The following is a 576,716-nucleotide window of genomic DNA, read 5'->3' on the forward strand; positions in this document are numbered from 1 at the left end:
TCATTATTGGCCTCTTCCCCTTACATGCAAATCTGATACATTTTCTAATTTAGTCTTCTTTCAGTAAAATCCTTTTAGTCTATTCTTTCCCAGTACAATATGTGTGTGTGTGTATACACACACAGACAGAAAGCAAAAGAGAGTGGAATCATTACTATAAAATATAACATGACCCTCTGGAATTCCTGGCTTCACTCTCGGTAGAATATGAACCCTGAACTGATTTTTGTGCAGGGCTGAGGCACTTATAGTCTTTGCCTGGTCTCCCTTGTGATAATAAGCAAGGCTTCAGGGTGAGTTTGGGGATTCTGTTGATGACCTTGAAAGAAGAGGATTTTTCTTTACCTGAAAAATACCAGCATTATGATGATCATTCTGTGAAAGAATATGGAATATTAAATATAAAAAGAGCAAAGTATATATATGTATATATTTGTATATACTGCATATTAAATATAGATTATATATACATATATGTGTATATATATGTGTGTGTGTGTATATATATATATATATAGAGAGAGAGAGAGAGAGAGGGAGAAGGAGAGGGAGAAGGAGAGAGAGATCATATATTATAGCTATGCTAGGCACAAAGAAAATATAAGCTCAACAAATCCTTTCTGAATGATTTAACGTGGGCTTATTGCCATAAACTGGACTATTTACAAAATTACAAATGCTGTTACTTCTTCTAGAGTCACTGGTATGAATTTATTTATACATGAGTTTTAAGACTTCATTTTTTTCTTCATGCATGATGGAGTAAGTTGAGGCTTATAATATGCTAATGGCCAATGTAATGATTTGTAAACTAGATTTCTACAACTCATTGAAAGAAATAATAAATGAAATATTAGAACATTCTGGGCACACTGTCAGAAAACAATTTTATATATTGAATTTATTTGTTGGTTTCCACTGAGTGTAAATCTATATGGTACATTAGATTCTTTTAACACAAGGAAGTTTATTTATTGGGATTGTGAAGCAATAGCTTTGACTGAATTGACCAGTCTCTAGAATGAGACTTAAAATATCAATACATGAGGGCTAAGTATTTTGATTCTCAGGGTGGTTAAAATAGTAAAAAAGTTTATGCATAGAACTTGATTAGAATTCAATGAGAATATTAACATCATTTATTGTAGAACTTTACTACATCACCCTTCTAACCCGAACTGATGCTAATGTAGGGTAAACTTTAATTCAACAAATATTTATTATACATGTCTAATTAGTGGACTAGATGCTGGAACTTGAAATTAGCATTTCAGAAAAACAGTGTCCATAATGTAAACATAAAAGGAAATCTGAGTATATTTTTTATTTATTAATTTAAGGGCAAAAGTATACTACAAAATTTCCAAATCACTGGCTTTATTTCTGTTACAGAACTTAAGAATTTTGAGGAAAGCACCAGTTTCACTAGTATGCTACAAGTTTTTTTTTTGTTTTTTTTTTTTTTTACTTTTTATGACCCATTTGTTCATGCTTATGAAAATTTATTATTAAATTTGAAAATAAAATTCCAAGTGAAATTCAGAAAAGAAGACTGACTTTATCAGTCACTTATTTCTTGTCAAAATGATTCCCTTGCATATTATAATTGATACTTCTTCCCCCTCAAAGTGGTGGGGGTACAATAGCAGTTGAATAAATGATTTTATTTTAAAGAGAATTCCATCCAATAAAGGATGGAATAATGTTTACATTCAATAACTATTATCTCAATAACTAAGTATTGGATTACTTAATATTATTTCTAAATCAGAGTATTTCCCTATGAGAAAATTGGTTTAAAGCTCAATTTTAACCAGTATTTTATGCAGACATTTAGTAAATATTTATTCAGTGACTTTTATGGGCTAGGCACTCTAGGGTGCAAAAACTGGCAGGAACTTGAATAAGAAATCCTTTCTCATGCAGAGTTAAACATCTAATAAACATGATTCTCTAATTTTTTTCAATAGATTAAAATCATCTTGGATTGATCAACTGCATCAAAAGTCAATTCTTCAAATATAATATAAAATCAGTACCATTTTATTTACAGATTTTAGCAAAGTATTTATTTCTGAATAATAGGGAAAAAATCTTTTAACACTGGAGATATTTAGGTCAATAACTATTTTTCTTTTAACCTACTGTAACATTTCCCAAATAACAAAAGTTGTTCCTAGAAAATCCATTATATTTTTCTGTTCACTGAATTTGTTGAATAATGATAAAGAATTAAATCCACTTTGATTTTTAACTCTCCCTCCCTTTCTTTTTGCCAGAGACAAGAAATCATGAATAAATATTTAAGTACCAGAAATAATTCTCTTCTGTTCCAGTATTCCTAACTCTTCTAAATTTACCATTTACTCAATCTTTTTTTAAATATATTCTCATTTACTTTGGTTAAAATATACAGGAAAACAAGTTTTGTGTTTATTAGGTCAATAAGGAATTATTAATTCCACATCACAACAGAACAAAACAAACTTCCATGAACCTTAAAACAATTTCAAATGATAGAAGGATCACATACTATTTAGAGAAACAAATTCTTAGCATGAAGACCTAGATGAAATTAGACCTAGTCCTTCTGTATTTATTTTCTATTTGAGAAATAATTCAAATGCTATCCACATAAGGAGTGATAGGACTTATTTCATAAATCCATATTCATTCACTCAACAATTATTGAACAACTACAAATTGGCCAAAAGACTGCAAATTACTTCTAAAAATATTAATATGAATCAACTATATTAGTTGCTTGCAGCCTCATAAAGATGTACATTTATCCAAATGTACTGAAACCATAAATTATGACAGGATTTGGGATATACAAGCCAGAATTCCAGCACTTAAGGAGTTTATTAACTAGTGAAGAGAGAGATTTAAATGTGTACAATTACAATATAGTGGCACAGTATTGCAAAGAGAAGAATGGCACCTAACTTCCATATATTATTGGGGTTTCTAGGGAAGGCTTCCACAAAATTAGAAATTAATTTCTAAATATAATAAGCTGATAGTTATATATACAAAGTAATATGATGAAAGAGAAAGAACTAAATGTCATTAAAAAAAAGTATAGTAAATAACCAGCATTTTTGGATTAGAATGACATCAGACAAGTCAGACTGCATGGGTGTGAATACCTATCACATAATTTATTATTCTGTGTGAGCTTGAGCAATCTTGGATACAGTAGGAAAAGCAATAGTACTAATATCAAAGGATTATTTTAGAGACTGAGGCAATATAGATAAAGTAATCAAAAGATTGTCCAGAACTCAGCAACTACTCAATAAATACTATCCAGCATTATTGCAAGAATTTACATGGGATATCACTTTTAAGTGGGGAAAGAGTAGTTGTTTCAAATAATGTACAAATACATAGCATTCCGATCTTAGTTTCCAATACCATTCATCAATAAAATGAATCAGGACTCCTTGGAGAAATGGCAGATTCTAAGACTGGGCAGAGAATGCACAAGATGATCCTAGAGTATCTTGTATTGATGAAAAATAAGAGTTGTGCAAAAAAACCAAAAACAACAACAATGAAAAAACCCACAATTATGGGGGTATATTAAGGAGACAGAGGAGCCAACTGAGAGAGTTCCCAATGGTTAAAACTGGGACAATTTGAGCAACAAAATAAATCAAATGTTATTGGAGTATAACCCAAAGAATAAAATAAATATCTATGAGTCAATACTGACATAAATAAATGAATAAGTGGTGAAAAAGAGATGCTTTTCCCTTGCAGAACAATTTTATATAATTTATTTAGATGCCTCGCCCTCAAGAGGTGGATCATGAATCTCACTCCTTTAAGCATGGGCTGTAAATAGTAATTTCTTTCCAAAGAATATAGTATAGAAAAGTAAGGGGGAAAAAACCCTAACTTTGAAGTGATTAAACCTGACAAACACTCTCTCAGGTCAATAGGAACCATAATAAGTCATCTCGACAATATGTACTTTGACTAGATGAGAATGGCACTCTACCTCAGTGACTTTCTTCCCAAAACACAAAACTTGAGTCTAATCATGAGAAAAATATCAGACAAATCCCAATAGAGGGACTTTATTAACATCAAACAAATCTGCTAAAATGAGATGTGAAACTAACACCAAACCACTTTCCAAAAAATACTTACTACCTGACTCTAATCACATCTCTATTAATCTTCCTATAAAACGTGAAACGAGCCCAGATACAGAGTATTCAGTGTTTGACTTAAAAAAAACCAAAAATAAAAACCTCTGAACTTCAGAAATATTCTTTTAAAGATATTTCTGTGCTCTGGGATCATTTGTGAGTCAATTAGAATGAGCTCTATTTATGGGTAATAGAGTGAAAAAAGTAATTCACATTTACAAAAAAAAGAGAAATGGGAAATTAAGAGCATTGGAAAAGAGGACCCAATTAAAAAAAAAAAACCACTAAATCAGAAAAACTAGATAAAAATGTGTACAAATGGAAAAAGGGATAACCTGCTATGAATTGTCTTTGTAATTCCAATCACCTCCTCAATTGTGTGTGTGTGTGGCTTGTCTTGTTTGTTTGTTTGTCATTGACTAAAGAGGGAAGATGTGCCTCTAGTGTTTTCAGTCACCTAATGACAAATCTTAAAGACCTAAAGTGGGCAGCTTTCACAAGTGATTCATGCTATGTATTCTTTAGCACATATTATGCACCAAATGCTGTTCAAAAACTTAAAGGTGAGTGTCCTGAATTACTATACTTTTTACTGAAGTACAAAGATTCCATAAGAATAAAAAAGTAAACAGTGATTTGTACTCTTTGAACCCTAAACTCGTATCCATGGATTTTCAGTTAATAGTTTGTCAGTGTGCTGCATATTATGCATAAGGTGTATGGCATAGCTTAAGGCTTTTGTGAATTTGAAATGTATTAATACAATAGGACTTTTGAAATTCTGTTGACTGCTTGATAAAACCATTTCCAAGAGAGAAACATTTCTCAAAAAGTGTTCTCAGAAAGTAAACATAAAGTGATGTTTCAAAACCAGGGACCTATGTGAAATGCTCTGTCTTCTATCCCTCTCATGACTCACAAAGCATTTTAGTTTAGGAAAGACTGGGTAAAACCCTACAAGCTAGCTCCATTCTTTAATTGTTACTATGGCTTTTCATGAACTTATTTGACATGGTCTCCAATTTATTTGTAAAAAACAATATTCAGTGGAACCGTGTTCTACTTTCTGTACTTTGAGCAATACTGCTTTAACAGAAACATTACTTTTATTACAAAATAAGAAAAAAAAATGAAGGGCTTCCCTGGTGGCACAGTGGTTAAGAATCCGCCTGCCAATGCAGGGGACACGTGTTCGAGCCCTGGTCTGGGAAGATCCTACATGTTGCGGAGCAACTAAGCCTGTGCACCACAACTACTGAGCCTGCGCTCTACAGCCCGCAAGCCACAACTACTGAGCCTGTGTGCCACAACTACTGAAGCCCGCGTGCCACAACTACTGAAGCCCGCGTGCCTAGAGCTCGTGCTCCACAAGAGAAGCCACCGCAATGAGAAGCCCACGCACCACAACGAAGAGTAGCCCCCCCTCACCGCAACTAGAGAAAGCCCGTGTGCAGCAACAAAGACCCAGTGCAGCCAAAACTAAATAAATAAAAATAAATAAATTTTTAAAAAAAGAAAAATAAAAGAAAAAAAAATGAGCTGGTAACTACTGTTCTAGGGCCAGAAATGCCTTTATTAAATTGGACAAACTTACACAAATTCTTTAAGGCTTCTGTGTTGTTTCTTGATCTAGATGATTCTTAAATTATCTTAATACTCTAAAGATATGATTTTATCTTGGAATTTTTTTTCAGAGTTGCATTGTGCAATGTAAACACATTAGAGAGAAAAATTCCATTTACTCCTCATATTATTGGTCACAATGTTTTTGGCTCCTATGTACCTTTAATCCTTACTTGTTTATTTATTTTTTAAACAGAGCACCACTATGGATTACCAACTTATACTTTAGAAATATGGAATTAACAATAATAAGCAAAACCTATCATATCATTGTAATTTTATAAATAAAAATATATTTTAATACCAAATTCTTGAAAGAGTATAAATATAAAAATAAGGAAAAAAAGGATATTGAATAAATACATTGGTTGTAATATTTTTCTATTTGCTAGCAACCAACTTTGTAAGAGAACAAGGATAACAATTAACTACCATGTTTTACATATTAAATCCTTTATGTATTTTGGACCCTGTTAGAACTATGTGCTAGCAACAATAAACACTTCGACACTTCAGATACTGTAGCACTAATTATAACCCTCATATGGTTTCTCCTCTCCTCTTTCTCCTCTCCTCCTTCCTCCTCTTCCTGTTTCTCTTCTAAGGGAAGTCACTTTTAGTTGGCACGTGAACCATAGCTGCTAATCCCCTCATAGTTAGTTACAGCCTCATGACTAAGTGGGAAAACAATACCTTAGGAAAAAGGCACACATGCACTTGCAGGTTCCCTCTTCAAAAATGAAGCCTTTCGTCTTTGACAAATCTTTTTCTAACCTATGGACAGGAACGTGTGCACGGCAGTATGCCAGCCTCAACCACTGGGTCAAGGACAACTCCTTACAAAAATGGCACAGCGACAAAGTAAAAGAAATACAGAACCTTGAATGTGTGTATAGAGCAGAGCTGGGGATTTACTTCTAAAAACATGATTATGCAAGTTTGAGACTATAGGAAGGTATTCATGGACAGACATTTGATGATCTGCTTGAACAAACTGCTTAACTTGAGATTTCTGGGTAAACTATTCCTGGCGGTGGTGAGGCAGGGGGGACACTAGTCTTTTTCAACTGAGTAATGGAGCAATTGGGAAATACACATGGAGACAACATAGAAATCAAAGTGATCTTTATTTCTGGTTGAACTTGATAAAATGTTACCTGCAAAGCCCATTAACAATCCCCAGGGAATAAAAACAGAATCTGGGTAATGAAGTCTAACCTTTTTTTTCTTTTCCTTTGTGTTCAGTCTAGTCTCTCTTGCTCATAGGGTGCCGCATGCAGAGGCCTTGCACCCAGCACAGTACTTCAGACCGGTTTCTAGTGGGAAATGGCCAGCCCGGCCAGGTGCAGAGATGCTGTGCCCAGCACTGCAATCTGAAGGGCTGTGATCAATACCCCTGCACCTGGCTGGCAAGAACTTGGACCCCCTCTGCACTAATAAGAACCCTATAAAGCAGCTCCACCTATAGAGCAGCTTTCAGGGAGAGCGTGTACTCTACAGCACGAGGAGCTCTTTGATCAAAAAGAAAACTTTCCTTTGCTTCTGAACTGAACTAGGTCTCCTTCTATTGGCTCAATAGTCAGGAGGACCCTTGTGGGGGCCTGACTCAAAAGGGTCAGTAACAAATTTTGGCACCCCAGATGGTACAAACCGTGACCTTTTCCTTTTTGCCTGCACCTACCCACTAGGCTCTGGGCTCACCCGGGCTCCAGCAGGAGGATGGCAGAAGCTTTGGGAGGTTTGCATGTGGATGACTGGCTCTGGTCTTAGAGTACACTCTGATGGGGTAGAGTGGCAGCAGCTTTCGGACAAATTCAGAGCAGCTCTGCCCAGCAACCACTCAGGTGTGGCACACACACAGTGTAGCCCCCAGAGTCATTTAGACTGTACCCCCATGAGGGGATCAAACTGTGGCATCACTGGGGATCAGAGACTAAAACTCACTTGCATCTGCCCCCTTCCTCTGGCTGTCCTTCCCGCAGTACCAGATGCTCAAGAGACAGTGGGGACCTGTGGACAAGAGGGAGCCACAGCAGTCCTGCCCACTGTCTTGCCAGTAGTGCTGTCTGCTTGACCCCTGTACAAGTCAGTAGCGGCCACGCCAGGGCCTTTCTTCCCTCCTTGCCAATCTCCAGGGGTCAACAGCAGCACTCTCCATAGTCACTTTCGGTTTGGTAAAGGAAAATGCCCAGCCCTTTGAGCCAAGAGGCAAGACCGGGAAAGGCTCAGATAACAAGGACCACCTGACAAAAGAGGACAGGATGCTCAATCCAGTTCAGGAAAAGGCACTGTGGATGCCCAAGTGTGAAAGGGTTCCAAGGTAGGTACATGACTGCTGACTTGACCTCTTCCAATCAGAGCTAGTTTATGTGAAGTGGGCTGGGGAGCCCTGTGAGCTGCTGGAAAGACCAGGAGCCCCATTATCGGGAAGCCCTGTGAGCTGCTGGAAAGAACAGGAAACATTCATTGCCTGACCCCCGCCCCCCTCCCCACCACTCTGCTTGTGAGGTGAACCTTGGGTGATTCTTTATTGACCGAGATTCCATGGGCTCTCCTCCCAGTATCAGCACAGAATACCAGTTGCCCAGCGACCTGGTGAGTACCCATTGGGAATCCCTTGTGCTTTTAGGTCTCACCCAGCGGGAAGTCTGAAAACTCCTCCTTTTCAAGCAAAAGGAGGAAAAAGACATCCCCCCCCACCCCCCACCTCAGACAGCTGTGCCACTGCCTAACGGACCAAGTTGGTCAGGAACTAATATGGCTAAGCTGCACTGGCCTGGAGGCAGTCTCATCTCACCGCCTGTGGGATGTTCTGACTGAGGAGGGGCTGTCTCAAGAACGGGCTGTTACGAATTCAAGGGGGACCCCCAGTTATACCAGAGTCCATGCCATTTGAACACCTCCTATTTTGATCTTTTGAGGAATCCATTATGAGTTTGGCGCTGGTTCCAAACTTCCTGAACTGGAAATCTTACTTGGGTTAAATCTTGTGACATTTGCAAGCCAACAAATTATTCCAGCCACCCCCTCGGTAGATGGAAACAAATCCAAAACAACATCTAAGGTATGGGGAACCAAATATCTACCATATGGAAAGATAGCCCATTAGGGTATATCCTCCAGAACTGGAAGTTTTTCGGGTATCACTCCTTGATCCCCAAACATTGAATCTTCCTATGGAATACAGCCTAGCCTCAATACCATCTGGGAAATGGGGAAAGTTGGCCTGCTAATGGGTCTTTAAATTACACCACCATTTTACAATTGGGTCTGCTATGCCAGAGACAAAAGAAATGGGGTGAAATTCAGAAAAAGAACTCCCTTTGAGGCAGGTGCCCAATGGAGAAGGAGGGCTCGTCCAGGTATACATCCCCTTTACCACTTCTGATCTGTATAACTGGAAAAGTCATGGTAAAGGGTTGAGGAAAGATCCAGATTAGGAGAATCTTTGAGACCCATGACCCCACCTGGGCTGACATCCAGAGCCTCCTCAATGTACCCCTACCAGAGAAAGAAAAGGCCATGGTCTTTTCAAAAGCCGGAGAGGAAGCAAACAAAGAGAACAGAAACGATTCAGGTCATGCTATTTTCAGATTGGGGAATCAAGAGGTCTCAGATAACAAACTTAACTGGGACCACTGAGACAATGGAGAATGGAGTGCAAGACAGAGGCTGACCCACTATAAAAATATGCTCCTAAAGAGAATCCAGGCAGCAGGAAAGAAACCTGTCAACTGGGATAAAATAAGGAAAATCAATCAGGAGCCAAAAGAAAATCCTTCACAGTCCTAGAGAGCCTTAGGGACTGCCTCTGAATTTATACTACCATTGCCCCTGAGTCCTTGGAAGGGAATGCAACCCTGAGGTTGTATTTCATTTCCCAAAGTGCTCCTGACATTAGGCACAGACTTCAGACACTGGAAGTAGAACCAGATACCTCCGACCTCTTAGCTGGTCGAGGTTGCCTACCAGGTGTTTAATAACTGAGATATAGAGGAGGAAAAGTTACAGGATGAAAAGGCCCAGAGGCAAGCCCACCCACTGGCTGTTGCCCTCAAATGTCAACTGGTTAGCATAGGAATCTGGACTAACTGCCTATGGAGATTCTCAACTCTGGAGAGTGACCCCTAGCCCCCATCAAGGGATAGCAAGCCAAGGAAATTAGGACCCAGTCAGTGTGCCATATGTAAACAAGAGGGACACTGTAAGGGAGAATTCCCTACTGCTCCCAAAGGGAGATGGAAATGGCAGTTCCTGGCCACTCCCCTGGAAGGTGGATGGCCCAAATAGATTAAAATTATGGGGTCAGGGGGCTCCTAAGCTGGCACTCCAATGGACCCCAGAGGATTCCAGCTGACATTGGACATAGGGGCACAGCCTATCAAATTCTTACTCAACACTTAGTGGCACTTACTTAGTTCTAAACACCAGATCAGGCGAACTTGGTCGCAAGAGCTGTAAAAGTATGGGAGTAACAGGGAAGGCCCAAGAGCAGGCATTCATAGAGCCAACAGAATGTAAATTGGGTGAACACAAGCTCACCCATTCCTTCCTGTATGTCCCTGAATGCCCTATGCCTCTGCTAGGAAGAGATATCTTATATATATTGGGGGCTACTATCCACCTAATGGGAGACAAACTGGAGATTGGCATCCCCTGGACAAAGGCACAAGATGACAATGTTAATGACTGAGGACAAACCTCCTCAGACAGAACAAGTCGACCTCCCTGGAGTAAATCCCAAGGTCTGGGCCTGGCGACGGGTGGAGTAAGTGAGAGTCCATCTAAATCCCGGACACACATGGCCCAATAGAAAACAGTACTCTCTCTGTTGGGAGGCCTTGTTGGGCACTGCCCCTGCCATACAGAGCCTTAATGACCAGGGTCCTATTAGACCATGCCAGTCAGCTTGCAATACTCCCATTCTCCCCATAAAGAAACCTAATGGGGAATACCATATGGTACAGGACCTCAGAGCAGTCAATGAAGCCACAGAGGATATATATCCACTAGTCCCTAATCCCTACACCTTGCTGGCCATTCTACCATCCATTAGAACCTGGTATTCTGTATTAGATTTAAAATATGCCTTCTTCTGTATTCCATTAGCCCCAGAGTCAGAATAAGTTTTTGCTTTTCAGTGGCAGGACCCAAACACAACAAAAACAATTCTGCTGGATAGTCCTGCCCCACAAGTTCAAAAATTCCCCCACCATCTTTGGGAAAACTTTAGCTAAAGACCTAAAAGATCTACATCTGGAGAAGGGAATCCTCCTCCAGTATGCAGGTGACATTCTGATTGCCAGCCCTACTAAGGAGACCTCTGACTTAAAATACTGTAACTACCCTGAATCACCCAGCCAATAAAGGATATAAGGTGTCCAAGATAAAGGCTCAAATATCACAAACTAGGGTGATCTACCTAGGTTTCATTCTCAGAGAAGGTCAGAGAAGCCTACCCCAGGGAAGAAAAGAAGCCATTTGTAGCCTTGCCCCTCCTAAAAATAGAAGACAGCTTAGGGGTTTCCAGGTTTTGCCACATCTGGATCCCTAACTAGGGATAGCTAGGCCTCTATATGAAAACTTGAAAGGAAAGGATGATGATCCATTTGAATGGAATCCAGAATGTGAAGGGGCCTTTCAAGAATTAAAAAAGCAATTACTTCAGCCCCCTGCCCTGGCCCTCCCAGATTTGGCTAAACCCTTTGACTTTTACATTCATGAGAGAAGGGGAATTGCCCTTGGAGTATTAGCTTACTTGGGTGGTAGCTTATTTCTCTAAACAATTTGATCAAACTGCTAAGGGATGGCCTCCTTGCCTACGGGCATTGCAGCTGCTGCAACTCTGCTAAAGGAGGCTGAGAGGTTAACATTTGGTCAGCCAATCCCTTATGGACTCCATGCTAGGTTCAGGCTTTAGCAAGTTCTAAGGAAACAGAAAGGCTATCCCCCAGAAGGTTGATTCAAGTTCAGGCTATGCTTTTAGACAACCCAGTGGCTACCATAAAAACCTGTCACATGCTAAATCCTGCCACCCTGCTACCCACAGAAACGGGTCCCTGAAGCATGATCGTATAGAAACCATAAACATGATCTATTCCATTCGCCCCAACCTAGGAAGTGAGCCTCTCCCAAACATCAAAGAGGAGTGGTTCACAGATGGGAGCAGTTTCATTAGAGAGGGAAACGCCTGGTGGGATATGCAGGAACCTCCCAGATCCAAGTCATAGAAGCAAGAAGCCTACCCCCAGGAACTTCTGCCCAAAAGATGGAGCTGATAGCGCTCACCTGAGCCTTAGAGCTTGCGCCAGGGAAGATCTTAAATGCTATGCTTCCTGTGGAGAATAAACTGGTGAAACATGGCTTAAGCATATTGAAGCTCTTAGAAGCAGCACACAGCTTCTAAAAAAGGTGGCAGTGATTCATTGTAGGGGGTCACCAAAAGGGGGATGCAGAGATAATAAAGAGAAACAACAAAGTGGACGCAGCTGCCAAAAGGGTGGCCCTAGAACCAGTAATTTGGCAACTACTCCTCATGCCTTGCAGACCAGTCCCATCCAATTATTCCCCAATCTACACCAAGGAAGAATTAGACAAATCCCCAAAATGTGGCTTCAAGAGAGAGCTAGGAGGCCATGGGTGGCTAGTTAATGAACATGGGCAATACTTCTTTCCCCCAACTGCAGCTTGTCAAGCCATCGGGGAGGCTCATCAAGGAACTCACTACAGGAGGGAAGCCCTATATTACTGGTGAGTTGAGGTCATGTTAGCTCCTGGCATGAGAAGTAACAACCCCAACATGAGAGGCCCCCCGATAAGGCCTATTCAGACCACAGGGACATATCTTGAGAGGACTGGCAGATTGATTTCACTGTCACACCGAGAGCATCGGGCAATTTCAGGTATTTTTGGTGCTAGCAGCCACATTTTGTGGGTGGATAGAAGCATTCCCCACTAGAACTGAAACAGCAGCTGAAGTGGCTAAAGCATTACTAAAAGAAATAATCCCCAGGTTTGGGCTCCGAGGATCCCTAGAAAGAGATAATGGTCCATCATTTGTGTCTCAAGTGACTAAGTGGCTAACGAGTGCCCTGGGCATAAAACGGACTTTGCACTCAGCCTGGAGACCCCAATCATCAGGGAAAGTAGAGAGATCCAGTCAGACCTTGAAATAGGCCTTACCCAAGCTATGTCAGGAAACTCAAGAAAATTGGATTCAGTTACTTCTGATTGTCCTGCTGCACATGCAGTTAGCCCCAAGGGGTTAAAGCTAAGTGCTTTTCAACTCGTGTATGGTAGATCCATTCCCCAAGCCTGAGAGAAGGGACACCTTAACCCCCCTTGAAATGGAACAACTCAGTATGCCCTTCAGGTAGGAGAAACCATGAAAGCTCTCATGGAATATGGTAACAGGGTGCTGGCCTGCACTAACTTGGTCTTACATCCCCTCCAGCAAGGAGACTGGGTGAACCTAAAAACCTGGAAAACCAGTGGCCTGCAAGACCAGCTCTCTCCTAAGTGGAGCGGACTTCACTTGGTGATCCTAACCACCCACTCTGCCCCGAAGCTGCAGGGAGTCATTCTGTGGGTGCTTCACGCTTGAGTGAAGAGCATCCCAGCCTCCGGAAGACAACCTGGGGCAACAAACCCCCTTGACTACTCTCCCTGCCCTGAAGCTTCTCTTCTGAAAAACAACAAAAGTGTGACCAGGGAGATTCAGGCCAGGGCAGCGAGCCTCCACATCAGGGCACACTTTCGCCTACAGACAAAAGACCCAGAAACCTGCATTTTTAGTAAAAATTTGACATGTGACCACTATTCTCCTGCTCATATTTGGTCCATGAATCTTAAATTATCTGGTGTCCTTTGTCTCCAGAAGGTTAGAGAAATGGTGGTCGCTCAGCAATAGTCAGGGCTGAGACCCGATGATCATCAAACATGTACAAAGGCAGCCGGGAGAAGTTCCGCTCTACCCACGGCTATGACAACACCACAAATCAGCAGAAAGCAGTTTCAGAAGACGGACCAGTGCCCCTCAGCTCCTCTCAAGGATGACGAGTAGGACCAAAGACCAAGGAGGTAAAGCCCATTAATAATTCCTGGGGAATAAAAATAGAATCTGGGTAATAAAATAAAGTCTAACCTTTTTTTTTTCCTCTTCCTTTGTGCTTCATCTAGATTCACTTGCTCCTAGGGTGCCACACAGGCCTTGTCTCGGCGCTTCAGACCAGAGTTCTTAGTGTAAAATGGCTGCACCGACACCTTAGCTCCGTGGGTGCGTGGAGACGTGCTGCGTTTCACACTGGGAGCTGGCGGATCCGGAGCCTTGAGCAGCCCAGGTGCGCCCAGCGCAAGAAGAACTCGGCCCTGCGGGCACTCCGCCCCTCCCCGCGGGCAAGAACCCTATTAAAGCAGCCCTGCCCACAGCCTTTCAGGGACAGTCTGGCCTCAAGAGGTCAAACTCAAACCTCTCTCTATTTTTTTTTTTTAATAATTTTTATTGGAGTAGCTTTACAACGTTGTGTTAGTTTCACGTGTACAGCAAAGTGAATCGGTTATACACGTACATATATCCACTCTTTTTTAGATTCTTTTCCCCATATAGGTCATTACACAGTACTGAGCAGAGTTCCCTGTGTTACACAGTAGGTCCTTATTAGTTATCTATTTTATGTATAGTAGTGTGTATATCTCAATTCCAATCTCCCAATTTATCCCTCCCCCGACATTCCTAACCCTAAGGCTCTCTCCGTTCTTTAATCAAAGAATAAAACTTTCGTTTGCTTCTGAACTGAACTCGATCTCATTCTATTGGCTCAAATGACACCGAGCAGGAGGACCCTTGTTGGGGAAGAGTTGGTAACAAAAAGAGTATGACTTCTAATACCTCTCTTCAGGATAGCTACATGATTCATGGGACTCTATGCAACATGAAAATGCAGCATCGTTTGTTTTTAAAGAAATTTAGAAATGCAAAATAATAGTAGAACATTAAACACTGGGCCCTTCTAATCATGGGATCCTCTGCAATTGCATAGGTCACTCATCCATGAAATGGCCCTGTCTTCCCATCCTTTACATGTAAATTGTGGAATTCATTAATCAGGAGATGGGGTTCTTTTTTTTTTTTAACTTTTTATTTTATATGGGAGTATAGCTGATTAACAATGTTGTGATAGTTTCAGGTATACAGCAAAGGGACTCAGCCATACATATACATGTATCCATTCTCCCCCAGACTCCAGGAGATGGGGTTTCTAATGCAGCCACAAAAAGAATCTTGACCTTCTCACTTGTCAATCAAGTGTGCTCTTGAGCCCAAGAGAGTCTGAAGAGACCTAGGCCTTGTCTGGGTCTTGATCCAGGTTTGTATAATTCAAGGAAGTGAGAGTAAGAGGAGAACCTCTTCTATGTTCAGAAAAACAAATCATAGAGAACCAAGAAGGGCTTACTCCACAGGCTCATAAGACCTCTTTTCTCTTTCTGACCAAGCAAAATAGTCCCTTGGGCAGATCTGAGTGATGGAACAGCAGCAGCTATCTTCTCAATGCTTCAAAAAAAAGTTCCTGCTTTGGGGGCTGCACAGTGTGTGATGTCGGAAGAGAAATATCTCTTTTGTGTATTTACAGATTTTTGTCCACTTACCACATTGGTTTTACCAAACATTGGGCATTTGGTAGTACAATTCTTCCTTGCCAGGTGTGGGACACAGGAGAGACTCCTGGTCAGCTCCAGGAGTGCTGGGCTTCAAGTGCTGGTGTAGAAGTTAGAGAATGATATTTATTCACTCCTCTCTTCTCTCCAAATTTTCAGTCAACTGAGTAATTTGAGTAAGAATCAATAGGAATCAAAACATCAGTGATTTTGAACATTTCTAGAAATGCTGAATTGAAGGACTTGGTTTGGACTGGAGGCTAAAATCAAGTTTAATATTATTTTCCTCAAAAATTAACCTTTGTGCTTGCATGTGGCAAGATTTGGTTTTTCATAGCAGACATTTATCAAATGAGCCATATGGAAGATACTATCGTCTCAGACTCTGTGTCCCCAAAAGGGTCAAAGAAACCAAGAGATGAGTGATTTTAACAAAGAGAAATATGAACAGAGGTGTGGCTGACAAACTATGTCCCTATTACTGACACATCCAATGAATAATGAATGGAAGAGGTAAAGCTTGTTCCCATTAAAAAGGATGAAGTTCCAATTTTATGGGATGGTAGGAATCTGGAGAGAAAGAAAAAATGTCTGCTGAGTACAGAATGGCTCTATAATTTAGCTTGAGCCACTTAGCCAAACATCTGTGTCCTACAGAAAAAGGAGACTTGCCTTGCATTGCCTTGCCTTTCTTTTCCTGCCCTTCCCTTCCCTTTCCTTCCCTCCCCTCCCCTCTTTTCCCTTTCCTTCCCTTCCAATTCCCTTCCCCTCCCCTGCCCTCCCTTCCCTTCCCCTCCCCTCCTTCCCCTTCCCTTCCCCTCCCCTGCCCTCCCTTCCCTTCCCCTCCCCTCCTCTCCCTTCCCTTCCCTCCTTTACCTTCCCTTCCTTCCCCTCCCTTCTCCTCCCTTCCATTCTCTCCCTTCCCCTCTCCTCCCTTCCCTTCCCCTTCCCTCCCCTCCCTTCCCCTCCCTTCCTTTCCCTCCCCTCCCTTCCCTTCCCTTCCCCTCCTTTCCCTTCCTTTCTTTCCTTTCCCTTCCCTTCCCTTTCTTTATTTCAGCTTTGCCATTGTAGCATGAAAGTAGAGCCTATAGATAATATGTAAACAAATGACACATTACTTAAATAACAGACTGCAGGCCAGGGTTTGCTGATCCCTGTTCTAGAGCTATCACAATGACTCAATTTAATCAAAATTTTCTTAGAATTTACAACACAATTGTGAATTTTCTTCACATTCTGTCAGTTTATTTTTTATCATGGAAAACATTATTGAATAATAAAACTGTCATAAATTTTAAAGACTTCTTTTGGAAAAATACTTGATGCAGGGTATTTTTTAAAGAATTACCAAAAAATGGGGGTAAAGAAAACAACCAAAATCTAGATTTTCATCATGCCAGGCATTTTGGCTGAGAAACCATTTAGAAAATGACTGTAGCAGAGAAGTTGGTATAATGAATTAATACATTTACACTAAGAGCAGTAGTTTCATGACTAAACTGTTATTTCTCTTGCCATTTGCAAAACTTGCTTAGGGCTTCATTTTTGAGGCAAATGGAAAAAGGATTTAACTCCATGGCTCCCACTGACATTAATGGAACACTTTCATCTATTTTGCCATACTCTGCTTAGAAATTTACACTTTAAGGCTTATATTTACAACTCTAAGTATGTGCTGCGAGCTTGCCTTAGGGGGAATAAAAAATCAGACATAAACTGAATTTGCTAACTCTCTGATTATAATTAAAATAATTTCTGTGAAAATTTGATGTATTAGTTTCTTCTTCAGAGCCTACATTTCCAGGACATAGTTTCTCTTATTTAGACTTTCTTCTTCAAAGTCAAATGAAAGAAAGTTGAGTCAAATTCTCTTTTGGTGATAATCCCTCAAGAAGAAATACTACTTCTTCCATTTAAAGAATAAGAAGGGTACAAAATTTAAGATGCCCTCAGGTTTTAGATAAATTAATTTCTTTAATATGTCAATTATAACAAATGTGTGTCAGGAATATCTTGAAATATAAATATTTTAAATCCAAAACTGCACTTTTAAATTAAATTTCTGAATCCATATCAAATCAGCAACATTAGCACAAATTCAAATTAAGTAGGTATTATAAGTTGAGACCTTATAAGTGAATAAACAAAAATCTATACCTCTGAAGTAATACATAAGATACCATTGAAATTGTGCCTACTTAAGAATATTGATTAAGTTGGGGAAAAGTAGCCATGGTAGATTGTTATTATTGGTCAAATATTAATCCCCCTTCATTTGAAAGCATCATACCTACCCATTGACATGTCTTTTGTAGTGCCTCTTTAGGAAGTGATATACCTCTTTATCCAACTGATATTGGCCTTAGTCACATGATTTATGTTGGCCAATAGTCATGAACACATGTGACATACACAACATTTAAGTAGAAGCATTAAAAGCTACTATGTTTCTATCATCTGCCTTGCACTTTTCCTATGCTACAAAATCAGCATGTACAGTATCAAGGGTGCTGGATTTGCAAATCATATCTACAACCAATCCATAAAATATGACATATTATATGGGTGAGAAATAAACTGTCTTACTAGACACTGAAAATATGAGGTTATTTGTTGCTGAGGCATTACACAAAAAAGACTTATCATATTATCATTTTAATAGGTAAGATATTTCAGTGGCATAAGTCACTGAAATCATATAAACTAAAGAAGGGAAATTATTAATAGTATTAATAATAACTGCCACTTACTGTCTATTCATACTTGTTTATTCTAGGATTTTCCTAGGATCAGATAGAGGACATCCATATTGCTAAACACTCAGTATTCCCTGTAATAAGTGAAAAATCACAATTTTTTTCCTACCAGAATTGTACAGGATTTTTATCTTTGAAAATGTGTCTCACTTGGTTTTAAAATAGTGCCTTAGATTGGTAGCTATCCTGATCTACAAGTGTCCTTCCAGAAAGGAAAAGTATTTTATAACAGTATTAAAAATGTCAACATTTATCATAAAAGAAACATATTCCCTATGTGGATTGTTCTTATTCTTATTTTGTACTTATAAAATGATAGTTATAAACTCTCAATTTGATAACATAGGCCTTAGATAATCCACTTTTTCTATCCTATTTAAAGATGAAGATATGGGAGTTAGGCAGTTAAATGACTTGCCTAAGATTAAGAGTGCCGTGCCTAGACTTACATCTTCAAATCACTTTTCAGTCATGTTCATGTGTAATTCTTTATTGCCATTAGTAATTTTGTTTCCAATTATTTTTTTTTTCCCCACACACACTGTATTTTATTTTTACAAGAGATAAATAGACTGACACCAAGCATTGTACATGGATGACCACAACAAAAGCAACAATGATTGCAATTACCAAACATGAAACACACTCATACTATGTCATAATATTGACATTCAGTCCAGTAATCCTCCACTGCAACAGCTCCTTTACTTTGCAGTGAAAATTGATTTGTATATTCTTTGCCTCTGAGTTCTTGTGGGATTTTTTCTTTTTTTAAATTCAACCAGAAAGTCACAAAAATTATACTCATCCTCATCAGTTCACTCAGTCCCATGTAATTAATTTTTTTTTTTTCATCTTGATCTTTTGTTAGCACTTTTATGAGCTCATCAGTTTTTCATTAGAGTTCTGAAAATGCTTATTCATTCAGTTCAGCAGTACAGTCAGGTACCAGAAACCTGTACTTGTCAGAGTCTTTTCCATGAATTTCCTGAAGATGAAACCCTTTTATAGGAACATATTTACAAAAGCATCAGAGTACACCCAGAACTGTCTGTAAATGACAAAAGACTTAAAAATGACCACAGTTAAAGATTTGATGAAAGTTCATAATAATGCAGTTGACAAGAAAATTAGTTATTTCTGAGATATACATTTTAAAGTAATAACTAGGATTATGACTTATAACATTATACCAGAACATATAAGATTTTTAGAAATTTCATGTAATGTCTGAAACATTTATATTAACATATTTCCATACAAATAACCCAATGAAAGTTTAGTATTCATTGTTTTGTTTGTTTGTTTATACTGCAGGTTCTTATTAGTCATCAATTTTATACACATCAGTGTATACATGTCAATCCCAATCGCCCAATTCAGCACACCACTATCCCCACCCCACCGCAGTTTTCCCCCCTTGGTGTCCATATGTCTGTTCTCTACATCTGTGTCTCAACTTCTGCCCTGCAAACCGGCTCATCTGTACCATTTTTCTAGGTTCCACATACATGCGTTAATATACAATATTTGTTTTTCTCTTTCTGACTTATTTCACTCTGTATGACAGTCTCTAGATTCATCCACGTCTCAACAAATGACTCAATTTCGTTCCTTTTTATGGCTGAGTAATATTCCATTGTATATATGTACCACAACTTCTTTATCCATTTGTCTGTTGATGGGCATTTAGGTTGCTTCCATGACCTGGCTATTGTAAATAGTGCTGCAATGAACATTCGGATGCATGTGTCTTTTTCAATTACGGTTTTCTCTGGGTATATGCCCAGTAGTGGGATTGCTGGGTCATATGGTAATTCTATTTTTAGTTTTTTAAGGAACCTCCATATTGTTCTCCATAGTGGCTGTATCAATTTACATTCCCACCAACAGTGCAAGAGGGTTCCCTTTTCTCCACACCCTCTCCAGCATTTGTTGTTTGTAGATTTTCTGATGATGCCCATTCTAACTGGTGTGAGGTGATACCTCATTGTAGTTTTGATTTGCATTTCTCTAATAATTAGTGATGTTGAGCATCTTTTCATGTGCTTCTTGGCCGTCTGTATGTCTTCTTTGGAGAAATGTCTATTTAGGTCTTCTGCCCATTTTTGGATTGGGGTGTTTGTTTCTTTAATATTGAGCTGAATGAGCTGTTTATATATTTTGGAGATTAATCCTTTGTCCGTTGATTCGTTTGCAAATATTTTCTCCCATTCTGAGGGTTGTCTTTTCGTCTTGTTTATGGTTTCCTTTGCTGTGCAAAAGCTTTGAATTTTCATTAGGTCCCATTTGTTTATTTTTGTTTTTATTTCCATTACTCTAGGAGGTGGATCAAAAAAGATCTTGCTGTGATTTATGTCAAAGAGTGTTCTTCCTATGTTTTCCTCTAAGAGTTTTATAGTGTCCAGTCTTACATTTAGGTCTGTAATCCATTTTGAGTTTATTTTTGTGTATGGTGTTAGGGAGTATTCTAATTTCATTCTTTTACATGTAGCTGTCCAGTTTTCCCAGCACCACTTATTGAAGAGACTGTCTTTTCTCCATCGTATATCTTTGCCTCCTTTGTCATAGATTAGTTGACCATAGGTGCGTGGGTTTATCTCTGGGCTTTCTATCTTGTTCCATTGATCTATGTTTCTGTTTTTGTGCCAGTACCATATTGTCTTGATTACTGTAGCTTTGTAGTATAGTCTGAAGTCAGGGAGTCTGATTCCTCCAGCTCCGTTTTTTTCCCTCAAGACTGCTTTGGCTATTCGGGGTCTTTTGTGTCTCCATACAAATTTTAAGATGATTTGTTCTAGCTCCGTAAAAAATGCCATTGGTAATTTGATAGGGATTGCATTGAATCTGTAGATTGCTTTGGGTAGTAGAGTCATTTTCACAATGTTGATTCTTCCAATCCAAGAACATGGTATATCTCTCCATCTGTTGGTATCATCTTTAATTTCTTTCATCAGTGTCTTATAGTTTTCTGCATACAGGTCTTTTGTCTCCCTAGGTAGGTTTATTCCTAGGTATTTTATTCTTTTTGTTGCAATGGTAAATGGGAGTGTTTCCATAATTTCTCTTTCAGATTTTTCATCATTAGTGTATAGGAATGCAAGAGATTTCTGTGCATTAATTTTGTATCCTGCAACTTTACCATATTCATTAATTAGCTCTAGCAGTTTTCTGGTGGCAGTTTTAGGATTCTCTATGTATAGTATCATGTCATCTGCAAACAGTGACAGTTTTACTTCTTCTTTTCCAATTTGTATTCCTTTTATTTCTTTTTCTTCTCTGATTGCCGTGGCTAGGACTTCCAGAACTATGTTGAATAATAGTGGTGAGAGTGGACATCCTTGTCTCGTTCCTGATCTTAGAGGAAATGCTTTCAGTTTTTCACCGTTGAGAATGATGTTTGCTGTGGGTTTGTCATATATGGCCTTTGTTATGTTGAGGTAGGTTCCCTCTATGCCTACTTTCTGGAGAGTTTTTATCATAAATGGGTGTTGAATTTTGTCAAAAGCTTTTTCTGCATCTATTGAGATGATCATATGGTTTTTATTCTTCAGTTTGTTAATATGGTGTATCACATTGATTGATTTGCGTATATTGAAGAATCCTTGCATCCCTGGGATAAATCCCACTTGATCGTGGTGTATGATCCTTTTAATGTGTTGTTGGATTCTGTTTGCTAGTATTTTGTTGAGGATTTTTGCATCTATATTCATCAGTGATATTGGTCTGTAATTTTCTTTTTTTGTAGTGTCTTTGTCTGGTTTTGGTATCAGGGTGATGGTGGCTTCATAGAATGAGTTTGGGAGTGTTCCTTCCTCTGCAATTTTTTGGAAGAGTTTGAGAAGGATAGGTGTTAGCTCTTCTCTAAATGTTTGATAGAATTCACCTGTGAAGCCATCTGGTCCTGGACTTTTGTTTGTTGGAAGATTTTTAATCACAGTTTCAATTTCATTACTTGTGATTGGTCTGTTCATATTTTCTGCTTCTTCCTGGTTCAGTCTTGGAAGGTTATACCTTTCTAAGAATTTGTCCATTTCTTCCAGGTTGTCCATTTTATTGGCATAAAGTTGCTTGTAGTAGTCTCTTAGGATGCTTTGTATTTCTGCGGTGTCTGTTGTAACTTCTCCTTTTTCATTTCTGATTTTATTGATTTGAGTCCTCTCCCTCTTTTTCTTGATGAGTCTGGCTAATGGCTTATCAATTTTGTTTATCTTCTCAAAGAACCAGCTTTTAGTTTTATTGATCTTTGCTATTGTTTTCTTTGTTTCTATTTCATTTATTTCTGCTCTGATCTTTATGATTTCTTTCCTTCTGCTAACTTTGGGTTTTGTTTGTTCTTCTTTCTCTAGTTTCTTTAGGTGTAAGGTTAGATTGTTTACTTGAGATTTTTCTTGTTTCTTTAGGTAGGCTTGTATAGCTATAAACTTCCCTCTTAGAACTGCTTTTGCAGCATCCCATAGGTTTTGGGTTGTCGTGTTTTCATTGTCATTTGTCTCTAGGTATTTTTTGATTTCCTCTTTGATTTCTTCAGTAATCTCTTGGTTATTTAGTAACGTATTGTTTAGCCTCCATGTGTTTGTGTTTTTTATGCTTTTTCCCCTGTAATTCATTTCTAATCTCATAGCGTTGTGGTCAGAAAAGATGCTTGATATGATTTCAATTTTCTTAAATTTACTGAGGCTTGATTTGTGACCCAAGATGTGATCTATCCTGGAGAATGTTCCGTGCACACTCGAGAAGAACGTGTAATCTGCTGTTTTTGGATGGAATGTCCTATAAATATCAATTAAATCTATCTGGTCTATTGTGTCATTTAAAGCTTCTGTTTCCTTATTTATTTTCATTTTGGATGATCTGTCCATTGGTGTAAGTGAGGTGTTAAAGTCCCCCACTATTATTGTGTTACTATCAATTTCCTCTTTTATAGCTGTTAGCAATTGCCTTATGTAATGAGGTGCTCCTATGTTGGGTGCATATATATTTATAATTGTTATATCTTCTTCTTGGATTGATCCCTTGATCATTATGTAGTGTCCTACCTTGTCTCTTGTAACATTCTTTATTTTAAAGTCTATTTTATCTGATATGAGTATAGCTACTCCAGCTTTCTTTTGATTTCCATTTGCATGGAATATCTTTTTCCATCCCCTCACTTTCAGTCTGTATGTGTCCCTAGGTCTAAAGTGGGTCTCTTGTAGACAGCATATATATGGGTCTTGTTTTTGTATCCATTCAGCAAGCCTGTGTCTTTTGGCTGGAGCATTTAATCCATTCACGTTTAAGGTAATTATCGATATGTATGTTCCTATGACCATTTTCTTAATTGTTTTGGGTTTGTTTTTGTAGGTCCTTTTCTTCTCTTGTGTTTCCCACTTAGAGAAGTTCCTTTAACATTTGTTGTAGAGCTGGTTTGGTGGTGCTGAATTCTCTTAGCTTTTGCTTGTCTGTAAAGCTTTTGATTTCTCCATCAAATCTAAATGAGATCCTTGCCGGGTAGAGTAATCTTGGTTGTAGGTTCTTCCCTTTCATCACTTGAAGTATATCATGCCACTCCCTTCTGGCCTGTAGAGTTTCTGCTGAGAAATCAGCTGTTAACCTTATGGGAGTTCTCTTGTATGTTATTTGTCGTTTTTCCCTTGCTGCTTTCAATAATTTTTCTTTGTCTTTAATTTTTGCCACTTTGATTACTATGTGTCTCGGCGTGCTTCTCCTTGGGTTTATCCTGTATGGGACTCTCTGCGCTTCCTGGACTTGGGTGGCTATTTCCTTTCCCATGTTAGGGAAGTTTTCGACTATAATCTCTTCAAATATTTTCTCTGGTCCTTTCTCTCTCTCTTCTCCTTCTGGGACCCCTATAATGTGAATGTTGTTGCGTTTAATGTTGTCCCAGAGGTCTCTTAGGCTGTCTTCATTTCTTTTCATTCTTTTTTCTTTAGTCTGTTCTGCAGCAGTGAATTCCACCATTCTGTCTTCCAGGTCACTTATCCGTTCTTCTGCCTCAGTTATTCTACTATTGATTCCTTCTAGTGTAGTTTTCATTTCAGTTATTGTATTGGTCATCTCTGTTTGTTTGTTCTTTAATTCTTCTAGGTCTTTGTTAATCATTTCTTGCATCTTCTCAATCTTTGCCTCCATTCTTATTCCAAGGTCCTGGATCATCTTCACTATCATTATTCTGAATTCTTTTTCTGGAAGGTTGCCTATCTCCACTTCATTTAGTTGTTTTTCTGGGGTTTTTTCTTGTTCCTTCATCTGGTATATAGCCCTCTGCCTTTTCATCTTGTCTATCTTTCTGTAAATGTGGTTTCTGTTCCACAGGCTGCAGGACTGTAGTTTTTCTTGCTTCTGCTGTCTGCCCTCTGGTGGTTGAGGCTATCTAAGAGGCTTGATGGGAGGCTCTGGAGGTGGGTAGAGCTGACTGTTGCTGTGGCGGTCAGAGCTCTGTAAAACGTTAATCCACTTGACTGTTGCTGGGTGGGGCTGGGTTCCCTCCCTGTTGGTTGTTTTGCCTGAGGCAACCCAACACTGGAGCCTACCCGGGCTCTTTGGTGGGGCTAATGGCAGACTCTGGGAGGGCTCACGCCAAGGAGTACTTCCCAGAACCTCCGCTGCCAGTGTCCTTGTCCCCATGGTGAAACAGAGCCAGCCCCCGCCTCTGCAGGAGACCCCCCAACACCAGCAGTTATGTCTGGTTCAGTCTCCCCCAGGGTCACTGCTCCTTCCCCTGGGTCCCGATGCACACACTATTTTGTGTACGCCCTCCAAGAGTGGGTTCTCTGTTTCCCCCAGTCCTGTCGAAGTCCTGCAATCAATTCCCACTAGGCTTCAAAGTCTGATTCTCTATGAATTCCTCCTCCCGTTGCCGGACCCCCAGGTTGGGAAGCCTGACGTGGGGCTCAGAACTTTCACTCCAGTGGGTGGACTTCTGTGGTATAAGTGCTCGCCAGTCTGTGAGTCACCCACCCAGCAGTTATGGGATTTGATTTTACTCTGATTGCGCCCCTCCTACCGTCTCACTGTGGCTTCTCCTCTGTCCTTGGACGTGGGGTATCCTCCTTGGTGAAGTCCAGTGTCTTCCTGTCGATGATTGTCCAGCAGCCAGTTGTGATTCTGGTGCTCTCGCAAGAGGGAGTGAGAGCACGTCCTTCTACTCCTCCATCTTGGTTAATCTCCCTCCAATTATTTTTTAAAGTTTTTAAAGTATTTATTTATTTGAGAACACTTAAGAGTAGATTTACCCTCTTAGATTTTTAAGTGTATAATATAGTATTGTTATCTATAGGCACAGTGTTATACAACAGATCTCACATGTTCAACTGAAATTTTATTCACATTGATTAACAACTCCCATTTCTCCTTATCCTCAGTCTCTACCAACCAGCATTCTATTATTTGCTTCAATGGGCTTGACTACTTTAGATGCCACATAAGTGGAATCTGCAGTATTTGTCCTTCTGTGACTCCCTATTTTACTTAGAATAATACCCTTAAGTTTCATCCATGTTGTTTTATAGCTGACTGAGGTCAAGGAGTTTTTTCCCCATTTTATTCTGGGAATTTTATGGTTTCAAGTCTTAAGTTTGCCTTTTATTCATTTTGAGTTGATGTTTGTGTATGATATAAGGTATGGGTCTAATTTTATTCTTTGGCACCTGGGTATACAGTTTTCCCAATATCATTTATTGAAAAGACTATCCATTCCCCATTTTGTATTTCTGACATGCTCATCAAAAATTAGTTGACTGTATACTTATGGGTTTATTTCTGAGCTGTTTAGTGTGTTCCTTTGGCCTATATGTCTATAATATTATCATACTGTTTGGATTACTATAGCTTTGTGATATAATTTGAAATTAGGAAGTGTGATGTTTCCAGCTTTGTTTTTGTTTCTCAGGATTGCTTTGGATATTTGAGGTCTTTTGTGGTTCCATATGAATTTTAGGATTTTTCTATTTCTGTGAAAAATGCCATTAGAATTTTGATAGGAATTGTTTTGAATCTGTAAATCACTTCAGGTATTAGAAATATTTTAACAATATTAATTCTTCGAATCCATGAACAAGGAGATATCTTTTCATTTATTTGTGTCTTCTTCAATTTCCTTCATTAAAGTTTTATAGTTTTCAGTGTATGGATCTTTTACCTTCTTGGGTAAATTCATTCCTAAATAATTTATTCTTTTTTATGCTGTTGTAAATGGAATTGTTTTCTTAATTTTTGTTTTTGGATAAAGGAAATAACTTTATTGGTTACCAGGGAGATCAATATCCTTGAAATAAATACAAAGTAATCAAGAGAAGAGTATTGAGGGACAGGAAATAGAAAGGAAAAGACTGATAAAAAGGAAGATGAGAGAGCACTAAGGCAAACCTCACTTATTTTAACACCTCACTTAGGGGTGAACTACCTTAATAATAATAATCATACCAACAATTTATGCGTCAGGTATTGTTACAATGACTTTACACCTCTATTAACCCACCTAACTGTGCACCATTATTAACACAATATTATTCATGGTAAAAATGAGAATGAAAAATTTAAATACATTTAATAAATATTAAATTTTTATACACTTAATAAGCTTTAGAAAGAAGTATCAAAATTGAATTTGTCTAAGACTCCATAGGTCTTAACGATGAAGTTACTGAACTAAATTCCATCCTTATAAATGCCAGGGAGAAGAGTCCTTCAAATAATACATTTTTGGAAGCATATCCAAGCCATAAAGCTACTAGCCTGTTTTCTCTGTCTCTTTGTCCCTCTCTTATTTTCTATTTTACTTAATTTAAGGTAAATTATCAACACATTTCCACTCAAATAAACATATTCTTTTTTAATGTCAAGAGGGCAAGTGAGAAGTTTAATAAGTGAATTACAGCTATGTACTTACTTTCAATCCATGGCTAATTTAAAACTATCTACACTTTTTTCTTACAAACTTTAGTTGAACAACTACATAAAGATTCTTTAGATTAAGGATACTTCTAAGCCAGTTGGTGCGTGAAAGCTGTATGAGCAACACAAGTTCATATGTATTAAGTCACCTAACTTCATATGTCAGGAGACAATCATACATGTAAACAAGCAGTTTGACAAAGAGACCGCAGGAATTGCAGAAAGAAAGCTATGAATTACTCTATTGTTCATAAGCACTGTCAGAGACATACATCTCCATGACATTTTCTTGAGCAAAGAAAAGTCTCTTAGAGACATGAGCTTTTATAAATCCATTAAAATATCTTGCAAGCCGCTGCCTCCATTTTCCAAACACTTTCTCAGTATTCCTGGGGGCTTGCGGTATATTTGTTACCTGACTTCCAGGTGCCTTAAATAATTTCTGACATTTTCAAATGCAAAGATCAAGCTTTAACTTTCATTTCATAATTCAGATGTAACTTTACAGCTTTATTTTCTTTAAAAAAAAAACTTATTTCTTTGTTCAAATGGACCGTGAAGGATAACTATGTATTATCTTGCACATTATCTGGATTTGCATGGTTATACCTCTGCAGCTTGGCATATATGTTTACATTTCACCATCACTGCCTTTTGAACAAATGTCTCTGATTAGTATAGCTAGGTACACAGATGACGGACTACATGGCGGAGGTGAAAAGGAGAACATGATTTTTTCACAATGTACTTAGAACATGTTACATTATCTCTTATTGTTCTACTCTTAAATTTTGCTAACTCATCGAACGGCATTTTTACCGGAGGAACATATCAGTCCCCAAACTTTCAGTCTGGTTATCCTGCTGAGACACAATTTTACGCACACTATTTACAGTGTGGTACATTTTAAGATTGATATGTTCTTTAGAAAAAAAAAATCCACCTTCCACCGTGGTTTAAAATGCAAAACTGGATCGAAACTGTGTGTTACTTTTACATACTCATGTACGAAAACAATTGTCTACCAAAAGTATAAAATGGATGGCTAGTCTATGTGTTAAATAAAGCACAGAAATGCATATTCAGTGTTTAAGGGGTCTAATTTACTCTTTTTTTAGAAAATCACTAAAATCACTAAGCAAAAAGTGTCAATTGAAATGCTCACCTAAATGGTAGCAGACGAAAGGTTGGTATACATTCGTTTTATGGCTTTGTAATGTTTAAAACATAAACCTTTGCAAATCCCTATGTTCTTTTTGACACGGGCTATTGAAAATTATATATAATTCATTATCCTCAGTTTAGGTACAGTTGTAATTCTATGCAATGATGGTAGTGTAAAGTAAGCCTAATTTCAACATCTAAATGTATATGTTATATTATTAATAGTTTTATTGAGGTATAATTTATATACCATAAAATTTTTCCATTTTAAAAATAAAGCTCACATACTTCTAGATTAGGGACGTTTTCTGTTGGCTATTTTTTTTTTTTTTTCTTGCTGTGTATGTAGCATACTTTCCTGTTTCTTTAGATATCATGTAATTTTTTTTTGAAAACTGGACATTTTTGTAATATATTTTAACAATTCTAGTGTTAGATCCCTTCCTCCAAGGTTTGTTCTTAGATAAATCTTCCCTCAATATTTATCTTTGTTGTTGTTATTTTTCTTGTTACTTCTGTTTGTTTAGCCACCCTTCTGTATGAATTCTGTAGATTCTGCATTATCTGTGGTGCACAGCATGGAGTTCTCCTTTTTTTTTTTTTTAATATTTGCGTTTTTAAAATTTTTAAGCCTGGCTTCCTAGGGTTCATTGGGTCACTATAATTTAGTGGTCATTCATTAATTGGCCAGGAAATTTCCTTAAAAGCCTTGATTCCCATCCTTTGCCAAAGAGATCTCTGTGTGAAGGCACACCTTTGAACTTCAGGCAGTTTATAAGCCCGCTTTAGCTTTCACTTCTTGCTTGGGTATGGACTCAAGGTCAGCCAGCAGTAAATGACAGTGGTCTTTTCCTATCCCAGTTCTATCCTGGAAATGTATACAACCTTTTGCATATGTGTAGCCTTCTAGATCTTCAGGAATACGTTGAAGCTTTTTAAAGTCTCCTGTGATTATCTAATTCATTACTACCTTCTTTTAATGTTTTGGGGGGAATGCTGGATTTTTGTTTACCACAACGGAAATCACAGCCTTAAACAACCGTGATGTTGCAGGGTGATTGCTATACTTTTTAGTAATGCCCAGGGGATAGGGCTTTTTTTCCCTTCCTACTGAAATGAGCTGTGAGTCATGTCAAACAGCCACGTATCTTGGAAATGGAGTTCAATGGAAAAATTCACTGCTAATGGGGGGTGGGTCCTATAACTGAAATCCAAAAGAGGTTAGCACTCCCCATTGGCTGTGAGACTACCAGTTTTCCAGAGCTACTGCGCCTCAGAGATGGGGTAGGAGGGAAACTGAAAGGACATGGGAATAGACCCAAGTTGAAACACCACAAGCAATGCTCTCTTACAGAGGTTCAGTAGTTTTTCTTGAATAAAGGATTTTTCAGTTTATTCTGTTTCGTTTGTTAATTTCCTGAATGCTGAAATAGTTAATTTTACTGTTTCGACAGTAATTTCATTATTTTTCTGGGAGGACAACTTACTCAGGTCCTCATGTTGCCATTCTGGAAGTCCGTCTCCTCTGCTGTATTTAATGTCTCTGCTGACTATTGCGAGGAAATTAGTGATTAACCATGGTTTGGAGGGAAGGATACATACTTCTAGGCTTTGGTTTTTGCTTCACTCTCAGCTTGTGTAACTTTTTGCTTGTGTTAGAAAGAGAAAGAAACAGAATGAAAAATACCCTTTAAACCTGCAAGGGAAAGACGGCAAATTTCATCGTGGGACCAGCAATTGTTTATGAAACTAAACTTCCAGGCTATAAACGCTAAATTATGAGAGGTTAGAAATATTTTAGTTTTAAAAGTCTCCCTCGGGGCTTCCCTGGTGGGGCAGTGGTTAAGAATCTGCCTGCCAATGCAAGGGACACGGGTTCGAGCCCTGGTCCAGGAAGATCCCACATGCCACGGAGCAGCATGCGCAACATGTCAACATAAGCCCGTGTGCCACAACTACTGAGCCTGTGTGCCACAACTACTGAGCCCGTGTGCCACAACTACTGAAGCCCGCGAGCCAGAACTACTGAAGCCCACGTGCCTAGACCCTGTGCTCCTCAACAAGAGAAGCTGCTGCAATAAGAAGCCTGCGCACCTCAACAAAGAGTAGCCCCTGCCTGCAGGAACTAGAGAAAGCCCGCGCGCAGCAACCAAGACCCGACACAGCCGAAAATAAATAAATAAATTAATTAATTAATTAAAAAAAAAGTTTCCCTTTGTTCTCTTTCCTCTGCATATATATGGAATTTTTTTTGCATTCTTTCCTGATCTCCTCTGGTTAATTTGCTTGCTTTACAATAAGGTTAAACTCGCTTGCAAATGCAGACCTTGATAGCAGAAGTGCTCATTCTGATACCAAACAATATGAGACAAGAAAAAAGAGATGGGTCAACAAGAAGGGATCATTTGAACTTGGAAAATGTGAGAAAATAAATCGGCCTAGAAATGCAATTGAACCTACTCTTTCCCATACTTAAGTTTGGTGTAGGAAGTTCTCTGGAATTATAATAGAAAATTAATATCATCTTGATGTTATATACATGTTAATATATCATTATGCTTGTGTAGACAAGTATACTTAAGCCTAATAGTAACAAATTATATATAGCTCTCATCCCATATTGTGTTCTCAATCATTATCTTTTTCTCTATTTATAATGTACTGAGGTAAAGAACATTTCTGTATGTTTATAGAAATAACCGTTTTTGACACATTTTATTTTCTCAATCAGTGGCAGATAAATAAATTAGGTGGACACCTTCATACTACTCAATCATGATTCTGATAGAGCATAAACCTTTATTCATTTTGGTCAACATATTTTTAAGGGCACTCAGCAAAATTCCATAATTACGTTACCAAATGGCCAATTTAAACACTATATGGTCACAAATATACACCTGATGTAGTGTCACATTTCCTCACAGCTTATTTGATTCTCTCTTCCTACAAAGTCATCTAACACTTCACCTCTATTGTGCACATACATGTCCAAAATAATTACATCCACATACTAATTGTAAAGACCATGTGTGTCTTATTTCTCAATGAACTCTAGCACGTATGACTCAATGCACACTGAATAATGATTTTCAATTATTGCAATGGATATAATTATCGTATACTTATTTAGATACTTTTAGATACTTCCTCCAATATAATGTAATTTACAGTTGTCTCTGGTATCCTCTGGGAGTGGTCCTAGGACCCCACCCCCTACCCCACCACAGATACCAAAATCTGAGGATGCCATTATATAAAATTATGCATAGTATTTGCATATAACTTATTCACATTCTCCCCTATACTTTAAATAATCTCTAGGTTACTTACAATACTTAATACAATGTAAATGTTTCATAAATAGTAGTAAATACAATATAAATCTTATGTAGATAGTTACCAGTGCATGGTATATTGAAGTTTTGCTTTTTGAAATTTTCTGGAATTTTTAAAAAATATTTTTGATCCAAGGATGGTTGAATCCATGGATGCAGAAGTTGTAGATACAGGGGACTGATTGTATTTGTAATCAGAAACTTACAGAGTTGTTTTAACTTTTTCCCAAGCCTTATTGAGGTATAATTGACATAGAATACTGTATATGTTTAAGGTGTACAAGGTGTTGATTTGATTCATTTATACATTGCAAAATGATTACAACCACAGCATTATTTAACACCTCCATCCAGGCACACAATTACCATTTCTTTTTTGTGGTGAGAACATTATAAAGATTTACTCTCAGCAACATTCAAGTATGTAATACCTTATTATTAGTTATAATCACCAGGCTGTACAATAGATCTCCAGAACTTGTTAATCTTATAAATGAAACTTTGTACCCTTTGACTGATATCTTCCCATTTCACCCAACCCCTAGCCCCTGGTAACCACCACACTACTGTCAGTTTCTCTGAGTTTGGTTGTATTAGATCCTACATATAAGTGATATACAGTATTTGTCTTTCTCTGACATATTTCACTTCGCATAATACCCTCAAATTTTATTCAAGTTGTTACAAACGGCAGGATTTCCTTCTTTCCCATGGCTGAGTAGTATTCCATTGTACATATATCCTGCTGCTTTTTTATCTATTCATCTGTTGACAGATACTTACATCGTTTCCAATTGGCTTTTGCAGATGATTCTGCAAGGTACACTGGGTTGTAGATATCTCTATGAGATATTGATTTCAATTACTTTGGATATATACCCAGAAGTGGGATTGCTGGATCATACAGTAGTTCTATTTTTAAAAAATTTTTTTAGGAATATTCATACTGTTTTTCCATAAATGTCTGTACCAATGTACATTCCCACAAACAGTGCACAAGAGCTCCCTTTTCTCCATATTCTCCACAACACTTTTGTCTTTTTAATGCTGGCTATTCGAACAGGTGTGAGGGGATATCCCACTGTGATTTCGATTTGCATTTCCCTGATGATTAGTGATGTTAAGCACCTTTTTTTTGTACCTGATGGCCATTTGAATGTCTTCTTTGGAAAACTGTCTATTCAGGTCCTTTACCCAGGTTTTAATCGAGGTTATGTTCTTGTTTCTGCAATTGACATTTTTTTCTTTTTTTAACATCTTTATTGGAGTATAATTGCTCTACAATGGTGTGTTAGTTTCAGGTTCTGCTTTATAACAAAGTGAATCAGCCATATACATACATATATCCCCATACCTCCTCCCTCTTGCGTCTCCCTCCCACCACCCCTATCCCATCCCTCTAGGTGGTCACAAAGCACCGAGTTGATCTCCCTGTGCTATGTGGCTGCTTCCCACTAGCTACCGATTTTACATTTGGTAGTGTATATATGTCCATGCCACTCTCTCACTTCGTCCCAGCTTACCTTTCCCCCACCCCATGTCCTCAAGTCCATTCTCATGTCTGCATCTTTTTTCCTGTGCTGCCCCTAGGTTCTTCAGAACCTTTTTTTTTTTTAGATTTCATATATATGTGTTAGCATACAGTATTTGTTTTTCTCTTTCTGACTTACTTCACTCTGTATGACAGACTCTAGGTCCATCCACCTCACTACAAATAACTCAATTTCGTTTCTTTTTATGGCTGAGTAATATTCCATTGTATATATGTGCCACATCTTCTTTATCCATTGATCTGTCGATGGACACTTAGGTTGCTTCCATGTCCCGGCTATTGTAAACAGAGCTGCAATGAACATTGGGGTACATGACTCTTTTTGAATTATGGTTTTCTCAGGGTATATGCCCAGTAGTGGGATTGCTGGATCATATGGTAGTTCTATTTTTAGGTTTTTAAGGACCCTCCATACTGTTCTCCATAGTGGCTGTATCAACTTACATTCCCACCAACAGAGCAAGATGGTTCCCTTTTCTCCACACACTCTTCAGCATTTATTGTTTGTAGATTTTTTGATGAAGGCCATTCTGACTGATGTGAGGTGATACCTCATTGTAGTTTTGATTTGCAATTCTCAAATGATTAGTGATGTTGAGCATCCTTTCATGTGTTTGTTGGCAATCTGTATATCTTCTTTGGAGAAATGTCTATTTAGGTCTTCTGTCCATTTTTTGATTGGGTTGTTTGTTTTTTTGATATTGAGCTGCATGAGCTGCTTGTAAATTTTGGAGATTAATCCTTTGTCAGTTGCTTCATTTGCAAATACTTTCTCCCGTTCTGAGGGTTGTCTTTTCATCTTGCTTTTGGTTTCCTTCGTTGTGCAAAAGCTTTTAAATTTCATTAGGTCTCATTTGTTTATTTTTCTTTCATTTCTCTGCGAGGTGGGTCAAAAGGATCTTGCTGTGATTTATGTCATAGAGCATTCTGTCTATGTTTTCCTCTAAGAGTTTTATAGTGTCTGGCCTTACATTTAGGTCTTTAATATATTTTGAGTTTATTTTTGTATATGGTGTTAGGGAGTGTTCTAATTTCATTCTTTTAAATGTACCTGTCCAGTATTCCCAGCATCACTTATTGAAGAGGCTGTCTTTTCTTCATTGTATATTCTTGCCTCCTTTATCAAAAATAAGGTGACCATATGTGCGTGGGTTTATCTCTGGGCTTTCTATCCTGTTCCATTGATCTATATATCTGTTTTTGTGCCAGTACCATACTGTCTTGATTACTGTAGCTTTGTAGTATAATCTGAAGTCTGGGAGCCTGATCCCTCCAGCTCTGTATTTCTTTCTCAAGATTGCTTTGGCTATTCGGGGTCTTTTGTGTTTCCATACAAATTGTGAAATTTTTTGTTCTAGTTCTGTGAAAAATGCCAGTGGTAGTTTGATAGGGATTGCATTGAATATGTAGATTGCTTTGGGTAGTATAATCATTTTCACAATGTTGATTCTTCCAATCCAAGAAGATGGTATATCTCTCCATCTGTTTCTATCATCTTTAATTTCTTTCATCAGTGTCTTATAGTTTTCTGCATACAGGCCTTTTGTCTCCTTAGGTAGGTTTATTCCTTGGTATTTTATTCTTTTTGCTGCAGTGGTAAATGGGAGTGTTTCCTTAATTTTTCTTTCAGCTTTTCATCATTAGTGTATAGGAATGCAAGAGATTTCTGTGCATTAATTTTGTATGTGCTACTTTACCAGATTCATTGATTAGCTCTAGCAGTTTTCTGGTAGCATCTTTAGGATTCTCTATGTACAGTATCATATCATCTGCAAACAGTGACAGCTTTACTTCTTCTTTTCTGATTTTTATTCCTTTTATTTCTTTCTCTTCTCTGATTGCTGTGGCTAAAACTTCCAAAACTATGTTGAATAATAGTGGTGAGAGTGGACAACCTTGTCTTGTTCCTGATCTTAGAGGAAATGGTTTCAGTTTTTCACCATTGAGAATGATGTTGGCTGTGGGTTTGTCATATACGGCCTTTATTATATTAAGGTAAGTTCCCTCTGTGCCTACTTTCTGGAGGGTTTTTATCATAAATGGGTGTTCAATTTTGTCAAAAGCTTTTTCTGCATCTATTGAGATGATCATATGGTTTTCATCCTTCAATTTGTTAATATGGTGTATCACATTGACTGATTTGCGTATAGTGAAGAATCCTTGCATTCCTGGGATAAACCCCACTTGATGGTGTATGATCCTTTTAATGTGCTGTTGGATTCTGTTTCCTAGTATTTTGTTGAGGATTTTTACATTTGTGTTCATCAGTGATATTGGCCTGTAGTTTTCTTTTTTTGTGACATCTTTGTCTGGTTTTGGTATCAGGGTGATTGGGGCCTCGTAGACTGAATTTGGGAGTGTTCCTCCCTCTGTATATTTTGGAAGAGTTTGAGAAGGATAGGTGTTAGCTCTTCTCTAAATGTTTGATAGAATTCGCCTGTGAAGCCATCTGGTCCTGGGCTTTTGTTTGTTGGAAGAATTTTTATCACAGTTTCAATTTCAGTGCTTGTGATTGGTCTGTTTATATTTTCTGTTTCTTCCTGGTTCAGTCTTGGAAGGTTGTGCTTTTCTAAGAATTTGTCCATTTCTTCCAGGTTGTCCATTTTATTGGCATATAGTTGCTTGTAGTAATCTCTCGTGATCCTTTGTATTTCTGCAGTGTCAGCTGTTATTTCTCCTTTTTCATTTCTATTTCTATTGATTTGAGTATTCTCCCTTTTTTTCTTGATTAGTCTGGCTAATGGTTTATCAATTTTGTTTATCTTCTCAAAGAACCAGCTTTTAGTTTTATTGATCTTTGCTATTGTTTCATTTCTTTTTCATTTATTTCTGCTCTGATCTTTATGATTTCTTTCCTTCTGCTAACTTTGACGTTTTTTTGTTCTTCTTTCCCTAATTGCTTTCAGTGTAAGGTTAGGTTGTTTATTTGAGACGTTTCTTGTTTTTTGAGGTAGGATTGTATTGCTATAAACTTCCCTCTTAGAACTGCTTTTGCTGCATCCCATAGGTTTTGGGTCATTGTGTTTTCATTGTCATTTGTTTCTAGATATTTTTTAATTTCCTCTTTGATTTCTTCAGTGATCTCTTGGTTATTAAGTAGTGTATTGTTTAGCCTCCATGTGTTTGTATTTTTTACAGATATTTTCCTGTAATTGATATATAGTCTCATAGCACTGTGGTTAGAAAAGATACTTGATGTGATTTCAATTTTCTTAAATTTACCAAGGCTTGATTTGTGACCCAAGATATGATCTATCCTGGAGAATGTTCCAGGAGCACTTGAGAAGAAAGTGTATTCTGTTGTTTTTGGATGGAATGTCCTATAAATACCAATTAAGTCCATCTTGTTTAATGTATCATTTAAAGTTTGTGTTTCCTTATTTATTTTCATTTTGGATGATCTGTCCATTGGTGAAAGTGAGGTGTTAAAGTCCCCTACTATGATTGTGTTACTGTCAATTTCCCCTTTTATGGCAGTTAGCATTTGCCTTAGGTACTGAGGTGCTCCTATGTTGGGTGCATAAATATTTACAGTTGTTATATCTTCATCTTGGATTTATCCCTTGATCATAATGTAGTGTCCTTCTTTGTCTCTTGTCATAGTCTTTATTTCAAAGTCTATTTTGTCTGATATGAGAATTGCTACTCCATCTTTCTTTTGATTTCCATTTGCATGTAATATCTTTTTCCATTCCATAACTTTCAGTCTGTATGTGTCACTAAGTCTGAAGTGGGTCTCTTGTAGACAGCATATATATGGGTCTCGTTTTTGTTTCCATTCAGCCAGTCTATGTCTTTTGCTTGGAGCATTTAATCCTTTTACATTTAAGGTAGTTATTGATATGTATGTTCTTATTACCATTTTCTTAATTGTTTTGGGTTTGGAATCATAGGTCTTTTTCTTCTCTTGTGTTTCCTGCCTACAGAAGTTCCTTTAGCATTTGTTTTAAAGCTGGTTTGGTGGTGCTGAATTCTCTTAGCTTTTGCTTGTCTGTAAAGGTTTTAATTTCTCCATCAAATCTGAATGAGATCCTTGCTGGGTAGAGTAATCTTCGTTGTAGGTTTTCCCTTTCATCACTTTACATATGTCCTGCCACTCCCTTCTGGCTTGCAGAGTTTCTGCTGAGAGATCAGCGGTTAACCTTATGGGGATTCCCTTGTATGTTATTTGTTGCTTTTCCCTTGTTGCTTTTAATATTTTTTCTTTGTATTTAATTTTTGATAGTTTGACTAATATGTGTCTTGGCATGTTTCTCCTTGGATTTATCCTGTATGGGACTCTCTGCACTTCCCGGACTTGATTGACCATTTCCTTTCTCATATTAGGGAAGTTTTCAACTATAATCTCTTCAAATATTTTCTCAGCCCCTTTGTTTTTCTCTTCTTCTTCTGGGACCCCTATAATTCGAATGTTGGTATGTTTAATGTTGTTCCACAGGTCTCTGAGACTGTCCTCAGTTTTTTCTTTATTCTGCTCTGTGGTAGTTATTAGCACTATTTTATCTTCCAGGTCACTTATCCATTCTTCTGCCTCAGTTATTCTGCTATTGATTCCTTCTAGAGAAGTTTAAATTTCATTTATTTTGTTGTTTATCATTGTTTGTTTGCTCTTTAGTTCTTCTATGTCCTTGTTAAATGTTTCTTGTATTTTCTCCATTCTATTTCCAAGATTTTGTATCAACTTTACTGTCATTATTCTGAATTCTTTTTCATGTAGACTGCCTATTTCCTCTTCATTTGTTTGGTCTGGTGTGTTTTTGCCTTGTTCCTTCATATGCTGTGTTTCTCTGTCTTCTCATTTTGCTTAACTTACTGTGTTTGGCGTTTCCTTTTCACAGGCTGCAGGTTCATAGTTCCCATTGTTTTTGGTGTCCGCCCCCAGTGGCTATGGTTGGTTCAGTGGGTTGTGTAGGCTTCCTGGTGGAGGGGACTGATGCCTGTGTTCTGGTGGATGAGGCTGGATCTTGTCTTTCTGGTGGGCAGGACCGCATCCAGTGGTGCGTTTTGGGGTGTTTGTGACCTCATTATGATTTTAGGCAGCCTCTCTGGTAATGGGTGGGGTTGTGTTCCTGTCTTGGTAGTTCTTTGGCATAGGGTGTCCAGCACTGTAGCTTTCTGGTCGTTGAGTGGAGCTGGGTCTTAGCACTGAGATGGAGATCTCTGGGAGAGCTTCCGCCATTTGATATTACGTGGAGCCGGGAGGCCTCTGGTGGACCAATGTCCTGAACTTGGCTCTCCCACCTCAGAGGCACAGGCCTGACATCCGGCCAGGGCACCAAGACCCTGTCAGCCACATGGTTCAGAAGAAAAGGGAGAAAAAAAGAAAGGAAGAAAGAAAAATTGAAGTAAAATAAAATAAAATAAAAAGTTATTAAAATAAAAAATAAAAAATATTAAACATAAAAAATAATTTAAAAGTGAAAAAAAAAAAAGAAAGAAAGCAGAGAGCAACCAAACCAAAAAACAAATCCACCAATGATAAGAAGTGCTAAAAACTATACTTAAAAAAAAAGAAAAACATGGACAGACAGAACCCTAGGACAAATGCTAAAAGCAAAGCTATACAGACAAACTCACAGAGAGAAGCATACACATACACAGTCAGAAAAAGAGAAAAAGGAAAATATATATATATATATATCTATACCTTAAAAAAAAAAAAGGAAGAGAGCAACCAAATCAATAAACAAATTTACCAATGATAATAAACTCTAAATACTAAACTAAGATAAAGTTAGAAGCAGACACAAATTATTTGCAGAATGCAAACCCCAATTCTACAGTTGCTCCCAAAGTCCACCACGTCAATTTTGGGATGATTCGTTGTCTATTCAGGTATTCCAGAGATACAGGGTACATCAAGTTGATTGTGGAGATTTAAGCCACTGCTCCTGAGGCTGCTGGGAGAGATTTCCCTTTCTCTTCTTTGTTCGCACAGCTCCTGGTGTTCAGCTTTGGATTTGGCCCCTTTTCTGCGTGTAGGTCACCTGAGGGCGTCTATTCCCTGCTCAGACAGGACAGGGTTAAAGGAGCGGCTGATTCGGGGGCTCTGGCTCACTCAGGCCCATGGGGAGGGAGCAGTACGGAATGCAGGGCGAGCCTGCAGCGTCAGAGGCTGGAGGGACGTTGCAACAGCCTGAGGCACACCGTGTGTTCTCCCGGGGAAGTTGTCCCTGGATCACAGGACGCTGGCAGTGGCGGGCTGCACAGGCTCCCTGGAGGGGAGGTGTGGATAGTGACCTGTGCTTGCACACAGGCTTCTTGGTGGCGGCAGCAGCAGCCTTAGCGTTTCATGCCCGTCTCTGGGGTCCGCGCTGATAGCCGCGGCTCGCGCCCGTCTCTGGAGCTCCTTTAGGTGGCACTCTTAATCCCCTCTCCTTGCACACCAGGAAGCAAAGAGGCAAGAAAAAGTCTCTTGCCTCTTCGGCAGTTCCAGACCTTTTCCCGGACTTCCTCCCGGCTAGCTGTGGTGCACTATTCCCTTCAGGCTGTGTTCACACGGCCAACCCCAGTCCTCTCCCTGAGATCCGACCGAAGCCCGAGCCTCAGCTCCCAGCCCCCGCCTGTCCCGGCGGGTGAGCAGACAAGCCTCTCGGGCTGGTGAGTGCTGCTCGGCACCGATCCTCCGTGCGGGAACCTCTCTGCTTTGCGCTCTGCACCCTGTTGCTGTGGCTCCCAAGCTTCCCTTCCACCACCCACAGTCTCCGCCCGTGAAGGGGCTTCTAGTGTGTGGAAACCTTTCCTCCTTCACAGCTCCCTCCCACTGGTGCAGGTCCCATCTCTATTCTTTTGTCTTTGTTTTTTCTTTTTTCTTTTGCCCTACCCAGGTACGTGGGGGAGTTTCTAGCCTTTTGCGAAGTCTGAGGTCCTCTGCCAGCATTCAGTAGGTGTTCTGTAGAAGTTGTTCCACATGTAGATGTATTTCTGATATATTTGTGGGGAGGAAGATGATATGCACGTCTTACTCCTCTGCCATCCTGAAGGTTTCCTCTGGTATTGACTTTTTTGTGTTCTTTATATATTTGGAGATTAACTGTTATCAGATACAAGATTTGCAAATATGTTCTCCTATTCTGTAAGTTACCTTTTAATTTTGTTGATTGTTTCTTTCACTGCAGAGATTTTTTTGTTTGATGTGATCCCACTTATTTATTTTTGCTTTTGTTGCTTGTGCTTTTTGTGTCAAATCCAGGAAATTACTGCTAAGACCAATGTCAAAGAGATTTTCCTTATGTTCCCTTCTAGGAGTTGTACAGTTTCACGTCTTGCATTTAAGGTCTTATGATTTATGGTTTCAGGTCTTATGATTAAGTCTTTAATCCATTTTGAGTTAATTTTTGTGAGTGGTGTAAGATAAAGGATCAGTTTCATTTTCCTGCATGTGATTATCCAATTTCCCCAACTCCAATTATTGACGAGATGATCTTCTCTCCATTGTGTGTTTTTGGCCCCCTTATCAAATATTAGTTGACATATACAGGAGGGTTTATTTCTGGGTTCCATTGGTCTAGTGTCTATTTTTATGCCAGCATAATATTATTTTGATTACTATAGTTTTGCAGTATAGTTTGGAATTAGGAATTGTGATGCCTCTGGCTTTATTCCTTTTTCTCAGGATTGCTTTGGCTGTTGGGATCTTTTGTGGCTCCATACAGATTTTAGGAATGTTTTTTCTATTTCTGTGAAAAATGTCATTGGAGTTTTGATAGGGATTTCATTGAATCTACAGATGGCTTTGTGTAATATGGACATTTTAACAATATTATTTCTTCTGACTCATGAATAGGAGATAGCTTTCCATTTGTTTGTGTCTTCTTCTATTTTTTTCATCAAATCTTGTACTTTTCAGTTTACAGATTTTTTACTTCCTTGATTAAATTTATTTCTAAGCACTTTCTTATTTTTGATGCTATTGTGAATGGGATTATTTCCTTTATTTCTTTTTCTGATGTTTGTTGTTGATGTATAAGCAACTGCTTTCTGTACATTGATTTTGTATCCTGCAACTTTACTGAATATATTGACTATTTCTAGCAATTTTGTGCTTTAGGATTTTAGGATTTTCTATGCATAAGATCATAGCATCTGCAAACAAAGACAATTATACATTTTTCCTTCCTATTTGGTTGCCTTTTTTTTTTTCTTTCCTGATTGCTCTAACTAGAACTCCCAGTCCTATGTTGAATAGGAATAGTGAGAGTGAGCACGCTTGTCTTCTTCCTTACCGAAGGTCAGAGAGTGCTCTATAGAGCAACAAAATAGGAGGGGATTGATGTCGAAAAACAAATCTCTAGAACCCTAAGAAACTATTTTTAATCAAATAGTTAATCCAGACAAGAAGTTTTACCATCATATTAGTTAATGACTCATCTCGATTAATGTTAACAAAAATTCATAAACTACAGATAAAGTGAAAAGCTGATGATCTGCCTGAAGAAGAAAAATATTCACAAGAACATTATGTAACATTTTATTCATTCCTGTGGAAACTGATATATTATTGTGCAAACTAGGATATATGGCCAATTTAATTACAGGTAACAATTCTTTTCCCCCTCCCAGGTTCCTGCTAATAGATAAAATATTAACTGAGTCTTCTTGAGAATACTTGCCCTTACTCCTTACTCAGTAACTTCATAAGGAAGGAAGAATGACTCATCTGATCAGTAAGATCTGGAAAACAAATGACCCTGTTGAGTTAGTCCTTTCTGATCTCTATTTTTCTAGATACTTTGTTGGGACACAGAAATATTCTCCTCTGTTACAGGCACAGAGATTAGGTCCAGTTTCTGACTTCTAGCACCAGGAAAGAGAGCAGGGCAAAGTCAGCCCCTCATGTTCTATGCAAATATTTAGTAGAGTTTTAGCTTCGCAGAGGGGCTCTAATGAAGGCCCTGAATTCTAGAAATCTTTAAAGTGATGACAGACCCAGGCAGCATTTTCTCACTTGGTTTACCAGCAATAGTGGTAATATTTTGATCCTTCTTTGAATCCTGGGGCACTTTTTCAAGTGAGTCAGAATGTGAATATCAATTCAGAGACATCTTCATAATTGCATCAAGGAATTTTGTTCGCAAAACTAAGATTTATCTGTGTCCAGTGCAAAAGTCAATGATATTTACATCAGTTAAAACATGACAGGGTGAAAAAAAATTCCACCTCTTTCTCTCCTTCATTTTACTCGTGTGTGTGTGTGTGTGTGTGTGTGTGTATGTGTGTATATACATATATTCTCCCCAATAGCCTTGATACTTGAAGGACAGTTTGGTTATATATAAAATACTTTATAAATAAGGTTATAAATTTATAAAGCACTAAGTTTATAAATAAGGTTCAGACCTTATTTGAGTTAAAAAATACTGCCCAATTGCTGCTTTCTTGTCCATGTTGTTTTTCATTAATCTTTTGCCAATTTAAGTCATTTTTTGCTTTTTCTTTTTTCTTTGTTTTTTGCCTGAAGATATTATAGGTTGCATATTTTTAATCTAATAATTTTACTAGGATATGTGTCTGAGTTTGTTTTGGTTTTAGTTTTCCAAGTACCTGATGGACCTTTCAAATATGCATATTTAAATATTTCATTAATTCTGGAAGTTTTTATTGAATTAAAGTTTTAAGTATGCATTTTTGTACTATTTTCTTTTTTTCAGGGTCTCCAATAAAACAAATGTTATCTTTTCTTTGCCTGTCTTCCATTTTCATTATTTTCTTTCAGACCCTTTTTTACTTCTTTATCTTATTTTTATTGTCTTGGTTATTTTGTGCCTTTCTTCAATTTTTTAAATTAAATTTTCACTTAAGTCTATTCTATTTTAGGTAACACATTCTGTATCTGTAAGATGATTCGTTATTTATTTTGCAATTTATCCTTTATTTCTAACATAATTGTGTCATTTTCACCCCTTTCTTTCCTGTATTTAATCAATATTATTTTCATTTTTTCCTATATTTTGTCCATTTTTTCCTTAGTGTACTAACTTCTAATTTCAAGTAGGTTTTCATATAGTTTATTTATTTATTTTAGTATATTTATTTTTCTTTGGCGTGTTTCTTACAGTTTTTTTCTGCTTTATGGTTAAGGAGGAATTTTCCTTAATTGATGTATGTTGAGTTTTGTTTTCTGATCAATCTATTAGTAATTTCCTGATTTTTGTTCTTATGAGGAGGGTTCAGAATTCTTGACTCTCCTCTAAATACAGCAAGATCAAGGTACTTTAATGAATTTTGTTTCTTTGTTTGTTCTTCTGGTGGATGGAGAAATTTTATCTCTTGAATTTTTAGTTCTCTTTTGCTTTTCAAGACCATATATTTTCTCACATTGTTTCTCTTTTCCCTTAACCACTCAGTTACCAAAAGGTGCTTCTAATCCCCCCTTTTCCACTTTTTTCCTCCTCCAGAAGCTACAAAGTTTTATTAAGATTGCATATACTTTTAATTATCTTACCTATTTTCTGTCACATCTTTCCTGATATTTTTTACTATTTTTATACTTAGGGTGAATTTGTCTTCCTGACAGTGGTTTTAGATCAAACATAGGTCCTATTGCTTACTTCCTTCTCCATTCCCTGCATTTTTCTCAATCTGCTTTTGCTTGCCTCAAAGATTGGCATTGGGTGGGAGCATTAGAGATAACATGCCAGAACTTGGCATTTTCTTATTTTTACTTTTAGGTAATTTGGTGTTTGAGCATCTTTTGTCTTGAAGTTATACTGAGCTTTTTTGGTAGTGTTACATTTTCCCTCCTTGTTCCCTATTTCTGGAGAAAATAGTTAGATGGAGGGACCTAGGCAGTCATCATTGTCTTCAGCTATTTGGAAGATCTTATATGATAACAGTTCATATTTGAATGCTTAAAAATTCAAAATTTATTAAGGGAAAGGACTTAAGAAACTTAAGATTATTTGAAAGGGGGACAAAATCATACCTCTTGAAAAAGACAAGGCAGTATTGTTCTTAGAATTGTTATATAGCTTCAATTTTTCATTACTGTTAGAATGTCGCAAACATTTTCCAAACACAAGAAAAATACAAAAGCTTTAAAATACTGATGAAGTGTCTTTCTGTTTGAAGATACTTAATAGAGATAGCTGGAGGAAACTCTATCAAGTCTAATATCTTTATTAAGAAGCAACCACAATAGGCCAAGTCTATTAGATTGCCCCCAAACTGAACATTCAACATTTAATTTCCTTATAACCAAATCCCTCACTAATGAATTAGCTACAAATTGCAGATTGTATGAGCTAAAACTGAGTGAGACAGCTATCTCGATTCTGGAAAAGAAAAAGGCCGCAAAATAGCAATGGTCATTTAAAAATGCCATTACCCATTTACCTACTCAAAAGATCTCAATTCCAAGGGGAGAAATGGTACTCTACTCTTTAAGGTGTCCATTACATTATTCAAATAGAGAACATTTAACCCCATCCCAAGACTGTGGCATTTTATATGGTTTGAAAAACACCAGGGAAAGAGAAAAAGGAAAAATGGAAATGAGACGCTCAATAGAAACAGATTGATGGATAATTTGCTCTGAAAAGATTCAGCCACTTGGTGATCATTTGTAACTTATGGCTAGGAATTTCTTTCAAAACTCCAGACTTGAATCATTTAATTCAGTTAATATTTACTTAGGTCCTTCATTATGCTAGACATATAGAAGTGAGATACAAAGATGACTAACAATTACTTATTATCCCTCTTTTTTCAGAAACAATTTTAAGTGATATGACCATGTTCTTCAAGAGTCCATCTGATATGGGCACAGACTTGTAAACAAAGCAGAATGAGAAAAGTACAGTGATGGAGATAAATATGTTATGGAAACACAAAGGAGAGATAGAGTAATATTAGATAGTAAGATGGCCTTAACACAAGAAGTGTACTTGAAACAGACACTTAAGAACGGGTAAGTTTTTAAAGAGTAGAAACCAGTGTGAAGTAATACTAGAGAGAAGGGGTAGCATCAGCAAATTCTCAGAAGCAGGAAATTCTTAAGTGATAATAATTAGTTTGAAATGGCTAAAGTATAGAAGGCCTTCAGTTGATTGAAAAAAACATTTTGATGTGTTCTTGTAGGGGCTTAGTTGTCAGGTTAAGGTACTTGGATTATGATTTAGGCAATATGATTAGTGTTAAGTTTTGTCAGAATTTTGCCTGGAGATTTTTTACTCCATTTTTTCCTTTATAGATGTTCATTCATTCATTGTTTCAGCTAGTGCATATTGAGTATCTCTTATGTGTTAAACATTGTTCTACATGATTGGGCATAGAGTGATCAGTAAGATAGATGATGCTCTGGTTTTCACCAAGTTTGCCTTTGAGTTGGAGAAGTTGATTGTTAATCGAAAATAAACAATTTAAGAAAGTGGTTAGGGCAGTAAAGAAAATAAAACATGATAATTAAAAAACAGTTGACTGATTGGATGGTTTGACTCTATTCATATAGCAGTTGCTCTTCGTGGCCTGCCCCAGTCCCCTCTACTGCTGCTCTGGTGGATAGGGCCTTTGCATGCTGTTAGCATTCAATCTAATCCACCTGCCTATCTCTCTATTTGCTCTCCTGAGAGCATCTTCAGAAGCTATCAAACTCCATTGAACCTATGTGCAGGAAAGCCAGAAATGCAAGAAAAAGAGAAAAGTTAACATCCCTAAGACACGTGACAGGATTAATGGCTCAGTGCCACAGCCTCCTCCCTTTTCTTTGATGAAACAATTCTCAGGCACAGTCTAGATGTTTCCTTGGAGCAGGAGGGTCAGAGCAGGTTTAAATATGTTTCCAACAGTGATCATCAACCTACTTTCAATTGGCTTCTCTTCTTTCCGTTTCTCACTCTCCCTGCTCCATCACTCTTGCTCCTTGAGATCACGTGACCTGCACCAAAGATATTTAGATAGAATTATTGTAGAGGGAGGCCTCTCTGAGAAGATTATTTAACCATGCAAAATCCAGTGAGAAGCAATTGAGACAGAGAAAATAGAAATGCAAAAGCCCTGAGGCAGGGATGGAGGAGAAAAGAAAGGTAAAAATGATGGAAGTAGAGTTAATAATTGTGAATAAATAAGTAATTAATTACCATAAAAGTAGATGACATAAGATTATATTGTATAAATTGTTATAATTAATGATTTCTGTGAATAATCAAGTTTAATGTTAGGAATTCTAAAGCTCTCTAAACCACAAATTTTTCAGAATTATTTTCTCTTGTCAGAGGCCTAATTGTGCCTTTAAGACATCCCAGAGCAAAAGTCACTGTGGATGTTAGAAATTTAAAAAATTGAATTAGGTGCCTATGATAGCACCTATGACCATGAACCCCATATTTTACTGCATATTTTTAGTTATGGTTTCCTAATCTCTCTGGAAAGAAGCTCCTCATTGTTTCTCAGTGAATACGCATCACCAATATTTTTACCTTTCTTGTTCCCAATGCACATTTTTTTTTCGAACTGACATACCCCAAATTCCAGCCTCAAATCCCATGATCTCGGGGAAAGGCCCTTTGTAGTATTTGTAACTTAAAAGTATTTATAAAAATGGAAATGTAATTGGTGGTTATGGAAACAATAAACCAATGTTAATTAACATCTTTCTAAAAATTACTTTTATTCCAGAACAAGATCTAGGGAAATGGGAAATAGAATGGACATACTTGACGGAACTTGTAGGAGTACAGAAGAAAGGCCTTGGGGTGGGGTGGGTGTGGGGAAGCAGACCAAGAAGGCAGGGGGAGTAGGCATAAATAGCAAAGTGCCCACGGAGGAGTAAGGCATTGGACTTAAGTGGAAATTATGGCTCTGAATGGGAGGACAGGAAAACTGGATGAGGGGCAAGTCACTGATTCAAAAAAGTAACCCCTAGGTCATTTTCCCTGGAGTGATTACAGAGTTTGATCAAATCACAGAATGCATTTATGGATCAGACTATGACCTCCAATGTCTCCTCTAGCTCTAAGATTTTGCAATTCTAATTCCTTTCTTGTTGGGTTCATTGCATTCATGAAAATCCTTCAACAGAAATATTTAGGGTTGAAGACTAACACTATGGACAAAGAGGGAATTAGGTTAGCAGTCACTTTAAGAGAGCTATTTTAATTTTATTTTACACAAAAATAAAAGAATAAGAATATCACACTATGAGAATTTCCAATGAAGTTTTATTTTAGCAATAGTACACCCAATATAATACTTTTATTTATTCCTAACATAAGGGTTTCAGAATCTCTCATAATTTCAATGAAATACTTGTAAATTCATTTTTGTTGAACATAATATATACACTAAGAGAAAATATTTTTCAGATTTTTCTGTTAGTGAACATATTCAAAGCCCAACCTGCTTTACGATCATAAAATGCTTACTTCTGCCACCCAAATTCAGACAAGCATCATCAAAAGAGGTCTATGCTCTGTCTCACAGAACAGATTTAGGAAGAAAGTCCAATTATCTAGGTTTGTCTTTTCTTTGTTTTCTTTCTTTAATTCTCATTTTCATGGAAAAGATCTTATCATCCTTCATTATTTTCCCATATTGAAACATCAGTTCTCCATCTCTCTCTCTCCTTTCCTTAATAGGAGGGGCTCACTATTCAGTAATGGCAATTCCCTTAGATATAAGAAGATGTATACTAATAAAAACGGCACAGTGACAAAGAGACAGTAGAGCACAGTGGCCATGAATATGGATTTTGGATTTATAAAGACTTGGCTTTGCATTAGACATTTGTCATTTACTAAATGATCTTGTATTAATATCTATGATCCTGTTTTTCAATCAAAAAAACAGGGACAATTACACCTACCTTATGAAATCATTATGAAGATAAAATAAATAATTCTTATAAATAAATTCTTATAAATAAATATGTATAGCAACATATTAAAAATGGGTTATAAAATGAAAAATATAGCTTAAGTAGGATGCAAACTTAAGATAAAATCTCTATATATATCCGTGATTCTCCCAAAGGCTGAAAAGTGCACCTAAATTCGATCAAATAATTTTGATGTTAGTGCAAGATAGTTAAGATCCTCTAAGACTAAAAATTATTGCCCAGCACGATGCCTCATGTTTGCTTATTTACTGCCTAAAAAAATGTAAGTCTCACAGTCTTCCTGAGAAAGGCTAGCACTTTATTAATGTTTGGAACTGTTGTGCAGCTATTTATGTGCTCATTATTTCCACCTCTAATACAATCAAAATGGAGGAGAAATATTTACACTGAATTGTCTATATGCATTGGCATTTGCTTCTTATTAACACTAATTTAAACCACTGCCTCCAGGCAAGTTATAGCCGAACATGATGAATGCCAAGAAAATGTAAATTAGGACAATTCTAATACATATGGTATGGTTGCTTCTATACTGCCTAGAAAAGATCAGCCAACCAGAGTTCACATTCATTTACTAGCCTTTCATACTGACTGGCTAACTGTATTTGTATAGACAATTTATGGATAGTACAGCTGAAGTACAGATTTATATTTTTTCAGATTTAAATTATATACTATAACTAACAGAAAGACTATCTCATCATAATCCAAGAAGCAGGGAGGTCCATAACTGTTTGGCAAGTGTTATTAATGATCATCATATTCTGTTAAATCCAAATTAGGTATGACAAATCCCTAGCTGAAACAGAGGTGACATATATTTATTCCTCAGTACAGTGTACTAACAAGGCTTTCCAAGAAGATGTTTTTCTCTATTCCATGTGTTTTAAAAAGAATAAAGAAATTATTATATGTTTCCTCTGGAATTTGTAAAATGCAGCCATGCATTTTACAGTATTCAACCTTGGCTGTTGATTGGTTCCTGTGAACTGAGATATACTGCACAAACAGGAAAATTTATGACTATCAGTATGAAAAGTTTTCTTCTTACTATTTTTTCTAAGAGAGGTCACTCATTACATTATAATGCTATAAAGCATGTGCGTTCAAGTAATATTTCTTAAATTTAAATATGAATTCACAAACTTGGAATAGTTGTGTAGGAAATTAAAAATGTCTGCCAGTTCTATTCTTATACAGGTAAATATTTTAAACATGACTTCCCAAGACTTTGCTTTCCAATAATGAAAGATTTGATACACATTAAAAATAAAAATAAATATTCCTTATTTGTTAAGTAAAAAATATTGATAATTTATATGCATATATGTATTTTTAAACAAAGTTATTTGACATCCTCCTAAAATATCTGTATACTGAGATTGCCACACTAGTAAATATCCAGGAACCTTAAAGAAAGTGCGGCTGACCCAGATTTTTTATTACAGGAAAATCTGGCATCCTATCAGTTACAAGAACATCCATCCCCAAAGTAGACTTCTTTCGTTCGTTTAAAGTGTTTAGTATACATAGTACTATCAGCATATTTCTTAAGTAGATGACAAGATCATCCTGCCTGAAACTTTCTTTACTGTCATTCCCCAGTTTCTCAATAATATTTTTGTTTTTTTCCAGAAATGTATCGAGGGAACCTAACACTGCCTCATTAGTGCTATAGTGGCCCCTTTTGATTTCCACTGAGATTTTTACTTTATTTCAGCATGTTTTGTTTTCTCTATATTTGATTTAGTCTCTTAGATTTTGAGTCAGCACTTCTGTGCACATACTGCACGAAGGTCTCAGTGTCTGAGTCGGGAACCAGAGGATCAAATACTTAGTAAATTACTAACAATTCATACTTCCATAAAAAAATCATTAAAATAACATACAGTGTCAGCAGCAATGAATTTATATGCCAGAAGTTCTCAATCCATCCTTTAATCATTCATTCAATTGTTCATTTACAAATAAATATATACTGAGTCTAAACTTCATTTAGATCAGTGAAACTGCAAGTATTTTTCAATCCTCACAGGCTTTAAAAATGCTTTTCTGGCTTCCTGGCATTTTAGAAAAAACTTTTTCATCTGTCTCTCAATCTCTCTTTCCTTCTGTCTCTTTCTGACTCACACACACACAAATATACACACATATGTATATGTGCATATTTTGTATGCACATATGCATATGTATGAAGCACACTTTGAGAAATAGTAAAATTTTTGTCAAATAGAATAAGTATCTAGGGTAGAATTTTATTGAAACTGTAAATAAATAAGATTTCAACATCATTAATATTTTTCAAAAATGCAAAAATAAAGCACATGCAGTTATTTTGTACTGGGGGAATGATACTTAGTGACATTTCAGGATTCTATTGGCCCCAAAGATTCCAAAATGGCTTTATCATAACTTCAAAACTCCAGCTTTGAGGTTCACTGAGCATTTCCTTATAATAATATGTGTCAACAATGGTCATAGTCACAAGTGACTTCATTTAAAAGTGATTTTCTATAGAGATACACATTTTAAATATGTTAACACTGTTAGTTTAAGCCTCATAAAATTCAGATGGGATGTTCAGTGAAGACAAAAATGACCAACATGGTTATACCAAAGATGATTAAACTGGAAAGCAATTCAATGCAAAACTGATATGTAGACTTTCCATTATCTATCTATCTATCTATCTATCTATCTATCTATCTATCTATCTATCTATCTATCTATCTAAAACATACCCACACACCCACACACACCCATAAAACAAAAATCCAGAGGATGAAAAGTTAACCATGTGCAAAGTCAAGTAGAGAGATGTCTACTTATCTTAGATATTATTCCTTGCATAGATGTTCAAGCCATCTATATGCTGAAATTAATATAATGTGCTTGTCATATGAGTGATCTTGACTAGGAAAGGTTAATAGGCTTCATGAGACTCAGTAACTAAAATATTTCAACAGTGTCTGGTTAGTGTGCTGTCTTGAGAAGGATTCTAAGGCCATCTTCAGTGTCCAGATACATATGACTGCAATTGATTAGCAAGGTATGCTATGGTTGCTGAATAGAGGAGTGATAGCAACTATACTAGGGTTTTGACACCCCTCGTCAAACAGGATTATAAGACCTGAAATTCTGTCTGCTGACCTGATATCTTCGAGTCTCACAGCCTCCCAAAGACCTAGATGTGAGCTCTCTTGCTCTTTCCAGATACGCTCCCCACTCAGTGGGAAAGGCTCCCTGTCCAGCTAGTACTCTTAGCAGCCAGACCAGCTATACTCTACATAATCCTCAACATAGGGGATTTCAGTTCCTTGCCAGTCCACTGAATTATCCCATTCTCTTGTCACTGCAAACCCTGCAACCCAGAGCTTCTGCTATTTCACTCTGCTCTTGAGTATAACATCCATGTGGTCCTGTGTGGTGTGTGGTATCCTCTTCTCTTGGGCTGAGTATATGTGAATAATAAACTACCTTCAATCTCATCTGTCCAATATCAGGTGTCATGAGTTTGGCTATCTACTACTATTTAGGGTAGGGGAATCCCTCCTTAACCAATGGAGTGATAAGAGATAATCAGAATATAAACATAACTAGTTTGTCAAACAATAGACTATTTCCTTAATTCACCCATCGTATAACCATATAGATAAACTGTTTCTAAAAGATTTTTTCAAATTAGTCCTCTTACATATTAGGCTAATTAAATGAGGAATTATAAATTATTTATTCATACTGATTGCATAATTATTTTATTTATAACTTCTCTATTTCTAAAGAGCATTTGTGGTTGTTTGTCCAGTGCTGTACAATGATATGTAAATAAAGAAATTTTAAAAAATCATCTCTCAAAACTAAAGGAAGAAATCAAATCATTAAAGGGGTATAATCTTTCCATCAATATGGTAAACAAACTATCAAAAAAAAAAAAAATCCTAGAAGAGAACGCCTGCAATGTTGCAGATAAAGAAGAAAAAGAGACTATAATATTAGGTTGAGCTGAGGGGAAAGTAAGAAAAATGCTTACAGAAAGAAAATAACAAGAAAGCACAAATCTAGAGAGGCAAGCAAGCACTGAAGCTGGCATCTACCTATGTCTAGTGGCCCTGAACTTGGTTTTTAATGGGTACATCTGGGGCATGGTACAAAGATTGACGCAAGCACAGTGAAAGATTGGACCAGAGATTCTGGCACCTACGGTCTTAAAATATAACACTTAATATGTACAGTAGGGAAAATCCTATTTGTTTAGGGGAAAAATGGGGATGATTTTTTTACTCAGCCTTGACTCTGGGTAGGAAATCAAAACACAGACACTCACACAGACACACACACACATACAAACATTAATTAAAATAAAGATTCTAGGAAGACTTAAGAAGTACAACCTTGCCCTTACATGGATTTGAAGCTAGAATTTACACTAATTCTTGATATTAAAACACAAAATAGATAATAGAGTTGATGTTAGTCCCAGGTAGGTGGTGCCCCCAGACACTTGGGGGAAGCAAAGGCAAATCTTCTCTGGATAAAGGCAATATAACATAAACCTCAACCTGTTCCCTTAGAGACATGAGCTCAAAAACACCACAAAACACAATGTATCCTGAGCAAAACCAAAAAGAAACAACAAGCTACAAAAGAAGATCCTTAAAAACAAATAATAAAACTGTTAGATGTAATATACAAGTGTGTTTTAATAAATAAAAAGGAAAAATCTACATTATTACATTGCGAGGGGCTACAAAAAATAGCCAGAACATTTGAGAAAGGAATATGTAAAACTTTTAGAAACTAGGAATGCAAGAATTGGCATTAAAAATGGACTGAAATTGACCTAGATGCCTCAAGTTTATGACAAGTAGTCTGAGGGCTGTGCCATAGTACCCAGAGTTACCCATATCTGCAACATTGCTATGCCAGAGGGAAAGAAGCGTAACAAAAAGGAATAATTCTGATAACTTTGCACTTCCATTCATTTCAGTTTTTTGAAAATATGCTTTTTACTATGGTAAAATACAGATATAAACTTTACCATTTTAGTCATTTTAAGTATAAATTTCAGTAGCATTAGGTAGATTCACATTGTTGTGCAACTATCACCACCATCATCTCCAGAACACCTCCAGTTTCTCAAACCAAAACTCGATTACCTATTAAACAATAACTCCCCATTCCCTCCTCCTCTTAGCTCCAGACAACCACTACTGTACTTTCTGTGCCTACCAATTTAACTACTCTAGGTACCTCTGGCTTATTCTACTTAGTGTAATGTCTTTAAGTTCCATCCATGTTGCAGCATGTGTCAGAATTTCATTACTTTTTAAGGTTAACTAATATTCAATTTATGTATATACCACATTTGATGTATATTTGAATAGTTCTCACATATGGCTATTGTGAATAATGCTGCTATGAATAGTGGTTTACAAATATCTGTTTGAGTCCCTGCTTTTAATTCTTTTGGTTACATACCTAAAAGTGGAATTGCTGTATATTATCATATTGTAATTCTGTGTTTAATTTTTTGCATAACCACCATATAGAAAAAAAGTAATTTTAAAAAAGAAACACTTTCAATAGCAATGGCACTATAATTCAAACAAATAATGTACAATAATTTATATGAAACAGTCACACCTTTTATTGAAAGACCTTAGAGATTGTGTAGATAAATAAACAGACATACCGTGTTTATATATAGGAGGGCTCAAAATTAAAAATATATTAATTTTTGCCAAAATAAACTGGTTAATACAATCTCAGTCAAAATGATCATATAATTGATTTTTAGAAACTTGACAAGTTAGTTTGAAAAAATATATTCAAATATGAAAGGCAAAGTATAAATAAGGTACTCCTAAAGAAGATTAACATTTGGGTGAGATTGCCTCACCCAATATCATATAGTTTTTATAATGCTATACAAATTTTGCATTGTAAATTTTGAAACTTCATTTTTTTCCTGCTGTCTCAGCATCCTCACAAACATGCTGTGAGCATCCTGCTAGCGACCAGATGCCCCAAATGCAATAAGGCTGGTCCCTGCCACAAGTTCTCCTTCCTTCCCTCCCCTGACTGTCCCAATGACATGCAAACACATCAGTGAAACTCCCTCATGTCTTTTCCTGTTACTGCACCCTGATCTCCGGTAAAGGAATTTACCCATGGGCGCTTGCTCTCTTTGCTTCCTATCTGCTTGGTTGAGCCTGCTTCTTGGTGCTCCCTCCTATATGAGACCCACTCTTGGACTGCAGTGACTCTATCTGTCTAGGACCTCTGAGTATAATAAGCTTTTTTTTTTTCCTGTGCCTCTTCTGTGTTCCCCTTGTAACTGCACCTGACTGACCATCACCTAAAAGAACAGAGAACAAATTAACATGTGTTAGTGAAATAGGAATATAACAATTGACCAATGAAACTAAATAAAAAGCTAAGAAATGAACCTATGCCTACATGGAGATTTTATATATTGTCAGGCAGCATTGCCAACCAGTAGTAAAAGACTGACTACCAAATATACAGCGCTGAGAGATTTTATTATGCATATAATAACAATAAAAATTATTCCTACCTCACATCATAAACAGCATTGATTCAAGGTAGATCAAAGAAATGTGCGTGGAAAGCAAAAAAGAAGCTAACACTGAAAAACACAAAGATTTTTTTTGAAGAGGAGTGTAATTCTGAAAAATGACAAAAAATACAAACCAGAGAGGAAGAAACTTAAAATTAACAATTTTATGGAAGGAAAAAAAAAAGCTACAGCTAGTTGCATCTACATGAATACCTTGAAAGCACAGCATTAAACAAAAAAAGCAAAATAATGCCATTCATATAAATTTTAACAGGGGAAAATCTAAACTATATGTTTTATAGATAACACACTATAAATCATAAAGAGAATGGAGTAGAGGAAAGCTAGTGGAGAAGAGCACTCAGGAGATTTCAAAGTTACTAGTCATTTTTTCCATGTTGTATTAGGCACTGGGTACACAGATGTTACTATTATTCTTATTTTTTAAACTCTACCCATACATTGTACATACTTTTTTTAAAAAGGCACTATATTTTAAGAACAGTTTTTTTTTAAATAAATTTATTTATTTATATATATATATTTTTTATTTTTGGCTGCTTTGGGTCTTCGTTGCTGCGCACAGGCTTTCTCTAGTTGCAGTGAGCGGGGTTTTCTCTTGTTGCGGAGCACGGGCTCTAGGCGCGCAGGCTTCAGTAGTTGTGGCACGCGGGCTCAGTAGTTGTGGCTCGTGGGCTCTGGAGTGCAGGCTCAGTAGTTGTGGCACGCAGGCTTAGTTGCCCTGCGGCATGTGGGATCTTCCCGGACCAGGGCTCGAACCCGTATCCCCTGCATCGGCAGGCGGATTCTTAACCACTGCGCCACCAGGGAAGTCCAAGAACAGTTTTAAGTTTATAAAAAATTGAGAAGATTGTGAGAGAGAATCCATGTGCCCTGCATCTACTTTCTTCTATTATTAACATTTTTCACTTGTATGGTATATTTGTTGCAGTGAATGAACCAATATTGATATATTAGCAGGAACTAGAGGATTGCATCCAGGGTAAGACATTGCATTTAGTAATCATTCTCATTAGGCTACATCTAGCAGTGACAATTTCACAGGCTGTCCTTGTTTTCGATGACTGTGGTATTTCTGAGAAATATTGGTCAGATATTTGGCAGAATGTCCCTCAGTTGGGATTTGTTTGGTATATTTATTATGATTAAATTGGGGTTATGTGTTTTTGGGAGAAAGACCACAGAGGTGCATGCCATTTTCATTATATCATATTAAGAGTACCTACTAATAACATGGTTATTAATGTTAATTTTGATCACTCTACATTTCTTATAACTACTTGCTCAGTGTCACCTTCCTAGTAGACTCTTCTATCCCCCTTTGAAGCACTAGAAAAATAAGTTAAAGAATTTAAAACTACCCACTTTTTCTCCCTATAAACCACCTTTAACTTAGAAGAATAACAAACATTCATGTGTGGGGTTTTCTGACATCATTGATTTTGGCTTTATAGAATGATTTCAGGTTTGTAAATTCAGTTTTAGTTCTCCAGTATTAGGTTTAATTTTCCCTGTTATGCCCTACACATTCGGGCAGAAGTACCCGAATGTGGGTTTCATTCTCCTCTTTCAGATTACATTGTGAGAAAATCTGCTTAATCCTTTAACAGCTGCATTTCATTTTTTTTTTTTTTCCAGAAAAGTTCTCTTGGATAGCCTAAGAGGGTGGTAAATTCAACAGACATGGGGGTTAGCTTTCTCCTCCTCATTCCAGGCATGCATCTTCTCCTATGTGGTGCTCTTAGCTATGTCTCCATGTGTAGACAAATGCTTCCATGGGAGGAAAGTTAAATTCTTTTTTTCCTTACCAGACTTATAGATCATGGCACTTATGTTACTTAAGCCCATGTTTGATTGATAAGATGTTCTACTTTTCAAAATAAATATTTCAGTATATGTTAAATTCTCTTTTGATATTGGAACTTTGGGTCAAGAAATTCAATAAGAAATTTAAGTTGCAATATTGCTAGGTAACAATCAGTAAAGTGATGTTTTTTCAAAAGAAGAAACCAAGGAAAAGAGGTCAACCCATCTTCCCAAAGATAATGCTGTATAATATTTTAAATAAGACTAACAGTAGTTTTTTTTTTTCCTGTTTTCCTTCTCGCCACAGTAATTTAGATTCTAAAGTGTGCAAAACTAAAGCAGACAAATGTAGCTGTCTTAACAGTACAAACTGTACTTGGTGTTCATACACTGCTTCAAAGTTCCAAATTTAATTTAGCAAAACTGAAAAATCAGAAAAGAACTCCAGAGGTCTAAGCATATTTCTATAGCTGACCACCTCACCTCTTAATGACTTCATTTCTGTTGCCCACATTCCAACCTTGTTATCTGCTATATATGATTTGTACCTTTGCTGTGAATTTCAATCAATAGTATGTCAGACTGCCTTGGACAGGGTGACAGAAGGGACTGACACAGGGAGAAAGGAAGAGTATGGGTAAGGTCATAGCAAGGTAGCATGGTGTCATTTGTACAAATCACATATTACGTTTTGTATTATCATCCCCATCCAATTCAGCCTGAAGTTTGACAACTTTCACCATGCTGTTTGAAAGTTCTTTACAAACCCATCATTCCAGGATATTTGATATAAACACAAACACTCTTTACATCTTTTCACATGTATCAAAACCTGCAATATCCTGATAACATTGTTTATCCTTGGAGCCAACTCTGAAAGAGTTTACTTTTTCTCTTAGTTTTTCTGGTCACAGGACTGAGAAAGAGGACCAGCATACTCTGATCTTCACTACAGCTTCTAGTCTAGGCCTTTATTCTGAAAACATATACTAACATTTGAAAAAAATCCATGGTCATTCCTCATCTTCTTTATCATTGCCTTTTGAACTCCAGTTCATTCTTTTACCTTCTTAATTGTTTTGCCACTTGGTACACAGCTTTCCAAACAAGTATATTTCCTTTTATTAATTTTAGTTAATTTTTTAAAGATTTTTTTTTGATGTGGACCATTTTTAAAGTGTTTATTGAATTTGTTACAATACTGCTTCTGTTTCATGTTTTGGTTTTTTGGTGCGAGGTATGTGGGATCTTAGCTCCCCAACCAGGGATCGAACCTGTACCCCCTGCACTGGAAGGCAAAGTCTTAACCACTGGACCACCAGGGAAGCTCAATTTTAGTTATTTTAATGTGCTCATCAAAGAGCCATGAAACACCTAGCTTTATGGTACATTTGCCTCAATTATAAAGTCTACTATGTTACATCCAAGTTTCTCCATGCTGCTGCCATTCCTTTTGATTTTCCCTGCTCCACACCAAGATTCCAAATTATCTCTCTTCTTTCTTTTAAAACCAGATTTTAAAAATAATATTTTTGACTCTAATCATCTCTATTTCCTTAATTCACTTTCATAAAACACATACCATTCAGTCCTTTGCAATCTGAACTCTGCTACCTTAATGGAACCTGTTCTCTCAATGGTTTCCGATCTCATACTTTCCAGATCCAATGACCTTTTCTCAATATTAAAATCTATCTAAGCTATACAATACTATGCTACAGTCACAAATGATTTCCTGAATCTCAGGGATGTAGCAAAAATTTTTTATCACATATTGAAAAACAAGTAGAAATCAATATTCCTGGTACCTCTGCTCTCTTGAATAGTTCTCCTTCAAGCACTGATTCAAGGGTTCAGGCTTATTCTATGCAGTGATTTCTCCATCTTCTCCAGAAGAAGAAAAGCCAGTCTCTGTCACAGTGCTTCTTCCAAAGCACTTCCAAAGCACTTTCTACTGTGGCTCTTATCAAACTGTATTGCAGTTATGGTGCATTATTGGGTCTTTCCATAATTTTTAAATTCATGAAGGTAAGAGACAAAAAATTAAGCATGTTCATATTCCCAGAGCCTAGAACAGTATATATGTCATGCTAGTCACACAAAAATTGTTAGCCAAAGGAATGGATTAATACCCAATGTTTTCTTGTACTGTATTAGTATTTAAAGCTGAGGGCTACTCCATATTTCTTATTTCTCCCTTACTCTGCCTTAACTTCTTAGTTCCTTTTCAATATCTTGAATTCTTCCTTACTATTTACTTCTCTAGATGTCCATATACTTTCCTCTCTATAAAAATGAAAGTATTCAATATATTCTCAATGGCTAACTTTTTCTCAGTAACCCTATTCCAGCTGCTACATACATCTTTTTAACTTACTCATGTATATCAAAAGCCTTCAAATACTTCCATATTTCCAGTCCTATATCTCTAATCACCAACCGGAATATCCACAATATATTCCTTTCTCTTTAATCTTTAGCATATCCAAAGCATAATTAATCTCCGTCTCACAACTATTCTCTTTTTCATTTCTTATTTTTGTTAAGAGAAGCAGAGCTTTAAAACTATTGAAACTAGATATACGAGAAGTATGTACTTAGATGGAAACAAATTTTATTCTTCACATTTTCTTAGGGAAAGCACTAATTTATTTGAAAAAGAATAGGATGGAAATTTAAAATCTTGGGATATTTTTAAATTCAAAAAAAGTAATCACTGAACAATATGTATGAAATTAGGCAAGATATTTATTTTATTTCTGAGTTGGGGAGGAGAAAGAAAATGAGAGTGCTTGATACAAAGTAAAAAGTAGACTGCTGGGATATGACAACTAATATTCAGTTCAATATTAAAAAATAAAACACACCATTGGGGGGTGTGTGTGTGTGTTTAAAATTGTCAAGGATTCAGTTTAGTATTAAGTTATCATTCTGGGTCATATGCAGTAATCTGGGGAGTCAGGGTGCAAGAGATAGAAAAGCTAAAGTAATGTTAAGCTCTTCTGTCTAAATATGTAATGTAGTTTCTTGACACTAGGGGGGCATGCATAGGCTTAGGTTGTATCCTTGACTCCAAAATGAGCAGAGCAGTTGAATTTCTCAGAGTTATTTTATACAAATATTGGCCACATTTCCCAATACATAAACAATTTCAAAAGGAAAATATATGCCCATGATGGACTGTGGAGACAAGTATCTCTTTTACTTTCTTGCCTCTCTGAATAATGATTCTAATTATTCAGTATGGTGTATGGGTCATTAGGGTGATGGGAGGGAATTACATTTGTAAGAGTTTAGAGAACATATTATAACATGGAAAGAGAGTATAATTTAATTTTGGACATAGTTTATTCTTTTGTCTGGGTTTGTGATATCCTACCATTAACTGCTAACATCTACTCTCTCTATGGTCGTATGATTCTAAACAAGTCCACAGCTTCTAGGGAGTATCCTGGAGGTAGTGACACCAAAAACTTTATTTTTCACAGCTTTACTTTTGGATTTAATTTTTTTCCATAAACTCTGATGAAGCTGAACTGTACTATGAAACATCCCAATACGTTGCTGACATGCTCACTGAAGCGCCCTATCTTTTCTCTCCATTTTCTTCTTGGATTCTTAAAGAACCAGCTCACAAGTACCTACTCTCTGGGGCATTTCCTCCAGCGTATTTTTCCACACAATTATTTTTATTAAGTATTAATTATTAAAGTAATTATTTAATAGAAATGCTATTGATAAAAGTTTAATACAATGATCGCAAAGAATTTTGAACAAAATTTGATGGTTATCTCTAGAGTGCCAACAAGCCTTTTGTGGAAATTTTGAAAACATTTTCTGCATATGTTTTTCCTTATCTCAGTTTACAAAGATTGTGGGGCTTTTTTTCCTTTAAAGTTAAAAAGGTAAAGCTGTGTCTTGCATGCGTGTCTTATTTAACAATAGTTTCAATTTAATTTATTTTTATATTGTCAAAATATTTATTTTTAAATTTAGTTATCAAAGAAATAGAATTTTCATGAGTTGGTGTCTTTGTTTGCTACTATTGAGATAGTTATGGTGCAATGGAAAAAAAAACCTTCAAGTTAGGGAATCCGAGCTTAAATTCTGCTTCTGCAACCTACTACCCACATGGCAGTGAGCCTCTAACCTTCTGTTTTTCATTCTTTATACACAATGGGAATATGAACATTTAACTCATAGCAATATATTAACACATTAAATGATTATACATATGAAAGATCTAACCTTAGTAGCTGACACACATTAGTTACTCAAAATTTATTCATTTATCCATTCCTTCATTCATTTATTCATTCACCTATTCTTTTCTACAATGACAAGGCAGAGTGCCCTCCTGAGCAAATTACTTTCTGACAGTAAGTTAAGACTAATACAGGTGCATTCAAATTTTACCTTATCACCGAAAATCCAACTTTCGTAAAGCCCACAATAAAGTAGTGAAAAGATACAGAGATTGGGTGTGGGAAAAGGCGCAGAACTTGAAGCGGGTGAGTGATGTACTGCTTTTGGAACTGTTACCTTGATTCTACATCACTTACCTGGGAACAAAACTAGAAAACTACTCTCCAAAGAAATGATGGATTTGCATAGGAATAACCAGGGCTCTAAATATGAGTGTTGTTGCCATTCCCTCAACAGCAAATGACATTCTTGATCCCCTTTCTTCTCCTGAAACACCCTCCTCTTTGTGATACTTCATTCTCTTGATTTTTGCCTTTTCAGTGTTCCCTCTAACTAGCCCTAAGTCCTCTCCTAAACTACTCCAGGCCCTTTACTGCTACAGCTTCCTTTTCTTCTTTACATAAATGCCCATAGAATCACCTAAAACTTAACACACTTAAAGTAAAACTATAATTTTCTTTTTCCATCTTTTCCTTCTCTCCTGACCTAATTGATTACTTCCTTTGTGTTCCTCATCTCAGTAATTAGTATATCATACCCACAATTGCTTAAACAAATACTAAGAGCCAGCCTTGATTTATCTCTTTTTCTAACTCTTACTACAATAAATCATCAAATCCCTTCAATTTTACATCAAAATATATAACACATCGGTCTCCTGTCTCCATTATTGCTATCTTTATTCAAGCTGTCATCCTCTCTTCCCTGATATATGGGATAGCCTCTAATTGCTTTTCCTGGTTCCATACTAATTCTCCAAATTACGGCAACAAGAATGATCATTATAAAATAAAATTCAAACCGCTTTTCTATTGTCAGAATATAATCCATGTAAAGCACTTAGCATAGTGTCTCATACATCATAGGCATTAAAAAAATGTTAGTTCTCTTTTCTCTCTCTGTTTTCTATGCACTTTAATCTTTGTACATGCTGTTCTCCAAGCATGCTGTTAAGCATCTTCTTGGTGCAGCTTTACCTGAACAACTTGCGATTTTGCTCAAAGTGAAGTTTATTCCTCCTTTTTGGTGCCACCATAATTGGATGCATGAGGTTGTGTTATAGACCTCGTGACAATGATTTGCAATTTAAAACAGAAATGTTAGATATATATGATAACATGTATGTGACTACCTTAAGGGAAACTAAATGTTTGACGTATTTTTGCACCCTCACTATATCTGATATACAGTAAAATTTCAAGAACAGTTTCATTCAAGGAATAAAACTGTTTATAAGCTTAGTAGTACAATGGAAAAGTTTATTTTCTTAACTAGATCACAGTAGACAGCATATGAGAAAAAAGTTTAAAACCATAGGGAAAATGCTGGGGAAAGCTAAAACACAAGGTCATTATTTTATCAGTGTATGACATGTATTTAACTTTGAAATATGGTGAATGAATTATCAGAATGTTGGGAGTATGCTTAACATTCTTTGTTTAACTCAAAGCAAAAAATTGCAAGATTTAAAAAAAAAGATAACCTAGAATATACTCCATAAATAGTCAAAGATATTTATTAATATAGAAACTTCTCTATTTGGATAATCACATTCATGCATAGTACAATATATGAAATGCATATTTCAAGGACTCTATAATATTTAATTGATATTCAAGTGTTAAAATTACTAAGCTAGTTTCATTCAATTTCAGCATCTGATTGAGAACTGAAAGTTCTAGAGAAGTGATGAAGGAAATAGAACCAACATAAGATCTAACATTTAAGGAAATGCTTTAAAAAACCTGTTTCAGCTGTTGTGTTCTACACATATTTTGATTTAAATTACATTAACTTTGAGATGACCATAGGAAGAATATTTAATTATATGTAATTGAGTTATTATGCAAAGGTAATTAAATATATTTTTCTCTAAGAACAGTGGGAAGTTAAAAGCCCCTGGTGGCAGTTAAAATAATCACTTAAGTTTATTATTTTTTAAATCATTATACTTGATATAAAATATAGTATTAGTTTCAAGTGTATAACAGTGATTTGACATTTTTATACATTATGAAATAATCACCACAATAAGTACAGTTACCATCCATCACCATACAAAGTTGTACAATATCATTGACTACACTCCCTATGTGTACATTACATTCTAGTGATTTATGTATTTTATGTGTTAAGAGGACGTTTGTACCTCTTAATCCTCTTCACCTATTTCCTCCATCCACCCACCCTCCCCTCTGGCAACCACCAGTTTGTTCTCTCCATCTATAACTCTTTTCTGTTTTGTTTTGTTTGTTCATTTGTTTTGTTTTTTAGCTTCCACATTGGAGTAAAACCATACAGTATTTGTCTTTCTCTGTCTGACTTATTCTATTTAGCATAGTACCCTCAAAGTCCATCCACATTGTCTCAAATGGCAAGATTGTATTCCTTTTTCTGACTGGGTAGTATCCCACTGTGTGTGTGTGTGTGTGTGTGTGTGTGTGTGTGTGTGTGTGTGTGTGTGTGTGCTTATATAACACCTCTTCTTTATCCATTCATTTATCAATGGACACACAGGATGCTTTCATATCTTGGAAGTATAAATAGTGCTGCAATGAATACATAAGTACATATACCTTTTCAAATTAGAGTTTTTGTTTTCTTTGAATAAATTTCTGGAAGTGGAATTGCTGGATCTTATGGTAGTTCTATTTTTAGTTTTATGAGGAAACTCCCAAAAAACAAAAGCCCAGGTCCAGAAGGCTTCACAGATGAATTCTACCAAACATTTAAAGAAGAGTTAATAGCTATCATTCTTAAACTGTTTCAAAAAATTGAAGAGGAAAAAAACTTCCAAACTCATTTTATGAGCCCAGCATTACCCTGATACCAGAATCAGACAGACCACAAAAAGAGAAAATTACCATCCAAGAATCCTGATGAAAAAAGATGAAAATATCTCCTAACAAAATATAGCAAACCAAATTAACAATGCATTAAAAGGATTATATAGCATAATCAGTGCGATCCATACCAGGGATGCAAGGATTGTTTAACATTTGTTAATCAATCAAAATAACACATCACATTAACAAAACAGAGGATAATAATCATATGATGCAGAAAAATCATTTGGTAAAATTCAACATCTATTTATGATAAAAACTCTGAACAAAATGGGTATAGAGGGAACATATCTCAACATAATAAAGGCCATATATGATAAACCCACAGCTAACATCATACTCAATGGTGAAAAGCTGATAAATTTTCCTCTAAGATCAGGAACAAGATAAGGATGCTCACTTTTGCCACTTTTACTCAACATAGTATTGGAAGTTCTAGCCACAGTCATTAGGCAAGAAAAAGTAATAAAAGACATCCAAATCAGAAAGAACGAAGTAAAATTGTCACGATTTGCACATGACATGATCTTATATATGGATAACCACAAAGACTCCACCAAAAACTATTAAAACTAATAAATTGATTCAGTAAAGTTGCAGGGTACAAAATTAATGTACAGAAATCTGTTTCATTTCTATACACTTACAATGAACTATCAGAAAGAGAAATTAAGAAAAAAATCCTACTTACAATTGTGTCAAAAAGAATAAAATATCTACAAATAAATTTAACCAAGAAGGTAAAAGACATGCACTCTGAAAACTATAAGACACGAAAAAATGGAAGGTGATACAAAAAACATGGAAAGATACACTGTGCTTACTTATTGGAATAATTAATATTGTTAAAATGTTTATTCTACTCAAAGCAATCTACAGATTCATTGCAATCCCTATTAAAATACCAATGGCATTTTTCCACAGAACTAGAACAAATAATCTGAAAATTTGTCTGAGGGACTTCCCTGGTGGCGCAGTAGATGAGACTCTGCACTCCCAATGCAGGGGGCCCAGGTTTGATCCCTGGTCAGGGAACTAGATCCCACATGCATGCCACAACTAAGAGTTCGCATACCACAACTAAGGAGCCCACCTGCTGCAATTAAGACCTAATGCAACCAAATAAATAAATGAATATTTTAAAAGAAAAAAAAATTTGTATGAAACCACAAAAGATTTTAAATAGCTAAAGCAATCTTGAGAAAGAAGAATAAAACTGGAGGTATCATGCTCCCTGATTTCAAGCTTTACTACAAAGCTATAGTAATAAAACAGTATAGTACTGACACAAAAAGACACACAGCTCAACGGAACAGAATAGAGAGCCCCAAAATAAACCCACACTTATATGATCAATTAAGCTATGACAAAGGAAACAAAAATATAAAATAGTGAAAAGACAGCCTCTTCAATAAGTAGTTTTGGAAAAACTGGACAGCTACATGCACAAGAATGAAACCGGACCACTTGCTTACACCATAAACAAAAACAAACTCAAGATGGATTAAAGACATATGGAGATCTGAAACCATAAAACTCCTAGAAGAAAACATAAGTAGTATGCTGTTTGACATCGTTCTTAATATTTTTTTAGATCTTTCTCCTTTGACAAGGACAACAAAAGCAAAAATAAACAAATGGGACTACATCAAACTAAAAGCTTTTGCACAGTGAAGGAAGTCATAAACAACAAAAAAATTCAACGTACTGAATGGGGCAATATGTTTCCAATAAGAGGTTAATATCCAAAATATATAAAGAACTCACCCAACTCAGAAAAAAACTATCCAATTAAAAAATGGAGAGAACCTGAATAGACATTTTTCTAAAGAACACATACAAATAGCCAACAGACATCTGAAAAAATGCTCAATATCATTAATTATCAGGGAAATGTAAATCAAAACCACTATGAGATATCACCTCCCACCTGTCAAACGGCTATTATCAATAAGCCAACAAATTACAGGTAGTGGTGGGGATGTGGAAAAAAGAATCATTGTGCACTCTTAGTAAGATTGTAAATTGGGGCAGCCACTATGAAAACAAGTACTTAGGTTCCTCCAAAATTTCCAAATATAAGTACCATATGATTCAGAAATTTCACTTCTGTGTATTTTTCCAAGGACAATAACAATAATAATTTGAAAATGTACATGCACCTCAGTGTTCAGCATTATTTAAAATAACCAAAATATAGAATCAACTTAAGTGTCCACTGATAGATGAATGAATAAAGTAGATGTTGTATACACAGGATAGAATATTACTCAGCCATAAAATGAATGAAATCTTGCCATTTGAGACAACATGGATAGCCCAAAATTGTATTATACTAAGTGAAATGAGTTAGTGAGAAGTTCATTTTTAATTCCTTGTCATATCACAATTTCAAAAATATTCCTTTTTGCCTGTTGACTTATATATTTTTCTTTGTGCTGCGACATGTTTTCATAAGTCTTATAAAGAGTTTTGCTCTATTTGCTCATGTAACCTTGTATAATTGTCTACTATTTTATTTTATTTAGGTTTACTATTTTCCTAAGAAAGTAGATAAATTCTTAATGAATCTGCTCAAATGATTTTTTATATACTGTTTAGCAAACTGTTTATTGATGCAGTAATATGTAACCCATTGACAGAGAAGTGGTAGCTAAGCTAAAATGAAAACTTTACATGTTCATAGTTAATCACTGTGCTTAGCAGAGCCCTTTACCAGAAATCAGATATCACATGGCTGGGATCCATTCTTGATGCAGAAACAACTGTTTTTGGTAAATTACTCACTATCATTACTATCCTCTAATGTGTTTCCATTTTCTGATACAATCTTTTTCTAAGGCTACAACAGCTATTTGGTATAGCCCTCCTACTGTCAAGGACTCTCACAAATTCAGTCCAGGATTGTGTTGGTTGTTATTGCTTTTTTGCTAGTAGCAAAAAAACTATATTACTTAACTATACATTTTTTCTTCTCTAAGTCACAGTATATCTAGTATTAATACAAGGAGTCCATCATTTTAGACTACTGTCTAAATCATTATTAACTATGTTATAGATTTTGTATTAAGGCACTGTTAAAACCTGACCCCAACATTACTATGTCTGAATGGCCTGAGCATGAAGAAGCAGCTCTTCCAAAACTATCACAAACTTCTTCCTGGGATTCTTAGAGATTAAATCAGAGTAAGTTAGTTTCAGATCAAGATCCTTTACATTCTGAAAGTTTTCATTTTCTTAGGCCTAATAAACTAAATCCTAAATTTCATTGCTCATACTTAGGTTAGTAGCACTAGTGAATCAAAATACTTGAATGATAAAAGTAATGATATTTGATTGGCAAATTAGTAAATTCAAATTTTGAAGGCCTTAGAGACTACAAAATAACTTAATTTTAAATTAATGACAGGAAAACTATTTAGACTCAATAATATTGAGTGATAAAGTAATAGTTTTAAAATGTTTTTTTACCTTTGTATAAAATATTCAGAATATTTGTAGTTTTAAGGTATTGACAAAATTCTAACAAGCTGCTAAAACATAATAAGATTATACAATCTTAATGTGGACTATCCTGTTTCTCACCTGTGCCTTTTAGGAGCTAAACTATTTATTTGCAAAAAAACAAACAAACAAACAAAAAATCCTTAAACTGGAAGTGATCTAACTCAAGGAAAGAGCACAATAGATCATTAAGATAGAAATAGTTGGGTCACAAATCAAGCCTAGGAAAATTTAAGAAAATTAAAATCATACCAAGCTTCTTTTCTGGCCACAACGCTATGAGATTGGAAATCAATTACAGGAAAAAAACTGTAAAAAACACAAATACATGGAGGCTAAACAGTACGCTACTAAATAACCAAGAAATCACTGAAGAAATCAAAGAGGAAATCAAAAAATACATAGAAACAAATGACAATGAAAACACGATGACCCAAAATCTACAGGATGCAGCAAAAGCAGTTCTATGGAATTTTATAGTAATTCAATCTCACCTCAAGAAACAAGAAAAATCTCAAATAAACAATCTAACCCTACACTTAAAACAACTAGAGAAAGAAGAACAAAGAAAGCCCAAAGTCATTAGAAGGAAAGAAATCATAAAGAGCAGAGCAGAAATAAATGAAATAGAAATGAAGAAAAATGGCAAAGATCAATAAAACTAAAAGCTGGTTCTTTGAGAAGATAAACAAAATTGATAAATCCTTAGCCAGACTCATCAAGAAAAAAAGGGAGAGGATGTAAATCAATAAAATTAGAAATGAAAAAGGAGAAATCACAACTAACACTGCAGAAATACAAAGGATTATAAGAGAATACTACAAACAACTATATGCCAATAAAATGGACAACCACGGAGATATGGACAAATTCTTAAAATGTACAATTTTCCAAGACTGAACGAGGAAGATTTAGAAAATATAAACAGACCTATCACAAGTAATGAAATTGAAACCGTAATTTAAAATCTTCCAACAAACAAAAGTCCAGGACCACATGGCTTCACAGGTGAATTCTATCAAACATTTAGAGAAGAGCTAACACCTATCCTTCTCAAACTGTTCCAAAAAATTTCAGAGGAAGAAACACTCCCAAACTCATTCTACGAAGCCACCATCACCCTGATACCAAAACCAGACAAAGATATCACAAAAATAAAATTGTAGACCAATATCACTGATGAACATAGATGCAAAAATCCTCAACAAAATACTAGCAAACAGAATCTAACAGCACATTAAAAGGATCATACACCATGATCAAGTGGGGTTTACCCCAGGGATGCAAGGATTCTTCAATATATGCAAATCAATCAATGTAATACACTATATTAACCAATTGTAGAATAAAAACCATATGATCATCTCAATAGATGCAGAAAAAGATTTTGACAAAATTCAACACCCACTTATGATAAAAACTCTCCAGAAAAGGGGCATAGAGGGAACCTACCTCAACATAATACAGGCCATATATGACAAACCCACAGCAAGCATCATACTCAATGGTGAAAACCTGAAAGCATTTCCACTAAGATCAGGAACAAGACAAGGATGTCCACTCTCACCACACTTATTCAACATAGTTTTGGAAGTCCTAGCCACAGCAATCAGAGAAGAAAAACAAATAAAAGGAATACAAATTGGAAAAGAAGAAGTAAAACTGTCACTGTTTGCCAATGACATGATACTACACATAGAAAATCTTAAAGATGACACTAGAAAACTACTAGAACTAATCAATGAATTTGGTAAGATTGCAGGATACAAAATTAATGCACAGAAATCTCGGGCATTCCTATACACCACCAACAAAAAATCAGAAAGGGAAATAAAGGAAATACTCCCATTTACCATTGTAACAAAAAGAATAAAATACCTAGGAATAAACCTGCCTAAGGAGGTGAAAGACTTGTACTCAGAAAACTATAAAACACTGATGAAAGAAATCATAGATGACATAAACAGATGGAGAAATATACCATGTTCTTGGATTGAAAGAATCAATATTGTGCAAATGACTATACTACCCAAAGCAATCTACAGATTCAATGCAATCCCTATCAAAATACCAATGGCATTCTTCACAGAATTAGAACAAGAAATCTTACAATTCATATGGAAACACAAAAGACCCTGAATAGCCAAAGCAATCTTGAGAAAGAAAAACGGAGTTGGAGGAATCAGGCTCCTCGACGTCACACTATACCACAAAGCTACAGTAATCAAGACAGCATGGTACTGGCACAAAAACAGAAATATAGATCAATGGTACAGGGTAGAATGCCCAGAAATAAACCCACGCACGTATGGGCACCTAATTTATGACAAGGAGGCAAGAACATAAAATGGAGAAAAGACAGCCTCTTCAATATGCAGTGCTGGGAAAACTGGACAGTTACATGTAAAAGAATGAAATTAGAACACTACCTAACACCATACACAAAAATAAACTCCAAATTGATTAAGACTTAAATGTAAGACCAGACACTATAAAACTTTTAGAGGAAAACATAGGAAAAACACTTTTTGACATAAACCACATAAACCAGCAAGATCTTTTTTGACCCACCTCCTAGAGTGACAGAAATAAAAACAAAAATAAACAAGTGGGACTTAATTAAACTTAAAAGCTTTTGCACAGCAAAGGAAACCATAAACAAGACAAAAAGACAACCCTCAGATGAAGTGAGAGTGGCAGTGACATATATACACTACCAAATGTAAAATAGATAGCTAGTGGGAAGCAGCCGCATAGCACAGGGAGATCAGCTCGGTGCTTTGTGACCATTTAGAGGGGTAGGATCGGGAGGGTGGGAGGAAGATGCAAGAGGGAGGAGATATGGGGATATATGTACACGTATAGACGTATCGGTGATTCACTTTGTTATACAGCAGAAACTAACACAACACTGTAAAGCAACTATACTCCAATAAAGATGTTAAAAAAAAAAAAAAAGGCAAAGAGAACTTTGCAGATGTGAGTAAATTGAGGATCTTGAAAAAAAAAAAAAAAAAGACAACCCTCAGAATGGGAGAAGATATTCGCAAATGAAACAACAGACAAAGGATTAATCTCCAAAATATACAAACAGCTCATGGAGTTCAATATCAAAAAAACAAACAATCCAGTTAAAAAATGGGCAGAAGGCCTAAATAGACATTTCACCAAGGAAGACATACAGATGGCCAAGAGGCACATGAAAAGATGCTCAACATCACTAATTATTAGAGAAATGCAAATCAAAACTACAATGAGGGATCACCTCACGCCAGTCAAAATGGCCATTATCAAAAAGCTAGAAACAATAAAGGCTGGAAAGGGTGTGGAGAAAAGGGAACCCTCTTGCACTGTTGGGGGGAATGTAAATTGATACAGCCACTATGGAGAACAGTATGGAGGTTCCTTAAAAAACTAAAAATAGAACTACCATACGACCCAGCAATCCCACTACTGGGCATATACCCTGAGAATACCATAATTCAAAAAGAGACATGCACCACAATGTTCATTGCAGCACTATTTACAATAGCCAGGACATGGAACCAACCTAAATGTCCATCGACAGATGAATGGATAAAGAAGATGTGGTACATATATACAATGGAATATTACTCAACCATAAAAAGAAACGAAATTGAGTTATTTGTAGTGAGATGGATGGACCTAGAGTCTGTCATACAGAGTGAAGTCAGAAAGAGAAAAACAAATACCATATGGTAATGCATATATATGGAATCTAAAAGAAAAAAATGTACTGATGAACCTAGTTGCAGGGCAGGAATAAAGAGGTAGACATACAGAATGGACTTGATGACATGGGGTGGGAGGATGAAGCTGGGGCGAAGTGAGAGTAGCATCGACATATATACACTACCGAATGTAAAACAGTTGGCTGTTGGGAAGCAGCAGCATAGCACAGGGAGATCGGCTCCGTGCTTTGCGTTGACCTAGAGGGGTGGGATAGGGAGGATTGGGAAGGAGGCTCAAGAGGGAGGGGATATGGGGACATGTGTATGCATATGGCTTTTTCACTTTGTTGTGCAACAGAAACTAACACGGTATTTTGAAGCAATTATACTCCAATAAAGATCTATTAAAAAAAGATAGAAATAGTTGAATATTTAAGATAGCTTCTAAAATAGTAAAGAAAAAAAGAAATTCTACAAAATGCAGAACTCTTTTTATGACACAACAGCGTTTTGATTTAATGCAGTTATTTTACCAATATGAGTGAGAAAAACACATTTTCTGTTTAGTATAACATGATTGCTATTGGTACATATTCCACTATTTGCAAATGTGATTCAGAAATACCATCTTAATAGTGAAAATGTGCTGTTTACTAAAACAATGAAAACTTTCCAAATCATAGATAGCAATCTAATTATAGTTCCCTTCTCTTTTCCATCTCTTAAGTTACACGTATTATTACGCAAATATCCTAACACAATGGAAATGTTCTTTAAAGCAACTGAGAAAGATTTATTTAAGGGAAAGAAGAGGAATTCATTAGAATCTAACGTTAAACTATTAATAAATTATGAAAAGCTTGGCTTAGGGCAGGATGAACAATGATTAATCTAGGTCTTCAGAGATGCAGCTCTCAAATCACACACTAATGTGGAGATGTCTCCTGCTGATATAAACACTGAGGCACAGAGAGGCTATGCAAATATGCTCAAATATACAGAATAGTGGATGAATAAGATAGTGAAGATTCAAATTCAAGCAACCTGGTTGGCTCCACTCTACTGTGCTCTGTCTAAATCTGTAAGGGAATTTATCAGTAGAAATTATGATAAAAATAGATGTGTGATAATTTAGTGTTCAACCATCTACTCATTAATTCAAGCTGGGTGTGTGTATTTTAAATGAGTAGCTAAGATCTGATTTAATATCAGATATGAGATTTCAAGAAATTGAAAAATTTAAAGGTAGGAAAAATGTAGACATATATTATGATTCCAAACTGTAGTACTATATAAAGGATATTTAATTATAGTAGAATACTATTATAAGTCTCGGAAAAAACTCATTTCAGAATGAGTATAGGAACATTTCAGAATCATTGGTAGATCTCAGAATAGATTGGTTGAAAATAGTTTCCCTTAAGTATTACGTCTTTATATGGATCACTCTGGCCAACAAGAACAAGAACAATAAAACACATAAATTCTGTGTAGCTCTTTATCTAGACATAACCAGTCTTGAGTACTAACTTGTAAATTGGTTGATAAGACTGTCAGTAAATCATATTTCTGCAAAGTGATATGTGACTTTGAAACACTGTGGCCCGCAAAAGCAAAAAAAAAAAAAAAAAAAATCAACTAGAAATCATTAAATCTATAATTTATATGTGACACAATTAAGTAAAAAAAAAAATTAAAAAAAAACACTTGTCTCCCCTTAAATTTGTGACTGTAGATTGAGCCCTGTCACCAAGAAGTCACCAACCATTATGCTTGTGAGATTCCATCTGACCTTATTTGTACTCCAAACAAGTTGAATTGAAAATAAAAATCACTCCATATACTCACCTAACATAACAACTTAAAAATTGGTATCTAATCAAAATGTATAAATGGATGAACAGGTGAATGAATATCAGTGGGGGATAATGCTGCAAGCCGAGGAGCCACTGGGACCATCATTTTCTGTATTGATCTGCGGTGGTGATGGCATGTTTTAGAGTCAAAGTGCTTTCTGCCTGAGGATGGAGGGGAGGTCAATTCCCTGCTTGTAGTACATTCCTACACCATTCATCAGGGAGAATTTGAGATGAAAAAGACTATGTTCATATCACACACACTCAGTAGCTGTGTGACTTTGGCAAATTACTCTAACTCTGGGTCTCAATTTTCTAATATTTGTATTAGATTAATAAGTTACTTTTCAGGCTTGACATGAGAAATCAATGAAACAGTGTCAATAAAGTGAAAAGCATAGTTCCCAACTCATAGTAAGCACTGCCTAAATATTTGCTTTTTGGGGTACTATTAATATTGTGTTCATGACAGTCTCTGACATGTAATTGATGCTAAATAATCAGTATCTATTATTACTATAATAATTATTAAACTATATAATAAGTGAGGAAAAAACTATGTTATTGAGTAGAAGTTTGTACCTGAAATGGACTTTTGGAACATTCTAGCCCAATTTCCTCATTTTATAGAAGGGACTATTAAAACTTGGAGACAAAGTAATTTGCCCAATCTCACTCAAACAGTTACGACCTAGAATCTAGTTGGTCTAATTTTGGGCAAGCATCCTTTTATTACGTCTTGTTCCTTCCTTAACGTATGATGCTATCTTTTTAACTTGGAGACTATAAGGCATTGTTCATATCATCTATAACAATGACTGGCTCCTAAATGACATGCAATCCATGTTTGTTCAGTTGAACTCACCCTAGTTAAACTGATGTGTCTCAGAATGTATAAATGTATTAATCCAGATTTATTTATCAAATAACTAACTCACTCTTGAAGGTTGTAGTTTTATTTACCTGATACGAGGCAAATACATTTTAATAATAAGAGGCAGGTAGGAAAAACTTAATCTTTGGAAACTTGGGAAGTGACAATGCATGAAGTGGATTCTCAATGGCACAGTGTAAGGTGTCAGGGAACCTGAGATGAGCAGGGAAGTGTCAGAAAGACTCACTTGAGATTAACGTTACCAAAAGCATAGGTTGATGATGGTTTGATTATGCTTGTGGTTCCTGAATTAGAGGTTAGAGGAGTGGAAGTTGGTAGGAGCTGCGCTTATCTTCTTCATGCCACAGTGATATGGTGCAAAGGCGTGCCAGGAGGGGCATGAGTACCATGATTCTTAAGAAAATTTAGCTCCAGGTTTTTGGGACATAATTCTCCATGGGTTTCTTATGTTTCTCTATTTCTTGTTGTGTTGGGAATCACTAAGACCCTCCCATAATCAGTGATTCACTAGGAGGACTCACAGGACTCAGGAAATAGTTGTATTCACAGCTATAATTTATAATAGTGAAAAGATTTAAAGCAAAATCAACAAAGGGAAAAGGCACAAAGGGCAAAGTCCAGAGGAAATCAGGCACACATACTTCCAAGAATCCTCTCTCAGTGGAATCACACAGGACTCAATTACCCCAGAAACTAGCTATTGACAAAATGTGTCTAGTGTGACTGTCTAGAAGGGAAGCTCATTAGAGACTCATTGCCTAGGGTTTTTATTGAGAGCTAGTCAGGAGGTAACTTCTGCCACACATATATCAAGATTCCAGATTCTCAGAAGGAAGGTAAGCATTCAGTTTGTACAAACTGTCTAGTCCCAGTGAGTTACTCTTATAATTCAGGGAAAAATTTATGTCAGTGTATAGAACTGTTTACCATTCATGTGTTCAGATGCCAGCCAAGGGTCAATCTTGCAAGCAGACCTTCTAAGGACAGCAGTCCCAGATCTGCAATGTTGTCCCCTTATCACAGTCATGAACAGACCCAGCTTTTGTTTTGGAACATCTTTTCAAACATAGTTGTACTGTCAACAGCCTTGGAAGATGAAGATAAAGTCTCCCTCCAGGGCAAACGTTGAGCAGGTTTGCTTGCAGGCCATTATAAAATCTGAGCTCATGCCCTCTTTGCATTTGAAGATCTTCAGAATTAATTTGGGATCTACTTGAAGAATTCATCTTTCTGGTTAAGGCCTTGTTCAATATGAAAGTACTCCTTTGGCACTTTAGTCTGATCTTGAGGTCAGACAGTTTCAACCAAAGCTGCTTTAAATGAAACTGTGCCCATCTGGCCTTCAGCCTATTCCTTTGGAAAGGTTGTCTTCAGCCAGGCTCCTCTGGGACCAAACTGTCTCCTTAGGACTGGTTGGAATTGGCTTGCAAGCTATTTGAGTTGAGTCGTTTGTGCCATGAGCTGTTTGAAAATTGTTCTTTCCTATAGAGGAAAACCTCTACAAATGGGATCCAAGTTATCTAAGTGTTTTGAGGGTGTCCCTTCCCCTCATACAGGGACTCTGGCTTATGTTTAAAAACCTTGGTCCCTCTTCATGTGAATTTCTAACTAAATGAACCAACCTGATCAAAGGCAGTTCAAAATATCAATGGCCATTATGGTGAACTTCGAACTCTCCAAACTTATTTCCTTAAAAATAGCCCAAAAAATTTCAAAACCCAGTGGAATGCTTAGTTTGATTGGTATTTTGAGGCTTCCAAGCATTATCAGGAGTCTAAAATTGCCTCTCTGCAAAATAAGATTTTAAAATTAACTGAGGCAAACAAAAAATTAAAGAAAGCAAAATGCTTCCCAAAGCCTCAGTTTCTTCTTCCTTGGCTTCATTGTCTCAGGCTCCACCTCTGGCACCACCTTATCTTTCTCCCTCAGCTCCTCATGGCCAGACCCTGCCTCAAGTGGAATCATTCTTTTCCCTTCTACACCAGCCACGCCTCTACTATACCCTCAGTTCCCCCATATTAATTCTTTTGCCAAACTTTCCCTTTTCCATAAAACTCTCCCCACTTCCTTTTCCTCTGAACTTGTCAAAACCAGTCCCTTTAAAATTAAGTTTTCTGAGTTTCCTAAAGCTAAACCCTTAATTTCTTATACTCTCTGGACTAAAGCTGAACCGTGAGCCATAGTCAAAGATTTCCCCAAAGTAACCTTAGATCCTCACAGAATTGCTGAGGGATTTAATACAGTTGACCCTTGAACAACATGGGCTTGAACTGCATGGGTCCACTTATAAGCAGATTTTTTTCAATAGTAAATAGTACAGTATTGCAGGATCCACAGTTGAGTCTGCAGATGTGGAACTGTGGATATGGAGGAACTGTGTATACAAAAGGGCTGACTATAAATTATACACGGATGTTCGACTGTGTAGAGGGTTGGTGCTCCTAACTCCTATGTTGTTCAAGGGTCAACTGTATAGTCATTCACATTTATCACCCTGGCTTCTCTGACTTATGTAAGCTAGTTCATATGCTTGTCAGTGAAGGCCAGGCCCAGAATTGGATGGAAACCATGAAAATTGGGAAAATCCTGAAAGGTCTCTACAATTACAACTGGGAGACCAACTCTGCTAATTTATTATATGATAAGCCTTAGGCAATTGCTAGGCAACTCATGGAGCAATTCCTAGTGTTTTTCCAAAGACTGTTGACTGGAACAAATTTAGCTTGTACACAAAATCTAATGGACCTGTTTATGATTTTTACAATCAACTTCAGATGGTTTTTAAACAAAATTCTTCAGATGTTGATTTCACTTAAGCAGCTTTTAACTCCATGTTTATTAATGTGCTGAACTAAGGCCTTTCCCTTCTAGTAAAAAGGACTGGTATGGAATGGGAAACTACGTCCACTCCAGATTGAGTCCATCTGGTAAACCAGCTCTTGAGAGTACTCTGGATGAATCACCTCACAGGAAGACTGCCAAAATCCTTAATCTTCAACTCCATCAAATGAAGTCTCTTAAATGAAACCAAAACCCTCCTAGTTTCTGCTATTATGGCAAAGAGCCAGGACATTGGAAAAAAGATTTTACAAATCTAAGTGCTTTATGTACCTTCATCCCTCAAACCAGCCCTTTAATGTCTCCCCAATTCTCCATGATGGGACTCCAAGGAACTACAAGGGCTCATCCCAATCCTCCCTGTTAATTGGGTTGGAAAAACATTTCTTTTCCAGATTAGGGATGGATCTCTTCTAGTCCTAATTGGTATGAGTCAATCTCTTGGTGCTCAACCCTACTATTATAAAACAGCTCTTGCCTCAAAGTACTAAAACAATTCAAATAGTGGGGATGTCTAATGAACCTCAAGAGGTTCCTGTCTCTAAACCTATCCTCTTTTATTTAGGCACTTTGAGAGATACCCACCCTTTTCTCCTTAGTTCTACTGCTTCTATCCATTTATTAGGCCAAGACTTCTTAGAGAAGTATCACACTAGAATTTCCTTCTCTCAGAAGAGAAAAATATAATTCTACAATTTGATAATAGTCATCAAAGTAACCAACCAGGTGAATTAAATAACCTCTTCACCTCTTTTATTCCATCTCTTACGGTACTAGAGCAGATTCTGGAAACACTGATCATTTGTCATTGAATCAGCTGCCACTTTTCTTATGGGCAAAATCTCTAACTGATGTTGGCAAAATGTACAGCACACCTCTCATCAAAATTCAAATAGATCCCTCAAAGCTCTTCCCAGAATTAATCAATACTCTGTAAGTAAAGAAGACCTTCAAGGCATAAAGCCCATAATAGAAGATTACGGGCTCAAGACCTCATTATCCTTTGTACCAGGCCCTGTAACACACTTTTCCAGTGACAATACCTAAGGGCCAAGGATGGAGGTTTGTCCAGGACCTCCAAGCAATAAACAAACATTGTTATCCCTTGAAACCCTGTTGTTCCTAACTCTCCTACATTACTAAGATCCATTCCCAGCAGAAGTAAATTCTTTACTGTAATTGATTTATACAGTGCATTCTTTAGTACTCCAGGTGATGAAGCTAGCCAATACTTTTTTTGCCTTCACTTGGGAAGAAAAAAAATTCATATCGACAGTAATGACTCAGAGTTATACTGAGAGTCCTTCTTATTTCTCACAAATCCTGAGGGCTGATCTGGATGACATAAAGTTCCTTAGGGTTCTACTTTGTAGCAATATGTAGATGATTTGCTTCTTTTCTCTCCTTCTCAAGCCTTCTCACAGGAAGACAGCATCCACTTGCTAAAGCTTTTAGCCTTAAAGGGACAGAAGATCACCAAAGAAAAACTGCAGTTTGCCCAAACCCAGGTTTTATTTTTAGGGCGTCTGATATCCGAATAAGGGTTGCACTTAGGTCCAGATAGATTTTATCATGTCCTAACTTTCTCAAAACCCAAAAGTCAGGGCCAACTGTGAGCTTTTCTCATATTAGTTAGTTATTGCTGAAAGTGGATTCAAATTTTTCTCTACTGGGCAAATCTCTATAGTAAAACTCAACAAAAGCAACCCCAACCCAGTTTTATGAAAAGAATGGACCACATAGCCTTCAAGGCCTTAAAGAAGAGTTTGATAAACCTATCTGTCTTTGGGCATTCCAATTATCAGATTCTCTTTTTTTATGGAAAGGAAGGAAATATCTTGGGGTACTCACCCAAAAATATGGAGACCACCATCAATACATAGGATATTTTAGCCAGCAATTGGCCCTTAAGGCATGGAGATAGCCCCCTTGCCTTAAAGCCATTAAAAAAATATATATTTATTTATTTTATTTATTTTTTTCTTTGGCTGCGTCAGACCTTAGTTGAGGCATGCAGGATCTTTCGTTGTGGCATGTGGTGTGCAGGTTTCTCTCTAGTTGTGGCATGTGGGTTCTCTCTCTCTAGTTGTGGTGCACAGGCTTCAGGGCGCCTGAGCTCTGTAGTTTGCGGCACATGGGCTCTCTTGTTGAGGCGCGTGAGCTCAGTAGTTGTGGCACGCGAGCTTAGTTGCCCAGCGGCATGTGGAATCTTAGTTCCCCGACCCGGGATCAAACCCATATCTGCTGCATTGAAAGGCGGATTCTTTACCACTGGACCACCAGGGAAGTCTCGCCTTAAAGCTATGATAGCCACTGCCCTTTTGGGTAAGGCCACCAAGAAAATCGTTGTGGGATCCCCTTTAACCATTTTTTTGTACCTCATGCAGTAAAAGCTCTCCTGAATTCTCATCTCCCTCAACATTTCTCAGCTAGCCACCTCACCTCCCATAATGTCTTTTTGTTAACTGCCCCTCACATGACTCTTTTATGTTGTAATAACGTTAACCCAAATACTGTTTTCTCCTTCATCGCAGAGAAAGTCCGTCACGACCACTGCTTAATGCTATTGGATCACCTCCTGACTCCTCATAACAGGAAAATCCATTGGGTAAGGTTGACTTCTCATGGTTCACTGACGGTTCTTACTTAAAAGGTGACAATGGCAAATAATGTGCTGGGTGTACTATTACAATTCCTATTGATGTTCTTGAGGCAGCATCTTTGCCTATGGCTACTTTAGCTCAACATGCTGAATTATACACTCTTACAAGGGCTTGTACTTTAGCCAAGGACAAAACTGTCAATATTTATACTGATAGTAGATATGCTTTTGGAATAGCTCATGATTTTGGGATGTTGTGGAAGCAATATGGTTTCCTTACTTCCATTTGGAAATAAGATTAAAAATGTCCTTATGTTCAGGAATTACTGAATGTGATACTTTTATCTGTTGTTTTAGTTATCATTAAATTTCCCGCATATTCTAAACTTGAGTGTCTGGAAGCTAAAGGAAATCACCTTACTGATATTTCTGCAAGGAATGCTGCCCTTAAAGGGGCCAACAGCAGACAAAACTCTGTCATGGTCCAAAGAGATATTTCCCCAAATTACAATTTAGAAAAACTGGATGGAGAGGGCCAACAATTGGATTCAGGAAAAAAAAAAAAAAAAAAAGAACAAGATTGGAAATTCAACAATTGTTGGTTTGATAAAAAGAGAAAGTTCTGATTTGGACCTAATAACAAACCAGTACTGCTGTAGAATCTAAAATTCTCCCTGCTTACCACTGTACATGCATTAAACCATTGGTTTACCAACAAAATGATAGTCTTTATAAATCAATATTGGTGGGAAACATTAACAAAGCTGAAAAAAGTGCCTATCTCCCTTGTCCCCCTTGTCCTAAGTACAACCGAGGAAGCCTGTTTCTACTGCTCCTGGACATTTTAAACTGCCTAATGGACAATTTGAGGTCTGACAATTGGAATTTGGACAATTTCCTCCATCCAATGGATATAAATATGTTTTAGTCACATTCGGTATGTTTTCACACTGGACTGAAGCCTTTCCTTGCAGATAAGCTTATTGCCTCTTGTGGCTAAAGTCCTTTTGGAATAGATTATCTCTACCTGGGAAACTTCACTCAAATTGCATAATGATCAAGAAATCCATTTTACTGCCCAGGCACTTTGACAGGTCTGTGCTGTTGGCTGGTCTTACAACACTGTCACTGTGCTTACCACCCTCAATCCTCTGGTTCAGTTGAACACACTAACAGCATTAAGACTCAATTGGCAAATTTGTAGGAGCCCTCCAATACTCTGGCCAAAAGCATTGGTCTTTCTAAATCTCAGACCAACCCCTTTTGGAACTTATAAACTCTCAGTCTTTGAGATAGTCACAAGGTGCCCAATGCACTTGACTCCTGTTTCTTTTGACTCACAACTGATGAAAGGAGAGATACTGCAAAGGCTTAATTGCAATGTTGCTTCTCCTAAAAGTAACCATATTTTAGTAGAACAATCTTTTCACAGTGAGCCTTTGGGAGATGAAGACCTTAAGTGTCATACTTTGCAATCTGAAGATTTTAGTTATTTGAAAAGAAACCTCTAGAAGGACTCCCTTCAATGTGGCTGGAAGGGTCCCTATCAGGTACTGCTAACCAAACATTGTGCCAACAAACTCCAAGGAATAGACACTTGGATTCACATGATGCACCTAAAGGTGCAGAACACTGACTGTAACTGCACATTATCTGGTGACCTGAAAGTAAAGATGTCTCAGAACTGAAGCAGATAACATCTGATGAGACAGCTTTCCCAAGATATCCAGAACAGGTCTGTTGGAAGTTTGTTGTCAAAGTTTTGATGATGGCGTAACACTTCAGGTGATCTCCAATGTCTCGCATCTTGATAACATATGGACTTTAGATTAAAAGTGCCTGAGACTTCTCCTTCCACCCCCTCTTTGTTACTCAGATGTGAATTTAATAGGTGCCCAATCCTTGCACTTGCCCTGCAACATGAGACACTGCACTCAGGAAGAATTCTGAGGACAAAAAGACAAAAAGGACAAAGGACAAAAAGACTCTGAAACCAGAAAACCTGACTCTTGATCAGTGATAATTTAGAGAAAGATCTTGATCAAAAGGAGGAAATATAAAACATAAACAGAAACCACAATTAAATAGAGATGGGAGTCCAAAACGGGGAGCTCTCATGCCCTTCAGTGATAGCAGAGCCCAACAGAAAGAAGACATACTCTTCTTCTTTCCTGGCAAGGAGTCAGCCAATGAAAAGCCACAGACTCTTTGTTTAATATAGCCTCCCAACTTCTTTTTCCTCTCTATAAAAGAGTTCTCCTTCCCTTCCCTTGTGGGGACTTGCATGTTTCTTGCCATGGCTGCAGACACATAATTGCAATTCTCTGCTGATCCCAAATAAACCAATCTTTTCTGGGGAAATATCTAGCAGTCTACTTGTTTCAGGTCAACAATGAAGTTCATGTTTCTTGCTTTGCTACAAGTAATAAAGTCCTTTGTCTCTGACCCATGAGCTTCATGTCTTCTGCCAGCACCCAGGAAACTGTGACAGACTAAATTGTTAGTTTGCAAGTAAGGCAAACTCACAAATCCTTTAACCTCTTGACACTAGTCATATTAGGATTCTCTTAGGAGGCTGTGGAAAGAGTGGAGTTAATTGCAATAAGAGAATTGTAGTTCATAGAACTAATCTGATTGGAGGTTGTGGGTGATCAACCCAAGCTATCTGCTGTTTAATTAAATCCATGCAATTAATCACACATGTAACTCATTGGAAGAAATAGATGGCATACTGTGGGTTCAGCTCATAAATTTAAAAATTTTTAAGAAAGGCTAGGACAGACAGAGACTGACTTGGGCCTGAAGGCTCTCCTTCAGTATTTTAATTTGTTGGGGATTATTTGAATTTTTAAGATAGATGAAGTTTTATTCCTCTTGCCTTCTTAAGTATCCTCTGAAAAATGTGTCATTATGTGTTTTAAATTTTAGTTTTTGTTGGTTGTTTAAATAGAAATGTTCACAAACTTTGCCATGTCTGCATTTTTGTGAGATATAATGTAAATTTAATAAACTATTAGGATTTAATATTGATTAGTTTTGATAATTGTACACACCCATTTAAGAACCACCTAAAATAAAAAATAGAATTGTGTTGTGCAACGTAGTAACCAATCACATGTAAGTAGCTACATGTGGCTACTTAGTCTTCAATTTTAATTAATTAAAGTTAATTAAAATCTAAAATTCATTTTCTTAATCACACTAACCTAACCACATTTCAAATTCTTAACAGCTGCATGTCAGTGGTAGTGGCCACTGACATGCAGCTATTGGACATATTGTACAGAAGATATTTAGAACACTGCAAGAAACAACAGAAATGTCCTCTTTAAATTAACAGCCTGCAACATTAGAAATGTTGGCTTCTTTTACTCATAATAATTTTGAGATTCATCCACATTACTGTGTGCATTTGTAGTTTTGTTTCCCATTTTACTGCTGTGTAGTATTCCACTTAACAGTTGTAGTACAATTTGTTTAATGATTCTGCTATTCATTAATGTTTATATTGCTTCCACTTTCAGTTATTACGAATAAGGCTGTCATGACATTTTGTACAGTTCTTTTTGTGGACATATGTTTGTTTCATTCTCTTGAAAAAATACTCAGGGGTAGAATTGCTTAATCATGGGACAGGTATAAGTTTATCTTCATAAGAAACTGCCACATGCAAAAAAAAAAAAATGTATAATAATATTATTTAGCAATGACATACTAATCCAGACAATTAGAATTGGGGGAAAGAACGACAATACAAAATATTGGCAAGGATGTATAATAGGTGGAAATCTCATATATTGCTGGTTGGAGGGTGAAATAGTACAGCTTCTTTGAACAACGATATATTATTGTGGTTTTAATATGCGTTTCCTTCTTGACTGAAGATGTTAAGCAGCTTTACATGTATTTATTGGGCACTCTAACATCTTCTTTTGTGAAGTGTCTGTTGAATTCTTTTGCACACTTAGGACAATTAGTTATTTGCCTTTTAATTATTAATTTGTATGAGTACTTTATATATTCTAAATATGGTTTCTTCAGATATATTATTTCAGATAATTATATTTTTAAGATTAAAATCCAAATCTTATATTTTTAAGATTTGGATTTTAATTAATATAAATGATTGTGGCTAAGTTTCAAGTTAACTATAGGAAAATGTGGAGCACAAGCTTAGAAAGTCATTTTTTGTTTTTTGCTTTTTTAAAAAATAAAAGTCAAAATGTATTAGAGAGTATGCTATAAGCACAGTGGATCAAGAGATATCAGAGCCGAGAAAAGCCAGTTGAGGCTCCTTTGTACCAGAAACTTAAAAACCTTAGAAGATAACATGAAGAAAAAAGTCACTTCAGAGCCTCTATGTATTTAAAGATTTGATTTTTTAAATGTCTCTTTAATATTTTTAAAATTGTCTTGCAAACAAAAGCATACTAAGCATACTTCATATTACAGAAAACGTAAAACTTAAAAATCACTATTTTTTTGTGTTAGAAAATTAATTTTTCATGTAATGAACACTATATTCAAGATGCCTGGTAATTTTAGCACATAAAATAGAGCCAAATAGACAATTGAATATGTACTCCTATAACAATAAGGTTTTATAAAAGCTCCATGTCTTTGGTACCACTGATTTACGTATAGAACATTTAATTAGTAAAGTTACCAGTGTATTTTTAAATGAGTCCTTTGGCTTTATTTTCTGGGTAGCAAGGAAAGATAGAATTCCAAATTTATAAATGGTATTCTTTATTTTTAAAAATACCCCAAATATGGTGTGTAGAAGGTAACAGTATGTGCTCGCAAAATCTAATAATTTTCTCTTCACATTTTGAAAATTAAATCTTTCACTTCTCATATACAAAAATCAGAATCTTTAATTCAGTCCAGGAGTACTACATATGGCCAAGTTACATAACTGCTCAAACAAATGATTATTTCTCTTCCTCCAAAACAAACAAACAAATACCATGCTTATCCCAACAAAGACACACATACTTGAAATCAGAAAATCTCTACAAAGTTGATCTAATATACAAATTCAACATTATGCACAATTCACCTAAAGCTATTTATGAATTTCTACTTTTCCTATGCCTTATATATTCAAGTGAAAACACAAGATGATTCAAAGATGCAGGTGCAACAGTTAAAAGTCTTCCTCTATTGCTAAAAGTTACTGGGGGTTAAGTTTAAATGACGCTCAAAGAAGTCAGAACCAATAATAAATCTCTGTTTTGTACTCCTTCCTTACTCATATACACAGCCACTTCTACAGACACACAATAAACATAGACACAACCACACAGATACATTTATACAAACACACACACACACAAATAATAGCCACACATTCCTCAACTAATATGACTTTTCTTAACTTCCTACAATGTCCCTTAGTTATCTTAACCAAGGAGGCAATTTCAGCGTAAGAAACACTTGGAATATCTGAACATAGACATTGTCAGGCCCTAGCTCCGTGTATTGCTTGCTTAAAAAAAAAAAAAAAAGAAGAAGAAGAAGAAGAAAACAAGTCAGTCTCACTAAAGCAGAAATGTCAAATACCATCTACCTTTGGGACTGAATATTATTCCCTTGCAGTGAGGACCTCTGGTACACATTTTGATTTCAATTTTAAAACTATGAAGAGGAAAGTTACATTTATAAAAAATACAGGACTTCTGGTTTTGGGTTACAAAATAGATCTGAAGAATATAAAGAGCTTTATAACTATTCTCTCCAGAAATTGAAAAAGCCTAATTGCATTAGGAATGAGTTTCCTTTCTCTAGAGGGATTCAAACAGAAACTACACAGCCACAACTCCTGAGCCTTTCAGAAGACATCAATCCACAAGGCAGCCAGTTAAATTAGATGCCCTCTGAGGTCACTTCCAAATTGCAGTCTATATAATTCTAACAATTTCTCCTTATTTTAACACCTCAACTACATTTTATCAGAGTTAAGGGTCTTCTAACATCATTGCTTTGCCTCTGTTATTTTTGGAACAAGATGGGGATATACATACATCCACATTAAAATGAAGAGGAGACATGAGTAATTAATTAGTCCCTCTAATTATTTACTATGAATTATCTAACTGTCTGAGGCTAAAAAAGTGACCACTTATGTTTTTCAAGAATACAGTTTTCAAGTTAAAGTAAATAACTAACTGAATTATTTGAGAGCAATTAAATATTTAAAGAATACATTTAGATCTTTACACCTTTTTATAGATACAGGAAATATATTAACACGACCATTATGTTCCCAGTAAGCAAAAGCACATATACCTCCAGTGTGCTCAGTTAATTATGAAAACCTTTTAGTTTTTGAAATTTCCAAAGATTTATAAGGGTCAGGTAAAGAAAAGTTTTTTGAGAAAGGTAAATGGAGAGGAGATCTGACTGCCTGAGTTGAAGCTCAGGATAAAAACATCCAAAAGAAACAGAAAAGGAGAAACAAGTATAATTGGATTTTTAATAGAATTGCTGAGGTAGATTCAAGTACAAAATCTTATGAGGTCTCCTGTTTTCCCAGTTACCAGTTAGTATGAGATATTTTATAGGTAGGTAACTCATCCGCAACCATGCATACCTTTTTAGTTAATAAAGTACTTTCATTTTTTAGAATATCAAAGTAAGGGAAATTGCAAAGACAAACCATTAGTTTCTACGTAAATTTTTTTTTTTAAAAACTGCTTTTGTGCATTAATTCAAGAACATTATTTGAGAATATGCTGTTCACATCTGCATAACATATCACTGAGCTAGACACTGTTTTTATTCTCGTTTCATTGTTATTTAGAAAAAAAATGCCATCCTGATTTTCTTACCACAAAACTCAAAGGACAATCTTGCCCAACCTGTTTTAATGACTACACAAAATGCTTGCATGCTCTTTGTGTTCTTGAGGTATGTTATTTTTCATTGTGTTCATGACACTTCCTATACATATTTTCTCTCTTCAAGAAGATGGTAAACAGCAGAGAGTCATGAACTATGCCTTCCAGTTCCTATTTATTCCTCCCTAATTCCCACAATATTGTTTTTATGTCAATTCCAAATATCTACTTTACTAATTCAACAATTCCATTTTGTTCTTCTAAGAATTATCTTCAGTTAACCACACAAAGTATACTTCTATACATGCATATAAATATTTTGTATATGTATTTGATTTATCAATGGTAGGTAATAGTATGATTTTCCTTTTATAGCCAAAGAAAAATACAGGAAAATTAATCCCTCGTTACAGTGAAAACCTCTCAGAAGCAAGAGCCATTTGCATTCACCTCTTCACAGAGTGAAGAGTATGCTCAACTATTATTTGCTGAATTTAATTAGACACCCTGCGTAACTCTACACTAATTATGTGGCTTTGAGAAACATGCAATAGCCTCTAATATTTTTAATGACAAAAATTCATGGTTTACATACCTTTCATATCATTTCATTAATTCTATTTCCTTGATTCTTTTTTTCTCTGTAAGTATCAGACATAGGCTTTCAATAACCACCTAGTTAACAATGGGGGACACGGGTGAGTTATGAAATGGGACATTCTCCAGCATCTGGTTTTGAAGGTACACATGAATTTAACAGTCCTTCTTGATTTTTCATGTCTTCTCATCAGAAGCTATCATGGTTAGATGTTATTTAGTAAGTTCTATAGTTTTTAACTATTTACTTCTGGAATCCAAGGATTTTGAAACTTCTCTTGATTTTGTGGCTTTTACTAAACTAGGTACTATAACGTATATGCTAATTTAAAAATTAATTTGTACATTCTATTTCATTCAGTAAATTGGTTATAAAACTAAGATATGATGTATCTCTAATTCTGCAATAGAAGAGTGTCACTATTAACTTTTTAATGTACAATTTTTCCTTCTACCATTTGAGTACATGTGTTTTAAGACAAAATCATGATCGTACTCTGTATAAAGTTTGTGCTTTGTTTTACCCCACATAATATTACAAGGACAGTTTCTCACATCATAATTAATTTTCTTCCAAAACATATTTTTATTCATTCATAATATCTCATCAAATTACATATACCCTTTTATTAGGATCTTGGTTTGTTTTCTATCACTCCAACAAATAATACAACAGTGGATTTCTCAGCAGATACATCTTTTTGAGTATCTCTGCTTATTTCCCTTGGATAATTCCTAGAAGTGGAATTATCGGACTAAAATTGTGAGTAATTTTAAGGCACATTATTGACATTATCAAATTCTCTCCAGAAATATCTTAGCAGTTTAAACTTCAAGAATCTGCATGTCAAAGTTTTAGTTCTTTGTTGTTGCTTGACATTGAAACACACCAAAACTATACATTTGCCTTCATGTAAAAATTTGGTCATATCAATGAAGTTGTAGTAATTCCGTATGTTAGTACTAACACTGAGTGTGCACTGTATTCCAGATCTCCCTGACTCATTTAATACAGCACACATACAAACATGGACTTGTGAATGTGTACATACACACATATGTTCACAGGAGTCTGAAAAAGGAGGTTTTCCACATATAAACAAAAGATGCTAAGAATTCTTATTGTGTGAGGTGTTTCATTTATACATTAATTTAAAGGTGATATTATTAATAGAAAATTCTCTGAATAGAATATTATTTTGCACTTTCCTTGTACCTACAAATAGACTGCCGATATTCTTACATATTCATGATTGAATTCATGAAAAAAGAAAAAATAATAAAAGGGAGACAATAAAATCTAGTAATTTCCCGAAATTGAAAAAATCTACATCTCTTTGCACAGCAAGTTCCTTCAACAGCAGATATCTGTAAAAACACACTGTTCGCTCTGTTGATCAGATATTAAGCAGTGGAAATGCCAGAATTACTCTAAGAATTTGAAATACAGATTTTATCCTTCTGAATTTAATGTTAACATAAAATGTAAATTCAAAATTTAAGATAAGTATTGGTAAATATTTCTGAGTGTTTTCATATACTTATTTGCAAAGATTTTACTTTTATGTTGTGATAACATTTCATTATTTACTTAATTGGGTCTTTAGAGGACATATATATGGTTAACAGCATATCTGTTGACTGAATCTCAGGGCTGACACTACTTTGTTTATTCATGTATGCTAGATGTGCAGAATGAAATAACATTGGTGAGCTTAACCACAATTTAGATTTCTGGCCTCTGGAGAACAGCCACAATGCAATGCTGCCTTTTGGAGTATTCCACCATAACCAAGTCATGAAGAGAGGGAATAGCCCAATTAATTAAAAGAGCTTTGGTTGTATGCTTCCTTACCTCCAAAATAGGAAAACAAATTCCATAATTTGGACTGCTTCATGGGTATGGTAAGAGAGCAATTCTAGGTTAGTAAAAAAAATAGTGGAAATTTGGAAATTTCCAAGTCCCTAATGCCATATGAAGTTGAGCATCTTTTCCTATGGTTATTTACGTCTGCATATTTTCTTTGGTGCAGGGCCTGTTTAGATCTTCCCATTTTAAAAATTGGGTTGTCTGCTTTGTTATTGTTGAGTTTTAAGTGTTCTTTGCATATTTTAGATACAAATCCTTTATCAGATATGCATTTTGCAAATATTTTCTTCCTGCCCATGGCTGTCTTTTCATTCTCTTAACAGTGCCTTTTGTGCAGCAGGAGTTTTTAATTTTAACGGAGTTCACTTTACCGGTATTCTATTTCATAGTGCTTTTGGTGTTGTATCAAACTCTTCACCAAACTCAAGATTTTCTCCTATGTCATATTCTAGCTGTTTTATAGTTTTGCATTTTACATTTAGGTCTATGATCCATTATGAGTTAATTTTTGTGCAAAGTATCTAGATTCATTTTTTAATTGAATATTCAGTTGTTCCTGTACCATTTCTTGAAAAGATGATCCTTACTCTATTGAATGGCCTTTGCTCTGATAACCTCAAGTCAATTAGAATCTGGCAAAAGAGGTTCCTTTGAAAGCAGCCTCTAGTAAGAACAGAATGCTCCGAGTACATTTTAAAATGGCTATTTTTTTCCCTCCTTGTGCTGGAAACATGAGGGGATTTTTCTCCAATCTTCACCCTGAGAGAATCTTCACATGCTTGGGTTCCTGGAGGTAAAACTCATGAAACTGTAAGGGTCCTCCTAAGACTGGGCCCCCGGAATACCTAACTCAAGCTTGTCCATACTGAGCCTCCAGCAATTCATCAATCACAGCGTGTTTCTGCTAGTACTGTCCTCAGAGGTGAGCTTCTGCTCCTAGTCGGCTCTGATTCTCAGTATCCATCTTCCTCTGCATTTTTTAGGGTGACAGCTTACTCTGTGACCTCAATTCTCTGATGGATCTAAGAAGAGTTGTTATTTTACAAATTGTTCAGCATTTTTTCCTTTTGTAAAAATGGGAGAGATGACTTCCAAGTTCTTTACATGTCAGAAAGGAAACTAGAAGTCTATCTTATTTTTTTTACCATAGATTTGACAATCATTTCCAGGTAACCTTATATAAATCAGTATACTGGCTTCCATGTATGCAATAAAGAATATTGGACAAAATCAATACTTTCAAAATAGTGTTCTATGATATGTTAATAGATAATCAAATAGAACACTATTTGCTGGTAAAACAAAACTGGCACACATTCATTGAGGTCTCTCAAAAGGCAGCTGATTAGTAACATCTCTCTTCCCCATATGACTTCATCTGAGAAACAAAATGAAGGAGTAGCATATGGAAGTAAAAATATAACCTGAAGGACGTTCAGATTATGGAACGTTATTCTATACTGGACAAGTAGACTTGCTCAAACAGGATCCCCAAATTGGTCAAGCTATTCAACCCCTTGGGCTAAACCATGCAGGTCTGTGTGCTGCAATTTTCCCAGTGATGGAGAAGTACCTAGAGTAACAATGGCAACTAACTTTGCCCCATGAGCAGTTTATCCTCAGGAGGAAGAAAGGAAGAGAAGAGTCATGCATATCAAATTCTTGCTCTCATACTCACTAATCAAGTCTCACTTCACAACTGTTTGGGGCAAAGTGAGTAGTAGTACAGATAGAGGCCAGGCGTGCATTTAAGAAAACTTTATCCATATAGGAACTACTGGAGTGGGGGAAAGTCATTCTACTCTGACAACAGAGTTTAATAACTTTCAACATTATGGAGCCTTCATTAAGCCAGTGTCCACAGAGATTGTCCAAAATGGTCAGGATCAAACTGATTTGCTAACTGAGCATTTCTTACTATCTAAATAGATCTCTCAAACTGGTAGCCTGCAACCAAGTGCAGACTTTGTTTTGCTGCTATACATAGAGTACTGTTTCTCCTTTCTTAATTTCTGCCAACATTTTTAACAGGAGATTTCACCTAAATTTTAGATACACAGCTCCTCATAAATCTATAGATGGCAACATTGGACCTTATTTCCAAATGGCAATAATTGCCTGCACCTGAGTAACAGTTCTTCTTACTAGATAATGTGAGTACTCTTCATTCTGCCAGATTTCACCATTCCCTCAATGTGATCACGATGCTCTTACACAGGATTTGCCTCACTCATTCATGTATCTCTCTTCTGCAGACATTTGGGTTTGTGATCACTGCTCTAAAGAAAGCCAAGCTTAGTCATATTTTTGCACTCCTATCTCATCTACAGGTAACATAGGGAACTGGTTTGGGATTACAAAGCCAGTAAAACCTGAGCTGCCTCTGCTCCTGTCCACAAACCTTCTTTCTCCACATTCCATATGCTTAGTTCATTTCTTTTACAACTTATCTCTTTTTCTGATTTTTATTCTGAGGTTGACTTTGAAAAATCAGCTACTACCCATGTTCCATATCCCCAGGCACCTGGATCTTGTGTGTATAACTTGTGTTTAAATCTCTAGGTCAGCCTAGTTGGAACCCTTAGAATCAGGATATCCACAGATGAAGGCTGCTAGAAAGGCCTATGGATGTCTCCCCCTTTCCCTGCCTAGACTTCATAGGAGATCAGGCTACACTTACTTATGCTGTAATGTATACTGCTGATCCTAAGGCAGAGGCAGAACAGCAGGGTTGTGAGTCAAAAAAAGCTGATCATACTGCCAAACTGGAGGAACCAGAGCAGATGGGAAGTCAAAGAAATAAGGCATAAAGGAGAATAAGAAAATTCTGGCACTTACTTGTAATCAAAAAGTTTTAATAAGCATAAAATTATTCTGACAGAGGGGAAGTTATGTGTTTTAATCAGGGCGTTTACTTTTCATTATAGTTGATACCCAGAAAAAGAGACAAGAGCAGACTTATCCATGAACAATATAAATTATCTTAAAATGAAAATTTTAACCTTTTTTATATTGGAACAACTTCCATATTTTTTTTCTTTTTACAAAGATAGTGATCACTTAATTTGAACAGTTCCAATAATGCTTACTTTTACATTAACACTTAAATGAAACTTGCCTTTGGTTACTGAACTTCCTTTTAAACATCTATCAGGAGACATTTGTGTGAGTTTTCTCCAAAGTCCTTTTTTATAAAGCAGGTGTGAGTCACAAGCAGCCAGTGCTGGAAGTGTACACTCAGTAATTCTTTTTTTTTTTTTTTTTTTAATAGTATGATAGGAGGGACCTTCTCTGAGAAGTCACTTTTATTTTATTTTATTTTTTAAATTTTTTATTCTTTTTAAATTTATTTATTTTATTTTATTTTTGTCTGTGTTGGGTCTTTGTTGCTGCATGCGGGCTTTCTTTAGTTGCCGCGAGCGGGGGCTGCTCTTCGTTGCGGTGCGTGGGCTTCTCATTGTGGTGGCTTAGGCACGTGGACTCAGTAGTTGTGGCTCACGGACTCTAGAGCGCAGGCTCAGTAGTTGTGGTGCACGGGCTTAGTTGCTCCGCGGCATGTGGGATCTTCCCGGACCAGGGCTCGAACCTGTGTCCCCTGTATTGGCAGGTGGATTCTTAACCACTGTGCCACCAGGGAAGCTCCACTCAGTAATTCTTAAACTTTCTTTAGGTTCTGCCTCTTCTTAAACATAACATTTCTCAACACATAGAAGAGAATTCCTCTTAATAATGCTGTAATATAAAATTGCTTTCTTACCATGGAAAGAAAGACAAGGGTAGAGTGGAGTTTAAAAGGGCATTTGCTAGTCCTATATGACAGAGGAATCCCTACAATAGCATTTTTCTCAAAGGCACGGCCCTGGGTGAGGCCAGAGGTTAGAGGTGACCATGTAAACTGAGGCAAGGGCAGGGGTGGGGCAGAGCACAGCAGGATCATCTCACTGCTGGGGAGACACTAAGTCCCAAAGGAAAGGCTCCTAACATTTTAAGGATCCCCGGGGCTGGACGAGGTTGAGGGAGAAGGGCTAGGAGTGGATGAATACTGAGAACTGAATCAAAGTTAAGTGTTTTCAAGCTCCCCTCGTTCCTCTTATAAGGAGGTCCTGGCAGAGATGTCTCAACAGGGTCTTAGTCAAGACCTACCATAAGGAGGCCTCACATAAATGGCCTCCAAATGGAGCACTAGGCTGGGGATGTAGATATGCATGAGGGCCTGAATCCTTGACTGCGATTCTCGACAGCGTCTGCAGTGCGCTTGCTGTGGACCAAGTCTGCTGTGGAGTGGGCAGCTTTCCACTGTGAGCTTTGCCAGGTTAACTCCTTTCACACAAACCATTTTCTTTTTCATCTCTGTGCATTTGCTCATACTGTTCCATCTTCTCAGAAAAACCCTTATCTTCTCCTTCAGATGAACTCTTGTCTGTTCTTCTGGCCCACATTTATCTCATCGATATTCAAGTTTTCCATAGAACATTTGCTTAAAATGAACTGAAACCCAAGAGAGAGGGTCCCCTGCTCTAAGCCCCATGTTTTAAAGAGTCATGGATGTGGTCATCCTGTAACCAGAACCCATTTCTTCCATGCTTAGAGACTGTCCAGGGTATGCAGAAATCCAGAATTCCCTGTCCAAATGTCTTAACCCAATAGTACGTACAAGCCAAGGCATGGGGAGTGGCCAAGGGGTGGCTTTTGGGGATGGTGATGGATAGAGGTTGAACAGTACATGCCAAGATGTCCACAGGCCCTTGCTATGCTAGATGGAGAGTGGGAAAGTAAAAGAAAAGGGGTTTCTGGAATTGAGCTTGTAGCCTTTTAATCCAGTACCACCAAGTTCCCATAGGAAACTCACCAGAGCTAAAAGAATTTCAGTTAGTACTGGGCTTTCCAAACAGTTATGAAAGTCCATGTTTTTAGTAGCTAGAATTTAAAACATATTTAGCATAAAATTTTGTTAGTTTGATTTTTAACTTTTAAATATTTAGGCAAACAGTGTGCAGGTCTCTGTTTGTGTTCTTGCCTGAGCCTTGCAAATATTGGGAGTGGGCTTGTGTTTGTTATACCAGGTATTTTATCTGCAGTCTCTAAATTTACCTGTTTTCTTCCTCTCTGTGATTTCATAATACTTTGTATGTTCTTCTATAGTTACATTTTCATGTGCTGTCTTAGTTACTCATCTTCATGGATTTTTCCCTCACAGAGCTATGAGTTACATCAAAAAAAGTGTTCTTTTCATTGTTACTTTCCTCTCTGCCTACACTGATGGCACCACATAAAAATTATGACCAATTCTGAAATTTAGATTCAGAATTTCTTCAGTCTTTACTTCTTTGAATCTCTTCATCCAAAAAGTCCCTCATTTTCCAGTGCTCTTGTCTTTATATATGACTTTGCCCTTGTTATTTTACTCTATTTAGAGTCCATAAACTTGTGCCTAAATGTCCACTTTGTTACTGATGTAAAAATATAATTGTGAAGTTACTTCTTGAAGTTACTCCCAAGCTCTATACTTTACAACTGGAACAAATCCCTGTCAGACCAAAGCCTATAAGACATGTCAGGGTTAAATCCTCACCCACAGTATAATTCCATAGAGGTTAATTACACAAGGTGTACAGGAATAATAATTTAAATGATTATACAATAACACAAGAAGATTATACAATAATACAAGAAGATTTAGTATTATATACTACACATTGCACTGCATAGTTTATATTAGCTATATGATTTACTGTTCACAGTTACCCTGAAAAGTAGAAATCATTATTTCCCTACTGACATTGAGGATATAAACGTAAAGAGATAAATTAACTTGACTAAACTCACGTAGTTTATGAATAACATATGTAGGATTCATACCCAGGTATATATTTCTTAAACCCTGATCCTTTCTTCTATATCTTTTGGTAGTCAACATCTCCCAAATGCTTAATATATAATTTTGGTCAATAAATGCCTGTTAAATTAATGAATGAACAAATTAATAAGAGAGATGGATGGATGGATGGATGGATGGATGGGTGGATAGGATGGATGAATAGATAGTAGATTTATAATTAGGAATAATTAGAAAATAAAGGTCATGTGTAGGGGATTAAAGTGTGACCAGTTAATAAAGGTCCTTTATGCAAATGTAGGTCAAAATCTACCAAACCACAAACAGAAACATTTGAATTTCTGCATTAATTCATATAAGTAATACTCTCCCTCCTGGAAATCATTCAAAATAGAGATAATCATAGAAGAGGCTTTAAAACTTTAGTGTGCATCACACCAACCTAGGGCAGTTCTTTAATGGGCAGAACCCTTGGCTCCACCTCCAGAGATTGTGCTGCAGTGGGGCTGAGCGGCATATGTTATAACAGTCCCACCAAATAATTCTGATGTACAAATCCATTAACTACACTTTGGGAATCTGTTACTGGAAGAAAGTAGCCAAGATTTTTTTTCCCCTTTATCCTCAGAAAGAAGGAGAAAAGAATAATTTGATTCTTAATAGAGTGTTTACTAGAATGATCCATTTACAGTGCTTTGGTCCATGTCCCAATCTCAGTTTCAGGCATCTCATGAGTGTCCTAAGCCACTCAAGTGGGGCTTCATGCCCCACAGATCCATGTCACTGCAGGTCGGTGCTCGCTGGCTGCGCTCCATGGCAGTTCTCACCAGGAAGCAGCGAATAGGACTCCAAGGAGGCTCTCTGCTTGCTGGCCTCAAGCTTTTCTCTCTAACTCAATCTTTGCTCTTTGTTTCTCTCCCTTCCACCTTTTCCTTCAACTTTAGGACCTTTCCTCTAGTCTGGGGGTAGGAAAATCCTCTCTACAAGTTTTTATTTGAACCTATATGTTGGATTCACCAGTGGCCTTTTAAATTAGTAGATCAATATTCAGAGTCTTTATTTTCTGGTTCAGTAGATTACTAGTTTTATAGCCTAGGAAAGGGGAAAACATTCAAAGCACAAGTGAGAGTTTATGAGAAGCAATGGAAATCCCTTAAATAAAACTACAAAGTAGTCAAACAAAAGACACTCAGAGTCCACAGAAAATAACTTGATAATCAATATCATGCTTTGGATTGTATAGAACAATCTGGTGATGTGAATAGAAAGGGCGGAATACTTTTTAAGTGACAACAGTAAGAAGTAATGACTCACTGCCTATCGATGATATGGCTAAAGTTTTCTCCAAAACATTAAGACTTGGTGACCAAATTAAGATAGATTGAATAGTGATTTGATGCTTTAAATAAGAAAAAACTATCAAAAGTTCTGCCATGTAACTTGTAAATTTTTTGAAATTTTCTTTCTTCCATAATACTCCTCAAGGATCATGCTTAGACCCCATGAAAGAAGGACATTGTGAACTTTTGTTTAAACATGACATATTAAACACTTGTTTACTTGTGTTGCTTCCTAAACTCCCTTAAATTGATGATGAAAATGTTTTCAAAGGGAATACACTCCAAGTAAAAGTAAAAGGAGAACAACAAAACAGCATTACTGAAGCTGAGAGGCAAATGGAAAGGAGTTAGTTAGCTGACTTAGAAAAATTAATCTGAAGCCAGAGCTGAGAGTGGAGAAAACCTCCGACACAAGATGTCTTACCTGCACAACCATAGAAGGGTTCAAGAACAGTGCACCCTAAATAGCTCTGAAAGTGCCAATGGAATTGAAAGCAATTAGCCTAACAGATCCCTTCCCATCAATCCACACAGCAAAGAAATAACCTATCCTCATTCCAGCAGAAGATTGGCAGCTTACTTTCTCGAGATACTGAGCCCAAGAAACTGAATCCAGGGATGACAGGTACTACTAGCGACTGGAAGCAATACTGAAACAAGGGGATTAACTGAAGGACTATATTCCAATCCATGACACTAAAGGCCCTTTCTTGCTATTGCTCTCAGGATGTTGGCAAGATTCTCCCCCTTAAGCAAGAGACTGGAGAATTCTCTCAGAGGAATTTACCATCCCAAATGCAAAAAAATCTGTAGATTTTGAAAATCAGACATCGTCCAAAAATTTCATGAGAGATTTTTCAAATTGTAGTGCCACTTGCTACTGAGAAATGCTTTCCATATACTAAGAGGTTCCAATCAGCTTTTCAGTGCTTCATTCTTAATATATTAGATAATCAAGGATTGCCAGATAACTTGAGAAAAGCTGTGGCATGAAATACAGAGACCCAAACAGACAAAAAAAGGGGAATTAGAAATAATCAGAGCCAATTCAGAACAAGAAAAGGAAAACCATCAATAATAAAAAATAATTGTAAGAAATATCCAGGGATATATGTTATATCCTTAAAAGAAAATTTAGGTACCTTAAAAATGAAAGTCTAAATAACAGAAAATAGTTATTATATCTAAAACATAAAATGTGAAGTTAAGAGATGACGTTGATATACGAGTACAATGTAAGGTTAGTAGAAAGTAACTACATTTGAATAAAAATCTGCTAAATAGTACAAGTGTATTACATAAGAATATGGACAAATAGAAGAACTAAATGAGCACTAAAATGGAGCTAAATTAGCGGTGGGTGGTTACTTCCGTGGAGTAGGAATCAAGGACTGGAAGGGGGGTGATGGGGAGAAGGAAACTGTTTTTCTTTTTTTTAATAAACTATATAAAACCATTTAATTTTTAAAACTACTTCTACGTATTATTTGATAAAAGATAATGTTACATTATAAAAATATTTAATTGCTATCCAGCAAATTTAAAATCTTCATAATATGTATTAATTTTCTAATAACTGGAAAAAAAAGTGCATAGCATCTGTTTATGTTATTGTAGCTCCTAATCTTACTGCAGTACTTGGATATATAGATTCCTATCAGGATACTGCAGATGGCAAAATTGTATATGGGAAGCATGTAGTCCTGAGCATCACGGAGCTTTAAAACCACTGAGCTATGTATTTCAAATGCCACATAATAATGATGTGTGTGCCATCTTAAGATACAAAGTCTTAAGAGTCTGCTGTCTGTAATAGAAACATGACTGTGCTGTACACAATGAATATATGTTATTCTTTATTTTATGTTAAAGACTTGTAGATTCAGCATAAAAGAAAATCTGTTCTTCAATAAAACTAGGATTCCAAATAAATCACACATCAAAAGAGAAACAAGCAAACTTTGTTTACCTGCATTGCTATTGTATGAGGCTCTTGGAGTCTTTGGTACACTATTAAAACATTTATTATATGTAGATTTCCAGGAAAGTACAAACAAATCAGAACAAATCTGTTTTCCCCCTTAGGACAGAGCAAACTCTGAAGAACATATTTTGCCTGTTTGTATTTCTGTGTGCTCTAGATTTAGGACTGAGGATGAAAAAACTGATTTAAAGGTGGTTTTCTGTGCTTCATGAAGTTTGCTATTAAATTCCTACAATAAATTTCTTTCTTTGGTGAATAAAATGTTTTCATAGCCTTTAAGAATAAGGGTCTTTCTCTTTCAAAGTTCTATTGCCCACTCTCATCAGAAGCAAATAGCCAAGATTAACAATTTGGAATTATGGTGAAGAAGAAAAAAACCATAAAAGTAACTCTCAATGTTTAACAGAGTAAGAACTTTATGAATAATTTTTAAATGAATATTGGCAATCCTTATAGGACTTCATAGTTTAAAGTATATAATCATATATTATCTCACTTGACTGTATGGCAGGCAAGGCCATCATTTTACTGAGAAATAAACTTAGTTTCAGGAAAGTTCCAGAAATTGCTCAATGAACAGGATGCAGGATCAGTCTCAGATTTATAACTTCTCATTCTGAGTCCAGTATTATTGCCCTGAATTCTCTATCACTTCACGAGGACACATATTAAAAGACTATCGATATTTTACCTGAATAGCAGTGAGGGGGTCTGATGTTTAAATTGACAGTTCTGAGCAAATGTCTACCTGTCTTCAAAACTTAGTTCAATTATTTGGGTCACATGAAGTAATTGCACTGACCTACTCATACATGACCTCTCTGTACGCATAGATAATCGAACTAGGAAAATCCTCCTGAGTCCTTTATCCTTCAACTGATAGCTGAGGCATAATAATAAAGATTAAAAACAATGACAGTGACAAAGACAATGATTTTGGTAGCTAACAATGATCACTTATGATATGACAGGCACTAAGTGCTATATGTATCATTTTTTTTCATTTTTTTAATTGAAGTATTGTTGACATACAATATTATATAAGTTCTAGTACAACATAGTGATTTGACATTTATATACATTATGAATTGATCACCATAACACAAGTTTAGTAACTGTCACCATACAAAATCACTGCAATATTATTGGCTATATTTACTATCCTGTACGTTACATCCCTGTGAAGTGTGTACCTCTTAATCTCCTTCACCTATTTCACCCACCCTCCTACCTTCCTCCTCTCTGGTGATCACCACTTCTCTGAATCTATGAGTCTGTTTCTGTTTTGTTATGTTTGTTCACTTGTTTTGTTTTTCAGATTTCACATACAGATTTCACCACTTCTCTGAATCTATGAGTCTGTTTCTGTTTTGTTATGTTTGTTCACTTGTTTTGTTTTTCAGATTTCACATTTCACATTCAGATTTCACATACAAGTGAAATCATCTGATATTCATCTTTCTCTGTCTGGCTTATTTCATTTAGCATTATACACTCTAGGTTCATCCCTGTCATTGCAAATGGAAAGATTTCATTCTTTCTTATGGCTGAATAATATTCCATTGTGTGTGTGTGTGTATCACATCTTCTTTATCCACTCATCTATTGATGAACACTTACGTTGCTTCCATATCTTAGCTGTTGTAAATAATGCTACAATAAACACAGGGGTGCATCTGTCTTTTCAAATTAGTGTTCTTGTATTCTTTTGATGCATACAGAAATTGCTGGATCATATGGTAGTTCTATTTTTTTTTTTTTTTTGAGGAACTTCCATACTGTTTTTCATAGTGGCTATACCAATTTATATTCCCACCAAGAGTAGTGCTGTACATATCTTAATCCTCATTACAATTTTATGAAATTGGCACTAGAATTATACTCATCCTATAGTTAAGAAAAATAAAGACTAGAGGTTAATTCACCTACCTAAAGACAGGCAGCTAAAAAATGGAGGATCTATGCAGTCTGGCTACAAAAAAATATCTATGCCTAAATTCTCTAGTTATGGCTTTGTAACACTTTCTCTTTTGCAACCTCAGGTGCACATGTAAATCGAATTAGTTTCCAGACTTAGAAACAACTATTCCTTCTGAAGTTTATATTACACCTCTAGAAACACTTTTTCATTAATCTCACAGTTCCTGTGGTACCCAGTAAAGTCCTGAACAAAGAACACCAAATTAGGCAATTTTTTTTACACCCATTTGGATGCCTCATTACGTGATACCATGTATCCAAATGAAAACTGTGAATTCTTCAGTGAGCAAGACCAGAGGTGGGCACTAGTTAGTCAGGAAGCAATTCTGAGCTCTGAGCTCCACAAAAGGCTCCAGATGAGTTATAAAGCCACATGTCTCAACCGCAAAATGCTATCAGGCAAGCGACAACGGGGTGGGCAAGGATCTTCACCTCAGGGTAGCTTTGGAAAGCAGCTTTGCCAACCACAAACACTCAGAATATTAGCATCCACTTTAAATGTAAAAGCACTCTTCTCATCCTCCACGTACCCAGATGCCATCCTGGAGAGAAGCCAGGAAGGCATTAGGAAATTGAATCTCTGCAAGACTAGTAAGTTTTCCTATTTGTGACTGAGTATTGCATAAAATAAACTATTTAAGTTACCAGTTTTGAACATGATAGTACTGAAAATCAAATCTCCAATCCCTCTAGTCATCTTGTGAAAACTTGAGACAAAGACTTGATTAGTCCAAAATTAAACAAAGGCCTTACGTTTTCACTGAACACAGAAGATGTAGTTTCAATAAATGCGTTTAAATACTTATAAACATCATGGGGCCAGTTGATGATGGCTGGCATTGAACTATGCCTCTGACATCTTCTGGAACAAGCGATGTCTTGTCTATGCCTTGTCTATGCCTCTCTGTCTATGCCTTTGTCCTTGCTCACCTGCATTAGTCTGTGTGTACGTCCCTTCCCTACTTACCTTACCCCCTTCTGTTATAATCTGAAGCTTTGGTCAATTTACAACTTTAGCCTCACACCTACTCTTCCTCTTCTTCTTTTCTCTCCTGTCTCTCTTCTCTCCTTGATTCTTTCTAAGTTAGTTAATTCTATGGTTGTCATAGAAATTACAGTTACAAAAAAAAAAAATCCTGAAGAGACTGTTTTTATTGGAAAAAAGAAATAAGTGAAGACTGAGAAGTGAGTGGGTTTGTGAGGTGAGTGACAGAAGAAGAAAAATAAAGTTTCTGCCACAGAGCATCAGGAGAACACGAGACAAACTACCAGGGCCTGAGGTATCAGAGAGGACAAGACAGGAGGGTAAGACGGTCCGTCTAGACTTCGCTGTGCTCCAACAAGAAAGTTTAATAAATAGAGTGAAAGGTGGAGATTTCCTCTTTGCTTAAGGAGCCAAAGGTGTGACTAACAGGCTGTTCAATATATTTGTCCATAAGGAGCTCCAGATTATTCTGCAGTCCGGGGCACTCAGAGTCAGGGGGAGAGTCTCTTCTAAGTAGCAGCTTCAGTTACAATTACCTCACGCTTTCCTAAACATATGTGCATGTGCACTGTCAGGGGGCTGCTTCTCTTTATCCCACACATATTTTTACTAAGTCTTATTTACCTGGATGTCTTTTTCTTCCAGTTGTAGTAATGTCCGGGTAACTCTCTGCTCTATGGTTCCCATGTCTGAAGCTGCTTCAGATGCTTTGCTGGCCTGCTTTTGTTCCTTGAAGATAAATCTTCAAGTGACCAGTAGTACATGTTGCACTCTTCTGGTTGGGTCTGTTAAGGAAAAATTGTACCAGACATGATGAGAAGACAGAAGCTAATTTTATGATACCATTGCCACTGATAGAGGAGAGAGCATAGAGCAACTATGAATACCCAATTCCCCAGAGACAAAAAGCTGGAGAATTTTTAAGAGCTAGGCAGGGGTACAAAGAGAGGTGGGCAGGCTTCCTGGTCATCTGTATTTGGTAACTGGCCTTACCCAAAGGAAAAGTAAACGTTCTCTTATCTTCATGACAGTAGGTAGTTTTACAACTTGGAACAAGGCAAGTCCCTTTTCAGGCCCCTACCTCCCACAGAAAGAGAAACCCAGGGGTGCAATCTTCCTTGATGATTGCATTTCAAAGAGATGGCTCCCAGGTTCTTGAGAAACTCAGTCCTGGGTTGTAAAACTGACAAGAGCCCGGAAGAAGATTTACACACATTTCAAAGGGGTAGAGAAAGGGTTTACAATTACAAGTTTAAAGTAAATGCTTGGGACTTCCCTGGTGGTGCAGTGGTTAAGAATCCACCTGCTAATGCAGGGGGCACGGGTTTGACCTCTGGTCCGGGAAGATCCCACATGCCATGGAGCAACTAAGCCCGTGTGCCAAAACTACTGAGCCTGCACTCTAGAGCTCTCGAGCCTCAACTACTGAGCCCACAAGCCACAACTACTGAAGCCCATGCGCCTAGAGCCTGTGCTCCGCAACAAGAGAAGTCACCGCAATGAGAAGCTCATACACCACAATGAAGAGTAGCCCCTGCTCGCCGCAACTAGAGGAAGCCTGAGCACAGCAATGAAGACTCAATGCAGCCGAAAATAAATAAATAAATAAATTTACTAAAAAAAAGTAAATGCGTTAAGAAAAGGGAGGTCAAGGGCCTGGAATCAGGAAGAAATCTGTCTGAAGTTTTGCCAGGCTGGGGGGAGTATTAAGGTCATCTTGGTCAGGCCACAGTCACAGTTATCACTGTGGACACTCAGACTCTTCAGTAGCTCTAAGGAAACCAGAAAGTAGCCATTAGTGCAGCCTGGATTATTGCTTTCAGGAACATTGCTCTGACTTTGCTGCCACTCTTACCAGTGTCCCATCAATGTCAACTCTACTCAGTTGTCAAATGACTATTTTTTGATACTTACCTGGTTGAGCATTCTATACTAAGCACTCAGAGTTGAAGGTGGCCTTCATACTCATACAGCATGGGTTGTCCCTGCTCTTGAACATTCACTATCATGTCCACGATGAGCAAAGCTCCTGCCTAGAAATAATAGGCCTGTTTCTCTGCCTTTGCCATAAAGGTAAAACAAATCAAAACAGAGGAAAACAAAAACAGAAACAAAAAACTAAAAAGTGAGAGGGTACTTCTTCCCCTTAGGCAAGTTTTATACTCCTACAATGGTGCTCTGGGCTATATAAAGTAATACTAAAGGACTTTGGAAAGACAAATAGAAGAAACAGAATCCTTTTTTGGCATAATAACTGGTGTTATACTATTGTACTAAATCTCAACGTTAGAAATGCATGTTTCTGCTATAGAGTATTCTCTCAGTTAAGGGAGGACATCTTTCCCTCATGCTTTACACACATTTAGTGGCTGTGAGGCTCTCAATCCTCCCACATCTGCAAATATTTTAAAGGAGATACCATAAAGAACAGAACACCTGCAGAAGAGTCAGAGGCTTAGAGAAAAAAGGACCCTGTGGGGGAAGGTGGCAATGTTAAGAGATAAGGGACCAAGAGAAATGAGAGAAAATAAAGGGACACAGAAGAAGCAGTTCTCTTGTATCTCTTCACTGTGGATTTATTGAACTGAACCTACTGGAGAAAATAACCGATTTGCCTCATTCTCTGGGTTCCATACAAAAATCTCCAGAGATGGGCCATACTCTCTTATATTTTTGGACGTTAAAGGCAGAACAATGTTTAATTAAAAAGAATGAAAAGGGGGGAGAGGTAAGAAGGAAGAAAGAAACGATGGGAAACTATTTATAGCACTCTATTTTTTCCAAATAACAGATAAAGGGATTTTGAGATCATGGTCTTTTCATCTTTTCTTATAGGGAATTTCACTCCACTCAGCATTCTAAGCTTGGCATTAAACTCATTAAATTACTCACTACAACCTTATGAGGTAGGTAGCAATATACCCATTTTCTAGGAGCAGAATTTTAAACTGTAGGCGAGAAAGACACTTGCTCAAGTCGCATAAAAGGTAAACAGTGAAAACAAGAATCAAGAGCAGACAAGCTGGCTCAGACCCCTGTGCTTTAACATGAGACCCCTCTGTCTCACTAGGTGCTCCTTTTCTATATTGAAATGGTACAGGGTATAATATGAGGAAAGTAGCTAATCCTAACATTTCAGTTAGTAAGGCACTCTTTCACCTTTACCACTTCTCTCAGAGTTGACGCCTTGGACAGGAATCCCACTTATCTTGAACATCAGTCATGGCATGTGATATTAGCTCCTAAGCTTTATGTACATCATCTGAGATAATTAGCTCCCAAGCTTTGAATAGCTGTAGAACAGAGGAATAAATTATCCTTGGTTGTTTTTGCATGTTTGCACATAATCAAATTTAGAAGAGTAGAATTTAGTACAGAGTGAAATGTGGTAGCCACAAGTCCAGAGAAAGGGTCAAGGAAGTAAATGAACAAAACACATACTGAAAGGTGTTGTAAAGAGTGTTTGCCATATATCTGCCATATAAGAATTAAAAAGCTAAAAAATGGATAGGGTACTCTGTATTGACTAAAATTATTAAGAGTCAGAAACACTGTCCATAGGAATGGAAATGCTGACCACACGGAAGCAAAGCACACTTATTATTACAGGTTTATCAGACATAAAGACACCCAGCATGGAGTTCAACATATTTTACATACTTGCATTGGCTGACTAAGGAGTACTATACAAGGTTATCCCAAATTCACTTTCCAACACACTCTCCCCAATCCTATTAATGTGTTAAGGGGCCACACTAGAAAGGTGAAGAATCAGTGAAGCTAGTAAATTTTCCTTTTATCATTGGGATGGCCTATATGGACAGTCTCCATCCACAGTTAAATAACTGAGGGAAGAATAAGTTATCCACCTGAAAGGATGATCAGGAAAATTTTTGTAAGGATATTCCATGAGCTAAGCCATGAACATGAACATATAGTCATAAAGAATACAGGGGGGAGGGAAACGAGTAAAAATAATGTTCTAGAGAATTAAAGTGGTTAGGCATGGCTGGATTCAAAATATGTATATGATACTTCTAGATGAGGTTAAAGTGAAAAATAAGGGTAGAGAGATAAAGAAATGCCAGAAATCATAAAGCTTTGGAGATCATACCTAGGTGTTGGTACTGTGCCATAAAAGTGACTTGAAACTACTAAAGGATTTTTGCTTTGGGAAGTACATTGAGAGATTTTCATGATAAGAAATTAAGTTTTAGAGCAGTAGGGAATGCTTGGAAGAGGTGAAGACTGGAGACAGAAAGACCAGTTTGAAGATTATAATAATCGAAGTCAGAAAAGACAAGAATTCTTTTTTTTAAAAATTAATTAATTAATTAATAACATCTTTATTGGAGTATTATTGCTTTACAATGGTGTGCTAGTTTCTACTTTATACCAAAGTTAATCAGCTATGTATATACATATATCTCCATATCTCCTCCCTCTCGCATCTCCCTCCCACCCTCCCTATCCAACCACTCTAGGTGGTCACAAAGCACTGAGCTGATCTCCCTGTGCTATGCGACTGCTTCCCGCTAGCTATCTATTTTACATTTGGTAGTATATAAGTCCATGCCACTCTCTCACTTCGTCCCAGCTTACCCTTCCCCCTTCCAGTGTCCTGAAGTCCATTCTCAACGTCTGCGTCTTTATTCCTGTCCTGCCCCTAGGTTCGTCAGAACCGGTTTTTTTTCTTAGATTTCATATATATGTGTTAGCATACGGTATTTGTTTTTCTCTGACTTACTTCACTCTGTATGACAGACCCTAGGTCCATCCACCTCACTACAAATGACTCAATTTCATTTCTTTTTATGGCTGAGTACTATTCCATTGGATATATGTGTCACATCTTCTTAATCCATTCATCTGTCGATGGACACCTAGGTTGCTTCCATGTCCTGGCTATTGTAAATAGAGCTGCAATGAACATTGTGGTACATGTCTCTTTTTGAATTATGGTTTTCTCAGGGTATATGCCCAGTAGTGAGATTGCTGGGTCATATGGTAGTTCTATTTTTAGTTTTTTAAGGACCCTCCATACTGTTCTCCATAGTGGCTGTACCAATAAACATTCCCACCAACAGTGCAAGAGGGTTCCCATTTCTCCACACCCTCTCCAGCATTTATTGTTTGTAGATTTTTTGATGGTGACCATTCTGACTGGTATGAGGTGATACCTCATTGTAGTTTTGACTTGCATTTCTCTAATGACTAGTGATGTTGAGAATTCTTTCATGTGTTTGTTGGCAATCTGTATATCTTCTTTGGAGAAATGTCTATTTAGGTCTTCCACCCATTTGTGGATTGGGCTTTTGTTTTTTGGATATTGAGCTGCATGAGCTGCTTGTAAATTTTGGAGATTAATCCTTTGTCAGTTGCTTCATTTGCAAATATTTTGTCCCATTCTGAGGGTTGTCTTTTCATCTTGTTCATGGTTTCCTTTGTTGTGCAAAAGATTTTAACTTTCATTAGGTCCCATTTGTTTATTTTTGTTTTTATTTTCATATCTCTAGGAGGTGGGTCAAAAAGGATCTTGCTGTGATTTATGTCATACAGTGTTCTGCTTGTGCTTTCCTCTAAGAGTTTTATAGTGTCTGGCCTTACATTTAGGCCTTTAATCCATTCGGAGTTTATTTTTGTGTATGGTGTTAGGGAGTGTTCTAATTTCATTCTTTTCCATGTAGCTGTCCAGTTTTCCCAGCACCACTTATTGAAGAGGCTGTCTTTTCTCCATTGTATATTCCTGCTTCCTTTATCAAAAATAAGGTGGCCATATGTGCGTGGGTTTACCTCTGGGCTTTCTATCCTGTTCCATTGATCTATATTTCTGTTTTTGTGCCAGTACCATACTGTCTTGATTACTGTAGCTTTGTAGTATAGTCTGAAGTCCGGGAGCCTGATTCTTCCAGCTCCGTTTTTCTTTCTCAAGATTTCTTTGGCTATTCGGGGTCTTTTGTGTTTCCATACAAATTGTGAAATTTTTTGTTCTAGCTCTGTGAAAAATGACATTGGTAGTTTGATAGGGATTGCACTGAATCTGTAGACTGCAGAAATACAAAGGATCATGAGAGATTACTACAAGCAATTATACGCCAATAAAATGGACAACCTGGAAGAAATGGACAAAGTCTTAGAAAAGCACAACCTCTGAGACTGAACCAGGAAGAAATAGAAAATATAAAGAGACCAATCACAAGCACTGAAGTTGAGACTCTGATGAAAAATCTTCCAACAAACAAAAGCCCAGGACCCGATAACTTCAAAGGTGAATTCTATCAAACATTTAGAGAAGAGCTAACACCTATCCTTCTCAAACTCTTCCAAAATACAGCAGAGGGAGGAACACTCCTAAACACATTCTACGAGGCCACCATCACCCTGATACCAAAACCAGACAAAGATATCACAAAGAAAGAAAATACAGGCCAATATCACTGATGAACATAGATGCAAAAACCCTCAACAAAATACTAGCAAACAGAATCCAACAGCACATTCAAAGGATCATACACCATGATCAAGTGGGGTTTATCCCAGCAATGCAAGGATTCTTCAATATACGCAAATCACTCAATGTGATACAGCATATTAACAAATTGAAGGAGAAAAACAATATGATCATCTCAATAGATGCAGAAAAAGCTTTTGACAAAATTCAACACCCACTTATGATAAAAACCCTCCAGAAAGTAGGCATAGAGGGAACTTACCTCAACATAATAAAGGCCATATATGACAAACCCACAGCCAACATCATTCTCAATGGTGAAAAACTGAAACCATTTCCACTAAGATCAGGAACAAGACAAGGTTGTCCACTCTCACCACTATTATTCAACATAGTTTTGGAAGTTTTAGCCACAGCAGTCAGAGAAGAAAAAGAAATAAACCGAATCCAAATCGGAAAAGAAGAAGTAAAGCTGTCACTGTTTGCAGATGACATGATACTATACATAGAGAATCCTAAAGACTCCACCAGAAAACTACTAGAGCTAATCAATGAATTTGGTAAAGTAGCAGGATACAAAATTAATGCACAGAAATCTCTTGCATTCCTATACACTAATGATGAAAAATCTGAAAGAGAAATTAAGGAAACACTCCCATTTACCATTGCAACAAAAAGAATAAAATGCCTAGGAATAAAAGTACCTAAGGAGACAAAACACCTGTATGCAGAAAACTATAAGACACTGATGAAAGAAATTAAAGATGATACAAACAGATGGAGAGATATACCATGTTCTTGGATTAGAATGATCAACATTGTGAAAATGACTCTACTACCCAAAGCAATCTACAGATTCAATGCAATCCTTATCAAAGACAAGAATTCTTAAGAGATCACAGGACTCTCATTCTGGCTTTGATAATTGCAGCAGAATCACCAGGAGAGATGGATGGATAGAGAGACAGATTAGATAGATAGATAGATAGAGATCTAGATAGATGAGATAGAGATAAATATATTTACATAATTTATTAGAAAAGTCTGCCCTTGCACAACTGTGGGAGTTGGTTAAAGAGTCTGTGTTAAGATTGCTCTACTGGACTTCCCTGGTGGTGCAGTGGTTAAGAATCTGCCTGTCAATGCAGGGGACACAGGTTCAATCCCTGGTTCAGGAAGATCCCACATGCCACGGAGCAGTTAAGCCCATGCGCCACAACTACTGGGCTGCACTCTAGAGCCCGCTAGCCACAACTATTGAGCCCACGTGCTGCTACTACTGAAGCCTGTGTGCCTAGACCCCGTGCTCCACAACAAAGAGAAGCCACTGCAGTGAGAAGACTGTGCACTGCAACGAAGAGTAGCCCCCACTCGCCACAACTAGAGAAAGCCTGCACACAGTAACAAAGACCCAATGCAGCCAGAAAAATAAAAACAAAATTAAAAAAAGAAAAGAAAGATTGCTGTATTCACATCTGATCCTAGAGGTTGAAACCCGTAGGGCAGCCAGTGAGAAACAGAAGATGGATATGAAGTGGGGGGAGAATAAAGATAAACTGGAACCCATGAACATGGGCTGGAACCCACAGGACAGACTGGAACCTAAGTGTCTTACTGCTTCCAACTTTATGACATAGCTGTCCTCAGGAGAAAATCGTGCTCTTACGCATGTACTTAAAAAAACCCTTGGCCCAGGACTTGGAGAAGTTGAAGACAGACCTGAGAGAAGTTGGAGCAATTGATGTCTCAAGCCAATGAGACAAACTAGCAGGTAGGTGACAACATGCTTGAGCTATAAGACTTCTTGCTGCCCTTGCACCAACACTGTAAACACTAAAAAAAAAAAAAAGATTGTGCTTCACTTTTACTTTCTAATCTCTAAAATATCTCTTTTGTGACCCATTTTGAATAAAATATACAATGAAGGGTATTCTGGGAAATGAAATGTAGTTCACCCTAGCCCAGTTGACACACTACAAAGACACCAGCAAAGACTGATATGAAATGGTTTGATAAAAGCAGAATAGGAGTTCATGTCTGATTAGATATGTCTCATGGGGAGGAACAATATTAAAAATGAAGAATTCATTAAATTTGGTAGCTGCAATCCAGTACAATGAAATTTCAGGGGTAGATTCTGAAACCAGAGACTAAAAATATAAATGGGAATTATCAACAGGAAGAAAGTTCTTTCCAGGAATTTGGAAAGCAAAGGGCAGAGAGAGGAACATAGCTTTGGAGGAACCACAATAAATGTAGTAAAATAATGATAAGAACAATATGGAAGATTTGCAATATAGCATATTTAGGGCCTTCTGCAAAGAGCCAGTGAGCATAGACAAGTTAAAATGTAGACAAGAAGGGGGTAATATGAAGAAACAACAATCCTTAGAGGCCAGGAGAATATTATATATGAGTACAAACACATAGGTGGAGAGATAAGTGCCAACCTAAGAAGGGACACATTTTCTCTGAGAAAGAGGGAACAAAAGGTAAAAGCAGAGCTTGTCATAATTAGTCATCACAATATTTCTGAAATGTTCAATTCTATACAGGTTTACTGACACCTAAAAAGTGAATGTTTTATTATTAATTTTTTTCTTATACAAGCTTTATAATATTGTCTAGACACAATATTATCAATTGTACTTGTGTCTAGACAAATTAAGTCTCGAAGTTTTATTAAGAAATCAAAATTTTATATAATATTTACAATATGAAAGCTTACAATATTAAGTGATATATTTTAATATGTGGGTGTGTGTGCTTAGTAAAGATTCTATGTGAGTTGAGTTATTCTAAATTATCACTAGGATAATGCAAGTTGAATTGTAAAGCTATTGTACTTGAACTTGTCAAACAGATTCGCAGTATATAATGTTACATATATTTAGATTTGATAATATCTAAGGATATTCTAAGGATAATATCCTGATAATATCTAAGGATAAGGTTCTAGGATTTGCCATGTTACCTCTCTGGTGTAAACTGCACTTATTCTTCTAGCAAAATCTGTTATGTAAGTGTTCAGAGTATACAAAAAACTTCTGGAAATTTTCTAAAATAAAAAAGTAACTTTTAAAGTTATATCTAAGGGATTGAAGTTAACTTCAATATGCAGGCACACTTCTTGTTAAGGAAGCAAGTCAGCTATTACCTTAAAAATTAAGGTCACATCTTGTTTTGCTCAAGAGTAAATGAAATGACATAGGATGAATAATGTATGCATTATAAGACCAACATATTCTCCAATTTCATCCTATTAATAATACATAAAACCTATTGATAATCATGTTGGTGTACTTAAATAAACAGTACATTTGAAAATAAAAGACAGAACTTAAAATTCTGGGTCATAACATACCTGCAAAATATCATTATCCAGAAAATCATTGTGAATCCTTTCATGCGTCTTTGAGATAAGACAGCATCAAATGAAATATTATTTAGTTTTGACTTTAAGTCCAACACTTCTGTGATTATAAAAAAGTAAAACAAATAAAAAATGAAATTAAAAAAAGTCTCTCTTTTCCTCAAATGTATAACTGAAGCTAAAGTGCATGTTTATTTTAATTTAGCAAAAAGGAAAATGCCTGTCAATCACATATTAAATGAAACAATTGTTTAGAGAAGTGACCATAAATTGTAATGAAAGTAAAGTGAATTATACTTAGTCATGTAAAACAATGAGATATTTTCATCACTTCTTTCATGCCTTCATAAATTGAAAACATTCATTTTCTGTCTCCTTTTGCCTTTTCATTTCAAATTTTTTAGTTTCCACTCAGAGCGCTACTCTTATTTCTGTTGTTCTTTTCTTTGCCATTTTTTCCTTGGCATGTGATTCTGAGCTGATTTTAATAGAGATGACATATTGGTAACTCTTTAAAGTAAACTATATCTAAGCTTCTAAGAATCTCTCTCTCTCTCTGTCTCTCTGTCTCTGTCTCTCTCTCTCTCTGAATATCCCACTGCTAATATGTACTTTATAATGTCACTTATGAGTCAGGGTATTTTTTTTTAATTTTATTAATTTTTATTGCAGTATAGTTGCTTTACAATGTTGTGTTAGTTTCTACTGTACAGTGAAGTGAATCAGCCATATGTATACATATACCCCTTCTTTTTTGGATTTCCTTCCCATTTAGGTCACCACAGAGCACTAAGTAGAGTTCCCTGTTCTATACAGCAGGTTCTCATTCGTTACCTATTTTATTTAGAGTAGTGTATATATGTCAATCCCAACCTCCTAGTTCATCCCACCTCACCCTCCCCTTGGTACCCATAAGTTTGTTCTCTACATCCGTGTCCCTATTTCTGCTTTGCAAATAAGTTCATCTGTGCCATTTTTCTAGATTCCACATGTAAGCGATATTATACAGTATTTGTTTTTCTTTCTGACTTACTTCACTCTGTATGACAGTCTCTAGGTCCATCCACATCTCTGCAAATGGCACAATTTCATTCCCTTTTATGGCTGAGCAATATTCTATTGTATATATGTACCACATCTTTATCGATCTGCTGATGGACATTTAGGTTGCTTCCATGTCCTGGCTATTGCACATAGCGCTGCAATGAAAATTGGGGTGCATGTATCTTTTTGAATTACGTTTTTCTCTGGGTATATGCCCAGGAGTGGGATTGCTGGATCATAAACCCATGCACCTCTAGTCACCTGATCTATGACAAAGGAGGCAAGAATATACAATGGAGAGAAGACAGTCTTTTCAATAAGTGGTCCTGGGAAAACTAGACAGCTACATCTAAAAGAATGAAATTGTAACACTCCTTAACACCATATACAAAAATAAACTCACAGTGGATTAAAGACCAAAATGTAAGGCCAGACACTATAAAACTCTTAGAGGAAAACATAAGCAGAACACTCTATGACATAAATTGCAACAAGATCCTTTTTTGACCCACCTTCTAGAGTAATGGAAATTAAAACAAAAATAAATAAATGGGACCTAATTAAACTTAAAAGCTTTTGCATAGCAAAGAAAACCATAAACAAGATGAAAAGACAACCCTCAGAATGGGAGAAAATATTTGCATATGAAGCAACTGACAAGGGATTAATCTCCAAAATATACAAACAGCTCATGCAGCTCAATGTCAAAAAACAAACAACCCAACCCAAAAATGGGCAGAAGACCTAAATAGACATTTCTCCAAAGAAGACATACAGATGGCCAACAAACACATGAAAAGATACTCAACATCACTGATTATTAGAGAAATACAAATCAAAAGTACAATGAGGTATCCTCACACTGGTCAGAATGGCTATCATCAAAAAATCTACAAGCAATAAATGCTGGAGAAGGTGTGGAGAAAAGGGAACACTCCTACACTGTTGGTGAGAATGTAAATTGGTACAGCCACTATGGAGAACAGTATAAAGGTTCCTTAAAAAACTAAAAATAGAACTACCATATGAGTCAGGGTATTTTAAAGGAAAAAAACCCTACTCAATTCATAAGCAATATGTGTATTAAAATGATGTATGCAAAAGAAAGTAGTTGATAAACTGATAAAGCAAAATCTACAGCTTGGTGTCCTCAGGAAACTAGTAAAAGAAACTGTAAGCTATTTCCTTCCAAGTAGATTGCTGATTTATAGGACTCAGGAAAATCATTTTTAACTGAGCCCAGAGTCCTCATGTTAGAGATTGAATGTCTTACGCTAACTCATCATGGGAATACCATTTCTATGTCAAATTAGCTGGAGATTCTGCCAGTTACTTCGTGAGTCTAGAAGGACTCCTCAAGAAAGTCATCAGTGTTATAAATGTAGGACTGAAGCTAAAGACAGCTCATGAAAATTATAGATATGTATTATTGCAAATATTCATAATAGCTTATTGTTTACCCTTAAATTTGCTTTGGCAAAAAAAGAGGGTATAAGATTTTACTGATTTGAATACTCAACAACCCTGTTGTTTTGGGATGTTGTTGTGTTAAGATATTATATATAGAGTACTCAACATCTAATTTTTATTGCAAAAGTTTTTAAGGAAAAACTGACTTAGGGAACTTGGATCAAAATTGTAACTACATACTCAATTGGCCCTCTCCATCCTAAATCTCTAGAAAGGTAGAACAGTCATGTTGAAATTAATGAATTTATAATCAGATGAATAAGTAAAAGTGGAACTACAAGTACTCTTTGAAGGATATTGGGCCATGAGATCTGATTAAAGAAGGGACCACAGCATAACATATTTTCAGAGAGAGCAGTGAGAAAAGGCAGGTACCCCTCTAGGTGCAAGCGAAGGATGGAAGTGTTAAATGTTCAGAGCATAAAGAGACTGGGATGAATCTGCCTACACATTCCTCTTCTCATTCCCTTAGACCAGGGTAGTGAGGGAGGCCTTTGCACCAAGTGTAGGGTCAGAGGCCAGATAGTGTCCTATAGCCTTGAAGAGGAATGGGGAAAAACATACCCATTGGTAAGTTTTGTCCTTTGTGTTTTCATGTTTTAGAATCAGCTCACCAATTAATAATCATAATAATAAAAACTGTTTCAGGTTTGGTTGGGTTGCATTGAATCTAAAGATAAATTCAGGGAGAATTAACATATTTAAAATATTTAATCTCATTCACTGTGTGTATATATACGTATACATACAATGTATAGAGACAATGTGTATGAGAGAATATATATATACACACATATATATGAGATATATATATACAAAAACACATACATTGTATTCATGGTGTATCCCTACATTCATGTGGACTCTTTGAATTTCTTTCAATAGTGCTTTAAAGTTTTCACACCATCCACTAGATTTATTCCTGAGTTGCTGGTATTTTTGATAAAACTGGAAATGGTTCTTCAAATTTAATTTTATCTTTTTTGTTTTGTTGCTGGTATATAAAAATAAAATTGATTTTTATGTAATGATCATTTTACAGTGAGCTTGCTCAATTCATTTATGAATTGTAAGAGTTTAACTGAAGATTCATTCAGCTATTTGAACCAAAAAAAATGTTTCTGTTTCTTATTCCTTTATTTTTTTTTTGCCTTAGTGCATGTCAGAAATTGGATGAGATTTGTAATATGACAACATTTATGTAAAATTAAGAACTTGTATATACAACCACACTAAATATATTTTAAAGAAAGGAAACAATTCTAAATAAATGGTTGGGAAAGAACTGTAAGAACATGCAGTGAATACTCACGAGAATGAAAATGATGAATAAAGGAGAAAATAATAAAATAACACAATATGAGAGGGGTTTTACATATATTGATATAGATTTTTATGCCTTTAATTTAGAGGTAAGAATAGCTTATTTCTTTACTTTAAAAGTAAAACAATTTACATTGGAAGACAGTTGCCTTGCCAGATAAGGAAATGAATTATTAAGGTTCTACACCAAAGCAATATGAAAAAAAAGATAAGTCAATGAAACAGAATGAAACACAGAAATAAACAGAAGATGATGTACAAACTGCTATCTAATAGATGAGAAAATTAAAATATGCAGGGGAAACCTGCATTATTACAAATTGGATGTCAACAACTAGTATCCCAGTCAGGAAAATAAATAAAATTCTATTATCAACACTTTCTAGAATTTATAGTGAGTACTATTATTATTCACATTTTATGAATGAATAAACTAGACAGGGGGAAATATATACACACACACACATCATGGAAATGATTTTAATTTTGAGAACCCATTGAAATTTCACAAAAAAATATAAACAAATGAAACTACGTCCTATAAGACATATATAACATCACATACAATTAAAGAAATTAAAAAAAAATAACCTACTTAGAAACTGAGAAACAAAATTCAACAGTATGATGTTCAAAGTTTTCCTGTCTCTAACTAATTATATTAATATTAATTAGATATATAAACATAGAATATAAAAAAGGAAGCCAATAAAAATTCAAATGGTTAATAGCTATGTAATGAGATGCCCTAATTTATTCAAATAAATATAAATTCAAAACACAAAATTTCATTTTTCTTCCACTAGCAAATCTAACAAAATGTACAATTGTATAAAATTTTGTTGAATGTATTTAAAAGAAGAAGCCCTCAAACCTATAACTAAAAGTGTTAATTAATGACAATTTTTGGAATAAAATTTGCTATATCAATAGAAATTAAATATACATATATTGTTAAACCAAGCTATGTGGCTGACAGGGTCTTGGTGCTCTAGCCGGGTGTCAGGCCTGTACCACTGAGGTGGGAGAGCCGAGTTCAGGACATTGGTCCACCAGAGACCTCCTGGCTCCATGTAATATCAAATGGCGAAAGCTCTCCCAGAGATCTCCATCTCAATGCTAAGACCCAGCTCCACTCAAAGACCAGCAAGCTACAGTGGTGGACACCCTATGCCAAACAAATAGCAAGACAGGAACACAACCCCACCCATTACCAGAGAGCCTGCCTAAAATCATAATAAGGTCATAGCCACCCCAAAACACATGACTGGATGCAGTCCTGCCAACCAGAAAGACAAGATCCAGCCTCATCCACCAGAACACAGGCACCAGTCCCCTCCACCAGGAACCTACACAACCCACTGAACCAATCTCAGCCACTGGGGGCAGACATCAAATACTATGGGAAGTACGAACCTGCAGCCGGCGAAAAGGAGACCCCAAAAACAGTAAGTTAAGCAAAATGAGAAGACAGAAAAACACACAGCAGATGAAGGAGCAAGGTAAAAACCCATCAGATCAAAAAAATGAAGAGGAAACTGGCAGTCTACCTGAAAAAGAATTCAGAGTGATGATAGTAAAGATGATCAAAAATCTTGGAAATAGAATGGAGAAAATACAAGAAACATATAATAAGGACCTAGAAGAACAAAAGAGCAAACAAAAAATGATGAACAACACAATAAATGAAATTGAAAATTCTCTAGAAGGAATCAATAGCAGAGTAACTGAGGCAGAAGAACGGATAAGTGACCTGGAAGATAAAATAGTGGAAATAACTACTGCAAAGCAGAATAAAGAAAAAAGAATGAAAAGAATTGAGGACAGTCTCAGAGACCTCTGGGACAACATTAAATGCACCAACATTAGAATTATAGGGGTCCCAGAAGAAAAAGAGAAAAAGAAAGGGACTGAGAAAATATTTCAAGAGATTATAGTGGAAAACTTCCCTAATATGGGAAAGGAAATAGTCAATCAAGTCCAGGAAGCACAGAGAGACCCATATAGGATAAATCCAAGGAGAAACACGCCAAGACACGTATTAATCAAACTATCAAAAATTAAATACAGAGAAAAAATATTAAAAACAGCAAGGGAAAAACAACAAATAACATACAAGGGAACTCCCACAAGGTTAACAGATAACCTTTCAGCAGAAACTCTGCAAGCCAGAAGGGAGTGGCAGGACATATTTAAAGTGATGAAAGGGAAAAACCTACACCAAGATTACTCTACCCAGCAAGGATCTCATTCAGATTTGACGGAGAAATTAAAACCTTTACAGACAAGCAAAAGCTAAGAGAATTCAGCACCACCAAACCAGCTTTACAACAAATGCTAAAGGAACTCTGCTGGGCAGGGAACACAAGAGAAGGAAAAGACCTACAATAACAAACCCAAAACAATTAAGAAAATGGTAATAGGAACATACATATCGATAATTACCTTAAATGTAAATGGATTAATTGCTCCAACCAAAAGACATAGACTGGCTGAATGGATACAAGAACAAGACCCGTATATATGCTGTCTACAAGAGACCCACTTCAGACCTAGGGACACACACAGACTGAAAGTGAGGGGATGGAAAAAGATATTCCATGCAAATGGAAATTGAAAGAAAGCTGGAGTAGCAATTCTCATATCAGACAAAATAGACTTTAAAATAAAGACTATTATAAGAGACAAAGAAGGACACTACATAGTGATCAAGGGATCAATCCAAGATAAAGAATAACAATTGTAATTATTTATGCACCCAACATAGGAACACCTCAATACCTAAGGAAAATGTTAACAGCCATAAAAGTGAAAATTGACAGTAACACAATCACAGTAGGGGACTTTAACACCCCACTTTCACCAATGGACAGATCATCCAAAATGAAAATAAATGAGGAAACAAAAGCTTTAAATGGAACATTAAAGAAGATGGGCTTAATTAACGTCTATAGGACATTCCATCCAAAAACAACAGAATACACATTCTTCTCAAGTGCTCATGGAACATTCTCCAGGATAGATCATATCTTGGGTCACAAATCAACCCTTGGTAAATTTAAGAAAATTGAAATCATATTAAGTATCTTTTCCAACCACAACGCTATGAGACTAGATATCAATTATAGGAAAATATCTCTAAAAAATACAAACACATGGAGGCTAAACAATACACTATTAAATAACCAAGAGATCACTGAGGAAATCAAAAAATACCTAGAAACAAATGACAATGAAAATACGACGCCCCAAAAACCTTTGGGATGCAGCAAAAGCAGTTCTAAGAGGGAAGTTTATAGCAATACAATCCTACCTCAAGAAACAAGAAACATCTCAAATAAACAAACTAAACTTATACCTAAAGCAAGTAGGGAAAGAAGAACAAAAAAACCCCAAAGTTAGCAAAAGGAAAGAAATCATAAAGATAAGATGAGAAATAAATGAAAAAGAAATGATAGCAAAGATCTATAAAACTAAAAGCTGCTTCTTTGAGAAGATAAACAAAATTGATAAACCATTAGCCAACTCATGAAGAAAAAAAAAGAGAAGACTCAAATCAATAGAATTAGAAATGAAAAAGAAGTAGTAACTGACACTTCAGAAATACAAGGGATCATGAGAGATTACTACAAGCAACTATATGCCAATAAAATGGACAACCTGGAAGAAATGGACAAATTCTTAGAAAAGCACAGCCTTCTGAGACTGAACCAGGAAGAAATAGAAAATATAAACAGACCAATCACAAGCACTGAAATTGAGACTGTGATGAAAAATCTTCCAACACACAAAAGCCCAGGACCAGATGGCTTCACAGGCGAATTCTATCAAACATTTAGAGAAGAGCTAACACCTATCCTCTCAAACTTTTCCAAAATATAGCAGAGGGAGGAACACTCCCAAACTCATTCTACAAGGGCACCATCATCCTAATAGCAAAACCAGGCAAAGATGTCACAAAGAAAGAAAACTACAGGCCAATATCACGGATGAACATAGATGCAAAAATCCTCAACAAAATACTAGCAAACAGAATCCAACAGCATATTAAAAGGATCATACACCATGATCAAGTGGGGTTTATCCCAGCAATGCAAAGATTCTTCAGTATACGCAAATCAGTCAGTGTGATAAACCATATTAACAAATTGAAGGAGAAAAACAATATGATCATCGCAATAGATGCAGAAAAAGCTTTTGACAAAATTCAACACCCATTTATGATAAAAAACACCCTCCAGAAAGTAGGCATAGAGGGAACTTACCTCAACATAATAAAGACCATATATGACTAAACCCACAGCCAACATTGTTCTCAATGGTGAAAAACTGAAACCATTTCCACTAAGATCAGGAACAAGACAAGGTTGTCCACTCTCACCACTATTATTCAACATAGTTTTGGAAGTTTTAGACACAGCAGTCAGAAAAGAAAAAGAAATAAAAGGAATCCAAGTTGGAAAAGAAGAAGTAAAGCTGTCACTGTTTGCAGATGACATGATACTATACTTAGAGAATCCTAAAGATGCTACCAGAAAACTACTAGAGCTAATCAATGAATTTGGTAAAGTAGCAGGATACAAAATTAATGCACAGAAATCTCTTGCATTCCTATACACTAATGATGAAAAATCTGAAAGAGAAATTAAGGAAACACTCCCATTTGCCACTGCAACAAAAAGAATAAAATACCTAGGAATAAAACTACCTAAGGAGACAAAAGACCTGTATGCAGAAAACTATAAGACACTGATGAAAGAAATTAAAGATGATACAAAGAGATGGAGAGATATACCATATTCTTTGATTGGAATGTTCAACATTGTGAAAATGACTATACTACCCAAAGCAAACTACAGATTCAATGCAATCCCTATCAAACTACCAATGGCATTTTTCACAGAGCTAGAACAAAAAATTTCGCAATTTGTATGGAAACACAAAAGACCCCGAATAGTCAAAGCAATCTTGAGAAGAAAAACGGAGCTGAAGGAATCAGGCACCTGGATTTCAGACTATACTAGAAAGCTACAGTAATCAAGACAGTATGGTACTGGCACAAAAACAGAAATATAGATCAATGGAACAGGATAGAAACCCAGAGATAAACCCACGCACATATGGCCACCTTATTTTTGATAAAGGAGGCAGGAATATACAATGGAGAAAAGACAGCCTCTTCAATAAGTGGTGCTGGAAAAACTGGACAGCTACATGTAGAAGAATGAAATTAGAACACTCCCTAACACCATACACAAAAATAAACTCAAAATGGATTAAAGACCTAAATATAAGGCCAGATACTTTAAAACTCTTAGAGGAAAACATAGGCAGAACACTCTATGACATAAATCACAGCAAGATCCTTTTCGACCCACCTCCTAGAGTAATGAAAATTAAAACAAAAATAAATAAACGGCACCTAATTAAACTTAAAAGCTTTTGCACAGCAAAGGAAACCATAAACAAGACCAAAAGACAACCCTCAGAATGGGAGAAAATATTTGCAAATGAAGCAACTGACAAAGGATTAATCTCTAAAATATACAAGCAGCTCATGCAGCTCAATATCAAAAAAACAAACAACCCACTCTTAAAATGGGCAGAAGACCTAAATAGACATTTCTCCAAAGAAGATATTCTGACATTCCAACAAATACATGAAAAGATGCAAATCAAATCTACAATGACGTATCACCTCACACCGGTCAGAATGGCCATCATCAAAAAATCTACAAACAACAAATGCTGGAGAGGGTGTGGAGAAAAGGGAACCATCTTGCACTGTTGGTGGGAATGTAAATTGATATAGCCACTATGGAGAACAGTATGGAGGTTCCTTAAAAACTAAAAATAGAACTACCATACGACCCAGCAATCCCACTACTGGGCATATACCCTGAGAAAACCATAATTCAAAAAGAGTCATGTACCACAATGTTCATTGCAGCTCTATTTACAATAGCCAGGACATGGATGCAACCCAAGTGTCCATTGACAGATGAATGGATAAAGAAGATGTGGCACATATATACAATGGAACATTACTCAGCCATAAGAAGAAATGAAACTGAGTTATCTGTAGTGAGTTGGATGGACCTAGACTGTGTCATACAGAGTGAAGTAAGTCAGAAAGAGAAAAACAGATACCGTATGCTAACACATAAATATGGTATCTAAAAAAAAAAAAAAAAAAAAGGTCATGAAGAACTGAGGGCCAGAACAGCAATAAAGATGCAGACATAGAGAATGGACTTGAGGACGCAGGGAGTGGGAAGGGTAAGCTGGGACGAAGTGAGAGTGTGGAATGGTCATATATACACTAGCAAATATTAAATAGCTAGTGGGAAGCAGCCGCATAGCACAAGGAGATCAGCTCGGTGCTTTGTGACCACCTACAGGGGTGGGATAGGGAGGGTGGGAGGGAGGGAGACACAAGAGGGAAGAGATATGGGAACATATGTATATGTATAACTGATTCACTTTGTTATAAAGCGGAAACTAACACACCATTGTAAAGCAATTATACTCCAATAAAGATGTCTAAAAAAAATTTATCATACAAATACCATTTGTACATGGATAAAAAGGCATTTGTAAAATTGCAATATTGTTCACATTAGAAAAAAATTTTTATAGAAGATCAGTTCCATAATTATTTTATGGCCTAAATGGAATAGTGTGTATCCTTTGAAATAGTGTACTCCCTTCATGTTTATCACACTTATGTCAATATATATGAATGGAAAAATCTAGTTACAGAAATAATATTGTATATTATATACAGGAAAATGAAATGAAAAGATACCCTGTTTTTTTTGTAGGGAGTAAGATAAGTTGGGATGAGTGAGTTGGGATATCTTTTAGCCATATTAATATATTATAAACACTTTACTTTTAATAACTTGCCATTTATAATTTAAAATGGCAAAAATATGAACTCTTGCATCTACCCATGGACTGGGAGAGAGGGAAAGAGGAAGAAAGAAAAATCCACACAAAACACCTGAATATGAATCCCTTTCCTTTGCAGCAAGTGCATTATTTGGCTTGACGTTGGTGTAAATGCTTAGAGACTGTTCCCTGAGCACACTGGATGGTGTGGTGCTCCAACAGAGAGTTGTCTGCTGTTTTGTGAGCAGAAGTTGTTAATGCCTGCAAATTGATGCCCTTCTCCAGTCTCAGGTTATAATGGGAAAGCAGATGTTCACGTGCAACTAACCCAAACACATTGAGAAAGGCTACAGACATTTTCCCATTTCAATTACCATAATTTAATGTCTAGAATACATGCCCAAACTTTTCATGACAGAGGATCAGCACATCCCCTGTAATGCAAACCAAGTCCCCAAAGTATTCTGTATGCACTGCTCACTTTCAGAGACAAATCATTACATTGAATATGAATTCAATGTTCTGAAGTGCTTTTCTTTGCATATTTTCAAAGATTACAAAGTTTTATTACCTAGCAATTTTCATTATAGATTCCTTATAAGAGTTGTTTACTTTCTAACATTTTCATACTGTGATTTTTTGCAATTGCTAATATTGAGCTGAATTTTCTAGGCTATTTCTCAAGCAATTACAGTCATGTATAGTGAGCTTATGCTACTATTTCCAGGAGGTTGTCATTCAATGGCAGAGATAGAGAGGTGGGATCAAGATGGCAGGGTAGGAAGATCCTGAGCTCACCTCCTCCCATGAGCACCAAGGCTACAACTACATGTAGAACAACTTTCTCTGAGAATGACCCTAAAACTAGCAGAACAGCTCCCCTACAATTAAGGACATAAAGAAAAAAGCACATTGGGAAGGGTTGGAGGGACAGAGATGCAATTTAGTCAAAACCCATATGCCCAGCATGGCAACCCATAAGTGAGAGGGTATATTACAAACTCAGAGGTCATCCCTAAGAAGGGAAGGGTTCAAGTCCCACATTGTGCCCCTCAGCCATGGGAACTAGCACTGGGAAGACGAGCCCCCATAACTGGCTTTGAAAACCACTAGGTTTTATGAAACAGAGAGCCAGAGGGTAGTAGGAAACCAAGACTCTGCTTTTAAAGGGCTTGCACACAAACTTTCTTATTTTGAGTTCCAGTGCAGAGGCAGCTGATTGAAATGTGCCTGGTGCTCTAGCTGGCCTGGCAAGACCACCCTAGCATGCCCCCTGGCCCATGCCTGGCTCCAACTTTAGCACTCCAACCAGTTGGCAACCCCAGGTACACCCAGGGAAAAGTCCTGGGATGTACCTGGGACCATGTCTAGACCACCCAACAAGACGGTGGCCCCTGGTATGCTCTGAGAAAAGCCCTGGCCCACACCCATTCCAACTTCAGCCCTCCAGCCAAAGCCACTCACTGGGCACAGCAGTTTACATAGGGATATTCCTACACAAGGCCATACCTAAAGACCAGGTGAGGTAAAAGTTTTGCCTAATTCATAGAAATAAACACAGAAAGTCAAACAAAATGAGAAGACAGAAGAATTTGTTCCAAACAAATGAACAAGACAAAATCCAAGAAAAAAAAGTTAGTAATACAAAGGTAAGTATTTTACCTGATAAAGAGCAGTGGTTATAAAGATTGTCACTGGGAAAAAATGGAAAACCACAATGAGAACTTGAAAAAAGAGTTAGAAAATATAAGAAAGAAATAATCAGAGTTGAAGAATACAATAAATGAACTAAAAAATACACTAAAAGAAATGAACACTAGATTAGATGATACAAAGGAACAGATCAGCAAACTGTAAGAGTAATGGAAATCACTCAAGCTGAACAGAAAAAAAGAATAAAGAATTTAAAAAATGAGGATGGTTTAAGAGACCTCTGAAATAACATCAAGCATATTAACATTTGCATTATAGGAGTCCCAGAGGAGAAGAGAGAAAAGGGCAGATAAATTAATTGAAGAAATAATAGCTGTAAACATCCCTAACCAGGGAAATAAAGCAGAAATCCACATCCAGGAAGCATAGAGAGTCCCAAACAAGATGAACTGGAAGAGGTCCACATCAAGACACTTTAAAGGATACACAAAACAAAAGATGTAAAAGACAATGTTACAAGATTAAATGTCAGGGGGAATAAAAATGCAGAGTTGTTAGAATGTGTTCAGACTTAATAGATCATCAACTTAAAATAATCACAGATATATATATATTTACATAAGAAACAAATGGTAACCACAAACCATAAACCTATAATAGATACACACACAAAAAAGAGAATCTAAACATAACACTAAAGATCGTCAACAAATCACAAAGGAAGAGAGCAAAATATAAGAAGGGCACAAAAATCAATACAAATATAACCAAACAGCAATTAAGAAAATGGCAAGAAGTATATACCTATCAATAATCACTTTAAATATAATGAACTAAATGCTCCAATTAAAAGACATAAAGTGGTTGAATGGATTAAAAAAAAAAAGATCATATATATGCTGCCTACAAGAGACTCACTTCAGATCTAAACATAAAGGCTGAAAATGAGGGGATGGAAAAATGTATTCCATGGAAATGAAAACGAAAAGAAAGCCATGGTGGCAATAGTTATATGAGACAAAATGGACTTTAAAACAAAGACTGTAATAAGAAACAAAGAAGGACATTACATAATGATAAAGGGATCAATCCAAGAAGATATAACAATTGTAAATATATATGCATCGAACATAAGAGAACCTAAATACATAAAGCAAATATTAACAATCATAAAGGGATAAATTGACAGTAACACAATATTAGTAGGGGACTTTAAAACCCCACTTACATCAATGAACAGATCATCCAGACATAAAATCAATAAGAAAACACTGGCTTAAATGATGTATTAAACCAGATGAAGTTAATAGATATATATAGAACATCCCATCCAAAAGCAGCAGAATATGCATTATTTTCAAGTGCACACAAAACATTCTCCAGGATAGTTCTCTTCTTAGACCACAAAACAGTCTCAATAAATTTAAGAAGACTGAAATCATATTAAGCATCTTTTTCTGGCAATAACACTATGAGACTAGAAATCAACTACAAGAAAAAAAAAAACTGCAAAAAACAATCATGTGAATGCCAAACAATGTGCTACTAAACAAACAATGGGTTACTGAACAAATCAAAGAGGAAATCAAAAAGTAACTGGAGATAAATGAAAATGGAAACAAAATGATCCAAAATCAGACATAACAAAAGCAGTTCTCAGAGGGAAATTTACAGCAATACAAGCCTACCTCAAAAAACAAGAAAAATCTCAAATAAACAATCTAATCTAGAAAGAGAACAAACACAACCCAAAGTTAGTGAAGGAAAGAAACAAATCAGATCAGAGCAGAAACAAATGAAATAGAGATTATGAAAACAATAGAAAAGATCAATAAAACTATCAGCCGGTTCTTTGAAAAGATAAACAAAATAAATTAACCTTTAGCCAGACTTGTCAAGAAAAAATAGAGAGGGACAAAATAAATAAAATCAAAAATTGAAGAAGTAGAATTGTCACTATTTGTAGATGGCATGACACTGTATAGAAAGCTCTAAAGACTCCACCAAACAAACCATAGAATACATGAATTCAGTGAAGTTGCAGGATACAAAATTAAAATGCAGAAACCTGTTGTGTCTCCATACACTAACAACAAACTGTCAGAAGGAGAAATTAAGAAAACAATCACATTTACAATTGCATCAAAAAAATACCTAGGAATAAATCTAATTAAGGAGGTAAAAGACTTGTACTTGAAAACCTATAAGACATTGATAAAAGAAATCAAAGATGTCACAAATAAGTGGAAAGATATACTATGCTCTTGAATCAGAAAAATTAATACATGTAAAATATCCATGCTACCCAAAGCAATCTACATAGTTAATGCAATCCCTAACAAAATACCAATGGCATTTTTCACAGAACTAGACTAAATAATTCTAAAATGTGAATAGAAACACAAAGACCCTGAATAGCCAAAACAATCTTGAGAAATAAGAACAAACTTGAAGGCAGCATGCTCTGTGTTTTCAAATTGTATTTACAAAGCTATAGTAAGCAAAGCAGTATTGTTCTGGCAAAACAAACAAACAAAACAGACACACAGATCAATGGAACAGAATAGAGAACAAGAAATAAACCCACACTGATATACACAATTAATCAACAGGAAGGAGCCAAGAATATACAGTGGGGAAAAGACAGTTCCTTCAATAAATGGTACTGGGAAAACTGGACCACTCCAATCAAAAGAATGAAACTGGGCCGCTTTCTTACACCATATACGAAAATAAACTCAAAATGGATTAAAGACTTAAATGTGAGACCTGAAACCATAAAATTCCTAGAATAAAACATAAGCAGTACCCTCTTTGACACCTGTCTTAGCAATATTTTTTTGGCTTTGTTTTCTCACGCAGAGGCCAGAGAGGCAAAAATAAACCAATGGGACTACATCAAACTAAAAAGACTTTGCACAGTGATGAAAACTATCAAGAAAAAGAAAAAGGCCACCTACTAAATGGGAGAAGATATTTGCAAACAATATATTCGATAAGTGGTTAATATCTAATGTACAAGGAGCTCACACAACTCAACATAAAAAGAAAATTAAAAAGGGGCAGATGATCTGAATAGATATTTTCCAAAGAAGACAGGCAGATGGTCAGCAGGCACATGAAAGGATGCTCAACATCACTAATCAACAGAGAAATGCAAATCAGAACCACAATGAGATATCACCTCACACTTGTCTGAATGGCTATTATCCAAAAGATAACAAATAACAAGTGTTGGTAAGAATGCAGAGAAAAGGGAACCTTCATGCACTATTGGCGGGAATGTAAATTGGTGCAGTCACTACTGAAAACAGTATGGAGGTTCCTCAGAAAATTAAAAATAGAACTACTATACAATCCAGCAATTCCACTCCTGAGTATTTATCCCAAGAAAATGAAAACACTAATTCAAAAAGATATATTCACCCCAGTGTTTATTGCGGCATTATTTACAATAGTCAAGATATGGAAGTAACCTAAGTGTACATTGAGAGATGAATGGATAAAGAAGGTGTGATATACCTATACTACGGAATATTACTTAGCCATAAAAAAGAATAAAATCTTGCTACTGTGACAACATGGATGGGCCAACAGGGTATTATGCTAAGTAAAATAAGTCAGACAGAGAAAGACAAGTACTATATGATTTCACTTATATGTGGAATCTAAAAAACAAAACAAACAAACATAATAAAATGGAAACAGCCTCACAGCTACAGAGAAAAAACTTGTGGTGCTAGAGGGGTGGGGTTAGGGGGATGGGTGAAATAGATGAAGGGGATTGAGAAGTACAAACATCCAGTTATAAAATGAATAAGTCTCATGGATGTAAGGCAAAGCACAGATAATACAGTCAATAATTTGTAATAAATTTGTGCTGTGAATGATGGTAAATAAACTCATTGTGGAGATCATCTTTCAATGTATAAAAATATCAAATCGCTATGCTGTACACCTGAAACTAATATAATATTGTAAGTCAACTATACTTTAATAAAAAATATTAAAAATTAAATGGCAGGGGTAACTTCTTTTGGAACACATGCAATATATTTTTAATATTTAAGGGCACATAAAATATATTCTTAAGAATATTCTTAATATTCTTAAATATGAGCAGCTTAGTGCAAAAGGCAAAATAATTTCTTTTTATAAAATAGAAAACAAAAATATAATTATATTAAAATAGAAACTCAAATATTAACTACTTATGAGCAAAAAATATAAAGAACATGGAAATGTTCATGGTGGATTATATACCAAAGATGTAAAAATGAGTATAACTAATACATATACACATCAAAAGATGATATCAACAAAACTATTAATTCTTTAGTCATTTTCTTTTGGTGGACATTTAGAAAAGTTTGCATTTCTCTTTTTGGGGGGCATCTGTATTTTATAAACATTTATTAATTTGCATTTAAAAAATTCTAAATACCTACAGTGATATAAAAAATGTTTTGAAATAAAATTTACAAAATCATAAAACTTAGGCAAAGCCTTGATGTTCCCTCTCTAATACCCCAAACTGTAAAATTCCTTATATTTGAAAAATAGATTCATTTTTCATAAGTACATTCTTATATATTCATATAATATATCCATTGCAAAAAATAAAAACATAAAAATCTTGCCAGTATAAGAAAAAAATTATTTGGATTCTGGTCTATTTCTTTCACATAGTTTTTGTTTTGTTTTCATTTATTTGTTGATCATTGGAAAACCCAAGAGATTCTGAATGCACAATGAATTCATAGGGAAAAAAATTGAACATTACACATTTGAAAAGTAAGTCTTCTCTCCCTGACTTTGAGCTTCTTAACCCTTCTTCCCATAACAAATAGTGTTACTTGTAATGTGTGCTTGCAATGAGATTCTACATATAAACAGGCATAGTGTGTGTGTGTCTGTCTGTGTGTATGAGTGTGTGTTAGTTGAATGAATATTTATATAAAGAGAGAAAACATAAATAGTGGCATTATATACAGTGTTTTCTTCTCATTATTTACTATATATTTAGGTTTTCATTTTACATAACAAAAGAGATATAGTATTTCTAAAGGACTGCATATTGTTCTATTGCGTGGCTCTAGAATAATTTAATTAAGTTTCAGAGTGTTAGATATTTTGGTTATTCATTTTCAGTGTTTGTTTATACTTTAAAATTTGATCAAATAGTCTCTGTGCAGATACGTCAGTATACTTTGGCTGTATTTTTGGAAGGGAAATTTCTGGATCAAAAACAATCAGCTTTTTAAAAAAGTTCTGATATATAGTGCTAAACTCTTCTTCATACATTTTAAGTCATTTTTATCAATAGATCATATAAGGTATTTCACATCTCTTTGCTAACAAAAAGTATCTTTGCTATTATTAAACAAAGATTTTTAATTATGGTTTTAATTTGTATTTCTTTGACCTTAAGAGATATATCATCTTTCCATTCACTGAGTAGTCATTTGCTTGTTTTTGTGCATGTGAATACGTCTGTATGGAGAAAGTGAATAGTCTGTTTATGTCTGCTGTTCATTTTTCCAATAGATTGTTTGATTTACTTTTTTTCTCATGAGCTGCAAGAAATCTTTAAGTACTAAGGATATTAATCCTTTGTTAGCCATATTCTTTGCACCTATTCATTCGCAGTTTAATTACTCATTTGTCTTTTGACTTGCTTTATCTAATTGTGCCCAGATCCCCTTCAAAAGAATTCATTGACCCAACTGCTGCCTGGGGGGCTGTTAGCTGAGAGTCTTTAGCTGTCAATTCCCTATGAATTGCCTCAGCTTCAGTTTATTTGCTCTCTGCAAGACAAGTCCTTCTGGAGTGGCCAATAACTAATGATTGATTCATTCTGGGGTATAAAAGCCTCCCAAGGACACTCCTTAATACGCACCCTGAACACTAAATTCTGAATCAGAATTTACTTCTCAAAGAGTGCAACTTATGCCACACACACACACACACACACACACACAGAGCATTTACAAAGTTGCGATCCCTTTGTATCTTCCTTAATTCTATATATGCCTCATCCAGAGGTAAATTCACTCCTCAAGGAAATCTGTATCCATATATAATATTATATATATATTATATATATATATATCTACAAGTAAGGTAAATTATACATTACAATGTAAATTATAAATATATAATTTTTACAAAACATATCTATAAATAATGTAGAAGATCATTTTGCACATTTAACATTTTCTAATATATATCACCACTTAATTTTTTCACTAACTTTTTTCAGATTCAACTATTTTGTTAGAAATGGTTTAGCTCATTCATTTTACCTTCTATAAGGTATTCCACCGTATAAATACCCACTGTCCTGCTGATGGTCATTTAAGTTGTTTTCTGTTGTTCACTATCAGGTATATTTTTCCTCCTGCATATGTGCATGAGTTTCCCTGTAGTACATATAACTAGGAATGGAAATTCTTGTTCAAGCAGATGAAAATCTTTAACATTACTAGAGAATTCCAAATTTATCATAAATGAAATTTCACAAATGTTCTGATTCTAAAACGTTCTCCAAATAATTTCTTGCTTATCAGTTGCACAGTTGCACAGTGGGTGGAAGATGAGTTCGTGACATTAGCCCTGTTTAAGTCAATACCTTCCTCCCACTCCCTGAGGTAGGACCTTTGGAAGGTTTTGTTTTATAATCAATTTTCTGATATTCACTGCTTATCATTGAACACTTTTTTCTCTATTAACCTCATAACTCTCATGCTGTAATAAGTTTGAGGTTCTGGCCTATTTTTTTATAAGCATCATTAACTTTTGTGGTAGAAAAGGCCTTCAGGCTATTTTGGCTCTCTTAGGATCTCAGAATTCAAGGTATTTCTGCACTTGCTGTCTTTAATTAAAACAAGGGAGCAAACAAACCTTTCCAAAATGTACCTTTTTCATTGTTTAATTGTGAAAGCATATGAAAACTGGATTTTGCATCTGCTCCCTCAGACACTAAGCTTTACCTGGTCTTCAGACTTTATCATTTCAGTGAGAGCTCTTATTTAGGAGTCAAATGTGCAAGGAAAAAAGTACCTATGGTGTCTCTGCAGGCTTTTTCCCGAACCATTTCTGCTTTCTCTGCCATGAACAGCTTTTATTGAACTAAATCTCCTCTAACATAGCAGCTCTTCCTCCCACTGTAATTAATAACTATGAAAAATCTAGTATCTCTGCCTCATTGCTGCTCCAACTGAAATAGTTTTAGACTGTTTCTTAATGCAGGTTCAGATCCTTCCTACAAGCAAGCACATATATTTCTATACAACTGGATGTCAGTGGAATTCCTCTGGAAAGAATTTGAAGTGGTAGAATAAGAAAGAGATGACTTTGAATCCTCTGCTCAGTGCTTGTGTGCATTCAGTTATGTTAATCAAACTTTTCAAATTTTCAATTGCTTTATCTGCGAAATGACAGTATTTTTACCTGTCAGGCTATTTGTGAGGATTAACTAGAAAAATTCATGTAAGCATTTCTAAAGGAGTATCTGGCACACAGTAGGCTCTTAATAGCTTTACTTCTTGTTTTGTTTCTCTTGCAGAAACCATTTCTCATATACTTTTAATTAAATGGTAAACCCTTATTTGATTCAAAAATATTTAAAATAGCAAAATATGTGAGACTATTTCAAGTACCCAAATATTTCATTGTAAACTAAAATAACCATATTTAAATTGTTCACTTCTGCATCAAATTATTTCATTTATGTTTTTTAGTTATATTCATTGTAGACTTGTAGACTTGATATCTATATGTTAATATTCTTGGCTTTGTCATATACAGTAATCACTTCTATTTCTATTCTGCTTGATAATCACATTTCCAATATGCTGTATTTCCAATATACTAACATCCTTACACTTCAGTTTGTCTCATATTGGGTCAAAAAATTCTCTCATTAACTCTAGTTAGAGTTCCAGTTTCCAACATTTTGAAGATTCACCAGGTAACTTTATTATGCTTTCCATGATTCAACTTGAAAAATAGCCTCTTTTTTAAAAAGTTTTTTAAGGAAACTCCATACTGTTCTCCATAATGGCTGTACCAATTTACATTCCCACCAACATTGTAGGAGGATTCCCTTTTCTCCACAATCTCTCCAGCATTTTTTGTCTGTAGACTTTTTGTGAGGTGATACCTCATTGTAGATTTGATTTGCATTTCTCTAATAAGTAGCAATGTTGAGCATTTTTTCATGTGACTGCTGGCCATCTGTATGTCTTCTTTGGAGAAATATCTATGTAGATATTCTGTCCATTTTTTGATTGGGTTGTTTGTTTTTTTGATATTGAGCTGTATTAGCTGTTTGTATATTTTAGAAATTAATCCCTGTCAGTCACATTGTTTGCAAATATTTTCTGTAGGTTGTCTTTTCATTTTGTTTATGGTTTCCTTTGCTTTAAGTTTAATTAGGTCCCATTTGTTTATTTTTGTTTTTATTTCCATTACTTTAGGAGATGGGTCCAAAAAGATATTGCTGCAATTTATGTTAGTGTTCTGCCTATGTTTTCCTCTAGGAGTTTTATAGTATCCAGCCTTACACTTAGGTTTTTAATCCATTTTGAGATTATTTTTGTGTATTGTGTTGGAGAATGTGCTAATTTCATTCTTTTTTTAAAATTTTATTTATTTATTTATTTATGGCTGTGTTGGGTCTTCGTTTCTGTGCGAGGGCTTTCTCTAGTTGTGGCAAGCGGGGGCCACTCTTCATCGCGGTGTGCGGGCCTCTCACTGTCGTAGCCTCTCCTGTTGCGGAGCACAGGCTCCAGACGCGCAGGCTCAGTAGTTGTGGCTCACGGGCCCAGTTGCTCCGCGGCATGTGGGATCCTCCCAGACCAGGGCTCGAACCTGTGTCCCCTGCATTGGCAGGCAGACTCTCAGCCACTGCGCCACCAGGGAAGCCTAATTTCATTCTTTTACATGTTACTATAGGATCTAGCAATCTCACTCCTGGGCATATATCTGGAGAAAACCATAGTTTGAAAAGATACATGCATCCCAGTGTTCATTGCAGCACTATTTACAACAGTCACAACATGGAAGCAAACTAAATGTCCATCAACAGATGAATGGATAAAGAAGATGTGGTACATATATACAATGGAATATTACTCAGAATAAAAAAGATGAAATAATGCCATTTGCAGGAACATGGATGGACCTAGAGATTATTATATTAAGTGAAGTAAGCCAAAGAAAAAATCATATGACATAGCTTATATGTGGAATCTAAAAAAATGATACAAATTAACTTATTTACAAAACAGAAATAGACCCTCAGACATAGAAAACAAACTTATGGTTACCAAAGGAGAAGCGGGGGGAGGGATAAATTAGGAGTATGGGGTTAACATGCACACACTACTATATATAAAATAGATAACCAACAAGGACCTACTGTATAGCATAGGGAACTATACTCAATATTTTGTAATAACCTATAAGGGAAAGGAATCTAAATAAGAATATATATATTTATATACATATGTATTATATATATACACTTTGCTGTACACCTGAAATCACTTTGTTGTACAACTGAAACACAACAACATTGTAACTCCACTACACTTCAATTTAAAAAAAAAAAGAAAGAAAAATAGCCTCCTTTAAAAACTTTTTCTCTTTATCCACATACTCTTAGTCCCAAAATGAGCTTGGATATCAGTGCAGTGCAAGATGGCAGACTTTGTAATAACCTCAGCTGATTCAACAGCGAAGGATGATGAGCCAGATCATTTGCCTGTAGAAGAAAATGATATAGACAATATGACCACCAGTAATAAAGAATCAGTAAATTCAAATGGAAATGGAAGGAATGACTATAGGAGCTCTGACACAGACCTTGGAGATGAGAGAGAACTTTCCAAAGCAGCTGCTGGAGATAATGTCTGCAACTTCAGTAGTGAAACCCCAAGGGCAGAGGACTTCCCTCTCAAGAAGTGGTTGTAACAGTGCCTCTTCAACCCCTGACCGCACTCGCTCTGCCCACAGCCGACAAAGTAGAGTCCTGAAGGCACTAAGGCAGTCTCGCCAAACAGTACCTGATGTCAACACAGAGCCCTCCCAGAATGAACAGATCATCTGGGATGACGCCACAGCCAGGGAGGAGAGAGCGAGACTTGCCAGCAATTTGCGGTGGCCTAGTTGTCCCACACAATACTCTGAGCTTCAGGTTGACATTAAAAAATTGGAGGATGTTCCTTTCCAGGAGCCTTTACATGATTCAGAAATTGCTGAACAGGCTGTGATCCTGGAAACATATGTGTGACTGAAGCCCCCAAACACCCGATCTCTGAAGAACTGGAAACTCCAATAAAAGACAGCCCCCTGATCCCTACGCCTCAAGCCCCAAGTATTGCCTTCCCCCTAGGCAACCCACCTGTGGCTCCACACCCTAGAGAAAAGATGATAACGGTAAAGAAGACTCACGAAGACTTAAAAAAACAGTACATATTTCAGTTGTCATCTCTGAATCCTCAAGAATGTATTGATTATTGTCATCTGATTGAAAAACTAGGTGGATGAGTGATTGAGAAGCAGTGTTTTGATCCTAACTGTACACACACTGTTTTAGGGCATCCACGTCAAAACGAGAAGTATTTAGCCTCAGTGGCAGCTGGGAAGTGGGTGCTTTATCGCTCCTACCTTGAAGCTTGCAGGACTGCTGGGCGCTTCATGCCGGAAGACTAAAAACGGGGAAGTAGTTCCATACTTGATGTTTTGACTGGAATCAATGTACAGCAACGAAAAGTAGCACTTGCAACAATGAGACGGAGGAAACAAATCCAGCAAAGACAAGAATCACGCATTGTTGAGGGAACATTTAGCAGGTGGAGGATTACTTCACATGTTGATAGGTCCCGAGAAGCAGGATTCAAATGCCTTCTTCAGTCAGGAGGAGCAAAAGTGCTACCTGGTCATTCTGTATCTTTATTTAAAGAAGCTGCACATCTCTTTTGTGACTTTAATAAACTGAAACCAAATGACTCAGGAGTTAATATAGAAGAAGCTGCTGCCCAGAATGTGTGCTGCTTGAAAACGGAATACATTACTGATTTTCTTATGCAGGAATCCCCTCCTCAAATAGAAAATTACTGTCTACCAGAAGCTGTTTCATTTCTTCAGAATAATAAGGAACCTGGGACTAGATTCTCACAAAAGAGGAAAGCTCCTACAGAGAAAAATAAAATCGAATGACATAGTGTATAGTAATTGTATTTACTTAGGTACCAAACGTTAAATGTTTTTTAAATTAATAGCTTGAATGTGACTGTGATGGATTTGTATAGTAATTTAAAAACAAGTGCCTGAAGAATTCAGCTTCAGTGTAACAATGAACCTGCTTGAAGTTAGTTTTAAACACCTGAAATTTTAATCACTGAAATATTAACTATTCCTGAATGGAAAGTTACCTGAAATAACAAAACACAACTCCTTAGCTAGCTTGTCATTAAACCATATTGACGTGTGTACGGGGCTTTTTGTTATTTATTTTCTTGTAAATATCCGAGTCTGTAGCTTAGTGGAAGCTTTAGCAAGGTGATGGATTTTGCCTTAAAACGTCTGCTTTAATTCATAATAACAAGGAAGTTGTCAATTGAGATTTATTAATGTTTTCCCTGATTTTTAGCTTCTCACCATTTTACCTCTTTTTAACAGGAGCCTGGACACAAGATTTAATGAGGAATTGAGGCTTTCAACTTAAATGCGTGTGTATACACGTATATTCATATACATGAATATGATGTTTGCCAAGTTTGGGTGACAAAATTTGGAAAACAAAGACAAAGAATAAAAGTAGTGACTCAAAGTAGTTGTTCAAATTGATAAGTTTTTAAAAAGAAAAGCATTCTGGGGCATATACCCAGAGAAAACCATAATTCCAAAATACACATGCACTGCAACGTTCATTGCAGCACTATTTACAATAGCCAGGTCATGGAAGCAACCTAAATGCCCATCGACAGACGAATGGATGAAGAAGATGTGGTACATATACACAATGGAATATTAGCCATAAAAAGGAACGAAAATGGGTCATTTGTAGAGATGTGGATGGATCTAGAGACTGTCATACAGAGTGAAGTCAGAAAGAGAAAAACAAATATCATAAATTAACACATATATGTGGAACCTAGAAAAACGGTACAGATGAACTGGTTTGCAGGGCAGATATAGAGACACAGATGTAGAGAACAAACGTATGGGTACCAATGGGGGAAAGTGGTGGGGGGTTTGGTGGTGGTGGGATGAATTGGGAGATTGGGATTGACATATATACACTAATATGTATAAAATAGATAACAAATAAGAACCTCCTGTATAAAAAATAAATAAAATAAAATTCAAAAAAAAAAAAAAGAAAAGCATTCTGGCATCCATTCTCTTGTTGAAGCAATAAAAGATTTGTAAAACAGCTTAAAAAAATTTTAATCATTGTATTTACAAAAAGACTAGTGCCTACTGCTGGTCATTTCAAAGTGCAACAATGTATTTATGAATATATGATTTACTTCCATTTTGATAAGCTTTTATGACTAATTATACTTTGTTTTCGGATTACTCCCTCCCTTGTAGAAAACAAAGCAAGAGATTCAAATAGGTAGCAATACATCTATCCATGTTGTTGGAAATAAATGCTCTTGAGACTGCAGCACAAGAAATATGTACAAACTTTTATAAAAGTGCATGGGGAAAAAAGTAAAAGCATTGAGAAGAAATCCACACTTTGTCATCTAAATGAACTTGGAAAATGAAGAGGGGAGCTAAGAATATATTGCACTTGTAGGTAAACGCTTCAAGAGTAAGAATGTTTATATAATACGGAATATGACATGGATCATATTACCATTGTAGAGCATATGTTCTTTGGAAGCAAGAGAACATCAACCCACTATATAGATAAAAATAGCAAAAATTGGAATCACATGAGAGAAATGCTCAACTTCTAAACTTTAATAGATCCATAATGAACCTGCAAATTGAGAATTAACACCTGTTCTGGATCATTATCACAGTAAAGTGCCAAGTGGAGACTTGTCTATACGTGGGAAATGCTTTATTCTTCAAGGTCAGCTGCTAATATGTATCATTTACATAAATGTTTCTATTCGCAATCTCATATCAATTTGGAAAAAAGAAAAAGTAGAATATATTTGCCAAGTTTTTCTACTAGGATAAATTGGGAGAGTTATTTATCCAGAGTCACTTACCAAAAAATTTCCTCAGCTGTAGCAAAGATAATACTACCTGGAACAAAATGATGACAGATGGACAAATGATGCCTAATGCTTCAGTCATGTTCAGGAGGAGTATATAGGGTGCAGGCCATGAGACCAGCAAGGATGTTGAAAGTTATCTCAGTACTTTTCAGGAGGGATCAGAGCAAATAAATGAGACTTATTGATCATTCTTCTCCTCTGTGGGTCAGAAATAAACTCTGAAGTACAGTCTCAAATTATAACACTCAGAATAAAGGTCCATAATCAATTTGTTCCTATATAGCAATGTGTCCCCCATACACGCCAATGACAAGTTTGAGATACATGAAGCAACTAGAGATAAGAAGCAAAAAGTGGGTCAAAAAGGAAGCAAGGAGGAAAGGAAAGAGGTAGGTATGTTGGAGGCAGGGATACATTTCTGTCTCTTTGTATAATAAGTGCCCAGAGGACCACTGTGTAGACAGGTACATATCGATTATTTCAGATACGAGCTAAGTGAAGAAAACCTGAGAAGTAATTCCCAGTTAGGAATAGTTTAATTCTATCAGTTAAAGAATCTCATGCATTTTCAGAGTTCTTTTAGTGAAGGAATCCTTTGTTTCAATTAAATTTTAACCTTGTTAAAAATTGTATTCATTTATAGACATATCTGACATCTTAAAAGTTCTTTAGTCCAAAGTGGAGCCACAACCTAAACAAAGCACCTTTATTAAAGTATAATGATTTTTGATATAGAAGACAATCTAATTGCTGATGTAGATATATTGTCTTTTACTGATGATCAGAAAGTAGAGAACCATGGATTAACATTTATTGTATTAACTTTATTCTTTCAAACCCTTTTCAATATCTATCTTGCGCAAAGCAACACGACAGACACCTTGAGGGATGTAGACATATAAACTATGATCACCGATCTCAAAGAGATAAAGTCTCATAAAGAAATGATACATATACCTGAGCAATGACAGCTCAAGTTTGAAAGTTCTAAGAAACAGAAAAATAAATGAATATGTGAATTTAGAGAAGATACAGAGTTTATGCGAAGGCCCAAACAAAAGGAAAATTTTAGCTGCAGGAAATGATGGGTAAGCAAATTTTCAAAAGATTGTTTTCTTAGAACCACCACACAAACACCAAGCTAAAATGAGCAAAAGGAGGGTGGGGTAGCACTTAGCAGGACACAATTGAAGACTGAAATAAGGGGCTGGTTATTATGCGTGATCTCACTGTCCCCAACTTTCCCTCTAGCAGACCCCAAATGTCCTTTTCTGACCAGTACCTGCTGTTCTCCTGCATTCTGCTCCTCCTCTTCTTTGAGAGACAATTCTGGTGTCATTATCAGCCTGAATCTTAAGGTCAAATCTCTTTCTTCAAAACAGCCTTTCAGAAGTAAGAAACTTGGATGAAGTAATTCAGCTCCCCAATCCACATTGCTTGGATATGGCAGGATATTTAAGAAGTTGTTGAAAAAGGCCTTTGTTAGTTATCAGTCCTTTTATTTATGGCTTGTGAAAGTAGTAAGGTTCAAACAGTATACATCATAGTTAAAACAGTCAGCCACATATTCGGACTGTTCTTTAGCAAAATTAACCAACTCAGAAGCAGCAGTGAGAAAACAGATGTTGGATCAAGTAGCTAAGTCAGAATGAGAGAGAGAGAGAGAGAGAGAGAGAGAGAGAGAAAACTCCTACTACTGAGTCACTACTTTTATTCTATTATTCTAATGCACCCTGTTTGATTTCTTCAAATCCCTTATGTTTAATACAATTCTGCTTTCATGTGTTTATTTACTCATTTTCTGCCAGGCTTTCTTATTAAATAGTAAGCTCAATGATAATCAGTAATTGCTTATTTACCAGTTATCATCAGAACACAACACAGTGCCAGAAAAATAGGAGTTCATCAATTACTTGTTAAGGGAATTATTTCTAACAAAGGCCTGTAATGGTTGTAATGTTTGACCTTAAGACTCAGGCTGGTAGTGACGCCAGAAGGTCTAGAGAAAGAAAGGGAATTACCACTTAGCAGTAATCTACTACACATTGCTACTGTTTTTTCCTTACATAATCTTCACAGAGACATGTTAAGGATAAACATGTTTTATCCACTTTTCCTTTTTCCCAGTGAACAAACTGTGCTTAGAGAGCCAGAAAAATGTGTTACCAAATTATACCATGAATGAAAAGAAGAGTCATGATTCTAGGATTTTATACTCATCTTACACTGGCTAAAAATTCTAAATTAATTCCATCATTTTTGTTGATTTCCAGAGACTAGTGCAAGGCAAATTTCAGGGTTGATAAAGGTGATTTCAGTAGATCAGAAAAAAGTATAAACATATGAGGTTAATAATACTATAATACTTATATATTAGGCTGGACTACATGAAATTGCTATTTTTGTCTTCATCACAGTTGGTTGATACTTGTGCTTTCAGATAGTTTAACTTAATGTGTTGTTCTAGTCCTTTTTATGACAACACCCTACATGCAGGTGCTGCGATGCAAGAGAAAAGAGTGTCCTGATGAGATCCAAGGTATGACTTTAACAGTTAACTAGAGTCAGAAAAGTTGTGCATGTCAAGGATTAGTAATCAGAGGTTGTTGTGAGTCTCAAAAGTCTGCTTCTTGATGCCCCTAAGAATGCTTGCAAGGTACTTACAGTGAGGTGGCTTTAAATGAGGGTTTGAGGGTTTGAAGTTAAGAAAATTAAGAAAGAAGTACACCTAAAATATATATATAAGCCTATATATATATTATATATATAAGCCCTCATTTAAAGCCACCTCACTTATAACATATCAATATTATATATATAATAGAACATATATATAATATAATAACTGCATGAAGCTGTGCTATCCAATATGTGTTGATTTTGTTGTAACCTATTTTGGACAATATATATATAAACAATAATAAAAAATAATTATAAATTATTACTTTTTTCTAAGACAAGATAGCACTTTTAAGAGAGAAATATGGTGTAATTGTACATTTTTATTTTTTTAAATTTGTTGTATTGACAGCATTTGAAGGGTGTTAGAAAGATTTCTGTAATACATTTAAATGACCTTTGTAGATTGCCATCCTCTATCTCTATCACACTACTAATTGTAGCTAAAAAATAACAGGAGAAAGAAATGGGAAAAAAATACCCAAACTTTGAAGGCACATTTCAATTCAATGAGGTGTTTTATCTGTTCATTTGTGGGTATTAAAAAATTTCTGTCACTTATTATCATGGGTTCTTTTTCACCCACAGCTACAAAGTCTCGATGAAACATTCTCATTAAATTACAACACATTTTGGTAATTTCTTAGATTGGTTTGAAGTGAAACCAAAAAAGAAAATAATATATTAGAAATCAAGCATTAGCACTGTCGCATTAGATATCACTCTATAAGGAAATTTTTTTATTTGGGGGGAATTTTTAGATTTACAGAAAAATTGCAAAGATAGTACAAAGTTCACGTATACACCTCATTCAACTTTGCCTATTATTTGCCCCTTACATTACTGTGGTACAAACTAAGTTTTGTCAAAACTAATAAACCCACATTGGTAACTATTAACTAAACTCCAGATTTTATTTAGATTTCATGGGTATTTCTGTGGATGCCCTCTTTCTGTTACAGAGTCCAGTCTAGGGTACCACATTGCATTTATTAATCTTGTTTCCTCCATCTCCTCTGGTCTGTGACAGTTTCTCAGTTTTTGCTTGTTTTTCAAGACCTTGACATTCTTGAGAATTGCTATCCAGATACCCTGTAGAATGTCCTCCATTCTAGATTTGTCTAATATTTATCTCATGATTAAATTGAGGCTATTATTTTTTGGAAGGACTCTCAAAGAAATGAATGCCTTTCTCATCACATCATATCAGGGTGTACCTGATATACACATGATATCACTGGTTAAAGCGTTTGTCAAGTTTCTCCCCTGTGAAGTTATTATTTTTCCATTCATAAACTTGATTATTTAGAGCACATTTTATGTTTAATCCACCTCTAATGAGGGGGATCGAAACCTGTCACCATTGAACACTTATTTCTAGCAAGCCTACCTTTTATCTGGCTTGGAAAAAAATATTCAGATCCACCTTAATTTCAATATTCCATGTGTATACATATACATAAATATATATTTAATTATATACACATATATGTGTATATATATGGGGGTGTGTATATATACACATTCACACACCTCTGTGTGTGTTGAAATTTGGGGAAATTAGTGTATGAGATAATTGACATAATCCAGTTAGAGTCATTTTTATTAATCCTTAAGACTGTCACTGAGAAAGAAACTATAAATCCTTTGTGGAGTATGTGCTTCTCTTAAAAAATATTTTGAGTTTACCACAGAATTCAAGAATATTACACTTAAGTAAAAATGCAGAAACTAAGTTAAAACTGTAAGTTCCCCCTCATATTTTGGCTGTGCAATTAAAAAAAAAAAAAAAAGGCGTTACCCACTGTGAGAAACATTTAGGCCAAGGATCATTCCATGAAACATTCTTTCTGGAAACCCCTTCCCCAGTCTGACTCCAATGAGGTCGTCTCCTCTGTACCTCAACACTCCGTACACGCTCGACGCCAGTACTCTCCATATTCTTCTGGAATCACTGGTGTTTTATTTCACTAAGTAAACTGAGCTCCTAGAGAATAGGAACAGGGTTTTGTTCATCTCTCTTTGCTTAGGGCCTGACATATGGCAAATATTTAATTGTATTTATGTTCACTGAATAAAGGAGCAAATATCCTGTAAAATTTCCATTAGAAAAAATTTGACTCTACACCAAAGTACTGTTTATGCGTATATTCAATGTCTTTATATAAATTCATTATACAATTTTATCTTCCTAAAACACAGCTATTAAGCTTGCCATTGCAACACATCTGATTCTAATAACATCTGCCCAGAGTATTTTTTAAAAACTCTCTGGCAGTGAGGACTGTCTCTTCCTTCAAGCCCCACTGATTTTCTCTTAACATGAAGCCTAGATTGCAGCTCTCAGCCTGCACCTATTTTACTTATGCTCCATTATCTGAAAATTAATGCATAGTAGCCACATTGGGCTCAATGAATCTACCTTTAGCCTGCTCTGTTCCTCTGCAGGAATCTCATTACCCCTCTGTCTCTGTGAAGTCAGTAACTGCAGGAAGCTTCTGCTGTAGATAAAAGTTCATTCAAGCCTGTTAGCTTGTCTAGGTTTGTTCCCATCTTGAAGAGACACTGGTTTTTTTCTTCATTTGTTTTCTACCCACTGAGAATGCTGATATTAAATACTGAATCTTTTCCATAGAAGTTTATGTTATATTTTCTCAATTTGTCCTATATTGGAACACATAACAATAAATATCTTTCCTGTGAAATAAAATTCAAAACTAAATTAATATGTAATAGCTCATTTAGATGCAGAGTGTTAGGGGGCATATAGATCTTAAATTTCATGTGGTACATCTCCCAACTAATGGTTGACTACCTTTATAACATTCCAGATAAAATAGTTTCCTACTACTTAGGTCGTAAAAAATGAAAACTGTCTCCAGACTCCAAACCTGGACTTAAGTCTAAAAGGTGCTATTCTTATTTAATAGGAGGAAAATTCAATAAAAATTTAATATGTACTAAAATTTTACATAGTTACATGAAGATCTAGCTAAAACATAATGCACTGTACTGGATTGAGAAACTCACAATGTAAAAGAGAGGTAATGATATGGAAAATAAACAAATGCCAATACAATAATATGATATGACATGATCCAAATGTTCCATGTTTCATCAGGTTGTTGTAACATTAACATTAATATAAAACTAGTTGTGACTATATGTTTTCCCAAAACACATGAACCAAACAGATCTATTGTAACCCAAGATGAAGAAGTCACCAAAAGATTGTAAGCTTCAAGAGCAGGGTTGTAGTTAACCTATAAAGGGGCCAGAACCAGGGCTGAAATTGCTGGCAGTATCCTAGGAATGCAAGCAGCCAAAATTCACAAAGTAAATGAAAAGCTGACATCCCACAGTTTCCTGGCATATATGATCTACATTCCAGTGATCTTCATGGTTTGTGTCATATGCCTACTCTGTTTTGTTGATCAGCAATGTCGAAGAGACTGGGGTTACTTAGCAAAAATATGGATAATTATGATAAACGATTGTGTGTGCAAGAAGAAATTAAGGGCATTATTTTGAGCTGGGAAGATCCTCAAAGAAGTGATTTCTATAATATTGAAATTATAATGGCACTTGATACCTCTGGCTGGATGGAACTTTGGCCCCTTACAAATTTCCTCTGTCCAAGATGATTTTACACCCCCCCCAACCCCCACCCCCACCCCCAGAAGTGCCTTATTCCTAGCCATGAAGAAAGTATGGTTCCTGTTGTCTGTTCAAGTTAGTCAAACCAGGAATCTGTGGTCACTGGCTCTCACAGCTTCATAAAAGTGCCAACCACAACAGTGGGTTTTGCTTAGCAGTTCTCTGCTGCTAAGCCCCTATCCTTCACACAGCCTTATTTCTCATCAAGTTGGAGTTGTCTCACCATTATTGATGTTAGCACTAGCCTAGCAGAGATATGACAGCCCTTGGCTCTAGTACCATTGAAGGGGTTGTGCTCTGAATGAGACCAAGGCATTTCCACTGTCCCCTCTCTCCACAGATCTCTGCTTATTCATCTGACTATTAATATTCTTGTAAAGTGAAAAGGAGAATTTCCCTCCCTCTTTGCTTTCTCTCTTAGGAAGAGGGTACAGCAGTTGGTTTAAAGACAGACATTGTCATGTTTACCACATTTAGTCATTTCTTTTTCTCTTCTCAGTGTGCTGTTATCTTCCAAAACCATTATTGTTTCACAACATGGGAGATGGAATGTTGCATAATTCCATAAGATAGATGGACCCCCCTCTCTTTTATATATTCTTTATCTATCTCTCTCTCTGCTTTCTGTAATTATTATAAATATTGAATGAGATAGTAAAAGTGCTTCAAATCTATCAAGTTGCATAATCATAAATATTTTTTATAAGAAATATAATGTGAAGATCGTACTCTCCTTGTTCATATCTAATCACTCAAATTTTCTTTCTAGTATTAGATTAAAATGTGTCTTCTCCCTACCTTGTTGAGAAACTATTGATGATGCTTCCTTCGGAAAAGTGTGTGCTAATTCTCAGATAAGTAAAGTTCTAGGGAGTAGGATCTTCAACATTCCTAGAAGCTCAAGAAAATATTTACATTTGGATTCTACTTCTTTCTCTCAGATCTTTCCATTAATATCCATTAATATCCATGTCTTTCAATTAATTGCTAACCAGAATAAATTTCTCACTATTCATCTCTCTGAACTAGGCATGGGAAACCCCTTAGTCATTCAAGACCATCAAACATGGAGACCCCAATAAAGATCTGGAAAAGGACACAAGACAGAAAATACAAAATCAGATAATTCATAAATATATTCAATTTCATTAGTAATAAATGAAATCTTTACTATAAGATTAGCAAAAACAAAACAATGCAAAATTTAATGCTGGCAAGTATGTGTGAGGCTATCATCACCTATTTGTTGGAATGTAAATCTATTCATTCTTTCCATGAAGCATTTTAAAAATGTGTGTCAAAGCCCTCTAAAATGTTTACTTTTTTTGAACCAGTAATTACAGTTGGATAACTTTCTCCTAGGGAAAACTATCCAAAACCCAGGCAAAAGTATATGATAGTACATTATGTTCATGGCAAAAAAATTAGAAATCAAATGCAATCTTCAACAATGGAGGAATAATTAAATATTCATATTTAATCCATATAATATTTAAAATATTGTCCAAACATTAGACAGGTATTTAAAAAGCATTTCAATGAGATATGCCTTTCTCTCCAAACCTGTCAATAAATCCACCTCTCTGAATGGGGGAAAAACATAAAGATATTTGGATCCCACGTGAATGCTTATAAAGAGGTGACCTCAGCTGAGGAGGATCTTAATAATTAAGCGGCTAGATAACACATACTGTGGATACCAGTCAGCCTCTTCGCACAGCTACTCCAATCATCATCCAATGAGCTCAAGAACAAAGTGGCAGGGATGGAGGTTATGCCTGGGCTCAGCAACATGGACTTCCAATTACCAAGTCTGACTTGACTATGTCTACTGCTGAGTGTTAGTCTGTCAGCAGCAGAGACCAACATTGATTCCCCGATATGGCACCATTGTCTGAGTAATCAGCCAGCTCTCTGGTGGAAGATTGACTACATTGGACCACTGCTATCGTGGAAAGGAAACATTTTGTTCTCACTGAAATAGACACCTACTCTGTATTTGGATTTGTCTTCGCTGCGTTAAATGCTTCTGTCAAAACTACCATTTGTGGACTTACAGAATACCTTATCCACGCTCTTGTTATTCCACAAAGCATTACTTCTGATGAAAAAACTCTCTTCACACCAAAATAAGTGTGGCAATGGGCCCATAATCATGTAATTCACTGATCTTACTGTGTTCCCCACCATCCTGGCTCGAGTAAATGGGGGAATGGCCTTTTTAAGACTCTGTTAAAAAGTTGTTAATGGGTCCACAAATACTTGTTCCTCAAGCACAACTTTTAATCACAAGAATTTCTATCCTCTCGCTAAGTGAGGACAAACCTGACATGAATATTTGAGAGAATGTGCAACATAGAAAGGTATACCTTCTACGAATTGCTAAATTTATTAATTCCCTTCATTAATTAGGCTACATACACCAGACATTCTACTTCCTGAGCTGTACTACTCAGAAGAGCATATAGCAATAAATTAGCCTCTGGTAGAAATCCCCTGTGGGCTTTACTTGTTTGAGCTTTTAATTAAATTGCTGAAAGCAAACAATAATCCCCACCATATTATATGAGGTTGTTCATTCCACAAAACAATGAATCTAGCTCCTGCTTTTAACCGAAAATCACCTCTCCACACAAGAATGTTTTTGGCTCTTTTTTCCTCACAAAAATAATTGTAAAGGGATATTTTCTTGATGAAATTACATTATAAAAGTGAGGATATAAAAGATGAATCTTTACTTGGAAAATATTATATAATAAAGTTTTTCTTTCACCTGAAACCAGGTCTCCAGGCTCAAGTGTTATATCCCCAAATGACTTGAATTTTTTAGTTCTCATTATTTGTGCTTTCCATTTGAATAATAAACAAAATTTAATAATTCAAGGAATGATCTCTGAAAAAGTGATATAGAATTGAAATTCAAATACTCATGCAAAACACAACACTTGGTTGAGCTAATTTTTTTTTAAAATGTGACTAAAAGTATCACACAGAATATCAAACATGATCAAAGTACCAGATCTTTAACTCAACAAGTGAAAATCTTTCAGCATGCAAATAGTGTATTGGGTTTAAATATATCAGCCCTTTATTATGTTGCACCTTCTCTCATATATTCATGTCAAGTTTGGCCTCAGTTAATGAAAGGATAGAAGTTCTTGTGATTAAATGTTGTGCTTGAGAAACAAGTGTAGATGGACCTATTAATAATAATAAGGCACACGAAAGAGAGCCTACATTTTCCCCCAGGCTAGTCCCCAAGGGGGTATTGAAAAGGTAAATAGCTCTTCCTGTTTAAGCCATTTCTCATTGGTAGTATTTCAGAGAACGGTTGGAAGTTTATTAAAAACAAACAAACAAAAATCTAAAGCACTATTAATTTCAAATAAATACACCTACAGAATGGAATATTTAAATTGTGTGTAGTTAGTAATTTATTCAACATTTATCTCTTCCAGGCCTATACCAGACAGTATCCTCAATACTATACAAGCATACCCCCATAAAAAAGTGGCAGATAAATACTAAAAATAAAGGCTTGAGAAAGTACAAAAAATACAGAAACCCAAGTAAATAACAAAAGAATAAATTGTGTGACAAAAGACACACAAGACAAAAACATTTAATAAAACAAATAAAGGCATTTTAATGATATAGATACTGCTGGTTGCTCAGGGGCTGGGTGCTGAAACTTGGGCTTTAGAGGATAGACCTAGGGAGAGGACTGTATGGAGACAGCCCAAAGGGCCTGGAGTGTGGTCTGTGCCACAAATGGGGGTACATGCAGGATAGAGCATGGGTCTGCCATAGGAGCCTCATTGTCAGCATGCTCATGGCAGGGTGTGGCCCCTGCTGAGGTAGGGTTTGGGAGCATGCATAATACTGGACTCACGCAGTCTATACAGGAACACTCCCACATAAAAATCGCCCTTCAAGAACCCAATAGATTACTGTTTCTCTTAAATTCATAGACTCAGAGAAATAAAACTAAAATGAAAAAGCAGAGGGACTACTCCCAATTAAAATAACAAGACAAATCCCTGCAAAAAAACAATGAAACAGACCTGTCAAGTCTACCAGACCCTGAGTTCAAAACGGAGGTAATAAAAATGCTAAAGGAATTAAGAAAGACTATCAATAGAAATGTAGATCACTGTAACAAGGAACTAGAAACTATAAAGAGAAGCCAATGAAAATTAGACAACTCAATTGCCAAGATAAAAACTGAGCTAAATACAATGAATAGCAGACTAAATAATGCACAAAAATGAGTGATCTGGAAGAAAGAATAATGGAAATCACGCAATTAGAACATCAGACAGAAAGGCAAATGAAAAATAATGAAATCAATATACGCAACCTATGGGATAATATAAAGCATCCCAATCTACACATAATAGGGATCACAGAAGGAGAAGAAAGAGAAAAGGGAATTGAAAATGTATTTGAAGAAATTATGGCTGAAAACTTCCCAAATCTAAAGAAGCAAACAGATATCCACGTATAGGAATCACAGAGGCTCCCATAAAAGATGAACGCAGACAGACCCACACCAAAACACATCATAATTAAAATGGCAAAAGTTAAAGATAAAGAGAGGATTCTAAAGGCAGCAAGAGAAAAACAAAGAGTCAGTTACAAGGAATCCCCATAAGGCTATCAGCTGATTTCTCTACAGAAACACTGCAAAGGAGAAGAGAGTGGCAATATATACTTGAAGTCCTGAAAGGGAAAATCTATAACCCAGGATACTCTACCAAGCAAGATTATCATTTAAAATAGAAAGAGAGATAAAGAATTTCTCAGACAAGCAAAAACTAAAAGAATACAGCAATATTAAACCTATCCTGAAAGAAATAGTGAATGGTATTTTCTAAATAGAAAAGAAACAAGACTCTGCAGGAAAGGAAAAATCACAGTAGAAAAGGCAAATTTATAAAAGGATTGAAGATCACTGAAATAAGCCAGTATATAGATTTAAAATAATCAAAAAAATTTTGTGAAAGTGATTATAACTACAATAAACAACAAAAGTATAAACATGAAGATGTAAAAGAGGACATTAAAAGCACAAAATGTTGGGGAGGGGAGTAAGAAAACGTAGATCTTTTAGAATATGTTTTAACCTGTATGACTATCAGTCTAAAGCAAGTAGATACAGTAAGTCCCCTACATATGACCCTTCAAATTGAGAACTTTCAAAGATACAAATGTGCATTCCATCAACATCAGGCGTGAGTGAAATTGCAGCTTTCCCTCTGTCTCCTACTACTGATGATCTTTCAGCTCTACCATCTCCCACCTCTTCTCCCTCCTCCAGTTGGTAACTCTTCTTGCCTGTTCACTCTATGTCAGCCCCTGTATCCCAGCTGTTGTACTGTATTACTGTACTTTTCAAGGTACTGTACTGTAAGATTAAAAAAGGTTTTTTTGTTTTTTTTTGTTTTTTATGTATTATTTGTGTGAAAAGTATTATAAACCTATTACAGTACAGTACTATATAGCCGATTGTGTTAGTTGGGTACCTAGGCTAACTTTGTTGGACTTACAGACAAATTGGACTTATGAACATGCTCTTGGAATAGAACTCGTTCATATGTAGGGGACTCATTATACTGTTATGGGTTAACAGACTTGAAAACTGGGGTAACCACAAATCAACAACATACAACAGACTCACAGAAGCCGAGAAGGAAGGAACTCAAGCATAATATAAAGAAAATCATCAAACCACAAAAGAAAAAACAAAAAAAGAAAGAAAGGGAGGAAGGAAGAAAGACAGGGAGGAAGGAATAAAAAAATCAACTGGAAAACAAGGTTTAAAATGGAAATAAATACATAATCAATAATTACTTTAAATGTCAATGGACTAAATGTTTCAATCAAAGCATTATAGTGGCACACTGAATAATAAAACAAGAACCTACAGTACGCTGCCTACAAGAGACCCACTTTAGGGGAAAGACACACATAGATTGAAAGTGAGGGAATAGAAAAATATATTGCAAATGGAAATGACAGGATAGTGGGGGTAGCAATACTCATATCAGACAAAATAGACTTTAAAACAAAGACCATAAAGAAAGACAAAGAAGGACACTATATAATGATAAAAGAATCAATACAAGAAGAGGCTATTACACTCATTGATATATATGCACCCAATATAGGAGCACCTAAATACATAAAACAAATACTAATAAACATAAAGGGAGAAACTGATGGGAATATAATAATAGTAGGAGACTTTAACATATCACTGACATCAGTGGACAGATCGTCCAGACAAACTATCAGTGAGGCAAGAGATCCTAAATGACATACTAAATAGTTAGACTTAATTGATATCTATAGGACGCTACTTCCAAAAAACCAAAATACACATTCTTTTCAAGTGCACACAGAACATTCTCTAGAATAGTGACACAAAACAAGCCTCAACAAATTTAAGAAGATAGAAATTATTTCAAGCATCTTTTCTGCCCACAACAGCATGAACCTATAATCAACCACAGAAAGAAAAATGAGAAAAAAAAATGATTACATGGAGACTAAATAACATACTACGGAAATACCAATGAGTCAATGAGGAAACAAAAAAATACCTCGAGACAAATGACAATGAAAACACAACCATACAATGTTTATGGGATGCAACAAAAGCATAATCTTCCCTAAGAGGGAAGTTCATAGCAATACAGGTCTTCCTCAAAAAACAAGAAAAATCTCAAATAAACAACCTAACCTACCACCAAAAAGAATTAGAAAAAGAAGAACAAAACTTAAATTCAGCAGAAAGAATGAAATAATAAAGATCAGAGAAGAATTAAATATAATAGAGTTTAAAAAAGCAATAGAAAGAAATCTATAAAACCAAGAACTGGTTTTTGGAAAGGATAAACAAAATCGACAAACCTGTAGCCAGGCCCAAGAGAGAGGACCCAAAGAAACAAAATAAGAAATGAAAAAGGAAAAAATAACCAATACCATAGAAATACAAAAAATCATAAGAAAATACTATGAACAGTTATATGCCCCAAAAATGGACAATCCAGAAGAAATAGAAAAGTTTCTAGAAACACACAGCCTGTCAAAATGGAATCAAGAAGAAACAGATAATTTGAACAGACTGATCACTAGAAGTGAAATAGAATCTGTGATAAAAAAACAAACAAATAAACAAACAAAAAACTCCCTGAAAACAAAAGCCCAAGACTGAATGGCTTCACTGGGGAATTGTACCAAACATACAAAGAAGAACTTATACATATCCTTCTCAAACTCCTCCAAAAGATTGAAGAGGAGGGAATATTCCCGAAGTCACTTTATGAAGACACCATCACCCTGATATCAAAACCAGACAAAGACACTACAAAAAAAGAAAAAAACAGGCCAATATCATTGGTGAAGATAGATGCAAAAATCCTCAACAAAATATTAGCTAACTGAATCCAGCAACACATAAAAGGGATCATACACCATGATCAAGTTTGATTCACTCCAGGGTCACAAGGATGGTTCAACATACACAAATCAATCAATGTGATATACCACATCAACAAAAGAAAAGACAAAAACCACATGATCATCTCAATAGATGCAGGAAAAGCATTTGAGAAAATTCAACATCTGTTCATGATAAAAACTCTCACCAAAATGGGTATAGAGAGAACATATTTCAACATAATAAAAACCATTTATGACAAACCCACAGTCAATATAATACTCATCGGTGAAAAGCTGAAAGACTTCCTGCTAAATTCTGAAACAAGACAAGGATGTCTACTCTCACCACGTCTCTTCAACATAGTATTGGAAGTCCTAGCCACAGCAATCAGACAAGAAAAAGAAATAAAAGGTATCCAAATTGGAAGGGAAGAGGTAAAATTGTCATTATGTGCAGATGACATGATACTCCATATAGAAAACCCTAAAACTCCACACAAAAATTACTAGAACTAATAAATGAATTCAGCAAGTTAGCAGGATACAAGATTAATATATAGAAATCTGTTGTGTTTCTTTACCCTAACAATGAAATATCAGAAAGAGAAAGTAAAAAACAATGTCACTTAAAATCACATAAAAAAAAATACCTAGGAACAAACCTCACCAAGGAGATGAAAGACCTATATGCTGAGAACCATAAATCACTGATAAAGAAAATTGAAGATGATTCAAAGAAATGGAAAGATATCCCATGCTGTTGCATTGGAAGAATTAATATTGGGTTAAATACCATACTACCAAGAGCAACCTACAGATTTAATGCAATCCCTATCAAATTACCCACGACATTTTTCACAGAGTTAGAGCAAATAATCCTAAAATGTATATGGAACCACAAAAGACCCAGAATTGCCAAAGCTATCCTGAGGAAAAGTAACAAAGCTAGAGGACTATCCCTCCCAGACTCCAGACAATACTACAAAGCTACAGTAATCAAGACACCATAGTATCTGCACAAAAACAGACCTATAGATCAATGGAACAGAATAGAGAGCCCAGAAATAAATCCAGACATCTACAGTCAATTATTCTTCGAGAAAGGAGGCAAGAATACACAATGAAAAAAAGACAGTCTCTTCAGTATGTGGTGTTGGGAAAGCTGGACAGCCTCATTTGAATCAATGAAGTTAGAACATCATACACAAAAATAAAATCAAAATGGCTTAGATATTAGACATGACACCATAAAACTCCGAGAAGAGAACATAGGCAAAACATTCTGACATAAATCATAGCAATATTTCCTTAGATTAGTCTCCCAAGGCAAAATAAATAAAAGCAACAACAAACAAATGGAACCCAATAAAACGTATAAGCTTTTGCACAGCAAAGGAAACCATAAACAAAATGAAAAGACAACCCACAGCGATGGAAGAAACTATTTGCAAATGATGCAACTGACAAGGGCTTAATTTCCAAAGTACACAAACAGCTTATACAACTCAATAACAAAAAAACAAATAGCCCAATCAAAAATGGGCAGATGATTTAAGTAGACATTTCTTCAAAGAAGACATACATATGGCCAACAGGCACATGAAAAGATGCTCAACATTGCTAATTATTAGAGAAATGCAAATCAAATCTATGATGAGGTATTACCTCACATCAGTCAGAACATCCATCATTAAAAAGTTTACAAATAATAAATGCTGGAGAGGGTGTGGAGAAAAGGGAACCCTCCTACACTGTTGGTGGGAATGTGAATTGGTCTAGCCACTATGGAAAATTGTATGGAGGTTGCTTAAAGAACTAAAAAGAGAGTTATCCAGAAATGGATAGAGAGTTATCCCAGTGGGATCCAGCAATCCCACACCTGGGCACATATCTGGAAAAGACAAAAACTCTAATTTGAAAAGATACATGCACCACAATATTCACAGCAGCGCTATTTACAATAGCCAAGCCATGGTAGCAATCTAAATGCCCATCAACAGATGAATGGATAAAGAAGATGTGGTACTTATATACAGTGGAATATTACTCAGTCATTAAAAAGAATGAAATAATGCCATTTGCAGCAACGTGGATAGACCTGGAGATTATCATACTAAGTGAAGTAAATCAGAGAAAGACAAATATCTGATGTGCTCTTTAATTTTCAGACAAGTACTTTGTAAACTATTTGTAGCAATGGCCAGTGTTCAATAAATATCTTATCCTTATTGACAAATTCACAAGTCAGAAATTCATTGAATCTTCGCAGTTGCTGAAGGTATCGATTTCAACTCTATAATCAGTAACTGTGAAAATATTCCCAGGATGGGTTTCAAGTCCTATTGGATCTTCCAAGATATAAATGAGGGTTAAAATCTCACTAATCATTTGACTTCCATAAGCTCCTCTATTGACTATGAGACCATAGTAACACTCTGACTACCCTAAGGGTATAAGTACAGATTCAAATCCAGCAGTTCTTAAAGCACCTGGCTTTTCTCCTTGCTCAGGACTTGTAAATACATACAAGAATGGCCACAGGTGTTTGTGGGGAAGATTAGAATAATGGCAGTGGACATTTGCATTATTATAGGAGTATTCTTCCCTGGGTGTACTCAATATCTTCTTTATTTAGAGGTGTCTGAGTTAGTAGAACTGACTCAAAGGTAAAAATTGGTTAAAGGATTACAACTCCTTTTGACAACTCAGTTAATTCCTGAATTTACAAACACACACACACACACACACACACACACACACACACACACTACTACAGGTCATTAATTTGAGGTGTAGAATGCTCATAAATTTTGTTCCTAGGAATTTCCTGATTATTAACCATAGCCAAAACTTGCTTATTCCTATGGGTCTTTAGTTCTCAAATGCTACAAATTGATTCACTGACTGGCTAAATTAAGCCAGTTTTTAATTAGAATGATATTTGGTTAATCACAGAATTGGCTGGAAAACTAGGAAAATAAAATTCAGAAAGTAACTAACTGGAATATATGTTCTACATAGTTCTGTTTTCTTTTAAATATCTTTTTATTAACTTTGAATAATATACAAAATATCTGAGGAGAGAGTACCAAATTGGCTTACCATGTGCTTTTGGGAAAAGGGTTTCAGGGCACATTGAATTATAGCACCACCAAGAGTGCAAGAGTGGGAAAGAGGCAGTTCCCCAGGAAAAGAATCTCCACTGTAGTTAGGAAAATGAGAGCAAACTGATGTTTGGTAGCCAAACCCAGCAAACATCCCCTAACTTTGTTTTTATTTAGTGTAGACTACTGGGCACTAAACCAAATACTGAGCATAAATATACCACTGAAAAGCTAAGTCTAGAAGTATCTTTTTTTTTTTTCCCCTGCCGCTCAACAGAAAGCTTTTGTATTATTTTGAAAAAAAAGGAAAACAATACTGTCCTGTACATGAATAGCTTGTTTTTTCCTTTCAAAGTTCTTTGAAATGCATTAGCCTTCACCAATACTCTGGGAAAGAAGAAAATACTATTATCCTAATTTTTCAAATGAGAAAAGCGAGACAGAAAGAGATTAAGTAGCTTGCCAGAGGCTGAAGCATCAGAATCAGTTCTGGTTAGAATTTGTGAATGCCAGCAACTCTCCCTGTTGCCCTTTCCCTCACTAAGAGCAGCGGTAGAGGAGGAGTGGAGGAGGAGGACTGCAAATTATGGAGCTTTGGGGGTACAAATCATTGCCAGCTTGTCATCAAAATTCTGATTTTGCCCTGTAAATGCAATGGCAGTAGATGTGGCAAAAAGTCTCCCTGCCAAATACACCTCAGAATTGTAACATTACCCTTTAGCCCAATTTTCACTGGCAACTTTATTGAAAAGCCCTGAGGTCATTTCTGTTGTGTTACAGACCTGCAGTGCCCTCTTCCGTACAGACTTCCCAGGAACACATTCCCTCTGTGAAAAAAAAATGTCAGGTTCTCCTTCTGCATACAGCATTTCCTTTTTATTTCCTTTTTTGTATACTCCAGCTGTTCTCTGTGCAATACATCACCGGAATGCTCTTCATTTGAAAGCTCAGACTGTAGAAAATTATTTTCCTCATCCTAGTAGATAATTCTCTAATAATCTTTGACAGATTTTACTTTAACAATAGTTTGATCCATGGGAGCTAACCATAAAAATTATTGATTGGACATGGTAGATCATCCTCTGCTCATCAAGAAAGAGTTACACATCATACAGAGGCACCGTGTCTGTACAAATTCTCAATTGAAATGAGCATAAAAAAGAGAAACACTGATTCCCTTGCTGACCTCCAATTCAGTTGTAATCTCCATGGTATGGTATTTCATTTCAGTCTCTCTTCCTTGGTACCCAAGTTTTAATTTGACTGAGCAAAAATAAAGCCTCTGCCAATCACTTTTTTAGACATGGATAGTCAAATCCAACATACTGTACTGGTATGTTGTTACTGTAGGACAGTATTTCTTTAACAATTCATTTATAAGTTGTGTTATAATCTTCCAAATTCAGTGAAAGGGATTTCAAAATAATAAATAATATTGAAGATAACAAATAGAAAAGCATTGAGATTAACTTCTTATTTCATCCTTGTCTTTCAAAATAAATGAAAATTATTGAAAAAGACTGCACTTTGATGCATAAGGTGATTAACTGATAAATATTCTTTAAAGTACCTTGTACCATGTTTCTCATTCCCCTTCTCCATTTTTCAGGACATTTACTCTGTGTTCGGAAATATACTAAGTACTTTATCTGCAGAGCATAGACACTAGTATTTTTCCCTCTGTTCAAATTTCATTTCCATGATTTACCAGCTATGTGAAATTAGGCAAGCTACTCAGTCTCTCTAAACTGCAGTTTCCTGCTCTGTAAACTGGGGATGATATTTATGACAATCTCATAGGATCTGTACGGAGATCAACTGAGATAAGGCATTAAAGCTCTTGCTGAAGTTCTGGGACATTGAAGTTACTCATTGCATGTTAACTAATGCTATTAATAAACCTTATGATAATTCTACTAGTATCGCATTAGTCATTTCTAAGGTGAAGACTTTAAAAGAGATCAAATGCTTTTTTTAAATTGCATATATGTCCAGTCTGTGCCCAAAGCCCATAATCTTATCTGATTATAATACATAGATTACTTTCCCTTGGAATTTTTGGCCCTTTGATCTAATTTCCTTGTATCTGAATCAGGCCTCAGTTTCCTTATATTTATTCTGATTGCCTTGATTTTAGACTTCCTTTTCCAGCTCTGATCTCAAAGCTCCTATACAATATGGGCCCATTTTCATCCTCGTGCTCTACCTATGATGACCTGGACTGTCTTGGTACCTGCCCTTCCTCTACAAGGAATACTGAGAGCCCTGTGGGACTGACATCATCAGTTCCCTCTATTAGAGGAGGCTAAAGGATATTAACTATGGGTCTATCTATTCCAGTGGTTCTCAAACTTTAGCCTGCATCAGAATCAGTTGGAGGACTTTGATAAAACACACATTTCTGGCTTCCACCCCCAGAAGATTCGTTATATGTAGGGTGGGGCACAAGATCTTGCATTTCTAAGTTCATAGATGATGCTGATGCAGCTGGTCTGGGGACCATATTTTGAAAACCACTGGATTCTTTGTTTCCATCAAAGCTCCAATAAAACATGCTTGTCAGAAACATTGGTTTTCTTTCCAAATTAAGAAATAGCCTGCAAAGGAAACCATAAACAAAACGAAAAGACAACCCACAAAGTGGGAGAAAATATTTGCAAACGATGAGACTGACAAGGGTTAATTTCCAAAATTTACAAACAGCTCATGTGGCTCAGTATCAAAAAAAACCAAACAACCCAATCAAAAAATGGGCAGATGACCTAAACAGACATTTCTCCAAAGAAGATATGTAGATGAGCAAGAGGCACATGAAAAGATCCTCAACGTTGCTAATTATTAGAGAAATGCAAATCAAAACTACAATGAGATATCACCTCACACCAGTCAGGACGGCCATCATCGAGAAGTCTACAAACAATAAATGTTGGAGAGGGTGTGGAGAAAAGGGAACTCTCCTACACAATTTACATTGTGTAGGAATGTAGATTGGTACAGCCACTATGGAGAACAGTATGGAGGTTTATTAAGAAACTAAAAGTAGAGCTACCATATGATCCAGCAATCTCACTCCTGAGTATATATCCAGAGAAAAACATGATTTGAAAGGATACATGCTCCCCAATGTTCATTGCAGTGCTGTTTACAATAGCCAAGACATGGAAGCAACCTAAATGTCCATCAACAGATGGATGGATGAAGAAGATGTGGTACATATATACAGTGGAATATTACTCAGCCATTAAATGAAATAATGCCATTTGCAGCAACATGGATGGACCTGGAGATTACCATACTAAGTGAAGTAAGTCAGACAGATAAAGACAAGTACCGTATGATATTGCTTATATGTGGAATCTAAAAAAATGATAGAAATGAACTTATTTACAAAACAGAAACAGACTCACAGAGAATGAATTTATGGTTACCAGGGCGGAAGGGTGTGGGGAAGGGATAGATCGGGAGTTTTGAATTGACAAATACACACTGCTATATTTAAAATAGATAACCAATAAGAACCTACTGTATAGCACAGGGAACTCTGCTTAATATTCTGTAATAAACTAAATGGGAAAAGAATTTGAAAAAGAATAGATACATGTATAACTGAATCACTTTGCTGTACACCTGAAACTAACACAACATTGTTAATCAGCTATACTCCAATATTTAAAATTAATAATAAAGTGTAAACTGATGCCTGAGGAAAGGAAAAAAATAGCATAATTATTCATTAGACTTTCTGTCTAACTACAGTTTTCAGTGAGTGCCAATTATGATCAGCATTTAGAAGTATCAAATACTTATTAATATTTACACTACATAGAAAGTCACATAGCTACTAATTTGAATATTGCTAGTATGGTTTTTAGAGTGAAGTTATTTAAAGTTGAAAATACAAATTGTCTTGTATTAAAAAGTGTCTTTTTACTGAGTTCAGGATATTCCACACATAGAATTTGCTTCCTCTGCTGTGAAGATAAGAAATTAGTTTTATTTATAATATAAATGTTTGAAAAGACAAAAGTAAAAATTTGATTATATCATTAGTTGAAAAATATTGAAACACAACCTGACATGATTATAATTTTGAAGATGTATTTCATAGAACTTCACTAGTGATTTTAGAATATTTAGTTTGAACCTCACCTCTTAATAGAGATTTCTAATAATTCTGTTAGGAATAGGCCTATGAAAGGGTTATTTGGGTGTAAGGTCAATTTAATTTTAAGCATATTTGGCAAATTATATGCTTTGGCAGTCAAGCTTTTATGTTTATCAGGATTTATTGTATGTACATAATTTGAATATCACCAATTTTCAAAGTAGTACAGTATAATACTTTATCAGTACCACAATGTATATAATACAAACATTTTTGTGTGCTTTTTCAGATCCTGTGCTTTATTTTGAATAGCATGACAACTGTCATGGCAAAAAACCAAACCAAAACAAAAACATTAAAAAAAAAGAAAACATAGTACAGACCCATAAATATTAAAATCTTAAATAAAATAGCTTTAATTATCCATTATTTTAATTTTTTTCTAAATACTTAAATCTCTCATTTCAGTATTAACCTAAACTCAGACCTATGGGATTTTAAAGGCCAAAAGTTTTGCAACAACCTACTGTAAACACCATATAAATATGCATTGTCCCATATACTGTATAATAAGTGTTCCATTCGAGCTCAGTTCCTACAATTATTTTTCTGCATAATTCTGTGAAAGATGTGTTTCCAACATTTCCCCACCATATTACATGCTTTGAAGTTCCTTTTTCCAGCTTTCTATATTTGATTCTTAAACACAAACTTATTTATTCAATAATTTGTGTACAATATTCCACTGTTAAATTAGGGAAATGATATGGGATTTAGATTTCAATTAAGGCAAACATCTAAGCCAAATGTTATACAGATTATTAAAGTAACATTTATAAACTGATTGTGGGACACAGCAATTACTACAGATCATATTATAAAAGAGATCAAAGTCTAAGCTTTCTATATATCATGAAAAAGAATTGTATCTACTCATACAATCATTCACTCTCTGGTTCACTTAGTTAAAAAAAAAATTGGTTGTCTTCTATGAAACCGACATAGAATGGAAATTGTTCTCTTAAAATTAGAATGAGCTCTTCTAATCTGGTGAGTACTTCATACATGTTATAATACTTTTTAAGTCTTTATGTCATATATCTATTTCAAAATATCTGCTTTTTGCCAGACTTTAAGGTGTGCTTATTCATTCATGTATTCTTTTATTCATCCATGCAATGAACTTCTGCTGAACACCAACTATAAGTAAGGCACTCTTTTGGGTGAGATAAGTAAGAATAATGCATTTGTCAAGAAATGGCATGTACATAGTGACCCGAAAACACGGTAAATTGTGAAGTTGTACAAGAAACAGTGAGATCACCGTAGAGATTTAATATACAAAAATGACTTCAAGAGCAGGGATAAAGTAGAATGTACTAAAATAATTAGGAAGTGATGAGTTGGAGTTTTTATTACCTTTGTTTTATTGCCATTTATTTAGTCAAAAGTTTGTGTAATTTAATTTTTAGTAATGGCTGCATTTAGCAATGGGTGCTCAACATTCCTGAATATTTAACAGTTGGCTCTTATGAACCAGTAGGATTTGACTTCAGTTGCCACTGGAAAAGGTTCTTGGATCCAAAAGATTAGGGTTTGTGTCCTGACTCCTTCAACTACTAACTCTGAGACTGAGCAAATCTACTTCACCTCCTTATGCCTCACTTTCCTTATCTGTATAATGGAATAATAGCAGTAAGTACCTCATAGGTGGTGTGAAGAATAAGTGAGAAAGTACCTGTAAAATTAGTGAAATTTTGTAAGAGTTCAACTAACATTAGCTTTTAGTAATAATAATAATTATTATTATTATAATACATGCTGACTCAATGGTGAATGGATGGATGCATGGATGGACAGATACTTTTCAAGTAGGAGTAAAAAAAAGGCTTTTGAGTGCAAAAATTACATATAAATAAAACTGAGCTGTGTTCACCCAAAAAAAAAAAAAAAGAAAGAAACAGTGAGATCAAAAGCTCCTTGAATTCACAGGAAGCCACTGTCTTCTGCTGGAACGTTTAGCATTTAGATGTCACCTAAATCCTGTTGTTTTTATGGCAGAAACTCCATGGTACTTTGGATCTTTAAGATATTACTCCATTTAAAAGTGCTCAACTGATACAGAGACAGCGCTTTAGAGAAATTACCTCCAGCACTCCAGCACTGAAGCAGAATTGCCTCTGCAGACAATGAAAGAAGGTCACAGACAGAAAAACTTTCAGCCTCCCAGTTCTCATTCTGGTGATATTTCTGCTGGTACCTGCTGCTCTTTCCTTAAGAGCATTTTCTGTAGAGAAGATTTATGTGGTTTGCTCAAGGAAATTAAGATCAATTGGAGATCATCTTTCTGTAACCCTGAGTCTCTAAGAACTACCTTTAAAATCTTCACAGTCATGGAGCACTCATCTTACAACAATCTGTATAATACTACATTTATTAGTTTTGGTTTGAATTTGGTCATTGATATTTGAGCTTTCAGGTATTTCTAAGATGAATTTATGACAACTGGTTTTGTTCAGCGATATAATTTCTTTTTAATTTCAAAGGCAAATAGGACGGTGATCTAGATTGCGTCATTTATTCCTGTATATTCACCAAGAGTATTTTTTCCAACACTATCCATGTTTTTAAATATAAATGTAAATGATAGGAAGCTCAGTAAATTTACCTTTGCACCAGTATTTCAAATATCCTTTATTTTGGAGAAAATAAGATATATTATCCTATGTAGTATTAAAACTAATTGGACCTTCTTTTTCCCATGCCACTTCCCCCTAGGGATTACTCTTGAGATACTTCATATTAATATTAAACATGAGGGTTTAATTTAACATGTTGATAAATTTACCAGAAGAATTTAAACAATTACATATCTTAATATAGAGCTACATCTAATGATTCTTTTATTGAATTGTCACATTTTTCAGTTTAAATCCCACATAGTAAAAGACATACTTTTTAAAAAAATATATTCACATTTTATATACAATGCAAGTAATAAAGCTAGTTCAACTTCATTTCTTAAGGAATGAAAATATTTATGCTTCTGATATATTTTGATCACTCAGTGGAGGCATGACTTACCTTAAATTTCTTTTGAGTAAACATTTAATTACTGAAGGAACTTCAAAGCTGTAATATAACATTAACTGAAATAGTTTCTCTAATATTTTTAATACATCAGTTTGTCAATGAGCTATATACAGAGATTATACATTTTACATTGTTTTAATATGAACCAAATGCCAATTTCTTGAGTCCTTACTGAATGATGACTCGCTATAATTTGTTGCAATCATTTTATTTGCTTATAAAAGTTTCCATTTACAAACCCTTTTAAAAGATTTATATAATGCATTAAAATCTTAGATTAATAAAATACTACTTTTCTCATCTTTTACAAATAATAATGGGAGCTTATCAAAACTAGTGCATAATATCAAGTAAATAAAATAAGGTACCTTGAGTGCTTAAGTAAACTTAATTTGGTGAAATTTTTAAAATAGTATATAGAATAGTAAGATACCATTTTAATAAAATGTTACACAAAATAGGATGGAGTAAATAATGTTGTCCTTTACTCAAAAGTAATCATTTTCAAAAATTAAATAAAAGACATATTATTTGAGAAAATGCTGTGATTCTAGGAAGCAAAAATAAGTACCTCAAAATACGCAATATTTTATATGTACTGTAGCAGACTACAAGTATTTTAAAACTTGCTTTTAAAAAAATTATATTTTTGGAGGTCTTTTCAATTTAACACCTACAAATATAATTCACAGATTTAGCTATTCTTCTCTTGATAGACACTTAGGCTAATTCTAAGTTTTATAAATCACAAAAAATCTGCAGTGAAAAAACTCATATATGCCAAATGTACTAGTTTTTGTTGTTACTTTAGGGTAGATACATGAGTCACATTTTATATTTTAATAGGTACTGAAAAATTGACTTTTCATATTGGAAACTAAATTTTTGGTGGTGAGCATGTTGTAGGGTATAAAGAAGTAGAAATATAAGGTTATACACATGTAACCTATAATGTTATAAATCAATGTTACCTCAATTTTTAAAAATAAATAAATAGATAAAATGTATTAGAGAGCACATTTCTTTAAAGGAATTTTTTGATAAATTTATTTATAAAACAAGAATGCCTGGCATCATATTTTGAACTGTTTTGTGGTCACATATTACATTTCATTAAAATCAGACATAATTATATCACTGATTGGATGTATTAAGTCTTGTCATGTTTCTACGTATATGGTGGTATAAAGTATATTCTCTCATTGTGACAAACGATGACAAGTTATGTTATTTCTCCTCCTCTCCATTAATGGAATTCAGCCATATGTGAAATTATCAATTGTTGTACCTCTATTAAATAAAATGCATATCTAATATTAAATAAATTCTCCACACAATCCCAAGCATGTGTTATTATCAACATTGTAATTTTTGCCAATCTAATGGGTGAAATATTAGGACCTCTGAACTTCTTCCAGGAATGATGAATCAGATAATTACAAACCCTCTTAATGAAGACAACATAAATACTTGAACAATTTATGTACTTTAAATTTATATGTAAATAAATATTAATTATATTTATTAATTTATTTTCTGTATTTTTATTTTCACATTTACATATTCTTAAACACATGAAAAATCTGGCAACATTCTGTGGTGCAGAATTGAAAGACTGTAGTCAAAATTAGGGTGGTTTTCATAGGGGTTTGGGGAACAAATTTTATATGGAAATACAATTGTGTTTTGTTCTTGTAGCCCATAACCATGGTAAACCCACTTATTAATTCCATTAGTCTTTGAAATATATTATTTGGTATATTACACCTAAACAATCTCTCTGTCTCATTAATCCACCAGCTAGAATGTTTAGTAGAATGTAAAAAGAAGAAGTGGTGAGAACAGAATCCTTGCCTTTTTCACAATCTTAGAGGGAAAAATTTCAGTTTCACCATTAAGTATGATGCTAGCTGTAGTTGTTTCTTAAAAATGCCTTTATCTCTACATCTTTAGGGTGGGAGGGAGATGCAAGAGGGAGGGGATATGGGGATATATGTATATGTATAGCTGATTCACTTTGTTATAAAGCAGAAACTAACACACCATTGTAAAGCAATTATACTCCAATAAAGATGTTAAAAAAACAATAATAATAAAATAAAATAAAGTTGCCAAAAGAAAAAAAATGCCTTTATCAGTTTGAGGAAACCTACTTCTCTTCCTACTTTACTGAAACATATTACCATGAAATTTTGTCAAATTCTTTGTGTGCATCAATAAAAATTTCATAACATTTTTAGCTTGTTGATATGATGAATATATTTGGGCATGCTATATGATCCTTTTTACATACTGCACAAAAACTCATTCCTAAGTATTTCATTGAGGATTTTAATGAATATACAAACAAAAACCTCTGGCTGTGTATATATATATATGTTTAAAAACTAAACCTTAAGAACAAGTTTGTACACATACATATACCCATTTATTTTATTATTTCTTTAAATGATAGTTAAGAAAGTTATTTGTAGTACCATTTTAAAATGTATGTTTTTAAAATAAATTTGACCTAGATCTCGGTTTTTCATCTTTCTTTGTTAATTATATACATTTTACATACTTTTTGTGGTCCACTGTAAATAAGAAAAAGAAAGGAAGGAAGGAAGGAAGAAAGAAAGGAAGGAAGGAAGGGAGGGAGGGAGGAATGCAGGGAGGGAGGGAGGAGTGAGGGAGGGAGGAAGGGAGGGAGTAAAGGAGGGAGGAAGGGAGGGAGTAAAGAAGGAGGAAGGGAGGGAGGAAGGGAGGAAGGAAAGAAGGAAGGAAGGAAGGGAGGAAGGGAGGAAGGGTGGGAGGGAGGTAGGGAGGGAGGGAGGAAGGGTGGGAAGGAGGATGGGAGGAAGGGTGGGAAGGAGGATGGAAGGAAGGAAGGAAGGGAGGAAGGGAGGGAGGAGGGAAGGAGGGAGGGAGGAAGTGAGGGAGGGAGGAAGGGAGGAAGGAAGGGAGGAGGAGGGAGGGAGGAAAGGCGGGAGGAAGTAGGAAAAGAATAATTCCTGAGTTACTCACAGCCTAAGGAAGTAACTGTTGTTTAGTCAGAAAGCAGATTCAGGACACATTTCCACTGTTCATTATATTTGTTAATTTAAGATATAAACTTATATATATATTTTTTTAAACTTATATTTTTATACATTAAGGGTGAGATTAATCCCTAGATACTGTTGTGTGGCCTGGAGTAAGAGGGTGACAGCTAAGAAGGAAACCAGAGAAGGTTAAGAATGTTAGGAGCAGTGATATGATATTTAAACTTAAGATGTTTGCTATTTTGTGTTGTTTCTCTTGGTTCTCATCAAATTTTTAAAATTTTGTCACATTGAAAAACATGTTTTTTTTTAATTTAACAAATTTACATTCACACATAATTTCAAATAATATTCTATTGTAGAATAGTTGAATTATTAAAGTCTATTTGCTACATACCTGTATTCTGGTTCTCATTACCATATGAATTTCTCATCATTTATGCTATTATTAGGATAATGGTACCACATTGACATTTTCCTTAGTAAACTGGAAATAAATTATCCCATGGAAATTTGGACACAGATTTATACCTAGTACATAATAAGACTGTAACCTGAAGATACTAAGCTCTCTTTAAAAATAGTGTCACTCCAAAAGTGTGTGTGTTTGTTTTTTTCAGCCAACAAAACAAATAGAAAGCAGTTATAAGGACTATCATAGTGAGAATTAAACATTTTACATATAAGTGCAAGTTCTTGCCAAGCAAATTCATGATTCAGGGCATTTGGCAGGTGGCCTCATTTTGGAACGTATAAGTAATGACCTTAAACACTTGAATTATACAACTACAGTCTCTCGTTCTAGACTTTTTGATGATGGCCATTCTGACCGGTGTGAGATGATACCTCACTGTAGTTTTGATTTGCATTTCTCTAATAATTAGTGATGCTGAGCATCTTTTCATGTGCCCTTTGGCCACCGGTATGTCATCTTTGGAGAAATCTCTGTTTAGATCTTCTACCCATTTTTCAATTGGGTTATTTGTTTTTTTGATATTGAGCTGTATAAGCTATTTGTGTATTTTGGAGATTAATCCTTTGTCTATTGCATCATTTGCAAATATTTTCTTACATTCTGTAGGTCTTTTGTTGTGCAAAAGCTTTTAAGTTTAATTAGGTCCCATCTGTTTATTTTCGTTTTTTTATTTCCATTACTCTAAGAGACAGATCTAAAAAGATATTGCTGTGATTTTTGTCCAAGAGTGTTTTGTCTATGTTTTCCTCTAGGAGCTTTATAGTATCTGGTTTTACATTTAGGTCCTTGATCCATTTTGAATTTATCTTTGCGTATGGTGTTAGAGAATGTTCTAATTTCATATTTTTAATATGTACCTGTCCAGTTTTCCCAGCATCACATATGGAAGAGACTATCTTTTCTCCATTGTATATTCTTGCCTCCTTTGTCATAGATTAATTGACCATAGGTTTGTGGGTTTATTTCTGAGCTTTCCAACCTGTTTGATTGATCTGTAAGTCTGTCTTTGTGCCAGTACATACTGTTTTGATGACTGTAGCTTTGTAGTGTAGCTTTGTAGTATGGTCTGAAGTCAGGGAGTCTGATTCCTCCAGCTCCATTTTGCTTTCTCAAGATTGCTTTGACTATTTGGGGTCCTTTGTATTTTGATACAAATTTTTAAATGTTTTATTCTAGTTCTGTAAAAAATGCCATTGGTATTTTGATAGGGATTGCACTGAAACTGTAGATTGCCTTGGGTAGTATAGTCATTTTAACAATCATTCTTCAATCCAAGAACACAGTATATCTTTCGGTCTGTTTGTGTCATCTTCGATTTCTTTCATCAGCATCTTATAGTTTTTGGAGGACAGGTCTTTTGCCCCTTGAGGTAGGTTTATTCCCAGGTGTTTTATTCTTTTTGATGTGATGGTAAATGGGACTGTTTCCTTAATGTCTCTTTCTGATCTTTCATTGTTAGTGTATAGAAATGTAACAGATTTTTTGTATTAATTTTGTATCCTGCAACTTTACTGAATTCATCAATGAGCTCTAGTAATTTTCTGGTATAGAGCATGTGGAGAAAAAGGAACCCTCCTACACTGTTGGTGGGAATGTAAACTGGTACAGCCACTATGGAGAACAGTATGGTAGTTCCTTAAAAAACTAAAAATAGAGTACCATATGACCCTGAAATCCCACTCCTGGGCATATATCTGGAGAAAACCATAATTTGAAAAAATACATGCACTCCAATGTTCCTTGCAACACTGTTTACAATAGCCAAGATATGGAAGCAACCTAAATGTCCATCGACAAAGGAATGGATAAAGATGATGTGGTACATATATACAATGGAATACTACTCAGCCATAAAGAAGTATGAAATAATGCCCCTTGCAGCAACATGGATGGACCTAGGGATTATCGTACTAAGTGAAGTAAGCCAGACAGAGAAAGACAAATATCATGATACTACTTACATGTGGAATCTAAAAAAAAAAAAAAAGCTACAATTGAACTTACATACAAAACAGAAATAGACCCACAGACATAGAAAACAACATATGGTTACCAGGAGAAAGGAGGTGGAGAGGGATAAATTAGGAGTTTGGGATTAACATGTACACGCTACTATGTATAAAATATGTAACCAACAAGGACCTATTGTATAACACAGGGACCTATACTCAATATTTTGTAATAACCTATAAGGGAAAAATAATCTGAAAAAGAATATATATATATATACACACACACACACACACGTACATATGTGTATATCTGAATCACTTTGCTGTACACATGAAACTCACACATGGTAAATCAGCTATACTTCAATAAAAATAGTCTCTTGTTCTAATCTCATGCTCATCAAACAACCTTCTGAAAAAATATGTGGTTTCCTGTGTTCATGTATCTACAAGGAGAGAATACACGATCTCTGTGACAGAGAGACTCTGAGTCATAAATTAATAAATTGGCAGTCTAATGTTATTTGTCAGCCTCAGAAGCTCAGTCAATGTGAACCATCTTTAAGGAATGCAGAGACCCCCCCCACCCCCCCACCCCGGATGCTCGCTGATCAGGTAAATATACCAACATGATGTCTGACTGGGGGTACCTATGAAGGAAACCAATGGGCCCATTCCAGGCTACATCTCCATGTATTCTTGGTAACTGTAAACGTTTCCTTCCTGAAATTACAATGTCTAGTTTGTCTTGTTATGATTCAATGTTTAATGAATGTTTTTGTTGAAATAATCAACATATATGACCTTAAGCTAGAAAAACATATAGTACCATTTAATTTACCCTCCCTTATTTTATCACTCCAATGATAATTACAATTGTACTCATTCTTCTTTCTCTAATATAAGATCATCATTATTTTAATTATTTAGTATAATTTTAACTATTGAACACACAGTCTTTTTAGGAATAAAATTCACAGTAGTCCATGAAACAAATATTTCTTGCATATACAGTTTATGAAAATTTATTTTATCGATTTTATTTATATGATTTTACTTATTAAAGACTGAATCATTTCTTTCATTATTTTCAATGAAATAAGTACCTCTTGGAAATATGGTTTTTAATAACTAAGATATCCATTACTTAAATGAGGAGAAACTGTCCTGCACCTGCTACATATTAAGAATTTTCTGGAAATAGATTTTTCTCATTGAAATAAAAGGTAACCTTAATATTAATTTTAAGGTATATTTTTAATACAAAAGTATATTTTCAAGTGTCCCACTAAAATTAAGAGGTGTTACAGAAAAGTAAGAGTTTCATATATACTATACATTTAAAAGAAATGGAAAAATTTCACTAGACTTCAGAAATAACTTTCTCCTCATATAGGAATGAACAAGTTATGTTGGATGCCTCAACTCCTACATTATTCTGGGGAAACATATTTAACATCTAATGAGATGTCAATGCTCTGGATGAAATGGGAACACCTTCTAATTTTCAATTTCACATTGCATCACATAAGTGGAATGTATTCTTTGGAAAAAGAGCTAAGGAGATCTCATGTTCTTTACGTTTTAGATTCTCTTCTCTAAGTTTTAGCTGTTCAGGCTGTCTCTTGCCAACATGTTTACATAAAGCCTTCTAAGAAATCAGAATGTACTGGCTAGATTTGTGACTGGAATTCACATGGATAATTTCCATGTAATTCTTGCAGCAAAAATGTCTCCTAAACTTGGAAAAATCACAGGAGTACAATGGGTTACACATCCCTTGACAACTGAAGGTTTTTGGGTCTTATGCATCTTGATATCAAGAAACTTCCAACAGCCATCTTATAAAGTACATAATCTTTTGGTATAACTATATTCTTTAGGAAATGCTAATCAGCTAATCCAAGGAAAAAAGACCCACTGCCACTCCCCCAATGCAAATTTTCCTCTTTATAGGTAAGTTTTGTGTGCATACTAATTGTGATGTTTAATATTGACTTGAAGTTAGACCAGTTTCTTCCCTTCCTCCCTTCCTTCTTTTCTTCTTTCTTTTCTTCCATTCTTCCTTCTTTCCTTCCTTCCTAGTTTCTTTCTGTGCAGCATATTTTACTAGAATTTAGATGGGTAACAAGACACGGCCTATTTCTTCTATTTCCAGTTGGACAGCTCTTGGATTGGAAAAAGATTTAGACGTAGAGAAACTGGCAGCATGAAGAACCAAGAGCTGATTATAAAGTTACCCTGAAACTGAGGTTTAAAGCTGCACTGGTGCATTCAAGGAACAAATACACCTTTTGAGATTACTATTGGTCACCTAGGACAGAAATCAATGGCATAACATTATTTGTCTTCCCCTAATCCATCAAGAAAGTATATCATATTGTTAATATTCATGCAAAAACTATTATTCAGAGTAGACAAAGTTTCCATTGAAGAGTAACCTTCTTATTTCCCAGCAAAGACTGAAGCACTTATTGGGCCTGGATATACATAACATAGAAATCTCAGAGGACAGAGCCATGGGTCAGAGCAAATTGTGCTGTCTGGATATGATAAATCTAGAAAAATCTAAAACATGGCTGGTGTTATAATTTCTAACACCTGTAATATAAAAGAATTTTATGATATCTGGCTGTTTAGCCAGTTTTAAATTTAAAGTTTTGGCATCAGACAGACATAGTCATAAATTTTTCACAGATCTGAGTACATAATAAAGGAAAACATTTCTAATAAAAATACTAAAGCCCGATGTTTCTTTCAGAAAGTATCACATCTGTTCCTTTCAGTTCCCATTTCCAACACTCTATTCTCTTAACAACTGTAGCTTGAATGAATAATACTGATCTCTACACCTCAAGTTTAAGTTCTATCTAATTAATTCCTCACACTGCCTCCAGAATAGTCTTTGCAAAATAATACCTTTGTTCAGTTTATTTTAAAAAATCTTTAAAATAAACTATTAATTACTCAAGGTAAACTTGGATTCAAAAACTTCTATAATCAGGCACTTACATAACATCTTAATCTCAATTTCTTATCTTCACATGAACACAATCTCCAACCTAGTTTAAATGGTTTCCCGCTGATGTAAATAACTTTTAAGGTCTTATCTCCACAGTGTTACTTATACTCTTCCCAACTGTATGCATCTCCCATTTTGGTCTACCTATTTAAATTTTATCTTTTTCAAAATCCACTTTACAGTCATCACTTAACTGAATTCTCTGTGAAATACCTAATCCAAAGAAGTCTCTTTCTTTTCTGATCCCCAAGAACATAGCTTTAAATTGCCTATGTCTGACCTTTGCTTGCCATTAGTCATATATTCAGCGTCTTATATGTGACTTTATAATGTCAGTTAAATTTTTCATGTGTACCTTTACCTCCTCTACATTAGTGATGTGTTACTAAAGTCTAGTGCTTTGCTTTTATTACATTCTCAGTACAGTTGGTTTATTGGTTTATGTATTAATCAATATAATTGTGGACACCATCAAGAACCATGAGTTATTGATACAGTTTTATATTATACTCCATCAAACTTCTCTGTGCAAAAATGGAAAGGCAGGCTTGGATTTAGTTTAGGGTATTTTATATCATATTAGAAAAGTGCTGATTATCTGAAATTACTAAATTAATATAATGTGATTTAATTAATAAATTAATATAATGTGATTTAAACTGCCTCAGCAGTTGTATTTTTCTCTTGTTCTGAATTTGTTAAAGCAATCTTTATGTTTTCAAGAATGAATAAATGCCCAAGAAGAAGAAAAAATAATCAAATATAAGTGAACTGCCTTATCATATCCCAGAAAAACAAAACAAAGCAAAATATACAGCTACTGTAATCACATCATATAGATTGTTATGGGAATAAAAAATAGTTAAGTGGAAAATAGAGAATAATAAAAATATAAATCCCAGTTTATATATGAGATTTTAACAAAGAATGAAGATGATATTTTAATAAATGGAGAAAATTATTGACAGTTGAATAAATGATGCTGGTATCTATCTGGAAGAAACTGAATTTACACCCTTATCTTAAAATGGGGATGTAAAAATAAAGTTGGTTAAAACCTAAATGTAAAAAAATAAAAGAAATTTTCATAAGAAATCTTAGAAAACGCTACTTGTACTACTAGAAAAAGAGAAAAGTTATTAACTAAAACTAAAAGCTCAGAAGTTTTAAATCACAAATAAATACATTTAAGTATATACATACGTTTTAATAAAATACATGGCAATTGATATCACAAGTTAAATTAAAATGATATGGCAATGTCTATTAAAATACAAAAAGTATTCAGCAATTCCATTTCTAATAATCTGTTTCACAGAAAGTATAGCACATAAGTATATGGATATTTATTACAGTATTATTTATGTTGGCCCCAAATACTCAAAACACAGTTAATACCTACTAATAGGTAAATGGTTGGATGTATTTTACTATATTCATATTTAGAAATATCAGAAAGTCTTTAAGAAGAATTAATTAGAGCATATCAGGTGATTTAAAGGGATCCTCATGTTGTATATATGAGTAGAAAGACCAGGATACTAAAATTGTATAATTTGATATTCTTTGTATAAAAGCAAAAGCAAAATGTATATACTTATTTGCACACAAGCATATATCATATATCATGTAGTATATAATTACATGAGTATACAGGAAACTATGGAAAACATTGCTTTGGTAATATGAGATACTTGGGTGCTTAATAGTAATTTATTAGAGAAAGAAGCATTGAAAAAAATAAGCGAAAGGGAAATGGGAATGAAAATAGCTTGTAAAACTACAGCTATGCATGATATAATCACATTCATGTTTTTTTGTTTACATATACACTCCACAATATATAAATTATATATTTGGAACATAATTGGAACATATATATGTCACATATACATATATATATATATGCTTATATATGTGGAATATATATGAATATGTTAGTATATAGGAGGATATGTGTGTAGTGTGTGTGCATATATATATCTCTCTCTATATATATTTCTTCATATATATATATATATATAATATATAAAGGGAGAGAGAGAGAGAATTTTCATAAAATTAAATGCACTGGGGAGAGTATAAGGTGACACCAAACTTGAGAGGCCTTCTACCCATGATATATGTCTGCCATATTTATCAACATTCAACCTTTAAAATGCACAACCCAGTTCTAGAAATTTACCCCTTGGCAATTCTTGCTAACATTCTTGTAAGTATTTCTTGTAAACACTTTATATACATAAATATATAAAATAATTAAATAAAATAATAAAATTAAAATTAAAATAATTAAAAATAGAAATGTATAGCAGCATTGTAATAGCAAAAAAAAAAAAGCACAAGCAAAAGAAAAATATAATAAAATGAAGGTAAGTAGGTTAAGACTCTGTGCTTCCACTGCAGGGGGCATGGGTTTGATCCCTGGTCGGGGAACTAAGATCCCCCATGCCGTGTGGTGTGGCCAAAACCAAACCAAAACAAAACAAAAAAACAAAATGAGGGTAAGTATATAAAAATAATTTCAAAGTATATTTAAAAAATACATTTGAGCAATTGGAAAGAATATAGCCATTAAAATGTATTACTTATAAAAAATTAAATGAAAATATAAGCAATCAAAGAGATTAGACAAATAAGAAACCAACAAGGGGGCAGGCAGACCGAGCAGCCAGGGCAGCCGGGTGCGTGGGCAGCCGCGGGCGCCGAGCCTCCGTCCCGGTCTTCACTGAGCTCGGGCCTTTGTCACCGCGCCTGCGGGGAGCGGAACCGAGAGAGAGCCGGACAGAGCGAAAGCCAGCCCCACAGGTCCACCACCTGGGCGGAGGGTGCCAGAGGGGGGCCATGTCTTACCAGGGCAAGAAGAGCATTCCGCATATCATGAACACCCACTGAATGCTTGCAGAAGATGTCAGACCTCCCAAAAGACGCCCTCAGGCGACCTACATGCAGAGGCGGGTCCAAATCCAAAGCTGAACCCCGGGAGCTGTACGAACAAAGAAGAGAAAGGGAAATCTCTCCCAGCAGCCTCAGAAGCAGCGGATTAAAGCTCCACAAACAACTTGATGTGCCTGCATCTGTTGAATACCTGAATAGACAACGAATCATCCCAAATTTAGGAGGTGGACTTTGGGAGCAGGATATATTAATTTTTCCCCTTTTCCTTTTTTTGTGAGTGTATATGTGTATGCTTCTGGGTGAGATTTTGTCTGTATAGCTTTGCTCTCACCGTTAGTCCTAGGGTTAGGTCCGTCCGTTCTTTTTTTTTTTTTTTTTTTAACTTAAAAAATTTTTTTCCCTAATAAATGTTTTCCTAATAATTTTTTCCTTATTTTCTATCTTTAAAAATTAAAAAAAAATTTTTAATAAGTTGTTTCATATTTTTTATTTTAAAAAATTAAAAATTTTTTTCTTAATAAATATTTTTCTTAATAATTTTTTTCTTATTTTTATTATAAAAAATTAATAAATCTATTTTTAAAAAATTAAAAAAATTTTTTTCTTAATAATTTTTTTCTTATTTTTTATTATAATAGCTTTATTTTATTTTATTTTATCCTCTTTCTTTCTTTCTTTCTTTCTCTTTTTTCTCCCTTTTATTCTGAGCCGTGTGGATGAAAGGCTCTTGGTGCTCCAGCCAGGCATTAGAGCTGTGCCTCTGAGGTGGGAGAGCCAACTTCAGGACACTGGTCCACAAGAGACCTCCCAGCTCCACGTAATACAAAATGGCGAAAATCTCTCAGAGATCTCCATCTCAACATCAAGACCCAGCTTCACTCAATGACCAGCAAGCTACAGTGCTGGACACCCTATGCCAAACAACTAGCAAGACAGGAACACAGCCCCATCCATTAACAGAGAGGCTACCTAAAATCATAATAAGGCCACAGACACCCCAAAACACACCACCAGACGTGGACGTGCCCACCAGAAAGACAAGATCCAACCTCATCCACCAGAACACAGGCACTAGTCCCCTCCACCAGGAAGCCTACACAACCCATGGAACCAACCTTAGCCACTGGGGACAGATACCAAAAACAACGGGAACTACGAATCTGCAGCCTGTGAAAAGGAGACCCCAAACACAGTAAGATAAGCAAAATGAGAAGACAGAAAAACACACAGCAGGTGAAGGAGCAGGGTCAAAACACACCAGACCTAACAAATGAAGAGGAAATAGGCAGTCTACCTGAAAAAGAATTCAGAATAATGATAGTAAAGATGATCCAAAATCTTGGAAATAGAATAGACAAAATGCAAGAGACATTTAACAAGGACGTAGAAGAACTAAAGAGGAACAAAGCAATGATGAAAAACACAATAAATGAAATTAAAAATACTGTAGAAGGGATCAATAGCAGAATAACTGAGGCAGAAGAACGGATAAGTGACCTGGAAGATAAAATGGTGGAAATAACTACTGCAGACCAGAATAAAGAAAAAAGAATGAAAAGAACTGAGGACAGTCTCAGAGACCTCTGGGACAACATTAAATGCACCAACATTCGAATCATAGGGGTCCCAGAAGAAGAAGAGAAAAAGAAAAGGACTGAGAAAATATTTGAAGAGATTATAGTTGAAAACTTCCCAAATATGGGAAAGGAAATAGTTAATCAAGTCCTGGAAGCACAGAGAGTCCCATACAGGATAAATCCAAGGAGAAACACACCAAGACACATATTAATCAAACTATCAAAAATTAAATATAAAGAAAACATATTAAAAGCAGCAAGGGAAAAACAACAAATAACACACAAGGGAATCCCCATAAGGTTAACAGCTGATCTATCAGCAGAAACTCTGCAAGCCAGAAGGGAGTGGCAGGATATACTTAAAGTGATGAAAGAGAAAAACCTACAACCAAGGTTACTCTACCCTGCAAGGATCTCATTCAGATTTGATGGAGAAATTAAAACCTTTACAGACAAGCAAAAGCTGAGAGAGTTCAGCACCACCAAACCAGCTTTACAACAAATGCTAAAGGAACTTCTCTAGGCAAGAAACACAAGAGAAGGAAAACACCTACAATAACAAACCCAAAACATTTAAGAAAATGGGAATAGGAAAACACATATCGATATTTACCTTAAATGTAAATGGATTAAATGCTTCCACCAAAAGACACAGACTGGCTGAATGGATACAAAAACAAGACCCATATATATGCTGTCTACAAGAGACCCACTTCAGAACTAGAGACACATACAGACTGAAAGTGAGGGGATCGAAAAAGATATTCCATGCAAATGGAAATCAAAAGAAAGCTGGAGTAGCAATTCTCATATCAGACAAAATAGACTTTAAAATAAAGACTATTACAAGAGACAAAGAAGGACACTATATAATGATCAAGGGATCGATCCAAGAGGAAGGTATAACAATTGTAAATATTTATGCACCCAACATAGGAGCACCTCAATACATAAGGCAAATACTAACAGCCATAAAAGGGGAAATCGACAGTAACACAATCATAGTAGGGGACTTTAACACCTCACTTTCACCAATGGACAGATCATCCAAAATGAAAATAAATAAGAAAACACAAGCTTTAAATGATACATTAAACAAGATGGACTTAATTGATATTTATAGGACATTCCACCCAAAAACAACAGAATACACATTTTTCTCAAGTGCTCATGGAATATTCTCCAGGATAGATCATATCTTGGGTCACAAATCAAGCCTTGGTAAATTTTAAAAAATTGAAATTGTATCAAGTATCTTTTCCGACCACAACGCTATGAGACTAGACATCAATTACAGGAAAAGATCTGTAAAACATACAAACACATGGAGGCTACACAATACACTACTTAATAACGAAGTGATCACTGAAGAAATCAAAGGGGAAATCAAAAAATACCTAGAAACAAGTGACAATGGAGACACGACGACCCAAAACCTATGGGATGCAGCAAAAACAGTTCTAAGAGGGAAGTTTATAGCAATACAAGCGTACATCAAGAAACAGGAAACATCTCGAATAAACAACCTAACCTTGCACCTAAAGCAATTAGAGAAAGAAGAACAAAAAAACCCCAAAGCTAGCAGAAGGAAAGAAATCATAAAGATCAGATCAGAAATAAATGAAAAAGAAATGAAGGAAACAATAGCAAAAATCAATGAAACTAAAAGCTGGTTCTTTGAGAAGATAAACAAAATTGATAAACCATTAGCCAGACTCATCAAGAGAAAAAGGGAGAAGACTCAAATCAATAGAATTAGAAATGAAAAAGGAGAAGTAACCACTGACACTGCAGAAATACAAACGATCATGAGAGATTACTACAAGCAACTCTATGCCAATAAAATGGACAACCTGGAAGAAATGGACAAATTCTGAGAAATGCACAACCTGCCGAGACTGAACCAGGAAGAAATAGAAAATATGAACAGACCAATCACAAGCACTGAAATTGAAACTGTGATTAAAAATCTTCCAACACACAAAAGCCCAGGACCAGATGGCTTCACAGGCGAATTCTATCAAACATTTAGAGAAGAGCTAACACCTATCCTTCTCAAACTCTTCCAAAATATTGCAGAGGGAGGAACACTCCCCAACTCATTCTACGAGGCCACCATCACCCTGATACCAGAACCAGACAAAGATGTCACAAAGAAAGAAAACTACAGGCCAATATCACTGATGAACATAGATGCAAAACTCCTCAACAAAATACTAGCAAACAGAATCCAAGAGCACATTAAAAGGATCATACACCATGATCAAGAGGGGTTTATTCCAGGAATGCAAGGATTCTTCAATATATGCAAATCAATCAACGTGATACATCATATTAACAAATTGAAGGAGAAAAACCATATGATCATGTCAATAGATGCAGAGAAAGCTTTCGACAAAATTCAACACCCATTTATGATAAAAGCCCTGCAGAAAGTAGGCATAGAGGGAACTTTCCTCAACATAATAAAGGCCATATATGACAAACCCACAGCCAACATTGTCCTCAATGGTGAAAAACTGAAACCATTTCCACTAAGATCAGGAACAAGACAAGGTTGCCCACTCTCACCACTATTATTCAACATAGTTTTGGAAGTGTTAGCCACAGCAATCAGAGAAGAAAAAGAAATAAAAGGAATCCAAATCGGAAAAGAAGAAGTAAAGCTGTCACTGTTTGCAGATGACATGATACTATACATAGAGAATCCTAAAGATGCTACCAGAAAACTACTAGAGCTAATCAATGAATTTGGTAAAGTAGCAGGATACAAAATTAATGCACAGAAATCTCTTGCATTCCTATATACTAATGATGAAAAATCTGAAAGTGAAATTAAGAAAACACTCCCATTTACCATTGCAACAAAAAGAATAAAATATCTAGGAATAAACCTACCTAAGGAGACAAAAGACCTGTATGCAGAAAATTATAGGACACTGATGAAAGAAATTAAAGATACAAATAGATGGAGAGATATACCATGTTCTTGGATTGGAAGAATCAACATTGTGAAAATGACTCTGCTACCCAAAGCAATCTACAGATTCAATGCAATCCCTATCAAACTACCACTGGCATTTTTCACAGAACTAGAACAAAAAATTTCACAATTTGTATGGAAACACAAAAGACCCCGAATAGCCAAAGCAATCTTGAGAACGAAAAATGGAGCTGGAGAAATCAGGCTCCCTGACTTCAGCCTATATTACAAAGCTACAGTAATCAAGACAGTTTGGTACTGGCACAAAAACAGAAAGATAGATCAATGGAACAGGATAGAAAGCCCAGAGATAAGCCCACGCACATATGGTCACCTTATCTTTGATAAAGGAGGCAAGCATATACAGTGGAGAAAAGACAGCCTCTTCAATAAGTGGTGCTGGGAAAATTGGACAGGTACATGTAAAAGTATGAAATTAGAACACTCCCTGACACCATACACAAAAATAAACTCAAAATGGATTAAAGACCTAAGTGTAAGGCCAGACACTATCAAACTCTTAGAGGAAAACATAGGCAGAACACTCTATGACATAAATCACAGCAAGATCCTTTTTGACCCAGCTCCTAGAGAAATGGAAATAAAAACACAAATAAACAAATGGGACCTAATGAAACTGAAAAGCTTTTGCACAACAAAGGAAACCATAAACAAGACCAAAAGACAGCCCTCAGAATGGGAGAAAATATTTGCAAATGAAGCAACTGACAAAGGATTAATCTCCAAGATTTACAAGCAGCTCATGCAGCTCAATAACAAAAAAACAAAAAACCCAATCCAAAAATGGGCAGAAGGCCTAAATAGACATTTCTCCAAAGAAGATATACAGATTGCCAACAGACACATGAAAGAATGCTCAACATCATTAATCATTAGAGAAATGCAAATCAAAACTACAATGAGGTATCATCTCACACCGGTCAGAATGGCCATCATCAGAAAATCTAGAAACAATAAATGCTGGAGAGGGTGTGGAGAAAAGGGAACACTCTTGCACTGTTGGTGGGAATGTAAATTGATACAGCCACTATGGAGAACAGTATGGAGGTTCCTTAAAAAACTAAAAATAGAACTACCATATGACCCAGCAATCCCACTACTGGGCATATACCCTGAGAAAACCATAATTCAGAAAGAGTCATGTATCAAAATATTCATTGCAGCTCTGTTTACAATAGCCAGGACATGGAAGCAACCTAGGTGTCCATCGACAGATGAATGGATAAAGAAGATGTGGCACATATATACAATGGGATATTACTCAGCCATAAAAAGAAATGAAATGGAGGTATTTGTAATGAGGTGGATGGAGTTAGAGTCTGTCATACAGAGTGAAGTAAGTCAGAAAGAGAAAAAGAAATACAGTATGCTAACACATATATACGGAATCTAAGGGGAAAAAAAAAAAAGGTCATGAAGAACCTAGTGGCAAGACGGGAATAAAGACACAGACCTACTAGAGAATGGACTTGAGGATATGGGGAGGGGGAGGGGTGAGATGTGACAGGGTGAGAGAGTGGCATGGACATATATACACTACCAAATGTAAAATAGATAGCTAGTGGGAAGCAGCTGCATAGCACAGGGAGATCAGCTCGGTGCTTTGTGACCACCTAGAGGGGTGGGATAGGGAGGGTGGGAGGGAGGGAGATGCAAGAGGGAAGAGATATGGGAACATATGTATATGTATAACTGATTCACTTTGTTATAAAGCAGAAACTAACACACCATTGTAAAGCAATTATACTTCAATAAAGATGTTTAAAAAAAAAAAGAAACCAACAAGGGTTGTATTATTGCATTAACTACAGAAAGATGAGGTAAAATTTAAGCAGTTAATAATAAAAATAGAAGTATTTTTAAAAACCCAATTTGTATGTATTTTGAGAAGAAGAAAACAATATTCAACTTTGAGGTTTAGGTAAATAGGCATTATCCCTGAAATTAAATTTTACTGAGTCTTTCTCACAATGCTGATAACTATCTGATTCCTTGAAAACCGAACTGCACAGTATTTTCTATTCTTCACTGCTCTTTTATATTTGTGTGTGTATGTATGTGATGGAAAACCTTTGGTTGGAAAACAAGTCCTATTTAGCAATGCTACTTACTCTTTGAGCATAAAATACAAATGTACATGTTTAATAAGAAATACATTTTCTTATAAATGAAGTTATTTCTTAACATTGTTGTAAAACACTTTCCCAGAAATGTGTCAATTATTTTATCTACCAAAGCTGAACAGCTTCAACTCAATGGTAGAATAAACACCTCAAATACCTGCAGCTGTTCAGGGGGTTCTAAGACACAATCTGGGAGAACAATCATGTTTGTTCAAGACATGCCTTTTTTCAATTTGTTGACTCCACCTTCAAAAATTTCAAAATTCCTCTTATATGAACATGAATTGTTCTTCATCATTTTTAACAATTTTCAATACTTTAGATATGTATAAATCAAATATTATACTGCTTTTAATTAGGTTTATTAAAAAAACTTCTGAATAAAAGAAAGAATTGTAAAATATTACATTCATTAGCAAAATGTTTTTGAACTTTAATTGCCAGCTTCATCTGGACTCTGACTTCATTTTCCTTGCATTCAACTACCCAAATACCCCAGATTATCAAATTTGTGATGAAATGCCATTTCTCTTAGAAGGCTGTCCTGATAAGTTGCACTGAACTCTTATCTCCTTTGTCTTCCTACAATATTATGGCTACTAAAATAACTAAGAACTTACCATTATCATATAAATACTACCTTGAACTTAGGGTTTACATTTTGGGGGATTGTGTTTTTAGAGACCAAAGTCGCTGTTTGAAAATTGTATATTTCAGCTCCCTAACAGAATTTTGGGCATTACCTTTATAAATACTTATTTAATGAGTATGTGATTAAAAATCAGAAGGTTAGAATTATATTTAATAGGAAAATACTAGATGAATCCTTACTGAATTCAGAAATTAAATAAAGAGGCACACTTTCTGCTATGGACTGAATTGTGTCTTCCTAAAATTCATATATTAAAGTCTTAAAACCCCCAATGTGAGGATAGTTGGAGATGAGGCCTTTAGGAGGTAATTAGATTTAGATGAGATTATGAAGGTGGGGCCTTCATGATGGGATACGTGCCACAAATTTTACTCAGCATTGTCTTAAATCACACTAATCTAGTATGGTAAAGCTAGTCCTTAAATAAACAGTACAAATAGATTAATTTATTCCATATTGGTATAGTTATTTAGAATATGGAATTGTCCATGTTTACCAGACAATAAACCATGAAGTGACAATTAGATCAATTGAATGATCATATCTGAATAAAAATATAAATACATTACATATCTATATGTCACTTCCTATATACCAACCAAAATATCTCGGACCAAATAATTATTAAAATTAAAACTTTAAAAGAGCTAGGAAAAAAAAAAAGAAAATTGTTTTAAGAATATTGTGGTTGAAATTCTTTTTAAGCATGACATAACACCCAGCAGTCATATAGGAAAAGGTTATTGCTTGACAACATAAAAATTATAACAAATAAGATGAGAAAAAGTACTAGATTTGAAGCAACTCTGACTGACCACCGGAACACTGTCTAAATTATGGTACATACTGATACACAATGCTGAATGAATATTCTTTCATGAGAAAGATTCTTATTAATCAATAATACAAAGGTGTACAACTTTATAGAAAAATAGTCAAAGGACGTCACAGGAAAGAAATAGAAATATCCATCAAGTACATAAACAAATCAACCTTTCCCCTAATTATAGAAATGCATATTTGATGATCAATAATATACATAATTTTCTGTGTTAGAATAGAAAATATTATTAAAACTGATATTATTCAGTGTTGCTGAGGATGTGGAGAATAAGGTATTCTAACACCATGGATATACATTTGGGAAAAAGTTTGGAAACCAGTTTTTCAACACGTTTCAAAATGTAAAATATATGTTCTTTAATGACATAGCAAAATCACTCCTATTAATTTATCCTAGTGGTATATTAGTACATCTAAGCAAAACATATGAATAATAATGTTCATAGTATCATTAGTTTATAGCCAAAAATTTGAATAAAATGTAAATATCTACCAATGGGGGAATTTAAAATATAATTATAGTATGTCCACATGTAATGAAGAAGTTGATGTATTGATTTTTTTAAAGATAACATCGAATGAAAAAGCAAAATGGCAAACTTTTTTCTTTTTCTCTTTTTAAATAGCATAGTGATTCTGGAAGATGCATAAGAATCACTGGGGAAAAAAATGTATATCCATTTTGTATGGTTGCAACATTTGCTGTGCCAAGTAATATTTTAAAAGAAAAAAATAAAATCAATAAAACCAAAAGTTGGTACTTTCAAAAGATCAACAAGATTGACAGCTCATTACCCAGATTAATAAACAAATAAAAAAAGATTCAAGTTATTAAAAACAAGAATGAAAAAAAGACATTACTACCTGACTTAGAGAAATAAAAATGATTGTAAAGGAACACTATGAACAACTATATGCCAACAAATTAAATAACATTGATGAAATGGACAAAGCTCAGAAAGATACAAATTACAGAACTGACTCAAGAATAAACAGAAAACCTATTACAAATCAAGAGACTGAATTAGTATTTAAAAAGCAATAAACAACAACAACAAAACACCCTAAGGGAATCTTAGGCCAAGATGTCTTCACTGGTGATTTTTACTAAACATTTAAAGAAGAATTAACATCTATACTTCATAAAGCCTCCTAAAAGTAGAAGAGGAGGAACATGTCCAAAGTCATTCTATGAAGGCCAGTATTAATCTCATACCAAAACCAGACAAAGACATCAAAAGCAAAGAAAACTATAGCCCAATATCTCCTATGAATTATAGACACAAAATCCTCAGCAAAATACTAGCAAACTGAATTAAACAAAATATAAAAACAATTATACTAAATGAAATTTATCCCAAGAATGTAACTTTTTACTTGGGCTGAAAATTACCACTTTTCAAAAGGACTAAGAGAAGACAAATCTCACCATTTAGAACAAGTTGGGTCTATGTCTGACATTGCAAGAGAGAATTGGTCTTTACAAAATGCAACAGAATATGTGCAGTTTCAAGTAGCTGTCACCAAAACATCTTTCTTAACCCATTAAAAGAATGAAAAACAGCTTCAGGAATCTGAAAAAAATGTTTTGGATAAGTCTTTTTAGCATTAAAGAAGCCTAAAAGTGCTTTTAAAAGAAACTAAAGAATGGCAAGGGAAGTGAGTAAACTTATACAGGAAAAAAAAATTAGAAAGCTCTAAAGAAAGTTTTATGAAGCCTCTGGGTAGACATTTATAGAAGATTAGGCTGCACTTGTTGGAGAAATATTAATAGATGCTGAGAGCTTGGGTTTGGGTGTAACAAAATGTATCAGTAAATGGAGACCATTTAGGAGATAAATAAATGTATTGAAGAAATAGATAGAATTGAGTTAAATATTTACGTGAAAACTCTTGAGGAAGAAAAAACCAAATGCACACTAAAATAACTGAAGAAGATGAAATAATAGATGCACTTAAAGGTTGTATGACAAGTCACCAAGCTGAGAAAGCTTCGATCTAGTTGGGCGAGGAAGAACCAAAAACCCCACACACATGAGAAAAGGGGAAGCAACAGCTCTGGTAGAAACTTCAAGTCTTTCCCAAGATAAAACAAGAAAAATAAATGAAATTTTTGCCAAACATCCAATTTAGAGAGAATTTATTCTGCAGTGAGAGAGGAAAATCTTTCCAAAGCACAAGACACAATCGACCATTCAGGTGAAGAGCTGATCTTCTATAAAATACAACCAAAAATTCTCTCAGAAATACTAAAAAAAATTATTTGACTTTTTCATAGTAAAACAGTGTGGCATTTTTGTTATTGCTACTTAACAATATCATTTATTGATCCAGAAACAACAACTTGTTTCTCACCTCTAAAACAAATTTGAATTTTTTGTATCCAGCTTGATTGCTGTAGTTGTGATTACACAATTGCCAAAATGGAAGCTCAATAGAATTGTAGTTCTTAGTGTAGTGTTTATAAATGTTGTTTATTTAAAACTGAATTTCATGGGTAAATTGCCCCCTTTTCCTCTATTTGTAGAAAATGTAAGGATAATAATTTTGTCATTGCTATTTAACAATGTCCCATAACAACAACTGTGATGAGAGTTTTACATTAGTAGTCTCACAATTGGAGACATTTAAAACTCAAAGTTTACTTCTGGTAACAAATTTACTCTAGTTTTAAGTACGTTAACTTAAATAAATTGTAGGTTAAACAAAGATAATGTATCGACAAATGACTATGCCAAACTAGGTAACTAAAGAGAGGTTCAAAATAAATATGCTGGTTGACTAAATAAATATTCAAGCTAATCTAGATAGCTAGCTATAATTCTCATAGGTACATAATGTGTACTACTTGTAAACAAGGTTACATAGACTTTTTTTTTTTTAACATCCTTATTGGAGTATAATTGCTTTACAATGGTGTGTTAGTTTCTGCTTTATAACGAAGTGAATCAGTTATACATATACATATGTCCCCATATCTCTTCCCTCTTACATCTCCCTCCCTCCCACCCTCCCTATCCCACCCCTCTAGGTGGTCACAAAGCACTGAGCTGATCTCCCTGTGCTATGCGGCTGCTTCCCAGTAGCTATCGATTTTACGTTTGGTAGTGTATACATAGACTTTTTGAGTTGAGTTCTCAAACAGAAAAAAAAGTGTATTGAGATAGGAGATAGAATTATATACATATTTTCAAGATTTAAAAATATCTTGGTTCTTTTTCTGCAACCAACACCCATTTGATCTGATACATTTTGACATCAATGGGGGAAGAGCAGCCATTTTGATATATGTCCAGAGCACTCTGTTTCTACTAACAAGGCATCTTCTAATGGGAAACTTTTTACCAGAGTCTAACCAACTGGGATTTTACCATAGCCTAAATGATGTGGGGGAAGGGAATACCCATCTTCAGTCCCTCTAGCCTTCCTGTTTCATCTAAGGGGGAAAAACACTGCAAAGCATTTGATAAGGTCACAGTTTAGAGGCATAAAATCACTAAAAACCTGAAACCTAATCATAGGACTATACAATGATTATATTATATAATAATGAGAATACAACTGAGAAAAAACCTGCACATCTCAGATCTCATTTAAGAAGTTTCTAGAGGAACCCAAATAGAATGAGAGGAAAAAAAAACAAACACAGGCATCAAGAACATGTTTATCTTGACACCTACAGCTACAGCAAATGGTTAACACAGCCTGACTGCAAGCTAAGTAAACAAAACCTCACACTAAAAACCTACTTATCTGAGTTCTTTCTACCTTATATCATGTCTGGGTTTCAACAAAAGATTACAAAGCATACTAAATGTCACAAGCTCAGTTTGAATAGAGCGCAAGAATCAGAAACAGATTCAGATATGGCAGTAATGTTCTAATTATTAGACTGGGAATTTAAACATCTATAATTAATATGCTAAAGGCTCTAATGGAACAAAAGGACAACATGCAAGAACAGATGGATAATGTAAGCAAAGAGATGGATATTTTTTAAAAAACTAAAAAGAAATGCTAGAAATAAACACTAACATAAATGAAGAATGTCTTTGATAAGCTAATCATATACTGGATAGGGAAGAAGAATCACTGAGCCTGAAGAAATGTCAACAGAAACTTCCAAAACAAATCCAAATAGACAGGAAAAAAAAATACACCTAATGGGAATACCAGAAGGAGAACAAAGAGAGAAAGGAAAACAAGAAATATCTGAAACAATAATGGCTGCAAATTTCACAAAGTTAATAATAAATACCAAACCACAGATTCAGGAAGTTCAAAGAACACTGAGGAAGATAAACACAGGGAAAAAAAAAAAATCTACACTTAGACATATCATATCCAAACTGCAGAAAATCAAAGACAAATAGAAAATCTTCAAAGAAGCCAGAAGGAAAAACAACACTTTACCTAGAGAGAAGCAAGGATAAGAATTACATGGGACTTCTCTTTAGAAATCATGTAAGCAAGAAGAGAGTGGCGTGAAATATATAATAAAAGAAAAGAACTACTATGTTATTTTTCTAGGACTACTGTAACAAAGTACCACAAACTTAGTGGTTAAAAGATCAGAAATTCATTCTCTCACTGTTCTCTAAAAGTCTAAAATCAAGCTGTCAGCAGGACCATTCTTCCTCTTAAACTCTGGATAGAATGCTTTCTTGCCTCTTTTTGCCTTCCTGTATGGCCAGCCATCTTTGACATTCCTTGGCTTGTGAATGAATCATTTCAATTTCTGCCTCATTCATCACATGGCCATTTTCACATTGTCTTCCCTCAGTGTATGTCTGTCCAAATTTCCCCTATTTTGTAATAACACTGTCATATTGATCTTGTCTTGATTTGGTTACTATAATTTAGTTGAGCAAAGCATTTTAAACATGATGACTACAGAAATAAATGTCCCAAATCCAACCATCCTAACATCAATATATTTACATTTTTATGCAAATCTTTATATTAGAGTTTCAGAGATGCAATTTTGTTCTTGTTTATATTCTATGCTCATTACACATTCTCTCACAAATATTACTGTATTTCTCCCTAGTCTTACTGATGACGATGTTTTGAAATTTAAAAATACACATGGTTAAAAGAAACCTACACTATATAAAATATTATAAAATGGAAAGCAAGACTTCATCTCAGAGCCCCTTCTTCATAGGAAAATACTCTTAATTTTGGAGTATTGTTCCAGACTGTTATGTATGAATAAGTATAGAGTATATATGTAATATATGTATATTATGTATAAGTATTACATATATATAACAATATATTTTATATTTTATGTAGATGTGAACATACATTTCTTTTCCTTACCTAATATATCTCAGAAAGCTTTCCACATCAGAACTGATTTGAGCTCCTACTATTCTACCTCACATCCATAAGAGCTTCATATTATTATAAATATTCAGGGGTTTTTTTCTTTTGCAGGTGTGTCTTTTTTGGGCAATGATACAAAAAGACATATTTACAGAAAGAGTAGCAAATGTGTATTTTAGTATATATTGCTCTAGTAAACATCTATTATCCTATCTTAATGTCAGCTTATTACAACACTTCTTTTTAACCACTGATTTTTAATTTCAAAAAGTTGATAAGTATAATCATATCTAGGAAGGAAAAGAATCATGAATTTTTGAGCCCAGCTTCTTCACTGTACTTCACTCTAAATGCTTACATAGCATGGATATGCCATACAAGCGAAGCGTCCTTTTGCTGTGTTTGTTGTTTCTGTTTGTTGTTTCTGGTTTTTGGTAAGCCCCTATTGCCCAGTGATAAAGAAGGAAAAAATGCTGGCATTTGTGAAATATCTGCTTTGCATAAGCACAGCCATGTTGTACGGGGCTAGAGAGCTTTACTTCCCTGTAGCAATTTACTTGAAAAATCACTCTTTTTGATAAAATACTGATTTTAATGTAGTGTAGATAAAATAGCTTTGTATTTAATATCATGTTACAGTTTACATTTGCTAGAACAGAAATTGTCAGGTGAAGAAGTTCCCTGAGAACTCTGCTTTAAATCATTTTCTCTTTAAACAGAATTTTAAGACTTTGAAGAAATGGCTGGATCTGCAGTTTCATGATGAGAATACCTCCCTGCATGGCAACCAACTGTTAGGGCCTAACTGAAGGGAGGTGATATCCAAATATCCAAATTTATGAAATAATAAAAATTATCTGCTTCCATAGGCATCCTGTCCTGCAGGCTTCCTCTTCATCCTATACTGCAATCAACTCCTTTCCTTTAGTCCATCCCAAACCCTCTTATCTTCATAATCTACTTTCCTTCCCTTCACTCCAGATGACCCTCCTTGAGCCAGAACAGTAAAGGATCTCACTAATTATCAATTGCACCCCTTTTAGATGGGTGGTTGACTTTATGTGCTTTTTAAATATTCACATTACAATGTTTACTTCAGTCAGACATTAGCTTCAAGGCTTCTCTATTATAAATGCTTCCCTCTCACTATTGTAGGCCCAGTGGAATTTCAGACGACGTCAGCTAGGGAGATAAGAGTTGGCAAAGAGGAGAACCCTACAGTATTCACTGTCTACTATGGTACTTGTCCAACAGAAACATGACACAAGATTTGTAGGTAGTTTTAAATATTCTAGTAGCCACACTAAAAAATAGACAGTAAAACTAATTTTAATAATGTATTTTACTTAACTACATATATTCAAAACATTATCATTATCAAAACTATTAAGGAGATATTGTGCATTTTTTATTGTACTAAGTCTTTGAAATCCAGTGTACGTTTCACACATATGATGCATCTCAACTCAGATTAGCCACATTTTAAGTGTTCGGTGCCTACAGAGGCTACCATACTGTCTAGTGGCTATCACAGTGGACAGCACAGGTCAAGAGGGTGACTCAAGGAAAGACAGAGCTGGTCAGGAAATCTAAAATCTGTTCTCTACAAACAGCCTCCAGATCTCCAGAGGAACTGGGGAAGCAGCTGTGGTGTCACAGGATCTGCATAATATAAAATCTCAGGAGCTTTTGACTGCACAAGAGTCTATGTCACTTCATCATGAGGACTTTCATGATGAGATCTGGATCCATGTCCCTGTTTGGCAGTTCTGTTGCCAGATTTTTCATTAGAACTTTTTTCTTAGCAGAGCCTAATTTCTATTATTCCCTAAATATCTCTAATGTGACCCCCCCCAATATGATTTTCTCTGTAGTTAAATTTAAAAAATCCCAGGGACATATCTTATTAATTCTAAGATATTTATTGACACTTCCACTGGGATTTTTAAAACTATAGTCTTCTCTTTATGAAATTCTATAATGTGTCTCTGAAAATCTAGTTTTATTCTTCCTCTAAACAGGAAGTTACTGAGAAATATATGTTTCAAGGAAAGGGACTCTTCATTAAGAAGTATTACCGCATAGCAAATAAAAACGTTGAATGAATGGATGAAGTCCCCAAAATATGATGAAACCTAACAACCACAGTGCTTTCATAGCAAAGGCAATTTCAGTCCTCTGTAAGCACCTAGAGTTACCAGTAATCACAACAGGTAATGCAAGGTAAGTTTTAATACTTCAAGCACAATCTCTACACTTCATTTATTTTACAAATTAGTTGACTATAAATCCATCATCAGTAACAAATTTTATATACCGTTTCATTAAAAAAAGTGACTTCTTTTATTGCTTTTTACATTTGGAACACTTTTTTCCTCTGCTTTTTCATACCCAAGTAAACATATAGATCTTATCCTGCCATTAAAATGGTGTAAATTGTACCAAACCTGTCATCATCACGAGGGACGGTTTGACACATTCTATTATGTGAAACACCATGGGAGTGACTTATATCCTTAAAATTTATAGATTTTTTTATTACAATCAGCATAGGAAAAACAGAAGTCTATTCCACCAAGTAGAAGCATATCACCATGTTCAATGGTTTTACAGTGACTTAGCTGGAAATTAATTTAACTGAAATCATCAGCCTGTTGAGAAATCAGAATGACAGTTTATAAGATTCTCCTTCCTGAATATAAGTATCATTTTAAATGTAAACATAAATCAGTTGAATAAAAACAGTTTGGGATGGAGATTCAAAGGTTTCTTCTGTACTCAGTAGCCAATCTTACTTGAATGACACATATAATTCCATGAATAAATATCTTTCTAAATTTTATATTGTTCAGGATAGAAAGACTCCTAAAAACCTTTTAAAGAAACTATTATGGAAGGTTTAAGTATACTGGTAAAATCCATTCATATAGTATAGTTTATCTTTTAAAAAAGTTTCTTTAGATGATATTTTTCATTTTAAACCAAACTATGATCCAGTCTAGGATTCTTAACCATTGCTATCTTAAACCACACCAGTTACTCATCAATGTACATGATGGAAGTGAATTCATATTTTTCCTGAAGAAGGTATTATTAATCAATATTAACATCATTTTCTTATTTAGATAAAATAACAATATAAATAGATGTTTTGATATTTTCTTCCTGTACTCTTCTGAATTATTTTGCACATTCCACTTTGGAAAGAAAATAATTTAGAATAGCATAAGGTCACAAAAAATGTTATAATAAAAATCAAATAGTGATAATAGTGCTTAGGGAAGAGATTATTATGGTCAACATAGCATTTTGTTATTTCTATAGCTAAAACACTCTCCCCACTTTCCACAATCTCTTCTTTTTTGTTACCCAAATATGTGAAGACCTGATAATTAGCCAACTACACTGGTATGAATTGTCTAAAGTGTAACAAATTTATACAGGTTAAGATGCTATATCAATGAAGTTTTTTTATTTATTTGCTTGCTTGGCTTATTTTTTATTCATTTGTTTTATTTTTTAGACAAGTTTATTTGATGTAACATTATCCAAACTGGCTAGCAGAACCAGAACAGAAATTCTTGCCCATCTTCTAATTCTGTACTGATATTATTAAACTGCATGGTGAAAACATTTTGACAAATTCAAGCACACACCCAGACACACACACACACAAGCACACACGCATGCATGCACACAGTAAAAGACATTTTATAGACTTCTTTATCAAAAGCAACAAAAACATTTTGGAGAGTAAGAAAAAAATGGGAATAAATTTCCTGATTCATTCTTGAGTTTCCTTAATCTTATTGTAGTTCTAGTTTATCAGTACAGAAATGTGTTTTCTTTCTGGTCAGTTTACATTAGTGATTTTCAAAAATATTTAGTCCATTAACCACTTTAGTGGGTCTAAAAGCATCTTGAAATATATGTTTTCTTCCTTTTGAAATTGCTACTACCAAACAAAATAAACCCACATCTACTTAGAATTAATTGGAAGGAATCCTATTTCTCTGAGATTCTGCCAACATAATGTTATCATATTAACATTAAGTTTGATGAGTAGATTATGAATTCACATCAGAAACAAAAATATAAGATATGAATACAGTTGAGTAGATTTGATAAGTACAAGTGCTCTCAGGTCAGACTGCTTAGGTTCAAATTCTGACTTTGCCATTAAATAGCTGTGACTTTGGGCAAATTATTCAAATTTCTACATCTTAGTTTCCTTGTCTATGAACGTCTCTGAGAATCGTTGGAAGGAAAAAACAAGTTAATATATGGAAAAATGTATTAATTTCTGGTTAATAAATGTTAAATGCTATTACAATAGGATAAACTTTCTTAAAGGAGCTTAAGTTTTTCTTTCTTGAGAAGTAGTTCTTCTATATGAGAAAAGAAAAAATGCTGAGAAGTGTTTATATAAAGAACTCTAGCCACAATAAAACCATTTCTTCTTTTCAAACTCTTGAACTAGTGCCCCAGTGGAACCTGGAAGACAGATTTCTATGGTGCTCTGGTTTTAGAGAAAACTAATAGTAGAATATTTTGAAGTAATATTAGGGAGACAATAAAAAGAAATAGTTTATCTAGACACAGCATGTGGGGATAAAAGCAATTATAAAGGAGATTCAAACAGAGAATACACCATTTCCCTTCTACACTAAAGTTGCAATACGCTGACGTAGCTAGCTTCTTAAATAGGTAGCACAAAGACCATTTCCACACTAGATCACTGTTAGGTATTCAAATATGCACTGGACATAAGAGTGAAATAATGCCATACTTTCTGTTGAAATCAGATAATGTTTGAAACAGCAACCCACTGTTCAACAGGCTGAGCCCAGAAAGCATGTCTGAAATGCTTTCTTTCCCTTTATTTGTTTTGTGCCTCACTTCTTATAGAAATCAGAGAGGGGGAAGAATTCTGATTCAATTTACTTATGGATGAAGAAACAGGATATTATACGTGAAAAGATATATTTAAGGTTTGGTAGCTAGAGACTCGTAACAAAAGAAGTGAAATCCAAGTTACCTCACACCTTGTTCTTTGGTATAATAATGCTGCCCACACAACATCCATAGTCTATGCTTCCTAAACAAATTAGATACTCAATAAACATTATTACTGATTTCATCAAGCCAAAGGCCAAACTCTTCATGAAAATAAAAGATAACAGCATTTTGAAGAAAGGGAAAATAAAGTTATAATATCAAGAAGTAAATAAGATAATTGCTAACATTGGAAAACTTTATGACTAATTCCATGTCGTCATACAAGATAAAGGTACAATAATTATACCTCATTTACAAAGTACAAGATGACCTAGCACTTAAGAACGTGAATAAAAATACTTTCTAACTTTTCTTTAAAACCATCTAATATGGCCAGACACAGAGAATTAATGAATTGGTATTTCTTTAAGTAAATAAAAAGCTGAGAATTCAGAGTACTTATAGACACAATCTTTCTGTGTATGAAACAACCTAAAATTTGTACACATTTCAGGCTTTATGGTATGAATACAATTACATTAAATTTTTTTAAAAACTAGTATTGCTAAGATAGGTTCTATAAAGATACATTTAAGAACTGAAAAACATATGAAGACACTTTTTTTTGTTATTCTATAAGAATTTTTGTTATTTTATGTTCCTCTACTTGCTATTAGTTCCTGACAATACCAATGTCAACATATAAGAAAATAATTATTGTACACAGAAAACATCAAAATGTGTTTTAAATACATTTCTGTATTTTGTTTACAAAGAGCTACAAACTCACTGTAGAAAATTTAACATATAAAAATACTATAGAAAAGGCAAAATTTTTTCTAATTATCTCGTCAAGTGAAATAATTATCATCAAACATTGGACAATTGTTTCCATAACATTCTTCTTGTGTTTATACAAATAGGAATACATATGTATGTACATACTTGAATGCATTTAATTTAATAATGTTAAATTAATAAAGTATTTTGATGGATATTATCAAATTGCTCTGTGAAAAGATAGTATATTCCAACAAGTAGTTTCATCAGCTTGCCAATTCAATAGTCAAGAAAAAGCCCTCTATGTCATTTTAATGCATTTGTCAGTAAGGTGAAGGTTATAGCTCATATTTTCTTGTCCTTATTTGGGGAGAAAAGAGGGCCAAAACACTTGAGTTTAATGTATTTAATATTTTTAACTCAAAGTTTAGGAAAAGCCAAACATGTTTCTATTCCCTAGTTATAAATTAATTCTTGTCCATTACTTTTCCCTCAAATTTTATTATTCTGTTGATAACAAGTTGTATTGATCTAATTTTTAAGCCATTAATTATTGGCTGTTTTTAAGAGTTGAGGTTCTAGAACATAGCTCCCCTTGGTGTTACTCTGATTTTACCAGTTAGTGGTACATTCGTTTTACAATTTGAACAATTCGCTTCACTTTTCTATGACAGTTTTCTCATTTTGTAAATTAAGCTGTTAATAATTACAACCTCCTAGCTTTGCTGCTAGGATTATATAACACAAGTAAAGCATTTAGCAATATGCTTAAACATAATAGGGTTTAACGAAATGTAGTTCAAGCATTAAATATAATAATACATTGATACAATGATAATGGTAATATAGACTATCTAGTTGTGTTCATATTACCTATGTGATATCTGTTCTTTATTTCTAATACGACACCCTAACATGAATAGTTCCAAAGAAACAGCTAAAGGAAGGGTTTGAGTTCTACATTCACCTTCCTTAATACTCCTGATTTTATATCTAACCACATTATATGGGTCTGGTTTTGACATCAAGGGTGGGCCACAAATCAAATTTGAGAAAATATTTTCTTGAGCTTAAACTTTATAGTTTTCTCATTTAGCTAAGTAATCATGGTAATCTGGGTTAAATTCAAGCTTGTCAATTTGCTAGCTATGTGAGGTTACTAACTAAACTTCAATTTCTTCATCTGAAAAAATAGAGATTAAATTGAATAAGACAAAACAAAAATTAATTTGGAAATGATGTCAACAACACAGCAGCAAAAGCCATCACTTATTTTTGTCCCTCCCTTCAATAACAAAAATTAGGTATCCATCCATGAACAGAAGTGCCTTTGTGGAAGTTGTGAGATCCAGCACCATATGCCAAGGGACCAATTAGAAGTCGCCCACCTGTGCATTGGGTAATAAGCAGACAGACTTCAGTATTAGTTGTAGAAACTACAGGAGACTATGAACCACCTCTAGCTCCTCTTGGCTGTGGTATGGGAGTGCTTGCAGAACACTAACTTGGGGAATCACCTAAGAACAAGAGAGCCTTTGTGAAAGTTCAGGTTTCCACTGGAGAAAAAAAGCATTCCACTGGAGTAAAACAGGTTTGAATGCATTGGAGTGGGTAAGAGGAACAACTTGACTTTGCCAGCATCATACCACCACTGAGATGGCACAGCCCATGACTTCTCCTGCAGGGGAAAGAGAAAGCCAGTGAGTGAATGTCTGGCTTCCCCAACTGTGTGGGATGCTGCTGAAGAGAGTCCTTTCTCTGTTACAGCATTCAGAACCTTGTTGTGAGGGCTCCATAACTGAGGGGAGGGAGCAGATCAGGAGAGGAGTATATGCCCACAGAGTGCCATATGTCAAACAACACCTCCCTTTACTCTGTGGCTGGCTTCCTGTGAGCACTCCCTAAGGCAGGAGCCAGAGCTCTGGTAGACAGGGAGCAAGCACAGAAGACATGCCAGCCAGGGTCCGTTGGCAAGGGTGAAACCACAAACTTGAGCTGTAGTGCCACCTTCAGGAAAACAAAAGAGAGGCTATCACCAGCCAGCCTGGGGTGTTGTAGATTCTAGAGAAGACATATAAGCTTAAGAATTCTGCCACAAGAGGGAACAAGAGTCATGGAGCAGATATATCCTTATAAGGTCTGAGAAAGCCTCACAATGTACAGCAGGAAAGAACAGAGCTGGAAGCATCAATCTTCCTGCTTTCAAACTATACTACAAAGCTATAGTAATCAAAGCAGTGTGGTACTGGCATAAAAATAGACACATAGACTGATGAAACAGAATTGAGAACCCAGAAATAAACTGCTGCATATACAGTCAACTAATATTTGACAAGGGAGCCAAGGATACTCAATATGGAAAGGATAGTCTCTTCAATAAATGTTGGGAAAACTGGACAACCACATGCAAAAAAGTGAATTGGACTCCTATCTTACATCACTAACAAAAAATGAGCTGAAATAGATTAAAGACTTCAATATAAGACCTGAAACTGTAAAATCCTAGAAGAAAACATAGGGAAAAACTCCTTGACATAGGTCTTGGCAATTTTTTTTTTTTTTTTTTTGGTGATACCAAAAGCACAAACAAAAAAGGCAAAAATAAATAAGAGGGGCTACATCGAACTATAAACCTTCTGCACAGCAAAAGAAACAATCAACAAAATGAAAAGGAAATCTATAGAATGGGAGACAATATTTGCAAATATTGCATCTGATAAAGGGTTGTCAAAAATCCAGACACAGCAAAACTAAAACCACTAAATCAATAAATAGCATTTAGTAAGAGTTTGTGCATGTAAGAACAGTTTGCAAACTGGGAGTTTCCAAATTCAAAGACTGATATGAAGCTCAAGGGTATAAACTTACAGGATGGCTTATGAAGTGAAAACAAGGAAGTTCTTAACCTTTACAACGATTAGTTATTACAGTGGGGATTTCCAGACAGCAGGGTATTGGCTAAAAGTGTTTATCTCATACCATTTTAAGAAAGATGACTTAAGTTTTATTTTTTTGTTTGTTTGTTTTTTTTATGATCGTCAGAGGCATTTACAAGAAATAACCTAAGTTTTGCTTATGTTCATAAAATATGCTAGATTTAGTTTTGCTTACATGGCTTAAATGGTGTTGTCTGTTCAGGGAATTCTCAAGTCCAGTCTCCATTTTGTATTTAATTTTAATGGGTTAATATCCAAAGTATATTTTTAAAAACTCATACAAAATAACAACAACAACAAACAAAACAAAACAAAACAAAAACAAGCACTCTGATTAAAAATAGGTAGAGGAAGTAAATAGACATTGTTAGACATTTTTCCAAAAAAGACATACAAACTGCCAGTAGATACATAAAAGGATGCTTAACTGATCACCAAGGAAATGTAAATCAAAACTTGAATGAGATATCACCTCACACCTATTAGAATGGCTATCTTCAAAAAATCACTAGATAACAAGTGTTGGCAAAGACATGGAGCAAAGGGAACCCTTGTGCACTGTTGGTGGGAATGTAAGTTGGTGCAGCCACTATGGAAAACAGTATAGAGGATTCTCAAAAAGTTAAAAGTAGAACTACCATATGATCCAGTAATCCCACTGTTGGGTATGTAACCAAAGGAATTGAAATCAGTATCTCAGAGCGATATCTGCACTCTGTGTTTATTGCATTATTCACAATAGCCCAGATGTGGAAAGAGCCTAAGAGTCCATCAACCGAAAAATGGATAAAGAAGTTGTGGTCTATATATACAATGGGAGATTTTACAGCCATGAGAAAGAACAAAATTCTTCCATTTGTAACAACACGGATGGTCCTGAGGACATTACACTAAATAAGTCAGACAGAGAAAGCAAATACTGTATGACATCACTTGTATGTGGAATCGAAAAAAGCTGAACTCGTAGAAACAGAGTAGAATAGTGGGTAACAGAGTCGGCGGGTGGGGAAAATGGAGAGATCTTGGTCAAAGAGCACAAACTTCTAGTGAGAAAATGAATAAGTTTTGGAGATCTAATGCACAGCATTGTGACTACAGATAACAATACTGTATTATATACTTAAAAGTTGCTAATAGAATACATATTAAATGTTCTCATCACAAAAAAAGAAATGGTCATTATGGTATGTAACAGAGGCGTTAACTAACACTAAGGTGGTAATCATATTGCAATATTTAAGTGTATCAAACCAACACGATGCACACATTAAAGTTACACAATGTTCTATGTCAATTATACCTCAATAAATTGGGGGAAAATAATTTAAAAATCAATTTCAGTTTTTAATGATAGTATTTAATGATACTATCATTTGATGATAGTATTAAAATGTGGTAGTTATTTTCTCTGCTTTTAAAATTAGACTCAGTTCACATATACAAAAATAGCATTTAACCACTTATAAAGTCAACATTTTGTAACTTTTAAGATGTTTTTTCTAAATATACTGCCTATAACTTATTCCAGGGAAACGTTTAAGTATCTATAGGAAAAATATACAAATGAAGGCAAAATGCCATACTTTTCTTAAGCCTTTTAATAACTTGAGAAGGATCATAAACATATTATTTCTTTCCTTCTCTCTTATGCTGGCATTTGAAAACCGGTATTCATTCAAAATTTTATTAACTCATTCTGCTGAAAAAGAACCATAATTGTCTTGTTATTGGCAGAAGAAAAAACAAAGAGTCTATTTCAATGTTCAATTAGGATTGCATACAGAGATGCAACTTTATCAGTGTTGACATTTGCACAAGCTCTGCATATTTCAAAAAGTGATCATACTCTGCTGAAATGAGTACTGTTCCTGTAGACACAATATAATATATTTTAATTATCACATTAATATTGATGTATCATCATCCCAGGTCAAGATAAAACAGTAAAATAGCCATTTAAATTAAATTACTCACAGTATTGATTTTATTGCTATTTCTACAGATATGAGAGGATGTTTTAATTTTAGGTCCATATTTGACAGGACACTTTAGTTCTATCCGATTTAAAGAGCCTGAGGGTGCTCTGTGTGGGTGCTTAAAGTCTAAAAATATTTAAAAATTGAATTTCTTCCTGAATTTCATCAACCTGATTTTTTAAACCAGAAAAGAATGTTCCCAAAATAAGTTTCTAAAATCTCTTTTGCTTTCTTTTCCCACTGACTTCTCTGCTCATTCTGACTTACAAAAACATGTTATATATATTGTATCCACTTAGAAGTGAATATATAAATGGCTAAGAACTTCATAATTTTTTTTCATTTGACTTTTGTTTAAAAAAATTATCTACTACCAGAGATGGTTGATGCTGTATATAACCTTAAATATTTCAGGAATTTTAAAAGGTCACTTATTAAAGGAGTCTAAACATGCCAACTTAAAATACATATCATAATTCCTTATAAGCTATTTTAAAATTAAAAAAAAATATTCAGAACTCATCTCCTGACCAACCTGTTATGAATCAAACTAAGAATTCAAGTTTAAACAAAATAGGATTTGTTTCCTCGAGAAGCACTATTTTTCGTACTCTCTTCCTGGCAGCATTAAATTATTATAAGAACTTTTGGATTTAGGAGAGTTTTATTGTCTTACTGTCCATGAAATCTCTCTGAAAACATTAATAACTATTTTTATAACTAAAAATATAATTTTCTTATTTTTTATTAATTGTACTGATGTTAAAGTTTGGGAAATGTCAAGAAAACATAATAAAACTTGTTCCTAGCCTTAAAATTATAATCTATTTAGAGACATAGTTACATACACATTTAATTATGAAAAAAAGCTAATGTAAATTAATATTTATTTTGGAGGATTTTTTTGTCTCACTCTTTCTCAGTTCCATAGGTATATTGAAAAGTCTTCAAAGATTAAGGAAAAGTGAGAGGCAACATGTGGTATTTCAATTGCCAAAAAATTAATTTTGATTCTAACTAATATCAGTCAGTCTGGAGGTAAAATTATGTAATATCAAAGTGAATGCCAACTCTATTAAGGGCATGTTTATTTCTTTTTAGGAGGACTTCTTGTTTGGTTTTGGTTTAGTTTTTAAGTACAAATTCAGTGTAAATAATCTTCTCAGATTCTAATTTGGACATCTGTGCATAAAAAAGAGATCTCTCACTTCTTTCAACCTAGAATGGACTATCCTCAGAGTAGTTTCTATGAGGTATGGGAATTCCATATAATTGGAAGCAGGACAAGCTGAAAGTGTACAGAACTTATATTTCCAATTCAATTTTTTACTGAGATGATCTGAAATCACAATATGTTTCCTAGGCACCCAGTACTGACCAGATGCAAAATGGTGGCCGCCAAGTCAAAATTGGCTATGGTTATGATCCCAGGAGGAGGAAGGAGAGAATAAGAGAACTGAATGCTAGGGAACCAGACATCTATGTAATAATCTTGTCATTAATTCAGAAAAGTGTCAACCTTTTCAAGTCTGGAGCTCAGGGAAAGTTAAGTTAAATGGATTTTCCAAATATGTATAATAAAGCAGCTAAGCTGTGATTAGTTTTCTGAGGTTTACCTTCCAGGAAAGGGCCAGTAGATACTAGTTACTACTCATTCTTCTACTCTGTCTGTGAAGACAATCCAAAATCTTATAAAAGTTTCATAAGAAATTTATTAGGAAATTAGAGGGCTATGTCCCTCTTTCTTCTCATGTGGCCCTACATTCATTCACTGATTCATTCATTTATAACAGTTACCACTTTGAAAAATATAAAACAATACTTCTGCTTTTATAGAGTTTCTATTTTTGCAGGGGGTAACAAACAGACAAGATGCCTTCTGCCTGTGCAGTGAAGTGTGCAGTAAAAATTGGCAGAGCAAGTGCAAATTTTTGATTATACTTTATAAAAATACATGACTCCCAGAAAAGTATCTCTAAGATTCAGCATTTTTTAATAGTGGTACTTACATGTATTTTAATGACCCGTTAAAGTCATAAATGCATGCTTTTTATGGCTTTAATTGTAGAGTAAATTTTCTAATGTTATAAAATCTGAATAGCTGTTGGGTAGAAATTCTCAAAATAGCATGATGGTCTTCAGGCAATACACAAAATGGCTATTAATGAGTTCTGTGCAAAATGCATTGCCTGATTACTTGGTTGCTTGAGGCAACTTGACATGGAAATGAATTTATTGACTGAACTGAGCTTTAATACTAGCCTTGACCCCAGCTAGATGAATGTGAAGTAACTACTCTGGACCTTAGTTAATTATCTGTAAAAAGAGGATTGCGTAAGAGAGAACCCTCACTACTTGATCTTGCATTAGAAGCTGGTTAAATGAGAAAAGAAGAGATACAGTGGTACTTTCCAGCTTCTGTTCAGGGTGAGGATGCAAAGGAGTATCAGAGTGTGATGTAATAGGAATACTGGCATTTCCCAATCTTTCACACTAATTTGCTGATAAGAATATGGAAATAAAGAGTAGTCTCATTCAGGAAGAGCCTGAGGATTTCTAAGCAATAGAGCCACTAATGTGCTTCCCAGTACCACGTATTCTAAAATTTTATTCCATTCTATTTATAGCCTTTACTTAAAGATCTTCTCTGGTTTTAGGGAAAAGAAGATTAATTAATAATTATTTTCTGAGCTGATTCTTAAGTCCTGCTTAATTTTGGTTTAAGTATCTTTACAATCCAATATCTATCTAAATATTATAGCATACAATTGAAATCTTACAGATAATATTGTCTAGCCAGTAAAAAACATGCATGACTCTGTAGGAATGTGGTTTTACAGAATGGCTTATTTCATGCATTGCTTAATGTAAATAAAGAGTGACTGGGAAGACATGGTTGGTCTGCTCAGACATGAATAAACTTTGTGCTATAAAGAAGGTAGGATGCATGGGGACTGATATATCTATGGTCTGATGTAGGTCACCACATTCAACTCTTTCATTGTCCCTTCTCTTACTCATCTTATTTTTAATGCATCTTTATGAATTCCCTATCTTCCAAATACAGAATTTCTTTTCTCTTCATTTCCCTTGATATCTAAAGAAATAGCTTACCTCTAATAATTTTGATTCTTGTCATTTTTGTTACTTAATTAAAACCCACTTGTACTTATTACAAAGGTAGAATTGTGTAGTTTTATGTCTTAGAAACTGTTCTTTTAAGTTTAACATACGTATAATATAGTTAAAACATATCAAGGCATTAATTAAATAGTATGTTTCATAGAACATGGCATATATATTATATGAAATTATATTTTTAAATGCACAAGGTAGTTATATACCAGATATTGATTTTCTCTTCACTTTTAATAAGTGACACTCAGCTGGAGTTATTTGATGCATATATCAGAATGTCCTGGGTAAGAGGTACTGTAATTCGAATATTAAGTATATAGTTTACTATTTCATTTTCTGATTAAGGCTTAGATATCCTACTTGATGTCTTTTGAAATTTCAAATTAAATGAGGTCACAAAATGGCAAGGTTTATCAAAAATAAGCAGGTATTAAAATGATTAAAACAAGACTAATTGATCACTCATTTTTGTATATGTCATAATGAACGATTCCAGCTTAATGATATTGGTCCATGATCTGCAACTGAGAAATCATTATTATTTTTTCCTTACTGCCCTAAAATTCAAAACCTTTACAATTCTTAGAGAAGCCCTATTCCTCACCTAGGTCTAGGAAGATTGTTTTCCACAGGACCACTTTGTATACTAGATTTTAGTAAAACCAGTAAGCTAAGGCAGATGCTGGAAGGAAGTGAGGCTATTGCAGCCACAACTTCTGCAACATCAAGAATTCATTCAAGACACAGCACTCCAATGCATGAGCATACCTCTACTCAAAATCTATACTATGTCACCCAGAAAAGCAACACATTTCCTAATCTTGAGTAGTTATAATTTTCTTATACAGATGATACCATATTTACAAAGACATATTTGAAGATTATTTAATGTAATAGATATTCCAGATAAGGTTTTTCAGAAATAGAGTCAGAAACAAGAGTTTTGACTGGTTTGTGATGATTCCTGTTTTGTTTTTTAAACCCTAAGTAGACCTCAACTTAAGCAAAACAAACAATTCTACTTTTCAGTGTAACAAAAATTGTAGGAAGACTATTTTAGTGCCCCTCAAATAACTTTTTTCCTTTCAAAACATAAACATGTATTTAAAAATAAAGCTAACTGTAATTGTCAGGATTCACAATGGGGTATCTATTACATGCCTGTTTTGTACTCAGTTGCATTTAAGTGCATTATATAACATGGTAACGATTATACTAAATTCAGTGAACACTTTCCCAAGGCACTTTTTGCATTATATGTTTACACTATTTCCCTTTCTATTAGAGTTGCAACCACAACTAGCATTCAACAATAACTAGTCTGCCTCTTAAGGAAATTGGGACCTCTCAATTATTTTTACATCTTAAAAGCCAGAAATTGCCTCTTTTCTTAGAAGCGAATTTTATTTTGCAGTGTATAAACTGTGTAGAAGCTATTTTTACTTCCTGCTTTAGATTTGATAAATAGCTGCCATTTTCTCGAATTATTTTGAACTTGCAGTCACAAAACTACCTGATTAGCAACCTGCCTAAGTAGAGTACATGATAAGGCAGAAAAAGCAGCAGTCTCTAGATGAGACATTTGCTCCAGTTAGCTGCCTGCTGCTCAGCTGACTGAAAGTTTAGAATGGAAAAAGTTGCTTTATTGATGACAATAGGTTTGGACAATGACTTTTGAAGTCAATGAAATCTACCCTTTACCTGGGGTGGGGGGTTTAGATCCAACATGGATTCCTCCCTAGCTCCTCCTTTACACTCACAGAAAAAATTACTCTCAGCTCTTTAATTTTAGTGATAAGGGTAATAAAAATCAGAGTAATCTTGAGTTGAGTTGAGAGGTGGCTGAGTTGAGAGGTGTGTTTTCATCTGGATCATATCCTGCAACAATGGGGTCATACATATTTTCTACCTCTGCTTCCTCTTATAATTAAAGAGTCTTTCAGGCCATGATCAGGGAGATTTCTGGCTTTTCTGAAAACATATAATCAAAGAAAGAAAAAAAAAAACTCTCTTGAACTGGATAATAACAGAAAATATCCCCCAGGGCAAAAAGATATAAGAGGATACATGGAAATATACAGGTAAATGGCAACTATACCAGAGAAGTGTTTCATATTTGTGGCTTATACGTGAACATACATTTCCAGATAATTAAGTATAGAAATAATAAATGACTCCAATTAATTATGAAGGGAAATTATAAGTTTATCTTTAACTGATCTTTAAATACTTGGCAAACTTCCCCTAAATAAGAATCAAAAAATAGTCAAGGATGGCTTAGTCATATTGTATAAATGCAAAACACTGAAATACACAAAAAAATGAGAAAAAAATCAATTCAAAATGTTTTATGGAAGAAAGATGGTTTGAATATGAAGATCCCAAAAACGTCCCTATGTCCCTACCTCCACGCTCTCCCTCTTCTCTTTCTATCTCAAATCACAAACTCAGACTTCCTGTTTTTCTTTTTTTTTATAACTGAAAAAGGAGGATAAGCTATTATCTGTCAGGTGTCCATTATGTTTTGGATGGGCGCTTGTCACCTTATTGCATTCTCAAAACAAACTTGCAAGGTATTAATTCTAACAAGCAATGTAAACATACCATAGCAAGCACTTTACAAGCATTATCTAATGGAATCTGCACAAAGATACTTATGAAATAAGCATTAGCATCTCCATTTTGCTTTTTTTTTTTGATATTGACTATAGATTACAGATTAAGTAGGTTTCCCAAGGACATCCAACTAAAAGCATCTGTTACGAAACCCATTGATCATTCTGAAATCTACATACTGACTCTATAAAGGAATTCGTGTTTTTAAGACTACTTTTCATTTTATATTGTCTTCACTTTAGGTTTCAAACTCAGAGAACTAACCAGCATATTTAACAAGATACAGATGATACATGCTCCCAAATGTTGCCAATTTGACATGGTTTGGCAGAAATCAGTGTTATAAAATCAAGGAAAATAGAGGAGGCTTACTATTGGGAAGACAGGCAATCACGTCCACAAGTTACAGAGACAACCATTTTCACATGAGTGAATTGGAAAGCATACTTCATTCAGTTTTGGTCAAAGGAAAAAGCTCCAAATTGACTCAAAGTTTCTTCTAACCCTATAATTATACAAATAAGATTTATTTATCCAAGAAGTCCCTTATTATGTTGTGCATCTCATAAGTAATTAAACAAAGCTAGTGCATCCATAAATTGGGCCCTGGAAATCTCTGTAGATTTGAAATTTAGACATATCAAATAAGGAATTCCACATCAATTGCATAGTCTCTGTCTCAAATTCATTACCATTTTATTTCCTATATATTAATTCATGTGATTACACACATATACCCAATTACTGAATAGTGACCTTTGCATTATTTTTAGTTTTTGTTTTCTCTCTAGTAACTCATACTCATGTTTACCTTAATGCCTAGTATATTAGTTTGCTAGGGCAGCCATAACAAGATACCATGAACTGTGTAGCTTAAGCAACATAAATTTATTTCCTCACAGTTTTGGAGGCTAGAATTCCAATATCAAGGTGTCAGCAGGGTTGGTTTCTTCTGTGGGTCTCTCTCATTGGCTTGTAGACAGCTATCTTCTCCCTGTGTCTTCATATGGTCTTCCTTTCTTTCTGTGTCCTAATCTCCTCTTACTATAAGGACACCAGTCATATTGGATTAGGCCTCATCCATATCACCTGATTTTACCTTAATTAACTCTATAAGACCCTATCTCCAAATATAGACACATTCTGAGGTACCAGGGGTTAAGAACTTCAACATAAGAATTTGGGGAGGAAAACGATTCAGCCCATAACACCTAACATATTTATTTATTTTCTTACTGTTGAAGAATATTTTACATCAAATTTCGAATGGCACTCTGTAACAAGGCTATCTACATTGCTTTCCTCAGGGTACTGACAGAGCACATAGAGTTTCTGTTAAGGTTCTAAATGAAATTAGAGAGGTAATGTAATTTGCACCATCCTCCTTGAAATACTTGGTTCTAGTATAGAAGGGTCAGATGTACTGTTTTCTTATTTACAAACATGCATTTTATCTGTAAAATTTAACGCGATTAATTTTAGAGAAAAGATAAGGTTTCTTAGTGTTTTTTGGAATAAAATTTTATTTTAAAAATTACTCAGATAAGTCCTTGTAATTTTAAGCACTAAGAGAAAAGTTATCATAAATAGGAGTTTACATGAGCAGGAATGTTTTCTAATGCAGGTGCTAACACAGGACCCTTAAATAAGTTTGTGAAGTGGAAATATGCATTTAGTAATGTCTGAGTTGTGAAAAAAACACAACCCTGAGTGCAGAATGGGTAATTATATTCTTAAGCAGCCTCCAGGACAGGCAAGCACCAATTTTCATGTGCAATCATCTATCCGAATGTGCAATACTTAATCATGTGTAAGTGTTTGGTAGGGGCAATTTCTGTTCTTTCTCACTCATGTTACTATAGCTCTCTGTCTAATCCATAGGAAATATTATACATTTTCTGTCAGTCTTCTGTATAATTAAAGGGGAAAATAGCAACAGCAAAGTTAAAGCAGCAAATGAACAAAGGAACTACAGCTAATAGTAGAGATTCTACTTAATAAAAATTTGCTAATGCATCCTTTCGAATAGTCCTTACTCGCTAGGGGAAGTTTAGTTTCAGTCAACAGATGTGAATATAAAAAATTACTTTTGGGGATGAAGGGCACTTCAGCAGAGACTGTGAACAGCACCAAGCTGAATTATCAAGATGCACATCTGGACCATTGTAGTTAATAACAGGTTGCTTCTTTAATGTGATTCTGTGGGGTGGCAGCATCTCCAGGGAGGAGGGTAGAAATGAAGACACTGAAGCGACTTTTGAGTTCTGTCCAGTATATCTGTGTCTTAATATAATTTTTATATTAAAAATGTTTTCATAAATGACTTATCTAATAACAAACACAAATAATGAAAGCAATATTACTACCTATATACTGTGTTGCTATGGGGATTGGGGTCAATATATGTTAAAATGCAAAGCAGAGTACTTGGTTGGCACCCAGGAGACAAACAGTTGCTAAAATTACTACTACTGGTTTCTATTTCCAATTTTATTTGATAATTCCTTTATTGCAATTAAAGTTCAATGAATAAGTTACAGCCTATTATTTTTTAAAATGTGTGCTGACTTGTGTAAATGAGGCAAACTGAATGTATGAATTTATCTCTCTGTCCTGTCAAAATTACATTAAATCGCAGAGAATAAACTCACAAGGTCAAGGGCTATCTTTATACTCTTTACCACCGTTTTTATTAAATGTTAGGAGGAAGTGGTGATCAATGCCAGTGTCTGGTCTCTAATATTTAACCAGAAATATAGAAGGATTTAAGGTGATTTTCAAAGGTACATCAAACCCCACCAACTAGCATATATTAAAGGTAGAGAAAGGAAAAGGGAAACATAAATATACATACCATGATCTTCTAAACATTTGCCTTGTGACTACAAATTTAGCAATAAATTTTCCAAGGGCCAAAGTGTAAAAATTTTCCAAGGGCCAAAGTGTAAAATGACCAAAAAGTTGGTCATTCAGGAAATATACAAAGCCTAACAAGATAAAGGCTAATTAATTGTCAAGGCGAAATATAAATATTATGGATACCTATTCTCCCATGAAAGCGCATGAAGAAGCTATTGAATAGCATAAATAAATAATATCCTGAAAAGTACGCTTAAAATAAATGTTAATTCATTTCATAGAAAGAAATTTCAATATAGAACTTGAGGTATCTTAGAGTTCAATAGAAATAATTCTGCAGATGGTAGTAGGATATGATCTTTTAAAGCCAAAGCCAAAATGGCTTTAAAATGTTATAAACCTTGTCTTTTGAGCAATTTTCCAAGGTTTCAGTTCTTTTAATTCACAGATAACTTCTCATACATTTTCCCCAGAACACAAGACCGTATCAGGTATCTTAATCCACAGCAACTTTCAGATTCAGTGTGACATATTCCTGGAGCTAACCATCTTCCCACAAACCCCTGAGATCCTGTTGTTGTGTCTGGATTACTAGACCAGGGTCCATCTTCTCAGAGTGAGCAGCCCTTGGTGACTTCTTGCCAATGGACCTCAATCAGAACTTTTCTAATCAACCTGAGGGTTTCTTATTATAGTGAACCACCAAAGGGAAGGTACCAGGGTTTTAACTATTTACTCTCTTGGAGTTTGTCACCATATGCAAATTTATTCATTTTCTTCCTAATGACCAGACCTATATGACTAGGAATTTGGGTAGAAGCATTCTTTGTCAAGAGTGAGTCCTCAAAAAATTTTTTAAATCGGTATAATTTCCCCAATAGCCAGAGTATCTTGCAGTCATGAGTCCTGTTTTGGCCTGGAAATTTGCTCTCTTTACCTTAAAGGAGCTTCTAAGACTTTACTCTCCAGTGGGGAAGACCCTTTCCTGGAAGTACAAAATTGAGACATTCTACATCCACAAACATGCCACACGCACTTCAGCAGGTAAATAAATAAATAATATCACAGACACACCAGTTCAAGTGGAAAGAAAATCCTGTTGCCCTCAAAATATTCTTCATTTATCTGTGAGTAGACATCTAAACAACAGTGAGTCTTTCTAGAAATATATCACTACATAATTGTATTTCATCTAGATATCTTTTGTTTCCAGTCAAATTTTCTAATGTCTAATGCAAGAACTTCATATTACATTTTAAGGTTTATTTTTATGCATTTTATGTTTTTGTGGCTATCACTAGTATAATTTTTATTACATTTTGTTTGTTATTTTATAAAATAATATTATTCTCTTTTTTTCTACAAAGAGATATTTATTTACCTTTTCTGAATTTTCTCTTTTCTTCTAAAAATTTCTGTTATTTTTCTTAGATATTCAGGGTACACGATCATATAATCATAGTCATTTATTTCTAGATATTTACTACTGCTCAAGAAGCCATCTTTAGGTGAAAGTTTTCTATAACCATAAACAAATGAATAACCAGAAATGCATTTTACTTGGAAGTGCATCTTTCAAAATTGGAAGGCCCAACAGACAGCTGATAAGGATGTTAAGAATATATTCCCACATGTTTCTTGGCTTTAGATCTTAGATATTATGATGAGTTTGTCTTCTTATTGCTTATGTTTCTACATCTAAGAGTTACTGTCATAACATATTATTTGAAGTTAGTCCTTTAAATACAAAGATGAGTCACAGTGTGATTTCAAAAAAAAAAGTCTTTGGGAAGCTTGGAAACATTTTCAGGACTCAGAGAAACTAGCATTTATAATATGTTATTGAGCTATCCCTTCCAAAGTATAATAATGATATTTTATCTTCTATTTCAGCAGCCTCCAATCCTGTGACATTTATAAACACTTTATATGAGATTTTAAAGGTACTAAACCTATCACACAAAACCATTTTGATTTCTCTTTTATATACTGATAAATTACATGTGACGGTTTCTTTTCTGATGCCCTTAATGCAATACATAATAAAGAGCTGAAAAATCACCACATACTAAATGACAAATGTAAAGCCTTTTCTTTTCTAAAGTGATTTCTCTTTATAAGTTATGCTTCTGTCTATTAAAATTCATAATGTGACTACAATAGTCCACCCTTCTCTGAGCGGGATACTTTCCAAGACGCCCAGTGGATGCCTGAAACCGTGGATAGTACAAAACCCCATATATACTGTTTTTTCCTATATATACATACCTCTGATAAAGTTTAATTTATAAATTAGGCACAGTGAGAGATTAACAACAATAACTAATCATAAAATAGAACAGTTATAATAATATATTATAATAAAAGTTACGTGAGTGTGGTGTCTCCCTCTCTCTCTCCCTCTGGCCTTCTCTCTCAAGGTATCTTGTACAAATATCCTGCCTTTTCTACCTTAAGTACTGATGCACTGTGGCCATAACTTTTGCAGTTTGACAGTTAAGACCGCAAAACTAGCACACATTTCTTTTTCCTTCCTCACAATTTCATGGATAGAAGATTTGCTCTTACCGTAGATTTTAGCAACTGCAGCATAAGGTTTTTGTTCCTTTCCTTAAGTCACGAACTTACACCTTCTCACTTAAAGGAAGCACTCAACGGCCTCTCTTGGGCGTATCTGAATTGCCAGCATCTCTATTCGTGTGCTTTCGGCCCTTATGTAGTTGTTACTCGAACACATGCACAGCGTTACCGCAACAGTCAATCTGATGACCTAGACAACCTCTAGTGACTAGGCTGAAGGCAGGAAGTGCTGGACAAAAAGGACGGTTCACTCCCGTAGCAGGCCGGAGTCCTGCGAGACCCCGCGAGATTTCATCACGCCGCTCAGAGCGGGTGCGGTTTAAAACGTATGAACTGCTTATTTCTGGGCGTATCTGAATTGCCAGCATCTCTACTCGTGTGCTTTGGGCCCTTATGAAGTAGTTACTTGAACACATGCACAGCGTTACCGCAACAGTCAATCTGATGACCTAGACACCCTCTAGTGACTAGGCTGAAGGCAGGAAGTGCTGGACAAAAGGACGGTTCACTCCCGTAGCAGGCCGGAGTTCTGCGAGACCCCGCGAGATTTCATCACGCCGCTCAGAGCGGGTGCAGTTTAAAACGTATGAACTGCTTATTTCTGGAGTTTTCCATCTAATATTTGCAGACCACGGTTGACCGCAGGTAACTGAAACCAAGGGTAGCGTAAACCACGGATAAGGGGGAACTACTGTATGATCCTTTCCCTATATTTTTTATTTCCCCTGCCTTACCTCAGGTTTAATTATAGTACGTGCGAACAACGCATTGGTGTCTGCAGTGTATTATGCCTCCTCTAACTTTAGAGCCCTCTCATTGCTATGCTTAATTTGAATCTCTTGTGTCTTTAGAAAACCATCTGTCACTAAATTATAGTTTGGTGGCCCTAGCTGACTCATGAAACTAGGAATTACATGCAAAAAAAAAAAAAAGTGGTTTGTTAGAAACTGTAGTTAGTTAAAAGGTTTTAAAAAGGAAACGAAGATTTTTAATGCTAAAAGTAAGTATTCCTTAAAAATAACTAATGGAAGAGTTTTACTACTTTCAATATTTTTGCTTGTGTGAACTTGGTTGGAAAATCAAGGACAGGTGTAGACAAATTGTTCTACGAATTTTTGCCCTTGGTGAATAAGAAATTGCTGTGATGACGTTTACTATTTTATTAACTCATTAAATAGGGACGTTTGAGGAATAGTTAAAATGCTATTTAAGAGCCTAATGGGGGGGTCTGGGCAAGATGGCGGAAGAGTAAGATGCGGAGATCACCTTCCTTCCCACAGATACATTAGAAATACATCTACACGTGGAACTGCTCCTACAGAACACCCACTGGACGCTGGCAGAAGACGTCAGACCTCCCAAAAGGCAAGAAACTCCCCACGTACATGGGTAGGGCAAAAGAAAAAAGAAATAACAGAGACAAAAGAATAGGGACGGGACCTGCACCAGTGGGAGGGAGCTGTGAAGGAGGAAAGGTTTCCACACACTAGGAAGCCCCTTCGCGGGCAGAGACTGCGGGTGGCAGAGGGGGGACGCTTCAGAGCCACGGAGGAGAGCGCAGCCACAGGGGTGCGGAGGGCAAAGTGGAGAGATTCCCGCACAGAGGATCGGCGCCGAGCAGCACTCACCAGCTCAAGAGGCTTGTCTGCTCAGCCGCCGGGGCGGGCGGGGGCTGGGAGCTGAGGCTCGGGCTTCGGTCGGATCGCAGGGAGGGGACTGGGGTTGGCGGCGTGAACACAGCCTGAAGGGGTTAGCGCACCACAGCTAGCCGGGAGGGAGTCCAGGAAAAGGTCTGGAGCTGCCGAAGAGGCAAGAGACTTTTTCTTGCCTCTTTGTTTTGGGGTGCGTGAGGAGAGGGGATTCAGAGCGCCGCCTAAATGAGCTCCAGAGACGGGCGCGAGCCGCGGCTATCAGCGCGGACCCCAGAGACAGGCATGAAACGCTAAGGCTGCTGCTGCCGCCACCAAGAAGCCTGTGTGCGAGCACAGGTCACTCGCCACACCACCCCTCCCGGGAGCCTGTGCAGCCCGCCACTGCCAGGGTCCCGTGATCCAGGGACAACTTCCCCGGGAGAATGCACGGTGCCTCAGGCTGGTGCAACGTCATGTCGGCCTCTGCCGCCGCAGGCTCGCCTCGCATCCGTACCCCTCCCTCCCCCCGGCCTGAGTGAGCCAGAGCCCCCGAAGCAGCTGCTCCTTTAACCCCGTCCTGTGTGAGCGAAGAAAAGACGCCCTCAGGCGACCTACACGCAGAGGCGGGTCCAAATCCAAAGGTGAACCCCGGGAGCTGTATGAACAAAGAAGAGAAAGGGAAATTTCTCCCAGCAGCCTCAGAAGCAGCGGATTAAAGCTCCACAAACAACTTGATGTACCTGCATCTGTGGAATACCTGAATAGACAACGAATCATCCCAAATTCAGGAGGTGGACTTTGGGAACAGGATATATTAATTTTTCCCCTTTTCCTTTTTTTGTGAGTGTATATGTGTATGCTTCTGGGTGATATTTTGTCTGTATAGCTTTGCTTTCACCATTTGTCCTAGGGTTCGGTCTCTCCGGTTTTTTTTGTTTTTTGTTTTTTAACTTAAAAAATTTTTTTCTTAATAAATTTTTTCTTAATAATTTTTTCCTTATTTTTTATTGTAAAAAATTAAAAAAAATTTTTTCTTAATAAATTTTTTCTTAATAATTTTTTGCTTATTTTATATTTTAAAAAATTAAAATTTTTTTCTTAATAATTTTTTTCTTATTTTTTATTACAAAAATTAATAAATTTATTTTTAAAAAATTAAGAAAATTTTTTCTTAATAAATTTTTTCAAAAAATTTTTTTCTTATTTTTATTATAATAGCTTTATTTTATTTTATTTTATCCTTTCTTTCTATTTTTTCTCCCTTTTATTCTGAGCCGTGTGGATGAAAGGCTCTTGGTGCTCCAGCCAGGCATCAGGGCTGTGCCTCTGAGGTGGGAGAGCCAACTTCAGGACACTGGTCCACAAGAGACCTCCCAGCTCCGCGTAATACCAAACGGCGAAAATCTCTCAGAGATCTCCATCTCAACATCAAGACCCAGCTTCACTCAATGACCAGCAAGCTACAGTGCTGGACACCCTATGCCAAACAACTAGCAAGACAGGAACACAGCCCCATCCATTAGCAGAGAGGCTGCCTAAAATCATAATAAGGCCACAGACACCCCAAAACACACCACCAGACGTGGACGTGCCCACCAGAAACACAAGATCCAGCCTCATCCACCAGAACACAGGCACTAGTCCCCTCCACCAGGAAGCCTACACAACCCACTGAACCAAGCTTAGCCACTGAGGACAGATACCAAAAACAACGGGAACTACGAACCTGCAGCCTGTGAAAAGGAGACCCCAAACACAGTAAGATAAGCAAAATGAGAAGACAGAAAAACACACAGCAGATGAAGGAGCAGGGTCAAAACACACCAGACCTAACAAATGAAGAGGAAATAGGCAGTCTACCAGAAAAAGAATTCAGAATAATGATAGTAAAGATGATCCAAAATCTTGGAAATAGAATAGACAAAATGCAAGAAACATTTAACAAGGACGTAGAAGAACTAAAGAGGAACCAAGCAATGATGAAAAACACAATAAATGAAATTAAAAATACTCTAGAAGGGATCACTAGCAGAATAACTGAGGCAGAAGAACAGGTAAGTGACCTGGAAGATAAAATAGCAGAAAAAACTACTGCAGAGCAGAATAAAGAAAAAAGAATGAAAAGAACTGAGGACAGTCTCAGACACCTCTGGGACAACATTAAATACACCAACATTCGAATTATAGGGGTCCCAGAAGAAGAAGAGAAAAAGAAAGGGACTGAGAAAATATTTGAAGAGATTATAGTTGAAAACTTCCCTAATAGGGGAAAGGAAATAGTTAATCAAGTCCTGGAAGCACAGAGAGTCCCATACAGGATAAACCCAAGGAGAAACACGCCAAGACACATATTAATCAAACTGTCAAAAATTAAATATAAAGAAAACATATTAAAAGCAGCAAGGGAAAAACAACAAATAACACACAAGGGAATCCCCATAAGGTTAACAGCTGATCTTTCAGCAGAAACTCTGCAAGCCAGAAGGGAGTGGCAGGATATACTTAAAGTGATGAAGGAGAAAAACCTACAACCAAGGTTACTCTACCCAGCAAGGATCTCATTCAGATTTGATGGAGAAATTAAAACCTTTACAGACAAGCAAAAGCTGAGAGAGTTCAGCACCACCAAACCAGCTTTACAACAAATGCTAAAGGAACTTTTCTAGGCAGGAAACACAAGAGAAGGAAAACACCTACAATAACAAACCCAAAACATTTAAGAAAATGGGAATAGGAAAATACATATCGATATTTACCTTAAATGTAAATGGATTAAATGCTTCCACCAAAAGACACAGACTGGCTGAATGGATACAAAAACAAGACCCATATATATGCTGTCTACAAGAGACCCACTTCAGAACTAGAGACACATACAGACTGAAAGTGAGGGGATCGAAAAAGATATTCCATGCAAATGGAAATCAAAAGAAAGCTGGAGTAGCAATTCTCATATCAGACAAAATAGACTTTAAAATAAAGACTATTACAAGAGACAAAGAAGGACACTATATAATGATCAAGGGATCGATCCAAGAGGAAGGTATAACAATTGTAAATATTTATGCACCCAACATAGGAGCACCTCAATACATAAGGCAAATACTAACAGCCATAAAAGGGGAAATCGACAGTAACACAATCATAGTAGTGGACTTTAACACCCCATTTTCACCAATGGACAGATCATCCAAAATGAAAATAAGTAAGAAAACACAAGCTTTAAATGATACATTAAACAAGATGGACTTAATTGATATTTATAGGACATTCCACCCAAAAACAACAGAATACACATTCTTCTCAAGTGCTCATGGAACATTCTCCAGGATAGATCATATCTTGGGTCACAAATCAAGCCTTGGTAAATTTAAGAAAATTGAAATCGTATCAAGTATCTTTTCCAACCACAACGCTATGAGACTAGATATCAATTACAGGAAAAGATCTGTAAAAAATACAAACACATGGAGGCTACACAATACACTACTTGATAACGAAGTGATCACTGAAGAAATCAAAGGGGAAATCAAAAAATACCTAGAAACAAATGACAACGGAGACACGACGATCCAAAACCTATGGGATGCAGCAAAAGCAGTTCTAAGAGGGAAGTTTATAGCAATACAAGCCTACCTCAAGAAACAGGAAACATCTCGAATAAACAACCTAACCTTGTACCTAAAGCAATTAGAGAAAGAAGAACAAAAAAAAAACCCAAAGCTAGCAGAAGGAAAGAAATCATAAAGATCAGATCAGAAATAAATGAAAAAGAAATGAAGGAAACAATAGCAAAAATCAATGAAACTAAAAGCTGGTTCTTTGAGAAGATAAACAAAATTGATAAACCATTAGCCAGACTCATCAAGAGAAAAAGGGAGAAGACTCAAATCAATAGAATTAGAAATGAAAAAGGAGAAGTAACCACTGACACTGCAGAAATACAAACGATCATGAGAGATTACTACAAGCAACTCTATGCCAATAAAATGGACAACCTGGAAGAAATGGACAAATTCTGAGAAATGCACAACCTGCCGAGACTGAACCAGGAAGAAATAGAAAATATGAACAGACCAATCACAAGCACTGAAATTGAAACTGTGATTAAAAATCTTCCAACACACAAAAGCCCAGGACCAGATGGCTTCACAGGCGAATTCTATCAAACATTTAGAGAAGAGCTAACACCTATCCTTCTCAAACTCTTCCAAAATATTGCAGAGGGAGGAACACTCCCCAACTCATTCTACGAGGCCACCATCACCCTGATACCAGAACCAGACAAAGATATCACAAAGAAAGAAAACTACAGGCCAATATCACTGATGAACATAGATGCAAAACTCCTCAACAAAATACTAGCAAACAGAATCCAAGAGCACATTAAAAGGATCATACACCATGATCAAGAGGGGTTTATTCCAGGAATGCAAGGATTCTTCAATATATGCAAATCAATCAACGTGATACATCATATTAACAAATTGAAGGAGAAAAACCATATGATCATGTCAATAGATGCAGAGAAAGCTTTTGACAAAATTCAACACCCATTTATGATAAAAGCCCTGCAGAAAGTAGGCATAGAGGGAACTTTCCTCAACATAATAAAGGCCATATATGACAAACCCACAGCCAACATTGTCCTCAATGGTGAAAAACTGAAACCATTTCCACTAAGATCAGGAACAAGACAAGGTGGCCCTCTCTCACCACTATTATTCAACATAGTTTTGGAAGTGTTAGCCACAGCAATCAGAGAAGAAAAAGAAATAAAAGGAATCCAAATCGGAAAAGAAGAAGTAAAGCTGTCACTGTTTGCAGATGACATGATACTATACATAGAGAATCCTAAAGATGCTACCAGAAAACTACTAGAGCTAATCAATGGATATGGTAAAGTAGCAGGATACAAAATTGATGCACAGAAATCTCTTGCATTCCTATACACTAATGATGAAAAATCTGAAAGTGAAATTAAGAAAACACTCCCATTTACCATTGCAACAAAAAGAATAAAATATCTAGGAATAAACCTACCTAAGGAGACAAAAGACCTGTATGCAGAAAATTATAAGACACTGATGAAAGAAATTAAAGATGATACAAATAGATGGAGAGATATACCATGTTCTTGGATTGGAAGAATCAACATTGTGAAAATGACTCTGCTACCCAAAGCAATCTACAGATTTAATGCAATCCCTATCAAACTACCACTGGCATTTTTCACAGAACTAGAACAAAAAATTTCACAATTTGTATGGAAACACAAAAGACCCTGAATAGCCAAAGCAATCTTGAGAACGAAAAATGGAGCTGGAGGAATCAGGCTCCCTGACTTCAGACTATATTACAAAGCTACAGTAATCAAGACAGTTTGGTACTCGCACAAAAACAGAAACATAGATCAATGGAACAGGATAGAAAGCCCAGAGATAAACCCACGCACATATGGTCACCTTATCTTTGATAAAGGAGGCAAGCATATACTGTGGAGAAAAGACAGCCTCTTTAATAAGTGGTGCTGGGAAAACTGGACAGCTACGTGTAAAAGTATGAAATTAGAACACTCCCTAACACCATACACAAAAATAAACTCAAAATGGATTAAAGACCTAAATGTAAGGCCAGACACTATCAAACTCTTAGAGGAAAACATAGGCAGAACACTCTATGACATAAATCACAGCAAGATCCTTTTTGACCCAACTCCTAGAGAAATGGAAATAAAAACACAAATAAACAAATGGGACCTAATGAAACTTAAAAGCTTTTGCACAGCAAAGGAAACCATAAACAAGACCAAAAGACAACCCTCAGAATGGGAGAAAATATTTGCAAATGAAGCAACTGACAAAGGATTAATCTCAAGATTTACAAGCAGCTCATGCAGCTCAATAACAAAAAAACAACCCAATCCAAAAATGGGCAGAAGACCTAAATAGACATTTCTCCAAAGAAGATATATAGATTGCCAACAGACACATGAAAGAATGCTCAACATCATTAATCATTAGAGAAATGCAAATCAAAACTACAATGAGATATCATCTCACAGCGGTCAGAATGGCCATCATCAAAAAATCTAGAAACAGTAAATGCTGGAGAGGGTGTGGAGAAAAGGAACACTCTTGCACTGTTGGTGGGAAGGTAAGTTGATACAGCCACTATGGAGAATAGTATGGAGGTTCCTTAAAAAACTAAAAATAGAACTACCATACGACCCAGCAATCCCACTACTGGACATATACCCTGAGAATACCATAATTCAAAAAGAGTCATGTACCAAAATGTTCATTGCAGCTGTGTTTACAATAACCAGGACATGGAAGCAACCTAAGTGTCCATCATCGGATGAATGGATAAAGAAGATGTGGCACATATATACAATGGGATATTGCTCAGCCATAAAAAGAAACGAAATGGAGGTATTTGTAGTGAGGTGGATGGAGTTAGAGTCTGTCATACAGAGTGAAGTAAGTCAGAAAGAGAAAAACAAATACAATATGCTAACACATATATATGGAATCTAAGGAAAAAAAAAAAAAGGTCATGAAGAACCTAGTGGCAAGACAGGAATAAAGACACAGACCTACTAGAGAATGGACTTGAGTATATGGGGAGGGGGAGGGGTAAGATGTGACAGGGTGAGAGAGTGGCATGGGCATATATACACTACCAAATGTAAAATAGATAGCTAGTGGGAAGCAGCCGCATAGCACAGGGAGATCAGCTCGGTGCTTTGTGAACACCTAGAGGGGTGGGATAGGGAGGGTGGGAGGGAGGGAGATGCAAGAGGGAAGAGATATGGGAACATATGTATATGTATAACTGATTCACTTTGTTATAAAGCAGAAACTGACACACCACTGTAAAGCAATTATACTCCAATAAAGATGTTTAAAAAAAAAAAAGCCTAATGATTTAATACTTTCCTCCATGTTTAGCTGAATTTATATGCACACTTTATACTAGATAAACAATTATGCATGTATAAATATATGTTAGTCTCTGAACCTCAATTTAAATTTGTATCTACCTAGAATCTGTCAAAAATAGGAAAATACTTTTTCCACATTTGTAGCTATTGGATGTAAAAAATTTACTAGTGTAAAAGTTTATTCAAGATACTCAGTTTCAAATAAATCTTCCTGCTCAGGAGTAAGACTGTCAAAATTCTCACCAGCAAGCAATGATTGCATGGTATCGAATTCCTTGACAAGATGACAAGCACGGTCCAGATCCCTTTACAAGAACCCAGATCCTTTCTAAGCAGCAGCCATTATAGGAGGTGGGTTTAGTGAAGTTTTAGCCGTGATGGGTGGGGAAGAATTAAGCATATGATTATGAGGTGTACTGTGACAGATACTGGGCTGAGAGTCTGAAATCCTGAGTTCTGGGCCCACTTCTGACACTAGCTATGAATCTTAAGTCAAAATGTAACCGACATCTCTCTTTCTCTTTTAACATGCAAAATGAGAATATAAGTTTTAAAAAATTAAAATGTTTTGTAAACTGTAATGTAGTATATAAATGTAAGGCATTATAAATAATTACAGACTCTCTTTTTTTTTAATTAATTTATTTATTTATTTATTTTTGGCTGTGTTGGGTCTTCATTTCTGTGCGAGGGCTTTCTTTAGTTGTGGCGAGCGGGGGCCACTCTTCATCACGGTGCGTGGGCCTCTCACTGTCGCGGCCTCTCTTGTTGTGGAGCACAGGCTCCAGACGCGCAGGCTCAGTAGTTGTGGCTCACGGGCCCAGTTGCTCTGCGGCATGTGGGATCTTCCCAGACCAGGGCTCAAACCCGTGTCCCCTGCATTGGCAGGCAGATTCTCAACCACTGCGCCACCAGGGAAGCCCAATAATTACAGACTCTCTTATCCTGGGCCAGTAATTGTGAACTAGGGTCAGAATTCAAAGCCAATGTAATAATCTGGTTTAACAGCTTGCACCATCTATGCGATCTAGGCTCTCACATAATTTTTGAATGGCTATTTTACCTCATAACCAATTCCCTTATAATTCAATTTTCATTGGATTGATTTTGCTCCTTTTTATCATTTTGTATCTAGTTCACTGAGGAGCCAAGCTTCCCACTCCTTCTTCTCATTATTATTATTTATATCATCATTATTAAGATTTTAATAATTGTTTATACATGTGCAGTATTTTGTGCAAGGTAGAATTGGTTTGCATTACTGTGGTTGTCTTTTTCTTTCCTTATTTTTTTTAATCTTCATTGAAGACAACAGACCTTTTAGCCCGTTTGTCATACATTATAGAGATGACAGTTTCACGCTGAAGGCCATACTGTTGCCCTGGCCTTTGATCTAACGATGTAAGTTGCATACAGTTGTGAAACTCTTAGTGACAGTCACAGTGAAAAGGAAAAATGCAGAATGAGGTGTGAATGGAGAAATTAGAGAGAGAGTAGTGGCATCTTCTGATGCAGATAAAATAGCAAAACCTTGAGGAAAATATGGAGATGATCTGTGGCTGGGACACCAAATGATAATGTTTGCTATTGATTATCTTTTGCCTCTGTGGCATCTGCTAATATCATTAGTTTGATCATCTTGTATCTATAAATTCACTATTATCTAATCAGTTACAGGTTTTGAAAACTAAATGCAGCAGGTTTAAATAGAGTTCTGACTGACTCATTTCACCTTTCATTACACCAAAATACCAATTCTTCACTGAAAAGAAAGCTGTGATATGTACAAATTTGATTAACAGTCAGATAAAGGGATTCTAACCACTAGGAAAAAAGTAACAGTAGTAAAATAGTTAAGTTAAATAGTTAAGTTAAATTTATAAGGAGTGTTATAAATTTGATTAAATTAATTGCTTGTAACACATAATTTGGTAGAAGTACTTTGAAAGAAGTATTTTTTTTAGAAATGACCTCAAAAATGAATTTAAAATGCTTGTAATGACTTCTGGTTCCCTATCTTGCATATAAAAAGCTTGGAAGTTGCCACTCTGTCTGTCTTAACAACAAGTAAAAAAGCTGAACAGACTGAAAAATCAACAACTTTACTTGGGTACATAAGAGAGGGGAGGACACAGGTGAAACTCCTGGCCCTAAGATTGGAAAGACAAGCAGGCAAATACAGGGAGTCATGGCTTACCAGAGCAGAGCTTCAGAACTGAATCCCCTATGGGAACAAGTGTGGGGCTAGGAAAAGCTAACTGTAATTGACTAATTGCTGGAGACTCAGTGCTAACACTCTGAGTGTTAAAAACTCCAGGGAGATGCAATCATTAGGAGGTCCTTACAATATTGTGAGATTTACCTCCAGGAGCTGGACCAGATTCTCACAGTAAATATTCAAGAAAAATCGCTTCCTGCTTCTCTCAGGAGGAAGAGGGAAAATTAATTTCTGAAATACCTCAGAGCACTCTGTTCTTCTTAACAATGCCGGATAATAATAACAATCACTAACATTTATCATTGTTTATTACATGCCAGGCACTGCTAAGTGCTTTTCATGCATTATATTATTTTAGAGATAAGGAAGATGAGGCTTGAAAAAAGAGTTTGAACATAAATCAATGAAATTGAAAAAAGAAAATTAATACAGAAAATCAGTGAAACCAAAGCCTGATTCTTTGAAAAGATCAATGAAATTGATAAGCCTTTAGCTAACCTAAGAAAAAAAGGGAGAGAACACAAATTAATAATATCAGAAATAAAAGGAGGGACATTATTATAGCTCTATGGAAATTAAAAGGATAAATAAAGGAATACTGTAACAAACTCTATGCCCACAAATTTGATAACCTAGGTGAAATGGCCCAATTTCTTGAAATGCACAAACTACCAAAACTCACATAGGGAGAAGTAGAAAGTCTGAATAAGCCTGTATCTATTAAAAAAATTGAATAAATAAATAATAGCCTTCCAAACAGAAAGCACCAAGCCCAGATGGGTTCACTGACGAATTCTACCAAATATTTAGGAAATAAATAATATCAATTCTCTACAATATTTTTTAGAGGATAGAAACAAAAGAAATACTTCCTGACTCATCTGTGAGGCTAGTGTTACACTAACACAAAATCAGACAACAACCTTGCAAGAAAAGAAAACTATAGATCAGTATCTCTCATAAACATAGCTGCAAAAATCTTCAACAAAATATTAGCAAATTGAACCCAAAAAGATAAAAATGATTATGCACAACAACCAAGAAGAATTGATCCTGGGTATGCATGGCTAGTTCAACATTTGAAAATCAATTAATGTAATCCATCACGTCAGCTGACCAAAAAAGAAAAAAAAAAATCACATGATCATTATCAGTAGATGCAGAAAAAGTATTTGACAAAATCCAACACCCATTCATGATAAAAACTCAGTAAACTAGGAATAAAGGAGAACTTCCTCAACTTTACAAAGACTATCTATAAAAAACCTATACCTAACATCTTGGTTAATGGTTAGAAATTTGAAACTTTCCCTCTAAGATCAGGTACTAAACAAGGATGACCTCTCTCACCACTACTTTTCAATATCCTACTGGAAGTCTTTTCTAATGCATTATAAGGCAAGAAAAAGAAACAAAAGGTATATAGATTAGGAAGAAAGAAATAAAACTGTCTATGTTGATATCATCAGCTACAGAAAAATATCTGAAAGAATCGACAAAAAATTCCTGAGACTAATAAGCAGTTATAGCAAGGGTGCAGGATACAAGGTTAATATGCAAAAATCAGTTACTTTGCTATATGGCAACAATGAACAAGTGGAATTTAAAATTAAAAACACAATACCATTTATATTAGCACCCCCCAAGATAAAATAAAAATCTAACAAAATATGTACAAGGTCTAGTTGAGGAAAACTGCAAATCTCTGATGAATGAAATCAAAGGAGATCTAAGAAAATGGAGAGATATTCCATATTCATGCATAAGAAGGAAGACTCAATATTGTCAAGATGTCTGTCCTTCCTAACTTGATGTATAGATTCAGTGTAATCCCAATCAAAATCCCAGAAAGTTATTTTATGGATATCAACACACTGATTCTAAATTTATATGGAAAAGCAAAAGATTCAGAATAGGCAATACAGTACTGAAGAAGAAACAAAGTTGGAGGACCAATGCTCCCCAACTTCAGGACTTACTTTAAAGCTACAGTAATCAAAGCAGTGTGATGTTGGCAAAAAAATAGACAAATGGATCAATGAAACAGAATATAGAACTCATAAATAGAATCAACAAACATAGGCAGCTGATCTTTGAAAAAAGGAACAAGGGCAATACAGATAAAAGAGTATCTGTTCAACAAGTGATACCAGAACAACTAGATATCCACATGCAAAAAAGTGAATCTAGACAGAGACCTCACACCCTTCACAAAACTGACTCAAAATGGATCACAGATCTAAATGTAAAATGAAAAACGATAAAACTCTTATAAAATAACATAGGAGAAAACCTAGATGACCTTGGGTATGCTGTTGTCTTTTTAGATAACAACAACACAGACATGCTACCTGAAAGAAGTAATTGATAAGTTGTACTTCATTAAAATTAAAAACTTCTGTGAAAGACAATATCAGAGAATTAGAAGACAAGCTTCAGATTAGGAGAAAATATTTGCAGAAGACACATCTGATAAAGGACTATTATTCAAAATATACAAATAACTCTTAAAACTCAACAATAATAAAACAAAGAAATCAATTAAAATATGGGCCAAAGACCTTAACAAACACTTTACCAAAAGAGTTATACAGATGGCAAATAAGCATATGAAAAGAGGCTCCTCATCATGTCGTCTGCAAAATGCAAATTAAAACAACAAATAGATAACACTACTCACCTATTATCATGGCCAGAATCTGGAACACTGACAACACCAAATGCTGGAGGGGATGTGGAGCAACAAGAGCTCTCATACGTTGCTGGTGGAAATGCCAAGTGGTACAGCCGCTTTGGAAAACAACATACCCTTACCATAAGATCCAGAAATCACACTCCTTGGTATTTATCCAAAGAAGCTGAAATGTATGCTCACACAAAAACCTGCACATGGATGTTAATAGCAGCTTTATTTGTGATTGTCAAACCTTGGAAGCAACCAAGATGTCCTGAAGTAGGTGAATTGATAAACTGGTATGTCTAGACAAATGGAATATTATTTAGCACTAAAAAGAAATAATCAAGCCCATGGAAAGATTTGTAGGAACCATAGATGTGTATTACTAAGTGAAAGAAACCAATCTGAGAAGGTTACATTCTGTATGATTCCAACTATATGACATTCTGGAAGACACAAAACTATGAAGACAATAGAAAGATCAGTGGTTGCTAAGGGTAATAAGTGGGAAAGACAGAGACGAAGGCTTTTTAGTGGAGTGAATGTATGATACTATAATAATGGTATGAGTGATGGAATGTATTATATCATAATAATGGATACATGTCATTATACATTTGTCCAGATCTGTAGAATGTATAATACCAAGAGTGTATAATAAGGTAAACTATGAACATTTGGTAATTATGATATGTCAATTCGGGTTTTTCCTTGGAAAAAAATGTACCATTCTGGTGAATGATATTGATAACGAGGGAGTCTGTGCACATGTGGGAGCAGAAGTTATACGGAAAAGTCTCTGTACCTTCCTCTCAATTTTATTGTAAACCTAAAACTGCTCTAAAAAGTAAAGTCTTAAAAAAGAAAGAGGCTTATACCATTAAGGTTGTAAGATTATTAGCATGCTAAAATGTAGAAAAGCATTTAATAATGGCGATCAAATTTCAGGTAAATGATAATTTAATTGAGCATCAAAATTTGTGTTTTAATTAAATTGGTATTAGAGTAGTGATCTTCACACCATCAGAGGGTAGCCTGTTAAAGAGGTGGAATTCCAAGTCTTGACTCCAGAGATGCTGTGTCAATACCTGTTATGGATTTTAGAAAGCTGTGTTTTATTTAGATATCTCAGATGATTATGTATCAAATACCTCTATAATATTCTTAGAAACACCAATTTCTTAGACAAATTTATCTAGAGCCATTAAATTCTAAGCTGAATTGGTAGATATTAGTCTTATGGATTATAACTTATTACTGGTGATCACCCAGAAAATCCACAAAGGGACTTTGAGAATTCGTAGCAATGCCATTTAGCAACAGGTCCTCATAAACTAAGATACTGATAACTACTACTGAATTTAACCAAGGTTGTGTCCTTTTTATGACTGCACTGAGAGAAATTGGATAATACCAACTAATTCCTTTAAAGTCTTGTTTATGAAAACTCTTTTCTATTTTCGTATGTATGTCTCATACATATATATAGTCTGTCCCATTGTTTTCCATAAAAGTCAAAATGCCGTTGAAGGAGAATTTCTCTATAAATCCATTTTATAGGGAAATCCATTTATGGTAGGGGACCAACTTTCTTGGATGAAAGAGCTTCCTGGTGGAGCCTAAAGAGAGTTAAAGAATACATTTTGAGTCTCTTCCATCATCCACACACAATTACTGAGGAAACAAAGCCAGTTTGCAAGAACAAGACTCTTCATCTGACAGTTGATGATTATCATCTTCAGGCACAAGAATGAGAACAGTACAAGTAATCTATGTGCATTTTTTGGCCATTGCATTTGATAAGAAGTAAACATGAAGAGCCTTTGGGTCTGTCTCTTGGTGTTCATAATGTTCCATTTCATTCTGACAAAAATAGTGAAATTTTATGAGGAGTCAGTCCCAGGTTTGTCAAACACTCAAACACAAGGACATCATATTTATCCATAAATAAATGAAAAGAATAAATACATATAAATGTATATATATTCATGTATATATTTAGAACATATTAAGCACAGCAGACATGATGCTACATCCTGGGTAGGATACAATATATTGTGAAGAAAGAGAAAAGTGTCATAAAGAAAAATTCATAATATGCCACATACCAAAAAGGAGAGTAGTAAAAGTCAAATGAGAGACAAAATTTCCCGGATATTTCAGAGTGCAAGAAAGATCATATCTACTTGGTGAGAATTGGAGAAGGATACATCTGAAGAAGATCAATGTGGGGTTTATTCACGGAGGTGATAAGCAACTACTTTTAACCCAGAGGAAGAATAAACAAAGACAGTAAAGCTGGAAAATATCTAAGGAATTTATGGAGGTGAGCAAATCACATACTATGAAGAGTGATGGAGAAAATCTGGTTGGTGCTTAAGGTAAATATAATGCCAAACAATGGTCACAACCACCAATTTCCTAGAAGTCCAGTAAATGTTTAGCTTGTTGTTAATCATAAGGAAGACATATTATAACCCTTACCAAGTTACCTGGAGCAGAGTCAGGATTTCCTATCAAAACGCTGGAAAGCACAAATAAAAAAACAAATGAATGGGGACTTATAGGAAACTAGCCTGAATATCAAGAATTTGACTATGTTTGTATTCTGTACCTCTCAGTTCTGACATACATGATATCATATAGATATATCATTTCTAAGGTTGATAAGCTATATTAGGCTCAGATGAGGTGGTCTGTGGATATATTTAGGATGATTAATGTCTGGAATGTAACAGAAACTGGCATGATTAGAGAAGTTTATATATTATATATATTCCTCACTTACCTCAACATTATCACCCATCACTATGACTTCTGATGAAACTCAGGATGCTTCACTCAGGATGGATAACCTTGCTAATCCCTCTGACTCTGAATCATCTGAACTGACCAGTTTCTATATATCAATAGTTTAAATAATAAATCCTATTTCATATCACCATGAAATTTGTGTCTGGTATTTCCTTAAATTTGTAATTTCAGTTAATATTTGTCAACAGTATGGTTGAGCAGTAGATCTATTTTCTGAATAAATTTATTTGAAATGACAGTTCCTCTAAAAATGGCATATCATGCACATGTAAGTAGTTCCCTAACAATCGATTACTGGATATCCGCACATAGTACAGACCGGCACTTGAAGATGGCAGAGGCAAGAGGAAACAGGAAGACTTTCTGTCTGCATGAGTGTCAGTCTAGCACTTAATCAGCAAAGCTTCCTGACCCTGATACAAAGAACAGGACAATATGTAACTCAATGAGAGATTAACATTGAACTAAGGATTAAACTCTGAAAAACTAAAGTTTCTGATCACTCTAGCACCCTTGCTTACTGCCAATAGAAATTTCAAAATTTCCTTCATTCTAGTTCCCTAGAGATAATCAAACTCATGGAAGGAGTAATTACTGCGCCTTGGTTGTTTCTGAGAAGTAATACTGTCACAATCTGTGATGAGACCATATGCTAAAGATTAGTTTTTCCACCCACAGCTCAAAAATAATCATTTTATTTTTAGGAACTGAAAAGTAGGATAGGAAATGAAAAGTATTCTGAGAGAAAGGAGCCTCTTGATGAAGCCTGAATAAAGAGGAACATCATGGACAAAGTACCTTTTTCCACTTATAGTCTCTCTTCAAGTATGCTTTAGGTTAGCATAACTACTAGAAAAATGTAATTGTTGTAATAAAAAAGATCTGACTCCTAGGAGATGGCATTGTGTTGTAGAAAGGACACTAATAGTTAGAATTCCCTGGGTCTAGCTATAGAAAAATAGTTGTCAATTTTGACTCTGAGGGAGGAACAGAAAATGATGAATGTGAAATATCAGATATATGAGAGACAAGATGTTCTAGTTTGCAATGCTATATTGTGAAGAAAGAGAAAAGAGAATGGGAACATAAGATGAATAGGCATCTATTAGCCCATTGTACCCAATAGATACTCTATTGTGTTGGCAGAAGACATATTGTATAATCAACACGATCAGTCTTAGGTGGCGATGTCTGTATCCTAAAGTGACGTCTATACCATTAAAAGCCATTTGAATGGGCTGGTAAGCACTTACTAAATATGTATTGAATGAATCTATCAATGAATGGAGCCATTAGCCACATTTGGAGTATCTTTTGTTTGCAGAAAAAAATGATTTCTGCTGACACAAAAGGGGAAAAATTTGTGATGCTAAATTTACTCATGTTTCTATAGTTTATATTCTCCATGTATTCTCTACAATAACTGAGACTTGGGTCAATCATTTGCAAGGCCTTTGTGACATCCTTGATCTTAGGAAAGTCTCCAAACACATTTAGGATCAATTTCCTTCATCTACTATTTAACAAAGGAGTACGTATGAATATCTCTAAGCAATTTTCCCACTCTAACATTCTGTAATTCTTCTCAAATGGTAGCAAATGGTTCAGGTCATGCATGGCTCTGCTTAGCTTTGACTTCTTTCGGGAAATTGATAAGACCTAACCGACCTTTGCATGTCACCTGTGTGTCACAGGAATTGGTCTTTATCAATTGAAGTCACAGATGGATACCCATTTGCTGCTACTCCATTCACTTTTGAATTTATACTTAAAAAAAAACAACTTTTGATATTGGGGACAATGTAACAGCCTGCTCTTTAATATTGATTAGGGCTGTCAAATGTGGTTGTACAGTACTCACCCTGCGTGAAAGTGGTTGGCTTAGTGGACTTAGGGAATAAAATGTCAACCACCATCTGTTTGCCAATCCATATACTATGTTGTGAAGTCATTTTACCAAAAGAGCACCTTTTTCTAATTTGTACAAAGTTGAGATTGGTTTTATTTATTCGTACACATGATTGACCGGACTTAAGAGACTAATAAAGTATACTCTCTACATTAAGTGGAACTTTTGAGTCATATGTTTCCAACTCCACCTCAATTAAAACCACTCTTATTTGGTAGTTTGTCTGTCACTGAAAAGAGTCCTAAGGTGGTGCCATCAGAAAAAAAAAAAAATGTTTCTATTGATATAATACCCTTAACTGCAGATATCTTCCATAAACTGTTTTAATTTGTATGTCTTTTTTAGAGTTTTCTGTGTTTATGTTTGTATGCATGTGTGTTTTCAGTATGTGTGTATACACATGTATTGCAAAATATAATGAGGGTTTCTCCAATCATAGTTGATAGAATGATGGAGAGGATAGTATTGAGGGGGAGTCAGATCTGTTTTCTTATTCCACCAGATCAACTACATAATTTCATCATTGGATAAGTGAGGATCATCAAGATTTCTGTGTACTTGCCATATATTTCATCCCCCTGGTTCTGAGAAAAGAAATATTTACTAAGTGCTTAACAACTCATTTGCAAGAAAAAGTGGATGAGGTATATGTATCATGACCTGCTCATAAGAAGCTTTCAATACACAGTAAACTGAATCATAGAAATAAAAGGAATAGCTATAAAAGCCATCAATTGTGCTGCAGTTCAATCTCACATTTTATAGAAAATGAAACTTGGCTGAGAGTGGTCACTTAATGTGTCTGAGATCACATCGATGTTAGGGGCAGAACAAATGCATTTTAGTTACACTGGACTTCACTTCAGGACTTGTCCTAAGTCAATCTGGTGTAGTAGATAAGATGATGAACTCTGGATTCCAAATGCAGTTCTGAATCTTGGCTTCATTCACCATGTACTTACCTGGGTTACACCGAGCAACTAAATTAACTTCTCCATGTCTGTGTTTTGTCTTCTGTAAATTGGGGAAGATAATAAAACTTACTTCCTTTTGTATGAATTCAGTGAGTTAAAATTTCTGAAGTGCTTAGATCAAGGCCTATAACATAATAATAATACACAAGCACATTTTATGATAATGATGATGATAGTTTCTTTTGATGACCTTAAAACAATGGGAAATTCCTTTATAGGGCAGTTGCACACTCCAGTATTCCCACACACACTGTAGTCAATTGCTTTAAAATAAATAACAGGAACCAAAAATGGTTATGAACTGTGTTAATCTGAGGAATCCCAAAGTTAATTAATGAATTAAAACAGTATCCATTGTGTATATGAATTATAAAACCATTGACAGAATATTTCTAATGGTATCTCTCTGAATCTGGCCAAAAAGACAAGGTTTCTCTAAGTTTTTAGCCGTTGGCACTATCACTGCTGCCTAACTCTGTGATTGGGCCCACCCTTGGGGGAAAATTTGCAAGAGAAAATGGAAAACTCACCCATGTATAAGTTGCTTTTTCAGTTTTCCCCTTCCAAAATTCATCTGGGTTTTTTTTTTTTTTTTTTTTTGTACTTTTCAGAGTCTTCAGGTAGTTGCTTTATATATCTTGTCTAGAGAATTTTAGTTGTAATCAACAGGAGAATCGGGTTGAAGTGTGCTTACTCCATCTAGTCTAAAACCAAGATATCTTATGAGGGAAATTTCTGACATTTGAACAGCATCTGTTTTTAATAGCTCAATGATATGGGTTGGGGAAAGGAGTATGAAATAATAATACCAATAATAATGATAACTAGCATATTGAGGTCTTACTACATACCAGGTACCTTTTCTTTTTTGTGTGTATTTCATTTTCATTGCAATCTATTTAAAAAATTATATTGTGCCTACCCCACGGCAAAAGAATCTGAGACTCAACACTTAAGCAATGTACCCAAGAACACATTATGAAATATTGATAGAGATGCGATTGAAACACAGGCCTATAACCTATAGGACCTATTTAGCCTCCATGCTGTCTAGTCACCTTCTTGTTCTGCTCTTCAAACTCTTCTAAGGCAGCATAAGAAAGAGGCTGTGGATTGAGGAAACCCTGTATTTTAATTATGGCTGTGTGTCTTGGACAAATTGTTAAGTTTTCTAAGCTCTACTCCTGTATCTATAAAGTGGAGATAAACTCCTATATATTTTTTTAATGAAAAACAGAGAGTAAAAATGTAAAGTACCTGTCTCAATTCATGGAAAATGACCAACACACAATAAGCCCTAGGTATTGTTATTTTTATTTTAAAAATGTGACTATAAGTTCTAGTATATAAAGATTACTTGTATGTAACTATTGTTGCTGATATTGATGGTGTGTAAGTTAATTTTTGAAATTTTGTTGTTTAGTCAATATTTAGTCTGAGGAAAGATAAAAATTGGCATTAGAAATCATAGTTACTATCTTAAAAACATATATCATTTTAATGTTAATATATAATTATTGAAAGGCTATAATATCTCATTATTTTTGGTATAAAAATTGATTTAGGAATGGTGTTTTGGAAACTGAAGAGGAAATAAAATACAATATAAGGACTGTGATTTTGAATATGCTAATAAGTAATGTAATACGTAAGCATCTGCAACTTGTTGATATTACTATTTCTCCCACCAGGAATTTCCTATGTTTGCTGTGAATGTAAATACCTATTCAGAAATTTACTGAATTTTTAAATTTTAGCAAAGTGAGTGGCCAAGACAAAAACAGGTTCCTCTTGTTAGAATAATGAAAGGGAAAGGAAGAAAACATTCTAGCTAAATTCAAAATCAGAGATAAAACTTTTGGTAGAGCTAAGCTAAGCCTGAATTGCAAGGGAATTGCATCCTGACCTTTACAAGGATCTGGAAAAGTCAAGTGATCTGGAAGCCAGATCAGTCTCCTGAGGCAGAAATTTCTTGAGGCTTGTCAAGACTTGCCCTTAGCCATTTTAAGTAATGATGCTTGTATATTGACAAATCTTTTGATCAGCAAAACTACCACACTCAAATGAGTACAGTTATCATTTTAAAGATTTCTTTGCTCGCCTAAACAACCTATTTTTTCCCTCAAAATAATTTTATTTTATTTTGAGAAATATCTTTTACTGAAACATAATCAAAGGGAAGTCAGCAAATGGCCCAAGTTAACTAATTCAAAAAGAAGGAATAATGCCTGGGGAGTTGCTGATATGAGAGAAAACAGTAAAGTACGTGTTAACGTGAATCAAAATAGCAATTTATTTGCTTATTCAGTTATCTTTCAACTTATGTATTGAGTGTCCACAATATGCCAGAAGGCATGGCTAGGCCCTGCAAATAGAAAGATGATCAAGGGAGACCTGGACCCAGCTCTCATAGAGAACAGAGTTAAATGAGGTAGACAGTAACATAATTATGGAAAGGAATATAATATTTTTATAAGAAAATTACAGTGTTTCATGGGAGCATTAGTAGTGAAAATATTTAGTCTGAGAGGTGAGACAAAACTTTCCTGAGAAAGTAATGATTGGGCTAAAATTAAACTCAAAAGAAGATTTAATTATATGAAGGGGTCCAGGGTAGGCAAAGAGAGGAACATTTCAGATAATTCAATGTGGGTTCTATTTAGATACAGATTGCACATTCAAAAGAATTTAACTGAAAATAATTTAAGGCAAGGGTTAAAAGAATCAACAAGGTAATGATGAAGCGCAAAGGAAGTAGAATCAGCATGAAGTCCTTGCAATTTTTTGTCCTGACACGGTGTGGTGAAGGTATCGTCCAAAACCAGTGTATCTGGAGCCATGGGAAAAGCCCCAGAGAGAATTTATAATTGATTGAACAGGATCAGAAAAACTGTGGCATGGCAGAGAGGAAGGGGTGAGGATCTCATTACATCCCTACAATATCCTGCTAGTGAGTAAGGGTGGGAGCAAAGGAAGGATAACCAGAACATCAGTCAAATGGAATGACATATACAGAGGGAACCAAGAATGAAAGAATAAAAGAATAAATTCCATTTCATCTTGGGGTGCATAAAACATGCTAAATGCCTACTCTTTCTTGCTGTCCAGGGTTCTAAAAAGTTTAGGAGGAGAAATATGAAGTGTATGGCTTAAAGATGTGTAAGGCTCAAAAAAAATTATTTTTCACAAGCTATTTCTATATTTGTACAGTCAATATAGATATTGAATAAGCTTTAGAAAGGAAATGAGAGAAAAGACTATGTAAAAATTTGGGGAAGCTGAGATTTTAGATTCAATAATTTTATAATGATTTTTCAATGTTTATTGGTTCTGTTAAGGCAAAAATATTATTCTAACTGTTAAAGTTATTTATGACGTGTTACAGATGGTAAGGCAAACTTTATTCAGGGAGACTATTAGAATAAGTTTAGGGAAGCACTGCAATGGAGTTTTGCAGTGAGGGAGAGAGATTGGGTTCAACTTCAAATACAACAAGAAAAAGTGGGAATTTATATTCAAGGAGCAGGATGGAGATTAGTAGTTAGAAAATTTCTTAGAAGAAGCATCAGTGATAAGGATAGGGGTGGGGTTTCTGGCTAATAAGATTTTTGCTGAAGGCAGGCCAGGATGTTCATCCTAGGGGATGCTGAAAGATGATACCCAATCAGATACCGAGGGTGATTCATTATTAATGATGGGGGATTCTGGCTAACTTGACTTAGCCAGAATTGGACAATGTAGAGACAAACACAGAAGCTGAAAAGTAGGGCCTAATTGAGAAGATAATTCAGAGGAGTCTGAGTAGAATTTGGTCAAGAAGAGAATCTTTGTCAGTCATAACCACTGGCTATTTCTTATATTACATCAGTATAAGACTTAAAAGAGGATTAAAATAGATCATGGGCTATGCTTGCTTCTGAGAGTGGTCAAAGGGGTGAAGTTGACTAGGATACCCATTATGAATCAAGGGAGTATAAAAATCCAGACAAAGCTTTATTTAGTAGAGTAATTAGTCCAAATCTTGGGTTAAACGAAATCATGAAGAGGATGTGTAAGGAACAAGCTCAAAATATGGTAGAATCAGATTTCTACCAAAAGGCTGTGAAGCCTTGATTCTCTCTTCCTGAAACAGTAATTCATTCTCCAGTCAGAAGATTCACTGCACACAAGTATGTCTCATGTCCATGCTTTGTGACTAGTAGCAATTTTACTGACTTCAGTGTACAGGAATGCAGACCGGAAATAACGTTGTCTGCAGGTATTGCACTGTCATATTTATGATATAAATGGCAAAAGCTTGTTCAAGTTTCATTATTTGTGACTGCATCATTACTCTTCTCACTGACCTTGAACAGAAAGAAAACAGTGATTGATGAGCAGGAAAGAACATTGAAGGAGAAAGATAAAATGTCAAAAGTTCAGAAGTAACTGAGGAGCTAGCAAAGAAATGTTAAACAATCTTTATCATGATAAGGGATTGTATTTATTACTAGTGCTTTCTCTTAAAATTGTGGATATGGGATACACTAAAAGTAATTGTATATATATGAACAAAATGCTATTTTTTATAAGCACACGTATCTTAATATCTCTTATGAGGCTGGGTTCCCAGTGAAAAGATTTTCATTTTATAAATAGAGTAATAATATACTCATCCACTGGTCTTACTTAAAAAACTACATTGAATGGAGACATAGAAAAGCATTGACCTCTGGGTATGATGGAACAGGAAACATATATAAGGAATGAAATAGATGTATAAAATGTAGATAAAAGTTATCTTTTAAAGAGAAATTCAAGTACCATTGCTTTCTAACTTGGATGGACTATATATAGTGGCAAACACACAATCTAACCTATGAAATATGAACATTTCAAAAAGTCCTTTAGTTTAAAATTATAAAAGAACATACTAGAATTTACAGAGAGAAAAATGAAGGAATATCTGAGAAATCACAACTGATTTGCTCTCAGGATTCTTAGAAGATTATGCTTGTTACATGTATAAAACTGTTAAGATTTAATATAAATAGGATAAAACTTGTGTTCTAGAATAATAGCAATCATATAATTAATTTCAGGTTTTTTTTTTTTTCATTTAGGTTAACAACAAAGTTTAAATTCGCTTTTTAAAAAAATATGAAACTGACCCAGATAATCTGTGTAGTAGAAATGAAATTCTTTGTAAGTAAGTGAATAATCCAGGAGCCACGCTGATGATATCCTCTGATTAGAGAATGCTGAGGCAAAATTATTATTGTGTTTTACGAAGAGACAAACAAAGCTAGTTTCAAGGTTCAAATTGAAACTGGTCCAAATTTAATTTGAGCATTGGAGTAGAGAGGAAGGATTTTTATTGGCCTTGGTTATTTATAGAGTGTGATCATGCTGTATGTACCTTGAGATTTTTGTTTGTTTATTTTAGTAAATACATGGAGATCAGTCTGGGAAGTTTGATGGCTTGATCCTATTAACTGCTGTTACTAGCTTGAGGAATTAGCCCATCTCCACCACCTCAGATGCTTCATGTACTTTGCAGAATGCTTCTAAACATGAAGAAGAGGGTTATTGGTTTTGGCATCCTTATGAAATACAAAGGCTCTTGGCCAACTGCAGAGCATCTTCCTCCAGAAATTGCATTATGCTCTTTACCATTCCAGCTGTAATGTTGCGGAAATCATATATCCTGTAAACCCCAGTTAGCCAGGTGTCCTCCCAACTACAGCTAATAAAGGAATCTTGCCAACATAGTAATGAAATCTCATGATGCTGCGGCACTGCTTGCCTTTATCCAGCAACTCCAGGCCTGCAGAGAAATGGGCTTTCTCAAGCTTAATTAGGCCAACATTTGGCAAGAAGTTTCTCAATATGTAGAAACCTCTTTTCCAGAAGTGGGCAATCAAATTCTTGCTCCTTATACTTTCTGGAACAATCCATCAGAATAAAGTTCCAGTGAGCCTTCTTATCCTGTAAGCTTCCATTTTTATCCACAGTTTTCAAAAATCACGTTGAGAATTTGAAGAGAATAAACAGGTTTCTTGTATTTCAGAATGAAAAATGTATTCTTGGGCTTTGGTGAGTGAAGCAGTGATATTGTAAATAGATTCATCATAGAGTTGGCAAGAATTATAACCCAACATGTAGTTGTGGTCCAAGCCTGGCACTTCCTCCAGCATTTCTTCTTTGTCTTATTTGATGAATAAAGTAAAAAATAAAAGCGGATGCTTTTGTGTTACTCAGGGTTCTCCAGGTAAATAGAACCAATAAGATGTGTATATATAGAAAGATATATACTGTAAGGAATTGGCTCACATAATCATGGAGGCTGACTACTTCAAAATCTGCAGTACACACTGATAAGCTAGAGACCTGAAAAAGCATGAAGTGTGGCTCCAAGCCCAAGCCCAGAAACCTGAAGACCCAGGTTGCTGACAGTGCAGATGAAGTCTGAAGACGGTCAGCTGGAGAATTCTCTCCTGCTCAGGAAAGTTAGGCTTTTTTTTTTATTCAAATCTTTGACTGATTAGCTGAGCTCACCCACATATGGAGAACAATATACTTTACCCAAAGTTTATTGGCTTAGTACATACTAAGCCAATAAACTCATCAAAAAACACCCTCCAAGTTGATACATAAAATTAGCTATCATGAGTCCACTGCTTATAAATGGCACCCATACACATCTCCTTAAATCATACTTAATTACCAGATAAAGACAATAACGAGGTCATACTTCCACTTGACATAATACAACTATTATGTGTACAACTGAAAACGCACTAACCCTTTCCCCAGAAAAGAATGCAAAGTCCTGGGTTGTTGTAAATTCTTCTTGATATCCTGTAACTTAAATACTATGATGTAAAGATAAAATACTTAAATACTGTGATATAAAGTCAGTACATCTATCGTATATGATAAAGGGGTAAGAGAGGGAAGAAAACAAATGTATATATTCTCCACACACAGCATACTCATAACAAAATAACAAGGAAATACTCATGACAATTACAGTCCTCATTTGTGTAACTAGTCACATAGTCATAGCTGGTATTCATAACTACTTCCTTCCACTAACCATTCTATATTCCCTTTGCCTTCAGGAACTACCTAAGCTGGTTGTGGTTCTTTACTTGGTAGAGTGACCCAAACCTTTATTCCTGAAGGGTCTGAGCCATAGTAGTCCTGCCTGAATTCAATTGTTATAATTTTCCGTTAACTTTAATCACAGGGCATGGTAACACTAAGACATGACCTAAGAGATCTCCTGTATTCCTATATTTCTTACCTTTAATGTAGAGCACCAGTGCAATTTTCCTTTGGTAGTCAGGATCAATCACTCCAGCCAGCACAATAACTCCCTTCCTGTATGTTGATTCAGAGGCACGAGGAGGCCAAAGTGCCCAGGTGACAGTCTTAACTTCCAGTTCAATAAATTATTAATGTGAAGTATTCCTCACTTTGGAACTAAGATCTCTAGGGCAACAGAGCATAGGTTGTGGGAATAGGAAGCAAAATTTTTTCTAGTGTGTCACTAGGGATATTAACGAGTGGTGCTACTCTCATTTCTACCCCTTTATTCCTAGACCCATAAATTCTGGCTATGGGAGAAACAACACCATATATCGGATGCTGATTCAAAGCATACACATCCTTCTGGGAATGTTGCTCCAGCCTTGCAAGATATTGCCACCTCGCTGGCTGAGTCTTCAAAAGGCCATTCTACTCTTCTACCAAGCTAGTTGCTTCAGGATGGTGGTGAACGTGGTAAGGCCAGTGAATCCTATTAGCATAAACCCAATTGCTGCACTTCCTTTGGTGTGAAGAGAGTCCCTTGCTCAGAAGCAATACTGTGTGGAATATCTTGATGGTATTAAAACATTATGTCTGTGGACAGTAGTTTTGTCAGAGGCAATGAATACATGGGAGACAAATCCTTATCCAGTGTGAATATTTATTGCAGTAAGAACAAACCTCTGCCTCTTCCATGATGAAGGGGTCCAAAGTAACCAACCTGTCACCAGCTAGCTGGCTGATCACCCTGGAGAATGGTCTCATATGGGGGACTCAGTGTTGGTCTCTGCTGCAGGCAGGTTGAGCATGAGCGGTGGCTAGAGCCAGGCTGGAGTTGGCAAGTGGAAGTCCACGTAGCTGAGCTAAGGCACAACCTCCATCCCTGCCACCGTAGTCACTTTGTTCATGGAGCCCATTGGGTGATGACAGGGGTGGCGGGGGAAAGAATCTGACTGTTACTGCAGAATGAGCCATCCTATCTCCTTGATTATTAAAATCCTACTCTGCCAAGGTCATCCTTTGGTGAGCATTCACGTGGGAAACAAATATCTTCATGTTTTTTGTCCACTCAAAGAGGTCTACCCACAAACCTCTTCCGCAAATTTCTTTGTCACCAATTTTCCAAGAATGGTCCTTCCAAGTCTCTGACCTTCTAGCCAAACCATAGCAGCTAGTCCATGAATCAGTATATAATTACATGCCTGGCCATTTATCCTTTCAGGCAAAATGAATAACCAGGTGCACTGCTTGATATTCTGCCCATTGAGAGAAATCCCCTTCACCCCTGTCCTTCAGGGGTATCCCAGAGAGGGGCTGTAGTGCTGTGGCTGTCCACTTTCGGGTGCCTTCATATAATGCAGAATCATCTGTAAACCAGGCCTGAGTTTTCTCTTCCTTCATCAATTAATTGTAGAGAACTCCCCATGAGGCCATAGGTGCAGGCTGGGAAAGACAGATAGTATGGCAGGAGGGAAGATCATGGACATTTGGGCCAAGTCTTCATGTAACTTACTTGTGCCTTCAGTGCCTACTTGGGACTGATCTTATAATTATTATTTACATTTGATGATAGAATTCTGCTTTGCCTGCCCAACTTTATGGCTTGATGAGTCAGAAAACATGAGGGACTGCTCCGGTGACATGATAACTTGGTGGCCCATGGTTAAGCATTCAATCTCTACTAAGGCCCATTAGCACCACAAACACTGTTTTTCAGAAGACTAATTATTATCCACAGAGGATGGCAAGGCTTTGGTCCACAGTCCTAAGGGCATACACTGTGATTTATTTATAGGAGCCAACCAAAGACTCCAAACAGTATCCCTGTCTGCCACTGCCACTTCAAACACCATTGGATCTGCTGGGTCATATGACCCAAGTGACAGAGCATCTTGCATGGCAGTCAGACCTCTTCCAGAGCCTTCTCTTGTTCTGGGCTCCTTTCAAAACTAGCAGCTTTTTAGGTTACTTAGTAACTGGTTAGGAGTAATGAGAATTGTGTTGCCTCCAAAATCCAAAGAATCCCACTAGGTATTGTTCCTCTTTTTCTGGTTGAAGGAGGGTCCAGATGCAAAAACTTATTCTTCACCTTACAAGGGATATATCAACATGCTCCACACACAATTGGACCCTTAGAAATTTTACTAAGGTAAAGACTCCTGAATTTGTTGAATTTATTTCTTACCCTCTGACACCTAAATATCTTACCAATAATTCTAGAATATTTGCTACTTCTTCCTCACTGGTTCTAATTAGCATGATGTCATCAATGTAATGGACCAGTGTGATACCTTGTAGAAGGGAAAGGTGAATAAGAGCCCTGTGAACTAAATTATGACATAGATCTGGAACGTTGATACACCCCTAGGGTAGGGCAATGAAGGTATACTGATAGCCTTACTATCTGAAAGCAAACTGCTTGTTGTGGTCTTTACTAACAAGTATTAAGAAAAAAAGCCTTTGTCAAATCAAAAACTGCATGCTAGGTACCAGGAGATGTATTAATTGCTCAAGCAATGAAACCACATCTGATATAGCAGCTGCATTTGGAGTCACCACCTGGTTACGCTTACTATAATCCATTATCCTTCTCCAAGATTCATCTATCTGCTGCAAAGGCCAAATAGGAGAGTTGAATGGGGATGTGGTGGGAATCACCATCCCTGCATCGTTCAAGTTCTTGATGGGGACATTAATTTCTGCAATGCCTCCAGGAATATGGTATCGATATATTGCAGTTCTAGTAGCTTCCACTTGGCCTTTCTCACCATAATAACCCTCATTCCACAGGTCAGGGAATCAGTGTGAGGATTATGCCAGTTGCTAAGTATATCTATTCCAAATATGCATTCTGGAACTGGAGAAGTAACCATAGGATGGATTCAGGGACTCACTGAGACTGGGACCCACTGGGGCTGGGACCCACTGGGGCTGGGACCCACTGTCAGTTGGACCTGAGCTAAAACTCCATTGTTCACCTGACCTCCATAAGCCTCTGTGCTGAGTGGTGGACCATAATGATGCTCTGGGTCTTCTGAAATTAGTGTCAGTACAGAGCCAGTGTCCAGTAGTCCCTGAGAGGTCTGATTATTTCCTTTTCCATCATACACAGTTGCCTGGTGTGATGGTTAATGTTATATGTCAGTTTGACTGAGCTAAGGGATGCTAACATAGCTGGTAAAATATTTTTTTCTGAATGTGTTTGTGAGGTTGTTTCTGGAAGAGATTAGCATTTGAATTGTTGAACTGAATAAAGCAAATTGTTCTCCTCAATGTGGGTGGGCATCATCCAATTTGTTGAAAGCCTGAATAGAACAAAAAGGTGGAGGGAGGGCAAATTTGATCTCTCTGAGCTGGGACATCCATCTACTCCTGCTTTTGGACATTGGCCCACCTTCATCAGTGTCTTCCCACACATCACCATTCCTTCCCAATGAATGCCCTCACTTTAATAGTAGATACCCTGTAAGGCTGGGAATTCAGTTTGCATTGTTAGCTACTAACAGGATGAGATTCTGAGTTTGGTTTTTAGCCATCTCAGCCCTGCGGCTACAGGAGAAAAGGGTCACTTTCAGGGCAGACATAGAAGCTTTTAGATTATTTATGTGTTATTTGATCTGGGAATCTCAATCCCTGAGCTCATCTTTTGTCTTTCCCCATTTTGTCCAGCAACATTAGGCGTAACCCACTAATCTCATTACACCCATTTGTTTGACAAAAATGTTCTAAAGTATCATAAACACTATTACTCAACCCTTGCTTCTTATAAGTGTTTGATTAGGAGTATCCATTAGTAATATTTTGTGTAACTCTGTTGCCAGATCATGCCATGGGCTATCAATGCTTCTTTAATACTGAAAATAGACTCATTAGTATCTTTAAATCTAATCAAATTAGAGAGACAATTGCAGAAACCAATTCAGAAGCAATTCAGAAAATTCATTCTTAAGATTGCATTCTCTAGAACCACTCTTGGTACCAACACCTGTATTATTTTCCAGAGAAACAGAACAAATACTATATATATATGTAAAGACATATATAGAAGACTTTATATATATTTATATATATATAAATACTACATATATATATAAATACTATGTATACTATAAAGACTTGGCTCACACCATTATGGAAGCTGGCATTCCAAAATCTACAATGTGGCCCAGCAGGCTGGAGACCCTGCAGAGCCAATCCTCCAGCTCTAGTCTAGACTGGCAGGCTAAAGACTCAGGAGAGCTGATGGTACAGATGAATTCTGAAGGCAGTATGCTGGACAATTCCTTCTTGCTCTGGGACACCATTCTTTTTGTTCTATCCGAGTCTTCAACTAACTGTATGAAGCCCACCCACATTATGGGGGGATGGTCAGCTTTAGTCATTGTTCACCACCTTAAGTGTTAATCTCATCCCCAAACAATCCTCAACTTGACACATGCAATTATTCATCACAATTTCTAGATTTTGAAACTTATAGAAAGCATCTCATAGCTAAAAGAAATGCCAATTTCAATTGGATTTTTAAATCTGGCTCTTTCAACTTCTAACACCTGTCTCTTTGGCTAGTGAAATGGTCTTTTTACACTCTTGAATAAAAAATTTTTCTTAGGAACATATTTAGTAGCAAAAAGTACCTGAGATTACTACTGGTAATGATGTAATACTTTTGTGAGTGTGTGTGTGTGTGTGTGTGTGTGTGTGTGTGTGTGTGCATGCATATGTGCATGATTAAGAGCAATTTAGTAAATTTATGGGCATGCAAATGCAGATATATTAAGCTGACACACCTGTGGAGAAAGGTTTCTAACTATAGGGGACAATATTTTATTTTTCCTCCTTCAAGGGCACCTCTTTCTGAATTCACTGCTTGAAAGTCGATATTGCTCAGCATCCTGTTCACACTGTACATGCCCAGAGTTTAATTGACCCTTCATTTGTTCAGAAATGTCTAAATATCAACAAATATCTATATGTTGGGTACTGAGTACAAGCTGGGCATAAAATGCTCCCTCCCCCAAATGACTTAATAGACCTTTTGCAATAGAAAATGATACAGGAATAAATCAAATGTTCGTACAAGTAAATTACAGTTGGTTCTATAAAAGAAAGGAATATAATGCTTTAAGAGAATATAAAAGAATTGTACCTAGGCTGGAGAAATTAGGGATGATATACTGAACAGACATTTTGTATAAGCTAAAATACAAATGTATTCAATAGTATAGAATTAACTTAGATAAAAGGTTAGAGGAGTACAGAAGAATATCCCAGCAATAGAATAGCATGTGTAATGCCACTGTATCATTTGGGTGCATTATAATTATATTTTTAATTTTACTATTACTATTATTATTATATTGCTACTCCTGCCCTTTCTACCTCAACTGTTGCTACTACTAGCTAAATGCTTATGATTTCTGATTTTAACTCTAACCCGTATCAAAATCTTGAGCATTTCCAACATCCTATGTAGCAGATACTTCCACCTGGAAGAAATAACCCAGGCAGGGGCAGGCCTAATTTAGCCTTCCACAGGGAATTTTTACAGAATCACATGGGAGGTGATCTGAGGAATTCTTGAGATGATGTATAGATGCAATTGTGACTTTTTATATGATACGTGCCCAGACAGTTTCATGGCATGGGTACTAACATTCTGAGAATGTTTCAAATTCAGTGTGCCCCAAGTCAATACTGACTGGGTTTCCTTTTATTACTGTAAAGCAATGTGTGGGGCAATAAGCAGAGAATGGATTTTGGAATCAGAGTTCCTTGATACGTTTAACCTTGGGTGAGTTATTTAACCTCTCTGAGCCTCAGTTTCTTCTTTGTATAAAATGGGCATTGGAATATCTGCTTCAAGGGAATCATTTAAAAAACAAAATAGGTAATTGACAAATACCACCTAGCATAGCACCTGGCACATAATAAAAGTTAGTTCCTTTGCTTATCCTTCTATTTGATTGCTGGAATAAATTAACTAATCTTTCAAAGAAGAGTTCATGTCTTTTCTCATCTCTGTGGTCACTTCAAATGTATTCTCTCCAGTACTGTATAAATCTTTTTTTAAATATCATTTATATTGTGTTATTGGTACCTACTTTCCAGTCTGCTTCCCAATTATTCAGGAAGTGTCTCAAATGCAGAGATTATATAAGGCACATTTTGTTACCTCAGTAACTAGTCCCATATTTGTCACCTAATAAATCCTCATTAATTGTTAAATTGGACTAAACTGCTTTCACTCACATCCTATGTTTGACTAAAATCTAGATGTTAACACAATGAAGCTCTGATATCCATGTTTTAACTTACCTTTCAATCTTTTAATTAATTTCAATAATTTCTAGGCTCCTTTCTTGCTTTCCAAAACTTCTGTTTAAAATTGTGTCTGTTACTACATTCTCTTTGCCACTTTCCAAGATGGTTTCCAATGATCCTCACTCCAGGCATTTAAGCCCTTGTGCATTTTCCTGGCACACTGAATCTGGGCTTTCCCTGTGACTCACCTGACACAGAATGATCTGGAAGCAATGCTGTGTAACTCTGGTGTCTCAGTTTTAAGAGATCTGAGCTTTCACTTTGTCCTGTTGGAACACACTTTCTTGAAACTTGGTCATCATAGTGTGTAGGGAAGCCCAAGTGGTCATGTAGAAAGGCACCCATGAAGGTGAACTGAGCTGCAGCTGACCTCCCAGCTGTTGACCACCACCAACTGGCCGATATGTGTTAACACCAGCCTTCCCAGCAGCAGTCAACTCACAGAATTGTGAGAAGAAATTATCATCATAGACCACTAAGTTTGGGGATAGTTTGTTATACAGCAATAAATAATCAAAATACTGAACCATGCAGTGATCATAATGGTCTTTCATAACAGCCTTTCAAAATCAGAATGGCAGGGACCATAGCAGCCATACAATCTCATTACCCATCTGAGATCTTATTTACTATCAGGTGGCAACTTAGCCTCTACTTAAGCTCCAAATATGTCAATAAACTCACCACTTGTTAAACCAGTTGATTCAACTTTTAGATAATGCTATTTGAGTACACTTATTTTCATTTGTAAAAATCTCTTTCCTGTCCTTACTCATTAGTTCCAGCTCTCTCTACAGTCCACTATCATAAACCTTTCTAACACCCTTCACTAAACACATAAAATCTTCATTATCTTGTGGCTTCGTTAGTAGATCCTCTCTACCTCAAGTTTTTAATCTCAGAATATGCTCTAGTCTATGTACCTCTTAAAACAGAAAACAGTTCTCTTGGTGTAGCCTATTGTGTGCTGGATCTCTTACTTAGAGGTAAGTGCATTTGTATGGCACTTTATACTCTTCAAAATGTCCCCACATATAAACTCACATGATTCTAATGCCAATTCCCTAAAGTAGGGTTGAACACTTCTTCATATCCTTTTAATGAAAGGTAAATTTAGACCAAGAAAAATTAGGAAACACTACCAGACTATTAGAAATTTCTGAGTCCCAGGCTACTGTTTTGTTTTGTTTTGAGTTGTTTTGACTTTTTTTCCATCTCTTTTCCCTCAAGTGTAAAGACAGGATGGTGAAGAGATACTCCTCCTCAGCTGTACCCTCAAGAAGAAATGATTATATTTCATATAAGTGACAGGTGAAAGATTAACTAAAGTCATTACACTACAAGATTTGTCCAGCCTTGCTGAAGGTGACTAATACTATGTATATCCCAGAACCTTTGGTCATCTGTCTTCTCAGGCAGCAGAGCATCTGCCTAAAAGCATGGATCAACAAATGTTCACGATAAATTCTTTCTCAGAATGAAAAAATCACTCAACTTGTCTTCATGGAATTATCCTCTGTGGGTCCCCATTCAATAAATAGAATAATATGTTCAAGGTATATTTCTTTTCTAGCTTCATTAGATGATTTGCTGTGATAGCATTTTAGGGAAACCAAATTATTGCATATTAATCATGATTTTTGGAGAGGTAAAGAAGCTATCTTCCACTTTCATACCTAAATATTTCCTGGGCATATGTATAAATATTGAAATTATAAAAATTGATAAAGGAACACCTATCTTATAAGTGTGGATGTAAGTATAAATGCATGTGCAAGTGTGTATATCTGCGTGTGTGGGTGTGTAAGCAGGTTCAATCCAAGATAGTAATGTATATATGATTAAATAAGATATTCGAATGCTTATTTAGGTTTCTAAATTAACCTATATTTTCAAATTTTAGTTCTTCTTGCTTAAAGTAATATTTCATAATGGATGTTGATATTTGTAAATGCATATTCTTATCATGTAAGGACTGAAAATAATATTTTAGGAGAATTTTGAGGAGAAATTTGACAGAATCTTACTTATATTTTGGAAAATTTGTCAAGATAAATATGAAAACTAATTTTTTCTTACATAGAGAAATCTGTGTAAAGCTCTCTTGAACCATCACTCTGTATACCTGATTACCTTACTTTACATTTGGAGACAATGTATTTTTTTGTGATCATCATTTTTCACATCCTTATACAGATTTCTATGATTTTTCTATCACTTCATATTACTTCGAGATATTCTCTTTCATATTGCTTTCTGGAATTTCATGTATTTTCTTTAATTGGAACACATGACCAGCTTTACATCCGTCAGTCTTTGATTACGGCTAGGAAATCACTACTTTCAGCATGGCTAATTATCCCAAGCCAGCTCCCAATTGTACTGTCATTAGTTTCAGCTCTCCTCAATCTTTAATCAATTTGCTTTTTAAAAAAATGACAAGATTTAACACAATATTCAAATGATAACACAAATCATCTGTGGTGCAGAGTTTTGTGTCCCTGCCAAACTGAATTTATATTATATGGGAAAATGTGTGTTTATTAACTGATACATAATACCCTCCTTCATTTAAGAAAAATTTAGTGGTGTTAGTGTTCATATGTGTAATAGAGATTGTTTAAATTCAGGGGCCTTTTACAATAATTTTGGGACTCTTTCTATGTTGCTTTCAAACAGTACCGGACATTATTTTTGATTTATCAGATAAGTATACTGATATCTGAGATGTTAAATATGGTGCTTAAGAGCATACAACCAGTAACAAAGTTTAGAGTCATGGCAAAGTCTGATGCCAAAAATCCATTTGTTTTTCTACATCTTCCATTCTATTGATAAATAGATGTCAGGAGATCTAAGTTCTACTGCTTTTTATGCTGTTAACTAACTGTCAACTCTTAACTGATTACATGATCACAAGTTAAGACACTTAGCTTCAGTTTCCTTATGTGCAAATGCAGTGTTGTAGATGAGAAAATCTGGATTTCACAAAAGTCTCTTGGGTGATACAGCCTTTAGTCATGGTTCTCAACCATCCACTTCTGTTCCAACCACATTTATCAATTCAATTTCTTAGGGTCCAACAATCTATTATGTTTGAAGAAATAATTCCACTGCCATTAAAAAATCCATTGGTGATCCATGTTTGCATTCACTAATCATGCCCACTCTCCAAGGCTCAGCTAATGGTTAACTCAGTGGAACTTTTCTGATTGTCCCTCTTAGAGGCAGACACTCCCTGTTCTGAATTATTACTCTCAAACTAATTGCCATGATCCTGCTAGCAATTTAGAACATTTTGATTAAGCTGTAGATACTCTTTAAAGATACAATATTTTACCTAATTTTTATCAGCCATAGGATTGACAACCCATAAATATTACTTGAATGAACAAATGAGTGAACAAATAGTCACAAAAGTCTGTCACAGCTCTGAAACTTCAAATATATTTGCCTAAATCTCAAGCTAGTAATTGTTGTTCATCAGAACAAGATACATTAGGCTTGCAAGTAAATATGTTTTTTAAAATATCTAATTACATACTTCTTAGTATTCAGATTTAAACTATATGATTCAGAAAATCATAACCTTAGAAAAGTTGAAAAAAATTATGTCAGACTTTAATTTTTATCTTTAACCCATGCTTCTATTGGACAAAAAGTAATATTAAAGAACAGGAAATGAATCAATCTATTTTAATAGTCTCATCATAAACCACATTGAGTTGCATATATGACATGTATCACAAAATTTTCTTCGGATTAATCAAATTTTATCACGGCTTGTTTACTCTGTCTCTCAATGAATATGTATTTATATTGATTTCTGCATCTATGTGTAAGTATATATGTGTGTGTATGTGTGAAAATATAAACATGCATGTACATATGTTCATGTGTGTGAACGTGTGTGTGTGAGTGCACAAAATATTTATGTGGAAGGCCCACAGAACTATTTTTTTATAAGGCATGAAAGAAGTCAGGTGGCCAAATTTATCTTGTTTATTTGAATATACATATATATATATATATGTATATATATATGATATATTCTAGGTTTTTCTATGTGAATAGATATTCCTTTCTGATCTTTCATTCTCAATAACTGTATTACTAATAGCCATCAATGCTGGCTATGGAGAGGTCATTATCTGTTCTATACAGTATTTCACCTGACCAAAAATGTCCCCAATGAAGTTCTCAGAGGTTCTGTACAAAAGTGTTAAGGAAGTTGTTTTAAAGTCTTACAAAGTCCAGCTGTGTGTGGGGAGTGGGTGTGGGCATCAGCTGTTGGTGTTTGACTCATGGTTTCAGGGTCACACCCTCATGTCTCATCCTCTTTCCTTTCACCTTCACCTATTGCTTACCATTTCCCTCAACTTCACCCACCATTCTATTTCTTTATTCTCTCTTTCCTGGGGCCTACCCACTTTCCCTATAAAAGTAATCCATTTATAGGTCCTTTTTACAACTCACACATTAGATAAGCATAGACTTCTTACGTGTTACTCTTTTTTCTTTTCTACCAAATTTTATCTGACTTGTTAGAGGGGAGAGTTCTGAGCTGTAGGTGTCTAGAGTATATGAGAGTTGGTCCCATAAATACATGTGGGTAGGTGCATTGTGAATGGCTTCCACTCTGATCTCAAATAGTATTATTAAGATATCTGAAATTCAGAACACCTAACAACAAGAGCTTTATTTTGTTTCTGGAGACTATGTCTCTATATAAGAAATCTATATGAATTCAACTAATTCTTATTGAACTCTTACTATGTGCCAGATACTGTGTTAAGTCCTGGAGACAGTATTGTGAACAAAAATGCATTTGGATGCCCTTGGGAGGTTATAAATGAGAAATCCATATATTAATAAAATAATCTCAAAATGTTTGTTAAATTGCTACTAGTATAATTATTATGAAGAGAAATATATAGTAAGAGAGCAGATAAGGTGGAGTTTAATTGCATGAAAGATGGCAGAGAAAGTTTCTCTAAGGAAGTACAGATTAAGCTGGAGCCTATTCATGCAATAGATTTTATTCCTCTTGGTATACAGTGTCTAGGCATTGTCTAGGCTAAGGGGAAGAAATAAATTTCCAGACAGATAAAACACTCCTTTGGCAAGGATGAGCATGAATATAGTTCAGGGTTGCTAGAAAGCCAATGCAGTTAGAGAAGAAGGCAAAGTGCATGGTACAATGTAATGATGCAGAGGAAGTGGGGTGCCAGCCATGAGGAGGCTGTAGATTATTTCAAGGACTTTTGTCTTGAATCTAAGATGATAGAGCAGCCTTCAAACATTTAAACTAGAGTGGGCATGGAGGAAATTTGCATTTCACAAGATAACTCCAGTTCCATGTGGAAATTAGAAAAGTGCAAGGTTATTGGGAAGAAGAAATTGGAAGTCAAGGAGACTAACTGAAGATGTTTAAATGGGAAAATGACATGATTAAAGGTCTTGTTCAAGTTTATATCAGTGTGGAATTTTCCCCCTTTTATTTATGATTTCTAAAAATCAAATCTGAGGGGAACATTGGCTAATTAAAATTCTAGGCAAGTCAGGTATCAGTTAATTGAGTTTTTACTGTACTTGCACCATCAATTTTCAATGCTTTTAATGAAATAGAATGTGTTCTCTTTGGAATTTAAATGTGTCTATTGTATTTCAGACTGTAATCATCTTCAATTTCTCCTACAGATTGCCAGCTGTAAAACTTCTGTAAATGTTATTCTAAAAATAACCAATAATCTGTGATCATTTGTTATTTTTTCCCAGTGGAGACCTTAGCCCATTTTTCTTTTTATAAATAAGGAAATGGAACCAAGGGGAAAATAAAAAACAGAGAACCAAATCCCTCCTCTCAGCAAATGATAAGGCACTATGAGCAATAGTATATTCTGTGATTTTCTACAAGGCAATAGTTAGCCATGGAATTCAAATTAAAAATGAGATGATGAAATAGATATTTATAGTTTTTTTATTTAGCTGCACAATTTAAAATTTCTGACTCTCTGTCTCTCTGTCCATCCCTCTCCACACACACACACACACACACACACACAGAGAGAAACACACAGAAACACACATCTTGTCAGTTTCTGTTGGTTCTGGGTTTTTTTGGTAAACCTCAACTAACACAAAGACCATAAAAGGTCAACTAACACAAAGACCATGAAAGGTCTCAGTTGATACACTTCTTATTCCAGTGTTTTGTCTGATTAGCTTCTTCTTTTGCTTTGAAATATATTTTATTTTGGTTGATAAATTATGTGAAGAAGCATGGCATATAAGAAATGTATCAGTGAGGTAGAATATTTCAGACTGGACACTGGATTGGGAGAGTGGGTATGGTAGCTGTAAGGGAGATAAATGGATTTTGCTTAAGCCTTTGAGTGTATGCTTGTGTTTCCCACCAAAATGAGAAATAGAATAGCAGGAGAAAGATTAGAATTAATTTGAGGCATATTAATATGAGTGTGCATCTTCTAGTGGAGATGTCTAACAGGTAATAGGTAAATGGGAGAAATCACATGTGAAGTAGATTTGGCGATCATTAGGATATAATTGATAATTAAATCCAAATGGAATTAAGTGAATCCATCCATGGAGAACATATGGAATGAGAATAAGGGGTAAAGGACAAGACTTATGGGAAATGCCAACATTTAAATTATACATGGAGTCAGAGAAATGTTAAAGTGTTTGTCAAGTTTCCAGAAAGACGGGAGAAAACCAGAAGTGAATTTTGTCTTATAAACCTGGAAAGGAGAGCACTTCATTAAATGGGAAGACTTTCAAACTTTCAATAGTTTCAGTCAAGCAGTAGAAATATAAGCCATATTTGACTGTGTTGTCCCATAAAGAAAGAATTATGTTTACAGAAGGGATGTAGGGTGACATTACTTGAAAATCTAGGATGCTTAACTGTAAGGTTTGCCTGTGACTGAGGGATTTCTCAGGGTGCAGGACTTCCAGTGTTAAAATCAGAACAGTTCCAGGCAGACAGTGATGGTTCATCAGCCTACAATGGAATTGTCTTTGCATGAATGTGAAAGGGACTACTTTTGAGGCAGTAGGAATAATCAGAAAAAAGCTGAAATTTCCATTCTCCTTCCCTTCCCCCATCATCTCTGATCTTTCTGTATATACTTAGTGAATGAATGAATCTTCTTTACTCACTCAGAAGGTTTGTAAGGACCCTGGTACACTTAGAGGAGAGAAAGATTTTATTTAAGGCAAGGGGTAGAGAGCATTCAGTGAATATGCTGATGTCATGTAATTGTGTGTTGTTTTGCTTTGTTTTCAACAGCGCACTGGTGTTCCAGATGGCATAGTGGAATGGGTTGGCAAGGAAGCCTATAGTGAGAAATTAAATCAGAAGGGAAGAAATACATAGCAGCAAAGGGGTGAGAGAGGAGTAGAGACAGATGACAGGAGTGACTTGCATTTAGAGGACAATATAGGATGACAGACCTGAGGGATATTATACTATTTGCTTTGGTTAAACTATGTATCTGAATTGTCATGTGATGGTAATTACGTCAACCAAGGAAGAGAAACCAGTGGTACTAATCAAAACTTAATTATATTTTCTGTTTCAAATACAGTGAAAATATTGTGGCTTTGCTTAGAGTTTCAAATAGAGCATTTGTTAAAAGATAGCAAAACAAATATTACTCTCCAACAAACGAGCACATAGAGCAAACAACAAAAAGAGGCAACTCTATTTCCTCTCTGAGCAAAGCTCAATTTTGGCCTGAGATTTGACCTCAGTACAATTCATCATCCAGAAAAGTGTTAGACCCAGACCAGAATATAAGGATTCATGCTTGTACACTTCATCACTTAGAACTTTTCAGGCTGTAGAAACATAATCAAGCTAATATAATTAGGGAGACATGATAAGGATGCATGAGGAAATAAAGAAAACAGGAAACTCTATCAATGACTGTGCAGTCATGTCACATAGAAATTGAAATGGCATTCTGTGATAAAACCTAAATCTAATGAATCACCATTATGGTGACTTGGTCACTTTCTGTTCCACTTATAGCTCTTTTCTATACCATTGTAACCATTATAACACTTCTATTTAATCATGGGTTCTGCTTGCTACCATCTCATTTTATGTCATTATTCTATATCATTCCACTGTCCACTGAGTTTCTCTGTATTTCTCAAATGCTCACCAAAAAGGCTGATATGTAACCAGTGTAAGGAGTTCCTTTATGGCAGAGGTTTTTAATCATACTGCTTCATAACTACAGAAAAATCTAGATGCCTACCTCAGGTCCAAGGAGGTATATCGAGTGAGGCAGAATGTGGCAGGGTGATAAGGTTCAAACAGTGAAGAACTGTAGTTCAAAAAAGAGTTCAAAACTATAGTTCAAAAAAAAAGTCTATCATAAGAGTGCTTTAGGTCTGACTCTTGCCTCTGGAGACGGCATCTGTAGTACATGTTTCCCTTAGATACACGCACTTTAGTGAAGAGCCTGATGTGAGAGGAAAGGATGGAATTCATCTGACATTTAAGCCTCAGACAAGTTTAGTCCAAATTCAGTAGGTCTATATTAACAAGTTATCGAGTTGCTATGGTGTTTTCATCATCTTGGGTGATTCAGCCTTTATCTTTAGTGTGTTGTATATTTCAGGGCTAATTGTGTTAACCATTTAGGTTCATATTTAATCTGTTTGGGACATAGATTATACATTTCACTTGTCCCTTAGGCATCTACCTTTCATAGATAAGTTACTATATCTCCTTCCTAGTTTCCCTTATTTTTTTTTCACACTTCACAGCTTTTTCTTGTATTTAGCCAAGAGAATCCAAGTAAGAATTCTTCTTTTTTCACCTCAATGAGGTCAATGCTACAAATTCATTATAATTTCTTCTTCCTTACTTTGGGTCTAATTTCTCACTCCTGTAAATCCATAATCGTACTCTCTTCGTAATAAAGATAGCAGAGTTGCATACAAGATATGTAATTATTATAGCAGAGGTATCACATAGAAACTTCTCTGCCAAGTTTTTTTTTTTTTAACATCTTTATTGAAGTATAATTGCTTTACAATGGTGTGTTACTTTCTGCTTTATAACAAAGTGAATCAGTTATACATATACATATGTTCCCATATCTCTTCCCTCTTGCATCTCCCTCCCTCCCACCCTCCCTATCCCACCCCTCTAGGTGGTCACAAAGCACCGAGCTGATCTCCCTGTGCTATGCGGCTGCTTCCCACTAGCTATCTATTTTACATTTGGTAGTGTATATATGTCCATGACACTCTCTCACCCTGTCACATCTCACCCCTCCCCCTCCCCATATCCTCAAGTCCATTCTCTAGTAGGTCTGTGTCTTTATTCCCGTCTTGCCACTAGGTTCTTCATGACCTTTTTTTTTCCTTAGATTCCATATATATGTGTTAGTATACTGTATTTCTTTTTCTCTTTCTGACTTACTTCACTCTGTATGACAGACTCTAACTCCATCCACCTCATTACAAATACCTCCATTTCATTTCTTTTTATGGCTGAGTAATATTCCATTGTATATATGTGCCACATCTTCTTTATCCATTCATCCGATGATGGACACCTAGGTTGCTTCCATGTCCTGGCTATTGTAAACAGAGCTGCAATGAATATTTTGGTACATGACTCTTTTTGAATTATGGTTTTCTCAGGGTATATGCCCAGTAGTGGGATTGCTGGGTCGTATGGTAGTTCTATTTTTAGTTTTTAAGGAACCTCCATACTGTTCTCCATAGTGGCTGTATCAATTTACATTCCCACCAACAGTGCAAGAGTGTTCCCTTTTCTCCACACCCTCTCCAGCATTTATTGTTTCGAGATTTTTTGATGATGGCCATTCTGACCGGTGTGAGATGATACCTCATTGTAGTTTTGATTTGCATTTCTCTAATGATTAATGATGTTGAGCATTCTTTCATGTGTCTGTTGGCAATCTGTATATCTTCTTTGGAGAAATGTCTATTTAGGTCTTCTGCCCATTTTTAGATTGGGTTGTTTGTTTTTTTGTTATTGAGCTGCATGAGCTGCTTGTAAATCTTGGAGATTAATCCTTTGTCAGTTGCTTCATTTGCAAATATTTTCTCCCATTCTGAGGGCTGTCTTTTGGTCTTGTTTATGGTTTCCTTTGCTGTGCAAAAGCTTTTAAGTTTCATTAGGTCCCATTTGTTTATTTGTGTTTTTATTTCCATTTCTCTAGGAGCTGGGTCAAAAAGGATCTTGCTGTGATTTATGTCATAGAGTGTTCTGCCTATGTTTTCCTCTAAGAGTTTGATAGTGTCTGGCCTTACATTTAGGTCTTTAATCCATTTTGAGTTTATTTTTGTGTATGGTGTTAGGGAGTGTTCTAATTTCATTCTTTTACATGTAGCTGTCCAGTTTTCCCAGCACCAATTATTGAAGAGGCTGTCTTTCTCTACTGTATATTCTTGCCTCCTTTATCAAAGATAAGGTGACCATATGTGCGTGGGCTTATCTCTGGGCTTTCTATCCTGTTCCATTGATCTATATTTCTGTTTTTGTGCCAGTACCAAACTGTCTTGATTACTGTAGCTTTGTAATATAGTCTGAAGTCAGGGAGCCTGATTCCTCCAGCTCCATTTTTCATTCTGAAGATTGCTTTGGCTATTCAGGGTCTTTTGTGTTTCCATACAAATTGTGAAATTTTTTGTTCTAGTTCTGTGAAAAATGCCAGTGGTAGTTTGATAGGGATTGCATTGAATCTGTAGATTGCTTTGGGTAGCAGAGTCATTTTCACAATGTTGATTCTTCCAATCCAAGAACATGTTATATCTGTCCATCTGTTTGTATCATCTTTAATTTCTTTCATCAGTGTCCTATAATTTTCTGCATGCAGGTCTTTTGTCTCCTTAGGTAGGTTTATTCCTAGATATTTTATTCTTTTTGTTGCAATGGTAAACGGGAGTGTTTTCTTAATTTCACTTTCAGATTTTTCATCATTAGTATATAGGAATGCAAGAGATTTCTGTGCATTAATTTTGTATCCTACTACTTTAACATATTCATTGATTAGCTCTAGTAGTTTTCTGGTAGCATCTTTAGGATTCTCTATGTATAGTATCATGTCATCTGCAAACAGTGACAGCTTTACTTCTTCTTTTCCGATTTGGATTCCTTTTATTTCTTTTTCTTCTCTGATTGCTGTGGCTAACACTTCCAAAACTATGTTGAATAATAGTGGTGAGAGTGGGCCACCTTGTCTTGTTCCTGATCTTAGTGGAAATGGTTTCAGTTTTTCACCATTGAGGACAATGTTGGCTGTGGGTTTGTCATATATGGCCTTTATTATGTTGAGGAAAGTTCCCTCTATGCCTACTTTCTGCAGGGCTTTTATCATAAATGGGTGTTGAATTTTGTCGAAAGCTTTCTCTGCATCTATTGAGATGATCATATGGTTTTTCTCCTTCAATTTGTTAATATGATGTATCACGTTGATTGATTTGCGTATATTGAAGAATCCTTGCATTCCTGGAATAAACCCCACTTGATCATGGTGTATGATCCTTTTAATGTGCTCTTGGATTCTGTTTGCTAGTATTTTGTTGAGGAGTTTTGCATCTATGTTCATCAGTGATATTGGCCTGTAGTTTTCTTTCTTTGTGACATCTTTGTTTGGTTTTGGTATCAGGGTGATGGTGGCCTCGTAGAATGAGTTGGGGAGTGTTCCTCCCTCTGCAATATTTTGGAAGAGTTTGAGAAGGATAGGTGTTAGCTCTTCTCTAAATGTTTGATAGAATTCGCCTGTGAAGCCATCTGGTCCTGGGCTTTTGTGTGTTGGAAGATTTTTAATCACAGTTTCAATTTCAGTGCTTGTGATTGGTCTGTTCATATTTTCTATTTCTTCCTGGTTCAGTCTCGGCAGGTTGTGCATTTCTAAGAATCTGTCCAGTTCTTCCAGGTTGTCCATTTTATTGGCATAGAGTTGCTTGTAGTAATCTCTCATGATCGTTTGTATTTCTGCAGTGTCAGTGGTTACTTCTCCTATTTCATTTCTAATTCTATTGATTTGAGTCTTCTCCCTTTTTCTCTTGATGAGTCTGGCTAATGGTTTATCAATTTTGTTTATCTTCTCAAAGAACCAGCTTTTAGTTTCATTGATTTTTGCTATTGTTTCCTTCATTTCTTTTTCATTTATTTCTGATCTGATCTTTATGATTTCTTTCCTTCTGCTAGCTTTGGGGTTTTTTTGTTCTTCTTTCTCTAATTGCTTTAGGTGCAAGGTTAGGTTGTTTATTCAAGATGTTTCCTGTTTCTTGAGGTAGGCTTGTATTGCTATAAACTTCCCTCTTAGAGCTGCTTTTGCTGCATCCCATAGGTTTTGGGTCATCGTGTCTCCATTGTCATTTGTTTCTAGGTATTTTTTGATTTCTTCAGTGATCACTTTGTTATTAAGTAGTGTATTGTGTAGCCTCCATGTGTTTGTATTTTTTACAGATCTTTTCCTGTAATTGATGTCTAGTCTCATAGCGTTGTGGTCGGAAAAGATACTTGATACGATTTCAATTTTTTTAAATTTACCAAGGCTTGATTTGTGACCCAAGATATGATCTATCCTGGAGAATGTTCCATGAGCACTTGAGAAATATGTGTATTCTGTTGTTTTTGGGTGGAATGTCCTATAAATATCAATTAAGTCCATCTTGTTTAATGTATCATTTAAAGCTTGTGTTTCCTTATTTATTTTCATTTTGGATGATCTGTCCATTAGTGAAAGTGGGGTGTTAAAGTCCCCTACTATGATTGTGTTACTGTCGATTTCCCCTTTTATGGCTGTTAGTATTTGCCTTATGTATTGAGGTGCTCCTATGTTGGGTGCATAAATATTTACAATTGTTGTACTTTCCTCTTGGATCGATCCCTTGATCATTATATAGTGTCCTTCTTTGTCTCTTGTAATAGTCTTTATTTTAAAGTCTATTTTGTCTGATATGAGAATTGCTACTCCAGCTTTCTTTTGATTTCCATTTGCATGGAATATCTTTTTCCATCCCCTCACTTTCAGTCTGTATGTGTCTCTAGGTCTGAAGTGGGTCTCTTGTAGACAGCATATATATGGGTCTTGTTTTTGTATCCATTCAGCCAGTCTGTGTCTTTTGGTGGGAGCATTTAATCCATTTACATTTAAGGTAATTATCGATATGTATGTTCCTATTCCCATTTTCTTAAATTTTGGGTTTGTTATTGTAGGTGTTTTCCTTCTCTTGTGTTTCCTGCCTAGAAAAGTTCCTTTAGCATTTGTTGTAAAGCTGGTTTGGTGGTGCTGAACTCTCTCAGCTTTTGCTTGTCTGTAAAGGTTTTAATTTCTCCATCAAATCTGAATGAGATCCTTGCTGGGTAGAGTAACCTTGGTTGTAGGTTTTTCTCCTTCATCACTTTAAGTATATCCTGCCACTCCCTTCTGGCTTGCAGAGTTTCTGCTGAAAGATCAGCTGTTAACCTTATGGGGATTCCCTTGTGTGTTATTTGTTGTTTTTCCCTTGTTGCTTTTAATATGTTTTCTTTATATTTAATTTTTGATAGTTTGATTAATATGTGTCTTGGTGTGTTTCTCCTTGGATTTATCCTGTATGGGACTCTCTGTGCTTCCAGGACTTGATTAACTATTTCCTTTCCCATATTAGGGAAGTTTTCAACTATAATCTCTTCAAATATTTTCTCAGTCCCTTTCTTTTTCTCTTCTTCTTCTGGGACCCCTATGATTCGAATGTTGGTGCATTTAATGTTGTCCCAGAGGTCTCTGAGACTGTCCTCAGTTCTTTTCATTCTTTTTTCTTTATTCTGGTCTGCAGTAGTTATTTCCACTGTTTTATCTTCCAGGTCACTTATCCGTTCTTCTGCCTCAGTTATTCTGCTATTGATCCCATCTAGAGTATTTTTAATTTCATTTATTGTGTTTTTCATCGTTGCTTTGTTCCTCTTTAGTTCTTCTACATCCTTGTTAAATGTTTCTTACATTTTGTCTATTCTATTTCCAAGATTTTGGATCATCTTTACTATCATTATTCTGAATTTTTTTTCAGGTAGACTGCCTATTTCCTCTTCATTTGTTAGGTCTGGTGTGTTTTGACCCTGCTCCTTCACCTGCTGTGTGTTTTTTTGTCTTCTCATTTTGCGTATCTTACTGTGTTTGGGGTCTCCTTTTCACAGGCTGCAGGTTCGTAGTTCCCGTTGTTTTTGGTATCTGTCCCCAGTGGCTAAGGTTGGTTCCATGGGTTGTGTAGGCTTCCTGGTGGAGGGGACTAGTGCCTGTGTTCTGGTGGATGAGGTTGGATCTTGTCTTTCTGGTGGGCACGTCCACGTCTGGTGGTGTGTTTTGGGGTGTCTGTGGCCTTATTATGATTTTAGGTAGCCTCTCTGTTAATGGATGGGGCTGTGTTCCTGTCTTGCTAGTTGTTTGGCATAGGGTGTCCAGCACTGTAGCTTGCTGGTCGTTGAGTGAAGCTGGGTCTTGATGTTGAGATGGAGATCTCTGAGAGATTTTTGCCGTTTGGTATTACGTGGAGCTGGGAGGTCTCTTGTGGACCAGTGTCCTGAAGTTGGCTCTCCCACCTCAGAGGCACAGCCCTGATGCCTGGCTGGAGCACCAAAAGCCTTTCATCCACACGGCTCAGAATAAAAGGGAGAAAAAATAGAAAGAAAGAAAGAAAGAAAGAGGATAAAATAAAATAAAATAAAGCTATTGTAATAAAAAAATAAGAAAAGAATTATTAAGAATAAATTTATTAAGAAAAATTTTTTTTTAATTTTTAAAAATAGATTTATTAATTTTTTATAATAAAAAGTAAGAAAGAAATTATTAAGAAAAAAATTTTTAATTTTTTAAAATAAAAAATGTGAAAAAACTTATTAAAAAAATTTTTTTTAATTTTTTTTAAAAATAGAAAATAAGGAAAAAATTATTAAGAAAATATTTATTAGGGAAAAAAAATTTTTTTAAGTTAAAAAAAAAAAAAAAAAAACCGACGTACCTAACCCTAGGACTAACGGTGAGAGCAAAGCTACACAGACAGAATCTCACCCAGAAGCATACACATATACACTCACAAAAAAAGGAAAAGGGGAAAAATTAATATATCCTGCTCCCAAAGTCCATCTCCTAAATTTGGGATGATTCGTTGTCTATTCAGGTATTCAACAGATACAGGCACATCAAGTTGTTTGTGGAGCTTTAATCCGCTGCTTCTGAGGCTGCTGTGAGAGATTTCCCTTTCTCTTCTTTGTTCGTACAGCTCCCAGGGTTCAGCTCTGGATTTGGACCCGCCTCTGCATGTAGGTCGCCTGAGGGCGTCTGTTCCCCGCTCAGACAGAACGGGGTTAAAGGAGCAGCTGATTCGGGGGCTCTGGCTCAGTCAGGCCGGGGGGAGGGAGCGGTACGGAGGAGGCGGGGCGAGCCTGCGGCAGCAGAAAGCCTTAGCGTCTCATGCCCATCTCTGGGGTCCGCGCTGATAGCCGCGGCTCGCGCCTGTCTCTGGAGCTCGTTTAGGCGGCGCTCTGAATCCCCTCTCCTTGCGCGCCACGACACAAAGAGGCAAGAAATAGTCTCTTGCCTCTTCGGCAGCTGCAGTCTTTTTCCCGGACTCCCTCCAGGCTAGCACCGAAGCCCGAGCCTCAGCTCCCAGCCCCCGCCCGCCCCAGCGGCTGAGCAGACAAGCCTCTCGAGCTGGTGAGTGCTGCTCCGCGCCGATCCTCTGTGCGGGAATCTCTCCACTTTGCCCTCCGCACCCCTGTGGCTGCGCTCTCCTCCGTGGCTCTGAAGCTTCCCCCCTCCACCACCCGCAGTCTCCACCCGCGAAGGGGCTTCCTAGTGTGTGGAAACCTTTCCTCCTTCACAGCTCCCTCCCACTGGTGCAGGTCCCGTCCCTATTCTTTTGTCTCTGTTATTTCTTTTTTCTTTTGCGCTACCCAAGTACGTGGGGATTTTCTTGCCTTTTGGGAGGTCTGACGTCTTCTGCCAGCGTTCAGTGGGTGTTCTGTAGGAGCAGTTCCACGTGTAGATGTATTTCTACTGTATCTGTGGGAAGGAAGGTGATCTCCGCGTCTTACTCTTCCGCCATCTTGCCCCTACTCCCCTCTGCCAAGTTTTTATAATCTGCACAAGTAAGGTAATTCCAACAGTGTTTTTTTATCCTCTGTTAATGTGATTAACTTGAAAGGATAATTAATTCAGAGATGGAGATGTGGAAGAAATTTAAAAAACATATACAATAGGCCATTTTCTATTAACTTATATATGTATTGTTTGAATTTATCTAGAGATTGATGGCAAAATTATTTCCTTCATTTGCAAGACATTTTCTCTTTACTAACTCACACATGAAGATGAATTTATGAGATGCAGTACCAAGGGAAACATATCAGAATAGTTAAAATAATTATTCTCATTCAATTTTTAGAAAACCTGATTCAAAACAAAAATTTGCTAAAATTGGCCATTAATGCATAGGAGATGAATGCAGTTGGCAAGATCAAAACTAAAATTCATTTTTAGAGTAGCTTCTTTTTCTCAATTTCCAGATAATTTCCATAACTTGATCAGGGCAAACATGACAGAGAATAAGAATGAAGATGTTTGGGACTACAACTCCTATATATGTTCTATTATCTGATCCTTAGATCCTTACTGTATTAGTTAGGATTCTCCAGAGAAAGATATATATATAGATATATAGATAGATAGATAGATAGATAGATATATACACACATCTTATTGTATTGGTTCTCTCTCTCTTGCTCTCTCTCTCCATATATATATACATATATATGTGTGTGTGTGTGTGTGTGTGTGTGTGTGTATACGTATATATATATATGGAAGAGAGTAAGTAACGAGGAATGGCTCACGCAGTTATGGAGGCTGAGAAGTCTCACGACCTGCTGTCTGCAAGTTGGAGATCCAGGAAAGCCAGTGGTATATAATTCCAGTCCTAGTCCAAAAGGCTGAGAACCAGGGGAGCTGATGGTGTAAATCCTTGTTCAAGGGCAGGAGAAGACTGATGATTTAGCTCAGGCAGGGCAGCAAGAAGAAAAAGGGATGAACTTCTCCTTCCTCTGCCTTTTGTTCTAATCAGTTCCTTAATAGGTTGGATGATGCCACCTACATTGGGGAGGATAGTCTACTGAGTTCACTGATGAAAATGTTAATCTCATCCAGAAACACACTCACAGATACACCCCAGAAATAATGTTTCATGGGCTATCTGGGAAATCCTTAGCTCATTCAAGTTAATGTATAAAGTTAACCATTACATTTACTTTTATCTGTGAGAAAATTCAAGGCCAGAAAGGAAAAATGATGTTGCAAAATATATCAGATAGGCATGTTTTTAGGTGCTGGTAACAGAACATCATTTACAACACAAGCTTAAGCAATACATTATTTTTGTTCACATAACAAGAAGTATCGATCAAGTCAGCTGTTGGATTGATTCAAGGGCTCTGAGTTGTCAGAACTGATGACTTATTGCTCCTGTCAATACAACAGTCTCCAGCAGGAAGCAGGAACGTGAAGGTAGAATAGCACCTGTGTCAAGAAAGCAAAGGTTTTCTAGGAACACAGACACAGACTTCCACTTCGTTTGGCCAATAGTATGCACAAGTAGCCAAAGTGTAGCTAGGAGAAACAAATTTAGGAACAGATATTGGAGCAGCTAAGCAGTACTGTCTGTTATGAACTCAAGCATGTGGCTTTTTTTTCTGGAAGAACAAAAAATAAAGCTCAATTGTTTCTATCCAATGATGCAGTGATCATGATAAAAAAGATAGCAGACTTTCTGAGGGCTGCCAACAGGCACCATAAATGAGCTAAGAAGCAAATCCTCTCTGTCAAGCCTTAAGATGACTCCAGCTCAACCAGCAGCTTGAATGCAACCACATCAGAGACTCAGATGCTGACACAGAAACTGTGATATAACAGATATTTGTTGCTTTAAAAAATTTAAAATGGGATAAACTTAAAATGACATGAGATAATAGAAAATAAAAAAGGATAGTACCACTAGGTCAATGTTTTTCTTTAAAAATCAATGCTAAAAAAATTAACGTGGGCAAACAGAGCATCAGCAGGTTGGGACAGAACATAAGGGATGAAGAAGAAAAATTAACATGCTAGATTTTCTTAAGGAAGCTCAGTGAAAATATGCATTAAATTATCTCTTCCTTTAAGGAAATAAGACAACTTACTATGTACTGTTTTGAGCAGAATTAAAACAACATAAATTGCTTGCATAGAAACTCCAGTACATGGATATATGTAACATTTCCTTTACTTTATGTTGAACATCAACTTGTATAAAACTATAAAGATTTTCCTGAGGAGTACTACCATCCTTAAGTTTATGGTATCATAATCACTAGTCCTATTACCTGACAGAAAAAGGGCAGCTACAGCTTCAATTTATTGATCATCTCCTCTACTGTAGGAATGCATGTCATCTTCATTAATAATAGTATGTTGACATTAAAATTAATATTTAAAAATTGGAAGAATAAAACCCAAAGAGTCTAATTAACCCCACTAGATTAGTGAAGCAAGGAATCCTTATAGTAGTATAACCCAAGTAGATCTGGTTCTAAAGGCTATGGTGTTTTTTCACTCTACCTTCACTTAGAGAAAAGGAGATATGGTACCAGTAAGTGTGCTTCAGAAACTTTAATGTATTTTATTACAACTTTATAATAAATCACACATATGCTTTTGTTACTTAACACATTTGTAACATTTGGAATGTAGAGGTAAAAAAGTCTAGAAATACTGAATTAACACTATTAATAATTTCCAAATAAAGAATACTGTAAAGTATCATGATGGTAAATAAAAGAATCAGTACTAAAAGGCAGACCAAAATATTGAACTCTGTAATCAGAAACTCACAACCCTCAAAATTTACCTTTCAAATGGTCTCTATCCATTACCATGAGTTCTTTGCAATCCATCTCCTGTCTGCACCATTTGTCATCTACCAAACTACTTATTTTATAGAGCAAAATATGTCCATCCTTATCTCTTAGCACACATTAAATATTGGTTTTCACATTCTTCAAATTGTCTTTGTAGCTCATTTCTTCCTGCATAGTCACTGGTCACTAATTTTGGTATTTCTTACACTCCTTTCCCACCTACCAGAACTTTCATTTGCTTGACCAATACTTAGTATAGGTTCTCAGATTTTTAGGTCTTTGGAACCTTCCTTCAGTTTTAAGAAGTGCAAAGTGCTATGAATGTCTACTCCTCTACAATAAATAATATCACTTAAAAAAATAAATGGCAGTCATAGTTTGAAAGAAAGCCTTTAAGTTGTCATTTCATATCTCTTAGCTGACATATTGTATAATTAGGAGTTCCTAAGTGCAATTCTTCAAAGAAAAGCTGGAAACAGAGTTCATATATTTGTCAGTGAGTAATACATAGTATATCCAGCTCTCCTGTGGTTAAAACTTAGTCTGTTCTTCCCCTGAAAAGTGCAATAGGCACTAGATGACAAGTCATTTGTTGAAACAAATATGATCTCTACATGATTCATCCCTTCAAGGAGGCTTGGCTTGTCTGCTGTGGGACATTTAAAAAAGACTGTTTTACCAAGGAGTAATACTTGATGTTATCCATGTTATTACCTGAATTCTCTAATGGAATTGAGTGAAAAACAAAACAAACAAACACACAGAAAATTCAAGCAGTTTTTCAGTCAGATGAGAAAATGGTGTTCATGAAACCTAAGCCACATATATTATTTTCCAAAAGAGTCAGTTATTTAATTATGATCCACAATTAAGACTCAATCTAGAGGAAGAAATTTAATGAGCATTTTTTTCTTGTAAGTAGTTTCTCTTCCAATTCAACCATGGGTAGATTGTTTCTCTTCCAATATCTCAGATGCGTACTCTTAGATATTGTTAGCTGTCACCATCTCCACACATTGGTGGGATATAAGAGAGGTATTATAAGTAAGAGAGTAAATAAATAATAAAATAATTCAAAGCAGCTTTGGGCTCACCCACATGATGTTATGCCAGAGTACCCCTAAAATAACAGCTCTAAGGAGCCTAGATGAAAAACCAAAGCCAAAACCAAAGCCACTTGCTTCAAGACTTCACTCCTTCAAGACTTCTTTGCAAAATAAATGCTCCTATCTGCCATCTACTCCTTTTATTTTGTTTTATTTATGTTTTTTCTTCCTAACTCTCTCAAAATTTCTCCTTGTTCTTTAGAAAGAACTCTTTAAAAGCTCAAAGGTATACCTTATTCATTTGCATCATAACTTCAACAACAGAGACCATATAATAGGATTAATGTGCAAATTTATATATATATACACGTACATATGTATACATACACACATATATCCTTATTGTGCTAATGTTGTTAAAAATAGTCAGTATGCTTGAATAGTTATATTATTGCTCTATGAAGTAAGAGAGAAAAAACTTGGGAAATTTAAAAGAAAAATTGTTCTTATTCATGTATATAATATACAGTATACATGATAGACTATATAAATAACAATATATATTTATATTATATATTTTCTAATATAAATAACAACTACATGTGTATATACATATATAGCATAGCATTATTTACTTAGAGAAATTGTAGTAATACACATAGTTAAGAATGTTTTAAGTTTGGAATCATACTACATATCATCACTTTTGTCAAAACTGAAACACGTATAATTTTTTATTAATTGGGTTTTATCTTTCTATGGGAAATTGGAATTTAACATGCATTGTACTTTTTTCGACTTTGGAATTGTGAAAGAAAAACTGTACCACGCAAGTTAAACAGACAAGGAAGAATTTATTCAAAACTGTTGCCATAGGGATTAAGAAAATTGCAAAAGGGCCAAGAGCTTAAACTCAATCCCACAGAAATAAAAGACAGGAGAGTTTTTAAATGCTGGGATGAGTTAGCAGAAAACTACTAGAGGACAATAATGGGGAGGTTAGTCAATATGATTAGACCAACTGTGTTTGCTAATTAGGACTTTTAGAAGTTAGGCCACTACCCTCCCACAGAGATTGGGAAATGTGGACCCCATCTTTCTTGATGATTGTATTTCAGAAGGATGGCTCCTAGGTCACTGAGAAAGATGTTTCTGGGCTGTAAAACTGGCAAGAGGCTGTGAGAAGATTTGCATCTCAAAGAAGCAGAGAAAGAATTTACAGTTGTAAGTTTTCGAAAGTAAATCCTCTAAGAGAAGGGAGATTAGGGGCCAATAGTCAGGAAGAAATCCACCTAAAATTAGTAAAGCTGAGGGGAAAGTTATGACCAGCTATTACAGTCAGAGTATATAAGTGTGGAAGGGAATACTATATTTTATAAATTTATTCTTTTCTAAAATTAACCTGGACATAAATTCATTTGTGGCATTACCAAAATATAGACCAGAATGAGAGTCAAAGAGCAGCTGAAGTCAGGTTAGACTCCACTTTTATACAATTGATATTCAGTAACCACTGTTTTTCTTTTGCCCCTATCCTGTCCCTCTGAATTAGATAGTATATGTATTCAGAGCAGTCTGTAGCTCATTTTGGCTCCAAAATCTCACATTAGAACCTACACAAATTTTAGAGAAGTGAAGGAAAAAATGACCTGACTTTACATATAAAATACCTTGTGTTAGGATAAGGTCATTACCAAAGAAGTCAGTATCCTTGAAATGGTTTTACTATTGTCGTGTGTAATAAGACTTTGGGGAATTTAGAGGGAAATGATCCTAATTTGATCCTAATTATCTCTGTTTTAATTAGAGCTTTCAATGTTCACTTAGTGAAATTTACTGAGGTATCACAAGAGAAGCACTGAATCTCTCAATTTTATAACTGGAAAAGACCTTAGAGAATATCAGGTACAACCAAATCATTTTAAAGAAGTAACTAAGATAAAACAGCTGTCCATATCTCTTACACCTCCTACACACATATGCGCACACACATAATAGTACTCAAAGTGATAGAATATTTTCTTTCTAAATTTCTATATTCCTAAGTTTCATTATAATGCTATATCCCATCAAGGTGATTTTACATGACATTACAATTTTTATGATTTATGATTACAGACTACTAAAAACTAACATACTGTATTTTGCATGGGACAGAAACTAGGATAGATACTTGAAAATGTTCTTTACATTCTTTTCATTAAAGGTTAATTAAAAGTTTTAAATTATTCCTCAGTTACCATAACTTACTTTATATGTAAAGAATAGACTCCCTAGTTGATTTCATTCTCATTCAGGTAAAATGAGCTTTGAGACCTGGCCAATGAGAAACAGAACTCTCAAACTGCTCATTATCAAATAGTCTTATAATGAATCCATCTATTTTTGTACTAATGCTTTTTAAAATCAGTCCTGATTTAAAATTTTAGGAAACAAGGAAATCTTTATAAGTAAATTTTAAGAGAGAATCCATCTTTTTAAGAACTAGTAGATATTTGCTAAGTCTTTTAGATTTTGTATATTCAATTGAGCCATATTTTCATGATTAGAACAAGTGTTATGCCTAATGTTTGTGTACCCTCAAAATTTGAATGTTGAAATCAAACCCCCCCCCCCACAATGTGATGGTATTAAGAGGTAAGGCCTTTGGGAGGTAATTCAGTCATGCAGATGCAGCCCTCATGAAAGCAATTAGTACCCTTATAAGAAAAGACAGATTCTTGTCTAGATGTTCTACCCATTATTGAAAGTGGGGTATTGGAGTTTCCCACTCTGTCTACTTGTTGATTTCTCCCTTCAGATCTGTCAATATTTGCTTTATATATTGAGACCAAATGGACCTAACAGATATATACAGAACTTTCTACCCAAGAGGAGAATACACATCCTTCTCAAGTACAAATGGAACATTCTCTAAGATAGATCACATATTAGGTCACAAAACAAGTCTTAACCAGTTTAAGAAGATCAGAATAATTCCAAATATCTTTTCTGACCACAGTAGAATGGAACTAGAAGTCATGTGATTATAATTAACCATACTGTACCATGTACTTGAAATTTGCTGAGTGTAGACCTTGTGTTCTCACAACAAAAGATAAAGGAAAGAAAATGGAAACTATGTGAAGTGATGAATATGTTAATTAGCTTGATTATAGTAATTATTGATATTTTACAATGTGTATATATATATGCTATACTTTAAATATACCTTAAATATATGCAATTTATATTTGTCTATTAGACCTCAGTAAAGCCATAATAATAATTGAAATCATTGCCACTCTTTAAAAACTAAGACAGAAGGACAGAAGAGCTTGCTTAGTCACTCTGATATCTGCGTGGGAGAAGATGGTCCTTTGCAAACCAGGAAGTGGGTTTTCACCAGATCCTGGATTTCAAAGCTTCTTGATCATGGACTTCCCAGCCTCCAGAACTATCAGAAATAAATGTTTGTTGTTTAAGCTATCCAGTCTATGGTAATTTGTTACAGCCGCCCAAACTGATTAAGAAGACAGCTAAAACTCAGTTATGAAGTATCTATATAATAAACCATTTAAAAATTATCAGATAACTTACATGAAAGTAAAATGATGATTACCTTACATATTAGGTTGCTCTCTTCCACAATTGAATATCTGTTCAAACAATTAACATATGATATTATATATTTAAACAGTTTAATTTTTTAAAAAATTTATTTCATTTATTTATTTGTTTGGCTGCGTTGGGTCTTCATTGCTGCACACGGGTTTTCTCTAGTTGCGGCGAGCGGGGGCTACTCTTTGTTGTAGTGCGCAGGCTTCTCACTGCGGTGGCTTCTCTTGTTGAGAAGCACAGGCTCTAGGTGCACGGGCTTCAGTAGTTGTGGCACGCAGGCTCAGTAGTCGTGGCATGCGGGCTCTAGAGGGAAGGCTTAGCAGTTGTGGCACACAGGCTTAGTTGCTCCATGGCATGTGGGATCTTCCTGGACCAGGGCTCGAACCCGTGTCCCCTGCATTGGCAGGCGGATTCTTAACCACTGCGCCACCAGGGAAGCCCTAAACAGTTTAATATTTAAGAGGCATGGATAACAATCAGTTTCCTTCTACACTATACCAAAATACACTTAACATAAGTACTCTCATTAATATTCATTTTCAAACAATTGAATCATTCTGTACATTTCCTTTTATTTTAAGACTTAGGTAGGTTAGTTTTAAAAAAATACTTCTTTCTGAGCATAATACAAATGTAAACATTATCCTGAAATATAGCAAAATAAAGTATTGGTTTCCAAAATTACTTAGCTAAGCTACTTTGGCATCTCTTTTAGAAAGAGTGTGCCATGCATTTATAACAGATTTATTCGTTACAGTCTGCCATCCATCCTGTGATCACCTGGCATTTTGGTTGTTTTTTTCTTTTAATTTGCACACTGTACACAGTAAAATTCACTCTTCGTGTTGCTCAGTTTTGTGGATTTTTGACAAATGCATAAAACGTCCATCAACACAATACCATACAGACGAGTTTGGTAACTTTTGTGACTCCTTTATACACAGCATTTCCTGTCTTTCCCAATCCTTGGTTACTTCTGATCTGTTTTCTGTTCCTATTATTTTGCCTTTTCCAAAATGGAAAATTAATGACCTGTAGTCTCTGAGTCTGACTTCTTTCAGTAAGCAAAATGCAGTTGAGTAAATTAATATTTCAAGTTTTTTTGTTGTTGCTGTTGTTGTTGTCATTGCAGTTTGCGTTTTGTTTGACATTTTAAAAATTGCTGAATGGTTGTCTACTCATGTATTGATATGTTGATGAACTTTGTATGTATTGATGAACCACAGTTTGTTTATTTATTCACCTGTTGCAGGACATCTTGTTTCCAGATTTGGGTGACTATAAATAGAGATGTCATAAACATCCATACAAAGATTTTTATGTAAACCTGTTTCCCATTTACTTCACTAAATACCTGAGTGAAATTGCTATGATGTATTAGCACGTACATGTTTAAATGTATAAGAAATTACCACACTCTTTTTCAAATTGACTATATCATTTGCCACTCCCACGGAGAGTTTCTTCTGCTCCTCAATTTTGCCAGAATTTGATATTTTCCATCTTTTAAAAAATGTAGGCATTCTAGTGGTTGTACAGTGATTATTTTTGTCTAAAGACTAATAATGTTGAACATCTTATATGACATCCACATATCTCCTTTGGTATAGTGTCTGTACAGGTATTTTGTCTATTTTTTATTGAGTTATTTGTTTTCTTATAGTTGAGTTTTATTTGTAAATATTTTCTCCCAGTTTGTGGCCTGTGGTTCCATTCAACAGTATCTTCTGCAGATAAAAGGTGTTTAATTTTTATAAAGTCCAGTTCATTATTTTTTTCTTTATAAATCCTGCTTTTGATGTTCTATCTAAAAACCGTTTGTCTGAGTCAGTGTCACACAGATCTCCCAGTATATATCTCCAAAGACATTTGATAGTTTTATCTTTTATATTTAGGCCTGTGATCCATTTCATGCTAAAACTTGTGTATATGAAGTATGTGTCAAAGTTCTCATTTTGCAAAGGGTCATCCAATTGTTTCTGCACTGTTTGTTGAAAAAACTATCCTTTTTCTAATAAATTAAAAAGAAAATGGCCCCTATGTATCTTCATCATAAATCAGTTCATATATTTGTGTGAATCTATTTCTTGGATTGTTATGCTGTTCCATTGATATATATGGGCTGCTCTTAACCTTTCACTTAGTGTGGTGCCTGAGTATGTGAAAAGTTTTTCTCTGTGTTTTTACTCTACTCTTAGCTTTTAGGAGTCCCTGCAAGCTTGTGCTAGTCACAGAAGGGTGTCTCCCTATACTCTTTGCCCCTCTCAGAGCTGTAGCCTCCTGCTTGGTACTTGATTGTGATACTTGGTACTTGGTACTTGACCAGGTGGGCTCTCAGTTTTCCTGGTAGAGACTTGGTCTTACGTAAGCTTTGTGAGCCCAGACCTTGGATTTGGCACAGTCTCTGAATCCCTGCCATGCTTCTTGTTTGTCAACCAAACACTTGATATCTGTGATGGGTTTTGAGTGGGAAAGGGTTTCTTGTACCTCCCTAAATAATAGCAGACCTCTAGTCTGTATTGAAACAAATCCTGATCCCAAGAAGGGGTTGTTTTCCCCTTTTCTGGGAGACAGAGAGTTTTAACTTACCCTCCCATCAAAGCATTGGGGGATGGGGTGGGAGGGGCAGAAGCCTGTGTGCTGGAAGCAGAGGAGATTCCTAGCCTTCCCCTGAGCCAAAAGGGTTTTGCCTACCCCCTTTCCTGAAGTCAGGCCCCCAAATTCTTGCTGAGGTACTTAGCAATAGTCCCTGTGAGATTTGTTGAAATCGAACATTTCGATGTTTCTCATGTCTTTCAGGTATGAGTTTTATTTCCAGGAGAAGAGAATGTTTTCCCTCCCTCTCACTGCAGAGAACCCCTCACCTCATGGAAGACTTTAATAGGTGGTTAATAAAGTAAGTAGAATTGCAGCATGCTAGTTAAAAGTGTGTCTTATTCATATCACATTTCCTTTTTCTTTTTCTTTGATATTTTATATAATGATTTAGTGATAGGTTAACTGATACTTTTATTTTCCCGGCCGTTTAGATACTTGGGAGAAATGATAAATTAAAATCCTATTATACAGAATGGAAGACAACCTGAGCAGAAGATTGATTTATTTTGCAGATTATAAACTTTGAAATGCATAGCATAAATAATTATTTTTATTTTATTTTACATTTCTCATTTGATCCTGATTGCAAATAAGGTCAGCAAATGAGTTTTCCTATAGACATAGTGAATTTTATTCCAATAAATTGTTTTAAAATCTTCAGTAATTTATGAAATTACTGACAATTAAACATAAATATAGTTATAAAAACACATTTCTCACTCCTTGTTTAAAATAAATTTCTTAATGTTTTTCAACCAGCACTGACAGTTTCAGAGCACTTAACTATTTCATCAGCAGTGTTCTAAGCACAGGGGAGAAGAAAAGAAGTAAGACTGGAATATTAGCCTATGTGATTATTATACAAACCCTGATAATTATTCAGATGTAGATGTTGTGATATAGTAATTGAGTTTCCCAGATCCTGGGGAAGGAATTTAAAGATTCAGATCTCCAGAATATCACTATAGTTCTTTTCCACTTTTAAACCCTGCTGCAAAGTGTTACTTATCTTCTCTCATTTAAAATGACAATAATCCAGTTTAACAATCCCACCCCAAAAGTATACTCCATCTTTCTCCAACATTCTGTTTGTCCTGTTCTAATTCAAACACACACACACACACACACACACATTCATACAATTTCAATTTCTTATATTCCAGTGGAAGATAAGTATCAGTAAATATTAGATAGTCCTAATACACACTGTCCTCAACCAATTCCCAATAGACCAAACAGAGAAGAGGGGACCAGAGTAGGAAGGTGTAAATAAAACTCCTTTCCCAAAGTGGCATGGACAAAGATCAAGTACTGAAGTATGCAGTATCCTAGTAGGAAATAAGTCTATTTTATTATTTAAAGTGCACATTGTGAATTCTGCTTTCATTTAAGATGTAGAAAGCCACAAGACAAATGGTTACCCTACAAGTAAAACTTGGAAAGTATACAAAAATCATAAATAAATTTTCTTGTATCCATTAGAGAGCCAAGGTTTCAAGTCAACTGGGTTAACTGACTTCAAAACCATGACAAGCTTCTCTAAAAGGAGATGAGGACTGGCAAACTTCTTCACATTTGGCGGTATGGAAGAGGTGGCTGCCACAGAAGCAGGTAAGAGAGAATTCAGCTAAAATGTCAGTAAACCATTAAAGGCTGAGATTGGACTAACATGTCAGTTTAGAAGAGAAACTGTGACCTTCAGACACAAAGGAAGTTCAGAGTCACTTGCAAACTCTTTTTTACAGGCTTTCACTGGGTGCTCATGAGAGAGACTGGGGGGGAAATAGAAGACTAGAGAGAGTCCCTTGGTGTCACAAGTATCTGGGAGGTTATTGATTGTTCCTAGAGACCAGAAAAAAATACTACCCGCATCTGGGGACTGTTCTTTCATTTCAAAGAAAACTGCTGGAGGAAAAAAAGAAACATTATGACCCTCAGGCTTCTAGAAAAGAGCTACTGCTTCTGGGGCAGGTGTTGGGATGCGGGGGGAGGTAGAAGTGAACACATTGGCCTCCAGGCAATGGGTAGAAAAACCTCTTAGACTTAGGAGGTGTGCTACCATTTGGGGAAAAGTGGAAAAATTTCTCCCACTCAAGACCACCACAAACACAAGGTAAAGTTTAGTTTCTAAAAGGATTGACAAAAATGCTGAGTCAAACATCTCAACACCAAGGCTAAGTACAAAGAATTTGCCTTATTTTATTTTATTTTATTTTTATCTCACCTGGAGCTCTTTCATCTTAGGTTTGTATTGATTGGTTGATTGAGTGAGTGATTGTCTTTCTGGAACTCAAATTACACAAAAGTTATACTGCTTGATATAGTTCCCTAACTCTTGGATGCTCTGTTCTGTTTTATTGTCTTTTTTTTTTTTTAATAAATAAATTTATTTATTTATTTATTTATTTATTTATTTATTTATTTATGGCTGCATTGGGTCTTTGTTGCTGCACGTGGGCTTTCTCTAGTTGCGGTGAGCAGGGGCTACTCTTCGTTGCAGTGCACGGGCTTCTCATTGCAGTGGCTTCTCTTGCTGTGGAGCATGGGCTCTAGGCATGCAGGATTTAGTAATTGTGGCATGTGTCCTCAGTAGTTGTGGCTTGCGGGCTCCAGAGCACAGGCTCAGTAGTTGTGGTGCACGGGCTTAGTTGCTCTGCAGCATGTGGGATCTTCCTGGACCAGGGCTCGAACCCGTGTCCCCTGCAATGGCAGGCAGATTCTTAAATACTGCACCACCAGGGAAGTCCCTGTCTTTTCTTTTTCACTCTTTTCTTCTCTTTCGTGTCTCAGTGTAGATAATTTCTACTTACCTATCTTCAAGTTAACTTTTCCTTTCTTCTGCTGAGTGTGCTAATGATATATCATTATTCATCTCTAGATGTGTTTTTTTCCTAGAATTTTTATGTGACCCTCATTAATAATTTCCATCTTTCTTTTCAAATGCTTCATCTGTTCATGCACATTGTCTGACTTTTTTTTATAAACCTTTAACATATTGGTAATAATTATTTTACAGTTCCTGTCTGATAGCTCCACTGTCTACATTGTCTCTGAGTCTGATTCTGTTTCCTTTAATAATAATTATTATTATTATTTCTTGTTTTGGGTTTTTGTCATGGTTTTTTATTGAATGCCAGTTATCGTGTATAAGAGTAGAAACTGAAGCAGGTAAAGCTTACATCTAGAAACGGACATATATCTTCTGTCAGGCCATTTAAGTGGATGAGTTGGTTCAGTCTAGTCAATTTAGGTTTCGTTGTTGCTAGAGTCACTTCTAATGCATGGAAGCCTTCATGTTTCTCCAGCAGTGGACTGATGTCACACGTCACTACTTGAGACACAGGTTACTTAAAACTAGAGTCTGAGGGACTTCCCTGGTGGTCCAGTGGTTAAGACTGCACGCTTCCAGTGCAGGGGACGTGGGTTCGATCCCTGGTCAGGGAACTAAGATTCCGCATGCTGCATGGCGTGGCCAAAAAAAAAAAAAAAAAAAACAGCTAGAGTCTGAGATAGGGATTCTTGAGCCAATGATTTATTGAGGGGTGCTGCCAGGAGAAGGGAGTGAGTAAAGCAGGCTAATGTTGGAGAAAAGGTAAATAAGATATGGTTGCAAGAGAAATCTAGCTCATATATAATCCCATGGGGGAATCTGGAGTATGAGCTGCACGACAAAGTTTGTCTTACCTAGAGACAAGGAAGCCAGATGGTTATGCCCCTACCAGAGACAATGACTGGCTAAAGGTCACCCACTGGGGATAAGCCACAGCTTCTCAGGCATCTCCCATGGGGACCATTTCCATCTGATATGCTCAAGCCTCTAGGAAGATAGAGTTACAGCAGCTGGGGAGTGGTATACCAACCAAATAATAGGAATCTAGCCAGGTCATGCAGAGCATTTGTTACACTCTGTCACCAAATTCTATATTCTGTCACACCAATCAAGTCACAGATGCCAGTTCACAGCTAAGGCATTAATATATTAAGTCAAGGAACTAGAAATAAACAGTTAAGAGATCATTTTCACTAAGTGGCAAACAGAAACATGCATTAAGTATGATCACTACAGTTCTAAGAAGTGGCAATTTTTCCCACACTAGCTTGAGAACAGATGTTCAAATTTTACTGGTTTTATTTTTGCCATAAATCCCATGTGTATGCATGCCTATTGTATGCTTATAGCTGGCAAACTAAAATTGAGTGACACACTGGATAATCACAAGCACATCAGGTAGTGTGAGTCAAGATACCTGAGTCCTGGTCCAGAAATGATTACTAGCAAACTCTGTGACTTTGAGCAAGTCACTTCTCCTAACTGCAGTTTATCTCTAAAAGACAGATAGGGAAGACAACACATAATTTTAAGACTCAATTTGGCTCAGGGAAATTTTCTTCAAGTTCAGAATATATAGTATGTGCCTTTCCTTTATTGCTAACAGCAAAATGATAATCTGAAATGCAGACTATTCCCCATGCAAATTAACAGTGATTTGAAATGCTGTAATGAGAAATTTTAAAAAGTGCTTAAGTAGTGGATTAATTTACACCTGCATTTTTTAAACCCTTACTACAGAAGGTAAAAAAAACAAACAAACATATATATATATATATGTGTGTGTGTGTGTGTGTGTGTGTGTGTGTGTTTCTCAGGGCCGTTATATATATCATGGCCCTGAGAAAAAGAAAGAAAACAAGCTACAATTGCAAGTCAGTAGATGTTTTGGTGAGGGAAAAGAATGATTAAAGAGATCAGGTTAGATCCAAGTGTGGTCATCTTTAAATGTCTTGCCTTTATTTGAGTATAGTGTTTTATTGTTTTATTTTTAACTGACAAATAAGAGAAGCACAAATTTAGAGATTTATAAAAATATTGCATACATTTCAGAGAAGGAAGGATTCTTAGTTTCTCATTTAATCCTCTGATATTACAAATGAAGACAGTAAGGTGAAAAATATTAGGGATGGAATGAGTAGGGGCATAGAATAAAACTTCAAAAACCAAAATCAATGTCATCAAAGCCCAGGGGCATTGATCAGAATTAGAAGTGCTCTTCTGGATTGTTGAAGTTAAAGATGTCTATTATCTGTTTTTCCAGAAAAATTGTTATGATTTTATTGGTAATCACCCTGGATTTCCTTAACAATGAATGAATTCACTCTGGATAACCTGTACTACCATTTTGTTTAATTTAAAATTTTACCTTTCCCAAATTCATGAGTAGGATCTATATACAGTCAGCCCTCAGAATCCACAGGTGCTACACCATTTTATATAAGGGACTTGAGCATCCACAGATTTGGGTATCCGCAGGGGTTCCTGGAAGCAATATACCAAGGATGACCCTAAATGTTGTATTCTGGTTATCTATGAGGATGTATATGTTTACTTTCACCAAGTAAAACCTTTCGTGAAAAACAGAGAGAAAACACCTAATTCCACAGTAAACCTTATGGGGTCAGAGGCAAATATTGTGGGTTTTAAGAAGTCTCAAAATCCAAGAAGATAATATTAGTCTATAAGACAAAACTGGAGACAAGGTTCCTTTTAGCAGACATATTCTTTCCATCTTTGCTTAAAAAGGCCTTGTCATATGGTATAGGATGTGAATTCTTATGGTTATGGAATGAAAGAGACAATGAGGAAGATATAATGAAATAGTACAATGGATGAGTAGTTTCTGACCCATTCTTCCTTTTTACTGAATTCCTTGTGAGGTCATGTAAGATGTCAATAAAATAGCCAAAGATACCTTAAGTTAGATGTGGATATATGTGTGTTTCCCGCTATTCCAAGACTCTAAATTCCCACAGTGTTAGAAGAGGGAGGTAGACATCAGTAAACACAGAGATCATAGGTTTATTCCAGTACAGGTCTACTTAGAATAATATAATAAATGCACATTGCGATTTAAGTGGAAGCTCACTAGAGTTTAACCGTATCCATAATTACGGACATAATATTTCCATGTCAGTAATTCTTTAGACAAACAGTATATTGTTATGTACATATTGTATTAGTAACTTCATTGCTCCAAAATGTGTATTAATATTCAAAAGAACAGTAGAATTTTTAATTACATGCAATCTTAATATGGCAAATATATGACAAGAAAATAATATATTTCTTACCACCCTTCATTTAGTACTTATTCTTAGCTATGAGGCCTGTCTTTCAAATTGTTTCACTAAAGTTGTTCTATTCCTTGTTAACTTGTGCCTTGAATTATTTTAAAATAATACACAACATGGGAAAGTCATTATTAATTTGTGATTTAATCTTAAAGTACAAAAACTACCTATAAACTTCACAGAATCACACTTTTTAGTCTTAAAGGCTATTGGAGATTATCTGGTTAAGCTTCTTATTTCACCGGGAAACCTGCAGACTTGCCAGGCTTAAGAATTTTGCCTAAGGCTAAAGAATTTTGTAAGTAATAGATAAAGCAGGTAATTGATGACCTGTACTCTTTGTCCTATTAAACGTTGCTATTCAAAAAAAAAAAAAAAAAAAGTTGCTATTCAAAGTGTAGTCCTCTGACCACAAGATTTGACATCAACTGGACATTGGATGGAGATGCAGAATCAGTCGCCACTCCAGATTTATTGAATCAGAATGTATAATTTAGTAAAATCCTGGTGATTCATTAAATTTAGTAAATCCCTGGTGATTAAAGTGTAAAATCACTTCTCATTAAGAAAAGTTTCAGGTAGAAGGAGATTTCTCACAATGACCGCAGCTCACTTCCATTTTCAACTTTGCTTCCTGAGTTCTAAAACAATGTTCACCAAAGTAAGATGCTTAGAGTAAGAAGTCTTCCTTAGTATGGGAAGAAAATAGTGGAACTTGTATTTATATATAATTTTGGATTCTATTTAATTGGTCATTCTCTCTTTGTACCACGAGATCCATTCTTCACCCTTTTATGTCCTGCTGTGTGCCTTAGGTAGGCTGTGGTCTAAGGGCATAGTCATCTAGGTTCATTGCCCTTTGGATTCTAGTTGGATTTAGCCAATGGGAGAGATCAGAAGGAGATCAGAAGATGAGAGTGAAATTAAGGTATTTCTCTCCCAGCTCCTATTTGCTCTCTGCTTGGACACCAGGATCATGGAAGTGGCTGCTTTCCTCTATAGTTACAGATGCTATTAGACAGCTTGTTTTCCAAGGTTTCTGCTCCCTCCTTGGCTCTAGGAACCCTATTTCATTCCCTAATCCCTTTAGAGAATGGAGTGATACCTTTTCTGGTGTTGCTAGTCTGTGCTTCCATCAACAATCTTTGTCGGTTCCCTTAGCTTTATTCATAACTCTGTAAATAATATATTCATTGTTTTCAGAGTTCCAAAATTGTCTCTTTTCTGCAAAGACCCTGACTAACACATCCATCTTTCCTCATTTATTTGTATGTTTTATAATTAACCCATCTCATGTATATGTATCTCATATCATATGTATATGATACACATGCGTAGTGATGGAGAAGGGAGCATGGTCAAATATAGTTGAAGATCACTGCTAACATCATCCAAATTGTATAGTTAATTTATTTAAAAACTTTGCCCTTATAGAGAAACTATTGTCCTGTAAGGCTTACTGAGGTCACATACAGATTGGTCTAGTAAGTTAAAAACCTACTTATATTTTTCCTAGTTGAAATCTGCACCATTTCTCTTATCCTTGTGATTGGCACCATTGGTTTGTTGGTCCTTTTAACAAAATATCAAGTAAAAAGAAAAAAAATGCATAAATAACACAAATTATTTATTTTAATTTGTTTCACTTATTAATTTTTAGGTATTCATATAGCTACTAACTGGCAAAAGCTCAGCTTCCTTTTTCCTTTTGTTGTTAAGAAAGTTGGCAGCCAGACTTATCTATTCCCCTTGCTGCCAGGCAGGAGATTGCTGTATCTTCTCTGGAAAAACTGAGTAGTGAAAAAAAAAGACCTATTAAAAACTGACAGGTGGGCCCTCCCCCCACAATTGTGAAGATGGTATAAAGAATTTAAAATAAACACAATACTGGGAATGGAAGAAAACTTTAAAAACTAAAATCAATGTCATCAGATAGCTTCAGTGAGATGCTGCAACCATGAAATGAAAACATTCTTCAATCTCAAAGAATAGATTTATGTCTTTAAAATTAAAATGCAATTGCAGGAATAAAAACCTTAATAAATGTAAAATGGAGGAAATCTATCAGAAAGAGAATGTAAGGGCAAATAGATAGATTGGAAGAGAACAGAAAAATAAAATTAAAGGACTATCTAGAAAACCCAATAACCAAATAATAAAATTACCAAGAATAGAGAACAGAGGAAAAGAAGACAAAGAATTTTTAATGAAACAATTCAGGCACACAATACAACATTAAAGCATGTGAGTGTTTCATACCGAATGGGTCCACCCAGTAAAATGTATGAAAGAGAGCTATACCAAGTCTCATTACTGTGAAATTGCAGAACATCTGTGCCTAAAGGGAGATCCTAAATACTTCCTGAGATGGGAGATAAAAACAACATATTATAAAATGATCAGGCTTTAAAATATCAGTTTTCTCAAACAGACAAGATGGAAGCTTGAAGACCATGACACAATACCTGAAAATTTAATGGAAATGACTTCCAATGCAGAATTCCATACCTGGCCAATGAAAACTGAGGGTTGTCAAAGACATTCTCATACATGAAGGCTTTCAAAAATGTCACCATGTGTACACCCATTCCTTAGAAACTACTGAAAGGTTGTGCCCTACCAAAACAAGAGAATGAATCCAAAAAAAGGAAGTCAAGGGAATTAAGAAACAGGGGATCCAACACAGAAATAGGACTTAAAGGATTTTACAGGATAATAGTGAAGACAGATTATAGAACAGCAACTGTGTAGCAGACCTAGAGAAAAATCATTCAAGAAAGAAGCTCCGGAAGAGATGTTGCCAAGGGGAAAAAAAAAAAAGCAAAGTAATTTATAGATCATTTCATGCATTTGAATGTATTGAGAGGAAATATATATTTTTGACAAAGAAAAAAATTATCAAACCAAAAAATGAGCAATTAACCCCAAGAAGTAGTGTGTATATAGCACTATAGAACCTGTCTGTAATATTTTAATAAATTGTAATCATTGAAAATAGATTTAAAATATTATAATAAAAATAAAGATTATGAAAGAGCACAATTCTGACCTTCCAGGGTGAAATTGTCATTATCTAATATTTACTACTAACAGACAAAGCAATTTTAACATCAGCAAGTTACTGAGAAATATACAGATGGGTGCCATAAAGTAAAACAACAACATTGAAAATTGTTGCTTCCAGGAGGCAGTGATGGTTAATATCTCACAAATTTTCCTGTTAATACCACCCAAATACATTCAGTTTATTGTGACTGATACTGACTACAAAATAAGACATATGTAAATTCCACTTGTACAATCCCAGTTTTCAAGAGCCCTACACAATTACTCAGCATCTGTATAATATTGGGGCTATTTATTCATTCTTGTACTCTATAGCAACAATTTTTAAACTAATAGCTGACAGTGAGCAGGCAGTATACTAGGCACTGGACATATAAACGCTATAATCCTTCCCCAGTGAAGCTTGAATATAAACATGCGAACAGACTCTTTTCATCTTCTCTGGACCTCACTTCAGTTTCTACTCTTGCCATGTCTCTGTTGTGATTCAGGCTTCTTCCCAGTAAGACTGTTCAACTCTGTTAATAATTATACTAAGTTTTAAGAGTATGATTTTTTAAAGAGAAATGATTAAAATGCTCTATGAAACAGTATCATAATCATGAAATCTCTATATTTCACTCATTTCAGTCAGTCAACAAGTCATTCTATAAATTCTTTATTCTTCATTGGGCAGTCCATAGTGTGCTCCAGGTATCTGGAACATTGTTATTATCTTCTCTATAGTTAAAAAATTCCCTATGTGTTATTTCTGCCATGAATGCTTCCTAAAGTAATCTGGGAAGACTTGATATGTTCTCCTATTTGGATATGAGGATATCATTGCTATTTTCCCTCTTCTCACCTCATTGACATATTTCTCCTCACTCCTGAAAGATATAACATAATTATTGTATAAATGACATGGATATGTATTAGAATATATTTATTTTCTTTTCCTATTTCTCTAATGACTGCCATCTTGGACTATAACTTCTTGAATAGTGGCCATGTCTGTATTCAGAGCCTGGTCTAAACGACCTACAGGAGAATCATTAATAAATGTCTATTGTTGACAGTTAAATCTTCTGTCTCATTTATTCTTCTGCAAATTATTGTTTTGTATCAGCACTAACCTACATCATTTGCTATTTTTAACTGAGATAAATATTTAACCTTGATTATTGCTTAAAGTGGGCAAACTAACAGTTTTGGGTAACAGCTGGCAAAGCCAGGTAAAATACTGCTATGTCTGATGGATATAGTTTTAAGTATTTTAGCCAAAACTATTTAAATGATTTCATCAGGTATTATAGTTTTTAAAAAAATACTATGTCTCTCTAACTGATATTAGACCGAGTATACGTATATGACAAGATTCATCACAGTGACTACTAGAAAAATTTGTAACAAAAATATGAGTGACAAAATAATTATAATTTAAATCCAATACACTCAGTTTATACATCTTTTGTTATTCTGTCATCTTTTTTATTCTATCATTAGACTAATGATTCACATTTGTTGAAATGTGAGGAACACACAAAATACAAAAAGGCAATCAAATGGAATCTAGATGATTAATAGAATGTGAGTCCTTGATCAGATGAACTTGGCTCGATTATAAAACTTCATGGGTAAACAATTGAATTGCATATGAAAAAAGATGATATCAGGTTAGAAAAATATTAAAGATAATTCTGAATATTTTGCCCTTTGCACAGCCATATAAAATAAAGGCAGTCCTGAACATTTTCTTTGTTCTAAAATGGAATATATGTCATCCAAGGAGTCTGTCATCTCATGCCTTTATATTTCTATAAAAAAGCTTCTGGGTAGAATCAGATGTAAAACCAAAGAGAGGTTATCCTTTTTCATTAAAAAAAAACCCCGTAATTCTCATGGAGTGAAAAATATTATTATAAAATATAAAATTGAGAACTATTGAGAATATGTTTTAAGCTTCTTTATAAATGAACATTTTGGTTAAAGATGATAATTATGCACAGACATGCTCTCATTTTAAATGAAAAAAGTGAAATAATTCTTCTTGGCATTTAATATATATCCATCATTTTTCAGAGGAGAGAACTAAGGTGAGAAATGATGAATGATTTTCTGGAAATCACACAGTAAATTACTAGGGCAAGATACAACTAATCCAAATTCCTTGTTTCTCAACTCAGGCTTATTTCTTCTATTGTGCTTGAGTCTCAAATATTTTGAGCATTTAAGTGGATTCATTTTTAGAATTAAAAGAATATAGAGATCACTCTTCATAATAATAGTTGTGCTTTTAGTATTTGTTGATTAAAACTGTCACTGCATGCAATACCATTTATAGAATTAGTTCATTCTTATGGATTAAAAGAGATAAGATGTGGACTTAAAGAATATATTTTATGAGATAAAGACAGATGAACATAAAATATGTGATAATATTATAACCTTATAACATCACAAAACTTTTTTTTTTTACTTTAAGGGCTAAGAATAGAGAGTAGGAGGATATAGGAGAAGGGATATTTAGGGAGCTTCAGGGGCAGCTTCATCTAAGAGAATGGAGAGCATTTCAGCGAAAACACAGAAGCACAAGAGAGCAAAACTGAACTGGGATTTACATAGTATAGAATGTGAAGCCATAGGAGATTGAGGTGGTGAGACAGCAGATCAGATTTTAAAGGGCTTTCAGTGCCATACCTAATAATTTAAATGTCTATCTGAAGGCAAAGGGAACAACTGAAAAACTGAGGAGAGAGCAAGAGCATAGTTGGATGTAAGAAGTACTATACTCACAGCAGAGTAAGACTAGATTGAAGGAGATGATGAAAAGACTGTTAAGAATTTCAAACAAGATATAGTGACTATCTAAACTGCTGAAGTAGATATTAGATATTTAGGACTTAATAGATTGAACAGATATTTAAAGTTTCGATCATGCATTGATTTTTAGGGTAAGTGAAATAAAGAAAATATACCAATCAGTTAGTGTTTGCAAGTGAGATTAAATTTATTTGGCTATTAAAAATATAGATTGTAGTTACTCCCTGGATATAGATCAATTCCCAGGAAGAATATAGTGTGATAAAAGGATTTAAAATATTGAAACCTTTGGAATGTTAACTCTTATGAAATGCATAGCAAAAGAGGAATTCACAAAGCAGATTGAGAGTTGGAGGCCAGAGGTGTGTAATGTACATGGAGAGGGGAAATTATCTAAGAAACCAAGGGTGAAAAAATGTTTGAAAAAGGAGAAAATGGTCAGCACTGACAAATTTTGCCATGAAATCAAGAAAACTGGAATCTGAAGGATGATCACTGGATTTCTATAGTAGATATTTAGTGAGAATTGTGAGTTGATGAGGACAAAATTCAGATTAAAATAAATCACTGGGTGAAATGGAGGTAGTAATTTGGGGACTTAATTAAAGCATAGGCTTTTCACTCTCAAAAGTTTGGTGGAAATATGTGATGGGATGTAGAAGGAACTTAATGTAAAAATGGCATATTTTGTGGAAGAAAAAATTTTGAACATACTAATATGCATAGAGGAAGAAACAAATGTAGAGGAAGTTAGAGGCTATTTCATGAAATAAGGATGTTGAGTATTTTGGAAGAGAAGTTGAAAGTCAAAGATAAAATTAAAATTCTTTGATATAAATCTGAATATTACTTTCTCTGAATATTACTTTCTCTGACTTGGATAGATGCTACGGTGGTTGAACATACAGATAAAGTTAAAGGCAAACATGTCTAACATAAGAGTGTTAATAACTGACAGGTGAAATGAGGAGCAAAGTCACAAGAAAGAGATGGAGACAAGGTGGGATTTTCAAGAAGAATAAAAAGAGTAAGGAAAAAATGCCCTAGGTAATGTGATAAAGGAGTAAAGCATGTAATAGCACAGTGGAGAATGACAGAGTGAGATAATAAGAGTAAGACTGTTTTTATGTGGTTTCCACCCAAGTCTGTTGTGATTCTGGGGATGCCCACATGTGGGTGGACAGATAAATGTTTCCAATAATATACTTAATATTCTCAGGCTCAAACCAATTAGTAGGCATTCCTATTATTTTAAAACTGGAAACATTAGTCATTCACAAAGGTCCATATCAAACTAATAAGTCAAAAATTGTGTCAAGCTCCTGGCATCAAGCTTAATTAAATATTCTTCCAAGGATCTCACTTCTAGTCAGATAATTTATACCTAATTCAGTCAGTCAACTACCAAGGTTTTTTGAAAGTATCAAATACATGCATAACACTGGTCTTTAGGGCAGTATAGAAAGATTTGAAGAAATTGTCCTTATCTTCGAGATTCTAAGACTCTAAAGTAGTACATGATGTAAGAACAAGTGACAAGGCAGTATGTATTTGCCAAAATTCTTAACTGGACTACTAATTATAAATTGAGGTAGAAGTAAAATCAAGTCTGAATGTTTAAGCATTTATTAAACTATGGAGGATGAGCTAAAGTCTTTTACTTGAAGTATCTTACAGTATAGTTTAGAAGAAAAAGTAAATATTCTCCAGTTATTTTTTAACAATAAAAGGCAACACTTATCAAATGACAAATGACAGGAATAAAATATTTATGGTATAATCTGTATAATGTTGGAATAGGTAATAGTTGCTAAAATATTTAAATGGGTTTAATATTTCATGGGAAGAAGATACATAAGTAATTAGATAAAAGAAGCAGAGATTTGAAAAAAACAAAACAAAACCATAAAACAAAAGAAAGGAAAGAGAAGTAGCAGACACATGAGTGCATCTCTCTTTTAGAAGAACCCAACAGACAAACCCCTACAGACGAACCCCTGCAAAGACTACAGACTACATTGGATTAGCTGGATGGATTCCCAGGTATAACTAAACCAGCACTGTATTTGAAATGACCCTGGCTCATAGTCAGACACTGCATTTCATATTACCACTCTTTCTACTGAAAAAAAACCAAAAAAAAGTATAAGGTAGAATGTGAAGCCAGTCTTAGAAAGCATTAAATAATAATGACACAACTGTCAGCAAGTGGATGGAGGACTTAGAGCGCTATTTGGAGTGTGCCTCTTAGTTGAAGGAATTTGAGGGGAAGGCAACATGAATGAAGGAATCAACATCCAGAACTAAAATAAAAGTGGTAAGCTATTTATGCAACAGTAATGACACTGGCACTATCCAAGCATATGGTACATTTTGGAGGAATTCAATATAAAATTGGTTAGGTAAGAGTGGAATACACATGGATGGCTTTGAAAGTCAGTGAGAGGAGATTCTATTTAAAGCAGTTAAGGTTAGGAAGCTGCTAAAATGTTTTGGAGCAAGGGAGTAGTAAAAGCAGTATTGTCAGAGAATCTACCAAATTTTAGAGCAGAGGAAAATTTTAAGGTAATTAACTCAAACATACAGGAAGATTAAAGTATTTGAATAAATTGGATAGAGATGAAATTGCAAAGAGAAAAAAGCAGCTGTGAAGAAGATATTGTGAAAGAGACATCTCCCCACCTTCCCCTGTTTTTATGTTTTGTTAACAGAATTAGGCCAAACCAATGCAAAATCTAGAATTTTTTATAGTTTATTAATATATATTTCTAGTTGGCTTTTAAGGCTTTATAATAAAATCAGAGGAAAAAAAACATAAAAGCTCTGGTGCGTTTAGTCTTGATATACTAAAATACCAGATTAATCTCAGAAAATCTATACTAAGCATTTATTTTTAAATGTTTTACTAGGATAATCTATAAAATCAAGGCTGTAATCCATGATGAGACCAAATTATAACATAGTAAAATGTTTAGATATGTTATGTCTAAACTCATTATTCATCTTTTCTCAGAGTGTCCAAAAACCCCTATAAAACCTGAATTAATCAGTTATTTTCCTATAAAAAATGCAATTATCATTTAAAAGTCCATCAGAGACAAACTTCATCTTGATTTTTCTTAAGCTAAATGTATTTCAAAATGAGGGAGGCAAATGGTAGAGGTTCTGACACATGCACACAAATTTAAAGAGTCTCTTCTGGAGATAATACATCTAAGTACAATATTTAACTAAAGTTTTCAAAAGACCAAGGTGGCTCTCATGATGGAGAAAAAACTGGACAGGTAGTCAAAAGATTTGGTTTTCACACCTACATTTGCTACTTAATGACTTTTAGTTAAACTCACTGGATCCTGCTTTCCGTGTCAGTGAAATGGTGATAAGAATGAAATAATAATACTAAGTAATAACACTAATAATAACTGGCAGAAATTTTGGTCTGTCTAACATTTTGAGGACTTAACATGAACTAGGCTCTAAGTAAAGTTTTTTACATGCATTATTTTCATTAATCATTATTAAGCTTGAAAAGGAAATATTATTTCCATTTTTACATGGGGGAGATATAAATTTCACGTGAGGAAACAGAGCTCAGTAAATTATGCAACTTTTCTAATATAATTTAGATTATAAGTCCTGTGGAACACTGTGCTTTGTTGTCCCCATCTACCTCATAGTGACAATATAAAAATAATGCTGAAAAAAATTAAGAAATGTGCTGTATACTATAAAATATCTTACAGATTTAAGACACACTATCATTAAATTATTATATTTTACTGTATTGTAAATACCTTATGGGAAACTTTGAAGCTGATGCATTTTTATATTATCACAGTACTTTTTGTTATAGATACTGACTAAATGTTTGTTATTTAGTGGAATGGAAGGAAGGAAAGAAGAAGGAGGAACGTACTAAAATGAAATAAATTGTTGGAGAAAATAAGAAATACCTTTGAGGGTGAATCATATGAAATTTCCATCTTTGTGGAATAGAATGGTTGACTATGTGCAAGTTCATGTAGTTCAAGCTAATGCAAATAACACATTTTACTCAAATTTAAAAAAATCTTAAGTTGAACAAATGATTTTAGTTAAGGACAAATGCATTTTTCCTTTTTTTGTTATAGACAAGGTTAGATGCTGTGGCAATTATACTTTACTGTGTAACACCCCAAAGCACACTGGCTTAAACAACAATTTCTGATTTCTCACAATTCTGCCTTAGAATTTCCATATTTCCCTAAAAGTTCTAACTGCAAACTGAACAGTTCTTTTGTTAGTTCATCATTCCTTTCTCATACCTTGTAATATGCACCTTTAAAGGGAAAACAAAACCAACCAAAGTCTACCTGAAATTCCCTTTAACCAAATACACAAGTTTCAGACATCCATTTTATAATTTTAATTACCACTGGTGACAGTTTTTTACCATTTTTTTGGCCTATATATGGCATGGGTCTCCTTTTCTTTGGCCTCTTTGGTCTCTTTAGCAGCTTTCTCACTGCCCTTCCAGCTTCTAATAATGATCTCCCTACCATGTTCCCATCTCCATTTCTGCCCAGTCCCAAAGCCAATGACAAATGTTTTAGGTTTTTGTAAATGGTAGTACTTTAATACTGATTTAGAGTGTTCCAGCCATGACTAACAGCAATAGTTATTACTATATTGATGTAATAAACTACCCCAAATCTACTTAGAACAATAACTGATTATGTTTCATAATTCTGTGGATTCCTTGGTGGTTTCTCTGCATTTTCTCCTGACCCCTTCATGTGGTTACATTCAGGTGGACGGTTGTCTGGGCTGGAAGGTTCAGGAAGACCTCACTCACATTTCTTCCTATTAGTGCTTACAGTCTGCTAGGGTGCCTTGATTTTTCTCCACATCGTCCTTCATTGTCCAGGAATTTAGCAGAGCTTCTTTATAGTATGGTGGGTTCATGATTGCAAGAGAGAAAAATGAAAGCTGCAAGGCCTCTTTAATTTTAATTTCTAAGTGCCACAGTCCAACTTCCCCTGCATTTTCTACTTTCTAAAGCAAGTTGCATGGCCAGCACAGATTCAGGATTAGGGAAACAGACTCTACTTCTAGATGCAAGAAGAAGTAGAGTCACATGGCACACCTTGCCGAAGTGCTTGCAGGAGGGGAGGAATTTTTGTAGCCGTATTTGCAAACAATCACCCTGCAATGCCAACTCAGATTTTATCGCCAATAGGTTCTTTAATTTGTTCATTATACAACTACAGTGAATTCAGAGGTTAGACATTTATTAGAATCAATGATGATATTTGTAAATACAGTTTATATAAACACCATTTACTTCACTTTTATACAGAGTTCACGAGATCAACTTAAAAATAATTTAAAATGTAAATATCTGGTTTTAACACCTATTGTCATTTAAATTTCTCATAACATTTCATATTTTGGTAAGTGCACTCTACTAACGTGGATTTGTAGAATATAATTTTATTGAGATCAGAGACTCTTTATTGCTGCATATGTATGAGGTGAATACACGTGAAACTGACAATGGAGACAAACTAACTTTTTCCATCTGAAAAATGTGACTTTGTAGTAAAAATATGCAAGTTACCTGTGTTGGATCACATGGCTCCCTTGTCTTATATATATGTATATATATACACGTATATATATAAATTTTGGTGACATATATACAAATGCATATATATACATTTAACATGAGCTTATGAAATTAATAAATTAAAAAATATATCATTAGTGAGATGAGAAGCAATTATAGAACCTGCAGTGCATTAATATCTGCCTGCATTGTGATGTCTGCTTAGCATTTCTACTTTCTAAATGGTAAATGCATTTAGAAACATGTCATCCTTGCTTTATTGAGAACCGATTTTGTGATTTACACCTGATACCAAAATGTTATATTTAGGAGCTTTATGTTCTGAGTAACATTTTTTTCTGCATCTCCAAAAATTTTAATGTAGTTCAGGCCATTATCATTTCCCTCGCTGCCTTCTCACTAACATTCAAAACAGTCTTATTAGGGGAGACCTTCAAGATGTTGAGGAGTAAGACATGGAGATCACCTTCCTCCCCACAAATACATCAGAAATACATCTACATGTGGAACAACTCCTGCAGAACACCTACCGAACGCTGGCAGAAGACCTCAGACTTCCCAAGAGGCAAGAAACTGCCCACATACCTGTGTAGGGCAAAAGAAAAAAGGAAAAACAGAGACAAAAGAATAGGGACAGGACCTGCACCTCTGGGAGGGAGCTGTGAAGGAGGAAAAGTTTCCACACACTAGGAAGCCCCTTCACTGGTGGAGACGTGGGGGTGGGTGGGGGGTAGCTTCAGAGCCACGGAGGAGAGCGCAGCAACAGGGGTGCAGAGGGCAAAGCAGAGAGATTCCCACAGAGGATTGCTGCTGACCAGCACTCACCAGCCTGAGAGGCTTTTCTGCTCACATGCTGGGGCGGGTAGGGGCTTCAGAGGTCAGATCCCAGAGAGAGGACGGGGGTTGGCTGCATGAACACAACCTGAAGGGGGCTAGTGCACCACAGCCAGCCGGGAAGGAGTCCAGGAAAAAGTCTGGACCTGCCTAAGAAGCAAGAGACCATTGTTTCGGGGTGCATGAGGAGAGGGGATTCAGAGCACTGCCTAAACAAGCTCCAGAGATGGGTGCGAGCCTTGGCTATCAGCATGGATATGAGAGACGGGCATGAAAGGCTAAGGCTGCTGCTGCAGGCATCAAGAAGCCTGTGTGCAAGCACAGGTCACTATCCACAACTCCCCGCCCAGGAGCCTGTGCAGGCCTCCACCGTCAGGGTCCCGTGATCCAGGGACAACTTCCCCGGGAGAACACACGGTGTGCCTCAGGCTGTTGCAACATCACGCCGGCCTCTGCCGCCATAGGCTCACCCCGTATTCCATACGCCTCCCTCCCCCACCCTGTGCCTGAGTGAGCCAGAGCCCCCTAATAAGCTGCTACTTAAACCCTGTCCTGTCTGAGCGAAGAACAGATGCCCTCAGGCGACCTACATGCAGAGGTGGGGCCAAATCCAAAGCTGAACCCCAGAGCTGTGCGAACAAAGAAGAGAAAGGGAAATTTCTCCCAGCAGCCTCAGGAGCAGCGGATTAAATATCCACAATCAACTTGATGTACCCTGCATCTGTGGAATACCTGAATAGGCAACAAATCATCCGAAAATCGAGGTGGTGGACTTTGGAGCAACTGTGGACTTGGGGTTTGCTTTCTACATCTAATTTGTTTCTGCTTTTATGTTTATCTTAGTATAGTATTTAGCGCTTATTGTTGGTAGATTTGTTTATTGATTTGGTTGCTCTCTTCCTTTTTAAAATATATATATAGATATATATTTTTTTCCTTTTTTCCCTTTTTGTGAGTGTATATGTGTATGCTTCTTTCAGTGATTTTGTCTGTATACCTTTACTTTTACCATTTGTCCTAGGGTTCATTCTGTCCTTTTATTTTATTTTATTTTTAGTATAGTTTTTAGCACTTGTTATCATTGGTGGATTTGTTTTTTGGTTTGGTTGCTCTCTTCTCTCTTCTTTCTTTTTATATTACCTTTTTTTTAATTTTTAATAATTTTTAAAATTTCTTATTTTAATAACTTTATTTTATTTTATTTTATTTTTTCTTTCTTCCTTTTTTCTTTCTTTTTTTCTCCCTTTTCTTCTGAGCTGTATGGCTGACAGGGTCTTTGTGCTCCGGCCAGGTGTCAGGGCTGTGCCTCTGAGGTAGGAGAGCCAAGTTCAGGACATTGGTCCACCAGACACCTCCCCACTGCACGCAATATCAAATGGCGAAGCTCTCCCAGAGATCTCCGTCTCAACACTAAGACCCAGCAAGCTACAGTGCTGGACACCCTATGCCAAACGACTAGCAAGATGGGAACACAACCACACCCATTAGCAGAGAGGCTGCCTAAAATCATAATAAGGTCACAAACACCCCAAAACACACCAACAGATGTGGTCCTGCCCACCAGAAAGACAAGATCCAGCCTCATCCACCAGAACACAGGCACCAGTCCCCTCCACCAGGAAGCCTACACAGCCCACTGAACCAACCTTAGCCACTGGGGGCAGACATCAAAAACAACGGGAAAGACAAACCTGCAGCCTGTGAAAAGGAGACCCCAAACACAGTAAGTTAAGCAAAATGAGAAGGCAGAGAAACACAGCAGATGAAGGAGCAAGGTAAAAACCCACCAGACCAAACAAGTGAAGAGGAAATAGGCAGTCTACCTGAAAAATAATTCAGAGTTATGATAGTAAAGATGATCCAAAATCTTGGAAATAGAATGCAGAAAATACAAGAAACGTTCAACAAGGACCTAGAAGAACTAAATAGCAAACAAACAATGATGAACAACACAATAAATGAAATTAAAAATTCTCTAGAAGGAATCAATAGCAGAATAACTGAGGCAGAAGAACGGATAAGTGACCTGGAAGATAAAATAGTGGAAATAACTACCGCAGAGCAGAATAAAGAAAAAAGAATGAAAAGAATTGAGGACAGTCTCAGAGACCTCTGGGACAACATTAAATGCACCAACATTCAAATTATAGGGGTCCTAGAAGAAGAAGTGAAAAAGAAAGGGGCTGAGAAAATATTTGAAGAGATTATAGTTGAAAACTTCCCAAATATAGGAAAGGAAGTAGTCAATCAAGTCCAGGAAACACAGAGAGACCCATACAGAATAAATCCAAGGAGAAACACACCAGGACACATATTAAGCAAACTATCAAAAATTAAATACAAAGAAAAAATATTAAAAGCAGCAAAGGAAAACAACAAATAACATACAAGGGAATCCCTGTAAGGTTAACAGCTGATCTTTCAGCAGAAACTCTGCAAGCCAGAAGGGAGTGGCAGGACATATTTAAAGTGATGAATGGGAAAAACCTACAACCAAGATTACTCTACCCAGCAAGGATCTCATTCAGATTCAATGGAGAAATTAAAACCTTTATAGACATGCAAAAGCTAAGAGAATTCAGCACCACCAAACCAGCTTTACAACAAATGCTAAAGGAACTTCTCTAGGCAGGAAACACAAGAGAAGGAAAAGACCTACAAAACAAACCCAAAACATTAAGAAAATGCTAATAGGAACATACATATAGATAATTACTTTAAATGTAAATGGATTAAATGCTCCACCCAAAAGATATGGACTGGCTGAATAGATACAAAAACAAGACCCATATATATGCTGTCTACAAGAGACCCACTCAGACCTAGGGACACATACAGACTGAAAGTGAGGGGATGGAAAAAGATAGTCCATGTGAATAGAAATCAAAAGAAAGCTGGAGTAGCAATTCTCATATCAGACAAAATAGGCTTTAAAATAGAGACTATTACAAGTGACAAAGAATGACACTACATAATGATAAAGGGATCAATCCAAGAAAAGATATAACAATTGTAAATATTTATGCACCCAACATAGGAGCACCTCAATACATAAGGCAAATGCAAACAGCCATAAAAGGGGAAATCGACAGTAACACAATCATAGTAGGGGATTTTAACAGCCCACTTTCACCAATGGACAGAACATCAAAAATGAAAATAAATAAGGAAACACAAGTTTTGAATGATACATTAAACAAGATAGACTTTATTGATATTTATAGGACATTCCATCCAAATACAATAGAATACACTCTCTTCTCAAGTGCTCATGGAACATTCTCCAGGGTAGATCATATCATGGGCCACCAATGAAGCCTTGGTAAATTTAGGAAAATTGAAATTGTATCAAGTATGTTTTCCAACCACAATGCTATGAGGCTAGATATCAATTACAGGAAAAAATCTGTAAAAAATACAAACACAAGGAGGCTAAAAAATACACTACTTAATAACCAAGAGATCATTGAAGAAATCAAAGAGGAAATCAGAAAATACCTAGAAACAAATGACAATGAAAACACGACGACCCAAAACCTATGGGATGCAGCAAAAGCAGTTCTAAGAGGGAAGTTTATAACAATACAATCCTACCTCAAGAAACATCTCAAATAAACAAGTTAACCTTACACCTAAAGCAATTAGAGAAAGAAAAACAAAAAAACCCCGAAGTTAGCAGAAGGAAAGAAGTAATAAATATCAGATCAGAAATAAATGAAAAAGAAATGAAGGAAACAGTAGCAAAGATCAATAAAACTAAAAGCTGGTTCTTTGAGGAGATAAACAAAATTGATAAACTATTAGCCAGACTCATCGAGAAAAAAAGGGATAAGGCTCAAATCAATAGAATTACAAATGAAAGAGGAGAAGTAACTATTGACACTGCAGAAATACAAAGGATCGTGAGAGATTACTACAAGCAACTCTATGCCAATAAAATGGACAACCTGGAAGAAATGGACAAATTCTTAGAAAAGCACAACCTTCTGAGACTGAACCAGGAAGAAATAGAAAATATAAACAGACCAATCACAAGCACTGAAATTGAAACTGTGATTAAAAATCTTCCAACAAACAAAAGCCCAGGACCAGAGGGCTTCACAGGTGAATTCTATCAAACATTTAGAGAAGAGCTAACACCTATCCTTCTCAAACTCTTCCAAAATATAGCAGAGGGAGGAACACTCCCAAACTCATTCTACGAGGCCACCATCACCCTGATACCAAAACCAGACAAAGATGTCACAAAGAAGTAAAACAACAGACCAATATCACTGATAAACATAGAAGCAGAAATCCTCAACCAAATACTAGCACACAGAATCCAACAGCACATTAAAAGGATCATACACCATGATCAACTGGGGTTTATCCCAGGAATGCAAGGATTCTTCAATATACGCAAATCAATCAATGTGATAAACCATATTAACAAACTGAAGAATAAAAACCATATGATCATCTCAATAGACGCAGAAAAAGGTTTTGACAAAATTCAAAACTCTTTTATGATAAAAACCCTCCAGAAAGTAGTCATAGAGGGCACTTACCTCAACATAATAAAGGCCATATATGACAAACCCACAGCCAACATCATTCTCAATGGTGAAAAAGTGAAACCATTTCCCCTAAGATCACGAACAAGACAAGGTTGTCCACTCTCAGCAATATTATTCAACATAGTATTGGAATTTTTAGCCACAGCAATCAGAGAAGAAAAAGAAATAAACAGAATCCAAATCGGAAAAGAAGAATTAAAGCTGTCACTGTTTGCAGATGACATGGTACTATATATAGAGAATCCTAAAGATGCTACCAGAAAACTACTAGAGCTAATCACTGATATTGGTAAAGTAGCAGGATACACAATTAATGCACAGAAATCTCTTGCATTCCTATACACTAATGATGAAAAATCTGAAAGTGAAATTAAGGAAACCCTCCCCTCTACCATTGCAACAAAAAGAATAAAATACCTAGGAATAAACCTACCTAAGGAGACAAAATTCCTATATGCAAAAAACTATAAGACACTGATGAAAGAAATTAAAGATGATACCAACAGATGGAGAGATATACCATGTTCTTGGATTGGAAGAATCAACATTGTGAAAATGACTGTACTACCCAAAGCACTCTGCAGATTCAGTGCAATCCCTGTCAAACTACCAATGGCATTTTTCACAGTACTAGAACAAAAAATTTCACAATTTGTAGGGAAACATAAAAGACCCCAAATAGCCAAAGCTATCTTGAGAAAGAAAAACGGAGTTGGAGGAATCAGGCTTCCTGATTTCAGACTATACTGCAAAGCTACAGTAATCAAGACAGTATGGTACTGTCACAAAAACAGAAATATAGATCAATGGAAGAGGATAGAAAGCCCAGAGATAAACCCACGCACATATGGTTGTCTTATCTTTGATAAAGGAGGCAAGTATATGCAATATAGAAAAGGCAGCCTCTTCAATAAGTGGTGCTGGGAAAATTGGACAGCTACATGTAAAAGAATGAAATTAGAACACTCCCTAACACCATATACAGAAATAGACTCAAAATGGATTAATGATCTAAATGTAAGGCCAGACACTATAAAACCCTTAGAGGAAAACATAGGCAGAACACTCTATGACATAAATCACAGCAAGATCCTTTTTGACCCACCTCCTAGAGAAATGGAAATCAAAACAAAAATAAACAAGTGGGCCTTAATGAAACCTAAAAGCTTTTGCACATCAAAGGAAAGCATAAACACAACGAAAAGGTAACCCTCAGAATGGGAGAAAATATTTGCAAATGAAGCAACTGACAAAGGATTAATCTCCAAAATTTACAAGTAGCTCATGCAGCTCAATATCCAAAAGACAAAAACCCAATCCACAAATGGGTGGAAGACCTAAATAGACATTTCTCCAAAGAAGATATACAGATTGCCAACAAACACATGAAAGGATGCTCAACATCACTATCATTAGAGAAATGCAAATCAAAACTACAATGAGGTATCAACTCACACCTGTTAGAATGGCCATCATCAAAAAATCCCCCAAAAATAAATGCTGGAGAGGGTGTGGAGAAAAGGGAACCCTCTTGCACTGTTGGTGGGAATGTAAATTGAGACAGCCACTATGGAGAACCATATGGATGTTCCTTAAAATACTAAAAATAGAACTACCATATGACCCAGCAATCCCAGTACTGGGCATATACCCTTAGAAAACCATAATTCAAAAAGAGTCATGTACCACAATGTTCATTTCAGCTCTATTTACAATAGTCAGGACATGGAAGCAACCTAAGTGTCCATCGACAGATGAATGGATAAAGAAGATGTGGCACATATATACAATGGAATATTACTCAGCCATAAAAAGAAACGAAATTGAGTTATTTGTAGTGAGGTGGATGGACCTAGAGACTGTCGTACAGAGTGATGTAAATCAGAAAGTGAAAAACAAATACCATATGCTAACACATGTATATGGAATGTAAAAAAAAAAAAAAAAAAATGGTTCTGAAGAACCTAGGGGCAGAACAGGAATAAAGATGCAGACGTAGAGAATGGACTTGAGGACCCTGGGAGTGGGAAGGGTAAGCTGGGACGAAGTGAGAGAGTGGCATGGATATATATACACTATCAAATGTAAAATGGATAGCTAGTGGGAAGCAGCTGCATAGCACAGGGAGATCAGCTCGGTGCTTTGTGACCTCCTAGAGGGGAGGGATAGGGAAGATGGGAGGGAGACGCAAGAGGGAGGATATATAGGGATATATGTATATGTATAACTGAGTCACTTTGTTATAAAGCAGAAACTAACATACCATTGTAAAGCAATTATCCTCCAATAAAGATGTTTGAAAAACAAACAAACAAAAAAGCAGTCTTATGTTTCTCAATTTCATTTTACTGCAAAGTACTAAATGATTTATAACAGTATATCTCAGAGCGGGAGTTAGTACCCCCCAGGGGCAATTTTGAATATTCGTAGAGGTATTCATGTCTTCTGATAGAAATATGCCTGAGAATTTACATTTAGCAATGCATATTATTTTAATATAGATTACTTTCCTTATACTCATTTTTGAGTTTCAGTTATACATTTTGTTGACACTTTATTATCAGTTTTCTGGAGGTATAAATAAATACAGTAAAATTCTGCAACATTGAATATACAATTTGATGTGTTTTACAAATGTACAGGCATGTAACCACTGACAAAAGCATGAATAAACATAGCTGTCACCTCAAAAAGTTTCCTCATGCACCTTTGTTACCTATCTTTTCTCCATCCCTGGAGAAAACCCTCTTGCACTGTTGGTGGGAATGTAAATTGATACAGCCACTATGGAGAACCACTGGCAACCACATTAGGTTGCAACCACTGATGTGCTGTCTGCTATTTCAGTTTTACCAAAATGTTTAGCATTTTGTGAACCACAATTTCTTTTGGATGGGTAAAGTACAGTGTGTATACACGCAAGTGGTGAGAAAAAAGATCATATCAGGAAGAATCTTAAGTGACATGCTTAAAGTTTTTACTTACCTTAAAGGCAATGAGGAGCTATCAGTGGATCTTTAAGCAAGATTCTTGATACAATTCGAGTTTACAAATCTTCCAGGGCAGGGGGAGAATTGATTGGAGAAATATGAGGCTGGAGGTAGAGAGAACAGTCAGAAAGCTGCTCCTACAGTTCAGGTGAGGAATGGTGAAACCTGAACTAAGTCAATAATAGAAGCAATGGAGTAGTGGGTACAGGACTGAGAGTGATTTAGCAGTCTGTTCTACATTTTTCTAGAAACTGGAGAATGATTGGATGTCAAGGATGGAAATCCAGGTAAACAGAGGATTATTTCCAGGGTTTTGGCTTCAAAAACTGGAGAGATATTAAAGTTATTAACCCAAAAAGTAAACAGAGAAGTAGAATTGAGGTATAGAGAGAGGGTGGGGAGTTAAGCTTTGATCATATTTAGTTCGAAGTATCTGTGAAATATTCAGGTGAAAATGTCTGATTGTTTCTAAGACCAAGAAAAATGTCTTGACTGAAGTTATGGACTTGGAAGTCATAGGTATATATTGACAGCGATGTGATTTGAAGTACTATTCTGCTAACAAAATTTGAACAAAGTGTATTCCCTCTCCTATATTTTTTCTTGAAGTTAGAAATATCCTCCTTTTGGAATATCTGTGCCATCTGTATCCTCTTATTGTCTTCAACTTGCACTTATCTTGTCAAGGCTTAGATTATTTTCAACGTATACAACCACAATAGCTTCCTCACACCTACCTGAAGTTCCCCACCCAACATAACTTATATACTCTTGTCACAAGTCTTTACCCTTTCTTTTCTGTTTGCCCAAAAGGATCTTCTAACCATTATTTGTAAAATTTGTGTCCACCTTACAAAATCTAATTCTAAAGATTATCTTCATTTAATCTCTTTCTGTTTCTATTCCCACACACAACCACATGCAATTTCTTTCTTTGAAACTGTATAGCATTTTTCAAAAATATTGCTTATTTTGCACGACTTATGCACTTATAGTTATGCATATTTCATTAATCCTCTTTATTATATTGTAAAGTCTTTAAGCATATGGTTTGCACTTTAACCACTGTATTTACCAATGGAGCACACAAGTGCTGCTTTATATTTAGAAGGCTCTCAGAAGTATTCATCCATAAACACTGACAAAAGTGTTTTATCCATTTTACATAAAGACCAAATATAACTGGTTCTCATAGGGCTACCTAATTGAAGACATCAACTACCTTCTAAAATCATTATTGACACCTAAAATGCTTTGAAATGAGAACTAGTTGAATACTTACCAAGGGGGAAGAGAGGATTCTAAATTCTGAATATTGGTTAAAAAATATCAATAGGAAATTGAATACCTAGGCCCATAAAAATTTGACTTCTTAGTTCCTTATGGATTTTTATATGCTCAAATTACATAGTAGAAACCAAGATACTTAGTTTTGCCTTTTGGTGATTATTGAACTAATTCCCATGCCCTAATTCAGTTATCTTAGTAACTTGAACTATGGTTATCTTCGGGTATAGTAACTTGGACTGTGAATAACTTGAACTATGCAAACAGATTTCTCATGACTAAAAACTCAAAGTTAAAAATTTTTGATTCAGAATTGTAATTAACAACAATGGAAATAATGGAAAATAGCTGTTTTCAAATATTACTGAGACAGTCCAGAATGGTTCTTAAATTTTTAAGTATGTTATGCTAGAATTTGTTTTGGTCATGAAAGATGACTATTCTTGGCAGTTCATAATATGTGTTAAATAATCAAAAATGTGAAAATGAAGATTATTTGAGAAATAAAATAACCATCTGTCCTAAACCATTTAGGTATTATTTTGCCTAGAAATTTGAAGATAAGCCAAAAGATCTCGTTTTGTATTCTAGGATGCCCATTAATTGTTAGATATCTAAGCCAGCTATGCAGACAACAATAGCTTTTAAGAATATTTATGGTAAGATATAGTTTATGGAGCTAAGAGTGTTAGGAAAAAGGTAAAGCTGGACCAGTTTAATAGGATGTCAGAGACAGAATGAAGGAATGTATGGAGGAAACTGATAGAAAAGCCTAAATGTCAGGTATCCCAGACAAATACTGACAAAGCTCTAACATTAAAAAAAATAGTGTTTTTCTTTTTTCATTAAAAGATGTTCAATATTTTTATTTTTAGTAATATGCAAAGGCAATTACTATACCTACTTTTGTTTAATGTGAAAAATTACATCATTTCTTTACATTTCTAGATCACATATCTAGATAGTATCTTTATCCAGTGGCTTCATTTTCCCATATGAAAAATGGTCTGAGATTATTGCTGAATGCAGATTGAAAAAACAGCTGTGAATCTTATAGCAAAAGATAATGATGTGTACCCAAAAAACATTACCCACTTAATAGGTTTATATAACCTAACTTCTTGATGTTCATCCTAAATTTAGAAACAAAGAAAAAATACTTTTATACGTAAAGATAATAAGCTTTTCGTGTCCTTTCCTTTCATAAAAAATGTTGGGTAGAAACACTGCTTAACTTCTGTCAGTATGATAAATAGCCCTAAGATTTCTATATCTGAAATTGTTTCACCTCTTTTCTGAAAATTTTTAAGTAATTAAAAACAATGTGACTGATACCTTCAAATTTCCATAGTATCAAGTAATGTTTATAGGAGTTTGAATTAATTAATACACAATATTAGTTATGGTTTGGGTCCTTTTATAGTGACTCTGCAGTCTCCTTGTAATGTATACTGTTCAATTTGTGTATCTTTCACTGATTAATAAGACACTATATCATTTTACTAAGTCTCTGTGCTTCAAAAATATGTTACTAGCAACTTAATCAGCATAGCCAGGTCTTGTATATCGGCTACAACTGAAAGCCAAATATTCTACTTATGCCCTCAATTACTACCAGATCATGTCCTCTGGATAAGCCAATTCCAATATCTGCCAAATGAGAATCTAAACTTCATTTATTTATAAGGTTATGGCATTATTATTTAGGCAATGTAAATAAAGTGTTTTTTCATCACATAAAAAATAAGCTATCATCATTAAAAATGTGTGATATAAAAGGGAAAAGGGGTACTGAAATAGAATTTTCCAAAGAGGTTTTCTGCAGATATCCTTTTACTGTTATTCAGTAGTGTTTGCGAAAAGCTTAAATTTGGTATGAAAATGTCAGGAGATTTAGGTTGTAACCAAAGAGTGTGTTTTGTTACACCCGGGACCATTTATGCCAATAAGAACAGCGCTTCTGAGGTTGCTTTATAAACTCAGAGTCAAGCTGAAAATAGGCATGTATTTTTAATATGTTTATTCATGTTATATATTTGAATAAATTCAACTTGGTTTGACAGAATATAGGAGCAGAAGCCAATGGATATGGGTTCAATTTCTGGTTCTATATTTTTTGTTTTCTCTTTGGAAAATTTTCAGACTAAGAGAAAAGTGGCAAAGATAATGAAGAGAATTTTCATATACCCTTCACTCAATCTCCTCGTATATTAACATCTTACATAACTACAGCATACGCAACAAAATTAAGAAATTAGCATTTGTACATCATTAACTACTGACTTTATGCAGATGTCTACAATTTTTCCACCAATTTATCCTCTAATGTCTTTTTTTTCTGTTCCAATGTCCAATATAGGATGCCACATTGCATTTAGTATCCCAGTCTCTTTAGTTCTATTGCAGTTTCTCAGTCTTCTCCTGTTTTTCATGACTTTGCAAGTTTGAAGAGTACTGAATAGATATTTTGTAGAATGTTCTTCAACTTACGTCTGCATTCTTAATACACTGAGGTTACGGATTTTGGAGAAAAATTACCACAGAAATGATGAGCCCTTCTCATCACATGTATTAGAAGAACATGATATCAATATAACTTATTACTGGTGATGTTAACCTTGATCACTTAGTTAAGACAGTGTTTGCCAGGTTTCTCTTCTAAAGTCACTATTTTCCCCTTTTTACACTCTGTTCTTTCAAAGTGAGTAATTAAGTCTAGCCTATATTCAAGGGGAAAAATTATATTAAACCTCAGGAGGAGGAGGTTTCTCTATACGTTACTTTGAGTTCTTCTTGAAGAAAGATTTATCTATTCTTCCCCATTGATTAATTGGTTGAATTATTTATATCATTGTAGGTGCACAAATATTTATTTTATACTTTGGACTATAAATCAACAACGTGCTGTTTATTTTGCTGCTAAGATTGTTCTAGTTTTGGCCATTGGGAGTTCTTTCAGAGTGGTTCCTGTGACCCTTGACATGACCCATCTTTTTTTTTTAATACTAGTTACCTCTTCTTACTATCTGGAAATACTAAATACTATTGGTTCATCTTGTATTTTCCCTACCCGAGTCCTGGTATCAGCCATTTATCCTAGGTCTGGTTCTCTTTTTAAATATCCAGGTAATTTATAATATATCCCATTTTAAAGATAAACACAAAACATTTGTATGTTAACGATAGAGAAATGCTGAATATGTCTAAGCAAATCCATATACATAGAACCACACAGAGTCATAAAACTCTAACCCACTTGGTTCATTATCAGATGGTTCTAATTAATATAGGTTTCAGAATAAATAATCAAATAAGAACAAAATTATATAAATGTGATAGGAGAGACAAAATATAACAAGCTTAAAATAAGTATTAAATTCTAGGATATAAAAGCATCGAGTTGTATTGCCCATACAGAAACATTTCTAGTGGAAAGAGTCATGAACTGATTTAAGATCAGTTTCTGCTTTAAAAACATAATAATATTTTCATTCTTGACACAACTGCTAACATTTTTTTTTTTAATCTTAGGACAATCTTCATCAGGCTCATATTATATTCATATAATGAAAAGCATTTCTAAATGAACACTAAAACATTTTGTGAGCTCTGAATCTATTGGAAGAATAGTGGACTTTTGCCAGTCCATACTTATTCTTAGCAAAAGATAAGAAACTTTGCCAAATGTTTTATTTTAATCCTCCTCCATAGCAGTGAACACAGTTTTGTCTACATAAGGTAAGGGTTTCCAAATATATTGTACTATTTTTCTCCAAGCTGTTTTCATCCAATTTTTTTTTACTTATTTTTATTTTTTATAAATGAACTGGACATAAGTTTCTCCTATTTCTAAAGGCACTGATTATTTTATTAGATATGACTAACCACATACCAGCTTTGATAATTGTCATAAAGAGGGGAGAATTGGTCCCAGGTGATTGGAACCCCTTGAGAGCAAGAGCCATGCTTTTTCCCCCAATGTTTGTTAGTTGTGCCCACTTTCTGAATACATTTACAGCAACATCACCATAATTAACATCAGCAGTGACATAAAGCTTCTAAGTTGCTGCACTTTTGTACTTAAATTCTCATCTTATTTGGCCTCTTTTGAACACATTCTTGTTCTTAAAACTCTATTCACTTCTCCTCCCTCCTAAATTCCTGTAGAAGGAGAAGAGCATTTCAAGTTCTTCTCCTTCTACAGGAAACTTAAATAGAGATCTCCCTACTCTAAGATCTTTTAGAGGTTCTCAATCTGTTTCTTAGAGGAAACATTATTTGTGAATATCTTAAATTTACAAATGTATTCATCAAATTATCAATATATTTTGCACCTCCATTTTAATTATTGAATTTCCAAATTTTATTCAAGGATATAAAAGTGTAAGCAATGATAAAACTGTAATGAAAATACATAAATTAGTAGTATGGTCGTAATTGTAATATGCTTAAATGCTACGTGATATTTTCAGTGTGTGTCATTCTGAATTCATGTCTATGGTTGCTCATATACTGCACATCTTTACTTAGGGATATTTGATCTGCTGGTTTGTGTTTATACCTGGCCTGTAAAATATTTGTCATTCATTCTGTGATATCAATAACAATAAATAACAGTTTTCTTTCAGTATGAACTAAATAGTGCTACCACTAATAGAATTACATATGCAAGCACCAGATGTTTGAACTAACCTATACAGTCATTTGCATAGGAAATTAACATATCTCATCAAGCTTTTAAAATCTTGAAAATCTCATAAGAACCCTGTAAAAGATTAATTGTAAAAGATGTGGATCACGTTCTGCTGATGCCTGGTTAAGACTGTTGGCTGGCTTCTAAAGAAAAGCCCACAGGGTAGCAGTTCCTAGGTGGATTTACCATAGTTCAACCTCAGGGCATGGAATTTGAAGGCTAAAAAACCTGATTTGTCATCACTCCAGTGAGGATCTTTCTTTGCTGAAGGGCAGACTTAACTAACTTGTCTCACAGAGACTAAAATGCAAAGACTAGAATATCAATTTATTAATTTTACATGAGAATTATAAATTCCAAAGGAGAGGTGGATGCTAGACTTCTCTAGCCAGTGAATTCTCTCCCTGTAGATAACATAGATGGCAGATGAAGATTTAATTGGCAGGTTCCTTAGTGAGCCAACATACAGAATAGAAGGATTAGTTTTTATTTTAATGTTTAACACCACCAGCTAAGTATAATCTGTTACATTTATCTCCACAATAGAGATATGCCTGCCTGACACAAGTGGAATATTTGAACAAAGATGTATCTTCCCTGGATAATAATTAGGAGCTTCTTAGTGCCCCAGTCTCCTTTCTCTGTAATTCCAGTTGTTCACCAACTACCACCTCTTTTTTTCTTTAGGAAGACCTGGGAGACATAAAAACTGTTGAGGGTAATTTTTTGCATTGTCCTGATTAGATTATTTATATACTGGTTTAATTATTTAGTCCTAAGGTAATGATTCGACTTACTTTATTTTAAGATTCTTGAGATCATGTTGTTTTTCAAGCTATTTTTGAATAAATGCAAACCAATGATTCCATCTTACTTCAAAGCTTTTATGACTCCCAAATGAATATAACTTCAGGACATCATTTTTTCTGAGTTTCTTGTCATTTATTTTCCAACTCACTCATCATGTCTGTATGGCTTTTAGACAAATTATTCAAATTTAAAATACCAAGAATCAAACTGCTCTTTTTTTTCCAAAAAAATGGTATTTCTTTTTTCTTATTCCCTTAAATATTAGCATGCATCTCTTTTCAAATTTAATGAAAAGGTATATTAAGATTTTTCATTAACTACCATGTTTGTAGCAATGTGTTGTTTCTTCTATAGACTTTCTCTTTAATGTCATCTACTCCTAGGAACTTGCCCAAGGAAATACAGTCTTGTAAATTGTACAGTAACATGTTATGCCCATTTTTTCTGACTCCAAAGACCTTAATTATACTTTTATGTTACAAGTCTTCCTGATGTCATTATTACCTAACCAGTTACCCAAACTGGCTTCATTAAAATGATTCTCAACTGCCCATTTTCTCTCATCACCCTTATCTTTAAGTCTCAAGTTCTATTTGTATTCCTTCTTAACCATTGACTTGCCTATTCCCTTCACCATTGCCTTATTATGCTTTGCATCATCTTCTATTTAGATCCTAATGTTATTATCCTATCCTATGTCATGTTCTGTAATCTGAGGATAAGATGGCTTCCGTTATGTTGTTACATTTAGCCATCTCAAATTTAAATCTGATCTTGTCATATTCTTGCTTAAGCTCTCAGAGGGTTTCATGTTGCCCTGTGGAATTGGTATTTAGGATGGAATATATTTCCCTAAATCCTCTCCTATCTGTGTTAATGTTACTGTTCTCCTTTCACCCAAGCATTATACTTTCTACTTCCACCTTCTCTTTAACAACTCCAAACTTTGTACATCCACTTCTCTCCCACCACAACCTTTTTTTCTTTTGCAAAAACCAATTATTAATAATCAAAAATACATTTAATGAGTACGTAACAATTTGTCATGTACTGTGCGAAGATGAATTATTAAATTTTATTTGCATATAAGCCTATGAGTTTGTATGATTATTATTCTCAGTTTACAGATTAAGAAATTATGACTCAGAGTGAATAACTTGCCTGAAGTCTCATAGCCAGTAATTTATACAACATAGAGTTTAACCCAGGCATAAGAATTCATATTTTCAATCACTACAGAGAATAAAATGTACTCATCACTTTAAGATAGCTTGTAAAAATTCAATACTGGATTTTACATTGTAATTAAAAATTCAGACAAAATGGAAGCATGTTCAAAATAAAAAGGAGTAAACACATGAATTATTTATAAAAATAATAGTATGAATAATAAAAATAAACAATTCAACATAGGATTTATGAAATAAACTTAATTTATGATGTATGGTTCCACTGAAGAAAAATCTATATTGTAAAGAAAATACTTAGTATGATTAATAATGGCTTTATTATGGCAAATAAGTTATTGGGATCATAAAAGATATCACTACTTCTTGTAACTTTAAAGTTCAGCTCAAGTTTCACTTATAACCTTATTTTAAAAAATGAAACATGAAAATGCATTGTTAAGATAAATGACCTTTTAGAAATCATGAGGACATAGAAAGTAAATCAAAAAATCATTTTGTGAAATCCCATACCAGTATTTATGACTAAATAAAGCCTTAAATATTTTTTCTAAAACATAATGGTATATATTTTAATACATTACAGAACATTTGGAAATTAGTGCTGTCCCACTGGCCCTAGGCCTTGAAGAAGTTTAGGGCTGAGATTCGGAATCCATTTGCCATTCACCAAGTCATGTAGATTACTTGCTGCATCCCTTTATGGTCTGAGTGTGCATTAGAGACCAAATCCTATTCATCACAATTTATTTTTAAATACCCATTGTGAACCTTGGTTTTCGTTTTAACAGAGTAGATGGAAAATAACAATGAAAGATCTGAAAAATTAGATACTTCTGACACTTGTCAGCTGCGTTCACTCGCTGTTTCAGGGGGTATTCTCAGGTATCCGTGGAGGTCAGCTTGGGTCTCCCAGGAGGCATATAACCAATGGTGCTTCCTTGTTGCTGGGACCTTTGACCTGCTATAGCTGTATCCTTTCTACCTGTTCCTCTATATGTGATTGCACTGCCATACGTATTTCTCTCTGTCTTTGAGTCCTATTTGTTTTTGTTTCTCTCTCAGGCTTCTGACCAGCTCCTTGCCATGCTACTTGGTTTTTTTATAAGATTTCAGATTGAACACCTGATCCAGTCTATTGTCTGACCTGCCTCCATCACCTGTTTGACCTGTTTCCCTTTTCCTTATTCATACTATCCACACAATTACATAATTAACTCCTTCCCTACCTGCACACATACAGAGTTGATTTGAAAATGTGAATTTGAAATTCCACTACCCCTTCCTTGACAAAACAATATGAAATTTGAACATAAAAAGCATATCAGAGAAACCTATACAATCAACCTGTAGATGAAATCAGAAATACAGAGTTGACTAAAAGAGACAGAGTGGCTCCCATTCATTTGGTTGGTAATAGGATATAGGGGGGAAAAAGGTTAATTAGATATGTTTTATCAGTGCTCTTCCACCCAGTTTTCAATGCCTGTATCTTTTTGTCTACAAAGCTAAGTAATTATAATGACAGTCTTAGCCTTCAATTTTGTCATGATGCCTTGAAAAAATTCTAACATAGATAACATTTGGTTACATTTATACTCTGGGACCAGGGAAGTCACAACCGTAACCCACCTAGCTGCTTCTGCAAGGTAGATTGTCATTGGTGATGCATTTTCTATACTAGTCAATAGTAAGGGGCTAGTGAAGTCTCCATGTCTGTTGGGGAGGAGTTTGAACCTACTTCAGATACTGGTTCACTTAACATTCCCTTCTAAAGAACCTTGAAGGAGGTAAAGCTGTTGCATTTATTGTTTGTTTATTTCAGAAATTCATATTCCCAATGCTGTAAAAAGTTGGAAGCGAGGATTGGTGGAGAAATTGGCCCTTTGCCCTGGTTTATCTACTTTCCTAGGAACAATGCCTCATGACTTAGGCCTGAAAAGTGCTTGCTCATGTGCATTGTCTTCTTTCCCAAGTCAGTCTCTACTCACTTCCCATCACTTTTTCTACTATAACTTTCCCTCTTTGTTCCATGTACTCCCTTTCCTAAGTTCTGCTAACTCCTCCCATGTAAATACTCACATCTCAGTTTCCTTTAGGCCCTTCCCATTTCTTACAAATGTTTCATCCTCTTGATTCTGCTACTACCTTCAGCTTTGATGCCATGAAGTTTGGTGTCCCCATTCAGTGTATTGGATCTCCTGGAGGCAGGAAGATGAGCTTTGTCCAGTAGAGAAGTGAGGGACAAGACCTGGCATGGTGGGAAGGCCAAGGTGTCTTCCTTGGGGTGTGGTTGAGTATATTTCACAGTAACTACAATTTTAAAACAGACCTCATTCTCTGAGGATTAATTTTCTCTTCCACCACCTTTCTTATTGATCTAGGTGATAAATCCCTCCTATTAACATAATGCTGATCCCATTGCTGACAAAAGAGTAACCCTGACTTCATTTCATAAAAAGAGCATTTCTCCCTTTCCTTGTCTGAATTACACTACAAAACCTCCCCCATCATAACAAATGGTGCCATGCCTGAAGGGATTTCCTCCAATAACTAAATTTCTCTTTAACCAGAGTATAAAACAGAAGAAGAAAAGGTAGGAGTTGAACTGTGACTCTCAAACAGAGCTCTGGCATGAGGCTCCTTCACATGGTTTGGGCTTCCCAAAGCATAGCAAATGGGTCTTGAGAGAAAGCCTTCCAAGAGAAAATGTTCACAAAACAAATGCCCCATGAAAACCAGATGGGAGTGGTACTGCCTTTATGGACCTAGCTTCAAAAGGTACACAGTATCACTTCCACCTTTGAGTTGATAAGGCCAGCTCAGATGCATGTGATGAGAAATAGGCTCCAAATCTTGATGAGGACAGAGCAAGGTCACCTTACAGAAGAGAATGTGTGATGGAAGATACAATCCAGTTATTTTTGGAACTGCAATCTGGCACACAAGTCATACCTGCTGGGATCTGCCCAAATTCCTGACCCACAGAATCCATGAACATAATAAAAATTACTGTTTTTCAGCACTAAGTTTTGGGATAGTTTGCCATGCAGCAAAAGATAACCAGAATAGTGGCCTATGAGACAGTCACTGCTGTAGCATTTATTACTGCTTCAGGCAACACTCAACAGCTGACCAATATAGCCCAACTGAAGTGCTCACAGCTTAGAGTCAATAAAATGAGATCCATGACGCTTTAACTTTGGAAAATGAAATGCAGACTTTATTTGAATGCCACGGAGGCCACATCATGGGGGAAAACAAATGGTTCCAAATAATTCAGAGTTTCTTTATTCAGAGTTTCAATATATACCCACTGATCTCTTTGTTATGCTATTCTCTGTGTCTGCTACTTACCTGAGTACCTTCTGAAGGAAGATATAACAAGTAAGACTTCTGGACCCTGTGATTCTGATCTTTGCCCTTGATTACTATTGATTTATTTTTTCATGGGTAAATAATGGAAGATAGTTTTTTTAAATTGTCATGATATTTGTAGAAAGTGTTATGATACTTCCTATTTGCTTTTTTTCCCGTTTTATCAGTATGAGAAGAGCAAATTTTTTAAAAGCATGTATTCAGAAGTGCTTGTCAACTATAATTTCTTTACAGTCTAGCCCAGCAGCTCTTGCTACACAAATAACTGAACTTCTTACTCTAAAGCTTACTCAGAATCCAACTGATTATAACTTGATGTCACATGTAGCCATACTATAGCAAAAGAAAATAAATATATGGGGGTTTATGTATACACACACACACACACACACACAGGCACACACATATACTTGTATATGGGAAAGTGATTATATATGCTATACACATAAATATAGATAGTACATATATGCATCAATATATTAATATATGTGCATACATATATTAGCATATACACATATATATGATTTCTCCTTGAGCTTTTCTTCCTTATTCTAAATTTAGATTTCTGGTTTAATCTTATGAACCTATAAGCTCTGCTATTTAGGGTCTATCTTTGAGAAATTGATCCATTCTCTGTGCACTTATTAAATCAAGATTCTGGTCAAAAAGTACTTTGGACTGTGAGGGATTAAATAAGACAAGTTTCAACTCAAAAGGGTTCTAGATAGTCAACTTTAAAGTCTTACTATTATTTTCCAATATCTCAGTGCATCTCTTTCTACTGTGAATGCATATTATCCATATAGTTGCAAAGAATATGGAAGAAACATGGAAAGGGTTCCATTTCAGCTTGGCAATGTGCATTGTTTTACCTTCTGGCAAATCAAGACTACAGATCCATATAGAAAACATAGAACCTTTACTAATTTTTATCATCACTCAAAATATCTATCACATTATGTCACATACTTCTGTCTATAAATGTGTATATGTAGATGGTGTGTGTGTATACAAAATTATGTATAATAGATAATATAACAAACTTATTGATTTCAGATCAAATACCTCTTATTTGAAATTAAATTTTTAATAATAAATTTTAAAATACATATAAAATTACATGTACTCTATATAAAATTACCTACATAAATTTTTCTGAGAACTGTTTTTTGTTTCAGAATGGGAAAAGTTGTGACTATTATCTGATGCTAATAGTTATAGAAATGACTCACTATTTTTAATGGTTATGAGTATAGTGGTTAACAACACAAGCCTGGATTCATTATCTACTTTTACTTTCTTTTATGGGTATGACATTAGGCAAGTTAATTATCCTCTGTAATTTTAAGTTTCCTCATCTGTAAAATAAAAATAATAATAATTCTGAGGATCAAGTGAGGGAATTAATGTAAAGCTATGAGAATTTAAAAAGTCAATTTGTATAGTTCTTAGAACAGTTCCTGGTACATGGTAAACACTCAGTAATACTAATTGTGGTTCTTAGCTGTATCATCCATATAGAAGGATACCATAATTTCTTTAACCAATTCATTAGCATGTGCATTTGGATTGGTTCCAGTTTTTTGCTACTGTGAACACGACTCTGATAGGCATGTTTTTATGCACATCTTTTTCCATTTATTTTCTTAGTATTTATTTCTCAAGGTAGGATTTTTGAGTGAGATTTATGCATATTTTAAAGTCTTTTGATAAATACAGTCAAATTGCCATCCAATTTTCACTCTAATCAGTTGTGTACAAAACAGGAAATTGAAATATACCTTAATTTAAGATATTTTAAAGTCATTTCCAAATAATTTCAGTTTTATTGTTTTAAAATCTTATATACACAAAAGGGGATTTTTAAATGATTTAAGTAAAATGCCATACATTTTTGTTAGATATTTAAATAGCTCAACTCATTTATTTGCAAGTAAATTATTCATTTTGTTGATGACAATTAGAAAATTGTTTCATTCCAATTGGTTGTGCTATATGCTTCTCAGCATATACTTGGACCAGTCCCTCCCTGGCAGTTAGTGATTATGGACTGAGAACAAAGGTTTTATTTTAAACTTTACCTAAATCAATAATAACTTAAGTAAATCTACTGCCAGAAATGTCATGGAATCTGGCATTTCATACCTAAAAAATACACTAAAGACTTGGAGTTACACACTGTTAGAATTTATTCATGCCCCTAGTCCTTTTTTTCCCATGGATGTCTGAGAATTATAGATACTGATTTCACTAAATATTTAACCTTTAGGATGTATTTGTTACAATTACAGTAGCTATTTCCCCCACCTGCCCAGCCAGTGTTTGAAAGCAATATCCCCACACCCAACCAAAAGATAAATTGTTTGAAAAAGCTTTCAGATTCAGTTTGGAACAATGAAATAATTCAATATGAACTGATGTAAAAAATCAAACAGTTTCAATTTTGTTCTTATTGCTGGCCTTTTCCTGTGCTTCTTGATTTAGTGGTCATCATAAAAGTTTAAAGTGAGTTAACTGTTTTATCTCATACAGTGCAAGCTATATCTTCACTTTAAAGAGACCTCTGTAAAAGAAGAAAGAACTCTGAGACAGCCTTTAAAATGAGTCAAGTTGGAAAGTTTATGCTCTTCCTGGAGTCTTTGTGTTCTGCTGGTTGCCGGGTGTCAGAGCATCTGCTCTGGAAGTTGTTGATGTCACACAGCAGCAGGGGAAGAACACTTGATTTTCTGTAATTGATTTTATTCTTTAGGATGAAGATGTCTGCTTCTGCTTTTGCAGAAGGACTTAATGGAGTTTTATAGATATTTTTAAAACGTAGACAGTCATGCTTACATTTTTAGGCACTCTGTTTGCCAGAGGTGGAATTGTCAGGGTAAATAGGAGGCTAATAGTGAGAGACCTTGTATCCTCAATGCCTGAAGGGAACCAGTCAGAGACCAAACAATTAGTGGTAGCTTGTGCATGTCAGAAGCTCTAGCAAACACACAGTCAATTATTAAATGGGTTTTGCCACCAGGTGAATGTACTTCAGTGTAGGCAGTATGAAATTGCAATCAAGCTGATCAAATGCCATTTTTTTGCTGAGGAGTGAAATAGGGACTTGGTGGAGAACAGTATATGCAAACTAAACTAAAATGATCATCAGCTTGACATGAATAAATTACTTTTTTCCTTAAGAAAAAAATCATCAACTCAATATGGATTAACTTCTTAAGTTTTGTCAGGAGTTTCAAAATAAATCCAATAAAATGTCCTATTTTACCTTTAAATTGTTTTTTAATATTAAAAAACAAAAGCAACTGAACTGGGTCCTGCCACTTGGCAGAAAGCCACTCACATTCATTCTCTTCTCTTTTGTCTCCTACACACTCCCCTGTCCTAATAATAAGCATCATTTTAATGAATTGCTGACTACTTTATTGACTGGCCTCAGAACTTGGTCAGTTCTTACTGGATTGGAATCATTAATTTAGGAAGTGTACATTGCAGTTTAGTCCAAATCAGTTAGTAAACATTAATAAGGACAGTAATAACATTCCTGCCCTCATTAGAATCCATCAAGTCTCAATTGCTTAATAAGGCTTTATTAGTGAAAACTAGAAGAATATAATACTTAAATACTGGGGAAATGAAGAACTATGCAAAGATATTTTAGTAATAGCCAAAGTTTTGCCTAATGAGGCACAAAGAAGAAAAAAACCCAGTTCCCAACCTTATATAATGCCATGTTATGGGGCCATAGAACTTTTCTGATTCCAAAATAGGAATGCAAATTTGTATTTGACATGTTTAAGTAGTTTACATGTTAATAAAGTTAGAAAAGTTTAATGGGAGATACAATAATCCCACTCTATTATATACTTCTGAGGGGCAATTTTGCTGTTTGAGTTATAAGAAAATTTTTATAAGGAAGAATCTCTTAGCTGATGACAAAATAAACTGATTTTGGGCAAAATTAACTTGGAGAAAATGAACAGATGCCCAAGCAGTGGATTTTTAACTTAACCCTTTTAATTGATGGCAAATGTCACAGAAAGCCATCCACTATTTTCTTGTCAGAACTGCAGAGGAGAAAAACAAGATTTTATGGATGAATAATTCAACTTCCACCTCTGAAATCTGTGTCATGTCAGGGGTGCTACATCAAGCAAGAAGACCAGCAAATCCAAGAAGAATTTATTTCACAAAGAATAAAATATAGCATACTTTAGAAATATGATCTAGTAGTTTAACAAAAGAATATTCCAGAATTCTGAATCATGCAAACAGAAGATGCCTTTTCATCATCTTGGAAACAATTTTTAATCAATAACCAAAATAAAGCAAAACAAAACAAAAAAACAACTAAACACTATCATGTTCTTATCAATTCTCAGCAATTTATAATAAAATAAAATTCAGTTTCTAATACCATAGGCTTAATAATGAAAACCTCTTCAATAAAATGCAGCTATATTGTTATCAATATATATCATACCTGTTATGAGGAGTACATAAATATTTATCAAAGGAGTAATTATAATAAATGTAGAAGATTAGGCATTATAATAAAGGTAGAAGATTCAGATTATTCCTGAAGCACTTTAGTAGGAAGGATAAAATATTCTGATATCACTTTACATATATGAATTTTAATTTTAATTATAAATTATATACATCACATGACAGAAATGTCAGAAAATATTGCAAAGGATAAAATTGAAACCCACAATCTTTTCTTTAACATGGATATAATCAGAAGTGGTACTCAAGATATTAATAACTAGTGAGTTGATATTCTTCAAATATTTGAAATTATACATTATTTGTAAAATGAAGAGTTTGGCATTTTCCAAAGAGAGTGCTAACCTTTGCCCTCACCTTCTTTGAGTTAATCTCTTGGTCCCTGGAATGTTGTGTGTGATAGGCATGTCTTGGTTTATTTGAGGACTTTGGGTCATTCCAGACAGTCTTGAAAAAGTGACCTCAGGTGGGGCTCTGGTTCATGTGATATGAATCACCTGGAGACTGAAGTCAGCCATGTGGGCAATCAATCAATCAATCAATCATGCCTACATAATGAAACCTTAAAAACTGGGCACTGGAGCTTGGGTGAACTTCTCTGGTTGTCAATAATCTGAGCGTATTGTCACACATCAATGCTGGAAGAGCAATGTGTCCTCACTTCAGGGAGAGAGGACAATAGACGGTCTATGTTAGAACCCTCCTAAATCTGACCTATGAATCTCTTACTCTGGCGTATCTTAATCTGTATCCTTTCCTTGTAACGAACTTTAGCAGTGAGTATAACAGCTTTCAGTGACTTCTGTGCATCTTTCTAGTGAATCATCAAACCTGAGGGTGGTTTTGGAAACCACCTGAATTTACAGGTGGTGTCAGAAGTGAGCACAATTCTCGGGACTCTGCCCTCTAATTCTGTTTTTGGCCTAAACTCCTTGTAATCTCTATGTTGTACTACATGTCTTACTAGTGTTTAGTACATTTAAGTACATTTATGTACATTTAATACATTTAGTACTTACATACATGTAATGTAAACCACCCATGAAATCAATCTGATAGTTTTCAAATTATTAATATTTATCAATTGTTTATGTGATAACACTACTCCAATAATACACTGTTTGAGCCATGATTTAGTATATGGAACTACATTAAACTTTTAAAAAGACTTCTCCATTAAATTGATAGTCATTGTACGACTTTCATTTATAAAATATAAATGATTATCTCAATATCAACAAAAGTATTTATTATACTCTCCTTTCTCATCCTTTTTCCTTTTAGATCCTCTGACTGAATAATTTCAAATGACTTGTCTTTGAATTCACTGATTCTTTCCTCTGCTTGATTGAGTCTGTTTAAGCTCTCTATTAAAATTTTCAGTTTAATCATTGTATACTTCAGGTCCAGAATTTCTGTTTGATTCTTTTTTATGACATATCTCTTTGTTGAACTTCTCATTTTGTTCATGTATTGTTTTCCTGATTTTGTTTTAGTTGACTGTATGTGTTCTCTTGTATCTCATGTGTTTAAAGATGATTATTTTGAATTATTTGTCAAGCAGTTCATAGATCTCTATTTCTTTTTCTTTTCTTTCAATAACAATTGTATATTTTTAAGTTGTACAACATGATGATTTGATATACATATACATAGTGAAATGATTACTACAGTCAAGCTAAATAACTCCCATCTCCTCACAGAGTTACCATTTTTGTGTATGATAAAAGCACCTGAAATCTACTCTCTTAGCGTATTTCCAGTATTCAATACAGTATTACTAACTATAGTCATCATGCTGTACATTAGATACCTAGAGTTATCCATTTACATTACTGAAACTTTGTATCCTTTCACTGACATCTCCCCATTTCCCTCATCCCCCATACCCCGCAATTCTACTCTCTGTTTCTATGATTTCAACTCTTTCAGATTACACATGTAAGTGAGATCATGCAGTATATGTCTTGCTGCACCTGGCTTATTATTTCACTTATCATAATGTCCTCTAGGTTCATCTATGCTATCATGAATGACAAGATTTCCTTTTATTTTAATGCTGAATAATATTCCATCAGATATAGATAAAGATATAGATATAGTTATGTCGATTCCGTATCTTGGCTATTGTAGGTCTCCATTTCTTTAAGATCAGTTAGTTGAGATTTATTTTTTTCCTTTGGTAGTGTTATGTTTCCCTAATTATTCACAATCCTTATAGCTTATGTGGTGTCTGTGCATTTGAAGAAGCAGTCACCTCTTCCAGTCTTTACAGACCGGCTTTGGCAAGGAAAGTTCTTCACCAGTGAGCCCAGCCAAGATTCTGGGTGGGTTGGTTGCTGGGGTCTGTGGGTGAGTCCACAAGAAAGCCCTCTACCAGGGTCCATGGGCTGGCTCTTGAGATCCACACACTCCTTGTTGAAAGTTCCTACCCCCTTTTTTTATTCTTAGTTACCTCTAAGTGATTCAGCTTGGCCTATTCCCTCAGTGTTTGGGGGAAGGCACAGCAAAAGCAGACCTCTCAGGTAGTGCCTTGAAAGGCTGAGGAAGTTGAAAGCCCACTTCACTTCTCTTTACCCCAGAGGAGAATATGTGAACAAGAAGCTTCACTAGCTTGGGGTAGGAGTGATGCAGTTAAAGTGCAACTGTTCTTCTGAACTCTTTTCAATGAATTTTTTCTCTTTTCTGTGCTCCACTGGGGTCCTGTGACCCATCACCTGGATTCTGAGCTCTCACGAAGGTGTTTTCATCTGTGGCATCTGTGGATGGTTGTTAAATTAGTGTTTCTGTGGGGAGGGGAAGGATGGAACCTCTCATTATGCCATCTTGCTGACATCATTCTATCTTTTCTCAACTTCAAAACTAACAGCAATTGCATTAAAACATTTTTTAGCCCTTACAGTATTGTCTGTGATTTTATAAGTTCAGCATCTCTATCTTCAACATCAACATATTAGATCATGGAAATTTACTGGGCTGCCTAAAATGAAGGCCCAATGTTATCTGCTCCTCAACATCTGTGTAACCCAGAGGGCCTTGAATGACCTAACCACACATTTCCCACTCTGCTTTCATGATAAAGCTCTCTAGAAAAACAGCACACCCCCATTTATCTCTGAGTAGCAGTTCCAGTTCCCTGTCAGCCTGAAGAATTATTCATTCTAGTCCATCACATCCTTGTGTGTGAACTGAGGGGCACCTCACTCTCTTGATAGTACAAAACTTGCCTCCCAGAGCTCTGGTTGTTCTCTCTGTTCCTGGTTATAACCCTTGTCAGGCCCTGGATGATGTGTGATGTCCTCATCCCCTGGGCTATGCGTTACTAATTAATGGCCATCAATCTCATCTGTTTGATATAAAGTATGGGATGTTTGATCATCCCCATAATCCTAGAGTGGGAATCTCTTCCTCTACAACAGGGTGGATATGAGGTGGTTAAAACAATACCACCCGCTTAAATTTTAAGTAATCTCTCTGGGTATCAGTTTCTTCATCAGTACAATGTGGATGATAGTGATAACTGTAATATTAATAGGCTTAAATATATGTTTAGAACTGTGCGCAGCATAGATTGAACACTACATAAGCATTATCTTTCATTTTGAATAATTAAATTATGTTGTAATGTCTTATATGTGTGGGAATTCAGTTGATTTTAATAAACTATCCCATTAAATGGCAATAAAATTCAACTCTTATGATCAAAAGGGGTATCCACACCTGGGTGCTACCCAGACCCCAACAGTCCAAAATCTTTGTCTTCTACTCATACTCCTTTTCTGTTGCTTACAACCCCTCTTAGAGCCACTGTTCCCAGCCAGTGTTTGATTTGATTCTCATTACTGTCTATGGCTTCATTCCCAGTCTCTCTCACTCTATTGAGGCAAGTCCCATATATGCTGCAGTTTGTGTTAATGCTAATTAGAGGGTAACTGTGAAGGAAAGCTGTCTAATGGCACAGAGCCATAGTCTGTGGGGAATGCAAAAGGGGACTGAGAATTTGTTCTCTGAGGTACTGTCATCACCATCATAGAAGGCACATCCTTTATTTGTATCCAGGCCTACTCTTGACCATGAAGATAAATAAAAGGAGGTGTTCAAAAGCCATTGTAACCTGGCTGATTTACAGGCATGGGACAGGGCGAGGAAGACTGATAGCTCTCCTTGAAAGGCGGAACTCTTGGGGCTACCTAGCAGAAACAGTATCAATCAAAACCGACAATAGACATAGTTGGAGTAGAATCCTATCGGCCCCCAGTGTGCAGGTTCAGAGACTCTAAGGAACTTTCCCAGGTAGCTGGGACAGTGGATAGAGTGGGGGACACTCAGAACATTTAAGAATTTGATGAAAAACATGAAGAACTTTTTGTCTTCACAATCATACAAACCACAAAGGTATGTATCAACTATCAATCTTGGCTATGATCACACTTTTATTAATTTTTAAACTATTATTAAAGATGATTTCACTCTTGTGATTTAATGAATAAAAGTTAAAAAGTAGAGTGATGCAAAACAGTAGAGTTTTACTGGTGTATGGAATTATCTTATTGGACCTTAATAGCAATACATTTCATTTGCTAATAAGAAAGATATCTCCAAAACTGTGTTTCAGAAAAGGGACCTCCAGGGTCAAGCTAGGTCAGCATTTGAGCAGGATTGATGCCAGCAAGCACAGCTGCTTCTGGAATATTTTTCAGTAAAAGGAAGATCACCCTCTGAGTCATCTCAAATTAAATCTTTGTCACAGACCTGTGTGTGTTTTAAAGGGATGCCTATAATCAAAGGTCCAATCATTAGCAACTTTGGACATAATATCAGGATAACAATGCAACCATTCGAACACTCAAGGCCGAATAAATACCACCTATCTGTGGTTATGAAAATAGTAAATTCCAGACGATCCACCATCAATAGTTCAGCTACCCCATCTAGGGTTACTAGCACTTGTCAGTTCTCCCTGCTATCCAGTGATAACGCACAACATCTGTTCTCTTTTTCCCACTGCCATAGCATTTCTGGGTATTGTGTTATTGAAATATCACCAATGAGTTAAATGAGTGTAGACATTTCGGAAGGAATGGATGCACAGTTTTAATGCTTCAAATGAGACTAGTAAACATAGGAATAGTGAGCCTATACCTTAAAAAGAGAAAACTGAATGAGGTAGGACTGTTTTCATTGTAGAAACAGATGCAAAGAAATGTAAGTTATTGGGAAATCTGGAAGGATCCCAATTAAGAAAATAATGGGAAGATTTTCCCCTACTCCTTGGGTTGGTAAAATAGATCTGGGAAGGCCCATTGTGAACAGGTATCCTCACCTTGTAGTCTTAAAATAAACGTGTAGGGAATTGTAAGAAACACATAAATTTTACAAGATAACCAAAACACGACTCTAACGGTTTACTGAGAAGAGTGGAAAAGTACAGATAGGTTGCCATTTTATTTCAAAGAAATTCTGACCTAAGCCTGAAGGACCTTGCTTGCTATCGAAATGAAATACTTTATTGTAACTTAAGAGATAAGGTTCACATCTTTTGAACTTGGCTTAAGCCACACCTGGGGCATTAGCACCTAAGACAGTGAGACCTTTAGTTTTAATTTTCTGTTAACTAAGCAAGCTCCCAGAATTTCACCATATTTTTGTTTGTTTGTTTTTTATAAACATTTATTTTTGGCTGCGTTGGGTCTTTGTTGCTGTGCGTGGGCTTTCTCCAGTAGCGGTAAGCGAGGGCTACTCTTCGTTGCAGTGCATGGACTTCTCACTGTGGTGGCTTTTCTTGTTGTGGAGCATGGGCTCTAGGCATGCAGGCTTCAGTAGTTGTGGCACTCGGGCTCAGTAGTTGTGGTTCGCGGGCTCTAGAGCTCAGGCTCAGTAGCTGTGGTGCACGGGCTTAGTTGCTCCACAGCTTGTAGGATCTTCCTGGACTAGGCTCGAACCCATGTCTCCTGCCCTGGCAGGTGGGTTCTTAACCACTGCACCACCAGGGAAGTCCCATGTTTGTTTGTTTTTAATTGCAAGGTTTAACAGTGCAGATATGTGGTGCAAAATAATAATAATAATAATAACAACAGTAACAATAATAATAAATTACAATGCACTTTGCCCTAATCTATCATAGTGTATTCATCACAACCAACTACCTCAAATTTGAGATGGATGGGGAAAAAATAGAGTGGACTGAAAATACTGAATTCTCATAAAATCCCCATATTTCTGGAATTGTTATCACTGTTCTATGAATGAGGGACCAAGACTCATTTAAGTATTTTATCAAAGCTCACACAGCTAATAAATGCAGAAGCTGGAAATTCAAACATATCATGTGTGATTTTATACCTTGTGTGCTTTCCTCTAAACCTTGCTGCCTACCAAACAATTCTATTTTGTTATCCTAATCAAAAGGAAACAGCATATTCTCCTTAGTGAGCAATAGATAAAGAGAACAAGGTCAGCCCTGAGTAAAATGATAAAGGAAGACTCAGTTGTGGTTTGGTTTGGTTTGGTTTCGTTTTTATGTTTACCTGTCTATTATAAAAGATATAACTTAGGAACAGCCAAATGGAAAAGATGCATGGGTGAGGATCGGGGGTGGGGTTGTTGCAGGAAGAGGGACCCCTTCCAGGGCCCAAGAGTGGGCTCTTGTCTAAGACCTGGAAATGAATTGTCTGAGGAGACACATGTGCTGACAATGCAAGAGACTTTATTGGAAAGGGGCACCCGGGCTGAGAGCAACAAGGTAAGGGAACCCAGGAGAACGGCTCTGCCACATGGCTCGTGAGCTCAGGTTTTATGGTAATGAGGTTAGTTTCCAGGTTGTCTCTGGCCAACCATTCTGACTCAGCATTCTTCCTGGCGGCGTGCGCATCACTCAGCCAAGATGATTAGCAAGAAGGATTCTGGGAGGTTGGTAGGATATAGGGACTGGCATCTCCTCTCTCCTTTTGACCTTCTGGTTGGTGGTAGCTTGTTAGTTCCGAGTTCCTTACCAGGACCTCCTATTGTAAGATAACTCATGCAAGTGGTTACTATCATGCCTGGCCAGTGTGGGCAGTTTTGGTCAGTGGTTCCCCTAACAAGTCCCTGCTGAGAGACTTCCTACTCAAGACACTTCTTGGGAATTAGGGTGGAAGTATCTTTCTTCTGTAACTACTTCCTGCTGAGAGTGGGCATAGTCCTGCCTAGTACAGTAGAAGTCTCTCTCCACCTGATCAGCACTGTTTCTCCTCTACTTGTACTAATAAAGTTAATAAGGTTACCATGTCATATGCCCCTTAGCCTCTAGGTAAATTGTAAAGCTACCAAGAAGAAACTGAAGATAACCTTTCTGTTATTACAAATATCCAAGTTGAAGAAACAATGCTTGGTATTCCAGAAGAGAAGGAGTGTAAGGTGAGGGCCTTTGAAAAGATATAGACAGGAACAGAGAAAGGGAAAGAGTTTTCTCCAAGTCTCAAGAGGGATTTGATGTACACAGATTCTTCAAGATGTGGGACCTATGTCTTATTCTTTTCAAATGTTCAAGAATATAGCTAGATGCATAGAGAGACTTGAAAATGTTCTCATTCTCTGGGGATATTGAAAGCCACAGAATCATTTTAACTTCAAAACAATCATATGGACTCGGTCCATGAGCATCTCAATAGTAACCCATATGGAACAATATGGAACAGTGGGATGCTTTCATAAATAAAATGAAATGCTTTGATGAGGAGGCTCAAAAATATGAACACAGAGGGAACTCCAGTAAGGACAGACGTAGTTTTATGCCAGCCCAATGGGATGGGGACTCAGTATTCAATTTGACTTTACTGAAAAAACTTTTATAAATGGTAATTCATTCATATCCCCTTTTGTGGAATGAGGATCATATTTGTTTACCTAGGTTGAAAACAAACTATCTATATCCCAGGTTGTATAATTAAAAACAAACAAACAAACAAATTTGAAAAAACTCCACTAAACTTGAAATAAAGGGAGAAAATATTTTGTCTTGGCTCTTTTAACTGGTTGAGAGACATTGAAACTGTTATATAATCATTTTCCACTGTAGGTTCTAATCTATAAAGTAAGAGATTTTAATTAGTATATCAATATAGTTGCTTTCTAATATAATATTCAATGAACAGGATAACTATATAACTTATCAGCTAAACTGAGAAATTGTTTAGCAAGAAAGAGTGCTAAAATAATAAAATTATATACTTTAAAATGTTTATTTATTAGTTGACAAATTGCTTTCATTTTATTAGGAGACCTGTAAATACTATGTTTCAAAATTATTTTAGCTCTAAACATTAGAGCAAAAATCTTTATATTGATTACTAAATATCTGAATATCAAAAATAACATTCACATTTAGTTATCTGTTTTTCTCTGCATATCCCTCTAAAATTCAGTGCCACTCGTTTTATTTTATTTTATTTTTTGAAGAATATGTGGTTTTCAATACAGATATATTTTAATTATACTTGCTTATAACCTTCTTCAAACTTTTATTTTAGGGTTAGTAAGCCTAAATTGTTTACATTTTCAATTGATTTTTCCCTGTGAACCGTAATATTTTCAATTGAAAAAATATCAGTGTTATCAAAATCTATAGACACTTTAGGTCATAGTTAAAATATTTTCATAGGTATTTTTTCCTCTCATTTCCCAGTACCTACTTTGGAATATACTTTTACAAGAATTAAAATGTCTCTGATTTTTGAATATTTAACTAAATTTAGATGCTGCAAAATTATATACCTTTGAAATTTATTTTCATTCTGGAACAGAATATAAATTAATCCAATTAAAAATTGAAGCTCCATCAATAATTTCTTCCATAGGTTGAAATAATCCAAAAATAAGTATAGAATTTTAAAGTTGTGACATAAGCATCATTTGTGCTCTGTTTAATTCGTAACATTCCTCTCACTTTTATAAAGATAAATGTCAATGTCTCCCTGGTTGCAAGCATTTTTTGAAAAATTGTAATTTGATCAAAGTTTCAAAAGCTGAGTTTTTTGGTCCTTCATTTATTGAAATATTTGATTAAATGTTTCCAAAGATTAAGAACAAAATGCAAACAAAAATTTAAAAACTCAGTTGCAAGATGTTCAATGGGATTGTAAATTATTTAGTTTGATTTACAAGAGTATTTCAAAAGCTCACAGATTTCTAAAATACAGTTAATAACAGGCAACAGTGAAAGTGCTGTCATGCTGAAGCATTTTTTTTTTCTATTCAACATCAGTTTTGTCACAAATATTTTGTCGGCCAGTTACTGTAACTATGTATTTATAAGAACATTTATACATTTTGACAACTTAAATTTCTACTTGAATTGGTAGAATATTGTGACTTGATTGTAATCAATTTTAAATTATATGTGTTCTTCAACCAAATCCAAGCACATTTCTGTGTCCTAGATATATTAATTTCCTAAGAACATTATTTTTAACTCGATACAATTCTCCATTAAAATTTTTATTTATATTATCACCATATAGGTGAATAATTTTATTTTTAATGTTGAACTCTTAATCTGAATTTACAGTAGTATTGGTAATGATGTAATATGTTTCAAGTTTGACAAAACAAATTTTTTTGATATTATAAATTGAATTTTAAAAAGCCAACCTTTCTTAAAAGTCAATAATTTTTTTCAAGTTTTCAATGACACTGATATACATCTGTTGATGAGGTTAACACTTTAAGAGCTATCACATCACTTTTTGTATGTCTACAAAAAAAACACCTTGGAATCAAAAATGAAAGAAAATTATTTAAATGATTTTTTAGCCAAAAAAAATGTCATGCTTCTTGAAGGAAACATACACTCATTTACTGCAGCTACAAGTGTTAAAATGTAGTCTTCAGTTTCAATCTTCCTAAATCTTCCTACTTAGTGTGAAGTATTTAGATGCAGAGCTTTCTTCTGTAGATATGTGTCTTCTCGTTTTCATGCATTAGTGAAATCAATATTGTTCCCATGGTGGATGATAAATGTCAACAAACATTTTGTTCAAGTTGTATGTTTCTCATCAACTCTTCAAGGAACAGCAATTAAGTCTCTAATTTTTCATTAAAGATGTACTTTACATATTTAGTTCATTGATAACATTCCATTTTATTGCCAAGGAAAAAACCATTTCAATACAGTAAGTTCTCCATTGAATACCTCTCTCTTTCGCTCAAAGTAGAACAGCTCACTATCTATTCCCATGCCTATTTCTGACCGTAGCATAAATTTCTCAGTTTCCAACTGACCTCCCCAGTTAGCAGCCTGGAGGCTTAGAATATTCTAGGTCACTAAGCATGGATCATGGGAGCTCAGTGGCTGGTACCCTAAGTAGTCAGCACGGGCAGCAGCATCATAAATTTATCGCCACTGAGAACAGAAAGAGTAAGCTGTCCCTAGCTGTAGATGTCTTAGAGTTCCAGCATGTATCATTTAATCAGCAAAGCCCTTGTATCTGTCCTTGAAAGAAAATGTTAATAGTGCTGCTTTTGGAAAGCATCAGGTTATTACTGGTCATCTTTCAGATTTCACTACAGTGAAATCTCTTCACTGCACGTGCATTTCAGAAGCTATTAAACAAGAACATAGCAGAAGTTAAAACCATAAATGGAGGTCAAATTCATCCTGGCTTATTTTAATGAAACTATTATTAAAAATAGTTTATTGAAAAAATAAATCCAAGACAAAGCTTGAACCAGACTGAATGTCTAGACAATAGGTATAAATTGGGACTGTTCTGGCAACTTGGATGTATGGTTATCTTAATCATGGATTATTGATTTATAGAGGGAATTCACTTTCCTTTTTGAAATTGCTAGGGCTGTATAGAGTTAAGTGGTTAATTTTTAACTATTTGTTGAAGCTGCTAAATTATTGGAAAGAGTGCTGAAAAAATTTCCTCCTGAAAAAGAGCTACAAGCTAACAATTCTGAGGGCTTTTGATCAAAGAATATGGCTGCCTCAGCAGAATAATAACTCCTTATTCATGATGAGAATATGAGATGGCATGTAGTTATTTTAATGATAGTATGAGTTTTTATTACTTAGATAATGGCAACGATATGAAGATGGCTATAATAGCTGTGAGTTGATTTCAAAGTCTATAATGAAAATAAGTTGGAGAATGATTTTTTGCCAATATATCAAACTTAAAATCAGAAATAAAAGAATAAAAATGGCCAAACACTCATGAGACTATAAGATAAATGTATGAACGAAAAAGTTGCCAGTTTTTAGCATTAACCATAAAATAAAGAAAAAGAAAAATACTAATACTTCGGTCAAAATTGTTCCAGACAACTTGATAATATCCCACCTATGTTTAATTGATGTAATTATATAGTTAATCTACATATCACATTCCAGTGAGAAAAAACCAGCTTTCCAAAAGAAAATAATAAATTGGGGCAGGGTGAAGATAAAAATAGAAAAAATAAGATAAAGCCAAAAGTGGCATCAGAGCTCAGAATTCATGAGTTTTTAAACATTGCCAGGTAGGTTTCATAAATTAACTTCTTGAGTATCACCAGAGTTGACACAAAGAGAAAAATCAAGAATATTGTGTCTTTACTTTATTCACAAGCTAATGATAAGCTAGATTCTCAGGAAAAATGGGCCTCTTTTTGATAGTGTTACCAATGAAAAAGAATCTTGGAAAGCTACAGACCACCTTCCAAGTTTAAATGTTTCCTCTTTTCTATCTTCCAATAAGTGCCCAGGCCTACTCTGAGTGCAAAGAAGTTTGAAACCAATTATGCCAGGAGTTTACGTAGAGATGAATCAATGGCATTTAGCCTGTCCATAATTTATTCCTGAAGTTGTTATGAGACAATGAGCTAAATAGGAGGTATTCACTCAGAGTAAAATGTGAACATAATTTATTCAGGTTTATCCTCCGTGATAAAATGCAGCACTACCTTAAGTAAATATATCAGGACTTTTGGATACAGATAACACATAACTCTGTAAAGATTGATGCCCTGGGGACAACTGCCTCACATTCAAACTGTTCTATGTAGGACCTGGGGTAGAACTCATGGCCAAATCATTTCTAAGAGCAAATTAATTATACTGCAAATTATGTAGAATACACAAAAATTCATTGAGATTTTATGTATATAAATTTAAGACCACACGTATACACACATGCGTATGCATTTATTTAAATTCATATAGTGTACATTTAAACATAAATGTGAATTTTAGAGTTCGTTATGGCCCATGAATATCTTATTGCTGATAAACTGTTAGTTCATGAACTTATCAACTCTTAGTTGATGAACTCTTCATTGAAACTCCAAGCTTTCCAAATGTTGCAGTTAAAGCTGACCTTTAAAGTAGTGTACTTTACTTCTCCAGGACAAAATATTTGCAGATATATGGTTGATATAAAGAGAAAAATCAAGAATATTGCATCTTCACTTTATTCACAAGCTAATCATAAGCTAGATTCTCAGGAAAAATGGGCCTCTTTTTGATAGTATATTGTTTTAAGGCTATATCTACACTCTTAGATTTAGTTAATTCATTTATTAGTTCTCCTGAAAAAGGGAAAGAACTTTTAGCTAGCATTTCTTATCCTGTTAGTTGAATTGGTCAAAGTTCATTAGCTCTTCCCTTCAAGGAGCTCCAAACATGCTTTAAACTTTTGAAAATTCATGTTGGAGGTGCCTTTTTTTAACACGTAAGTACCCACTGATGTGACATGTCATTTCTAGAAGTACTATTTATATTTCATCCATGGATTTAATTATATATTGTCCTTCACATGAATTTCTATCTCTTTTATATTTTGGTTTTAAGTTTCTGTTTGAAATTTAGCTTATAATTTTAGCTGCAATTTGCAATCCAGGTGCAGAATAAAACCCAAGTTCCTAAACTGTCGCAAAATGGATTTTACTTTTGTGTATATTTAAAATTCATTCTAAATTTTAATGTATTATTTGCACAACTATTATGAGAAATATGTATACATATTTTAAAAGTTTAATTAAGTGTCTTATGGCATAAGATGAGTAATATAACTTCCACATTAATATAATTATAAAAGAAAATTAAAATAAGTTACGCATCACAACAGCACAAGAATTTAGCAAAACTTTGCCAAAAGTGGGGAACTGTTTCCATGAGCTCTACAGAGCTAAATAGGAAGAAAGGACCACATAGGTAGGGCCAATAGGGAGAAAGTAAGAGAAGATTTCAGCTCATCTTCTTTATCTATGCCCAGTATGGTGACACAAACTAATTCAAATAAAGCATTTAGCAAATAATATCTCTCTATTGTGTCACACTGTCTTATGAAGTAATCAAGAACTTTGCCCAATGCTCTCACCCCTGTCAACTATATAAAAGGGTTAACTTGAGTTTTTGAAGGATAAAGATCATAATGGCATGAAGACTGAATCAACCATGAAGACTGAATCAGTGTCAAATATTAAATCAAGGGGCTGCTTATCCAGGCTTTTATTCCTAGTCTACTCATTTGAGAGATATATGAGAGAAAATTCCCAAAATTAGACACTTAGAACCAGAGAAAGAGGAATATATACTCCTTGGTGATATTGTAAAGAATCATAATCATCTAGAAAGGGGTAAGCAATCCAAGGTCTCTGGGCCAAATATGGCCCTCCACTGTCAAGTCAGGTTATCAAACAAATCCTAAGGTTGGCTTGTCGTACTTCCATAAATTCAATTGGTAAGGAAATAGCAAGCCTAAATGGATTTTAGACAATTTATTGTTCACAGCATGCACCACATTGGCTCTCCTTGCCCATCCCTGCTCCAGTCCAATGGGGGATAACACAGTGCCTGCCCAGGTGGATGATACACACGTAAGTTAGAGTCACAGCCAAGGAAAACTGAGCCTAGGATTCTCCTAATCTTATAAAGAAGCTGCTAGAACATCTGCCCAACCTTTGTCTCAGAGACAGACATTATCATTTTACTCTGGAATGTAGTTAAATGTTCAGGGGTAAAGGGGAAGAATTCACTAGGTTTATTACTTAGATATGTAGGCAAATCTCCTCCCAGAAAGGAGAACTTTACTATTCTGGAATATCTTTGAACTCTGTATCATAGAGAGGTGTTTTGCAAACATCCTTTCAGTGTCCTTTTCTTGAAGATGTGAAGAAACCAGAATTATAGAAACCAGAATTGTATCTCCTAACATCATCTTTTTTTTGTAAATAAAGTTTTTTAGAAGACAACTATGCCCATTTGTTTAGGTATTGTCTATGGCAGCTTTTGCACTGCAACAGTAGAATTGAGTAGTTGTGAGAGATACCATATGTCCTACAAAATCTAAAATACCTGTTATCTGGCCCTTTACAGAATAAGTTTGCAGATCTCTATTCTAAACAATTTGTTGCTGTCTTAGATATGGATGGTCTCCCTGGGTGGTCAGAAAATAGACAGGGAGTCAACAACAACAGCAACACTAAAAACAGAATAAATAAAAAGAAAGTTGTCCAAGATACAGAAAATATGAATTAAAGTAAAACTCCAGTTATCTTATTAAATTCATTTTGGAAATAGTAAAGCACTGACTCAGAACTTCAGAAATCAAAAAAGTAATGTGGAGGACAAAAGTGAGAAGTTTCTTCCAGAATTAAGAGGACTTGTACAAGATATATAAATGCTTCAAAAGATAAAACAATAGACTCAAGGACAGAAAAGAGAGTCAATTTATGAGAAATAGTCCTCAAGCACTAAAAACAAAGGCATCCCTATAAAAAACAAAAATGAATAAGAACACCTAAGCATACCTGACCTAAAAAACAAAAATGATCTAAGGAGTCAGACAAGAGGACTGACAAAAGTGATTATGGTAGGGACTTCCCTGGTGGTCCAATGGTTAAGACTCCACGCTTCCATTGCTGGGGCCCAGGTTCAATCCCTGGTTAGGGAACTAAAATCCCGCATGCCATGTGGTGCAGCCAAAAAAAAAAAAAAAAGTGATCATGGTAAACCAACATCAGGATGTAACTTGACGACTTAAAATAACAATCAAGTATAAAAACTTAAAACAATCCACTGTACAGGAACAGGGATTAATGGTAGACTGTTCCATTATATCTTAAATAAGTAGAGAATTTTGAAGAAAATAAACTATATATCAAGAATTATCTTATTAGAACACAAACACACACACACAAAAAGAATGATCAAACCATATGTTTTTAAGTGGATGAAGGAACAAAAATAATTCTAAATGTGTCTTAGCTCAGAAAAAATGCTACCCATGAAACAATTCTTTATAAACTTGCTCTAGAATATACCCCAATTACCTGGAAGATAAACCAAAGTTTTGAAACCAAGAGTAAGTGAATCAGCATGTAAATTACTGGAGAGTGAGTGTCACATGCAGTGTTATTTTTATTATTTTTTTATTTTTACTTTTTTATTTTAAAAAATCACTTTATTTCTTAAGAATAAGTATTAATAATAAATTATAATAAATATACATTTTACTTAATCATTTGGAGATATTAAAAATTTCACACTGGATTAAAATATGTTGCCTTTGTTTTATAAATGACATAAGAAGGCCTATCTTTCAGTCACTCCCATTCAGGGTACAAAACTAGTGCACATACCAAATATAGTCAACTAGATATTAATAGGATAAATAATAAATCAAATTAAGAAGAAATCACTTGTATGCTGGGAACACACCAAGTCCCTACTCCATAAATTTGTTGAACACAAGTTATCTGTGATGAATAAAATGAACATTTATGGTTCACATTGTAGTTATCAGGAAATTAGAGTTAGGAAAAATGGCTAATATAACTGTTCTCAACTGCCCACTGGCAAATGCCCTTCATTTTTCCAGTTTTTCATGACCTAGGAGCAGGGCTTCAGTCAATCTGCTCTACTTCTGTATGTATAATTATAGTGTAGAGCAACTTAATGGTTTATTGAAATGGCTGTGCTTACTAAAACATATAATCTGAAACAAACTGTTACCCTAAGTAATATTTTTTATTTTCCATTTTGGAATAAAAGAAGTTAGGAAACTTTCAATGGTGATTGACCCAAACTCATTGGTATTTGGTTTTAGAATGAATTTATGAACATACAGTTCAACACAGGCATCTCTGAATTTGAATATTATAGCTTTTTTTTGCAAAATTATGAAGGTGTAATGTGGATTCCCAGCCTAGGAGTCTCCAGTGGTTCAGTGGTTAAGACTCTGCCTTCCAGTGCAGGGGGTGTGGGTTCAATCCAAATCTCTAGGGTTGCTCTCCATATTAGACTAGGTAAGGCTATAGTAGATACTGTCATGGAGGTGGGCTCCTTGACTTCAGTGGAGATGATGGGATCTAGAGTAATGGAGGACAAGTGCGGTACTTACTGACAAAAATGGGGTGAGCACATCTACTGTAAAAGAGCAGCAGGGACATACTGATAATCAGAATACATTGGTTCAGATATCTTTGGTGCTGGGTAATAAGCATGGTATCCCTAGTAAGAAAATATATGGGCAGCTTACTGGAGTATTGCCTCTTCTATATGATAGGAAAACCCTAGTTCTGGAAGACAAAACCTTGACTAGAGGTGTGAAAGTGGACAGTCTCAGCCTCTTAGTTTCCAGAACTAAACCAGTTTACATCCCCAGAACTGCATGATTGAAGGGGAGGCTGACTCATCTGGAGGAAAGACCCTGTGCCATTGCTACAAGTACACTCCATAAATATTCCTCCAAAACTTTCTCCAATGGGATGTGTAACAATTTTCTAGGATGAGTGAGCATTGAGGAAAGGGAAAGCCCAGAACTTTCAGTGATTGCTAGATAGTGGCTCTGAAACTATGCTAATTCTGGAGAACCCAAATGCCACTGTGATCTATCAGTCAAAGTGGAGGCTTATGGTGGCCAATTAGTAGATGGTCAATTCCAGCTGTGGCTTGAGCCACAGACCAAGTGGGCCCAGTTGGTCTACAAGCTACCATGTAGTTATATCCCCAGTTTGGAAAAGTATAATTGCAAAAGACATACTCAGCAACTATATTGGCTCTCAGACACGAGGACCATTATGGTAGGAAGGGCTAATTAAAAGCCCCGGAACTCCCCTCCCTGCGAAGCTGGTAAAGCAGAAGCAATACTTTACCCTGGAGGAACTGCACAGATAATTCAATTTTGAAAAATAGCAAGTGGGGTGATACCTAGTAAATCCCCACTTAACTCACTAGTTCGACATGGGCAGGTGTCAGATGAATCTTGCAGAATGATATGGACTATCCAAAATTAATCAGATGATCACTCCAACTGCAACTTATGACTGTGATGTAGCATCTTCACTAGAACAACATAGCTCCTAGAACTTGATGAGTAGCTATAGACCGGGCTAATACACTTTCCCCCATTCCAGTTGTCAATGACCACCAGAAGTTATTTGTTTTTATTTTCCTGGGATGAATTTTTTGGATACCCTGTTATATTAAGAATACTCCTTTGACTTTAGAAGATTTGCCTGTTTGTCAATTATTTCAAATATTTTATTTCCAATGCCTAAGTGTCTGACACACACATACAAAAGAATAATATGTATATAGATATAATGTATATATATATATAAAACATATAGATATTACAAATAAAAGTGCCAGTAATTCTTACGTTAACAGTGATTCCTTTTCATTCTGACATATTGAGAGATCAAAAGTTGTGTTATTCATGATTTTGATTATTTAAAATGTATAGTTTCAATGATTCTCTTAAAATAGAACTAAAATAGATTGATAACATGAGTTTTACAGAGCAAAAAATTAGAAACAAACATAGTTAATGTATCAAAAGACAGACAAAAATGCAAATAGCAAAAGCTATTTAATTTGAGAAGAGTAAGACTGTTTTGAACGTCAGGCAGAAGGCAAAGAGGGAAATGATAATGACCTGAACTACATTAAAAGTTTTCATAAACAATATCTAGTATAAAGTCATCTTGCTTCTGATATTTTAATTTACTTTGAAATATACAGAGAAACTTAGCATTTCTTAAATTAAAAAAAAACTTTCTCTTTTGTTCTGTCCTTGTGACATTTTTAGGCTATAACCACTATTTGGGGGGCATTGTGAAGACAATATGCATTCCCCTAAAACTCTGCAAGCCATAATTGCCATTTTGGGCATCATGTCACCATGGGGAATCCTACAGAAGCTATGGTTTTGACAGATGTGTTTCTGTAATTGATGATATACCAAGCCAATTATTCCTTGTATTAAGAAAAAAAGACTGTTATAATTACTTCCTGATTATTGGATAAAGAACATTTTTACTTACCTAACTACTGAATGAATACATTTCAAATTGTTTTATTCTCCAATTGAATCTGAAAAAAATGATACAATAACAATTCATTGTTGTATTCTTGAAAGGACAAATAAACACAAACTTCTGAGGTACTTTTTTTAAATTGGTTTAGGAATAGACAACTCAAATTGTCAAAAATTTCAAATAAAATGAGGTGAAAACAGTTCTAATTTTAGAGGATTTAAAAATAGACTCCATTTTAAAAAAACTGGAATATTAAACTTCTATTTTTCCTTTTATTTTGCTCATGCTTGTAATTGTTTGCAGCTTTAATTATATAGCTAATTCATTTTAAAACATCTCAAATAAATATTAAGCTTTAAAACCTAAAACATTAAAAACATGAATTGGGTGTTTTTTTCTTAAGATACATTCCTTCCAAATATGAGAACCACATCAGAAAGTTTTACATGATTAATGTAAAATTTGTATCACCAAAAACATTAGTAAATTGAATAAATAATCAACTATTGTTGTTTGATTTTTTTACTTATGAGATATTTCACAGAATCCAATAGTGGCACATAAATAGATTACTAATTATTATGCGTTATCAATATTGTTACCACTGTTAACACATGTATACATGTAAGTGCTCATTTTTATTTCTCAGTCAACATTACTGAATCACAGGGTTATTTAAAATGTTTCGTCTTTAGTTAGATGAAATTTGCTTTCAGGAGCAATAGACTACATTTTCCATTTGAATTGCATTCATGGAGAGATACATGATCCAAGACAAGTGAACTAGCTTGTCAGTGGTGTAAAAAGGTAGAAACAGGGCTTTTTACTCACCATAGTTAGTTTGCTTGTATCAATAATTGTATGCCTATCAACAATATACTCAGCGTAATCTTATTTGAGATAATTATTTTAAATGCATCAAGAGTTTATTCCCATTTATTGCTAAGTTTGGGTTTCAAAGCCCAAATAAGGCCCATGTTCAATCAGAGGCTTTGACTTCAATTAAACATGATTTGTGTAACAATTTTTGATGCTTTCTTCCTTCTGCTATATAGTGATAAGAAATATAAATAAAATATTTTTTCTTGCTACCAACTAGATTTCCCATCATTTGTCCCTCGGCTGCCAGTGCCGTCTTTCCTGTGGAATGATCATCTAGCTGAGAACAGAGATCACCAATCTCAATGGACTAAATTTTAAGGGGACTCTATTTGAGGCACTATTGCTAGTTGCACACATCCTTGGTTGTGCATTGCCTGTGTCCAAAATCCTTCTCCACCACTTAATAGTTGTGTGACCTTAAGAAATGTGCCCTATATTGGGCTTTTATTTCCTCATCTGTATGGGGCTAATAGTAGTATCCAATTGACAAATTTTTAGGAAGCCAAAATGATTTAACATATGTGGGACAGTTGGAACAGTGCCTGATATAAAGTACTATCAAGTGTTAGTTGTTGTTGACAGCAGTAGTTGTGAAGCTGTTGATAGCATTTTTTCATAGGTGATGCATACTCCTGATCCAATGTTGATTGTAATGAAAGGATACTGAATGTTTGTGTCCTCCATCCTCCAATTCATATGTTGAAATACTAACCCCCAATGTGATGGTATTTGGAGGTGGGGCCTTTGGGGGGTGACTAGATCATGAGGTTAGAGCCCTCATGAATGGGATTAGTGCCCTTATAAAAGAGACCTCAGAGAGCTCTCTAGGCCCTTCAGCCATGTGCAGACACAGAGAAGATGACAGTCTATGAACCAGGAAGTGGGCCCTCACCAGACATGGAATCTGCTGGTGCATTGATCTTGGAATTCTGAGAATTCAGACTGTGGAAGTGTTTGTTAATTAAGCCACCCAGTCTGTGGTATTTTTGTTATAGCAGCCCAAATGGTTTAAGACAAAATGTTAAAGAAGCTCGAGATTATAGAAGAGAATGCATTTTGTGTATTGGAGTAAGAGAAGGCATCCAAACATTATTCATGCATTCATTCATTTTTTTTTTTTTTTCTGTGCCCACTGTATGGTAGGTAGTATTCTACACAGTGAGGTGTTAACTACTCTAGATAGAGCAGTCAAGAAAATAAAAACTTTGCCCTCATGGAGCTTACATTCTAGAGAAGAGACTAACAATAAACGAATTAAAAAATACAGAGCATATCAGAAGATGATAAATGTTAATTATTATGGAGAAAAATAAAGCAGGGTATACTGGATATGGTGAGCTAGTGACAGAGTGGGCTGCTACTTTATAGAGTTTTCAGGCAACCCTTAATTCAGCAGGGTTGAATTAAGGTAATTTTGAGCAGAACCCTAAATACAAATGAGGAAAGAGCTGTATTGTTTTCTGAGAAAGTATTTCAGGCAGAGATAACTACAAGTGTGAAGGTCTTGTTGCATCAAGTTCCATGAATAGTTAGGATACTGGGCTAGAGCAGGATGAGATGTGAAGTGGCAGAAGAGACTGAAAAAAAAGTAGAAAATGAGAACATGAAAGGTTAATGTAGGAATAGTAAGTTTCTGGCTTTTGCTCTGAATTGGAAACTGTTGGAGTCTTTTAAAAAGAGGAATGGCATCATTGGGCTTACATGGATTAAAGGCTGTAGGAAATCAAAGGTAGAAGAAGGAAAGACATTTAGAAGAGCCTTGCAGTAATCCAGCTAACCTTAGCTAGAGGTTTCTAATGAGCAAAAATTGCAGATACCTTTGGTATTGTGGAATCATGGAGGAAGGACAAGAGAGAGAGGATGAAGTGCCACAGCCAAGTGGGGGCTTGCAAAAGTAAACAAATTATAGCAGAAAATTAAAGAGAATTGCATTTTTGCACATATCTGATCCATTCTGTTCATGCCCTATTATTAATCTTTCCTGTCTACCTGTCTTCCTGCCATCCACACATCTGTTGGAGTGCTTATCAATAAGAAAGTACAGGTGAACTAGGTCAAGACTTAGATCCTACCCTCAAGGAGTGCACAGTACAGTGGAGGAGAGTGACATATTGACAGGTTATTACAATACAATATAGAACAGTGGGCACCATTAGAGTGTTATGGATAAAGTGCTTCCCTGAGCTATTTATAGACCTCTTAGTATAATCTTGGCACAATCTTGGTAGAATTTTTGTAATTCCTTTAAATTGACTGACTCCCTGTTCTATGTTTGTCCTCTCTATGGGTTCCTAAATATACAAATAAATATGCAGAAGAACACAAACAAAATTCTACTAAACATTTATTATTATATATATTTAAGAAAAATTTTGCTAGAACTGTTGGGTAAATTCATTTGTTTATTTAAATAGTCACTTCATTATTTATTAGTTTTACACACCATTTGTTCTGAGGTAGGTTATTTTCTCCAGGTACTTGTCCAAGAAAGTATCATTTTCCTTCAATTTTTCCTGAAGCCCTAAGAGACAAGAAATAGATCTTTAATTCATTTTGAATTAATTAAAAAATTATGTTTCTTTAATAACAAATAGTCTTTGTGGTGATTTTTTTTTTCAGTACTTCACCTAGAAGAGGGCATTTTTAATTGTTTTTATATTTATTTATACCCACAATTTTCAAAATTACATATTCCCCTTGCTTCTGCTATCAATTTTGTATGCAAACTAACAGCTGCACAGAATAATTTGTGGCTGTTTTTCCCCAGAACTTACTCTGAGCTTCTTGAAAGAAGAAAAATAACTCATGGTTGTCTGGATTCCTGACTCAATCATGGATTTACAATTTTGTTAAATTAAATGATCAAATTGTCAAATACTACAAAATTTTAGGGAATTAATGTTATTGGCCATCTCACTCTTTCCCATCATTTAATATATTCAGAATTTTCATTTTATTTGTAATGAATATCCTTCAGTTTACAGAATGGTACCATACACATATAGTAGGCCCACAATATTTTTAATATTTACTGTATCCAGAAGAATTACAGCACAGCTGTGACTTTTATTAGTGTATGCTATGATCTTTGAAAACTGTCATTTGCTTTGAAGTTAAATAATTTTACTCTAGGTAACTATTATAAGTTTTTATTTATGAAAAATATTCTAGCCTTTCTAAATCACTAGATTTTTTGAGCATACTTTTGGGTGTGGAGTTCTTTATTTTTCATTGTGTACTCTTTAATCTTGAGATATTAGCCCTCTTCAAGGGAATGACACTAAAATATCTAAACCAAAAAAAAAAAAAAAGTACATGAAGATGAAAAAAAATGTTGTGAAGAGAAAATCCACAAGTCGAAAATACAAAATTTTGTAAATATAGAAAAGTCATAATAACGAATGAAATTAAAATAAAACTTACTTGACAATGGTTGTTTTAAAATGTTCATACTGGCAAGAATATGGTCAAACAAATATTCGGCCTGATAAAATGCAAATTGGTACAACCCTTTGTGGGAAACACTTTGATAATATAACTCAAAAGTCTTAAATATTCTTGTTCTTCCTGACCTAGTAAACCAATGATCTATGTATTCTAAAGACTCTCTAAATTTTGGAAAATAGCTCATTGCATATGGGTTTAAACTGCATGGTTATATCATCAAAAAAAGTTAAATAGACTAAGTCATTAAAAAATTAGAGAAGATCAAAAAGTTCAGGAATTTCAAACTTGGTCTCTGTGAGCACAGTTCTTCTCAAAACTGCTTACCCAGTGTTTTTAATAGAAGCTGATTCCCTCTCTAGCATTCTCTATTAACTTCCTGGTAACTGAAAGCATGCAAGTGTATGATTACTGGTAGATTTATACCAAATCCCATGGATTAAGGAATTTTTAACCATTAATAATTATATTTATAGAAACCAATTATAAATAAGTATTATGAATGTTGAATTATTTAAAATTATACATATATGTATATATATATTCACCATTAATATGAAATACAAATGTCCCTAAAATAATACACCAATAGGTTAATGGTGGTTATATTTTGGATGTGGAATTATAAGTGATTTTTTTCTTTGCATTTTTATTTCTGAATGAATAAAAATGAAATAAAATGCCAGTGGGACAAGGAAACGTCTTAGATATAAGCATAAAAAATCCATGATTCATAGCTAGTGGTGATTTCATCTAACTCTGCAGTGGAGCTTCTGATCAGTGGCCTCTTTTTTGTTGGTGTCATTTTTAAGAAAGGAGGGCTCTTCCTAATTTTTCTCTGGACAAAAAGTATTAATTAACTAATGTGAGCATGCTCCTAGAATATCTTTTAGCAGCTTTGGAATTGCTGATATTCCTGTTTCATTATTGAGTGTTCAGCATTCATTCATGATTCTAATCAAGCTGTTTCGACTTATACTACTTATATAACAATTATAATATTATTTATTCACTTGTTCACGGAAGAAGCAAGGGAAGCTTCTTGCTATACTCCTTGAGAAAGTTGCACACATTCTGCAGTGCCATTCAAATTATTTGAGAATCAACATCCTGAGATAAAACTGACAAAGCAGTTGGGTTTCCTCCTAATTCAATGATGATGCCTTTAGTAGTCATTTCTCCTGTTTTCTTTGTTACTCATATTTAGTACTTCAACCTAAATGTAGAGCAGAATCACAATTCCCTTTTGTGAGAACTATTTTATTCAATATTTTATATTTTATTCAATATTTATATTGTATTCATTTATTTTAATGTCTAGAGAGATCATGTTAATATTCGTAGGGTGACTGATGACTGAGCAGGTAAGTGCAGTTTAGGTTAAATGATCCTTTGTAGTGACTTGAAGGAAACCGCAGGGTATGATGTTTGTATTGAAGCTCAACTACTCTCTGGCAGGCCTCCAGAATCCTGACACATGTTTTCTGCCTGAAGTTATTCACTCCGCAGAAAATATTAACAGAAATTTGCATGAAAATCTTGGCATACAAATATCTGTAAGGGATGTATAAAATTAAGGCTCAATAAAATTTCAGAAGTAGAATATTTGTCAGGTACAATTGTCAGGGCTGTGAAGTTTTGGCTCTTGCTTGATTCTTTCTTCCTTAGAAAATTGTTGGTTATAAAAGCCAATTCCCAGAATCACTGTGCAAAAGTGAAAGAAAATGAGTAATAACAAGAAGTAAAAATAAAAGTCAAATAGTTTGCGCCTTTACTTTTTAATCTACATCCATTTCTTCAATTCTTTCTGTCTGTCTCCCTTAATAATCTAAAGCCGAATTAAGAGCTTTCTCATAGAACTCCAGTGGTTCTCACTCCTTTATTTCCACAGTTTTTAGTGTTAATTTCTAACATGGACACAGGAACATAGGATTTGACTGTTCTGGCCTTACCTGGTTACAAGAATAGGCTTGTGTCAGAGTGGTCATTCCAGTTCTTCCTTGCAGCCTGGTAAATATAATGACCTGACTTTGGTGGAAGTTCCTGTTGCATCCTTAGTCCCAAATGTCATTCATTTTGTGGTGGCTCTATACATGCCAAGAATCTGGAAAAGACCTGAAACAAATATGCAAACAAAACCAATAAAACAAAACAAAAAGAAAAACAAAAATCAGGATATTAGTATTATAAACTCAAAACAGATAAAATTTTTGCATAAACTAAAGGAAAGACTAGAAGAGCTTCAGAGGGAATCACTGCCACTATTTCTACAGGGTTAGTCTGTTATGTCATCAAAATACACAGTAAAAGGTGAGACTGGTTCTTACTCTTGCAAGAAGCTGAGGAAAGGTCAAAAGGGGACTTAAATAAAAAGGTAGGCTTTTGTACATGTGTGTACTCTCAAGAGGTATTCACTAAAGATTGCCTGAGTTGGGAGTGGAAGTAGTTGAGGAATTTAGTGTTAATAATTAACACTTGTTAAATGAAGTAGAGAATCACCTGGATATAAATACAGCAGAAAGAAAAAAAGAAAGATTATAGATCTCTTGTTTAAACACAGTTATCATTTTATCTGGCTTGCATAAGTAATTACTTTATTCATATTCCCATGTAAGCCCTTTATTAATTTGGACTAAAATGAGTTAGAATTACTTGCAAGAAATTCTTTGATATTATTTGGAATGCTAACATTTGTGACGATCAGAGAATGATTTGATTCCTCTGTTTCATTGGCACATTTTTAGCGATTCCTTAGACTTCAGGTTCATGAGCTATCCTAGGAGAGATTTTCACTACTTTTTCTTTTAAAGCTATAGAAACTGGGGCACTGAGAATTTCACATACTTTTGGGTAATAAACTGAGGAAGAGGAATAGTATCTAGTTTTCTTCCAAGGTCAAGGTTCTTCTCACTGCACTATGACTCTTGCAATTACACCACAGCCATTTTCGACCTCATAGAGGAGTTGTTTCTTAGCCTTTTGGGGGAGTAAATTTAGAAGATATAAAAGCTATAAATCTGTTTTAGGAGATAAACCTTCTAAACTTCTCTGCGTTATACAATATCCAGATCAATAGTGTATGTCTATCCATACCTTTCCCTTGACTTTCAAATACAGCCTGGAATCATTAGCACAGCACGATCTGGCCTGTGGCCTCCAGGATCTGGCTTCACTCTTGTATCTTACTCTCCTTACCCATCAGAGGCTCTACTCAAACTGAACTCTGGAAACTTTTTAATCTTCACACTCCTCCATTTTTTCAGTCACCTCCACACCTCTGTTCTTCCCCCTCATCTAAATTCTACTCATTTGTAAAGCATTGTCAGATATCTCAGCCAGCCGCTTCTGTCCTTTAAATTTCCACAGGATTTAGTTTATGGAGGTGTCTCTTATATCTCTTCTATTTTCATTGACATCAGTATCTGTGTAAACATTATTTTCTCTGCTAGTGCATATTAATGTGTAATGATAGGACCTGTGTCTTTGACTACTAATCTTCAATATTCAATAAGTATTTAATTTAAAAAAAACTGTTGAATGAATAATAGATATTCCGGAAGTAAAATATTCTGTAACATTATATAATTGGATCTACATTTTTAAACTATTTTGTGACAAGAACACAATGAAATGTTACAGTTTAAAGAATTAGTTCTTATAGCTGATCTAAAATAGTCAAGTATTAATAAAAACCTAATGCCCTACCACTGAGAATGGTAGAAAATTCATGAAAAATTTGGGCACATAAATCCTGGGTATGTAAAATTCATCTTTTTTTTTTAATGTTTTATGTTTCTTGCTCACTCTTAAACAATAACTTAGCTGAATAAATCATACTGTATTGATATTTACTTTCACTAATACTTTGAAAATATTTAGAATATCAAATGATATAAGATATAATTTTGTCTCTAATTATGCTTTCAAGGTGTTGGTTTTCAGGATGGAAATTCTAGTTTTCCACTTTTGATATTGACTGAATGCTTTTGTTATCCTAAAAGTTAATTGATATTTCTAGGTGTGGATTTATTTTTATTTTGTTGCTCAGATTTTGTGACCTTTCTTGGATCCAAAGATATTCTTTTTTTTTTTTTTAACATCTTTTTTGGAGTATAATTTCTTTACAGTGGTGTTAGTTTCTGCTTTATAACAAAGTGAATCAGCTATACATATACATATATCCCCATATCTCTTCCCTCTTGTGTCTCTCTCCCTCCCACCCTCCCTATCCCACCCCTCTAGGTGGTCACAAAGCACCGAGCTGATCTCCCTGTGCTATGTGGCTGCTTCCCACTAGCTATCGGTTTTACATTTGGTAGTGTATATATGTACATGCCACTCTCTCACTTTGTCCCAGCTTACCCTTCCCCCTCCGCGTGTCCTCAAGTCCATCCTCTAGTAGGTCTGCGTCTTTATTCCCATCCTGCCCCTAGGTTCTTCATGACCATTTTTGTGTGTGTGTGTGGTTCCATATATACTTGTTAGCATGTGGTATTTGTTTTTCTCTTTCTGACTTACTTCACTCTGTATGACAGACTCTAGGTCCATCCACCTCACTACAAACAACTCAATTTTGTTTCTTTTTATGGTTGAGTAATATTCCATTGTATATATGTGCCACATCTTCTTTATCCATTCATCTGTCGATGGACACTTAGGTTGCTTCCATGTCCTAGTATTGTAAACAGAGCTGCAATGAACATTGTGGTCCATGACTCTTTTTGAATTATGGTTTTCTCTGGGTATATGCCCAGTAGTGGGATTGCTGTGTCATATAGTAGTCCTATTTTTAGTTTTTTAAGGAACCTCCATACTGTTCTCCATAGTGGCTGTATCAATTTACATTCCCACCAACAGTGCAAGAGGGTTCCCTTTTCTCCACACCCTCTCCAGCATTTATTGTTTGTAGATTTTTTGATGATGGCCCTTCTGACTGGTGTGAGATGATATCTCATTGTAGTTTTGATTTACATTTCTCTAATGATTAATGATGTTGAGCCAAAGATATTCTTTTCTTTTAAGCACTTTTATCTTTTCCATCTTTTTATTTCCTTAGACTTCCTTGTAGAATACTTTACAAAATCTATTTTGCAGTGTATATACTCTTCATCTGGGTGTAATCTATTTTTTAATATTTTTATTGTTAAATGTTTTAATAATATTCCTAGAATTTCTGCACTGTTAATTTCCCAACCTGCTTGTTCTTTTAAGAATGCATTTTTTCTTTTCTTATAAATGATTTTAATTCCTTCTATGATTTATATAAATACTGTAGACATAATCATTTTATATTCTACTCACATAAGAGTTATTTTAATGGATTTCTAATCCTACTTTTATTTTATCTACTGAATCCCAGGGATGATTTACTGATTCTATGTTTTAAAATGTTTTGTTATAAGCTCATTTTTGATTGGGATTATTTTCCTTTATTTTTTCCAATGAGAATGCATTGTGTTTTGGGTTGTAAGAGTATCTCTTCAGAATGCTTTTATATGTATTTTGATTCATTCAGAAGCATAGCATAAATCAAATAATATAATAATTTTGTGGCTTAAGTTTCAGGAGCAATGCAGAAGATCTAAACTTGAAATGAAAAACTGTGCTTCTTATAACTAGCCTAAAAGTTATCAACAGTGCAGATTATGCAGCTGTGGGGTATGGCTTACAACATCAATGATAGCAGAATGAAATATGGATAACACTGAATACTCAATACTACATATTTAAATTAGACATGGAGCCTCAGTAACAAGATGTGTCTATGTGCGTGTGTAGGATTTCATTTTGTGTGTAAGTGCATGTGTATAATGGAATTTGCAAAATCTGAGAGGCTTAAGGGAGCTGGTTTTTCTATAGTAGTGTGTGTATGACAAGTTAGGACCTTGAAATTATTACTTTAAAAAAATGGAAACACAGACACCTTTACAGAGGTTTTTTTAAAATTTATTTATTTAATTTATTTATTTTTGGCTGCGTTGGGTCTTCGTTGCTGCACATGGGCTTCCTCTAGTTGTGGCGAGCGGGGGCTACTCTTCGTTGCGGTGCGCGGGCTTCTCACTGCAGTGGCTTCTCTTGTTGCGGAGCACGGGCTCTAGGCGCACGGGCTTCAGTAGTTGTGGCTCGTGGGCTCTAGAGCACAGGCTCAGTAGTCGTGGCGCACGGGCTTAGTTGCTCCGCAGCATGTGGGATCTTCCCAGACCAGCGCTCAAACCCGTGTCCCCTGCATTGGCAGATGGATTCTTAACCACTGTGCCACAAGGGAAGCCCAAAACACAGAGCCACCTTTAATGCATTTGAAGTGTGTGGAAGAGTGACTTGCAAATATTAGTTATTTAATACATGGTTTCATATTTGCATAGAAAAAGCATGAATACAACTATTTTTTAAATAAAAATAATTAGGGCAAAAAAAATATTTACAAGGGAAAAAGTTAGGCTATGACTATAATTTTCCAGGCAAAAGATTCACTAAGCTAGTGGTAGTGGAGATAAATATTCAGTTTTATACTCAAGAGATTTTACAGAAGTAGAACTAAGAGGATGACATGAAATTTGGTTGTAAGATTAAAGAAAAGAAAGAGCTTAAAATACTGATTTTTGTTGTTGTTGTTTGTTTGCCAACTTGTGATAAAATCAGATATTAAAGACATTTTGGGGGAGAAAATTAGAGACAAATTGGGGCTTTATAAGTTTAGAGTTTCTCCAGGAACTTTAAATACATGGAAGACTATAACTTGCTAGAAGTGTATATCATACAGGCAGATGTTAAATTTCTATGAATGGATCATATTTCCAGGATAGCATATGGGTGGGAAAGTAGGAAATGGATAGGGGGAGGCTTAGCAACTGTATGCATATTTGCACAAATTGAAAAAGAATAGTTCAACTAAGAAGAAACTGTCCAAAATAGAAGAGCTAGGAAAGAGTTATATACTAAAAAACGAGATAGGAGAGTTTTAAAATATAGGGATCTAGATGGAAATGATGAATCTTTTAGATAGCTTGAGTAGAAAAGAGATTTAACATAAGCTATTTGATTTGACATGTAAAAAGATCTTGCTGATATTTATAAGAAGGGTTTCTTCTTGGGTAGAGGGATTGGTGTTTACTGAAGCAGTTTGAAGCATTGGAAGCCCCAGAACTTCTAGATATGAGGTTTTATTGCTGCAACTCATCTGGAGCAATTGGCAGGCTTGGGACTACATCATACAGCACTTTGCATGAGACTGGAAAAACATCAATGTCCTTATTAAATGACAGTGCTGGAAGTATGTACTGCAAGATATTCTTGAGAGGGTGGTAAAGTAAACCTTCCCAATTGTAAATTGTGGAAATAGAGGCATTACATCAGATTAAGAAATTATGATTAAGGTAAAAGGAAGAGTTATGTACGTTAAGTACATTTATTGCATTAGGAAGTAGTAAAGTAAAACTATTTGCAGGCTAAAGGGAAGGAGGCAAAACATCAAGCCCAGGAGTCTAAGACCCACAATGCACAGGGTTACATTAACTCCACAATATGTGCAAATGAACTACAGGGAGCCATTTTAGAGAATTATTCAACTTGATAAGAGTTTATCTAAGATGAAACCACCATATAATGGAAAATAAATCTTCTCCTTATTACACACTGCTCACATGTGCATGTGCAGACACACACATTTCTTTGGGACAGAGGTAGAAGGCCATAGTACTGAAACTTCTAGGGGAATGTCAGTGATGGTCCATTGTTCACCTGCAATGGCCACCTTGATCTCTTTAGCACCTGACTCGGCTGCTATTGTACATTGGATCTGAATTAAGTTCTTCTCAAAGTGAGATGCAGACCCTCTGGACAGAGACCCAGCCTTGTAGTGTTAGGAGAGTGAAGACACAGCAGGCACCTCACAGCAACAGCTGTTCCACTGATCTGTAAAAACAACAGGAGTTTTATAGTTAATGAACTCTAATATTTTGGTGCTGGATATGATTAATGTACTTGAGCTATTCCCACCAATGACTGTAGGTTTTACATATATGTAAATTAGGTAAGATGGGTTGAACAGTTTAAGATGGGGTATCCTTCATTGTATGCAGGCAGCTCTTGGCTGTGTACTGAGGTATAATTTACACATACGACCCCCCTCAACCACATAACCTATACACACAACACCACAAACACACACTTACCCATCAAAACAGAGAACAATTAATGTTGAAATTAAAAGAAAGAGAAGAAATAATTAAGGGAGCAAATTTCCAGAAGAGTTGTGTAGGAAATGAGATCCAAAGTGTAGATGGAGAACTAAATGTTACAGAGGATAAGGGTAACCCTTTTTTCTGGGAGTTGAAAAATGGAGTAAGTGTTATAAGAGTTAAGTCCAGGTGAGATTATGTGAACCTGAGAGATGCCATATATAATAGTTTGTACTTCTCTGAAGAGGCAGACATAATGTCATCAACTAAGAGGGAGGGGTAAGATGGGTGGAGAAAAGTGGATAGTGAGAAGAGAGGAAAAGACTTTGTGGCACAAAGAATGCCAGAAGACCCTGAAAATCGGCAGGTAAAATAATGTTCTTACAAGGTAAGAGGCTATCCATTTATACTAGTGCCAATAGGCATGGTAATGAGATTTTCTCTAACAAAACTTAGTGGTATAAGGTTAAGAATTAAATTGAGTGGTCACAAGAGGCTAAAGTTCAAGATCTTTATGTGCAGACAGAATTATTTTAAGTGGATCAAACACCAATTTCATCTGATAAACTATGCCCAGGATTAATGCAGTTTTCAGCTGTTTCATGAAACACTGATTATATTCCTCTAATGTGCAATGGTGCTTTTGTGGAGAGCCCTGAACTGTTACCTTCTAAACACACAGCAGAAAGAATAACCAGAAATTGACTTTATGTCTAATTATACTAATTTTAAAAATTCTAAACCTATCAATTCATCCAGATGATATTTTTCTAAAAACTTCATTTAATTCTAAATCTGCATTATAAAATTTGTACATGATTCAAAAATACTTAAGATAAATTCTGCAGCTTCAGATGACTTAATATAATATGAAGTAGAATGATAAACTGCTTTGAGAGTAGAAGACCATGTGATTGTAACATTTTGTCACTATCAGTCTTATACAAAGATTTCACTGAGGAAGAAAAATGAAAGTCTCATAGGTGATAGAAAATAGTAGTGTGGTTCCTATTTCCACAGTGTTCTTCAAGAATGTGCTAGAAAAATGCTTTAGAGCAAAAATGCCATATAAGTTAACATGGAGAAGTAAAATATTAATATATGTTTCAAATAGACTTACGGTGCACAAGAGAAAATCAGAAAAAAAAATTCTCTAGGAAATTAAGTAAAAGGAAAACGTAATTTTCTAAAAAGTTTAAAATACATTCCTGTTTATTTTCACCTAGCTTGTGACTCCCTAAAACTAGACACATTTTATGCTCTGCACAATCTGACAATTCCCCCACGGTCTTCTGCATCCATTCCTCTTTATCTCTGCATGTGATCTTCCCTCTGCTTGCATATCCTCTGTCTTTCCACCAATTTCTTTGCCAGGGTACACTTTAGGCATCATGGCAAGAGTCACCTCTTCCAAGAAGACTTCCTTATACTGCTTACACATCTGTCTGAGCCCTTTTTACATATCCATGCCCCACTTGAATAATCAATCCCTTGAGGATGGCAACTAAGTCATTTTCCTGTCTAGATTCCCATGCTTTAGCATATGAAATTTCACATTTTAAATGATCAATAAATAATTTGTTGTGTGAATAATTTATAAAAGAAGTTCTCCATTAAGTTTTGGAGGGGATATTAAGCATATCTTCTAGAGATATTTCTAGAAACAAGTATTTAAATATGTAGATTATCGGTACTTCCCTGGCAGTCCAGTGGTTAAGACTCTGCACTTCCAATGCAGGGGACACGGGTTCGATCCTGGTCGGGGAACTAAGATCCCACATGCTGTGTGGCACAGCCAATAAATAAATAAATAGATTGTCTTATGCCTTTTATGCTGTTTACCCACACCCAGGTACACTGACATCTTTGCTGTTCCATGAACACACAAAGTGTACTGCACCAGTTGAGATATCTATCTGGACTGTTTTCCTTAGTAGCCTCTTAGCTACTTCCTCCACTCCCCACCAAGTGTTGCTTAAATTTACCTTTCCAGTGAGGCCTGCTATGATTCCTGTGTTCAAAGTTCCAGCCACTACCCTCCCCCCATCCCAACACCCCTGTTCTCCCTAAACTTACTCACCACTTTTGTTTCTGTTTTTCTTTTTCCGCAGCATGTATCAGCATCTAACATGCTATAACTTATTTATTTTTGTTATTTTTGTTGCTGTTGAATTCTGTTTCCTCACTAGAAAGTAAGCTCCATAAGGGCTGGTATTTTTTCACTTAAGTTGACAATTGATCTTGTTAATAAAGAACAGAAGAACATTGCTCATCATCCAGTTTTATAAGGGTTAAGTCATAACCCATTACAGTTGCCCACCTACAGTGCACTCTGAGAGGAATTCAGGATGAAAAACAGGATGAGGCACTGTGTGCTTTGGAAAAAAAAAAAAAAAAAACCTTAGATAGTCAGATGCGTATCTCAGGGAAGAATTTCAATGACCCCAAATTCTTTCATCTTCCCATACATAGAAAAGCCCTAAAATCGTTAGCTTGAGATATCTGTTCTTTATGATTAGCAATAATCTTTTACCAAACTGTATACTTGACTGCATGTATTTCCTAGTCAAAAAAATATAAACTGGCCTCTCCCCTACCCTACCTCTTTGGAGCAGTTCCTCAGACCCAACTGAGTGGCTATCTCCTAGGTTACAGTCTTCAGTAAAACCCTGAATGAAACTTAACACATAACTCTTACATTGTGCATTTTTCTTTAGGTTAACAATCTAAATTCTTAGAATAGTGTTTGACATAAAATACACACTCAATAAATATTTATCAGTTGAATATATAGAAGAACCACCCCTGCTTTAACCTCATTAGATTGTATTTTACTCAAATAATTCTTCATTTTATTTTCTTCTTTGACCTTTAGATAATCTGCACAGAGGGTTAGGGAAGGTGACATTCAAGATAGAACCTCACTGAAGTGACTGACACAAGAACTACTTTGATTTAGGTGTTTCTTTACTCTCTTAATTCATCTGTTTCTTTCAGACACATCTATACAGAAAATATTTACTTGAACATATTGGATTATTTCCCTTCTACACTACATCCTGTTTAAGAACCTGTAACCACAGCTTTGAAAGTAAATGTTCATTACACCATCCCCGAAAAAGATTAATCAAGTATGATTAAGATAAGTCTTTGATAGCCAAATGCAAAATATATATTTAAGAACTGGAGCTTTATTATAATAAATATTAGGAATTTTGTGAGATATTGAGTAAATATTGCGAACTGTGCTGAAAATAACTGTGTTAGATTTTGTAAGTGAAGCTGGAGGATGTAAAAGCCCATGGATATTTTAGCAAATGTTAACCACCTTGTTTACCATTCAAGTCTTTCAAAAGAGCTAGTTTGAAGTCAGTTCAAAAAGGAGTAAGCATTAACTCAGAGAAAATATTCCCCTGATGGTTAGCATAGAAGTCATTTTTACTGCAAACTTGTGGAACTTAACATTCTCATTTTTGTGATTGTGGAAATCACATGTAATGACTCTCATTCAAATTTAGCATAAAACACTGGTTTCAAAATTCTACTTTCTATTCATCTCTGTCACTTTACTTTTTATTTTGAAAGCTAGGTAGACATAAATTGAATTTGGCAGCTAGTAAGGAAATGTTTGTAAATCATAAGAAGAAGCCCAATCTAAATTTAAATCAGTATACCGATATCTTAAGAGTAATAAAACTAGTACATGATATAAATTTCATTTCACAAAGGAGCCAAATTAAAGCAACTGTAGTTAAAATGTGAGTCTCTTTGCATATTCCTCCTTTTTCCAGTGATTGGAGAAGGAAATATTTGTTTCCTTTGAAAAATAATTTTTTTGGAACATTTCATAATTGTTTTATGATATATTTACATATGTCAATAATGAATCTTAATTTGCATTAAAGTTGTAACAGACTTTTTTTTCAAACTAAAAGTAAAATCAATGTTAAAAAAGTGATAGTTCTGTTCAGTTTAGTCAACTTTGAGAAAGAATGCCATGCAAAGAAAAACTTGGCCTTGATAGTGAGAGTTAAGACATGGGGACATTACCTTGTTAAAGACAAATGTTCTATTTATCCTAGATTATATAGACAATGGATTGAGCTAATATGATTCCTTACTCTGACACAATGAAAACCAGAGTTTGATAAGGTAAACTTTACCACAGATATGCAGCCTCAAAGACAGTTTTCAAATAAGAACGATCATGTGTAAGACCTTGGCTATTGAACCAACCTTTCCAAAGATCTGGTTTGAATCCTACTCCAGAAAATACAATGAAGCAGTTTATGGAAAAAAAAAAAAAAAGTCAACTGTTTTTTTAATTCTCTTCTCCCTCAATTTGTCTACCAGTTGGAAACCCAAAGTGATGTTTTTCGAAACTGGTTGTCACCCTGGAGTCAGACTAATATGTGTTCATATTCCTGTTCTTGCAATTTATTAGCCCTTTACTCTTGAACAATTCACTTTGGCTATAAGTTTATTCATATGATATATGGAAATGCAACAATACCTAACTTTTAAGGGTGCTCTGAATTTTAATGAGATAATGTTTACAAAGCACTTGATACAATCCAGCTTTCAGTAAGTAAATCAATATATGTACGTTAGCCATTACTTTGATTATGATGATGACTACAACAGAACTCTCCTGCTCCTCCCTACCCACTATCAAAAAGAGAGCTCCAGGACCCAGAATGTCATTTTTTTTTTTAAAGGACTATGTCAATCTCAAACCTTTTGAAAAATTTTATTAAAGAAAAAAAATCAGCCAATGTGAGGTTGACTCAACTTTCACTCTAGGGAAAGTCACTAGGATAGCCTGCTTCAACTCATTGGTTTTGTTCCTCATGCTATTTTGCCAAATTACTGCCATGGTCCCTTTATAACACATTTCTTGATTCTGATACATGGTTATTGTTTTGAAGATGGTGCTATCAACCAGGTGTCCCTGAAGAGTTTGTATTAGTACATATTGTTTAGATTTTGTATGGTTATTGAGATTTTTTTCCACTTCAGATACCCACCATAAACCTTGTGTTTTTCTGGGAAAATTATCTGCTATGCAGAGCATGATTTAGTTTTCTTTCAAGTACCTTACACCTTACTAATACTATACCATATTTCATCTTTTTGACATCCTAATATAGCACGTAAACATCTGTCTTTGACACCTCCCTTTTTTTTTCAAATACATTTCTTTCTTTAACTGTCGTCTGTAATGGGTATAAGTGATTCTCCCCCAGTCTTTTCCAGTTCCTATGTCCAGGGACCAAATTAATCACCTTTGATTCCCCTGCAAACATTTGGAAGTTGTCCAATAGATATTGAAATCCGGGTGAAATTATATTTGCATACTCATAATGATAGGTTTTGTGGCATGATTGGATTTGGGACACAATGAGACAAATATTAAGGATTTCATTCTTTGTGCAGATAATCTAATTTTAAACTCAGTGTTATGCCCATGACCATTAAATGCATCCCTATTAAGGCACTTTGCCAGACAATGCCACTGGTCACAAGGGGATTGAATGGGGAAGTATGAGTCTTTCAGCACTTGGGTGTTCTCTTGTGTCATTGGTATGCTTGAAGGAATGACTTCACCACTGTGGGAGATTCTTGAAATTTGGAGCATTAAAACAGGCATTGTGAATAGTTTTTATTTTCTTCCTTAAAACCCACTCGCTGTCTTCCACAATTTGTAGCATTGGGAGCAGTAGCAAACTATCTCCAGAACTGCAAAAACAGTATATACTGTTGGTTGGACAACCCCAGGTGGCATCTGAAATAAATGGAGAAAAGAAGGAATTGCAATAACCTGTGAATCTGTTACTTAAATGGTAAAAAGGATTGTGCAGTTGTGATTAAAATCAAGCATTCTGAGATGGGGAGATTATCCTGGATTATCCAACTGGGCCCAAAGTAATTGCATGGGCCCTTATAAGAGGGAGGTAGGAGGATCAAAGTGATAAGCAGGAGATGTGACAATGGGACCAGATCTTTAAAGTAGTGCACTTTAAAGATGGAAGAAGGAGCTACAAGCTAAGATTATAAGCATCCTCTAGAAGCTGACAAAGGTGAGAAAATAGATTCTTCCATGAAGTCTCTAGAAGGAATGTGACTCTACCAAAACTTTGATTTTAGAGAACAAATGTGTATTGTTTTAAGCCACCAAGATTATGGTAATGTATTACAGCATCAATAGGAAACTAATAAACCGGCTTTGAAGAGGAAGAAGGTGGCCATAAAACAGGGAATATGCTAGACTCTAGAAGCTGGGAACCACCCTCATTGACAGCAAGAAAATGGGGATTTTGGTCCTTTATCTGCAAAGGACTGAATTCTGCTAATAACCCAGATAAGAAGGAAGTTTATTCTTCCCCAGAGCCTTCAGAAAGGAACACAACCCTGCAGACTCCTTGATTTAACCCAATGAGACCCATACTGTACTCTGACCTTTAAAAATATAAGATAATTTTGTGTTGTTCTAAACCAATAATATCAATACACCATTAATCTGCCCCAAACCGTAACAAACAGACACGTGCACACACATACTCTTTACTAGGTAAATTTCTATTCACTCATTAGGACTCAACCCAGATATCCTAAACTTCAAGATTTTTCCTGTCTATGACCTCATGTCATGAGTAGCCTTATGGAGAGATCCATGTGACAAGGAACTGAAGCTTCCAGCCAAAACCACATGTGTGTGCTTGAAATCAGACCCTCCAGCCGTTCAAGTTTTTAGAGACCACAGCATCTGCATAAAGTTTGAATGATTCTCATGAGACACCCTGAATGAGAAAAAAACAGCTAAGATATTTCTGGATTCTTAACCCTCAGAAACTGTTAGATAATAAATGTTGGTTGTTTTAAGCTATTAAGTTTTATGGTAATTTGTTGTAGCAATAGATGACTAACAAAGCCCCCAAATGTTAAGAGGGACAGTTAGTATCCGGTTAAACCCATCACCTTTTGAGATTTCCCTGAGTTAAAAATATGTTAGTTGACTTTTCAATGTGATGTTATTTCATTCACCATTTTGTTCAGTGTTTTCTGAACATTTTATATAATCAAATTAATATACCAAATTATGGAATTCATTTACCATTGTGTCCTTATATTATCTCAACTAAAACCAAAAGCTAAGTAAAATTCAAATAATCAAAAATGTGAAATAAAAACCAACGTTTTGGGCTTCCCTGGTGGTGCAGTGGTTAAGAATCCACCTGCCCATGCAGGAGACACGGGTTCGAGCCCTGGTCCGGGAAGATCCCACATGCCACGGAGCAACTAAGCCCGGGCGCCCCAAGTACTGAGCCCGCGCTCTAGAGCCCTTGAGCCATAACTACTGAAGCCCGCACGCCTAGAGCCTGTGCTCCGCAAGAAGAGAAGCCAGCACAATGAGAAGCCCGTGCACCGCAACGAAGAGTAGCCCCCGCTCGCTGCAACTAGACAAAGCCCACGTGCAGCAACAAAGACACAACTCAGCCAAAAATAAATAAATAAATAAATTTATTAAAAAACAAAACAAACAAACATAAAACAAAACAAAAAAAAAACCCGTTTTGGTGGTTTAAATTCTAGCCACAAATAATTCTACTTTATGCCAAATCATGTTTGTTGTTCTGATAATAAAAATATAAAACTTTCTTGTTAAATCTTAAAGCATACATCAATATACAAAGAACAAAATTAAAATTCAGCATAATCTAAAAACCAAGAAATAATCTTCGAAAGCACATTGCTTTGGCCTCATTCAATCCTTTGAAGTCCTGAGTAGAATGAAGTGTTGAATAAGAAAGAATTCTTTCTCTCTGTCAGAAGGTTTTCAAGCTGGGATATTGGTCTTCTCCTGCCTCAGACTCAGATTAGAACATGCATCATGTTCTCTCAGGACTCCAGCTTACTAACTGCCGAATGTGGACTTAGCCTCCGTAATCACATGAGCCAATTCCTCATAGAAAATCGTGCGTGTGTGTGCATGTGTGTGTGTGCGTGCGTGTGTGTGCGTGTGTATCTCCTATTGGTTCCGTTTTTCTGGAGAACCCAAACTAATACAACATCGACATGAGATGATGTTATCTAAAAAATTTTAATAACTGTTGCTTCATTTTTTATAAGTGCATAAACACACCTGAAATTGAAAATAAGTAAAATAAATCTGGAACAACAGTTATTTGATCTAATGAAAAATCTAAATAGTGAAACAGGGAAATTCAGTACTTACTTTTTCATTAAACATGAAGTTTCATTTTTTGAGCTCATTGCAGGCAAAAAATTATATTACAAAAATTAAAAACAATAATTACCCAATAAGATAAATAAAATAGTAGTTGAACCTGCTCAATCCATATTTCATATGAACATAACATAATTTTCCACATTTCTCATTGATACTGCCAGATAGCAACCAGCAGCTTCCTGTGTCTTACAGTTTCCAACAAAGACAATGGTATAATTGATTGGTAAACCAAAGGACAGGCAGCATCAAATAGCTACACCTAGTTACTCACATTTTCATGACCACCCTTAATTGAAGAGTGTTACCTTGAAACGATATTTACATAGATTAGAAATTTAAAGTGAAGGTCAAACAAATCTATCTTGTCTAATTTAAATAGTACTATTAATAACAATGACAAAAAGTTAATAATTCATTAATAATAGTAGCTATTTAAACTACTTTAATAACAATAGCATCTTGTTATATAAAATCATATGAAATGTCACACAGGTTAGGGAATTGGGGTTATAGACATTAACAGGGACTCTGCACAAACAGGATTTTATGGTCATCTTACACATAAAGGAATACAACGTGAGAAATTGCCAGGACAAAAGGGGAAATTGTACAAGATACAGGGGTGGCACCTATAAGATGCAACTGTGGATAAACATCAAGGATTGGAGCTGGGGACTGAAAGGATTCTGGGACACCTTACCTGTTGCATACTTCTTGCTTTAGCTTTTCTCTGTACATCTGCATCATATTTTTCTTTTCTTTGAAGACAGTCTTTTTAATCTATTTTCAAACCACATCATAGACACTGGACACTTCATTGTGCCAGCAATTGAGTATTTAAGTTTCAGTCATGCAGATAGACTCACTGGTTGTCTTTCAGTGCATATTTCATATTCCTGGGAGAGAGAATATCTGATAATCAAAATCACAGCTTGGTTTGTGTACTCACCCCTTTTCAGCTACCAATGCCCAGGTCGGGAGGCTGGGACCATACTTGGCATGTGTGACCAATGCCTGAGGATCAAGGTGCATTTTCGAGAGAAGAAGGGATATTTTGTGAACTAGATCCATACTGCATGCTTCCTATAAATGCATGCATATTTAGGGGAATTTTGAATCATATTATATTAATTGAATAGATCTCTCAAAGCTTTAGATAATGTTTTTCAGAACTAAGTGTGCTGTTAAAAATGTCTGTGAATTGCATAGGCATGATTCTAAATTGAACCTATGGACTAGTGAAATGTGAGCCTTTACTAAATAGAGATGATCGCTACAGTCAATATGGGCTCAGAAAAAACTTTTTTGCCAAATTAATTTGGCTGCTTTCTTTGATGGAATTAATAAAATGACATTAGGAGTGATATTACAGACAGAATATACAGGTAAAATTAGATAATGTGACTTGAAGACATGGGGAGGGGGAAGGGTAAGCTGGGATGAAGTGAGAGAGTGGCATGGACATATATACACTACCAAATGTAAAATAGATAGCTAGTGGGAAGCAGTCACATAGCACAGGGAGATCAGCTCGGTGCTTTGTGACCACCTGGAGGGGTTGAATAGGGAGGGTAGGAGGGAGACACAAGAGGGAGGAGATATGGGGATATATGTATATGTATAGCTGATTCACTTTCTTATACAGCAGAAACTAACACATCATTGTAAAGCAATTATACTCCAATAAAGATGTTAAAAAAAAATCGATGTAACAAAGTAAGAGTTTTGTCAAAGAACACACAGTGAAAGTAATAACAAATACTCCTTATAACACGATTCCATAATATTTCATTTTCAGCTCAAATTATAAAAATAATAAAATAACCTTACAAAATAAAAAAAATAAAATGGCTTTATGACCAACATAAAGAGACATAGAATGTATAAACCAACAACGAACTTTAACAAACTTTTTGTTTGCTTGTTATTTCTTGTTTAGTTGCCTGATGGAGATCTCTGAACATTTGTAAAAATGGTGAGTTCTTCCTTTACATCAGTCATTTGTGAGTTATAATTATAATTTGAATTTTACAGTTTAAATCATGAAGAAAATAAACCTTATATTTTAGGATTAATCCTGAAAGGACTATGCAGGATTAAAAAATAGTAGTGGTATCTTGTAAATGGCCAATAATGAATGTAAATTCAGTCGTTATGCCACAATGACAGGGAAAATCTGCAATCTTTTTATTCATTAAAAAATCCACTCATGCTAATATTCTTTCACATATTCAAAAGACAGCCAAGACAGAAAGTGAAAAAGAAACACTGACTTTTCCTGCTTAACTCAACACTTTAATCGTCTCCTTTCAGCTTCTTTATTTCCTTTCAATAAAATTTTTATGGAAGTTAGCTTGACTTTAACTAAAGAGGATGTTTGTCCACCAATAGTTTGTGTCAAGAATTTCACCTGACTTCATGTCGAATAATAATAGAAAGCAAGAACTGTCTTTCCTAAATGTATTCCTCTACCAGGTGTGGTAATGGTATGACTGATGATTACTGGTCCCTGCTGTGTCATGCTTAGTTTGGTAATTAGCACTCTCAGCTGTTATCTTTGTAAATGAAAGGATCCTAGTGAGTCACTTAAAGACACAATAAATGGATGAGCTATCTTGTATGTTGTTTTTTGAAAAAGCTCATTTAAAAGGGAAGGCACATTAGGTGGTAAGTAAGGTTCAGCAGGACAATTTATCTAAACATGATCTAGTTTTGTTTGCAGCCAGTATTTTCAAAGTCAAATCTTGGGGCCTGCTAATTGGAGTTTTTATGTTCTTCCTTGTTCTACCTTAAAACTAATAAAAATAGAGCAAGAAAGCTCAGAGATTAAAGCATATATGTGCTAAACTTTTGAATATGCCCTTAATTGTGGTGGATACTAGACAAAGAAGAAATAGTATGTTGAAACAAAAATTTTATAATCTGAGAAATATGTTATAAATTATAACTGAAAATTTGCAACCCTGCTTTAAAAGAGGATTATACTTGTGTCTTTGAGAAAACTATTAATTCATTTAGTGTATTTTTGTGAGTCTTTGCTTGTTTTATTTTTAACCATTTATAGTATTTTTTTTTAATTTCTGGATTTTGTGCAAATACTGCAAGATTTTCTCAGTGGAATCGGGGATGGAAGATAATGCACATCAAAGCAAAAATTGCACCGACAATGTTAATCAGGTAAGGAAGACTTTATTCAAGACTATTTCAATAGGGGAGAGAGTCCAGAACTAAGTTTGAACTTAACTCCAGTGAAACAAGTAGTGGTAGGGTTTTAAGGGCTGGAGTGAGCGAGTGGAAAAGTACTGGAGGGTGTTAGGCCATCTGGATTTGATAATCAGCTTTATCTTTATGACAGGAGGTCGTTTTGCAACTTGGAATAAGGCACCCATAAAAGTTAGGCTCCTAGCCTTCCACAGAAACTAGGAGATAGGGGTGCTGTCTCCTTTGATAATTACATTTCAAAGAGATGGCTCCTAGGTCTTGGAGAAAGATTGGAAAACTGGTAAGAGGCTATAAAAAGTTATGTACATACATCTCAAAGAAGCAGAGAAAAAATTTATAAGTTTTCTAACATAAATGCTTTAAGAAAAGGGAGATGAGGAGCTTCGAGTTAGGAAGAAAGCCTGTTTAAAATGTAGTCAAGTTATGGAGAATATTAAGGTCTTCTGGGACCTTCAGTCATGGGACTGAAGAAGGGTACACTAGGGACTTCATCTTTATTTTCAACGTTTAATTTAAAATGTAACTAAAAAATATGGGAAAATGTTTTAATTTGTTAAAGCTTTGAGATGTTGATTATATTATTCATTTATGATCATTTTAATATTAACTATTACATATGTTTGCAATATTACAAAATATTTAATATTCTAATTCCCTGTCAGCCATAAAAACGAATGAAATTCTGCCACTTGCAACAATGTGGATGGACCTAAAGACTATTATGCTTAGTGAAATAAATCAGAGAAAGACAAATACTGTGTGATATCACTTATAAGTGGAATCTAAAAAATAATACAAACAAATGTATATGCAAAACAGAAACAGATTTACAGACATAGGAAACAAACTAATGGTTACCTAAGGGGAGAGGAAGGGGAAGGGGCAAATTAGGGGTATGGGATTAAGAGATACAAACTACTATACATAAAATAGATAAGCAACAGGGATATATTGTATAGCACGGGAAATTATAGCCATTATCTTGTAATTAGTTTTAATGGAATATAATCTGTAAAAATACTGAATCACAATGCTGTATACCTGAAACTGGTATAATATTGTAAATCAATTATACTTCAATCAAAAAATAGATGTTGTTCAAACGTTAATAAAAAATTATAATTTCCATTGTAAACTTTAATAAAATGGGCTTACCCTGTTCTGATAAAATTTTATAGTTGTAAACGATCTACACATAAATTCATATTGTGTTTAATTTGGTCACATAATATCTGGGGAAATTTATTTGGCTATTTGACATTCAGAAATAATACTGTTAAACCCAGTTATCATTTTTAGTACTTTCTGTGAAAGCTTCTACAATAACTTACCAGCATTGTCTCATTTAATCATTATAATAAATATTAGCTGAGATTTACAGACGAGAGAGAAATTAAGGTTTGTCCAAGGGTACAAAGAGAGTACAAATAATTATCTCACTCATCATTGGCGCTTTTGACTACAGAGTACCCTGTCTCCAGACCCCACCTTCTCCCCTTTGTAACAACTGGCTTCTCAATAAGCATTTCAAACATATATTTCAGCCCAGTCGATGACAAACACATCTAAATTCTAGGCAATTAAATTATTAAGTCATGTTTCTTGATCCTGAATGCCTTATCTGTCTCAAAGAACAGGCTGATGTTTATAACTTTAAAAAGAATTAAATTCTACTTTTTGCTTAACCAATTCAAAAAAACTCACATATTCTAAGAAAAATTGAGGATAAATTGAAAATGACAGCTGAATCTCACTGCTTTATTGGAGTAGAGGAGTAGACCTTATGTTTTTGATGTACATGAAAATCATAAATCTTAAATTCAAAACACCCTAACATTTAGATCATTTCAGGAAGGCACGCAGGATGGTGGGGCAATTAGCGTATGATCCAGACAAGCTAACCTTTTTATGTTAATGCTGTGGACATAGTCCAGGTAAGACACAGCTGCTGTCAATATTCCTTTCTTTTAGTGGTATAGCATCAACAATTATGTTTAAAACTATTTCAGAGCCAAGTATTCTTTCCATGAACAAAAACAAAAGTCTTGGCTCTCAAATTTGCTGAATGGCAAATATTTGTTCTCTTGTTTGCTGATATAGGTAAGTGAAAAAGTGTGTAGGTGAAAACACTGAGTAACTTCTTAGAGATTATTAGGTATCATGAAATGCTTGAGAGTTTGTTTCATGAACCAATATTCAGCAATGTAACTATTTTAGAGTTACTAATTACTGAATGAGGATGATAAGCAGTTTATGCTGGCATGCTACAATCAGCAATGTGGTATTTATGTCTGAACAAATATATTATGTACCCTCTGAAATGAAAAGGCAGATGGGAGCAGACTATGCGAGTGCTGGAGAATCTATTTCATAAAAACAAGAAAAATATGGTTTGTGAAATGGGGTAAAAATACATTTGATTAGCAGTTAGAAATCTGGATTCTACACTTGGCTCAGCTACCTACTACTAGCTCTTGAATGTTGCATGTCTTAATTCAGAAGTCAGACTCATGTGGTGATTTACATTTCAGTGGTTCTGAGTCTTAGTACCTGTTCTGCCATTTACGTTTAAATCTCGGTAATTATATCTTTTAAATAGCAAAACAATAGTCATTTTCTTGTAAGATGGCTTTGAGAATTAAATGAGATAGTGTCTTGAAAGTACCTAGCACAGTGTCTTGTATACTGCTCTCAATAAATATTAGCTGTTACTGTTTTTAATAGAGATGACAATCTTTGTCCCAGTATCTAATAATATTTTGCATAGGGTCAAAGATAAAAATGGATTTTAATTGGATTTATAATGTTAAGGGAATGTTGCAAAGTAAATTTTAAAAAACCATCATCCTGTTAAACTTCTATTTAGTTAAAGCCCCAGTACAGCACAGTTTATTCAACTTTCCATGGGTTGGATCATATATTCTCTTTAGGCAGTCTATCGTGATTTATGTCGGAATGGCATAAAATGTATACCAAGGTGGAACCTAAAAATATACTTGAATATAAGGATTTTACCATAACTAGCCCAGTTTTAGACATTAAAGTCTCTGTTGGCATACTTTGGTCAATTTAGCTCTTCTAATTAAATGGTATTTTCTCCCTCACTGTTTATGAGGAGTTACTTCTATAGTGTTCAGCATTAGCAACTTTAACTAGGACACTTAACTGGAATATTTAACTGTCCTTTGATACCATCTTGAGTTTAAACAGCTAATATACCTCATACAGAGACCCAGATTCTTTACGTTGAGAACTAATTAGTTGCACTCTCACTAATAGTTTCATATAAAATATTGATAAGGGGAGTAGAAAAAAGAAGGAAATGAAAAAAGTGATAACCTATCTATTTTCTTATAAATATAATATTTAGAGTAAATTCCCTTGATGAAAAATGGAGTACTTTTGAAAAAGAAATTTAGACTTTATTCTAAGCCATTGAAAGATTTTCTCAGAAGAGTGACATAATCTGAGAACTTTACTTGTTATAATCAGGTCTCCTCTGCATGATGCCATGGATGGGGAAAGACACAACAATAATACCTCATATTCTAAACATTTCTGTAAGAACCAACATACCCCCTGTAAAAAAAAAAAAAAAAAAAAAAGAAGAAGACGAAAAGAAAAAACATTACCTGGCGCTTGCTGTCACTGAAAGTGAGTGAATTAACTTCATTTCCAGCTTTCCTCACCTTCAGACTATCTTAATAAAGATTTAAGATTAATTAATTTAATTAGTTTTAGGATTAAAAAATAAAGCCATTTGCAAAGAATTAGTAGAGTTATTTTAAAATCTATGTCGTGAAAAAGACATTTTATTTCATTCCACTAATGAGTAGACTTGTTAAGAACATCTAATGTATTTGTATGTTCTTTGATAAAACTAATGAAATTAAGAAAATATGTTAAAGCATTATAATTTTCAGCATTATAAACATTTCTTATTTTACATACAATAAGGCAGTTGTTTTGTCATATCCTTATATCTGCCCATTCTCCTTCCCTCTGGTACAGTTAAGTTTTGTTTGTAAAATATGATCCTACAAACACAAGCATTTGTACTGGGGCTGAGAATCTTATGGGGAGAAAGACCAAAAAGGATTAAAAGCATTTATAATATATTTATGCCAATTTTTAGGGATTGTTATAATTTGTAACATATTGACTTAAGTGTTTACAAATTAATAACATTTTGGATTTCCTCTATATTCGAAGTTGATAAGTTTTTCAATTTACATATTGTAAAATTTTCACTATGTGGTACATAATTCTATGGGGTTTAATAATAATGCATAAAGTCTTATATCTCCCACAAAAATCTTGATACAGAATAGTTCAATCACTCCAAAATTTTCTCCATGCTGCTCCTTTATAGTTGAAACAGCCTTCTACCCAGTGTCCTGGAAAACATTGTTTTCCATCTCTAAAATTTTGCATTGTTCCCAGGTTTTACATATAAAACTTCTATAAATAGTCACATACTGATTTTTGTATGAACATGTCTTCACTTTTTTTTTGGTAAATATGTTCACATGGGATTGCTGGGTCATAGGGCAAGTGTATATTTAACTCTACAAGAAAATGTCAAAATGTTTTCCAAAGTGTCTACCATTTTTCTTTCCCACCAGAAATGTATGGTAGTCCAGGTATCCACAACTGCACAAGCACTTGGTATTGTTCAGATAGGTATGTGGTAGTATCTCATTGTTGTTTTAATTTAGGACTACTGATGTTGAACATATTTTTGCATGCTCATTTGCTATTAATCGCTCAGGTGTCTGTTAAGATATTTTGCTGATTTTTTGTTGGGTTCTTTGATTTCTTATTGAGTTTTTGGATTTCTTATCATAAGTAAAATTTGCAAATAATTACTCTCAGTTTATGTTTTTTTTTTCATTTTCTTAATGATATCTGTCACATAGCAAAAACTTTTAATTTCTATAAAATTCAATTTCATTCTTTAATAGATATATGAAAACTTTAGTGAACACATTAGCACAGATATTTCTCCTATATTTACTTCTAGAAGTTGTACAGTTACATTTTATACTTAGGTCTATTGTCCATTCTGAGTTAATTTTTATGTAATTTGTAAAACATGAGTGAGCTTCATTATATTTGTGTATTTACATTCAACTGTTCCAACCTAATTTGTTAAAATGGTTATCTGTTCCCCACTTACTTGGCTTTGATCTTAATCAAAACTCAGTTGACTTTGTCTGTGTCTTTTTCTAAGCTCTGTGTTCTATTGTGCTGTGTCTATACTTTCACCAATACCATACTATTTTTGTTACTGTAGCTTTAGAATTTTTCTGCTTCTTCTATTATATTGATTTCTGCTCTTCATCATTTCAACTATTATGTTTGTTTTTAATTTAATTTACCTATCTTTTTTCTAGTTTCTTAAGGTACAACAACCAATTAGAAAATATATTATGTTCACAGTAAAAATAAATGCTATAAATTCTGTATTTAAAAAAATACTGGTTTAAAAAAATACACATTCCAGACTTTCATGGAGAAATCAAAATAGTTTTATTGTTGTATATATACAAAATAGAATTTCACAGATGGACAAAAGTTATTGAATTGTAGCTGCATATATCAACAAGAAATTATTTTTAAAAATATCATGTTGCATAAAAAAATTAAAATACTGGAGTAAGTGGAAAAGCTGGCAATCAGGAAACTGATGGCTAGGGTCTTGGAAGATTGTCAAGCCTAATAAAGGGCTCTTGGCAAAAATGTAGAAGCTGCAACAACAATGTTTGAGTTAAAGATCCATGAATTTGCAGCCTCTTTCTGCCTTTGGTTGCTAGCCATGAAATCAACAGATTAGACATAGAAGACAGCGTCAGAGAAAGATAATAGGTGGGTAGTGAAAAGTTGTGAGGGGATTTTATTTTTTAATGAATGAAAACAGGAAAGAGAAATAAAACTCATTATTTATATAATAATGTAACATTCACTGTTATAAGATTATTTCATTCTTTTCAAAATGCTAGCATGTTACACTTTTTCATTTTTAGTTTCACAGATTCCCTGTGACACATTTCAAGCTGGTGCTGTTATACAATTTTTTATATGTCATTTGATCTGTTTCCTAGTTTAGGTATTTACAGAGCTGTGACTAAAATTCAGGTCCAATTAACTTCTGGTGTTAGGAATTTATTTCACTTTAGCATGAAATTCAAAATTTCTCAACCTAAACCTGTCAAAATCTGACAAAATTACATATCGACATTTCTCTCTTAAATACGCAACATAGTGTATTTGGATTTTTAATTAACAATGTGTTATTTGAAAAACAAACAAAAGTTTTATTCAAGAAATTTTGAAAAACCTTTCTCAATCTACCATTTGGCATTACTCCTAAAAGATTAAAATTTAACTGTTAACAATCACATTTTCTCAAACTGTGATAATTTATTCTTCTAATTCCCCACCATATATATGTTGGTTGTTGCTATTACTTATTTCTTCTCCTTCTTTCTGTAGAAGCTGAATGGCAAACTCTAAACACAGATGTCCAGATAGTGATATGTGTTGGAACTCAGCATTCTTCTTTTATGGGATAGTACTTAATTCTTGGTTTTTGTTACCAAAAGTATTTGGATGAATAACCTCATTATTACAGGACACAAAGTTTATCAGTTTTTAATTAATCATTACATTTCTTGTGTCTCACACTCTTTTCTTCAATAACGGAGGTCACCAGTTTTGTAAAAATGACACATGCCTCTTTTTTAGTAAGACAGAAAAGGTAGAAAAACAAAACAAAAATAAATATTAAAAATCTAAGTATACTGCAGAATATTTTTCTAGATGCATCTTTGTGTGTAAAACAGATCAATAGATGGACACATGGATGGATGGATGGGTGAGATTAAGAGCTCTCCCTACCCTTGCCCCCCTGAAGATCCCATTCAGTCCTGTGAATTCAACAGCATTCATTTTCTATGGACCTCAAAATGTATATATTTCAGCAAAAGAAACCATATAAAAGAAAAGTGTATTTGACCATATAAACCAAAGTAAAAGAAAAGTGTATTTGACCACTTCTACCACCAGTGCTACCAGTAATTCTCCACAGTGGTGAGAATTACCCATTAAACATAAAAATCAGACCCTTGTATACCTTCATTCAAAACCCTAGAATGGCTTCCTGTCTCATCTAGTATACAATAAAATGCAACTACTCAGCAAGGCCTATCAGGTCCTACCTGTTCTGTCCCTGAACTGTCTTTCTGAGAGCATCTTCAAGCACTTCCCCTCCAGCCCACTCAGATCCAGTCACACTGAACTAGCAGTCACCTGACCTAGAACAATCTATTTTCATATTTTATCAGATTGATGGATTCTGTTTGTCTTTTTTGCTTTGTTTTTATAAATGTCCTGATGATGCTTTGTATCCCCTAAGTTAGAGTACGCTTGAACATATTTGCATACTGCCTTTATACCAAGTCAAGTCACCTGTGTAGAAAATTATTAGATTGCATTTTACTTCTGTCGAAACTTTCTATTTTCACTCAGCCATCTCTGGCTCATGCTGCTTTAAAGAACTATGATGATTAATTTTTCCCCTTGCATTATACTTAATTGTCTCTGTGCTAACATTACTAGTATTTGCAATATTTTGTTCTCATCTTTTGGGAACACGGACTATACTTCCCAGCTTATTTGTTGTAATAGAAGACCATATGAGTAGTTCTAGCCAATGGGGGATAAGAGGAGGTGATAAATGACACTTCTAGGCTAAATCATAAAAAGAGCAGACTTTCATATGCTTTCTCTGCTACCATGACAATAAGGAGCCACCATATTCCAGTTGTTGAAGCTAATGGACGGTGGATCAGAGCCCACTGTGAACCTGTAGTTGGAACCACAAGAAATATTTGTCAATTGCTCTATATATTTGACCATTTTTGACCATTTTTGACCCAGAAAATGGTGATCAGTCTCATATATTTCAATTTAATGCAATGAATATTGTAACATGTTACACATAAACCTGGGTTAGATTATGGTACTAAAATTTTAGGTTAATTTATTTTTCACAGTTAACCATTAGAATAAATCTTGCTATCTTCTTATTTTTCTTCCTGAGATAAGGTGTGCCCTTTAAATTTTCAGAATCAAGTCTCTATTTCAGGGAAGTTATCTTCTATTTTATATTTGAATATGCTTTCTTTCCATTTGAACTGTATTCTCCTTTTGAAACTTCATATTTTTAAAAGGAAATTTCTTTTGTCTATATTCCATAACAATCATCTTCTATCCAATTTTGTCATTACTTTTTAAATTTCACTTACTATGATTTACTCAGACTTATCCATTATATTAGTGTTTAGTTTTATTTTTATTCTATTTTTATTTTTTATTTAGCTTTTTTCTTTATTAGTTTAATTTACGTTTGCCTTTTTTTCTGCAAAAATATCTGCTTTTTTATTGTTCCACTATATATATATTTTTTGACATTCTGAATTTTAGAAATGGGGTGCTATGAGATTTAGTCCCACCCTTCAAAAGAAACAAAAATTGATGGACAAATTACAAAGCAAAACAAAATCTTAGCTCTTTAATCAGCTAATAAATTTTGGTGTAATTTAGGAGTAATTGAAGAGGACTTGTGAAAGCTTAACCTTTGCAGATTGTATAAACTATATATTTTCCTAAGATACTTTAAGAGAAAGAAGAGGCAAGGAGGGAGAGAGGAAGGAGTGGAAAGGGAGAAGGAGGGGAGGGGAGGGGAGGAGGAGGAGGAAGAAAGAGATGAAAGGTAGCAGATGCTTTACTTTTATGCAGTACATCATCTGTCCAAGATAATCCTGTTTGGCAATATAGAGCAATTGACAAATGATGGAGACTGTGGAAAGGATGAAGGAGATCTTCACATGACCCAGTCTCTGGTGGACTTGTGGTAGAATGCAACTTTACTCAACTCACCATAAACCTGTGCAATTTTCCAGTAGTTTTAAAAGTCTGGGCACTGCCTGGGTTAGAATTATTGAGGTTCTTTTTGCACAGTGTAGATTTGCACATGTTCTACAGAATTACCAGTTGATAATCATGCATAAGTAAATCAGATAAAGAACAGGATTAAGTGTGTAACTGCAAAAGTGATAAAGAATATGTATGGCATGGTTAATAATAGGGTTTAAGAGATGAGGCAAAGGTTAAAATTTGGCATATTGCTATCAAGTTTAAATTGTATTCATATTTATCAAATGATGTCATATATTTTCATTTCCTATAAACACTGATAAGGATAAGCAAAGATAAGCTTATCACTAAAATATAATGTTGGGTAAAGGGAAATGGACAGGAAATAGTGATTCTGCTTATGTGGATGGAAAAATATTTTAAAACCAATTATTTAATGGTAAACTCATGGTATTAAAAACTGCTATTTTTGAGAAGAATTTATAATAAATAAGCTTCATATTACTACTGCATTGTATTCTTGAAATTAAAACATAGTAAATTCTAATATTATAAATTATATCCTTTTAATCATGTGACAGTCAAAACAAATACTTAAGTTTCTCCTTTCACTTTAAATAAATGTACAGTCAGCCCTCTTTCAGCTCTTCCTGCCCCACTTTTATCCCCAAATAATAACCAGATTATTGTGAGGAGGGCGGGGCCCCACTGAACTACTTATAGTAGTTTAAAATAAACTACTATACCTCCCTGAAATCTTAATGACTATTCCAGGAAGTACCCTGAATATAAGAGACTAGTTCTCATTATATTAAATATTAAAATGTCAGCTAGGTGCAAAGCTCTGTACCTATCCTTTCTTAACTGGAGAGTACTCTGAGACCCAAGGCACATCATTCGTTACACTTCAAGAAACCAGGAACACCACCAGCCTGAACCCAAATAAGCTCTGTGTCCTTGCTCAGAAAATCAACGTAGTTCTGTGAGAGTTAATAGTCATATTCTCTAAGAGACTATAGTTTATTCAACTTCTGTTCAAGTATATAATTGCTAAGTAGCACTCAATCTCTTTAATTCTACTGAATTCTTCAAATCATACCAGAATTATCTACTGATTTTCTTTTTTATTTTTTTAATCACATGGTTTGGATTTCTTCTTTTTCTAAAATTCCCTGGAGTGAAGATCTTTAATACATTATTCTTCTATAGATCTACGCTATGGGTTGTCTTGGTAGGTGGAATTCAATTTTATTTTTAATGACACCTAACTCTTGGAAACACTTTTGTATGAAGAAGATCTTGTATCTTTTCAGAAAAAAATAACTCCGATTATGGGCCATTATAACACAGTTTCATGAAATATAGCAAGCATATTTTTATTAATTTTAGTAACTCTTTCATCTTAAACATACTTACACAAACAAATACAAACATGCATGGACAAAACAAAACAAAATATGACCATTAATAAGCACTTCGTTCTAAAGCAATTATACAGTGACACAGAATAAATTTTTCTCTAATTCTTTATAAAAATCAAATATAATAAATATATAATATATATAATAAATATAGAAATATTTAATTTTCCATACTTTTGGAAACTTTAATTCTTCAGTCAGAAGTTTTAATTCATTAATTGATTAATTAGCATAATTATTTCTGCCCCTACATTTGAAAATGAGCACAGAACTGAGCAAGCAGTTGGTGTGTAATAAAATTTTACTTAATGAGCAATATAAAAATATGCAAATGCACAAGAACAGTAAGTTAAAATCTCATGTTTTGAATGATAAAAAATAAAATGATATAAAAGAAAAATTTATATCTGGATTTTATTTTGGGGGGTATTCAACTTTTCATAGAAAGCGAATTACTACCAGCTTACGCTTTGCAGTCAAACGCTCTGCCCCTGAGCTATACCCACACAGCTAGTGGTATGTTAACTTTGACTCAAGGTGACCAAACTAACAACTGTAGCATAGCATGCAATGTTTTAGATCTGCTAAGTTTGAGAAAGCTTGTTTTATGGAGTCTTATGAAGAAAGTTATGAACAACTTAGAATACAAATATATGTTTATATATTTTGTTATTCTATATATTTATTATATATAAACAAATACATATATACACACAAACATAGATAGATTGATAGATAATAGATAGAGGATGGATAGATAGATAGATAGATAGATAGATAGATAGATAGATAGACAGATAAATAGATTTATACACACCCTGCCAAAGTATTTGATAAACCTCCTATCACATACAACTCTATCTCTTGCAGAATATCCTGGGTTTGTTGCTTCTTTTATCTGAGTACTTCCTCCAATACTGTTTGTTTTTTTTAAAATTAATTGATTTATTTATTTATGGCTGTGTCGGGTCTTAGTTGTGGCACGTAGGCTCTTCGTTGCGGTGCGCAGGCTCCGTGGCATATGGGATCCCAGTTCCCCGACCAGAGATCAAACCCATGGCCCCTGCATTAGAAGGTGGATTCTTAACCACTGGACCACCAGGGAAGTCCCTCCAGTACTGTTTTTAACATAGGCCCTTTGGTGACCCACCTTCTTGGGTTTTATATGCCTGAGAGTATCCCTACTATGCCCTTACACTTCAGTAAGAGTTTGACAAGATATAAAACTGGGTTGAAAGTTCTTTTTATCCATATTTTTAAAATGTTCCTTCATTGTCTTCTTATATTCACTGCCGTGAAAAATATGAATCCATCTGACTATTCTTTTTCTGCAGGTGATCTGCTCTTTCTTTAATGGAAGCTTATAGGATTTTTTTCTTTGTCTTTAATAACCTTAAATTTCACTATAATGAGCCTATTGGTTGACTTTTCCTTATCTTTCTTATTTTGCATTCTGTGAGCCCATTTACTTTTATTCTGGAATATTTATTTCCATTATTTCTCTAAATAGCTCCTCCCTCCCACTTTTATTTTTATCTTTTCTCTGTGATCCCTGTTACCTGGATGTTGGCACCTCTACTTTAATCTTCCTGTCTCTTAATTTTTCCTTTATGTTTACCTTGATTTGTCCTTCCCTTCTTCTTCTGGATAGTCCAGCTCACTAATTTGTTCTATAGAAGTATCCGCTAAGTATCCATTAATTATTTCATTGTATCTTTTATTATAGCTGTTAGATTTTTTTATCCTTAATATTTTACTTAGCCGTAATATTTTTTGTTCTTTGTTTTTTTCTCATATGTACATGTATCTCTTTAATTATGTTTCTAATAAACATAACAGGAGATATTTATAATTACTTATTTCCATGATTTATCACCACTCTAAGTAATGCTTCAGATCAGTGCTGCACTTTAATACTTTCCCCAACCAGCAGCAGGGTAGTAGGGTGGGGCAGAATGCCTTAGAATTTGGAGGCTAAATTGTGATCTACTAGTCTTGAAGATTTGGAGATAGAAGTGAAAAAGAGTGATTGCTTAAACAGGGAATGGGATTCCAAGGTTCTGCACTAGCTATTGCAATTGCAGTGTTGCAGGGAATGTAAATTGATACAGCCACTGTGGAGAGCAGTACGGAGGTTCCTTAAAAAACTAAAAAGAGAACTACCGTATGACCCAGCAATCCCACTACTGGGCATATATCCAGAGAAAACCATAATTCAAAAAGAGTCATGGACCACAATGTTCATTGCAGCACTATTTACAATAGCCAGGTCATGTAAGCCACCTAAGTGTCCATCGACAGATGAATGGATAAAGAAGATGTGGCACATATATACAATGGAATATTACTCAGCCATAAAAGGAAATGAAATTGAGTTTTTGTAGGAAGGTGGATGGACCTAGAGTCTGTCATACAGAGTGAAGTAAGTCAGAAAGAGAAAGACAAATACCGTATGCTAACACATATATATGGAATTTTTTTTAAAAAATGGTTCTGATGAACCTAGGGGCAGGACAGGAATAGAGACGCAGACGTAGAGAATGGATTTGAGGACACGGGGAGGGGGAAGGGTAAGCTGGGATGAAGTGAGAGAGTAGCATTGACATATACACACTACCAAATGTAAAATAGATAGCTAGTGGGAAGCAGCTGCATAGCACAGGGAGATCAGCTCGGTGCTTTGTGACCACCTAGAGGGGTGGGATAGGGAGGCTGGGAGGGAGACGCAAGAAGGAGGGGATATAGGGATATATGTATGCATATAGCTGATTCACTTTGTTATACAGCAGAAACTAACACACCATTGTAAAGCAATTATACTTCAATAAAGATGTTAAAAAAAGAAAAAGAAAAGAAAAAATTGCCCTGATTTCACCACAAGCATCACCAGCCCAAGCCTTTACAAACATTAACGCTTTTTTCCCTTTTTCCTTTTTTCCAGCTTTATTGATATATAATTGACATATAACATTTCGTAAGTTTAGGATGTACAAGGTGATGATTTGATATATGTGTATGTTGTGAAAAGATTGCCACAATAAGGTTAGTTAATATGTCCATCACCTCTCATAGTTACTGTGTGTGCGTGTGTGTCTGTATGTCTTTGTCTGTGTGATGAGAACTTTTAAGATCTACTCTCTAAATTAAGGGGGCATTCTCACAGCTACAAATGAGAGAAGGGGTATGAACAGAACTCAAACTATTTTTTTCTGATTTATGCTCCGTATAAGCAGTCCCCTGCTACATATACCCTTATTTATTAGTCTACATTCTGGGGGTTTCTCATAGTTCCCAGTTTCTGCTTCCCTCTCCTACTCCGGGTGTCTTGATGCTTCCCTCTGTAGTTTCTTTACATTTGATGTTAGGGAAGAGAGCCAGAAGCTGGCGCTAATTCACCATCTTGGTACAAGCTAGCCCTCTTGACAGTTTATTAACTCGTTAAAAATTTAAATAATAGTACTGTCAGTAAGCATTACTTAGAAATTGCTTGTAGCAGATACTACTGTTTACCTACCCAGCATTCTTTTGGAATTTCCTTCTCCTTTTCTAATAGAATCCTAGATATATATATGTGTATGTATGTATATATACATACACATTTCTAATAGAATCCTACCTATATATATATGTAGTTATTTTTATCCACAAAACCATATACATCATTACGCCAACAATTATACTTTCATCCCTTAGCTACTGTTGCTTTAAGAATAGTGTGGATCATTCGTAGAGATGTGGATGGACCTAGAGACTGTCATACAGAGTGAAGTAAGTCAGAAAGAGAAAAACAAATATCATATATTAACACATATATGTGGAATCTGAAAAAAATGGTATAGATGATCTTATTTACAAAGCAGAAATAGAGACACAGATGTAGAGCAAACATATGGATACCAAGGGGGAAAGGGAGGTGGGATGAATTGGGAGATTGGGATTGACATGTATACACTATTGATGCTATGTATAAAGTAGATAACTAATGATAACCTACTGTATAGCACAGGGAACTCTACTCAATTCTCTGTGGTGACCTAAATGGGAAGGAAATCCAAAAAAGAGGGGATATATGTATACGTATAGCTGATTCACTTTGCTCTACAGTAGAAACAAACACAACATTGTAAATCAACTATACTCCAATAAAAATTTTTTAAAAATAAAATTAAAATTAAAAAAAAAGAATAGTGTGGATCTCTTCTATTCAATCACACATGATAGGGACTTTCCTGGGAAAGGGATTCTCTGAATGTGATGATCCACATTTTACTTAACATCTGGATTTAACACCTAGAACTGCTGCAGCCTTTCTGTTATCCTCCTGAAGATGAAGCTCACACATAAACAGATAGAGTCAAAAGAGTTTTAGGAAGTGGATCTGAGTCCTGAAGTACTGCATCTAGTGCTATCCTACTTCTGGATTTTTATTATAGAAAATAATACATTTCTTATTGTTTAAGCCAGTTTGGAGTTTGGAATTTTTGTTACTTGACAATAAGTGCGTTCTTATTGGTATGTTTAAATCAGTTTATCAAAAGGGTATTAAAATTGTGTACAATATAATGTATAATTAATCAAGTTCCTTGAAGTATGAGTGTTTACTTTAATGACATATAAAATCAGTTGACTATGAGGATGAAATTGTTGAAACTGGATATTTCCCAGCCAAGTAAACAAACTAAGTTCACTGAAAAAAACACATCAAACAAAAATTTTCATCTTGTTCCTATATATTACAAAAGTGAGTTTTCTACTTTTTTAACCTATACTTAATACACAACTGTGGAACTCAGCCAAATTAATGTGTTTGTAGCTATATAATTCTAGGAAAGTCACCTACCAAATTCTAAACTGCTCTCTGTGGGAGAACAACAATAACACTTTTATAATTTTCCAATCAGTCCTAAACTAATAATATAATTTTCCAATCAGTCCTAAACTACTAAAAATGTACTGTTTTAGAAAGGGTGTGCAGATGTATGGAAGGCACATATTTTACTTCATTTTAACTTCATTTAACGAAGTCTCTTTTAAGTCTAATACCTACATTGTTTTCTGAATGCTAACAGGGAAAATTCATATGGCTTTATATTTTACAAGTGTTCCATTGTATGTTGGGCCTGGCTTAGTGGGGTGATCCAACAGGTGATGAGCTTTGGGTTTTTTTAACCTTAATATGGGCACAAAGGATTTCCAGTGTTTATATGAGGAAGAGGCAAAACAAATTAAGTATGATTATACAAAGGACCAACTTATTTCCCACTCTTATAATGCATAATAACAAAAGTCATTAAAGATTTATAAATATCAGAAAAATTTTAATAAGATAGAAAGTCTCTTAATATATATCATTTTTCTACACACTTCAAATTTTTAAGAACATGGACTAAGGGCTGTATCAGTGCAAGTTTATATTTTTATTCTGACACAACTTCAGTTGCAGAAAATATTATTTTAGTATATATGTCCTTGTGTCTTGTCTCTTTGCAGCCCATTTGCAAGCATGCTTTACTTCTGTTGTTAAATATATTTGAAATGCAGATGTAAAATATTGCTATCTATCCACGTGACTCAAAATGTATATATATTCATAGTAAGGTAAATGCCTAAACTCAATTTAATACTACTATTTCCATGACATATTTCCTATACGTACTAGTCAACAAGATATTGGATTCCTTGAAAAATAATTGAATATATCTTACTCAAAATAAAAGACACCTATGCCAGATGACAGAAATCCTTTTTCTTACTTGTCATATCATGATAAAACAAATTTGACAAGCAGCTACTTGTCAAAGACATATAATCAAATATTAAGTTTTTTAATAACATAAATGCTAGCTAAAACTTTTATTCACTGTAATTTGATATGGAAAATTTATACAATTTTAAATGTAGGATTTTCTTAAAACAAAAATTGTTTTTGCTATATTCCAATTCGTATAGAAGATAAAATCTTCCTTTAGAATCATACTTTCATTGTTTTCCTTTCTCATATTAAAATCACATCCTTGTGAAACTTCTATTGCTTATGATGATAGAATGGAAAGAATAGATGAATATCTAAGAATGTTTAAAATCTCACCCTTCAACATATTTAGATTGAAGTAGCATCAAGTAAAAACAACTAGGATAAAGCTGTAGGGGCATTTCAATTTCACATTACTTTATATTACATTACGCTGTATTACATTACTTTAGTTCCAGAACCCTGATATACATAGTTTTCCATTGGGACCAAGCTATGAAGAACCTTACTCAAGATCTAGTACACCACTCTTTAAAATTATCTTAATTTGTATGCTTGTATTTGAAAGCATGACACCTAAAGAACAAATCTATGAAAAGAAAATTCCTGATAAGATAGATAACACAAAGAATGTTAAAGCTGAAAAAGGTAAAGAATATGTAGGTGCAAAAAAATTGGTCCTAAGGATTCAGAAGAGTCAAAGGTATTGCCTATGATGGGCTTCCCTGGTGGCGCAGTGGTTAAGAATCTGCCTGCCAATGCAGGGGACACCGGTTCGAGCCCTGGTCTGGGAAGATCCCACATGCTGTGGAGCAACTAAGCCCGTGAGCCACAACTACTGAGCCTGCGCGTCTGGAGCCTGTGCTCCGCAACGGGAGAGGCCGCAACGGGAGAGGCCGCGACAGTGAGAGGCCCGCGCACCGCGATGAAGAGTGACCCCCGCTCGCCGCAGCTGGAGAAAGCCCTCGCACAGAAACGAAGACCCAACACAGCCAAAGATAAATAAATAAATAAATAAATAAATTTATTAAAAAAAAAAAAAAGGTATTGCCTATGAAATACAAAAGGTATAAAAGCCATATCAGATGAAATTCCACAGCATTACCAAGGCATCACTGGGGTGTCACAGTTATTTTCATGATGTGCTTAAATCTTATCAATATTTAAGCTCTCAAACATCAGCTATGTTCTGATAATTCAAATTTTTATACCAATACCAAGTTTCCCTGGCAACACACTGAGTTCTAAAATTGTATATCCAATTGATATTGAACATTGGCATCAGAATGTCCCCACAGAAAATTCAGATACAGTATGATCAAAACTTAAATCATTAGCAATCTATTAAGCCTGCTCTTTCTGCAGTATTCATTAACTCAGAGAATGATACCATTATCCATTCAGTCTCACAAGAAATGGATTTTTTAATCTTTGTTCTCTATCTTCACATTTAATTAGTAACCAAGTCTGTAGACCCTCCAACCTAAACACCTCAATATAACTTTATTAAGACATATCTTTCATATCATTTAATTCATCTATTTCAAGTGTACAATTAGTGCAAAATGGTATATTTAGCAAATTGTGCAATCATCACTATAAATCGGTCCTAAAACATTTTCATCAAACTATAAGATCTTTCATGTCCATTAACTTTTAATCTCTGTCTTCTTGCCCTCCTTCAGGCAGCTACTAATCTACCTTCTGTCTTTATACATTCTGGATATTTCATATAAATAAAATCACACAATATGTGTGAGGCCTCTTGTTTTTAACTTCTTTCACTTAGCATAATGTTTTTGAGGTTCATCTATAGCCTAGCATGTTTCAGTAGTTTGTTCTCTTTTGGTACTGAATACTATTCTCCTGCCTGTATATACCACATTTTGTATATCAGTTCACCAGCTGATAGACAATTAAGTTGTCTCCAATTTGTGGCTACTTCAGATTCATTTTTCTCTTTTTAATTTACGTATAGTACACTTAACATAAAATGTACCATTGTAACCATTTTTAAAGGTACAGTTCACTGGCATTAGATAAGTTCATATTGTTGTTCAATCTTCACCACCAGCCATCTCCAGAACTCTTTTCATCTTGCAAAACTGAAACTCTGTATCTATTAAACAATAACTCTCCATTTCTCCCTCTTTCTAGCCCTTGGCAACCACCATTCTACTCTCTGTCTCCAAATTCGACTGTCCTATTTAACCCATATAAGTAGAATCACACAGTATTTGTCTTTTTGTGACTGGCTTATTTCACTTAACATAGTGTCCTCAAGGTTCATCCACATACTAACGTGTTAAAATTCCCTTTCTTTTTAAGGCTGAATAATATTCCATTGTATGTATACACCACATTTTGTTTATCCATTCATTCGCTGATGGACACTGGAGTTGCTTCCACTTTTTGGCTCTTGTAAATAATGCTGCTGTGAACATAAGTGTACAAATATCTCTTTGAAACCTTGCTTTCAATAATTTTGGTTATATACCCAGAGATGGAATTGATGGATCATATGGTAACTCTATTTTTAATTTTTTGAGGAGCCACCATAATGTTTTCCATAGCAGCTACACTATTTTACATCCCCACAGTGTACAATTGTTTCAGTTTATCCACATCCTAGCCAACATTTGTTATTTTCTGGTTTTGATTTTTTTTTTTCGATATTACCTATTCTAATGGATGGGAGAAGGTGTTTCAGATTAATTTTTGAGTGGGTTTTCTAACCACAGTAATTGAAAGAGAGTGAAAAAAGAGACATTGCAGATATTGCAGGTTCCGTTATAGATCACAATAAAGCAAATATCACAATAAAGTGGTCATACAAACTTTTTGGATTCCCAGAGCATTTAAAAGTTATGTTTATGCTACACTGTAGTGTATTAAATGTGCAATAGCTTTATGTCTCAATTTAAAAATGCTTTATTGGGCATTCCCTGGCGGTCCAGTGGTTAGGACTTGGTGCTTTCACTGCCGAGAGCCCAGGTTTAATCCCTAGTAGGGGAACTAAGATCCCACAAGCTGCAAGGCACGGCCAACCCCTTCCCCCCCAAAACAAAAAACAAAAAACAAAAACCCACTTTATTGCTAAAAATAGTAACCATAATCTTAGTCTTCAGCGAATTGTAGTCTTTTTGCTGGTGGAATGTCTTGCCTTGATATTGGTGGCTGCTGACTGATCAGGGTGATGGTTGCTGAAGGGTGGGCGGGCTGTGGCAATTTCTTAAAATAAGACAGCAATGAAGTTTGCTGCACTGATGGACTCCTCCTTTCATGAACGATTTCTCTGTAGCACGCAATGCTGTTTGATGGCATTTTACCCACAGTAGGACTTCTTGCAGAACTGAAGTCAATCTTCTCAAACCCAGGTGCTGCTTTAGCAACTAAATTTATATAATACGATTAATCTTTTGTTATCAGTTCAACAATTTTCACAGCATCTTCACTAGGAGTACCTTCCATCTGAAGAAACTACTTCATTTGCTCATCCATAAAAACAACTCCTCATCCATTAAAGTTTTATAATGAGATTGCAGCAATTCAATCACATTTTCAGGCTCCACTTCTGATTCTACTTATCTTGCTATTTTCACCCCATCTTCCACTAAACTCTTGAACTCTTTGAAGTCATCCATGAGAGTTGGAATCAACCTCTTCTAAACTCCTGTTAATGTTGATATTTTGACTTCTTCCCATTAATCACATATGCTCTTAATGGCATCTAAAATGAAAACCATTCCAAAAGGTTTTCAATTTACTTTGCCCAGATCCTTCAGAGGAATCACCATCTACAGCACCTATAGCGCTAGGAAATATATTTCTTAAACAATTTTGAAAGTCAGTCTTGAAAGTCAAAATTACTCTTTGATCCACGGGCTACAGAGTGGATGTTGTGTTAACATGCATAGAAACAGCATCAATCTCATTGTGTATCTCCATTAGAGCTCTTGGGTGACCATTGCATTGTCAGTGAGCAGAAATATTTTGAAAGGAATTTTTTTTTCTGAGCAGTAGGTCTGAACAGAGGGCTTACAACATTCAGTAAACCATGTTGTAAACAGATGTGCTGTCATCCAGGCTTTGTTGTTCCATTTATAAAGGCAGAGTAGATTTAGTATAATTCTTAAGGGCCCTAGGATTTTCAGAGTGGTAAATGAGCATTGGCTTCAACCTCAAGACACCAGCTACATTACCCCCTCACAAGAGAATTGGCCTGTCCTTTGAAGCCAGGCATTGACTTTTTCTCTATAGCTATGAAAGACCTAGATGAAATCTTCTTCCAGTAGAAGGCTGTTTTATCTTAATTGAAAAATCTGTTGTTTAGTGTAGAAACCTTTATTAATAATCTTATTATTATTCTTATTAATAATTCTTCTTAATAATCTTAACTTATTAACTAGCTTAACTAGCTTAACCTTTATTAATAATCTTAACTAGCTTCTGGATAACTTGCTGCAGATTCTGTGTCAGCACTTGCTACTTTACCTTGCACTTTTAAGTTAAGCAGGTGGCTTCTTTCCTTAAACCTCATAAACCAACCTCTGCTACCCTCAAACTTTTCTTCTGAAACTTCCTTACCTGTTGCAGACTTCATAGGCTTGAAGAGAGTTAGGGCCTTGCTGTGGATTAGACTTTGGCTTAATAATTGGTTGGATCTTCTATCCAGACCACTAAAACTTTCTCCATATCAGCAATAAGGCTGATTTACTTTCTTACCATTCCTGTGTTCACTGGAATAGCACTTCTAATTTCCTTCAAGAACTTTTCCTTTGCATTCACCACTTGGCTGACTGTTTGGTGCAGAAGGCCCTGCTTTGAGCCTGCCTCGGCTTTTGGCAGGTCCTCCTCCCTAAACTTCATCATTTCTAGCTTTTGATTTAAAGTAAGAGAAGTGAGACTCTTCCTTTCACTTGAACACTTAGAGGCCATCATAGGGTTATTAGTTATCCCAGTTTCAATATTATTTTGTCTCAAGGGATAGAAAGGCCTAAGGAGAGGGAGAAAGACAGACAAACAGCCAGTAGGTGGAGGAGTCAGAACACATGCGATATTTATCGATGAAGTTCTTGGTTATAGCTGTGTGGTTCGTGGCCCCAAAACAATTATAATAGTAACATCAAAGTTTACTGATCACAGATCACCATAACAAATATAATAATAATGAAAAAGTTTGAAATATTTTGAGAATTATCAAAATGTGACAGAGGGACACAAAGTGAGCAAATGCTGTTGGAAAAATGGAGCCTACAGACTTGCTCAAGGCAGGTTTGTCATAAACCTCCAATTTGTAAAAAAAAGACACAATATCTGCAAAGCACAATAAAGTAAAGCACAATAAAAGGAGTTGTGACTTTAAAGTGAAGTAGGTAAATAACATATTGAACTTTTGCTAATATGTTGGCAAACATTAAACATAGGTAAACCTTTACTTACTTAAGGATAAATATAAAAGGTCAAAATGCCAAAAATAAAAGGAACAAAAACAAGATTTCCTTGAGGCTCTGTTAGCTTAGTATTTAAGTTGTTTTTGCTGACACAAAACACAAAACAAAAAAGTTAAAAAAGAAATGACCAAAAAATAGACACATTTCACTTTGGATTTTATAAACTAGTACTATGTTCTTTTTAATTAATTACTAAACACTTATTTTCAAATGACTGTCCTTCAGGGATTTCAAACATTTTACTTTATCACGGAGTCCTTTTTTCAAGATCATTTTAATTGGAGAACAGTTCCATAGACACTTGCAAATTTGCTGTAGGTAAAACAGAAACTGGATGCCTAGCACCCGAGCCCACTCTGATGATGTCTAAGGCAGGTAGTTCTGTAGAAGTTCTGTGCTCCTGGATCACAATTTGAAGCCCAACACACTAGGTCATGGTAAAAAACAAAATTAGTTGTATTAATTCATTCATCAAATAATTTTAAGCAATTTTATGTATAGTTAACTAATTAAGTAGAAGGAATGACACGGTTGGCAAAAAAAGATAAGGCTTCTGCACACATGCAAGAGGTGTGCAGTCTTGTTGAGGGAAATATATGCTAGCCAATAAATAAATACATAATAAATATGTGGTTACAACTGAAAAAAGTACTACTAAGAATAATTGTATTGTTTTATGAAAGAGGGAAATTTAAACATCCCAAGAATAGCAGGGAAGGTTTCCCCGAGAAAGTATATATTGACAGAGTTCTGAATAGGTTGAGTTTAAAAGACGTTCCAGATCACTTAGTTGAAGTGAGAAAAAAAGGAGTAGAGGAAACAGAAGAGGGGTAGGGAGAGACTAATCAGGAGGCTATTTCAGGAGCACTGGTGAAAAATAGCAGGAGTTATTAGTGGTGGTAAGTGTAGAGAAAAGCAGATGGATGCTAGAAAGCTATTTGGAAAGTAAAATGAATACTAAATAGTAAAAGATAGGTGATGAGAGATTGGAAAATTTGGACATACTAATGTGCAAGATACATTCTTAAACGAGGATGCAAAAAATCTCAAATTAATTGCAAAATCATAAATAATATCACTAGAAAGTTTGAGATCAGATATAGTCTGTTTAACAAATATTGAGTCAAAGAGCAGGACAGCATTATTATCACAGATTTCTTCCAGAAATAATCTATGAATTAAAAGCAATAGAGAGGGGCTTCAATCAAGATGGTGGAGTAGAAAGATGTGGCGCTCAGCTCCTCCCACAAATACATCAGAAACACATCCACAGGTGGAACACTTCTCACAGGATAACTACTAAATGCTGGCAGAAGAGCTCACTTAACCAAAGGAATCAAAGCAGGACCTGAGCCCCTGGAAGGAAGCTGTGACAGAGGGAAAGTTCCTTCACCCTGGGAACCTCCTTAGCTGGCTGGGAGATCAGCCAGGACAGAAAGGGAGCTTCAGAGGCTCAGAGGAGAGAGCACCAAAGATACATACACTCTAGTGCTCATAGCTGCCCTATGAACAAAACATGGAAGCAACCTAAATGTCTATCAACAGATGAACAGATAAAGAAGATGTGGTGTATACATACAATGGAATACTACTGGGCCATCAAAAAAGAATGAAATTCTGCCATTTGCATCAACATGTATGGGCCTAGAGATTATCATACTAATTGAAGTAAGCCAGACAGAGAAAGACAAATACCATATCATAATCATTTATAACTGTATAGCATAGGGAACTATATTCAATATCCTGTAATAAACCATAAACCACTGCCAAAGTGCCAGTGAAAGAAAATTATAACTGTTTAAAGTTGTGTTGGCACTATTTGAGCATGCTTATTTCCCTTAAATAATATTAACTTTGTATTTTGTTATTTGTGTTTTGTTTTAAAACTCTAGCCAATTTGATAAAATTGATAGTCTGTTCAATTTAATTTTGCTATTTTTTGATTATAAAAGAGGTTAAAAGCAGACACAATATGATCATAATAGAAACATTACACAATGCAGCTAAATAATGTACTTTTTAAAGAAAATCTTACTTTCTATCGTTAGCATTTTGGCGTCGGGATTTCCAGATACTCTGCCATAAAATTAGCAGCTTCTTGTATTAATTAAACTACTTGAGATTTACCTCTTCCTCACTTTCCTTCCACCCTCCTCCCACCCTGCAGCCAGACCAAAATAAACGCCTAAATCAAGCTGTGACAAGCCTATTTTTTCTGCCAACAATTAAAAACTAGTGCTCAGCAATGAAATTTGGAACTGCGGGGTGGGGGGCGGCAACTTTTCCATTATGTGCATCACAGGAAGCAAAGAAAATGAGTATATAAAGAAAAAATGAAAAGGCAGAGGTGAAAGAGATACAGAGACTAATAGTCTAGTTGTCAAGGGAAAATGATGGAGTCAACTTAGCTGTAAGGTCTGTGTAGTCACCAAAAACTAAGTTTAGATTAAGTCAAGTGTGTCCCTGGAGCTCATATTAATCAGTCTTCCTAGTGAGCCTTAGAGTTGTGATAGTTTAGCAATAGCCTGGAGCTTGGTGATGATAGCTATGTGACCATGCACCATTTCTACAGTGTAACAATTCACCTGCACATAGTAATTGCTTCTATTATAATTAATCTTGCCAACTGTCCCTGGAGAGGAATTGTTATAGTATTATTTTCTATTTCAAATTATCTAGTTTCACTGAATTTCCCATCAGTATTAGTTAAAGGAGCCTTTTTTTTTTTTAAGAACAAATTTGATTGACATTTTTATATTCAACCACATTTTAAAATGTGTAGGCTATAAAAAAAAGTCTTTTGTTTAAGCACAAATAGAAAAATAATTAAAGTTATCTTGTTTGGATAATAATGTCTACAGAAGAAATATTATGATTTGGTACAGAATTATTGAAGATATTTCTTTTTATCAAAGAGCTTTTACTTGAGTTATTTGTAATTTTCTGTAGTGCATGTGTACAGGTATGTGTGATTTTACATCACAAAATAATATATGGAACCAAATAAGTAATTTAGATCAACTTGTTTTATAAGAAAGGTAATGTTCCTGTAAGTCATATTAAAATATAACTATGTAAATAATAAATGTGTCTAGAATTATTTTCACTAAGTTTTTGTCAATGAACTCTTGTTCAAGTAATTTAGAAGGGAAATGTGTACTTCCATATTTACAATATTTTACTTTTTTCATGTTGGTGTTTTAAAAGAAAACATTAGATATGGGAGTCATATTGAAAATCAAAACATTTATCACTTTTGGTGTGGTAAATCTGAACTGGAGAGACTGACTTAGAATCCTAGGCGGAAGCAGCCTTTCCATGCTGCTGTGTATACTCACCCACGTCTAGAGCTTGGGATCTGTCCATGAGGGAGATTGTATTTGTAGCACGTACAGCACTTACCTAATTTTATCCAATGGGACATGTTGCCTCTCTCGTATTTAGAACACATATAAAAAGGCAGAAAGGGATGAATCTTACAGATGTGGTTGTAAGAAAGCAGATCTTCAGTTTGGCCCGGGGGTTCTTATTTCTCGGAAATGGGCTTGCTAAGGTATCCAATTTTCAGCTATCTGAAAAGGAAAAAAAAAAATAAGAAAATGGCGGGGCACCTGAGAATAGCAATACTGTAACACTTTATTAAACAAGAGAGCTCAAACCAATGCATTTTAGATTATTACTATTCCACTAATGAATTAATTTATACATGGGGAAAAGTGTGTAAGGAATGAGAAGACGGATTGGAGGTGTTTCTCATGTAAGAAGCATCATGGAAAAAAAGAAACAGTTGCAGAGGGAATCCTCAAACAAAAATCAAAACTATTTCCTCTTCTTTAATAACAGCTTATTATTTATTTATTTATTTATTTATTTATTTGCCCCATTTATTTTTAAAATATATTTTATTGAAGTATAGTTGATTTACAATGTTGTGTTAATTTCTTCTGTACAGCAAAGTAATCCAGTTATACGTACATATACATTCTATTTCATATTCTTTTCCATTATGGTTTATCACAGGATATTGAATATAGTTCCCTGTGCTATACAGTAGGACCTTGTTGTTTATCCATTCTATATATAATAATTTGCATCTGCTAATCCTGACTCCCAATCCATCCCTTCCCCAACCCGCTTCCCCCTTGGCAACCATAAGTCTGTTCTCCATGTCTGTGAGTCTGTTTCTGTTTCATAGGTAAATTCATTTGTGTCATATTTTAGATTCCACATATAAGTGATATCATATGGTATCTGTCTTTCTCTTTCTGACTTACTATGATTATCTCTAGGCCCATCCATATTGCTGCAAATGGCGTTATTTCATTCCTTTCTATGGCTGAGTAGTATTCCATTGTATAAATGTACCACATCTTCTTTATCCATTCATCTATTGAGGGATATTTAGGTTATTTCTACATCTTGTCTATTGTAAATAGTGCTACTATGAACATAGGGGTGCATGTATCTTTTTGAATTAGTTTCTTCCAGATATATGCCTAGGAGTGAGACTGAACAACAATGTATTTAAATCCAAGGAAAACCCATGTCAAACAGTAACACACTAGATGGAGCTGTTGTTAATTGTAATCAACATTAAACCATGGCTTTTGTGGTATAATTATTAGGATCAACAGATGACCTAAATATCATTAAGGAATCCACTAACATAATATTTCCATTTAAAGAATATGTGTTATCACATGAACCTAATTACTGTGATATGATGAAAACCTGGTAAATCTATGGGATGAACAAAAAATAAAAGTTTTAGCATTCATCTGAATCAAATGTGTGTGTTCAACTGCACATATATGTCTGTTATATGTGCATAAAGTAAGACCCAGAATCTGTATCACTAAATTAGTGTCAGAGTCAGATTGGAACCCAATGATCCAGTGCTCAGAGTTCCTTTCAATATACTACCTTATATCACATTCTGCTTCTAAGTCAAAATTGTGTTATTGCTTCTGTGCATTCAGAGATTGAGCAGTCTGAAAGAGTTAATGTTTTTTTCAAAGTTGTCTCTTTCAAATTGCCTAGATAATATGAGAAACTATTCATAAATAAAATATTTTACTTACTTAGGTGGTATTATAGAGAATTTATTCCTTGTTAGAGATGTGCAAAGATCTTGAGCCTTCCTGTCACCAATTCATTTGAAGACAACATGAGTATTTTTGAAGAAGCCTGATTTAAATAGAAGTTCAGTGAAAGTTGAAGTCAGTCTGAGGGACTCAGATGTTAAAATATGTACTTTTATTTCATGTGCACAACTTTTTCATAACCTACCACCTCTAATAACAGAATGTGAATGTGGCATCTGGGTAATAGTGTTATGTCTTAGAATTATTTTTTCAGCTTTTGCCACACTTCAGGAAAAAAAATATTCATACTTATATTGGAGGAAAAAATTTAAAATGAATGGAATGTGTTGTATACCTTTTAATGATTAATTCTTTGGGAGATCTTTCTTTATCATCATTTAGAAATGAACTATGTTTTTATATTTGTATCAAATTTTTGTTTCAAGCCTTATCACTAAGTTTATTAAAACTGTCACAGTGAATGTCAACAAATGGTAAGGGTCTCTGCTAAACAAATAAACACAAACTACTCTTTATATCACTCATTTAGTCCTCAGCTTGGCCTTCATAACTTTATGTTGGTGATGACAGTAGGTTTTGGTGTGATTGATGTCACCTTGGTGACTATATAATCTCCAGTGGGTTGTTTTAGTCTATAGCATAGGTTATGATTGTTTAAAATTATTATTATTTTCACTGTTTTATGTCACAAAGAACACATATATAAAACTGATTTTAAAAACGTAAATTACCATGGCATTTCTTTATTAGATATACAAAGACTGAATTCCGAATTCTCATTTCATACATTTATTATTTATTAATGAATTGATTATTCATCCAGGTAATAATTTTATCAAACTTTGAGTATGAACAAAAAAAAAGTACAAACAAAAAGAAAGACAAAAAGAAAGTGCAGGACATAGAAATAGAGGAATCTATTTGGGTTTCTTGAGAATGCAAGTATTATGCTAAACATGTAAAAAAAAAAAACATGCAATAATGAAAATTTCCATGGGAGTATCTCAGTGTCAGAGAAGCAGAGTCAGAGGGAAAAATTGAGAAGATATTAATTTATTTAATGAAAAAAAAAAGTAGAAAGAGGACTTTCATTTTCAGCTTCTGCAGTTAGAGTTGCCACACCTGTTTCTATAATAAGAAAAATCTAAACAAACTGAAAATCAGTAACTTTTCTTGTATTCATCAGATAACTGACATTGCAGGGCAAACTGCCACTCTGAAATCCAGAGCAGAAGCCACAGGGGCCATAAACTGGTTGCAATACTTAAATGATAAATTTGGCCAGTTTCTAAAAGCTGTATGTACACTAGCATGAGAGTGAGAAACTCATGGGAGTAACTGTCTTGGGAGGCGGCGGTGCATATTTTCTTGGGTTTTACCTACAGGAGCCCCACCTAAGTTTCCTGGTGAAAATCCAGAAAGATCCCCTTATGGCTCAGGCAGGGGAGAAGAGTAATCATTGTGAAATATGCCACAGAGGTCTCCATAAAAATGGCCTACTCCCCAAGGAAAACATGTTACCAGACTCTGTACTATATGATTCCAGTTATAAAACATTCTGGAAGGACAAAACAATGATAGCAATGATAATAAGATCAGTGGTTGTCAGATTTTGAAGGGTGATAGAAGGGTTGAATAAGTGAAGTATAGGGGAATTTTTGGGGTGGTGAAACTATACTGTATGATACTGTAATTGTGGATTCATGACACTATGCGTTTGTCAAAACTTATAGATCTTTGTAACACTAAGAGTGAACCTCAGTGTATACAAATTAAAAACAAGTCATTTAGGAAGGCAGAGGGTCCCAGGATGGAATGTAGACTGTAAGATGAGAATATAACTGTATGACAAATGTATGAAATAATCTCACTGAAGGAGAGTGGAGGAAAGATATAGATCTAAGTAACTAGAAATGAGCAGTTTGTAAGACTAAAGGCAAGAGACACTGTACTAAGTAATGTACTCTTGTGGATGATGTTATTTCCCAAGGGAGTACAGGATGACAATTCTGATACCATTATATATATTTATGGGAACTGAACAATTAAGCAAATGGATGGCAAATTGTGGGAGCCAGATTTCCCACTCTTAGTGTGGGAGGTTACAGATAAGGAAGGGGAGGAGGCTAGAATTGTCCACAGAGTCATAGGCTAGAAGTTAGAGACATCAGTATGAAATCCTATTTAGCTATATATTGATACAGATGCTTATGTATATAAATATTTATAAATATGTGTATAATATATGCATATTAATATATGTATATATATTTCCTTGCTCTGTCTTCTGAGAAGACCTAAAATCAAGAACACCCTAATAAAAAGGATCTCACCAAATGTTAACTCTTAGTTTCTACTACCATTCAGAAGTAAAAGGATCCAGCGATTGTGGTATAAAAGGCTGATTCTAGGACTGGAGAAGGAAATATCCTAAATGAACATGAAGCATCCTGTGGTGCTTGAAAGTAAGAAAATTATCAAAAAATAAAACAAAAACACCTCATAATGATGGGTGTATCAAGGGAACCAAGAACAAACAGTGCCTAATGGACAAAGATGGAACATCAAATTAAAGCATCAAAATAAAGTAATATTGGATTGTAACCCAAAGTATAAAATAAATATCATAAATCCACACTAATATAAACACAGGAATGAATAAAGAATTGGGTTGAAAAGACAAATATCCCATGTTGAACAACTCCAAATAATTTATGTAGATGCTCTTCCCTCTGTGAGGTGGAACATAGCTCCTTCCTCACTCTCTAAGTGCAAGCTGTACATGGTGACTTTCTTCCAAAGATTACTTAATGAAAAGCAGGGAGGGAAGTAATGTTACAGTGGAGAAACCTGAATAAACACTACCACAGCCAGGTTATCAAGGTCAACATCAACAGTGATAAGTCATATTGGTATGAAGTGATGAAAATGGCACTTCATAGTCTTCGTCTCAAAACTGTATATTCCTAGTCTAACCATGAGAAAAAAACCAGAAAAGTTCATATTGATAGATATTGTGTAAAAGAGCTGACCAGTACTCCTCAAAACTGTCAAGGTCATCAAAATCAAGAAAAGTCCAAAAAAATTGTCATGATCAAGAGGAGACACGACAAATAAATTTGTGATAACCTGGCTGAGACACTGGAACAGAAAAAGGACTTTAGGGAAAAACTAAGGTAATCTGAATAGAGTATGAATAGAGTATAGATGTAGTTAATAATAACATAGCATTATTGGTTCATTAATTGTGACATATTTATCTACTAATATAAGATGTTAATAATACGGGGAATATAGTATAGGCTATATGGGAACTTTCTGTTCTATCTTCTCAATTTTTCAGTAAATATAAAACTGTTCTAAGATAAGAAAGTTCATTGAAAAAAATTAAATGGAACATAAGGATGATCCCCCAAATGCAGCCAGTTGGAATAATAAAGGCAAGACAAACAGTTAGGGTTTTCCAAGTTGTTTACTTTCATCCCAGATAATAATTTCAGTTTTTATCATATAAAGGCAGCCTTTGTCATGGCCACAGTGACATAGCAATGTGAATTTACTCTCCTAATACTATGTATCTTCTCACAAATCATTACCAGGCTTTTTAAGTTTGTCAATTTGTTATTTCAAACATAATCAACATTACCAATGGAGGTAATGCATGTTTTTCAAAGGAAGATAAACTCTGTACACGATCTATTCCCTGTCGATTTTTCTCATATTCTCTCCATTTTTACTACGTTCTAGTAGTGCTGAATTCTTTATCTAAAACATGCCAAAGGTTATTTGTTTCGTGGGGCATTTCCACTTACTGTTCCTTTTGTTCTGAATGTTTTTCTTATAGATTTTGCTTGTCTGGCACCTTCTCATAAGCCAGGTCTCAGCTCTAATTGTTATCTCTACAGAAAAGACTTTTATCTGATTAACTTCTCAAAATAATAACTTCCTGTAGTCACTCACTGAATTCTATCACTGTTTAATTTTCTTAAACATTTTGCCACAATCTGTAATTATTTTATTTATTCCTTCATGTATGTTTTGTCTACCACTAAAATGTTAGTTCCATGAATACAGAGATGTGTTATCTAGTCCACCAAGGTGCAGTAAATATTTGTCAAATGTATGAAAGGATGTCATTGTCCCATAGGATAAGGACATATCTGTAAACTTCAATCTTATCTTCAGTGAGAATATAATTGAAAAAATGCATGCAAACCATGAAGGGGAACCTGACCTACTGTCCATTTAGAAATGATCTGACCCTCAGAATGACATTGTGAGACAGATGAGTTAGCTAATATTATTCCCATTTTAATATCTCCTATATTTGAATCTCAGGATAACAGGAAAGATGGGAAGACCCTCTTTGCTCAAGGGCGAAAAAAGATAGAGAGAAACAATCCAACTAGTTTGAGCACAATAAATACGTTCTCTCTCCAGGAAGGCTATCTGTGGCTTTATCCGTAACTTTCAACCTTAGATGATTTCAAAGGTTTTGGTGAAAGTTCTATCATTCTTTCCTGAGATCAGGGCTCACACACTATCTCACCATCCTGGGGAACCCATAGATCTTCCATAAGCTTCTAAAGTCCCTTTACACACTTCCTCCATATGCCCAGTCTAGGGCAGGATATTTGGAGAGCAGATCTCCATACAATCAAGGAGGTGCTAAAGGGCAAATGGAGAAATTTTTTTCCTCTCTTATTCTGTTTGTGTATAGTGCTGAGAAAACAAAAATTCTGAACACTTCTGAGACTCAACATCTGCAAATTCTTACAGAAACTGTCTATCTGCTCAAGAAAAGGTAAACACTACCACTTTAGTATGACTGGCAAATGAGTTTTATAGAGCAAGATTGCTCAAGATTTCTGTGTTTATATTCTGTGCATGTATTTAATAGTTGATGTATGTGTGAAATATAATTTTCTGTTCATTGAACCTCTTAACATTATTTTTGTGGCAAGAATTTTTGCTCTAAATTTAAGATATTCCTGGGAGTGATATAGAGAGAGAGCTGGTGACAGAAATTTTTATTTATTTTATTTAACTAGCTAAGTGGAGGAAATCAGAAAGATTACAAAGATTATGACATAGTTCTGGGTCTTAGGAATTGTCTTCATCCCCAGCGATCAGTTTTAGCTGATGTAGACCAAATCAATAAAACATGTTTATTTTTCTGGTATTACCTGTGGATGTAGGCTTTCTTGAGAAACAAGAATATTATTTAAAGATAAATTGTGAAAGATAGCCCGTAATTATATCATTTTGAAACACAGGAAAGAAATAACGAAAACTTTTTACTCCACATTTATATCCTAATTCATACTATTTCTTTTCTCTCCATTTACATATAAATTTCTCAAAAGAATTTTCTACACATGCTTTCTACATTTTCCTTCCATTTTTCTTTAACTGACTCTAATCAGCATTTTGTTCCAGACATTCCTCTGAAACAGAGTTGGCAAAATAACCACGTGATTTCAAGTTGCCAAATCCAACATTGAATTATCCAGCTATTGCCAAAGTAATGCTGCATAACAGACAATCTCAGACTCTCAGTGGCTTCCAAAAAAGATTATTCTGAGGCTCATGTGCTGCAGGTAGACTACAGTAGGAATAGCCTAGGAATCTAGGATGGGCATGGATGGATGGGTGGCTCTGCTTTGGGTTGCTCATTTGTTTGGATTAGGTTCAAGCTTGCCACAAATTTTTCTCCTGTTCTCTGGCACACCTGTTATCCAAAGCATATTTTTCTTATGGTAAATGGTGATATGTTTTTGTCAAGGTGTGTAACAGGGACGAGAGAGATCAAGCCACATTGTGCAAACCTTTATGGCAATTTGCATTTATTTCTTTAAGCTCTCCAGAACTATTAGCTTCAGCACCGTCACTCCATACGGACTGTTTTTTTCATGTCCTACACATACAAAAAGTTTCAGATTCAGAACATGCAAAAAATGTAAAGTGCTCATTATTCAGTTGTTTTTCTTCTCCTCCTATTCTTCCTAATAAATTAGATATCCATATTATAAAACTGAGATTAGTATGACTTTTTGTTTGTTTGTTTATATGAAGCAAAGCTGAATGAGTTGTTATAATGAAATAAAAAGTCACATTTTAAGGCAATACAAGAAAAATTTAAACATAAAGTTTTTCTCTGCCCATTTGGGCCTCTTCACTCCCCTGTAGTGTGCATTGTGCATCTGTCTTATGCGTTAACCAGACCTCCACAATGGAAGAAATACCTGCTCAACCATAAAGATCAATTTTTATTCTTCTGACTCCGGCCATGTAACTTCTTAGAAGATAACATTCTTTTCTCAGTCCTGTAAAGAATCATGATGACCCACCACTCGCCTTGTAGGTGCAGACATCTTTGGTAAACTTTATGTACAATGTCAATATATCATTTCCCTTAAAGATATCGTTTGGTGCAGAACAGACTGGTCAGATGACCTGGGGAGATACTGGACCACACTTAATAGGAGCTCTTAGCTTACTTACCTATGACCTTATTAATGTCACTAGCTATATTACTTGCATTTTTGCCTATTTTACAAGATTATTATTTCTTGCATTTCCAAATGTGTGACTGAGCCTCAGATAAAATTAATAACGATTAGGTGACTTGGAATCATTGACCAAATGTATAGTCCTATAAGATTAATGATTGTAATAGTATAACTCTAGATATGGGAAGAAGCAACAAGAGGGAACCATTTCCTTGAACATAACAGATTAGTAAGAAAGGCAGTCCAGAGGCTTGTTACTGTTAACAAGGCTTACTTCAGTAACACATTGAGTGACCTATCAACCTGACCTGGGAATGAGCATTCCTGGGGCTGTGGGACAAATTGCTCACAAAATGCCTCACAAACCTTGGTTGAAATTAAGACTGAAGGGAAGGAGATTGTATAATAATGTTGCCCACCATCCAGTTCTGTAAGAATCCAGTCATTAGCCACTGCAGTCACTGGCCTATAGTACACCCTGAAAGGAATTCAGGATAAAGATCAGGATGAGGCACTTTGTGATCTGGGATGACTGACAGAACTGGCCCTCAGATGGTTAGATATTTTAAGGAGAAAAGTTTATGAACCCAGTTTCTTGCATCTTCCCATACTTAGAAAAGCACTACAACTATTAACTAAGATGTCTGTTCCTCTTGACTAGCAGTGACCTTCTACTGAGATGTGTGCTTGTTTGCACATACCCCCTTTGCCAAAATCACATATATAATGACCTCCCCCCTTACCTCTTCAGAACAGTTCTCAATTTGGCTCAAATAAAATTTTCCATTTCTTTCTTAGATTGATTATTAATTTTTTTGTTGACAGTTTTCATTTAAATTTTTTCTAACATTGGAAATCAGCTATACTTCAATAAAATATATTAAAAAAATACGATAATTAGACTTGCTTATTTAGAAAATCATCTGTGATCTAATTTGTGTGTATTTTTCATTCTTCTTTGTTTTCCAAGATTTGCTATTCCTCAATTATGTGTCCTAACTTATTTCTTGTGAGAAAGAGAAAAGTAGGCTCTAACAGCTAGGAGCTGCTCTTTTTTTTTTTTTTTTTAATTTTATATTGGAGTATAGTTGATTCACAATGTTATGTATGTTTCAGGTGTACACCAAAGTGATTCAGTTATACATATACATGTATCTACTCTTTTTCAAATTCTTTTACCATTTATGTTGTTGCGTAATATTGAGCAGAGTTCCCTGTGTGATACAGTAGGTCCTTGTTGGTTATCCATTTTAAATATGGCAGTGTATACATGTCAATCCCAAGCTCCCTATTTATCCCTTCCCCCACTTCCCCCCAGTAACCATAAGTTCGTTCTCTAAGTCTGTGAGTCTGTTTCTGCTTTGTAAATAAGTTCATTTGTATCATTTCTTTATAGATTCTGCATATCAGCAATATCGTATGATATTTCTCTTATTCTTTCTGACTTACTTCACGCAGCATGACAATCTCTAGGTCCACCCAAGTTGCTGCAAATGGCGTTATTTCATTATTTTTAATGGCTGAGTAACAGTCCATTGTATATACATACCACATCTTCTTAATCCATTCATCTGTTATGTACATTTAGGTTGCTTCCATGTCCTGACTGTTGTAAACAGTGCTGCTGTGAACACTGGGGTCCATGTATCTTTTCGGACCATGTTTTTCTCTGGATATATGCCCAGGAGTGGTATTGCAGGATCATATGGTAGCTATATTTTAGTATTTTAAGGAACCTCCATACTGTTCTCCATAGTGGATGTACCAATTTACATTACCATCAACAGTGTGGGAGGGTTCCCTTCTCTTCACACCCTCTCCAGCATTTACTGTTTGTGGATTTTTTGATGATAGCCATTTTGACTGGTGTGAGTTGATATCTCATTGTAGTTTTGATTTGCATTTCTCTGATAATTAGCTACGTTGAACATGTCTTCATGTGCCTCTTGGCCATCTGTATGTCTTCTTTGCAGAAATGTCTATTAAGGTCTTTTGCCCATTTTTTGATTGGGTTGTTTGTTTTGATAATATTAAGCTGCATGAGCTGTTTGTAAATATTGGACACTAATCCCTTGTTGGTCACATCATTGGCAAATATTTTCTCCCATTCTGTGCGTTGTCTTTTTGTTATGTGTATGGTTTCCTTTGCTACGCACAAGCTTTTGAGTTTAATTAGGTCTCATTTGTTTATTTTTGATTATATGGATCAAAAAGGATATTGCTGTGACTTATATCAGAGAGAGTTATGCCTATGTTTTCCTCTAAGAGTTTTACAGTGTCCGGTCTCACATTTAGGTCTTTAATCCAATTTGAGCTTATTTTTGTGTATGATGTTATACAATGTTCTAATTTCATTTTTTTTACATGTAGCTGTCCAGTTTCCCCAACACAATTTATTGAAGAGACTCTGTTTCCACCATTGCATACTCTTGCTCCCTTTGTCGTAGATTAACTGACCACAGGTGTGTGGGTTTATTTCTGGACTTTCTATCCTGTTCATTGATCTATATTTCTATTTTTGTGCCAGTACCATACTGTTTTGATGACTATAGCTTTGTAGTATAGTCTGAAGTCAGGGAGCCTTATTCCTCCAGCTCAGTTTTTCTTTCTCAAGATTGCTTTGGCTATATGGGGTCTTTTGTGTCTCCATACAAATTTTAAGATTTTTTGTTCTAGTTCTGTGAAAATGCATTGTTAATTTGATAGGGATTGCATTGAATCTGTAGATTACCTTGCATAGTATAGTCATTTTGACAATATTGATTCTTCCAATCCAAGAACATGTATATATCTCCAACTGTTTGTGTCATCTTTGATTTCTTGAGTCAGCATATTATAGTTTTTGGAGTACAGGTCTTTTGTCTTCTTACATAGGTTTATTCCTAGGTATTCTTTTTGGTGCAGTGGTAAATGGGATTATTTCTTGAATTTCTCTTTCTGATCTTTCATTGTTAGTGTATAGAAATGCAACAGGCTTCTGTGTATTAATTTTCTAACTTGCAACTTTACCAAATTCATTGATGAGCTCTAGTACTTTTCTGGTAGCATCTTTAGGATTTCCTTTGTATAGTATCATGTTTCTGCAAAGAGTGACAGTTTAACTTCTTCTTTTCCAGTTTGGATTCCTTTTATTTCTTTTTCTTCTCTGATTGCCGTAGCTAGGAATTCCAAAACTACGTTGAATAAAAGTGGCGAGAGTGGACATCTTGTCTTGTTCCTGATCTTAGAGCAAATGCTTTCAGCTTTTCACCATGGAGTATGATGTTAGCTGTAGGTTTGTTGTATAATGCCTTTATTATGTTGAGGTATTTTCCTGCTATGTCCACTTTCTAGAGAGTTTTTATCATAAATGGGTATTGAATTTTGTTAAAAGCTTTTTCTGCATCTATCGAGATGATCATATGGTTTTTATTCTTCAGTTTGTTAATACGGTGTATCACATTGGTTGGTTTGAATATATTGAAGAATCCTTGAATCCCTGGGATAAATCCCACTTGATCATGGTGTATGATCTTTTATTGTTGTATTTGGATTGCTAGTATTTTGTTGAGGATTTTTGCATCTATGTTCATCAGTGATATGGGCCTGAAATTTTCTTTTTTTGTGATATCTTTGTCTGATTTTGGTAGCAGGGTGATGGTGGCCTCATAAAATGAGTTTGGGAGTTTTCCTTCCTTTGCAATTTTTCAGAACAGTTTCAGAAGGATAGATGTTACCTGTTCTCTAAATATTTGATAGAATTCACCTGTGAAGCCATCAGGTCCTGGCCTTTGTATGTTGGGAGTTTTTAAATCACCATTTCAATTCAGTGGTTGTAATTGGTCTGTTCATATTTTCTATTTCTTCATGGTTCAGGCTTGGGAGACTGTACCCTTCTTAGAATTTGTCCATTTCTTCCAGGTTGTCCATTTTATTGGCATACAGCTGCTTGTAGTAGTCTCTTTTGATCCTTTGTATTTCTGTGGTGTCAGTTGTAACTTCTTTTTCATTTCTAATTTTATTGAATTGAGTCCTCTCCCTTTATTCCTTGATGAGTATGGCTAAAGGTTTATCAATTTTGTTTATCTTTTCAAAGAACCCACTTTTAGTTTCATTGATCTTTGCTATTGTTTTCTTTGTCTCTATTACTTTTATTTCTGCTCTGATCTTCATGATTTCTTTCCTTCTACTAACTTCAGGTTTTGTTTGTTCTTCTTTCTCTAGTTGCTTTAGGTGTAAGGTTAGGTTGTTTATTTAAGATTTTTCTTTTTCCCTGAGGGAAGATTGCATTGCCACCAACTTCCCTCTTAGAACTGCTTTTGCTGCATTCCATAGGTTTTGGATTGTTGTGTTTCATTTTGATTTGTCTCTAGTTATTTTTTGATTTCCTCTTTGATTTCTTCAGTGATCCTTTGGTTGTTCAGTAGCATGTTGTTTAGCCTCCACGTGTTTGTGTTTTTTACAGTTTTTTTCTTGTAGTTGATTTCTAATCTCAGAGCGTTGTGGTCAGATAAGATGCTTGATATGATTTCAGTTTTCTTAAATTTACTAAGGCTCGCTTTGTGGCCCAGCATGTGGTCAATCCTAGAGGATGTTCCATGTGCACATGAGAATAATATGTATTCTGCTGCTTTTGGATGGAATGCTCTATAAATATCAATTAAGTCCATCTGGTCTAATATGTCATTTATAGCCTGTGTTTCCTTATTGATTTTCTGTCTGGATAATCTGTCCATTGATAAAAGTGGGGTGTTAAAGTCCCCCGCTATTATTGTGTTACTGCCAATTTCTTCCTTTATGGCTGTTAGTATTTGCCGTATATATTGAGGTGTTCCTATGTTAGGTGCATATATGTTTACAATTGTTATATCTTCTTCTCGGATTGATCCCTTGATCATTATGTCATGTCCTTCTTTGTCTCTTATAACAATCTTTATTTTAAAGTCCATTTTGTCTGAGTATTGTTACTCCAGCTTTCTTTTGGTTTCCATTTACATGGAATATCTTTTTCCATCCCCTCACTTACAGTCTTTATGTGTCCCCTAGGTCTGAAATGGGTCTCCTGTAAACAGCATATATGCAGGTCTTATTTTTATATCCAGTCAGCCAGTCTGTGTCTTTTGGTTGGAGTGAACATAGTGTTTACTATGTGTCTTGGTGTGTTCATCCTTGGGTTTATCCTGCCGGGGCCTCTCTGCACTTCCTGGATTTGGGTGACTGTTTCCTTTCCCATGTTGGGAAGTTTTCAGCTATTATCTCTTCAAATATTTTCTCAGGTCCTTTCTCTCTCTCTTCTCCTTCTGGGACCCCTTAATGCGAATGTTGGTGTGTTTAATATTGTCCCAGAGGTCTCTTAGACTGTCTTCATTTTTTTTTTTCATTCTTTTTTCTTTATTCTGTTCTGTGACACTGATTTCCACCATTCTGTCTTCTAGGTCACTTATCCATTCTTCTGCCTCAGTTATTCTGCTATTGATTCCCTCTAGTGTATTCTTCATCTCAGTTATTGTGTTGTTCATCTCTGTTTGTTTGTTCTTTAGTTCTTCTAGGGCTTTGTTAAACATTTCTTGCATCTTCGTGATGCTTGCCTCCATTCTTTTTATGAGATCCTGTATCATCTTCACTATCATTATTCTGAATTCTTTTTCTGGAAGTTTGCCTATCTCCACTTCACTTAGTTGTTTTTCTGGGGTTTTATCTTGTTCCTTCATCCGGGACATATTCCTCTGCCATTTCATTTTGTCTAACTTTCTGTGATAAAGCTCTACCAAATACCATCACAGCAGTGCCTCCAGTCATGTTTGGATGAGTAACTGGGTGCTACAGCCTAGCCAAACTGTTACATAAAACTGCTTACCACAGTGAGTTGTCTGGGATGTGGTGGGAGTTGCATCTAACCTGGACCAGACACCCAATGCCCTGACAGCACTGACTTTTCAAAGATTGAATTGAGGCTCTTCACTTGGCTCTGCAGGCCCAGGGCAACTTGAACAACTGGCAAGACAGAGAATACCAAGAAATGAGGTCATCAGCTAACAAGACCAAGGTCTAAATGACAGTTCAAGAGCAGTTCCTAGGCAAAACTCAAAATATTATGGAAGCCCCCCAATGACTGAGTCCCATGGAGTTTTGAACTCTTAGAGTTGTCCATACTCTAGAAATTAGTCAATTCCAGTTTAGTTTGTCCTACTCCCAGCAGCACCAGCTCCTGGTTTCTGGGCTGGTTTCTGGGCTTCTGCATCTCTGCTCTGCTCAAGATGGTGGAGTAGAAGGACGTGCACTGACTGCTTCTTACAAGAACACCAGAATCACAACTAACTGCTGAACAACCATCGACAAAAAAACGCTGGAACCTACCAAAAAAGATACCCAACATCCAAAGACAAAGAGGAAACCAAAAAACATACCCAACATGCAAGATGGTAAGAGGGGCGCAATCGCAGTAAAATCAAATCCAATACCTGCTGGATGGGCGACCCACAAACTGGAAGTTCTCCCATGGAGTGAAAGTTCTCAGCCCCACATCAGGTTTCCCAGCCCAGGGGTCTGGCAGCGGGAGGAGGAGTCCTCAGAGAATCTGGCTTTGAAGGCCAGTGGGATTTGATTGCAGGACTTTCACAGGACTGGGGGAAACAGAAACTCCACTCTTGGAGGACTCACGTAAAGTGTTGTGTGCACCAAGACCCATGGGAAAAAAGCAGTGACCCCGTAAGAGACTGGGCCAGACCTACCTACTACCTTGGAGGGTGTCCTGCAGAGCAGGGGGAGGCTACAGCTCACTCTGGGGACAGAGACACTGGCAGCAGCAGTTCTGGGAAGTACTCATTGGTGTGAGCCCTCCTGGAGGCCTCTATCAACCCTAACAAACAGCCTGTAGGCTCCAGTGTTGGGTTGCCTCAGGCCAGGGAACCAACAGGGAAAGAACGCAGCCCCACCCATCAGCAGAGAAGTGGATTAAAGTTTTACTGAGTATGGACCTGCCCACCAGAGGGACAAGACCCAGCTCTACCCACCACCAGTCCCTCCCATCCAGAAGCTTGCACAAGTCTTTTAGATAGCCTCATCCATCATAGGGCAGACCAAAGAAGCAAGAAGAACCACAATTCTGCAGCCTAGGGAATGGAAACCACAATGACAGTTATTTAAATTCTTGAATTTCCTCAGAAGTTAGTACAATATCAGGAATCTTGAAACATCAAAATTCTGGTAATTGTATTGGCAAGTCCAATTTTTTGGTGTTTAGAGGCATATCACAGCCTACATAAAAGATAAGAAATCTTCTGAAACTTATACCAGAGCTTAGTAATTTTCCCATCCATTTTGCTCATTTTCAATTGCATTTCTTCTTTAATACATAAATAGACACATGCTAAATAGAGTTTACAAGTTTTTTTAAATCAATTAGTAAATTAACATTATTCTTTCCTAAACGTTGCAATGTCTTTGTTTTCATAATGATATATATTGCTCAATGTTTCCCTTTAATTAAAAAAAAATACAAGTCTGACTTGAACTATCTGTAATAGACTTCATAAATGGCACTGACATTTTGCAGTGAGAATAGGATTGTGTTTCTGGGTCAAAGTTAAATACTACTAACATTTCTTTTATTTATGGAGAAAAGAAAAGACAGCACTGCCATATGTTTTAATCATTTACGTGAGTTGCTTAACAAAAATTTGAAAGGCTGAAGCCTTCAAATACTGCTTCAGGCTCAAGCCGTATTTGCTGCTGAGCATTCAATTGCAATTGCATGCTTCCTGACTGAGTTGAAAACAGCCCACATCTAAATTTCCATTTCAATTTCCTAAGCTTGATAACTTAGAGTTATATTTTGAGTAATTCTATAGCAGGGCAAAGGAGATGGATATTCTATAAATACTAATAATTTGGTTTGAAAGTCAAGTTGAAATTTACTTAATGATATTTGAAAAACATATTTCACCTAGAAATATCACGCTTGATCTAACTAAAGTATTGAGTTTATTTTCTTCTCAGACTGTGTGTTTATGGAAAAGTAAGTTATTAAATCAATTATACTGATTATTTATATTCATTATTCAATTCCCTCTGTTTCCTACTTTCTTTTTTGAGTAACTTTTTTACCGAAAGAACACATAAACTTGAATAAATTGACCTACTGTGTTTTGTAAATTATTAATGCACAGACCAAAACCAATGGCATTGAATTGAAGCAATTGGTAGCTAAGGTATAAAACTGGTTTCATATATTCTGCTTTTACTTTAGATTGTTTTTATGAACTTGACTTAAAAAATCATGATATAAATATTTTAAGGAGTGATATTATTTGTCAACTTAATACATAGAGATATAAATACTTTCTCCTTTAAAATAGTTATCCATGAAGTCAATCACTCTAGCTCAGTCAGAGTTTATGTCTTTTTTATATAAATACGTATGTAATTGTGTGTATATAAAACACTTAGTGACAGTAATATATACTAACATTTTCACTCAGTGTTACTTGTATGTTTCTATGTTTGAACATCCTCATAATTACTATTTTAATGGCTACCTAATTATCTTGATGTTAAATTATAATTTAAACTATTTCTCTAAAATTGCTTTCAGTTTCTCAAAATAGTTTATTATTAACTGAGAGCATTATGTTGAATAATTTCCTTAAAATAATTTCTTAGTTGTGGAACTACTGGCATATATTAACATTTTCCTCATCCTTTATGTGTATCATCACTACATTTTACATATGTTTTACCATTTTACCTCAGCAGGAGGTATATGCAGCACTGGGTTTTATTTTCCACCTCTCTCTCAAATCTAGTCCCACCTTATCTAACCTTTTCTGCTTTCCTTTTTCTGTGATAACTTTCTAAGTGGATAGGGCCATAGCTAATAGTGTATGGGGTTATTATGTATTAAAGTTAAGATACCATCTTCTCTTCTACCTCTTAAAATTATTTTCCCTGTGTTTTATCATTGCTCCCTCTGTTCTAATTTCACATGGTTGTGAGTGTGTGTGCACTCAGAGTGCCACTTGGAGATAAGCCATCTTTCTTTTATTTCTCCTGCAAACCTAAGCATTTCATTCCAAATATTTTAAATTACAGTGGGGAAGGAAAGAATAGAAAACTTGTCTTAGGACATGATTCTAAGTCATATGTTTCAATTCTACCTTTTCATTTAATGAACCAATATTTGAATATAACAATGAATGAATAGATAAAGAAAATGCATGTTTTAACTAATACCTTAATTTGGCTCAACTAATGCAATGTAAAGATCTGATTTGCTTGTAGCCATTGGGCTATTCACAACTGTCTATACCCATATTCTTGGAACAACTAAAGTCCATCTACACTTGGCTTGAAATCATGTAACTTGATTTGGACAATGAGACAACAGTATATGTGACACAAAGAGGGACTAGAAAAGTGATTATGCTTTGGTATTTGTTTTACTTTGTTGTTCTTGTGAAAACTGTGACCGCCATCATGGGAATAAGCCCAGGCTAGCATGCCAGTCATAACCCCAGCTGATAGCTAACACTAACTCAAGACACTAGACAAAACAGCCCCTGCCTGACTGATGGTGAATGTGTAAGCCCAAGCAATATCAACAGAAAAACCACCCAAATGATTCAAGCCTATACTTACAACCCACACAAGTGTGAGCTAGTAAATGTTTTCAGTCATTGAAGCTTGGGATGGTTTGTTACACAGCAAAAGCTAACAGTAACATCCAGCTGTAAGTTGTTTTTTACCATAATACTGCAGTAACAATAGAGTGTTAGAATTACCAGCTGTTATAAAATATTTGTTAAATATTGGATAATGGTACTAGATTTCTGCCTCTTATATTTGATTTTTATAGTCCTGCTTTTAAAGAAGTCCTAGAAAAAAGTCCCAGAATCACTGCAAGCAATAAGGTACTTTTGAATGAGAAATGCATTTGCTAAGTTCTCATGGGTTCTGTTGCCCCTAGTGAGCCAATATGCTAGCTAACATAAAAGAATAAAAAATATATTAGAATAAGTGAGCACGCTACACATTATATATAATATCAGCAGGATGTTATTCTGTGCAGGTGTTTCTGTGATTGTGATAAATCACAGTATTTAATGGATCTGAAGTTTGAATTTGCTATTTTGTGTTTATGTTGGTTCTGTATGTCAGAATGCAGCAATGATCAGTATTTTAATCTAAAAGATATCACATTTTTTCCTGGATTTTTTACCATTTTTTAAATAATTTTAATTAAAATTTTAAAGATACTATTAATAGTTTTTTATAATTAATTCTATCAATTAAATAATTTATAGAGGCAACTCTTGGGTATTCAAAACTACATAAAGTAGTCTTCCACGGAACTCTGTCATAGTCTGTAACTCTCTAACACAATAAAATAAAATAAGGCCAGGTAAAAATTACTGCCAGGAAGAAATAGTTCCTTAGGAAATTGTTGCAACTGTGATTTCTTGAATAGTTGAATATAGCATTCAATCTTAACTAGAAACAAATGTAGTATTTAGAGAAAAATTCTCAATTTGACATGCTAAATGAATTCTAAAGTTTTGAAGTTTGTTTCCAGTCTGCCAACAACCTTCATTGGGTGCCTGGTGTGCATGAAGCACCACACTGGGTGTGGTGAATGAGAGTATCTATCATACAATTTCATGATAGAGGGTGTTAGATTATAACTGTTTCCCATGGTGATTTTACATTTCTTTCATTTCTCCTGATCACTCCATAGGTTTCATGTTCTATCTTATCCTCCGAGGCTTTCCTTTTCTGTTTCTAAATACCCTGAGGTGAAACAAAACCTTTCTTGTAATAATGGTAGTTCAGTTACAGATATATCCAGCCCATTCTTCTACGTCCTGTTGTAGCAATGTGTTAAATCAGTTAATATGGGATAAGATAGACTGTGCTATGAAAATAAAAGCAATCCAGAAGATACCCGGATGATTGAAATTCTTTACCATACATAGTAAGGAAGTGAAATCACACATTATAGGAGTACTACATGTCACACAGAAAATAATTTCCCCATCATTTTATGTATATTTATTAATTTTCCCATTAACGATAAACATAATATGACAAAATCACTCTTTATGCCTCCTCCCCACCCCCCACCCCTTATGGTAGTCCCGCCTCTATCACACAGGGACTCAAAAAAGTTTGTCTCTTGGTCCAGGGTCCATAATTCTACTACTACTGGTTGCAATAAAGAAAGTAAATGTGAAATACCCTAATGATTTAAAATGTTAATGACAGAAATGAAAAGGGGGAAGGAAGATATAAAAAGCAGGAAAATTTGACATAGAAGTACTAAAGCCCTTATTTTCCGGTGTGAGGATATGGTGAATTTCCATTAACTTACATTAATGGAAAGTTAATGGAAGTCAATGGAACTAATAAGATGTAATGAAATGGTTTATATTACTATACCATGCTGTATATTAGGTATTATATTAAATTGTATATTTTTCACAGGGTATCAATACAAAGGTAACTTGCATAAAACTAAACTATACACAGTATAACTATTAACTAAGAAAATATGTCAGGGGAAAATAGGGGTCAATTTGACTAAAATTTTTCTTTATTTTTAATTGTTGAGAGTCAGGAGATTTTTGTTAAAGTTGATAAATTAAGAAATGGAGATGTTCATATGTGATGGAGAGTTTAGTGGGGACCACTAGAAATATTAAATTTACAGAGATTGAAGGAGTTGCCCCTGGGGAGTGGGAGTGGAGATGAACCATGATATTTGACACTATCTATATTTATTACTTTTTGTATCAGATATTATATTTAAAGCAAAAAACAAAACAATAAACATTAGCATAGAAGTGTATTTGCATAATTTTACCTTTTTAAATCCTTTCTCTCCTCAGATTTTCTTAACCTTTTTTCCCAGCAACATAAACATGCAATATTATGTCATATGATTGTTAGTTCAAAATAATATTATCAACAAAACTTTGAGCCATCATTCAAATTCTCAAGTATTCTAACTAAAGCAAATACTTAGATTTATTTGAAATGCTTATAATAATATTTCTAGGAAAGAAGAGAGTGATCCACCTCAATTGTTTTAATAGAGGGTAGCATTTTATTTAAGTACTTGCTAATACTCTCTTCTGAATGATTATCCTTTTTGCAAGCACACTTTCACTCAAGCAGTTTAAAAATAAGATGTTACTTTTCAAAGAGGTATTAGAAGTTATTTCCAAAGGACTAAAAAGATCAACTGATTTTCAGTGCAATTCTATATGACAAGCTTACTAATGAAGCATTGTTTATTGAAACTAATTTATAATCAAGTATAAGCATGCACTAAGAGAAAATAAAACAGTAAGAAAGATTAAAAGCCTCAAATAATTGCTTATAAATTGTGAGATACATCACTATTTAATAGAAAAGGTAAAATATGAATCTGGTATTACAGATATGTAGAAAATTGGTTTTTTCACAGATATTTTAAGAAATAAAAATCCAAAACAGCCACAAATGCTACACATTTAAAAAATGAGATTTTTTAATATGTAATTTTAAATTTCCTAGTAGCCACTTTTTAAAAAGTAGAATGAAATGGGTGAAATTAATTTTAATAATATATTTTATTTAACCCAATGTATCCAAAATATCATCTCAACCTGCACTCTATGTAAAAATTGAGGTTTTAAAAAATTTTTTACATTCTAATTTTTGTGCTAACTTTTGAAATATGCTATGTAGTTTACATTACAGTATGTTCCAGTTGGGATCAGCTATATTTCAAGCACTTTATAGTCATGTGTGACTAGTAGCTAGCCTAGTGGACAACACAAACACAGATCATTTTCATCATCGCAGAATGTTCTCTTGGACAGTACTGGTATGGAGAAGGAAATGGAAACAAGATAGACATTAGTAATAAGATAGGATAAATGATGCACAAAGTAGAGACAAAAAAAATCCAGCTTTGAGTGTTAGGGAATATTCCTAAAAGTGACATTCCCTCATTCTCCACATATGATAATATACGCAGGAAGCCACTGATTCATTTGGGATTTTGATATTTATTTTCATTGGTGTAGAAATTTTTCTTTCAAATGATTATTCACAATGAAAATTTATATTTACGAATCTAAATTTTGTAATACAAACTGTTTTTGCCAAATCAAGCACTAGGGCACCAGAAAAGCAAGTTATTTATGAACAAAACTTATGTCAGTGCTTCAAAGATGGTTTCCTTCAAAATATGAATGTGTGTACACGTGTATGTGTGTGTGTGTGTTTAAACTCTAACAAGCAGATTCCAGAAACCAGTCTTGTATAAGTAAAGATAAAATGAGTACTTGGAAATGATCTGATTATTATGATTCTTACAAACTACCAAACTAAACAATACTGGCAAAACTGGTTTCTACAGTGTCTATTAAAAGTATGTTTGTCTAAATGACTTAGATGATTGCTAAATCTCATTTTTTTCCTGTTCTTTGTTAAAGCAACGTCCTTAAATAGAGGCTTATTCTCCTCTAAGAGAATGATCATTGCCGACAAGACTAAATTTTTGACCTTCTCATCCATATTATGTTTATCTCTAAACTTCAGAAACAGGATAGATAATTCTACTTTCACAGTCCTTACTCACATATCTTGAGATAAAAGAGAAGAATTGCTTATTAACTGTCAAGTAGTACTTCCCTTCGGCTAGAGAGTTCTCTCCCCAACTCTGCTCCCAACAAGGAAATGGAAGAAAGTATGAATGGAAAAAAGAAAGAAATTAATAAAGAAGATAAAGAAAGGAGAGGAGTGAAGAGTACTGCAGGAAGTTGAGGGGGCGGTGTGCAGAGACAGAGACAGAGAGAAAATCAGCGCATATTTTGAATGGGGTGGCCCTGGAGGTAGAAGTTTAGATGAACCTTGGCTTCCTTGATTCCTTCAGTCCTCAAAGTCTCAGCAGTTCCAGAAAAATGAATGGCCTTTTATAATTAGGATATTCCAGAAAAAGACATTGGAGGAAGGTTTTTATGGCATTAGACTGTGAGTAAAAGGAATGCTGCTGTCAGTTTTTTATCTAGCACTATTTCTAACCTCTAATTCAATAACTCGTTACCGTAGTCATTAATCTCTCATGTGTAACATGGCTACTTGCCTGGAGAAAAATACAAGAGTACTACATCATTGAATTTCTATCATCTATTATGGATGTAATATTTTCAAATAATTCCAGAAGGCTAGTTAAACATGACTTCCCTCAACTGAAACAGCAGCGAGTATTCATCATGACATTTCCTTTTCCATATGGAGTTTCCACAGCATCTCTTTAATAGCTTCCATTGTTGTGCCTACTCCTCTAATTAAATTTACTCATATTTTAATAAAATAAATTGGCAGAGGTTGATGAAGGAAAAGATGCAAATATAAAGGAAATGAGATGCTGACAGTATTTTAAAACCTTTTAATACTGAATTAAAAAATAAATGCTGAAAATTGCATAAAATCGAAAAGTACAGTTAAAAAATTATTATATAGTGAGAATCCCTATACCCACTGTCAAGGTCAAGAAATAAAATGTTATGAGTACAATGAAAATCTCATCTCAATCTTTTTTTTCTAAAGGCAACTGCTATCCTGAATTCAAAGGTAATCACCCCCTCACTTTCTTTGTAGTCTTACTACTTAAGAATATATACCTAAATGGAATAGTGTGGTTTTGTTTACTTTTGAGGATTATGTGAGTGGAATTACACATTATATATTATTTGAGGTCTGGCTTCTCTTGTTCAATATTATGATTAAGAGATTAATCCACATTTTTGTGTGTAGCTGTAGTTCCATTTTCTTGTGATTGTTGTAAAGTATTTCCGTATATGAATATACCACAACTTATATACCAGTTTTCTTTCTAATGGGCATTTGGGTAGTTTCCAGGTTAGGGCTTTATGATCAGTGCTGCTACACATACTCTTGCACACCTCTGAGTTCACATACGCATGCATTCTTGTTGTGTATATACCTAGGAGTGGAACTGCTGAGTTGTGTATGTCTTTAAATTACCAGGTAATATCAAGCTGCTTTCCAAAGCAGTTTTATGAATTTACATTCCTTCAAAGCAATAGTATGAGTTTCTCTACACTAACACAAACACCTGAAATTTAATTTTATCTCTTCTTTGGGTTGCAATTCGTTGGACTTTTAAGTTGCTTTTCCTTGATGACTAATAAAAGTGAACAACTTTTCAATTGTTGATTACACATTTAAATTTTCTCTTTATTCAAATCTATTACCTTTTTGGAGGGCATGTTTATATTTCTTTTATTGATTCTTAGTTCTTTACATTTTCTGGTTTTAAGTTTTTTATTTGTTATACAATTCAAATATTTATTGACTTTAACTCACTTTTTTATTACCAAATTTTTATGACCAAATATTACTTTTGATGAACTTTATGTTCAGGAATTTTTCTGTTCTGTTTAAAATGTTTATGTACCTTCAAGTCATAAATATATTAATTCCTAGTAACTTCTAGATCCCTTTAGTGTTTTGCTTTTCATATTTTGTTCTACATTCACATGGAAATTATTTTTGAGCCATGTGAGTTGAGGTTCAACTTTTCTTTTTTTTTTTTTTGGATAAGGATACCCAATTATCTTATTACCATTTACTAAAAAGTGTGTACTTCCCCACTTCTTAGCAGTACTCCCCCTGTCTTAAATTGCATATCTATATATACATGCTCTCTTTTGGATACCTGAATTTGATTCCATTGGCCTATATTTTTGTCCTTCCAACAATACCATACTATGCTGAATACTGTCACTTTATATTAAGGAATTGTATCTATAGAACAAGTCTTGCCAAATTGTTCTTCCTCAAATGAACCTTGGTTAATTCTGGCTTTGATTTTCAAAAATAAAGTAATCTTGACAAGAATTTCAAAAATGTGTTATAATTTTGAACTATATATAATTTGGGTAAAATTGACATCTTTTACAAATGAGACTTCCAGCCTGATCATAACATAGCTCTTCATTGATTTAGATACTTTTAAATTTCTCTAGATAATATTTCCTAGTTTGTTCAGATAGTAGTATGTTACTTTTGTTTTATTTCTAGATATTTTATATTTTGATAATATTTTAAATGATATTTTTAATATTTAATCTTCAACTGTATGCTATTGCAATAAACTAATGAAAAGTATGTTTGTTTACTTTTATCCACTATCTTGTAAAAGGTCATATTAATTTGAAAATTATTATGAATGTTCTCTTGAATTTTATACTAACTTAGTCATATTATTTTACAAAAGTGAAATTTTGTTTCTTCCTTTTCAATATCTGTATCTTTTTCCCTTGACTTACTTCACTGTCTAGGACCTCCAACATTATATGGAAAATATAAAGTTAAAATTTTGGCAGAGTAGTGAAGGTTCAGCTCTATAAACACAGGCCCAGAACTGTAAATTTGCATTAGTACCAATTTATGTGTTGTTGCATTTCTCTAATTCACTTGAAATTCCAAGTTAAAGAGCAAAGAGAAATATGTGATGGATCCCAGGTTGAGAATTTGCAGAAAAGGGCTGATAAATTAAAGATACTGTCAAGGGAGTACTTTGGACGGTCACCCATGGAATTCTGGCTCCACAGGAAAGGAAGTGTTCTCATTTTGAAGAATATCAGCTGACTAAGAGAAAGGGAAGATTCAGAGGGGGTCTTGATGGTGATGAATGGCTTAATGTTATTTCTAGAATGAGGATTTTTAAAGAAGATGGGGTTTTCAGAAAGCAATGTTATTGAAGAATAAAGTTTAAGAAGTAGAGCACTTCTAAATAATTTATGATTAAGATAAAATCCTTTGAATTTAAGTATGTATCAAATTCTAGTTCCCTAGTGTATGATGTAATAATTGAGTCAATAATGATTTTATAATCCAATCTCTATTACTTAAAGAATAATTTTGCTTCTGATTAAGAAAGGGTAGTTTTCTGTAATGTTCCTACTAAAAACAACTAGAAAGGCAGACAGCATTTAAAACAAAAAGGAACAAAACAAAATTACTTATAGGCAATAGAGAAATAATATGGGAACCAGGCTTTAGAGACCAAGATTCCAGAGCAGTATATCTTGGAAAGGTAAACCAGTGTTCAGCTACATTTTTTAAGGGTATATGCCAATGCTGGTTACCAGGTAATGAACCTAGATTCCAGATAAATAGCTTGGATATGAGGTCACAGATGTAGGTAGGAGGCAGAACAATTAAAAGAATAAAAGGACTAAAAATGGTAGGAATAGAAGACAGAGCTGACACTGTTCTATATAATGAATATCCCCCAAACTGAACACCTTCAAGCAATGGACCATTTGATTTTGCTATGGAATTACATACTTGGAGTTCAAGAAAGTTTCAGCTGGGCAGCTCCTGCCTGGACTAACTAATATGTTTGCAGTCGGTTGTCAGCTGAGCTACAGTCATCTGCTATTTGGAGTAAAGTAGGTGTCTAATATGGCTCATTCTCATGGCTGTTAATGCTGTCTGTCACCTGGGAACTCAGTTGAATCTGGTGACCAAAGATCCTATACAAGTCTGCTCCAGCATCACAGTCTCAAGGAAGTCAGATTTTTCCCAATGGAACCAAACAAAGTTGCAAGGTGTTGTGTGACTTAGCCTCAAAGTCAGGTAGCATCACTTCTGCCACACACCATTAGCTGAAGCTGTCACAGTCCACCCAGATTCAAGAGGACAGGACAAACATCTTACCTCTCAATGAAAGGAGTACAAAAATATTTAAAGACATGTCATAAACTACCACAAATACATACCCAGATTCAAGAGGACAGGACAGACATCTTATCTCTCAATGAAAGGAGTATAAAAATATTTAAAGACATGTTATAAACTACCACAAATACATACCTCATTTCTCTTCAAGACATTTGCTGAATTATGAAGTTGTGCCAGGTGGAAGGGTAACAAGATAAGCCTCTGAAAAGCATGAGATTGGCCATCTCATAGAGCTGAGAAGAGGATCCCCAATGAACAATCCAAGATCGTACTTGGAATTCCTGGAAGACTAAACCCTAGGTATGGGAGGGAAAAAAAGATAAACAGAGTTTCATCAAAACAGCAATTCCACAGCACATTAAAAGAATCACACACTATGATCAAGTGGAATTTATCCCTGGGATGCAAAGATGGCTCAATATACACAAATCAGTAAGTGCTATACACTGCATTAATAGAATGAAGAATAATCATAAAATTTGAATAAATGCAGAAAAAACGTTTGACAAAATTCAATATTATTTCATGATAAAAAACTCTCAACAATTTACATATAGAAGGAATGTACCTCAACGTAGTAAAGGCTGTATATGACAAGCTCACAGCTAACATCATACTCAAAGGTGAAAAGCTATTTTTTTCCTCTAAGATTAGGAGCAAGACAAGTGTGTCTACTCTTGCCACAAAATGGTGTTAGGAAAACTGGATATACACACGAAAAAGAATGAAATTGCCTCCTTATCTCATACTGTATACAAAAATCACCCCTCAATGGACTAAGCACTTAAACGTAAGACCTGAAACTATAAAACTACTAGAAGAAATCATAGGGAAAACACTTTTGACATTGGTCTGGGCAATAGTTTTTTGACAGTGACCCCAAAGGACAGACAACAAAAGCAAAAATAGACAAGTGGGATGAATAAAAGCTTTTGTACAGCAAGGGAAACAAACAGAGTGCAGAGACAACCTACAAATGGTAGAAAATATTTTCAACCCATATATTTGTGGTTAATATCCAAAATATATAAGGAACTCAAATAACTCACCAGTAAAAAACCCAAACAATCCAGTTTTAAAAGTGAGCAGAGGAGCTGAATAGACCTTTCTCTAAAGATACACAAATGGCCAACAGGTACATGAAAAGGTGCTCAGCATCACTAATCCTCAGGGAAATACAAATCAAAACCATGATGAGATACCACCTTACACCCGTTAAAATGGTTATTATCAAAAATACAGGAGGGAGGGGCAAGATGGCGGAAGAGTAAGACGCGGAGATCACCTTCCTCCCCACAGATACATGAGAAATACATCTACACGTGGAACTGCTCCTACAGAACACCCACTGAACGCTGGCAGAAGACGTCAGACCTCCCAAAAGGCAAGAAAATCCCCACGTACTTGGGTAGGGCAAAAGAAAAAAGAAATAACAGAGACAAAAGAATAGGGACGGGACCTGCACCAGTGGGAGGGAGCTGTGAAGGAGGAAAGGTTTCCACACACTAGGAAGCCCCTTCGTGGGCAGAGACTGCGGGTAGCAGAGGGGGGAAGCTTCGGAGCCACGGAGGAGAGCGCAGCCACAGTGGTGCGGAGGGCAAAGCGGAGATTCCCGCACAGAGGAGCGGTGCCGACCAGCACTCACCAGCCCGAGAGGCTTGTCTGCTCAGCCGCCGGGGCGGGCGGGGCCTGGGAGCTGGGGCTCGGGCTTCGGTGCTAGCCGGGAGGGAGTCCGGGAAAAAGACTGCAGCTGCCAAAGAGGCAAGAGAATTTTTCTTGCCTCTTTGTTTCGCGGCGCTCAAGGAGAGGGGATTCAGAGCGCCGCCTAAACGAGCTCCAGAGACGGGCGCGAGCCGCGGCTATCAGCGCGGATCCCACAGCAACAGGGACGCAGAGGGAAAAACGGAGAGATTCCCGCACAGAGGCTCGGCGCCGAGCAGCACTCACCAGCCCGAGAGGCTTGTCTGCTCACCCGCCGGGGCGGGCGGGGGCTGGGAGCTGAGGCGCGGGCTTCGGTCGGATCCCAGGGAGAGGACTGGGGTTGGCTGCGTGAACACAGCCTGAAGGGTCTAGCGCACCACAACTAGCCGGGAGGGTGCACGAGAAAAAGTCTGCAGCTGCCGAAGAGGCAGGAGACTTTTTCTTGCCTCTTTGTTTCGCGGCGTGCAAGGAGAGGGGATTCAGAGCGCCACTTAAACGAACTCCAGAGACGGGCGCGAGCCGCGGCTATCAGCGCGGACCCCAGAGACGGGCATGAGACGCTAAGGCGGCTGCTGCCGCCACCAAACAGCCTGTGGGCAAGCACAGGTCATTCTCCACACCGCCCCTCCCGGGAGCCTGTGCTGCCCGCCACGGCCAGGCTCCCGTAATCCGGGGACAACTTCCCCGGGAGAGCGCACGGCGCGCCTCAGGCTGCTGCAACGTCACGCCGGCTTCTGCCGCCGCAGGCTCGCCCCGCCTCCTCCGTACCGCTCCCTCCCCCCGGCCTGACTGAGCCAGAGCCACCGAATCAGCTGCTCCTTTAACCCCGTTCTGTCTGGGCGGGGAACAGACGCCCTCAGGCGACCTACATGCAGAGGCGGGTCCAAATCCAAAGCTGAACCCCGGGAGCTGTACGAACAAAGAAGAGAAAGGGAAATCTCTCCCAGCAGCCTCAGAAGCAGCGGATTAAAGCTCCACAAACAACTTGATGTGCCTGCATCTGTTGAATACCTGAATAGACAACGAATCATCCCAAATTTAGGAGATGGACTTTGGGAGCAGGATATATTAACTTTTCCCCTTTTCCTTTTTTTTGTGAGTGTAGATGTGTATGCTTCTGGGTGAGATTTTGTCTGTATAGCTTTGCTCTCACCGTTAGTCCTAGGGTTAGGTCCGTCCGTTTTTTTTTTTTTTTTTTTTTTTTTTTTGGCTTAAAAATTTTTTTTTCCCTAATAAATGTTTTCTTAATAATTTTTTCCTTATTTTCTATTTTTAAAAAAATTTTTAATAAGTTTTTTCATATTTTTTATATTAAAAAATCAAAAAATTTTTTTTTCTTAATAAATTTTTTCTAAATAATTTTTTTCTTATTTTTAGTATAAAAAATTAATAAATCTATTTTTAAAAATTAAAAAAAAATTTTTTTTTCTTAATAAATTTACTCTTAATAATTTTTTTTCTTATTTTTTATTATAATTGCTTTATTTTATTTTATTTTATCCTCTTTTTTTCTTTCTTTCCATTTTTTCTCCCTTTTATTCTGAGCCGTGTGGATGAAAGGCTCTTGGTGCTCCAGCCAGGCATCAGGGCTGTGCCTCTGAGGTGGGAGAGCCAACTTCAGGACACTGGTCCACAAGAGACCTCCCAGCTCCACGTAATACCAAACAGTGAAAATCTCTCACAGATCTCCATCTCAACATCAAGACCCAGCTTCACTCAACGACCAGCAAGCTACAGTGCTGGACACCCTATGCCAAACAACTAGCAAGAGAGGAACACAGCCCCATCCATTAACAGAGAGGCTGCCTAAAATCATAACAAGGCCACAGACACCCCAAAACACACCACCAGACGTGGACGAACCCACCAGAAAGACAACATCCAGCCTCATCCACCAGAACACAGGCACTAGTTCCCTCCACCAGGAAACCTACACAACCCACTGAACCAACCTTAGCCACTGGGGACAGATACCAAAAACAACGGGAACTACGAACCTGCAGCCTGTGAAAAGGAGACCCCAAACACAGTAAGATAAGCAAAATGAGAAGACAGAAAAACACACAGCAGATGAAGGAGCAGGGTCAAAACACACCAGACCTAACAAATGAAGAGGAAATAGGTAGTCTACCTGAAAAAGAATTCAGAATAATGATAGTAAGGATGATCCAAAGTCTTGGAAATAGAATAGACAAAATGCAAGAAACATTTAACAAGGACGTAGAAGAACTAAAGAGGAACCAAGAAACGATGACAAGCACAATAAATGAAATTAAAAATACTCTAGATGGGATCAATAGCAGAATAACTGAGGCAGAAGAACGGATAAGTGACCTGGAAGATAAAATGGTGGAAATAACTACTGCAGACCAGAATAAAGAAAAAAGAATGAAAAGAACTGAGGACAGTCTCAGAGACCTCTGGGACAACATTAAACGCACCAACATTCGAATTATAGGGGTCCCAGAAGAAGAAGAGAAAAAGAAAGGGACTGAGAAAATATTTGAAGAGATTATAGTTGAAAACTTCCCTAATATGGGAAAGGAAATAGTTAATCAAGTCCTGGAAGCACAGAGAGTCCCATACAGGATAAATCCAAGGAGAAACACACCAAGACACATATTAATCAAACTATCAAAAATTAAATATAAAGAAAACATATTAAAAGCAGCAAGGGAAAAACAACAGATAACACACAAGGGCATCCCCATAAGGTTAACAGCTGATCTTTCAGCAGAAACGCTGCAAGCCAGAAGGGAGTGGCAGGATATACTTAAAGTGATGAAGGAGAAAAACCTACAACCAAGATTACTCTACCCAGCAAGGATCTCATTCAGATTTGATGGAGAAATTAAAACCTTTACAGACAAGCAAAAGCTGAGAGAGTTCAGCACCACCAAACCAGCTTTACAACAAATGCTAAAGGAACTTCTCTAGGCAAGAAACACAAGAGAAGGAAAACACCTACAATAACAAACCCAAAACATTTAAGAAAATGGGAATAGGAACATACATATCGATAATTACCTTAAATGTAAATGGATTAAATGCTCCCACCAAAAGACACAGACTGGCTGAATGGATACAAAAACAAGACCCATATATATGCTGTCTACAAGAGACCCACTTCAGACCTAGAGACACATACAGACTGAAAGTGAGGGGATGGAAAAAGATATTCCATGCAAATGGAAATCAAAAGAAAGCTGGAGTAGCAATTCTCATATCAGACAAAATAGACTTTAAAATAAAGACAATTACAAGAGACAAAGACGGACACTATATAATGATCAAGGGATCGATCCAAGAGGAAGGTATAACAATTGTAAATATTTATGCACCCAACATAGGAGCACCTCAATACATAAGGCAAATACTAACAGCCATAAAAGGGGAAATCGACAGTAACACAATCATAGTAGGGGACTTTAACACCCCACTTTCACCAATGGACAGATCATCCAAAATGAAAATAAATAAGGAAACACAAGCTTTAAATGATACATTAAACAAGATGGACTTAATTGATATTTATAGGACATTCCACCCAAAAACAACAGAATACACATTTTTCTCAAGTGCTCATGGAACATTCTCCAGGATAGATCATATCTTGGGTCACAAATCAAGCCTTGGTAAATTTAAAAAAATTGAAATCGTATCAAGTATCTTTTCCGACCACAACGCTATGAGACTAGATATCAATTACAGGAAAAGATCTGTAAAAAATACAAACACATGGAGGCTACACAATACACTACTTAATAACGAAGTGATCACTGAAGAAATCAAAGGGGAAATCAAAAAATACCTAGAAACAAATGACAATGGAGACACGACGATCCAAAACCTATGGGATGCAGCAAAAGCAGTTCTAAGAGGGAAGTTTATAGCAATACAAGCCTACATCAAGAAACAGGAAACATCTCGAATAAACAACCTAACCTTGCACCTAAAGCAATTAGAGAAAGAAGAACAAAAAAACCCCAAAGCTAGCAGAAGGAAAGAAACCATAAAGATCAGATCAGAAATAAATGAAAAAGAAATGAAGGAAACAATAGCAAAAATCAATGAAACTAAAAGCTGGTTCTTTGAGAAGATAAACAAAATTGATAAACCATTAGCCAGACTCATCAAGAGAAAAAAGGAGAAGACTCAAATTAATAGAATTAGAAATGAAAAAGGAGAAGTAACCACTGACACTGCAGAAATACAAACGATCATAAGAGATTACTACAAGCAACTCTATGCTAATAAAATGGACAACCTGGAAGAAATGGACAGATTCTTAGAAATGCACAACCTGCCGAGACTGAACCAGGAAGAAATAGAAAATATGAACAGACCAATCACAAGCACTGAAATTGAAACTGTGATTAAAAATCTTCCAACACACAAAAGCCCAGGACCAGATGGCTTCACAGGCGAATTCTATCAAACATTTAGAGAAGAGCTAACACCTATCCTTCTCAAACTCTTCCAAAATATTGCAGAGGGAGGAACACTCCCCAACTCATTCTACGAGGCCACCATCACCCTGATACCAAAACCAGGCAAAGATGTCACAAAGAAAGAAAACTACAGGCCAATATCACTGATGAACATAGATGCAAAAATCCTCAACAAAATACTAGCAAACAGAATCCAACAGCACGTTAAAAGGATCATACACCATGATCAAGTGGGGTTTATTCCAGGAATGCAAGGATTCTTCAATATACGCAAATCAATCAACGTGATACATCATATTAACAAATTGAAGGAGAAAAACCATTTGATCATCTCAATAGATGCAGAGAAAGCTTTCGACAAAATTCAACACCCATTTATGATAAAAGTCCTGCAGAAAGTAGGCATAGAGGGAACTTTCCTCAACATAATAAAGGCCGTATATGACAAACCCACAGCCAACATTGTCCTCAATGGTGAAAAACTGAAACCATTTCCACTAAGATCAGGAACAAGACAAGGTTGCCCACTCTCACCACTATTATTCAACATAGTTTTGGAAGTGTTAGCCACAGCAATCAGAGAAGAAAAAGAAATAAAAGGAATCCAAATCGGAAAAGAAGAAGTAAAGCTGTCACTGTTTGCAGATGACATGATACTATACATAGAGAATCCAAAAGATGCTACCAGAAAACTACTAGAGCTAATCAACGAATTTGGTAAAGTAGCAGGATACAAAATTAATGCACAGAAATCTCTTGCATTCCTGTATACTAATGATGAAAAATCTGAAAGTGAAATTAAGAAAACACTCCCGTTTACCATTGCAACAAAAAGAATAAAATACCTAGGAATAAACCTACCTAAGGAGACAAAAGACCTGTATGCAGAAAATTATAGGACACTGATGAAAGAAATTAAAGATGATACAAATAGATGGAGAGATATACCATGTTCTTGGATTGGAAGAATAAACATTGTGAAAATGACTCTGCTACCCAAAGCAATCTACAGATTCAATGCAATCCCTATCAAACTACCACTGGCATTTTTCACAGAACTAGAACAAAAAATTTCACAATTTGTATGGAAACACAAAAGACCCCGAATAGCCAAAGCAATCTTGAGAACGAAAAATGGAGCTGGAGGAATCAGGCTCCCTGACTTCAGACTATATTACAAAGCTACAGTAATCAAGACAGTTTGGTACTGGCACAAAAACAGAAATATAGATCAATGGAACAGGATAGAAAGCCCAGAGATAAGCCCACGCACATATGGTCACCTTATCTTTGATAAAGGAGGCAAGCATATACAGTGGAGAAAAGACAGCCTCTTCAATAAGTGGTGCTGGGAAAATTGGACAGGTACATGTAAAAGTATGAAATTAGAACACTCCCTAACACCATACACAAAAATAAACTCAAAATGGATTAAAGACCTAAGTGTAAGGCCAGACACTATCAAACTCTTAGAGGAAAACATAGGCAGAACACTGTATGACATAAGTCACAGCAAGATCCTTTTTGACCCAGGTCCTAGAGAAATGGAAATAAAAACACAAATAAACAAATGGGACCTAATGAAACTTAAAAGCTTTTGCACAGCAAAGGAAACCATAAACAAGACCAAAAGACAACCCTCAGAATGGGAGAAAATATTTGCAAATGAAGCAACGGACAAAGGATTAATCTCCAAGATTTACAAGCAGCTCATGCAGCTCAATAACAAAAAAAAAACAACCCAATCCAAAAATGGGCAGAAGACCTAAATAGACATTTCTCCAAAGAAGAGATACAGATTGCCAACAGACACATGAAAGAATGCTCAACATCATTAATCATTAGAGAAATGCAAATCAAAACTACAATGAGGTATCATCTCACACCGGTCAGAATGGCCATCATCAAAAAATCTAGAAACAATAAATGCTGGAGAGGGTGTGGAGAAAAGGGAACACTCTTGCACTGTTGGTGGGAATGTAAATTGATACAGCCACTATGGAGAACAGTATGGAGGTTCCTTAAAAAACTAAAAATAGAACTACCATATGACCCAGCAATCCCACTACTGGGCATATACCCTGAGAAAACCATAATTCAGAAAGAGTCATGTATCAAAATATTCATTGCAGCTCTGTTTACAATAGCCAGGACATGGAAGCAACCTAGGTGTCCATCATCGGATGAATGGATAAAGAAGATGTGGCACATATATACAATGGAATATTACTCAGCCATAAAAAGAAATGAAATGGAGGTGTTTGTAATGAGGTGGATGGAGTTAGAGTCTGTCATACAGAGTGAAGTAAGTCAGAAAGAGAAAAACAAATACAGTATGCTAACACATATATATGGAATCTAAGGGGAAAAAAAAAAAAAAAAAAAGAAAAAGAGGTCATGAAGAACCTAGTGGCAAGATGGGAATAAAGACACAGACCTACTAGAGAATGGACTTGAGGATATGGGGAGGGGGAGGGGTGAGATGTGACTGGGTGAGAGAGTGTCATGGACATATATACACTACCAAATGTAAAATAGATAACTAGTGGGAAGCAGCCGCATAGCACAGGGAGATCAGCTCGGTGCTTTGTGACCACCTAGAGGGGTGGGATAGGGAGGGTGGGAGGGAGGGAGATGCAAGAGGGAAGAGATATGGCAACATATGTATATGTGTAACTGATTCACTTTGTTGTAAAGCAGAAGCTAGCACACCATTGTAAAGCAATTATACTTCAATAAAGATGTTTAAAAAAAAAAAAAAAATACAAGTGATAACAAATGTTGGTGAGGGTGTGAAGAAAAGAGAGGCTTTGTACACTGTTGATGGAAATGTAAATTGGTATAGACATTATGGTATAGACAAAACAGTATGGAGGTTCTTCAAAAAATTAAAAATAGAACTACCATATGATCCAGCAATCCAACTTCCAGGTGTATATCCAAAGGAAATAAAATCAGTCTCTCAAAGAGATAGCTTTACTCCCATGTTCATTGCAGCATTATTTACAATAGGCATGTTATGGAAACAACCTAAGTGTCTAGCTACAGAAGAATGGATAAAGAATATATGGTATATATTGTAAATATAAATAAATAAATAAACAGAAAACTCAGTTAAATAAAGTTAGGAGACCAGAAGGGGTGTTCTCACGTCCTGCGATGATAGCAGAGCCCTACAGAAAGAAGAAAGACTTCTTTCTTGGCAAGGACTCAGACAATGAAAAGCCATGGACTCTTTGTTTGCTATAGCCTTCCCAAATTCCTCTTCCTCTCTGTAAGAGCATTCTTCTCCCATTGACATGTGGGGACTTGAACATGGCTAACCATGGTTGCAGCCTCCAGTTGCAATTCTCTGCTAATCCCGAATAAACCCATCTTTGCTGGAGAAACATCTGGCATTCTGTTTGTTTCAGGTCAACCATATATATCTATATACAATGGAATATATTCAGTCTTAAAAAAGAAGGAAATCCTGCCATTTGCAACAACATGGATGATCCTGGAGAACCTTATGTCTAGTGGAGTAAACCAGACAAAGAAAGACAATACTGCATTATCTCATTTATATGAGGAATCTAAAAAAGTCAGACTCTTAAAATCAGAGAATTGAATCGTGGTTGCCAAGGCCTAGAGGGTGAGGGAAATGGGGAGATGTTGTCAAAGGGTACAAAGATTCATATACACAAGATAAGTTCTAGACATATAATGGTGACTATAGTTCATAATACTGTACTGTATACTTGAAATTTGCTAATTTGTTAATTAGCTTGCTTGTGGCAATCATTTCACAATATATACATATATCAAAACATTACATTGTACACCTTAAATATACATAATTTTTATTTTTCAATTATACCTCAGTAAAGCTGGAAAAACGTACCCAGCAACCTAAACATATGTAGAAAAATCACATGACTGTACTATAGCCCCTTACTCTATTTGCTTTACAGAGGACAGTGTGGCCCCTCTTTGAAGGAAGATAACATTATCAAAAGCCTTTACAAGTTTGCATACACAATGACCAGAATTCAATACAAATTAACAGCAATGAAGTGAAATATCCTTTTAAAATGAAGGTGAAAGAAACATTTTTAGATAAACAAAAACAGATTTATCACCAGCAACCTCACATGAAAAGAAATAATACAGAGTATAATTCAGGCCAAGGGATATAATCTCATATGGAAAAGCTGCAAATTCTGAGAGGAATGAAGAATAATGGAAAGGGCAAATATGTGGGTAGTCTGTTAATAATTATTGACTGTTCTAATAATAATAACTTATGATTTAAAGTATAAATAAAAGGGAATGCATATTAATATTATATGTAATTATTATAATTATATATTAATATTAATATATAATCATAATATGATTATAATTATAATATGATTACAATACATTGTATATTATGTATACAATAATATATTATATAATTATATAATTTAATTATATTATTTATAATTTATATATAATTATATAATTATTGCAATATAATCATATAGTAATATATAATATATAATATATATAATTATATAATATATAATAATACATATAATGTATGATATATACATATAATTATACATTAATTTTATATAGTTAATTATATAAATTATATAATTATATATAGAATATATAAAATATATAGAATATATTATAATTATAATATTGTAACTATTATATAATGTTATATAATAATTATAACACAAAAAGTAAGATGTAAAATGTTCTCAAGTCCTCATATTTTCAATTAAATAATAGAAGTAATATATTTTATTAAATTGTGAAAAGGTAAGGGTGTATTCTATAATCTTTAGGAAAAATATTAAAAGAATAGTAAAAACTATGCAACCTAAAATTTAATAAAGCAAAAAATGTAGGATAATGGAGTATATTTGGTTAATCAAAAACACAGAAAAAATGGGAGAGAAAAATGAGTATAAGTCAAATAAAAAAACACATAGTAATCAGTAGGTATAATTTACCTCATTAACAGAAAAAAGAAATATATGATTTCAATAGATGCAGATAAAGCAATTAATAAAATTTGACTCCTATTAATAATTTAAAAATCCAAATCTTACCAAACAGTGAATATAAGGGAATGTGCTTAATCTGACAAGGAGTAACTATCAATTAAAAAGCCCACAGTAAACAATTTCTATGGTGAACTTTTTAAATGTTTCCTCCTGAGTGTGAGGAGGAGAGAAGGATGCCTGCTATCATTACTTCTGTTCAACGTTGTACTGAAGGTCTTAGCCTTTCAATATGACAGGAAAATAGTCATTAGAGGGGATTAAATTTGTTGTTATGTGCCAATGAATGATTGGATAGATAGAAAATATTTTTTAATGGTGTAGGTATAGTATTTGAATTAATAAGTAAATTTTGTTAACACAGGATAAAAAATTAATATAAAATCAATTTTATTTTGTATGTCAGTAATAAATGAGAAGAAAATCAATTTTAAAGCATAAAATAACATCAACTGCCTAGAATAAATATAATAAAAAGTGGTCAGGTCAACGGAAAACTTTTTAAAAGGCTTAGATAAATGAAGGAACATTCCATGTTTCATTGACTGGAAGACTTAATTTATTAAGATGTCAATTTTTCCCAATTGGCCTAGAGATTCCAAAGAAATCACTAGTCAAAGAACAGTGGAGATAATCTAGGCAAAAAGTACAACTGGGGGACATCACTATCAGATATCAAAGGTTATTATAAATTTGTAATAATTAAGAAAATATGGTATTTTTACAAGAAGAGAGAAATAGATCAATGGGACAGAATAAATTGTCCAGAAGTAGACCCATATATTCAGTCACTTTGAGAAAGTTGCCACTGTAGTACATTTTAAAAACAGATATTTTCAATAATTGTTGCTTGGTCATTTGGATATTAATATGGGAAAAAAATAAATCTTGACCCTATCATGTACCATGTGCATATAAAAAATGAATTCCTAATGGACTTTAGATATAAAGGAAAGGTAAAATAAATAAAGCTACTAGAATAAAGCATAAGATATCTTTATGATCTTGAGGTGCACAATTAGTGCTAAATATAAGAAAAAATCATCACTTTAGTTACATAAAAGTATAAATTGTATTACATTAATATTAAGAGATTATTGATGGTATCACCAAAAGTCCCTGTTAATAAGGTGAAGAAACCTAATAGAAGAGAAGCAAACAATCTAATTTAAAAAATGGACAAAAGACTAAAGTAGGCATTTCACAATAGAGAATATTTAAAGAGTCAGTAGGCATATGAAAAGGTGTCAAGTTAATTACTAAACAAGGAAACTGAGAAATAAATCCATATTGTAATAACATTTACATGCTCTCCAGAATGGCTAAAATTACAATTCTAACAATGTAAAATTTTGGCAAATAAGTAGAATAACTTAAATTGTCCTACAGTTTGGTGGGAATTTAAATTTGTACAACAGCTTTGTAATAATCTTTGACATTATCTACCATAGCCAATTATGTACAGAGACAATGACCCAGAAATTCCACTCCTGGGTATATAATGAACAAATTGCACACATACGTTCATCAAAAAGCGGTGTACAGAAATGTCCATTGCGGCAACATTTGTGATAGTAAATAACAGCAAATAGAACCTTAAATATGCATCAACAGTAGAATGAATAAATAAGTGGTAGTATTTGGTGGTACAGTGGAATAATTTTACAGCAAGGATAATGAATAAAAATTGTCATTTTTTTGATGTGCTGATAATGTATCATTTCTTTATCTAGATGCTGCTTCCATGGATTTGTTTCATCCAAATGAAACAAATGCCAGCATATGCCTCCTGGCAAAAAGCTTTTTTACATGACTTCTAAGCCTCTATTGCCGTCTCCCAAAGTCTACAACTCCTGTTTCAAATTGTTTTCGCTATTTTTGTATGCATATCATAATAATGATAATAATAATAATAATGACCACAATAGTAGTAATAATAAAAATAACAATAACAGGTAAAACTTAACATGATCCAAGTGCTGTTATAAACACTTTTCCATATTAACTCCTTTACTCCCCACCCCAATCCTAACTGGTATACATGATTATTTCTCTATTTTACAGTAGAAGAAACTGAGTCACAGAGAGTTTAAATAATTTTCCCAAGTTAACAAAGCTAGTAAGTTGCAAAGCTGGATTTGAATCCAGACGGTCCACATCTAGACTCCATACATTCTAGCTTCACGTTACACTGCTGTATGTACACTTTGGCCTCATTAGGACAGGTTGGAAACCAGATGCTTATAGGCATTAAGGTTTGGATAGAGTGGATAATATTTTGCTCAATTTACAGATAAGGAAACTGAAAACTAGACTATTTAAATGATTTTTAGACATCATACAGAGAGTAAAGAATGGATTCAGGATTGGAACTCAGGTATTCAGATTGGCTCTAGAGCTCCATCTATGAACCATATTACAAATCTAGAGAAATTATTTCAAACTAAGAAATATCAGGTGAAACTTGAAAATTTCCTCTAAGATCTGATCTTGGGAACGTAGAAGCATCTTGGACCTGACCTTGCTCCCATGTCCTTCTCAGCGCCTCCCCCCACACCAACTCCCTCCAAAAGGTTGGATTCCTTAAAGCTATTTGGCTCACAAAAGCAAGTGTAGTATCTGCTTGTTTCTCTTCCTGTCTATCACCATCCCAAACTGACTTTCTTCTTGTGCTGTATCCTTGTGATTTAAATTATAAAGGAGTTTCTTATAATCTTGAGGAGGTTACCTGACTTATGGTAAAGACTACGGAAGCAGGCACACTGCCCCTTTGTCCTTGTCCAGGAATCACTAGATGTCAGCTGGATCAGGACCATGCATCCTGACCACTCGCCTCTTGCTATCTCTCAGGGAGTGGAGGTGAGTCTGAGCTTCATCTTTTGTGTCGAGGTGAAAAATACTTGCTCATTACATCAGTAAGGGGAGTCCTGTAGGTGCAGTAAATGTCTTCATTCACTTTCCTTGAGTATAGCAGAACATTATTCTTGATGCATTTAGCATGACTGACAGTTTTATGCTCATCTCTTTATGGGTCCACAAAGTCATATAAATAAATAATTTTATTAAGTGTTAGGCAGCCCTTGGTAACCCTTGGGTGTGGTCCTGTGGATCTTTGCTAACTCTTGCACAACTGTATAAGAAAGCTATTTATTTTGGAATCATTCAGGCAGAAGGAAAAGTAAGCTTAATTTGCTTTTTTAAAAATTTGACTTGTTTGTTTTATTTCCCTTTCTCTTCTTCCTTTCCCCCCATCTCATCCTTCCTTTCTCTACAACTATTGAAACATAATGCATGAATCTAAAACACATCTTTTTAATATGAAGCAAGGGAGTGAAGATACGTTTATCTACAAAAAATAATTATAATGAAAATGCTTAAGAAATAGAACTACAGACAAAATTTTAGCCAATAAAAGTCTTAACTTAAAATAGAAACAAAAAAGCTAACTTGGTAGACTTAAGCATTTTATGGTTTTTACACAACTTACAGGTGAAATTAATTTTCTGGAACATGGTTCATTAACATTTTTATTGTTTGTCATATTTTAAAATAATATTGTTATGTGCCATTGGATAAAATTAATAGTGCATTAAAACGGTCTCACCTTAAATCAGGGACAGTTTGCTGTAACTAGAATTTTCAATTCTCTAATGACTTTTTTCTCTGCTCTGAAAAGAAAAAGCTCCTATATTAAAATGATGTACGAGGGCAAAAGGAAATTTATGATCTAAACTTGCTGCAAATCATTTGTATTGATCTGTTTTGTTTCCATTCTTCTGAAGCTAATGGAAATCATTTGTCACCTGCCTTGTCCTAGCTGATTTAAAAAAAACACTGTACCGTTTATCAAAACAGCTGAAGGTCTGGTACAAGTGTGCTTATGTCTGCAATCACCAAGATACATTCAATTTCTAAGGAAGTAGTGAATATTAGGCCATATCGCTCATAAGCTTAAGCATAAATTAAATATTGATATGAACATATACCTAATACATTCTAATAAAACAGTAAATAGGCAACATGTATTGGCCAGTAGAATATTATACTTATAAATAATATTTTAATAGTTTTTATATTTCAAGAGCTAAAGCTAAAATATAATTATGTGATATCAACTATGGTAACATTATACACGTAGAAATAAACGTTGAACACCATTAGAGCAATGCATTTAAGGAAATAAGCTTCTTTTCCTGACCCATAAATTCGTCTCAGTTTGACTCTTCCCTTTGAAGAATATTTTTGGTGACTCAAAGCTTAACTTTTAATCCTTACAATTTTGTAAATGAAATTTGTTTCAAATTTACTTACATGAAAAGAAAACTTAAGATGTGTATCTGTTTGTTTTTATACAAGAAATCAATAAAAGTTGGCCCTGAGAAGCCAATTTTATAATTTTCAAATTCTCATAAGATGTGTCATCCCTCCACCTCAGCCCATACACTTCAGCTCAAGGTGAGAGAATTGGTCTCACAAATGTTTTGCAACATTCTTTCAAGCTGTTAAAGAGCAGAAGTCATTGTATGAAAGATTATTTAAACTTTGTCATTATGGTATTTCATGGTACCAAATTATCTCGTAGTAGGGCAAATTTACCCATGAGTTAAACACACATACAAAGTAGCACCATAGGTCCCATGCAAAGAATGAGCAAGTTCCAGAGTTGCACTGGTGCTTTAATACCCATAATGCACATCCCTATTTATTTTCTAACTCACTACTTTTTTCTGTATCTTCGTTCCTTCCCTATTAATTGAGTGGTATAATTTGACACATAGTTACAGAATTTGCACGTATGTCCTAAAATTGATGATGCTGAGAGTACGGTTCATTCACTTGTTCATTCCTTATTCATCCAATAAATGGTTATCAAATACTTTTAGGAACCAGAAAGTCTGACAGGTTTGCGGGTACAATGGTGTAGAGAAAGGAGACACTTCTACATTCTTTAAGGATTTAGATTTGAGCAGGATAAGGATATACTTCATTCTAGAGATTTTTCTTTTCTGATGACGAATTCATGACATAAGGCAATTTGATAAGAAATAGAAACAATAAGCTGGTTCAGGCTGGTCTTGAAATTTGGCCCCTAGTCATCTAATTACTTAATAGCACATTTGGGTCAAAATTCTTGTACAGGCTGATTATGTTTTTCTGAGCATCTAGAAAATTGTGAGCCCTTGAGGACAGTGTTTTAAGTTTTTCATCTTTATCTCTGTTACATATTCAATTCATGTTTGTTGAACATATAAATGAATGAATTAATGAATGCTGCCATTTCCCCTTCATGGTTTGGCATTCTCTTTGTGTTTTAAAATTACAGGGGAATAAAATCAATGATATTTACAAAATTGTCCAATTGTGCTAAATAAGATTTTAAAATTTGTATTCATTATTTCATGACATTTTTTTTTATCACTCTAGTACAATCTGTAGACCTCACATTAAAACTACCTGCATCCTGGTCTGATCTCATTCATTCATTAATTCATTTATGCATTCAACAAACATTGACCGCTTATTAGTAGTTGAGTGCACTGATGGGGATACAGAAAAGAACTATAGAAGGCTCTGCCCTGAGGAGCTCAGTGTACTGAAGAGCACAGTCATGGATAGGAAAAACTATATTATACAACATAATGTGTGATCTGATAAAGTTATAAACAAAATTCTTTGAGTGTAGAAAAAAAGGAAGCAAACTGTTTGTAAAACTACAGAAAAGCTTCACAGAGGAGAAAAGAAACTGTCAGAACAAAAGATATAGAAGAATATGTGATATTCAAGTCAATGTGAAAAAAATCTGTATTTGTAAAGAGGTGTTTTGTGGTTAGATGGTTAAGGACATTTTTTTAAATGCCACATTAAGAAATCTTATATTTTTGCTGAGGGAAATAGGATCAATAGAGATTTTTAAGCAGAGGAGAAAAAACATTTTTAAAAATTAAAAAATGAATCATATGTTCAAATAATCAACAAATAACTTGGAAAATAAAGAAAAAACAGAAAACAAAAAAAATAAATATACCCATTCTACTACCAATCTATAACCCACAAATACTCTGTGCTAACATTTAGGGTATAAGTTATTGCAGAATATGTTTCTAACATTCAGTTCCAATATCACTTTTCTGATGTTGCAATGTGGACTCATATACATACATGCTCTTTGTACTTTATGCATGCAAGTAATGATGTATTTCAATATTCATTGACACAGAAAGATGTTCCTTAATGCCAACTGATATTAAATTTGAAAAGTGGATTTTACACGTAAAATAGTTAATGATTAGGAAATATAATCCCAATGAAGGTAATAATCATATAATAAAGTCATAGAATAAGTCAGTGTAATTAAATTGTGTAGACAGATCAATGATATATAACTTTATTAAATAATTAATAAACATACCCAGATATAAAGACATGACATTGAATGTGGAGTGGGGAGCAGATTATTCAAAAAATGTTACGGGGACAACAAGGTACTCATCAGGAAAAAAGGCAAAGTTTACACCTACTCCACTCCTTACATAAAATGACATCCAGATGGGTCAGAGACAGAGATGTAAACAACAAAACAGAAAAGATACCCTATTCTTGGGTTCTAGGAGAATACACAGGAGCTTTTCTTCTGTATATAATGACCTTAGATGGAAAAGGCTTTCCAAGTATGACACAAAACTGAGACATCAGAAAGTAATAGATTGTTAATTTGCCTACATCTTTAAAAACTTTTTACTTGGAAATACACTAAATGCCCTAAACAAAAAAAAAAACAAACAAAAATCCTGAAAATGCTTGTAACACGATGCACAAATATATAATTAATTCTCAATATAATACATTCCTTCAAGTGATTTATATGCTTTTATATACTTAAACTAAAATTTTAATAATTATTTTATTTGAACACACTTAGACGTAGCAAACAAGAATCAGCATTCTAAGGATGATGTCTACAAAAACTGATTTACTCAGTTAAAGTGATTGGTTTTATAGTTCTATTTCTTGGGATAAATGGGCTATATGATGCCATCAGACACAAAAGGACCTAACAAATCTTTTTCAAGAATTTGTATCTGAAAACTTGTTTATTTAGGCTTGCTGAAAAACTGCAAAGTGCCATTTTGGAAATATTAACAGTTTAATGGTTATTGAAAGAGCAGTTAATTTAATTTTCTGATTTGCCTAGCAATTGCCAAAATATCCAGACCCATTATTTAATCTCACACTTAGAATACTTCCTGAGATTCTAAAGGAAATGCAATGCTTACAGGTGAAATTAGGGTCTGGAAGTCTGGACAGAATAGCTTTGTCTGTTTAGTATCCTCTCCTTATGCTTCTGGTATGAATTACTTGCATTTCTTTAGTGTGGTCACAGCCATATCATTTGAACCCAGAAATAGACCGAGAAACTATTTCAATTTGGGGATAATTTTATGGTGTCCTGGTGGTCAGGGTTTTGCTTATTTTTTGTTTATTATTTTCTGTTTTGTTTTGTTTATTTATTTTTTTTTTTTTTATTTTTGGCTGTGTTGGGTCTTCGTTTCTGTGCGAGGGCTTTCTCTAGTTGCGGCGAGCGGGGGCCACTCTTCATCGCGGTGTGCGGGCCTCTCACTATCGCAGCCTCTCTTGTTGCGGAGCACAGGCTCCAGACGCGCAGGCTCAGTAGTTGTGGCGCATGGGCTTAGTTGCTCCATGGCATGTGAGATCTTCCCAGACCAGGGCCCAAACCCATGTCCCCTGCATTGGCAGGCAGATTATCAACCACTGCGCCACCAGGGAAGCCCTATTTTCTGTTTGCTTATTTGTTTTATGTATAATACGAGAAACTTCATTTTAAAACCGAGAGAATTTATAATTTATTTTACATTAAAAACTTTCTTGGGCTTCCCTGGTGGCGCAGTGGTTGAGAATCTGCCTGCCAATGCAGGGGACGCGGGTTCGAGCCCTGGTCTGGGAAGATCCCACATGCCGCAGAGCAACTGGGCCCGTGAGCCACAATTACTGAGCCTGCGCGTCTGGAGCCTGTGCTCCGCGACAAGAGAGGCCACGACAGTGAGAGGCCCGCGCACCGCGATGAAGAGTGGCCCCCGCTTGCCACAACTAGAAGAAAGCCCTCGCACAGAAACGAAGACCCAACACAGCCATAAATAAATAAATAAATAAATAAATAAATAAATAAATAAATAAATAAATAAACTTTCTTGCTTTTTTCCTTAGAAGAAAATTGATGTCTGTTGATTGTTTAATAATTTTGCCTTTCCTAAAACTGAAAATATATTTTTATTTATGTACTATAGTTATTTACTAAAGTGTTTTCTATCTCTAGAACTAGATATAACTACCATTTTTTCACTTTTTATATTTACATATGCAATGACAGTTTTTTCCCTTTTGTTTTTGAATGACAGTTTTGCTATAGTTTTACTTTACACGTGAGATATTCTGCTTGTCCTGAAAAAATGTTTTCCTTTAAATTCATTTTTTTGCAAAGTAAGAACATTATAAATTGATGTTTTTTTCCTAAAAAGAATAATAACTGAGATAAGAGGCTGAGTGATTATAAGACAACATCTGCTTGAGGTAAAAGTACCTAAGCAGATTAGATTCAGCATCCCTACCTGCCATGTAATAGGATCTTAGCTCTGTTCCTCTCTCTATGAGACTGTAATAGCTTTTTCTTGCTGTTTCTCTCTATGGAACTCTAAGAGCCTTTTCTTGTATTTTCAAGCTAATAAAAAGTCCTCATTGAAGTGTAACATACCTATAAAATTGTACACATCATAGATGGCTAAATAAATGATCACAAATGTAACCCTTTGAATAATGAGCACTCAGATCAAGAAACAGAATGTTACCTGTGTTCTAGAAGTTCCCCTTGCCCTGCCTTCCTGACATTATACTTCCTGAGAGTAACTTTATATAAATATAATCATAGATATGTACATTTTTTGTCTGACTTCTGCTCCATGAATGTGATTTTCATCCATATTGTTGTGTATAGTTGTATATTGTTCACTATAATTTCTGAATAATAGTTCACTGTGTGACTTCCACAGAATTAATATACTTGTTCTCCTGTTTATATTTAGTGTTCACCTCTCCTACCTACTGCTTTGCTGTCATGTTTTGCTGCGCACCAAGTGGCACTACTTTTCAGATGTCTTAAGTCAGTTCCTATCAAAGCTTTGCTGTCTAGAATTTCTTACCTTTTGCCTGCTGTTCTCCCAGCATCACTCCCAATATACTTTCTTATCCTGGTGTTTCTTTCTGGCAGGTGGATCACAGAATAATAATTGAGCCTCCTGGAAATACCAGCCCTTTAGATTTATAGTCCTTTTTTTCTTAGTCCTCAAGTGCTCAGAAATAGGGGATGTTGAAGCTAAGTTGAGGTGAGTTCAAAAGCAACTTACTGTATCAGGAAAAGCCACTCCCTTGCAAAAGTCCGGTCCTGTTACTGAGGCCAGGCTACCTTTCTGGATCACATGTCTTTTCTAGATCATATAAAGCCTCCATAGTAGCATATTCTAGCTCCCACCCACCCCAAAACACTCTTCATTTTTACCACAACAGGATAAGGAGAAAAGGACGTAGGGATGCAAATATTTTCCACAATATTATAAAACAGATATTTCCTCACAGAACTGGTTGAAGGATGAAGTAACTCTGTTTCCTAGAAGCTGTGGAGAAAGATTCTGCCTTTGGGGTGGTCAAGAAATTAAAAGATTAAGTACTAGATTAATTTAAGAGATTAAATGATGAAGTACTAGAGACTTGCACCAAGACAGAGACAGCGACATACATTGTCTCCAAAGTCTTAGGAGCACCCACGCCCATACTTCTTTCTATTTACATAGAAATATTTTAGTCATTCTTCTTCAAAGTTGTAGTGCTCCTAATTTCGTACAAATTCTGTAAAGAGGCTCATTATTTCATTTTGAAATCCATTAGTCCATCGAATCATTTTGATGACTCCAAATAAATTATATAATTTTGTAGTAACATTCTGGCACCTATATGACTATGTATTTGTCGATTGTATTATTTAGTTTAGGATAGAAACTCAGTTGTAAAAATAAAAATTCTGTTTGTACAGAAACTAACAGAACTGACATGAAAGAAGGTACTGCTCATGGAAGATACAGCAGGTAATAATTTCTCTATGTGTGTTTGTGACATTACATTTGTTTTGGCTAAGAAAACATTAAGAATTTTTTTCTGCCCAGTACTTTGGTGCAAAGCTTTGCTTAAAATGTCTATTGTTTTCTTTCTTGCACAGAGTCCTCATAATAAATCAACTTTGAGTGTCTTTGAAAAAAATATTAAATCCAATGTCTCTTACTATATATAGGAAGTATAGTTTTGTTTTCCCCAGAATCTTGTGATCATCATGTCTCCAATGCTTAGTGGACAACCACATTGAAGGTATTGCCTTTTATGACATTGTTTATGTCAATTGCAAGGTAACTGATTGTTGTTGGATACTAATAATTGAATACTATCCTTTAAGTCCTACAGCTTATTCTTGGCTATAGGAAATCATTTCAGTATTACATGCCTTTGAAACAATGTTAGGGACATCACAGTGATGATCTGTCAGTTCTTTGGTTCTAAGAGCCTTGAACATCTTATCAATGCCAGTGTCTTTTATCTTGGTGTTAGTCTTTCCTTTTGATGCACTTTCAGAGCCCTCATTTAATAACATTTAAGTTTCATCAGATGACATTATAAAGGTATTTTGAGAAGCCGTGTCAAAGTGTTAATATCAATTTATATACTATCTAAGGTTATTAGTGGATTTCTGAATTTCTGGTATCAATAATGAAATTTGTTTGGATATAGTATACATTTTAATTCCAAAACATTTGCCTTGCCCTTTCTGCTACATTGGGTGGTACTACACTTTAAAGGGGAAAAAAACTGCACTTTAAATAGTAATCGTAGATGTACTGGGCCGTATTTTATAGGGATGACTAAGAAAGACAGAAAGATTTCCTGGAAAGTAAATTGTAATCAACTTATTTTATCAACAATTCTGATTTTGACATCATATTTAGCACTGTTATTCAACACATTAACTCAGTATTTGTGTGGCCAATGTGGGTAATTTATAAGTCTGTTCTCTGACACAATATAACTGAGTTCATTGATCATTTACTCATGTTCCTTAGTAAAAGAGCATCTGTGAAACAATTAATTGTTAGCCACCTATCGAACGATATTCATCACAACATCTGTGAAAAATGTTGTATTTGGAAGGAATTTCTTACCCTTAGTTTAAGGTTCACCTTTGAATATATCATGAAAGGCACTTTGAAAAATGCTAGCTTCAGGTTATAATGATACAAATATCAGAAACTGGTAAAAAGGAATTGAATACTTCTTTTGGGATAGCCATTCTTTTAAGTGTTTCATATGGATTATGGAATTTAATTTTCTTAAAGATGTACAAAATTGGTTCTATTGTTACCTCAACTTACATATGAGGAAATACAGTTAAAAATATTGTCCAGGATCAGACAGTTAGCTAAGAGGCAGAACCCTTATATGAACCTGAGCAGTTCTTAGATGATAGCATACTTCTTTAAGAAGTATAGTATATAATTTGCTACTTAGAACGCTGTCCATGAACTACGTCTGTAAACTTGTTAGAAATGCACTGAGAGTGCTGGGTTTTCATAGTTTGTGTCAATATTATGTGGGCAAAGATCCTTGGAGATGGACCATTAACCATTATCAAGTTCACATTGCTTTCAGCCAAATTCATTTCTCAGTGTTATAAGCAACACGGTTTTGGCCTGCTGCTGCAAGTAGCTTATACTGTAGTTTAGGAGATTAGACAAACACTAATAGGTAAGTTTAAAGTAAATTTGAACATGTAAGATGAATTAATTGATTAGTTGTGTAATATGGAGTATATCTGTTCATATCAGAATATTATTATTAAGCGTTAGAATAATCAAAAAGTGCTTCAGAGGAAAGATGAATCTCTGGCTAGACTTTGTATAGAGGGTACCCTTTGGGTAGGTTATGGAGAGAAGAACTGACTTTCTATGATTTGGGAACTCAATCAATAAAGGCAGGCATGTGGGAATGGGCATGTTTTTTTTACAGGTAGAACTGATCCTAGTATTACACTGTAGACTGATGTGAAATAAAGTTTGTTTTATTTCGATGGGAGGCAATGGGAGGTGAGGTGGAACCACATAATGGATAGCTTTGAGATCCAGCCATAGGAATTTAATGTCATAATCCTACTGGACATTTTAGCACTGCTATAAATGAAATGTAGTAATCTGATATAATGTTGATTTAAATTTTTGTATTAGAGTTCTTTTCCACAATAAAATTTTATTGAGTGAAACTTTACTACAGATATAATAACCATTCTCATTTGGATAAAGCATCATTAATTTTTTTATTGAAGTATAGTTCATTTGCAATATTGTATTAATTTCTGCTGTACAGCAAAGTGATTCAGTTATACATAGATATACATTATTTTTTATATTCTTTTCCATTATGGTTTATCACAGGATATTGAATAGAGTTCCCTGTGCTATACAGTAGGACCTTGTTGTTTATCCATTCTATATATAATGGTTTGCATCCACTAACCCCAAACTCCTAATCCATCCCTCCTCCACCCCGCCTCCCCCTTGCCAACCACAAGTCTGTTCTCTATGTCTGTGAGTCTTTTTCTGTTTCACAGATAAGTTCGTTTGTGCCATATTTTGGATTCCACATATAAGTGATATCATATGGTATTTCTTTCTCTTTTTGATTTACTTCACTTAATATGATAATCTATAAGTCCATCCATGTTGCTGCAAATGACATTATTTCATTCTTTTTATAGATGCGTAGTATTCCACATCCTCTTTATCCATTCATCTGTTGATGGACATTTAGATTGCTTCCATTTCTTGTCTATTGTGAATAGTGCTGCTCTGAAAATAGGGGTGCATGTATCTTTTTGAAATATAGTTTTGTCTGGGTATATGCCAGGAGTGGGATTGCTGGATCATATGGTAGCTCTATTTTTAGCTTTCTGAGGAAACTCCATACTGTTTTCCATAGTGGCTGCACCAACTTACATCCTCACCAACAGTGTAGGAGGGTTCCCTTTTCTCCACACCCTCTCCAGCATTCGTTATTTGTAGACTTTTTTACTAATGGCCATTCTGACCATTATGAGGTAATATCTCATTGTAGTTTTGATTTGCATTTCTCTAATAATTAGTGATGTTGAGCATCTTTGCATGTGCCTGTTGGCCATCTGTATGTCTTCTTTAGAGAAATGTCTGTTTAGGTCTTCTGCCCATTTTTTGATTGGGTTGTTTGTTTTTATGATATTGAGCTGCATGAGCTGCTTGTAAATTTTGGAGATTAATCCTTTGTCAGTTGCTTCATTTGCAAATATTTTCTCCCATTGTGAGGGCTGTCTTTTCGTCTTGTTTATGGTTTCCTTTGCTGTACAGAAGCTTGTAAGTTTGATTAGGTCCCATTTGTTTATTTTTGGATAAAGCATAGTTATTGATTCAAGTAAAGTTTTAGTTGTTTACAATGGTAGCCATTTTACCAAAAATTACTGATATTGTCTTTTTGTCATTTAGGACCATTTGTTAAATGCCTGCTCCATGCACTGCCTCATCCTAGGAGGTTAAAGAATAGTAAAGACAGAAAAAAGTTACTTGTGGTATGAACTACACACACAGGATACAACATGTAATGAGAGATATACCTGTTTTTAATAATATACATGATATAAGTGTTTTAACTCTTCAAGAAAGAGAGATAAGAGAAAAAGTATCTGTCTGGGGGTCTTGACACGTATTTAAAGAAATTGAGAGGGATTGTCTTGGCTTAATTGAATAAATAGAAATTGAACGAGTACTGATTGATTCTATCAAAAATATTTTTTAACACATACTATGTCTCAGGAAATCTCAATACTAGAGTATAAAAATTAAATAAAATGCAGACCTGGCTTTTAAAGAATGGGCATTATATTAGAGTCAATTAGACCAAAAAAAATATCCAGAGGTGATAAAAAATGTTGTGAACAAAATTAAAGGAGCAATATGTGATGCAGAGTAATGTTGTAGAAGTGTGCCATTTTTACAAAGGGTATTCTTTGAACAATGATATGAAAGAAAGAGGGAAGTAAGCCTTTTAGACGTTTTGAGAAAAAACATGATTTAGGGAAAGCAAAAACTAAGTATGGTTAGAGCAGCACAGGAAGAATTATAAGACCTGAGGTCAGGGAGTTAGCCAGGAGTAGAACTGGTACAGTCATTTAGGCAATGATAAGGACTTGACTGGAGCAAAGTACAGATAAGTTGTATGGTTTTGAGTAAAAATAATGTCTTAAGTTGATCTGTGTTTAAGATTATCATGGTGGCAACTGTGTGAAGAATAAAGCACGTAGTGGAGCAAGGATGGAATTTGGGCACCAGCTATGATGCACTAATACAAGTAAGCAATGATGATTGGTTTGGACTAGGATGGTAGGGTAGTGAAAAGTAGTCAGATTTTGTGTATCCTTCTCAGGAAAAGCTGATAGGAGTGTTGATGGATTTGTGTGGACGGAGATAGAAAAAAAAGGTATCAAAAATAGCTATTATTATATCTATTAAATAGCCAGGGGAGATTTTGAATGGACAGATTGAATATGTCTGCTGTGTAAAGGTGAAGTAAGGATTGGAAATATAAAATGAGGTATCCCCAGCATGGAACTGGTATTAAAATCCATGAAACTATATGTGGCCACTTAGAGAGTGAGTGAAGATTGTGAAAAGAATAGGGCTAAGAACTGAGTCCTGGGAATTCCCAATATTTTGAGGTTGGTCAAATTCAGAGTAAGCATAAAATATTAAAGAAAAGTACCTGTGAAACATGAGAACTAGGGACAATGTTTTATAAGTACTACCGGAATTTAAGAAGGAACTAATTATTAATTGTATCGATTAATGCTATTAGTTCAAGTAAGATAAGACTGAGAATTGACAGTTGTGTGTGATGAGGTGGAGATGATAATGACCTTGATACAGTGGTTCGTATAATATAGATGCCACAACTACTTTATCAGGCAATGCTTCCCCTCCCAGGTTTCTCTCATCCCAACTTCCATCAGTGACAGTCTTACCGTGTGAAGATACTGCATACTAAGTGTTATCACTCCCCAACTTACCACCCATCATGCTGCCCATGTCGCCATGTGCTCTTGAGTAATTCAATTCCAGAGTCTCATCTGAAGGGCGGCTTTCAAGTTACACTGGCACCAACTGTCATAGCCTGAGTTCTACCTCAAAAATTAAAGACTAAGATAAAGGGTTTACTTTGGGAGAGTGATGCTAGAAAACAGGAGTGCATCATCAGTGCGATTGAAGCAAAACCAGGAGACAATACACCCGTTAAAAGAATGTGTTGTGTACCTGTTCACTGCTTGGATAACAAGCTTCCCTCCTCTCCACACCAGGAGCAGGGCCTCAGAATTATCTATTTCTGAAACAATGAAAGGAACACTGGTTGATGGCTTTCTTGTGAAGCATGAACTCTCTCATACTTCTAAGTTATGTTTATGTGACTGCAGAGTATGTCCAGCAGCATCCCATATTATGTTTTGGGGTAAATGTGGTCAAAATCTGGCTGGAGGTAAGGCCAAGATGATTTGAGTGGGTGGTCCTGAGGATCTGATGATTTAGATGAGATATGAAGAACATTAAAGTGTTAACTTTCAGGAGTGCACTGGTGAGCACATATTTGTTTGAGTGAGTGTGTGTGTGTGTATGTATGTGTAGCTGGATTTATAAGTAGAGAATTAGAATGCCAGATAGATGGAAACAACGCTTGTGAAGACCATAAAATAGATGGGAATATGTACTATTTGAAGGCTTGAAGGAAAGCCAGAATGGTTAAGATACGTAGAAAAGGGGAAAAATAAAACCAGAAGAGGCTAGAAATATAGGAAGAAGACAAATCCCACAGAGTCTTCTAGGACATGTTAATGATTTGGATCTTTGTCCTAAGAACAATGGAAATGCAATAGTAGATTTTATAAACAAAGATTATATAATTAGACTTGCTTTTGAAAGATAGCTCTAGCGACAGTGTGGAAATATATGAAAGGGGATTAAGACCAAATGCAGTTAAACCCATAAAGAGATATTTTTAGTAATGTTAGCTAGAAGTGATCATAGTTTGTACTGACATTTTGTAGGTAAGAAATAAAGGAAAACAAATGAATTCAAGAGATATTTTAGAGCTAAAACAAGAGAACTTGGTCATAGATGGGGTATGTGGAATGAAAAAGAGAGACATTAAAGGTATCTTCTGAAAAGATGTCAGTACCATTTACTGAGATGTGGAAACAGATGAGGCTCAGTCCAGTTTGGGATGTGTAGCTCATTAGCTTAGCTTTCAGCATGTTGAATCTGTTGAACCTGTGGCCTTTGAATAGTAATGTAAAAACATGTTGTTGCATGTGAGAAACTGGAGATGACCTCGTGTTCGATAATTGCTTTAGAAATCATTTTCTGAGCTTTGTATTGTTAATGAACTGCTAATGGCACTATTTTAAAAAAGACAGACTGCTAAACTTTTAAAATTTTAACAGGCTAAAATACCCCTGCGGTAGCTGCTGTTGACAGATGATACCCCTCAAATTCCTCTCCCACCCTTTATCGGGTATCGAGTGTTGGTTCTTTAATATTTACAGCTCTGCTCTCCCTCAGAGAACTGACCAGGCTACACCCCGGAGGCCTGAAAGGGCCACACTCCTCCCCTCATCCTCCAAACACACTACAGAGCCCCTGGCAGGATCAGGAGAGGCTACACTTCTTCATTAAATGGACCTCTTTGTTTAACACTTTGCCCCATCCTGTCCTGCTTTCCTTACTTCTTCACAGAGCTCTTGAACAGGAATCCCCATATCAGATTCTGATTCTAGGGAATCCAGTGTAAGATACTTTCAAGCATTTTTTTCCCCAAAAGGATTTAAGCACATTGAAAGCTCCGTTAATTTTTTTTTAAAATAAGTTCCTCCCAACAGAACCCTGTTTCTCAACTCCAGACAGAAACAAATTGACCTTCCATTTGGATTAAAATCCAGTTCTTCCTGACAGATGTCCATGTTGTACCTGGTATAAATGTTGTATAAAGCTTCTTAATCAGTAAAAAACAACAAACTGATGGGCACTCATCAGAGAAAATGACTATGAAATAACCACCATTCTTTATGTTCACATTTTTTAGTTGACTGACTTTATTTGGGTACACTCCAGTTATCAACCCTGCCATATCAGAAAGCTACAAAATCTGTTCTCTGGAATAGTATTTAAGAATACATCACTTGTTTAAAACAGGTTATGTGAAAAATAAGTTTTATGATTAGTGTAAAAAGTACAGAGTTTATAAATATAACCAGATTTGTTTGTGGCAGGACCTCTCATAGGTATTAATATACTAATATAAACTATGAAAAGTTAGAGGATCAGACAGCATGCCAAGACTCCCAACATTAAGTAACAAACACCTTTATCACACAGCACCTTTGTGATTTAGTGCTCCAGAAATAACTTTGGGAAACCACTCTAGAACTTCTTAACCAGAAGTCTCTGATATTCTCTTTACTAACATGACCAGAAATTTATATAGCCAGTCTAACCCCTCACTGTACCCAATGCCCTCGGGGTTTATAATTTAATGTCATTTTCCCAGTGTTTATCAGTGTTGATAAAAGTTACATCATTTAGAAAGCACTTTTATTTCTATCGCAAACTGTTGAAAATGTCATCCATCACATTAGCCATATCTTCTTATATCAAAATCCACACAGCAATTACTTCTCAAAATTGCTATTAGAAAAATGTTTATGTTTATAAGATGAGCTCCTTTTTGGCTTTGCTATGAGAAAATTCAGTACTAAGCACAATGTTAAATTGTAGTTAGAAGCTCTTTTTAGGTGTCTCATAATAAGATTGGAGTATTTCATTGTTTTTGCCCTTTTTAAATATTTACTTGTCCTGTTTCATACTGTATTTGAGAAAGCTACTTAACTTTACAACACACAAAAAAATTAGTCTTCGTTAATTTTTGAGAAGGTGGTAATAAAAGAGTGTAAACCTTAAATAAATATTTCTTTAATATATAAACTGGGGACTTCCCTTGTGGTACAGTGGTTAAGAATCCGCCTGACAATGCAGGGGACATGGGTTCGATCCCTGGTCCGGGAAGATCCCATATGCGCAGAGCAACTAAGCCCGTGCGCCACAACTACCGAGCCTGCACTCTAGAGCCCACAAGCCACAACTACTGAGCCTGCGTGCCACAACTGCTGAAGCCCACGTGCCTAGAGGCTGTGCTCCGCAATTAGAAACCACCGCAATGAGAAGCCCGCGCACCTCAAGGAAGAGTAGCCCCCGCTTGCCGCAACTAAAGCCCACGTGCAGCAACGAAGACCCAACGCAGCCAAAAAATAAATAAATGTTCCTTTAAAAATATATATATATATATGTATATAAGCTGAACAATAAAACGGTACAATAGAAATCATCTAGTTGGTTTATTGGATTCTGAAGAATATTATATAAACAAAACTATTTTTTATTTTTAGTCTGAGATAAATATGGAGAGCTTTTTTATTGAGACCCAACTGTTTTTAGCTTCCTTACCTTTGAGGGGAACAAATCTGAGATGAATTTCCATTAGACAAATGGTTATTATGATGCAAAATATGGTTTGCTATGCCTGCGGGGACATGATTCATTGTGTTTTGCTATTTTGAATTCACAGGGGAATGTTGAACATCTCTGAATATAAACATAGAAAACTTCCATAACATCTGCTGCTAATTTCTGCCAGCTGAAAAGTGATAATGATGATGAATATTTTTGTTGATGATGCGGATACATTGGTCTAACTAAATTGCAGACTACGGGCATCTAATTGAAAACACATGATTTGTAATATCACCTGGTTGACTTTATGTTTAATTACACTTTAAATTGTTCCAGTATGTTTAATTTTTATGATTTGTATTTTTTAAAGTTAATAAAACACTATAAATGGGAAATATAGTGTGTCATGCTAACAGTTACATCCATTTATTCATTTACTACCATATATTGTAAAAGCAAATTTTGAGTGATAGTGCACATTTAGGGCATAAAACCAAAACTCTGAAGATGAGAAAAAGATTAAAATTCATCAACTAACACTTTTAAAATGCTGTTCTATAATTCACTATTTTGTTAGGAACAAATGAACATATCTTGACAATCTTAAAGGGGCTAAAATCAAAAGCCTTCATAAAATAAATTGAATATATATATAAATATGTAACTTTTATTTATAGGATCACAATGACACAATAAACACAGTAACTTTGTGCATCTAGGCTGATAATTGAACCTTTAATCTTTGGGATTTACTGTAACAATCACTGTAACATTTTATGCTTGTTTTTTTACCAGCAAACTGCAGAAAAGAAGGACTACCTATTCATGTATCTTTTTATTTGTGGAAACTGGCAAAAATTTTATAATTTTTTAACTAGAATATATTGGGCAATGGTGTGTTTGCCTAACAGGTTCTTCCAAATTCTCAGGACTGGAATATTAATTCATTTTAAGGGTTCATTATGTACTTGCCTGGTAAAAGGCTTTGATTCAAAGTCCTTGTGATTTATTATTTAACCAACATGCAATTCTTATTAAATCTCAATTAACTGCATATTTGGGTTTATTTTACAGTTTGGCTAACAAATTGAGACAGACACTATTATCCACAACAAATGTTTTATGTCTAATTTTGCAAAATTAATATAAATGAAGAGGTAGTCATGGCAGAGTGACAGATGGGGAAAATGGTAAACTTTGAAAGGCGATGATTCTGCTTTTTAGCAAATTTACTCAAAGACTCCATTAAACCTCAGAATGAATTTCCTCAGCTAATTATTGAAGTGGGAGGAGTAACAAATTTTCTATTCTCCCTGATTTATTTTGAACATGAAACCTACATAGTTCTTTTTACTATTCACCAATAGAAAAGTAGAGTAAAAAGTAAAGACGTCAAAACTATGTACACAGGAAAAGAGTCCTTCTGCCAGTGATCCTTTAAAAAATACTTATATAGTCTGTGATCTGCTGCTCTGAAAGTCCCTAAATAATGATAGAAAGCTACTTCTGAGTCATCTCATATTATTTTCCAGCATGCACCCTTTGTGTTGATTGAGAGAATCTTTAGATACTTCCAAGTACAGATTGCTGGATCACACCTTGATGACTTTTCTGATGCCACATTTCACTCCATCAGGACTCATTTTCTTCAATGGTATGTGTTCAGTAGTTTGTTCCTGACATACTCTGGAACTCAGGAATTTCTCAAGTCAATATATGTTGATTAGCTTCACTAATTTTTCATTATTTTCTTCTGATCACCCTCTTTTAGTCTCTTTAGTACCTGTGTGTTCAGTATTTACTCTGTTATTTAATATTTATTTATAGATTGTTAAGTAGTCTATCATCCCTTAATTTTACATGTTCTAGGTGTCCAATTAAGGCTCCTCAAAAGACCATGTCTTATATCTTCTTTCAGCTCAGTCAGATTAGGTTTAAATCATAGATCAAGAACTTATATGCTATGAAGCCTTATTTAATATATTTAACTTCTATGAGACTAAGAATTCTCCTCTGTAATAGAGGTTCTGGTTACTCTTTTTTGTTTTTCTTGCCCATACGTTTGCAAATAACTTCTACACTAAAACCTCCCTCCCCTGCAAAACCCTAATTTCATTGTGCCATCTGTTTCGTCCTGAGACCATGATCACCCTTTCCTGTGTAATTTAGAGCTCCAATACTCAAAGTGTGGTCTATGGGCCTGTGCCTTCAGACTGTTCACTACTGTCTATAAAGATGTAAGTATCAAAAGAGAGTATTTAAAAACTTTTGACATTATCATGATACTCAGACATGTCATTATTATTCTAGTAATTCTTTTTCATTGTATCAATAGTTAAGACATTATGAAAAATAAACTAAAACTGGTTCTCCTAAAGGTAACTGGAAGAGCATGAACGCAGTGAGTCCACAGTTATTCAAGTGAACAGTTAATTCTTCAACATCTTGTGTTTCAGTGGGTTTGCTCACCCACCTGGGACAAACACACAGAGTACCAGCATAGAGAAGACATCTGGAGAAGTAAACAGGTGCTACATCATAAACATTTAATGAAAGCAGGTTTTTAATATTGTTGATAGACATGGAAAGCCAGGATGTGGTCATTCGTGCATCACTTTTAAAGAAGTAAAGAAGACAGAAGGTAGAAAGCCCTCAATAGAAATCCAAGCTCAATAAAATAAGTATTCATTGTGTAACTTCAGCTTTGCAAACTTTTCTCTTTCATTTTATTCAACCTGGTGAGAGTTATAGAAGTGTATTATTGAAGTTCTAATCTTTCTCTTATAACTAATGATGGTGAACACCTTCTTATAACTCATTGGCCATTTAAGTATCTTCTTTTGTTAAGTGCCTCTCCAAGATTGTGTCCATTTTGAGTAAGTTAATTTACTATTTTGTAACATCTCTTGGAGTATTCCAGATACACTTACGTGCGTAATATCAGTATTACAAAGAACTTCTTCCAGATTTTGGCTTACATTTTAACTCTGTTAATCGTATCTTTTGGTGAAAATGTTTTTGATTTGGATTAAGACCACCTCATCAACTTTTCCTTTATAGTTGCTACATTTGAGTCCTATTTAAATTATCATTGTCTATGCCATAGTCTTTAATAGATTTTCTTATATTTTCACCTGGAAGCTTTATTATTTTATATTTCACACATTGTCCACAATCCCTCTTGCGTTGGTTTTGTGTGACATTTGAGGCATGTGATTAGCTTAATTTGGATAGTGTTGGTATTTATGCTATCATTAACCTGCTTGCATTACAAACCTTTTTACTTTAAGCATTGGTTCTGTTTGTCTGGTTTGGTGTCTCTCTTTTATTATTTCCACTCTATTATTTTATGAGTCTTAATGGTGTGCATACTGTTTTAAAGTGATAATTATAACTTACATGTCAGCTCAATCCATAGTGGAGTAAAAACAGCAGTAAGATGTGTTGCATGATTTTTTTTTCTTTTTAGTTTGTTTTTTTTTTTCAACATCTTTATTGGAGTATAATTGCTTTACAATGGTGTGTTAGTTTCTGCTGTATAACAAAGTGAATCAGCTATACACATACATATATCCCCATATCTCCTCCCTCTTGTGTCTCCCTCCCACCCTCCCTAGCATTACATGATTTGTTTCAGTTTCTTGGTGATTGTCTTCTCAGGGTGGTTGCTACATACTTAGCAGCGATTGGAGACACTCTCCCGATTCTACTGTCCCAATTCCACACTAATTGCTTAACCTCTGGGTTAATGGCATTTTTACTTATTGCCTAGCACAAATCCGGGAGGGAGAGGTTAACCAGTTTGTTTTTCCAAATGAGCCCTCTGCCACTTCTTGTATGAATTAGACTAGACTTCCAGCTTGCTTAAGTGCTAAGAAGTTTATCCTCAATGCAGTTAATTCTTAATGCATTTTATCCTTAATGCATTTGTGCCATTATGTCTTACATTTTTTGAATATCTGATCCTATTTCCTGTCTTTTTCTTGTAATGACACTTTTTTGTGTTTTCCTGTGCTGCTTTAAGTGCATTTGTTCTCTTTTACATTTATTTTGTCATTTCATGCAATTTTAGATATAAGTTATCATGGCATAGTTGCTTGGTCCCCACTTAACCCAATCTTTTGTGATTATTTATTCTTACATTTTTGTGTTCCTTATTTGAATACACACATGCATATACACACATGTGTATCTACATATACATACACAACACACATATGAACTTATTTGAATATATGTGTACTATACATGTACACACATAGTGTGTATATGTTTATGCATGTCTATACATGCATTTATGCACATATATATATATAGATTTATGCACACAGGCATACGTATAGGTATAAATAGATATGTTTAAATTTACAATTTAGAAAACCATGTATAGCAGGTTAATTCATTTTGTGGAATAAATTTTAAATAAAATTATTTTTCAAATAAACTACTTAATTTTGAAGTTTCTAACTGTTTTAAGATAGTAATATCTGACTGAGTGAATATTTGACATTCTATCACTAATTGGGTGAGCAAGTTCTTACATCAATACAAAATGAAAGAGTCAGAAAAAAAGTGAACAGTGTCACACTGGGTAATCTATATATACCCATTCTGCAATTCTTTGCTGTTTCTAATGATTAACATGATTGATATGAGCATGATATTAATGAGACCAATGTTAGTTTGGATATAATTAATTCATAATATATAATGTATATCATAGGTGTAGGCTGCCTCTGCTGCTTTTGATAATTATTTTTAAAAATTGTGTGGGAAAAACTAGCTGTTATTAGGACAGCTGAAGCTAATTCATTAGTATTAAATATAATCATTCAAAGCACTTTTAGCAGGTCATTAGTATCATCATTCACCTAACCAGCTCTTTTTAGGACAGATCACACCAATATAACAGTAACAATTTCTAAAGATCTCTTTTCAAGTACCATAATTTAAAGTAATGATGTGAGCATGTTAAAATCTCCACCATTTGTATAGTGATGTGAAACTAGGGGTCAACAGATACATTATATTTAATTTATCTAACTTGTTATGAGTGCAGTTGCTGGAATGCATCTTGTTGAACACTCAATATGCAAGCAGTTTTATTAAAAATGCTAATGTAAGTGTCTATTAACCAATAGAATCTTTTCTATTTCTTAGTTACCACTCATCAAATTTCCCATAATGTGATGAATTTTTAAGCTGACTATATAGAACATAATATTACCATTAAAATATTTATATTTACTCTCAGTATATAATGACAATATTTGGTTGAAATAAATAACTAGACTTGGAGGTGGTACTCTAATGTGATAAATACAATATGGTGATGGAAAAGCAATAGTGTTGTAAAAGTAATATATAGTACTCTGGTCATATTTTTAGTGATATAATGGACAACTTGAATGAGATATATCTGACACAAAGGTATAAATTGTATTTCATTTGTGAATTAAATGAATTCCAGAGCTCCTGGTAAATTTAATTAACAAATAAAATCATTTAAATCACATAGTAGCATAATTGTGAAGCTCTGTAATTGGTGAAGGGGAAGCAAAGAGATCATATGTATTGGATTAAGGTACTAACCTAAATGATCATTGGAATAATGTTCCAATATTTTTATAGAATAAAATAAAGATATTGAAGTGATTTCAAAAAATATTCATGTGGCAGAGACTGGCTAGAAATTATTAAACTCACTTCCTATTGCAGGACACACCAGTTAATGAAATGTCTCACCCCACTTGCTATAATGATTACTTCTTTCCAATGAAAAGAGGACAAAGTGAGAGAGTGGCATGGACATATATACATTACCAAACGTAAAATAGATAGCTAGTGGGAAGCAGCCGCATAGCACAGGGAGATCAGCCCGGTGCTTTGTGACCACCCGGAGGGGTGGGAGAGGGAGGGTGGGAGGGAGGGAGATGCAGGAGGCAAGAGATATGGGAACATATGTATATGTATAACTGATTCACTTTGTTATAAAGCAGAAACTAACACACCATTGTAAAGCAACAATACTCCAATAAAGATGTTAAAAAAAAAAAAAAGAGGACAAAGGTGACAGAACATTTCCTAGTCAAGGTAGTTAAAAGCCCGAAAAGCCCCTTCTTCCCCCATCCCTCCCTCCCTCCCTCCCTTCCTTCCTTCCTTCTTCTTTCTTTCTCTTTCTTTCTTCCTTCCTTCCTTCCTTCCTTCCTTCCTTCCATCCTTCCTTCCTTCCTCCCTCCCTCCCTTCCTTCCTTTCTTTCTTTCTTTCTTTCCTTCTTCCCTTCTTCCTTCTTTCCTTTTCTCTCTCCCTCTCCTCCTCCCTCTCTCTCTCTCTCTCCCTCTCCCTCTCCTCCTCCCTCTCTCTCTCTCTCTCTCTCTCTCCCTCTCCCTCTCCTCCTCCCTCTCTCTCTCTCTCTCTCTCTCCCTCTCTCCCCTCACTTCTGCTGACTGAGTGGATGCAAAATGCAAAATGCAAATCATCCACAGAAGCCAATAAACAGAAAGAGTCTGTGTCGCTGAATGGCTGAGTACAGCAGAGCTCTCCAACCACTGAGATGCTCAGAGGTTTAGGCTCATTATTGTCAGCAGATGACCTACCTTTAATGCAATTTGTGTTTACCTTATATATTAAGCATCAATCTTCCTGATGAATTCTTATTTAGTCTCTGTCCTTGGATAGGAAATTTTACAAGATTTATATCTTACCAGCATTTGATACATCTTTCTAACAATGGCTTCTTGAAATACTTTTATCCCCTGAATTCCAGGTTAACAAACTTCTTAGGTTCTCCACCTACATCATAGATTGCTTCTTTTCAGACTCCTTTGCTGTTATTTCACTCTTAAATGTTAAAGTACCCAAGGGTTAAGTCTTTAGCCCTCTCCATGGTTTTTATTTCTGCCCTGGATAATTTCTTTCAGGCCTGGGACTTTAATCTACATCTCAGATCCCTAATATCTTCTCGATCTCTATCTTCTATGCCCAATTCTTAAAACTGCCACTTGGTTCTTAAGACATTGTAAATTTAATGCACCCAAAATGGAATTCTTTATTTCTCCCTAAAAATAATGTTTCTGTCCCTAGTCTGCTCCACTTTAGTTTATGGCATTAGCAGTCATCCAGTTATTTAGTACAAAACCTAAGGAGTTATCTTTGAGTTCTCTCTTTCTTTCATTTCCTACTTATAATCCATTTGGATCCTCCTCCAAAATGTATCCTATCACTTCTCACCCTCTCCACAGCTGCCTGAGATAACATCATCTCTTATCTGGATTTAAGAATTCTAAGCAAGGAAGTTACATCATCTCATTTATAATTTCAAAAGGCAATAATTTCTAACTAGCCCCTTTTTTATTTTTTGCTCTTGTTTCTCATAGACAATAGACAATTTATAAGCAGAAATCAAATCATGTAGCTCTGCTAAAAATCCCCAGGTGATTCTCACTATCTTTTTATAAAATCTAAATTCATTCTATGGCATCTATCTTCATCTTATAACACTAACAGGAAAAGACTGGTCCAAAGCTGTGAAAGACTCATAACCATTAGATGAAGAATTAAGTTTTAATATGCTTTCAAGTCTAGAATAATGTCTCATAGTTTATCAACTAGATGGAATTTAACCAAAAATTTTGAGTTAAATAATGAACCAACTAATAGTTCTATTTTCCAGATTTGTATAGTCTGTAAATTTGATAAATATTATTTCTGCATTCACACTGGTGTAGGTTTCTACACCCATACTAGTTCTTATTTCATTAGGCTTTATAATAGATTTGTCATTTCTTCCTGGAATATAGCAATTATCTTTTACCTAAGTTCCCTACTTCCACTCTTACCTTATAATCTTTTCTCTGTACAGAAGCCAGAGTGACCTTTCAAAATTATAAATCAGATCATGTCACTTCCTTGCTTAGAACTGTTAAAAGGCTTTCCATTGCCCTTGTAGAAAAACAAAATAAAACATCTTTACTGTGGCCTAAAGACACTACTTGATTTGATTTCTCGTTACTTCACTGACCTTTTCTCATTTCTCTTTCTTTGGCTCTTGCTTGATAAGCTCTGTCCGTGCTGTCCCCACTGTCCATGCGGTGTGCCAGGCTCTTTTCTGGCTTATATTTTCTGAGGCTATTCTTACTGCTTGGAAAATAATTCCCCATATCTCCACACAGCTGACTTCTCGTTTCTGTTCAGGTAGGACCTTTAAGAGAAGCTTTTCCCCAGAACCCCATGAAAAATAACCCTCCATCCAATCAGTCTTCATCACGTTACCTATATAACTTATTAGAATCTGAAATCAACATGCCCACACTTACTTACTTGCTCATTTTATTCATTTGGATTCAATCCACTGGAAATTAAGCTCTTATTCATTGTGGTGCCTCCTAGCTCCCGGTAGAAGGTCTCACATACAGTTGTCAGTCAGTCCACATATGTTGGCTGGTTGCTTGGTTACATGTCTAATTTTGGCCTGCATTAAACTCTCTATGGAGGCAAGGAATGAGTTTGACTCCTCTTATTCTAACATGACATTCAAGGAGTTATCTAGGTAGAGCATATACTTAGTAAATATTTTGTCACTGTATATGCAGGTCAGTAGTAAAAAAATAATAATAATAATTAACACCAAGGACCAGATTGCAATTAATTCACTAATTCACACTCTTCAGATGTTGAATAGATTGTGAAATCCCCTTATTTTTTTTAATCAGGCTATATAGTTCTCCAAGTTAATACAGTGAGCCATTTTCAAAGTTCTAATTCAAATAGAGAGTTCTTTTGTCTACAGAAAAATATGTCTCAACCCAGACAACATATTACAATCATCTGTAGAACTCTAAAATATATTAATACTCAGACCCCACTCCAGTCTAATGGCACCCCACTATTTGGAGTTGGGACATGGGCAGTAGTAGTTTCAAAACAAATCTCTCTAAGTAATTTAAATATAAGCAGAATTATAAACCACTGGCTATAGTCAGTTGTGATTTTTTCTTTTATTATCAGTTCAATGTGTATTAATGATTACATCTTCTCAAAGTGTTCAATAAAAATGTTTGAATATTATTTTATTAACTCTGAGTCTGCATATTTACTCAACTGTGTGGGGGTTTTTTTCTGCTCTCTCCCAACAGAATTCTTATATTGATGCAAAATGGATTTTCCAAGCTTTTATTATAAGATTTTAAGGATAGGAAGTCTTATTGTTGGGAATACTACATTGAATCAAAATAATAAATTGAGTATCTGTTTTTGATTATCTGCATTTATAGAATTACAAGGCATATTTGCAATTGATTTACTAAGACTATCGTTCAAATCTGTGAAAAGAATATATATATATATATTTAGCTTGCTTACTTACTCAGTTGGTTCACCAAGATGGACGTTATGGATGCCCCACATAGAAATAACTAAAATAGTGGAAAAATAAATACATGTATTAAAATACATATTAACTTTTGGGTATACCTAATCCATGGTTGTCTATCAGGTACAACTATGTAGCTTACTTAAAATATAATGTATAGCTTTTACCCAAGATCTATTGAGTCAATACATTTGGAAATGGTCTAGGTATATTTACTATATTTAACCTTTTATTATGGAGAATTTTGAATATACACAAAAGTAGAAAACTGGAAAATGCATCCTGGTATATCCATCACCTATCCCCAGCAACCAGCTGACAACTGTCAATCCTGCTTCATCTACAACCCCATTCATTCTTTCCTTCTTGAAATATTCTGAAGCAATCCCAGACATACTGTTTCCTCCACAAATATTTTGATATGTATCTCTAAAAGATAAAGACTCTTTAACGTAACGATAATACCATTATACTTTAAAAAAATAAAAAATAGAAACATTATTATAAATGTCAAAATTTCCAATGACCTACCCCCTTTTTTTAAAGTTGGTATAAATCAGGGTTAAATTAAAGAAGGTCTGTCATCTTTCATGTTTCTTAAATCTATGTTTCCCTCCATTTTTTTCCTGTCAACTTATTTGTTGATGAAGCAAGACTGATTGTCCTATAGTTTCCACTATTTGAATTTTGCTGATTTTTTACGGGGTCAGGTAATATGTTTTTCTGTTCTTCATATATGGGGAAATTGGGAGGTGTTATATTCTTTCACCAGGAAAAATAAAATGACTGACTATTATTTCTCTTTTTATAATGTTAACATGTGTTAACAATTGATTCTCTAGGCAAATCTATTTAGAAAATTGATTCTAATCTATCTCTCTACTTAAGCAATATTGTAAGGAAGATGGTAAAATGTCTTAAGGCATGAAGATGTCATACCAATAAAAGAAAGAGGTTAGTTGAATATGTTTCATGTCTGGTGTACCTGGTAATTTTAAAAAAAGAAAGAAAAAAAAGATAAATTGTTGTGTGTGAGTAAGGTGTAAGGGTAGCAATTTTGTTTCATTTTTATTACTTGAAATTTTACTTCAGTTCAAATGCCTTAATATTTGAATCACTGTATTCATGGACTTTCACTGAGAGAAAGGATATAAGCCAGTATTTTCCAAACTTGTCTGATCATTAGAATGATATATATGCCTTGACTAAAAACAAAAATTACAGGAATCTCCTATTGTAATACTTAATCATAATCTCTTGGGAAATGGCTTAGGAATCTACATTTGAAACGATTATCCCTGAGAAAAAAATTAGAAAACAATGAAATATACTTTTTTAAAAAAGCCCAACATTTATCAACCAATCAAAAAAGAAAATAGTTTTTCATACTTTGGGTTTCACAATTACCTTTTCCATTCCTACATCATTGCAGAATATTTTAAAAAATATGTGTAGAAGGAGATGATTATTGAAACCATTTTTGTAATGAGAAAACTGAGTTTTCAAGAGGTGAGTTGACTCCTTCAATGAAGGCACTCAGACTCAAATCCAGTTCCTGTGAATACAAATTCAGTAACTTTTAAACTTCAGCAAGTTCCCCTACATTTATTTTGCCCTAGGTAATAATCCCAACCCTTCTTAAATCTAATTCTATAATGTAGATTATTTTATAATTGTGTCTGTAACTAATAAAAATGTTATTATTGATACATAACATTACTAATTATTGGAGAAATGCAGATCAAAACTACAATGAGGTGTCACCTCACACCAGTCAGAATGGCCATCATCAAAAAATCTACAAACAATAAATGCTGGAGAGGGTGTGGAGAAAAGAAAACCCTCTTGCACTGTTGGTGGGAATGTAAATTGATACAACCACTGTGGAGAACAGTATGGAGGTTCCTTAAAAAACTAGAAGTATGACCCAGCGATCCCACTACTGGGCAGATACCCCAAGAAAACCATAATTCAGAGAGAGACATGTACCACAATGTTCATTGCAGCACTGTTTGAGGTAGCTGGGACATGGAAGCAACCTGGGTGTCCATCGACAGATGAGTGGATGGAGAGGACGTGGCGCATATATACAGTGGAATATTATGCAGCCATAGAAAGAAACAAAATTGAGTTATTTGTAGTGAGGTGGATGGACCTAGAGTCTGTCATGCAGAGTGGGGTGGGTCGGAAAGAGAGGGACAAATACCGTATGCTAGCACATATATATGGAATCTAAAAAAAAAAAATTGGTGCTGATGAACCTAGTAGCAGGGCAGGAATAAAGACATAGACATAGAAAATGGACTTGAGGACACAGCAGGGGGAGGGGGAAGCTGGGGCGAAGTGAGAGTAACGTTGACATATATACACTACCGAATGTAAGATAGTTAGCTAGTGGGAAGCAACAGCATAGTACAGGGAGATCAGCTTGGTGCTTTGCAATGTCCTAGAGACGTGGATAGGGACGGTGGGAGGGAGGTTCAAGAGGGACGGGATATGGGGATAGATGTATGCATATGGCTGATTCACTTTGTTGTACAACAGAAACTAACACAGTATTGTGAAGCAATTATACTCCAATAAAGATGCATTAAAAAAAAAAATGTTAAAGTGTTACCCACCAGGGTTCTTGGCATCCTTAATCAATAGAAATTGATCAGAGGCCAGACAAGAAATTCAGGCAAGTCTTTACTGGGGCCTCTGCTGCATCCGGGGGAGCAAAAAGAAGTAAAAGGTTCCCTTGCTCATTTGCTCCCTGGGTGGGGTGAGCTTGTTCCTTATATGGGATGAGGTAGGGGTGTGCCCAGGGGGCTCAGGCTGGAGGGATGGCTTAGGTGGTGTTGTGTGAAGGAGGCATGCACAGTACCCTGGTTTTGCTCCTGACCCGCTGTTTTTGCTCCCAGCTCTTCAGAAATGGCAGTTGGGCTTTTTTGGTCTTTTTGTATCTTTTGTCCAGAATTTGCCCCAACTGCCCATGCACGCAGTTATTTTTATTCCCTTATAGTTTCTGTGTATTTTGTTGTTCTAGGAGATGTTTGTTCAGGTGCAAGCATTGCAGCACTGCACCAAAGGGTCCCAGGTCCCAGCCTGTCTCAAAAGTAATCACTGACAGTGATTTTCATGATGGAGAAATGCTTACTATCAAGCTTTCACCTCATAATAGATCTTATTCCAATTACATGATAGATAAGTATTAATGGGGTTCAAGGCACGCTGTTCCAAAACATGCCACTTATTCTGAGCTGAAGAAAATCAAGGCTCAACAGACTTGAAAACTTTTTTACCTACCCCTTAACTGCCTAAAAGGATTTAGTTAGGAAGCCTGTACCAGGAAGAGAGCTATTACCAAAGATAACTCTTTTTATATCAGAAACATTTCTCCCAAGGCTTGCCAGACGTTTGTTTACCAAACACTTGCACTTCCCATCTTCTTGTGAATTGTCTTCCTCTCCTTTGAAGTCTCTGACCCCTACCCCCTTCTCCTTAGCTCAGGATGGCATACAAGCCTCAATTGCCTGACTATAGGAGAGTCTCATATTTCTATGTGCTCTCGTAAATATGAATTAAATTTGTTTTTCTCCTTTTAATCTGGCTTATGTCAACTTAATTATTAGAGCAGCCAAAGCACTAGAAGGGAAGAAAGGAAAAGTTTTCCTCCCCTACAGTATCAGTCTTCAAGCAGCTGATGCTACATTTATAACCACATTATCTTACCTGTAGTTGGAATTTAGATGTGATATCTTGCCAGATGTGAATGATACAGTTTACATTTTTTAAAGAAAATTAATATTTCAAATGAGTTGCCTTAAAATGATAGTAAATGAAATATATGTGAGACAACATTGTCTATTTTGAGGAGCTGACAATATTTGGAGAACATGGGGGTGCCTAATTTCAGCAAATAGAAGCAGTTTATTTATTGGAAGGGCATAACCACGGTGCAATTGTTTTGACACAAGGAGCTTACTTTGACAGCATCTAGATTCACAGCTTCAGATGGCACTCAATCAAAAGAAGAGGCTGGACCTTAAGAGAAAACACTCTACATTTTCGTTCTCATGAAATTAAATTTTGAAGGTCTCACTAATTACAAATGCCCCTTTTAGCCCTTATCTTTAAAAAGTAGAAGAAAGTTTAGTGATAGTCCAAAAATGCAAACCAAATTAGTGGAAACAGATAATTAGATTTCATGTAATTCTAGCTTGCCCTTTAAATTTTTAGGTAGTGTGTTGATAAAACCGCATGCATATATGTCCCAAAAGCTTTGTATTAATGTTTAATACTAATTATTATGACGATGTCAAAATACTTATGGAAATATAAGCAAATGAGTTTCATATCTAGGATGACAGTGATTTAAGTTGGTCTCAAGACAATATAGAATGTGTAAGTTGTCATCAAGGCAATAATATAGAAAGTGTTGAAATTAAGTTTAGGGCAATTACATTCCTTGTTTTTAAAAGTTTTTCTTTTATGTCTTATTTCTCTGCATTTTATTTTTGCTTCCAAGCTGTACTATAGTCATATTTGTTGTCAAGACTCGAAAGAAACTACATGTTCAATTTTTAAATGAGACTATCCAAAATTCTCTTAGGAAAATGATTTGTGATACATATATCTATTCTACTATTTTTTATGTATACTTTGGAAGATGGACATTATACTAAACATTCAGAAATTTTAACAGTACCATCTAGAAGTTATTTGTGGATGTCTAGAGGGGATTGGAAAAATATTACCATGCCATTTAATGAATAGCCCACCCTTTCTCCCTTTCTGACTATACTATATTAAATTATACCAGGGGTCAAAAAAATCAATCCCACCAACCTGTTTGGGTAAATAATGTTTTACTGGAACACACCCATGCTTATTTGTTTATATATTTTGTATGGCTACTTTTGTGCAATAACCTAGAATTAAGTAGTTGTGACAAGGACTGTATGTCTGTAAAGACTAAAATATTTATTATCTGGCCATTTGCTGACCCTCAAAAAATATGTATGGGAGGTAGAAAGGGAGGGAGGGATAGATAAATAGATATGATACTGAGCTCAGAAATACACATGCACACACACACACACACACACACACATATGGATTGTTTCTCATCATCTGTTCTGTTTATCTAGAATATGTTTTGAAATTTATAAAGCAAGTCTTATTAGTTGAATTTTAGCTTCTGTGTAACATGATTGTATTTTATTATATTATGAAGTATTAATTTATGTACTTTCTAAATGTTCCTTTCTCCTTTGTGAGTCTCTTATTAGTTCCTCCGTCAGTGATCATTTTACTTCACCAGATAACACAAAGCAAAATCAAAGACTAAAGAAGGTACGGGTGTTAGCATAAGATAGAAGGATTTGCAGAGCTAGTTTATCCATTCTCCAAACTAGAGAACAGAGGGTTGAAGTGAAGAGAAAGACATAGAGGAAGAAAACCCTTCTTTAGGAAAGGGAAGAGAGCCCTGGACACAGTACAGATAGGAGAATCTCAGATTCTAGATCTGATGATATGTAAACATCAAAATAAAAAAAATAAAAAAATAAAAACACCACTAATCTATTCTCTGAGTTCAACTCAACTGACTAACTGTCCTGGACATTTGGATACAGGAAAGCCCACTGAACAGGGTATGTGGAACCGGGACATCTTGAATGAAAATGTATGCATTGAGGGAAAATTTCTCCCCTGATCAAGATAATCTTGAACAGAACCTGAAGAGTATTCCCCAGTATGTTAGGATAACATTGGGCATATTGACAGAATAGCAAATATTTTAATTTTGTCACTATATTTCACTTAAAATTTTAAAACTTTTACTAAGTATATTTTTACACTAGATTTAATTTAACTAATTATAATTAAATTGTACATTTAGTTAAAATAAAATTATAATTTTAAAGTAATGATTTTAACCATTCCTAGCCCATAACTGAGAAAACTTATATAAAACTTTCAAATATTTCAAATTTAAAACTTTGAATATAAGCTTTTTTCCAGAAGAGTGTATTGTGTGCTTATGAATCATTGTCTCTCAGGATTCTCAAACTTCACTGTGCATCAGCGTCATCTGTGGAGCTTGTTAACATCCCCAGAGATTCTTAGTCAATAGTTTGTGATTTTAGGGGGAAAGTAAATAACATCATGTTCTTTCCTTCTAAGTTCAAACACATAGGAGATGCATGAAGGAGTTAAACAGATGGGAATGAAAATATTTTTAACTGATAGTGATATTGAGAATGCAGATTCTGGTGGTGGCTAAGTGGGTTTACTTAGACCCTACTGCTGAATTGGATAGCAATCCCCAGTCACCTGCAGTGTGGACAGTCCCAGGGTTCTGCTGGAGAGGAAGCCTCTCACCAGAGTTCGTACATCCTATAAACAGGCTGGCTTCAAATGAGAAGCCAGTGAGCTAATCAGGACCACTTCCTTCTCCCAAACCAACGAATCAAATAAATCTCCCTCAGCCCAAGAGGAATAAATAAGGTGTAAGGAGAGACCAATTACCTTTCATCTTAAATATTTCCATGTGTAAGGATTAAGATGTTGAAAGAGAAAACACCTCCATTGCCACAGTATTTTTTAGTGGGTTTTATACTGACTCTGAAATTTGAATTAGTGGTTCCTGATGTAAAAAAGCCTGTTCATATAGGTTCACATATTTATATTTGCTTGTGAAAATGTTGAATTATATTCCTGTGATTATGAAAGTCTTGACCTTGACGATTAACTATTGTGCTAAAGCAGAGTGCATTTTTGTTTAAAGTGAGACTATCATGCTTTGTTTTTAATTTAGGTGTTTTGTTTGTTTCGTTGTTTGCTTATGATCTTTAATTTTCTTTGAGCTGAAATCAATATCAAGCATAAGATTTTGTAATAAGAAGAGAAAGTTGGCAAGTAAATATCAGTGGGAAAAAACTTTATTTTTTAGAAAGGAATTTATTAGTATCAAATTATTATCAGAACTTTAAAATTACATTGTGGATTTGTTTGGATTCTCCTAGATGCAGACCCTGAGACAAGGCTTCTAGTGCAAATAGTTTATTAAACAAATGAGAAAAAGAAGGAAAGGGAAGATAGCCGATAAAGGGTACTGGCGTCTATTGTGGGCTACTGGAACTTTTTCACTGGAGAGAAAGTCTAGGAGGCAGTATAGGGCATGCGTCTTGCTGTTATCCCAACCAAGAGTCAGGTGTGCGTGGTGGGGTACGTGTGCACTAATTCCTGTCAGCCATGTAGAAAGCTACTCCTGAGAGCCATTCATTCCCTGGCACACCTGGCCTCCCACAGGGGCAACAAAGCTGGCTCCAGCAGCAGGAGAAAGCCCTCAGGCAACGGAATGCAGATGCTGCAAGTTGAAAATCAAGCTGATTTTGCCTGACCTGGTGAGATACTAGCACATAAAAAGAAAACTTTCTATTTCACCACAGGGTGTTTGCTCTATAGTTTGTTAAAACATGCCTTATCAGATGAAGAAAGTGCCTTTCTATTCCTAGTTTTGTGTTATTACAAGTGGGTGATGAATTTTATCAACCACTTTATTTGCATCTGCTGAAAAGAATTGTGATTTCTCTTTAATCTTTCAATGGTGCAAATTATAATTACTGACTTTTGAATGTTAAACAAAACACCTATTCCCTGAATAAATAGAACATTTATGTTGATTCATTTATTGTTCATTCAATGTCTTGTGGAATTTAAGATTTTGGCTTCAGTATCCTTTATGAGAGAAACCAGTAACTTTCTGTTCTCTTAATACTCTTGATCTATTTGGCATAAATTGTATACTGGACTCATAATACAAGTTGGTCACTCTTCCCAAATTTTCAATTCTCTGGAAAACTTTCTGTAAGATTGACTGTAATTCTTTCTTAAATAATTGGTGTAATTACTCAGAAATGCATTTGGAAAACTTTGAAGTTATGAGTTCAACATCTAAATAATATACAATGCTCAAGAGTTTCTTTTCCTTTTTGTGTCATATTTGGTAGGCTGTATTTTTCTAGGAAATCATCCATTAATCTAAATTTTCCAAATTTATTGGCATGTTTTTGTAATTTTATTTTGTTGTTTTTATAATATCTGCAGAATCTATTGTAATTCCCCTATTTATTCTTGACATTGACATTCACCATTTGGGACTTTGCTCACATTTGATTCATCAATCTCATTAGAAACATCAATTTGATTAGATTTTTCAAAAATTATTTGTCTTTTTTATCTCTTTATTGTATGCTTCTATTTTATTAATATCAATATCTGATCTATATCATTTTCAATCTTTGAATTTTCTTTGGAGTTTATTTGCTCTTCTTTTTCTAACATATAATATGGTTGTTAACTCTTTAATGTACATGATATTTTCTTTTCTTATATATGAAATTTTGCTATACTATTTCCTCTAGTAATGTTTTGGCTACTTCCCACACAGTTTTTGAAAGTTTTAAAATATGATATTAAGAAAAGTGTCAAATATGTATAAAGTAGAGAAAAGAGTAAAAGTACACCCTGCCCCCATGTACACAAAATACAACATAAGTCACTGCCAATAATTGATAGTGGTCAATCTTGTTTTATGTCTATCCTCTTCCCTCCATCATTTAATATTTTAGGGAGATTTAATTTTATAGCATATAATTTCATCCATAATCATGGTATTTATCACTGAAAGACAGGACACTTTTCAAACTCTCTCTATGTGTATGTGTGTCCACCCCTAAATGTATAGGTTGAAGCCCTAACCCCTAACATGATGGTATTTAGAGGTGGGACCTTGCAAGGTAATTCGATTTAGATAAGGTTATGAGGGTGTAGCTTCTATGATGGAATTAGTCTCCTTATGGGAGGAGAGAGAGACACCTGAGCTTTCTCTCTTTATCATGTGAGGGCATACCAAGAAGATAGCCATCTGCAAACCAGAAACAGAGTTCTCATCAGAACCCAACCTTGCTGGCACCTGGATCTCAGACTTCTCAGCCTCCCAAACTGTTAAAATCATAAAACTATTAATTCATAAAGTCAGCATGCCGAATCAGGTAGGTCTGAAACCAAATTTTTAATAACTGTATACAACCTCTATGAGGACAGGTTATTTTGTGAGTTTTGCAACCAAGTGTTTCCCAAGTGCCTAAAACCAGGCTTAGTACCTAATATGTAAGGAAGGAGAGAAGAAGGGTAGAGGTAGAGAAGGGAAGGAAGGATGGAACACTATACCACATAGTCCTAGTGGCATTTTTACATCATCCCAGTGTTGTGTAGCAAGAGTGTTGTTTCACATAACTTAATATCCTAAATGTTGACGTTCTTGAATAATCATTTCATACCCTGGGTCTCCATTACCTATAACTCCTTCCCTCAACCGCATCCCACAGAGTGGAATCCTTGAAGTAATCCCACAAAAAAAAAAAAAAAAAAGTCTTTGGGGGAAGAGTAAGAGATTAGATACATGTATCTAAATGTATAATCAGAATAAAAAGGATCTGAGATATAGAAATAAAGTATTTTTATTTGTTTTACATATTCATTTTCATCTGAGCCATAATATGGCTCAAAATCAATGTGATTTGCAATATGCTTGGAAAAAGACTATTGTCACTAAAATAGAAAACATCTGGCAATAGCAAATAAAAACAAGCTCTTTTAAGCATCTAAATATGATTTGTTTGCACAGAGGACAGACTGGAAAAAGTCCACTAAAAATATCCCACTATTGACTAGTGCTGGCTCACTGGTGGGCAGAGTCAGGGTCCAAAAGACTCCTGGGCTCTGGCCCCCTCACTAGTCTGGGAAGCCAGGTCTTGGGGTTAGTGCCAGATTACTGACAGGCAGAGCCAGGTCCTGGAGTCTGGCTACAGGGCCAAGGGACCCCAGGGCTGGTTTCAGATCGCTGGGGGTTGGCGGGGGTAGGGTTGGTTCCTGACACAGTTGGGTACGGGGTCCGAGATGTCCCAACGGTTGTGTTGTCCTGCTAGTGGGAAGGGCAAGGGCTTAGCTGGTCGCAGGCTAGGGTCTGGCCTGCTGTGGGATTGTTGTTTTCTTGAGTTTCCTGTCTGCCTCCTGGTGGGTGGAGCTGGGTCTTGGCCCCCCTGGTGGGCAGGGCTGTGTGTAGAGGCACGTCTAGAGGCACCTGTGGGCTCAGGAAGCCTTTAAGCAGCCTGTCTGTTGATGGGTGGGGCTGTGTCCCCACGTAGTTATTGTTTGGCCCGAGCTGTTCCAGCACAGGTGCACAGGCTGTTGGGTGGGGCCGGCAATTGGCGCTACTGCGCCTGCCAGCACGGGCTTCCACGCGGCAGAACGAGCTCTCGAATATGGCTGCCGCCAGTGCGCACGCCCCGGCGTGAGCGCAGCCGCCCCAGCGCTCCAGGAGACTCTCCTAGACCAGCAGGTAGGTTTGGCCCAGGCGCCTGTCAAATTACTGCTTCTCCTGTATGCGCCCGTCAAGAGTGAAGTTTCTGTTTCCCTCAGTCCTGTGGGGCTGCCGAAATTTAAGCCCCGCTGGCCTTCAAAGTCAAATGCGGTGCGGGTTTTGTCTTCCCGGTGCAGGACCCCGGGCTTGGGAGCCCGACGGGGGGCTCAGAACTCTCACTCCTGTGGGAGAAACTCTGCAATATAATTATTCTTCTGTTTGTGGGTCGCCCACCCGGGAGTATGGGACTTGATTCTGTCTCATGTCTGCCCCTCCTACCTGTCTCCTTCTTTATGTCTTGAGTTACAGAAGATCTTTTCTGGTAGGTTTTGGTCTTTTTCATCGATGGTTGTTCTGCAGATAGTTGTGATTTTGGTGTTGAGTTTTCATTGTAGAAGGCAGCTACCAACTTGGAGTGGCCTTATCTGGGAGGGGAAATGTAGGTCCCAGAACTACAGTAATTTCAATGACAAATCTCAAGTGATCGGCTATTGAAGTCACTGTTTTGGGGCATGAAGAACGCAAGGTGTTTCTAAGATAAGGAAACTTGACTGTATTTTCTTACATTGAGAAAATCCTCCTCACTTTGTTGTTTTCAGTTTAAACAAAAGTTTGAAGATATTGATAGGCTTGAGAGGAATAATGCTCAGGTTAATAAGGTAACCAGTTTTCTATGTTAAAGTACTCTCTACAAAGATACTTTTAGAGTGTTTTGTTTTTATCTCAAGAAAAAAATTGGTTTATTATTTTCCTGCCAAAGTCTGTGTTTACTAATGCATACGACTGAGTGAAATCTTTGCTAGATGCTTTTTATGTAAGATAAAGGTGAGTTGTCATGAAAGACTAGTGCAACTTTTGTGACATATTGTGGTGCTTTCGAATCTGCATGACAAAGTGCAGCCCAGTGTGGGAGAGGAACTCTCTCCTCAATTGGGCTTATAACTCAGCACTGGTAAAGAATCTCAATGCCTGGGTGATATTGGAGCATAAATCCAGGGCACACCACTTATGGACCATACAATGAGAGCCCTCATAAGGGAAATATGAGAAAATTTTACTTGGCTCAGGAAAAAGCAGAATGTAGAAGAAGCTGCTTGGTGACTACAATAACAATAAAGTTTATGAATACATGCAGGTCTCATGAAAGACTTAAGAGTGGAATACATTTCAGTAAATGAAAGATAATATAGCCAAAGATGAAGTGAGAATAAGAACTTTGGAAAATCAACATCGATATACCTTCGTAGATAGGAACTCACTGGGGTGCTCTGGTCATATTTATATTAATGTATAATACACATTTTAAAAGATATTTATTGGTATCTTGACTGTACATGATCAAGTTTGTATGCAAATACAATTCCAAAAAAAATTCACCTCCAAATTATGACTATTTAATTGTCATATAAAGATGGTAACATTTAGAAGTATCTCTAGATGTTTGATTTATGAAGTTCAGAAACAGTGAAGTTTACATATATGTGATATATATATATAATATATATCCTCTAAAGGCATTAATTTGTGTTGTTGCTATAAAATTCATAAGAATTGTCCATCAGATACTGATTTGGTTGATTGCATGATTTTTCCAATTGTGTATATTCACAGTTCTTTGAAAGAAAAGTTGTTTTATACTAGTGAGTAATACAGCTTTTTAATAGTTGTGCAATAAATATTTGAGTATAAAAAATAAAAATTCCAAAATTAGGGGAAAATTTGAAGTATGTAATTGTTTAAATTATAGAATTTTCTATTATAACTTTAAAAAGTGTTTAATGAGTATCTAGTTTAAATTTAAATGTATAATGCCTTTAGTTGAATATTTAGTAACACCAAGTTTGGTGTCATAAAATCATTCTCAAATAAAATGAATAATGAAAGTCTCTTAAGTAAAGTCAGTTTACTTAATATTTAATATATTTCTTAACATCTTTGAAGGGAGATAGATTTTTATGACACAAATATTAGCTTTGAGGTTTATAATTATTACTGAATTATAGAGTTGGTACTTTAAAGTTACATAAATTTTGGAATAACCAAATTTTACCAGACTCCCCAATGTTCATTAAATCACAATTTTTGCTGTTAGGTAATTTCGTCAGGCATATGGGCCATCTGTTATATTGACTACAAGCTATATAATCTGCTTGGATCGTCTTTTTGTTGCACATAGTTTACCTCACTTATTTAATTACTACATGCTTCCAGATTTTGTGGTTTACAATATGTTCACTCAGTGAAATTCTGCCCATATTGCATTCCTTATTCATTGAGTAGCAACTAACATTTCTTGCTGATTAACAGTCTGCTTTGCTTATCATCAGTTATGGAATGATAGCACTGAATTATTTCTTTTGGGGGGCAAACTTAATTATCTGTTTATTATCAATTATAAATGTATGTATTTTATTAAAATTGTTCAATATTTTCTTTTTTTCCTAGTTCAGAAAATTTGAACATTCTATGGATATTAGGATAGCTGTCACTTCTTTTCTTGTTAATTTTCTGGGATATTTTAAAATTGAAAATGTTAGAGAATGTGGAATTCTCTCTCTTTCAGAAAAAGTTATGTCTATCCTGATATTCAACAATTATTACAAATTATACCTGTTCTTTCATCTTTCATCTCTTGTAGATTATTTGCAAGTATGTCATAGTCATCATCAGGAGATCTTTCAGATAATCCCTCTGATACATATTGATTCCTATTTTCTGATTTTCCACAAATAGTTGCAATTATATCTGCTTGCTTTTCTCACTTTAATAGATTTATGTAATGTAGAAAATGACCATTATAATTTCTGTTATCTGGTATCAGCACATTATTTTCTAAAAGTTCTGTAAGTTAAAGCATTTCACATTTCATGCACTTAAATGAATTTTAAAAACCAGTTAAACTATTTACTTGTTTGGTTGTCCATTATGTATTGTACAATAAAGTGTTTTTTTAATCTCTTTTAATTGCTTCTGAAACCATTAAAATCTCTGTACTGCTTAGCCTGTACAGAAGCACTTCTCAGTCGTCATATAATTCCTCTAATTTACTTTATTAAATTGCTTAAATTTAAATATTTGTATAAACTACTTGGAACTGGACACTGGGCCTTTAACATTTCCCCCTATGGCAAACCAAACTACTGATTATTTTCCAACTTTTTTTTGCTTCTATATAATTAATTGACCTAATTCTACCATGTCAGAAATTAATTTGATGTTATATTTTAAATTTGGATCATGTTCACTTTCAATTTTTAAACATCAACAAGACACTTCTGCTTTAACACACTTCTACCAAGAGCAACTATAAAACCTGGATAAAATAATAATTTAACAAAATAGCTAGTTGAAGGCATTTGGTAGTGACTTTATTGGCAGAAAAGACTTGAGCTTTCAAGATCACAGAGAGGAAAGAAAGTACATCCACATTAAGGTGGGCCAGATATTTTTTGCTGCTTTTCCTACCCAGGCATGTGCTAATTTTTAAGCCACACTTGACAAGAGTTATACATTTGTAATTTGTATGTTTTTTCTCTATGTATGTTTTTCTTCAATGGAAAAAATAACGTTAATCACATCGCTCATTCATCTGAGTAGATTACGTAATGAGACTAATCATATTTAATTGTATTACTCTTTTGGCCTTTCATCAGCATGATGAGTAGCTGGTTTTTGAAACAACACAGTTTGTGCACATAGTTTTCATTCATCTCACAATAAAGGCTTATTTTAGTAGATTTTAAAAAATATCTACTTTTTCAAGTCTTTGCACCACCTTTCATTAATTGACAAACACAGCACCATGTTCGAGAATGTAGAGCTTAGAGAGACAGGGGCTTAAAATTATAACTATTTGACTTACCAGCTTTGGAAAATGGGCAGATTATGTGACCTAATCCTTTTGTGTTTCAGTTTTCTCATTTGTAAATAGGAAAAGTATTCTTTTTACAGAGTTGATTGTTATATTAATACGACACTGCATATAGAGCAAAGAGAGAGCCTGCTCAAAATGTTTTATTTTTTTCTATTAATATCTTTATTAGAAAGCATCTTAAAGTAACAACAAGGAGATGGTTCTCAGTCTGACAAGAAATTAGAAAATGTACATTTTAATGTACAAAACATTTATTTAGTTATTTTACTGTAATTATAAGGAAAAATTAACAAATACATGTTGCTCCTTAGCTATAAGGAACAGTCACAATGCTAATTCACATAGTTTTCAAAATTAATTCAGAAGACGCAAAAACAGATATTTTTCAAAAATCACTTTACAGTTTTAAGAAATAATTGTTAATAAAAATATACTTACATTCTAAAAGGAGCATTTTTTTGTCTGACAGTTAATAAATTTAGGTAGAAAGTATATATGATAGAACATAACTCCCCCAAACCTGTATAAAAAAGATTTTACAGTATGCATATCCACCTGTAATGAATAATTAGATGTGGTTTTTATTAGTCGTTTATGGCTTATGGAGACTTGGTCAAATTACCCAACTTAACTTCCATCATTATAGAATAAGGTAAATAATAACATCCTGATAATATCCTGTATCTGATAAGTATAAAGTATTTATTAAATATTAACACTTTATAACATTACAAAAATTATGTTTTCTTCTTACTCAGTTATTTTGTCACTATAAAGGTGGAAAAAGCAATAAAAAGATTAAAATACTATAGTCTTTTAAGCATGATGTGGATATTTATTAAAAATGAGGGATCTATTTTTTAACATTTCAAATAATATTTTATATGAGAAACATATATTTTAGATTTAGAAACAATTTGCACCTAGAAAGGAATTTAGAGACCTTCCAATCTGACTCTCTCATTTTATAGATAACAAACTGAGATGTATAGATATTAAATGTATATTCCAGAATCACAAAGACTATTCCTAACAAGTCTAAAATTAAATCTCACAGTATCTTGTTTCTGTTTAGCATTTTGGATGCATAGCTGACTGTCTCTTCTAATTTATTCTCACCTTTAGAAAGGGAATTGAGGTAGAGCTTTGTGATCAGTAGTGCCTTAATATTGACTAAGTAAATTTCAGTTATGCTATAACTCACTACCATCATTCCAGTTTGAAATCTTTTTTTAAAATTTCATATTTAGGTTTTTATTGACAATGTCCAGTGTTTCCGTTTTGTTAATTTTTGTTGTATCCATTTAGGATTTTTTTTAAACTGGAATATAATTTCCTCAAACATTTTAATGCTTTTTATTGCCAACAGAGCTAACATAGAGCCAAAATGTTTTCAAATATAATAGAAAATTTACTCTCTAGGAGAATATCATGAAAGACCTCTAGCTTAAAATGACTAATTAAAAACATGCATGCATTTCTACTGCTTCCTATAAAATGACCATAAAGGAATATATACATTGGTAAGGAACTGACACTAGATGAATGTTCACTAAATTTTGGCATATGGAAGATGAGAAAATGTATGAACAAGTAGAATGTACCAAAAGAGGGATAACTAACAAGAAGTGAGCCATTTGCATCACTAAATCTCCAAAATACTCTGCAGTGAGTAATACCAAAGATATCCAAAGATAGTAGTGAGAGGTGGAGATGAAAGTAGGAGAATTAGTTGAAATTCTATCTAAGGAAGAGTTAGATCGCTCTGATCTCCTTTCCCAATTTTTATTTGGCACAGCCTGGTAAACACTCCTCACCCAGCAGGAAGCAAGAGGTTTAGTCTCTGGAGAAACTAGCAAGAGGAAAAGAGGCTTCACATTTGGACACTGGGACCAAAAAAAAAAAAAAAAAGGAATTAAGGATAACTCAGCCTCAGCTTCCTAAATGTTGTCATTGAGACTTGGGAATTCTTCCCAAGCTCCACACTTCCCTTCTTTCTGGGTACGAAAACCTCACCTGAAAATTTAGATTGGGCAGGCAGTTACACTTGGCAGGTGAAACACGTGCTGTTGTAACAGAATAATGTTGTATTAGCATTTACATTATTTTGATATTACTTAAGTAATTCAGGAAATAAACTAAAAAGCTCATGGTATTAGGTAATTTACCTAATAACCTTAGTGTGGTTTTCTGTGTTCTTCAGATTGGTTATTGAATCCGACTGCTGGTTTAATTTGAGAATATTTGGATTCCGGTTTAGAAGTGGCTATAAATTCTGATATATACATATTTTTTAAAAGAATTTGTCCATGTTGAGATGTTCAGAAATGAGCTCCACAGAGACCGAAATGCTGTTGCATACTTGCTGTCCTATCAAAATATCCAGCAGTTGATCATTCATTAAAAGAATAGGAAAACCTCATGTTCTTAGAAGTTGAAATGATCATCACTAGAAATGTTTTTTCACATCTTTATTGGAGTATAGATGCTTTACAATGTTGTGTTAGTTTCTGCTGTACAACAAAGCACATCTGCTATATGTATACATATATCCCCATATCCCCTCCCTCTTGAGCCTCCTTCCCACCCTCCCTATCCCATCCCTCTAGGTCATCACAAAGCATCGAGCTGATCTCCCTGTGCTATGCAGCAGCTTCCCACTAGCCATCCATTTTACATTTGGTAGTGTATATATGTCAGTGCTACTCTCTCACTTCATCCCAGCTTCCCCTTCCCCCCTGACCCAGTCCCCTCAAATCCGTTCTCTACGTCTGCATCTTTATTCCTGCCCTGCCATTAGGTTCATCAGTACTGCTTTTTAAAATTCCATATATATGTGTTAGCATGTGGTATTTGTTTTTCTGTTTCTGACTTACTTCACTCTGTATGACAGATTCTAGATCCATTGCATTGTCAACAGATGGGTGTACTGGTCTTTTAGGAGAGTTGACTTACAACAAGGATTTCTTTTACCAACTCGCCAGGCTGGTTTTAAAGTCAAAGTTCAAACCTATCTGAAATTCAAGCCAAAGGTTTAGTTTCTCCCAATAAATAGTTTTTGATCCACTGAGAGCTATGGTATAGAGATGGTTCAAGTCATCTTTGATTATAGGGGAAGCTTATTTGAGCTCTTTACACAAGGTCTCAGTTTCAGTTCCTTATCTTTAGTGTTCCTGAAGATTCTTTTCTTTAAGGAAAGAATGTAGGTGTGAATACTCAGCCCTTGTCCAATAATTCGCATGATCTTCTGGAAATGATATGATTTTACTCCTTTAGATCTGATAGCAGAAAAATTTGTGTTTTATTCGTGTCTATGAATAAAGCCTGAACGCTGCCTGGCATATTGTTACACTCCATAATGTTTGTTGAATTAATGAAAATATTAAATGATTAAAGGCTTTTAGCTCTCCCTTTACTTCTGGCATCTGTGGGTTTAATTCAGTTTCTTCCATAGGTAAACATACTGTCGATATAAACTACATTTTCTGTATTATATTTTATCTACTATCTCTAGGCGTTTGTAGTGTGAGGGTTTTTGCTTTGATCTTACTGGCCTTCTCATAAAACGCTAGCTCATTCAATGCATCCAGTCAAAATCTGGAAAAGAAGCAGGTGAGAGGAGAGAACAGTCTAAAGGAATGATTTAAACTTGAAAGAACTGCTTAAATTTATGAATGGTACTAAATTTTAGTCTTGGTTTTACTAAATTTAGATGTCCTACTTGTTCCCAAGCAGGTGGTGAAGCTTACGAAGAAGATAAAAATAAGCTATTGAGAAATAAAGGAGTTTCATTTCCGTTATACATCCCAGTTGTGGTGTTAGTAAATGAGTGACCTGCCACTACAGATCTTATTCAGAGACCTTTTCAGATTCATTTTTGTGCATTGGAAATCTTGTTATCAGATAAATGCTAAGTATTCATTTTGTATGTTCTGTGATTAGGGATTTTTTTTTTTTTTTCCTTTCTGAACCAGAATAACATCTCTCTTATTAGTGAGTCTGGGGCATAGAGGAAAATTGTTTGGTGTTCCTCAGTCAGGACAGATTTTCTGTTTTTCTTACCCTCTTTTTTCTTTCTCCCTATAAGAGAATACTTTTATAAAAATGTATCAGTTTAATGCTATAATAGAAGGACAGTGTTATTAGGAGAATGACTTAGTCTTATAAATGTTCCACTATGAAAAATCCAAACAACTTAATTGTGCTAGCTTAGGAGGACCTTGCCCATAAGGATCCATTACCTTGCCATTAATTAGCTCATCCTAGCCTTGATCATTGGAAGTACAAGCAAGATGGATCCAGGACTTTAGAGAGATAAAGGTGAAGGAAAAGATAAGGGGAGGGATTTCAAGAAGAATAGTTTATCAATGTGCATCCAAGTTGACCTGAAAGATTAAAAACTTGTTTATTTTCTTTTGTGCTCTAAATATATTTACTATAACCTATAATTAATTCAGTGCACCTACACATCGTTTGAGAGGTAGGGTTTGTACTTCAATTCAAAATTTGGGAACCTGCTGTGTGTTTAATATGACACTGATTTTCATTCCCATCTTCTTCTTTTTTTTTTAATACATATCCTTTCAAAAAATTTGACTTCATGATTTATTTACTATCTGAGTTCAATGGTGGAAGTTCTACTTTTGCTAGAATTACATGTGGCAGATTGTTTTACTTGACCTCGTAAAGTTTAAATGATAGTACTGTAGTCTAGGGGAATAACTAGGGAATGTTGAACATACGGGACTGGATAATGGATTGATTTATACAGATGATGAGAAGAAAGGGAAAAGAAGAAAATGACAAAAGCGGACATGAGTAAAGATATTAAGAAGGACCAAATCCATATCCATTGTGTTGAGATTTAATATGGAGTTAGTTACAAACTGGTATAAATTCTTATGCCTCAAACAAAATAAGCCTCATTATTTGTCTTTTTATTTCTGGTATTATAAGAATTTTAAATGAAAATTGTAAGCCAGTGATTATCTTTTGAAAAATTATTACAACTAATTTCATTTATAGCCCGAATATGGTAATATCCTTACATTTTATTATAATCCTAATAGAAAATTTAAGTAGTTAGTTAACCATATTGTATAGGCAGTTAAATTAATTTACAAATCTAACTCCTGATTTTTAGCACTAAAACCAATGCACAATATATCCAATCAAGTTTACTTTACAGCACTAAATTATCAAAAATGCTATTATTTATCCAGCAACCAAATTGAAAGCTAACAAAAAGGTTGGTGGCTTCCACTAATAATTTAAATTGTCTATAGTACATATATAGCAATCAAAAGAAAAATCCTGGGGTCTATTATGAGACACCACTATCTCTTTATTAATATAACAAGATGCTAAACAATGACAGCTTCAAGTTATACTCTGGCTGAAAGAAGATGGAAACCAATCAACACAAGTGATGGTTTCTGCCTTATGCTGAGTATAACTTTTTAAAATTTCTTCAGTGTGCCTTCAAATGACAAGAAGGAAAAAGTTTCACTCATTGAATATCTCTCTGTGTCTGTCTATTTTCTCGACAAAGTAGCTAGGCCAAGGGGTGGTTTGAGGAACTGCACAATCTTCCCATAATCTCCGTAAACTAGCTCTGTCGAGGTAGCTTGAAATGAATTATTTGGATAGACTTCTCTGCATCTTTAAAAAAGAAATTCTTGCCGTCCTATTTCTCTTGATTATTATTATATATCTTCCACTAATTCACATCCTAATGTCCAAAATTACTTTGTGTTTATGGAGTAACATTTGTATAAATTATTTGCCTTTCATAATAATTGACCTGAATGTGCAGTGTCATACCTTTTGGCAACACTGATGTATATAATGTTCGTCGAATTCCAGTCTTCATCTAAGGTATGATTTTATTCTTTTACTATGCAAAGTACCTTGAGATCAAATATTTCCCATATCTATAAACACATTCCTGTAACAACACTGATGTTTTAAATTGAAAAAAATTAAAAATAAATCCCTTTATTTGGAAATAAAGTAGGCAGATGATTACCAACTCATGTATCTTAACCATTTAGCAAAATGGTTTTTACAGTGTTTGAGAACTTTAAGGCTAAGAATGCTACTGAAAAGAAATAGGCACATTAAAAGGCCTTATGTTAAAAGTTATTAATATAAATTATAATACTTTATTAATATCCTACAAGGAGGGTGATTAATCATTAATTTCCAGCTGTCATTTCAATATAATAGTGTACAGATTAAATTTTTTTATTTATAAAGGCAATTATCTAAAACTCACTACTTAGATAATAGAGAATTCAAATATTTTATACTAATCAACATTACTACTACAAAATCATTACTGACAAAATTAATAACCATTTAAATATTCTAACTGAATCCCACTTTTTATTTAAATTCAATGGTGAAAATTTCTCTTTATATTTATTTTCTATAAAATTAAGAAAAAATAGAAAAAGTGACCCATAATTTGGAAAATGACAATGATTAACTCTTTAAGATGTAATTTTCAGTAATAACCGTGGATAAAAATGTAATAAAATATCCCTTCCTCTGGAAAATAAATTAAAATGTACTCGTTAAAATTAAAAAAGAAAAGAATGAATAGGGAATCTTGAGAGCAAAATGGTGCCTGAAAGGGAGAGTCATTTTGCTGAAAGATGATAACACATAGTCTATGAAAGGACTCTGGAACAATCCATTGATCTATGTGTCTGTTTTTACGCCAGTACCATACAGTTTTGATTACAATACCTTTGTAATATAGTTTGAAATCAGGAAGTGTGATGCCGCCAGCTTCGTTCTTCCTCGATTGTTTTGGCTCTTTGGGGTCTTTTGTTATTCCATACAGATTTTAGAACTTTTTTTTTTTTCTATTTCTGTGTAGAATGTCATTGGAATTTTGGTAGGGAATGCATTATATCTATACATGGCTTTGGGTAGTTTGGACATTTTGACAATATTAACTCTCCTGTAGCTCAAGAACTCTGGCCCTCAGGTAGCAGCTTTTAAATTATGCAGATAAAACTCTTCCAGGGAAAGACTTGGAGATGGGTGTTTTTGCCTGTTCCCTCTGTGTTGAGCCCTCATTGGATGGCTGTTTGAATACTGCTTTTTTGTTTTCTATAGTCCTGTGGGACTCACAGATTGAAGCCACAGATCATGTGGCTCTGGGGATCAGCCCCTCAGGCAGTAGCTTTAAAAGCTGGCGTACCGACATGTGAACAAGCTCCTTCAAGGGAGATATTGACAACTTGGAGTTGGTTGGAGGGAGGAGACTGTGGAGGTTTCTGCAGGCTTCCCCAGTCTCTGGGAAGCATAATAGCCAGCCCCTCGTTGTGCATTAAATTAGAAAATCCGTCCTTAATCAGCAGCTTTTAAAGTATGTAGATAAACCTTTTCAAGAAGACACTGGGAGATGGGTGTTTTTATCTACTCCCTCTGCACTGGGAGGGGGATATTCTGGGGGAATAGCTGCATTGAGTGCTTGCATGCCTGTTTGAACTGCTTTTGTGTTTTCTGTAGTTTTGTGGATCTCATGGGTACAAGGATCTTTGGCTTTCAGACCCTAGTGTTTTGCCTCCCTCAGATGGGATTCTTAAAATTTGGGGCACAGGATTTGGAACAGGGAGCCTAAAAGTAAACCCACATATAAATGGTCAATTTTGTGGGAAAGGAGCCAAGAATATACACTAGGGAAGAAAGAATAGTCTCTTCAAAAAATAATGTTGGGAAGACTGGATAGTCACATACAAAAGAATGAAACTGGGCCCTTACACACAAAAATCAATACAGAATGGATTAAGACTTAGACATAACACCTGAAACTGTAAAACTCCTAGAAAGAAACAAGGGAAGTTCCTTGATATTGGTCTTTGCAATAATTTTTTAGATTTGACAACAAAAGCAGAAATAAACAACTGGGACTATATCAAACTAAAATGTTCCTGAGCTGCCAAAGAAACCTCAAAAAATGAAAAGGCAGTACCTGGAATGGGAGAAAATATTTGCAAACTACGTATTCAATAAGGGGTTAATATCCAAAATATACAAGGAGCTTTCCAGGCGTTGGGGACGGAGGTGGGCCTGGCGGGTCCGCGCGGCCTCAGGGCCGGAGCCCGGGTCCCCGCCCGCCCCAACGCCCGCCGCCGGCCGAGCCCCGCGCCCCGCGCCTCCGTCCTGGGTCGCGGTGGCCAGAGGTGTGCCCAGGTCCCCGGGACAGGCGGGCGCAGAGGTCGCTTGTGTTGGCGGGGCTGAGGGGGTGGCAGGGTCGGGGGGTGAGCGGGTGGGGGGGTGGAGGGGGTGCGGTGAGGTTCCGGCGCCTCCGTGGAGCATCGCGGTCCGGGGCTGGGGGCGCCGCGGCTTGCTATGCTCTCCGCACTTTCCCGGCTCTGAAGCCTCGAGAACACGGCTAGGCAGCAGTAGTTTAATGCGGAGTTGGCTACTGGGAACTAGGGCCCTGCTGGGGTCTCAGTTCTTGGCTGGCCCCGGAACACGAGGTTGCCAGGCGTGTGACGGCAGCAGGTAGGAGTGAGCCGCTGGTGCAGTGATGAGCAGGGAAGGAAGGATGGCGGCTGTTGGCCTGTGAACCTAGGCAAGAATGACCAGTCAACACAATCCAGACCAAGGTCCGTGGGCCCAGCACGTTCCTGTGCGTCTGGTCAGTGGAATAGACCTGCAGGTGTGGCTCTTGTCACTCTAGGACTGGCTTCAGCACAGAACCTCGCTGGCTGAATTCCCCTAGAAACTGGGTGGAATGTTCAGAAGGAGGGCAGCAGGGCTTGGCGTGGCTGTTAGGAGAGGCTGAGGAGGCTTCAGCAGCTGTGTCCTTGCATTCCAGAAGCCACGCTGCTCTGCTAAGGAGGCTTGACCAGATCCTGCTGATGAGCCCAGGGCACCGCCCTCAGTTCTCCAGGAGAGTGTGCCAGAGTGGAGCCAGGGGGTGCGCCCGACTCAGCACTGCGGCCACGCGCGTCCAGTCTGCCGGCAAGGGCAGTGGGGAGCCCGGGGAGGTCACGGCCTTGGGAATGTCCTCTGATGAAAAAGAACCTGCAGGCTTATCAAATAACTTTTGTGTGGAACGTTGGTGTGTTGAAAAGCAGTTCTGTGTGCTTTTCCCCCTTGGTGTGGATAAGCAGTGCTGAGGCAGCAGGCGTGATACAGAAGTGTGAGTGGAGACCGTCTGGAATCCCCAGACTCCAGGGAAACTAAAGGTGACAGCCAGCCTAGTGAAGAGGACAGGAGCTGGGGGCGGTGGCAGTGGCAGCAGCCCAGCAGGCGCCCCTCGTCTCAGGGCCCTAATCCTGGCTCCAGCCGCGTGGTCAGGGGAGCTGCAAGGTCTCCTGGGTGAGCAGAGCCCACAGTCCTGAGCTGTTCTTCACTGTGTTTGGGTCATCTCCCCCCATCCAAGGGGAGAAATCTAGATGAGGTTTAAGAATCAGTGCTTTAAGAATGTGGATCTCATAGTTGAAACCTTGGACACCTTTTTTTCAGCACAAGGTGTTAAAGTGAACGGAAGGATTCAACACCTTTTCAAGGAGGGTGTCTCCATGTGGGCAGAACTAGAGAATAAATAGGTCTTGAATTAAAAAAAAAAAAATACAAGGAACTTATACAACTCAATACCAAAAAAGCATACAGTCCAATTAAGAAATAGGCAAAAGACCTGAATAGACATCTTTCAAAAGAAGACATGCAAATTAACATCACTAATCATCAGGGAAATACAAATAAAAACCACAATGTGATATCATCTCACACCTGCTAGCATGGCTGTTATCAAAAAGACAAGAGATAATGAATGCTGATGGTGATATGGAAAAAAGGGAACCTTTGTACACGATTGGTGGAAATGTAAATTGGTGCAGCCACTGTGGAAAACAGCATAAAATTAAAGCTTAATTTATTATATAATCCAGCAATCCCAGTTCTGGTTATAAATACAAAGGAAATAAAATTATCTCAAAGAAATATCTTTACCTTCATGTTCATTGCAGCATTATTCACAATAGCCAAAGTATGGAAGAAAAAAAAAAAACTATGTCCATCAGTGGATGAATGGTTTTAAAAAACTATGGTATATGAATACTATGGAATACTATTCAACCTTAAAAAAGAATGAAATCCTGTGTGTGTGTGTGTGTGTGTGTGTGTGACTATGTGATTGGAACTGGAGAGCACTTTGCTAAGCAAAATAAGCCAGACAGATAAAGACAAATACTATGTGGTACTACTTATAAGTGGAATCTTAAAAAAAGCAAAAAAACAAAAAAAACCCAAAAACTGAAGTCATAGAAGCAGAAAAACAGATTGTAGAATGGTGTTTGTCAGGGGTTTGGAGGTAGGGAAAATACAGAAATGTTGGTGAAAGGCTACAAACTTCAGTTACAAGATGAATAAGTTCTGAGGATCTAATGTACAAGGTGGTGACTCTACTTGGTAACACTGTATTGAATAATTGAAATCTGCTAAGAGAATAGAACTTAAATGGTTTCACCAAAAAAAGAAAAAAAGAAACAAAAACAAAACCAAAAAAACATGTGAGGTGAAGGATGTGCTAATTAACTCGATGGGGGGAATCCTTTCTCAATGAATACATGTAACAAGTCATCACATTGTATACTTTAAATATCTTATAATTTTATTTTCAATTATATCTCAATAAAGCTGAAAAAAGTAACAATATTGGCTAATCAATTGTAATGAATGTACCACACTGATGCAAAATCTTAATAATAGTATAAACTGTGAACTGTGTGCAGGGGGTCAGAGGTATAAATGGGGATTCTCTGTACTTTCCACTCAATTTTCCTGAAAACCTAAACCTGCTCTGAAAAAATAAAATATATTAATTAAAAGAAATCAATATAAAAAATAATGGAAAAATAGCTATGCTGTAAAACGTTTTAAAAACTGTTTTATTAGTAGATGAGAAATGCTGTCAAGAGTTTGAAAAAGAGAGGGCAGATGGCAGTGACAGAGTAAAGGAAACACAAATCTAAGACAGCAGCCACAGTACATGGCTTCCCAACGGAGACTAGAGAAGCTCCAAATCTGGCGAAAACTATACAAAGATCAAAGATGTGTTACCGAGTCTAAGTTCGTAATGCTCGCCACACGACAGGCCAATAATCAAGAGACGAGGAGCTGCTGGGACAAGGAATAAAGACTTTATTTGTGAAGCCAGCACCACTGAAAAGATGGTGGGCACATGCCGGAAAGAACCATCTTGCCTGAGTTAGAATTCAGGCTTCTTTTATGCTAAAACGGCAGGGAGTAAAGTCATACACTTCCTGGTTCCCAGCAGCCTCTGGAGGGGATGTGTTAATTTCTTCCCCCTGCAGTCGTTCACAGGTGGCCCTGGTCAGGATGTTTCTTGTGAGCTAAACAAAGGTATTTTAGCTCAATGCTCATTACCTGGGAAGCAGGGTTCCCAGAGATGGGCCATTATGTATAATTTAAGCTTATAGGCAACATTCCTCTAGTGATTAACTTGTAATAGAATACAAAATGTTCCTCCGTATTACAGATGGACATGCGTAGTGAGAACCGTATATGTAAATGGTTGCAGATACAATCCTCTCCCTTTTCTCCACAGAACTCACAGCTGGCTGTGTGGCCTCTGTGTTTAGGTAAAGTCTGAGAAACTTTTCAGAAGATATTACAGTCTACCCGATAAGTCTAAGGAAGGATGTTAATTCCTGTGAAAAGAAACAGAAAAACCTAAGAGACCAAGGGATGTAAGGAGGTGAGGAAAGGGAGAAAAGAAAGAGAATAAATCTTTCCCATGAAGTGAAATCAACTAAAGTGTTCCTCCAAGACTTTTTTTTAATCAGAGCAGTTTTGGGGATTTTACCTGCCTGCTTATGTCAAACGCACACTGGATATGCTGGACCAAAGGGATGAATCAAGTCCCAGGCGGCATGGAGCAGGTGGCCATGAGATTTCATCGTGCTGCTCAGAAAGGGCATGTAATTTGAAACTTATGAATTATTTATTTCTGGAATTTTCCATTTAATATTTTCTGACCAGGACTAACCGTGGGTAACTGAAACCACGGAAAGTAAAACTGCAGATGGGGGGACTATTGTACTGTCTTTGAATGTATGAAACCATGTGATAAATAAAATAGACCAACCTAGAGACTTGAGTTTGTAAAATTTCAGAACCAAAATATAAAAATAAAAGACTAAAAATTTTTGGTACATATTTTCTAATGTTTATATTTCAAGTTATAGATATAAAAACAATATAGGTATATAAACACAACAAATAAAAAGTTGAAATTGTTGTTACCATTTGACAAGTATAACCAAAATAATTATATCTGGACATAATTTCTATTGTTTTAAAAGCCTAATATTAAAATCAAATACATGTGATACTACTATTTTCATCACTGTGATTTTTTTTTTCTTTTTATGAATTTGAATTGCCTTTAAAAACTGTGTATAGGTCAAATTCACATTTTTCACTGAAATCATATGGGGGAACACTTATAGCAGACCCTCTGCCCAGCCCCTATCCTAACCATTTTGATTTGTTCTTGAGGACATCTAGTGCCAGCCTCTCTGGACCAGAAGGGACTTTTTCCCAAACCTGTGGTGCATTAGTATGTGTCAGGCTGTTCTTGTGGTGAATTGACACCCCCTGGTAGCAGCCCTGAGTAAATGATTTCTGAGAATAGGTGCTTACCTCTGGTGTGATAATTCCATGATGTGTGTTGAGTAACATTTTCCAAAGTTTTCAAGGAATAAACTCCATTTGCCTGTGGTGATAGCGGGCTTAATATTGCACCCTTACTAGCTGCCTTCCCTTCCACTCCGCTGCCCCTGTACTGGAGCCTCCTAAATAAACTAGGACTATTTAAATCTCTGCTTTGGGGTCTTTTGGGAGAATTCAAACTTAAACGGGATCTACTTCCAGAAGACTTAAAAAAGATATAGTACACACACTTTGTGTTTTAATGAACATCTATTGTTAAGCATCTCTTATTATAGTGAAAGAACTTTGTAAATAGCGTTAAATTCCGACTAGGATTTTAATGGAAGACCAAATAGGTACCATTTCAAAGCTTTAGAGATGACACTTAACAAGCAGAAGATAAGGGTTTAAGAATTAGATAATATGTTGTGAATGCGCTTCTAGAAGTCCTTCCAGAAAAAGGTCTCTGAAATTTCCTTTGGAGATTTTCAAAATTTTTTAAATTTATTTTTGATGTCAATGAGTAATTAATTGATTTTTAAATAGTGCATTCAAATAGCTTCTAAAGTTTTGTTTAAGAAATATCCTGTTAGTTTGAATCTTTGTTTTTACTGGCAAGCTATTAATTATGATCAAGTTTTCCTTACAGATAGAACATAAGTAATGAAAATTTTAAACATGTGTTATATCTTAGTCACTTTTATTTAAATTATATATGCAATTGAGTTCAAAATACTAAGTTTTCATAATAGAACTAATAAAATGCCCTGATTGAGTAATTTTCTGTTAAAATAATTATATATGCAGTTGTGGTTCTGATCAGGTAAATGTACTCTAAGTTCAAAAGTAGCATGAGTCATGGATGACTTGGTTAGCATTTGTTTTCGTTATACACAACACAATTACATGTAAGTTTCCTTAAGTATTTAACAGTAAAGTTTTGACACATAACATTTTCCTAATATAACTCTTAAAAGTCATCAATATTTAATGTATTATAGTTTCTGTCAGTAAGACTGATTGCACTCCTATAAACTGCCTTCCTTATACTTTTAAAGGACTCAATTTATTCATTAGTATGGTAAACCATGTATAATGTTTAAATTTGAAAAAAAAAGACTCATTTATCAAAAAAAAAAAAAAAAAAAAGACCCAAAACAAAACATGAAGATGAGTTAACCCAGATATCTAAAGTTGCTGGTAGAGGATTGTCTTTTCTTCATGACAGTCATATGGCTGTGTTTAGATGTTTGTCTCTTTATTTTTTCTTTCTGATACTTAGGGAGCTATTTTAATTACAACGTTCAGATTTTTCTCCATTTAAAGAAAAAATAATGTATTTTATTTTGAATGTTGTTACCTATTTAATTTTTCTGGTTTTCATGGAAATATATATAAAACTTTAAAGACAAATTAAAAAGATTATTTTTTTTTATTTTTTGTTTTTTTTAAACATCTTTATTGAAGTATAATTGCTTTACAATGGTGTGTTAGCTTCTGCTTTATAACAAAGTGAATCAGTTATACATATACATATGTTCCCATATCTCTTCCCTCTTGCATCTCCCTCCCTCCCACCCTCCCTATCCCACCCCTCTAGGTGGTCACAAAGCACCGAGCTGATCTCCCTGTGCTATGCGGCTGCTTCCCACTAGCTATCTATTTTACATTTGGTAGTGTATATATGTCCATGACACTCTCTCACCCTGTCACATCTCACCCCTCCCCCTCCCCATATCCTCAAGTCCATTCTCTAGTAGGTCTGTGTCTTTATTCCCATCTTGCCATTAGGTTCTTCATGACCTTTTTTTTTTTTTTTTTCTTAGATTCCATATATATGTGTTAGCATACTGTATTTGTTTTTCTCTTTCTGACTTACTTCACTCTGTATGACAGACTCTAACTCCATCCACCTCATTACAAATACCTCCATTTCATTTCTTTTTATGGCTGAGTAATATTCCATTGTATATATGTGCCACATCTTCTTTATCCATTCATCCGATGATGGACACCTAGGTTGCTTCCATGTCCTGGCTATTGTAAACAGAGCTGCAATGAATATTTTGGTACATGACTCTTTCTGAATTATGGTTTTCTCAGGGTATATGCCCAGTAGTGGGATTGCTGGGTCGTATGGTAGTTCTATTTTTAGTTTTTTAAGGAACCTCCATACTGTTCTCCATAGTGGCTGTATCAATTTACATTCCCACCAACAGTGCAAGAGTGTTCCCTTTTCTCCACACCCCCTCCAGCATTTATTGTTTCTAGATTTTTTGATGATGGCCATTCTGACCGGTGTGAGATGATACCTCATTGTAGTTTTGATTTGCATTTCTCTAATGATTAATGATGTTGAGCATTCTTTCATGTGTCTGTTGGCAATCTGTATATCTTCTTTGGAGAAATGTCTATTTAGGTCTTCTGCCCATTTTTGGATTTAAAAAGATTATTTTACATGGGGAAAAAGTAGTCTTAAATTCCTGAACAAGTAATCTCAATTTTACCTACGTATTTAAATACATAGGTCATAAATCCCATAGAATTTTGAAGTAATATGAGAAATATTTGTGAGTAATTTCGGAAGATTATATGTCCAAGAATATCCAGGAAAATGTTGTGAAGAAAAAATTGGTTAGGTGCATATATATCATAAAGGTACTTGATTTTATATATATATATAACCTTTTTCTCTCTTCTCTCTCACTCTCATTATATATATATATATATATATATATATATATATATATATATATATATATATATATATATAACCATTTCCCTTTATTTGTGGCCGTTATGTTCTATAAAGCCTCTGCAAACACGGGGTGAGTGAATATTGAACCAAGGCTTCTAGCAGAAATATAGGATTAAGTTCCTATGTGCCCCTGGTTAATTTTTTCAGCCTGTCATTTGAACTTGCTTTATGTGTGTTTCTGTTTAAAGATACCTTACTTAATATATATTGTTTTTTCATTAGCATTGAACTCAGAGCCAAATAGCACTATAACTCACACCTGAACAAAGTTTATTTAACACATATATTTTCTCCATAAGAGACAGCACAGCCTTCATAACGTTTAGGAACGCTAGACAGCACTTCAGCACTATGCTTGGTGCCATTTTAAACAGCAAAATCCAGTTTTATTTTTTGAAACACACTTATATCACTTTGCAAATTTTTCTTTAAGTTTAGTTAAACTTAATTAGGAACATACATAAAATAAATATTTTCAGGAGGTCATACCAATCAATGCATGAATGTGTTGATGAGATAAAAGAAGTTATGTAATGTAGAAGAGGAGACAGGAATGGCACAAGCCTAACAGGCAGAAATGTTTATATACCATCAACTTTACTAGAATTAATTTTATTAATTATGAATTTTATACTTAAAATTTAAAGTCTTCCCACTAGCATTCATTTATTATGTGTAAAATATTTGTCCGTATTGTGAATACATTTGGTAGAATAAAGTTTTACAAGCCTTGTATCTCCTGGAGTTTTTTTCTTTTAGCACCATAGATAAGTGACAGAGAAATTTAAAAAACAAACAAATATAATCATGAATAGACTGAAAAATCTTCTTTTATTATCTAGTTTTTGGTTTATCAACTGTTGTATCTTGGTGCAGCTACAAACCTTTCTAATTTATTCTTCTTGAACACATTATGCAAACATTAATCTATTCTTCACATAAAACACCACAACAAGGAGTTGTGCCACTGTACTCATTACTTGTTATGGGAAAATGTTCAGTTTAGCAAATGGTCAAGTTTCTTTGTAAATATTTTTCCATTGAAGAAGATACATTTTTGTCTGCTGTTTTGCACTTACAATGATCTACATGGGTTCTCCATATGCTCTACTACTTGAATCCGCACAGTCTTCTTGCTGTTTTTTGGTCATTTAGAGTTTATCTTTTAGATTTCTGAGGTTTTCTGTTTTGGTAGTGTAAGAGTTCTGAAGCTGAAATGGTATGTCTTTCATCTGTTTTAATTTTTTTAACAACACGCTTTTACATTAAGATATTGGAAAAATGCAGAAAATAAAAAAAATAACTAGACAATTCTTAAATATTACTAACACTAAATATTTTGGAATACATGTTTCCAGTTTTATCAATGCATAAACTATTTTTAAGTTAAACAAGACTTGTATGGTCCCATATGTCTTTTAAAATAAATTATAAAAGTATAGATGAAGCTAAAGTTCCTAGGTATCAAAACTCATATGGATTTCTCCAAATATAGGGAGGAATATCAGAGGATAAGCAACAAAAGAAAACTAAAATCCTCCAGAGGGGCATTTCCAGACACGGAGGGGCTCCATTTTCTGTTTGATTTCTTTATTTGTGATTCTATACACCAATGAATCATTATTTAAATTACAGCTTTATTATATACCTTGATGATTTTTTAAATTATCTGCCTTTGTTCTTTTATTCAAAATTACCTTATCTATTATTACATATAAATTTTAGAATTAGTTCTTAAGTGTCATAAAAATTACTTTTAGGATTTTGATTGAAATCATGCTGAAGGTATAAAAGAACTTGGAAAGAATTAACATTTTTTTCAATATAAAGCCATATATCCATTAACAACATGATATATATCATTTATTGAAGATTTCTTTCATCAGTTGACAGATGTGTGGCTATTTTTCTTTTTCTTTTTAAAAACATTTTCTGTTCCTCTGATACTTATTCTATATGAGCACTTGCCAATATTGATGTAGTAACAGCTGTCACTTTAAGAAACCTAAATTTGTTTGTTTTTTCTTGTGTGAGATTAATATGCATTAAGCCTATATACAAAATGTTGGTCCTGAATGAACATGATGACAATTTTTTAATAATTAAATATATAGGTATTAAATCACCACTTATTTCCTTCAAGTGTTAGCTTTGACAGATATCATAAGTTGTGTATTTTATTCCTCCAGAATTTTTAAAGAGATAAACATATTATCATAGATTTGTATAGCCCTAAAGAAGTATTATAATAACAATTAAATACTAATACTGGTAGAAAACACTGTGTTTGCAATTATGATATGTTTGTTTTCTGTGGGAATTTTTGCATTTAATACTAACAAATATCCTATAATTTATAGAGTTTAGAACATGGGTGTAGAGAGACATTAAATAATTTGCACAGATTCTTATCACTCAAAGTTAGACCCAAAGCCCACAACATAAGTTCCTTAGAAATATGGACTCCCAGGCCCCATCCCAAACTTGAATTTGAATTTTAGCTCTATTTAGCAATGAAATTCATTTACGTATTGAATTTTGAAAGGTGTTTAGCATGTCACAGAATTAGTATATTCTGTGGTTGAGGCTTGTACCTAGATATTCTGAGTCTAGCCCCTGCCCTCTTCACCACTTTCCCATCCTACTTTACCAATTTCTTTTGTAGAGAATCCAACAAATTATCATGTACCTTTTGTTTAACCTTCCAAAATTAGAGAAGTACACAAGAAAATACATCTCATTTTTGACCAGCTATAATTATTGCTATTTTATGGAAAAGAAATCAATGTTTCTCTGATTTCTAATTCAATATTTTTTATTGCTTATTCTACAGAGAAAATAAATCTAACTTCTCACTGTTGGGGAGGGGAAAGTTTCCTCCTTCCCTTTCCAGTTTGGCTGATTGAATAACAATGACACAACACTGATTAACAGTACATATGGGAAATCCACATAAACATGGGAGATTCCAAAGATTCAGGCAATTTGAGATACATATGACATTCTGGACTAAGGGGAAGGGGGAAGAGGTCTGGAACTTCAAAAGGAAAGAAGGCAATTCACAGAAAGATTTTTTTTAAAAAGGATAAATTTTGGTAAGCAAATATTTACTGGGTCATGCAGAAACAATAGGACACAGAGAGGAATTTTAACAAACAGACTTCGCCAGATTCCTCTATGTCTACCACACCTCATTCATATTATACTATAGATATCTCTGGTGATAATTCTCTTTCCTGAAATAAGCCCTCTCTCTAAGTTCTTTTAGGCAGTTAAGGGAGAGGAGAAAGGAAAAATGTCCTGAGTCTTCTGTTTCTTCCTCATGCCAAAGAGACACATTTTGGGTGGCAAATTTTGCTTACTACACCTTGATGTGCCTGCTCTGTAAATATTTCAAGACAAGTTTCACGTTACCATTTTTTTTTCTAAGATACATAGCCAATTTATTTAATCTATTCCTAGTGGTTTTTATATTTTTTGTCATCACAGCCTTCCTTCAAATATATTCTACTTTTAATTGAGTAACCTTGAAATGCCTTTCATTCACTAATTAATTCATGAAACTTTATTGAGACTCTATTATGTGTCTATGCTACATGCTAGAGAAAGAATTAGGAGCAGCAAGATCTGCATGTCCCTGCCTTTGTGGATTTGGGGGTTGAACTAATAAATGATATTGAAACTGTAGCTCCATACAGACTGTTATTTCCCTTGTTCTGGCTATTATAATTCTATTATTGGAGACAGACTGTTTATTTATTTATTTTGGGTCACTATATGACAACAGGCCAGATACTCATCACTAAATTCTGAAAGCACTTTTTGAAAGTATTTTCAGGACTACTGGTCTAGAAGAATGAATACATGCAATCTGCATATACAATAATAGTTTATTTTAAATAACATTTTACTATTTTCAAAACAATACCAAATATATAATTTCATTGAACCTCATAGAACACCCTGAAGAGTGACGTAAAGGAGACATGCAAGATAAATTCCATTTTAAAAATAAAGAAATTCAGGTTCAGAAAAAATAAGTGATCTGAACAAGCTCAGAGTTGCTTACTACTGGTGCTATCTTCAGAATTCTGGTTTGAGGCTATTTCTTCCTCTTGTATGCTGCCATGTCTTTCAGAGAATATAACCAGTGGTAATAATTTCTTTTCTTTTTATTCCCTCTGTTTCTGAAGTTCTTTCTACTTTTGTTTAACTATTTTATAACAACATTCATATTAGTAAACATTCTTATTACATTAGTAAACATATATATATTAGTAAAATACTCTCTGTGAATACAGCTAAATGGTATTTTTATTGGATAAAAATAAAATAACCACTAATTCAACCTTTTGAGAAAGATATGACAATGGTGTGCTTTGTAAATCTTATTAACAGGAAACTTAGATTTCTTGACATGGCATTAGAAATTCTGAAAATCTCCACAGGCCCAATTTTGGCTATTATTATTAAAATGATATTGTGACTTTTACAAGACTTTACTTGGTACATTTTCGTAGGTAGGTTTTAATGTAATCTTTTCACAGTTCTTACACTTAGCTATAATTTTAGCAAACAACCAAATGATTTATGCAATGACAAGATGAAAAGAGGTTTAATGCCACTGTATTCAACATAGAACTCATGAATGGACAATTGTACTTAAGAAAATGATGCAAAGTTTCATCTGTTATTTTTCTTGTTTTTAATCATTAAGATAGATTCATTTGCAACATACACATCTGGTCATAGTATTATTGGTGGCATCATTAAGTATACAATAAACGCATGCTTTTGAAGAAACCAAAAAAACAAATTTTGTGAAATGTATGAAAACTCTATCATTTTTTTTTATGCAAGAAGCAAAACATGCATGTTAAAATGTCTCTCTAATTTGGTTTCTTTTTCATGATTTTAAGTTTATTTTAGAATTAATACATGCTAGATGATTTAAAAATTCATGTTTTGAGCATAGATAATCTTTGGAAAATGCTGACAAATATTTTTATCAGTGATTGATTTAGCATTATTCTGCATTCTCTTACTATTATTGCATTATATATACTTTACTACACAGGTATGATTTATTGAAAGGGTTGAACTCAATGGAATTACAATATGAAAATGGCTTTATTTTATCAACAATCACTACCTTTTAACTGGAATAATGCTGAGTAATATAGAATGTTTATCTCCAGTGGATAATCTAGTAGAAAAGAAGTTGGGGGGTGGGGGGAAACTCAGAACATCATTAAAAGAAAAAATTTTGGCTACAAAGTTGCCACTACACAGTAAGCATTAAGTAAACCTGAGTTTCTCTTATTATTAAAGCAATTATCAGACTGATAAACTGTTTCTTAGTATTGATACACTTTATACAAGACAGTGATTACCATAATTACAGGCTTTATCCCAAATAAACTAAATACTTGCTAGGTATGTGATATTATTTTGTATAAGGCTAACTACTTTACACCTCATTTTTCTTATCTTAAATGGTTGTAATGGGAATACCTGTTAAAACATGTTGTGAGGACTAAGTGCAATCATTAATATTTTCCATTATCACACCATCATTACTCCTTTCAATTTCCTAATTTTAACTGAAAAAAAAAAAAAAGGTTTATCCTGAAACTGCTGCTATACTTATATCACTCTCAATAGAAGGTTTTTAGTTTGTTTCTTTTGCAACCACTGTTTGGAACTAGAAGCTTGAGTCACTTTTTGTTTTATTCTCCTATATACTTTCAGTATAATATATATCTTTTAAATTATTTTTACTCCCATAAAATATATACCATTTTTGATATTATTCTCTTTCTTATAGCCATACTATACTAATATTTATATTTTTTTGTAGACTTGGAACTTGGACTGTGATTGTACCATCTCTGATATCTCCAGCCAATTGAATATATAACTCTTATACCCGTGGTATTTATTGGTGGACTCAGTCTTCTTTAGCAACCCATATTGGTTGTTACATTTTTGCTTTTGCCATTATGAATTATTTTATCTCTAAAATCTCAAACATAAAATCCTACACTACATAACAAATTTTCTTTGTCCTACTTCTCCTTCATAGTTTCTCCCAGTATACCTATTCTCAAATGCATTATGATTTCTAATCCAGGAATAAAATATTTTATCAATTTTCTACCAATTTATAGTGGCTGGTTGGAACACTGTACTGAGAATTCTGAACCTGAGGTCAAGGCTCAGCAAAAAAGACTTGTGACCAATTATCATGATTGCATGTGTGTCAAATACATTTAAGTCCTTCAACCTTTCATATTCCATAAGACTATGATTCTTTGTCTGAATGCACCTTTCTCATCATATAGTACACTCACCCCTCTGTATCGGTGGCTTCCATCCTCAATCCAACCACCCAAGAGTTGAAAATATTTTTTTTTTAAAAATTGGAAAGTTTCAAAAAATAAAACTTGATTTAGCCATCCCCTAGAACTATTTACATAGTATTTACATTGTGTTTACAACTATTTACATAGCATTTACATTGTATTATGTAATAAGTTATCTAGACATGATTTAAAGTATAAGATCAGCTATGTGGAGGTTATATGCAAGTACTATGCCATTTTATATAAGGGACTTGAGCATCTGCAGATTTGGTACCAAGGTATTCCAGGATCAAATTCCTGTGGATACTGAGGGATGACTGTATACAGGTTAAAAGGATATTAGCAATTAGTGTTATCATTTATCAATTTCAGTTGTTACCTTACCCCTTGGCCTTTAGTCCTACCCACCGAATAGTCAATTTTCTGCTTGCAAGCTTCTAAACATTGTGAGATAAATTACAAAGTATATTTATTGATTGCATTATACACTTCGCCTTGAACCTAGGCAAGCTTATGACTGTTGTGACTGCTCATATACAGTAAAAGTGACATTATGTGCCTTCTGGATTACTCATAAAATGCAAGACTCATTTCACCTACTGATTCCCTCTCTCTCTCTCTCTCTCTCCCTCCCTCCCTCCCTCCCTCCCCTGCTTCTCTCTCAATGTTTGTTCTTGAAACCAACCAATTTGCCATGTTATAAGAAAGTCTAGACCACATGGAAAGGAAACATGTAGGTGTTCCAGCTGACAGTCTCAGCTAAGATCTTAGGGTGTAGACGGAATCATTTGCTAGTTATGTCTATAAGAAAGCTGTTAAAATTGTGCTGTGCATTATTAAGTGGCAATTGAGCACTCAAAATGTGTCTACTTCAAATTGAGATGTGCTTAAAGTGCCAAATACACACTGGATTTCAAAGATTTAATAGGGTGCAAAAAGTTAAATAGTTCATTAATATTTTAATATTGAAAGACACTGATGAGAGAAGTTGGGGACGACACAGACAGATGGAAAGATGTGCCATGTTCTTGGATTGCAAGACTCAATATTGTTAAAATGACCATGCTACCCAGGGCAGTCTACAGATTCAGTGCAATCTCTGTCAAATTCCCAATGGCATTTTTTACAGAATTACAACAGGGAATTTTGGAGTTTGTATGCAAACACAGAAGACTCCAAATAGCCAAAACAACCTTGGGAAAGAGGAACAGAGCTGAAAGAATCATTATGCCTAACTTCAGACTATATTACAAAGCTACAGTAATCAAAACAGTGTAGTACTGGCACAAAAGCAGAAATATAGATCAATGGAACAGAATGGAAAGCCCAGAAATAAACCCATGCACTTATGGTCTATTGATCTATGACAGAGGAGGCAAGAATATACAATGGAGAAAAGACAGTCTCTTCAATAAGTGGTGCTGGGAAAACTGGACAGCTACATGTAAAAGAATGGAATTAGAACACTCCCTAACACCATGCACAAAAATAAACTCAAATGGATTAAAGACCTAAATGTAAGTCCAGACACTATAAAACTCTTAGAGGAAAACATAGGCAGAACACTCTATGATATAAATCACAGAAATATCCTTTTTGCCCCACCTCCTAGAGAAATGGAAATTAAAAAATAAATAAACAAATGGGACCTAATGAAACTTAAAAGCTTTTGCACAGCAAAGGAAACCATAAACAAGATGAAAAGACAGCCCTCACAATGGGAGAAAATATTTGCAAATGAAGCAATTGACAAAGCATTAATTGCCAAAATTTACTAGCAGGTCATGCAGCTCAATATCCAAACAACAAACAACTCAATCCAAAAATGGGCAGAAGACCTAAATAGACATTTCTCCAAAGAAGACATACAGATGGCCACAAAGCACATGAAAAGATGCTCAACATCACTAATTATTAGAGAAATGCAAATCAAAACTACAATGAGGTATCACCTCACACCAGTTAGAATGGGCATCATCAGAAAATCTACAAACAACAAATGCTGGAGAGGGTGTGGAGAAAAGGGAACCCTCTTGCACTGTTGGTGGGAATGTAAATTGATACAGCCACTATGGAGAACAATATGGAGGTTCCTTAAAAAACTAAAAATAGAATTACCATATGACCCAGCAATCCCACTCCTGGGCATATACCCAGAGAAAACCATAATTCAAAAAGACACATGCACCCGAATGTTCATTGCAGCACTATTTACAATAGCCAGGTCATGGAAGCAACCTAAATGCCCATCAACAGACGAATGGATAAAGAAGTTGTGGTACATATATACAATGGAATATTACTCAGCCATAAAAAGGAACAAAAGTGGGTCATTTGTAGAGATGTGGATGGATCTAGAGGCTCATACAGAGTGAAGTAAGTCAGAAAGAGAAAAACAAATATCATATATTAATGCATATATGTGGAACCTAGAAAAACGGTACAGATGAACCAGTTTGCGTGGCAGAAATAGAGACACAGATGTAGAGAACAAACATATGGACACCAAAGGGGGAAAGTGGCGGGGGCTTTGGTGGTGGTGTGATGAATTAGGAGATTGGGATTGACATATATACACTAATATGTATAAAATGGGTAACTAATAAGAACCTGCTGTATAAAAAAGTAAATAAAATTAAATTTAAAACTTAAATTAAAAAAAAAGAGTCATGTACCCTGGTGTTCATTGCAGCACTATTTACAATAGCCAGGACATGGAAGGCACTTAAGTGTCCATGGACAGATGAATGGATAAAGAAGATGTGGCACATATATACAATGGGATATTACTCAGCCATAAAAAGAAATGAAATTGAGTTATTTGTAGTGAGGTGGGTGGACCTAGAGTCTGTCATACAGCATGAAGTAAGTCAGAAAGAGAAAAACAAATACCGTATGCTAACACATATATATGGAATCTAAAAAAAAAAAAAGTCATTCTCAAGAACCTTGGGTGGACAGGAATAAAGACACAGACGTAGAGAATGCACTTGAGGACACGGGAAGGGGGAACGGTAAGCTGGGATGAAGTGAGAGAGTGGCATGGACATATATACACTACCAAATGTAAAATCAATAGCTAGTGGGAAGCAGCCACATAGCACAGGGAGATCAACTCCGTGCTCTGTGACCACCTGGAGGGGTGGGATAGGGAAGGTGGGAGGGAGACACAAGACAGAGGGGAGATAGGGCTATATGTATGCATATAGGTGATTCACTTTGTTACACAGCAGAAACTACCACAACATTGTAAAGCAATTATACTCCAGTAAAGATGTTTAAAAAAAAAAAATGCTCTCTTGACTAATATGGTCATCCCCTCAGTCCACCCACAGATTTTTATGGACATGCTTTCCTGCTTTTCCCTTCCCTTTATTCTTAGCACCTAATCCTTGGAGAGGTAACCACACTTCTTCTCGGATATAACCTTGGTATTTGTATGCACACGCAACACTTCTATGCATATCTTTAAAGCTTGTTTAAGCCACTCTCGGACATTTTTCTGTAAAAAGACTTTATGAGTATGTAAGAATTCTCTAGGAACCGGCCTCAAGGAATTTTTGAAAAGAACTCATAACCTAAAGCTGGAAACTTTCTAAATTCATTGGAGCAGCGTCCCAGGAACATCTCAGTATTCACTCTCTTGAGAGAAACTTGTATAATGGCCCTCTTAGAAGCAAGCATGTTATAATATTAAACTTGATTTCATTCAGTTCTAAAGCAAGAGGGGCACCCCTTGACTTAAGAGAACAAATCCACGTGAAATTTTCACCAAGTAACAGGGGGTAATATTTGACACACAAACTGGGTTTAACTGAAACCCACAAACTAAGGCAGAGTCTAAATTCAGCTGCACATCCAAATACCCATTTTCTCCCAGGCTTTATTTTTTGCACACTTGCTTTTAGCATTGTTTCAATGTATCAGAAATATGAGCCAGGCAAATAAGGAAAAGTTTCAGTAAGTTGAATAGTGTTGGTTTTCAACTTGACTACTTGTAAGAATCCGCTAATGGAATTTATACAAAATAGATGTGACTATTCCCGCATTAAACCTACTATAACTGACTATCTGGAGTTGGAGCTTAGACATCTTCAATTTTTAAAAAGTTCCACATATATTGTATTTTTTTATATGCCTCCTTTGTTGCAAATCCCTGGTCTAGAAGCAGTTAAGGCTAAATTAAGGAAATCTTGACAACTTATCCCCATCAGAATACTCCTTATTTTAGAAGTTATAGAATCAATGGTCAATAAATATTTTAATTTATTGCTGTTGAATAGTGTTTTCTCACATAGATCTTAAACCCAGCGTGGATAGCATCCCCTAGTTGTAGCCTCTGCAAAGAGGAAAACAATTCATACAGCTAGTTAGTGTGCAGCTAAGAAATTCTTCCCCCATTCTAATAAATTAAGAGTTGTGAAATATCTCAATAAAGGGACAGTCATAACACTACTAATTTGACTTATGCTACTAAAAAAGTTAATAAATTTTCTGAAACTTATGAAGCATCAGGAAAACTTTGTGGTTTTCTATTGCCTGATCTTTTGAAATGTGACTATGTATGTGGAAAATAATCTAAAAACAAACACTAACAGTCTTCTGAAATTCATGGGTTTTGCACATTACATTTTTCTGTGGCTGCATACGCATTATATGTAGATGATGCAGAGTGAATCTGAATTTGTCAGCTGAATATTTTCTTTCCCGGTAGTGCTTCCATATGTCAAAATGTGGCTATAGTATACTTCAAAAGGCCAACACATGCAATTCCCCAAATAAATGAACAAAGGAGTACACATTGTATTCTATGTGCCTTCTGAACTTTCCCCCAACTTGTATGCATGTTATATGAGAATCTACAAAATATATTCACAAATCATCAGTGCATCATGAGAAGAGTATTCAACTAGTATCCAAAGAGCATAGAGAATAATTAGGATAGCTTTAGTTTGAAATGGAGGAGTTATTCTGAGAACCTAGAGGTCAGAAGTGCATCAGGATTAAGCAGTGATCCAACCTTGCCTCTATAATATCTCCATTTTTAGAATTTAAACAGTCATCTGGTAATATCTTATAATTGTATCTTTCTCATAACAGTGCTTCTCAGCCTTGAAAGTACATTTTAATTATTGACTAGAGTTCTACCTCAGAGATTCTGATTTAATTGAAGTTGAGTAGGGCCGAGAAATAATTTTTTGAAATCCCAGATGTTTCAAATATTTTAGAATAATATTATTTATCTTTGTGGTATTTGTATATAGTTATATAGAATATGAAAATTTATACATAAAGTAGTGATGCGATTATATGAATGTCATAAGTACTGTCAAATTTGTAAGAGAACATGAGAAGTAACATGCAGAACTGACATTTCTAACTTAAGCGTTTATAGCATAGCGGCAGACGAAGTTTTCCAAGTTTTCCTTAAAAGCTCTCCTTATCTTGTATCATAAAATGTGTTATGGGATTTTTACATTGCTACCATAGAGCTGAAGTTGCAAGGAATTTTGATATTTTGCTATAAGAAAAAGGACTTTGCTCTTTTACATATGAAGTTTGTGCAGGGTGTCTATTTTAAATTATTCTCATGAAATTAATTTTTCCAATTTCCGGAGTGAACGTGGTAGCATCTACAGTGTTTTCTAATATTTCCAAGATGCTATAATATTTTCTCATGTTCTCAGAAGCAGAAGAAATCTTTGTTTGGCAATGTAAAAATTATCTTGTGAACTGGTGGTGTAGACCAAATAATTACCCTCAACTATTGTTGTTTCCCTGTAATAGAATTAAATCTCTTCACCCATTGCTGTGGGATTTGCCTATGCATCCAATGGGAGTTGTATACATTCTTGCATCATTGATTTAGGACTTGGTATTGTTACATACTTTGCTCAATGGAATATAAGCATAGTAAATTTTGCTCTAGCTTGGCAGAACCTAATTTAGTGATCACATAGTTTGTTATGAGTGCTTTTGCTATTCCCGTTAATCATGAGGGAGCATACTTTCGAATTAAAGTAGGAAGACATTGTGGACCTATAGGGAACAGACCCATAGTCAATCTGCAGCTTTGAAAACTGCAACACAGCAACAAACCTTCAGAATCACAGCGCCCACAGCTGAAATGTAGTATTAGCAAAATGACAAAAGTTCATTGATCTTAGCTAGTAAGACTTTTGGATTTGTTTGTTACACAGAATTACTGCAGTAGAAGTCGACTGATACACACAGCTATTGATAAAATGTATCTTATATTAGTACATATTAAGATATGTATATCTATATGTATATCTATATAATATGCTACATATTTCATCTACTGACAAACACCAGCTCTGGATATATATCCCTTCATTTTACAGTGAATAAAGACTGGGGGAAAATGGAGCCTACCACAAAAACAAAACCAAACCAAGGGACATTGAAAATGATCCTAAAGCCTAAGAAGAAAAAAATCCCTGAATATAAAAAAAATTATAGGAAATATCGGGGTCATCAATGTAACACAGTAATATATTTTTATAATAAAATAGAAACAGGAAAATCTTAGGAAGGATTTGGCAGAGATTAAAGACAACAGGACAAAATAGAGATATTGGTGAAATAAGGAAGGATTACAAAGTAACTAAAACTCAAAAGCCGAAATAAATTGTTTTATATGGCAGTAAAATTCAACAATGGGACACCATAGAAGAAAAAAATATAATCTTATAAGAACAGAGTTCTGCCCTGAAATATGAATTAAATTAAGATTCCACAAAATATCTTAAAGTTAAATGAAATTTATTTGTTAATACTGAATTAAACTTTTATATCAGTTTGTAATAGTTGGTTTTTTCTGCCATTTACTTATTTTCTGATAGTATTGATGAAACTTAAGAGCTGAATTGGATACAGATATTTGATCAAGTTTACATAGAGTAGACATAATTAAATGTGAAAAACTAGAAATAGTAAAATCTGACTAGTCAGCCAACCAATAGTGCAGCCTTACTACACTTCTCAAAAGAAATAATTAAAGAAAGAGAGATGAAGGAAGGAAAGAAGAAAGCAGGAAGGCAGGGAGACACACGCACACAGAGAAAGAGGATTATTATAGTTCACATTTTTTATTCCTGAGATCTGAGTCGGTTATCACAGTTCAAATATCACCTTTGCTAAAAGTAACTTCACCTCCCCCCACATTTTCTAGCCCTAATCACACTTCATTATTTTAGTTTTATCATTTTTAATTGGAATACATTTATTGAGTGATAAGTGACATGTGGTAAACTGCACATATTTAAAGTGTACAATTTGATAAGTTTTTGCATACGTGTACTGCTATGAAACCATCACTATAGACAAAATAGTGAGGATATCCACCACCCTCACAAGTGGCCTTGTGCCCCTTTATAAATCTTCCTTCCCATTTCTCTTCCATCTGATCCTTCCTCCAGGCAAACACTGATCTGTATTCGTCACTATATATTAGTTTGCTTTTTCTAGAGTTTTATAAAAATGGAATGACTTAGTATTCTTATTGACTGGCTTGTTTCAAGCAGCATGATTACTTTGACATTTATCCAGGTTGTTGTTTAAAATATTGATTCATAAACAAGTCTATACTATTAATGTACCAGTCTATGTATAGACATTTTTTTTTCTCTTGGATATTTAGGGGAATGGAATATAGCTACATCAAATGGTAGATGTATGCTTGTCTTTTAAAAAACTGCCAAACTGTTTCCCAAAGTAGTTGTATCATTCTAAAGTTCCCATCAGAGCAGCATTAGAGTTCTAGTTCCTCCACATCCTTACCAACACTTGGTATTGTCAGTCTTTTATTTTTTTTTTTAATTTTATTTATTTGTTTATTTATTTATTTGTTTGTTTATGGCTGTGTTGGGTCTTCGTTTCTGTGCGAGGGCTTTCTCTAGTTGCGGCAAGTGGGGGCCACACTTCATCGCGGTGCGCGGGCCTCTCACTATCACGGTCTCTCTTGTTGCGGAGCACAAGCTCCAGACGTGCAGGCTCAGTAGTTGTGGCTCACGGGCCTAGTCGCTCCGCGGCATGTGGGATCTTCCCAGACCAGGGCTCGAACCCGTGTCAGTCTTTTAATTTTAGGCATGCTCATCATTAATGGTATCTCATTATGTTTTTAAATTGTATTTTCCCATTGACTAAAAATGTTGAGCATCTTTTCATGTGCTTATTTGCACCGACATGTATTTTTCAGTTGTGTCTGTTTAAATGGCTCATCAATTTTTTAGTTTTTGTATTTTTTTTTATTATCTTAGATCTTTTTTTTTAAAACATCTTTATTGGACTATAATTGCTTTACAGTGGTGTGTTAGTTTCTGCTTTATAACAGAGTGAATCAGCTATACATATACATATATCCCCATATCTCCTCCCTCTTGCATCTCCCTCCCACCGTCCCTATCCCAGCCCTCTAGGTGGTCACAAAGCACCAAGCTGATCTCCCTGGGCTATGCAGCTGCTTCCCACTAGCTATCTATTTTACATCTGATAGTATATATTACTCTATGCCACTCTCTCACTTCGTCCCAGCTTGCAATTCCCCTTCCCCGTATCCTCAAGTCCATTCTCTACATCTGTGTCTTTATTCCTATCCTGCCCCTAGGTTCTTCATAACCATTTTTTCTTTTTTTTTTTATATTCCATATATATGTGTTAGCATATGGTATTTGTTTTTCACTTTCTGACTTACTTCACTGTGTATGACAGACTCTAGGTCCATCCACCTCACTACAAATAACTCAATTTCGTGTCTTTTTATGGTTGAGTAATATTCCATTGTGTATATGTGCCACACCTTCTTTATCCATTCATCTGTCAATGGACACTTAGGTTGCTTCCATGTCCTGGCTATTGTAAATAGAGCTGCAATGAACATTGTGGTACATGACTCTTTTTGAATTATGGTTTTCTCAGGGTATATGACCCTTAGTGGGATTGCTGGGTCATATGGTAGTTCTATTTTTAGTTTTTTAAGGAACCTCCGTACTGTTCTCCATAGTGGCTGTACCAATTTACATTCCCAACAACAGTGCAAGAGGGTTCTCTTTTCTCCACACCCTCTCCAACATTTATTGTTTGTAAATTTTTTGATGATGGCCATTCTGACTGGTGCGAAGTGATACCTCACCGTAGTTTTGATTTGCATTTCTCTAATGATTAGTGATGTTGAGCATTCCTTCATGTATTTGTTTGCACTCTCTATGTCTTCTTTGGAGAAATGTCTATTTAGGTCTTCTGCCCATTTTTGGATTGGGTTCTTTGTTTTTTTGATATTGAGCTGCATGAGCTGCTTGTAAGTTTTGGAGATTAATCCTTTGTCAGTTACTTCATTTGCAAATATTTTCTCCCATTCTGAGGGTTGTCTTCTCATCTTGTTTATGGTTTCCTTTGCTGTGCAAAAGCTTTTAAGTTTCATTAGGTCCCATTTGTTTATTTTTGTTTTTATTTCTATTTCTCTAGGAGTTGGGTCAAAAAGGATCTTGCTGTGATTTATGTCATAGAGTGTTCTACGTATGTTTTCCTCTAAGAGTTTTATAGTGTCTGGACTTACATTTAGGTCTTTAATCCATTTTGAGTTTATTTTTGTGTACGGGGTTAGGGAGTGTTCTAATTTCATTCTTTTACATGTAGCTGTCCAGTTTTCCCAGCACCACTAATTGAAGAGACTGTGTTTTCTCCATTGTATATTCTTGGCTTCTTTATCAAAAATAAGGTGACCGTAGGTGCGTGGGTTTATCTCTGGGGTTTTTATCTTGTTCCATTGATCTATATTTCTGTTTTTGTGCCAGTACCATACTGTCTTGATTACTGTAGCTTTGTAGTATAGTATGAAGTCTGGGAGCCTGATTCCTCCAGCTCCATTTTTCTTTCTCAAGATTGCTTTGGCTATTCGAGGTCTTTTGTGTTTCCATACAAATTGTGAATTTTTTTTTTCTGGTTCTGTGAAAAATGCCATTGGTAGTTTGACAGGGATTGCATTGACTCTGTAGATTGCTTTGGGTAGTATAGTCCTTTTCACAATGTTGATTCTTCCAATCCAAGAACATGGTATATCTCTCCATCTGTTTGTATCATCTTTAATTTCTTTCATCAGTGTCTTCTAGTTTTCTACATACAGGTCTTTTGTCACCTTATGTAGGTTTACTCCTAGGTATTTTATTCTTTTTGTTGCAATGGTAAATGGAAGTGTTTCCTTAATTTCTGTTTCAGATTTTTCATCATTAGTGTATAGGAATGGAAGAGATTTCTGTGCATTAATTTTGTATCCTGCTACTTTACCAAATTCATTGATTAGCTCTAGTAGTTTTCTGGTAGTATCTTTGAGATTCTCTATGTATAGTATCATGTCATCTGCAAACAGTGACCATTTTACTTCTTCTTTTCCAATTTGTATTCCTTTTTTTTTTCTTTTTCTTCCAGATTGCGGTGGCTAGGACTTCCAAAACTATGTTGAATAATAATGGTGAGAGTGGACATCCTTGTCTTGTTCCTGATGTTAGAGGAAATGCTTTCAGTTTTTCACCATTGAGAATGATGTTTGCTGTCGGTTTGTCATATATGGCTTTTATTATGTTGAGGTAGGTTCCCTCTAGGCCCACTTTCTGGAGAGTTTTTATCATAAATGGGTGTTGAATTTTGTCAAAAGCTTTTTCTGCATCTATTGAGATGATCATATGGTTTTTCTTCTTCAGTTTGTTAATATGGAGTATCACATTGATTGATTTGTGTATATTGAAGAATCCTTGCATCCCTGGGCTAAATCCCACTTGACCATGGTGTATGATCCTTTTAATGTGTTGTTGGATTCTGTTTACTAGTATTTTGTTGAGGATTTTTGCGTCTATATTCATTAGTGATATTGGTCTGTAATTTTCTTTTTTTGTCGTATCTTTGTCTGGTTTTGGTATCAGGGTGATCGTGGCCTCATAGAATGAGTTTGGGAGTGTTCCCTCCTCTGCAATTTTTTGGAAGAGTTTCAGAAAGATGTGTGTTAACTCTTCTCTAACTGTTTGATAGAATTCACCTGTGAAGCCATCTGGTCCTGGACTTTTGTTTGTTGCAAGATTTTTAATCACAGTTTCAATTTCATTACTTGTGATTGGTCTGTTCATATTTTCTATTTCTTCCTGGTTCAGTCTTGGAAGGTTATAGCTTTCTAAGAATTTCTTCCAGGTTTTCCATTTTATTGGCATAGAGTTGCTTGTAGTAGTCTCTTAGGATGCTTTGTATTTCTGTGATGTTTGTTGTAACTTCTCCTTTTTCATTTCTAATTTTATTGATTTGAGTTCTCTCCCTCTTTTTCTTGATGAGTCTAGGTAATGGTTTATCAATTTTGTTTATCTTCTCAAAGAACCAGCTTTAGTTTTATTGATCTTTGCTATTGTTTTGCTTCATTTCTTTTTCATTTAATTCTGATCTGATCATTTTGATTTCTTTTCTTCTGCTAACTTTGGGTTTTTTTGGTTCTTCTTTCTCTAATTGCTTTAGGTGTAAGGTAATGTTGTTTATTTGAATTGTTTCTTGTTTCTTGAGGTAGGATTGCATTGCTATAAACTTCCCTCTTATAACTGCTTTTGCCGCATCCCATAGGTTTTGGGTTGTCGTGTTTTCTTTGTCATTTGATTCTGGGTATCTTTTGATTTCCTCTTTTGATTTCTCCAGTGATCTCTTGGTTATTAAGTAGTGTATTGTTTAGTCTCCATGTGTTTGTATTTTTTACAGTTTTTTTCCTGTAATTCATATCTAGTCTCCTACTGTTGTGATCAGAAAAGATACTTGATAGGATTTCAATTTTCTTAAATTTACCAAGGCTTGATTTGTGAACCAAGATATGATCTATCCTGGTGAATGGTCCATGAGCACTTTAGAAGAAAGTGTATTCTGTTGTTTTTGTATGGAATGTCCTATGAATATCAATTACGTCCATCTTGTTTAATGTGTCATTTAAAGCTTGTGTTTCCTTATTTATTTTCATTTTGGATGATCTGTCCATTGGTGAAAGTGGGGTGTTAAAGTCTCCTACTATGATTGTGTTACTGTCAATTTCCCCTTTTATGGCTGTTAGCATTTGCCTTATGTATTGAGGTGCTCCTATGTTAGGTGCATAAATATTTACAATTGTTATGTCTTCTTCTTAGATTGATCCCTTGATCATTATGTAGTGTCCTTTTTTGTCTCTTGTAGTAGTCTTTATTTTAAAGTCTATTTTGTCTTATATGAGAATTGCTACTCCAGCTTTCTTTGGATTTGTATTTGCATGGAGTATCTTTTTTCATCCCCTCAGTTTCAGTCTGTATGTGTCCCTAGGTCTGAAGTGGGTCTTTTTTCAACAACGTATACACGGGTCTTGTTTTTGTATCCATTCAGCCAGTCTATGTCTTTTGGTTGGAGCATTTAATCCACTTACATTGAAGGTAATTATCGATATGTATGTTCCTATTGCCATTTTCTTAATTGTTTTGGGTTTGTTATTGTAGGTCTTTTCCTTTTCTTGTGTTTCCTGCCTAGAGAAGTTCCTTTATCATTTTCTGTAAAGCTGGTTTGGTGGTGCTGAATTCTCTTAGCTTTTGCTTGTCTGTAAAGATTTTAATTTCTCCATCGAATCTGAATGAGATCCTTGCTGGGTAGAGTAATTTGGGTTGTAGTTTTTTCCCTTTCATCACTTTAAATATGTCCAGCCACTCCCTTCTGGCTTGCAGAGTTTCTGCTGAAAGATCAGCCCTTAACCTTGTGGGGATTCCCTTGTATGTTATTTGTTGTTTTTCCCTCACTGCTTTCAATATTTTTTCTTTGTATTTAATTGTTGATAGTTTCATTAATTTGTTTCTTGGTGTGTTTCTCCTTGGATTTATCCTGTATGGGACTCTCTGCACTTCCTGGACTTGTTTAACTCTTTCCTTTCCCATATTAGGGAAGTTTTCAACTATAATCTCTTCTAATATTTTCTCAGTCCCTTTCGTTTTCTCTTCTTCTTCTGGGACCCCTATAATTCGAATGTTGGTGCATTTAATGTTGTCCCAGAGGTCTCTGAGACTGTCCTCAATTCTTTTCATTCTTTTTTCTTTATTCTGCTCTGTGGTAGTTATTTCCACTATTCTATCTTCCAGGTCACTTATCCTTTCTTCTGCTTCAGTTATTCTGCTATTGATTCCTTCTAGAGAATTTTTAATTTAATTTATTGTGTTGTTCATCATTGTTTGTTTGTTCTTTAGTTCTTCTAGGTCCTTGTTAAATGTTTCTTGTATTTTCTCTATCCTATTTCCAAGATTTTGGATCATCTTTACTATCATAACACTGAATTCTTTTCCAGGTAGACTGCCTATTTCCTCTTCATTTGTTTGGTCTGATGGGTTTTTACCTTGCTCCTTCATCTGCTGTGTGTTTCTCTGTCTTCTCATTTTGCTCAGCTTACTGTGTTTGGGGGTCTCCTTTTTGCAGGCTGCAGGTTCATAGTTCCCATTGTTTTTGGTGTCTGCCCCCAGTGGTAAGGTTGGTTCAGTGGGTTGTGTAGGCTTCCTGGTGGAAGGGACTGATGCCTGTGTTCTGGTGAATGAGGCTGGATCTTGTCTTTCTGGTGGGCAGGACCGGGTTCAGTGGTGTGTTTTGTTGTGTCTGTGACCTTATTATGATTTTAGGCAGCCTCTCTGCTAATGGATGGGGTTGTGTTCCTGTCTTGCTAGTTGTTTGACATAGGGTGTCCAGCACTGTAGCCTACTGGTCATTGAGTGGAGCTGGGTCTTAGCATTGAGATGGAGATCTCTGGGAGAGCTTTTGCTATTTAATATTATGTGGAGCTGGGAGGTCTCTGGTGGACCAATGTCCTGAACTCGGCTCTCCCACCTAAGAGGCACAGCCCTGACATCCGGCCGGAGCACCAAGACCCTGTGAGCCACATGGCTCAGAAGGAAAGGGAGAAAAAAAGAAAGAAGGAAAAAATAAAATGAATAAAATCAAATAAAGTTATTAAAATAAAAAATAATTATTATAAATTTAAAAAATTAAAAAGTAATGAAAAAAAAAAAGAGAAAGAAAGAAGAGAGCAACCAAACCAAAAAGCAGATCCACCAATGATAACAAGCGCTAAAAACTATATTAAAAAAAAAGAAAACAGAGAGACCGAATCCTAGGACAAATGGTTAAAGCAAAAGCTATACAGATAAAAATCACACCAAGAAGCATACACATACACACTCACAAAAAGAGAAAAAGGAAAATAATATAAATATCATTGCTCCCAAAAAGTCCACCGCCTCAATTTTGGGATGATTTGTTGTCTCTTCAGGTATTCCAGCGATGCAGCGTACATCAAGTTTACTGTGGAAATTTAATCCACTGCTCCTGAGGCTGCTGGGAGAAATTTCCCTTTCTCTTCTTTGTTCGCACAGCTCCTGGGGTTCAGCTTTGGACATGGCCCTGCCTCTGCATGTAGGTTGCCTGAGGGCATCTGTTCTTCTCCTCGACAGGACAGGGTTAAAGGAGCAGCTCATTCAGTGGCTCTGGCTCACTCAGGCTTGGGGGAGGGTTGGGTACGGAATGCGGGGCGAGCCAGCATGAGGCCAGCATGACATTGCAACACCCTGAGGCGTGCCATGTGTTCTCCCCGGGGAAGTTGTCAGTGGATCACGGGACCCTGGCAGTGGTGGGCTGCAGAGGCTCCTGGGAGGGGAGGTGTGGATAGTGACCTGTGCTTGCACACAGGCTTCTTGGTGGCTGCAGCAGCAGCCTTAGAGTCTCATGCCTGTCTCTGATATCTGGGCTGATAGCCGTGGCTCGCGCCCATCTCTTGAGCTTGTTTAGGCGGTGCTCTGAATCCCCTCTCCTTGTGCACCCCCAAACAATGGTCTCTTGCCTCTTAGGCAGTTCCAGACTTTTTCCCAGACTCCCTCTCGGCTAGCTGTGGTGCACTAGCCCCCTTCAGGCTGTGTTCACACAGCCAACCGCAGTCCCTCCCTGGGGTCTGACCTCTGAAGACTGAGCCTCAGCTCCCCGCCCCAACTCGCCCCAGTGGGTGAGCAGACAAGCCTCCCAGGCTGGTGAGTGCTGGTTGGCACCGATCCTCTGTGCGGGAATCTGTTCGCTTTGCCCTTTGCACCCCTGTTGCCACCCTCTCCTCCGTGGCTCTGAAGCTTTCCCCGCATCACACCCCCCACCCCCCATCTCTGCCAGTGAAGGGTCTTCCTAGTGTGTGGAAACTTTTCCTCCTTCACAGCTCCCTCCCAGTGGTGCAGGTCCCATCCCTATTCTTTTGTCTCTGTTTTTTCTTCTTTCTTTTGCCCTACCCAGGTACATGGGGAGTTTCTTGCCTTTGGGGAAGTCTGAGGTCTTCTGCCAGCATTCAGTAGGTGTTCTGTAGGAGTTGTTCCACATGTAGATGTATTTCTGATGTATTTGTGGGGGAAAGGTGATCTCCACGTCTCACTCCTCTGCCATCTTGAAGGTCTCCCCCTCATATTGTTTTCTTATTATTGAGGTTTGAGTGTTCTTTATATATTCTGGATACAAGACCTTATCTAATATATGCTTTGCAATTACTTTAAACCAGTCTGTGGCTTTTCTTTTCACCTTATAACAGTACCCAATGATGAGAAGTAATTTTTAATTTTGATGAAGTCTAATATATCAATTTGCTCTCTTATTGATTGTGGTTTTTATGTCATACCTGAGAAATCTTCTCCTAACCTAGTGTCACAAAGATTTTCTTCTGTGTTCTCTCCTAGAAGACTTACAGTTTTAGGTTTTACATTTAGATCTATCATCCATTTTGAGTTAATTTTTTCCTGTAGGTGCAAGATAAGGATAAAAAGTTCTCATTTTTTTTGCATATGGATATTGAGTTGTTTCAGCATCATTTGTTGAAACACTATCATTTCTTCAATGAATTCCCTTTGCATATCTGTAGATATGCATATCTGTAGAAAAAGCTGTTTTCTACGTATATGTCATATGTATTTGTCCCGCATCTTCCAGGCCATGCTAGAAATATTCATCAGAGTATGTCACAGTTGTCTCAAACTTAAGATTTCAATCGATCATCCTCCTCTAAGGTGAATTTCAATTTTCTTTCTCACCTATCTGTCAATAATATGCATTTCCTGTGTTGTGTTTGTAAGCGTTTATAGTCATCTTTGATTTTTTGCTCTCTCACTCTTCCATCATTGCTACTTCTCCATAATTAGTATGCTGATTATATTTTTCTTAACCAAGCCTATTAACCTCTTTCCTCTCTGATCTTGTTGCTTGTTCCTTTCTATCCCAATCTATCATTATAACAGGTAGACCATATTTCTTATCTGGACTCCTGAAGTAACCCCATGACTTCCTCTCTAGTCTTTTTCATGTACTCTTGCAAATTAATCTTCATGGAGAATTCATATTACAACTTTATGCTCACAGTTCTCTAATATCACTAATTGTATATGGGTTAGAATCTGGATAATTTTGTTTGATGAACTTTTATGCCGTGTACCAAAGTAGAATAAGTTGACTGACAATAATGAGACAAAAAACAAACAAACAAAAAAACAAGAAACAAACAAAAAACCTGAAATTGTAAATGTAAACATGGAGGTAGAAAGATTAAAAGAGTATGGCCAGGGCTTCCCTGGTGGTGCAGTGGTTAAGAATCCACCTGCCAATGCAAGGGACATGGATTCGACCCCTGGCCCAGGAATATCCCACATGCCATGGAGCAACTAAGCCCAGGTGCCACAACTACTGAGCCTGTGCTCTAGAGACCACGAGCCACAACTATTGAGCCCGAGTGCCACAGCTACTGAAGCCTGTGCACCTAGAGCCCATGCTCCACAACAAGAGAAGTCACGATAATGAGAAGCCTTGCACCACAATGAAGAGTAGCCCCCACTTGCTGCAACTAGAGAAAGCCCAGACACAGGAGTGAAGACCCAACACAGCCAAAAAAATAAAAACAAGTACATTAATTAATTTAAAAAAAAGAGTATGGCCAGTACTTGATGGTGAGGCAGAAATGGAAGTGGGGGCAGAAATAAGGTTAGATACCAACTACTGCAATAAGAAATGCCAAAATTTAGATGAAAAAAATGTAAGACAAAATTCTCTGGTTGGGCATAGAGTCAAAGGTCAAGGAGAGAAAGTCAGTAAATAATGACTGGAAACAGAAAGAAAAGATGGCTGACCTGCATTAATAACAACATGGGTGGCAGTTCATGCAGGTGATACTTTTGATGGACTGAGGCTCTGATTTCTGGGCTTCCCATTTTCTGTCTTAAAGGAGCTTCTGTCTGAATCCTGCATCCCAGAGCCACCATTTAAGAATGTTCATAATTTATCCTTAAATTTTTTTAGATATAATTGATATATAGCATGATATTAGTTTCAGGTGTACAACATAATGATTCAATATTTGTATGCATTGTGAAATGATCACCACAATAAGTCTAGTTAACATGCATCACCATACATATTTATAAAAGTTTCTTTACTTGTGATGAGAACTTTTAAGATCTACTCTCTTAGCAACTTGCAGATATGCAATACAGTATTATTAACTATAGTCACCATGCTGTACATTACATCCCCATGACTTATTTATTTTATAACTGGAAGTTTATACCTTTTTACCACCTTCACCCAGTCTATCCCTAATTTGATCATCCAATCTCACAATCTACTCTTTCCTATATGAACTTCTGCATTGCCAAAGTATCTGCTCCATACTCATGGAATATACCTTGTAATTCCTTATTTTCTTCTTTTATTTGTTTACAAAATCTCACTCAGATCTTTCTCTTTCTTCCTGTCTTCCCTGCTTCTCCTATGGATCCTTTGAGTTTCAGCTCAAATTCTATCTCATTTGTGATTTCATCCTAAAACTGCAGATCACACAACTTGCTTCATCTCGAAAACCAAAGAACTCATCATCTATACAATTCATTGGACAGAAAACTTTTGGATGTTTGATATTGTCTGTGTTTTTTTAATTGTTATTTTACTTAGTTAATATCCTTTTGTCTACCTGACTGTTGTAATTTGGAGGGCAGAAACCATAATTTTTCTATATAGCACTCATGACATTACCCATAGTAGTCGCTTGTTCAAAAATCATACTTTGGGCACTTAATATGTGCCAGGCTGTATGCCAGGTGCTGTTGTTAAAGCAAGAGGTGCAATCTGTGAATGCTTTAAAGAAGCTTGTAAATTTTTCTGGAAGAAATAAAAGATTTGTATTAATAGTACCGAGCAATGCTTTAGAGAGGAGCTAATGAAGTAGGTCTTCTAAGGTTGGTGCTATAGGGAAGGGGATTTCTTAGATAAATTTAGGCCTATATTGAGATTTTAGTAGGCATGAGCAAAAGAAAAAGTAAAGCACAAGTATTCTAGCAGAGGAGCGCTTTGAGAAAATCCCACTGGTTTGTCAAGCCAAAATTAATTAGTTCATAGGACTTACACTGTGTGTTAAGGAAAACATGTTCAGCTGGTGGTTTGTGAGGAGGAGAGTGGTGAGTTGATTTGCTTTCAGAATTTTATTCCATTAATCAAGACCCAGGACTGAATCCTAATTATTTGTTCATAAAACCTAAAGTCTGACATCTGATGTTCAGGTCCTTCCATAGACTGACTTCAAATTTTCTTTCTATCTACCACAATCCACAACAGCCGCTTTTATTTCAGCTAGGAAAATATGTTCGCTGTCTCCAGATTTGTTGCGTTCGTAGATCTTTTATCCTCTCTGCCTTTCTATTACAGTGCTCTTCTCAGAAACTTTCTGATTTAGATACTATTTGTTTTCAAACCTAAAATTTCCTCAAAGAAATTTTAACTAGTCAATGTACACTGATTTTTACCCATGTATTCAATAACTGTTTAATCATTCGCTGCTGTTTATTGATCAACTATTATGTGCAGATAACCATGTTGGGCATTATGGAGCATATATAAAGAAATAGGACGTAGACTCTGCTAATCAAAATATCTATTCTCCAAAATAAAAATATCATATGGTCATAAATAACTACAAAGGAAGGTAGATTGTGATAAATGTATAAAAGCAGTATAAATTTACTGCTTTGAGAGTTCTGAGGAGTACACATTTTTGCAGGCTTGAAGGTATAGGGAGGATTTGACAGGAATTACAGTATTTTATATGATCCTTAAAAATCAGTGTTGGTCCATGAATTTTCTGAATAAATATTCAAAATGTGTATACACATGCATTTAATTAGTCTGGATCATAAATATTTATGCTTTTTTTAATGTTAGTATTTTTCTACCTAAGTTCTTCTAAAGAGGGATATTTCTCATGCTTTTTATCTTTATTTCTGAGACTGCAGGGTCTAGTGCTGGTCCTAAAGTAGCAGATTAATAAATATTTGCTGACTGTTTTATCTGTGAATCAAATTTAGAAAGATAAATATTATAAAGAAGAAAGCATAATTGTCCTGAACAGTACCACATGGCCTTTGAAACCTGCATTATTCTTTAGTTAAGTGGGCTATTGAGATAAGTTATGCTGTCTCTTCATCCATGCTAAACATAACCAATGTAATAATAACTTGATTAAAAAGTGATGACATTGAGGGAGTACAGGATTTTAAATTGGTACCATTGTGAAAGAGAAAACAGTAGCTATTTTGTACAAGTTTAGAATTTTTCTTCTCCCTGATGTAGAATAAAAGAAAAATAATAGGAAATATTCCCAGCAGTTCTTTGCTTAATGGAGCATACATTGTATAGTCTTATTTTATTTACAATTGTGGCTTTTTTTTTTTCTGGGGTTGCTGCTAGAATAGCAGGGAAAGAGAACAACGGTTAAATAACATGTCTGTGAAAGTCACTGTAAAGGGTAATCATGAATTCCCAACTATTACAATACAAGTAGACCTACTTGGGATTGAAATAACAACGTGAAGTTTCAATCCCTTGGGAAAAATTATGCCAGACAGACTGAGTGGAAACTATCTAATAAACTGTTCATGGACTTTACAATCAGTGAACTGTGTAAATGAGACTCAATTTCCTGAATTGCATGTCAAAAACTAAATTTACATGACATATCTACTTGAAGTAAACATAACTAAGCCTGTTGGTACATGATCTCCTTGGGGACAAACGGAGTATCACTGAGCAACTACCTGATCTCCTAGCCAGAGTACTTTATGTGACTGTGAATGAATATTGCTGCCTAATGAAAAATAAATATATAATGACACTTACATAATTATTGTCTATCATTAACAAAAAGATAACAGTTCCACTATTGCTATCTGCACAATAAAAGTCTCTAGAGACAGAAATAACAGTCTTCCAGTTATGTAAGACCAAGTAAACCAGATCAATTCTCCCTCAGAGGATAACTAGAAAAGCCAGATAAGATAGACTCAATTATTAATTTAAAAGGAATGGGGTACTAATAAGTTCATAAATAATTACCAGGTGTAGATTAATTGCAAAATCTATACCCTTTATTATGTGACTCTTTGGTTCCTCTCAACAGAAGGTGGTATCTTTTTCCTGCCCCTTAAATTCATGCTGGCTTCGGGACTTGCTTTGGCCAAAGTAATTGGGCAGAAGTGGTAGTTTGCCGGTTCTGAGCATAGGTTTCAAAAGAGATTTCAAGCTTCTGTTCTTGGAACCCTGTCACCATGATTAGAGCAAGCCCTGGCTATCCTACTAGAGGACGGGATAACACATAGAACAGAGCTGAGCCAACCAAGGCCAGCCTGTCCTCAGTGAACCCACCAATCCATAAATACCTGGAAAACAGAGAAAAAACTTAACAGCTCATGAAAAGCATCAGTAATCCCTCACTCACCCTGATCTTGGTGTAATAGAATAAGCATGGACTTTGGAGTCAGACCTGAGGCCAAAGACATCTCTGACCTCCAATATCTGTATGACTTGGAGGAAAGGTCCTTAACTTCCCTGAGCCTCATTTCCTCAGGTATTAAGTAGAGTAATTAAGACTACGTTGGCTATAAATAAATCGTTTCAATTTCACAGAAGCATATTCAGAAATTAATTTAAGTATACAAATAAGGTGTCTTATGAATTCAGATACAGAAATATAGTGGGACTTCAGAAAGGTGAAAAACTGGCAATGGAGGGAATCTGAAAATAAAGGAACAGTCATTAACCATCTCCCTTTTCTCTAGTTCTTAGATCAGATAACAAATAACCATGGAAGGTACTCTCACTGACTCATGTTTGGACCAGTGCTCAGCCTAAGTCCAATTCGCTGTGAGGAAGGAAACAGGGTCATATTTTGTAAATGTCTGCTTAACTGCAGCTGCTATGGGGATGGTGAGGCTGATGAAAGTTATCTATACAAGCAGAGCATCTATGACTTTGCAGTGCTGCTGTGAAAATTAAATATATTTAAAACTTCTGGTAATCATTGATAGTTATTATCATGATGATTACCAGAAGCATTGAAATTCAACTCCTGATTCTGTTTTGGTATAATTACTTTAAATCATGTTATGATGATTCTTTCATACATGTATATATGTAGCTATGTATATATATCTTAGATGAGATTATGCAATAAGTAAAAGCAAATAGATTTAAAATATGCATTTTTCAGTAAATATTATATCCTAAACTTCTTTACAGGATATTTAAAACTCTTTATAAATAACATTTTTGATTCACTGTGGTCTTACTCTTAATACACAAATGCTATAATTATTTGATTTACCTAAACTAACCTTCACCTTCAAAGTGAATTGGAGACTTAGCCTAAAGATTGAAAAGGGGTGTCAGTAATATTCTGAAATGCTAATGTATGCAATTTGCTCCATTTTCAAACAATGCTATCTGATTGACAATATGTTTTTGTTGTCAGATAAAATACACAAAAAATAATTAATAGATATGCATATGAGTGTATCCTTCATAAACGCAATACACTGAATTTCAAATTCTGTAATGTTGATAGTAACATCATTTGGCAACCAATCAAGCCTTGGGACATTTGTGCTTTGTGATATTTCTTGTACTGTATAACTTATTTTTTTTGAGAATTCTCAATAAAGGGAAAATAAACAAATTTTCAAGAGGTTTTTCTTCTTTTTTTTCATTGATTTCCTGGTTCAGTATAGGGATTTGGAGTGAAGTCATCTCTAGTAGATATATCTTGCTTTTATTACTTGAGATTAGAAGATGTTAAAAGCCCTTGTTACAATGCATTTGTTTATAAAATAGAAGAAATAAAACTATAGTATATCAGCATAAATATGTAAAATAATAACTGAACTCCTTTTTGTCTTAAAATATTTAGCAATCACATTTATTTTAGTTAGTATGTAGGATATATAATCTTGCATTTCTCTGCTGTATTGATGCTGGCTATGAACCTGCATGATGTCCATATAATTCCTTAAGATTGTAGTTGCTCATCGGCAGAGTTTGTAAGTTGAAAAGTGCTTCATTCTTAAACATAGAAAACTGAAGAGATCTGCAAGTGTAACCTCTTCACATTAGAAATAAAGTGTTACTAATGAGTCAAACAAACTCAACTTGCATTCTCTTTTTCCTTTTTCACGGGATAGTGACTCTATTAGTGAAAGTAATGTAAAACTCAAAGAAGACTCTGAATTGATGCAAAAGGAAAAGTTTTGTTTTTTTAATGACAGAAATAAAGTGTTTTCAAATTTTGAGAAAGGCTTGAGCTTTCGCCTTGCTTATTTACTTGATGTTCGTAAACATGATGAGGAGCTACAGTCTCTAAGAGTACACTATTGTCTTCATTTACCTATCTCAAAGGCTTCATGAACTTCCATTCGGGAAGGGAGGTTGAGTACTTGCAAAAATATTTATATTTTCTATTTTTGTTTAGATGTTAAGAGTGATTAGACTGTAAACCTCTTCATGACAGGAAGTACATACTCTTGGCACAAGTTTTATGGTACTTTTATAGACGATAGTTACCACTGAAGAATTGTAAATAAATTGATTCTTTAAGATATTGAAAGACATTAGCTCTTTTTCTGAAATCAAGAATCTTTTTTTTTAATTGAAGTAATTGATTTACAGTGTTGTGCCATCTCTGCTGTACAGCAAAGTGACTCAGTTATAAACTTATAGACATTGTTTTTTTAATATTCTTTTCCATTATGGTTTATCCCAGGAGACTGGATACGGTTCCCTGTGCTATACAGTAGGACCTTATTGTCTATCCATTCTAAATGTAATAGTTTGCATCTACCATATATTTTGGAAGGTAAGCCCTTGTCGGCTGCATCATTTGCAAATATTTTCTCCCATTCTGTAGCTTGTCTTTTCATTTTTTTTAATTGTTTCCTTTGCTGTGCAAAAGCTTGTAAGTTTGATTAGGTCCCATTTGTTTATTTTCGGTTAAATTTCTATTGTCTTGGGACACTGACCTAAGAAAACATTGGTATGATTTATGTCAGGGAATGTTTTGCCTATGCTCTCTTCTAGGAGTTTTATGATGTCACATCTTATGTTTAAGTCTTTAAGCCATTTTGAGTTTATTTTTGTGCATGGTGTGAGAGTGTGTTCTAACTGCATTGATTTACATGCAACTGTCCAACTTTCCCAGCACCACTTGCTGAAGAGACTATTTTCCCGTTTTATATTCTTGCCTCCTTTGTTGAAGATTAATTGACCGTAGGTGTGTGGATTTATTTCTGGGCTCTCTATTCTGTTCCATTGATCCGTATGTCTGTTTTCGTACCGACACCACACTGTTTTGATTACTGTAGCTGAAATCAAGAATCTTTATTAGAACAGCAATAAGTTATAATCTTACAATGTCAAACAGCATACATTCTATTTTAGAAACATAATATTTAGCATAAAAAATAATACATAATAAGAAATAAAGTAAATAGAATATAATACATTCTATTGTATGTTTAAATAAGAACAGTAAAATAGTATGAAAACGTCACAGGCTGTACATGGATAATAGTGAATGGTAATATATACCAGAAGTTTTTAACATTACTGCCAATGCATATTGGATAGGTGTGTGAGAAAAGGGCTGAGCTAAAATCCTCTGAGATTGTGCCTAGTTTACAGATTGCCTTATGTTACAGCTGGTAGCAATGTACTGTTACTGATGGGGATACATTTTGCATGAGCATGTTACACGTTAGTAGAAAGACAATGGAAATCACAGAAGATGTTGGATCAGAAAAGATGAGTTAGTCTTGAAAGATTACAAAGAAGAAAATGGCACTTTTGCTGGATTTTATAATCTATTTGAGAGTGGTTGGAAAGGTGAAAAGGATTAATTAATGATGTTTTCCTGGCAGTGGCTGGTTAATTAAAGGTCTCATAGGGCTTTTCAAAAGTATCAGGGAACTCATGCAAGTAAAAGTGAGGGATATCTTGGAAAAGTATTTGAGGTTTAATTATGAAAGGCTGGAGATTTCAAACCAAGCGGTTTAGTTGTTTCCTTCATAATAAGGAATCAGTCAAGATATACGTATTCCTAAATTACAAATTATAAAGGTATAGTTAATAATAATATATACATAAAAATTGCCATATGTTAAAAACTGTTATTGATATTAATGTTTTTATATCTTTAAAATGAATTTTCCTTATGACATTTATGATAAACCATGTATCAATATATCTATATTAATATTTTCTGAATAACTATAATCACAAATGTTAAGTTTATGACTGAAAGTTAACAAATTTTAACAAATATATCAGTTGATATGCAATGTATAATGTTTAACATTTCTAAAAGATGTGGCTTATATTTGAGATTTGCATTTTGTATCTATTGAAATATCAATGTGCAATGTTTCATTATTGAAGAACAGAGCAGGAGGGAATAAAAGAAGGGAAGACTGCTAACAATTTTGAAATAAGCACAGACCAAAAATCAAGTGTTTAATTTACAAAATATTTTTAAAATATCCTCAGATTAGTAAGCAGAAAAGAAATGTAAATTTTATGAAGCAGACCTGAACCAGTGGTAAAACTTAGGTCGTGGAACTCTGGACCAAAATTAATTTCCCTTGAAAGAAAGTATGGAAAACACATTTGAGTTACTAATATTCATAATAATGTGAGATCAGAAATAATGAAAACTGATATATAATAATTTGGAGCTGGGAAAGTCTTTATTGAGTTTAATTTTAGTAACATCATTTAGTATTACATGTACTCTGTTGTTGTTCAGGCTATTCCCTTACCTGAAGTTTTCTTCTGCTTTTCTTTTCCATCAAATTCTGGCTTATACTTTAAGCTCCCTGAAAATACTACAACTCTGAAACCATCTCTGATACCACAATAACACTTAATATCCTCTTGTCTTTAATAGAATTTCCTAACATTTCATGATAGGATTTATTTCCTTCTACCTAATATCTCCATGATAATGATTATAGGCTTTTCATGTTTTCTAGCACTCAATAAGTGTTGGATAAATCAAATTGGATTGATCAGCACACCCAGTCAGGCAGTCTGAGACTCTGGGCTATAGACACCCTAACCTGGAAGCTTTCCGTGATTCTCCTCATATATATTTTTAACTACCGCAAGACTTTGATGGTGTCCTCAAATTCAGAATGAAAATGTATCTCTAATGAATATATGATCAGATGATCTGAAAGGCTTACTTAAGCTTTCTTGCATTGCTTTCTTCTTTACACTAACCTGCAAGTATAACTGTAAGAGCCCTAGTACATGTTATTACAGTATAAGGATCCTAGAAGAAAAAGTTGGCACAAACCATTCATATATATCTGTATTTACATGAGGAAAGTATACAATTGGGACAAAAGTAGGTGATGTTTAGTTCAAACGAGCTCAGCTAAAGAGGTCCTAAAAAGACATCTGAATCCAAATAGAATATTCACCACGTGACTAATAAGTTAACTTTTTTTAATGTGTTTTATTCCCAGTACAAGGAGAGGAGTGTATATGTGTGTGTGTATCAAATAATCTATAAAGCAAAATTTATTAAAATATTTTTCTTTAATCTTTTTTTATTTCCCTCATGTGTGAGACAACTTAGTTTTCTAAAGTTTCTGGTTTCATCTTTTTGGATGTGCAGAGTTATTCTTGTGTTTTCTCCTTAAATAACTATAGGAGGTAAACAATTATTGATGTCTAGGTCTTATAAGTCATAAAATTATTTTTCCTAAAAGCTTATTTTACTGAACTCTTAATTTTTAAATACCTTAATGCTCTTATCTTTTAAATGTAATACGCACTTTGTTTGGAAGGAGGTAATTGACCGCGTATGCTTTGCCAGTAGTTTGGGTGTAACATACTTTGGGTTCTTACTTTTGGGGCTTCTTTTTATAGCTCATCCCAAGGAAGCCTGTTTTCTTCTTATCTGTGAATTTCAGTGCCTGCACTTGGTATATTGTCGCAGTGCGAGGTGTGGATCAGTGGTCAAGCCAACTCAGTGTCCTCATCACTCACCACCAGACTTTATAACCTTGGTGGATGGGAATTAGTTTGTGATTTTTTGTCCAAAGGCTCTGAGGATTTGGAATGAGAAGGAAGAAAGCACAAAAAAATGATGTGTCTCTGTGTTGGTTTCTATAGTAACAGTGGAATTGTTCTTGTTAACTTATGACTTGGCTCATGCTGATTCTTGAGATTGTGTTTTTTCTTAAGAAATATGAAGTCAGCTACAGTATGTGGAACTACAGGCACCTGATTATCTCATTCTCAATAGAAACTGTGCCATATTGGTTAGCAAGATCTGTATTGAACTGAAGATTCATTTGGGGATGACAAGGCAAAATCATTTGGTGAACACCATTCCATACTCCAGTGTCTTGTCTTAGAATAAATAATTGGGGTATATTATTAATAATCACACAGAGACCTGGCATTAATTAAAAGATCTCAGAAGATAGGTAAATCTGTTTTGTCTCCTACTAACTGGTGTTTCTGTAACAAAGGATGAATTTGAAATTCTAGTCATATGTGGGTTGTTTTACAAAATCACTTTAATAACACATTAACTAAATTATGTTACAATTATATTAAGGGCAAGAATTTATTTATCTAGGGAAAATTTCTGCTGCTGTACCCAATGTAGATAGAAATGGTGATTTTTTTTTTTGTCTGTATGATGAACATAATTTAGATTTTTATTATATCCAACTTGGACTGCCAAAGCATTCTTTTCTAATGTTTTCTAAGTCAATTATATGATTATAAGATGTACCTATTCAGTTTCTTTAGAGCTATTTTAGAGTGATAGCAAAACTGAAAGGGAAGTACAAGGATTCTCCGTATACCCATGTCCCCACACATGCATAGCCATCCCCCCCATTATCAACATCCCCACCAGAGTGGTTTATTTGTTACAGTTGGTAAACTTACACTGACACCTTATAGTCACCCAAAGTCCATAGCTTACCTTCAAGAAATATTTCATATAGGAAAGGAGACAAAAATACATGGGGAAGATGGCCACAGAAATACCTAATACTGTTCCTAGAAGGTTATGAGCAGGGATAAGACAGGAAAAGTGTAGAAATTTATAGTGTCCTTCTAGGAGAGATGGACGAAGTAAAAGTGGGAAGTGAAGACCAAGAAAATTGATGTTATAAAATCTTTGTGAAAAACTCTTATTCTGTGTTGAGATCCAGCTAGTGAATTGCTTGACACCTTTGTTATGGGGGAGGGAGAGGGGGAATCTAACAAAAAATAGCATCTTCTAAGGTTTTGTTTGATATTTTTTAGGTTAAAGTATTAAAAGGGTCACAAAATGGAGGTGGATTCTTCTAGTGCTAAAAGTCAGGTTCAGAAAAAGTAAATGGCTCTACATCTATGTGAAATAAATGTTGCTGCCCCTTTTAAGAGATACGATATGCAGAGTACTCTTGTTCCTGATGTATACATTTCTTTACTTATCCAGATTGTTTTTTTAAGCACGATGGCAACATAATTCATCTAACTGGCTATTGTAATACATACAGCATCTATATCTTTAACTTGCGTGTAATTAGACTTCAATAGATAGTGATGCTGTCTATCTTAGAAATAAAAACTCTACTAAGGACAGTTGAATTAGTCAGAATAGTATAGGATTATGCTAAAATAGCAAACCTCCTAAAAATCTCAGTGGCGTGTCCTCCCCTCAGATTTTCTTGTGAATGCAAAGTCTCTTGTGGCTTTGGTGATCCTCTAAGGGAATTGTCTTTGGTGACTTAGGAATCTAGGTTTTTTCATCTTATTCTTTCTCCAGCTTAGCAATGGGACTCCTCAGTGTTAGAGGTAAAGAGAGTGCATGGAATATTTTCATTTCCTCTTTAATACTTTGGCCCAGAAGTGACACTTGCTTATAACCAGTTTAACAGGACTAATCACATGTCTCCGCCTAACTTCAAAGAGGTAGATAAATAAAAGATAGCACGTGGAATATTTGGTAAGCATTACTATCTTTGTAAAGAAAAAATGTAAGACAATTTTGAGGAATTACATCAGATACTGAGACTTAGGAAGTTATCATACTAGCACGGATTAACAACAACAATGTAATATAATAGATAACCTGAAAATAGAAGCAAAGATATAAGGAAAATTAGTATGTGACAGGAAAGACATTAAAATCAAGTGTGGTAAAGATAACATTGCAGTGCAGTGGGGGAAAAACTGTGTTTTCAATAAACGTTGTAGGATAAATTGAATATTTATACTGAAAAAAAAGACTAGAGTATCTCACACAACACAATGAAGTCAATTTCAGGAACATACAGCATCTACATATGTAGGTAACATAGTGAGTCTTAAAAAAAAAAAAAGAAAGAAAGAAAATCTTCAGAATTGGAGTAGTCAAAAGTGTCTCAAAAATGACAACATTTCTAAACGTTTAAGAAAAAAAGATGAATAAATAAGACCACATTAAAGTTAACACTTCTGTTCTTCTAAAAGTCATTATTCAGGGAGTGGAAAGGCACCACCAGTGTAGGAAAAATATTTTACAATAAACATATCTGCAAATGATTTATGTCCACTATATATTTCTATATATACATTACATACAACAGAGAAAAGACAACCCATCAGGGAAACAGATAAAAGACTCGAATAGGCAATTTGTCAAGGAAAATAACCAAATGGCCAATAAACACATTGAAAGATGCTCAACTTCTTTAGTTATTAAGGAAATGGAAATTAAAATCACAATGTGACACTGTTACACATTCAATGGAATCGCTAAAATAATACCAAGTTTTAGCCTGGATACAGATGTGGATTAATTGGAACACTTCTGTAAATTAGTAAACTCATTTTAGAAAACTCTTTACCAATATCATCTGAAAGTAAACATATCCAGAACTGCTGAACTAATTCTACTCCTTGATATAAACACTATAAAAATGTATTCATATATTTACCAAAATACATTTTTAATAATGTTCATAGAAGTACTACTCTTGAAAACTCTAAGCTAGAAACAAACCAAATGTCCATCATATGAAGCATAGATCAGGGCTCAGCAAACGTTTCTTGTAAGAGACCTGTTAGAAGATAATTTAGGACATATACAGGACATATGGTCTCTGTCACAACTTCTCAGCTGTGCCACTATAGTGTGAAAGTCACCACGGAAAATACATAAATAAATGGGCATGACTGTGTTTCAATAAAAATTCAGTGACAAAAAAAGATGGCTGGCCAGGTTTGGCCTACGAGTCATAGTTTCCCTAGCCTGTGGCATATATAAGTAACATGTGGCATATTGAAACAATGGAATCTTAGAGACCAGTGATAATGAACAATATGTACAGCTACGTGCACCAACATGGATAAATCGCTCATATTTTTTAGTGAAAGAAGCCAGACACATAAATGTACAAATTGTAGAATGCCACTTATAAACTGTCTATCTGTGGTGTTAAAAGTCGGAAGAGTGGTTACCTTTGTTGGGAGTTAGTGGGTGGAGGAAGAGGGTGGTGTAGCAACGGAAGGAAAGCCTAAATGGCGAGACGGGAGGATGCACTGGGGAGCGAATATGTTCTGTTGGAGCATCTTTTAGTTAAATATACATGCTCACTTTGTGAAAATTCATCAAGCTATATATTTATGATATGTGCATGCTGCTGTATGTAAGTTATAATTCAATAAATATTATTTTATAAATTCCATGGCAAAAGGGTGGTTCTAGGAAAATTGATTATCCACATCCCCTTAATCTAACACTAGTAGGCATTTATGTTTCTCATTTGCTAATTTAAATCTGTTAACTCCGTTAGAGAAAGGACAGGGAATTAAATTACATTTAAAAGGAGACCATAAAACTAATTCCTATTAAAAAATTAAAAAATAGTATTCAGTCACATGGGTACATACAAAAGCAGAGATGTAATTTTTTTATAATATATTTTAACACATAACAGGATAGTATTGAATTAACACATAAAGATCTGGGTTCTAATTTAGACTTTTATAACTAATGATAATTTTGAGGTTCTGGATTTCTCAATATTAAAATACAGATGTCTTTTTATTGAAATTATTCTTTTAAAAAATCAAGTGAAATAAAAGTTACAGGTGGGAAAGTTATAGAACATCAACAACTTTACGGTGTTAAAAGAATTCTCTCTTTCTAGCATATCTAAAAGTATATTGCTAAAATAATATATGGCAAAGATAAACATCATGGCATTATTTATAATTTTGTAATATATTAAGATGAAATACATCCTAAATATCCAAGAACAGAGAATTGGTTAAGTAAATGACACTCTTCCATTTGAAGAAACATAATTAAATCACTAAATGTTTTGAGATTTTAAAATAAAATGTAAATATTTAGGAAGGTTAGGTAAAAATAGCATATCAATTTTAAAATTAAAAAAATATGTTCATAAAACAAACAGTATAAACGACGTCTACAAAAACCTTCTAAGGAAATAGTTTTGTCTTTTTTTTTTAAGATTATTTCTGGCTGATGATACTATTTATTTTTCCCTCTACTCTGGAGTTTTTCCAATCTTCTCTAATAATTATGCATTATCTTTACAACTTTAAAATGAGCAGCTAAATATGTATTCCCTCATTTCCTTCATTGTATTCTTTCATCTATATTTAAAATGTAAATATTTTTCTTATAGCTACATTATGTAGGAGAGTTCAAACCATTAAGTGTTTATTAAACACCTATATGTTAGTGCAACAAGGGATGCGAAGGTGCCTAATGCAAATATAAGTTAGAAATTAAATGGAAGTCTTAAAGAAAATGTCAGAAAAGTTATTTTAATAACTATGATTTCAAATGTATATAGGTTTTATTTTCCTTTTGTATAAATCTCAAATTGTAATTTAATCATAGAATTATCCTAAGAAAAATCTTTTGAAAGATCAAATTTTTCTGAGTGATTATGTAAACTTCTACATGTATTACCAGTGATAGTTAACTTTAGGTGGCACTGTTTTCCTTTTGCAAAAAAAAAAAACAACAACAGTGCATTTGTGTTCTAAGTTAGCCTGTGATAGAATCTTAAAGTATTTACAAGGAGGTAATTTAATTAAAACGTGGCAGATGTTTTAGAAACATATTACCCACCAAAAATTTTACATACTAGGTGTTCTATTCACAGTAATGTGTTATAAAAGGAGGTATAGGAATACATATAACAGGTTATAAATCAAGCAACCAATAACTATAACTTTAAGTTATATTTCTATGTGCTTGTTTTGGTTTATCTTCACAAGGTTTTCTATAGTTCACAAAACTTCACCTTGCAACCTGAAGTCCTTCTAGTGGTGAGGGGGAAATTTACTTCTTAATTGAGATAAGAGATTTTAAGTTAGTTTAGAATCACTTATATTCTCGTCAGTGTTAGTAATCATCATGTTTGCTTCAGCATCTAAAATCAGAATGTCTTTGTCCACTTGCTTCTTACTAATCCATGAAGGTTTTTATTATGACTTCTCAAATTTAATTAACAGATTGTATATGTCTAAATGCAATCTAAATAATTAACATTTTGATATTCACAAATACTTTTCTATGATCTTAGATATATGTCAGCAGCAAATGATCATGGAAACACACACACACACACATGCTCACAATCACATCATTAAACAGTTAACCACACATTTAAAGACAAAGCTATGCTTTTGCTGCTCTTTCAGTGTTTACCGTCTCTTGTTAGTACTGTGGTAATCACTTTTAAAATGATCTTCTTGCTTCTTTCTTTTCAAATCAGCCTCTACCCTAATGCCATGGTGTTTCTTCTAAAACACAGATCTTCAAAGGGTCCTAACTACTTATACTATTCAATTGCTTGTGATTTGACCCAATCTCACTAGGCAGACTTCCAGGGGTAGTCCCATCATTTTCTAAGTAACATCATGGTATCTACAGTTCCTGAGCAAGTTTCTAACTCTTCTTCATCCCTCTTTATTATTGAATTGTAATGGTTCTTAATATAGTCTAGATATAAGTCTTTTACAAAATATATGATTTGTAAAAATATTCACATACTGTGTGGATTATTTTTTAACTCTTTGATGTTTTTATTAGAAGAACAAAAGTTTTAAAATTCTGATAATGTTCATTTTCTCTCTTTTTTTCCTTTTTTTCCTATATTTTTAGTGTCATATATCAGAAACCAATACCAGATCCATGATCATGAAGATTTACACCCCCTCCCCATCTTTTCTTCTAAATCTATTACAGTTAACCTCTTACATTTAAGTCTTTTATACATATTGAGTTAATTTTTGCATGTGGTATGAGATAGGGGTCCAACTTCCTTATTTTCATGTGGTTATCCAATTGTCCCAGAAACATTGTTGAAGAAACTATCCTTCTCCCATTTAACTGTCATGGAAACTTTGTTGAAAACAAATTAACCAAAAATATAAAGGTTTATTTCTGAACACGCAATCTTATTCCATTGTTCTGTATGTTTATCCTTATGCCAATTGCACACTGTCTTTATTACTGTAGCTTTATAGTAAGTTTTGAAGTGTTCATTGTTCTCCTTTTTCAAGATTGTTTTGGCTATTCTGGATCCCTTGAGTTTCCATTTAAATTTGAGTATTAGCTTGTCAATTTCTGTAAAGAAATCAGCTAAGAGTTTGATGAGATTGCATTGAACCTGTATATTAATTTGTGGAGTATTGTCATCTTCATAATATTGTCTTTAATCAGTGAATACAGAATACCTTTCCTTTATATATTGAATATTTATTCTGCAACCTTGATGAACTCATTTATTAACTCTAATAATTTTTTTGTGGGTTCCTCAGGATTGTCTGTACACAATCATGTTATCTGCAAATGCAATTTTATTTCTTCATTTCCAATTAGGATGCCATTTATTTCACTCTTGCCTAATCACCCTGAGTAGAACCTCCAGAACAATGTTGAATAGAATGGTGAGAGGGGACATCCTTGTCTTAGTCCTGATTTTAAGGGAAAATGACTGTCTTTCACCATTAAATATAATGTTAGCTGTGGGTTTTTTATGCTGCTTTTTATCAGATTGGGGAAGTTCCCTTCTACTCCTAGCTCGTTGAGTGTTTTTATCATGAAAGGGCATTACATTTTGTAAAATCCTTTTTCTGTGTCTATTGCAATGTTCCTGTGACTTTTTTGTCCTTTATTCTGTTGATGTGGTATAGTACATTAATTAATTTTGAATGTCATTTTTTTTAATAGAAAGTTCAGGGGGAAGTAAAATATTTATTATATCCATATCGCAATCAAAGTAGAAAAATGTTTCCCACGTGGGTACATAGTTATAAGGAAATGAGAATACATTGTGAAAATGAGACACATTTGTCTAAGTCTAAAGTCAGTGATCTTAATTCTTTAATGAGGAGCTAGTGAGAGTTCACAATGAACACTTTTTTAGACTACATTGATTTTTTTTTAATGACATGATTGGAATTCAAAGACAGGATTAAAAGTTTGAATGGTATGTCTGGATTTTAGCAACACATAGTGTCATAGTAGTATACTATGCTTTTAAACAAAACAGAAATATACACCAGAGGTCTGGGCTTTCATGAGGTTTGTTAGCAATACAACCGGCCATGTTGAAAGAGTTTCACTAAAATGAACACGTCTTGAAGGGTTCACTAAGATTATATCTTCAATCCAAACATTCCCAAATTTTTAACAATGACTTAGATTACACTATTACTATATATCTTTCTTTTATTTTGATTGTGGCAATACCTTAGAGTACAATGGAATATTATTCCACCATAAGAAAGCTCTAAATCCTGCCATTAGCAACAACATGGGTCAAACTGGAGGGTATATGCTAAGTGAAATTAGTCAGATAAAGAAAGACAAGTACTATATTACATCACTTATATGTGGAATTAAAAAAAAAAAAAGTTAAACTAAAGAAACCGAGAGTAGAATGGTGGTTACCAGGGTCTGGGAAGTGAGGAAGCTGGGGGGATGCCGGACAAAAGTCTTCATGCATGCAGTGAATAAGTTCTGGTGATCTAATGTGCAGCATGGTGACTCTAGTTAATAATACCATATTGTATACTTGAAATTTGCTAAGAAAGTAGATCTTGAGTGTTCTCATTACCACAAAAAAGAGAGTTAACTAAATGAGGTGATGGATGTGTTAATTAACGTGATGTGGTAACCATTTCACAAAGTGTATGTATATGAAATCACCATGTTGTACACTTTAAATATATACAATTTTATTGGTCAATTATACTTAAATAAAGCTAGAGAAAAAAGAAATATACATGCAAGAGTTAAGTAATTAGTATAAATGGTTTTCATAAGTAATTTTGTCACTGGTGAAATGAGTTTTTAGAATATGAGGCTATTGAGCCACTACTGCCCTGGGTGAGCACAGTGTCAGAAGAGAGTAGGTCCCAGAGCCTCACATCTTACGAGCAGCACTGCATGTATACTGGACTGCAGGATCCAGATCACCACTTCATGGGTCTGTTGCCTGACGCCAAATAGGGCTGGCTGGTCCTGTAGTCAGAATACTGCCTGATATGCTGGAGTAAACCTTTCATACAAGAAACCATCAATGTCTCCTGAGGACAGAGAACTGCCCCAGGTTTACACACACAGGCTGTGTGATGTTTTTACTCCTATTTGCTAATAAATGTAGTTTTTCAGAAAAAAATAATAAAGTTTAAAGAAACTTTGTGTTCTAATTTTTTGATCATTTCATTGGACTTTTATTTTCAACTATGTATCATTGGTTCTTTGGGTCTAGCAGGACTATAATAATCATGTACTTTACTCTGCGAATCTTATTCTGTATATTTTGGACAGATTCCTGCAGTGATTCTATTGATGATAGATGAATAGCTCATCACTGAAAAACTTATTAATTTACATTTTTGTTTAGTACCTTATTCTGTAGGAAATTATTTAATAACAGCCACAAAACTAGCAGAAAGAAGAACTTGGTTTCAATACTTTCTAGTTGTGTGAGGATGGTAAAGTCTCTCTCAACCTTATTCCTATGTTACTTTTACTGTGGTTTTGTTCAGACCTGAACTTCCAGCTTTTTCTAGTATATTTAGATGTCCCACAGGTACCTGGAATAAAACATCTCTAGTATTGACCTCATTTTCTTTTCTTAAGATGTAGTTAGTGTAGGTTCACCTATAATTACTAATATCATTGGCATCTATCTATTTGCTGAAGCCTGATCTGAAAATTGTAATATTATTCAACCCTTTACTTGGTATCACTTAGATCTACAAGCCTCATAAATTTTGCCTTTTAAATACCCATAAATCCATTCTTCTCTGCCATCTTTCCTGGTACAGACACTATTATTTTATATACACAAATTTATTAGTTATATATACAAATACATATAATTGAAATACTGATGATAATAATATATATATATTTATACCACGTATTCATATAATTGCCTCCTACATGCAAATATTGATATTCATAGTAATGCTAAAGTATGCTTTCTAACTTTTTATTTTGAAATACTTTTAGATTTACAAAAGTTGTAAAAGTAATACAGAGATTTCAAATATGCCCTTTACTCACCTTCCCCCTTTGTTAACATCTTGTACGCTCATAGTGCAATTATCAAAACTAAGAAATTAACATTGGTACAAGTCTATTAACTAAGCTATAGACTTTACTTGGATTTTGCAAGTTTTTCCATTAATGTTCCTTTTATTTTCTAGCATCGGATCCAGGATTTCACATTGCATTTAGTTGCCATGTCGCCTTTGCCTCGCCCAGTCTGTGACAGTTCCTCAGCATCTGTCTTTCGTGACTTTGACACTTTGCAAGTGTACTTGTCAGTTATTTTACAGAACATCCCTGTCCCTCTATTTAGGTTTGCCTGATGTTTTCTCATGTGGATAGTGGTTTTGCGTTTTGGGCAAGCATACCACACAGGTGATGTGCCCTCTCAGTGTCTTATTTTGAGGTTATATGATGTCAAGGTGTCGTATTACAGGAAATGGTAACCTCAATTACTGATTAAGATGGTCTCTGCCAGGTTTCTTCACTGTAAACTATTTTCTATGCCGTAGTTAATATATATCTTGGGGGAGATAGTTTGTGGCCAGCAAATATTCTCATTTTTCTCAAAATTTTGACCACTAAAATTTGCATTTATGACTAGATCTTACCTGAAACAGTCATTAGTCTGGTATTCTTAGGACAAATTTTTATCTCCCTCATTCATTCTACATGTAATAATTTAAGTTCTTTGGTAGGGAAGAGCTGTCCCTTCTCTCCCATTTATTTATTCTATTATTATATTAGAATGGGCTCATTACTATATTTTTTATGGGTCATAAACCAATGCACTCATTATTTTGTTGTTTTTGATAAATTGTTCCAACTTTGGCCACTGGAGTTTCTTGAGAACTTTGGCATATCCCCATCCTTGATTGTGCACTTCCTTAGGATCATTGTGAATTTTTCCTCTCTGAACCCTAGAATTAACTGCTTCAATAAGGAGCCCTGGTTTATTTTACTGGAGGGAATCATTTAGAACCCAATATCTAAGATGAGTTTATACTATACCCTCTCAGAAGATAAGCCTTTGTATAGTCTTCTTTGTCTTTTGTGTTATATTATGGATTCAAAATATTATTTTCAGACTCATCTTGGGTTAGATTTTTATGTCCTCACTTCCTTCAGTGTTGTTATAATTGCAAAATTATAAGACAGTGATAGTTTGTATTCCATTTTAGTTTCCTTCAATATCTGGATTTTTAAAAAAATGTATATACAGTAAAATTCTATCTTTATGTATTACAAATCTATAAGTTTTGGCATATGCATAGAATCATAAATCCACCAAACCGTCAGGATACAGAATAGTTCCATCACTTCAGCAATTCCCTTGTGCCTTGTTTTTGGTGGTCAACACTTCCTCCTATGCGCAATATCTGAAAACCATTAATTTATTTTTTGTCCCTATAACTTTACCTTTTCCCGAATGTCTTATAAATGGCATCATACAATATGTTATCTTTTGTGTTTGGCCTCTTTCATTTAGCAAAAAGCATTTACAACTTTTGTTTTTAGGCATTTTAATAGATGTGTTGTGGTATCTCTTTGATTTTAATTTTAATTTTTCTAATGATTAATTATGTTGATCATCTTTCCTTATGTTTCTTTGTCATTCATATAGCTTATTTGGCACTGTGTTTGTTTAGATCTTTTACCCAATTTATTATTTTTTTTTACTGTTGAGTTTTGAGGGTTCTTTGTATATTCTGGACATAAGTCCTTTCTCAGAAATGTGATTTTAGAATATTGTATCCCTGTCTATGGCTTTTAGTTGCATTTTCTTAAGAGTATCTTTTATAGAGTAAAAGATGTGGATATTTATATAGTACACTGTGTCTTTTTTTTTCTTTAAGGGTTAGGTTTTATTGTCATATCTCAGAAGTCCTTGCCTAACTCAAGGTCACAAATATTTTTTCCAGTGTTTTCTTTTTGAAGATTTATAGTTTTAAATTTTATATTTAGGTTTTGTCAGGAAATAATTCTATCATATTTCTACCATCTTGTCCTTTGAGCAAAGGCACTAACTGCTAATAAAGATGAAATGACATAAAAATATGGATGACATAGTGATCAAGTTGAAATAATCTGTTAATAGTGATATTTTTTTGTCCCCACAAATCATGCCTCAGAGAATAACGGAGATATAGGGCACAGAAAAAAAAATATTCTTAGAAGCAAGGAAAAGAGAATTAAGAAGAAAAGAAAATATATTTGGAAATAATGAAGAAAACTTTTCCTCAGCTCACAAAATGAGAAGAAAATTTTTTATGCTTGGTGTGGTGGTAAAACTTCCCAGTGAAACAGTCAGGAAGTTGGCAAAACCTAGAGAGAATAGAGTTGTGTGATATGATGAGAGCCCCTCAGGACAGTCTGTGGTCCCTTAAAAATGGCTGTGCCCCAAGTATGGATGATACAGAAAACTTACAGTGCTATGCAAGCTGTATGGGAGGATGGATGGCTCACCATGCCTCACATTGATGCCGTGGAAAATATAAGATTCTGGAACCATGGCTTAATTTTATTTTGCGTGTTTGGGGGTTCCTGGAAAGACTACTTGAAGATTCTCCCAAACAAGATTGAGATTGACATAAACACACTACTATATATAAAATAGATAACTAATAAGGACCTACTGTATAGCACAGGGAACTCAATACTCTGTAATGGCCTATATGGGAAAAGAATCTAAAAAAGAGTGGATATATGTACAAGTATAACTGAGTCACATTGCTGTACACCTGAAACTAACACAACATTGTAAATCAACTATACTCCAATAAAAATTTTTAAAAAAAGAGATTCTCGCAAACATAGTAGAAATGAACTAAAGTGTAAAATGTACAGGAAAACTAATGTCTTGCCATTGTCTGAAGCTCAAGCTTAATAACTGCTCTTATTGCCCAGTGCACTTAATACATTGCATTAAAATTTTCTTGCTGCCTGTTTCCCTTTCTATAGCACCTCCCCAAAAGTCATCTATCCTTGAGGAATGAACAATGACTTACCAATTTCTTATTTAGCACCTAGAACTTTACCTTACTCATATTATGCTCTGAAATAATATTAGTTGAATGACTATGAATGAACAATGTTTATGAAAGTGTTTCTAAACTAAATAGCTAAATGTCATTATTTTAACATTTGAGAACTCTATTATCTCATAAGTAATTACACTCTGGTCGATAGTTTAGGCTAATCTGATTTTTTTTCAAATGGACAGTTAGCGATCAGTTTTTGGAAATGTATATTTTGTGCAAAATATTCCCCTTAGAAAGAAGCCTTAATGTTCGATAGGATTAAGGATTTGGGGGCTATTCAGTAGTGAAAAAAATGTCCTTTGATTCTTCCCATAGTTATCTATTATAAAGTTGCTAATAATACTCAGTGTTATGAAAAAAATCCTTGCCGTTGCTCTATATCCCATAAAATTGAAATTGAATTTTCTCTACCCATTGTGTGGACTATGCATTTGATGATTCTTTTCATTTGCCATTTGATACATAAATTGGTGATTATGAGACTTCCTCTTTTCCTGGGAATGGAAAGCAGCTAAAATAATATTATTACACCTTATATTACTTAATAGAGAATATCTGATAAATTGCATGCAATTGCATGTAAATTTATCTTAATGAATCAAAGTATAATTTTCTCTGAAAAAGTATTATAAAATGAGAAAAAAGTTTGAAATCATTATAAAATTCACAATTAAAAAAATAGCAAGTCATACTATTCTGTATTTTTAAATATTTTCAGAGTAAAAATAAAACCCTAAGTAATAAAGTACCCTGAGAATACATGAATAAATATTTTATTGTACATATAATATAACTGAAATAGAATATAATTTCAAAAGATGATGTATGTTAAGATAGTGATAGACTTGACTATACATATACACATTTAAGGTTTCCATTCAACAACAAAAAATATAATGAATATAATTAAAATGAAATGCAATTGATAAGTGCCAGAAATTCTACAGAAGTGGTATTATTAGTGACATTATGGATAGTAAAATACATATTTTTTCTTTTCTATCTTTTTGTCCATTTCTGATTGCCTAGATATTACTTTACTAAATTCACTTGAGGGCAGAATGTCTTACTTATACATCTGTTTATTCTGTGATTTTTTTTTTTGTGGTCAAATAATAAATAATGTATGTAGATGAACATTTTTCTGCAATTTTTATCTATAAAGAAAAAATGGTTTATAATTACTGAGGGCTTATTAAATTCTAGGCAATGAAGCCGGTAGGTTACATTTATTTATTTAAGTCCCTACATATGCTTTTCAAGTAGAAAGCTATCTTAGGAGAATAATTGATAAGTAGTTTGAGAGGAACAGTTATGATTTGGGCCAAAACTGCCTTGTCAAAGTTAAAACGGACCAATTTTTTCATTTGTGAAAATGAGATGAAGTAGGTTAAATAATGTGTGCAAGGTGACACACGTCGTGATTAGAAAGTCTTGGATTCATCTTCAAGTTTCTTTTTAAAGTTAAAATGCTTGCCATTATGGCAGTGTTTGGACACACAATATTGGACATTTCTTGGTCCCCAATACTCACTTCACCTAACTGAGAAAAGTACCTTTAAACAATACTATCCTCAGCCATAAAGGGAACATGGGTCAAATCCCCAAACCCATAAACTTCTTTTAATCAAAAGCTGTCCCTGTGACTTCTGAATTCAACTGGCTAAAGTGCTCAGGCTTTACTCAGAAAGCAGGCTTCAGCTGGTTAATCACGCTCCTTGGTATCAACTCCTTTTGATCCAGGTCCAAAGCCTATAGTAACTTTCAAAATAAAATAATGATGACTGTTCACAATTTGAGAATTGGCAACTTTGCTGAAGATCTAGAGATGGTGGTAATGTTTATATCCTGAACTGCATAGCTTTCTGCCAACCTATTAGCGCCATCTTTCTTTTTCTTGCTGTAGCACAGATTGCTCCCCAGTAGCAATTCTAGCCACACCCAAGTCCCTGCAAATTATAAACTGCTTTACTAAGCCACCCCTCCCACCACACATACACAAGAGAAAATAAATTGTTTTCATGAAAAGCAGCCATGTGAATATAATAGTTCTCAGTACAATACCAAAATCATTCTGGAGATTGCTCTGCATCCCCTAACACTGAAGCCTAATATTCTCTGCATTCTAACATATTTTTCCTTGAACGTGGGAATACATGTGGGGCATAGGAGTTGTAATGGGTATTTGTTGTTTGTTATTTTTCCACCAATCAACCACACACAATCTTGTTATTTATAGTACACTGCTCTTGCTTTCCAGAAACTCTCCCTCTCTTACTCTAAGTGCTTCAGGAAAAGCACTCCCACCCTGTGACTGCTTAAAGCATGGGATGAACACATGACCCACTTCATACTAGTCAGAGCCACCACGACCAGTGATAAGATGTTTGAGCTCTCAGGAAAGCATGTTGTCTCTTTTTTGCTCAACTTGATCCTGGAAGAGTATGCCTCCGGAATTTTCGCAGCCCTCTGAAAATTATTTGTAGAGAGACATCTGAGAATGGAGACACCACAGAAGACTGCAGAGAAAAAATATGTTCCAAGAGAGAAAAAATATGTTCTAAGATGTCATTTACATCTTTATCAAGCTATACCTGAAGCTGCATATCCTTGGGCTTTTCAGTTAAAGGAGATAATGAATCTATTATTAGTATAAACCAGTTTTAGTTAGATTTATATGTTACTTGCTCAGAAACATACAAAACTATTTAGAAGAGATAGTGGAATAAAATACTAGCCTGAAAATGTTTTATGCAAGGAAAATATGATTTCTTATTAGACACTGTCACTTATTGGATTCTCTAAAAATATTGCCAAAGATGTGCACAAATTTTATGCATAAAAATATGTATTGTTCTGTTTTGCTTTTTAATATAATTGAATATCATATGCTCAACAATCAGGTGGCAAAATATTAAGTGATAAATAATTTTGAATTATATCTTAGTTCTTATATCAAATGATACAGATATTATAAATTGGATTGCAAGTGATAGAAAGTATGATATATTACATAGATGATAATCTGCTAAAAGAGTGACAAAGTATACTGAGCTAAAGTGATTAATAAGCTGATATTTAACTGATCAAACATTAGATGTTCTACGTATTTTCTTATTTCCTCTATTGTGCAGATAAATCTTTGTTGATTCCTTTATTTCTCTATCCTTTTTTATGTCATTCTGTATAAGCAGGCAAATGAAATTGTGAGGTCATCAGACAATTTGAAGTGTATTCAACTATGGCCTGCTCTAATATTTTGAGAAAGCAGATGGGTCACATTAATGTAACAAACAAACAATAATAAATGTTGCCCATGCCCTTGAAATGTCCTTAAACCCATTCTGTGTTTGAACATTCTAACAGGATAAGCAGTCAGAAAAGGTATAATACCATGTATACCAAGCTGAGATTGATTTTCACAATTGTTCCCATTGCACTGGAATTATCCTTTCAGCTTTACCCTTTCCACATATCCACTAACCTTAAATCATCTCTTTCTAGCCTCAGGTCAGGGTTGATATTCAGATTATATCTATAGGCCCCTTATATGCCCAACACAGGAGTCTGGCAAAGATTCGGTAGACACTGGGTTTCACTTAGAAATGTTGATGTACGAATATTTTCTTTCCTAGGGGATTTCTTAATGATATATATAATATATTGCTTCATCTCTCTCTAATGCATCCTCTTAATTCCTTTATAATTTCCTTAAGATTTCCTCCGAAGCTTTTAGTACCAGCTTCAGGTTTAGATTTAATTATGAAAAAAGTGAAGAAATTAAGGTCTATTTAAGGAATTGAAATACTATTTCCATAAAAAGTGTTTTATAAAAGCTATATTGGGTTCGCCAAAAAGTTCGTTTGGGTTTTTCTGTAAGATGCGATGGGAAAATCCGAACGAACTTTTTGGCCAATCCAATATATACACACATAATGAACATAATATATATACACATATACGTAGTTAACTATATATCTATACATATGGTAGTATACAAGTAGTGTGGCATATGTATAATGTTTACCTATAATGCATTTAACAAATTAAATAACTTGTCCTTTTAATAAAAATAAACAAGAAGAGTTTTAAAACATTATAAACATGTTTTCTTTTACAAAACATATCTCCCAAGTTAACAACGGTTTGGATATTTCCTTTGACATTTGGTTTCAAGATTTCATGCAGAATTAGAAATCTAAATATCACGATGACAGAATTTAAATGTGGCAGAATATATTAATAATGTCTGTCAACTATTCATGAATAGCTCTTTTATTAGTGAAGAGGTAGTGGTATTTCTCAACTGTTACTCCCTTCAGTCACAAGCTTTAAACTACATTTGTGAAAAAAAACAATAACTATAGATGCCCAGAACAGAAATCAGATCCTTAACAGAGTTTTAATGCGTTAGGAACTAATGAAATCCTGCTGCAGTCTCTGGCACCGTGGAGGAAGCTGCTCAGCTGGAAGGCTTTAAATTAGTGCTGGCCAATCTACTCCTATAGACTATTCTTGGGAGACCTTGCTTCCTGCTCTGAGCACAGCCAAGCTAAGTGAGAGCACATCCTATGGACAGCCTCTTGGTCTGAAGTACGCCAAGCTCAGCTTAATAAACAAATCCGGCGTATGGACATTAAATACAAAGTTCATTCACGGCTGGGTAATGTTTTGTAGAGACCACTTTTACATACATAATATTTCATTTTCTAGAGTGAAAAGAGTGGGTTCTGCATGGAAAGTGAAAGGAGAGTGCTTTATTTTATATGTGCTTTTCTGCCCTTTCATTTCTGAGTCTGAAATACTATTTTTCTTCATTACATGTTGCTGCATTTAATGAAGAGAAAGACCCTAAAATAGAATGGAGAGGGGAATATTTGCCAGCCTGGCAAGAATCTCAGAATAAGCTTAGGAATCATCATATTGACACATAAGTATTTGGAGATCATAATTATATAATTACACTCTATTTATATATAAAGATCATGTACATAAACATATAGAGATGAATATATTACACACACACACACACACACACACACACACACACACACACTCAAAGAGCTTTTTTTCCAGCTAGCTTCTGGAACTTTAGCTTTTTTCTATGTTTTCTATTATTTTATTATTTGATGCATACAAGACAATATATATCAAATATACACAAGGTATAAAAAACTATCATAATCTCCAGTATACCTACTAACCAAATTAAGAAATAGACATTATTAATCCTGCGTGTCTCTCTATAAAAATCTTTCCTTCTTCCTCCACAATATTTAACTATCATTATGCAATTTTGTTTATTATTTCTTTGTATGTGTGTGTGTGCTTTTAGTACATATGTATCTAAACACAATATGTTGACAGGATTTTTTATTTGCTTGCTTTTAAAATTATGTACGATTATATAAACATGTTTGCATATTTAATTAGATATTTTTATTAATAATTCTTTTTATAATCATTATTATGTTTCTAAGATTCATTCATGTTGAACACAGCTGTTGTACATTTATTTTCATTGCTGTTTAACATTCCATTTTGTGAATATACCACAAAATTTTTTTTTAAGTTGTAATAGTTTTAGGCTTAATTTTCCTCTCTCATTTTGTTAAATCAATTTTATTTCTGCAGAAAAAATTATAAAAAGATGAGTGACATTTCAATGATGAAATTATCTATGGCTATTGTGAATTGTAAAAAAAGAGAGAAAATATTAGTTTATTTATAGTTTGATTATGATTTTTGTGTTGTGTTATTTTTTTTTAAACTTCTGTAAGTTTTTTTCTAAAGAATACAAGAATACAAAACGAAAAGTGAAGGTCAGACAATAATGAAATAATAAAGTGTAAATGTGTGTGTGTGTGTATATATATATATATTTCAAAGCCAAATTCTAGGCAACCATCTTGAGTCTTCTGCACTTCCCCCACTGCAATTAATCATCACAGCCTATGAATTTGATCTCTTAGTGTTCTTTTTTAATATCTTCATTTTACTCTACCCATTTCAAATTTCCACCAACCTTCCTAGATTACTTATAATAACCTTATAATTTGTCTCTAGTAATGCTTCGTTCAATTCTTTCTTCAACTAAGTCAGAATAATCTCTGTTAAAATCAAATATTGTCTATTTTATGTTTAAAATCCCTTCTTAACTGTAAATGCAGTTTTTGAAAGCACAAGAACTTTAAAATACCTTAAATCTTCCATCTTGGTATAGCTTTTGCTGATATTCAATACTTTACACTTTCTGTTCCATTTTCTGAACACAAACTAACAAACATGGAGAACTCATTGATATAGGAATGCTCACTTGTAACAAAGGACTCAATATTATATCAGGACCATTTGGAGTTGGTCTTACTAGTTTGTTGGATGTCTCCTTGAAACTTGGACATGAATGTCACATACAGAAAATTAGATGATGTGTTGGAACTTCATTGAATTGATATATAGGAAAGATATCAGGAGATTCAGAGATGTCTGCATTAGAATGAATTAATATGTAACTGGCTATATCCAGCATCTAACTGTCCCCAATGGTTAGGGAAGGGAATTCCTTTAACAGGGATAATAAAGAATGCACAGGAAGGAAGCACAGCTCAGTGGTGAATGTCTCATGCAGGCCAGAATCGATGGTCTGTATGCTACCATCAGTGTGATTATGTGATTCTGGAATGACAGAGGCCAGGCGGTAGCATATTCATCAGAAGAAAGATGGACATAATTATTGTAATGGGCAGACAACATGGTCATTAGGAAACCGTGACACATAGAAGTTGTGACCTCCATCATATTGCCACTCAATTCACTTTTCTGGCCTTTGCAAAAACCAAATGGATAATGGTTAGACCACAATTGACTTAACATAATTTTAGCAGTCATGGATTGTTCTGTCAGGTTTTTATCTTTCCTGGAGCAGAGCAACACAGTCTCTGGCACTTGGTAAGTGGCTATTGATTTTACAAAGCCTTTTCTCAACCCCCATCAGTAGAGCAAGTCTTAAGGAATTCACTTTTACCTGCCAAATTTTATCAGTGTACTTTCACTGTCTTGCCTCCAGGTTATGTTAATTCTCCTGAGTTCTGTCATAATATGGTCCAGTGCATCTAAATTTTAATGCACACTTAAATCCTCTGGAGATGTTGTCAAAATGCAGATTCTGATTCAGTAGTTTTGGAGAGGGACCTGAGATTTTAAATTTCCAACACATTCCCTGATGATAGCAACATTATTTAGCAAAGATATAAACAGGGATCTTGATCATCTTGACAACTGGGAGAATATCATGCTGGCCCTCTAAATTAGTGATACTATGCAAATTGAACTTGCTGAGCAAAAACTTTCAAGTGTTATAGATGTGCTAATAAGATAATTGCATGCCAGAAGGTAAAAAATAAACCTTATGGAAATTTAGAGTCCTGCCAACCCAAAATGTTTGGGTTTCAGTGGTTCCAGGCACTTTGTTATCATCTCTAAAGCAAAAGTGAAAATGGTATTATTGCACATCACATCTTAAGAAGATCCACAAAATTTCGTGGTCCTCTTTGGGTTTTAGAGGCACACCCAGTGATTTTAGGAGCACTATTCTGACTCACTTATCAGGTGACTTGGAAGGCTGCTACCCTCAAATGGGCCCTAGAACAAGAGAGGGCTTTACCACAGCTCCAGCTTCCAGAGCAAGCGTTCCTGCAACTTAGGCCATGTGACCCACCTTGGCTCTGGAGGGGTCTTAGGTAGATAAAAATGCTTTGTGGACATCTCTGGTTTATCTCATTAGGAGAGTCTCAGATAGATTTTTGGAGCAAATTCTATGGAGCAAAGTCTACTTTCCTTTTAAAAAATCAGCTCCTTATATTGTATTGGAATAAATAGAAAAAAAAAAATGAGAACCTGACTGTAGACACTGATTTTCTATGTGACCTGATCTCATTATGAGCCGAGTGTTAATAAAATACACTGAATCATAATGTTACAGAGACACAGCAGAAATCCATTTTAGATTAAAAGTGAATCATTCTATGGCAACACTAAAAATGGAGGAGTGGTTATAAAAATAATTAAAAATTAAAAGAATAAAAATTACAACCTAAAGAGACAAAAAAATTCACAAAGAATGAACATATAACTGTATCTTTTTTCTTCGTGAAAGAGGGGATTATACTAGATATCTGCCTTCAGCACTAGCAGGAAGTATAAAAGATGAAGGAAGGTGATCAGAACAAGTAGATATGATATAGCACTCTTGTTGAAATATTGCTATTATTGCACACACACAAATAAAGTGGATACAGAGAGAGACAATGTGGCCTTAAGGGCAGATAACAGTTACAGTACTGCAATTGGAATACCTTGCCCTGGACCAGCAATAAGGACAGAGAGCTATACCTGAGACTCAAAGATAAGCACAGACCTTTGACTGAGACTAACCTGTTCACAGTTTGGTAATTTCTGGTATCCTGGCAGAAACATTAGGAAATTTTCTATTTCTGAGAGTTTCCTCAATTGAGAACTCTACAGATTAAGATAAAACAACTAGTTCACATCAAAGATCACCAGGCAAAATTGATAGTAAGCTATCTTGTACTAGGCATTAGTAGATATGTTTTAGAGCCCAGAATACTCTGGATGTGTGAACTGTCAGATGCTGATTATTACAAAACACACACATATTAAAAATGTTTAAAGGATTTTTTATCTCATAGATGAGCAAACAATGTTATTCTTCTTTTTGTCTAATCTGTTTTTTAATTTTAATTTTTGTTTAATTTTATTGAAATATAGTTGATTTACACCGTTGTGTTAATTTCTGCTGTACAGCAAAGTGACTCAGTTATACATATATATGCATTCTTTTTCATTTCTTTTCCATTATGGTTTATCACAGGATATTGAATATAGTTCCCTGTGCTATACAGTAAGACCTTGTTGTTTATAATCTGTTTTGAATTAATTTTTGTTAGTGGTGTAAGATAGGGGTCCAGTTTTATTCATTTTTTTAATTTTTATTTTATATTGGAGTATAGTTGATTAACAATGTTGTGTTAGTTTCAGGTGTACAGCAAAATGGTTCAATTATACATATACATGTATCTATTCTTTTTCAAATTCTTTTCCCATTTAGGTTATAACAGAGTATTGAACAGAGTTCCCTGTGCTATACAGTAGGTCCTTGTTGGTTATCTATTTTAAATATAACAGTGTGTACATGTCAGTCCTGGCAGTCCCATGGTTAGGACTTGGAGCTTCCCTGCTAGGGCCCAGTTCAATCCCTGGTTGGGAAACTAAGATCCTGCAAGCTGTGCAGCACAGCCAAAAAACCAAAAACACCTCAAAGAATGATATTCTTATTAATGAAGAGAAACATTTTTTATTGAAATATAGTTGATTTACAATGTTGTGTTAACTTCTGCTATACAGCAAAGTAATCCAGTTATACATATATATATATTTAAATATTCTTTTCCATTATGGTTTATCATAGGATATTGAATATAGTTCTCTGTACTATACAGTAAGACCTTGTTGTTTATCTCTTCTATATATAAAAGCTACATCTGCTAACCTAACCTCCCACTCCATCCCTTCCCCAACCCCCTCCTCCTTGGCAATCACCAATCTGTTTTCTATGTCCATGATTCTGTTTCTGTTTCATAGATAGGTTCATTTGTGTCATATTTTAAATTCCACATATAAGTGATATCATACGGTATTTGTCTTTCTCTTTCTGACTTACTTCACTTAGTATGATAATCTCTAGTTACATCCATGTTGCTGCAAATGGCATTATTTCATTCTTTTTTATGGCTGAGTAGTATTCCATTGTACATATGTACCACATCTTCTTTATGTATTCATCTGTAGATGGACATTTAGGTTGTTTCCATGTCTTGGCTATTGTGAATAGTGCTGCTATGAACATAGGGCTGCATGTATCTTTTGGAATTATAGTTTTGTCCAGATATATGCATAGGAGTAGGATTGCTGGATCATATGGTAATTCTGTTTTTAGTTTTCTGAAGAACTTCCATACTGTTTTCCACAGTAGCTGCACCAACATACATTCTCACCAACAGTGTAGGAGGGTTCCCTTTTCTCCACACCCTCTCCAGTATTTGTTATTTGTAGACTTTTTATTGATGGCCATTCTGACTGGTGTGAGGTGATACGTCATTGTAGTTTTGATTTGCATTTCACACTAATAGTGTAATTAGTGATGTTAAGCATCTTTTCATGTGCCTATTGGCCATCTGTATTTCTTTCAGAGAAATGTCTTTTTAAGTCTTCTGTCCATGTTTGGATTGGGTTGTTTGTTTTTTTGTTGTTGAGTTATATGAGCTATTTGTATATTTTGGAAATTAAGCCCTTGTCAGTAATTAAGAGAAACATTTAATAAACACATGAGATGTCTGGAAATGAGATACATGTTTGTTAAAAATTTTTTTCAAAGAATTAAGAAAAGAATTTTTTAAAAAGAATTAGGCAGTATGTTAGACTCAGCTAAAGAGAATATTAGTAATCTATAAGATTGATCATAGCAAACTCCCTAGAAAACATAACATAAAGACAAGAAGATTCACTGACTACTTTATATGCAATACTCTGGTCTTATAAATTTAGTGGACCTGTAATTGGTATTAACACCTGATGGTGCAAAACACATTTTGTTGTCTTTTTTCAGAATATTCTTGAATTATTTTCAGTTTTTTATTTCATATTATATTTAGCATATACTTTTCATGGTTTTACTTAAAAATACTGATATTATGTTGATTGGGATTTTAAAAATTCTTATATTAATTTGAAGGAAATTGGCAGCTTCACAATTTTAAATTACCTTCTTCAGCTAACACAACATGTATTTTCTTTTATATTGGCAATTTTGTTATCTGCTAAATTTGTATATTTTCTTGTAGGTCTTACTGGACTTTTTACTAATATTATATATTTTTAGTTTGAATAGAGTAAATTAAAAAAAATAGATTCTATAATTGCTTACTGCTGAAATGGAAAAAAATACATAGATTTTCTTTTTTTCTCATGTATCTTTAATCTGGCCATCCACTCAACAAGCTCATAAACTCATTTTAAAAATGCAGAGCTTCTCTTCACTGACCTTTAGTAATGTAATGACCTTCTTTGTCTCTTGTTATATTTACTAACCTGTCTATTTAAAGTATTAATCTTTAGAGGATGTATGTCCATAATTTTCTTTTTTTCCTTTTTAGTTGTCATTTGTTTCCTTCCAGAAATTACTGGAGTTCTTATGTTTTAGATTGTTGGAAGGTACACTTATGTCCTGTAGAGATACAGTAGGTTTTCTTAAAACTTATCTTCAAGACACTCACTGTATGTACACCTAAATAGTGAAATACAAAGTTTAATTTGAGAAAAGGTAAAGAAAAACCTATTTTATATAAACGTATTATGTTTTGTATATATATATTCCAATGTATAAATTTATTTCTAGCTATCTATATCAAACTATAGCAATCCATATGTAACTTCTGATGTATGCATATGTGTACATATATGTACAAATTTCTTTTTCCTCTTTCTTTTTTTCTACACACACACACACACACACACACATACAAAATTCAATATCTCATAGTAGTCTCTTATCAGAGAGAAAGGGTAATAAGGTAAGGTAAATAACAGTTTTGGAACACTAACAATCTAAAATAATTTTTCAAAACAACTTAGCAAAATATGTACTTTAAAAGTGCCCAAAAGTTTTTTTAAAAATTTGTGAAATTAAAAGAAACAAAAACTGGAGTAACTATCAAGCTAGGGATTTTACTCTGTATTTCCTAATGCCATTCTTTTCCACCATCCTATTCCACCTCCTTAGGGGAGAAGAAAAAAGTGGTTATGAACCAGCTACACCATTTAGCATCATTGGCTTAGGAGAATTCTCAAAGGAAATTTATCCTGCAGAAAATTGAACAGAGACAGAGCACTGGCACAAGAGTCTAAGCCATTTCATCATCCAATGGCTTGTTGCCCTGTGGTGTTCCACCACAGTAGAACTTATATTTACTTTTAAATGTAAATTTTCCCTTACGGTTGTAGCCATGGGAGATGTGTTCAGGATGTTTTTATATACCAGAATATTATTAGCTGTCTCAGACACAGGGATAGAATTTCAAAGTAGGGAAATTTTCTTTTCCAGCCATCACACTTCTCAGTAACATTTGTCCTCCACCTCCCTTCCTTCTCTCAATATTTCCAGGATCTCAATAGAAAAACAAATTAACTAATTCATAAATGATAATAGTGAGTCAGGCAAAGATCCTTATATTAGGATTACGTGAATTCTGTGTTTGTGAGAGTGTATGTATGTGTGAAAAGATCATATAAAGCATGGGTATGGCTTCACATTACACTTTAACAACATTAAACTGTATTGTTACCTACCATGCCTTGATCATTGGTTCTTGCCCACTCTCCAAATGCATCATTTCATACAATTTTCACCCCTACTCCTGTATGTATCCATTCTATATATTTTCTATTACTTCCAAAGTAAATATTAAGGTCTTTTCCTTTTCCCAGGTTTGAATGATGTCCCCTTATTACCTATCAGATCTTAATCTAAATATCACCTTGGCAAGGCCAATCTCAACCATCTAATCTAAAGTTCTTCCTGCTAGTTTCAATGCCAGTGTCCTGCTTTTGTTTATATCTTTGTTTTCCTGAAGGAAATTCTGTATACCCTGTAATATTTTTGTCCATTTGCTTTTACTTGTCTTCCTTATAATGCAAGTGCCATGATACATAGATCTTGTCCATCTTGGATACAGTTGTAATCTTAGAAAGTAACATTGTGCCTAATGCATAGTGGCCCCTAATGAAGATTTGTTGAATTAATAAATTAAAACATAAAATATGGACTTTTCAGTCATTGTGGAAAGGATACTATTTAGTTTCATACTTATTTATCCTCACTCCCTTCAAATTATACTACAAAAGTAACTGTCTAGTCAAAAAGTCAACCCTTTTTAATTAATTTTGTTTTAGTATGGAGGAAACAAAAGATGGAAATGCCTTAGCAGCATTTAAGCATTTGCAAAGTTTAACACATAATTCCTGAACAAAACAATCTCTTGAGAGACCTAAATAAACTTACTGATCCAAAATGAATTTGAATCTTATTAGAAGCATTGTATTTATTCTAAAAAGTTAAAAAAAAAGAAGGTTGACATTTTCTAATGTAGATATGTTAATGCCCCAGTTTTCAATTATAAAATCTTATTTCCCAAATTTGTGCCTGCTCTTGTTAGCCATTTGCCTGGAAACAAATGATTAGTAACTCCAGAATAAAGGATTCTACAGCAAAAACTACCAGGAAATAACATGCTACCTTTATATGCTTTTGTCAAGAAGGCGTAAGAAATGATTATACTCATACAATACAGTGGAATTTTTAGGTGGTTTTCTGGAGATTTTATGCCAAAATTTTAAGGTTTTCCTTCCTTTGATAAATTTAAAGGAAATAGAAATCAGCGTTCCCATAAAGGGAGACTGCTTCAATTGACTCGGTATATAGTATTGTGACTAACTTAAGGTTTTAGAAGAAACAAATCAAATTAGAATATTACTGAACATGCAAGCCATCCCATTTATATCTGAAAATATATTTAAGGCCATGCTATTAGTTATGACTATATGGGTCATATAAACATAGACATTTGTCATTTGGTATAGACAGCATTATCTATCTGAACTGGTGAGGCTGCAAATACAGATAAATGAAGTTTTAATTACAGGGTTGTGGTTCTTAAACAGAATTTAGCTGTAACCTAGGAAACCACTGACATTTAGATAAGAGAAATAATAAACTCTACACTGTAAGAAATAATGGGAGTAAAATTTATTTTAAGAAGAAAAACAGAAGCAGGAAGACAAAGAAATTACAAATTGCACACAAACATAAGCAGCCTTTGATTTGGCGTGTGGAAGAGAGAGGATGATTTTAAAAATTAAATTTCCAAAGAAATCTATGTGTTTTATGGATTTTAAAACTAGAGTTCATATTTTGCCCAAACTGTTCTTTCTTGGTTAGGAAAGAAAAGAAGCAACCGTACGTTTCTAACACTGACCAAGGATTTGGGTTTGATTCTCAATTCAAGCTCTGTTATTAGTTCTGTTACCTTGAGGATGTGGTTAAATATTTTAAACAACAGTTTTCCCCTATATAAAATATGGATTATAATACATATTTGGAAAGTTTTCTGGGAAGATTATATGGAAAATATGTTTTAGAAAGTTTTCACACTTTTTTCAAAACATAATAGGTATTAAAATATTATAGAACATTACAGTGTTAAAATATTTTGTTAATGTTCTCAACCTTTTTCCTGAAGTATTGTCAGTGAGTACCTATATATTTTTGGTATCTAGGCCAAGATATATTCTGGAACTGTGTGTATTAAGGACCTGTGGAGAACCTCTTGCTGATCTCAGTTCCGAGTATTTGTCTTTTGTATTCTACCCATAACCTTTCTTATATGACCCTGTGTGTCTTAAGGGGAATTCCTACCTGTATTTCTGATTTACATTTTGTACACTGTATATCTGAACATCTTCATAATAAAATGTTAGGTGAAAAATTCACCTTTTAATCCTTCCTACAGTTTATAAATTTACCCCATGTATACGTTCAACCTAAGTATTTCCTCAGACATAGAGTTTTGTTTTGTTTCATTTCCCTTGCAGTTGAAAAGGAAAGAGCATGATAATAAATATGGTGAGAAATAGAACCATCACAATTCTCATCACTGTGTACTTCCCTGTCACTATATTAAACTACATTTTGTCCAAGCAGTAACCCTGCTGCTTTCTCTAGGATGTATGTGCCCTGAAACGTAAGACTGCAAACAATCTTAACACATTACTTATCAGGATTAAAGTTTACTAATAAAGACCTGCTTAAAGACCTTTGACTTTCTCTTCCTACCAGTTCAAAGCTATTATTGTCATAAACTCTGTCCAATCTCAACCAGTTTACTCCCTTATAAAATCTGCCTTAAAATTATCTCACCCATATCCTAAAGTACTACAAGTCTTTCCGTTTTCTCCCCACTTTGAGACACTATGTAAGAGTCTGTCAAGGTGGTTTTCTCCCTTACTTCACTAAATCTAATAAACTAAGATTTGCATGATCAATAGTCTTTTTTTTTTCCACTAGTTTTTTTTTTTGAAGTGTTAGTCATAGACAACAGAATTATGGTAATGAGTTCAGGGAGAGGATTATATTATTAAATTTAATCATCTTCTCAGCAGTGCACCTGAAACTCTCAAGTTCAAGAAGGTGCTTAGAAGCTCTAGAAAAGATGTTGATTATTTGGTACACTCCAGAATTAGAATTATATTTTGTATTTTGGAAATAATCATGCCTATGTGTAAGCCTAGGCTTTAAGAGACATTAGTAATAATCTTGGGAAAGATCTGTACAGTGTGTGTGTGTATCACTTTTTTACTTGATTCATAGTAGACGCTCAATAAATAGTAAGTTTTTTTTCTTTTTTCTTTTTTTTGGGGTTAACTCTTTTTATTTATTTATTTATTTTTTAACATCTTTATTGGAGTATAATTGCTTTACAATGGTGTGTTAGTTTCTGCTTTATAACAAAGTGAATCATAGTAACTTTTATGATGAATATTCCTTTTATGTGTTGATGTCAGCTATATATATATATATTTACTGGCAGTAAAAGCAATATGAGTGCATGAGTTCACTGAAGGCTATAACTCTATCTCTTCATCATTATCTCACTTTGTTACAGTTAGATAAATAATAAATATTTTGATGATGATTATAGAAATATGCATTTTTTTTGTCTGAATATTGATCCCCAAGATCATATTTTATTCAAGCGATTAGTAATGTAGTGCCATTGACTTTTTAAAACATCTAAAGTCCTTTGTTTATTCAGATTTTTAAAATTTTTCCTGATGTCTTCTTCTGTTCCAGGATTTCATCCAGGAGAGCACATTACATTTAGCTGTCAACCTCCCTAGGCTCCTCTTGGGTGCAACAATTTCTCAAACTTTCCGTGTTTTTGATGACCTTGTTATTTATCAGTATTCTGGTCACTTATTTTGTAGGATATCTGTGGAAACGTGTCTGTTGTTTTCATCATGATTAGACTGGGATTATAGGTTTTCAAAAGGAAGACCGCAGAGTTAAGACATTTCCATCACTTCATAACATGTGTGCCAACTCTCAACATGATTTATTACTGATGATATTGACTTGGATCACCTGGATGGTGCAGTGTTTATAAGATTTCTACACTTTAAAGTTTCTCTTTTTTTCCCCTTTCTGTACTGTACTCTTCGGAAGGAAGTAACTATATACAGTTCACATAAGTAGTAGGGAGTTATGTTACTCCTCCTTGAGGGCAGAGTATCAGCATAAATTATTTGTGTATATCAACATGTATATATACATATCTATAGATATTTCTCTGTGTAACCATCTGTGTCTATATTAATCTAAACATGAGTTCATATTGATTTTTCCCCCTCTAGTCCATTAACACATGGATCATGCTAACTTCCCTCCCCTTGCTTATCTGGAAACTCACACACTAACAGTGAGAAATAGGCACCCACCGTCCACTATATTTGCTTAACTGTATAATATGATTTTTCTTCTTTAGTCTAGTGATGTGGAGGGTTACATTCTTTGATTTTCAAATGTACCAGTACTTAGAGTAAATCTCAAATGGCTATAGTGTATATTTATTTTTATACATTGTGTGCTTTGCTAATTTTTTGAAGATATTTACATTCATTTTTATGACAGATATTGATCTGTAGTTTTCTTTTATACAATGGTTTTATCTAGTTTTGATAATAGGGTAATGCTGGCCTTATAAAATGGGGTATGTTCCCTCTGCTTCTGTTCTCTAGAGGAAATTTTGGAAAATTCATATTATTTCTCCCGGATCTGATTATTTCTAATTTGGAGGTTGTTAATTATTGACTCAAATTTTTGATAGATATTGGCTTGTTCAGATTATCTATTTATCCTTGTGTGAATATTGGTAGTTTGTGTCTTTCAAGTAATTTTTCCACAGATAGGTAGATGAATAAATATAACATTAAAATACTCTAGCACAACTGTTTGCATATGAAATATATTAATTTAGATCTAGCTACAATGATCTGTGAATCTCATAGAGTTTGGAGTATAAATAGAACTGGTGACCTTCTAAGGAATTTAATTCTTGTATGTTTAATTATGTAGAGATTTAGTACTAATGAGATGATAATAAGATCTTAGTTGAAATGTCACAGTTATCAACCAGCTTTGTGTGAAAGAAAAATAAAATAAAATAAACCCATAGGCATAAAATGCCCTCCTAACTTTTTCCAACTACTATAATAAAAAAGAGAGAATAGACCTGCAAGAGTGTGGCTATTACCTGCATAATAGCAATTATTAAAATGGTTATATGCTGACAATGGTGAAAATTATCAGAACATGTATATATGCAGGTGAATCTATCCCATTCACAAATTTATGGAAGAATTGTGCAAGTAGTAGGAAATTATTAGCATCCAGATATCTGCCTAGAAATCATGTCTACGTTGTTCTTCCTTTTCCTTTTCACACAGCAAGCATTTCTTTGTTTATGAATTAATCCAAATTAAGTTGAAAAAGTAAGTAAAATGTAAGCTCAAGCTGTACATTGCACATTTTCTTTTGTAAGTATCCAGTAGATAGTACTAATATTTTTTTTAAACGTGGTCTACCTTGATAGTTTAGTGAGTGGTTCATTGAAGTGCTCATTATGGAAGGAGGCAAATTTTAGACATATTTAGCTGGTAAAACTGGCTAGTTGAATGAATGAAGAAATGAAAAAGGATGACTCAAGATGAGTGGGATAATAGTGATTGCCATACATTTTTTTTTTTTAATTTTTATTTATTTGTTTATTTATTTTTGGCTGTGTTGGGTTTTCTTTTCTGTGCGAGGGCTTTCTCTAGTTGTGGCAAGCGGGGGCCACTCTGCATCGCGGTGCGCGGGCCTCTCACTGTCGCGGCCTCTCTTGTTGCGGAGCACAGGCTCCAGACGCGCAAGCTCAGCAATTGTGGTTCACGGGCTTAGTTGCTCCGCGGCATGTGGGATCTTCCCAGACCAGGGCTCGAACCCGTGTCCCCTGCATTGGCAGGCAGATTCTCAACCACTGCGCCACCAGGGAAGCCCTGCCATACATTTTGATAGAAAATGAATGAGAAAGGAGCTGATTTGGGGGAGAAGAAAGTAAGCTCAGGGTGAGGTATTATAAGATTGAGGCTCCTATGGGCGTTTAGCTGTGTCTATTCAACAGAATTTTGAATATACAACATGGAAGCTCAAAGAAGAATCAGTGCTGTATGGAATAAGAAATGTGCTTTAATGGAGAACTATACAGTCGTTTAGATCACACATTTCCTGATTTTCTGATTCTGATTCTATGGAGATTCTGCATCTTTCATTGTGTATTAGTCTACTTGGACTGAAATAACAAAATACCGTAGACTGGATGTCTTAAACAACCTAAATTTATTTTCTCACAGTTCTGGAGACTAGAAGTCCAAGGTCAATATTTCAGCTGGGTTAGTTTCTGGTAAGAGCTGTCTTTCTGGCTTGGAGACTGCCTCTTTCTTTCTTTCTTTTTTTTAAATTAATTTTTGTTGGCGTATAGTTGATTTACAGTGTTGTATTAGTTTCTGCTGTACAACAAAATGAATCAGTTATACATATACATTTATCCACTGTTTTGTAGGTTCTTTTCCCATATAGGTCATTACAGAGTATTGAGTAGGGTTCCCTGTGCTATACATCAGGTTCTTATTAGTTATCTATTTTATATATAGTAGTGTATATAAGTCAGTCCTAATCTCCCAGTCTATCCCTCCCACCCCTTTTCCCCCTTGGTAACCATCAGATGGCCTCTTTCTTGCTATGTCCTCACATGTTCTTTCTCAGTACATGCATGTGGAGAAAGAGAGTGCTGTGGTGTTGCTTCTTATAAGGACATTGATCCTATTGGATCACACACCTTTATTACCTCATTTGGCCTTTACTAGTTATCTTTATTGGTTTTGATGTCATAGTCTATTTATTTTCTTTACTTACACTGCCTAATTCTAATTAAAATATTTTAATATGAATTTACAAAGATAAACAGGTATGATTATTTGACATTTTTGTTATTCAGAAGTTGAAGGTAGACATTGACAAATCCCAACCTATGGTGTCTCAGAACACTCAGCAACTAAGTGAAATTTATCTTCATGGAAAACAGTAGCTTATTAAGGCATATTAAATGGCCTCAGGGTGCATGCATCTGAAGCTAAAGCACAAGGAATTGTTCATCCCTCATGTTTTAGCAGCTGTTTAATGAAAAGTGCCAGCTCAGTGTGTAGTTAATCTATCTAATAATTAATACAACAGCAGCCTGGGACCAATGTGGATATAACTCCAAAGTCCTTGTTCATTTGCAAATTAATACAGAGACTTGCTTTTATAGCCAGCTTGTTACTTGAGAAGGAGACGGGGAGATTTAAAATTCATAATATTAAGGCTTCTATTTGATCACATTTTATTTGAATAGACCACATAAAACAGAATTTAAAAGGATAATGCTTAGGAGTGTAATATAGAAAATTAATCTCCTTATGGTTATTAAAGTACATGTATACCCCTCAAGGCTAAAGGGAGACCAGTATGTTTTCTGTGCACAAAGTAGGCTAATTTAAGAGCAAAGTTCTTTCTAATGTCCTTAATTATATGAATTCCCTTCATTTACCTGTGTCTATAATCTAGTCAAAAGTTGTCTAATATGTGAAAAAACTGTCAAATTGACTGCTTGATGTTTTTAAAATTCTAATTTAAAGATTTTTTTTCTAACCTTTTAGCTTCTTGGTAATAAACAGTGTAAGATTCTGAGATGCTTTCTAGAAGTCAGTAATTGGAAGTAAATATTAACCGCTAAAAGCACAAAATAATGAACATTGTGAAGGAAAAGTTGGTTTGAGCCAAGAAATATTTTAAGGTTATATAATTAATCATAATTAATCAATTATGATTAATAAACAAGTGTTGCTGAGAATATATCTGAATAAGTCCAAGTCTCTGTACTCAAGACACCCTTTAAAATAATTGTTAATTCATTAAATAATTATAGTTTATGTAATCACTCCTGTGAAAATATATTGTACCCATGAGAAGAGTTTGACTTTTCCTCAAAATGTCAAAGAGATACTATAGGACTAAAAGTTCCATTCCCCAAATAAATAAAAACATATGTTCATATAAAATCTTGTACACAAATGTGCATAGACAAATTATTCATAATAACCCCAAATGTCCATCAAATGATACATGGGTAAATACAATGTAATATTATTCAGCATTAGAAAGAAATGAAGTACTGAAACATGCTATGACATGGATAAACCTTGAAAATATGCTAAGTGAAAGTAGATTAATGATTGCCTAGGGCTATGGAGAGAGTTTGGAGGGGAGGAATGGGAAGCGGAGTTACTGCTAATGGGTACAGGACTTCTTTTTAGGATGATGACAGTATTCTAAAGTCAGATTGTGGTGATGGTTACAAAGTTCTGAAGTATACTAAAAACCATTGAATTCTATACTTTAAATGGTTAATTTGTTTGGTATGTAAATTTATCTCAATAAAGCTCTCAAAAATTGGACATTGAGGTAATTGAATAATTCCATTTATGTAACGTATATATTATATTGTATACACATATACAAATCTTAAGTGCTCTTTGAAGTAAAAACAGGAAAATGTTATCTTTGACAATAATAGTTCCCTAGAATAAAAAATAAATAAATTTCTAGAATCATATTTAGTTCCAAAAGTCAAATCTAAATATACTCAATAATGGGATTTTAAACTATTCATATTTTATAAGCAATCACATTTTTTTCTCATTTTTATTATATTTAATACAAATAAATTCAATAATCAAAAGTAAACACAACATAGAAACATAGCCAGAAATGAAACTTCACACACACAAGCACACACACACACACACACACACAGATTGAGGAAGTAAACAGTAAAGGCTTGGAAAATGTGTTCTGAGAAGGTCAGCCAAACATTTCTGGAAAGTGGCTTGATGAAAGAAATGTCTCTATTCGCAGATATAGACGGTGATGATTGAGGTGATAACCTACCTAAAATCTAATTCTGGTTGTTAAATTTACACAGCAAAAATGTGTGGTGATGTAAGGATAAATAAAATCTTGTTACATAAAAGGAGATTACAAATAAAGTTTTTCTTGAACACACACACAAATAAACTATTTGAATAAACCTGACATGGCCTAACTTCCACATAACATAATAAATTATGACACTAAGGAAATTTAACATTCACTAACTACTGTTATCAGATATGCAGTCCTAATTCAGATTTCCACAATTGCTCCCTTAATGTGATACTCAGGAATAAAAGAGTATGTATTTTATTGAAAAAACATTGTTTAGCCCTTCATTTATTTCCAGTTCAAAATTAATTTCCAGCAATTTTCTGTTGCAAGAATCAATCATCTATTGATATTAAGCGGAATAAGATATAAATTATACTCTAAATATGTTGATTAAACCTCAGATAAAATAATTTTTGAGTTTTTTTGGTGTAATATTTATCAACCGATAGACAATGGTGAAATAACTATAGTTTCTGGGAGAATAAAAGGATACCTGTAAATGCAAATTCTCTATTGTGTATTTAAAAGCTAAACTACAAAAAAAAAAAAAAAAAGCTAAACTACAAGCATAGTTGTAAATAGTAGTCAAATAATTTCTGCACTCTACATCATTTTGGGAAAGAGATACACAAGGAAAAAGAAGAAATGAAATAATGAGATAAAGTTAATTGGCTGACCAACAAAAATTTACCCAATTCCTTCATAATGTGACTTCTTTTTTCTTGATAGTCATTGTCATGCAAACTACACTTCAGTTGGTGGACTTATACAAGGTTTACAAACCATATTACACAGTATCTTGCCTCCATGACTTGACACCTGTTCCCTTTTCCTGTCTTTGTATCCTTATGGGAATGATCAAGGAGGAAGGGAAAAGTGATAATGTGGGAGAGGAGGAATGCTAGCATAGTACACAAAAGAAGATGAGAAGATACAACTTCCACTCCAGAAGGGGAGAAGTTGGCTTTTGACAAAAGAACATTTCATCTACAGCAATGGGAAGGAAGGCACAGTGTAAATGTAGACAGGTCAGTAATGACATTGGTGGGATCATGTAGACATTCTCTAGATTGTGTCTATTTTCTGTGAGAAATTGAAGCTCAAGTCATCAGCTGAGAATGTGGAGAGTGGAAGTTATATGGCTGTTTGAGGTGAGATTAGACATTTTGACATAGGAGTCTCTACAGTGAGAAAGTTATTGGCCTGTGGGAGAGTAATAAGATCAACAGAGAGTGCTAAGGGTCTGCCTAAAGTTAGGAATGATTCATTTAATTGAGGCCAGTTGAATAAGTTGTGAGTTTTTTCTTTAATTATATTCAACTGAAAGAGCACAAGTGTGAAGCAGAAAGTATTGGATTTAACTGAGGTTTTGACTGTTGAGTACTAAGAAGAGAGAAAAGAGCAAGACATGAATGCATGAAAGGAGGTGATTATCATAATAATCACAGTGGGCCCTGGATCTAACTGGATCAGAGTTGAGAGAACTGAATCATGTCTGGGTGTACTGAGAAGACTAAGAATTAGGATAAATATAGCTGGATTGGAAAGAATGAGAGTAAGTCAAAAGTTAAACTCTCTAGGAATCAAGGAAGTAGTTCTGTGAACTCTTATCAACTGCATCTCGTGCCTGAGTTTAGAAACTGTTTTGTTGTTTCCTTTTATTTTTTTAATAATAATAGAGGATAAAAAGAAATAGTCCTGGGCTGTAATAAAGGGAAAGGAAGTACTAACCAACACCCAGGTCAATGCTATTCCTTGATATGGTAGCTGTCACTTGAGAGAGCTTCAGGGAAAAAATTCTTGGGGGAGAACTAAATTTCCATTTAGGTTAAAAGTTTAAGGGAATATTCACAGAAGAGTTTAAGGATATAGGGGACTTTGCTGAGTTCTAGTAGAGAAGTGTGTGTGTGTGTGTGTGTGTGTGTGTGTATTTTTAACTTAGCTAACCATTGGTAAACTGAATTTTGAAAAAAATTTAAAAAGCAGATTAACTTTGGAGATCCTGAATGCCTTCTTAAAAAGGAGTGAACAGGTCATAATTAGTCTTTGTAATATAAATATATGGAAGTTTTTTAAAACTTTTTTTTTGTAGATACTAATAGATTTTTATTTTTAATATAATTATTTTTGAAATTTGTATTTGAATAGTTGAAGATACACATGAAGTTGTTGGAAAAAATAGAGAGAGATACTTTCTGCACTTTGCCCAGTTTTCCCTTCTGAATTGTTCTAAGCAGCCAAACCCTCAGAAAAGCCCAGCATTTGAGCGTCTGGGCAATTTCAGGGAAGAACCTTAAAACTATGGTGTAGGACCTTATCTACATAGGAGATGATAAGAATGTTCATAGTTTCCTATGGAGATGAATTTGGAATGAAAAAATCTGTTTCTTTGGAATCAAGAATAGGCTGCAGAATTTAGTGGAGGCTTGGGGTGCCTAACCAGCTCCACAGAAGGACACCAGTCAGTCTGATTGGGAGCAAAGGTGTTGGTGTTTCTATAGGAACTCCTTTGTTTCGGGGGTGTGTTTGGGAAGGGCACCTAGAGTGCATTCAGTTCAAGCCACAAGCTTGAGGCAGTTAGAGACTGCTGACCGACGAGAACTCTGCAAATAAAAACTGAGCTTTGGGAAATACTATAAGCTAACACAAGCACCCATTTTACTGTCAGGCAAGGGACGCAGGTAAGCTCAGTGAAATTAGGAACAGAACTAGGACTAAACACATAGGAAAATCCTTGAGAAGGGAAAAAAGTTCAGAGAGAGTTTTAAACATTCATCTAATTAATCTGGCTAGAATTTTACTGATTTTTATAGTTGAAAAGATTAAAAAACCTTGAAACAATGTTATATTTTCTATACCACATAGAAATAGAGACTCTTAAAGGAAATTAAGTTCTACTAGAAAAATAAAGTTATAAGGACACCCATCTGATTTGTATTACCAATTTATACCTGCTATATTGGGGTGAAACATGATGAGATTTGTGAGTTAGCATCACGTAGCAGGAGGGTCGTGATGTATAACAGTGCTAATTGAAACAGTTTTGATTCAATTTTTTCCCCTTATATCTTCTGAAATTCCTGTTTTCAGAAGGAATTTATATACATTTATATTCCTGTATTTACATTCCTGTATAAATAGAAATCATGGATCACATTTTTTTTCTTTTAAAAAGGATTTGTATATTTCCTAGATGTCACCTGAGCATGTTGTTTTTCAAGTGTATTACATAGATTCCTGAATGAAATCTGTAGTGAAGGTGAAGTTAGAGCTTACTACTATTTAATGATATTGTTGGTGTTCACTCATTAACATTTGTATTAAAAGACTTTTTAATCACAGAATATGTGGAAAGCATGCAGAAATACATAAAATCATATAATAGACACTCAGGTATTCATAACCCATATTTAACAAATGTTAATATTTTGCCTTCTTTGCTTCATGTATGTTTTTTAAGAAATGAAGTCAGATAGAGAGAGCTACCTTCTTCATCTTTCCCATTCGTCCTCAGGAAAAAACTAATACACGATCATCTGAAGTTAGTGTGCATTCTTCACAAAGAGATTTTATGCTTTTGTTAAAATGTCAAACCAAGTAGTTGTATTTCTTAAGTGTATTTCAATGAACATAAATAGTTTATGCTGTCTAAAAACTTCTTTTTTATCATTCAAAATTAGATTTTTGAGATTTATCCGTATTGTTAACCACAGCTAAATCCATTCATATTAACTGTTGCATTCTATCGTATCAACAGGCTAGTTTTATTATTCCTTCCCTCTGTCATCCCAGGAGCCTCTTGGCCACCCCTCAGGCCAAAGAGATCATTATCTTAACTGGTCTATAATCTATTTATAAAGCACACTAGGTGGGAAGCTATGTTCGGAAGTACTTAAGTAGTAGTGGAAGTGCTGGGTTGTAGAGTACCTTACCAAATCCTACTCTGGCTAGGAGACATTTCTCTGTATCCTCTCAGAAATTTGATACTTTCTAACTCCTTTTTTTTTTTTTTCCCTGCTCTGATGTGTGAAACAGTAAAGCATCATGAGTTAAGTCTGCATTTTCCTATGTAGTAGTGGTACTACTGAGCATCAATTAATACACCAGTCTATGAAATTTAAATTCAGTCTTCTCTGAATTAAATGTTTATAACCTGGCTCATTTTTCTATTGAAGTCTTCCCCTTCCCTTTCTAAAAATTGAGATACACATATTCTGTCTACTAGTTTTTGTCAATTTTATGTATTTATAATATCTTCTCCCCATTTATGGCTTGTATTTCACCTAGTATAAGATGGGTTGTCACAGAAATTTGCTGGTTTGTTTTAATTTTAAATTTTAATACGGACTTATTTACGTGGAAGAAACACCTTAGTGAGATTGATAAGAGTGTGAACTCTGAACTCAACTGTCAGGTTTGAACCACTCTGCTTACTAGCAGTATAATTTTAACCATATATAACTTCATGATGCCTCAGTTTCCTCATCTGTAAAAAGTATAATAGTAAGACTTACCTCACAGAGTTGCTAGATTGTAAGAGCAGTATATTTACTCCAGTAGCAGTGGACAGTATATAAATATTGCCATCCTTATATTTGCCATTTTCATCATGATTTGTGCAATAACACTTCTGCTTCTGCTGGGCCACCAGAAGAACAGTTCTTTGTTAATTTTTTGGTTTGTAAATTTCAGTGTTGCTGCAGTTTCATGAATGTAAGCTTAACTTTTATTGTTTTATTTTTCAAAATTTCATATAAAATGTGAGGCATATATACAATAGAATATTACTTAGCCATAAAAAAGAACAAAATAATGCTATTTGCAGCAACATGGATGGACCTAGAGATTGTCATACTGAGTGAAGTAAGTCAGACACAGAAAGACAAATATCATATGATATCGCTTATATCTGGAATCTAAAAAAAGGGTACAAATGAACTCATTTACAAAACAGAAATAGAGTCATGGATGTAGAAAACAAACTTACGGTTACCAGGGGATAAGGGGGGGCAGGGATAAATTGGGAGATTGGGATTAACATATACACACTACTATATATAAAATAGATAACTAGTAAGGACCTACTGTATAGTAAGGGGAGCTCTACTTAATACTCTGTAATGGCCTATATGGGAAAAGAATCTAAAAAAGAGTGGATATATGTATATGTATAACTGAGTCACTTTGCTGTACACCTGAAACTAACACAGCATTGTTAATCAACTGTATTCCAATAAAAATTAAAAAATAAATAAATAAAATAAAATAAAATGTGGGGCAGTTACAAGCTTCCTGTTGGCTTCCCTGGCAGGTAGGTGGAGGTCTGTACATGCTGTACACCAGGTTCACTCTTACTGCAGCAGCTTCCTTTCCTTCTCCCTACCTGGCAGGGACCCAATGCTGTGTCTCCAGTGTTCACACATTAGCCTGTACCTGTAGGACATGCTGCACTTGTTCCAAGTTCCCCTTTTTTTCCTGGCATCTTTCTCTATAGCTTCTCTATAAATTTAACATCCTTACATAATTTGATTTTATTCACCATTTTAGTTTTAGTGAGGGTGGTGGAGTAAAAGGAGGTCTATTAACTCAGTCCACCATATTGCTGAAGTGAGACATCTCTCTTTTTCATTCTTTGCTTTTTCTTATTGTTTCTTTAGAACATTACCAAGAGTTGTTTAACATTTAGAAAAGTTAAATTGCCAATAATGGTGTTTGATTCACCATTTAAAGATATCTATCAATATAAGTTGATGGTGGTTGTATTCATGATGATACATAAATTCATAAACACAAGGCAATTATGTATACACATTGTACTCAAGGATATTCTTCTTCTAAAGTAAAAGCTAGATGTATTCTGTTGGAAACAGAAATCAGACACCTTGATAAAGAAACTAATTTTATAGCACCGAAGTTTTTATGGGTTAGATTCAGTTGAACTTTATAAAATTGTCATTTTTGTGAGTCAAAACCAGTTGAATAGCAACAACGTCATAATAATGCTATTAGTCTAACATTAATTAAGAAATTTTTTGGTGATTACTTTTTCACTGAAATGAATTTGATTTAGCCAATTATGAGAGGTTGGTAACTAGATATAATCGTTTGCCTTTTCTTAAAACGCTGCTCAGTTAAGGAAGCTTTATTCTGTGAGTCATCCAGACTCCACATATTACACTAATGGAATTTTCCTAAAGGAAAACTCTGGCCCATTTACCCACTAAGCAGCAATTTTTGATGATTTGCTATTGCCGAAAAATGTAATCCAAATTCATCATAATGTTACTCCAGTGTCTCTGTGATCTTTGTCAAATCAACTCTATTCTTTAATCTCATTCTTCCCAAGCATATCCCGGGTCTCAAAGAGCACTCAGAGGACCTTGAAAGACAATAGTAACTTTCTGCCTTTCAAACCTGTCCCTCTCCATAATATGCTTCTTCTCCATCTTCTTCTATGTCTCTTTGAAAATTCCTCCCCCATACTTTGAGGCCCAGCTCATGCGTTTCTTCTACAAATCTTTCTTTATTTCTTTGAGCATCAGTGACTTTCTCTTCTGTGTTCCCACAATTCATTGCTCACTTATTATTTTCACGTTCTGTCTGCTTGCATATTTATCTTTGATGATGAGTATCTTAGCTTTTTGAAGGTAGGGATCATGGTTTCTTTCATGCGTTTGCACACAGTAGGCACTTAATAATTGTTGCAAATCGGTTGAGTCAAGAAGAACAGTGTAAACAGTTGCATATCATCTTTGAGGAAATATCAAAGTATTTTCCAGTAATGAAATTGAAAATGAAATGGAGTATTTTCCAGTAAGCTAGGCTATATTGTTAAAATATAACCTAGATTATTGTTTTAAATAAATAATCAGATTAAAATGATGGAGTCATATAATCCAAGTAATATTTTATTTTTTCCTTCTTTGATTGTATCTTCTCCATTTTAACCTTTTAAGAAAGTTTGAAGCACTTTTGAAAATTGATTTTTCCCCCAAATAAGATTTATACAAAGTCACTGGTTATTTACAAAGCCATACATTCCTTTTTGGCCACCTATCTAATGTGATATTGTGTAAACAATTGCTTTTATCCCCTTGGTTCTTGAATTTCAAAGAACAGTGCTTTGAAAACAAACTGTTTATTTTAATTAAATAGCCACAAAACCCCCAAATCACCAGGCATCTACAAAGCTGTATATTTTTCATACTTTGAGTTTATATTGCATTTTCAGGAACCACACAGTGGTTACCTGTTAACTGACATTTCTTAACTAATCCCCAATTATAGAATGATAAGGACATTAAAAGCCTAAGCGAAATGCGTCCTGCTTTTATAACAAGAAGAATCAAATCGTATTTTCTTCTATCACCTCTGTAAGCCCAGCCATCGCTGCTTCAGACTGCCAACACACACCTTGTTGTCACAGGTCTTTTCACTGTATATTTGCAGTTCTGATTTTAGAAGTTGACTCCATGTTTTGGCCTTTCTTTGTAATGAAATTCTGAATATGTTCACTGCAGATTAACCCACTGTTTTTTTATTCTCAGGGAAAAAATGCAAATGCCAGTCTGTTACTTCTCTGTGTGATGTTTGAAAAACTGTATGTCGAGAGAGCCCTCTGCACTCTGCTGGCTCCAAGTTTCATGCTAATATTTCTTTTGTGAATTATGTTCCTTAGGCTGTGAACTCTTGGATTAGTTTTGGTTTCTAGCAATTTTCCCCTTCTTTTCTGTAAAGTAGATGCTGTCAAAATAAAAGCCTCCATGCTTTATTATAAAATCCACTTTTTGTGAAATTTTTTTTTAACAATAGGGTATATTTTCTCTTATGCCAATTTTTTTCCCATTAACTATTACTGTCTTGCTCTTTCTTCTTGCTATTGCCAACTCTTCAATATCACTCATTCAATCTTGACAATATAGTCTTTGCATAATCTACAGAATAACTTAGACTGAAAATATATAATGAATCCAAAACTGTTTCTGGCACTGGGTTAGATATCCTAATAATTAGAAAAACCATGCTTATGCTAAGGAATGCTGGTTCATTTTTTTTGGTGGCTCTGTGCATGCTTGAAATGTTCTTCACTCCATTTCTCACCTACTCATCCTGACTTTTTGGCAAATCCCACCTCTAGGTTGGATTAACTTTTCTCTGTGTTCTCATAATTCCTTGTTTATAGATCTATAGTTGTAGTGTGAAAGTGTTTCATGAAACTGAACTCCTTTAAGACTCTGCCTGCATCTTAACTATCTTAGTTTCCCCAGATTGTTGCCCAATTTGGGGTGTTATCAGAATAAAATAATTCCTACAAAACCTTGCATTCTGCAAAATCATGGACTAAAAATAGCAGAGTTAGTGGGAGAATGAAAGTTGGGTAAGCCACTCAACATCAATTTGAGTTTGTAATCAAAGCACTAACAGAAGACAAAAATTGTATGGATTTGTAAGGGTCTGGTTATTAAATTTTGCTTCTAAAGCATTTAAGAAGTAATATCAGATTTACAGTATATAGAATAGACCATAGTAAAAAATAAACTTTACTTTAAAAATAAAAGCTAAGTTTATCTTGATAGAGTGAGTGCAGGGTGGGTTTGAGGCTGCTGTTATGAAGGCAAGAGGAAAATCACAAAGTGCATGGAGAACAGAATAAGCCAATAAATACTTTCAAGACTGAGTACACAGCCAAATATTGCAAAGATGAAAAATGTGGGGTGAATTGCCATTGTGAACAAGATTATATTTCTCCATTCAACACTCAGCTGTGTTAGCATGTTTAGCATTGATGTGCATTCTTGGCAGTATCAAAGGTGAACCAATCTGACTTCTGAATTGTACTGACATCATCCTTCTATTTATCAATTACGTATAAACTAACTTGTGTTACAGAAATATGCTTCATAGTATATTTGACAAAGAGAATGCAATAAATGCAGTATTTCCATGGGGGGAAAACATTCTTAAACTCCTTAATTATGAAGTTTCTTATAATTTAATAAAACTGAATTTTCAAGGACCATGGAAAATTTACTCACTGAACTCACTGAAATTTACTCAAGTATTTACCTTGGGTGCTATGCACTCTTCCTGAGATTAACAAAAGCTTGGAACCCTTCTCTAGGAAGTGCTGCACATTCCCCTTCAGAAAATCAGATGGAACGGATCTTTCAGGATTAATTCCTGAATAATTTCGCACAGTGTTTGATAGTGGTTGGTCCACTATTGTAGTTGTAATACATATTGATATGTTGAGAATATTTCATTTGATTTGGTGGGAACCTTTTCTTTGGTGAACCCAAGATCAGAATTATTAGTGTGCTGTATGTATCAATTTGAGTTGGTAGAATGTTTTTCTTCTAGTGCTTTTGAGCCCATTTTACTTTTCATTGGCTCAGAAATAAGTTCAGTAGATAGGACAGGCATTTGCACAATGGTCAGAAAATCTGCACAGCTGTCAGAAAATATGACAAAATTCTAAATCTGACAGCTGGTAGGTACCCCAACAGTTCAAGTTTAGGCAAGTTCATTCAGCAAGCATTTTTTGCATATTTACCATATGCCAGGCAACATAAAATACTTGGAAGAAAGATGATGAATAAGAGAGAGCCTCTCTCCTCAAGAATCTCACAAAGTAAGTAACTTATAAAGGTTCCAGGCCAGATTTTTTATTAATTCTGTATATGGATTTAGTTATCATTCTCTTAAAAGGCACTTTTCACTTTTACACTATGCTGAATGAAAATAAATGCCCAGATGTTTTTAGTATAAATATATCTTTGCGTATTTCCTTTTCTTAAGTTCCTGGGAATGCAGCCAGGCAGAGTCAAAGTTGTTCAAGCAAAGGGACCCACATGATAGTCTCTGATGGAGGAATACCTAGGTCTATGATTTCAGACAATTTGCTTCCCTTTCAAATACATAGTTCTCTCACTTTGTGGAATGCAGACTTGGACCAGGTTACCACTCTTTCCTTTCAGTATAAGAAGCTAGGCCTCTGTTAATTTCCTTAAAGACACAACTTGTATCACTGTCTGGAAATTAAACGCCATTAAATTATAGGTTTTCAATCTGCTAACATTTTGAAAATAAGTAGTTAAGTCAAATGCTTCAGACTGCAGAAAGAGGGATTATAATGTCAGTAAGGGGGTATGTTTTTATAATATAAACATAATGGTGCAATGTGCTGGAGGCTGTGTGCATGGCTACTGCCCATCTGGGTTTCATACCGGCTGCCTATTTATTATAATAAGCATATTATAGGTATACATGTGTGCAATTATAAACTTGTACACAAAATACAAGTAGGTACTTATGCTCTTCCACACATCAAAGTACTTCACATGAATGAGCTCATTTTACATTCACAACCAATCCATGATAACTGGGTTTTTTTTATGTTTTCCTTAACTTTTTAAATGCAAGTTTATTTTTCAATGCACAATTAAATATACATATATGTGTAAAATATTAAAAATAAAATAAAACTCTACTTAAGATGGTTATTAACTTAAAATTGGAACCAGTAAGTCCATTTAAAATAAGTATTGCTTCTCATTATTCTAGAAATTAACACAATCACAGGGCAGAAAAGCAGTTATTACAAACATTTGACTAAACTGTTGAATGTGTCCAAATTGTATTGCACTGAACAGATTTATTAGGGACTCTTACTTGCAGAACACTGTGCCTATTTATCTTATCCTATCATCTCTTGGACAACTTCACAGTATATGCCATAGGAATATGTCATTACAGACTTTTATTTTTATTGGTGTATAGTTGTTTTACAATGTTGTGTTAGTTTCTACTGCACAGTGAAGTGGAGTTCCCTGTGCTATACAGCAGGTTCTTATTAGTTATCTATTTTATACATATTAGTGTATACATGTCAATCCCAGTCTCCCAATTCATCCCACCACCAACCCCCACTTCCCCCTATAACTGTTGTTATTATTTTTATACCCATTTTATAGATGAGAGCATGAAGATTAAAGAATTTAAAGTAACTTGCCTAAATTCACAGAGAGCTTGGATTTGAACCAAGGCAGTCTAAATCCATGGCCTGTGTACTAACCTATATAGTGTGTCTGACATAGAGTAGATAATCTGTTACTCACTAGTATTCATCTAATCTTTCATAAAAGTTACTGATTCTGGAACAATGTGCAATTATGTCGATGATGACTTGAGGTGGAACACCTGTGCAGGCAGTTTATGTATCTGCTGTTTATGTTATGTCTGCAAGTCAGGTGGGGAATCTTGAGGCTGTTGATGGTTTCACATTGAGTAGTTGAAACAAGCAGACAGTGATGGCATTACTTATTTGAGTATGTATGGAAGTCTGAAAGGAATCAATAGACTTAGGGATTCTAAGTTCAGTTAGGATCAATGTCAGAAGTTCTCAATCAGACTTAACTGACTACCCTCTATGTGTATAAAAAGCTGATGTGGAATGCACTGGATACCCAAAGAGCAAAATCTTTTGTCTCAAGCTAAGAATAAAAATACATAACACTATGGAGAAGCAACATTATTGTGAAAAAATATAAATACCTGAAAAAAAACTTGAGTTTAAGGTAATAATACAGGCAGTATTACAACACAATTCATAAGTAATTGTCTGATTAATTGTATAGTTAGAGAATCTATAAGTAGGGAGAGATTACCTTAGTAAAATGCTCAGGCAAAATGTATACAAGTGTTAGAAAGTAAGTCTGGGTTGGATTTTTATAGGAAAGGAAGTTAAAATATTACAAGCATAACTAATATTTATACAATGAAAATGATTTTTTGTTTTTAATGTTTAAATAATTATTATAAATAGAAGACAAATTACTTGAAGATAATGAATATATGACATAATTAGTGGCTTTGCTGAAATGAAGGCACAAATTTTATGATATAAATGTATACCATATGTTTTACACATTATCCATTACAATTGTATCACCATGTTCCTATCTGGAGATCTTGTGACTTGTGAAAAAGGAAACCATTTTAAGGGTGAACTTTATGGTAGTTTGTCAAGGCAGTAAGTGGTTAGTTTGGGGAATGAATATCTTTCACAAGTTCTTTTTAAATCCTACAGATATCTGTTAATTGCCTTTTTAGGTCTGGAATTTAAAACACAATGTTGCAGTTTTACTGGACCATGGTTGTTTGTCTTCAAAGTTCTTGCAAGAGATGTGGGTATTAGAGTTTTTTCTCATTCTCTCCTGGAGGATATTATTCTTCTACCTTACCAATATGAAAACATGCAAAAGCCACCAAGAAAGGGAATCCTCAGTTAATCAAAAGCTGCGCATGTATTAGTATGGCATAAATATTTACCTCTTTATGATCACGTCCATTAGTACTCTTCCCATGCTCTGTCCATATCTCAGGGCACAGTCCTCATTTAAACCACATTTTGAAAGCATCTTTGTCTACAAGCACCCTTGTCGACTCACTTCCTTGTCCACTGCATTGGACTAGATTTGACCAATACAGGATATGACACAAATACATAGGGCAGGAGGATGGGAAATCCTTTATTATCTTCTTATGCTTCTGGAAAGTGTGTGGTTCCATCCCCCACTGGGCAGGCCTTCCCATTTTGTTCTCAGACCCCACCCGGCAGCTTTTGTCTTAATTCCAGCTTCTAAACTCAAGTTAGAACACTGTTGCTCCTTTCCTGTCTCCTAGTGCATGAAGTTTTGCTGCTTCCCACTCTTGCTAATTTCTCAATTGTTGGGATTGTTAAATTCCTCTATTGAACTACCTAACATAGGCTTTCTTTTCTGTTTGGATCCTGATGTAGGTACCCATACTTCTTTAATGGTTTCTGGTTCGGGAAGCAGAGACAGCTGTCTGAATTGCTGCAATTCTAAAGTGTGTCATGACTAAGAAAATTGAAAGAGATAATATACTTTTTGAGCATTCCATAGACTAGGGTGGTGGGCAATGAAAAGTTCAGGAAATCATTTTAAATTAATTGAATTAGATTATACATGGCTTTTAATATGAGACGTTATGATAAATTTTATAGAATACATTAGATCTATTTCACTCCAGATCTTTATGGAATAATGAGATATAAACACAATAGTAAGAGAACCAATTGAATGAGGATCTACTAAATTAATTTTCACTAAGGAATTAATCATTCCTCTTGGAATGATATCCCAAACTAACTGTGTATTTGTAATTGTTGAAGGAAAACTATTATAAATGGAAAATTTTAAGTAAAATCACTAGATTCATAATCTCTTTTTTTCTCTTTCTCTGAAAAATTACCATTATAGGATTCAGTAAAAATCCTTAGACCAAGCAGATAAACTATAGTAAAGATGATGGTATTGGACTTTTCTCCTTTCTTGCGAGATATCTGTAACATGATTTACATACTCAGTGTGGAGCCTAAGAAGTTTCCAAGAAACATCAGTCAATACAATGCCCTCCCTCGGCACATATATCACTTCCATTTTTAAATTAATGGTAGAATTAATGACACAGAAGGTACCTGAATGAGAACAGTTTTATAATTGAATCTGTTTTTTTTTCCTTAAGAAGTCATCCACTGAATCTTTGTGATAGATTTTATTATTTTTCTAAACATTTCCTGCCCCTCATTTGAAGATGAGTATGAACTCCCACGCTGTCAGTCTCAGGAGTAGCCGTGTCACCTGCTTTGGCCACTAAATGGGAGTGACAATGACGTGTTATTTTGAGCAGAAATTTTAAAAGCAACCTTCTTCGTTATATGCCGCTGACAATTTGAGGTTGTTTGTACAGCACATCCTATACTATCCTGATTGATACAGTAATTCACACAAAACTGTTAAGTATATGTCAGAAAACTATCATTAGACCTAGATCAGACCCTAAGTTTACTCAATGCAATTGGACAGACTTCCTATCTGAAATGAAGTAGAGGTGTGTTAAGGCTGGTTCTCTCTAAATTTCTCTCATTTATGAAATTCTATGATTCTATCCCAACTGTGAAGAGGCTTACCATAAATAAAATTAAAGAAGAATTTTATCAACAACTGTGCTTAAGAAATTATCTGTTTTAAAAAATAATTCTAATAAATTGTTTTCTATTATAATTGGCATTATTTAGAATGCTATAGGTTTGTCTTTAAGACCAGCTCCAGATCATTGTAAGAGTATGTGATCAACAACTTAAAAAACTGGATATTTCAGAGGGCCTGTTTTAACTTCTAACTGGTAGAAAAGATACCACTTGCTTAGAAGTGACTTCTAAATGAAAACTGAATTCAGATATATATACCTATGAATGTACCTCATTTAACAGTATTGATTCTAAAATTTATATGAACTCTATATTAAGATGTATATATATTTAAATAAAACAAGTACTAAGCTTTACACATAATTAATATGGAACTAGGCTGAAATTTCTATGAGACTGGTCTTTTTACAATTCTTGATATATGATAGGTACTCATTGAAAAATATGTTCATGAATGACATGAGGCCATATTATGTAATAAAAATAATCATCTCCAATTTTGTACATAATTATGTTCTTTTGAGCCTAGAAGAAAACAAAATTAAATACTATATCAAGGATAATGAGTTAAAATAAAATAAGCTTCTAGCACTAATTCATTAATTGATTTATTCACTCATACATTTATTCACTCCACAAATATTAATTGAGCCTTCTATTGCTAGGTGTAATGCATTAAATACTGTGTATACAAAAAAAAAGAATAAAAAATTGGGAAAAAACCTTACATTTGGAAAGGATTCATTGAAAATCATGAAATGTTATATTATTTAGAAAATAAATACATGTACATTTTTATGAAAAGCATTACACAACCAAAATACTGATAGTTACATACATTTGTTCTGACATGCTCTTCTTAATGGTTGCTTCACATGAAATAATTAAGTGGTCTCAAACTCTATTTATGAATTAATTATGTTGCTGCCTAAGGAATAAGGAATCAATTATTCCATCACTAATACATACTTTCTACAGTCACCCTAATGTGAGCCCCTATGATGCCTTTTCCCTGCATCTCTAGACTCAAGGTCAGTGATATATGGAATTCCATCTTTCTTGCTGATGGAGAAGGGACATAGGTCATGTGTAGAAAATAATCATTTGTAGTATAGCAATCAAGTAACAGAAGCTGATAGAAAATAAAGTGAATGGTAAATTTTAAGAAATATTTGTGATTAGATTTGTAATTTTTGGTCCATGCATATGGTTATTGATCCATGTATATAAATACATAAATACACTGACTTGATATTACTGTAATTCTTTAAATTAAAATCTTAATAATAATAAATAACTCTATTACAAATTAAATAAAACATGATCAACATAAACTAGACTTTGCACCCTCATATCTTTCTCTACTTTGTATCTGTTTTTCTTTTCTCTATTTTGAAAAATCCTCTCCAAACCCCTTTCTCTCATGAATTCTAACCAAATCATTTACAACTCAGTTGATTTGCTGCTCCTCTGCGTGCCGCCTTTGACTGTCTTCTATTTCCACCCAGGCAAAGAGAGACGTTTCTTCCTTTTTACTTAAAATTATGTATTCTTTCCCAAATTTTCATTATAGCCTGTAACATTTAGTTGTACATTTTTGTGACTTTTCCATCATTCCTACTCTATTAGTCATCTACAGGAAGACATGCTTCTTGGTTATACTTATGCATGCAAAAGATGAAACAAGGATAGATGGAAGATATTCAGATATTAGTCCTATTGGAATAAAAAAACAATTCAACAACATTTTAGGTGAAAGACCTGTTTGATAATCATTCTTAAAATGACAAATTCCATTTATATACCCCTAATCAAGAACCCACAGTCCCTGATGTCTCCTGAAAATTTCCATCTTATTACCTCATTAAACATGGAAAAATTTCAAGCCCTTATTATTCTCATCTTCTCTCCTGAACTTGAGTTTCCATGGATATTTATTGATTTTTGTTCATGATATTATCAACATCCTGTTTTTTCAATTAAACTGTGGGGGTTTTCCTCAGCTTCTCATTTCTTTTCACACCAACTAAGTTGAATATATCTGTTAAATAATGTGTTTCTCAGTTCTATCCTTTCTGAATTTCATGTCCTATATATACCTACCGGCTTAAAGAATTTTCTTCTAATTTCTAATTTAGATTTTTGGAGTAGTCTTCAAAATGGTTTTACTCTTGCCAGTTCAGATTTTTTCAGTTTTTCCCAATGTGATGGAATTATTCCCTCCCTAAAACATAAAAACAATCCGACCGCTCATTTGAATTAGGCCTGTCATTTATTTTTCATTGTCAATAGAATAGAGGACAAATGGCTTTGCCTGATATATAACTTTTACTTCCAACAATATCTCCAATCTCATCTGCCACCCCATCCCTTTGACTAGTGTTCCAGACATAGCTCCACAGTTGGAGTTTCCTGAAAGATTAAGGCTAAGTCATGCCGAGGCACTGTGAATTTCTTCCTCATTTGTATCACTATTAAAGTGGACAAATACTTTTACCGGAATATGCATCATGAGTATTTGTTTCTATTTCTACCTTCCAGAGGAGTCTGTGAACTTACTGAGCATAGCGACTGTATTTTATTCTTATTAATTTTTGTATCCCCACACCTAAGGCAGCGTTTGGTACATGCCAGGCACAAAATCATTGACTAACTGAATGGTTTTACACACACACACACTCACAATATACATATATACATATATATACTCATACATATTTACATATACATATATTTACATATATAGTATATATGTATACAACTATGCAATCTATTATGCTTAATGACTGATTTAATAGATGAATTATCATTTTTGTACATTTATATTATCTTAACTTTTTAAATGATAAACAAAAAATTATTTTTCCTCAAAAAGGAGAAAAGTGAGTTTTTAAGTGTAGTCTACTAGAATATTAACTCAAGTGTATTATTTCAAAAGCCAATAACAGAGTTTCAAAATATGGTTAGTTATCCAATCATTTTTTCTGACATTTAAACTTACTCTTATAGGAGGAAACTGCTCAAAGAATGTTGGCAATGTAAGTGGGCCACATTTCTTTTTCTCTACTTCTGACACTTCGTAAGTTTTCTCATCTCTAATAAAGTCCTCAGTCACAGACTACACTTAATACCGTAATTTGCATATTGATTAGTAATGACATTATCAAATATGCCATACCCTTTCTATAATACTTATTTGAATAACTATCAACAATAAAAGAGGTCATTAAAATGTGACCTTATTAAAATGATTTTGATTTTGTTAATAACTGATTCAATTTCAACACTCTTTCACACAACATCATCTGATACAGTAAATTTACTCGCATGAATTTTTATGTTATTAGTTATAGAAGAGGAGTGAAAAAATACACAGTATAAAGACACACTAGTAAACTCCATTTGCCCTCTCTCTTGTTACTCATATTTAAATATTTGAAAATAAAATTTCATGCAATGTCAACTTATCTTGCAAGAAAAGTTGTTTATTTTTCCTGTCTTTAAATATTAAGGTTTTGAAATGTTTTCAATAAATAACAATGTAAACTAGAGGTTCTTATATGAAGATCAAGGACCAAAGGGTTTCTTAAGCTCAATGAAATTATGTGAAATTTATGTGCGTATGAGTAGAGGATTCATATCTAGTCTTTTAAATATTCAGAGGAGCCCATGGCTCGAAGTTTAACATTCACAGGTTTACACTAATAAATATTATACATTTAACTATTTTCTTGACTATAAAGTTCCAACTTATAACTTTTGCTGTTATGCAGTTGCTTTATGGAGCTTTGGGTATACTATTTAAATGTGCTTTACTTTATGTATAGAACTTCATGCATTCTCTACTGATTTGAGAAAAAGTCACTACCAAGGAAACTTGGCAGTGAGATTGTAGGAGAAAAGAAATGACAGAAATTTTTATTGAAAAACATCTTCTATTGGTCAGGCATTGATGTAAGTGCTTTATATATGCTATATAATTTCATTCTGTCAAAGCTTGACACTAAAGCAGTAAGGATAGGTTTTTTTTCAGTAATACTATCACAGTAGGGAAGAGACTCTAGCATGAACTGAACTTAATTTTGCTGAAACAAAAGGCTGGAGACTGTTGAAAGACTGGGGTGCGCTAAGGGAAAGGCACTCAGGAGGAGTCTTAGGGGGGTTGGTTGATGTGAGTAGGCTACCTGGATTTGTTAGTTGGAGTTTATCCAGAGGAGAAATAAACTTCATTCTTTATAACAGGAGGCAGTGGTGCAAATTGAAACAAGGCATCCCTGGAAGTTAGCCTCTTGTCCTCCCACAGGGACTGGGAAAGGAAGGGTTTTCTTCCTGAATGTTTGCATTTCAAAGAGTTCTTAGGTCCCTGAGGAAATAGTTTGGGGTGGTAGTTTTACATCTCTCAAAAGGCAGAGTAAGGATTTATAGTTTCAAGCTTTCTAAAGTAACTGCTGGAAGAGGGGGTTCAGGAGCCTATCTGCCTATCTCCAGGTTTTGGCTGGAACAAACAGTAAATGCTCCTGGCAGCCTTGAGTTGTCTCTTGCAGGCATTTGAAGGAAGGGCTGGGGTCATCCTAGGGACAGGGCTGCAAGCTGTTGGAAGCCATGCCAGAGTTTGTCATTTCTTAGTGCAGAGGTTTGGGCGGAGTCTTTATGTGCCAAGAGTTCTGAAGTTCTCAATCCACACAACACTTTGGAGAACTAGAGTCAAGAGAGTATTTTTCCTGAGGCTTTGCTGTTAGAAATGCTGAAAATTATCAAGTGGAAATTCAAACCTAGGTATGTCCAAAACAAGTTCCAAAACTTGTGCATCTTTCTGCTATACCACATCGCTTCCACTTAAAATTCAATCAATCTTTACCTCCAGATTCAGAATTGAAGCAGAGACCTTTAGAGTAGTTTTACTGTAAAATGTAAGTCTAACGCACATATACATATTTAACACATAGTAAGAATTGAACACCCAAGTGTTCATTATATAATTCAAGAAACAGAATTTTATTAGCACCTTAGAAGTTCAATGAGTTCCTATCCCAGACCACAGCCCTGTCCCTGTACCCCAAAGATAACCACACCAGGATTATGCACTATTCATTCTCTAAGTTTTCTTATATATTTTGTCATATATCCCTAAATCATAGATAACTCTGAACCATATATTTTTTATTTTAAAGATTTACATAAATAGTATCTTATGTACATAGATTTCTGTGATTGTTTCTGTTGTTCAATACTAAGCTTTTTCTGGTCTTATGTATGTTGATACCTTTAATTATAGTTCATTTATTTTTTTTTGTTGGAGTATAATTGCTTTATAATGTTGTGTTAGTTTCTGCTATGTAATGAAGTGAATCAGCTATATGTATACCTATATCCCCTCCCTCTTGGACCTCCCTCCCCCCCTCCCATCCCACCCATCTAGGTTGTCACAGAGCAGCAAGCTCTGAGTTCCTGTGCTTTATAGCATGTTCCCACTAGCTATCTATTTTACACATGGTAGTGTATATATGTCAATCCTAATCTCCCAATTTGTCCCACCCTCCCCTTGCCCCCTGTGTCTACATGTCTGTTCTCTACATCTCTATTCTTGCCCTAAAAATAGGTTCATTTGTACCATTTTTCTAGATTCCACATACATGCGTTAATATGTGATATTTGTTTTTCTCTTTCTGGCTTACTTTACTCTGTATGACAGGCTCTAGTTGCACACAGTATTTATCCATTATCTTGCCAATGTACATTCCCCAAATCATAGAACATTTTTTTTTAAGTACTTTTGCCTTTCAAATTTAAATTTAAAGTTCATGTAAAGTTGACAGTTTATAATTTGAAGTAAGCTTCCTTTTCTATATACAGAACTAGTCATTTCGGTACCAATTATTGAATGGTCCATCCTTTTCAAATTACTTTGCAATGTTGAAATAAAATAAATATTTTTTAACTATTATAAACATAAATAAAATTCCCATACTTTTGTTAGTTTGTCAGCTCTGTACTGCTCCATCTGTCTATTCATCTCTTTCTGTATCGTTTGATAAGCGTCATAGCCATTTTCCCAAATTGCTGTTGAGGAGTTACTGACGATTCTTGGACTTTGTAGTCCCAAATACGTTTTAGATTCAGTTTGTCAGAACAGAGTCTTTTTGCCTTTTATTCCCAACAAATGACTTTGTAGTTATTTTGGTTATTGGTGAGTCATTTTTCTTTCAACCCTATCAGCTTTCTTTTCAATAAAATTGCATATATGCTTTACTTACTTCACAGGACTTATGTGCAAATCTAGTAAAGTCATATAGAAAACCCAAACTATATAATATGTAAAGCACCATGAATATTGTTGCTGAAAGAACAACATATTTATTTATTTAGTTAGTTAGTTATTTTTGTGAGTTATAAGATACATACCCCTCACGTGCCCAATCTTACCCTCCCCAGCCCAAACTGTAATACAGATACCACTATTTTAATATCAATGGAAGGCCTGTTAGACCTCATTTGTGCCTATGCAAATTTACCATAATTTTCCCTATGTATTTAATGAGAAACTATCTTTTTAGTTCATAGATTTATACTAATCTTCAAATTTAAAAGGTAGTCTGAAGAAGTCTGTAAGCTATCAATTCACAGGTTAATGGAGAACAACTTAGGTCATCTAAGAATGAGGATTTTAATTAGCATTAAGTTTTCGTAAGGACACGGGATTTAGATTCGGCCTTAATGGTGAACTAATTGCCTAACTTTGGCTAATGTGTTTAATCTTTTTGAGTGTCAGTTTCCTAACATATAAAACAAGGATTGTAATAATATTGACCTCATGCTGTCATTGTGAGAGAGACATGAGATGTGAAAAAAGAGCTTGTATACTTTAGTGTGTTATTTAAAGCATACTAGTAATTATTAAATTGTACATGTAAACTTGCCATGTTGTATGAGTCAAAACAAACTTTAAGTGCCCCAGAGCAATTTGCTTTTGAAAGAAGTCTGGCAAATCTCTTTAGAGAGCAAATAATCATTTTGTAACCCAGATAAATCCATGCAAATTGAATACACAAACTGAAATTCTTGATTAACGATTTTCTTAGGATGATTCAGTTATTTACTCATTCTAAAACAGTTTTAATCTACATAAGTGGGAAACATTTCAGGTTCTGGGTGTAACAAGAAGAATCAATTGAAGCATTAAAAGAATCTCTAGAGACCATGAAACCAACAAATAATTAGGTACTCATCTATAAAACCAGTTGTATGTTATGAGTATTAGGATTTGTTGTACTTTGATTTAGAAATTATATTTTGCCTTTTCATTGAAGGTTAACTTATCACTATGAAAATTTCTTCAGTTTAATAGGCAAGAAAGGTCATTGCTCAAAAAAGCAAATGTACAAATCAATAAATGTTTTCTATTTCATATATGAATACATGAAGAGGAGGGGAGTTAAGAGAAAATATAGAAAGCATAAATGTTCTTATCTTGCATAACAGAGATTCAATCAATATTGTCCAAAATTGAAATATGGATTTTAAAAAATGATTCAACTTACTGTCTTTCATAATCATTGTTACTTAAACTAGAAGAACTTGTTAGAAAACAGTATTTCTTGTGGTAAAAAAATCTTTATCTGAAAATTTGTGCATTTTCTAAGATTCTTCTGTTTCTGATTTTCAATATGAATAAGCATTGTTTTCAAGTTTAATAAAATATATAAATTTAAAGAAAGCACAGGTTTAATTTTTGACAGTAATGATATCTAACTATGAGGAATAAATTCACACACTTTTTTTAAAAAATTAATTAATTATTTACTTATTTATTTTTGGCTGTGTTGGGTCTTTGTTGCTGTGCACAGGCTTTCTTTAGTTGCGGCGAGCGGGAGCTACTCTTTGTTGCGGTGCGCGGGCTTCTCATTGCGGTGGCTTCTCTTGTTGCAGAGCACGGGCTCTAGGTGAGCAGGCTCAGTAGTTGTGGCTCTCAGGCTGTAGAGCGCAGGCTCAGTAGTTGTGGCGCACGGGCTTAGTTGCTCTGCGGCATGTGGGATCTTCCCGGACCAGGGCTCGAACCCATGTCCCCTGCCTTGGCAGGCAGATTCTTAACCTCTGTGCCACCAGGGAAGTCCCAATTCACACACTTTTAACAATAAAAAATCATACATTTTTCTTGAAGTCATGCAATTCTGCTAAAGAGAGAATAAGAGAAACAAGACATTAATTTTGTATATTTTTCTCAGTCTTTTTGGAAAACTCAATACTCACATGTAGCTGAATTACATTGTGACAATACTATTTCTAATTACTTTGGGTACTAAATGGCCAATGGTTTAAAACATGTAAAACACAGTGCTGGGGACTGAGTAAGGACTAAGTACATATTCGCCATTATTATCACACTTTAACTCAAAGTATAACTTTTAAGTAAAGTACATTCTTTTATAAAATATCTGGAAAAGCCAGGCCAAAAACAAGAAAGGTTCATGAAAAAAGAATCTTTTTTTTTTTTTTTCCTGACTTAGTAACTCAATATGATTGTAGTTAAAGAGAGAGCATTCAAGAGTGCAACTACTCAGGAAAAGCTAAAATTGAATCCATAGACCTCTGATTTGTTCTTTTAGAATTACTGGATTGAAAATTAGAAATTGTAGAAGTGGAGATTAAAAGACTGAACTCTTAAGAAACATTGCTGGGGGTAGGACATTTAACCTTTATCAACCAGAGAATTCATGTTTCTTTCGATCATATTATTTTCTGCCTTTTGCTTTACTGTTTACTTTCCATGAAAAGAAACTAAAGGTATATTTTACAACAGGAACAACTGGCAGAGGATGTGCAGGTTCCACCATGCCTGTTGCCTATTTATTTTAATAAACTTTATTGAGTTATAATTTACATACAACAAAATGCAACCATTTGATTAGTTCCATGAGTTTTGACAAATGGACCCGTTTGAGTACCAACCATGGCAACTGAGATAAACAATATTACCATCACCCATTTCTCAGTCAATCCTCTCCACCCTCCTTCAGCCCATTGATCTGCTTTATGTAATTATAGACTTATTTGGCTTTTCTAAAATTTCCTGTAAATCGAACCAGTTTGTATTCCTGAGACTGACTCCTTTTATTCTGTATGTCTTATGTGATTTATCCATGTTTTGCACATATCAGTTTGTCCTTTTTACTATTGACCCCACTTTAAAGAATCATACTGTGTATACCACATACTACCCCATACACCATACTTAGTTTGTCTATTGACCTGGTGATGGATATTTGGGTTGATTCTAGTTTTTGGCAATTACAAATAAAGTGGCTCCAAACTTCGTGCGTACATTTTTGTGAGGACGTGTGTTTTCACTTCTCTTATGTAAGTACCTAAGAGTAGAATGGATGGATTATATGGTAAGTGAATGTTTAAATTTTTAAAAAATAGATAAACTGGAAGCTCCTTCCTTTCCTCTCCTCTCCTCTCTTCTCCCCCATCTCCTCCCTCCTCCCCTGATCTCTTTTCTCTCTGCGATGTGAGAACACAGCATTAAAGTGACTATGGGCAAGCCAGGAAGAGAACTCTCACCAAAACCTGACCATGCTGGCACCAGCCTCCAGAACTCACCAGCTTATAAATCACATTGAAAGTGACTGAAAAAGAAAAGAAAAGAAAGGAAGGGAAGAAGGAAGGTAGAAGGAAGGAAGGAAGGAAGGAAAGAGCGAGGGAGGGAGGAAGGGAGGGAGGGAGGGGGATAGAAAGGAAGAAGCTGGTTGCCAAATTGACAGTAATGCCAGTTGTAGGTGCTCCACATCCTCACAAACACTTGGTTCTGTCAGTCTGTAATACAGCCATTCAAATGATGTGTCATGATATCTCATTGTGGGTTTAATTTGAATTTCCCTAATTATGGTCTTCTTTTCATGTACTTTTTGGTAATTCATTTAATTCATTCCTTTTTATAAGTATTTGTTTAAATATTCTTTGTTTTTGTATTGATTTATAAGAAATCTTCTGAGTATATGTTCTCTGACAGATAATATATTTTCTCCCAGTTTTAGATTACCTTTTCATTTTGTTAAGAATGATTTTTTAACCAGATTTTAACTTTTGATGAATTTCAATTTATCAACTTTTATTTTCTGATTTGTGATTTTTGGTGCCCTAAGACATCTTTGCTTATCCTAGTATTATAAAGATTAATCCTATAATATCCCTTAGTTTAATTTTTACTTATATATTTAGATTTATAATCCTATGGACTTAGTTTTATGTATGGTATAAAATAAAGGTCAAGATTAATTATTTTTCTTGTGAATATTGTTGTTCTAGAGAATTTTTTCCCACTGAATTGCCTTGTCATTTTATCAAGTTCCATGATTTCTGTCTCCAGTGCACTTTTAATCTAATTCAGGGAAATGTCCATCTCAATTATTGTATTTTTTTACCTTTAAAGTTGTAGTTTGTTATTTTTTATATTTTCCATCACTATATTCATTATACTCCTGTTTACCTTTAACTATTTGAGCATTGAGCATATTTATAATAGCTTCTATAATACCTTTGTCTACTAATTTATCATCTTTTTCATTTCTGTTTGTGCTTTTAGTGGCTGATTTTTCTCATGGTCATGGATAACATGTTCCTACCTCTTTACAAATCTACTAAATTTTTTTTGGAGGCTGGCAATTATGCTTTTCACTTTTTTTTTTTTTTTTTTTTACTGCTTTTCTCTTCTCCTTTCAAGCATTGGGTTTTGTCTCTGAAGACAGTTAAGTCATATTCGATCAGAGGTTTGTTTTTCTTTTCTTACCTTTGTCTTTTTCTTAATCTGTCATTTTGAGGCTTAATTTTATGGTGGTGCTTTTTGAGATGAGAGAGGGTAGGTCTAAAGGAACTTTTATCCCAGGCCCATTAGCAAGGTATGATGCTTTGGGGATTGCTATTAAAAGACCTTTGCATTTATCCTGGTCTCACCACTGTGTCCAGTGGGAATTTGAATGATTCCCTGGCATTTTGTGCTTTGGGAATGCATTAGATTGCAGCTACCCAGTGATTTTCTCTCTTTTCTTGAAGTTCAGCTTTGCTAGGACTTGTGGATTTTCACTATATGCATACATCATACATTGGTATACATGCAAATATTTATCGTATCTCCTATGCCAGTTTCTGTAGGGTTTTTTTTTTTTTATTTTCCTCTGTATATCTCCAATCTCTCTGCATATTCTAGCTGTCTTTACCTTCCCAAATTACTTTGTTTGGCTTCCTTATTCCTGTGATATAGTATGGAAATTCCCTCATATAAAAGCTGGGGTAAATGTTGGGCTCACCTTGTTTGTTTTTTTATTCTTACATTCGCAGCCTACCCTAGCTGTTGTCCAAAATATGTAAACAGTGTTTCATATATATGTACATATATATATATATGTATATATATTTTATTTATTTATTTATTTTTCCCAGACTGGTCTCTGTTATTGCTTCATAGTCCGTGGAAGTGTGCCCATTGCCTGGTAGACGATTACACGAAGATCTATCAGGATGAGACACAGACAGTGGGAAAATGTTCCCAACCATTTGGCAACTGAGCTTTTAAACTGCATAATTAGGGAAGTACCAGCCCTCCCTTTCATCCTTGCCTTTATCAGCGTCCAGGATGTATAATATGGCAGAGCCTGAGTTCCTCTCCCATCCTGCCAGCTGAGTTATAAGAAAGGACTGCCTTCTATAGTCACAGGGAGGCCAAAGATGTGCAATTCCAGTTTTAAATGTGATGAGTCAGTATCAGGATTGACCACATCAGCGTTTATTCTGGTGAAGTTACAGTTCTTCCCTGGTATGATCATGGCCTAGAATTTAAGGATTGTGACTGACTGAGAATCAGTTGCCTTAAGCCCTTTAGCCATTTTCCCTGGGGATTGCAAGAGACCAACTTCTCATCTAAAAGTCAAGTTTGTAGGGGATTAGCTTTGGACAAGTGACCTTGCAGTACATGAACTTTAGAACTAAACTGAGAGAATTTCCAGAAACCTAACATAGGCTATATGTACACAAGACTATTAAAATATCCCAATATTTAAGAATTATACTATTGTACCAATTATTTAGTATACTTGCCATGTCTAAATACATTTTGTTTCATTTGCTTCCAAATACTCATTTTATTAGTTATTTGGTGCTGTATAACAATTTAAACCCAAAATTAAAAACTTGAAACAAGAAACATTTATTATATAACAGTTTCTAAAAGTCAGAAATCCCTAAACAGGTTAGTTCAGTGGTTCTGGCTCAGTATCTCTTGTGAGGTTAAGTCAAGCTGTTGGCTGGAGTTTCAGTCATTTGAAAGCTTGACTGATGTGGCTATTGGCAGCAGATTTCAGTTCCCCATCACATGGATTTGACCACAAGATGGTAGATATCCGTCCTCTCACTGTGTTAACATGGGGGAAAGGAGCTCTCTGGGGTCTCTTTCATAGGTATTAATCCCAGTCCTGAGGGCTCCACCCTCATGACTTAATCACCTCCCAAAGACTCCATCTTCAAACACTATCACATTGGGGATTGGGTTTCAATATATAAATTTTGGGGAGAAACATTCAGTCTATTGCATTCTACTCCAGGACCCCCAAATTCAGTCATTTTTGCGTGCAAAATACATTTATTCCATCCCAATAGCCCAAAAGTCTTAACTCATTCCAGCATTAACTTTATAGTCTAAGTCCATAATCTCTTGTAAATATCATCTAAATCAGATACGTGTGAGACTCAAAGTATGAGTCATCCTGAGGCAAACTCTTCGCTAGCTGTGAACCTGGGAAACCAAACACGTTATGTGCTTCCAAAATACAACAGTGAGACAGGCACAAGATAAACATTTCCATTCCAAAAAGGAGAAATAGGAAAGAAGAAAGAAGTGACAGGTCCCAAATAAGTCCAAAGCCTAGTGAGGAAAATTCCATTAGACCTTAAGGTTTGAGAATAATCTTGTTTGGCTTGATGGTCTCTGCCCAGTGGGGTGGTAAGCCCCCTGCTCAAGGCTCTGTGAGACAACCCTGCTACACCTTCCTACTGGGGCCCTGCCCCTGCTGCAGTTCTCTGCCAGGGCCTGTGGCCTTCTCAGGTTGTGGTGCCATGCCTGTGACTCTGCCAGGCATCCCTGTCTGTTGAAACCTAGGTAGAAGCAGCCATGTGTCCCATGCTCATACAGTCTGGGCCTGTGATGGGAGTGGGAGCCCTGGTGATCCCTGAATCATCTTTGGAGTCATTCTTCCATTGTCTTGAACAATATAGCTCCTGGCTTCTGTTTAGATGGCTCATCCATACTAATCTCTTTATGAAAAGGTCACTTGGCCACAACCTTAGTGTCCTCATTTTTTTGCAATATGGATAGGCTGAGTTTTCCAAAGTTTTATGTTCTCTTCCTTTTTGCTTAACAATTTCATCTTCCACCTTCTCTCTTCTCACATTTTAATATAAGCAGACAAGAGAAGCCAAGCTCTATCTTCAACACTTTGCTTAGAAATTTCTTGCACATACTATATGATTGCACTTATATGAGGCATCTAAAGTAATAAAAATCATAGAAACAAAAAGCTGAATGGTGGTTGGTGGGAGTCGGGGGGAGATGGGGAGTTATTGTTCAATGGATATGGAGTTTGCAGATGAAAAATTTCTAGAGATCTGCTACAACATTGTGCTTATTGTTAACAATGTATTATTTTACGTGTTTTTTTACCATAATTAAAAAGAGAAAGAAAAGAAAAAGATTTAGTAGATTAAACAAAATACCATGTGATGAGACTGAGATTCAAGAAGGTAATTTTTGCTTCTAAGAACATTGCTCTTGGGAATTCCCTAGCGATCCAGTGGTTAGGATTCGGGGCTTTCATTGCCGGGGCCTGCAAGCTGCACGGTGTAGCCAAAAAAAACAACAACAACAACACTGCTCTTTCCATGTAGTCATTGCTGCTTCCCATGACATTGTGTCTAATACTAATTATTTATTACTACAATATATTAAGTTTTCAAAATAATCATTATTATTTTCTCACAAGAATATCAATTAACATAATTAAGCTAAGACTAAAATGTGCAGAAAAACATACTACTTTATAATAGCAGAGTTGTTAAAGTGAAAACTAGCAATTAGACTCAATTTTAGTAGTTGTAATATTTTGTCTTAAGCTAATCACCAAGTGCACATATTTGCTTTGGTGCAGTTTGGAGACTAAATGTGTCAACCATGAAGAAGACTATGTTAAGAAGTCGAACACTGTGACTATTCCTTACACATACTACAAAGTTAGATAATCATATGGGAGATGGGAACATTGAAAAGACTGACCTGAGGGACTGCTCTGGTGGTCCAGTGGTTAAGACTCAGTGCTGGCAATGCAGGCGGAGTGAGTTCAATCCCTGGTCGCAGAAGATCCCACATGCCTCGTAGTGCAGCCAAATAAATAGATAAATAAAGTACCCAACTCAGTTGTTTAAAAAAAAAAAAAAAGTGCCCTAAAAAAAAAAAAACAAAGACTGGCCCGAGTATTGGTGAAATTTTAAGATATATTTTGCTAATAGAACAATGTAAATTTAATTAGATTATGTGCTTCTGCCATAACAGCACAGAATATAACCAATAAGAAAATGATTTAAGATGTTTTTATGTCAAAAAAGCAAAGAATAGAGTTATGAAAGAGTTATGGGATGTAAACACCCAAAATCAATGGCTTAATTTCTGGACTCATTTAGAACAAAAAGATTTATTATTTATTTTAGACATAGTTTACCTCATGTGTGGATGCAATATATATAATACTAATAATACTGCTATTTTTACCTAATTGACTTTCTTACACACATAAATTCAATACTGAATATGAAGTGTGGAATCAACAGCCACAGGGTGAAAGGTAAGATCTTGGATATCAACTAAGTATGGGAGTTTACGTACTTAATTCTGTATTCTCTCTCAGGGTTTTGCTGATTGAAGACAAGGCATTGAAAAGATACTTTTTCATTTGTTCACTTCTGTATCCTGAGGGCCTATAATAGGCTTTGGCAATCAATAAGTTCTCAATAAATATCATTTGAGTAAATGAATGAGTCCTGTCTTAGCCAGCTTGGGCTGCCATAACAAAGTACCATACACTGAGTGGCCTAAACAACAGAAATTTATTTCTTACCACTCTGGAGGCTGGAAATCTGAGATCTAATTGGTTGAGTTCTGGAGAGGACCTTCTTCCTGGCTTGCAGAGGACCACCTTCTCACTGTGTCCTCTCATGGCAGAGAGAGAAGGAGCTTCAGTCTCTCTCTCTCTCTCTTTTTTTTTTCCTTATAAGAACACTAATCTCGTCATGGGAGCCCCAACCTCAAGACCTCACCCACATTTAATTATCTCCCAAAGACCCCATCTCTAAATACTATAACAGTGAGGGGTCAGGACTTCAACATATGAATTTTGAGGGGACGCATTCATTTCATGACATTCAATCTGTGCCCCCCCACCCTCGCTCAAAATTCATGTCCTTGTTGCGTGCAAAATACATGCATTCCACCCCAACAGCCTCAAAGGTTTTAACTCACTTCAGCATCAGTTCTGAAGTCTAAAGTCTAAAGTACAAAATCTCATCTAAATATCATATAAATCAGGTATGGGTGAAACTCAAGCTGTGATTCATTTTGAGGCAAAATTACTCTCCAGTCATGAACCTATAAAACCAGATAAATTATGTGCCTCCAAAATATAATGGGGGCCAGTCCTAGGATATCCATTCCCATTCTCAGTTTACATGATTACTATGAAATACATTTATGTTTGTTTTTTCTTATTGCTGTTTGATATTCCACTGGGTGGATATACAGTTTTTAAGCCCTATCTATTTTTAAGATTATTTGGACATTTTCCTATTTGGGGTTATTATAAATAATGTTGCTGCAGATACTTTTGTGCCAGTCTTTCAGGAATACATGATGCCATTTTTTGTAGAGTATATGCTCAGGAATTAAATTGCTGGGTATAGGATAGATACAAGTATAGGCCAGTAGACATCGCCAAACAGAAATCCAGAGCACTTATTTCAATTTACATTCCCACTGACAATGCAGGAGAATCTTAGTTGTTCATGGTGTTCAGAACTTTGTCATGCCTTAAGATTAATTTGAAATATTCTGATAGGTGTGTAGTGGAAGTGTGTTGTGATATTAATTTGAATTTCTCTCATGACTAATAATGTTCATTTTTATTTTGAATATTCTATTGCAAAGTGCCCATCCAGGTTTTTGTCCATTATTGTGTTGTCTGTTCTATTATTATTTAATTATTTTAATATTACATATGAGTACCTTTTCTTATATATGTATGACCAGTATCTCCTCCCAGACATTACCTTGCATTTATCCTTAATATTGTCTTCTGATGAACATAAGTTTTTAATTTCAATGAAAATTTATTATCTTTTAAAAAATACTTTACTGCATTTTGTGTCTTGTTTAAGAAGTCTTTGCTTACTCCAAGGGCATAAAGATGTTCTTCTATGTTCTTTTTTCATCTTAAAGTATTTTTTTAAATTTTATATTCTACAATTGAATATATATTATACATCATCTCAAATTATTTTTTTATGTAAATTTCAGAAAAAGGATCTAGACATACTGTTTTATTATGCATATCTAATTGCTCCAATATCATTTATTGAAAAGTGATATCCTTTGCCCACTACACCACAGTGTTTGTTTGTTCGTTTGGTAAATATTATGACTGGTTATATGGGGGGTTATTTCGGGACTCACTGTGAGTATATTTTACTGATCTGTAATGTCTATCGTATACGAATAATTACTATTTTATACACAATGCCTTTTTAATATCTAGATATTAAGTAGTATAAGTTCTCCAGCATTATTTTCCTTCAAGATTGCCTTTCACTTTCATATAAATTCTAGGAAATGTTAATTTCAACAAAAAGTTCCTGCTGGGATTTTTATTGGAATTACATTATATTATACCTATGGAACAATTTTGGGAGGGTTGATGTTTTAATAATATAGGGTCTTGTGTAGTATAAGCATGGTATACCCTTTCATTTATTTAGGTTTTCTTTAATTTTTCTCAGTGATGTTTTGTAGTTTTCATTGTAGAGGTCTTATGTAACTTTCATTAGTTTGAATTCTAGATAATAGTTGCAGTTTAGTGCTGTATATAGTACAGGGTATTTTAAAATTGCATTTCCCAATTATTTTCTGATAATATAAAGAAATATGATTTATTGTTATATATTGGTCTTGTAAACAGCAACCTTGCTAAATTCATATGTTAATTTTAGTAGTTTGTAGATAGTCTAGTTGTACTATCATGTCATCAGTGAATATTGTCAGTTTGAATTCCTCCTCCTAACTCTTTATGTCTTTATTTTATTTGCGTTATTGCACTGGCTAGAACTTCCAGTGTGTGGAGTTTGGAATACGTCACCCCAAAATATGCCACTTTGGCATATTGGTTATTTTGAATTAAAGGTACTTAAGAAACAGCCTGTGCAAGAAAGACACTCTGACCCTTCTTTCTCTTCCTGAAAGGAGGAGATAAATCTCCCATGTGAAAGGTGCCCTCCATGTACCAGGAGGATAGAGGACATTCTTACCACAAAAGACAGAGAATTTAGGGTTGAGAAGGCTGTACAGTCAGCCCTCTGTATCTGTGGGTTTTGCATTCATGGATTAAACCACCTGCAGATGGAAAGTATTCCAAAAAAAACCCAAAATTCCAGAAAATTCCCAAGAGCAAAACTTAAATTTTACAAACACCAACAACTATTTACATAGCATGTATATTGTATTTATAACTATTTATGTACCATTTACATTGTATAAGGTATTATAAGTAATCTGGAGATGATTTAAAGTATACTGGAGGTTACAGGTAGATTATGTGCAAACACTACACCATTTTTTATGGGACTTGAGTATTCACAGATTTTGGTATCTACAGGGGTCCTAGAACAATCTCCCATGGATCCCAAGGGACAATTGTATAACATACATTGTTCATCTAACCCTTATCTTCCCAGTTATTTCCTCACCACTTACTACTCTTAGAACAAATCCCTTTATCTTGTCAATTCTTCACAAATTTATTGTTTCTTTGACTAAAAGGTATAAAAGCTTCCTGCTCTGGTCACTTCTTGGGGTTTTCATTGTCTTGTGAAGGCTCCCTTGTACATGTAAATAATTCAGTAAAATTTGTTTGCTTTTCTCTTGTAATCTGTTTTATGTCAGTTCAATTTTTAGGTCCAGCCAGAGAGCCAAAAAGGGTAGAGCATTTTTCCTCTCCTACAAGGACAATGTTAACTTGAAGTGAGTGAGAGTGGAATTCCTGTTTTATTTACAACCTTAGGGGAAAAGTATTTAAAACTTCACCATTATGTTTAATGTTAACTAGAGGGTATTTGATGCTCTTAAATCAAGAACCTTAAGAAAATTTATTTATTTTCTTAATTTCCTCAGAAATTAAAAAAATAAACAACTTCTTGAAATTTAGTTTTGTGTATACTGAGACAATCATATCAATTTTTTACTTTATTCTCTTAATGTTGTGGGTTTAACTGTTTCTTTTATGTTCTTTTCTGTTTCTTCCATTCTTTTTTCCTCTTTGTACTTTACTCTGAATATTCTTTAGTGCCCTGTCTTTGAGTTAGCTGAAGTTACATTTTTGTGTGTGTCCAGTCTGCTGTTAAACTCATCCAATGAGTTCTACATATCAAAAATTTTATAGAGTTCAAAAACTTGAAATTCTCTTTTTATCCATTTTTTATCTTTTCCTCTATCCTCTTTAACATATTAATGAGCTCTAATTTAATAGCTCCTTTTTCATGCCTACTAGTAAGTCTTAATTATATATCAGACTTTGGGTGTATAGGAACTATCATGATTTTAGATAATTTTATCTTCTAGTAGATAGGGCTCTTTATTCTTTGGATAAACAGAGTAAGAGGCTGATTATCTAAATTCAATGAGCAATTGGGCCAGTAGAGTGCTGTGTTACAGGTTTGATGAGATTCTGCCTGCCCCTCTTCCTGGTTCGCTGAGTTTGGGCTTCATGTTGAGAGCCTGGCAGCTCCCTCTCTCCTTAGCCCAGTCAGCCCTTCAGAGATTTGGGCCTTTACTCATTGGTCTTCCACCTCACTACACTTCCAAATTTGGTAAGTGTCTTTAGGGAGAGGCCATGGTACATTTGCTATAGAAGATTTCAAAAGAATTTGTACATTGTACCATGGGGAAATAGGCTCACATTTAGAGATTTTTAAGTTTCCAAGTTGCGGTGCCAACTCACGTCTCTCTGCCTTTCTCTGTGGGCCAAGCTCAATGTACAGCCCACATCTAAAACTAGCAAATGACCCCAGGAAAGGAAACAGCTCCTGACAGATTGTTCACATAAGAAAGGCTCTTCAGGGGCTCCCCTGGTGGTGCAGTGGTTATGAATTCGCCTACCAATGCAGGGGACACGGGTTCGAGCCCTGGCCCAGGAAGATCCCACATCCCACATGCCACGGAGCAGCTAAGCCCATGTGCCACAACTACTGAGCCTGCGCTCTAGAGCCTGTGAACCACAACTACTGAGCCCGCGTGCTTCAACTACTGAAGGCCGTGCGCCTAGAGCCCGTGCTTTGCAACAAGAGAAGCCACCACAATGAGAAGCCTGCGAATCGCAACGAAGAGTACACACAACTAGAGAAAGCCCACACGCAGCAACGGAGACCCAACACAGCCAAAAATAAATAAATGAAATAAATTAATTTTAAAAAATCTTAAAAAAAAAAGAGGGCTTCCCTGGTGGCGCAGTGGTTGAGAGTCTGCCTGCCAATGCAGGGGACACGGGTTCGAGCCCTGGTCTGGGAAGATCCCACATGCCACGGAGCGACTAAGCCCGTGAGCCACAACTACTGAGCCTGTGCGTCTGGAGCCTGTGCTCCGCAAAGAGAGAGGCCGCGACGGTGAGAGGCCCGCGCACCGCGATGAAGAGTGGCCCCCGCTCGCCGCAACTGGAGAAAGCCCTCGCACAGAAACGAAGACCCAACACAGCCAAAAATAAATATAAATAAATAAATTAATTAAAAAAAAAAAAAAAAGAAAGGCTATTCACTCTGTGAAATTTTGGTTCATATAACTCTGTTTTCCTACACAGCTCTATTCAAAGTCTTTGACAATATGATTTGCAATATCTGTGGAGTTCTTAAAATGATGCAGTAGGAGAATGGTCTGCCATTCCTTATTACATTAAAATTAGAACCAGATTTTCTTTTGATAATTTAACCTAATATACCGGTTCTGTTTAAATATGTATAAAAATAGACATTAATTTGGCGTTAATACGAACCCTGCATTAAGGAGTTTTGAGTGATTCTATTTAATTCATTTTATCATTGTCACACAATAAAATAATATTTTCTCAACATAATAATGTGGGAGCATACCAGTACAAAAATGTAGGCTGACTGATTCTGAAATAATCAACTCCTACAACCACAGCAGCTATTTTGAGCATGGTACCTATCCATATTTTAGTGTATATTTTCAGTACAAAACTCACCAGGAGTGTGAAAATATTATTACCCAGCATTTCTTGTTTTTTGTTTTTTTACAGAGAGAACTCTATCTAGCAGTAGAATGAACACATGCATCCCCCCAAATCCCCAAATTTAAAGGAGCCCAACATATTCTAAGGTTATAGAAAATTAATTTCAACATGTACAATAGAGTTATTTTTTTATTTGGACATGTAGTAATTAAAGGTCAAGAAAGATTTAAGTTAAGAAATAATGTATAAAATGTTGAAGCTAATGAAACTAGAACTAGATAAGGTAACCAACAATTAAAAGAACACTTAGACATATATTTTATATGGAATGTGTACAGTTCAGTGAGATGTGAAAAGAAAGTGTTAAATAACATGAAAAATAGTCCCTTTTAAGTATTCTTTTTCTAAGGTAAGTAAAATATTCTTTAAAAATCCTTACATTAATTTAGACAAATTTTTGTATGGGATTGACTGAGGTGAATAGAGATAAAGGCAAGTATTTGTTTGTGGGCTTAAAGTCAAGGAAAGCAACAATGTCCTTCCATATCAAACATTTTGACATCTATGTCAGATAACATATTTGTCAGTATTAATTGGGGTAGAAATTATTTCTTCTCTTAGGGATGAATTTGCTTCTTATGCCAAGAGTTTCGCTGATCTTGGTAAAAATTTAGCACAAATTGGAAATTAAATGGCAAATAATTTTCATATTTTCCCTTACTATGTTTCACTTTCCTAATCAATTTACCTAATGTCTTTCACCTTTTCCTTGGATGCTACAGATCCCTCTACTATTTCAGGGAGTAGTTTGGCAGAAACAAAACTTTCTCTGATCCTGGGCTTGGGTGGCTATTTCCTTTCCCATGTTAGGGAAGTTTTCGACTATAATCTCTTCAAATATTTTCTCTGGTCCTTTCTTTTTCTCTTCTCCTTCTGGGACCCCTATAATGCGAATGTTGTTGCGTTTAATGTTGTCCCAGAGGTCTCTTAGGCTGTCTTCATTTCTTTTCATTCTTTTTCCTTTATTCTGTTCCGCAGCAGTGAATTCCACCATTCTGTCTTCCAGGTCACTTATCCGTTCTTCTGCCTCAGTTATTCTGTGATTGATTCCTTCTAGTGTAGTTTTCATTTCAGTTATTGTATTGTTCATCTCTGTTTGTTTGTTCTTTAATTCTTCTAGGTCTTTGTTAAAAATTTCTTGCATCTTCTCGATCTTTGCCTCCATTCTTTTTCCGAGGTCCTGGATCATCTTCACTATCATTATTCTGAATTCCTTTTCTGGAAGGTTGCCTATCTCCACTTCATTTAGTTGTTTTTCTGGGGTTTTATCTTGTTCCTTCATCTGGTACATAGCCCTCTGCCTTTTCATCTTGTCTATCTTTCTGTGAATGTGGTTTTCATTCCACAGGCTGCAGGATTGTAGTTCTTCTTGCTTCTGCTGTCTGCCCTCTGGTGGATGAGGCTATCTAAGAGGCTTGTGCAAGTTTCCTGATGGGAGGGACTGGTGGTGGGTAGAGCTGACTGTCGCTCTGGTGGGCAGAACTCAGTAAAACTTTAATCCGCTTGACTGCTGATTTGTGGGGCTGGGTTCCCCTCCCTGTTGGTTGTTTGGCCTGAGTCAACCCAACACTGGAGCCTATCTGGGCTCATTGGTGGGGCTAATGGTGGACTCTGGGAGGGCTCACACCAAGGAGTACTTCCTAGAACTTCTGCTGCCAGAGTCCTTGTCCCCCGGTGAGCCACAGTCACTGCCTGCCTCTGCAGGAGACCCTCCAACGCTAGCAGGTAGGTCTGGTTCAGTCTCCCCTTGGGGTCATTGCTCCTTCCTCTGGGTCCCGATGCGAGCACTACTTTGTGTGTGCCCTCCAAGAGTGGAGTCTCTGTTTCCCCCAGTCCTGTCAAAGTCCTGCAATCAAATCACAGTAGCCTTCAAAGTCTGATTCTCTAGGAATTCCTCCTCCCGTAGCCTGACCCCCAGGTTGGGAACCTGACATAGGACTCAGAACCTTCACTCCAGTGGGTGGACTTCTGTGGTATACATGCTCTCCAGTCTGTGAGTCACCCACCCAGCAGTTATGGGATTTGATTTTACTGTGATTGTACCCCTCCTACCATCTCATTGTGGCTTCTCCTTTGTCTTTGGATGTGGGGTACCTTTTTCAGTGAGTTCCAGTGTCTTCCTGTCTATGATTGTCCAGCAGCTAATTGTGATTCTGGTGTTCTCACCAGAGGGGGTGAGAGCACGTCCTTCTACTCTGCCATCTTGGTTCCTAATCTTCAAACTATCTTCTTTTTTTAACTAATAAATACTAGGCACCTAGAAGTTCTTTTAAAGGAGAACTTAATGCAATGCAAGACAATACATTTGTAAAGGAGACCAAAAGTTTCCTCTTTTTATATATTGCTTAATTTCATGAGAAGTGCATGAAATTCAAATATATCTTACTCTATATAAAGAAATCCCTCATGAACTTGAAGTAGAAGCAATAAATTGAACCCTTCATGACGCCAAATTCCCTTATCTTGTGAGAAGCATCTACGAGTATGACTGTATTTATACTGTTACTTCAGTCGTTTGGTTAGTGCTGTGAGAACTCCTATCCTGAGTGCATTAAAAATTTGGATATTTTTTTCAGTTCAGTTATAGACCTAAATTGAATGATTAAAAGGAGAGGTAAGTACCAATAATCATGCCTATCATATTGCTGTGAACTTAGCTATTATTTCTTTGATTGATTTCTAGGAGAAATACATTTTCTTGTAAAAATAAATTGATTGAGAGGACTTATTTAAAAGTCCAGCTTTAAAACAACTGCTAGCCCTAAAATTATTACTGACATAACTAATTAAGTATAAAATAGATAAGAACCCGTTTTACTACCAACAGCTAGGGAAGCATGCCATTTACATGCCAAAAATATCAAGACATTTCTCTAAGACATAATGCAGAGAAGAACAGTTTGAAAATGGTCTTAAAGGGTCGATTCATTCAATTCCATATATAGAACAACATTAGGAACAAATAGATATAGACTACTTTGGCAGGTTCCCACTAACACTTCCTACAGTGTAGAGCTAAGAGGAAAGTCATAATTTATATAATTGAGGATTGTATTTTGTAGTACTTGCTTTCTTTGATGTGGATTTCATTTGTAGCATTTGAAAATAGCAGTGAAATTTCTGCTCTGCCTTCCTACACTTTCACATTTCATCAGTTCTCTCAGGTTTTTGAGCATCTGAATAGGAATATCTATTTATGAAATCAAAATATGTACACAATTTTGTATTCCTTTAGTCCCCTTTTATCTGGATTAGAAGAATTTAGGGAGTGGCATGCAACAAAATCAAACACAAACTTTTACAAGCTATTATACAAGCAAATAGTAGTCAGAGAGATCACTGCCTATAAGATCTTCTTTATAAGAATATGTAAATGTGAGAAATTATTCCTGCAAATACTGCTAGAATTCTGTAAATGCTATAATTCAAAATAAACTCTTATATAAATCAAAGAAATAATTCAGTAAAGAAACTCCCAGAAAAAAAAATTCACTTACATTCTTAATAAAATTTAAGCTATTTTAACACAGTGACTAAGGGTTCAGAAATGATCATAAAAATAGATTTATCTATCTACATGACCTTGGATATGGTGATGACTTTTTAGATAAAACACCAAAGGCTTGGTCCATGAAAATATTGGTAAGCTGGACTTCAGTAAAATTAGAAACTTCTGCTCCATGATGAAACAATGCCAAGAGTATGAGAAGACAAGCCACAGACTGGGAGAAAATAATTGCAAAAAACACATCTGATCAAGGACAGTATCCAAAATATACAAAGAACTCTTAAAACTCAACAATAAGAAAACAAACAATCTGATTAAAAAATGGACCAAAGACTTTATCAGACCCTCACCAAAGTCGATATAAACATGGCAAATAGTCATATGAAAAGATACTCCACATTATAGGTCATAAGGGAAAAGCAAATTACAACTATGAGTTACCACTACATGACTATTGCAATGGCCAAAATCTGGGAAGCTGACAACAACAACTGCTGACAGGGATGTGGAGCAATAGGAACTCTCCTACAGTACTGATGGGAATGCAAAATGGCACAGACACTTTGGAAGTTTTGGGCAGTTTCTTACAAAATTAAACATACTCTTATCAGAGTGATTCAGCAATCATGCTCCTTAATATTTATCCAAAAATTTAAGTACTTAAGTACACACAATAACCTGCACACAAATATGTTTACAGAAGTGTTACACAAATTTGCCAAAACTTGGAAGCAACCAATATGTCCTTCAGGAGGTGAATAGTTAAACTGTGGTATATCCAGACAGTGGAGTATTATTCAGTGCTAAAAGAAATGAGCTATCAAGCCATAAAAAGACATGGAGGAACCTTAAATGTGTATTACTAAGTGAAAGGAGGCATTCTGAAAAGGCTGCATACTGTATGATTCCAACTATATGACTTTATGGAAAACACAAAACTGTGGAGACAATTTTAAAAATCAGTGATTTCCAGGGATTGGGGGTGGAGAGGGATAAATAGAGTACAGAGGTTTATTTTATATATATATATATATATATATATATATATATATATATATATATATATATAATATTCAAATCAGCAGAAGAAAGTTTTTCCCAAAAAAAAAAAAAAAAAAAAAAAACCATGTATGGAAATTTTTTAAAAGGTTAGAAAGAAGTTAAAACAGAAATGAATAAAAAATTGGAGGATAATTATCCCGAAAGCATTATAAGTAATCAAGAAATATTATTCTAATATTATTCCAAACATGGTTGTGAACAGATTCTTTCTTAATGATATAGTTTACAATATCCTTCCAGGAAGAAATTAGCATTCATGATAAAGTGCTTAAACAATTTTCATATAAACTATAAAGAAATTAAGACCTCTTCTGGGAGACATACTACTCACCCTCTTCACTGAATGGCAATTAAAAATCTAACAATCTTCATCTAGCACTCTTTTTGCTTATATTCAGTGTAAAAATGATTATGCAACCATTCTTTCTTCATATAAAAAAATCCTGATCAAAAAAAAACTTCCTTGAAGTAGCATGCTAGAGGTTTCTTACAGTATTAAAACTAAAATTAAAAAGTTGATATATGGTCAAAACTAATTCTGGAAAACTTTTTAACTTAATGGAATAATACTTACATTTTATTTCAACATGTTACCTTGTACATGACAGAGACAGTTACCCTTAAATTAGATTTATTAATATAAATGAACTATCCCATGAGATTATTTTGATAAGTGAAAAAGTCACATAAATTTATTTACATTTTAGTTCACTCCTACTTAATATATTATCTATTATTAACATTTGCGTGTGCTACCTTACAGTAGTCTATACGTATATGTGGAATACATATATATGTATACACATAAACATTTGCATATGTATAGCCTCCTTGGCGTTTTGTCTGTTAAATTCAGCTCATCATTCTAGCTAAAAGATAGGTTAGTGTCTGCTTCAGTCGTTTAACTGATTACTTCTTCCAATTTTGTATAATATGTGGATTTGATGAGCATTACAGCAATGCCATTTGTAATGATGTTGAACTAGGTAAGAACAGGACAGCACACCACTAGAGATTTGCCTCCAGTCAATACTATAATACATTAACTAAAAACCATTTAGCTAAATGTTGCTCTACTAATCTGATCGAATGGCTAACTTTCTAA

The 576,716-nt window shown here is 35.1% G+C and overlaps 1 pseudogene; it reads left to right on the forward strand.

Moving 5' to 3' along the window:
- The first annotated feature begins 122,315 nt into the window (after nucleotides 1–122,315).
- On the forward strand, nucleotides 122,316–133,914 carry LOC133091240 (DNA topoisomerase 2-binding protein 1-like; annotated as a pseudogene).
- Nucleotides 133,915–576,716: the final 442,802 nt, after the last annotated feature.

The sequence above is a fragment of the Eubalaena glacialis genome, chromosome 1, assembly GCF_028564815.1.
Source record: "Eubalaena glacialis isolate mEubGla1 chromosome 1, mEubGla1.1.hap2.+ XY, whole genome shotgun sequence".
Classification (NCBI taxonomy): domain Eukaryota; kingdom Metazoa; phylum Chordata; class Mammalia; order Artiodactyla; family Balaenidae; genus Eubalaena; species Eubalaena glacialis.